We start from the raw sequence: 576,716 nt of genomic DNA on the forward strand, positions 1-576,716 counted from the left end.
TTTGTTTACCATCAGACTACTTCAACAAGCCTCTTTTTACTCAAATGTTGTCTCTATCATTTGTCCAAAGAAGATTGACAGATTCATGCTGTCTTTGTCTTTTAAAGGAGACCTTTTATACTTTTTAAAAACTTTCCTACAGTGTTTTATAGAGGTCCACACCAACAGAAGCTCTTTTCTCCCACGGAAAACACTGCTCCTGAAAGGCCTCGTCAGCATGCCCTGCCTTTGTGACTTTGTGACATCACACTACGTCATAGAGTCACACATGTTGTGAAAACTAATGCCTCTCAGTTAGTTTAGCATGTAAGAATTGATTTAGCACAGCTGCTCTGTTTTTCTTCATGGTGCTGGGTCAGGCATGTGTGTGCTGACCAATCAGAGCAGACTGGGTATTGGGGAGTGGGGGCCTTAAAGAGACAGGAGCTAAAACGTGCACTGCTGCAGCACTGGACAGTATGAAAAAGTGTTTTTTGAGCGCTAAAGCATGTAAACCTATTCTAGTCGTAAACCAAAATAAAATGATGAACCTGAAAGTGAACATATCATGTCTTCTTTAATACATAGACCCTGTCTGGCACCACACTATGCCTGTGTTGAGAAAGGACGTGTCTCACCCTGAAAGACAGAAAGAGACTCTATAACTTCATCTCAGCTTATTAAAATAACGACGTCTCAGCAAAGAGCTTTCTTCAGGATGAGAACAGCAGGTTGGCATTTATAGTGACGAGGGCAGGTGTTACAAATCAGGGCAATCAGCCTGGGGTCAGTCGAAAGCCTAACTCTAACTAACTCTGCCCACATTATGAATAAGGCAAGCACAAACCAGAAACAAAACGGGGCAAAAGCCAGAATAGACAACATTTACATTACACCCATTGATTGAATGCTGATATAAATGTCCTGGTTACTATAAATGGCTGTTTTTATCCTGAAAAAGGCTGTTTTACAAGTTGAAATAAAAGTGTCAGAGTTACGAGCGTGTGGAGTGATGTGATAAAATGTGGCATCACATGGAAACCATTCATTTTCTCTCCTTAACAGAAAGGTCAAAGGTCAGACTCAGTGTGTGGATGCTTGCACCAACATGAGGACGTTATGCACCCTACTCCCTATGACAACAAAAATAATCTTGTTTCTTAACTAGGTCTGGCGCAGCCCTCAGCATATGTGCGATAGTAGTAAACTAACAGAAATAGCAACCAGGTCCCTCCCCCTCTTGCAGATAAACTCACTTTACTGTAAAATTCATGCCCAGGCCTCATTATTGTGCAGCGGAGAACATCTGTCTGTCTTTTTAATTTCTAGCACGCTGCATACTGATATCGTATACGTTCAGGGACGCAGAAAACATACATAAAGTTTGCTGGCGTGTATCTTTCCCCCCAACTCTGCTTGGCGATGATTTTGTGCGCTGCATTGACGGGAAACCACAGGGAGCTACAGGCGGGTTGAGACACTGACCACAGGCACCCCGACTCCAGACTCAGTGACAGACCTTGTGGTGACATCTGCTTTTACTCAGGAAGAGCACTTCAGCACTTAATAAAGCATGTAATCACGCTGTTGTAACTTGGGAGCAGACAAAGCAATGCGAGCGCACAGCGAACGCGTCACATACCGACTCTTTTTTTTCCCTTTTAAAGAAATGTCTGTTTCTGCTTATCTGATTTTCGGTTTATCAGCAATTTTACATTAAGACCCAAATGAAGACAAACAGCTACTTAAAGCCTCTATGATTGATTACAGGTCTTTACTGCACAAGCAGGAAAGCCATTTGCGGCAAAATACTACTGTAAGGTTGTCGGGTCTTTTCTCTTTCATACACCTGCATGCAATTTTCTACATGTAAGTGGACAGGAAAAGGCAAGGAGTTGTAGTTAACATTTTTAATCCCGATGTAATTTAGGAGGGTGAAAGCTGTGCGTCACAATCAACAAAAGAGGTTTTGTGGGCCTCATGACAGCTGGGTTACAGTTCTTCTTGTTATCACCCAACAGGACATGCTGCTGTGGCCACATTGCTGGAATATTTTCAGAAGATTTCAAAAAAGAAAAAAAATCTCCCATGTTGTCTCTCAGGTTTTGCAAAGGTTTTGCTTCGCGGAGCACACGCAGGCTAAACTGAAACTCACTTTGAGTGTGTTCTCTGTATCTCTTCTCATATTTCAGCTAAACTGCCTCCTCGCCAGGGCCAAGGAATGCATCAAGCGCCATAAATCAGGGGCTTGATAGGAACTTGGCGTCTGGACAGCAGTGCAGAGAGCTGTGTTATGTAGCCACAGTACAGTAAAGATGTTTTAAGGTGAACATTACCATCTTGGAGAAGGAGGAAAATCGAAAAGGGAGGATACTTTGATTCAGGGGAAGTTTTGTCCAAATGACAGAGCAATGAAAGCCCTTCTCACCTCCTTTAGGCCCTTGCTTTCCTTTCCTTGTGAATCACTATGATCACCAGCAGGAACACAGGCCTCAGACCTTAGTCTGGTGCTGCCTTTTACATTTTATTTACATTTTTGGACTCGGTAACCAGGGCATTTATGACGAAGAGTCTGTGCAGGTGGGTTCGCTTGAGCTCTATCTTGTGTCTCCTCCTTGTCACGGCGAGAAGCGGGGAAAGAGTTCATGGAAGGGAGGCAGCCGGCGCTGTGTGTGCCAGGTTTGTTTGTCACATCTCCGCCTGTCTGCGCCTTATGCAAATGGGCAGGGGGCTGGGAGGGACGGCTCCATGGGAAACTGCTGGTGCTAATCCAGCATGTTGAACAGGGGAGGAGAGGAGTACTTTTCAATAAAGCAACCCCCCCCCCCACACCCCCCACCCCTCTGTCAAGTCATACACACACACAAACACACACATGTACACACAAACACACACATGAACAGCGTGTTCTCATCCCATGTGTGCGTCCGTGCCTTCGAACAAACATCACAGGGGGGCGACACAAAGATGCACACATGAATTTGCTTCCTCTCGCTCCCTCTCTCTCTCTCTCACACACACACACACACACACACAAACACTGAACACCTGTTTCTTTTCTGCGCATCCAAACAGACATGCTTTAATATGTGAACAAATCCCACGATCTTAAGACCCACTCTCAATCCGCTGGGTGTAATACCAGGGTGCATTCAATGAGATAACAACAACCCTCAGTGTGATCGGCCTGTACTACCACCTAAAGATAGACTAATAACACGCTCCAGCCACAGTCCATGACTTAGACTATGAAATTTATGCAAATTTGTGTGGGAATACGCAGAGCTGAGAGTACTATTTAGGACTAGTGCGTTTTCAGACAGCCCTCTTTTATTCCCCGGGCTCTCCTCAACTACATTTTTGCAAACTGACGCAGGCCGTTGTCTGAGATCTCATGAAGAGATGGGCTTTTGTGAGATTTCTTGCCCTTTGAATGTCTTCAAATGCATTTGGGTTAAAGAAATAGCTTGGTATTTTGGGAAATATGCTTATTCACCATGGCAGTTCAAAGAAGCACATTTAGCAAAGGGTCATAGGTTAATGTTTAAGACTAGCATCAACAATATTAACCCGACATGCCATTTTAACTCAAAGGTTTTACTGTTTTATCTGTCATGTCAAAGAGGAACTCATACTATGATATTGATAGTGTCACGATACAGCGTTGCTGCAATAATTGATACATTTGCAAGTCAATCATTTAATGGAAGAATACAAAATAAAAAGGCAAAGTGGAGGAATTATTTGTTATTTGTGCGGTGGTAGTTTCACCAAATGTGACACTAACTGAGGTGAAACAAAGCACAAAAAGTGTCTTAGCTTAGCGCCTCTTTAACACACACACTGACTGCAACTTGTCCACGTTCGCATGTGCTATCATTACAATGTGCCACACGTTTTAATAAAAATTGCAATTTCGTACATATATCGTAATTTGGTCCCACCTCTAGGTACGGTATAACTCAACTGGAACAAATTAGCCAAACATGTCTGCTTTTCTAATGTAACGTTAGCTAAACAATGTTAGCAAACAACCAATACCTCGGCTAACTCCCGAAAAACAAACTTACCTTTTTGATTCCAATCTTCAAACATATTTTAATGAAGCACATCCTATTGTCACATCTGTTATTACTTAGTTAAAGAAATAGCTTGATATTTTGTGAAATATACTTACTCACCGTGGCTGCATCACCAAAGCTCTTGCGCTAGCTGTGTAAACACCAACACTCCCCAGGTAGTCCAGCTAGCTGCATGGCTAACTGAGCTAACAAGCTACCAGTAGCTATAACGTCATGGATGGACAGTAGTGGCGGTTAGCAGTTAGCTACTCTGGTTATATGCTGCCCCTATTTGTTGGGAGTATGAATTTAAGAACTGGCAGATTGAACATGTTCATTTTTTTTTTTTTGCTTTAGAGGTGCTGTTTTTTAACCTTTAGACACAGCCAGCTGTTTCCCTGTTTCCAGTTGTAATGCTAAGCTAAGCTAACCATCTGCTGGCTGTGGCTGATATTGACCTTCTCCTCTAACTCTCACCATGATGTGGAATAATTGTCTTTTTCCCAAAATGTTTAGACTATTCCTTCATGTGCAGTCCTGGTTTCCGAAACCTCTTCCCTTGTGGATTTACTTTAAGAGAGACAGATTTTATCTGTTTCGACAAAGTTAATGTTTTGATTCCTTTTTGTATTGAAATCATGAGCTCTGCATTGTCTGCACGGGAACACTTACAATATAAATCCTTCCCTTAGTCATAAACCAATAAAGAATCTGCCAAATTCTGCCTTAATGACTTCCAGCGAGATAAAGTGCATTACACTTACACTTTGAAGCCAGCAGACGAAAGGATCAGATTAATTCATTACCTGATTCCAACAGCACACAAGATGAATATTATATCCCTCCAATAAAACTTTGGGATGTGACAGAGTTCTTTGTGCTGGCATTGGCTCGTGTCCAGCAGCCCGGTCCAGCCTCTGCACTCACAGGGTTGTGTGAGAGTACTCGCTGTGCTTCCCCCCCCCCCTCTCCATCCTCTCTTTGGTACACAGTCGGACGCACGTCGGAGAACCGCAAGGCGCCGTTACCTCTCCTGGATCCATGAGGGTGGAAGGAAGGGGGGAAAAAAATGGACAAACACAAAGGCAATCAACAAATCCCCTTTGCTTGAGCCCTGCGAAACATAATAGGGCCAAATCATCATCTATTTAGCTTCGTCAAATCACTGACAGCAGGCCTTGATAAAAGAGAGTGGAAAATATGTAGGGTATAAGGCGCTGCCAAGACCCTCACCGACTAGAGCCCCCTATTGAAGCCAGATGTTGACTCGACTGGCCAATTTTGATAAATGGCATGATGATTACCATTATAGATCGGGTAATTTTATATCAGCATGCCACATTGTTGGTCCTCTTTAATGATAGCCAAATGAACTCTGGTTTGTTGCCCAAGGCCAGGTGGGCTCCTCTGATTGGTGTGCAGTGCCTCAACCTGCCATCAGGAGGGCGCCCCTGCTGCGGACAGGGCGCCCGGTGTTGTGGGCACCGCTGACGGCACCCGTCGCTGTCATCAAGTGTCCAGCTGAGCCCTGAGCCCATCACACAGCCCCGTAATGAGACTTAATTGGCGCTTTAGCCTGACTTTTGCCTCCTTCAATGTCCTCAATCCCATTAGAAGGGCTTACTAGATCAGAGCTTCATGTACTTGACACAGTGACCCAGATGGATGTTACCTCGTATGACCCGCCGAGGTCCCAACAGACTGATTCTGCCGTGGTCCAAACACTCTGGTCTGTCTCCCATTCCTCAGGGATTGGGGTATTACAGTAGATTAGCTGGAGTAATACCACGGTGGAGCACGGGTATGTGGGGTCATGGGATCGCTCCAGGACATGAAAACTAATGTTTGCTTTCAAGGGAAACTGCCACAGACACACTTGAGAATCAATGAAATCCAATTAGTTTAATACTTAACGTCAGATCGTCGTCTTTCCTCTGATTTGGCACTGTCCTTATTCCACCCCAGCAGCAGCTAGCCTTGTTTTGCTCTCTCTGAGAGACTTTCCTGTGTGCGGTGATCCTGAACGTTGCTACAGGACAGTTATTCTACAATGATAGGTTTGAATACCCTCTACTGCCTTCACAAATTACTGAAACAACCCTCCCTTAAGCAAAAAAATAATAATACCCTCCCCTTCTTTCACCTCGACACCCTAATAATTTTCATACAGTCCCTAAATCACAAAGAACAACTCGATGCTTTTTACTTTTCCCCGCAATTTCAATCGAACGTAGACTGAAGCCACTTTTGTGACGTCACTGTTTGATATTTTCATTTCCAGCTATTCATTTTTAGGATAGATGTCACTACGGAAGAATTAATCTGGGATGAGGAAAGTTTGAAAGACCACCTCCGCTCCCGAAATATTCAAACAACCCTAGTTTAAGCAAAAATAAATAAATAATAAAATAAAAAATCGCTCCCCCTATCTCACCCCCCTAATAATTTTCATACAGTCCCTGAATTGAAAAGTCCAACTCGATGCTTTTTGAATTTCCCAACAGTTTTCCAGCCAACTGGCTCGAGTACATAAATGTGGCAGTTTGCCTATTCATCAAACACAGACTGACAAATGAGAACTTTTACATTCAGCTCTCAAATTGCAATCGTTCAAAAACCAAATATAATAAAATAAACACGAGAAGAAACAGCCGTAACACCAGAGTCATTTTTGTAGCATAGCTCATTTTATTGTTTAAACAGTTTTGCATAGGAAATATATCCACTTCCAGTAATTGACTGCAGTAAAAACAGCTGCTAGCAGTATAGGCTGGATATAACAGTAACAATCACAAAAAGTTGAGCCTTTATTTACACTGATTTTAATCTTGTGGCAATTTTAGCCCCTGCACCAAATGTAACCAGCTTGAAGGCATCGCCTAATGCTCGGCGTTTCTAAAATCAATAAAAGAAGGGATATCAAGGCCTTCGCTATACAGTTCACAATGGACACCTGTGGCTCCTAAACTGTCAATGAAAAGATAAAAAACAAAAAAAGGTTTCCAAAAAGTCCTCTAAAACGTACATTCAGATACATACATAGACCTTTGCACACACTTGCAGTGTAACTACGATCACTACTGGAGACTGTTTACATATTGTTTTGTTGGTGTTGTTGTTGTTGTTCAGAATATATATATAATTCCACCATGATTCATCAAGTAGAAATGTGTGCGCAGAGGGAAGTAAAAGTGCCACAAGACCCAAAAATAAATCAGCCCTGCAGAGAAAAAAAAAAACTGGTGACTAATCTTCGGAAAAAAAAGACATAATTTTGATCCTTTCGCTGCGCTTAATGTAGCACTGACACCCCCCCAACGCCCCACTCCCCTCCTCCCGGAGACCGAAAAAGAAAAGAAAAAAAAAAGAGTGAACATTTCCTCTCTCAGATTTCCAACAAGCTTGATGTGGGCATTGAAAATTAATAAAACAAACAAAGAATCTCCAAAACCATCGAAGAAGTAATGACGAGCATATTTCCAGATGAGTTTGCCACATTCTCTTCTGCGTGATGGTGTGTTTTTTTTCTTTTGTTTTGTTTTTTTCCTTGTCACATATGAAAGTTAAGTCTATCACATTTTACAATTATATACAACAGACACTTGGACAGCTTGAACAGGCACTGCATTGCTATCTTTTTGTCTTCTTTTGGTGAATGTTACATCCTGTAAAAATGCTGGTTTTTCATGTTTTATAACAACCTGATGCCGAGTGACTAGCAGCTAGCCAACGTATGGAAGGTGTACTGTATATTGCTCATGTGGGATGAAAATGAAGCTCCTCTAACCCTCTCGGTAACTACAGAATGCGTGACATTCGTTTAAAGAAAGGAAGAAAAAAAAATCACACGTATTGCATGAGTGCCACAGGTCCTCCTTGCATAAAGTCGTCCTGTTTCTCGATGATCGCAGTGACGTAATACTAAAAAAAAAAAAAAAAAGTGTCAAAATCTGCCTCGGATACGGCCCTCGCAGCTGCTGACGGGTGGAACACTGATTGAAATATCAAGAGCTTTCTTTTTGACAGGCTACATTCAACACAAAGATGTAACCTTGCCCGAATACGCTATCAGCTGGAAGGTGTAGTACCCGACTCTGAAGCACCTGCAATTAATGTCATGTTTGTTTGTAGTGTGAATGAAGGGTTTCCTCACATCACATCAGGCATTGACAGCATGTGGAATGTGCAAAAAGATGTGATGCCCAGATGCTGCTGCTGATCTTTAAATAGATTTTGAAGAGCGTCGTCTGCGTACGAACTGAGACGACTGCTCGACGTCGGCCGATCTGAGCTATATGGAAATGTAGCACCGATCTCGAAAAAGAAAAAAAAAGAAGAAAAAGAAAATCTGATAGATTCATCGAGGACGTTTGTCACTGCAGATTTTACCCTGCTTCTCGCTTAAGGTCAGGCGCAATCTGACGGGCCTTTTTTTAATTCTCTCTCTCTTACTGGTTAAGTGACGTCACCTTCCCAGCTGCTACAAGGAACACACTCACACCACGGTCTTGTTGGACAAGAATTCACACCCATTTAAAAAAAGAAAACAAAAAACAAAAAAAAAGGAGATAAATCACATCACACTCGCTATGGCCACACTAATGAAAGAACAACAATTCAAATATTCATGAAGTGTTTTTTTCCAAATGGAAATATCTAAGAACTAATCAAGATCAGAAATAATAATATTAATAATAAAAAAAGCCTTCATTGTTGTTGTTTTTTTAATATTTATGGATCTGTATAGAATATTTCCCCCCTTTTTCTCGACTTCACGTACAGGATTACAACAACTGATGAAAACACTTTAGATTCTACTAATCGGGGGAATCCTGGAGAGTTCTAACTCAAATCCAGCCTCCGAAACAAATAAACAAAGAATCCCCAATTTTATTTTTTTTCCTAAAATGGAACTGACTCATTTTTCCCCAGAATTGAAGATTTACAAATAAGGGCTGAAGAGAAGAACTCTCGAGAAAGTTTACAGTGTACAAACTCCTGTCCCGCGGCAGGCTTTTTTTTTTTTTTTTAATCAATAGAAAGACCCTCATCTTCTCTCGTTGTGTAGTGTCAGAGGCACTCGATCACACGTCCGGCTCACAAAGTCTCACACACACACACACACACACACACACAGGCGCGCGCATGCACACGAACACCCAAGCTGCCAAAGCAGAGTTCAACCCCACAGACTACTGCTATCGACGCAATCAGGATATTTACCTTTATGTACAGTCTCCTATTCAAATAAACACCAACAGCACAGTGACCCTGACACATTTGTATCACACACACGCACGCACACACACACACACACACACACACTTGGGGACAATGCACTTCAGTGGGGTCTCCAATGGCCAAAGGCTGCAAAGCACTTAAAGTTTTTCTTTTAAAAGAAAGAAAAAGGATAAAACAATAAACAAAAAAGACAGAACAGTGCACATAGAACGGGGTGACTTTTTCAATTTTTTTCTGCATAAGAAATCTGGGTGAAGACGGAGAGATTGAGCTTGACTTGAGGATTATTTTTCAAAAGAACGTTTTCTGCTTTCTCAGCCCTCCGGCTGACGCCGGAGAGTCGTGCCATCTCTCCGAGGGGAGACGTTTCTTTCACGATTGTAAGGGAAAGAGTGCAAAAGGTGTCATAGCAGCAACGGAGGCGCTGCTCTCTCTGCGAGGAAATATCTTTATTTTATTTTTTTTTTACATTAAAAATGGTAATGATTGATATAAATAATGCCCTGGAATACGCCTGAGAGGTTTAGTTTAAGACTAGGTTGAAAACACTGTACGTTGGGGGAGAAGACGATTGCCTATGTGCTATTTAAGTGCTATAATTTTTCTTCTAGTTGATTCTATTTAAGCTTCTACTGGGCCACTGGACAGGAAGTTAGAAAACACCACGGTCCAGTGTTTACTATACGGGGCTCTGCTGGGGAAGTATCTCAGGAATTGACATATGTGCATATCGTATATACATTTATACAAATCTACTACTTATAAAATACTTTCTAAAGGCTTGCTTGAGCCTGTCTGCAACTGATTTCGGACAGGTCTCAGTAGCATTAGTCGGTGTGTGATTGTTGCGCAGGTCACAGGCCACTTCGCTGATGTGTTTAAGGCATCTACTTGGGAGTTGCATTCGGTGACGTCTGGTGTAAGATTCGGCAAAAAAGCGTGCAACGCTATCCGTCCGGCTTCGAGGGATCTACGACGAGGGTGGGAATCTAGGCGAGAGTGATTTCTTAAAATGATTGTCATACTCAAGTCAAGCCGTCTCTCCTGTGAAAAAATGAGCTCCTTCAAGGTCACGCGCTAGCACCCCAGGTGGAAAGTTGAAAGTAAGAGTCACAGTAGACCAATCAGTGACTTTGCAGCCGTAGAAAGACCAAGGGTGCATTTCTTTTTTTTTTATAAGTACTTCTAGAAAAATAACCGCCCCTCCCCGCTAAAACTCCCGAATTCAAAATACACTGGAACACCGTCATTCGGTAGGCCTATACGCTAAAGAAAGAAAGAAAAGAAAAAAAAAAAAGACCTTGTCATACACTGCATAGAAAGCAGTCCCCACTTTGGTCAATAAAAAAGGAAAACACCCACAACAACAACAACATCATCAACAACAACAACGACAAACAACGATATCAACAAAATAAATGCATTACAATATTGTCTATCTCCAAACTAGCCTCTAATAATTGACGCATCTATAAGCACTACCTACATAGGCAAAACTTGGTATTGCATAATTTTTCATAATTCTGAATTCCACCCTCCGCAATAGTAACTGGAAGATGAACAAAATGAGCAATAAGGAAAAAACAAAAGATGACAGGTTATTAGAAAAACCACCAAAATACTGAGAGAAAAAAAAAAAAAAAAATGCTGGTTGATTACAAACTTTTAAACGGCAACTATACACAGCCTTGATATGCAATGTAACTGTGAGATAGAGTAGTACATGAAGTTAAAAATCAACAATTTCATTCAGAGTACAAAACAATTCTTATCATAAAAATGTTAATTTTTTTTCTATAATGATAAATGCAGCAAAAAACAAGTGTAGTGATGTCTCTATATTCAAAGGCAAGGCACGTAATGTGGACTATATGTCATCGTGCAAATTAAGAGTATTGGAGAGATTTTTCCTTGTATAAATACGTCTGGACTGGAGAGGCAATGGCTGTGAACATGCCGTGCACAATTCTTAGATTTCAGGGATTTGCCACCACCTGGATTCATAATTTCAGCTTTTCAACCTCTTCCACTGTAGAGTTAACCTTGCACAAACTAGCTTTACACATAAGCCTACTGTACATTTGCATGAATTGTACATTTCCATGAATTAACACTTTGCATTCCATATTTATTTTTTTGTAAACATAAGCTTTAGAAGCTGATGGCCAAATGCATTATGCTCTTGATCTTATCGTGAACATTTTTTTAAAAAGAAAAAGAAAAAGAAAACAGAAATGCCATTTCGACACACTACGTGCGTCTCATTTCTTTGCTTATGTTCGGTTATTTTTTTCCCCAAAATAAATTAAAAAAAAAAAAATCTCCCCATAACGATGGGAAGGGCTCAAAAAGAAGTGCTGGTTTTGCTCAGCGCTGCACAGGTAGCTTAGTGCTTGCCTTCAACTGCCTTTCACGCTTGATGTTTCGCTCATGTGAGGAGACGGATATGTGACTGAAATCAAATTCAAATGTTTCCTTAAACATTTTACCCATAAATCCATTTAATGTTTAGTTTATCCCCCTTCCTTTAGAGTCTTAGGGCTGACAGACTGATAGCTTCCCTTCAAAAAATTCAATTGCACTTGCCTCTATCGAGATTTTCTTATGCTCCGTCTTTTTTATTAAATCCTTTTGTAAAGGAGTTGCAAATTCTCTAATGAGGGGTCCAATCTCAAGCCTAACATTTAGTGTTTTTTGAAAACCGCATCAAGAGTTCTCAACTCTTACCGTAAGTGTTTTAATTCTCAAAGTAAGTAGCAGTAAAGAATAAGCAAAAGTCAACACATTTTCCGAACAAAGAGTCGTATCACAGTAAACTGAAATCAAAACGGAAGAAGAAACACTCTGAATTCACAATTTTTTTTTTTGTTCCTATGGTGTACACAGTGAATCGTTTGACGTGGGAAAAAAGCCTCTTTTCAAGAGGCCTGAGCTGGAGAGCTTCGATTCTCGGAGCCATCCACCAGGCAGAGGTTGTCGATACGCAGACCTCTTCGCTTGTGTGTAAATCAGGATTTTACATCTTCCCCCAACATGGAAAAATAGTAGGAATTGCCGCTAAGAGACTAGAGTGTCATGCAATAAAACATTAAGGCATCTATACATCACAGTATTTGAATGGATTGAGAAGTTCTGCAAACACAACAACTGACTGGTGGGTGGTGGATGTGTGGGCTGGGCTCGGGCGAGGAGACAGCAGACCTGAAGCGTTCTCTCTTTTTTTTCCTTTTTTTTTTTTTCCTCTGAACCAACCCTCGTCTTCACTTCACGGCCAGTGTCCTTCATGGGGAGGGACGGGGGAGGAGGGGAGCTGGGTGGGGGGGGGGGAGGGACGAGGAAGGGGGACGATTGTGCAGCTCGTGCTGCTTTGCTGGTTTCATCCATGGCTGCGGACACCTGTAGTGCTAGCTCTGCACCACCAACACCCATCCACCCTGGGGGTCATCCGGGCCTCTGCGTTGCTCAGTTCCCAGTCTCAGCGGGGACCAGGGGCTCACCAATGATGTTTATGCTGTAGTTCTGGTGGACATTTGTTGGCAGAATCGGAGTCCCGTTCGACACTTGGAATGGAACTAAGCTCGCCCAGGTACCAGGACTGTGAGGAGACAGAAGAACAGAGAAGGAGAGGGCGACGGAGAGATTAGTCACATGCCATTAACTTGTTTGTGCAGTCAAAATCTGATTCTTTCTTTCAATTATCCTGAACACTGCTTTCGCTAATGACCGGCGTCACCGCTCCGCTGACACTCATCAAGGCTGAAGGTCTTAGTTTTTTTGTTGTGTTCGGACAGAAAGGGGGGGTAAACAAAAAAAAAAGGAAAAACTGGCTGAGCTGAGGTGATTCCACTTGATTCCCAGTGAAGGACGTCACGTGACGCAGGTCCTCTTCTCTGCATTGAAGGCAGTATAGAAAAGCATGAGAGGGGGAGAGTGATTGGTGGTGGTGGTGGTGGAGGAGGAGGGGAGGGGGTTTGTGTGTGTATGTATGTGTGTGTGTGGGGGGGGGGGAGGCACCCTACACAAAGCTGTCCCATCCCTATTCATCTCACGCTAATGGCAAAACAACACAGTGATTGTTCCTGGGGAGCAACGGTGCTAACTGAAAACGCGAGCGGGAACAAACAGCATGTTGTTCCCGTGGGGTGCTGCGCTACGTAGATGTCAGATAATTAGCCCCCCCCACCACCACCACCACCACTCGCCCCCTTCCCCCCCCCACAGGCCCCCAGTGTGCACTCATCCAACACCCTCACACACCAACCCTTCGCTAAGTCTGAGGATACCTGTGTCGCACGTTTGACAAACTTTTTTTCCTGACACGCTGAAGTCACGCGCAACCTGTACACATCAGGACAGATATGAAAAAAAGAAGAGCGAGAAAGTGAGGGGGAGGAAAAAGCAGATGAGGAGAGATGTTTTTTTGCGAGAAAAGATGGATGACGAGGAGGAGTTTTCAAGGGAGACAAAAACAGACAGAAGACAACGCTGTCTGCGTTTGGTGAAAGCCGCTGATCGACCAGTCTGCGTTTTATACAAATCACTAGTCACTCGTCTTTGACTTAAAACAATGCGAGTGCAAATTCAATTCACCTCGTGCCCTGAAAGAGTCAGACTCTTTAATGAGCGGCGACAGAAAGAAAGGGAAGATGCATTCGAAAATAACAAACGTCGCTCAAGTCTGAGGTTATGTTCGCAAAGAGTTAAAAGACAACCTCGAGGCTAATCCTCTCTCGCAGGTTTTTTTCCTCCCTCCCCTGTCCGACCCGTCCTTATGCTATCCTCTCTCTCTCTCTCTCCTGCTTTCTTCCCTCCCTCGCTCCGTCTCTCTTTCACCCTGCCAAAAATCATCGGACAGGAAAGGGGGGATTAAGTTTTTCCTACCTTGCTGAACAAAGAGCGCACAGAGTGGGCCGAGGGCTGCTGCTTTCTCTTTTCCCCTTTCTTTCTTTCTTTCTTTCTTTCTTTCTTTCTTTCTTTCTTTCTTTCTTCCACCCTCCCTCCATTCTTTCTTCCATCTCTCAGTGTTTTCTCTTGCCTTATGAAACTCCTCTCAGGTAATGGCTTACATTAAGGGGGACCACACAGCTACAAAAGCAGGCTCGCGGGCCTTTGTCCGCAGATCGGTTTTAATCTTGTTAAAATCGATGGCTGTCGGTCTGTATCTGCATCCCATAACCTGAGGCAGCGCTAAGCAGGATTTTTGATGTAAAGAACTGCTTTACTATCTGGCTGAAACACAAAGAGGAGGGGGGGGGGCTGAAGTCCTCCTGTCACTGCTAATTGAGATTTGCCTTATTAGTATGAACTGTGAGTACAAACTGTGTCCTTAAAGGAGCACCATGCAGAAGAAATTCACTCTCAGAAGTTTTATATTAATGAGGTAATAATACAAACTCAAAAATAAGAAAATAAGGTCCCAGAACACTGTTTGAGGATAGAAAGGTGGCAGGGTCCGCCACATATAAACAAAGTAAAACAGTATGAAACTGTGTTGTCCTTTAGGGCCAGACAATCTTTGCTGTACCCTCAATTTCAGAGGTCATGTTTTAAATGCATGACAGGAATTCTGGGTATTGTTGTTATTATCTGACAAACAGCGCTGTTTTGCTGTTATCTGGATGACATTATTTGCCAGCAGAGCCTCTATCCCTCTGTATTTTTTCTCTCCATACAAGTGGTTGCTTTGTGTTTCCGCACTCAAAGCACTCCGTCTTTCCTTAGGTAACCTTCAAGATGGCCTCCCCTTACCCTGTCCGAGCTCCCAAACCTCACTAATTCTACTCCCTGCAAGCACAGCCCGGGCATACAGCGTGCTTCGTTTAAGGATTAGCTCCCTAAATTAGATTATCTAATGGCATCTTAATGGATTGCTGACCCATTTCCTGCACAATGGCAACATGCGAGTCTGGCAGCGTTTTAATTTGGGGGCTAGTACTGAAGAGGCATTGCGGAGCGCTCCGTTTAAAGGGCGAGCCAGATAAAAGAGGAATCCGCCTGATCCCATCTATACGTTGGGACGGGTTTTGCGTGAATAATCCGTCAAAGAGGGACAAATAAAATAGAATTACCATCCAATCTTTGTGAGAAAATTAACTAGATTCAATTGGGATCTATTTTATCTGAGCTCATTACTGTACACACTCACATGGAGAGCTGAGGAGGAGTTAGTGAGTAAAATAAGAGACCTCGAGCTGCTGCAGGGGACATTTTTCTCTGCTACCTCCACTGGCCTATTAGGAGGCCTATTGAAGGGGGTTCTGCTGTGTGCATGTGTGTTTGCAGAAAAAAAAAAAAAGAGTTTGTAACTTCAGCGGGCGCAAAATGAGCTGTACACACACACACACACACTTCCAGGGAAAAGGGGAAAAGGGAGACGTAACAGGAAAAAGCTTAGCTCAGCTCGCTCTGCCATGGTGAAATGGTTCAGGTTCTCTCCCCCCTAGAGAGGAAGACATACAGTATGGAGGAAGAGGGGGGAGGCGGGAGGGTGAAGAGGGAGGGGGGCTTTCTTCTGTAGCTTTAAGTTAAAGAGAGTAAAGCATGACTTCAGCATAAAGTCAAACAAAGCTACGCTTGTTAAAATGTGGAAAGTAAAACATGGTCACGTGGCCGAAAAGCTGACCTGGAATGACTTCTTTTATTCAACGCGGTTTTGACTGTGTGTGTTCGAATTAGCTTCATCAAGGTTTGTGTTATGAAACGAGGATATTTTTGTTGTTGTTGGGTGTGAGTCCAAGAGGAAAGCCATATTTCAAACCTTGAAATCATTGTGCAATTTGTGTGGTCTTTCAGCGAGAGAATAACACAGCAGTGAAATAAAATCATGACAGAAATATAACTTCTAATATTTGTTGCTTTCACAAGTTTCACAAGAAATATGAGGTTTCTACTTTTCAAAGGCTTTTTATGACTTTGTATACTTTATGGTGCGTTTCAAAAAAAACCCAGCAAATTCACACAAGAAATCTTGAACATAAATACAAAGATCAAACTTCTGTAACAGGATAAGAGACGAACCAAGCTCGATCAGAGCCAGTTCTCTCTTAAAGGGGGCGCTACGTAGTTTTGGAGAAGAAATTCAAACTCAGAATTTTAATATTTACGATATCTTTGAGGTAATTCTTTTCCATAAGTGAATAAACAGGCTGTTCTCAGAGGAAAATAAGGTCCCCCAGAACACTGTGTGAAGCTAGAAAGGTGGCAGGGTCCGCCACATATTAACAAAGTAAAACAGGATGAAACTGTGTTGTACTTTAAGGTCAGTTTGTTTATTCAGTCATGGAAACAAAGAGAGTTTGTTTATTTAGATTGTTTAGACATACAATAATCAGTCAATGAAGATCTTTCTCCTCTGATTAAGATTTCTTCCCCAAAACGACACAGTGCACCGTTAAGGTTTGAGAGCAAAAAAAATGTTTAAAACTCTAACGAGGTAAAAGCACTGCAGATTACACAGAAAGGTGGGGAAAAATGCAAGAGTGAAAAGTGGATGGAGGAACAGAAAGGCGAGAAAAGAACAAGGAAATGTTTTTCTTCAGAACAATGCATGACCTCATCTGAAAAGTCCACAACCACTTCATTAACACTTAGAGCCACAGTCCAGACACATTAGATTTATATGTGACTTTATATAGGAAGAAAATCAGCTAAATCATTTATTATATGCTGTTATTAATTCAAGTTTGTGTGTGTGTGTGTGTTCGTGTGGTGGAAGAGAGACGGCATGAAAGAATGAAAAGGTTACCTTTGCCAAGTAATCCCCAAAGTGTCGTCAGTGGCACTGGGGCCATAATGCCTGCCGTTTTGAGTCACGCTCCAGTCACACTTCCTCAGCTGTCAATTGAAACCTAGCAGTCAGATCACTGGGCCAAGACAACTTCCACTTCAGATTACACTACAACTCAACACTGTATACACAGAATGCATGCAGAAGAGCCTAAAAGCAGGAGCAGCAGAAATGTAAAAAAAAAAAGACTCCAAATGAGTCCTGATGTAAAAAAACAGCCAGTATAGTCATTATCTGTTGGGTGGAAATAAAAGAGACATAAAGAAAAAGCATGCAGTCACAGTTAGTGGTAACAGCTAACCTGGAAGTAAAAAAAAAAACGGAGTTAGTTAGTTGCAAATGTGAGGGGCATCATATCTGTAGTTCATCTGTGAGCGCTGGTTAGCCAGTGAAGCCGTGCAATCCACTGGATGCATGCACCCTGTCGATAATCATTGCTTCACTGTTAAGTGCACTTTAAGATTCAGGAAAGGAGTACGCATGCCCTCGAGCATGCAGACTTTTTTTTTCATTAGCTAACTGTTTTTATTGATTAGGGGTCAAAATCTGTACAATGAAGTTAAAACCGCACCCACGCACACACACATATACACACGCATGCACGCGCACGCTAACCCCCGTTTCCTCCCCCCCCACTCTTAAGACATGCCAACCTTACATACAGATTACAAATTACTGCAACAAAAAAGCCACACACAAACTGTGTCTCCTTTGCATGCATTATGCGAGCGCACGTGTCGGCAATCCAGCTGAGAGCTATCTCTGCCAATACCAACCTAACCTTGCCCTGTGGTCAACACATTCATTTAGTAATGCATCGGGATAAAAACTGCACTGTTAGCACTCTGCGTGCAGTGGCAGACGTTTTTGCAGAGGCTCTTAAGAGGGATTTAATCAGATATACGCACACGCTGAATATTCAGAGCCATTTGCGGCGGTTGGAGAAATGTTTTTTTTTTCCTTTTCTCCTCTGAGCACCTGGACGGACGCATCGGGAGAAGATGATGGTTTCCTACTTAAGGCATACTTAAATACAGTGATCTGTTTTTGTTATGTTCTCTGGGACGAATGTAAAGTGCGAGAAAATGAGAATTAAAGGGGCGCTATGTAGTTTTGGAGGAGAAATTCATATTTTCAATATTAATAAGGTAATACAAATTAAAAAATATTATTTTTTTCGGTTACCGATTAAACAAGCTGTTCTCAGAGGAAAATTAGGTCCCCAGAACACTGCTTGAAGCTAGAAAGGTGGCAGGGTCCGCCACATATAAACAAAGTAAAACAGTGTTGTCCTTTAAGGTCAGTTTGTTTATTCAGTTTATGAAACCAAAGAGTTAATTTATTTAGTTTGTCAAAGCATAAATATCCAATCAATGAAGATCTTTCTCCTCAGATTCGAATTTCTTCCCCAAACCTACAGAGCGCACCTTTAAGGAGAAGCTTTCAATAATGACCCTTCTTTAAATCACACTTTAATATATTAGTTTAACTTCATTAAAAGCTGCCCTAATAAACTGAATAGGAAACAATGCATCTTGTTCCATCCACTGTATTTATCGAGGGTTGGGAGACTAAACCCCCGCGCCGCTCTCGCGCTCTCCAGCCTGACAAAAGCTTGGAGAGAATGTGCGGGCTGGGCCAGACGCTCGGTGCCACCGCTCCTCGAGGGGCTCGCCATCTGTCCGCTGGCACCGGCACATCAAGAGTGGCACGGGCAGCGGGGAAAAAGGGGGGACGGAGCCGGGGAACGTTAGCAAACAGATGCGGGCAGATTGTGGATTAGGATCCTTCCTTAGATAATACCAAATGACATCTGATCACGGATCTTTCCCAGCGGAATGCTAGATGGTGGCATTCCCTCGAGGGGTTAACCAAGGCGAGAGATGAATGGAGGGTTTTCACACATTCGCTGCCTGGGAATCGTAGAGCAGGTGTGGGAGCGTGTGGTGGTGTTGTTTTGTTTTTTTTTCGTTTTTTTCATTTTTGAAGCCTACTGTGTGTGTGTGTGTGTGTGTGTGTGTGTGTGTGTGTGTGTGTGTGTGTGTGTGTGTGTGTGTGTATCCAGGGACTTCTATTTTAGTGGTGCCACATTTTTAAATAGGTCCTGCTCTAAAAAAGTAGGTTGTTTTCAGCTTTACTATCAAGTTATCAGATGACTAAATGTATTTCATAGTAATGAATTAATATAATTATGATTCATAGTTTGGGATTAACACTGTAGCAGCAGATTGGATCAGCATCAGGAGATCTATGTTTATGCTATATTATTAAAACAATCATTCCAGTTTGCCAAAAATTAAATTGCCTTCTGACTGGAGCCGCAACGGTTAGTTGATTAAACTTCCAGTCGATCGCCTAATTAATGGGCACTGTGTAGTTTTGGAAAAGAAATTCAAACTTAGAATTACATCATTTATAATATTACTATGGTAATAATACAAACTCGGATATATTTATTATTTCCATAACTGAATAAACAAGCTGTTCTCAGAGGAAAATAAGCTCCCAGAACACTGTTTGAAGCTAGAAAGGTGGCAGGGTCCGCCACATATAAACAAAGTAAAACAGTATGAAACTGTGTTGTCCTTTAAGGTCAGTTTGTTTATGTAGTCATGAAAACAAAGAGAGTTTGTTTATTTGGTTTGTTTAAGCATAAAAAAAGATATCAGTCAATGAAGATCTTTCTCTTCTGATTTTAAATTTCTTCCCCAAAACTACAACTACAACTATTTTCATAATTGATTAATCATTTCAGTCATTTTTCAAGCTAGTTTCAGCTTCTTAAATGTAAGGATTTGCTGCATTTCTTTGTCATTTATGATAGTAAATGAAGAGTGTTTGGGTTTTGGACTATTAGTTGGACAAAAGAGGCTATCTGAAGAGGTCAATATGGGCTCTGGGAAATTGCGATGAGCTTTAATTTAGCAATTCATTGTGCGAATAATCTTTAGTTTCAGTCCTACTTCTGATTCCTGTTTTTACTCGAAAAGAAAACAAAAAAATCAAAGGTAGCTCTGACAGCAGCAGAAATGGATGCAGTGCGGGACATGCCTCTATCCATCATACAGCCAGCCAGACAGACAGATAGACAGACAGACAAAGAACAGTGCACCTCCATGATCCTAGCCCTTCGCTGACCACGTTTAAAGACCTAGGCATGTATGTGTGACGTTCTTCCCTTTCCAACCAAGCCTAGCGACAAACGGCTGCAGCTAAACAACTCAAAGTGTCTCTAAGCCTCACAGATCCCACACAATAAACATCCCACCGCCAGATGAAGACAATGACAGAGTATTCTGTGAAAGTGTTTAGTCCTGATGGACTTGGCTCGGTGTTGGCCCGCTCCGCCGGGCCAGAATCCATACCGCAGAAAACAAAAACAACTGTCACAAGCAGAAGCATGATGAATCAACGTGAAGACTGTTTAGAGTTCCCTAAGCCGACATGAACATTTATCCGTCTGGATATAGAACGTAATAACCTTCTAGAGAGGTGTCACTGTTGTGCTTGGAAATCCTTCGTTCTTCTTTTGAATTTTAAGCCGCTGATGTGTTTATCTTCCCTAGGCCTAAAATAATTTATGTTGTGTCTTGTCAGTGCAACAGGATCACAAAAATATGTTTTAGGAGCATTACATTTTGGATGATTACAAATTAGGAAATAAAATAACAGTGTTTCTCATTTTATTATCATACCGGAGGCGGATATTTATATATCTGGCTGATTTACGCTCCAAAAATGCCTCACATTTAGCCTCTGGGGGCAAAGCTTTGGACAAAATTCAGTGGCTCATGCAGTTTCACTCAGACTGCTGCTGTCTAGTGTAGTCACTTTGTGCCTCAGTGAAAGAAGTAGCAGGGCTACAAGAAAATGTGACAAACTGTGCGACATCAGCCAAGTGAATCCTCCCTCTCCTCCTCCTTCTCCTCCCGGGTGGAATAAAAGCATCCCACTACTGCTGACAAACACTCACAGATTTTTTTTTTTTTTTTTTTGCCCTACTCTGATTTTAGGAAAAAATGGGGAGTAAGAAAGGCAGAGAGGGAAAAAGGAAAGCCTGAAAGAGGAGTGAGGAAACAGAGGCCAGCTTTGTCATTTTTACTAAACATAAAAAAAAAAAAAAAGGCGAGCTGAGGAGAAACCCAGCGATCATTATGTAGCCGCGTGCAGATGCATTCAATTAGTTGTGGTTGGAAAAGCCTTGGCCTGAGACCAGGGCTTTCAATAAGACGGGGTGGGGGAGAGCACTCTCTCCCCGTCCGACAACACCGCAACACTCCTAACCTCGCAAACACACACACAGACACACACGGGGTCAACACATATGTTCCTAGGACCGACGCTGGTGCAACCGCATGACGCCAACGCTAAATATTCAGCTTGTGTGCCGCAAATGAGGGAGTGTACTGATTACATGTGCTGTGTGTGTGCGTGTGTGTGTGTGTGTGAAGGAAATAGAGCTGAGCACATTACACTCGCAAAGTCACCCACATGTCCCATCCATCTTGTGAGCAGTGGCCACACAATGACAGTGAATTTCCTGACACTTTCATTTCTTTCTTTAAAGTGACCTTAAGGGAACAGATGCCGTTTTTTCTAGTCTAGACTGTAAGATTTCAACTCAAGCACACACCACAAACACACACACTCTCAAAATTACACTTATATATTTATCAATACTGAAAATTCAAGAGAAAATGTACAAGTGCTGTTGTCATTTTTTGCCCGCATGGATTACCGATATGAGGTTAATTCTACTTTGCTTACAAAATGTATTTTTGCACTTTTATAAAATATATGCTATATTATAAAATGGATGTAATATCCTCGAATTCAGCTACTGAGGATATTAAATTGTGGGTCATTTAAAGATCTTTAAGCGTCCCTTAAAATAAAATGTTTAATGTGTTAATAACGTTAAAAATTAACACTATAGTAAAAAGAGAAGTGCTTAAATAATAATGATTTGATTATCACTATAACCTGCTATCCTTAGACGTGCTAAGCCTCAATCTTTTTGAGGTATGAAAAACTATGTGTTGATAATGTTTTAGGTCAATAACTGCTATGCTTGACCTCAGCCAATGAGAGCTGTGATCTGTTCTGGAAAGGGCTCTGACCTAACGAGACTTCCTACAAATCGAATTCAGAGTGCCACAGGCTTTTTTTTTTTTAGAGGGCATGGATTTCACATTTGATGTATGGGGAGATGTGGGACAGAAAAATGAAAGGATAACAGGAGCTGAGTGCTGGTGCTGGTGCTGGAGGGGAGTGAAGATCTCACCTGTTGCTGGTGGAGGAAGGCGGGATCTCTCGGGCTCAGGCCTACAAAACGGTTAGCCGTTGGGGTGCCAGGGGCTGAGTAGCCTGGGTAACAAGGCATCACAAAAACACAAATACATGCTTGCATTACAAATAGTATTTCAGCAATTTACAAGTAGCTGCTGCTCTCATCCAGAGTTACTTAGAGCAACAATAACAACAGCAATTAATAGTAAAAAAAAGTGCATGTGGAGTCCCACAGGGTTAAATTTTTTTTACATATTTCTTCACAAATACTGTTTTGCTAGTCTTGTAATGTTTTTTTTTAATTTGAAAATTTTTCCATCGATGTGTTACGGATGATTTTATACTGGATATGTTAGTTTTGGACTGCCGTTTTTGGTAAAAGAGCAACTTGAAACCATCTATCTAAACTTAACCATTATCTCCAAAAACTACATAATGCCCCTTTAATGCAGTGATGTAGATGTGTACACTGCGACCTCACTGATGGCACACAAGCGCTGCAACAGACTTGAAACTTTACATGCTGATTTTTAGCCTGGTATTAAGTTTTAACATGATTCTTCTTATTACCATTATAAGTTCAGAACCTTAGCGCTCTCACAATATTCATGAGCATACGGAGTAAGACAAAAACACATCCCACAGCAATGAAATAATGAAAAATAAAAAAAATAGTTGGTCTTGGCAGTATTCCTCAGCAGCAACGCTTGGTGTTTGGTGGATCAGTAACGGCTGGTGCGTACTCACCTTCTGTGGATGTGGTGATGGGCTTGGTGTCGGGCATGGACAGCGAGACGGGTCGCACTGCGCCGTGGTGTGGGGAGGGAGCCAGAACTGGGGTGAAGTGGCCTGGGACCTTTCCTACCACCTGACCACTGCTGTTAGGCTGCAGGTGGGGAACGAAACACAATTCAGCTCAAGTGTATTATTTCGAAAAATGATTTATTTAGACCGGGACTGTTCATGCCAGACACGTGGAGTGGTTCACTCCCATCTCTGGAGTTAATCAGCCATTGTTTTCAGTTTGTTTGGTAAGCTGAGAACAACGGTCAACACCACCTAAAGTATCACAATATCACAAGCAATCATGCTCCGGTAAAGGTGGCGCATACACTGCATTTTGTTTTGTCTGCCACTAAAACCTCTAAACTTCTGCGAGGACAAGCAAACTGTGTCCACTGACTTATGTTTACAAGCTCTCGCTCGCTTGTAAATGTGCAGTCGGCCAGATCTCAATAAACCAATACAAGCATGTAACAAACTACACTTTTCCAGAACGGTTAGCGCTAAACAAGCTGAATGTCCTGTCCCCCCCCTTGTTGCGGCAGTTAACTCATCTTAACTGCTCTGTCTGGCCACGCAGACCTAAAACCAACAACAAAAGGTGACCGGACGGCTCTCAGTCTTACATTTAATGCCCGGCGTGGAGAAAAGATTTTAGCACTTTCAGCCGCTCTGTTGTCACAGTTATTACTAAAAACTCTGGGGGGGCACCAGCAACAATAGATCCTCAGTCACTTACGATGGATTTCCTACATGATTTCAAACAATGATTTTAATGGCGCTCATAAATGGAATTTAGGAGGACTCGGGCGTGAAAAGGCAGAGAGAGCTGCGGAGTGACCCGCCACAATGGTGTGAATGTGCGAGTACGGAGAGAGAGCGAGGCGGAGAGACTATATATATGGAGAAAGAAATAAAGGAAGCTAGTGGGAGCTACTCTTTCAGACGGCTGGAGACTGTCTGGGGCGTTCATTTCAGGGCCGCCCCGAGTTCAAAACTCAAACAGGCCTTTTTGGAAAAGAATTGTGTCCACAGGGTTCCCTCCCATGTGAATAGAATGTTTAATTAGAGTGTAATATAATCTGCGTTAAAGCAAGCATAAAAACATTCTGGCACTCGTCCATGGGATTATAAGCGCTGTGTTATTTGCCGAGCCCCCCCCCCCCACCGCCCTCTTCCACTCTCCTCCCTCCTCCATCCTCTCCCAACTGGTCTTCCAGCTCTCTCTCTTCCCTACCGGACCCCACCTTCACCACCACCCCCCACCCCTCTCTCTCTCTCTCTCTCTCCATTCTCCAGCACCCCAGCAGAGGGCCAGTTAATTCTGCACAAGAGCCGGGCCCCGGCAACGGCAAATATTTACAACCTTTATCATTCCCCGCGGTTTTTCTCTAGAGTAACAGTTCCCCCACCACCACCCTCCTCATCCGACCCCCTCCCTCCAACCCCGCTCCCTGCTCTGGAGATGGAGCCGTCTACGAGGCCTTTGTTTACAGTGAGAACAGCGGGGATATAAAACTCACATAAATATCACACTGCTCTCTCATCTATAGAGACGCCTGCTCTCTCTCTCTCTCTCTCTCCAGCACACTGGCCGCACTGTGTACCCAGAATGTATAAAAGCCCTGAGCTACTTGATTTACTACAATGTCTTGATACAGTTTTGTATGTCACGTGTGACTGCAATCGCAATAGTTAGGTTGACTTCTTTATGGAGACATCGGGCTGTGTTGTTTTTTTTTGTAGCAGGGCTACAAATATAAGGCCGGGAATGTAGTATAACCCTTGGCATGAGCCTTATATCAAACAGAAAATATACGCATCTCGGTCACATTAAAGGTGCAATATGTGGTTTTGGGGAAGACGTTTTGACCAGAAGAGAAAGATCTACAGTGACTGATTGTTATGCCTAAATGCCTTTATTCACTTATGAAAAAAATACATATTTCTGAGTATTATTAAAATTGTATATATTAAAATTCTGAGTTTGAATTTCTTCTCCAAATCTACATAGTGCCCCTTTAAGTGGTCCGCACAGTTCAGTCTAGGGTTTTTTCTCTGCAAAACGAAGAGTGGTTTAATTTATTGTCATTTCTTCTAATTAATTAGCTCTTTTTTTAGGATGGTTATTGTAATTATAGATTTGTCCCCAGATACAGCACAGGCAGCCCAGTACTCCATGAAGAGCACTCAGCCAGTGTGTCAGTTTAGGGGTTCCCAGGACAAAATCCTATCAAATTGTGGTCAGCTTAAGGGCTTAAAACGTCTAATTTGGGGTTTGTAAAAGGATTCCTTTTTTTTTTTTTTAGATTTCCTGGACTTGAGAAAAGTACTTCTATAAACATGTCGTTCTAACCCACACTATGAATAAAGAGAATTAACCAGGAGCAGCTTTCAGATAAAAGAAAATTAAGCAAAACAGGATGATGTTACTTAACTTGTAGTAATGAAATAATGACAAAAGCATGCTATAATTGATCTTATCTCGAATCTCTAGAGCTGAACGAGATAACAAAGAACCACTCGAGGCCATGAAAGTCGTGTCTCACACCGGCTCCTTCGACTGACCTGGCTGCTCTGTGGGCTGGACGGGTCGTATGACGGCACGTAGCTCTTGAGGGGATCAGCAGGGTTGAGGTGTGGCGGGTAGCGGATGGTGGTGTGCGAGAAGTAGGGCGACGGGGCCGGGGGCAAGATAGCCGAGGCCGAGAACTGCAGGGGCGAGTGTGGAGGGGGGCTCCTCGTCGATATAACTGCGAGAGAGACAGACAGGAAGAAGAGTGGAGAGGGAGATAAAGATTAGGATAAAGCGATCATCATTGATCCCAGAGGGTAAATTAAGTATCGACATGGATTTTTTGACTGTGTTAATGAGGGAAAAAAGTGGATTAGAGCTCCAGATTTTGAAAAAGAGAGCCGGTGGTGAAAGTCAGCGGTAACTCACCACTGTGTCCTACACCTGTTAGGCCTGGGTGATGAGGCTGAGGGAAAGTGCTGAGTCGTGGTGAGGAGTCCTGCGGGGAAGTGGGGCTGAACAGCGGCTTCTCTGGCTTCTTCATGGTAGGAGAGGACATGTCTGCTGGTGGGGGAAACACACAGGAGCACACACAAACGCATAAAGGTCAGAATATAGTCACGTTCATTTTCAACTTTCCATCAGCATGGGGGTACAGTAGAGTAGATAATGAGCGAATTTTCATTTTTGGGTGAACTTATCCTTTAACAGAAACACGTTTAAGACATCACATCATGACACACTAGCTGAGTTTGCTCTGATAGATTAGTGGCTATTGACTGCATCTCGGTTTTGTCTTGTTAAAGCGTGATCGGTACAAACATTTTTCCAGAAAAAACGTTTAAAAGTGAGACTGAACAAATGCAAATGTCTAAAAGTAAATGGCCAAAAATTCAACTTTTTAAGGATCATCAGAAAGCCTGTAAAATGCCTTCATTATTTCTTAAGGCACGAGACTAGATGGGAGAAACATGGAAGTGAGGAATTTGTCGCAGCTGCTGTGTTGTGTTTCTTACAGGAAAATGAAATCAAACAACTTCAATAGTGCAAAAAAAATAAATATACCAAGGTTAACTTTTTTTTTTTAGCATAACTTTAGGTGTGCTGCTGAAAAACTAATCAAACGTTTCCCCACAGCCTCCTCTAATGCCTCCATTTCTCGTGAATGAAAGGAATTAAGTGCCAAAAATGAATTACGGTTGAAATTAAGCAGAATTTGATCTGCGTGGGATTAGTATTACCAAGGGGCCCCTCTGTCTTTTCGCGAATGCAGCAGACACTGGGAAACGTATTTTGTAAATCACAGACTGCAACGGGTCAAAATCACTTCTAATCTCTGGAATCATTACAAATCACCGGACAGAGGAGTCCTGTGAAACTTCGGCTTTTGTCATGTCTGAGCAGACGATTAAATCCAGTCAACTGATGCGCGCTTGTAAAGCAGCCGGTCGCTCAAATGGGATTTACGAATTTCGAGACCCTCACGTAATCTTAAATAGAACATTACACTGTAACATCTGCTCGCCTCGGCCTTACACGCTGTCTGACGAGCTACTGTAATTCCCCATGCATAATCCCGGAGGCTCAGCAGAAGACATGAAATTTGTTTAGAAAAATTTGTGCACTTCTCTATAAACTCAAAGTATGTGCGCAAACTCTTACATGTTGCTCATTATTGCTGCTCTGCTCTTTCATGAGCAGTGTTCTGCTGTCACGGCTGTGCGGTTTTCAATTTTCCATGGTAAGACAGTGTCTGAAGGGAACGTGATAAGAACTAGATGCGAGAGGCAATGGCCTATGTCTGCCTGTTCTTCATTCTGAACATTCATCAAGTGCTTTTCTGCTCCGTCACAGATTCTCGGGGTGTATAACCTACAGATCGTCCATCTCTTTCCCCCAAAATAAGCGATATAAACCCCTTGTTGTTGAGGCATTTCCAGCGTTTAAACCGTCCTTCCCTCACACGCCGGGGAAGGATCCAACGGGAAGAATCGCTCATCTCCAGAGAAACAGAGCGACAAAAGGTGGCTGGAATTCGGGGGGATTTCCCAGTCTGAGGTTGCAAGAGGATACAGGCTTAAGTGCTTTCATTTTCTGTGTCAGAGGCAGAAATACCTCTGAGAAGAAGATTGATATCGCTGCTTAATGTTTCCGTGTAAAAAATGGGACATTTCTGCGGTATGTTTCGGAGTATTGTGCTTTTCCTCTCTTCTGCTAATTGAATCCATCAGAGAATCAGCTGGACTGCCTCAGGAATCAAACTAGACAACTAGATTACTAGAAATTAAAAACACTATTTTTACATGTTTAAAGTAGCGCTGTGTAGTTTTGGAGAAATTGAACAGAACACTGTTTGAAGCTAGAAAGGTGGCAGGGTCCGCCACATATAAACAAAGTAAAACAGTATGAAATTGTGCTGTCCTTTAAGGTCAGTAAGTTTATTTAGTTTATTCAGTCATGTCAAACAAAGAGCGTTTGTTTATTTAGTTTGTTAAGGCATAAACAAAATCTCTATCTGGTATATATCGTATCAAATGGGCGACCTTGTACCTTCGCATTAAAAAATCCTGCAAAAATAAAATCAATGTCTTCCTTCAAGAGAGAAAACCCTTTACAGGGTGAGGCTTTTCTCGAACGACAACCATGTGCGAGAAATGACCGCTTGGCACTTGGGAGGCCTCATATGGGTTTAATATCACACCACTTCTCATTTATTCTCTCCTGACAGAATAATGGCTGTCTTTGGAGAGTTTCCTACCCACTGCTTTTCCTTTCTCCTCGCCCAGAGTGTCTAAGTTTACGCTGAGCAGTACTCCCAGGCCATGTGCAGCGGGACAGGCTAAAATTTCATGTAGCCACATTGGGCTGTGGTTGGATCCCACCAGTGCTGTTGTCTCATGTGTGTCATCTGGTGTTTCCCTCTTTCAGCTTTCCAACTTATTATACTCAAAATGTTTCAAAGAAAGAAAAAAAAAAGAAAAAGAAGAAGGCTGGAGAGAAAAGCAAAAACGAGGAGGTCTACAGAGTCTTGATGAGGAAATCATTTTCTCTCTCACAAAACGTTTCCAACCACCTCCTTGAGTAAAATCAGGAGGCAGTGCGGGCAGCAGAGTGTGGAAAGAAGTCAGCAGAGAGTGAGACTGATCCGGAAACACGGGACAGTGAGGCCTTAATTAAAAGGGTGACGGGCTCGGCTCTGCACCGGGAGACAAACGTAATGAGACATGCAAGCTGTCCCGTGAGGATCTCGCTTTCGAAACAGGCATGCAAGACAGTGCTCTTGTGTCCTCGATACACACACCTCTACCTTATTCTCTTTTTTTTCCTGGATCCAGTAAGCCCTATGAACGAGCTCATTAGGCGAGCTTTACTTCTTAATTCCCCTCTAACTAGTCCTGTGTCTTTTTAAAGCTGGCTCACGATCACCAAAACTCCACGGATGGGGATGTTCTCTCAAGTTCAGCCAAGACGTATAGCCTGATTTCCTGAGGAGAGATCATCTGACGCGTTCTCTCTGCGGGTTTATAAATAGGAGTTTCTCCCTAACAGTCACTTAGAAGGTGTTTCAGCTATCTGTCCGTGGACGCACTCACAACTTGCTCTTGAATGAAAGTCAAACTCAATTTACAAAGTTTAGCAGAAATTAAAGGAGCGCCATCAGTTTTTTGTTTTTTTTTAGTGTTGTGAATTTCAGCTGGAACAGTATGTTCTCAGGGCAAACGCTCTGCGTTGCAGGATCTGATATTTCCTTTGTGAGAGCGACAGGTGTGAGAGAATACAGATTTACATTCAGACAGCAGTTCAAATGGGCTTAAACATTTATATGACTGCCGATGCCTGGGGCTATCTCTGTCATGGTATGTGTTTTAAAAGGGTTGAACGGGTTCATGCAGAGAAACCAGATGCAGTTCATCCGCAGTATAACGGGTGACAGCATTGATGTACAGTAGCTGAGAGTTAAAGAGAGTTCAGCTGCTGTTAAAAAACAACGCGAGGTGTTTGCTTTGATCAAATCTGATTTGCATGCCATGAGGACGAAATGCTGTCTCATCCTTGTTTAAGTTCTGTCAACAAGCTGCATCGTTGGAGCTGTGCGAGACCGTGGTGGCACAGGGCTGTTCCTGACTCTGAATGTTTGTGTAACTGTATGAAGATATGGAGGGCGTTACTGACTCTCACAGGTAAATAAAAGTGGTCAAATAAAAACAGGAAAATCACCTCCGTCTCGATCGTGCCAGTTGGCCCGACTGCTGGCTGGTGAGCTGGGTGACGAGTAGAAGTCAGGTCCCGTCGGGCTGGTGTCCATGTTCTCATCCATGTTGACGGTTTTGGGCCTTTTGCTGTGGACATGGAGAAATTTATGCTTTCGTGGTATCACGACCTCGATGCCTGTACTGTTTCCGGGCAGTTTATGTGGATGTTTGGCACAGATTGTGTGTGAAGGCTTAGTTGAAGGACTAGTTTGCAGTGGGGGGAAATAACTTGGTACATTTACAATTTCAAGGTGCTTGTACTTGACTTAAGTATATACATTTTCAGCTTCTACTTCACTATATTTCAGGGGAAAATAATGTTTGTTTTACTCCACTACATTCACTGATAACTTAAGTTTTCCCCAGGTTTGTGGAAGAGTTGGTGCACTTATTTCACATCATTTTGTACCATTATTATGAACATATGTGTGTACAAAAGTTGGAGCATATGGTAAATAAACAACAACCAATACGCTTAAGGACAAAACTTGCTAAATAATTCCACTGGGGACCAACTACGACCATTAGATCTGGGTAAAGTAATTAAGTTATGCAGCTTGGGTGCTGCGCCTATTAATAATACAAAATTTAAACAATATATAAATAATGATGTAATATTATGGATAAGATAAGATGATCCCCAGGGTAAAATTGGAAAAGCTACCTTGTAGTATACTTAGTAATGAAAAAGCTCCACCTTTACCAGCTTCAACAGTTTAAAACAGTACATATTAATAGTTATAATTCAATGATAGTATATGCATTATTCTGAAATAGGCCATTCTGCATGATGAGCACTTGACTCATTTTTTTGTACTGACTAAACAACCCAAAAAACATGTTAGTAAGTGCGCTTTAGAGGTGCGCCTGCTTTGGACAGAGCCAGGCTAGCCGTTTTAATGCTAAGCTAAGCTAACTATATTTTATTTATGTGTCTATCTTCTCATATAACTCTTGGCTTCTTTGGAAATCTAAGTAAACATCCCATCTAATGGTTAATTTCAGCTCCATATAAACATAAAGAGACTCTTGGACACAGGTCATGCACTGTCCTTGACTGAACTTCACTGAGATATTTCCGTGTTTGTAATTATATCATAAAATAATACAATGTCTGCTATGATGTTATAATAGATGGACTTTGTCTTGTTGCTGTAACTTCTACTGACCTGCCGGGAGGGGAGGACAGGGAGCGATGCAGCCCCACGCTGGAGTTCAGGTCGTGATAGTAGGGTTGGCTGGGCATGTCGGCCATGGAGAAGTTTACCGCTGCACCGTGGGTGATGGGCACTGCAGAGGACACAGAGAAAACAAAGAGAGACAGTCAGGCTGCAAATCACTGCAATAGAAGGAGTTCAATGTCAGCAGTGTTGCCAGACTGAGCTCTGTGTATTTTCCTATCTTTGCATCTAGAGACGCACAATTAATTGCACAATGGCTTGACGGACTGTTATTGATGCTTTGTGTTTAGAGGCCCTGTGTATCAAATTAAGCGCTCCCCGTTCACAGGTTAACTGTCTGACCATTACAGGCGTTTCTGCTGAGCACTGTGATTAACAAGTCACTGCTTCCCAAAGTGGTTGAGGCTCAAGTTCACTGGAGCTGTATTTCCTTTGTACGGATGAAACTGTTTTTTTTTCCTCCTTCTTCTTCTTCTTCTTCTTCTAATTAGTCCAGTCAATGAATCTATTAGTCGATCGAAAGATAGTTAGTTGCCAACTATTTTGATATATATTTATATTTATTTATTTGTATATATATATATGTGTATATATATATATATATATATATATATATATATATATATATATATATATGTGTGTATATATATATATATATATATATATATACTGTATATATATATATAATATATATTTTACCAGCTAGCATTTCTACATTTTTGTATATACATATATATACACACACATATATATATATATATATATATATATATATATATATATATATATATATATATATATATATACATACATATATATATAATTTTCATATCTATAGGCATAGAAGAATGCCTTTTCCTGTCATCTACACTGTAAATGTCTGTAATCATTGTAAAAAGACAACTTGTAACCATGGTAACAACTGCGTGACAGGGTAACACACACTCAGTGCTTTCGCTTAAAAACAGAGCGCCTGACGACTTGTCAAGCTGGGGTCGGCCTCGGTTACTACTCAAAGCCTTGGTCTGGTTCGAACCGAAAAATGCGGTCGAGCCTCGCTCTATCACAAGTTGGATGAAGCCAAATTCACAATCATCATCATTTTCTTCACTCCTCTACGGTCCTGTATAATACTCAGCACTCTCCTCACATAGTGATTTACAGTGCAAAAGGTGTTGTTTTTCTCCCTGCGGTCAAGGTGAGGGATTTTGTTTCAGGGGAGGCCGGGCCACTGTTTACAGAACAAAAGGAGTTCACCACCCATCCTCACTCTCTCTCTCTCTCTCTCTCTCCTCTGTCTCTCTGTGTGTCTCTCTCTCCAGTGTGTGGCCCGCGAGGCAGCCTGCAGCTCGAGCGGTTGGTTGGTTTGGAGTCGATGAGAGGATGGAGTGTGTGGCGCCGTCTGTTGTGGTCTGAGGTTCACCACTGGCACGATCCCTCCGCCAGCCTCCGCCCTGGCAGCCCGCTACAGTCCTGGCAAAGGCCCCTACCCGCTGCTACCCATACCGTGCTGTCTGTGGAGGAATGCATCCGGCCCGAGGACGCTGAATGCAACACCATTGTTTTGGGTTTTTTTTCATTCATGGATGAGGATACCCCCCCCTCCCAAAACCATCTCTCTCTGTGCTGCTTTCTCTCTTTGGCTCTTCTTGGCTCGACACGATATTTGTGATGCCACTTGGCTGGCCTGCCCGTCATCTCATTTAATAATCTCGGCTTTGAATTTTAAGCTAAAAAAAAACTGTGAATGAAACAAATAATTTGCCACACAGTGATTCTCCCAGCAGTAGCTCATCTTACTGTGTAAGAGGGTAAGAGAAAGTGTATTGTCCTCAAAGATTTAGTTCCTTAGTTTCATGTGCCCGTGCATGCCCACATTTTCTGTTGACAAAATATTTTTGCACTCGCAGTCGAGGCTCCTGTTGCATTAATGAGTGTCCTCGTCGAAATGCTGGATTGCAAGTCAGCCTTGAACTCGGCAGCTCCCTTTGATGGACTTCAAAGAATGTCTCAACAGACTGGAGAGTTGGGAGAGAGGCGCGATGACGGACAAGCGGCTGCTTAGATATCTTCCCGGGGAGTGACCGGCTGAGTGAGTGACAATTCCTGTGTGTCCGTCGACCTTTTTAAAATTCCAGCTCGACTTCAGTGAAACCGGGGCTCGGTCACATGAGAGCAAACACGCCGGCGCAGCGGCCATCTGGTCAGGGGGCAAATTAAACACTAAACAAAAACACAGCCTTTCAAAGGATATTCAGCGTCTGAGCATGGAAACGAGTGGCTTCTGCCTTTCAAAGCACGATGTTTGAGACAGTTAGGACAACCAGGTCTATGCTCCCACATCAAAAAACACAGAAACCAAGGTCTGCTTTTAATACTATTTCTTGTTCTCAGTCGAGTTACATGTTAATGGCTTAAACAAGTTGAGAGTTTGAGGATATAGAGAGGGATTTCATTTTAAAAAACTTTATTATAATTTGTAATAATTTATTTTCTTGACATTCTTTGAGTTTAATACGTTTATTGATTAGACTAAAAAAGCTAATAGAGCATAGCAGACTCTCTGCTTGCACACATCTTCCAGCTGAAACTGTAAGAGACCTGAACTATACTATCAAAAGATCCCCTTTTGAAGTACAAAGTGGCGTTACGAGGCAGGAGGGGCTCGGGCTAGATGCTTAGCATGCTAACTTTAATAGATATCTCTGCAACGCTATACGTACATGTCTTCGAAATGACGTCAAAACTCTTATTTTAGTTGATTTTCAATGATTTTAAATTCAATTTTTTTTTACATATTGCCCCTTTAAGAAGCTGGAACCAGCTATTGTTTAACATTTTTGCTTGAAAAATGAGTGAAACAATTAAAGCTTACATTTCAGCTCAGTATTGTGTTTATTGGTATTCTAATGGCATTGATTTATTTGTTTTGACTTAGTTTAAACCTTCTCTCAAGCCAGTTTAGACAGACACTGACTTGAACTGTTTCTGACTGCAGCACCCAACAAGAATTACACACCAGCAATACCCAGACAGCACAGCACGGCACAGGTATGCTTCCTTTAAACACAGGTTGTTGGGGCTGACTGGAGTTGTTGTGCACCTCAGGCACGTTCCACAGTTACAGCCTCGGCTCAGAGGCAGCGCAGGTAAACAGCGCCTCGGGGTGCCCTCGGCTATCAAATGCAAGAGGCCTCCTGGAAGAACAACTGTCAACGGCTTTTTGCAGATGCCAGACATGTCTATACAGATGCGCGCAGGCTCATAGAGACGGGTTCAAGAAGTGACTGGCCAAACTGGATTTACCACACCGTAGTTGCATGGTGGATTTCAGTAAATACAAAGACGGTGGGATTTGTGGGAAAGCTGTGAGAGGAAATGCACATTTAGTCTTACAAATCAAAGACTGAGATGTTTTAGCTGATATGAAAACACCCGAGTACGTGAGTCTGAGCAAAACACGAGGACAGATTTAAAGTTTCTGCGCACCAACACGGCTGTTTTCACTCACATTACCTGATCAGAATTTTCTCATGGTTGTGTAAAGACTAATTGAGCAACATGTCCCTGACTCACATTGACTTGGCTTCACCTGTTAGGGCACCTTCAACATTCTTGTAGGCACAGAGACTTTGGTGCCCTCGTGTGATTCCCGGCAAAGCTCCGCCCAGCTTCGACCTGAGCGGATGTCTAATCACTCCAGTGATAAGTGAGAGAATAACTGACAAACGTCTGTGTGGGTGTAGACAAAAGAATAGACGGCTGTGTGTGTACTCACTTCTGGACACTCGCACCAGTTCTGTAACACTGAAGACTCCTGATTTGATGAAGCTGTCTTCCAAGTAGACTGTGGACACAGAGACACACAGGAAATCACTCGATCATCATCATCATGAAACAGAATTAAAGTATATGTGAAATGAACATGTTTACAATTATTCTCGACCAATCTGCATCATTTTAGATGAACTATTAATCCTTTTTGTTTATCAAAAATGTAGTTTTATGAGCTAAGTATATAAATATGTATCAATAAAGTGTTATCTTCAGTAGTAAAAAATGGAAACAGACAATGTCTTCTTTCAGTCTGAAACCCAAAAACAAAATCCTTATTTCTTGTTTTCAGATGCTCCACCAGTTTCTTTTTTACTTTTATTTTCAGTATGTTTTAAATCTAGAAGAGAACACAGAAACAATAGGGTTAAGATGATAAACTATCACGGAAGATTATCCAACACAGGGATTTAGGAAGTGTCACCCCATAATATTTTTTAAAAACTGTTTTAAAAACAGGGTATTAATCAGTGTCCGTGTATCTTTTCCGGTATTTTTCAGGCTTGTCAAAGGATCTAATTCATCTTCGTCTTAACATATTTCCTTGCGATTTTGGCTGTGTAATGTTGACAGTACCAGATCACTCAGTGCGGCACACTGAAGAGTAACAGGACGGGTGTTGCGTGAGGCGGAGGGAGTGACACGCAAGCTTGAGCCGTGCCCCTTCGGTCAAATACACGAGTAAAAACAAACCAATATTGACGCTGTTATGCTAAAGGAGCACCTTAAAGAGTCATTTACTGCAGCATTGATAATTTAGATTATTTTGAAATGTGAGGGTGCTTTACTCTTTCCAACGTAAATAAACTTGAAATCATGAAAGGGATTTTTTCTCCTGTTTTCAGAAAAATATTTTTAGACACAAGAAATGACGTTTGTTTTGCAGTGTTGACGCATTTGTCGCTTTCTGTACGATCTGCCCAGGACTTGACAACACTAATCAGAGGCTGTCAGTCAAGTAAAACAGCCAGACGAGTTATTGACACCCAAATGACTTCGGCTTGGCTTTGATGCAGTGCCAAGGGCAGTCAGGCCGTGCCAGACAGATAGGCGGGCGGCTCGATTGGCACCTACAAAGCCTCATGTCTCCAGCGAGGCCGACGGCTTTTGCAGGGAACAGTGCCACTGCCGAGGGCCTCCAAGGCCTGAGTCATTGGCTCGCTAGCATGTTTTCCTTGGCACCTGCGTCGGCAGGCCCTGCTCTTGAGGTAGAAAACTAATTATACTTCTCAAACTATTTTCATTCCAACATTGTGACGACACAGCGCGGGTCAGTCCGGGGGAACAACGGCACTGTCAGAGAATATTCTCCGCTGCTCAGCTTTGCTGGCTCACCTTGACACACTCAGCTCCGAGCCAAAGGTGCAATATGTAGTCACATTTCCACTCCAGGTCTTTAGTGTCTCTGTCTCTCTCTCTTTTTTTTTACACTGTGTTTGATGCTGCCACTGGGATGATGACAATCCAAATTTAATGATCCAATTAAATTTTATTCCTCCTCAGCCCATGAAAAGTTAAAAACTATGGCCTTTTTTATTATTTACAGCGAGTGTGCTAATTCGGTTTATCTAGTTTGTACTGTTGGTTCCTTTTTATACAGTTCATCTCACTTAAAAAAATCACTTATAGCTGGAGAAGTCATGTTTTTTGTTATTTCAAGAATATAGTTGACACTGGATCACATGGCACAAAAGCCAAGTCAAATGGTGCCCCAGGCTGCGGCACTACAGTTAGCTTCTTTACAGTCGAGGGACTACAAGTCAACGAGTTCAGGGCAGATAAACAGTATTTAAACTAGGTAAGTTATGGTGTACATAGTGGGCGAGCTGCTTGGGAACAATAGAGCGATGACAGGAGGGAGGAGCGAGGACGGCTGCTACTGTACATACCTGGAAGAGGGTTCTTGCCTGGCTCATTGTTACTGGGACTTCCTGACTGCTGCGAGTCTGCAAACACACAGAGAGACGGGAGGGGGGGGGGGATTAGTATAGCATGACAGTATACTGTAGCGTCGGACAGCAACATACCATCTTAGTGAGACAGTTTTCTTGTCAGCATTGATTATTTCCTGCAGGTTTGGTGGCTGGGTGAAAACACTATCTTGTGGCCTATCAGAAACTCACTGATATCAAACCTAAAGCAACTTCTGTCAAGACACTCAATAAGACAAAGTGCATTTCATGACTTCCTTGGTGACTAATGTTTATTTCCTTATCTAACAGTCAAGGAGAGCGCACCCGCTGTACATTAAACAAGGCAGTTTTGTTTGAACAGCATTATCATTAATGGGAGGGCTGGGAAAAAAAAGGAAAACGCTCGGTGTCTGACACAGGATAGCCTAAAAGTTTTTTACCAGCAGACCTCTGGGTAATTTTTCAAAGAGGGGCTGGGGGAGGATACAGAATGTGTTCGGTCCTGCTGTGCGAGGTACGAGCACACAGAACAAAAAACGTGGAGAGAAGACAGGAGGGGCTGAGGAAATGTGAGGAAACATGTGCGGAATTCTTTCCACCGGCTACGGTGTGCAGACTTTGGTATGAGTTGTCCCGGACTGACGTCTTTTACCTCGAACCTATCATTCCTCCTGCACTGGCTGATCACTGACGGGCACAGGTGCCGCTTTCTCTTCACAGCAAAGATCAAAATCAACTGTTTAAATCCTGCATGTTGGAAAAGAAAAACAAGTGACTCAACATAGCGAGGCCCTGCGATCACACATGGTGCAGAACTGAACTGCTGCCACGCCAAACGGCGAACAGCAGCGTCTGAGTGGACCCCCATAATGATTCAAAGTGGCCCAGGCCCACACATGCCCTGCGACGGAGAGGGCCCGATGAGAACCAGCAGGGAGATTATCATCTAACGCGAGAGAGCCGAGAAGAGAAGCTAAAGACAGTGAACTCAGATACCCTCGCCTCACAACAACACCCCCTTTTCCTGCCGCAGCTCTCATGAGCTGCGTTACAGAAGGAAAGAGAGAAGAAAAAAAGTTGAAAGATTTATTCCCTTTCTCGTTCTCTCTCTCTGTCTCTCTCCCTCTCTCTCTCTCTTGTTCCCCCTCTCCTGAATTTGACTATTAAACAGCGCTGCAAAAACAGAATGTTCTTGGCCGGAGCTCAACAATGACAAAGAAGGGAGGGAACGGGACCATACGTTAAGGAGAAAAAAAAATCCCCTCTTTCCAGGATTCTTAGCCCTAAAAACAAGTAACGTACAAGATGTGGTCTTACAATATACCTGTGTCCTGCTTCCTAAATATGTCTAAAACATGCGCTCTGTTAAAGCTCTCATGTGCACACGCAGAAAAGTTGGGGCTGCGTATTATGATTTCATTGTCGATTGCCTGTCTGGCTCGGAAAAAAAGCTACAGAAAGAATCCCAGAGCCCAAGGTGACGTCGTCAAATTGCTTGTTTTGTCTGATCAACAATCCAAAAGCCAAAATATATTAAACTTACAATAATACAAAACAGAGAACAGCTGCAAATCTTCAAATTAGAGAAGCTGGAACAACAAATAATTAGCATTTGTCTTTGATAAATCACAACTAAAGAATTATTAAAACTGCTGTAGATTAAGTTCCAGTTAATCATTTCAATACTGTAATCTGTATCACATTCGAAGTTGTGCACAAGTTGTTGGCATTGCAAGTTTCATTCGCCCTACACACACACACACACACACACACACACACACACACACACATACACACAGTGTGCGAAGCAGCTTTTGTGGGCGGTCGGAGGTTTGTGTGGATTTGGCACAGCACATGTCCATAAAGTGATTGCAGGGAGCTCAGTGGCCTTGTCTCCATGTCTTCTCCCACCCCCCCACCCCCCCCATGCCACTTTCAGAGTCATCCATCAGTCTAGTTACGACTGCCAAGTCTACGCTCGCGCCCTGAGAACTGCTGAGAGGGGAAGAAACGGGTGTGGGGGGAAGAGCGCCAAAGAGAGACCGAAGAGAGGAGGCTGAGGGGAGAAACAGAGCAAGGAGGTGGAGGTGGGAGAGGTGCGCCGGTTCGTTTCGATCGGATCACAGTTTTGTGTTTTATCCTTCCCTTCTTCTTCTTCTTGTTCGATGGCTGAACAGGCAGCCATGACAAAAAGAGCAGATGGCGGTGGCAATTAGAGATCCCAGGCAGCATCCTCCAGCATGAGGCCCCACTGTAGCACCAGGAGAGACCACCTGGATGACTCAAGGTGGGATGCAAGCATATGGCGCATCTGCCAGGCCTGCACCGGAGCTGGAAACACCTCCCCCTGTTGCATTACATTTTACCTTTGACCCAAAGAGGGCAGCTTCATGCTCCGTCGTCTTCTTTCAGGGTGATTACATTGTTTAGAACGGTGTTTGCACATTTGTCTGGCCCTAAGTGTGATTATCCACTACATGCCTTATTTAAGATCTAATCCTTGTCATCACTCAACAGGTATTTACATTAAGCCTCAATTTTAAATCATCAAAGAAAGATTACAAAAGGTTGGATTCAAGTGCAGATAAACTGGGCGTGAATTTAAAAAAGTCAGCTCAGAAGTAAATTAAAGAAGTGTGATATTAGGAGCCTGAGGTCTGGTATCTGTATCTAAAAGGTGTCCTGTGCAGAAGCCCGGCCAATCCGATAGTCTTCAAATAAACACAAGTGTAACCTGTAAATAAACAGTTGCGGTCGAGGAGGCTGGGCTTTGCCCTGGGAGCTTGGCAGGGCTCGATCGCAGGCCCAGACACCACACACACACACACACACACACACACAAACACGCACGTACACACAAGGCCCTTTTCCAAAAACAACATTTCTTGGCACCCTTCGTCCCGGCCACTTGTTTAAATAAACAAACCGGTTCATGAAGGAAGTGAAAAAAACTGTACCACGTATGAATCAGATTATCTGCTGTTACTCAGCAAAAAAAAAAAAAAAAGGGGAGCAGAAGGGGCTTGTGGGTATTTTGGATGTGTCCACGAGTTCTTACACCTTCTTGTCCGGTGGGATACTTATCATACCACTGTAACGATTAGGGTAATTAGGGGTAATGGCAACAGAAAACTGGCTCGGCAAGAAAGTTTCTCAGTGCTTGTGAGGTTTCTCCACGCCCAAGTGTGTTGCTCGCCTGGATTTTATAATCACTAAAACACTCACACACTCTCTCCCTAACCCACCCTCTCGTTTTTTGGCATGATACCCATTCTGTTCCCACTAAATTGTGGAACACACATGCACATACACACACAGTGTGGATTAAATTAGCCACATAGTTTGGGGAAACTTTCTTTTTTTTTACTTGGACAGTGGCGGTGCACGCTCCCTAGCCCGCAAACACTTGCAGACACGTACAGATACCCTCCACAAAAAAACAGTGCGCACGCGCGACACGCACACCCTGCAGATGCATACCGCTGTCGACATTTCAGGAGGAGAAGCCTGTCTGGCAGCCATTTTATGCCGAGCGGGGTTCTGTGCACATGTATAGCACTCTGGCTGCCAGAGGCATGGGTCCCGAGCCAAGACGCATTTCAGCAGCCTGGGGAGGCGAGGGGAGGGGAGTGTGGAGGAGAGGTGGAGAGGGGTGGACTCCCGGAGAAGTAGGGAAACAGAGAGAGGGAGAGGGGGCAGAAAATATCGACCTAATTACGGAGCAGCTCCGATGCGTAATGTTTCGACAATACAGCTGCTCCTGAGTAAATATTTGATGTGGCCGAGCAGACTTTCTGCTCAGTGTCCTCCTGCTTTTCTTCCCAGTTCCGTTGCAGGAGACTCCACTTTGTCCTTCCTTGGAAATGCACAGCCAGAATATATATGTGTGTGTGTGTGTGTGTGTGTGGAGTGTGGTGGGGTCATGCAAGTCTTGACAGTATGCATAAATGGCCGTACATGTGCCGGTATGGAATGCGCATGTGTGTGTACTTTGTCCCGTGTCCTCCTGTGCTCCTGGTTTCTATCATTCGCAGCTTTTGTCGATGACCTCACACTGCTTGGGCTGGCTTCCAACAGCCGGCAGAACCTGCTCCCTTCTCCAAATCTCCTTCTTTTTCTCCTCCTGCTATCTGTCTATCGCCGTCCCTGCTCCTGCAACACTATCCGTCCTCTATTGTATCTTTTCATACCCGTCTCTGTGTATATCTACCATTCAGCGTGTATCTGTAGAGATATCGTCTTATCCGATGATAAGTGAACACTATATCTTCTTGATTCTTTGCTCATATCTCCTTTTTTTTTTAACACTTAACTCTCTCTTCTTTTAATGTCTCCATCTGTGTTGGCGCTCTACCCCCTTTGCCGCCTTTTTTTAATGCCCCCCCATCTCTCTCTCTCTCTCGCTCTCTGTTTCTATCTCTTTGTCTCTCTATCTCTCTCTCTTCTCTCCCTCCCTCGCGCTTTGTTGTCTAAACAAAGTGGCCTTTATCGGGATGAGCCGCAACCCAAACAAGCCAAACAAAAGATATGGGCGAGGAAATCTGCCCGCAGAAGAGGGAGGATCTTATCGTGCCAGCCATTGTGTGCCAGCCTGCCAACTGGCGATGCCCCCCCCCTGCTGCCGCCGACCCCTCCCGCACACACACACACACACACACACACACTCAATTCTGGCATCTAAGGCCCCCCTCGCCCTGGACTCCTGCGTGGCGTTCTGCATAGGGCTGGCACCTGACCTGACCGAAAAGAGAGTGATATTGACGCCGAGGGTGAAGCGAAATGGGACGCCATCTTGGTGCGGCATTGTCTCATAAGGAGGATGAGCTTCAAATAAGCAACTTCCTGGTTTTAATTACTTTATCTGCTGAACTCCAGCACTTTTTTGAAAATAGCCTCTTGTACGACCTCTTGGGTTTATTATCAGTGATACCTCTGCACAGACAGTAACGGATAGTATTGTATTCCCTTTGACAAACTATGACTACGCTCCCCCAGTGGTGCCCATACACTGTGTGACACTGTAATGATTATCTCATAATTGGAACAAGGCAAGTATTTCTTATTGGCTTAGAGGTGCACCTGGTAATCCGGATAGCTACCCTATCAAATGACTGCCACTGACGGGGAATGCAGGTACAGTAGGATGAGTTACACACACACACACACACACACACACACACACAAACACACACACACACTAAGGCGAAAGAGAGGGAGAAAGTGAGAGGGGCAAAGTTGAAACGTCTGTGAGAACAATGACATTTTGCCTTCTTTTCTCCAAGCCAGACACCACAGACTTGTTCAATAGAGCAGGAGGGGACACACACACACACACACACACACACACACACACACACACACACACACACACACACACACACACACACAGTAGGACTGTCAGGGTTTTGAGACTTATGGAATCAAGTGGGATCCCAGCCCAGACAAGAACAATGAGAAGCCATACAGTGTGTGTGCGTGTGTGTGAGTGTGGCTCACTCCTATCTCCCTTTGCGTGAGTGCACCTCTCGTTGCGAGCGTGCACATGACTGCCGCCACCTCGGTGTGTGCGTGCGCGTGGATCGTCAGTGTGTGTTTGTTTCTAATCGCCGCATACTAATGCCGGGGCGAGGAGCGGGCAACTCTTTCTGTCCGCCGAGCCTCTGTGCCTTCTCCTCAGTAAACTCTCACGGCAGTGAAAAGAGGAGAGCATTTTAACCGAGCCGGGAGGACAACAGGCTCCTCATTGAGGTCACCAAACAGTGTGGACGGGGAGGGAGCGCATTCAGTGGCGAGTGGGCCTTGAACAAGGGACTGAATGGCCTGACGGATCATTAGCCACACCGGCCCGGGAGAGGAGAAGGAAGAACCTGGCAAGCACAAAGGGATACACAACCACAAAACCAAGGATGCAGATGAGGGTTAACCCATCTAAATTCAACTTCGCCACCTTTTAATTTGTGAAATAAAGTTTACCCACCTCTAAACGGACGCATATACTGTGCATTAAAACACAAAAGCAACTCAAAAGCAGCTCCGAATCCTTGCTCTACGTTGCCCGCACACACATCTGACACACACACACGCTGACATACATGCATGCACAAACGGGGGCGCACACGCAGCGTCCCGCGGCGAGCTGATCTGTGCTGTACATGTGCGATGCAGTCAGCGGCCAAGCTGCAGACAAACTACACGACACAACGCGACACAGTGGCTCATCTGTCCCATGAAAAATGAGCAGGCTGGCCTCCAGTCAGCACTCTGCGTCCCACTTAATGTTTCCACCTCCTCCCACTCGCTCTCTGTTTGTCCTTTTCTCACAATGTGGCCTTCCCTTTTTGCTTTTTTATCACATTCCTTTTTTTCTTCTTTTCCTCTTTCCGTATCCCTTTTTATTCCTTCTATTCCCGTCACTTTCCTCTCAGCTCGCTGCCCAAAGTTTTTATCTCCTCCGCGGCACCTGGCACCATCCATCTTATTTAGTGCTGCAGCTATGTCCATGTATGATTAGCACAATTACTTGTGCTGAAACAGTTAGTCAATCAATCAATACGTAGATGGAAGGGGAATCAATCTCCTAATGATTTTGATCATCTTAAGGTGCACTTTGCAGTTTTAGGGAAGAAATTTAACAAGAGAAAGATCTTCACTGACTGATTTTTCTATGCCTTACTTTGTTTATATTTGGCGGACCCTGCCACCTTTCTAGCTTCAAACAGTGTTCTGGGGACCTTATTTTTTATAGAAAAAACAAATATTTCTGAGTTTGTATTATTACCTCATTAATATTGTAAATACTAAGTTTGAATTTATTCTCCAAAACTACATAGTGCCCCTATAATAAAGATGCACGTCATTAATAGTGCAAAATTCCAAACTTTTTAGCTTCCTAAATGGGAAGATTTTCAACTTTTCTCACTTTTTATCATTCAAAATTAAATATCTTTGGATTTCAGGCTGTTGCTTAGTCAAAACCAGCAATTTAAAGGCTTCATTTTGGGATGTGGGAAATTGTGGTGAAGCATTTTTGACTGTTTTCTCACAGAATAAACTAACTGATTAATTGAAAAAAAGATTAACAGATTCAGTGATAATGAAAAGAAGTCTTAGAAGTAGCCCTAAAATAGTTGACACTTATAACGACCGCGCGGATTAGCCGATTTTCTGAAAGTGAGGTCTCATCATTCACGAGTTTAATCAGCGTCAAGTCTGGCCTGTGAGAAAAAAAGAACTTTGCATCTGCGTTGAAACAATGGGCCCATCAATGGCCAACCTCGGCATCTTTTTGGTATGCGCCAAACAAACAATTAGCTTTGTTGCAGCGTAATTGACTGGCAGGACCGGGTGGCATTTACATTCGCCCGCTGTTGCCACCCTGCCATTCGACGGGCTGGGGGTGAAAGAGAATAGGTCCATATGAGGGTGGAAGGTTGGCCACATCTCTCTGGTTTCGAAGACACCGCTTCTTCTTTTTTTTTTAATTCACGATGGCAAACTTCCAAGCAGGAGCGTTTTTTTTTTTTTTTTTAATGCACGGCTGTGGAGGAAGGAGGGACGGGAGGGTGGAGTGAGGACGAGACTATAGATTTAATTATGCATGCGTGTTTTCTCATTCATTGTAGTGGTGGGAAGGGGAGAGGCAGAGGGTAAGGGGTGTGCGGTGGGAGGGTTGGGGGGGGCAGACCAATGACATTCCGTCGTTGTAGTCCTCCTCCTACACACACACACACACACACACACACACAGACACACACACACAAGGAGCAGTCTGGGAGCGAGCCGCTATAGGCTAATGAGGTGACACTCACCGTCTGGAGACTAGCCAAAACAGTCCATTAACTCCTAGCCAGTAGTTAAGAGGAGAAGAAGGAGAAAGGTGGTGGTGGGGAGGGTGGAGAGGAGAAAAGAGGAGGCGGATGAGGGATGGGGGGGTGAGGTGGGCGGCTAGCCGATGGTGGGCGGAGCATGTGAGGGGGGGATAAAAAAAAAAGAAGAGAGTCTGAAGTCTTTCAGGATGTGAGGGTGGGGGGTATTTCTGCAGTTTTGTAGTTGTGAATGAATCAGCGGGGTGGCTGGTAGAGAGGGGGGGGCTGTGCACGAGCGTTCACTGTCGGCGATTATGCTCTGTGGAGGCAGCTCTTGAGGAAAAGTAAGACTGTGTGCGATGGAGGAGAGGTGGTGGGGTGGGCGGTGGATGCCGCGAGAGCGAGAGAGAGAGAGAGAGGACAAGGGAGATAGATCCAAAACCCCCCAGTCAGGCAGACAGACCTTTGACAGAGGAGCTCTGTGATTCGCCTCTTTCATCTTCAGAACCCCCCTATCCAGTCGGATAATTATGAGACAAATGCACTGGACCCCTGCTGCTTGAGTGGCAACGGGCATGGGAGGCCAGAAACACAGTGAGAGGGTTCAAACCTGCACGTCTCGACTGGTCTGGAGGGAGGTGGAGGGGGGGGGGAGCAGAGGGAATGAGAGATGGTGGGGGTGTTTAGGGGTCTGGGAAATTCCCCACTCTCCCAAGAGAGGCGAGTTGGCCCACAGATCATAGTTCAGGGACAGCCTGGTTGTGATACTAGCGAGGCTTAACTGGTTTTAGCCGCCAACTTCCTTTCAACTTCCACACTGACGCACACATCCAGTTTCGGAAATAATCCACTGTTTGGTTTTCAGACCAACCTTTCTGAGAAATATCTGAAACACGCTTCGAGATTTGTGACTTGCAGCTGGCGGAGTTTGTGACTGAACCAATGTGTTGTTTCATTAATGTATTTGATGGTGCTCTGGTGTGCACTGATAAGGGAGCACAGTCAGAAACTGCAATGGTACCTACATCTTTATCTCACACCAACCATACTTGGTACTTACCCTGACAGCTTTACCCCATGCAAGATTCAATTGGATTTGACAACGAATTCCAATCAAAGTCAATATACAAATTGATAAAACTACTTTGAATTCAAAAGTGATTAAAGTGAAATATTGAAGTTATAAAGAGCTTTTGTTTTACGGCAGTGTTTTTCAGTTCTGATATCTCCAGATGAAAAGAATTAGCTTTTTCTCTTCATTACAATCTCAGAGGCAAAGTCACTTAATTTTGACTCAGCCCTGTGTAATGTGTGTCTGTGAGGCCTCTGCCAGTGATGTGTCAGTGATTGTCAGCGCCTACGACGGCATCAGGCCTCAGCCAAGAGGAGTTCCCACTGGCGAGAGCAGCGGGCTGAGCCAGGGCGACTGGGTGCTCCCTCGCAGGGCAAATGGCTCTCCTCCAGCTGGGCGAGAGGCCACTGAGGATCCCTGCCACCCATTGCCACTGTTTGCACTCCCTGAGCTCTGCCAAGCGAGCAGCGGTGAAACGCACACAAACACAGCACGAGCGCACACACACACACCTTGAACTGGTGACGTGGAAGGAATTATCCGAATGAATGCCACCACATCTAAGACCAGATCTTGGCCCAAAACAGACAAAGAAAAACAAAGCTTGCACTCATTCAGACGATTTTGCTGGCACTGCTCCCCTGGAACGGGACATAGGGTGGAGAAAGGGGGAGAGAATCAACCACAGAGTTTAATGTGTCATTACAAGCATAAAAACAGACTACTGACATTGCCAACAGATGTCGAGCCAGTTTATTTTTGCCATTACAACTCCAGAAGGGAATGAAGCGGCAGGTGCAAATGAATGCAGTCTTGTAGCTTTCTTCTATACTATCCAGGCTACTGTGCTGCTGTGTCATCATTTCTCCTCAGTCATGCATCATGGAGATATATGTCTGGTTATCAAACCGGTCTGGTTATCAAACCGCAATCCTGTTTTTAACTTACTGATACTGATACCAATTATTTGAAATCAAGGAGACTGATAACGGATATTTGTAACCGATATGCATTTGCAGTATATTGCTGCATCAGAACCAAAGTATTGTATTTTTAAATCCATTTATTTTGATGGCAATCGCACACAAAAATACTGAAAAAGGCGGCTATATCTGCTCCAATAATCATCCAGGCCGCTAATCCGTGTATCCCTAGTTCTGATCTGATTCCAAGACCTGCGTTAAGATATTAGCTGATACCGATACGACTTCTACTCCTGAGAATATTGGCTTTTAACACATTACAAGTTGCCTTTTTGTGTGGACATGTTGAGTTAGCCACCTGTTACTAGCTCACTCATTTGAAGACTGTTTCATGTTATGTTGCGGTTGGTTCATACTAACTCATGGAGTGCTGGGAAACAAGAAAACTGGGACTAGTGAAAATCTTTGGAGAAACATTTAATCAGTGATTAACTTAATAATTTGTGCTACATTTTGGTTCTGGGCTTAAAATTGCATTATTACATAATATTAACATCAGACTGTGGAATCTGGATCGGTACATGGATAAGTGACGTCAGTCCGATATCCGATTAGTGGCTTACGTCAGTATCAGCACCTGACACTAATAGTGGATCGGATCAGTCCCAACTCTGATCAAATGTCTGGTCAAACTCGTAATCTTGTTTGCTTACTCTTTGATCAGTTAATTCCTGATTTAAATTGGAATTAAATTTCTGATCGAGGGTCATTTATTTGTCATTCTACAACAAAGGGTTGTACAATGAAATGCAAGTTGTAGTCCCTTTATTCTACACAAGAAAAACTAGTCCTTATGGTGGAGTGTTGAAAACGAGTTCAGGCGTCTTTCAGCCTGAAGTCTCACAGGAAAGAAGCTGCTCTGTAGTCTGGTGGTATGGCAGCGGATACTTCTGCATCTTTTGCCAGACGGCAGCAGGGTGAACAGACTGTGGCTGGGGTGGGTGTTGCATTTTAGTATCCTTTGGGCTCTGTGCAGACAACTCACTTCACCGATATATCAGTGATGCTCGGTAGATGGGTGCCAAAGATGGTATTATTATTATGAGCATTGAAAACTGTATTCCAATCCTACATGTGGATTAGATATTACTTGTGTACCATGTTTGAAAGCACGGTACTTTCTTGCAAGGTGTAGACCAATCTTTAAGAGCCTTACTTCTAATAATGCCCAGACCTTTCGGAACTTTCTACTCCTAATAGTGCAGTAATGATGGAAAGATGTCTTAACTCTTTCGGGTGAATGCTGTTCAGATCCAGCAGGCCGATATAGTAGCTTGTTGGTGGTGTAAATGTCGGCTGCCTGCCGCATGGCCAGTAAAACCCCTCCTTTCCTGTTAATGAGCCTGGAGACGGTGCTTTCAGAGGCCCCCAGTCAGAGCTGGCCCGAATCAAAGCATCCACGGGGAATCGAGGCTAGGGGGCAAGAGGGTTTGCTGAGGGAGTGGGGTTCGGGTGTCTCCGTTGGCACAAGACCAGGGAGAGAAGGTTTTTAGGGCAACGAGGGAAATTACAGGAGTAATTTCACCAAAACCACTAGTCTTATAAAGAAACATGTTGGTGGTTCTCGTGGAATCGCAGCACCAGGTAAGTGCTCATTTGGTGAGCTGTAGTCACATGCAGAGCAGCGGTTTAAAGAAACAGCGTCATAAAACAGGTTCTCACATAACTCAAGAGGGAGTGACAGCGTCTGTGCCCGCCACAAGGTCAGAGTGTTGGCAGCCATCCAGAGACAGGGAAGCTCCTCTGCTCCTTGTGGACCCTCCAACTGTCTGGAGATCTCCAGCTAACAGCAGTTAAGGTGCAAACCATCTTTGCGCTTTGCGGTTGTAGGTCCCAGATGCACAATTCAAACACAAACATCCAGAGACTCAATACAGTCAACAGCCCGTCACTTACCACAACAAAGCACCACATAATCATGACAAAACATCTTGGTCTTACAAGAGATCAAAAATGCAAATCTAATCTCTCAGGTTTTAACGGAGTATTCCCTTCGCCACACCACAAGCCTATGATTTATAAATCACACTTAAGCGAGTATTCACAGCCAGAGAGTGAGAGAGAACTTGATTCCACATTCCTGGCAAAAAAACAGAGAGCGAATCTGTTCTGTGCTACTAAGGCCTGCTGGGGCAGCCCCCTCTGCCACTGCAGCAATAACAACATGTGGTTTGGTTGCACAGCGCCGGTTTACAGTGGGAAGAGGAGAGGCGCTAAATTAATTTCGTATTCTGTTGTTTGAGAGTCATAAACAATGTTGGAGCAGAGCGTGGCATCCAGCGAGGTGGCCACAGACAGTGTTTGGTCACATGGTTCGAACACATTACATCAGCAGCTTCTCTGGTTTGGGGAATATATCATTATGCACTGCAAGTATTGAGATATTGTGCATTTACATGGCAAACTGTGTTCATATTGAGCACACTGTATGAAACAAAGGTGTGTACGCGGTATGCACGCACTGTGTCCTCAGGCATGGCAAGCCTGGTCCTCCCTCGCTATTTAGGACGAGAATGTAAAGAGCCTTTGTTTCCAAATTATTTCTGGGTTGTTGCCAAAATGCGAGGATGATACGCTAAACAAAGACATATATCATACGGCCTCACCAAGCAGGTTTCTGTTTGTTTGCAGGTACTTTGCCTAATGTGGTTTTGTGGATACATTCTCGCTCTGATAAAGTTAAGAAGGGAAGGATTTCTGCTAAAGCGAGTTTAAGCGAGTTTGTCCTCTCGGCGCTGCTTCAGCCTTTCCCACGAGGCTCTCAAACCATAATCTCTTGAAATATTTGCACAGATGACGGCAGCAGTCGGCTGTTTTGACATGGAGCGGCATGAGCGAGATCTAGCAGTCACTTTTTCCATCACTTTTCAGTTCAGGAACAGGAATTCCCCTTTTGCCGCTTTTCCCTGTAACCCGCCCGCCTGCACGCCTCCCACCAACCCATATAACCCTCCCAGCACTCCTTCCTCCACTTCCTCAGCCTGCTAGGATTTGTCCACTCAGGGCCACACCACGGGGGCCTTTACACCCGTCTCACAGCCAGCTCCCACAGCCCTTACTTTCCACTCGCCCAAGCATGTTGTTTTCACTTTATCTGGGATGCCAAAAGTTCATTCACTGAGATCAGGGGTGGGTGGGAGGGCAAACAGGGTTGGGGTTAAGGCTGTAGGAGGATGAGGAGAGAGGCAGTTCCTGTTCTGTCCTGGTTCAGCTCAGGAAGGCAAGCATGGCAAGCTCTGTTTATGTTTAATGTCTCTGGCAGGTTTCGTCCTTGAGCTGTGAGCAGCAGACTATAGAAAGAGTGGCCTCCTGTTTCTATTTGAATGCGACTTGATTCCCTCGCTCATCACAACTACTTACCCGAACCCCCACTGAGACTGCTGCAAGTAGCTTAAAACGCTTTGTGGTGGAGTCAAATGTTAACAGAAATATATGCTGTTGTCATTTGTAGAGATTATACTGTTTCCAGGGGTTTTTCTTTGTCTGAGGAACTATCCGGTCTGTTAAAACTACCCTTCACTGTGCACACTTACCCTTTCTTTCCTCCTAAAAAATCTAAATCATATTGGTGACTTTTTTTGGACCAACTTCCACACAGAATATTAACAATACTACAGCTTACCCATAAAAGCAAACACAAAGGAACCTACACAAAGGCTATACATTTATCAGCCTGTAAGCTGCACTGACTTCAGTGTGGAATCTGTCAGAAGGCCATGAAAACATGATCTCCTGATACTAGCCACAGTGTTGCATCACGGGAACTGGAAGGAATATCAAAGGGCCACCACCGGAGCTGACTCCATAATCCCCCCTCCTGGCAAGCATCTACATATATACATCTCTACTTGCCTACATTTTTCTAATCCTCCTGAGGGCCTGTTTGAGTGTGCATAGAGAAAACAGTATCTATTGCCTGACACTGACGGCACGATGGGATCATTGCATTTGCAGCTCTCGCAAGGTTGGCAGCCCTGCAGAAACACTTCCCATTTGCGGCACGGGGCTTGGTCCAAGCCACTTGAACTTGGCAGGGCTTACCTGGAACAGCCTACCCGTAGGACTGCCACAGACTCTCCCCCTCAGCCAAGGCAGGAGGCCTCACTGTACAGCTGATGTCAGACACACCTCCAGAAAAACTGGCTGCAACTGACTTCCAGGTATTTATCAAGGAAGGACGAACTGATCAGTCGTAATCAACTTCTCCATGTTGAGCTGGTTGAACTGCTTTCTTTCAGCAAGTATTTTTAATTAACTAAGACATGTGAAGTGTGTGGGTGGAACTCATTATTTGTGGTTTAATATATCTTAACTGTAGTAAAGCCTGTTTATAACTAGTTGGACAAAAGTTGTACAAGTAGTAGGCTACATACAGTACAGAGGCTACAGTTCCTTCCACAAAGGACAGAATTGTGCATACAAGGTGACTTTTTTTTATCAATTGAGAGAGAATTACACAGATCATATGACACCATATGGAATTCTTTTTACACATAATGTATTTCCTTTGCAGGCGCTGTGAAAGGCGAGGCCTACAGGGAGTCCTCTTTAGGAGGAGGGGAGGGAAAAAAAGCTGTATGTATGGTGAGGAGGGAGGGGGGGTGGGGTGGGGTGGGGGGGTCGAGGGGTTTAGTGGGGCGGTCCAAGCACGCTCAGCGAAAATATGCCTCATGCACTCGTTGAACTTGGGGGCCTGCGCGGGCTTCTCTCAAGGTTACAGGAGAGGCCTGTGCGGAGAGGAGCAGGAGAAAGAAACCATGTAGCAGCAGTCCACACGCAACAAGGTTTCCACTGGACTCTGTTTTCTTGCTGCTTTCACTGTAAATGCTTTATTTTTCAGTTTCCCACGAATGCTACAAAGTCTAATAAAAGAAAGCTTAACATAACATTTTATATATCTAGCTAATAGTATGCCTAATCACACATTTAGTGTCTGTACTTCACTGAGTGTTACTGCGAGTGGCTGTTGCTCAGATAACAGAAGCAGCAAGCGATCGCCTTTGACACCAGGTTTCCTTCCCTCCTCGGAGCCTGCCGGGACCTGGGCCATGTATCCGCTGCCGCACCCCTGAGCCCTCGACCACACAAAGGTAGGAAGCGGCCGCCGGAGCAGGGCGCATTGTGGCGAGGCCACTAAATCACCTCTCGTTTTATCCGCCGCTATTTACGCACGTTTCACCAGAGGAAACCATAAAGACAACAAGGCCTAGTAAATACATCTGAGGACTTGCTGAGAAGAAGGGACAGCGGGCTATTAGCTAATTGAATGATATGGATAGTTGGGATATACAAGCTTTAGATATGATACAGCAAGGTTTAGAGAGTTGCTGATGCAGCAGTATAACTTTTGAGGTCATAGTTGGTCGCCATGTCTAGCATAAATGTATTGGGGGTTGAGGGTTATAACAAAACAATAGGTACATACATCTCGTAATATTCTTTATCTCTATTGTACACCTGAAACTTAAACAGAACTGCAACAATCAATCGATCCAACTATATTTATAAGGGATCAATCTGTTTGAGTTATTTATCTCTAATACCAGATTCTTAACTGTGAATATTATCTGGTTTCTTGACTCTTCTCTGACAGTAAACTGACAAGCTTGGATGTCATCTCTGGCTTTGGGAACACTGATTGTCATTTTTCACCATTTTCTGACATTTTATAGATCAAACAACAACTTGATTAATTGAGTAAATAATCGGCAGCCTTACACACTCCAGCCTCAAAAAGAAAAACCCCTTTGACACTGTCTCACATAAGTCTAGCAACAGTCATTTTATAAGATTAAAATGTGTCCGCCCTCTTTATATAAAAAAGATCTTTTACGACCATAAATCACTACAATGCCCAGTAATCGCTTATGTGATGGTATGCAGCATTGAGGAGTGTAAAATCAACATGTCAGAGAAGAATGTAAACACGTCTCTTGTGCCGGAACAACAACTTGCATTTGACTTCACCCTGACAGAAAGGGGTCAGAGGGCAATAGGTAGTAAACACTCAGCTGAAGGAATTGGTCACTTTGCCTTTCCCCAAGAATTAGCAGGCCATTAGCACCTCATAAAAAGGGCCACTTCTGTGCTTTACAACAGATTAGGCCCTGCTTTCATACAAACAGCCTCGAAAAGTAATCCAACGCTATGGAAAACCAGCGTATGTAAAAAGTAAAAAGCCTCAGAGGAATTACGCCAACATAGCTTTCTTCAATGCACAGATATCACTTTGATATAAGCGTATTAAAAGGACCAAAAACATTTCTTCACAGCCCATCCCAGCTAATTTTCCAAAAAAGAAAACAAATTAGCATAAGATGAAGTGGGTCATTCTCATGTCTTGATTAAAGTAGGCCTCAGCTTTGCCCAAGTGGCCAAGCAGCAGACTGCAAGTTCAGCTTTGGGCACTGAAGGCCTTATCGGGCCCCTTTTTTTTTTCGTAAACAAGAGGGGGAGGGGAAAAAATAGCCCCCGTCGAACATGATAAAGAGAGCATCAAAGCAGCTATAGAGGAGAATCAGTCGGAGCATTAGAAGCCACTTGGGGTTGGCAACGTGATGGCTTAGATGTCACTGGAGAACATCTTCGTGGACGTAAAGCGGGGCAAACAAATTAAGAGGGATGAGCTCGCACTTGGTGGATTAGTTTTAGATTTATGGAGGCAACTTGGAGCCAATGCAGAGCAGAGAGAAAACAAGGCTGTCAAAGCTGTGAAGACAGCCTCATAGTTACAGCAGCTAAAGCACATTTATTCATAAATTACTGCAGTTAAAGGATGTAACAATAAGACTTGTAAGAGGAGGATCTGTGGTACGCTACAAACCGGCTCGACTTAATAATGAAGATTGCAACCTCATTTCCCTTAGTTAACCTTGGCAATGATAGTACAGTCTGTTCTGTAAAAACTGTAAGGGTATGACAGTATGTGTGTGTGTGTGTGTGTGTCCTGATAGCAGGTTATGTATGCTGAGCAGTAGCCCTGCGGCAAGCACTCGCTCTCTACAGCACTTCATAAAACAAGGGTGTGTTGCAGGTGCTGCGCGAGCACTGTGGAGGAACCTATAGATTGGACTGCAACTGTAAAGGCCATCGAGTGCGTTTAAGTCAACAAAACAGTGCAACAGTGGAATGCGCAAATTCACTCTCTCAGACAGAAGATTTGAACAATACTGAAAACATTTGAATGCCTTGATTTCAGCAGTTGAATTTCATTCCTGGCTGCAGGGACTAATACAGCGCCGGCTGCTGAATGGCCCAAGACGCTCCGCAACCCAAATGTGAGACGATGGGAAATGCGCACGCGAGGGTATTTTTAGGCCGATGCAATTTCTCTGTGACACATTTACTGCGAAGGACCTCAAGAGTGATAACATGCGCACACACCGCACTGCGCCGAGGAGAGTGACAGCGATACTTGGGAGCCACAGGAGAGCCGTAATGCCAAGAAGACGTCCTTCGAGTGCAGCCCCCTGTATAATCCGACAACCTACTTTATGGGGAACACTCCCCTGTTTAGCTGATGTGTGGATCATTAATCACATTTCATATCAAAGGCCTATCTCTTGCCACGTATTCATTCCCAAAACTCAAAGCTATGTGTGTCAAATATTCCTCAAGCTATTCAAACTTTCCACAATCAATTATCTAGAGAAAGAAGCTGGTTAAAGAGTTTAAATGTGTGTTTTTGAAAAATCATTCAAATCTGGGGGTTTTTTTTAGCTGAAGTACCTCCACCCTTGTGTTTCTGTGCTACCGAGTGAAAAGTCTGAAAATACACTTATGAAAGGAGCTTGCCAACGTCATTAAAAGAGTAAAAAAGAAGAAAAAAAAGTATGATGGTTTTAACTTCAATTTAACCAATGCCACTTAAAGCCAAGCTCTCAAAATTCTCGCTCAGCACGCAGAACTGGCACTTGAGACATGAAAGGGCAGCTGCGACGTTTGGTTTACATTATATCTTAGTGGTTTCCACATTGTGGCCAGGGGATAAGCATCAGGAGAGGTTTATCTCTGTCACAGTGCTCTATGGAATATGTAAACACTATGTGTAATCAGTGCTGCAGTGAAATGGAGTGCAGGGGTTGTGTGTGGGAAAGTAAAGTGCTTTAGGACTAAGCCGCCATCTTACTCCTTGAGCTCAAGGAAAGATAACACATTGGAGGCAAAGCTGGGGGACCTTTTAAGCCTATATGCTGTTTTTTTGTTGTATATATATATATATATATTTGTTGTTGTAAATCTCTTTTTTATCACTGAGAACAAGAAAAAAACGGTATAAATAAATCAACAGATGCCTTTTTTGTCTTATGCAGGCAGTATATTTGGTAATTTAAGTGTAGACCTTCACTCCACATCTCCTCCATCTCTTGGCTTAACTCTGTCAGCGTTCCATTGTCTCCATCATCCCACCTTTTTGTGGAGGACGGGTACTCGTTTTAGATGAAGAGCCTCTCTCTCCGTCTAGAGCCCAAGTTTTAATATGGTGTCCAATCAAAAGTGATTAAGCATCGCAGAGCACAAACAATGCTGGCCCCTAAATCTCTGTGAACCCTCTTTCACTGGAGCGAATGAAAGAGCACTCTGTCTGCGGCAGCAGATGACAGACGTGCGCTTGAAGATAAGTCTTCTCCATGAGCTCTTATCCTATGAACACCCGCCGTTGGGCCAAATAAAGAAATAAATAAATAGATTACAAAATGCCAGAGACAACAGAACAGGATTCCACCTTGAAGGCATCAATGGGGAAGTGACGGATTGCCTGTATATGTCCCCTTTTACAGCAAAGTGCCTTGAGGTGATACCTAAAACCAGTGGCACCACACAGGCCAAGTTGAGTGAGTGAGCCACGATGCAAGACAGACACATATGAGCATATAAAGAAAGTAAAGAGAACACAACTCCCAATAATAAATCACTAATAAAATCAACCAGCTGCCTCAAGTCCAGTATCTTTCACATGAGAAAGAATTATTTCAAAAAAGCAAACTTGGCAAAATTCCCGCAAATCATCGTGTCCTGCACATAAATTACCAACAATCACAAAGCATGATGTATGCGCATGTAACGCAATACCCTGAACAAATGCATTTGATGCATGCAGTGCCTTCAAGTCATACGGAAGCATGAAGATATAGGGAAAGTTGGATACTGGGGGCAGCTAACTAACGCCAAGAGGATACTGTTCTTACTGTGCCTTTTTAGAAGGCCAAGAGCGAGAGTAGTGTTGCAGCTTACGATGACACGGTGGTTGGACACATGCTTCATCATTAATATAATATGAACGTGTGACAGTATTGCCGAAATACATGTTTTCAGAACATGTAATGGAATCTCACATATAAGATTCCATATTGGACTGGGGGAAAGATTTTCTGGGTCAAGGCTATACTTCAAATCTTGCTTGATGTTCTTTATAAAATTTCACATATAATTTCTATAAATCTTGCTTCTAAACTATCAAAATATCACAGCATCCAAAAGGCGGTATTAGCAGCCCATGTGAGGGATTCAATAACCACATACACATGCAGACACATGCAAACTTGAAACAGATAGAAGCAGACAAACGTCATCACCGGGAGGTCATGAGAGGGAGGAGCTGGCGCTATGACAACAAGACATCAGCCGTCTGCAGCCTGCTGCCGTCAACAAGTCAGCATGAGCACTACCATCTGACTGGGCTTTCCTCACACTGCCCCCATACACGCAGCCAAAACTAGCTATTGCTGCTGCTGTTGCTGGCTCCTGCTTTCAATTTCACTAGAGTGGGCCGAGTAATGGCTTCAGCGTTTTGTGGTCTGCCGACACATATGGTCCGTGTAGCGATCTGGTCCTGTGCGCCCCCCCCCCCATCGATCGCTCTGGGACATGCGGGGAGATATGGGCAGAGAGGGAGACAGACACAGCCCCAGGGGCCGGCCACAGTTATTGGGAGGCGTGTATGGGTCTTGTTATGACTGCCATGAGAATTGGGCTCCGTCGGGCTACCGCTGCAATCAGTGTGATGCCGCAGAGTGTGGAATCAACCAAATAGTGCTTGGTCATTCATACCAGCAAGGTTCAGGCACTCTGGCAATAAAATGCGTAGGAGTTGGAGTACTAAAACTCCTGTTATCTTCACAAAGGCCCACAGTTACACAAGTCGTGCACTCGAATACGATCTGATATTTACAGTATGTAATATTTTCTTAAATGTATGGTTTTTCTGCTTGTCTTTGTCATTTATGACGGTAGGAAGAGTCTTTGGACTGTTGGTTGCCAAAAAGATGCAATTTGAAGACGCCACTTTGGGCTTTGACCAAGTGTGATGAGCGTTTTTTACATTTCTTTGACATTTTATAGACTAAACAACTGGTTAATCCTGAAAATAATTGGCAGATTTATCCAGAATGAAAATAATCATTAGTTGCAGCCCTAGTTGCAGTTGGGATCAGGGTGGAAAGGCTTAAGCATCTTTCCCATGGATACCTTGACAAGTGTGACCATATGAGGATTCAAACCCAGACCTTTGACCAAATGGGGTCAAAGGCTGGCCTTACATCAACCCCAACAGCCTCCAAAACAAAACTTTTTCAGCTGGTAATAGAAATGACCGGATTAACCTTTCTTTATCACTTACGTCACCGCTAATGCCATTACTGGCCGTTAGGCTACTGCTGCCCCTATCTGACTGCTTGACCTAGATAAAAGGTTATTTGCTCAAGTCACAGAGGCAGCTCTTTTGGCTCGCCCTTGTTGGGTTTCCTTATCTGGGTTTGTCTGGACAAATCTTGGACACAAAGCGCCCATTTTGTGCTCCTCTCTGGAGATCCTGTTACAGTGTTCCAGACACGACGCGGTCCGCCAGCAGTGCCTCTGGGAGCATGGCGTTTGGCGGCACGGCACGATTAGGTGCTTCCTCGACTTCAAGCATATGATACATGTGCACTCCTCTTACGTCTGCGAGCGCACTATTGTGCCGCGATGGTGTAAAATGATCGGCGAGGGGGGGGTCAAATGATGTCATGCTGCGAGAATTCAGATATAGCAACCCTCACCATCCCCGTTTCCAAGCAAAGAAAAATACACAAGTGGATCCAACAGTGTTTCAGGAATCCCCAAAGTCTACGCTCTGATTGCTATTATAATTCCATTACTGCTCAAGCACCGTCTGCCTGTTACTACTTGAGATACACCAAATCATTTTCGTGTCAATTTTCGGGAAAGTTCAAGTTAGGATTCAAAACATGTTGCAAAATTATCCTAAATCAAAACGTCAACAATTGTTGGACCCTTTCAGGTACTAAGAAAAATAATATCAAGTAGTTGCTTGTCACTGGTACTCCACCAAACAACATACATGCAGAGTAAGTGTGTGGATACAGTGGCCTTGAGGTTGATCTAGTGGCCTTATTAGTCCTGTGCTTTACAAGGACAAAGTACAACTAAAAGAGCGAGCAAGAGGCAGAGAGAAGGAGGGAAAATGAGAGAGAAAAGAGTAGTGTTCGCTGACCTCATTCTGACAACAAGCCCGGGAAGAGCCTTTCCCTGGAACCGTTTCGCAATAGCACTGTTGTTTATACAGGTGGTGGGTGAGTCGAGCAAGATATGCAGAGAGCATGCATTTTGCAACACCTCGTTATGAATACTAAACACATGCAGCATGTCAAATCACACAGGCGCACACACGCGTACACAGGCACTTTATCCCCCGTCCAAAGTGTAGCCTGAGTTTCGTTTTAGTTGTGACATTTGCAGCCTATGCGTCAGTTTGTAGGCTGCGGCCAATTTATCCCTCTCTTGTTTGAATTTCAAAGTCAAGTTCCTTTACGCGATCCAAGAGCTGTCAAACACTACTATCCTGGGGTGTCGTCCAGTGAGTGCTCGCCTCCTCGAACGGAGGCCTCTGGTTGGCTCGTGTGTTTGGCTGCGGGGCTGTCTCCTGCAACAACATCCACTTGGCCAGAGTTCAACCCACGTGGAAGGCTACAATAGCCCAAAGGTGGCTGCCCAGACCATTGTTTATGCAACAGCAGCACACTACTGCCAGGTTAAAGGGAAAGAGCAAGACGGTGGATAAATGTGCTAGACTGCTGCCTGCAAAAGAGTTATGCTCTCTGTTAATCTTCCCTGTACAAATGTTTTACTTTAAACCGTAGATCTTTTTTTACTCTTGCATATGAGATTTTTGTCGAGACTGTTTTTACCCTCACACAAAAACAGGGAATTAACTTATCCCACCCTTCTTTCTTGCACATTTAAAGTGTTGGTAAATGCGAATGATACAGTTTAATTGAACATATTGCTACTTAAGAATAATGCTATTAATAAATACCATACTGGCGGTAATGGCCAATGCTTTTAGAGGGGCACTATGTAGTTTTGGAGAAGATTTTCAAACTAGAAATGTGGCAGGATCCGCCAAATATAAAGTAAAACAGTATGAAATTGTGTTGTCCTTTAAGGGCAGTTTGTTTATTTAAATTATTCACGAGGAAACAAGGAAAGTTTGTTTATTTCGTTTGTTTAGGCATGAAAAAGATCTTTCTCTTCTGATCAAAAATTCTCCCCAAAAACTACATAGTGCATCTTTAATGATATTGTATCTAAATTAGATAGATACTAATAATACTAACAAATAGATTTTCATGCTGTTATTTCTACAACAGTTGAAGCCTGAATACCAACAAATGCACAAGTTAATGTAGCACCAGTCTTGTTTTCCCACAAACCAGCAAGGTGAGCCAAATTCATCACTTTATAGAGATGTAAAAAAAAAAAAGATCCACACAACAGCTGTTTGGTAAACATACCAAAGTAATTGTTCCAAATGCCTTACTTTAACGCAGATTAAATGCAATTAGAGGCTGTTTATCTAACCACAACAAGTCTCTCTGCCAAAAGAAAAACCTCTGTCATTGTTTCTAGCAGTTATGCTCAGAGGCATTACAGCTGGGAATAGGGTGACTTTTTTTTTTAAAGTAGCTTCCTTATGCGCAGGAAGGAACTTTTATACACAAACAAAGCGTATGCTCATTGCATAGGAAGACTATAGGGATGGAAAAAAACAGTTGGTTGGCTAAGGCAAGGGTCTTCTGAGGTGAATATGAAGAATTTAGGTCAGTGCAGCCGAGACATTTAACCAGCTCAAGCCGCTGCAGCCTGGGTGGAAATAGCACGGGAGGCCAGAGAGAGGGAAACCAGTGCGTCACAGCTCCCGGCCCGATTCCAGGCTCCCCCCGACGCAAACAAGAGCCATAACTTCCCTAATGATCCCAGATCATGTACGCCTCGGACGCGTTCCACCAATGGGGGGCGCTTCCTCTTCACCTTTGACCTCAGAGTGGGTGTGCCCACCGTTGACTCTGCATGAAGTTCAGAACATGAAGGCACGGTGCGAGTATGGTGGGATGAATGGTCGGCAAAAAAAACATCTATTAGGTTTGAATGTCCCCATTGTGTAAAATCTTTAATCCAAGTATGTACAAAATCTTACTGCAACACTCGTAAAATCTGGAAAAATCCCACTTTAAGAGCCGACAAATCTCTTAATATCTTTAATATTTGCCAAATCTTGATAATCTGACACTTACTCGCTTTTATTTTCAGTCGCCCTGTCACACACAATTGCGCCGTTATTCAAAAGTCTAACACCACACACACTCACACACGCACACACGCATTGTAAACAGTCTTTATTGAGACGTGAGTGCTTGTATAAACATAGCCGAGCCCTATTGAGGGTCCAGGGCTGGGTCGAACAATAAGAGGGGGAAAGTTGCTGGACGTTCCTCACAGACGGTGTGTACAAAATCCAATTATCAGAGCCACGGCATTAACATTCCAGCAGTCTGGCAGGTGACGGCTCCGTCTTTCAGCCCCCCCCTCCCGCTTACACCACCAGCATGGGATAGAGCCGCCCGGCAGCACCTCGACAATACACACACATGCAGCCCTCTTCAGCTCCCCCCTTTCTACGATCCCCCCCCAAAGTATTGAGACATATATAGAGGGAAGAAGGCAAAGAGTGGGGAGGCAGTTGGGGGGGGAGTGGGGGGTCCACCAGCGACACTGGTCTTTTCTTCAGGAGATCAGCGCGACCGCCCTAGCAGGCAGTATCAGTCAATGGGGCATTCTTCTCCTCTCTGTCTCTGGGTGAGAATATGTTGATCGCTGATAACATTGCTTTGATTGCCATAATAGGGAAACCACTTTTTGTTTTTGAGCGTTTGCCTCTAAAACAGTGCGCGCTTTGTCAGCCCTGGGTGACGTTCGTGGCATACAAGATGTCCATTAAAAAAAGCTTTAACGGTAAAACAAAAACAATGTTGTTGTTCTTGGCTACAAGGCGAGTTGATAATGGCTTAAAATAAAGTCTGTAGCTATGGGGCCCGCAGTGACAAACCCAGAGACCAGCAGCCTACATTTACTTAAAAACCCTCCAACAACAAAAATACCTAAAAAAAAATCAAACTTTAAAGTTGGTCTTGTTCTAGACTAGACAGACTAGACTAGACTAGACTCTGCACTCTCTTTCAGCTATAATATCCCTGGTATCATCAAGCAGGCCATCATGCCATCATTAACAGTTGTTCTTTGCTTTACATACAGTACATATAGTCCTTATCACTTTGGGATGTGGTGTACGTGATAGGGTGCATGTGATATGCAACGCCTCTGCCTGGTGTCCTGGCCTGTACCCTTGTCAGGTCCTATATATAAACGTACATCTGGCCCCCATTCTGCTCTTTCCATCATGTCATCTTTCAGAGAAGGCTGTAAAGGATACATACAGTGCAGTACATTACTGTACACTAGGGTGGGAGTATTACTGTATGTTCATTATGGATTAAGTAGTTTAACATTTAAAAAAATGCCCATCAGAGTCTCCAAATTGCTTGTTTTGTACAGCCAACATGCTTAAACCCAACCATATTTAATTTATAATGATATTTAAAAACAAAGAAATAGTTCTAACATTTAAAAAGAAAGAAATGACAACTGATTGATTATCAAAATTAAGCTGAAATAACTTTGATTCATCAGCTGATCACATCAGCACTACAGTACAGTACTGTAGAGTACACGATCCATGCAGATTCCTTAAACCCCGTCACCAAACACCCCGAGCAGGGACTAAGTTGAAAGTTGAAAGTGTGTTCATGCTAAGATGCAATGTAAGCGTAAGAGTGTGTGAATATATGTTAAAGAGAGATATTGTAGGACATGCCAGCAATCATCATGTGCATTTGTGTATAACGGAGTAGGTGAAATGGTTTTATGTCATATGTGATCTGTAAAGTAGAGCCGCGACGATCAGTCAATTAATCGATTAGTCGATCAAAAGAAAATTAGTTGCCATTTAGTATTTAATCCTTTCAGTTATTTGTCCAGCAAAATGTTAACTATTTAGCTTCTTAAATTAAGGACTTTGCTGCTTTTCTTTCTTATTTATGTTAGTAAATGAAGAGTCTTTGGGTTTTGGACTGTTGGTTGGACCAAAATAGCCATTTGAAGTGATCATGACATCTTACAGGCTAAACGACTAAACATTTAATCTTGAAATTAAGCGATAATGAAAATAATCATTAGTAAGGTATTCCACTTTATTTAATATTTTTTATTACCTTTCTTTTTAAAAAAACACCTCGACGGTAACTAAGAATTCTACTTTGTCCCCCAACAAAACGTCTTCCTTTTCTGCTCCCCTTCTCCCCCTCTCAGTGTTTCAACGTCCTCCTCTGTGGCAAGATGTTAGTCAAGTGTCTTGTGGTTTTCTCCACCCTCACCAGACGGCCTGCGCGCGCTTAATTATTCTTGGATGGCGGATGAAAAAAGTGAGAGTTCTTTCTTTCTTTTTTTTTTTTCATTAGCTCAGCAGCGGTTTCCCATTCATAATAGTTGGCACTGGTTTCGCAGTGGCTGCCAGAGATCACACCCCAACCATTTTCATTTTCCTTCATCCATTTGTTTCATTCATGTCATAGATTTGGCAGGGCCCTGCGTCGTTTTCCTGATGGCCGTCGACCCTTCAACACCCTTCTTTTGAGTCCCGAACTCCCGTTTGTGGCTTTGTTTTGCACCGGAGTGAAGAAAATGTGGAAACAACAAATCACACTGGTTCGCATCCAAGTGACTTTCTTTTGAAAATTACAGTATTTCACTTTTGGAATTATTAATTGTAATCTAAATCTGAACCGAAGATACTCTAGCAGGGCCACGTAAAGCACTGCTGACAAGTTTTTGGATGGAGAGACAGACTTCACACATTGAAACTTTTCCTGGGAAAGTGGATGGATATTGTTTGTGTATGTGAGTAGCAGTGTTGGGATAAATCCAAAGTTAAAAAGAACCATTAAGTAAAGAGTGTGGGCGGCCTCATGTAGTATATTATCCTATAGGATTGCGGAGGTAGTGAATGCACTGTGTAAAGCACTCACCCCACACTTTAAGTGCATTACACAGTGCATTCAGCTATCTGAGGCCCCAAGAAACAGCAGTTTATCATCATACAACTGCTGGAACTCTGCCCACTGACAGGAAAAGCTATATCACACACACACGCACACACACACACACACACACACACAAACACACACATACACACACACATTTAAACACAGTGCTCCCACCCACCCGTTCAGCAACCACTTTGCTAAATCTATCAACTGCAGCTGCGTGCATGTATTTTAATGAATGCACGCGAGCTGAATACACGTGAGTTCGTATGTGCATGTGAGCATCTGAGTCCAAACACTCAGATGTACTGTACACACAGCGTGTTCTCTCAGGGCTGCAACCCAATCCCAGAGAACTCCAAAGTGTCAAATAAAACCCAGGCTCTTTAGCATCGTTCCCCAACATGGAAACAAACAAGATGGCTACCGTGTCTCTGGCCTAGGCAGGCCTCGCGGTGCTCACCAGCTCCCATCTGAATAGAGTTAGAGGCCGACTAACAGGAGTGCAGAGGAGAAGAGTCTCCTGGGGCAGTTGGCTCGGCAAGCGGGACCAGAGGATGGCTGCACCGTGGATTAGGGCCCCACAGTGGTCCATTGTTAATTGGGCGCCATGTGTGAAAGCTACAGAGAGATTAGTTTGTACAGCTGCTGCCATTTGTCATAACTGCCCTTAACAAGACACACATGGCAGCCCGAGTTACAGCCAGAGGTTTTACAGAAAAAGGGGAGAAAAAAATGTCTGGTGAGCGTCTAATAGTTTGTGAAACAGACCTGCATAAGCAGATGAAGATGTTCCTGGGAAACACCACACAGACTCAGCTGGGATCCCATATGAGATGATGAGTTTGAGCATTACTCATTTAGCCATCTGTAGGTCAGCTAGGGTCATTATCATAACTGCTCAAAAAGCTATGTTAAGCCTGTAGAAATCCCACGCCACAGGTTGCAAACAATTCTGTGAAAACAATGAGGGAAGATCAGTAATTACATCATGGCCCTTTTGGGCAAATCTCAAATTAAACAAGGTCTGTGTTTTATTAGTGACTGTTATAGACTGATGACCTCTTGTTAGCCAAATTAGCTTGGTAATGTAGGCTACACCATGAGGCTTTGGGGAGGGATGATGAAGTAGAGTTATTTTTTGGTAAGAATCCGCAGTGTAATTGTGGGTTGTAGGTCTGCGCACATGTTGGAGGCCTAATTACAATCTTGACTTGGTAAATCCGGAACAAGCTTTTAAAGCGCTCTCACTTTCAGTTTTTGCCCGACAGATCTAGAGCATGGTTGCTATTGAGAAGTTGCGGTTCATTGAATCTAAATGCAGGCTTTTCAGCTGAAGTGCAGGTGAGCAATAACCTGACGTGTGTGTGTGCAGTGAATGAGTTCATGCACATGTATATGGGCGTATGAGTGCGAGCATGTGTCCCCGTTTGTGCATTTTTTTGTGCTTGCATATAAAAAATGTTGGACGAGTTTCCTCGAAGCCAGTGCAGCTGAATGACCAGCTGGAGACTTGTGCCAGCAGAGAGAGGGAGCCAATTTGAGAAAAATTCAAGATATCTTGAGCCAGATCATGGTAACAAGCCCTGTTCTTCCCCAGTAAAAATAATGGGCTTCATTAACCATCCTGTTAGCGCAGCAGCGGCACTGGACTAGCTTGTTCCCAACACGAAGTAGTTGCACGGTGGCCAAACACTTTTATCATTACTAAACCCACTGACTCAGTGTTTCCAACTGGTTAACAAATGTTCCTTACATCTACTGAAAGTTATGGCAAAAGGGAATACTTAAAAGTATTTGATGGTAGTGTCTAAAATTTTCCTTTCCAGAAATTGGAAAAGGTTGAGGCTTGGTTTAGAGTAAAGCTGCAACAATTTGTCGATTAATCGATTAGTCGAGAGAGAAAAAAATTAATTGGCAACTGTTTTTGATAACCAATTGATCGTTTCAGTCTTTTTTCAAGCAAAATGTCAAATTTGAGGGTTCTAGCTTTTTAAATATACAAATTTGCTGTATTTCTTTGTCATTTATGTCAGTAAACGAAGAATCATTAGGTTTTGGACAGCGATTTAAAAATGTCACTTTGAAATTGTGATGAGTAATTTTCACAATAGACTAAACAATTGATTAATTGGAAAACTAATGGGTGGACTAATCAATGATGGAAATAATTAGCAGTATCAGTTTTTTTTGTTTTAATGACTTGATGTAAAGAGGCAGTATATCTAGTAGAAAATCAGGTTTGGCGATCCTGAAAAATGAGATTTTCATGTTGTTTCAAAGTGTCCATATTTCCTATGGTTCCCTTTAATCATATACAGCGCCACTGCTCAAGGATGCTGTCTGTAATAAATGACTGAATGTTTTGCCAGCTAAAAATGTAAATGAGTTATTTTCCCACTCTCCTTGCCTTGCCTGCTGTTCTATAACCTTTCTTACTATATGGGTCAATAAAAACAAATGACCACAATGGGGTTTGTATTGTTTATTACATTGAATATATGGTATTTTTGATGATCAAGAGTTGGTTCCTAAATTTGGGAGCTTTTTGAGAAGTGATCCTGACATATGTGAGGGAGGAGTGGAAGCTCTTTGGCTAGTTTTGACAACTCAATGGGGCGCTGATGAATCCGTCCCAAGCAGGCCATTCCCAAGCCCCAGACACCATATCCCCTCTTTGACCCGCTGCACTGACATTAGAAAGAAATCCTCTGGGGATTCGCCCCCCCAACCCCAAACAGCAACATGCCCACCCAAAAGTACATTTTGCACAGCGGTTGCGATGGCAGGCCTTTCTTTTTCTGTCCCGCTCAGGTCTTGTCGAGCCGTCACAGTGATGGGCCGTACTGTACCGCCAGACAAAAGAAGAGACAACCATCACTCTGGGCCACTGATCGGCCCTGTCTGGACTGAAAAGACTTTGATGGGGTAAAGCAGGGTGGGGGGTGCTCCACAGAGAAGTTAGTGTCTCCTGGGCAACCACTCTGATTGTCTGTCCCTGCCCCATCACACCCCACCTACTACCCCTTCCCATTTTTTTCTCCCCTTCATTGGTTGTTCACAAGGCTCCTTCCTGGGTATAGGGGACTGGCTTTTGCATGAAAGTCTCAGTCTGGTACTTAAGGAGTGCTTTTCTCCGGGCTGACTTTAAAAAATGCAAGGATCAAAAAACATCTTCACGTGAATGCTAAGGCCTCTCGTTTCTCGTCTCTGAACTTTCCTACTCCTCTTTCCACTGTGTGTTTGAGTCTAACATGAGCAGTTTAGCAGGGCGATGGGACAACAGGAAGTTTTTTTAGCAGATCCACTCCTGTGATGGCAAAGAAGAGAGGGCAGCCATTGGATGGAGAAACTCAGGCAGCAGGGAGGGCCTGCTTTGTAAGGCAGGACAGTGAGGTACAGTGTAGTGCCTGGGATAGGGGGTGAATGTACCCATTTGTCTTCATTTGGGAGGACCGGCAGACAGGGTGGGGGTGGGGAATCTATCCGGGAGGAGTGGGAGGTGCCGGTCCTCCAGTCAAGTGGCCTCGGGGGGATTTGAAATGCATTTGGGGTCCTCCCCAAAAGCCTGGGAAAGTGTGGTGAAGCTGAGATCTTAACCATAGACTAATGACACATACTGCAGTCCTTAACCAAGTGTGGCCACAAACGCAAAACTAAGTCTCCTGCTGAATTACACGAGAAAAGCCTTTTCAACACAATGTCCGCGCTTTAGAATACCAAAGAAAGGCATCCGTCCCATTTTTTTGACGGATGCAACGGTGCAAACTGTGGCACAAGCAAATTAAACACACTGTAGCAGAGAAAAAGAGGGAGTTGTAAATTTGGTTGAGAAAGAAGGCATCCACATTTCTCAGTGGCCTCTGCTCCGAGTTGCCTTGTTTCCATGGAGATTTATGTACACATGGCACACAAAAGAGGGCTAAGGAGGTAACATGGCCTGTTTAAGCCTTGAGGTATTTGCTCGAGCAAAACCCTGCTGCTAATAACACAAGCTCCATACTGAGCCAGGCAACCTGGCAGCGCTGCACACAGGTTAGTGTTTGAGAAAGAGCAGGCGGGGGAAAGAAGGCAGAGGAAAGTCAGATGGAGATCACAACCAAGCAAAGATCCTGGAGAGGGCGGAAAGACATTGAGGGAGAAAGAAAGTAAGCAAGGAGGAAAGAAATAAGGAAGGAAGGCAGAAAAAAGAAGCAAGAAAGAAAGCAAAGAAAGCAAGAGGCAAGAAAGAAAGAAAGAAAGAAAGAAAGAAAGAAAGAAAGAAAGAGCACTGTAAAACATAAATAGCTCCCGGGTTAAGAGAAAAAGGATCGGGAAGACATTTAGTGGGAAGCGGAAATCAATAAGGCAAGCGGTGAAGCTGGGAGGGAGTTCTAAGTGGATTAGATTGAGAGAATGTGTTCGATAGGTTATGGCTCTGAGAGAGAGGTAGCCAGACACCGCAGGCTCTATTGCATACTAATAAGGAAGCCAGAATGGAAGCTAAGAACAGGGTTGTGCAGTTCACGCTGAAGAGTTTTTCTATATGGCTCTGGAGTCATCGGTTAAGGTTTTTCCCAGCATTTGTATTTTACGCCCTTGCTGATTTTCTTCTGAATGTTCGCTGTTAAAATTCATGTCCAAAAATAAAATTCCACTCAACTTCCAAAGAACCATTCCTGAGACTTTTTTTTTTTCCCGCATAACATCTAGCCAGGAAAACTTATAATTTAAAGCAAGCTGGATATCTTGCCTTAATCCAAAAAAGGAAGACAAACAGTAGTGTCCTTAACGCTGTCTGCTTACAACAACTTTTGTTTCACACTTCTGGCATGAACCCAGCCACCCTTTCTCTGGCCAAGCGCCTGGGCCTGGGACAGCTGTCATGGTCGGAGTCTCGGGCTTGAGAGAAAGCCAGGGAGCGAGAAAAGAAAAGAGAGACTGGGAGAGAGAAGGAGTGAGAGAGTCATTTGGCCGGGGCAGCGTGCCGCAGGGGTGATTCCTGATGGCAGAGGAGGATAAGGGGATGAAGGGAGGGAGGGATAGATGTTGTGCTTAGTCACAGACCTCCACTGTGACCCAGAAGGTCAGGCCTCCGCACTGGCCGCCTGACCAAAGCCTTCTGAGGCAGCCGGGCGGAAAACAAGATGCAAACAGCTACCCCACGCAGTGTGGTGAGCAGGCAGTGGCCAATCTTGAAGATAGGGACCAGCCAGAATACCCAGCCTGAGGGATTGGAAGAGGTGGGGTGAGGAGGTGTGGGGAGTCAGTGGTACCTACTCCCCCTCACTTAGGCCAGTGAACCAAGGGACCACCAGCCAGACCAGAAGTAGTGGCGGGGGAGTGGAGACAAACAGTTGCCAAGAGACCACCAGTGATCCCGCGACCGCCGCAGTTTGACCCCGATTGAGGAGGTCAACGAGGGGGGCTTACGAGCAGCTCCCCCCAGCCTCCTCCCCTGACCGACAACCAACCCCCCAGGCAAAAGTCTTCCTCCTCCACGTGCCCTGGGCCTGCAACGGCGCGTTTTCACTGATCTGTTTTGCTCAATTAAACTTCAGAGGACACCCTGCCACATCTCTTTGCAAAGGTCATGACCCCGGGGGCAGAGGTTAAGTCTGGCGCTCGTAAAACAAGGTCTCCATTAACGTGGCAGCACGTACTCGGAGGTAATCCATCCGTTTCTACAAACTAACGTGACAGTGTGAAAAAAAAAAGTTACGTTACTGGGAGAGGGAAAAAAAGTCAAGGTAATGATGTTTTATGGCTGTGTTAACTTCCAGCACCACAGTAATGGGAAAGTTGCTTGACCTTCTTTCATCTCCCATCGGACTACCTGAGTAATCTGTCACTGGTTGCGTGAAGAAATCCACTGACAACTAGAGCTGCAACAATTAATTGCTTTATAGCTTACTTGTCAACTATGAATTAATCACCAACTATTTCGATAATCAATTGATCCGTTAAAATTCTCTGATTCCAGCTTCTGAAATGTGACTTTTTTCTGATTTCTTTTCTCGTCTATGACAGAATAACTTTTGGTTGTGGACAGAACAAGACAGAGGACATCTGAGGATTATCTTGGGCTTTGGGAAACACTGATCGACAGTTTTCACCATTTTCTAACATTTTATAGACCAAACAACTAATCAATCAATCGAGAAATAATTTACAGATTAATCAACAATAAAAATAATTCTGAATTGCAGCCCGACTGACAACTTTCATAATACTCAGAATCCTTTTAAGTAATTTGTACTACAATTCCTACTTTACTGCACTTGAGCGACCGTTTGTAAAATTCATCAACAATTGAAACAGTTTAGACACATTTTTAACGTTCACCAACATTCCCACAAATTCTCCGTTTGAATTTCTTGTGTATCTTAATCACATATATTCGTAAATAATCTTATTTTCTAATTCCATTCCTTGTGCACATTTGTATTGAGAACTAGACATTTAAATATGCTGCGCCGAGTACTTTCAGTGAATATAATAGCTACATTCCTATGTTTGTTGAGGAAATAGTGATGAGCAGCATAACAAAACCAAATACAAACGAGGCCTGCAGTATTCTAACATGTCCTAACATGACGATTATCTACATGCCTTGTTGCAACTATTCCATCGAGCTGTCAAACTGGATATGCAAAATATGAATCCAGGTGGGGGGAGGCGATGATTCAAAGAAAAAAAAAAGAATTGCACTTCTTTTTATCAGATGAAGATGAAACAGTGCATTGGAGTACAACAGCAGTGTGTGTGTGTGTGAGAAGCCAGGGCCCTGTATTGAACGCGGCCTGCCAGTTGGCACAATGGATGCCACAACCCCCACTCCCAGCCCCCAGCCTACTTCCCAGCGGGCATTCATCTGGGCATGCACATGGGTGCTACAGCCCTGCCTGGCTAAACGCGTCTGTGCCCCAGAACAAGGGGGCTGAGTGCCCTCTCTAAATTCACCCAGCGCACTCGTTGCCAACCCGCCGACCTTTCTCAGGCAGCGACCCACCAGATTCAAAAACAAATACGCTGTGAACTTATTGATTTTTGCCACAAAAAATAACAGGAAAAAATACTGTTGAGTAAATAACAGCAGAAACATATTTCGCACAGTAGAAGTGAGTTGCTGCCAGGTAGCAGGACAGAGAGAACAATATTAAAAGCACAGTCCAGACCCATTTTTTTTTCTAGCAGTTCGCACAAACACCAGATTCTGTTCCAGTCAGAGCCGTTTGCTAGTTTCTTTGTGTTTGATTGTATGTTTGTTTGTTTCGTGCAGTTGCAGCAGAACAAAGGCAGCGGCTTCCATTCTGCCACTGTCAAAAAACTTTCCAACGTGCCCACTGCATTGCGGATGCCAACCAACGAATCAAAGGCATGCTGCAAGCAGACAAAGAGGGTTTGATGCCAACCTCCAAACCTCTAACAACCATTACTGGTGATTTGCCTGCCTCCCTGGCACAGTGCAAAACAAAATGGCGCCGCACCGCACGCTACCACAATATGGCTGCATTGTCTGGAGATGGGCACTGCTTGGTTACTTGAAGAAAAGGAAAAGACGCTTTAGCTCGCAAAAAACGAAAAAGGAGGAAAAAAAGCACGCCCGTCTCTGTGATCCCGGTAAAAGAATGCTATTTTGTATTTGCCAAAGTTTCAACTCGGAAAATTTGGGGAGAACGGCGAATAATCGCTCTGATCCGCAATGCGACGTCGGATCCAAGTGAACTTAATTCTCCGGCGAAAGAGAACATTATGTTCAGCGTTTATTTTAAACAATAAAATTCATCTTCTTGCCAACATTTTACTCTTCCCCCATAGCGGACACATTTCCCTAAAATCATAGCTGATGTTATACCATCCGTAATGTGAAACACAAGATCTAACATATCTAAATGGTGTGTTGTGAAAAAAAAAAGCAGCACTATGCCGTTCTCAAGTTGGTACTGAACAGTTAAAAATGCAGCAGATGCAAACTAGAGGAGCGGTGGCATCCTACAAAAGACACAAAAGAGGGTCTGATGCCAACCCCGGTGCCAGTGGCAACCATTATTGTCTGTGTGCTGTGCCTTCTGCTTTCCCTGGCACTTATCAAACACAAAATGGCGCTCAGGGTTTGATGATAATGAGCTAGCTATACCACCATTTCTCCCCCAATAGCAAAGTATCGGTGGTTATTCGGTGTTGCTGCAGTAGATTTAATACAGGGGAATTTCAACAGGGAATACTATAGGGGGGGATTCCTGTGGTGTGATCAGATAAAGGGAGGAAGTTCAAAACTGTGAGAGACATGAATGACTGAAATTTAATTAGAAAGTGTAACAAGCACATTTTGTAAGAGACGTAGATGTTAAAGGTTAAACTCTGAAAACAAAGATGAATAAGAATCAAAATAACCTCATCTACCTGAACAGTATTTTCTGCTGAACTTAGGCATTGTCTTTCCCTAATTAATGTTTCCCTTCTCCTTAAATTATAATCATGTTTGAGCTTCAGAAGTGATGTTTCTGCCACCAAATTTGCTTCTTCCAATTTAAAGTTAAGAAGACCGGTAATGCACTGCAGAACTTCCTGTGATACATTTGAGCTAAAATTCTGTTCTGGACATCAGCTCGAACGTTTCAGTAAATGCCGGTATTTTTTTTGTGTTTGGCATTGTTATGGTTGCTTAGGACCGAGAAAAATAAATTATGATGATTCAATTCTGGAAAAAAAAAATGGAAAAAACATGCATGTTGAAACCTATTCCAGCCACCTGTCAACAAAATTTCTCAACCTCTAATTTCGCACTGTGGCTGAAAAAAATGCATGATTCAGTCTTTGCACCGAGCACGCCGCTGTGTCCGCAAAAGGCTTAAAGAAAGCAGCTTTTCAGGGCGTTAAGAAAAGACAGAGGTTTCTGTTTCAGCACAAACACGATCACACGCAGGATTTATAACAGACACAATATCTCACACACACTTAAAACTTAACTGTATTGAAAAAAGAAGTTTACACATATCTTCAATGCTATCCATAATGTGACTTACTCACAGCAATATGTTTATTAAATCTCTTTTTTTTTTTAATTGCTCTTATGTGATTATTGAGGTTTGAAATTACAAAATGTTACATTACATAAAACGGAGTATGGGGATTAAGAGCATGATTTTTTTAATATAGTAAAGATAACCTTAGTTTAAAAAAAAAAAAAATGCTGTTAATAAACACCGGAGCTGGAATAACAACAGCTTTACTGGTTCTTAGTATTAAAAAAATAAACTACTGGTTAGGATCATTATAATTTAAACAGTCTATACTACAACTTTCCACAAATGTCACAACTTAATATCCTGGCAAACAGAACATGTGTACAGTGTATGTGGCTGTGTGTGTGTGAGATAATAAATACCCCGTCCAAATTATAGTAACTGGATAATTACTGAACATGAGTGGAACCCATTTAAAACATGTTCTACATTTAATTTAGATTACAGATGGTCTTTTTGTTTTATACAGAGTCCTACTTGAACCATATATAAAAATGTATGCTGCACATATACATTACTGACGATCTAGTTTCTTATGTTTATTTGTCTGGCGAGCGTAGTGATGATCTCAGCCAGTCCGCGCAAGGCTGCCAAAAAGTAACACATGTGACCCTTGACCTTGCCAAGCCATCATTCACACATGCGCATTAGCTCACACACACACACAGTGAAACAAACACACACGGTATGAGTTTGGACCTACCTTGGTCCTGGACATAGTATGCTAGAAACAAGTCCAGCTCCTTGACCGATACTGTTATGTGGTGTGGCTGGACACAAAGTGCTGGGTTGGTGCAATGTGGAGACTTGACGAGGCGTTCCCCGTCTGTACTTTCCAGAGGGATGCCTTTGAAGAGGATGACCATCACCAGGTCCAGACGCCAAACTTTGTCGGCCTGCCGCAAACAGTCGATCCGGCGGATCTTGCCCTTCTGGTCCGGGTTGGATAGCACGCAGCACGGGTGCTTCTTGCCCGTCACGCTCAGGACAAAGTCCTCCCGGTACTCTTGCCGAATGTCCTTACGCAGCTTGGCCAGCAGCCTGGATGCCCATTTCTGCTTGACCTCGGGCTTCTCGCTCAGGAGCTCGTCCTTCACCGCGCGCTCCTCGTCCTTGGACATCCGCTTCTCGTGCTTCTTGAAGTACTTGCGTTTTCTGGCCTGGAGGTTGAACCATGTGTAGGCGATGGCACGGACGTGAGGGAGAAGTGCCTCGATGAAGGGATGAAATTCATCCTGGAGCATCCAAAGGAACATAGTGAGGAGAGAGGAGAGAGAAGGAGAGAGATATAATCAGAAACTCATGGAGAAGAAATATGGGTTTAGTCAGCTACTAATCTGTGGCAGAAGGGAAGTCAGACCACAAATAAACAATTCCTCATAATCAGTCACATAATTTCTTGTTGGCACTTTCAACAGTAGTTACTCTTCACATAGCAACTCTGGGTTTACCATCCTAGATGTCTCTGAGCATACTGCAGGTATGACAAGGACATTCCACTGTTTATATGAACTGCCAGCACTACAATAGCAGCAGGCCCGGTGACTGAATGCATTCTCTGCTCTCGTTTCCCCAAGCATGCTCTGAGCGGGACTCCTGCTACAGGGAGCATGCGCTCCTCACAGTTGCATTTCTCTTATCAAACTACCCACATTCCAACATGAGCTTATACCATATTCACGAAAAGGATGGAGGATGAGCTGGGTGGCCAAGTGGGGCGCGTTTGGAAAAATAGGAAGTTGAGGAGGTTCCCCTTCTCCTGGCACGTACAGAGAGCCTCGCACACGGGCCATGCGTTCAAAATGCATTAAAAAACACAAGCAGGGGAGGAAGGCGGCGTATCAAACGGAGCAAAAGGTATTTGCATAGGTCGAGTTAAGACTCGATTGGAAGTTGATGCCAAATGATTCGAGGTGTTGAGGTTAGCACAAAGAATGACACTCGCTCAGCTTCATTCCAAAAACATGAGGTTAGACAGAGATGTAAAAATCATGGCCTACTTTGAAAATTTCCAATCTCTATTTCCATTTTTGTTTTCAGTTTGATTCAAACGTATTTTTGGATTAATTATCAAAGACTCTGATTAATATTAATTCATAGTAATTTAACATTTTCACATGGGTTATCTGTTGTATTCTTCATTATACCGTAGTACACTTAATAGCACATTATCGTTCATTCTAAACAAAAAAATTATTCTAAATATGAGTCTAAAAAAAGAAACTTTTTCAATCAGCGTTTGACAGAAATTGCTTTGATCCTCACAAAAAAGGAAAAAGCTAAACATACATCAACCCAGCATCTCACTGACCTCTGGGCGAATTATAATAATCTCTTAATGCTCGTTCTCTGTAGGTGAAGGAATGCACAAGGTGGTGTGGATGATTTAGAAGTCAGGAAAAATTACAGGAGCTCCGAGTGACAAGTGGAAACATCAACTTATCTTTGTTTTAGGTCGTTAAAATGTCAAATTGAATAAGTGTGAGCGGCCCCCTTTTTCGAGCGGGCTTTTGAAGAGTTAAACCACATATTGTTCTTTTTGTAGGCAGCCAGGCAGGGAGGCAGGCTATATGGGAAACCACAGAAATCCACTCCCTATCTGTGCCTGCCGCTGGTGCTCCTCTGAGAAGCCACATTTCTGCTCTGCACGTTCGGACCAATAAAACTCTGCTCCAGTGTAGTAAATTCAAATTATAATCATTTATAATACAGCATGAATAAACATTTTATTCTCTACATATTCTAGTCTTGAATTGTAATACATTTACTATGAATACCACAAATCTGATACTTATTCGTAGTCTTTTTGAGAGGTAAAACAATAAATAAAATAAATTCAGAACTCCTTTAAATGTCATCTCCTCACTATAACGCCGCCAATTAAACTGACAAACGTAAGCAGTAAATGCTAGTAAATGTGCTCGGCAGCAACTGTTACTGAAATCCTTTTCACTTCTGTTTTCCGGCTCAAAAACACTTTAAATATTCTGTTAATTTTTTTTTATTTCGACCAGGCTACAGCCAAACGCTGTAAAGATAAATGACTTGGCCGGGGCCTGTGCAGTGCACTTCAGCTGGGGCCATAAAAGCACAATCCTCTTAAGTACAAACTAAACCACATCTCAGTCAATCACTTACTTATGCCAAGTAAAATATAAACAGTAAAACTGAGTCAGCCAAAACAGTCAGCCACTCTGACTGCTGAATCAACCTTATCGCGCGTTTGATCTTCCTACAGTGAAAGTGGCTTTATCTTCTTCCAACTTCACTTCCCTAAAGTATAGGGGTTTTACTCTAAATAAAAAATATACACGTGGAGGAAAAATATAAACAGCACGAGCAAGGCTGGGGAGTGTGTGTGTGTGTGTGTGTGTGTGAGTGTGTGTGTGTGAGAGAGAGCGAGAGGTTACTGGAGGACGCAAATAACCTAATTAAACCTGACAGAAAATGAGACTACCTGTGCCAATTGCGCACAAGATCATAAAGATGGAGTACGATCTTAAAAATCACCTTTACGCACAACTTTACGCACACGAAGAACGCGTAAAGATTGGCACTTGAGTGACTTTCTAATTGATTTTTCGTTAAAAAATAAATAAATCACCACAATTGTGTCGCAAAATTGCGCATTTTTCATCAAGAACTTAAGTATTTCTTCCTCTCTTTTTTACTTATAAGGCTGACTTTATGAATTGTGAAAGTATTTCCCGTGCACACAACTTTCAATCCCCTTCCCACTCGCCTGTGACAATTTTCTCAAAAATATGCAAATCATGGCAATTAAATGTGCGTGTAGAAAAAAAAAAGACACAAATACCTGAGTGAGACAAATTGGAGAATACATGACGAGACGGCTTACACACACACACGACGTGAATGTACTTGGACTGATTCCTCTCTGATCACTTTATCGCGCCATTCCTGGGCCGACGTGCACCGTGCGAGACCGTGGAGCAGCTATCCGCGTAAAAACAATGCGAGGTTATCCAAGAACATCCATGAATTCGTGCGATCCAAAGATTGTCGTCTCCGCGGTGAAAAGGAGGTTTTACGCAGTGTTTAAAGTTGACATGCACTTTTTGCAGATTCTACTCGCGGAGCCGGTGCGAGCGGTGGCTGCTGCTGCTGCTGCTGCTGCTGCGTACTCCTCTACTACATGGGGCTCTTTGCGCGTCACGGTGCTCTGAGATCTCGTTCATAAAAGCATCGTGGGGAGCTTCAGAGGGCGCCGAGTGTGTGATGTTCACCCCTGCTTTCACCAAACTTGATATGAAATCGACCGGTGCACCTTCGGTCCTGCGCGATTCCAGCAAATCAGACCCAACTTTTTTCCTTTTTTTTTTTTTTTTTTCTTTCACCCACGTAATTACACAGTCACACTCCTCCTCCTCCTCCTCCTCCTCCTCCTCCTCCAAACACACAGCCCCTATCCACCATCCAGCACCTTCTTCTCCTCCTCCTCAGCTATCTGAAAACACAGCATTTACCCCCTCATTCCAGATTTTTTTATATATATATATTAGCTTCAGGGACTTTGGAGCACAGAGACGGAAAAGGGGAAATTTCCCTACACAGATCTGGCAACCTCCACACACCCCCGAACCCCGTGTCAACAACATGCGCTTCACTGTACTTATTTCCCAGTTCAGATCATCCAACATTGAGCCTTTACTTCGCAGTTAAATCAAAATTGGGGTCATTTGTTGCTTGTCAGCCGCTTTCTAGCAGAGGAAACCAACACGAACTCCATTAGGAATTTCTTTAAAAGTTCCCAAAATAATTAACAACGACACAAACAGCATGTAAAGGTAGAAATTAAGGAGCATTTTCTGCTTTCTTTCCAGCTGAAGACCCCCAGCTGAAGGCAATTCACTAACTGTGTTGTTTACTGCAGAATTAGCCCGACAGGTAAAACTGACACCTAGCTTAAAAGTTGGACGCGTTACACATACTTTAAAGGGAATTTCTGTTTTAAATTTCATATTTCAAAATGCTGCCAGTGAGCCGAATAACTCGTCTCCACCTGAACACTTGAATTAGCTTTTTAATGAAAGTGTTTTAATCCCCCACAGCTAAGCTAGGTGTGTATCGCGCCGAAATGCCTGGAAGTTAAAGCGAGTTTGTTGCTGCAGCGTGTGTGTGTGTGTTTGTGTGTCCAACAGAGCTGTCAGCAGTCCACATAGAGTTCATTTGCCAAATTAAGGGGAATGGGATGTTAACATAGGCTGCCGGAGAAGCCGTGCCAAGTTTAGTACGATTTTTGGCCCGACCGTGCCAGTGTTGTGGTCCGTGTTAAGTTAACCCCACTCCTCCAACATTTCTCACCCCGTCGCGGACAGGACAGTATGACTAAATAAAAATGGTATCACAAAAAATAATTGAAAAAAAATAAAAATCGGTATTCATCACAACATTTGACAGCAATAATAATCCATGTTCACGTACCATTGCACTGTACTGCATGGATTAATGGGGGATCCTGGAGCCTGGGGTTGAAACACACAAGCCGGTAGCTTCACATTTCTCACGTTCAACTTTGTGCTTTGGAGGGCTTTTCTCTTGCAGTGCTCGCACACAAAAAAAAAGAAAAAAAAAAAGTCAACACCGGAAGACAATTCTTTGCAGATAGCGGCGAACAGAAGTTTGGAGCACCTCGCGTTTTTTCTCTCTCTCTCTGTTTTTTTTTTTTCCCTGTCTTCCTTCCTCTTCAAGTCTTACTTTTTTGGATCGGGTTTTTTGGGGTTGTTCAGTGAAGTTGAACGCGATCCAGAAGAGGCTGAGTTTTCGGCACTGGGCTGGTCTCCGCCTTCACTTTCACTGTCTGACTGACTGCCGCCCTCCGGCTCTCGGCGCTGAGCGTCAAGTCGGATACGATCTGACGAGGACGGGTTCCGGCACGACTCTTTCAAAATAAAATTAAACAAAAAAAAAACTGCTGGAGCGATTCGTCTTCAAGCGTCCGTAAACTGCCAAATAAACGTGAAACAGACGGGCACTTTATTCCTACACATTTTCCGCTGCTCTGTATAAAATATTGCTAACTTACCTTAGCGTGCATGTCAAAAGTTTTCATGTCAAAACGTAATCAAGTGTCTTAACTTTTTTTTTATCAGCTAACTGAATTGTTGTTAAACGTAAAAGACAAAGCATTTGCAAGAAAAGCTACTATAAACTATAAGGTTAGCCTACAGTATATATGGTGCCAATGTTGTTAATATTGTAAATTACACGTGCAATAACTCAGTTGTATCAGAATCCTTTTTTTCCCCCCCCAACTTCTAACTCTTATTTTGAAACGATTTCCCGGTGACGCTCCAGCTGTCTCTCTGCAGCTTGACACAGCTTTTTCGTAATAGTGTACTCATTCTCGCCTCTGATTGGTCAGACGCAGTGGCCCCGGGACTCTCTACCCTGGGCCCCTCACTTCCGCTCCTCTGACGTGCTGTGCGGGTCTCTTGACAGAGCAGAGCCGCTGCCGGACACTCAGCCAGCCTGTGTAGCGATGCGGTCAGTGGCTAATGGTGGAAATCACTACACTGCAGTAATTACTGTTGCACAAAACAACAACAACAACAATAATAATAATAACAATAATAATAATAATTATAATAATAATAATAGTGCACATGTACCCAATAAAGTAGTACCATTATCTCTATAATGTTGCTTATGCACATAATAGCCATTTAATCGATCAATAAAATCTTAGCAACAAAATTAGCTTTAAAACCACTGCCTTAGCTACTATCATATATAAGTATAACTAATATAATAGTATTTCATGTCATCAGTGCTGTTATGAGCTCATTAAGTGAGAAGAACAGCAGTGTAATAGTAATAACAGTAATTCCAGTCATAGCGTTAATATAGTAGTAATGTTGTCGTTGCAGCTGATGGGCTGTTTTAAAAGGTTAACACTGCACTGATTAATCATTCACTAGATGCCCATTACTGTATGCCAGTAATCACAGCGGCAATGGGACTTTATGACTTGAATGGGTAGTCTGAGCCTAGTCACACAATATTCAGTGTTGTCATGTGCTTATAGTGTCTGCCTCACACACACACACACACACACACACACACACACACACACACACACACACACACACACACACACACACACACGCAGCGATCAGCTATGATTCACTACTAAAAACAATAAAGCCAAGAGTAGTCAGTTGAAGTAGAAATGCCTTTAAATTTCTGATGGTTTGTTGTTGGTGTGTTAATTCATAATGTGGCAGCCTTGAAGCAAAGCTATTTGCTGGATTGAGGCTGAATAGATCTTATCCCTCTGTCTATTATGCCTTTAAAAACACTCATTTATATCTCTACTAAATTGAGATTTCAAGCACACTAAATAACACTTTATTGCCTTTATCTTTATTTACACCCACATTGCCTAGTATTTTTTTTCCCAGAAAGTTTTATTTTTACCTCTTAATTTCTGTTAATGAGTGCTTTAATGAAATGCTAGATCTTTATCACATACCCTGACTCTTAACTCTCCCTCCATTAATCCAGCATTACATCCTGCCAGTCTGCTAGTTCACACAGCATGAGCCTGAACAAGATTCATCCCCTCGGATGTGGACCTACCGCCCCCATGTGGCCACAAACACAACCGCCACTTGCTTGTTTGTTAGTTACACACAAGCAAGCAGGACATTTCTATATTTACAGAAGACTGGCACAGCTAACAGTGTTATGATAATCACCATTAGGCTGAATTAAAAAAGACAGGTTCATACTATGCATTGTTCATGTGTAATAAAAGGCATAATAATGGCAAATCAGTCCTTATAATAACAAAGAGTTATCCTATTACATGTTAGAATTATGAACACCCCTTGAATAAAACAATAACAATAACATGTTACTAATAACATTAAAGGTGCACTATGAAGTTTTGGGGAGGAATTTTAATCAGAAGAGAAAGATCTTCATTGACAAACATTTTTTTTAATGCCAAACAAACTAAATAAACAAACTCTCTTTGTTTTCATGACTGAATAAAGTGAATAAACAAACTGACCTTAAATGACAACACAGCTTCATACTGTTTTACTTTGTTTATATGTGGCGGACCCTGCCACCTTTCCAGCTTCAAACAGTGTTCTGACCTTATTTTCCTCTGAGAACAGCTTGTTTATTCAGTTATGGAAAAATAAATATTTCTGAGTTTGTTTTAGTACCACATTAATAATGTAAATATTAAAATTCTTCTCCAAAACTGCATAATTCCCCTTTTACAATGACTCTTTTGTATTAAAGTCTCCCACTGAGATGGATAGTATACAATGAGCCTTCATGCACAACCCCAGTGTCTATATTAATACCATTAGGTGGCGATATACCAGTATTGTTACCATAGGGACTACCTCTTTTGGTCCGGTTATAATCCAGTGCTTTTTATTATATCAATATGTTTGACATTTAACTTAATGAACCACAGCAAAGACTGGTCAGAGATCAGAAAATATGTTTTTGATGGTGTGTCATGTGGTGTCCAATTTAGCTTCAATGTAAAGATAACCATATGTACAGTAGTACTACAAGGCTGCTGCCATTACAGCAGAAGATAATGCATACATAAATAGAGATACCATTAAAGGGACAGTTCACCCCAAAATCAAAAAGAATATTTTTTTCTTCTTACCTGTAGTGCTATTTATCTATCTAGATTGTTTTGGTGTGTGATGCCAAGTTTTAGAGATATCGGGGCGTAGAGATGTCCGCGTTCTCTTGAATATCATGGAACTAGATGGCACTCGACGTGTGGTGCTGTATATTTGATTTTGGGGTGAACTGTCCCTTTAAGATTAGATTGTTAACTCAAGATCAGAACTGTGTTAATGTGCAATTTCCTACCAGTTGCACCATTTCCTATGAGCTTTTTACAACGGGGGTAACTTTTCATGACAAGACAGCAGGTAAGCCTGTCTCTGCTTAATCCTTTAATATCCCTAACCTTTAGTGTGAACTTTTAATTAACTGCTATTTTTGACCACAATGTACTTTGCAGCATGCTCTGTCCCCACTCGCTGGAACTGCTCTTAGGATCCCTCATGAGTTCTTGCAGATATGAGAGTTGAAGCCGGTGTTATTATATTCAAAGTATTCCTTTAAAGGTGTAATATGTAAGAATTGTAGTTTTAAAATGTTTTTAAAAAATGGCAGTTTTGATGTTATGTCAGACACGTCTATGTACCATGCTGCAGAGATATCTATTGAAGTTTGCATGCTAACCAGCTAGCGCCTAGCCACTTTGTACCTCAAGATTAGCGAACAACACCAAAATAACCTCAAGCTCCCAATCTGAGCATAGTCAGCTAATAGGAGTGCTAACTGCACAGCTAGCTGAGCTATCATTTAACAGCTGTTAGAGGTCACTCTGGTGATATGCTGCCCCCTATTGGTGTGGCACATGCAATTGAGAGGTGGCCTATTCTTACATGTTGCACCTTTAAAGGGACACTCACCCCAAAATCAAAAGTACATATTTTTCTTCTTACCTATAGTGGTGGTTATCCATCTGGATTGTTTTTGTGTGAGTTACCGAATTTTGGAGATATCGGCCGTAGAGATGTCTGCCTTCTCTGGAAACGCCCAAAAAATACATTAGAAAAACTCAACAGCAATGTCTCTTTAAAGAAATCATGAAATCACTGCATCTACTCATAGATGAGAGGCTAGCTAACTAAGCTATAAATCATACGCATGAGAAGGCAGACATCTCTATTGTTGATATCTCCAAAACTCAGCAATTCACACCCAAATAATCTAGATCAAGAAATAGCTCAACAGGTGAGAGGTAGAATAGGTTGTTTTGATTTTCGGGGTGAACTGTCCCTTTAAAATAGCACCAGTTAAATACTTAGGAAGTGCAAAAAATGTGGTTTCAATAAAGCGCGTTTCATACATGTAAATGAATATCACTAAAATAAAATCCACACATTGTTGACATGTACATCCTGACATATAATATGAATGTAAACAGGAACAAAATAGAGCAGCAAGCAGCAGCAGCAGCATGTGAGCAGAAAAGGTCAACTCTGTCAGCTCATATGCATCAGGGACAGACAAACAGACTTCAACTTAAACCCTGGCGATGGAGCACAATAAAAGCTCGCCTGTAGTCGGACGAGTAAATAAATATTCAGAAAGAAATGTCAGCCTGCGTTGCCTCTTCAGCATGGGAAAGGCGCGGGCTGGACAAGGGCTCTTTGTCCGACACTATCAAGTTTAACGCTGCAGAGGGTGCACAGAGAGGTGCACTTGAGGAACGCTCTTACACTGAAGGGAGGGTAAATACTTCCTTCGGTCATTCATCTCTGCCAAAAAAATAACATTATTTTTCAAGCTCATTTTGAGCGCTCGTCACCTTCAAAACCCTTGATTCTTCACATTCGAAATGAGGAATAATTGGATTAAAAACATGTCAATGATCACATTTTGACAACTTCTAGCCTTGAGGATCACATTCACTAAAATGAATGTTAATGACAAGGAGGCTCTTAAAAAATAGTTCTCGGGTAAAAGCTGATAAACATCTTTGTTGAAGGCACTCAGCACATGACAAACTAATTAGAGAGGGAGACAATGCAAGTCGAGTGCTGCAGTGAAATTGCCGGATACATAGAGACAAAAACCAGAACTTCCCAAAGCAATGCAGGTAAATTCAGCTTCGAGAGGGTTATATGATATTTGACTGGGTCGGGCGATGTTACAGTTTGAGACTAGACATGGATTCTTACAGATGTATTTTGTATTTATGTTAGAAGTCTGCAACATGACATGGAAGACAGGGTATCACATGAAATAACTGTCTTTTTTTAAAGGGGCACTATGTAGTTTCGAAGAAGCAATTCAAACTCAGAAATTTAATATTTACAATGTTAATGAGGTAATAATACAAACTCAGAATTATTTATTTTTTCCATAACTGAATAAACAAGCTGTTCTCAGAGGAAAATAAGGTGGCAGGGTCCGCCACATATAAACAAAGTAAAACAGTATGAAACTGTGTCGTCATTTAGGGTCAGTTTGTTTATTCAGTTTATGAAACTAAAGAGAGTTTGTTTATTCAGTTTGTTTTGGCATAAAAACAATCAGCTGATGAATATCTTTCTCTTCTCCAAAACTACATAGTGCACCTTTAAAGTGATTTAGCTTGAAAGTGATGTTTTTAGCAGAGCAAAAAAAAAAAAGTCAAGACAAAAGAGCTCCACTTACCATCCACCACGTCCTGGCTGACATGTCATAACAAAGCTGCCATTTAATGGACCCCTCTGCCAGTTTCCCAGCCATCCCTGTGCTCCCGGCCAACATCGGACTCAGCCCGGTGGAAGATGAGACACCTAATCAAAGGGGCGGCAGTGGAGGCATGCTGTGTCGCATGAAGGCCAGTCCGTGACGACTTTGCATTGTGGGAGAAAAAAGAAAAAAAAAAATCGGGCAACAACTTGACCAGTGACTTGAACCTGACTGTGGTAATTACAAGAGCCATGACCCCTGCGACCCTCACCATCCCCCCTCCTACACCAACCTCCTCCCTCCTCTCTCCCTCCCTCCTCTCCTCTCCTCTCTCACACTTAAAAGCCATTTTTAAAATGAGTAAACCAACACCAGTTTGATTAAAACAAATCACAGTGTAGATAGCAGTTTTTGCAAAGAATTGATGAATAACAACAAGCTGGAATTAAACTTGGTGCAAAAATGTACCGAACATTTTAATTTGGATGTGGCTGAGAGCATCTTTCTTGCGTAATATTACAAGACAGAGTCAGCAGCAAGCCAATTGTGAGTCAGTGCTGACATTTGGCCTCTCAGTTTTCAATCAACCCTGTATTTGTGTGATTAAAAACCTGCCAGCGCTGGGAATTATCCACTCGAGAGCCGGGGCAGCTTGATTTCACTGAGCTAAAGGTCATTCAAAATAATAAGATGTGTCAAAGAGAGATCCTGACTGCTCCGATCTATTGACTGCAAAGCAGCCACGAAGATCAAGCGGTCATCGAGAGACCCGTTACATTTAAATCCCTGTCTGTGTCGGAGGCTTTACGGGAACACAACTGTGTTTTTGATCCATGAATTAAGACGTTTGGCGTGTCCATGTAAATGTTATCTGAATGCCGGTTGAAAAGACCTTTTCTCCCCTGCCACATTCCAATCCTCCTCACTGAGGCCGCTCGGTGGCAGCTGGATTTCCCCACAGGGATGGTGGGTGGACTTAGCAACAGTAACTTAGCATTAGTTACAACAAATAGATGAAAAAAAAACAAAAAACAGAGCTCATGCTCGGAGACGAAGACAAAAACGTGAGAATATCACATATGCACTCAAGTGAGAAGTTATTGAACACTTAGGGTTTAAACTCACAAAATACATTTTAAAATGAATTGTAAATAGCCTTAAAAATTCAAAACACAATGGAAAATAAAGTGGGATTTAACCACTCCAATTAGGAAACATGTGCTGTTTGTCTTACAGCTGATTGCACTGTATGGCTGCTTTTAATTTAATAAGTACCTGTTCACAGCTGACCTTTACAGCACACCTGACTTTAATGAAGCGCTAATTAGGAGCCTAATTAGGAGCCTTATTAGGAGCTGGCCCATTTAATCGGTCCTTTAACACAAAGAACAATGAGACACTCAGCAGTCATCATGGAAGGCAAATGTCAGCTCAAGGCAAATGAATATTACTCTGAAGGATGAAAGACGACAAATGAGGTCTCACTGAGCACTTTGGCTGCTATCATCAAAAGGAAACTTGGGGGAAATGTGACTTTTGAAGCCTCGCTGCAACAGAAAACTGTTTATTCTGCAATGATTGTATATCGTTACATGTTATTCCTTAATTTACACATTGTTTTGCATATTCTCTCTACGGCAGCGATGCCTAGAAAGTAAAAACAGATCGCTGTCATATTATAAGATGACAATTTTATTGTTGTAACTAAATGTTTTTGATGTTTTAACAAGATTCTTTCACATTATTATATCATACTAACTTCCTGTTATAACCTGGATAAGGGATATAAATCACACATTAGCTGACAGGCTAACTTCGCTAATTAAAAACATTTAGGTGATTATCTAAATGATCAAAAAATGTAAAAACAAACTTTTCACATCATAACGTGACACTAATTCCATTTTTTAACATTAATTAAGCGTGTGTTTGTTTGTTTACACATATTGGGTTTTTGTTTACTCATACAGGATGCAGAAGTGGACTCCAACAATGAGGAAGTAAAGCCCATGTCAACAAAACACAAGAGCCACCAGTGTTTGAAGAGTTTGATCACTTTAGTTAAAAAAATAGTTTGGCAGAATTTAAAAAAACAACATCTCTGACACATTATCCAGCTGCCCGTGAGTGTCCCCTTCATTTTTTTAGAGAAAGGAAAATGTTTTCCGGGCCGAGACCACGCAAGAGCGCCGCATGCAACGTATTGATTTTGAGGGTAAAATCGATACATTTCATCGTCTTGATTGGATTAACCGTTTCAAGTTCAACTTTTTAATTGGATTTCTACTTTCTACAATGAGAGCTTATTTGAAAATCAATAGGCCAATCAATACCTCCATGTTCAGGAAGTTCAGCTGTGGGAGCTGGAAAATGGAGGAACGTAGCAGACACCTGCCACTGGCGACCCAGCCACGTGACTCGCTGAGGTCTGAAAAATCTAATTATGCTTTTATTGATAGTGAAAGAAAACGCAGAAATCATTTCTTACTATGTCAAAGTGGAATCAGAGAGTCAGCGGGAAAAAGCTTGTATTCAAAAAGCTGATTGTTGACTGATAGATGCAGAAAATTGGAGACATCTTGAACGATAAGGAAGACAAATCACAACTACAAATGTGTTGGATCTTTGCTGAAGCTCTGCATCAAAAAAAAAGGCCGCCAAGCAAAGCAGAACCGATGTACGGGGATGACCCCATTTACGAAATCATACAGGATACATGGCCCATATGGATAGAAATCTAAAAATGATCATGCTTCCCATAATTAGTGATCCGATAATAAACTTTATCTTCCATCTCCGAGACTTAATCCTTGTCTAGGCTTGGCAAAATGGCCCCAGAAACACGCCAAGCCACTAACTCCAATCCTAGACAGGTAGACAGCCTCGAATCTGAGAGATAACTGTTCCAAGCATAGTTTATGTTTATCAAGCATGTGGCTAATTATTTCTTTTGTTCAGCCAGATGTCAGACTGCAAAAGTAGCAGGTGGTCACTTATTTAATTAGTCCAGTTGACCAACCATTACCAGAGATTAAGAGCACATGTAACCCAGGCCGCTGCAGACTGCTATTATCTCGACTGGACTCCTGAAAATTATACTGTACCAAATGAAATGTAATTTAAAACACAGTGAAGTGCTCGTTTTTATTAGACAGAAACTTTAAAAACTTTAAAAACAACAACAGAAGCTGTCTTTGCTATCATTATAACATGACAACATAATGTGAAACATTTAATGTTATAACATTACATGATCATGTTATAAAGGGGAAATGTTTCACAATAAATTGTTTGTTGTTATAACAAAAAAGGTTTCCTGTAATAACATGAAAACAACTTGTTATAACAATAAACTTTACACATTATAAGATGAATAGACAGGAGGACTCTGGATGCTTTGTTTCTCAAATAATGTGCAATAACCCATATTTCAACTGTAGCATTATTTATTACACTGTATATATAGATATATTTCTAGTAGAATGTACATTTCTTATATTTTTATTCTATTTTTTATTATTCTTGCTTATATATAGTTTTTATGTTTCTGCATATTTCTAAGACTTTTGGATGGGAGCAGCTATTACGCAGGCAATTTCCCCTCTGGGATCAATAAAGTATCTCTGATTCTGATACCAATTCTATTTTTCTTTTCCTGGCATGGCAGTAATACTCTCTCTATATCTGGGATTAGCATTGACAGTACTTTTAACACAACATTACCCCTACCACTCCCAAATAAATCTTTTTGAATGTCTCTTACTGGAGTTTTAAGGACTTTAACTTCAATGATCACTTCTTACCATGTGTCATTTAACTAATACTGAGAAAATTGTGATGTAATAAATAAAAATCTAGATCCTCATCGTCCTGACCTGGTTAGGACTGTGGACAAATCAAGGTTTTGGTTGGTCGAGGCCGAGCCGGCTGGGGCTGCTGAGAGCAATACAGTGTGTGTGTGTGTGTGTGTGTGTGTGTGTGTTTGAAACATGTTACCACTTCTGACAACACACATGGCTTACGTTCATGGATCGTGCACACGTTACACACGCCTCACTGAGGCTTAAGAGCTGTTCAGGACAATGACCATTTGGTGGGAGACGACAGAAGTCCTGGGCTTTTATTGTGACACGCTGTACTGAGAAGCAGTCAGGCCCTTCAGACGTAGGTATTTACCGCAAAGATAGCTGAAAAAAGAATAAAAACTGTTGTCTTTTTTGTTTAAAGTAAATATCCTCTTGTCCGTAGCAGAAAACAACTCTGTGGTGCCGTCACATACAACCATGATTAAGTAATAAAGTTGTGTAAAACATAAAAACACTAATGCTTTTTGATATATAATGAAAAGAAAACAGTACAAAGACAATTTATTAAATGTTTTACCTCATCAGCTTCATTGGGTTGCATCAGCACAGGTCTGTGTTACACCGGATAGCTGTGGATTCAATTCATGTCTAGTTTGAAGTCTTAAAAAGCTGAATAAATCTGATTTATGCAGAGAGATGACAACAACAAAGAAAATTCTAATGATATTTATATTTAGATGCTTCCATTTCCACAGGGTCCTTGGTGAAGACCTTCACAATCGTAAGATCCCAACCGAACCGAACAGCTGGGAGGTGTCCACCACCAAAACACCAAAATCAAAATGAGGCAATATACTGTGGAAAGATTGCGGTCATTCCTCCTGTACAGTTCACAGACCTGGAAGTACATTAAGAGCCAGGCTGGAAGATAATTCAAATCAAATCACTATCCCAAGGTTGAAATAGTGTATAAGTCAAAGTTTGACCTCAGTAAAAGAACAGAAGAATTAACAGAAAGCATTAAAATATTGAAATAACATGTAACAAAACGTCACAAAACATGCTAATTTCCCCCATTTTATTTAGATAATAGTACAATAAAGAGCTTCAGCTGCAGCCAAACTTGGGGTTGCTAAACAGCAAGTTGAAAAAAGAGAAAAGAATCAACTCAAACTTACCCAGAATCTAATTTATTAGAATATGAATACCTATATGATATTTTCTATAATCACAATTTATACAGCTTTTCGTGATCAATCAATGTTTTCTTTTTTTAAAAGCTTCCTCGGCATAAGGAAATGGATAAGATATTTATGGTGTATTCATTTAATTCACAAAACGTAACTGTTCCAGTGTTTGAGGTCTGAGTTAAACAAAACATAGCTTAGAAAAACACATTCAAATGAAACAGCAAATGAACAATGTGAACAAAACAGCACAGGTCCAAACTGAGAGCCCTGGGGAACACCGGAAAATGGCTGTCAGGAGAGAAGAGAGTAAGCACAGCCTCTCTGACATGCTCACACCTCCGTACTGTAGCAGCTCTCGGTTGAAATCAAATGAACTCGAGCCTCTCTGTTATTCTTGTTCCCGACCGCATGAGGCGTTGCAGCTGACATGTTGGTAACTGAAGATATTCTGTAAAACTACACACAGCATCTACAGTAAATCCAAACCGCGGGGCTAAAGAGGACACATGATTGACAAACGATTAAGTTAGGTAGCCAGTGGTTAGTGAGTAACGAGTGAAAATCATCCGCCCAGTTTATATGCGTCACAATACATGTCAGATTTTCACTACTGATGTTACAATAAGAATGGCTTTACAGATACACAATGCTTATTGCTTTCAAAAATGATTTGTAAAAAACAGAACAAAACAAAACAGTAAACATAATCTATCAGTCCCCCTTCTTAAATACCAATCACACACATTTGCCAACCCATCATCCCACCAATACCACCACCACAAAAAAAACATATATATAATAGTTATAATACTTATTCGCACAAACATCCAAGAACCTGAATCTGAGTTATAAAAACCACTGAGCAAATTTATCAACACACGCTCATGCAAACGCGAACAATCAGATTAAAGATATGAATAAAAACAGAGGATAAACATCGAATATAATAACTTCAAGTAAAGACTTTCTTTCAAGAGTACCAGTGGTGCAGTAAAACAGAGTGCTAATGTGTAAATCAGTGCATAATATCGAACCGCTACCTTCAGAAATTTGGTGAAACATGCATTTACTTAATGCTTGCTGACTATTGCAACATTTCCCCAGGTCTTTGGCTTTAACGGAGACCGACGTGATGGCGATGTAGTATGAGAGTAAAAAGAAGACCTAGAAAGGCACTTAAACTGCTTGGATAATGTATTATATTCCCACACATGGCAAGCTTTGTTAACATACAGGTTTAGCTATGGGATTGCCAAGTATTATAGACAAGGACAACCACACTATGCTAGTATGACTATGCACTGAATCATCTTTATCCTTAAGTATACTCTTAAAGTAATCAATAAAATCTCTTAACAGTTCCATAGTGTTACAGCAAAACACCGTCAATAAATTGTCAAAGTTGTGTCAAGTGTTAACTAGCTGTATGTCACCACATGTAGACTAATCTGCTAGTTTTCATATAAAGATACGTATTTATAAAGTCACATGTTTTAGACACATGTAAGACCCAATTATAACAGATGTAGCACTAAAATGAAAAGTATAAATAACGATTTATATGCTCAGGAGACCTAAAATGAAAGACGCTGCATTTTAAGTGATATGGTTGAGAGAGCAGACTCAAGCTAAACAGACAATCGAAAAGATTAGTAGAATATTTTGGGAAAAAAACTGTTTTGGCTTTTTGTCGAGAGTTAGACGAGAAGATTGATACCACTCATGTCTGTACCACAAATATAAAATAACAGTCAGCAGGCGGTTAGCTTAGCTTAGCATAAAGACAGGAGGAAACTAGCCTCGCTCAGTCCAAAAGTAACAAAATTAACCTATCAGCAGCTCACTAATTCGAATTTATATCTTGTGAAGCATAAAATGTAACAAGCTGTGGTTTTACAGGGTGTTTATGTCTTAATGCTAAGATAAGCTAAGCTAAACGACTGCTGGCTGTGTGACTTTACTTCAAAAAAATCTAGAAAACCAATTACCTCAAAAGTAAAGCAGACTAATAACTTTAAAGGTACCATATGTAAGAAGTTTGGTTGAAAACATTCAAGACTTCAGTAAGATTAGCCACAGAATGTGGAGGAATAACAGTTTTGACGTCATGACATCTATGTATTGTGTTGCAATGCTTAGCATGCTAACCAGAAGCCTTCCGGGTTCAAAGCTCCTGTGCCAGCGACTCTTCACCGGTGCTCCGAGCTCCTAGCCCGGACTGCTAGCTGCACAGCTAACTGAGCTACCTAGCTAACGGCAGCTACAGTTGGCAGTAGTCAGCCAATTACATATTGCACCTTTAAGTTTTTAGAACTTCTTAGTTTGTACAACTTGAATGATTAGTCTACTTGATAATTCTTAGATAATCGATTTTCTGACTTTTTCAAAGTAAAGTTAATCTTTTACATTTACAGTGTGGCTTCATATTTAGCTCACAAACATGAGAGTCATATCAATCTTCTCCTCTAACTAAAGCAAAAAAAGTTTGTGACATTTCCCAAAATTTCAGACTATTGTTTTCAGACAAACAGGGGATTTTTGATCGTAGTATATGACAAACCCCTTAAAAAAGGATTTCACAACAGGTAATGGTCAGGTCAGATATCAATTGGCTGCGAAATGTTTGTTATACTGAGAAAAACTAGTCGATTATACAGCAGCTTTGACTACAGCATCTACAGCCTACGATTGATTGTATAAACTTCTTTCTAAATTTGGAAGTGTTGACTGCCTGCTTACTATTACACATCTTCATGTCCGGCTGGTCATTTGTCATAAAAGTATATCATATCAGTAGTCAAGTTAAGAACTTTGTTCTGTGGCCATGCTTCATAAAACACTACTTCATAGATTAACGGTCATAAAACAATGCAATACCATTCATAGATCATCAGGTGATTACCAATTGCAGGAATGCAGTTGTTGCCAGATCCCTTCATCATTCCAAACTGGAAGATCACCAACCAGGAAACACAAAACAAAAACACTTCTTGTGCGCGACAAATAAAATGGACATAGTTAAAAGAAACAAGGCACAAACTTTATACAAAAAATGCCTTTCTGATAGACACTGAAGTTATCCTAGCTCTGTCTGTAGTTGATTAAAGGTCAGTAGTGAAGGCTCTTTATTAAAGTAACCTGAGAGGGGTCCCTTTCGCCAGCTGCTTTCAAGCGAAGACTTCCGTCCTTCTGATGCAATTAGCCATTAAAAGTGGTTTCCAAATGCTGAAAGTAGCAGTCACAGTGAGTAAAAAAGCAACAATTTCCCGCCAGGTGTTTCTTGACCCTGTTTACTGCCAGTCTGGGTCTTGTAGAGAAAGGCAAAATAAAAAAATAAAAAAGGGGAAAAAAAAAAAAGCTTAAAGTATCCACTGACAAACCAAGACTGCTGCCCAGCTCCCATAGCACGAAAGAGGATGGTGAAGGCGAGCAGATGGATTCTTAAGTGTGTTTACAGTGTTTCATCGTGGCAGCCCTACCATCTGTGCAGGTAGGAGGTGCTGTAGTGCTACCGACCTACACGTGGGTGCGGAAGTGGTGGCTGGCTTGAAGCGGCTGCCTGTTTCGGAGCGGGATGAACCACAGGAGTTTCCAGCGAGTGCCGCAAACTTCAGCTAGTGCCCACTGCCAGGTTCTCTTTGAGCCAAATCTGTCAATTTAAAAAAACAAAAAGCAATTATTCATGTTAAAACGTGTATTATAAGGGCGTATTAAAGCAGCTGTAAGTGATATTCTGTGTTAAATAGCTTTTTATTCCAAAAGTAATCACTGATATGGAGTATTTGGTAAGTAACCCATGTCTCTCCTCCCCATGCTCATGCAGTAAAACTGCAGCTAACTGCAAAACGGACAGGAAGTTAGCTTAAACACCCACAGCAGCTTTAAAGGAATAGTTCAACATTTTCAAAAACACAACTATTCGCTTTCTTGCTGAGCTATTTATAACGTCGCTCAATATGAAGCTGGAACCACAAGCCAGTTAGCTTAGCTTAGCGGAAAGACTGGAAACAAAATTATCAACAGAATGGGAAGAAATAATAGTTTTGGTATAATGACGTCTATGTGTTGTATTACAGAGATATCTACTGAAGTTAGCATGCTAACCAGCTAGCCCTTTCCCGTCCTGATCCAACACTCTTGCACAAAAATCACCTGGTCCTCGAGTTCCCAGTCCTGACTGCTAGCTGCACAGCTAACTGAGCTAACTAGCTAGAGAATGCTGATAGACGTGTTTTGTCACCTTTAGATAGAGCGCCGCTAGCTGTTTCCCCCCTGGATGCAGTCCTTATGCTAAGCTAAGTGAAACTAAGTGGTTGCTGGCTCCAGCTTTCACATCGAATGGACAGATGTGAGAGTGGTATCAATTCTAGCCAATACATACATTTTCAAAAAATGTTAAACTATTACTTTAAGATGATGTCAACTTGCATCAGAAAGTGGATCAGCGTATTTCCCATAATGTCAACCGCTTTCTTCAATGTAAATATAAACTGTTTCTGGCAATTTGGTAAGACAGAGTTAAACAGACTCACATTTCATTTGAGAAGTGAGCCATTTTCTCTATGGTGGTAGTATCCTGTAAGGAAAAAGGAAAAAGACAAGACAAAATAAGCTCCATCGTGATAATTTGGGACCTTGATTAAAGTGTGAAATGATGACCCAAAAACATTAGCATCATTAAGCTGTTTGTCCAGCATTGTAAATGATCCATTGCTTCACCCATGTAATTTTTTTCTTTGAATACCAGCTTGCTGTTTCCCACCTCTAAGTCCAGACACTTCTAGCATTGCAGCTCTGCCAAAATTCTTAATGAAAGCTTGCAAAACACTTTGGCTCGCAAGAAAAATTACTTTGTTATGTCATCAAAGGTATTAAGAATTCAACTCTTGCATGCACACAGCCCGACCCCAGACTTTCTCTCTTGTTTCTTCACTATTGATCCCCGCATTACTGGCATTGATTGTTTTATTTTTGTGCACTACGTCATGTCGTCCTGACTGAAGCTTTGTGAGCTGCTGCCTCGTTTGCCGGATCGTTCTTGAAAAGACAGAACTTGCTTTCGACAGGACAAACAAGCAAAATGAATCTGGATATAATTATAACTAGTAGCATCACCTTACATTAGCTTTGGAAGTCTTTTGAAGATAAGTCAGTATTCAGTACTCACAGAGAGGATGCCCGTCATCTGAGTGTAAAATAAGCTGGACATGCCACCGAACATGACCAAACCCATGAGCGTTGAGACTCGCAGCAGAGCCAGTTCGTGGCGTGTTGTAAACTTCTCCTGGCAGAGGAAAACAGAACAAACAGAACAATTCTTTAGTGTATAATCCTTTTATTTTAGTGTCCTTACAGAGGCGTTAAGGTCACGGTGAACTCTGAGTTTCAGAGTCGTTAGGTCCAGTTGCCTACAATACAGCACTTAGAATTACTATGACCTGGATGGATCTTTCTGTTTCACCAGTGTTATGTAACAAAGCATTTAGTACTGATATACCCAGTTGCCACACTGCGTTTTTGAGATAACTAAATAAATACAGCAATTAATTTTAGTCCAACAATAAGCATGTCTAAAAATGTAGTCTGTGAGCTCTAAAACTTTATTTACACGTCAGCGGAGTATCATTGACTTATCTTCGTGCAGAATGTACCTGGTCGAGTTCTGTCAGAGGCTGGAAGTAGTAGTATTGGCAGAAGTCCAGCACCAGGGTGAATAAACTGAGAACCTGAGTGTAGAAACAGAGCTGCAAAAAGAGCCAGTGGTTGTCTTCTCCCACACAGTTATTGATCCTGGAAGGACATAAACAGGATTTAAGATACGATCTTATATCGTTTTTTTTCATTACAGTAAGTAAATAAATAAATGAGTCGAATATAAGACAGTATTTGTCTGTAAAACGTCTCTTGATGTAATAGTGCATGATAAGTAAATACTTCACAACTGCCATTTTATGCAAGCATCACACTGGATGCCTAAACTCAGATGTTGGAGGGTAAGCTTGACTTTTTCAAAGCTATATATGTCTGATACATGAGGTAAGACCCACGTGAGGGTGTGTGTATCCTTACCAAGGACAGTGGTGGTCCATTCTGCGTACACAATGGCCACAACGACTGCAGTGGTGGGACCTTTTAGGTCTCATTAAGTTGCACTTGTTGCACAACTCCCAGTGCTCTCGCTCTGTGACATAAAAACAACAATCAGCAGTTTATTAATGGTCATTACTGGTAGTGTAGCTGACATGGCGACACAGTAATAACACATTCAAACCTATTGACTTTGGTGTAAAGGTAGAATCAGAAGCTGATATCCATTTTCACATGACTGTATCCATACCTGAGTGAGGTATGTGGGGGTCCACAGGAAGACGACCAGGATCTGCCGTGGAGGCTCTGAACAGGGCCGCTATGCAGAGCGCTGACGCTATGTAATAACCTGAATGAATACACAACGATCAGCTCTATTTTCAATGTGTGAATCATACACTTGGGGCCAATCTCGAAATACCAGTAACTTAGGTTCGGTGGTTTACTCCCAAACAATTCTCTCATACAGCGTAAACCATGATACTCACAAACAACAATGGCCCAAGGGATGTGTCCTTCATTGTAGTGCGGTAGTAGAACCAGTTTGGGAATAAAGAAACTGTTGTAGAGCCAAATCCCAAACACCATGCTGATACACAGCCAGCCCATGGGGTCCACCACAAAGTGCAGTCGGAGCTTCATGGCTGCTGGGGACTCCAGGGGGAAACCTACAGAGCACAAAGCACACACACAGAAACGCAGTTTTCCTCGTTACATAAAGGAGCAGTGTGGGGCACTATGTAGTTGTGGAGAGGAAACTCAAACTTGTTTCTTAAATAAACATGCCTGAGTTTGTATTATTGCCTCATTAATGTTGTAGGGTTTGAATTTTCTCTGTTTCAAATGATCTATCACACAAGATTATGACATTATCCCTTCAATACTGTTACATGACAGTCTGAGTCATTATGTGTAGATGACTGTATTATATGATACTGATGAGGGGCACATCAGCTCACGTTATCTGTGATTTGTAATGAGATGAAACCTCAACACAGGCCTTACTGCTGTGCTGTGAAGCAGGTGTCTGTAAACAAGCCAGGGACCACCTCACACCTCACACAGATATCTGTCACCAGCATTACCAGGGTGATCCAACACAGTCTAAAACAGCCCTCATAAACCCTGCTGGGTCTGCACGCGTAACCTTGTTATTGCCGAGCCTCGCCTGCTCCATCACTCATACTACTGAGACCACTGACAGCCGCGATGGGCTTGGCTCTGTAGCCCTCAGTGTGTTAGCTAACATCAGCTTGCTAACGTTATTTCGTGTTCGTTCAAGCACTAATTAAATAATTCAACGTGTTTTAGCGTCAGTGACGATATTCTACACAAAAAATGAAAAGGTACATACTTTTTTTTTTTGTTTTAAGCTGTCCAATTCAGCGCACGTATCAGTGTGGCTACTTCCTCATCCGAGCCTCTGTGGGCTGGACAGGAGCGCTGCTTCGTTACCTGCAGGAAAAAAAACACACACTTCCGGTGTGTTTACAAAATAAAAGACGTGGAACTCAGAGAGGGAGTGGATCATTTTTGACTGTGTTATTTGATGTTAGGGTATTTTTCTTTTATACATAAAAAAGCAATGGATCCATCAGCTGACAGGTAGTTCATCGATCTTTCAAGCAAATGTGACTACACACTGTTTTCAACTTCTCAAATGCTGTGGTTTCCCCTTTCTTTGTTGTGTTTTTCTTTATAATTGTGTTTTTTTTTGTTAAATGATAAATTGATAATTGAATAGCTATTGTTAGAACTTCCAATAAAGCCCCCTATCACATCGGTTATAAGACGTCGTCCCTTGGCACTCCTTCTATAATAACAATAAATAATATAATAAAAAGGATAATGAATGACATTTTAAAAAGTGACAGACAATCTCCGCAGAGCAGGGTCGATTATATGGAAACATTTTCTATGGGAGTCCGTTAAAAAGGCACTTCATTGCTTTAACACCTAAATAAAGTGTAACACAGTTCCAACTCTGAGCACAAGTGTCCAACTTTATCTGTAGACCTGTTTTAATCTCTGCTTCCATTGAATTATTGTCCTCCTAATTAACAGTTATCATTTTTTTGGCAATCAAGTATTGTCTTTATTATATTATATTATATTATATTATATTATATTATATTATATTATATTATATTATATGAGAGACGTACTTTTTAATTGGGATGCTTGTTTTTTTTTTTCATATTGCCTTTGTGCGATGTATTGCTGCTATTCCCACAGAGACTATTTAGAATAATTAATGAAATATCTGACTCTTTTTTTTAATATTCATTTTATTTTTTCATTTGCAAAGTTCAGGCTTTTATCCCAGTTTCCTGTTGCGTCCTGTTTCCGGCAGCTTGACGCCGCCGCTGTGACAGGTGGGCGGTTGGAGCGCAGTGCACCATCATCCGTGGGAACGACTGTCTGCTGCCGCCTTCCGGTCAAACGTGATTAATGCAAGAGGAGGCAGTGTGTTTCTATCAATCCTGTTATTTTTAAAAATATAGTTGTGGATGTATTTTATCAATGACAGTGCTTTAAACTTACCACCGCACATATTCAATTAAATTAAATTATATTAATTGGAATGGTGAGATCAGTGACGTAATTCAACTTCCGCTAGCGGCCGGAGTTTGTTGACAGCGACGCCGCTTAGCACAACTCCGCTGTGGTAGTTTCATTGTGTTATCGGGGCAAAATGGCATCGTCTAACTCGTACAAACTCAGGTGCTCCATCCCGGGCCACGAAATGGACGTCAGGGGACTCGCATCGGCTGCTTTTCCAGAGGGAGCTTTCGTGTCTGTGTCCAGAGACCGAACCGGAAGAGTCTGGGTACCAAACTCAAGGTAGCTAGCATTAGCCTGCTACTGACTCAGTAATTGTGATGGCTGGCTGCGATTAACTTCAGTTTCTACGTAGCTGTGTTGTCAGGAAATGTGCCCTGACTAGCGAAAGTAGAAAGAGACCTAACAACCCACACTGAAGTCATTTACTCGTAATAAACTCATGTTAACGTTGTTAGCTAACTTGGCTAGTCAGCGCTCTGCTAACGTCTACTCAAATTAGCTTTGTCATTCATTCAGTACACAGCGCGGGTGTTGCAATACTTGCTAAAGTTCAACACGTTTAGAGTGCTGTTGTGTTTTTTGTCAGCCATTTAAATTTACTGACCCTTCTGGAAGTTATCAGCCACGCCTTTGTCAACTACTTGTTCCCACACAAGTAACTGTACACCTAACGTGCCTTTGCTCTCTTTCTCCTCCTCTTGACAGCCCAGACAAAGGCTTCACAGAGATGCACTGTATGTCTGGCCACTCAAATTTTGTATCCTGTGTATGCATCATTGCACCCAGCGAAACATATCCTAGAGGACTCATTGCCACAGGTGGAAATGATAATAACATTTGTGTTTTCACGTTGGACCAACCTCAGGCCCTATTCACCCTCAAGGGACACAAAAATACAGGTGAGGTGTGCCTTCGGGTATTACATTCAAATAAGCACCTCATTTGCTCTGCTGTTATTTGGAAGCATCTCTGGTTCTAACGCTCAATCTCCACAGTTTGCACTCTGTCGTCTGGCAAGTTTGGGACACTCTTGAGCGGCTCCTGGGACACCACAGCCAAAGTGTGGCTCAATGAGAAGTGCATGATGACCTTGGAGGTATACTAACGCTTCTGTGATGGTACATGTTACTCTGATCTTCTCGTAGGAGGGTTTTCCTTAAGACGCGGTTAGTCAAAAGTTTGCTTTCTGTGACAGTGACTGCGGTAGACATTTGTTCTTATATAGTGATTACATCTTTGCAACTGGAACACGCATAGATATGATCAGGCAGCGTGATAGAGCAACATCTCTGCTTGTTTGCCACAGGGACACACTGCAGCAGTGTGGGCAGTGGTAATCTTACCTGAACAAGGCCTTATGCTGTCTGGATCAGCGGATAAGACCATCAGGCTTTGGAAAGCGGGCCGATGTGAGAAGACATTTACAGGTGAGAGTTTGCGGAGGAACACTACATTCTTTTTGTTTTCGAACTGTTCACAACTGATTAACAGAACAGAAGTTAGCAGTTCATCCTCGATTCTGTTAAATGTTTGAACTGGTTTTATCAAATAACTAAAACAGTTCAACAATCAACAGTTATGTCATATAAAAACATTTAAAATAGTAAATTGTGTAATTTTTTGGTGATAAATGAACATAATAAAAAATAGTAATAATAATAATAATTCAAACACTTTTGGTCCACTATCTTTCATTTTGTCTTCTATTTTAGGTCATGAGGACTGTGTAAGGGGACTAGCAGTGATCAGCAACGCTGAGTTCTTCTCATGCAGCAATGACGCGAGTATCAGAAGGTGGCTGGTGGCCACAGGCGAATGTGCACAAGTCTATTACAGCCACACCAACTACATCTACAGCATGGCTGTCTTCCCTAATAGCCAAGGTTTGTTCTCTTACATTAATAATTAATGGCCTGTGAAAGAACAGAATGGGTGACTTGTTATTTGTGCGTGACTACATGCTGGTGCAGCATCCATTTGTTTCTCTGCTGTTAATGTGGTGGCTGGCTCGCCCTGACCTCATACAGATGCTTTCCTTCTTAGATTTCATAAGCACAGGAGAGGACAGGACTTTGAGGATATGGAGGCAGGGAGAGTGCTCTCAGACCATCCGGCTGCCGGCCCAGTCTGTCTGGTGCTGCTGTATTCTACCTAATGGGGATATAGCCGTTGGAGCAAGGTAACAGAACTGCATTTTACACGCTAATGTGCGGTCAGACCATAAATGATTTCCTTGAAGATTTCACACTAGTAAGTATATATGTGGCTAACCCAGATAATCCTCCTCTGCCCACAGTGATGGCATTATCCGTGTGTTTACGGAGTCTGAGGACCGCATGGCGAGTGTAGAGGACCTGCAGGCCTTTGAGGATGAACTCTCCAAAGCCACCATAGACCCCAAGACAGGCGACCTAGGAGACATCAAAATGGAGGAACTTCCTGGAAGGGAACACCTTGATGAGCCTGGTAAGAAAATGGACTGACTTTAATTTTATCATATGTATAATCACTGTATCTGACGTTTCTTTGCACAAGTCAGTCTGATAATGAAAAAATGCAGACGCTACTTCTGCATCAAGATTGTGTTGTTTGCTTGTTTCCTTCAGGGAATCGTGACGGACAGACGCGGCTGATTAAAGAAGGACAGAAGGTGGAGGCGTATCAGTGGAGCGTCAGCGACGGCCGCTGGATGAAAATCGGAGATGTGGTCGGAGGCTCGAACCAACAGACCTCCAAGACCGTGATGTATGAAGGAAAGGTAAGACCATACGCATTAATGACAGAGCAAGCTATGCATGCCCGCAGGAGAACAGTCATTAATGACTCCCCATCTCCCCTCAGGAATACGACTACGTCTTCACCATCGACGTGAACGAGGGAGGGCCATCCATGAAGCTGCCTTACAATGTGTCAGAGGACCCCTGGCTGACGGCGCACAACTTTTTGCAGAAGAATGACCTCAGCCCCATGTTCCTCGACCAGGTTGCCAATTTTATAATAGAGAACACCAAAGGACATGTGGTGGGACCAGCCCAACCCGCTGGAGGTGACCCATTCACTGGTGAGGCCAAAAGAAACAGTCAGCGTCTTGGCTCATATACTTTAAATTTGTTTTATTTTCTTAACAGTGTTTTGTCTCTTTATATGGCAGGAGGAGCTAGGTACATCCCCGGGGGTTCCGACGATAAGCCAGGCTTTGGAGCTGATCCCTTTACAGGTACAGTATGTTTACGTACAGATTTTAACAATCTGAACATCGCCAGAGATTTTCTTTACACATCTGATTTTCCTCCGTGCAGGCTCCGGTCGCTACATCCCAGGGTCAGGTCCGAACCCAAGCGCTCCTGTAGGCGTGGCAGACCCCTTCACAGGCGAGTCACTTATGATTCATTTATGGCAGCTGTTCAGTGGTAGACCCATGTACTTACGACACAAGGCAGTTGTGTTTTGTTTTTAACCCTTTTATGTTGAGTGCAACACTAATTGGATTATACCCGTCTCTGCTGTGCAGGAGGAGGCGCCTACTCCTCAGCAGCCCTCAGACAGACGGCTACCAACATCTACTTCCCCAAGACTGACGGTGTGACCTTTGAGCAGGCCAACGGCACGCAGATCATTTGTGAGTATTTCAAGTTTTGGTTTGATGTCTGCGTAAAGTCATGCCGATCAGGTTATCATCACATCTACTATGTTAAGATTCTGAATTGGTCAAAACAAATCAGAAAGAACTTAATTTTCCTAGTAGTAAATCTCAGCCTGACATGCAAGTAGATTGTAAAGAAGCCATTCCTTCTCCCCTGGTTCATTCCAAAATTTCCTTGCTGTGTTGAAGTCAATCATTTCTTGTTTCCTCACCAGCCAAGCTGAAGGAGCTGAATGGAGGTGCCCCTCAGGAGCACAAGCTTTCCGAAGAAAATCTGGAAAGCCTGGAGATGCTGCTGGTGGCTGTCTGTGAGCCCGTCTCCTCGAAGCCTCCCCCTACCATCCAACAGATCAACCTGCTCTGGAAGGCCGCTCACTGGCCTGAAGGTACGACAACAGCATTCTAACCCAGTTTATGATGTCTGTAACGCATATTAAAATGATTTAAGGTTCTCCTGTTCATTCCTGTTCACTAACGAAACTCTCCTTCCCCCTGGACTCTAGACATCGTGTTTCCAGTCCTGGACATTATGAGGCTGGCAGTGCGCCACCCGCTGGTTAACGAGAGCCTCTGTGGAGAGGCAGAGGGAGTCCAGCTGTGCAACCACTTGCTGAGTCTGATGAGGCCCGAGGGGCGCCCTGCCAACCAGATGCTGGCGCTGCGGACTCTGTGTAACTGCTTCAGCGGCAGGCACGGCCGAGCCCTCCTCATGGCCCAGCGTGAAACGGTGCTATCACGTGCTGCCGACCTTGCCACCGTCTGCAATAAGAACATCCACATTGCCCTGGCCACTGTGGTGCTTAACTATGCTGGCTGCCTCCACAGCCAACCTGATCTAGAGGCCAAGGCCCAGTGCCTGTCTGTGGCCAGCAGAGCTCTGGAGACGGTTCAAGACAAGGAGGCTGTGTTTAGGTTGCTGGTGTCCTTGGGAACCACTGTGGCCTCAGACCAGACAGCCAGGGACCTGGCTCGCTCCCTGGGTGTCAACTCTCAGATTTCCAAATACTCGTCAGTGTCTGATCCATCTAAGGTGGCCGAGTGTTGCCAGCTGGTTTTAAAAGAACTTCAGTGATGTGAATGATTAGAAAAATAGATCACTTTCTTACTATTACTCTGTTCTGCTTAATCGGTTGTGGTGGACTCTAATTGTATGTTCTACAATAAAAAAAGGACAATTGAAATCTCTGCATAAGCTTAGCCTTTGTTTTTTTATTGCATTGAAGTGTCAGAGGCCCCATGAATGATTTGTTGTTTGGGTAAATGTGGGGTGAATGCATGTAATGATGGCATAAAAATGTGTATGAAATAATAATACTCTGTGTAAAGTAAAATCTGTTTCACCTTCAACATGTTTTATATTATCCACTTTGTGGAGTCGACTGCTACGGTGTAACCTGTAGACTACTTATTCGGGCAAAGCGCTTTAATTTAATAATACAGTTGTCTTTCTAATCTTGGTAGCAGTCACCTTCCAGTGGTTTACAGAATATTAAAACAGGCCTGAAGCCTCAACGCTTCTTTGGATAATGTAGAACCAGTTTACCTCGTCCGTAATTGAATAAAATGAGGCACACTTGTATCTACACGAGGTTCTCGCATAAAAACAAGCTGGTTATATCTAGCTTAATTATAGTGCATAAAAAGATCACCTATATAGCTAGTAATCATTAAAAATATATATTTTTATTTAGTATAATGTAAACGACGAGTTTTTCAGGTAATGGTGACAGACAATTAAGGTTAAATAAAATAATAATAATAATAATAATAATTTTAAAAAAAACATTTGAAAGGTGTGACGCATTCGCCCACCGGAAGTACTTCTAAACAACTTCCGGGTTACTATAAAAATTGGCGGTATGCGTTGTTGCTGTTGCTCTTCCGCTCCCCTCACTGAAATTAGGGAACGTTAGTTTGACAAATATGAACTCAAACGTAACCTAACTGGACCTGCTCTTATCACACTTGTCCTTGTTCATCGGTAGCGCTTGCTAGTTTCACAACAGTTTGTTAAATGTACGCTGACAAACTCAAAACAAGTTTGGAAGCTAACTTAGCTAACAGTAAACTTTGTAACTAGCTAGCAGCTAAAGCTAACTGGCTAGCTGTTTAATATTAAGCCAGGCTGGCATTTTGAGCACCGGACACCGGCTTCTTCTTCCATCTCGGAATAATGGCGAACCCGGTACTGTTGCAGAGAAAGAATGGGAAATATCTTTGGTTTGCTCTCATCGGGCTTGGATTTCAACCAGACGCCGTAACGTCGTCAATCGCCGGCAAAACCAACATTAACGTAAAACACCTCAACCTGGGACCGTGAGTCTGATTGTATTGTGTCATAACGTTAACATACAATATTATATTGGCTAACTTAATCAGGCTTGTCGACATCTTCTTGACATGTTGTCACGTTAGTGTTGAATACAGCTAAGTTATCCATCACAGCATTATTGAAGTTTTCTTCTAACTACGTTGCTTGTTATTCTGTGTAATAGGAATATGTTCGACAAACCAAACAAAGATGCCTGCTACCTTGTAACCCATTTTCTGTTGGAAAAACTCAACCCGACACGATTCAGTGAGGCATACAGGTAAAGTTGGACATGATCGACTATTGCCATTCATGTATAAGATGTGCCTTGAATTGATTGTAAAGAAAATGTCCTACTTGTTTTGGATTAGGAACTGTTGGCCTGTTTTGAACCACAAAGCAGATGCCGAGTTCCGCAAAGTGACCTGCACTTGGCTGCGAGAAATAATGGTAAGAATTCAAGTGTTATTGTGATATTGGCCTATCATAGAGATATCTGTATGGCCATGCATTTTGTCTGAAATATGCCTAAATGAAAACTATTTTTAGAGATTGTAATCAAGAAAAAGATGCTTTGGAAAATGTATTATCATTGAATTCCCAGTGAGGTTTACGGTTTCAGTGCACCAATGTCATTTAGGACAATAAGGTGTATTGTGAAACTGTAAAACATCCTGCCTCAGTGACATATCTTTGCCATAAGTGTGTGATAACAACATCTGAAGAATAATTAAAGAAATGGGGATGTACTGGCTGTTATAATATTATATATTATTATCTATAATATATTAATATAAGTGCAGTTTCGTCTCTCGTGCTCTACATCATTTAATGACTGTTGTCCGTTTCTAACTGTGTGTAGGACGAAACTGCGAACGCAGGATCCAAAGTGGTGGCATCCTTGTTCCTCTCACCCGGAGGCCCCAAGTTTATCAGCTTGATGCTACAGTTGGCCAATCACGTCATGCTGCAGGACATGAAGACATTCAACACAGGTAGGTCTAGCAGAAAATCTTTTTTTCCCAATATCCGTAGCTTGTATTCACAATCTGACTTTAATGCAAAAATATAGAGTAACAAATTGATGTCCCAGACTTGCCTACTTAAATCCCATGTCATGTAATTTGTCACGAAGTTGGCACACAAAAGACAATCGTATAATGTTCAATATTTTCTTTCTCAGATGGCACCTGGGTTCCTGAGGCTGCAGCGATGCCTGCTTCCTCCCTCGACATGGCAGAGAAGAGACTCAACCTGATCACCTCCAGGTTTTTGAAAACTGCAGTGGATCAGGATCGTTTTCTCCACGAGTACCAGAGACGAGCCCAGTAAGTCTTTAGTAGTCCACCTTGACAGCTGGACAGAGCTAGGTGTTATTTTATATTTACATCAGTAGAAGTGCTACAGTAAACCTTGTTAACGCACCACTTGGCAGCTCAGGTCATGGCACTGAAATTAAAGTTTTTCTGACTTGCTTAAGTTTGGCATTTAATAAATACAACAAAAAAAACCATGGAAATAAAAAAGTTACCTTTACCAAGGTAAACGACCTATAAAAGTTGTTTACCTTGCTGAATATATTTAATTTTTCTGTCATTCTTTTCAGAGGTATGCCTGTCTCAGTGTTATGTCACTGCTTTTGATGTTGCATGTTTCATTGGCTGTTTGTTTCAAGCCCCACCTGTTTCATATGAACTAATTAGTAACCCTCTGGTTAAGGAGGTCAGTTGGTCGCTGCTGGAGGTGCAATCAGCGTCCCTTTTTCAGACTATGTTGAGTCGTTGTAGCAAGACAAGAACAGGTGAAACAAATTATGTTAGCGAGGGCTCAGTCACTTCCTGGAATTGTCCCACTAAAGGAGGCCATACCAGAGAGCCGTGCCTGTGCGTTTCCTGCCATCACATGCTGAAATGTCTGAGCTTTTGTTAATTATCCTTTTGTTTTTGAAGGCTCTTGGTGAAGTCTATGAAGGACATCAGAGCCGAGGGTGCCAAGTATGACGACCTACTCAAGTATGTATTTTTTTCTTTTCTCAGTACTTCTGGCTTGTATGTTCATAGTTACTTAACAGGATTATCTGCTTTCAGGCGTAACAGCGGTGCTTCTACACAGGAGGGAGCTTATCCAGCTGAGAAAATCAAAAGGGTATGTAATCTTCTATTTGTTAAACTTCCTACAAAACAAAAGACATGATTTGTATTCCCCAAGTGTTAATAAGACATAACAGTGCTGATGGCAATCTTTCTGCTTTTCTTAATCCACTTATACTGTTGCCAGTTTTCCAGAAGTATGAAGGAGGCTTTTGTAATTCTGAAATTTGAAACAAGTAGTTCTTTACTGGTTGTCTAAAGGTGCGCTCTTTGTGGTCGGCAATTGATGACATGCTGGCAACTACCAAAGAGGAGCAGCATGCAGTGGCAAGTGTTCTGAAGGGGGATGTAGATCAATACATCCTGGATGGAACGGATCAAACCCTCAAAATTCCCCGGTGTCTGCTGGAGAGAGTTGAACAGCTCCCACATCAGGTGAGGGTGAAGATGAGTCAGTTTATTCTTCTTACCAGAGGCCTGTTGATTCTTAAACACAGCACATACGGTTCTTGTTTGATTCTTGAGTCGATAGATTCACTGTTACCTCAGGCTATAAGGCATCAGTGATTTGTCTAAGAGGACAGTCATTTTTCTCCCGTATCAAATCTTAAAATTGGTATAAAAGCACTCCTGTTTTGCCTAAATTTTTAATGAAAAATGGTTATAATTACAAGCTATATACAGAGATGGAGAAAGCTGAAATGCTGCTGCAGACATGTACCTAAATCAGTGTGCCAAACTATTTGAGTCAAGGCATTGATTGTTTATGATTGTGCATGTTTTCCAGTTGAGTTCCGGGAATGTTTATGAGGCCGGGCAGCTGAACGTCCTGTGTGTGTTGGAGCTGATGAACCACGCGCTGCAGCTCCTGAGGGAGGAGCGTTGTCGGGTCGCTCACGCCCCCAAGCCCCAGCTCAGTCCTAAGCACCTGCAGGAGAAATGTCAGCAGATGGCCCGCACACTGCAGAACATCCACCTCATCAGGTACACTGACACACACTGGCTTGATATTAACTTAATCAACTTAATTTTGACTTGGCTGAGGTGGATATCAGTATCGATAAACCCTCAACTATTTGTTCAGAAGCTGTAATGGATAATGGAATATTTTTAAGATCATGGCCATTAAACCAGTGCATTAACTTATTTTTCCACCAGGCAGAAGATTTCCAAGGAAGGAATTCCTGAGGTCAGGAGTGCCATCAGAGAGTTGGAGGCTGAGTGGGACCGGAAGTGGATGGATACACTGAAAGAGACGCCACTCGTCTCTTTCCTGAATGAAGATCCTGTGAGTTGTCCTTGGGAGGTTTGAACTTGTTAACCCTTCCTGTCATATCTGTAGTGCCAAAAACTCTGTAAGGTTAACAAGAGTTTGTCTATGCAACTTGAAAGGTATTTCACTGTAGTTGCATGTCTTATTTTAATATTTAACTGTCTTTTTTTAAATTTTTTTATTTAGGCTCTTGGCTTCCTCTCACCAATGGCTCCTCTGTCTTTTGAACCAGCTGCGGATGCTACTTACAGAAGTAGCGTCTTCTCCCAGTACCCTGCAACACTTCTTGGTGAGCAAAATATCACAACATGTATTTCATTTGATTTGTCGCATATCGCAGTTGGTCTTTCTAATCATGCTTCTTGTCATTTTTCAGAGGCGAAGCCTGCAGAGAGTAAATCACAGGAAGACGTCCAGCCGAGTTACTCTATCCTGCAGAGGTACAGCACTCTATCTTTGAGCAGCTCTTGTGTTTTAATTTCAAGTGTGTTGTTTGGTGTTTTGGCTTGTGATGGGAGGCAGATACCTGGGCAGTCCTGAGCAGTGCTCTGTCCGTCACTAGTCCTCCCTACATCATCCGTGCTCTCTGATGACCGAGGCGAATTGAGAGAAATCGCCACGGACAGATACGGGGCAGACATTCTGTATTTGTGCATTGTGTGGAAAATGCGCTGTACTGTGGGCAGATGCTGTTTAAAAATGTGTTTTATGAATAACAAGTCAAGTTTTTATTTTATTTTTTTAACAGCTCTTGTCCTGCAACAGCTGAGAAGACTGAAAGTCCTACTGTCACCACTCAGGCATCATCCCAAGCGAACACCTCTCTCGACTGGCTCTTTGACACGCCTCCATCCCCGCCTTTTAGGGCTCCATCAGCACCACCACCTCAGGCTAGTATATTTCAGCTAACCTTTGTTTCGAGTTAAAATTCTGAATTTAGTTTAGTTGTTTTGATTTACTCTACCTTGTTTTGATTTACTCTACCTTTCTGAAATTGTCTGCATCTGATAAACCCTGTTTAACAAATTTGTGCTTGCTTTTAGGCCAGCGTGAGGAAGACGACCCGTGTTCATCCGAAGGCGACTCCTGTGAGGACCAAGACTCAGATATTAGACATGGAATGTGATAACCTCGCTGATCAGGTATATTGATGACTCTCAATTACATAATTTGTTTTATGTAATTGAGGTAAAAGGGGAAAGTTGATGACATGGGACAAAAGTAGGGAAGGATTTTGCAGACTCAGTCCTCACTAAAGTGTCTGTGTGTTAGTTTGCAGATGCTGTAACTACAACCAGTCCCATGGAAGGCAGGGTCAAAGGTCGGGATCTGGAGGGCCTCCTCAGCACACTTCATGGAGATCCCTTCTCCACTAGAAAGCAGCTGCCACGCACACCTGAGAGCTTGAGTAAGTCATGAGTTGTCACATCTGCCGCCTCAGACTAAAATCTTGGTCAATTCTGTCCAAATGCACGAAGGTGTGAATATATCTAACTTGATAATAGTTCAAGAATGATGAATGTGGCCTCAAAAATGAAGTTACTATAGTGATTAGGAGAGCGGGCATTGCATCACCAGTGTTTCAATTGGTAAAATTTTAAAGCATTTCCTCTTTTTTTCTTAAGTCATGGATGTGAAGAGCTCCTGGCGTAAGGCACTTGAGGAAGACAAAGCAGAGAAAATGGGGCGGTCATTCACGGGTAACGACAGTGTCACAGGGCGGCTCACTCCCCTCTATGAGCCTGTCAATGTGTTGCTGAGCCCCGATGCTCCCTCCCTGAGTGTCTCCTGCAGTACCTACCCCACTGTCACAAGCAACAGCAAACCTCCTGTCAGCCAACAGGGGGTCTCACTCAAATCCTCCCTGCTTTGGGACACCTTCAACACCGAAGCCCTCGACAGTCCCAGCGGCACGGGCAGCAGCGCGGTCCATTTCAGTCTCGAGCAGGAAACTCTCCCAGAGTTGCCCAGCTGCGACAGTCTGCTGAGCCTCGACGACGAAGCGGTGGATATGGAGAGCGAGGATGATGAAGAGCTGCTCATCCCCTCACTAAAGACGGAGGCAAAGCAATCGCATCAAAGCGCAGGTCATCATCTTGGTCAGCTCCAGCAGACGAGGGATAATGACTCCATCGTGGAAGACGGGAAGAGGACACCAGAGTGTCTTCTGTCTGATCACATGGTTTCTGGTTTGGACAGAGACTGGCTAATGGAGTCTGCAAAGTCAGTGGAAGCCACAGATAAGGTCTTCTCACTGGACCTAGACACACTGGAGACAGCCTCATCTCCAAAGAAGCAGGAGTACAGCCTCCCAAAACTGATCACATTCTCTCCGATAGATGATATGAAGTGTTAACTACATGTTAAAAACCACTTATCAGCCTCAACTGTCTTAAACTGTTCGGCCTGATTTTAATACATTTAATAAACTTGTACATAGCTGTGAAATAACCTACTCTGTCCCACTTTAATATTAGTTTTCTGTGCATAAGTTTGTTTTAATTTAAAATAAGACATGAGCTGCTTGAATAAAATGGTAAAATATGGTTCATTTCCTTGTGTATAAATAAAGATTGCTAACTTCAGAGTGTCTTCAAGATGGAACTCAGACTGTATTAAAATGTTGGGTAGCAGATTCAATGCACTTTTGGCTTTGTTTCTAACCATACAATGTCTTTACAGGATTTTGAAATTCATAATAGGAATATGAGATGAACCAAGGTCAGTCATACCGATGAACATTTCTTGAATGTTTTTTTTTTTTTTTTTTTTTTTTTACAAACATTTGGAAATAAAAACTGAATGCATACATGCTGTTCTTTATTCTGCAATTCAGAACTGTAGTCCGAAACGAATATCTGGAGCTGCCAGGGATGGGTTGTCCAATAATCAATAACATGATGAAAGTGCTTGTTCATTATAGTAGTGTCTGTTTTTTGTGACTTGCATTGAATTTTAAATGGGAGCCACTTCCATCAAAAGACAGAATGGGTCTGGGGCTACTATTTTCCAAGAGGCCAGCAAAAAACATCCAAATATGAGTGTTTTCTCATGCACCTGTTGCTTTGCCTTTTTTGTATTGGTGTAACTTCTCCCTTTCAAAGATGGGGGGCGTCAGGAACTGCAAAGCCAGCAAAGAGAAAAAAAAAACAGTCATGGCAGCAGTGAAAACTCAAAGAAATGCCGGAAGTCAAACAATTTCACCTTCACAATAAAACTTTTCAATCGAGGGAAAGTAGCCTTTAGAGTCTTTAAATTCCATTTATTGTACCATGAAAAAGAAAAGAAACTCCAAGAAGAAGTCTTTACAATGAATAAAACAATGTGAAATTAAATAAATTACATTTAAAAGATATATACACTATAACACTTAGGCCATGATTTGTGCATTGTGTAAAACCTGTGCATTTATATTGTGTAGCCCTATGCATAGTAAGTATTCTGTATATATATACTCTATTTATATGAAAAGGCAGCAGTTTTATGTATATTTAAAGGGGCAACATGTAATTTTTAGTTGAAAACATAAAAAAAAACTAAAATTATCAACAGAATGTGAAGAAACAACAGTTCTGACATTATGACGCCTGTGTACTACAGTATGTGAGCTCACAATCTGAAATGCTATGCTGAAGAAGTATACCTGTGTACCTTCGTACGCTCCCATCTAACCTTATACAATTCAATATACTATATGTACAATTAATAAATAACAAATTATGTATAAATATATTCACATACACACCCATATATGCATATATACATATGTGCTGAACACACAAGAAATGTATTTACATACACTCTTTCAATATTCACCATCCATCTTAACCTGTACGTGATTATTTGATGTACAATTTCCAAACAACATGATCTTTCCAGTACATTTTTTTTGTATCATCTGCAAATAACACAACTTTTTAAAAATGTAATAATGTTTTATTATGTCATTGAGTTTGAAAAGAATTATGAGGCACAATATATGGTAATGTATTACTTTACATTTACCATTTGAAGTCCTACATAAATAAATAAATAACTTTATTCTGAAAATTGCAACATGGTTTGTTTACTCGCCATGGAGAGGTCTTACTTTGAAAGGGCGCGCCGGAAGATGCTCGCCGTCCGCGGGCCAGCTTGTCGGCGCTCCCCGCGGCCCGCCTGCCCGCCTGCCCGTGTCGGTTGCAGCGGGGACTGTAGCCTCTCCTCTTCTCTGGGCGGTTCCAGTCTGAAAAGAGACGCTTAGAGGAAAAGCTCACCAGCTAAACTATCAGCGCAGACACAAACATGGCGCCTGCCTCCGCCGACAACTTCAGATGAAAGTGCGGGGCGAAGAAGTCACCGGCAAAAGTTTCAAAGGAGCGCTGCGAAGTGGGCTTTTTCTCCGCGCGCCGTCCCGGTTCGACCCGTTTCCACTGGCGTACGTAGAAACACGGAATATATCGAGCGGGGAAAAACAAGCAAGTTGCCTTCATGTCAACATTGTCCCTCGCTGCAGTGTAAACAGCTGGTAAGTGCTCCTATTTTGTGAATATTAAGGCAGCTGCGGCGTGAGAAGAGTTTATCTCGGGAATTAAAAATAGTAGTTTTGCTATTTTAACGCGACTTTAGCTGTGTGCGCGTGAGGTCACCCGCTGAAAATACATTTTCCTGGTGTTGCGCTGCTGCGGTCTACACTTTCCATCGTGTGTTATCCAACTGCGGAAAGAGACGCAGCCACGTATCACTGCACGGGGTAATAACAGAGGGGACGTTTCTTTTGTTACACCCGGGGTGAGGTGTATTTCCTGCACGAAAAGTTGACCTAGTTATGGGTCGGATGCAACAGTTGGGAATATAACACCAACCCGAAACACCCCTCCCTCCTCCAGCACTGTCCTCCCCGGCCCTCCTTGACGCCAGATAACCAGACTCTCCTGGAGCCTGCCTAACCTTGCAGGTGTTTGCCCTCAGCCTCAACTCACATCTGAGTTTCCTACTTGAAAATCAAAGAGATATATTAACAAAATAAAGATAAGGAAGTGTTAACCTCACTTCCTTTTGGACATGTGCTTTGCTTTCATCCATGGCTGCATTTTGTGTGACCCTAAACCCAGAGTTGTGTAAGATGCCTCTGTTGGTTTTTCTGCGTTCAGTGCCATTGAACGCAACGCCAAGGTGCTGCTCGCATATCTATGCCTCAGCACTTGATGGTTTGCCAGCCAGCAGTGAGTCCGTCCAACCCTTAAGGGCAGCAGCAGCAGCAGTCCCAGCTCCAGCTTCCCATCACCGCTTTGGTGATTCATGGCATGCATGTGATGTTCCTGTTATGACAGCCGTGGCACAAGTCCCAGCAGAGCCGAGGATAGCACTTCCTCTTGTGTTCGTTTGATTGATATTTTTTTCACCTGACATGGCAGCAGGAAAGTCTGATTGTGACAGAAAACTTGAGACTCGTGGAGGGAGTGAATTGTGGAAATTGCTGTTGCAGAATTGCATCAGAGCTGCTGAGCCACTGACACGTGGAAACACTGAAGAAAAATCTCTGTCTTGACCTTGGCTTGGCCTGACAGCGGCTGGAAAAGGGGAGTTGCCTCCTACTAACCGCCACAGGCAGCAGGTATAAGTAGGTCACGGCTGCACTCTGGCTTTGTGTACATTGAACTTGCACTTTGTCACCGCCGCTGGTCGTCCAAAGGCTCTGTCAGGTGACCAAGGAAAGGAAGTAGATTGGCCAAGGGAGTAGTTACAGGCTGTGGAAGGACTTGCTGGTTGCCTAGGCAAAAGTCAAATTGGGTTTTTGATGAGCGTGAGCGAAGCCAGTAGCTCATTCTGTCGAACAGTGAGAGCAGTGTTTCACAAGAGCAACTTTGTCTTTGACCGACATTTCAACTCCTTTCAAAGTTTGAAGCTCCTCTGAATCTTCGACTCTTTTTAGCACTTAGCTTCACTCCGGTCACTTTCAGGTCACAGTTCTTCATTTTTCCGAACAACAAAACACTTTTTTTCAACACCCACACCTTCCACTGTTCCTACACGGTTCACCCTAACTGCTTTCAGTGCTTGCACTTCAGCCAACACTTCAACTGACTATCAGATGTTTATTTCTTCCCCTTTAACGGACACGTGGTCAATTCATCACCTACACCGTAACTGTTGCGTCAGCTGCTGTCAGTGCATACACCTGACCCTTTGAGTGACGTTAGCATATTGAAGTATTGCATTAAGAAAGGATGATGGAAACAGCGGGAAAAAAGTGTATACGCTCGATTGAGGGTGTTTTCCCTTATTTAAAACCGCGCTTTTTACACTTCAACTCACATTTTAGTTGACATCATCTTCCTATTAAGTCTTTTTCTAGTTATTAGCTTCCTCGTGCAAAGGACATCTTCCTGCTTAAAGAGCTTTCGGATGATCATCAGCAGCATAATAGCATCCCCAAAGCTAGTAGGCAGTCATTGCTCGGCTCAAGGACACTTCAGCAACCCTGATCATCTTTCTCACCATTGCTGTTACTGTTAAAAATGGTTTCTTTGTAGCATTGTGCTCCGACATTATAAGCCAGAAATAACTGCAGATCTTAAACTGAGACTACTCACAACGCACAACCTTGGGCTTGCTAGGCCAGTGTTCACCTGAAACACCTCAGTGCATTTCGTTAAGCTGCCTGTTTGCACGTCTTAAGACATATTAACTCCAGATAGTCGTTTCCAGCCAAAGAGCAACAACACAGATCTTGTAATCCAGCCAAGAACCCTCTCAGGTAACCTATTTCCTTCCCCTGACCCTTGTACTTTGGTGTGATGTGCCAGTAGTGTTTTAGCCGTCCCCTTAGTTTTCACTCAGCCTGGGTCTAAGCTGGTATAGGCCCAGCTAGTTAGTAAGGGCAATGAGTTTGCCCTCTCTCCCTTCTCCTCAGAGTGGAAAGAATGCTCTCTGTCCGCCGGGCTGTCACGCTCCGGGAGGGAGGCAGTCTTGTGACGTTTCTGCTGAGCCTAGCTTCGCCGCTTCTCATCGTTTTTGACAACAACCTTTAAATAATTTGACTGGATTTAAAATCCCTGTCCTTGTCTAACCTTTTTGTCACGTGTTATTTAACACAGTTCAGCAAACCCTCGAGAGTCTGTCACTTTCTCTTTCAGGCACACCTGCCTCTTGAATCATGTGCCCCAGGTCTTTGAAGAGTGTGACTACAGAGCTCACAGTGAGGCAGCGAGAAGAAGTGGAAATTTTCAGCTGTAGTTGTTGAATTTGTGCCACCTCTCCCCTGATTGGGCCTAGTCACTGGTTGCCACCGGTAGCTTTGATGTTATCTTGACAAAACATTAAACAGGGATCCAGTGCCGTTGGATTGCTGTCGCAACGACAAAGATTTACAGAGATAAAATACTTGAGGGGAACAGACTGTTTGGGTTGAGCCCTCTGTTATAGGTTACAATTGATGTTTGTTATAGTGCTGAAATGTGTGGTGAGTCAGTTTTAATATTTATTTATCAAGTCGGAAGACCAAACAAGTGCTGGTTACTGCTTCTCAGGGCTCGGGGATAGGGTAGCAGGTAATTACCGGTATTTCATATCAGATGAAAAAAATCCATTTTGAATCCCTAAAATATTAACATGTTTTGTTTAATAAGTTACACCAAATATCGTGATAGTTTTTCAGTAACATTACAGACGTGTTACGCTCAATTAAAGCTTAGAAAATTCAAGCAGAACAGCCTATGCTCAACAGAAAAAAAATGAAATAGTCTGTAGAGAAAACAACAAACATTATCTGATATTAGTTGATGGTGATGATGCTCTGTTTGGGAGTCAGATACCTGTTCTTACAATATGTTTATGTCTCTCCTCTCCTCCCTAAATGAAAATGGATTTTACATATTGCCACGTGATAAAAAAAATCAGCATAGCGCAAAAACAAACACAAGTGAGGAGCAGAGTTCACAGTCGTTCTTTTGCTTTTGTTCGGGCCGTGCCGAGGGAGAGAGATGTTGTTAGCATATGCATATGATACTGCCAGGCTATAACACCGGCTTATCTGGAGCCAGAAAGCAGATAGACTCTGAATGCTCCACTTTTCACACACTCTGAAAAGCAAATATTGGACAATTCTGTGTTTTTCAAGCGCATTTGTGCATGTTTTTGTCAGTATTATGACATATTTTTCTGTATCTGATGTGGCTCATTCCACCGTGTCATGCTGGTAGTCTCATCACAGCAGGCTGTTAAGATTAATTAGCAGGGAGAGGTATTTGCAGAGCAAAGTTTAAAAGCCAGCTATGAGCAAGCACACACTGTAGCTCGCAACATATGAATTCAATCAGACAGCAACTCGACTGGCTTTAATTTGAGTCCATCCTCTCAAAACCCATGCAAAAAAAGAAGCCGAGAGCCTTGGTTTTTCTGCACTAACCGCCTTGTAAAATAAAGTTTTCGGCACCTCATTGGCACCTTGCGCTCAGTCTGGCGTTCACTGCCGACAGCACGCTGTGATGACAGGTGGCAGGGAGGGCCACTTTGCTCCTCCGATCCTCCAAAGCCCAGAGCTACAGAGTGGCACTTGAGGTGGCCACAGGATGTGGTGGGTATCACAGATAAGCCTGTCCTATAATTTATAAGCAAGGGTCGGCTCGTTCCCTTGCACAGTTACTGCATCTGTACACACTCTGCTTTTTATTCTCATTTGCTGTGTCCGAGGTTCGGTAGTACATGACAATTGTGCACGTCATGCTCAGCTGCTGTTTCAGACAAGCTGTGAGTGCATCTGCCGAAATAAACGAGACAGACACAACCCTGTCTGTTGTCCAGCATTACGCTCAGTCACAAACACACGGACTTGTGCATGCGCGCACACGCAGGCAGGCTCTTTCACCCCAGGGGAACAAGCCTCCAGGCTCTTTTGTGTGAAAGGGATGAGATCATTGTGGGGCAGACGATGGGGGGATGGAGTAAGGGGTTCCACTCTGTGTACTTAAATAGAGAAATCTCTGTTTCTATGTCTGTCTCCGTCTCATTTTCTTCATCCTTCAGTCGCTCTTGGATTTCAGTTTGGAAGCTTGGATGTGAAGGGGCCGGCCAGGTGAATGCCATTAACACCGCAAGTGCTAAAAGTGAACAAACATTAGGTTTGGTGCACACGAGGATTAGGACCTCCCTGGTTTTATTTATGGCAACTAGAAGCTAGAGGGTTTTCTTCTGCCCTCGGGGGCTGTTGGGCTGCAACCTTTTTGGCACATTCGCAAGCAAGTTAAGACCAGTGCCACCGCCAAGGAACGAGTCTTTCCAGTGCAGGGAAACCATGGGCCTCGAGGAATGATCCACTCAGGGGAAGGAGTACGAGTAATCATAGATGTAATGTTTAATCTCCGGTTGGGTCTTTTATTTCATAAAACCGTTAAACCGTCGAACATAAAATGCCCTTAATGTCACAAATTTACCTCAGGTGATTACTCCTTTTGCTTTCTTTTCTGATCTGAAATGTTAATATATTCCCCTGTATTTCTAGTTACCGACTACAAAATGAATAGGCCATTGTGCTGGAGGCAGTGATTCATTACACCTTTTTGTATTGCATTACACCTCCCAAAAGTGTGTTTTCTTATCAAACAAATCTGGATAGATTTCCCTCCACTGCATGCCTTTGTGTAAATGATCACAGAGCAGCTTGAAACATCAGGTAATATTACTTACAAGTGCTTGTGCATTTCTTTCCCACAGCTGGTAATGATGAATAACAAGAGATATCACGGACTGGCTTCCAATAGCCTGAAAAATACATTTGAAATGAACTGAATATAAAGTGAAGAGTGGTCCCATCACATCAGCTAAGCCTGTTGTGCATTGTGGGCAGTTGCAAACATTGGCTTTAACTCGCTTTTATTCAGGGGCTTCTGGCATCGTCACCGAATCATGCCATAAGTTGTTATTGTCAGATTAAGTTAGGATACTCAGAAATGCTTTCATTTGGCGTGGCAGAGTGAACATGCTCTGGAGTCATATTTTTTCATGGAAGGAAATCTTACACAACTTGCCGCTTGTGCAAACTGTGCTAATTTTGAAGCGTCAGTCACGTCCAAAGTAGAGCTGCAACAATTAGTTGGTATCGATTTGTTGATCAAAGAAACTAAGTTGCTGTTTTGATAATCGATTAATCATTTCAGTCATTTTTCAACCAAAGCTGTCAAACACTTGCTGGTTCCGGCTTCTTGCACGTGAGGATTTTCTGCTTTTATTTAGTCTATGATGCATTGATGATTGTTTGGGTTTTGGACAAAATCTCTGGGAAATTGTGATTCGCATTACTCCACATTTTCTTTTTAATATATTATCGACTAAATGATTAATCAGTTAATCGTGATCTGCTGTTAATTGATTATAAATAATCATTAGTTGCAGACCTGGTCCAAAAGGGTTGAGGCCAGGGTTTGGGCCAGAAGTGGGCATCAATATCATGAAAAATAGCCAGGCAGAAAAGTCTGTTTTTGTTTACTCAACAAATTAAATACCTGAAATTAAATGTCCCCAGTGGCCTAACACAAGCAGAAATGTGAAGAGAATAAATGAATGCTGCCAACTGTCACAATCAAAACTGTTAAAAATGCCCATCATAACATCCGAGAACACAAGGTGACCTCTTTGGGCGAAAAAAGGTTCATTAGCTATAATGTAAAACCAAGTAAAGCAGCAAATTCTCACATTTGAGAAGCTGGAACCATGAAATATTTGGTATTTTTGCATGAAAAATGACTTACGATTAATCAATTATCAAAATAGTTGCAGTTGAATTTTGTCTAATCAATAAATCCACAAATAGTTGCAACAATAGGATAAATACTATGGTATTAAAGATGCAATATGTAAGAATTTTATGAATAAATTCACTAAATCTGGTGAATAAACAGTGTACACAGTACCTGCTGTGTGTATTATACATTAAAACTGAAAGTGTGCAGGGCACTCTCCACATTAAGGCTTACGCTTTAAGAATTAATGGCTACAAGGAAGCCAGAAACCAGTCTCATAGTAAGTAACTGGTCAGAATACTGCTGTCATGGTTTGTGGTGACCCTACTCTGTGAGTGCAACCCAGACAAAGAGCGTGACACTCGATCATTGGGGCTCAGGAGTAACAGAGGAACAGGTTTTCACATGGGAAGGGAGGGGCAGAGCACAACCTTTAGAGGCAGGGGCTCAGGTTACAATGCAGGACTTAATACAGTGGAAATTTAATGGACCAGTATGTCTGTCAGTTTGACTCGTTTTACCAAGAAGCTGCACAATTTTTTTTGCCTCGAGGCTTAAAAGTTTTCCACCACTGCGTGCTGTCACAAGTGCAGAACAAGGAGAGCAAAAAAATCCTCAATATTACGTTCATTTATGTTTACAATAGCTTTAAAGCTTTTAGTCTAATCCCCTTGTCAACGCCATCTGCCTTTATGGCCTCTACCACGTTTTATTTGCTCGCCAGACATAAAAGTGGACAATAAAACAAGCCCCCTCTGCCATTTTACATCTAAAACAGAGACGGCGGCTGACAGCAGCACACTACAGAGAACATGTCAGCTATATTAAACGTACCCTTGAAAAACTAGGAGATCGATTTCCTCAGCTAGAGTAACACTAGTCGCAGCTCACGGTCGCGCGGCCTGGCATTGTTGGGGCTCGGTCGCCATGGCAGCGCTGATGTTTGTCTGTCAGGGGCTGTCACAAAGAGATATTTGTGTGGTTGTCGTTGAGGTTGAGGGGACTGTCACAAATGGTTCCAGCTTTAAAACCATGTGCACAGCTAACGTCGGCGGTGTGTTTAAGGGAGTCGTGGGGTTTTTAGTGAGCATGACTGACTAATCCAACTTGTATCAGTAACAGTCGACCCCGTTTTTGATTTTAGAACAGGAAATAATAAGACAGTAATACCCCTCTTTTACAATTACACAGTTGACTGTTTACTTCACTAAGCCTCACAATATTCTGACAGAACTCGGTGAAATTCTTCTTCCTGCTACGAAGGATGTTGATTTTGTTCTTGGGTTGGGTTTACTCTCAAAAGCAGGTGTCTGTGGTTGTGTATAGTGGAAGATAACATCTGCGTTGGTGGTACAGGTAGCCTAGTTTCTAGGTCAGTGCAGCATTTTGAAATAATTGAGCTGTTTTTTCAAAAAGCAGAATGATCTAATCACATAAAAAACAAGTCCTCATTAATATGAAATAAAAGTCACTCTGTAAAGTACATGTTGATTCACCGGCATGGTGAACAATTGTAGGGCAGCATTCAAAGCCCAATCAGGACCGGACAAATCTCCTGGTCGCCCAGGATAGTGTTTACTTTTCTTTTTTTTTTCTGTTAGCATGACTTTGTTCTCTGCTGTGGCACATTGTGGCGATGTGTGCCCCTGCTGTCGGGAAGCTGTGTGACTCACGGCCTCGATGTTTTCATACCAACAGTACCTTTTCAGAGAGCAGACGAATTGTAGAGGCTAATGTCTGTGACAAAGGTTAAAGTATGCATGTTGCTCAGCAGAGCAGACGCTTGCAAAACTTTTTTTTTTTTGAATGAGAAAGGCAGGTGCTGCACCCACAGACAGTCCTTTACTGACCTGCTTCTACAGGAGGATCAGGCTTAAAATGAGCCTTAATAGACCTAAAGAGTCATTTATTATTGAGCATTTGAAGACACCAAGGCCTGAGGTTTCCTATACACAGATGAACCACCAACATTCAAACCACAAACATGTGAAGTTAATAAGATTGATTATCTCGTTACAGTGTAACGTCCTGCTGGGAAACCTTCGGTCATTAATGTGGGAGCCACTTTGACACGCACTAGGGCCTGTCCATCCTAACATTGATCATTTATTACAGGGCGATGTCTTCAAATAAATAAGCTGTGGAACTATGATACCTCAATGCCTGTAACATCCAAAGACATCATTTTCAACATAACTTCACATATCTATTTCTTGCCTGTCTCAAGTCTCCTTGAAATCTCACTTGAAATCCCGCCCGAGGTAAACTTTTCCTTTGTGATGTGTGTGAACTTGCCTAGTAACTGGTTATCAATCATTTTTAATGTAATACTCATGTCTCTATATCCAGGGCTGATGAGTCATAAAAGTGAGACCCACGCCTGACTCAGCTCAATGTTTTGGTTTTCTGGTCCACAACTTAACTGCTTTAGTTCAATTTCACTTCTAATTATGTCGTTTTTGTTGTGTTAAATAAAAACCTACTCTAAGCTGCCTGCCCAGCACCAAACATAGACAGAGTAAATAGCATTTAGCAGCTGAACAGCCTGATATTTATGAAAGAAATGCATTGGTGTTGTTTAATAAACTGCAAGTGCAGTTGTTAGCTTATATGCTGGTGCTTCAGCTCATGTGTGTGACTTTAATATATTAAATGAAAGAAATAATGTATTGATTTCATACTAATTTCAATATACTATAACAAAATTGTATAATAATCACTAATATCAGCCTTTGTTTAAGATATAAACAGACAGTAATAAACACACACAAACAGTAGGACAATCCAGTCTCTGGTTAAACCACTGGAGGACATTTACTGGCCAGCCTTTGGTGAGAGCCCAGTGTGGTTTGTTATAAAGCAAATGTAATCTGAAGACTGAATAGGGTTTTGACCAGTGAGATGTAACCATGGATACAGTGCAGTAATTCTCCTCAGAGCAATAAGTCCTTAAACAGCTTCATGTCTCCAGATAGTTGTTGTGCATCATCATAAAATAAGAGCTGGATTCAGTCGAAACGAGCGTCCGTGTTTTTTAACGTTTAACGATATTGTTCATTGTGTTACTACATCTGGAATCATTTGAGCCTTTTTTTTAAGCAATTTTAGTTAGAAAAACAACTCGGGACACAAGTTTCATAAAGTGAATTTGTACGGATGGTAAAGAAGTAAAATAAGATCACGCAAAACACTTGGCTGTTCCTGTTTGATGCTTCTCTTCCTCGCCTTACCTGTGAGCTCTACTCTGTCCTCATATTGGCTTTTCCATCAACATCATCATGTCAACAACTCCAAGAATTGTGAGAATGGCCCACTAATTAATCCCATCTTCACTGATGCACTTTTATTGCTGTTTTTCAAAGTTTATCCTACCCAAGAGACGTGATGACTTAAAACAGGCTTGTGTTGATACAGTGCCACTCTCTGCTCTGTCATTTGTGTTTTTTTCCAGACGTTGTTTTTTAAATAATGAAGAATTGGGTCATATTCTGGGCAGTTATCCAGCTACAACTCTTCAAAGCTACCTGGACCATAAGGCTGAAAGTCGAATTGAAACAAATCAAATTTGGCCTGTTCACATGGGCAAAATGCCAAGTTTAAAACTCAAAACAGTGCTAGATTTATCACTCGATCAATCAGATAAGGGTTTATATAATAGCCAAAAGAATGAAACATTAATTTGACCATTTTTTACACGTCATGCCATTGTTGTCCAAGACTGCATGCTGTATAGTTGATAGAAGGAAAAAAAAACAGGCTCGAAGTCTGCGTCAGCTGTTTGCTGTGTGCTGTGGCCAAACATTTTTCCTCCAGGCAGGTCAGTCTGCCTCCTGCCACTCCTTTCACAGCACAAGCAAACGGATGTCCTGCACTGTAGACATTAGCGTGCACTCCTGTCTCACCCTGCTAGCTTCAGCTTCACATATATTCTTTTAGATTTCCTTCAACCTGCCTTTAAAGATACCGTGTACCGTGGCTTGATGTCATTTGTTCAACATCGGTCAAAAGTCCATAATAGAAAAAATTAAATAACCCCAGTGGGCTGAATTAGTCTGCGTCATGAAAACCAGAGCGGTCTGTGCTCGCTGTGAGGCTCCGTTTTTTCCTCCTCCTGCCACAGCTGACTCACCGCTGGAAAAATTGAACTTCCTGTGTAGGTCCCAACAGCCCTTTGAAGCCAACATGGCCGTTTTGGCTTTAAGTTTCTCTTTCTTCTTCTCGGTTATTTTATGATGAAGCAATGTGCTTGACACTGCAACACATGGCTTGGTTGAGTTGTAACTGTCAACTGAGTCACTAACGGCTACTGGCATTACTGAAACATAACTTGAAGAATAGAAACTCAAGCTTTTACTTAAGAAATTCCTTCCAATTATTCAATAAATAATCACAGCAGACATGCTTAACCGGGTCTCACCTCATATTTTTTTGTCACTTGCGACCATATTTGTGCGTTTTAGTGTTTTATAGACTTTGGTGTCTGCTTGATTTACACTCACAGTGACATTTCTGAGCATTCCTCCAGGCCCCGCTGCTCTCCCTTGGCTCTCTGTGGCCGTCAGAGCTTTAACTCTCTCGACATAATTGGAGCGGTGCGGTGATCTACAATGACAAGAGTGTTTGTGAATGTCAACAAATCCAGTCCCTTCATTAGCCCTTGTGTTTCCCCCAGTTTGTTTGCCTCGTTGTGGCGCAGCAGTCTTAAAGGATCCTTTTATTGCCTCAGCCACAGTATAACTTAGCATTCTGTGTATGCTTGCATGTGTAATCCATCCCACTGTCCCGAGGTGATATGTAAAAGCAGCATGCATGTGTGGAGCAGTAGTTTAACCACAGTCGAGTCCTCTACGAACGTGGTACAGGAGGGTTTATAAGGCAAACAAACTGACTATTTTTCTTCCTTCCAGGTACGTCCAGCCATGATCGAGGACAAGGGTCACCGCGTGACCGACTACTTTGTGGTGGCCGGGCTGACTGACAAGTCCACGCCCCTCGAGCAGGATCTGTCAGAAACCAAGTCCAGCGGGCCCAAAGCGCCCATTACTGACTTGGCCGTCATCAACAGGTCGGCGGGAGAAACGGTGCCCGAGGGCTTCACTTGCATCGACAGCACCTACAGTGGCCAGCCAGCGAACCTTAATCATGGCAGTCTTAAGAGCCCTGAGCTGTTTCTGTGCTACAGGAGGGGTCGAGGGAAGCCCCCTCTCATTGACATTGGGTGAGTCAGCAGTTTGTTTATGTCAGTGTTGGTTATCTGGTGTATTCACATGCCTGCAACGGCCAGAGACTCATTTTTTGCATGGACTGTATATAGAGAAGTGGACGGCAGTGTGTTGTTGTGATGAAAACAGGTCGGAAGAAGGAAGAAGCCTTTGAGGAGTAAAAGCAATTACAGATATGATTAAAGATCCCCAAAGTGTCCTGCCAGCGCGGCTAACCGCTAGTTAGCATGCAGACAGGCCTTCACATGTATAAATATTTCAGTAACATGCATCATCCCTTTTCATTGAAGCCATTCTGACGTATTGCGGTGTGAAAAGCGTGCGTGTAAAAAATCTAATTAATAATGGCTGCATTCCATTTAGCTGCGTCACATTCAGAGTCCTGGTGTTGTGCAAGTTGGCTCACTATCACACTGGGACACTTAGCTTGTACCCTTTGTAAAGCCTATTGTGATATATTACATTTCTGTATTGTTTTGAAAGGTGTTTCTCTCCAGTGTCGTATTTAATATAAGTTTTCCATGGTGGAGGGAAGTAGGTGTGTTGACGACTTCATTCACTCGCCCCTGTTGCGTCATGGAGTTCTCCCTCTCAGCCACACCTCTTGGCTCACATCCATCGATACAGTTTTCCTGCTTCCTCCTATTATCCTCAAAGAGGGAACTCCATTATAACTCACTTAATCCATCCCAGCAAGCCGAAAAGGTAACGCTGCTTTTACTTCTTCGGCAGGGTAGCCAAAGATGTGACCTACATTTCATCACCAGAGCTTTGTGTCTCTTAACTCGTCTGTCCCGAATGAACTGGCACTATGGATGCAGTCATGATGCAACTGCCTGAGGTGTTTCACTTCTCCACACACCTCAGTCTTTGTCTAAAGCCTCTTTGTTTCCCCCACTAACAAACTGGAGTTTCCAGTTACAAGAGACAGCACTCTGAAAGATTCAGGTCTTACATTAAAACAGGAGTTGCTGTACAAAGATTGCAACACATCGACGGCACTCCGCGTCTTCTGTGATGATCATTTCACGTTTTATTTATGCGATTACCTTCCGCAAAATTTAGCTTTAAACGAGATTGTATGTCAAGTCTTGTTTCCTCTGAGAGATTGCACAATCCTGCTTTGCATGCTCACAGACATATGGGGTGGAGAAAAATAGAAGCAAACTCAATTTAAAGAAGTTGAAGAGTCATGTCGAGTCACAGCCATGCAGTTTAATGAGACTGATGAACAGATTTCACAAGCTTCTTTTCTGGGATGATATTTACTAATGTAAAATTCATGACTGTGTGGTCCATTATTAATAAGTGGTATGCTAGACACGATTGTGTGTGTTTTAAAAATGCTACAAGTAGATGCATTATAGCATTGGTTCACTTCCTGATGGTTCTGTTTTGGTAGAGCTACAAGGTCTGTGAATATTTTTGGATATTATGTTGCAGCATGTGTCTCCTCCTCCTGAGTTCTGTTCCCACCTGCCTGTCTTCATCCACCTATAGAATAAATGAAAAGCTAGCGACCTGTAAATAATCCATCCTTCCTTCTGTCAGTGAAGCCAGCATTCCCAGCCCAGGGCTCCACAGCGTCACGACTCACTGTGCCCATTAGGGCTCTGTTTTTTGTTGCCTAAATGAGAATTTGCTGGCAACTGTCCTGCTGGCCTCTTTAGGTTCGTCCTGCACTCTTTTCAGAATAAATGGAGTGTTTCGGGACTGTTACATCTGCCTTGGCTGCCCTGTAGCCTGCACAAGATTTTTAAAAAAATGTGTGCAAAGACTGGTTCTGTCTTAGTTTAAAGAGGGCAGCAATCACAGCGTTAGGCCTCCCACATTGCATTGTCCAGATGGAAAGGGGAGGACATGGAGCATGCTACCATAGAAGCCACACAGTCATGCAAAGAAATCCAACACAGTGGGCACTGATTGCTTCCGTCTGCAGCTTTTAGCTGTGTGATAATCCACAGCAGGAGTGATAAGGAAAGCAGGCTAAAAACGTTTTCAAAGTGTTTGTTTTGTACTAAATTGGATACGATTTGATATCCAAGCCTCCCTGACTGTCTGGGATTTGAATGAGTCAGCTGGTAAATATGTCTGAATCACAGCAGCCTCTGAAGACAGGCTTTCCCAGCGAGCCTCAAAGGGAAACCAGAGCTTTGAGAAGAAAGTCAGCGGTAGTGACCACACACTGATCCTCTCTGTTAAACAGGAGAGGCAGAGATTAGCCTCACCCTGGAGCCACAGTGCAGCCTCTTGCTTACTGTTTCCCAAGAATGCACTTTTTACTAAACCAGTGTGAGTGTCGGCTGATAGGTTTCTAAGGCCCTGCACCCTTTTTTTGCCTTACTGCTGTAAATTAGAATTAATAAAATATATTTTTATGAATTTAAAAAAAAGTTTCCTTTAACATGAGCCAGGTAAAAACAAATGTGAGCTTGAGCTTGCCTTTCCCTGTGAATAAAATGTTTTCTGACAGCTTGGAGGACTTAAAGCTGCACTAATCAATATTTCCATACTAACAATGGATCAAACTTGTACTTGTAATTGGGGTCAACTCTGCTCTGTAGGATCCTCTGGAAGCCTTTGCTTCCCACTGTTTAGCTCATTACTCAGAAGCGTGTTGGGGAAAGCCACACCAACAGAAAACATCCACTATATGTTGTTTTCCTTCGTCACCGCACAGAAATTCTGAGATCTTTCTGTTTGACATTCTTCTGTCGTTCTTGCTGCCTGATTTGTTGTTAGCATTCAAACTTGTACGTCCTTATGCTTTTGCAGTATAAACTGTTGCATCATCAGAATGTGAGTTATTTGCCGTTTGGCAGCGACGCTTGTTTAACGAAGGCCATGCCCGACAGCAAAACTGCTTCCAGGACAGCACTCTTATCTGAGACACCTAATTATCTTTGAGAGCTTTGTCGTACAGTATATGTAGACATGAGTCATTGCACTCTCTGTTATCTATCATCTTAATTTTCACACCATTTCGATCACATTTGCGATCACCAAAAAGCAGCTGTACACACTTAAGCTCCGGTTGCATCTTAACTTCTCTCTTCTTGATGGAGTCACATATTCAGTCATTGTCAAGTGTTAACATTTACACTTACCGTTTGTCGTGTTTATCAGTGTGCTGTATGAGGGAAAGGAGCGTCTGATCCAGGGCTGCGAGGTCATCCAGGCCACACCGTATGGCCGCTGCGCCAACGTCAACAACAGCTCCGCCACCTCGCAGCGCATCTTCATCACCTTCCGCCGAGCACCGCCCGTCCAGCCTCAGAACTCCCTGGCAGTGACGGACATCTGTGTCATCATCACCAGCAAGGGCGAGACGCCACCACATACCTTCTGCAAGGTGGACAAGAACCTCAACATTGGCATGGTGAGTCTGTTTTTTATTCTTTAGCTAGCGCTGTTGCATCATCAGTATTTGGAGAACAAATTTGTAAAAAAAAATCTGTTTTAAACCTTTCAGTGGGGCTCCAATGTGTTCCTGTGTTACAAGAAATCAGTATCTGCGTCCAATTCTATCAGTTACAAAGCCGGTGAGTAAAAGTCAGATGTTTTATGAGTATTGTACGTTAGAAGTGTCATTAGAGGTCTGCATTTACCTTGATGTTATTGTTATTGTACATTAGTTAATAGACTAATGTACAAGTTTGTTTTTAATTTATGAGTGAAAACATGCGTTCCCAAAGGCCAGTGGTCAGAGTAGGCTACGTTAAGGGTTAAAAGAAGCTGTTCAACAACTGGTACAAAAAAATCCAAGCTATATTGAGGCTACTAAATGGCTTAAATATAATAATATCAGCTTGTATAGAATGTCTTTTTGTATTTTTTAAAATACAAATGACTTATATATATATATATAAGGCTCATACCAGCACGTAGTATTTTATTTTGATATCTTAAATAAGCAAGTATCTGTAATTTGTAATAAGGTACTTTTTGGATGTATTTGTGCGTCTCTGATTCAGTTTGGTTCATATGTTTTTATTCGGTTGAAATCTGAACAGCGACTAATCGATTAATGGTTAATCATTAACAGCCCTAGTCTAAAGCCAAGAGACCATAATAATCAGGAAGAGCAGGAACAGAAAAACAAAATGATTGAAATTAAAAAATCTTCATGGAATATCAAAGTTTTAGACAATATTATGAGATGCTGAGTCACTATTATGAAGTAAGTAAGTCTTGGCACGTTTTCACTTTCAAAGTTCAGCTTCCATATATGACAACAATTGTTTTTAAAAATGTTTTGCAAGAATTACTAGAATGGCACGGACACGGGTGAATTCATAACCTCCTCCACGTAGAAAGACTTAATCTGCAGCCCTGTTTGATGATGTGACCTATTGATAGTATCAACCTCTGTTATATTTCTGTCTCAAAGCTCGAGCGAGCGGCACCGTCAGTGTGTATCTGTGATCTCGCTGTAGATTGTTCTCGCTTATTGCAGCTGCTGTGTCTGAAGTTGTTGTTGTGTGACATTTTCACTGACTGAATGTTTCGTTAACAGCGCGGCCTTTGGAGCAATTCATTGTGCAACGCACGTAGAATCAGTGTCATATGAATGTGCACACACACACACACCCATGCAGACACACATGCTGGCTTTATCTTTTTGGCTGGCCTTTTTCCTGCGAGGCGGCTGTTTATTCATCGCAGACAACGGCACTTCCTGCCACTCCCATTACTTGTGTGTCTGAATGTTTGTGTATGTGCATGCTTGTATAAAAATGTGTCTATGTCTGAAAGGCATCTCACCAAACAACAAGATACAGTGAGGAACAGAACAGCCGTTTCCTGAAAATGAAACCACATTATATTGAATGATTGCTCCTTTTCTTTAGAACTAAAAAATGCTGATGTCCCGTTTCTTAGAGCCTCTTTTGTTTAATCCTTGCAGAGAAATGAAACAAGAGTTGAAGCCTCTCTGGAAGTTTAAGCTACTTTAGTATCCAGTCTAGCTTTGGGATGTATTGATTTATGACACTACTTTACTACTAAACCATAACAGCACTTGTGTATGTAACTATTTCTTTTGTTCTCCATTCTCCAGGTCTCATCTTTCGTTACCCACAGGAGGATTATGAGTCTTTTCCTCTGTCAGAATCTGTCCCTCTGTTTTGTTTGCCCATGGGTGCCAAGATCGAGTGTTGGGCACCGCACACACGTGATCCTCTGCCTGTCTTCTCCACATTTGTCTTAACCATCTCTTCTGGTGAAAAGGTGAGAGGCAGCAAACAACACCAAGCTGTCATTGATGTAAAAAGAAGGAATGAGATTGTTTCTCTGAAAAAAAGACCATGTGACATCATCAACTGGGCTTGGGAAGCCAAAAAGTTGCAAAATGATGAAATGACTGTCTGTGTTTGCAGGTGTACGGATCAGCCATCCAGTTCTACGAGCCATATTCAGTGGATCTGTTGAGCGAGAAGCAGAAGATCCAGCTGGGCGTGCTCAGCACGGTGGAGAAGAAGATGATCCCCAACCGGCCTGTAAACACCAATAAATGCATCTGCCTGCTCTCCCGCTGGCCCTTCTTCGAGTCCTTCCGCAAGTTCCTGATGTTCCTCTACAAGCTGTCCGTCTCAGGCCCGCACCCACTGCCTATTGAAAAGTAGGAACCCACTCACAAATGCTTTTAAATCATTTGTTGGGGACGATTATGTGCAGTACCTACAGATCTCAAAGCTCAGTTACTGAACATGTTTGAAAGATTTTGAAGGCTAACTAACACATTTTGTTCTCTCAACAGGCACATCTCACACTTCATGCACAATGTGTCATTTCCTTCCCCTCAAAGGCCAAGAATATTAGTCCAGGTGACTAATATGTCTTTTTTTAGTCTCTTAACCTTGTCAATTGTCAATTTTGTCAATCCAGATTAAAATTTAAAGGGGCACTATGTAGTTTTGGAGAAAGAAATGCAAACTCAGTATTTTAATATTTACAATACTAATGAGATAATATACAAATTCAGAAATATTTGTTGTTTTCCATAAGTGAATAAACAAGCTGTTCTCAGCGGAAAATAAGGTCCCAGAACGCTGTTTGAAGCTAGAAAGGTGGCAGGGTCCGCCACATATAAACAAAGTAAAACAGTATGAAGCTGTGTTGTCCTTTAAGGTCAGTTTGTTTATTCAGTCAATGAAGATCTTTCTCTTCTGATTAAAATGTCTTCCCCAAACCTACGTAGTGCACCTTTAACATGTGTATCATTGTGTTTATGTTAGTTTCATATATGAACATTATATTTTTCCTTTCAGCTCTCGGCACATGACACCTTAATCCTCTCCCAGCCTGTGTGTACACCCTTACCCCTCAGGTAATTGGGCTTTGCAATGCTAAACGTAGTAATTTCGCAGAAAATAACATGTTGAATTCCTTTGCTGAAATCCTTTTTCAAACAAGGGGGTAGGTGTTTTAGTTTCTTCTCTATACTTTGACAGTTTTTGTTTGCACTTCAAACTAAACGCAGCTGCCTTTCAGTATATGTTGAGTGCTTTGTTGAAAAGAAAAACAGCCGAGCAGGCTGAAAGAAAAAGACCAGCGTATTGTTCTTTCATTCATGTTTGTTCTTTCCGGGTCAAATCCTCACACTGCAAACAGCCTCAGGCATCATAATTTTTTAGATTTTCTTTCCACTGCTGTGTTGCATAATTATGCAATCGATAGGAGCACTTCAACTCTCAGCCCCCTTTGTTTCCTCATGTTACGTCGAAAACTCTCAAAAGGGATGACTGCCAGGCCTAGCTTGTTAAAGCTAACACAAAACGCTAATTGGTGCTCCAGCTAATGTGACCCACTACTGTTGCCGCAGTAACATTTTATCAAATAGCACCTTTTAAAAACCAGTTACATAGTGTGTCACAAGGTACAATGAAAGCAAAAGAGCAACATAGGAAAGCAAGGTGGGACAAAGCTCTGACAAAATCTCAGTAACTCGACGTGAAAGAGGAATTTTATTTGAAGTCACAGTTACAAAGCTCTCTCAAAAGTCACATTAGGTTCTAAAAAAGTCAGACAACACGACATCATACTGTATGTAAACACAAGAAAACTGCATCAATAAATAGAAACAGTGGATCAGATAGACTATTGGCTTGACGGTTTCCATTTTAAACCTCACAAAGCGAGTATGTCTTGCAGAGTTGTTGCATTGCATTATATTATAAGGGGATAATGTGTTAGGGTGAGGTAGTGAGGTTAGGGTGTTTAATTTTAAAGACGTGTATAAACAGAAGTTTAAGTTTAAAATGGCTGTTGTTTAGAGGAGGATTGCCTTGTTTCTCATTTCCCTGATGTCTCCTCTCTCTCTCGCTTTCTGTTTTGTTTTCTGAACTCATCACCTCACTCACATCCTCTGTGCTCTCCCTCCTCCCCCTCCATCAGCGGGGCAGACTACGGGACTCTGCTGATGAATCTGGGCTCGGAGAACTGCGCCACACTGCTGCACTTTGTCCTGCTGGAGAACAAGATCCTGCTGCACTCGCTCCGGCCCGCCGTGCTCACCGGAGTGGCCGAGGCCGTGGTGGCTGTAAGAACGCTCCACTGACTGAGTTTTTGCAACTTCTGTTGCTTTTATTTTTTAGTTTACTTAATTTTTGGGTCATGGTGATATATAATAAACAAGTTAAATATTTAAACATGACATTAATCTCATTATTATCACCATTATTGGCCTTTTATAGCTACATCATATCTGAGCAGTACACAGTAAGCCATAAACAGCCAGACCTTCACTATACTGACCATATTAATAGTTAATAGTTTATCTCTATTGTGCATAAAGATAAGGGGCCAAAACCCAGCTGCTTACTGCACGTAATATAAATAGTAATTTTATAACCCCATATATGTGTAATTATGATGAAATCATTTTTGTCAGGGTTAACCAGCTCTGTGTGGAGACAAATACAACCAAACCATCTGTAAACATACAAACATTAATTATGAGATGAACAAACACAGAGGTTGTTTCATAGTCAGCTGCTCGGGCAAGTCATTGAGATACAAATTAAAGGGGCACGATGTAGTTTTGGAGAAGAAATTGAAACTCGGACTTTATAATACTATTTAAAAGAAAGAGAGTTTGTTTATTTAGTTTGTTTCGGCATAAAAGAATCAGTTAATGAAGATTTTTCTCTTCTGATTAAAATGTGTTGCCACCCTGCCTAACACGTCTCGTGACATTAAGAGCACTACCTCATCTGAACTGCACAGTCTGACAAGCATACTAAATCATATATATATTAAATTCCTTTGACGCATGATCGATTTTGATCAGATGCCCTAAAGGCATTCCAGAGAGCACATAAACATGGTTGAACCGTGCAGGGCTTCAATCATCACGACTATTAATTATCCTTGCTTGACTTGCAGTGTATTTGACAGCGGTGAGATGAGGCACAGTCAGGTAGACTGCTGTGACCTACAAGCACAGTACAACAAGCAGCGAGAAGAGGAACAGGGTTTTTAAATGTCCGACAGTAACGTGATTAGTTCCACACACATAATGTCATTTCTTCAGAAATCACCATCATGACTCAGCGAAGTGAGCGTGTCATTAGGTAACTTTTTACTATGCAGACAAGTACACAAGTCACAGTAAAGCTTAAATGAATTACAGACCATAAAGTATATAACATCTTTGCATTGAGCGGCATCTGTAGATAAAAGGACTTGCAAAAGATGATAATCTGAGATATCTGCCTTCAAATTCTCTGTAACATAAACGCAGGCTAAGTCATCACCCTCCATGAATGAGTTACCAAAGCTAGTCTAGTAAAATACTCTTCCTCTATTTGATAAGATTGCAAATGGCACGGAGATTGACCTTTTACCATTTTAGTTACACAGTCATCCCATTGTTGTTATCTGCTCGATCATTATGTCTCAACATTAGTCAAAGTTCTGCTTAAATCATCATTATTACATTATAGATGATATTTTAAAAATATTGCCACTCCTCCATGTATTTGACCTTTGTCCTCTTTTCACTGTGATTGTTGATTCTTCAGCTCAGTGAACATAATTCAACTTTGCCGACGATGTCTCTTTGAATGCACAGGATGTCTCAATCCTCAAAAGTCCCACAAATGCATTTCAAGTGTCACAATAAACCAATTACGATGAATAAGAGCATCGTGTGTTATGCAATAGACTCTCTATATTTGTCCACATTTGAATTAATGCAAAGACAAACAAACAAAAAGGCTGTTTATTGCGAGCCTGGTTGTAGTAATCATTCCCCTCTCTCGTGTCTCTCCTCAGATGATCTTTCCCTTCCAGTGGCAGTGTCCCTACATCCCCCTGTGTCCGCTCTCTCTAGCAGGCGTCCTCAACGCTCCTTGTCCATTTATAGTGGGTGTGGACTCCCGCTACTTTGACCTTTACGACCCCCCGCCAGATGTTGTCTGTGTGGATCTGGACACCAACACTATCTACCTGTATGCTGTGCTTTGATACCCATGTCCCTGCCTTATTTGTGCTCTATATTTACAGCTCTCATGGTATTGAACAGCTGTCTTAAATATTGCGTCAGCGCATTTGTTAGACCAAGAGGAATCAGCAGATTATTTTTATGCAGCTCTCCTGTTACTTCCCGCTAACTGCGTTTGTGGTATTGTGCGTTGCAGGTCAGACGAAAAGAGACACAACAACTGGAAGAACCTCCCAAAGAAGCCCTGCAAGACTCTGATGAACTCACTGAGCAACTTGCACCACCAGCTGGCCAGTGGTACGAACAGCATCTGACTTCAGACAATTGATACAACACCATAAACTATGATGTGAAAAATGACCAAAGAGCTGAATCTTTATCACAGTCTCAAGTTGATTAAGATATCATATTATAATACATAATATTCTATGTCCATGTTTATTTTGTTCACCCTGGTTAGTTATATATGGTGCCCAAAAACTGACAAACTGCAATCAAAGGTTATCGGACAAGTAAATATAGTTAAAAACATCAATCATTGATAGACAAATAATTAAAATGAAGGACAAAAAGACGTAATGAACTTATAAAACTTCAGGTAAATGCAAATAATTACAACATAAAGAACAAAACACAATAGCATAATCAGATAAAGTAGGTCCAGTTAAAGGTGCAATATGTCAAAATTGGCCATCTGTCTAATTCATACTCAAAACAAATAAGGGCAGCTTGAATAACTGTTCACTGCTGCTAGCTGTAGCTGCCATTAACTAGTTTGCTCAGTTAGCCGTGCGGTTAGCGGTCATAACTGGGAGCTTGGAGCCACCATTCAGTTAATAAATGAATGTATTTTACTGTGTTATAAGTGAAATGCTCAAGAGAACTGTGTGGTTAGCTAGCTTAAATGAAAACACTGTTGGCTAATCACACTGAGCAGCTAGCTACTTTTCAGCTGCAGCTAATCATTCATGCACTTTACAGCATACTGCTGTAGCATCACTTCATAAAGTTTTCAGTAGCCGAAGTATTTTAGCTAGCAAACTAACAAAGTTGGCAGGTTAACTTATTAAAGGTATTAAAAGAAAAGTATAAAGCATCAAATAGCTTTGTAAACTCCATTTTAATCATTTAGATTAAAAAAAATTCTGTTGTTATTATTATGACTTGTCCAATAATGTTTTATCTAAACTGTCTGAAACTTTCTTGTGTTTCAGTTTCAGTCCGTCAAACATCCCAGGACAGCTCGGCAGTGGACATGACCCCCATCGAGGCGGACTTCACCTGGCACAAGAAGAAGACGTCCCTGGAGATGGAAATCCAGGAGACCTTCCTTCGCTTCATGGCCTCCATCCTGAAGGGCTACCGCTCCTACCTCAAACCCATCACCCAGGCACCTTCTGAGAAGGCCACGGCCGCAGACTCCCTCTACGACCTGCAAGGTGAACAAGAGATTTGAAGCTCCCTTTTTGAACGTGTGGAACGAGAGGAAAATTAAGTTGCTCGTGTGGATGATGTGTAAAATCATGAAAATCGACATGTTGGTGATGGTTTTGTTTACGGGCAGCATCAGACTGTTGTAACTTGTGCATAATTTACAGCCTTAATTTAGAAAGCTTTAACTAATGTTTAATTTTATTGGCTTTTCTATTTCAAGGAGCATCTCCACTATTACTCAACCTAAGTGTTTTTCCAAATCAATCACCTTTCATTGCTATAATAAGACTTCAAAAATGGATGTTGCTGGGAAATTGGCTCACACCTCTATTTAGCTTCACTTCACTGTTCCAGATCAGTTTTAGATGCAGATAGAGTGAAAGAAATGAAGCATATTTTAACACTTTTGTTCTCCACATTAGTCGTATTCAAGTGTATGACTGAAGAATGACTGTGGAAATGTGGATTTCATTTACACTTGTGACAAGTGACACCACCATCTCTCCTCGACTTCCTGCAGGGTTTCTCAAAAGCAGAGACCGCGCCCACCAGAAGTTCTACTCCCAGCTCACCAAGACCCAGATATTCATCCGCTTCATCGAGGAGTGCACCTTCGTCAGCGACAAAGACACCGGCCTTGCCTTTTTTGACGATTGCGTCGAGAAGGTGATTACCAGCCCAGCGTCGGGCCGGCTCTCAGATATGCACATGGCGCCGCACATGGCGGGTGTTATGCTGTTTTGTTTTTCCTCTTCCACCTGAGGGTTCCTTCCATGAATGAGCCTTTGTTTCATGTTGTTTCATTGGCAAAATAACATCCGTCCGCTGGGAAAGCAAGGAAGCCAAAATTTCCTCTGATTCATTCTGTTCCCTTTGCTCTCTTTCCTCTTCTTACAGCTTTTTCCCTCTGATAAAATCACCGACAAGGGCACCAAGGTAATCACTTACACCGTAATCAGATTTCCCCGCACCTTCTCTTTGTTATGTTTGTGACTAACATGAAAAGGTAAATAACTGAACCTTTCTCAACCTTTTGATAAATGTTCTCACCAAGGAGCATGAACATTTCCTGCTTTTCTTCTATCCTTAAATCCTAACCAAAATCAAATAAGCGCGTTTGACTGCCTAATCGGAAAAGCATAATAGAATGCAATATGCTTGCAGACAGGAATGGCCTGCAGAGTGCAGTTATAGTTGTCAGTATTATTAAGGCTCTGGATGTAATCATGACTACAGGTTGAGGGAGAGTCATCGGAGGACACGAGGCTGTTAGAGCTGGACGAGTCCCAGAAGAGCGAGCACACGGTCTTCGTCATGCCCCCTGAACCTCCAGTTGACGATGGACCTGAACCTGCCCCTAAATACACGTACGTCTTTAAGCTCTGCTTTATTGAATCTTTATAAGATCGATTTAAAAAAACAGAAACAATCTTGCAACAATCATATTTCTCATCCTCCAGCTATAAAAGTTTCCCGAGGCTGCATGTAGAGCTGTTCGACCGTCCTCGGGAGTTAAGGCCTGCACTTAGCAGCAGAGCAGCGGGGGCCAGTCTGTCCAGCAGCCCTGCACTGCTGGCGAAGAGGACGAAGCAGGTGCGTAGATAAACACACAGTCGCATTCAGCATAAGCAGCAGCAATACCCTGTTAACGCTTTAAATGTCTGCCCCGATCCAACAGGAGATCAAGCTAGCATACAAGATGGCAAAGCGCTTTTACCCCAACCCTCCCCTGTGGGCCCGGTGTCTGTTCAGTCACTGCTACAGCCTGTGGTTTATCTGCCTGCCAGCAGGCGTGCGATTGGCCAAGTCAAAAAGCCGGGCCATGCAGCAGGCGTACAATGTCCTCCTGAAGATGAGGACCACCGAGGTGGAGGTGCTGGATGAGGTACAGTTTTGACAGTTGTTGATTTATATTTCTGTGTGTCTGCGTCTTTCTCTCATGGTTTGAAACTCTTATCGATGTTTGATGTTTTCTTGACCCCTCTGGCTTTCAGGTGTGCTACAGAGTGGTGATGCAGCTCTGTGGTTTGTGGGGTCTCCCCGTCATGGCTGTGCGAGTCTTGGTTGAAATGAAAAAAGCTGGTGTACATCCAAACGCCATCACATACGGATATTACAACAAGGTCACATATAGTCTTTTTTACGTTGCTAAAACATATCTCTGCTCCAGCTCAAAGGACTGAAAGCACTACACTGCCTTTGCATGTCCTCATTTCCACTGTGCTCCCTCTGCAGGCTGTCTTGGAGAGCCCGTGGCCAAGCAGGAACCGTAGCGGCCTCTTTATGTGGACCAAGCTGCGTAATGTGCTCCGTGGGGTGGGCCAGTTCAAGCAGGCTCTAGACCGCACATCCTCAAAGAAGGGACCCACGCTTAGCACCACAGGTGGGGATGGAATAAACAGTGTGATAGACACTTTTCCTTAAACTCGCTCCGTTTCCTTGTTTCTTACTCGCTTTTTCCATCCCGTGTCTTTCTGCCTCCAGCTGCGTCAAAAGGTGGGTCAGCAGTCACTGACGCCGACCGTTTGAGTCATGGAAGTGCAGACAGCTCGAGTGAGGTCAACGGAGAGGAACACAATGTATTTGCACACAGCCACAGCATGGAAGACACGACGGACAACCACTGTAGTACAGGTACTGACTCACTAAAGTTACTGGGTTCACAGGTGTAAAATCAAAAGACACGATCTACAGAGAAATGCACACGGTCCAGTCACCGCCCCCAACCTTACAGTGGTTAAAAACACCTGCAGGGTTGATCCAGAAACAAGATGTGTGATTTTGTGATCCACAGGACGGCAGTCTGATCAAGGCTACGGCTCCAAGGACGAGTTGCACCAGGAGCTGGCAGAGCCGTCACGCACAGCTGCCCTTTCTACTGAAGAGAGAAAGAACTCTAAAACACAGCTTAATGGTAAGAAAAGCTACTTCTGTATGAAAACGGTCACATTCAACTCTAGTTCTGCATTAGAAACCTCTTTTCCTCCTTGTACACTGATGCCGGTGTGTTGACTATGTACTTTTTTTAACCAGGAGGTGACATTGCAGGCTCTGTGGACAGTGCCGTAGCCGTAGCAGAGCCGCCCAGTCCTGTTGATGTGCCCTCGCCTGTTCCCAGCATTGTGAAGCTGTCCACAGGGAGCTTTGATGGAGGCAGGGAAACAGGTGAGGAGAAAGACGAGACCCTTAACTAAGTCATTTCGTCACTTTTATGACTTTTGTATGTAAGATTAAAAGTGTCCATCCACATTCTGCAGGTACAGGGAAGCTGTTCAGGAGACACAGCAAGTCTGATAGCGTGTCTCTCCCGGATGACGATGCCTCGCTGGCGCCAGGGGATGTCACTAACCAGACTCAACTGCAGCGGCAGAAATCCTTCGCTGAACGCAGCTGTAGCTTCAGCGCAGAAACACGTGCTGGCATGCTTCTAGAGAAAGGCGTGGACCACATGGCCAGTCAGATGGGTGCCGATGCGCGCATCTTGGCTGCAGCGCTCTGCGCAGGCCAAAGCCCACCCCCTAATAGTGTGTCCAAAGCTCTTTTTAAAGACCTGGAGGAAGAACCTGAGGATGACCGGGGCTTGATACTGGGGAAGCTGCCTGAAGAAGAGGGGCCAGGAGAAGCAGAAGAAGAGAAGGGAAATGATGTGGGGGTAGAGGGGACTGAGGCCAAAATGGAGAAACGAGAGAGGAAGCACACTGAAACACAAGAGGAGGACTCTGGGCTGCGAGGAGCAACCCTGGAGAGGGCTGACGTGGAGGCGGGTGCCGATCCGCTTTCCCTCCTGGTGTCAGAGACCGAGGAGTCTGCTTCTGTCACCAGCCAGGAGACACAACGCTCGGTGCCCGCTGTGGTGTCCCGCAATCTGGCCGAGGAGATCGAAATGTACATGAGCCTGAGGAGCCCTCTGGGCGTGAAGTCCTCCAGCATGGAGCTCCAGCAGGCTCAAGGAGACTCCACTGACTCCCCACTGCCTAAACCGTCTCTGGAGCGCAGGTCCAGCCTCCCTGTACCTCCTGTCAAAACTCCAACCGGCTCCCCTGGCGACACACCCAGACGCAGCCCCAGCATGGTCACTCGCTCCAAGACTTTTGCAGTGAAGACGAAGACGCCCTCCAGCATTGCGGGTAGCCCCGGTCCTAGATCGGCCTCACTGACGGCACTGGTCAAGTCCTCCCAGGGAGGGTCGTTGGGCTCGGTCATCAACTCCATTTCAGGCATCAAGATGGACACCCTCTTGTCAGGACCTAAAATTGATGTGCTTAAGTCGAGCATGAAGCAGGCAGCAAATGTGGCCAGCAAAGTGTGGGGGGCAGTCGCTTCAGCTTACTCCTACTCGGACGATGAGGTGAGCGTCATCACAGGATGATTCCTATTTTATTAGCGTTATAAACTGGGGATTAATCCTCTGAATCTTCAACCTAACATTTACTTCCTAGGATGAACAAGCGCAGGGCGGTGGCGGCTTCCCGGTCAGTCTGGACGAACAGATGCTGGCTGCTCACGACATGGATGAGAGTCCAGAGAGAGGAGCCATCCCGGGGCTGGTGGCCAACGGTCTGAACCAGAGCTGCACCAGCCTGGGCAGCAGCAGTGGCAGCAGCGACACAGGCCGGGGGACCCACCAGACACGTAAGCACCCATTCTCTAGTGCAAGAGAAGGGTCGAATGAGGTTAGCTGGCCTGTGAAATTAGTTTTCAAAGTTTAGTTTCCTCTCTATCCGCAGATCCAACTCCAGGACGAGCAGGCAGAGGTCCAGACTCTGAGCAGGGCTCCTCACTTCATGCTTCCTCCTTGAGCATTTATCAGAACTGTGCACTGGAGGTCAGACATACTGTACACACAAAAAACACCACCTTTGCTGCCAACATGAACACTTGAATAACTCCAAACTGTTTGGACATCTTTCCCTCCTGCCAGGTGCTGATGTCCAGTTGCTCCCAGTGCCGCTCTTGTGAAGCCCTGGTGTACGATGAGGAGATAATGGCGGGCTGGACGGCCGATGACTCCAACCTGAATACCAACTGTCCTTTCTGTCGCACAGCCTTTCTTCCTTTATTGCACGTCGAGTTTCATGACTTGCGCACAGTGACCGGGTAAGAATCGGTTGTCCTAGAAGTATATCTCATAATAATAGTAACGCAAACTGACTGTTCAGTGATTTTACTGCTCAGGTTCTACATGAATCCCAGTGCCTCAGGAGACAGCATCCACAGCACCAGTGCCCAGCCCACAGCCAGCAGCTCCGCCGACATTAAGGCACCAGACCTCATCTCGTTCCCTGAAGAAGAACCCAGGGAGACTCCAGATGATCGGCCTGGAGCACATAAGAGGTACACTTCAAACTTCAAACACTTCAAGCAGCTTGAGTTACAGTTCGAGTTCAAGAAGCTAAACACTTGCCCAGTTTCTTCTCATGAGTCCTTTACTTTTTTTGTGTTTCTAGTCTGATTCCTGAACCAGTGCAGTCAGACCCCTTGGGTCTGCTGGAGCACCAGGCAGCAGGGAAGCACCAGAGATGCAGCGGGACATCACTGACGCGCAGCAACAGTGTTGGTGGACCGCTTCAGAGCCTTGACTACTCCCAGAGACCCGGACACGGCGTCTCCACCACCAGCCTGCCCTGCAGCCTGCAAGAGGTGTCGGTCAGTGCTCCTTAAAGACAAAACACTCACCCCATTGTGCTTAAATGTAGCAGAAACTACCGCTGCAGTGGAGTGAAAATGATTGAGGTGTGTGTGTTTATTTGTCAGGATGGCATGGGGACCAAACGGCCAAACCCTAAGCCTGTGTCCGTACCATACCTCAGCCCCTTGGTGCTGCGCAAGGAGCTGGAGACCCTGCTGGAGAACGAGGGAGATCAGGTAAAGGACTCTCATAATCTCGCAGTCTGTTTTACAGAAAACGTCTGCCTTGACACAAGATCCTGAGAGGTTTACTCCTCAATAAGTCCAACTTCTCTTCCATGTCCGACCAGGTGATCTACACCCACAAGTTCCTCAGCCAGCACCCCATCATCTTCTGGAACCTGGTGTTGTATTTCCGTCGCCTGGACCTGCCCTCTCACCTACCTGGTCTCATCCTCACCTCTGAACACTGCAACAAAGGAGTACAGGTTAGATTAGACTGAGCCTGTCATTCCTCAATTGTCTCTTCTGTTATGGCTTTCTTATACCTTCTACTGTTTTGTCTTCTCAGCTGCCCCTGACGTCACTGTCCCAGGACAGCAAGCAGGTATACGTCCAGCTCCTGTGGGACAACATCAATCTGCACCAGGAGCATGGAGATCCCCTCTACCTGCAGTGGAGGACTTTGTGTGAGTGTGCACACAGACACACATCAGGCTGTAGTGGTTAATTTAGGGTTTAGTGTCTTTATGTATAGTAACTAGCTTTACCACTAGGGGGAGACAAAGCCATTTTCCAAATTTGTTTTTATATCTAGTCTGTGCAAGTGTGCAGTTGTATTGGTTGCATATTCAGCTGAGTATGAATGTTGACACTTACTTGAAAGGATAGTATTGTTTCTGATGGTGCATGTGTTGTTTTTTTAGTGGAGAAGAAGGGGACGTTGGCTCCGACCGACCACCAGGAGATTCGAACCCTCCTCAACACGATTGTTCGCAACATCCAGACCAACGACGTCTACGGGCCAATCAACCTGTTGATCCGAGAGATCAAACGGCGCCCAGAGGGTGTCAAACGGCAGAGGTCAGACTTTTTTACTTCTTTTTATTGATGCAGTAAAGCTTTTTAACGTTCATACATTCTTGTACTGTCGATGAAAACACCTCTTATGTCTCATTCCTGTGTCCTGTATTTCCTCTAGGAGTATCTACAGAGAAATATTGTTCCTCTCTCTGGTGGCCTTGGGGAAGGAGAACATCGACGTCGGTGAGTGAATGCGCGAAAGTGACATCAACCACTTGCATCACACAACGACATATATATCGGACTGATACCTATCATGTCATTTGTACATCCGCAGAGGCCTTCGACAGGGAGTACCGCGTTGCTTACGACCAACTCAGCGCCGAGCAGCTCAAGTCTTTGCACCGCATGGATGAGCCACCGGCCCCTAGCGTCCAGTGGTGCCTTAAATCTTTCGGGACCCCGTTCATCTGATCACCAACATCCGTAGCAAAGATGGAAACTCTGACTGCAGGAGGGAAAGGATAGACAGCAGGCCGGGGTGTGAGCTATAACATGGTACTCTTTCTTCCCCCTCGTCTCGGACGACGCCCGTTGTCAACTTTTTTTTACAACCTTATTACACTTTTCATTGGCTTTCCCAAGCAGCTACTTACAGGTGGGACTGTTTCTGTAAAGTGCTTGGAGAGCTGCAGTGAATCTTTTGGGACTAGTTGAGGTGTGTTTCATTACAGGTGGTGTATAGAATGATTAATCACTGTACAGAATGTATTGACTGCCCCTGTTGTGTAGACATATGCATGTTTGTGTGTGTGTGCAGTCAGTTCCCTCATAGCCTTTTGCCCACTTTGCTTAAATCTCTCCTAACTCTCAGATTAGATTATTTTGAGTTGTTTGAGACCGTGTACAGACCCTGACTGCTTCTTTGTGCACTTTCTAAAAAAGCAAAAAAAAAACAACAACTCAAGTCCACCTTTCTTTCTGTACATATTGTTTACCTTGGTGGGAAAATCTGAAACCAGAGTTGCCTATTTTTTAGAGGCAAGAAGTCACGACGCCTCGACTGTTTATGTGATCCGAGTCTTAATGAATGTTCCCGTCTGTTTCGTTGTAAGTGTACAGGTTCAGAGTGAGGCTCTCTGTCTGTGTAAATATGTGTTGGAGCACATGTGTAAATGTGAGAGGACTGAGGACAATCACTAATTATCAATCACTAAAATTCTATAACATTCCAGACTCCCTGCTATCAAGACAGGTCTTAAAGAAGTATTATTGATCCCTGCGACAACACTCATGTGACTCAAACAAGCCGATTAGAGGGAGAGATTATTTAAAAAAAAAACATATATATTAATCTGAAGTGAAAAGACATGCCACACTACTGATTTCCCACACATTCAAAACAAGACTATCTGCAGGGATGGACAGCGCCTCAGTGACAGAGAAGTCATTTCAATTTGTGTTTTTATATATCTGCTTTTTTTAACAGTAGCATACTGTACCTGTTCAGCTAATATGCCTTACTGCGATGTTTAATTAGAACTGTAACTCACATGTACTGGAGCTATACTCAATATAGCATAAAATGAAGCAGTAATTTTTTTTTAATTTGGTGTATTCTTCGCAGATGAAAGCATTTCTGGTTTACACACGGTAGCTTTGGACGATACTGGTAGCAATTAGAGCTTTATACCGCAAAAGGGCTTCTTCAGCGTGGCCGATACTGTGTTCATTTTACAACATTCCACTTAACAGACAGACAAAAAAAAGCAAAGTGCTGTGATGAACTGTGTCCTATTGTAGACTTGGGAGAGAGATTTGTACAGAATATTGTGAGATATTCAATTTGCACTGCATAGATTAAATGACCTTAACCCAGGGTGAGGATGAGATGAGACCATCTCAGAATATTAACAATGTGCAGGCGTTTGTCCTCAAAAAGAAACAAAAACAAATTCTCAATTATTTATTTTTGTATTATTGACATTTGGATTGCAGACAGTGTCGTAACTTAGAATTTTTATGACTAACAATCCCCCCTCTTTCCCTTTTTAATCTGTCTTTTTCCACCCTGTACTGACTTTGTAAATTTGACCTCCTTGGCAGAGGATGTACAGCAGAGACTGTTCTTTAACAATAGATTAAGTGATCTCTTACCGTCCTGTGGAAAAAGGAACTGAATGTCTACACGTAAGTGCGCTGCAATAAATGAGTTTGTGAACTGATTGAAAATTAAATGTGTCCATTTTCTTGGCTCCGTCATGTCCCCTTAATGAGAGTTTGTTTAGTTCAGTGTGTGAGAAGCTGCACTTTTACATTATATGTTTTGTATATTGAAAAGTTAAATAGTTCAGCTTTAATGAAACATATACGCTGACATATAAAGGCTAACTGTATCCTTCCGCCAAGACTTCTTACGATACTTATTTTCCTCAAATAATGGAAGAAATTAACATTTTCAAAAAGTACTCCAAATAAATTAATCTACATTCTGCTTTACAATGACTTGATGAGACATTTTAGAGATGACACAAACTTGTACTCTACTATATTTGACTTTTTTTTAATGCTAATATATAAAAAGCTAACTGTATCCTTCCGCCTAGACCCCCTTAACCCTTGTGCCCTCCTCGGGCATTTTTGTACATTTTTCTCAACTTTTTTTTGTATTTGTTGATCATTTTGGCTGTGTTACAGCTTGTGGCATGAATTTTAGCAAGAACTTTTTTTTTTAGTAACATTTTTGAAATCCAATGTGTTTTACTCTCACATGTCTTTTATACTCTTGATGCATTTTGCACCCTCTGGACACCTTCGTGGCAAAAATGTACACGCTCAAAAAACTGCTATTAAATCATCATACATCAATATTTTTTCTGCTTTTTTTCACAAATCTCTTAAACAACTTCAGACTTGACCCCTACTATTTATTAAATGGAAAATAATTAATTTTTTGTGTTTTTTTGTATTAAAAAATGAAATAATTCAAATAATAAAACAGGCATTTAAAGGGTTAACATCCTGGAAAATGACTGAATGTTTGGTACTTTTGAATAAGTGTGAAGTTGTTTAAGTTATTTATGATACGCAGTATCAGAAACTGTATCCTTCCGCCTCGCAACAAACGTCGAGGCACCTCCCGACTGAGCTTCCGGTGAGCGCGTGAACACCCCTAATTAAAGTAGTGCGGCCACAGGTGTGTGGAGGTGAACCCGAGCTTGTCTCCAGGCTCTACACGGACTTGAACCACCGAAGAGGACAGGACGACAAGATGCCGCTGAGGCGGACGAGAAACGCAGGCGCTGCCCCGGATAAAGAGCAGCTGGGCCGGGAGATGCGACAGAGCAGGCTGGCCCTCTTCATCCAGCAGTTTGAGAAAGAAGGTCTGGGAGCGACACGCACATCCTCTCACCGTCCTAACCTTTCGTCCCTAACAATGCCTGAAACTGTCCCCCTCACAGCACAAGAGCGCATGAACGAGCTAGAGGCCAAAATGGAGAACACGTTGGCGACTATGGACAAAGTCTTCAAGGTGGAGGTGATGAAGATGCCCCCCTCTCTTCAAAGCGCGCTCATCGGGGATTTAATAAGCGGTGAGCCGTCCTCATTCATAAATTCAGACCATTAACTAGTCCCCCCCTTCCTCACCTGTCACCTGCCTTCTGTTTTTAAGAGGAGGAGATCTCAGCAAGTGAGGTGTCCATCGCCATGAAGGTGAGTTGGCCCAGTTGTTTGAGTTGCCTCCATCCAGAGGTGCTCTTCTGTTGTAACAGCCGTGATTATCACCTTCTGCAGAATGAGTCTATTGTGATGCACCAGCCCCTCAGGAGGGTACCCAGTAAAAGAGGTGAGATGACTGAAGTCTCACACCATCATGGCTCAAATGGCATTCCTTCAAGTTTTATTGTAACGCTCATCTTCTGGTGCTTTTGTGTTTTCTTTTTAAAGGGAAAGCAATTGATTCTACACCGGGTCAGTCCAACCCAGCCCAGAGGACCTCATCAAAGACCTCCAAGGTAAAGCAGCGTAGCAGCTTACACATGACGGGGATAGCTGTTTTTTTAGATAGTCGATTGTTGATTCTCATCCTCCGATTGTCAAATACCAGTGCATCCGGTTAACAGTTTGGCTACGACGCCACAGACCCAGTTTTTTGGTATTTGATTGTGATTTGGTATTTGACAATCTGCCACCCAGTGATTGCTCGGATGGACTCCAGCGCCCTGCAACCCTGCAAAAGGATAAGTGGTTACAGTAATGGATGGATGGAAAGAGACTCAACAATCAACTATCTTTCTGCAGAAGGTTACATAGTGTTGCTTCAGGCATCAGTCAAATTTCATGGGATGAAAACTCATGACCTTGTATCTCTCAAAACTTCCAGATCCCTTTTTACGTCTGCATAACTTGCAGGTTTAGCCTCCCCAATGGTTCATCTGTAGTTTCTTCACTCTAAAACATTAATATTTAGCAAAATATACAGTATCAGAATCCGTCACAGTTTAATGTTGTTAACCTTGTTGTTGTTGTTGTTTTTCTAGGGAGGAAAGGGGACAAAAAGGACCAGAACATTAGTTGGTAGCAACAGCGCTGGGAATCTCAGGTAAAGATTGGCGATTTAAAGGTGCAATATGTAAGAATTTTAGTTAGAAACATTCAAATGAACTAAAATTGTCTCTTCAGGGGCGACTCAGTCACTGTCAAGAGAACCCAAAGCCGCTTAACAAAGACCAACGAGCAGACCGTGCCGAGCAAACCTAAACTCAGGTCTGTTTGAAGCATAGAGGTTGTATGTGTAGCTGTAGCATCCAGATGGGGATGATGCGTGCATGAGCAAGGATTGTATTTAAACAAAATGTACAAATGTATATTTCTACCAGCTCTGAAATGACTTGTGAATGTCGTGCTGTGGCAGGTCCGTCTCTGCCGGTGACCTGCACTGTTCAGTGGCAGGCTCTGCTGCACACATCACTGTAACCACAGCACAGGGACAGGTACCGGTGGTCTTTATCATCCTTGTTACCTTTGTAGCTTTCCAGACCTCAGCAGACAGCCACTCATGTCTTCCTTTAATGCTAAAATGTTGATTATTATTGTGGATTATTGGTTCACATGCCATGGTTTCTCTTCCTTCCTTAGACTGTCAGCTTTTCTGAAGAGACCAAGGATGAAATTAACTTGGACGTGCTGGATGACATGGCGTGGTGCCAGATTCAGAGGCTCACGGTGATTTTAAAAAAAAGTTCATTTGAAATTTGAAAAGTAACTTTGTAACAACTGGTAATCTCTCTTTGCAAATTACGTTTTTCAGAGTCTGATGGAGTATCTGTCGAGGCGAAGTCGCTGCCAGCATTGAGAAAAGATGCCTGAACGTCTACTGTGACCAATTTTTTTTTTTCATCAGTTGTGCAAATCAAAGTAAAATGTGCTTTATTTGTCTAAAAGACTTTTAAAAATATATAATAAAGCTTTTGAATGTTATCCGAATTATTACTATTATTTGCCTCTCATGATCATATGAATAATTCTGCTCTTAAAGTGTAACAAACTAGGACTCGTGTTTATGTGGTGGAGAAAAAAAAAGACCCAGTAAATGCAAAAAACTCTGATTCCAGTAAAGTTTATGTAGAAATAAGCACAGGATAAAGTTCTGCCTGTAGATGTCTTGATTCAAATTTGGCACAGAATTGACAAATATCACATTTTAGCTGAGAATTAAAACATTTAAAAATGTATAAAAGTGTTAGTTTTACATCCTAATGCATTCAACATTGTTAAAAAAAAAAAACAGTTGAACATTTGCCTACAAAGCAGAGTACATGATTTAAATTTCAGCACAGAAAGCTTTAACGGATGACTAGTGCTGGTGGGAATGTAGTGACTCCATCTCCACTTCCATCGGCTGCTCTCTGTGTGGCGGGGCTGACGGAGAGCTTGAGGACGTAGCTCGTGTGCTGCTGGCACCATTAGCCGGCTTCTGACTCTGCTCTGGAGCCATCCGTGGGTAGAAGGGACCGACCAGCCAGTTGAGCGGCGTGTTGTTGACCACGTAATCCATGACGTTGTCGAGGGAGTCTTTCATTCTGGCCAGCTGGGCTCTGCTGCTGTTCAGCACCGAGTCCGGCACGTCTCTCAGCCTGTTGGCCTCGCTGAAGTTGGTGTACATTTGTGAGGCGGAACGGCTGAGGGAGAGCGCCTCCTGCTGGATGTTGTTGGGGAGGCCCTGCAGGCTGGAGACGAGGGTGAGGCAGGTGGTCTGGAGCTGCTGGGTGAGGGAACGGGCCAGGGCCAAGGTGCGAGACTCGATCACCTGAGCGGAGTGGATGAACAGATAGATTTTAAATACTTCATCTTTCCTTGACACAGTGTATGTTATCGCATTGCTTTCTTTTTCTCTCTGTCCAGCTCCTTACCTCTGCCTCGTGACCATTCTCCTGGCTTGGACCACTGGACCTCCACGCCACCAGGGAGCTCAGCTTGTCATTTACCATCTGGTTAGCCCCATCAATATTCTTCCTGCCATATTCAATCTAGAAAAACAAACATTTCAACTGTTTATCCTTAAGTAGTAAAATAAATAATGATCTTTTTGGAAGCTAATTTAAGGCAGCCCTTTCATGAATATTTAGCTAGTGCTACTAATATTAATAATGAATAAAAAAACCCACCAGGTCGACAGTGGTGTTCAGCTCAGAGATGAACTCCCTGCTTCGCTGCTTGGCGTCTTGGATTCTAGTCACTGCCCTGGTGTACGCCCGCTTCCTCAGCTTGGTGGAGAGTGAACCCAGGCGGACGTAGTAGCTCGGCTCCTTCCTGTCAAAGCCTCGCACAGTTTTGGCCTCCAGCTCTGTCACGAGGAAAGGAAACATGAGCAAACAACATAGGATTTCTTTGAGTTCTGTTTAAGACGTTTGGTCAGCTTTTTTTTGCCTGTAAAAGTAGCTGGAGGCTGTAAAAGGCTGTGAGGAATGTAGGCTAATTATTCACTGGTCAATCCCTCAAAACAAATCCATTTGAACTCGCGTACAGCGGAAGTTCACTCTAAACAACGGCTCCCTTAATGATGAAGAAAAACAGGCCACTAATGTAAACTTTGATTCTCAGAAGAGCATTATCCGATAAGTTCTGTTTTCCTGGAAACTGGGACTATTAATCACTGACCTTTGATACAGCTTGTTACAAAACAAGCTTAATCTCACTTGCCTGTCCTATTTCTTGTTTGTATTTTATTTATTTAAACATGATCTGAAGCCAAAACAGTCCCCAAAAATGTGTGTTTTTTTTTTAATAATCTTAGCAATAAGGGAAGACAGAAAGTTGTTCGAGCTTTACATCGCACCACTAAAATGATGTTCGTGGTCCCACTCACCCAGTTCGTCCTCCGTCAGAGGCAGGTACTGCTCCACCAGACTCTCAGAGGTGCTCAGGGCCGTGTCCACTCCGCTGCTGACCAGCCGGGCCACTCTGCTCTCCAGCACCGTGCTGACACTCCCGCTCACGACAGCCCTGGTCTTCTCCATCCCGTCCTGCACCGCGCCCCGAGTCTTCTCCACGGCGCTGGTCAGAGTGTCCGAGACCGTGTCCTTGGCGCCGGACACTGTGCCTGTCATGACATCTTTAGCGGTGGTTACCACATCCTTGGCACTGGAAACAATCTGGGCAGGGACAACATTAGCCAAGTATTAGTGAGGAAACAGTAGTTGAGAAACACAGGACATGGCCACAGATGAACCCACGCGGACATTGTTTAATTTGGCTTGATGACTGCTCTGACCCTTGATTGTTGTAATTGCGGCAGCTATTGGTAACTGGTCCAGTACATACCTGCTCAGATGGCTGGTGAAGAATGGGCAAGGTTTTCTCGATCTTGTCCAAACCTTTACAGGCCAGGTCATTGGCCAGGGCAACTGCAGGAAACAATAAAAATCTAATTAATTAGGTGTAACAAGGCAAAGCAGAAACAAAAACATCAATGACTAAATTTACTCTTAGAGAGAAAAGTGAATAAATGTTCCTTCAAGCTAAAGAATTGCATCAAGTGTTTATAACTGATCCCATGGTGATAATGAGTAAACAGAGAAACTGGGTGAAAGATCAAGATGAGTAAGCATCCTGACCTGCACTTCCTGTTTTCCTGCAATCTCTGTGTGACTCACCCGGTCAGCACATAATCATCCTCACAGTTTCACTTTGTTTGTGACATCCTTTAGACTTTTAAGCCACATCTACCTATAGATTTCATCAGGTAATCTATAGCAATAATAATCACACTGGAGGGGGTTTCGTACTCTGAGGCTCCAGCTTGTCGATGATGGGCGAAGCAGTGGTGAGCACCACGGAGGTGATGTTTCGGACTCCTACTTCGGCAGCCTCGCACACGGTCCTGATGTAAGGGTGGGTGTCCTTGGTGTTGGAGTACACGGTGGACACCAGGCCATAGGTGGAGCTCACCAGAGGGAGGCTGGTCACCCTCTCCACCACATTCTGTAAGGAAACACAAAGAATAGCAGGATTACAATACTCATATTCACAATTTAGCTATGTTGTTCCTAGAAAAAAAGAAATATACTAACAAGATATACTAACTTTCTATTTGTATTCAGTGAGTCCAGAGAAAACTGGACAATCATCCAGACCTTTTATGTTTAATTTTGTAAGGACTTTCTGTGTAACATTCAAAATAAAAGTACTTCCTAGTGTCGTTTCTTAGTATTTTGCTCTCCAGCTCATGCCACTTCCGGTTTCAACAAATATTAACAAAATAAAATAAAGTCTTTCTGCACTTACTTGATTGGGGATAACTGCAGCTGCTGCCATGTCTGCTGAAACAAAACCTACAGAGAGAGGACATAAAATATGACGTCTCCACTCGGAAAAGAAAAAAGAAAATTGTTTAAAAAGTCGACATTTTCTCAAGAAAACCACAACTTGGCAACAAATATCGGCGTATTACTTCCGTATTACAGCACTCCATCGTGTTAGATACATGATAATAAAGAAATGAGGTCCTGTAAACTACGTCTGTTTCAGCTGTCACGTCGTTAAAAGTCACTTTAAAGCGATACAAGTAAGTAAGAAAGCTAAAGACTCACCGTCGGTCTCGAGTGTGTCCGGGCTGACTGTCAGTGAGCTGACTGATACGACGTGAGAAGCGTCAGCAGCTGTATTTATATTCTATAATTATCGCGAGATGTAAGCGCAACGAGATGACGTCAGCCACGGTAACTTTTTCTAGGGCAAAGGTGAAAGAGGTAAAAGTTGAAGTCTGGGGGAATTTCCTCCATCACGTGGACGAGCTGTGACACAACATTTCACAAGACGAGTCACTTTTTTTTTCCCTCTCCCTCGAAATACTAAATAATATTAATAAATATCACGATGAGGATGTTTTTCATGCTCTCGGGCATTTATTCCCACTCTCAATGTACAGAAGCACAACAGGCAAGGAGGCTGTTTACGCCTCAAGACCTCAAGTCCAAGCCATGAAGCATTTAAATGCTATAACCTGAGATAAAAGTCTGAAAACTAGATTTTTATACTAATATTTTGGCCCCTCTACAAAAAGGCCCCCCCAGATAATTGTGTGCTTTATTAGTTTAAAATCAGATTTGAGCACACAGGACTTTTGGGCTCAGACAGGGATCATCATGAATTACCATTTTCATTAAAGACTCAAAACCTCGTGATTGACATAGCTGAGAGTTATCGTGGTTTCATGACAGCCGATGATGGACAATGTTAGATTACAGGTAAAAAAAAACATGTACGTTAGGCCATTTGTCCCAGTGGTGGACTCAAAATGTTCGAGGGTCAAGGGCGACAAAAATAAAAAGGGCACCACATGTATGCGGGGGGGCACCAGCACGTAGAAAATTTTGGGATATTTATTTATTTAGTGAAGAGAAGGGCTTCACCGCGTTTTCTCCACTGGAAGGACACCATAGAGGGCACTTTATCAAGTTTTCTCCATCACCCCCATCAGTGATTTGTCTGAACTGATTCAGAAGTGGAGTTGGTCCACAATTACAGAGTATAAAAGACAAATTGTCTGAGACTTTACTCATGTTTTTCTGCAGGATGCAAATAAATAAATAAATGAAATCAAACCCCAACTGTCTGTACATTTTCTGCCTTGGGAAATTCACATCATATGCTACAGTAACGGTGACCACAAAGTTATGTGTTTTGTGCTGAGGAGTAAAATATCATGTTGCAGATATTAGTCTCGTCTGAAGTCTGGTACAAAGACAAACTGTGACTCTGTGTGTAAAGACAATGTACATATGGGGCATATCACACAATGCACGTAATCTTCTGAACAATGTCTAAGTTTATGGACGACATGTTTTGGATCATCACACATGGATATTTAGCTGACACTGATGTTGAACACAAAGCCTTTGCCCAGTCCATTTGAATTCATCGTCAAAATATTTCCTCACCGTGGAAGGAAGCCAGCGGCGCTGTACACTTGCTCTCATGCTATTTATGAGAACCATTAGATGATATTTCTTAAATGAATGCATGAAATCCGACCAACCTAACACCCGGCTTAATACGTTTCTGATGACTTAATTTAATGGCCTGAACGGTGCGTCAGCGGTTTAGCCTCAGATGAACAATGTTTGCCAGTAGCTCATCAGAGCCACATGTGTGACTCTGTTCCCAATTTGAGAGCACTTGAATATTTTTCCTATGCGCCAGTACATATTTCTATGAAGAATTTTTTTTGTACTCGTTATTAAAAATGTAAATGAAGTGTTTATGCGGTTTCTTTGATGGTGCACATTTGGAGGCCATATGAGGAAACGTGGGCTTAGCGCAGGTTCTCCAGTCGGCCAACACACTGGGGTCCTGGATTCTGTAGATAAACCCCTCGGGGCCCATTTATCAGCCCTTGTATAACTCAAATAGACACCATATGAAAATGTTGGCTGCAGTTAACCACAGACTTTAATTCTCAATAAGATTCTGTTTCGAAGGAAGTCAGAAGATTTCAAGTTATTTCTGGTTTATTTCAAAACAACTGAGTGTACGCAGGCCTGCCTCCAAACACAGACACCACGCTGTACTGGACATTGATCTGCTCATGATGATATTATCCACGTCATATTCTCTTTGAATTGCCTTTATGTGACTTGGTGGCGAGCAAAGTTCAACCAGTTGATCAAGAATTATGACTCACCAGGATAGCATGTTGAAATCTATAATAAAATGAATCATGAGCTTAAAGGATTATGGTACAGTCAGCGTCTTTTTAAATGTGGAAATGGGAAAATGTTGTGTTTTATGGTCCAGTTAGAGCATGGCCGCGATGCTGTGTGCATAAAACACGAGCTTCAGTGAAGACGTGTTAAATGTGTTCAGTATTAGTTACAATGTAACTGTCACTGGCTTCAGAGCACTGGGATTTTGCTACACGGACTATTCAAAGTCATTTTATGTTCCTTATAGAGGTAAAATTCCAAAATAAAAAACCCAGCAGAGCTAGTCCAAAGACAGGTGAGGGTCTCACGTGTGAGGTTACTTGTAGACATAAGATTGAACTAATTAAGGAGGGGGAAATAAGCTTAATTAAAAGTTTATATATAGTTTACAAGAGGATAGCATGATCTGATTTCACCATAACAAGCCCACTGACATGTATGGAAAGATATAATGTCATATATTAAAAATACTTTAAATCTAAGGAAGGAGTCCAAATGTATTTGACAATAAATGCCAATATATTGTCATTTTACTTACAAAACATAATGAATGTACACGTTGACATGTATTTAAAATGCATATAGTACTCCAGAATATATTTTTTGGTGGATATATGATTTATTTATTCTCTACCGTGTATGAAAAATGGCAATAATTAGTGTTTTTGTCATTATATTATAGAATATATAATTGTATATATTAAATAACATATATTATTAAATATATATATATATATATATATATATATATATATATATATATATATATATATATATATATGAAGTCCCCTCTGATTAGTACTCTGATTAACCACCTTGCAAAAACACAAATCCAAGTGACATCAGGGTCAATTTAGTTCAGTGTCCTAACGTGACTTGTTTGAACCTCATCTGATAATCTCGCAACCTATCAGATGAAGCAAAGCGTCCAAACGCCCCAGGCCACAGTCAACTTCACTTTCTCAGTCTAACATTGTTTTCTGTTCCTCTGGAAAAGATCATTTCACAATAGAAGGACTAAATGTTGGAATTCATGCTTTAGTTTGTTTTGGTTTTTTTATGCAATCACAGACCGCTTCGGATGCCAAGTAACTGAATGATGTGATACTGGAAATGAAAATGCTGCGACTCCTTTTAAATGAGAACAGAAAGTGAAAGTTATAATTTATTCAAATTTAAGACCATCTGTTTAACAGAGCTTCTGGTGCTGCATTCTAGTAGTTATCCATGGATAAGAAGATATTAACCATTTTGTTGAAATTCAAGTACAAAGGTTAAGTGTTCATTAATGCAGCCTTAAAGTCTGATAACAATAAAACAAACACACACAGCATATTCCTCACTGTTACCTGATGGCCTAACCCGTCATCAGCACTCTGCCTATTCATGATACGTCTTTATGAGCACTGAACAGTCTAGTATTTACAGATTTAAGCCACTAGATGACACCAAAGTAGACAAAGTTGTTACTCATCACAGGCATCACAACCTGCGTCTTCCCCAAATGTTTCTTTGCCACCTCTTGTAATAGATGGTGTTCAGGTAGGGACCACCAGTGGGGTCACATGGTGCCCAAAATAATATCAGTGACAATACATGTCTTTTTCTGCTGTTTAACGACTGATATTGAGATATTAAAAAACGGGAGATAAAATAAAAACATGTCAAGAATGATTTGGTGGAAGTGAAGCAATAAAGTGGTGTGCATCCAAAGGTCATACGTGCAGGATCTGAAAAGAGGTTTAGGAGACAGGAAACAGGAAACAGAATAAATACACAATCAGATTGAGGGATTGAGAGAGTGAGGCCCAATCCTAATACACCCTAGTCGTGCCGAAAGTCATATTTCGTGACAGTTTCACGAGCTGCCGTGATACTATGTTGTTTTTTGACATATTGAATAGACGTGCACAGTTCAGAGGCGGTAACGATCTGAGCCAAGTCTCATTGTACGGACGGTCAAGATGAAAAGACAGATCAGCCATGAAGCCTCTGCCCTCCTCTTATCCCTTGGGGGTCTGCTGGTGTGCAGGTGTCAGCAGGGGTTACACAGTCTGGCAAGGCCTGAAGAGGAGATCCTCGCGCGGCATCCCTCTTTTGTGCCCTCCCGAGACAGGTAGGGGGCTGTGGGCAGCGTGCCAAGGCTCCTGGCTGGGTAACGGATACCTGTGGGCTACTGGGAAAGTGTCACACCTCCGGATCACACACAGTCGGAGGCGCTGCGTGAAGAAAGAGCGCAGACAGAAGGGGAAAGACAGTGGGAGAGTGGCTGTCCTTTCAGGCTCTTTAGATCACGGGGAAAAGAGGCAGAGATGTGGCTTTGGAGCAGAGGAGAAAGGAAAGTGACATGTCTTTGGTGCAGCGGTATGCTTTGGTTAACTCTACCCTCAAACGCTGCTGCTGCCTTAATACATGCGCTGTCAGACATTGTAGCCTGAGCGAAGACCGCTGGTCTGCTGGACTGTCCATCAAACCTGCACTGGGGATTCAATTAGTACAGTGGGATTATGAGTAACATTACAGATACTCAGTGGATAGCTGGGAGAGCTCTGATTTAAAGGGGCTGTGTGACAATTTGTAGTAATTTACATGTATTAATCAGTTTTTATTGGCCATATGTGAGCAGATTGCAACGTGACGTGATGAACGAGACCTTCCCCTTCTCTCTCAGTTGCTTATACAAGGCCGTGGAGGACAACAGAGCCTGACTTACACAGGCTGTATTAGCTAAAGTAGCTAATGCCAATTAGCTGGCTAACCAAGCGTGCTGCCTTTTCATCCACAGTCATATATAATAGTTTAATGGAAGGATTTTATTTCAACGGAGATCAATACAGATGTTAGTTTATTTGGTAAGCTATGGGAGGCTTGCACTTCTTGAAGGGCTAACGTATGTGTTTAGTGGTTGGAAAACCAAAACAAGCGAGCTAAAAGTCAAGGGAACTCCAGAGTCTCCGTGGGTTCATCACCAGGAGGGATAAATTTACATATCACACGAGCCAATCCAAGATAAAACGTGTCAGGTCAAGTCCTCCTGAGTTAACACTTCCTGTTTTGCAAATATGTCTTAATTCATGTTGCTGATGTTATTGCAGACGTTATAGTCGTCATCGCAGCTGTTCGCTGCAAGGCACTCATTATCTTTCGTTGAGTCATGTCAGAGAATACCTTTTTGGCTCTGTTTAGAATTAAACCCTTTATTACATTTGTGCAATAACAAATAAAACGCTGGAAAAATACGGTACAGTATAATTATTGGAGATATTAACAGACGGACGTGGAAAAAGGACATGAAATGAATGGTGCTGCCATCATGAAGAAATGTCTGGCTGTCATTTTGATCAAGTAGGGGTGGACTAAGTATCGGCTGTTCTTGTCGTCAGAGTGAATTTACACCAGAATTTCAACATCTGGGAACAAAAATAGCCACAAAAAGTTTTGTGGCCCCGCTGCTCAATTTGGCAGTATTATTCTTCCCAGCGTCAACTCGACCCCGGAGCTGGAGAGCTCGTGCACGCAGAAATGAACGACATTTTAACAAGGCGCATGCCCTCTAGAAATAACCATTACTTCAGCCTTTAATAAACAACAGACCTATGCAGACAATGTGTGTGCAGCGGGGCAGTAACCGCAGATTTATAGCGACAATATAGGCAAATAGACAAGAACAGGATCTTGTTAAGCAAGGCTCTGTGCACCTGTCCGATGTAATCCTCAAATAATGACTCCGGCTCATTAGCTAAGACATCCACGTTAACCGTCTACGTGTCCCGCTGAGAGGATCGAGACAGAAAATGAGTCAACAACTGTAGAAGGTTAAAAGTGTGAGCAAAGGTCCGACACTTGCTCCAGCAGGACCACACCCTGACCCCACTTCTTCCTTGGTGATGCTTTTTTTGTACTAATTTTCACAGGGAGGACATCAAAGCTCTCACATTACATCGCTGGAAAAGCACTGCACTGATCGCTGACCTCTGAGGCTCAGATATAATTGCTAAGCCAGTCAATGAGCGCATACTTTGAATGGGTCAGATGGGAGGTGAGAAAATGACCACAGAAGGCTATCCCTCGTGTTGGTCGGACACCATCCCACATGACCCCGCCATGTTTTGTTTTCACAGAGCCGTGCTGGGATTAGCAGGCCGGCTGTTTGTGCTGGCAAAGGGGCAGCAATTCACGGCTATATTTTCTGGGTGCTGTTGCTGACAACCAGACAGAGTCCTAGTAATTATGATATAATTGAGAATGATCTAAAACCAAATGTCCGAGCCAGTGTTTACAGAAAACAGCTGCTTAAATAGGCACTTAGAAGGAATTAGAATAACATTTTTTATGTCCCAGCGTGAGTGTGTCTCTGTCTGTGTGCAAGTGTGCATATATGCGTGGGTTGGCTATTTGGGCACCTACACAGACAAACTCTTTGTTTTGGAAGTGTTCGCTTAAGTCTTCGGGGGCAGACAGGAGCCAAGAACAACGTGGGAAATGGGCCCTTGCTTCATTTCTGCTTTCTCTCCGGGCTTTTCCTTTGCAGTCTCTCTGTCAGATGGACATTCAGCTGGCCTCCAAAACAGTACCTGAGGCGTGCAGAAGTTTGGAGAAACCAAGGGAACGCTGCTCGGACATGAGAGGAGCCATAATGGGAACCGAGTGGCAGCTGACAGCCGGGCCAAGCCGTCTGTCATTTCCCTCTCCTTTCTCTGTCTTCCCTTTCTTTCGCACACATGTGTTGTCAACGGAAGACGTGCACCCAAGCAGACCTCAGCCCAGGTGGTCTCCACGGGTAGCCAGTAGTCTGCAGCGCGGTACAAGACGCTGAAATTTGAAGCAACCGCACTGGCAGGAGCAGAATTCGCTGTGAGGTCCGGGCCCTGCGATGTTACATGACCTACAATGCTTGTCATCTCCATTCAGCAATTAGTCCGTGCCATATTCCAGGAAATAAAGGAGATGAGTCATAAAAATGGTGATGTGCTGACACAATATCAAGCACACATGTTTATCCGCATCCCCCAAAAGCCTCACGGAAAAAACACTAATTGCAAAGTAATACCTCACTGATGAGATTCAAATGGAACCCAAATTAGAGGAAGATGCAAAAACTAAAATAAAACATTAGATTTTCAGTTTTTCTAGATAACAATATTAGGCAATACATCTACTTCCTGGCTACAAAATTACCCAGATCTTCTGCGTTGAGCTGCCCACAGACGTTCCTACTAAGACTTCTGCTGACCGAGCCGGCTAACTTCCAGTTAAATAGAGATAAAATGATTTGATCTTTGATCTTCCAAATGACATTTCCCACAGAACTAAATAAGCAGCTTTTAGCGACACTGCTTCTGCGTTAGCTTAGCTACAGCTCTGCCTTTGTAGCTCATAAAATAAACACCTAGCAGGAATACAGAAGGTAAAAAAAAAAACAAGCTCGGACACTTATTTGCCCGATCCGCGTAGATGAAACTGATCCTAGAGGATGTTTAGTCGTCTTTGGCCTACATAACACTGTTCAACTCTTCTGCCAGCGACCAGCCTGCAGTAGATTTTCTGAAACAACAGACATCCTCATCCACATCATACCAGTGCCCTTTTCTGCTGCTCTGTTTCTTTTTTAACTCGCCTCTTGATTATTTTCTTCTGATTTGAGCTGAGCTGCAATAAGCATGGAAAATCTGATGAGCCTACCTAAGAAACCGTTTCTCAGGTTAACTTTGTCATTAGATGACAGGAAATCCTGGATTTGTGTAGTATGATGCCTTAATCTCCTTATGTGGAACTGAGTGCCAGTTATTCATTGGTAAATAGTTCAGGCAAATGTATTAATATTCATCCAGCAGTATTTTTGTTATTTGCCGTAAGCTGGGATTTGTATGTAATCAGATAGTTCCCTAAAGAAAGAAAGAAAAATGATACCCTCGGGGCCCTCGGATGAGCTGGCTGATCATTGCCAACAGTGTGAAGAGTGTTGTGCCCACTGTCTACATTTCTGACTGGTGGTTTGTGGCATGATGCCCTCAGACAGCACGCACTGGACATGACATGCCTGATGGAACGCGATGCCTGCAGCTGAAACAGATCCGCGCTGACAGACAGACAGGTTACCGTACCCTTAGCGGGCCTGGCATTCCCCGGACACTGTGGCCCAGCGGTGGCAAGAGCTTTCGTTTCCTCCGAAGTCTCAGGCATGAGCAGACACACACACACACGCACAAACACACACACACACACACACACACACACACACACACACACACACACACAGATAGTGTGCCAAATTCCACAGAGCCGTAAAGGCAATCAGGGACAGATGAGAAAGGCAACCAAGTAGTGGTAAACCGCATGCCAGGGGGCTGGAAGCAATAACAAGGTGCCACAATAACACTCGGAGGAGTTTGTGTGCTTCATGTCATTTGCTTATTTGGATACCATTCATAAAAATGAAGGTAGCCTAGAGCCAGCATGCAGTTAGCTTAGCTTAGCATGAATACTGGAAACAGGGAGAAACAAACAGCCAGCTTGGCTCTGTCCAAATGTAACAAATTCTACCTACCAGCACCTCTACACAGTGCTGTAGGGGACTTTCCTAGGCTAACCCGGAAGTTAGCTTCGCCCTGGTTCCCGGCATGATGAAGTTTAATGTTCAACGTTGTTTACTGGCCTGTTTTATGCTGTAGAACAAAATGTGAAAATCTCTTACGCTTGTGGCAACAACACACCTCATATCACACATTTAAAAAGAAACACCTTTTCAAAAAACCAATTGACTTTGTGCAAACATGCTAACTCATTCCCAGTGGCACTTAGCTTAAACTAATTGGTATGTTATATCCTGTTAGCCTATTTTGTACAAAGACCAAGTGCAAAAATAAAAAGTTGTAGTTATACATGGGGGTTAGATGACTATTTCTATTGTTGCCGTGACTTATTACAGTCGTGTCGTCTCTGTGAGGTAGAAATTAGATCAGTGTTTTCTCCTGTTTGCTGTCTTTAATGTAAGTTAACCATCACCTGCCTGTGACTTCATATTTCATGGCCTCACATCAGAGTGGTATGGCGTGCTGAGAGAATGTTTTTCCCCCCAAACCTTTTTCTCCTAATCACAAGGTTTCAGTTGCAAAACTACTTTTAGGAATCTGTTAGCTGCCTCTTTCATGCAAAAACAAGCTAGCTGGTGTCCCATGAAGGGCATTTTCTCTCGCTGGTATCTGGCAAATTCCTGCCCTCTCTTTGAACACATGTGACAAGCAGCGCTTTGACTCTCAGGCCAAATATCACTGATCAAACAGCTATGTTTGGTGTCAGCCAAGGGGAGACAACTAGGTTACTCATATGGGGGGCACTGACCTGCCCCAAGTATGTTTAGCTAGGAAACCAACACATGTACTGTACATACTGCGGCCCTATTTTGCACTTGTAAAGTCATGCTTATGCTTGCTTGTGTGTCCGAACATATAAACATGCAGAGTAAAACGGCGGTAGCTGCCTCCAGAAAATGCCTGAAACGGTCTCATTGAGCATCCACCGTCCAGCCCATCATTGCATTCAAACAAAGGATCTCAGGGAAAAGACTGTCATTAGCTTCTGCCTCAACCTCTTATTTGTCCTCACTCACAGAAAATTCCCTAAGATCTGTTGAGCAAACGACTGACAGATGCTATTTAAGCTTCTAGAGTCCCTAAAAATACATTCGCGCTCGGGGGCAGTGATTTTGCAACTCTGCTGATGGGCGCTTTGAGCGAGCGATCCCGCTGAACACGTCCATCAATAAGAGCACACCAGCATTTGTAACATGAGGACGTGGCTTAGCCAAGCACCGCCAGTCACAGTGAATGTAAACTATTCATGTCTTGAAGCATTATCTGCCGCTTGCTCCGGCTTTGTGGGGTGTCTGAGGTGCTCGGAGGGTGTCGGGGCTGGTCAAAGTTCAACAAGAGGCTCCCAGAGTCTGTCAAAGACACTGGACTTTTCATGACGAGTGGCATGAGCAGGTACACTATTAAGGGAGACTTAACCTCCGAGGTGGAAAGGAAGTGATTTCAACCCCCACCTCGACCTTCAGGTAAAGATTTTTTTTCCTCTCCTGGGGAAATAAACATTTACATTCCTGCGCTCGGTGTGTTAATAGAGATTAAGCTGAATTCAAGCCTGCGTGTCAGGCAGCAATTCAGGTAGCTCATACCATACATACCTATACTATTGTGTAGCTCTCAAAGGGCATCCTCCTCAGTCCTTTGAGCTTGGCTGAGGTAAGATGACATTTTCGAAGGAACATTGTTATTAAGGTGGCCCTGGACAGCTTCAAAAGCCCCAAGCGAGTCCTAATGCCCCACCGGCTTCAAAGAACTTAATGTCTCTTACTTTAATGAAGGTATGGGATCAAAAGGAAGAGGAGTTGCCGACCCGAGCCATCAATTATACTGTAATGCAAGATTCCTTTCTCACTGAAGTGGAAAATGTTGTGCTTCTTATTATAGTTTATTTCTAAATATGATTTAATCACCACAAAAAGGATTCCAACCCTTAGATGGTACAGTTCATTTACTGTTCTCAAAAGTAAAAACACATCAGGTCAGCCCGGCATTCGACCTTCTTTTGGACCCACATTAAGGAGGCATTCATTTTCAAGATGCAACGCAGGCCTTTGTTAAATTGCATGAAAAACACAATCCTCACAAACACAGAGGGAACTGTGATTGTTATTGGAGCCGGAAAGGAATGACATGGGTCCCATCGAGGTAAATCAGAAACAACAGCAGATTTCCATCACATGCCAGCAAGAGGCCAAGAGCCTGAACGTTTCATTCCATCCAGTTGATCTCAGTTCATAAGCAGTCGGAGAGCTTGATTCAGATAAAACTCCTCTTGACCTTAAATGGCACATGGTTGGCAGCGCCGGGCGTCTAACTCGAAAGACTAATGCATTTCATACTTGTGACTAAATCTAAAGCTGTGAAAAAAGTAGGCGAAATCCTCGACTGGTGCACAGCCGACAACACATGGCCCACGTTCCAGCTGAAGCTCAAGGACCTGTGGTCCACATGGTGGAGGGAGAGGGGGCCTTTCTGGTGTCGTGTTAGGCCTTCCTTCAGTATAATTCAGCTCTGTGAGCAATCAGCAAAGCAATGATGATTAAATCAGCGAGACAGGAAACCACAGCCAGCGATAGCTTGAGAGGATGAAATCTACTTTGACATGTTATTGGATATTCAGAGCGGTTATGACAAAGGGAAAAATTAATATGTTCTGTTGTTTTACTTTCTAGCTGAGAGTTGGTCGAGAGGATTGTTGCCAGTCTCATGTCTGTACGATAAATATGTAGCTGGACTATTAGCGTAGCATACAGACTGAAAGCAAGTGAAAACAGCTAGCATGGCTCTGAAATGTTACTTTGTTTTAGTTTAGTTTTAGAGGTGTTGGCTCGGCGTGTTAATGTTGTTACCTTTGGAAAGAGCCAGGCCGTGTTTCCCGCTGTTGTACGTTTTTGTACTAAGCTAAGCTAACTGGTTTCTGGCTGTAGCTATCTTTTATCTTAAAGCAACAACTTTAGGTTTTTGTACAGATTGTCATACCTTTAGCAAAGACAGGCTAGATGTTATCTCTTGTTTCCAGTCTTTGTGCTAAGCTAAGCTAACTGGTTTCTGGCTGTAGCTATCTTTTTCCTGTAGGCTACGTATGTGAGACATGCTTAAAGACAGGCTAGTTGTTTCCTCTTGTTTCCAGTCTTTGTGCTAAGCTAAGCTAACCAGCTACTGTCTCCGTCATCATGTGCTGCAGGGATGACATATTTTTGTAGGCTAACCTGGAAATTAGCATCGCCCTGCCTCCCTCGACAAAAACGTACGGGGATTTTTGAATACTACACTGCGATCCTGTGACTTCAACGTCACCAACACTAAGCTTACTATGTATACACACTTTAATATAAATGGATCGATCTACAAGTTGTAAAGTTGGAGTTACAATAGTTTGCAAGAGGAACGAGTGAGTAGATGAGTAGCAGTCGTCAGTTAGCCACTTGTTAGCGATCTTTTTTTTTGAGACATGTAAAAGCTTTATAATTCAAACGTGGGGTGTTTACAGACGTATTTAACGTCGTAGAACAAAACATGAAAATATCCTAAGCTTGTGTTAACCACAGACCTTATTTCAGACATTTAACCAAAAACCCATTTAAAAAACCCATTGACTTTGAGACGAGGGAACTGGAGCGGCACGAGTGACAAAGTGTTGGTGTTATTTTGACATTCCTGTTGGGTTACTGGATCAAAACAAGTCTTCAGGTGGTTTTCTAACCATTGGTTCTGCTTAAAAGTATTGAATTGGTGCTCATCGGTTTGTATTTTGGTGTGTGCGTTTCACTGGTTGGCAAACGAAGCCTTCACGGAGCAAAAGAAAAAATGATCATGGATGTAATCTGTCATCTATTTGTTTATATTACCCCATAAACAAGATTTAGCAGTACACCTGGGGCATAAAAATGGTACCAAATTTCCCAAAAGTATCTGTATTCATATCAGTATGTAGACATGAGTGATTATTTCACTGTGTGTTGACACTTTAGACTCTTTCAAGCCACAACTTTGTCAAAAACCCACAATATTTATGAGAAAACACAATCAGCAGCTCTGAGTGTTGTCCTGACATTGGATGCTAGCGTCTCTCCTTAAAGCCCCCCTCCGTCATCACACTCGCGTGCAGAGAGACACCGAGCATCACTTGAAACTCCTCGTGTCTGTGCACCGGCTCAGCCAATCAGCGCGCGGCGGCGCGGGACTGTGTTTCTTTAAGAATGTAAGGTGGGTGAGCCCCTTTTCCTGACGCACGCCTGGTATGCAAACATAAATTTAGCAGCAACGTGTTTGCGGGGGGAACAAAATATCTGGAAGCGACCGTGAAGTGTCATGTCGTCTCTGGCGGTTCTTGGCTGACTTTAACCTTTTTTTTTTTTTTTTCTCCCACCCCCCCTCCTCCTGTGTGAAGTGGAGCCGGAGAGCAGAGCAGAGCAGAGCGGACCTCTTTACTCCCTGAGTGACTGGACAGACCCGGGACAGGCTGGACAGGGAGCAGGGCACACAGCTGTCTCTTCACACTTTTTCTGAAATTAACAGTGAATTTATCAGCGGTGGGAGATGACAGGGGGCTGCCGGTGGACGACTGGGCTGCTTCTCGCCGCTGTTTGCGCGGAGGTAAGCTGCAGCGTGCTTTAACTTTTGAAGCCCGGTCCATTCAAGAGTTTGAGAGAGAGAGAGAGAGAGAGAGAGAGAGAGAGAGAGAGAGAGAGAGGATGGCGCGTCACTGGGTTTGGTTGAAGTTGACGCACCCCGAAACCGCTGTCATTTTACCAAAATAAACTGTGTCGCACCTTTTTTTGTTCAGTTCATTTAGAAAGAAACGAGGCACCTTGTGCTTTTAATTTGAAAACGACGACTTCAAATCACTGTTGTAAGCCATCCTGACTCCCAGGTGCTCTGGGTGTAAATTATTTAAAAAAAATTATTATTATTTTTTTTAAATAAATCATATTCATACTGTGTACAGTTGAATTCAGGACTGATTTAATCCTACATATATATATACTGGACCCATCGTTAGTAATTATTTGTGCATAAGCCACATAAAATACCTATTTTATAAGGAAACTTCCTGAAATAAACAATAAATTATATAATTTATTCATCTATGTATTTTATTTCTTTAATTGTGAGGCGTTGATTGGACTTCCTCTTCCTGTGATGCTGCACAGTGGATGAGATGACCCTGTGGTGTTGTCACTGAGTCTGAAATGACAAAATATCTTGCTGTTAAATATCAACAACAAAAAAATAATAACAAGAAACTGAGAAGTTTGAATATACTCAAAATGTGCTGACTAATCAGAGTCTGTTATGTAATTAAAGGTGCAGTATGTAGTTTTGGGAGAAGAAAAAATTAAAATCTTCATTGACGGATTTAATTTAAGCCTAAACAATCTAAATAAACAAACTCTTTGTTTTCATGACTGAATAAACTGAATAAACAAACAGACCTGAAAGGACAAAACAATTTTATTCTGTTTGACTTTGTTTATATGTGGCGGACCCTGCCACTTTTCTAGCTTCAAACAGTGTTCCGGGATCTTATCCTCCTCTGAGAACAGCTTGTTTATTCAGTTACGGAAAAATAAATACATCTAAGTTTGTATCATTACCTTATTTACAGTGTAAATATCAAAATTCTGAGTTTGAATTTCTTCTCTAAAACTACGTAGTGCCCCTTTAATATACTACAACCTTTGAAAGCAGAGTCACAACTTGCTTTTATCTTGCAATGTCAAACCTAAAAACTTAATGGGAAACAGTATTGGTTGTCCTCTGAAAGGTCGAAGCTTATCTGTCCTGTGTTGAACAAAATACTAAGATCAGTCCAGCCAACTGACACAAATCACTACTGCAATACCTTGACACGTTATCTCCTCGGGGCCTGTCATGCACATGCATCATACATGCAGTACGGAGCTGTACAAAAGCTGACACATGCTGCTCAACAGAACAGCAAAAGCTGAGTTTTAAGTGGAGCACAAAGTCAGTTGTTTGGCCTGCAGACAGATTTTAAGGTCTCAAACAGAAGGGCGGGATGCCACTGTCAGCATGTGTAAATGACCACGACAGGTGCTAATAGCACTTCAAGGTGATTTAGGCTTCAGACACCCTGGCTGCCATGTAGCCCAGCTGAGCACGTCCGCGCTGTAATCAGTAAATGTCTGTGACAGAGGAGCGCTTGAGGCTTTCCAACTCTTTCCAGGCCACTGTCCAGTGCTGGCCGTATTGTGTTACAGTTTAAATATTGGGGGGGAAAATCACGAAATGGCACAATAATGGTCTTACAATGTGTATGAGCATCAGACTGGAGCTGCGTGCTCAGATCTTTGATTATGTTTTCATGATTATCTGAAGAGTATGAATGATTGTCTGCAGTTTGGAGCATGCATGTCTTTAATTCTCCCACATTAACAGATTTTTCTCTGCGGTCAAAGTGCACTATAATTGATTGCACTTAACTCCGTTGAGCTGCTCAGCTCAGCGTCTAGAATGCGATACGCCCTAACATTGATTTCTGTGTTGCAACAAGTGGCGGAGGTTTGATTGTTTTGTGTCTGTCGCACACCAGCCAGACTGAGTAATGACTCGGCGAGTGGTCATGAGAAGCTTTACCATATGTGCGAGGAGTGACTGCGCAGCATGAGTCAGCACTGGACATTTATCTGTTCACACACACCACAGCGACCCTGTGCTTTGCGTCAGAGACCCCCGGGATCAACAAGTGCTGCCTCCCGGGGGTCTCTGCTTTGCAGTGGCCTTTTTTTCCTTTTCATCCCCACTCTCAGGTCAAAGTCTCTGCATTTCTATTTAACTGAAGAATGAGACTCTATATTTGTGCGTATGGCAAGTTGTGTGATTTGTGTGTGTGGGCCAAATGGCCTGTGGCTCCAACCCTAAATGGAATAGACCTTCCTTTGTGGGTGACATAATGACATACCTCGAGTGATTCTTGGAGGGTCTTGTTGCCCTCACTCTCTTCCCTTGATTTGTGCAGCAAAGTGGAACCTTCCAGAGGCTTTTTTTCCTCCTTTTTGCTGGATGGGGATTTGAAGGTGGTTATGTGCGCAGAAGGCTCTGACCTTAAAAGACACTCAAGCATCTCTCTGAGCACCAAGGTTAGTGCCTGTAAATACTGATCTGGCACCAGCCAAGGCGACGGAGCAAAGCAAATCCTTTCTGTTATGCCTTAATTTTTGTTCTTTTTGGCATTTGCCTCCCTGCGGCTCTCTTGCTTTTGCCTCCAGTGCTTTTTTTTTTATGTTGAATATTACTTTATTGCTCAATCTTCATCACATTTGGTGTTACAGGCAGGAATGCACTGTTTTTTAAATGCCAAATCTGTAAACCTTTCTGTGTGCGACTGATTAAGATCAGCGTAAGCTAATGTGAGTGAACAACGTAACTCCTCCATAATGTCCTGCGTGAAACCAAAAGTCAACATCGACAAAGTAGTTTTGTTGCCTTAATCGAACCAACAGCAACCGCCTCACAATGTTAACCACGTATGTTAACCACATTATTATTGTTAGCATGACACCAAAGGTCACCTGACTATGACGAAGAATGACGAAGGTGAGATGGATGATTTGCACGTGTCAGCGGGGTTAAATTTCTTGCAAAATGCTTGAAATGCTTGACATGACACGTTAAATATCCTGAATTTATACACCATCCCATGAGATCAGGTTGCTCAGCCCTTGTTTCCTGGGCCTTATTAAACATTTAATAAAATGCACTCGATCCATGCAAAGTTACAAAATGAGTTGCTACATTCATACATTTTTAAAAGTTCTTGCAAGCTTAGCTAACGTCAGCTAACGTAAACTACTTTTTTCATGAAGGCCTACCACTGCTTAAAAATCAAAACATGTTTGTTGTGAAGCGCGAGTAGGACGTAGAGAAATGTAAGTGTGAGCGTTACGTTAGCTTAGCAGGCTTATAGGAAACTGTATTTAAAGTAGATTGGTGATGTTTGGCTAGTCTGTAACTTACAGAGACTTTGAAAGACAGATATAAAACTCCCATTTTCTTTGTCCAACACAGGTTAATCTACCAGGTTAAGCCTCCTAATATCATTCCTTCAAACAAACCACAGCAAACAAACAGACCGTGACAATTATATTTCTATTGAAGTCGAGGAAATTGCTCTCCTTTTTGGAAGTTCCTGGTAAACGACAGCATTCATGTTTTTTGACACATGATGGATTTAAGTCAGCTGCCAGACTTCATCACGGTGTACGGCTGCCACACTCACTTCACTACATGCCTTTCTTTGTAATTACTCAGCTGGAATTCAAAAGGAAATTAGCCACAAAAGCAACAGATTTTGATGTTTATTAAAGGAAATGGTCCCTCTCAGATTCTTAATGCAGCGGGCAGGGCGTATTGAAGTCCTCAGGATGGGGAAGCTTTGGGGTCTAATAGCAGGATTAAGTGGGGTCACGGCGTGCAAACGGTCCCAAGCGATCGTCCGTCAACAACAACTTGTCTTGTTCTCCGAAGCGCGCTCCTCGGCTTGATTGCTTCATCATAAAGACCACAAACTATCCAATTAGCTTTCATGAGTGCCTTTGTTGTGGAATGGGAAGTGAATTAATTTTGAGAGGGATTGGTCCCACTTGAGGAGTAAAGGAAAGGGCTTCGCAGAACATCTGGCCAGTGATGGATGGATGGAGCAAGTTCTTGGAGTGCATTAACAAAACCGAGTGTTTTCAGTTACGCTGCAAAAGCCTTCATACTCATCTCATTGTTCCCATCTGGGCTTAATCTGTGGAGCGAGACTGAGGGTTGCTCAGTGTGGAAGTGCTGAAGTGTATGTGTGCAATATTATTCTCAATCCAAGGCCAGAATTCACTGGTACTCGTGTCTGCGTAAATTGCCAAGATGCCCGCAAACTGTTTTCGCTTTTCATGCAGTGCTCTAAGTGTTCCTGGCACGGTAGCCATATTTCCTGCGTGTCCTACTCAGGTGTACAGGGATGCTGCTCTTCCAATACTGGAAATCAAGAGAGCAGGCATTCATCCTTATAGAGCCGGGGCCAAAAGGAAGTAGCTTCAAACCATCCTCAGTGGGCCAATGAAGGAAAAGTCCTCGGAACAGAACAAGACATGGCAGCTTCTACTGGATGTTGAGTCCCAGAGAAGGTTCAGTTTCAACAGTATTTGTAATAAACCTATGGCTAGGTTAGGACTAGCACTCATCTCCCATTTGTATTTGAATCAGAGTCCTTCTGCTCCCCAATCAGAGATCTCACAAACGTGGCATGGCCGAAGAAGAATATGTAAGATTAGACCTGGATAGCAGTCCTTGATGACGACCTCATTTTTAGTTAAATTAATATTGAGACATTTGGGAAATGTGCTTACTCGCTTTCAGGCAAAGAGTTAGGTGAGAAAATTGATATCACTCTAATGTTTGTATGCGAAATATGGAGCTAGGGGATGATTAGCTTAGCTTATTTTAGCATTAAGATATCAAGGGGAAATGGGTGTGGATTAAACAAATGCGTTATAACGTGTTAATTAGGAAGGTTTAGAGGGGTTGGTAGGCAGATTCCTTACCTTTGGACAGAGCCAGACTAGCTGTTTCCCTGTGCTTCTAGCTTGTAGCTATGCTAAGCTAAATGTCTCCTGGCTTGCTTTATATTAGACATACAGATATTGATCCTCTCAGCAAGAACGCAGAATAGGGTGTTCCCTAAAATATTTCCCAAGAAGAGTTAGATGAGAAAATTGATTCTCACTCGAATGTTTGTATTCTAGCTAAATCTGAAGCTAGGGGATGTTAGCTTAGCTTAGCATTAAGATTTTGAGGGGAAATGGGTATGGATTAAGCAAATGCGATATGACGTTTCGTCTGATTAAGATGCACTCGTAAGCAGATTTTTTTTAACTTCGTACAGAGCCAGGCTAGCTTTGTTCCTCAGCGTTTAGTCTTTATGTTAAGCTAACTGTCTCCTGGCTCTAGGTTCATAGTTAGCATGAAGACATGAATGAGGGTGGCATCCATCCTCTCACGGACAAGAAGGCACAAAAGGGTATTTCCCCAAAATATTTCCCGAAATGTCAAAGTTTCATCAACATCAGGAGTTGATTAACGAACCACGCCATGTGAAAATTGAAAAGATGTGGAACGGAGTATGTGGATTTTGCCGTTTCCCCTTCAAAATCTCGTGGAACTTGATAGTGTTGTTTGCCTTTCAATCATTTGATGCCAAGTTCTAATAACATGCTGTGACTGACTGCCTAAAGCGGCCTGTGCCAGCAAATGGCATAACTCTGCGGAGTCGTGTTGCAGTGTTATGCGAGAGTGTATGCGAGAGTGCATGTTGTTCAGACGACGAAGAATATCAAAAAGCATAATGAGTTTTTGTGGTTTCATGTTGCTCTGATGAAACAGTGTATGTCTTATTGTGCCGCACACACTGTAAACTCTTTGATTTTATATCAGGCTGCTGTCACGCATTGATAAAGATCTGCCAGCAGATGGCAACATTACAGCAGAAGGACTTTTTGTGTCCAGTTCAGCAGTGGTGGCCCCTGTAGCTCCCACGCCCATCACAGATACTCAGCTCTATTGTGATTTTGCAGGTGGCTGCCCTCCGTCCCCTCTCTGTTTCCTCTGGAGCCCCTTGTGAATGTACTTGTTCCTTCTTCGTGAGGTTTATTTGTCATTGCCGAGCATGAAAGCCGAGCCTCTGGCATCCTGTTCCTCTGATGAAAAATCTTGGGCTCCATTTGCAGCGAGCCCACGTCCCCTCCATCTGTGTGATTGAGCGTTGTTGTTTTATCCTGTTGTGTGTTCCTGGACGCCAGCTCCGACTTCATGTGCAGCAGCCGCGGCGCCCTCTGCATCATCTGGCCCGCACATTTTTTCACACACAGCCAATCTCGAAAGCCCCAGAACCTCGCAGTCGAGCTGCTCGAGCACATGCGTCTAAGTTCTGTCTGTTCTGTTCTGCCCCGGCCGTGACCTCAGATCCGTCCCAGGGTGGGATTGCAGCGGGAGTGCCGAGGAGTGGTGCTAACGAGAGGGGAGAGGGAGCACTCAGGGCCCCTCTTCTGATGCCTAATTAGAGGGAAGGGCAGGTAGGAGTTGTGTGTGTGTGTGTGTGTGTGTGTGTGTGTGTGTGTTGAAACAGTACAGGGGAGGATCGTCAGGAGAGAGGAGGAAGCCAGATCGGGCACTACAGAGGAAAGGAAAGAGGAAAGCAAGAATGACGAGAAGGAGGATGGTAGAGGCTAGACAATGGTTATGCTTTAGCGCTTTTAGTAATAGAGTCAAGTTAGAGTCGAGCCATCTTTTGTCAGTGACCCAGGTTTAATAAAATGCAGTAAAAATATAACAAAAGAGTCATAGACTTGGAGAGGCAAAGATGGAAGGTGAGTGCCACGTGAGAGGATACAAAGGAAAAGTGGATTATTAATGGAGTGATATTGATGTGGATTTAGGAGAGAGCAAGCAAAGGGGACACACACAGACACAAGGCTGTCTGTAGAAATGGAAAAAACAAAAGGAGCAATATTGATGGAGTGAGAGTGGAAGAGAAGTTGCACGAAGCATGCACGCAGAGCAAAAGGCCAAACAGAGGTAACGCAGAACAAAGCCACCAGTGAAAAGTTGGAAAGTAAAAAACCTAAATATTCAACTGCAACTCCAGATCCGCCGACTGGTTGACAGGCATGAAAAACAAATACAAGACCAGCTATCTCCCGCGCTGACCTCACTCCTTTGGAAACGGGGAAAAAGGAGGTTGCGTATGAGTGTGAGAGAGGTTATGTGTAAGGATCGACAGCTAAATCCAGTGGAAACATGATTGACTGAGAGGCTGCAGCGCTGGTGGCTGACGGGGGGGGGGGGGGGGGGGGGGGGGAGGCTCCGCGGCTGGCTGCGGTGGATGTTTGCGAGGCTAATGATGCTCTCTGGTGTTCTCACATCTGTTTCCCCCCGCAGCCACATGTGCTTTGAGTAAACGCCGGGCTGCCACGACTAAACACCAGAGACACCGTTACAAATGATGTGCTATTAGGATTACCATGCATACGGCCACAGAAGCAGATTGATGGTAAAGTAGGTGTGCGTCCAGCGTGTGGATGCTCATGTAAATGTGCGTGCTTCAGTGTCACTCAGTGGTATTCAGATCTTTTTCCGTGCCTGATAGTCCATCTGCATTTGCACAAAATCAGTTTGAATCTCTTCAGCTGTGATAAAGCAGTTTGTTTGGCTTTTGGGTGAAAGGGGCGGGATTTGTCTCTGGTATCGCCAAGCTCAGCCAGGACTGGAACTCTCATTCCCTGTCTTGTAAACATATGGCCAGCCAGTTAGCATAGCTTAGCATAGCATAGCATGAAGACTGGAAAAAAGGGGGATACAGCTAGCCTGGTTCTGTCCAAAGATGAAAAACTGCCTACCAGCACCTCTGAAGCTGACGGATTAACGGGCTTAAAGCAGTTTCCGACCAGCGCTATGCAAAAAATGTCAGAAAAAATGTCATGTCGTAGTTTTTTGCTGGCAGGGTTGTTTGTGGGACTATTTCCTCGCCAGGAGCAGTGACTTCCTGCAGTCTTCGCTGGCAACCTCAGCGTGACAGCAAGAAAGTGAATATGTTTTTTTTCTGTTGTAAATGTTGAACTATTCCTTTAAGAATCATGACTCGAGGTATCCAAAGGAAAAAATGCTCCTTATGCAGAACAGATCCTTGTGGAAGTTTGTCAGTGTGGAGGCCGGTTTTGTTACTTTCCACCATAGGTGTGTGTAAATGTGTATTTGTGGTCTTGTGACTGCTTTGTGTGTGGTGTGACCATTGGACCATTACTAGGCTGCTCACAGGGATTAGCTAGACCACGGTGCCCTCTGTGAAATGCACTTGCACACACACACACACACACACACACACACACACACACACACACACACACACACACACACACACAGAGGGCTGAGCAGTGACACAGCACAGATGTAGACTGGCCATAGAACAGACTTACTGGCCTCCCGTGAAGAGGCTTGGGTCTCCCCTCAGAGGAAGCCCCTGCCTGGGAAATCTGTGTGGTCTTGGAGCATGTGTGTGTAAAGTATATGGTGTTATCCTAAGTGTGTTTATGTGTTGTTTTTGAGTGTGAGGTGGGGGTGGTGAGGTGGCAGGTAGGGGGTCATGGGAAAAAGAAAGCAGAAGAAGAGGACATTTCTGATTAAAGAGGCAGTATCTCGACTCTTGACTGAGAGTGAACTTGACCGTGAACTTTAAATGACCTTTTATTTTAAACTTTTATGCATTCAAAAGGCCTGTGCGGTCTTGTTAATCGTGTGTTGTGCAACGATTGACGTTTGACCTCTGCGATAATTACCCCTATGAGAAAAACACACCCGCAGGTCGCTGTTGTTTTCGACCTCTCGGCTGGCTGACGGCCTTTGTCTCGCCGTGGTGTTGCATTTGAAGTGCCACTGTGGAATTCTGCCCCTCCGTGCGGTGACATCATCCACGCTGGTGTCTCGCTGACCTCACAAGCGTGTTTGAATCTGTGTAGTCCGAATCCTCTAAGCGCCCTCCCCTCCCCTCCCCTCCTCCTGTCTCCCCGATGACAGGTATGCAGCTTGAAAAGTATTTGGCAACCATGACCTGGAAAAGTGCACGTTTGACATTGAGCATGTCACTCATCCTTCATATCCCCCCCCCCCCCCCACTCCTCCTTCACATCAGCGGGACATAATGCGCTTTTAAATAAGGCCTTTTGTGTTATCAGTACAGTTTCTTCTCTCATCTCAGCGTGATTTCGCTTCATAGCTGGAATAGTTGGGATTGTGGTGACCAGGTGGCCTGTGAAGCCACCTAGATGATATGACAGATACTGGATACTCAGCTCAGTATGAAAGGTCCTAAAGCGTGTGTTTCAGATCATTTAAGCTCAATGCTGAGAGACAGGTGGACTGACAGACGGAGAAAGACGATGCAGGGCAGGTGAAGCCGGCCAGCTCACTGCATGTCTTGCTCCACGTTGACTCCTCTTGTTGTAGTTATTGACGAGGTCTCACAACACAATCTGCATCTAAATCTGGGAGTAGCCTGATAAATGACATCTGTCACATTGTGATACACTAAGGGGCTTTCTGAACTGAACAGAGAAATTAAAAATAAAATAAAAAAGGGTTGTTGCACAACTTTTTTGATTGATTTATTGATACTGATGAAATTATTTCACACATTCTTCTTCCTTTTTCATAAACCCTGGTGCCTACATTACCCACAATGCAACTTAGGCACTGAGTGACATCACTAGAGGCAATTTATTAGATTACAGCTTCCTCTGGAGCCACAAAATGCTTAATATTACTTTTTTCACATATGCAACCAAGACTTGTAAACGCACTTTAATGGGCAGAATTGTTGAAGTTACCCTTTAATTTTCCTAATTTAAAGTGGTTTCTAAGAGAAGATTGTTTCATTAAGTTATTTTGGTCAAAATAAAAGGTTTCACCCAGGGTGAAATCGGTGATTCTTACCCCTGACCTCCATAAATAAATCATTTAATAAACCTGCTGACATTTCCCTTCTCTGCAGGGAAACATCTGTCTGTTCATCTGTCACACTCAATATTTCATACAGTATTTCCTCCAGGTGCACGCTACATCATTTTAACATCACACTACCCAAGTGGATTTTGATAAAAAACCTCAGGAAATCATGTTGATAAAACGCAAAACATGATGACATAATGCCTGAGGTGAACTCGGAGACATCGAGGAGGATGGAATGAGGGAGCGGCTCGCCGAATTTTGACTGACACCGAGAGAAAACAGAAACTGTTTTGACTGACAAACAATGGCGGGCTGTGTATTAGTACAAAAAAAGTGAGCAGGAGCCATTTGTGTGTTTGTATGTCGGTGAAAGATGTGTGTGTGTGTGTGTGTGTGTGTCAGCGCGAGACAAGTGTGTTGGCTGACGCTGATTGGCAGGAGGGCGCAGCAGGAATGTGCCTGGCTGCAGCTCTCTGCGGGACAGGTACAAACTGCTCTATCATCGCATGAGAGAGTAATCGTTACGGGCAAATCATTACATGATCAGAGGGAACCAAGTCTGTGCCAAATATGCACAGCCCTTAAGATTTTTTCTTTCTTTTTTTGGAGGGGATGGGGTTTTTTTACAACAGTAAGGGAATGATGGAAAGAAAGACAGATCATAATCGGAGAAGAAGAATGTATGATACTCGCAGGATGAGGATTTCAGGATGGGGTTTGTTTGACAGGAGGTGAGAGCTGCTGTCTTAGTCTTTTAGGGAAAAACGGTGATGGGCCACTCATTACTGAGTAATGCGTTATGAGGAAGAGATTACTCGTTTGCAGTCTTTCCGGGCGGTGGTGGATAGTTAAAGGTCCACTGTGTAGGATTTGGTTGCATCTAGCTGTGGGGTAGTTAACTGCAAAGCCTTCCTTAGAGCCAGTGTTTGGTTTGTCCGTTGTGGGCTTCTGTAGAAACATGGCGGACTCCATGGAGGAGGACCTGCTCCCTCTGTAGATGTAAAAGGTTCATGCTAAGCTAATTAAAACACAGTGATTCTTATTTTCAGCTGATTATACACAAATAAAAACGTGATTATGAGTATTATTTTCCATTTCTGCCCCAAAATCCTACACAGTGGACCTTTTCTTTAAATCAGTGTTTCTGCATTGACTAGACAGACCGGCCTGGCTTGGATGTGGTTAGCCTCACAGGTAACCAAGATACCACCAATGTCAAAGATGCATTTTAAATACAATTTATTACACAACAAATGTAAGAGAGAAATAAATGTTGAGTACACATCCTTAATCGGTGATTCAACGTCTACCCACAGGATGTGGTGACTGATCTTATCTGAGCTGTAACGTTCTCACGCTTGGTTAAAGGGAAGGAAAAGAAAGTCATAGAAAGGTGGCAGGATCCGGCCAATGAAATGAAATGAAAAGGGTTTGTTTATTTAGTTTGTTTGGGCATAAAAAAAGATCAGTCAATGAAGATCTTTGAAGATCTTCTGATTAAAATGTCTTTAAAGGTGATAAAACAAGTCAGTTTGTGCTGCACGTACTACAGTATTTCTCTCAAATGACTCTTTAGATATGTGATGAATGATTCCCAAAATAACCCTGGAAATGTATTATATATTAGGTTGACATTTATAGTACCACAAGTGCTAGATTACTTGTATGTTTGTGTACTTGAACATCCACAAAGGCTCCACAGACTGCGGAGAGAGAGACAAAATCGGCCCGTGTCTCCAGAAGAGGTGACATAAAGCCTTCATAATAACAAACTGGATAACGTAACTGGAATAAATCTGTAAAAATTGGCTCGTTCATTTTCCCATAGCGCACAACATGTTAATCAGCAGCCAAATTCACGACAGTTGGTCGATCAATCAGTTCACCATTTTGTCTGAGCACATTATAGTTCCACCTAAATGTAGCTGGCAACGAGCCTTTTTTTGCGTAACGGGGTTGGAATTTATTGCATTCACCCAAAGCTAACAAAGTGCCAGTCTCTCACCTCATATTGAGTGATTCTCACTCCCCCAGTGTTAATATTACAATATGTGGTTGTAATTGCAGTGGCTTAATCTATGCTGACAACAAATATTTTTGCAGGGGAATATTTTCCTTCAAACCAGACTGAGCTTGCAAACCGCTAATTTCTGCAACAGATGTGGAATTGGGCAATGCTAACAAAACATTTAGGTTTACACACGACTGTGATACTGAAAGACGGCTACCCGAGTGTTGCAACAGAGGTGGGAGGAGATTTTCTTTATGGCATTAGCGACTTATAAAGTAAAAGCGGTAATCAAAAGATGTATAGCAGAGGTATTAAGCTATTGTTTGCGTGTATGCCAGCTGTTAAGTAACTTGATCTGCTGCCGTGTGCAGGTGTGTGAGGCAGACACACTGCCTTGAGGATGTAGGTTCATGTTTAACAATGTGTGCCAAAACTGTCTCGGTTGTCTCTTTTTTTTCCCTTTTTTTTAAAAAAACAACTTTATCTGTGCAGCCATGTGCATCTGTAATGCACCCTCGGGTAATTCTTGCTCTAACATGCCACTATCCTTTGGTTCGCTCTGAAAGTAAATATGCAAGTGTGAGCTTACATGTCTATCTTTTCATTGTATTGTCTGCGTTTTTGTCTACTTGACGTGTTTGATTTATCTTTCTGCTTGTGCTTATTAAGAAAGCCCAGTAAGCAGTGTTCAGATAGATTTACATCATAAATCCCTGTTTCATTTCCTCCCGTTAGTCTTTGTGCACTCATAGCAGTTTAGGCTTAGCTCCGCAGTGTTGGCCTCGCATGCCCACTGGCTGACTCACTTAGCTCCTGCTGAGCCCTGCTCCTGGGTCTGGGGGTTCATCCACAGCCTCTCCCTTTTCCTGACTCTAACCTACTTCAGTTTCAGGCTTCCTGCTCTTCTCAGGTCAAACTTAGAGGGAGTGTAAGCAAAAAGGAGGGAGGCCGATGACCAATGCAATGCATGCATGTGCACAGGCCATAGGTGTGTGTGCACGCCCTGCAGGGACCCCACCCTCTGGTCTAAGTTGTGTCTTCCTCTGCAGAGTGAAGTTGTGGATCGGGGCCACAAAGGGCACACACATAATGAGAAAAGGATAAAGAAATAAAAATACGGTGGTAGCACTACATTTTTTTTCCACAAACTGGCAACTACCAAGACTGTGGATCGCTGACAAGAGACAGATACCAACGGCGTTACACTATTTGCTGACAAACCTTGATAAAAGCTGGAATAAAGTGTCAGGATTCTTACACAGACATAAATGAAACCATCATTTTGGGCCCGACAAACATTTGAAATCATTGAAATTATTCTGTTCCTTCCTACAAGCTCTGTAGATGTATTATTGCTAAAAGAAAATGATGTTATCAATATGACCTTTAATTAATTTAATTATACAAGAATCTGATTGGAGCAGTGTCCTCTAAGTGCTTTGAGCTTGAGTTTCCAACTGTTGCGATAAATTTAGAAGGACATTTCCCTGATTTATGTGATGATCCAGGGCATAGCATGGATTGCTTTTCTTTCCGCTGTACTAATCCAGGTTGTTGCAGAGGCTTGGCCAGTTAGTTCCCAGATTTAACAGTGCAAATGAACCCACTAATCACATAGACACATGCACAGGACAGTGGAACTCCCATCTAGGTTTGAGCTTGTGACTGCCAATCAGTGTCCCGATATGTCAGAGGTCGTGTCAGTCAGACTGTTAGATCCAGCTGTGCAAGTCGAGGAGTTTGTACATAACTGTACGTAAGAAGCCAGCTTGGCTTCTGGACCCGCACCGAACTTGCATGGCTCAGTTATCTGAATGACGCAAGTGAATCAGGGCAGATCCACCACTTGTGTCTCATTAATTAAGGCACACCCAGCTGTTGTCATAATGCTGCTGTGTCCATGTCAGCTGCTCAGTGGCAGTAATTATTTTTCCGTCCCTCTCAAAGTCACAACTCTGGTACCTTCAGGCCACAAAAATGCAATAGAAGCAATGTTAAACATGCAGTGTTGAAGTCTGAAGTCAGTAAAGTTGCGATGTATATATGTAGCGGCACTCATAGTAGTGCAGTCCTGAAATAATAACAGGTTTTCCAGAGTAATGAGTTTAAAAAAAATTCTGAAACCAGAACCAGAAAATATCACATCTCCCAGTGCCAAACTCAATCCACACTTTATTAATGTCTTTTTTTTTCATCAGACGGAAAACATTTTATTACTCTCAAATTTATTGAGGTCCTGATCCAAGAGAATGTGACCACTGAATATGAGTTTTAAATGGGTTTTCTCGCTGTAAATGGTTTATAACCATTTCTGTTGTTGATAGAAATGGACAAGAGTAGAGAGAGATGTTAAAGTTTAAAAGCAAAGTACCCTGAAAAATCATTATAAAAATGTACCAAAAGCCCAAGTCGTGCTTTGGAGGATTTGAACGTTGTGGTCCCACAACGGCGAAGGGTAAAGCCCTAGCACAGATGCTAAAGACTTCTGTCAGACAACATAGCATCAGTTTTGTACTAGGAGGCTACTTGATATAGAGCAATGGTGTAACGGACGTTAGCTAGACATAGTTTTAGTCAAATTTAAGTAATTCATAAGATAAGAAGGTGAGACTTCAACAATGAAAGGCTGTTTCTACGGATAGCCTATGAACACGAAAGACAGCAAACTGAAACTAATGCTAGCATTACAGACTCCTTGATAATGTTAGGCTAACGTAAGCTTACCTTTTCATAAATAGCGGGGTAGTGACTTGGATGTTTTTCTTTTTTTTTGCTTTTCAGTTGGATACTGATAAATGTAGTCCGTAAAACTGTCAAATTTTTCTTCCAAGGCCTTTAGCTTACGTTAGCTTGCTAGCTAGTTCATGCAGTGGCTACTTCAACAAGACAAACAACATCATCAGCCCCTGTAGGAGAGAACGTTTTTTATACATTTTGCTGTTGTTCTAATACTCCTAAAGTTACTTTTATTTAGTTTTGGTCATGTTTTACTCATGACAAAATGGTCCTCAATGACTGTAGCTGCTGTCGATTAGTTGTCAGCTAATATATTAATCATCACCTATTTTGATAACCATTAACTGGCTTCTTAAATATTTTTTCTTGGTTCCTGTATGACGGTAAACTGTCCAAACAATAAGGTAATAATTGACAGAGTAATCAACAATGAAAATTGTTTGTTACAGCCCTACCAATGAGTATTTTATGTGGAGGAAAGTATTCATTAACAAAATTCACACTGATAACAGATCAGTTTTACATAGTATGCAATTGTAGTAGCAGTCTCAGAGTAATAAATAATACAAAAAAGCCAAAATGGGAAAGCCAATGAAGCACATTCCCCTCAATCATTACTTTAGCTGGTACTGTCGCTCACAACACCCCCCGGCCCGGCACATGTCTTCACTTCTCTGTCCTTTCCTTGACCCATAATTCCCTTCTTCCTGCCCACCTAACTCTTAAAGATTAACAGAGTGCTCACTACCTGTCCACCTGCTAGAGGCATCACATTTACGGGCACCAGGGTAATCTCAGGGGTCCAGTTGGTTTTCTAATCCTTGGAAACAGAAATAGAGAGGCCGGGCCAAGGGCAGGCTGTTCAGTTTCCAAGGATCTGTTATTGGAACTGCCATTGTTCAGCTTGGGAGGCCACCTGTATCAATATCAGAATTTACTTTGCCAAATCAACTTATTTGGATATTGTGATTTCTTGGCATTACTGAGATATTACATTGTCCTTTCACCTGGAAAAAAGTCGAAGCAAGAATCTAGGTACAATCAGACAAAGAAACTTGTGGCGATGAGGGTTTTAGTAGAGGTCGTGCCCTTGTTCCAGAGCACACGGGGGTGTTTGGTAGCGGCACCAGATTGCTATAAAGCCGTACTTGAAGCTTTCATTGGTTTCACCTGACTTGAGATATACCCCCAGGATCTCTCTGTGTCACCTGGATATCTGTAGCCAATGTGAACCCCGCCGAAATGTGAAGCCATCTCTGTTACACACGCCAACAACAATGGAAGGGCTGCTTGGACCACATTTTGAAGGTTTTGGTTGCAGAAGCAATTTTGGAGCTATCAGATTGAAACTCAAGATGCCAGAGCAAGTCAATTCTGTCAGGAATTTCTAAGAGGGGTGTGCGCCTTTTTGAAAGCAACTTTCTTAATGTAGGAAAAAAAAAAAGACACCCTTTCATGGCCCGGGAATCTCTGTCACAATGGAGCTGAGGATGCCACTGTTGGGTTTTAGCGTCTCAAATGTCTCCAGTATTTATGTCTTTAAGTCTGAGGTTGTCTGTAACAAAGCTTTTCAGGTATTTAGGTGGCCTGAATGTCTTCGATAAGAGGTTTCGTATTATATTTCCATTAGTAGATGAGTCATTATGTTGGGGTGAAATACTACTCCATTCATTTTAGAGGTACTGTTATCTCTTCTGTCATTGTGTGCAGTCCAAAACTTAATGGACCCTCTGATTTTCAGTTTTTAGGGTCTGGTAGCTACATCTTCCCAAAGCACATTCATACTGTACAATGTTAACTTGAGATTTTTAGACTTCTGGCTGCCTGTAAGTAAGAGAGCTAAGCTAAATGATTTATGTGATATCCTCCGGTCTTTGTGTGTGTTAGCACTGTAAGTCGAGCATGATGTATCCCTCCAAATGTTCATATTCCTGCAGGATCGACAGATGCACCGCGCACTCATGCCATACCTGTTCCTCCTGACACTAAACCTTGGTTCAGTTCCTTCAGCTTGTTTGGATTTTAGCGCTGCTGAGAGACAGCTTCCAACCACTTGGATGCTCTTAGGTTTCATGCCACCAGGGGTTTGCTCTTCACTCTGAAAGAATTGCATGTCTTACACAAACTCAAGCCACAGCCAGGAAGTTTTAAGAGACGGATGCCTTAGCCAGCTAGCCTGGCAAGTATGTCCTTTTGAGAACTGGAACTAGTCAGTCTTTGGGGAGGACATACGTTCATATTACCCACGCAGTTTCTGTCTGCATTAATAGTTCAGAAGAAAGGCATCAGTGCTGTGAACCCAATGCTTTGAAACTTCTATCGTTCCCATAGTTGTCGACGTACAAATCAGTATTTGAAGGAATGAGATGTCGCGTCAGCTGCACAGGATAACAGGCAAAAGACTGACAAAGAGTGAGAAAAAGAGCTCCTCTATGGCATTAAAGTAGTCTCAAAATCACAATTATGTAACTGCTCAACACTCGCCCACTCATCAAGTTAACTTTTAAGATGCTGGACGAGGGGACGGTGGTTGGTGTCATTAGACTCCTGATTACAGTAAAAGCAATGTAATAGGTCAGAGATTTGAATATCGGGCCGCCACGGTAGCTCAATCGATTGAGCGTGCGCCCCATGGTGTGGTGCTTTTTGACGGGAATGATAAATGATATCCGGTCTTCATCTCGGTCAGCTGCACCATTTGCTCTATCCCATCAAAAATAGTTAATTGCTGCCAAACGGATGATGCTTAGTAACACGATATGATATGATACAACCAAAAACGTCTTTTGATTATGCCAGAACAGCACGAGAGCCAGGTCAGTCTGCCCCAGAGTTGATAAGAATGGCTTCCCAAAGCTGAAATCATGTTTTGTCAGTAAACTCTTGTGTGTGTGTTTTTTTTGACTCCCTTCTTTCTGAAAAGGGAAGGACAGGGAGAGAGAGAGTCTTCCAGTGGCTCTTCAGCGGGCTTGTACTAAAGATGTGCCCGGCACTGCCAAACCCTGCTCCCTGCTGAGATGACCCTGGGCACACGCTCCAGCTGAGCAAACACAGCCGCATTGCTGAGCACACACTCACGTTCAGGCTCAGCCAAATCCAATTATTTGCCTTGCCTTGAGTTTTTCTTTTTCTCGTTTCATTTCAGTAGCGCGTATTCAGCCACCTTCCTCAGTACATACGAGCTGTGCTGCCAGGCTGAACAAGGCTGACAAGCGCACCACTGTGGCTTCCCTCTCTTCTATATTTCCCTCGTGTGAACATTCCCCTGCTTGTCAGCTTTATTTCTCGGCCCCTTGCTCATTTTTCTTCCCAAAACTATGGCGTGACAGTCGGTATCCATTTTGTTTAATAGGGAACCACCAAAGTCAACACAGAGGGGTTGTGTGCCACTCGACACAGAAAGTGGGCAATGAACATTTTTGTCAGAATGGTCCAGCCCATGTGAACAAAGGCACCCAGCCAGTGATGCTACCTCCAGTGACCTGTGGTCAAGATCCAAATTGCAAAAAAGCCAAATGATACTTATTTTTGTGGATTTAAGCTTTTTGAAAAGAGGACGTGAAATGCTCAGATTTGGGAACAAAGTGACATATAGCAAAATAAAAGAAAAAGGCCAGACAATCGGACAGTTTCTATCAGTTTCTAGTTTGACTCTCTGGAACAACTTTGACCTTCATTGTTGCCGTAGTTGAAGAAGTATTACCAGTAAGCGATTTGAGAGGGGGTGAGCAGGCACGCCACCCCCTTTTTTCCAAAATGACCTAAATGTGTATCCCTTTTTAACCTGACATGAAGAAAGAGAGAAAGGGCTATTTTACAGGTTAGTGTTGGAGAAGTTCAAATAATATTCACCAAAAATAAAGATTCCACAATTCAACAAAAAAGAAAGCAAGAAGATAAAAATTCAGTTTGTTGACACCTGTCCAGAGTAAACCCTCTTCTCAAGGAAATCAATAAAGGATCTCTGAAACATCCGTAAGGCTCCAAAATTTCAACAATGTATAACTTTCCCTTTATCTTGAATATGTTTCTGGGTAAAACAACCACCTGATGCTCGATGCCATGCACATTAAATAGTCGTGTCGTCAGTGCGTCCTGTACGAGTGTTGGGCGCACAGACGTACAACACTTATTTCAAGAATGCAGAGTAATTCTCCCCACATATTTGGAGACCGTCGCTCTGACTGCACCACTGTTGGAACAAGTGAAGTGTTATCTTAACTAACAGTAGTTTGTTTGGGAAAGAATTTCTTCAATAGTTTTTGGGTGAGAACAGTACAGTTACACCCTGACAGCTGAGTCTTTCCATTTCCGATGAACCGCAGTGCCCTGACTATATATTTAAACTGACCGTGGTAGACAGCAGGAGAAGCTACTTTTGGCTCGGCTGTTGCTTTGGAGCTAAATGATTTTCCTGAGATAACAGAGCGCTTGTCGGCTGGGCCCACGGGGAGCCCTGATGCAAAAACAAACATTTGATATGCTGTCTCTCACTGTCGCTGGGCCTGCATGGGAATGACCGGCCATGCTTCGAATACAATAAACAGACAGACGTTCCTGGAATTTGCACACACGTGTACATGTAGGCAGAAAATCTGACGTAAATGTAGGAAAATCAAAAGAATGCAACACAGATATGACAGCATATCCTTATAGGAGTATAACTATAGAGACAAGGACATAAAGTTAGACAAACAGGGACCCCTGTAGTGGACTCACACATGGTGTCAGATAAATCTCCCATGGCGTGTTTAAGAGTTCAAATGGCGCCTCCGATCTGTCTCTTTAATACAAAGGGAATGTGGAGGACGAAATGTGCCAACTCACCCCCTCACCAGCTCACCCACCCTGCACTCCCTCCTCTCCCCCTTCAACCCTTCAAACGCCACTTTGGCTGCATCCCAGATGTCAGGGACGTCATTCATCAAACTGTTCCCTCTCGCCGGCAATTACACAAGCACGACAGGGATGTTTGTCTTATTTTTCTTGACGTGCTATCGTTGTCGCAGGTCTTGGCAGTCGTCCTCCAGTTTTGGCGTCAACTACTGAGGCTCAAGACATTTGTTTTCTGCTTGAAATGCATTTTTTTAGTCTTACATTATTAAGGTATTCTTGATTTGGATCGACCTTTGCTGAGAGCATCTTTCAGGGTTGTTTTCTGTCAGTCTTTTGGGATAATTGCACCCTCTGGAATCTCTGCATATTGACAAGACAATGGACGGACGGCATTAAGCTGTCACATTATGTTGACTGTGTCATCGTAGACCGGTTGGGAATACATTGTTGCGTCTGATCTTTTGTGCGTCTCAGATATGGTTCCCAAGAGTGATTGTCATATTTAGAGGACCCTAGACAAATCACTGGGTTTCCCCAGCTCGTCTGTCAGAGCGACGAGGATGTTGTGGTTCGTTTGGCTGCAGGAGAATGTCAAGTCAAGTGGGGATGTCTGGGAGCGCCTGCCAGACAGATACTTGCGCCCTTTTAAAAGTGAATCATGTTATTGTCAGCATTTGTTCTGGTACTGGAGGACAATCTGAGTGCACATGCCCTAAATTCCTCTCTAAATACAGATAACTTTCGAGGCTGACACAGTATTTATACTGACGTTAGTGATGGGCATCTAACAATCCATTACAAATTGATTTGAAAATTGCTCTTGTAATACAATGCACGAGTTGTCAACATAGGTACGTCAAAGACAAACTAAAACTGGCTGGAATTAGTAAGAAATTTCATTCAGCATTTGTCACAATGTGATCTTTTTAGTCAAAGCAAAGGATGAGGAGAGTGGATGAAGTCCTGTTCTCAGATGCACACAGGCCTCTGTCAAAAGCTGTGAATAGGATTATGTGTTATGCATTCAGGTGCGTCTTTTCACCTGGGTTCAGATGCATAAAACTCACCGTCACTGTCACTCTGTCAACTCAAGTCAGAAATATGCATGTTCCAAAAATCTCAGTCACATGTGGAGAAGTAAGATTTCTATTCCCAGAGTTAATCCCTCAGTTAACAATTGACCGATCCTAAGTTACCTGCTGTTGCTAGGTTGGCGAGCTCGGCAATAATAAACATGGCGATGCCAGTCCCGTTTAGCCGGGTGCAGGAGTGTTTTAATTGAGAGTTTCTGGGAGTCAGAGGACTACAATACGTGATGAAAGGATGTTGAAGAGATGAACCAACAAAGAGTGAGGGACCCACACAGCCTTAAATACAAACTAAACTAACGAGGGGGTGAGGAGCAGGTGACAGAGGCAGTGATAACAAGGCTGATGTGAGACAGGTGTAGGGGAACAATGAGACTGGGGAGGAGCACAGGAACACAGGAGGGAAACAGAAAACTGGGAATAAGGACAACAAGGCATAAGAGGATATATCTACAAAATAAACAGGAGAAGCTCTTGTACTGTAAGTTAAGAAAAAAACATGTCCTCATTGGATAGATGTATGTATATGAAACCATAAGTGGGTATGACATAACTAAAATGAGAGAAGCCAACACTTAATATAATCAACTTAATTATAGGTTTACCATCCTAAATGTAGTGTTCTTGTATCGTTCTCAGACTGCAGAGGATGTCGGCTTTTAAAAACTCGATCACCAAACAAATTCTCATAGACGATCCCTCCAGACCATAATTCTGATTGGCACTGTATAATTTATAAACATGCTTTAGAGCCACATCGGCAACATTCATTTGAATCAGTTAAGGAGTACACACGTCTACTGCTCCTGACTGTTGAAGGATGTAGCCACAATCATGCACACGCTGTAAAGAGAAAAGCAAATGAATGTAAGTTTAGGTCGAAGTAACAGGCGGAAAACTTACTGGTCAACATCCAAGATTCTTTCCACTTTGTGCCCAGTGTGCAGCTGGCTTCTAGTAGAGCAAAAACAATTGAAGAATGGAGTGTGGATCATGGAGCGGAGGGCCGGGTAGTTATAGATGCCACGCTACAGGCAGGGCAGCGTTTCATTATTTGCCTCGCTGCCAGCCAGATGAGATCAGGACTCGAGAATGCCTCAGAATATGGAAATTAAGATTGTTCGATGGTCAGGCAACTCCGCAAATTAGGGGCTTAATTTGGGAGCAGGAATGCAACAGCGATTCGGCGGTAACCGCAGACGACGCTCTGGAGAGGACCAGGGCTTTCGTGGCGCATGTTGATGTCCGCGAAAACAATTTAGGAAACTCAGCGAAACAAATCTGTTGGCCTTCGCTGTGGTATGAGAACGGGGTCCTCTCTCGATCTCAACTCAAGGAGTTCTGTGCAGTACCTTGCTGAACACCACCAATGTTGAGTCTGTTTGGCCCTCACTGATGTGTGGTCATGATTTAGGCCAACAGCTTCCCAGTCTTGTTCTTTGTCTATTTCAAAGAAAACATCGATTACTGGATTGGTCTTCTGGGAGGTCTGGCATGGTCGGCTTTGCATGCTTTTCATGGAGGGATCCATGTTTGAAAGACTGCCACTGTCAATTCTGCAGGGCTTTCAACGGGATGTTATATTGAATAAATGGATAAAATTAGAGAAATGACCAGAGCGGAGAGTGCTTCTTGATTTTTGGCTCCCATAAAACAACCAAAAACAGCCAGACTCACCAAAATCCAGAATGTGCTGCACCACAGGTAAACATTCAGACGAAATATTGAACAGACACATTTTCCTGACATATTGGCAATGAAATCCAAATTGCTGAATGTCTTTTATTGTATGTTTTTTGATATTTTAGGCCAGGGGTGACTCAACTTTTTCCTCTGGAGGGCCGAAACTGAAACTTAATGGTGGGCCACGGGCCAAAGGCAAACATATGGCGGACTATTTCAACCAGTTAAAAACAAGAAATTGATGAAAACTTAGCTTTAATGAAAAAAAGAGTTCTCTTGGTAATAATTATGACTTCTATCTTATTTTTAACTTTTTATTATCTCATAATTCTGACTTATACATATTACTTGTATCTCAGTTTTGGCCTGTTATCTAATAAATGACTTTTTATCCTATAATTATGACTTTTTATTGGAATATTTTGCATTAAAGGAATATTTTTTTCATCAAGCTTAGTTTTCATCTTTTTTGTTATCTTAAACTGGCGGAAATGGGCTTCCATACAAATACCTATTGTATAATTAAGGTGCAAAATGGTACTAGGATCCAAAGTTACCTTAATTGACTGACTTGATTATAAAAAATAATTAATAATTATGGATATTTAAACAATATTTTAATTTTTAAATGTTCTTTTTTTTCACTCGAAACATCTGGCAGGCCAAACTGAACCTTGTTTTCTTTTTAGATTGTGTTTATTTCTGAAGCCTGATAGATTAAAATGCTCCCAGGTCAGTATGAACTTCAGCTTGATCTCCAACTTTAACTCCTGCTCTTTCTGGTTGAGATGTTTATTCCTAAAAAGTGCAGTTTGGTGCACAAAAGTGATTCTGATCCTATTTAACCAGAGCTTGATTTAATATCTTATTAAACTATGACACGACTGCAGAAGAAAAGATTGTGCCAATTCAAAACTGGTGTTTGATCTCAAGACAAAGAGTTTAAACAATATTTAACGTCATCTTTGTAATGAATGAATGAAACACCTGAATGGAAAGTTTAAAAGAGAAGTTCAGTGGCGCCCCTACAAAACCCCATATAAACTTTTCTCATCCATCATCCAGTGACAGTCACCTTTATGTGTGAAATTACCCTGGTGTTTTGAATCAGCCGTGCAGCAGCCCACATGAACTGAGCAGTGAACCCGTTGGCCCGCTACGTGTGGAACATTGTGTTGTAATTGTGCCACCCAGCTGTCAGTTTTAATCCTTCTGCGAATTGATATGATGAAGGAGGACAGATGTTTGTATTTGTCTGTGTGTGTGTTATGACTGAAACTCTGAATTGAAATCCACGTCTTAGTTATGGCTCTCTTGAACACACCATGACACCATCCATCTTTGTAGCTGCTTTCGTCGGGGCGGGCGGCCTTGTGTTCACACACTCGCTGTCACACACGGCTTAATTGCTGATAGAAGTCGGACGGTCACGGCTACTTAACGCCGCTGGAGAGAGGCTGCAGATGGGCCAATCAATCGATCAGACTAATGAAAAGCTGTGAGGGAGAGCTGTCACACAGCTGCTGCAGACTCCGCTCTGTCCATGTCTGATGGTTGGCCCGCTGCCAGCGTTGTGTTAATGTGATAGTATGCAGCGTTCACTCTCACTATGCAGCAGGGATGGTTCTCAGCGATGCTATCAGAGTTAGTTACAGTGTGTGTGTGTGTGTGTGTATGGGCCGGATATTGGATTGAATGGAGATATCTCACACTGGTTCTACACTTATTTACACTGATTACACAGTAGTTTTTAATACTCATAGATAATCAAGCTTCTTTCAAGGGGCAATCGTAAGATATGGCCAGAATTTGTGTTTAAAACATTCAAAAAAATGAGTGAATGGGTGTGCCAAATTTTAATTCCAGTAGTTGTTGAGATAATTCACTCTAAACCCCAAATGTGAACCTCATGGTGGCACAAGGGGCAAAGTCAGGGGAAACATCAGGATACATCATCACAGAAACATGAACATCTGTGCAGAATTTTGTCGGAGTTCGATTGAAGTTAATGTCGAGATATTTCATTGGAGAAGAGACAAGTTTGACTTGCTAGTGGCCCTTGATGAAAAGTGATGGTATTACTAAATCATTTGGATTCATCCTTTGGGGACTTCTTTTGTTTTTACATAAATTCCAGGGCAATCCATGTGATTGTTGTTGAGATATTTCAGGCTGACAGTGCTGCATCCCTGCAGCATGCGTTACTGACATATTTAAGTCTCCTCAGTTATATTTCATGTGCATAATAACTTGACTGATAAGGCTTTCCCTGAATACATGGATGAGACTCAAAACTCTTTGTATGTATTGCATTGATCAGGAAAGATGCTATATTAAATCTGTGTTTAATTTTATAAGAGAACTGGCCCCATGCAGAGTAAATGTATTTAATATGCTCCTGATGGATTTATTTTGCTCTTAATTTCCACAGATAAGGTTGCTGTGCTTCTCTTCGTCTCTAAAAACCGAGCACCAGCCAAAATGGTTTCACGAGACCACTTTTCTCTGCCCCCTCGTTGTAATTGATAACATTTGTGAGCTCCTCTTGGTGGGAAACTAAATGATGAATTTGGTCAATCTGCTTTTGGAGCCCATAAGGTCAGTGAGACAGAGGAGAAGAAGACGGATGATTTCGGGAAACTCGCTCCGTCTCATCCTGTGAAAACATGATCTGGTCATGATTGTCCACCCTCACTCGCTTGAGTTTCACACTCTTACATAACCGTCCTGGCTGCGTTACATGCTGGATTCAGCTATAACAAAGGGCCAAGGCCATCCATCTTGAGCAGAGGCAGTAGTCAGAGACACAAGTGGCTTTTTTTTTGCCTTTAAGTGGGTGTGATGGAAGATGAAAACTGGGTGGATGTCTAAAAGCAGAGTTATGTCAGTGCTGACTCCGGTTGAGGTCTCTAAGCTGCTTCTTTTTCTTGCGCTCATTGGACGAGAGAGAGCTTGGCCCGATGATGCCGGACCACAGGGGAATAATAAAAGAATTTGATGATTCAGGACCAAAATCCATCAGTGCCTTTCAGTTCTTTTATATAATCACAATGAACTACTGCATGTTCTCCATCCTCACTGCTGACTTTAAAAATGTTTTCTGGCTTCCTACTTAGAAGCAATGCGTCTTCTCAGCCAGAGCACTTCACTGATGAGCTTTTAGTTCAGCATTCAGTCCTGCGTTGACAAAACAGAAACTTGTTGCAGGGAGAAGTGGCATTGTGTCAGGAAATGACATGCGATGTGTCCCGATCTGGTCGGCCCTTTCTAGCATCTGTGGGGGCCCATGTGGGTCAGTGGTGTCAGTCCCTTCTCTGTCTCTTCTTATTGTGCTTTGCTGTATCATACAGACGGCCTGGTTTTAGCTTGTTTTAACAAGAAACACACCCAGTAGTTATTTTATCAGTCCAGAGTTCAGCAGTCTTATTAAAGGTGCAGTAAGAATAACCTCTCGAATTCATAATCCAAAAAATAGGGGGCAGCTTGCAGCTAGTGGTCTGGACTTGGAGCTCGGAGCGGTATTACAGGAAAGGACAGGCCAGGGCTAGCTGGTTAGCATGCTAACTTAACATAGCATCACTCAGATTACTTTTTGAATGTTTTAAACTAAAAATCTTGCAGATATAACTTTTAAAGCTGCATTAATTAGTCTTTTTGAGTCCACTTGTGCAGGACTACAAAAAGCTGATCATCACAAATACATTTGATACATTATTGCCTGATGATGCTGGTACTGCTGAAGTGTAAGCCAGCAGTTGCTAAGCTTTTATGCACCCAGCGGACAGGAAGCAACATTAGCGTTGATTGTGAGTCATGTCTCAGGTGACCAGACGATTGGGAAATTCAATCAAGATAAGAGAGGAAATCATAAACAGTTATAGCATGCGGGCTGAAGTCCAGTCACAATGACGCGTGGTGTGTGAGACCTTTTACAACATACGTCACTCAGGCATCCTCGCTTACGTCTGAGGCATGACTCGCGCGTCTTGAAGAGCCTTTTACTAAGCCGACACTGATAATGATCCTTAGAAATGTTATGGTGGACCCTTGCAACGCGCCCTGCATCATCAACACTTTGTCTACTTAGGACATTTTTGTCCTAGAAAGAAGAATTTCCTGAGGGTCTTTTTAAAAGCTTAAAAAACTAGCCTACAAACAATATGCCACACATGTAAATAAAAGCATTTTCAACAAAAGTTAAAAGTTTGTGTTGATTATGAAACATAACATGCTGCTATCCAGGAGGCCTGCAACCAATAAATCAGAATTACATTTTCTGCACAGCTGCTTTGCTTGTCTGTTTTCATTCATAAGACCAAAAGGAGCCAAACAGGATCTTTTGTGTTTTCTGTATCGAATCACACCTTCACTGTGGTACAAAATGATCCCATTCACTTTCCAATCAAGCATTTCAGTGATACTGCAGAGGGAGAGCCGTGCAGAATCATCAGCACAGCGGCTGTGGTTTACAGTATTATATGAAGAAAAAACAGTTTTGATTTTGCGGTCTCGCAGTGTGCTCTGGTACTGGCGTTGTCACAGCCTTTCATGCTGCTCTCTGAGCTGTCAGAACTCTTTTGAGGCGCTCATTAAAAACCTCTACATTAAATATAATAGCAGTCGTTACCTGAGCGGGCAAACCGCACCATGTCTGGTGCAGAGATTAATGTTAGCGGTGAAGCTATTTTTGCATTGAGATGTCTTCCTGCTGGCTAACTGGATACAAAATGCTACAGCACTGGTTTTTCATAGCGCCGTCTGTTTATATTGTAAGTCAGGAGAAGTCTGCATTGAGGCGTCCCACTGCATAATTAGCTCACCACTAAAGCAGAAACTCCACGATGAGCCCTCGTGGCCTCACACGTGGTCGGCAGGTGGACTAACCTGTCTGCTTAGCAGGAAATATGCTACTAGCTAATGTTGCACACTTGGACCGGTCAAGCGCTCAAGTTGCAGTCAGCTTGTGGTCAGCTCCGGAGTAAAGAATCGTGATTTATTGTAAGGGCACAGCCGGTGTGAGCATTACAGTATTTGGTCTCTGTTTGTGTTGCAGGCTGATATTCTGCGGTCAGAACAGGGATTCTCACAAAACGCCAGCATATAGTTGAAGAAAAATAGCTGGTGACAACTGTGGTATTAAATGATCGATGATGACCTCTTTGGATTTAGTTAATCTAATGCTTTATACAGAAAAACCATGAGACGCAGTTAGTGGATTCAACCCCGAAAGACACTCGCTTATAACTGTTTCTGTAACCATCTACTTTATTAGACCATACACAAATATAATACATAAATCTGTGCTGATTAATTAAATCTGGAATATAAAATGGAACTACACTTATTCACTTTCTTATCAAGGGTTAAATAGCCTGTCACTCTCATGGGTGTGCAAGCTAGGAGGTGGTTAGCTTAGCTTAAGAGTTGAAAACTAAAAATAGTCACCCTGCTGCCGTCTGGCAAGAGATACAGAAGTACCTGCTGCCATAGGCTACCACCAGACTACAGAGCCATAGCCATTATTCCATTTATATAATTTAATATGTAATTATATGATATTTGCCTAAATGTATCTTGTATGTTTATAATAGTGTTTGTGTACAGGTTAAACAAACATACAACATGTTAGTTTTGGTAGATGTGTTTTTGACCCTGAAAGAGACAAGCTAGCTGTTTCCCCTTGTTTCCACTCTCATGGGTGTGCAAGCTAGGAGATAGTTAGCTTAGCATAAGAAGTCGAAAAAAACACAAATGGTCGATTTTGATCTGTTCCCCTCTGACAAATGATACAGAAAGAGCAGTATCCATCCTCACATCTAATTCTCTGCAAGACATTGAATGAGCATATTTTCCAAAATGTCAAATTATATCTATAAAAAAAGTAAATAATCTGGGTTAGGTCCTGCTTTTCATGCTGTTATCATCACAAATGAATGAAAGATTACATTAATAATCACACCATCACCTTACATCATGTTTAAAGTATTTTTTAATAAATATGGAGTAGAAAAAAGTATCATACATATTTACAAAGCCTTTAAATAGTCCACATCATGTTGTAAATGTATGGCTTTATATTTCACATTTGCATTGTCGCTGATGTCGAATGACCAACAGTCACATTGGCAGCATCAATGACAGACGGTAACAGCCGAGTCTGGGAGGTGCTGATGTCTTGCTGACAACTTCATGACCAAACAACTGAAACAGAGAAAACGTAACTATTTAATGGAAACATACTTTATGTTATACATGTTACTTAATAGGATACCTAAAATGATCTCAATTGTGGAGCTTTTGTTTTGTTACAAGAATAAAAAACAAGAATAAACAAATTGCAGCTCTTACCTCTTCCTTCTCATTTGCTAACTTGAAGACACATATGTTCTCCAAGTGCCCCAAGTAGCCTCCTCTCTCGTGGCAGGTGCCCAGAACATCTCCATGTCCGCTCCTTTGTCCTTTTTTGTCCATTATCATCCTCCTCACACGCAGCCTGCTCCTCACAAAGGCCATCTCCGGAGGGTACCAGTCTTTGGAGCTCCTCTTCCTCACACTTTGATATCTTTGGCCTTCTTCACCATGTCTGTGCCGACGCTGGACAGACGGGAGGCTGCAGTGTTCAGGTGAAATGGTCGATTCCACTGCCATGACTTTTAACAAACAGAGGTAAACCCCTCACATCCGAATGTGCTCTTGCCGCGCAGCCTGTCATGCAGTGTCTGGAGTGAAGAAACTGTGTTGGTGCAAGCTAAGTACTCCGCGGCCAAAGTCTTGGGTTTATTGAGGCTATCAGCGCTCTTATCCTCTCCATCTCAAGTTTATAAGGCATGTGCGAGAGCCAGCACCCAATAGAACTGTTCTTTATCACATCGTCTTTCCGACGTCTGTATGATCTGCTTCTTGTGTCAGCCATAACCGTATTTGGGTGTGATGACGCACCAAACACTTCAGTCTATTATTGTGCAATCATATTGTCGTCATGAAAGTTAAAACATAAGAAATCCATAAAAGCACTGAGTGAGGATTTTGAATCCTCTGCAGGAAACAGAGTCAGAGGGAGCAGCTACAGTTTGTAGACATGCTGCAGTTTGAAGCACCAGACTTCACAATATTTACATAAATACAACTTGCATAATAAATGCATTGGACTGACAGAGAGGCCGATCTCCCCACTTTGAGTTCTTGGCCTCACTGGTGCGCACATGTTGAAATGAGGCTATAAAGCGTTGGTTCTAATGTTAGTGTTAACATTCAGATATATACCTGACAGCACAATAAGCTGTAAACACAGCATTGGCTTATTATCACCGTGTAAACATGTTATGCTAATGTTTTAGCGAGCAGTTGCCTGTTTAACACATCCAGCAGACTGAGCCACATTAGCAAAAAGTTGAAGTTGTGTTTCTGGACACCTGACGAATGTAAGCTCAATATTTACTCTCATTTTAGCTCTTATTTTAGCTCTGTTTTGGTCTCCTCCAGCTGTTCTTAGAAATAAAAAAAATAATGGTTCTGTTTTAGTAATAAATAATGCAACATGCGCATATGAAAACTGAAAAAAATATCTTCTTTCTCCAGGGTATATGTCTGTAATTCCCAACACACAAAAAAAAACTGTAGAAACGAGGGGTTAGTCTTATTTGCTGTTCGGAGCAAAATGTGGCAAAGGTTACTTGTTAATTTGAGCATTCGACAGACTTTTGACAAGGCTTCCCTCCTCAATCAATCTAACCTGCCTCGTCTTCCATTCACTTTACCCTTTTAACCGACCTGTATCTGTATTATGTTCTGCGCCAGTATCCTGTTTCAACAGAAAATACATCAAATTAAACAAGTAACGTGATCTTTCTCGAGGACTTTTAAAGGCCGTGTCAAAGAAGCGCTCATGCATCATTAGGAAGGTACCACGCATCGTTATGAGACATTAAACCACGGGAGTAACAGAGCGTGAACGCAAAGGGAAGTGATGACAGCGCCAGGAAAATCTTTCATATATCAAAGGTAGATTCTTCCAACCCCCCCCCGAGGCTTCATTCCTTGTGCCGTCGAGATGAGATGAGAAGTGGTGGGAGTTGAAGAGGGCGGCGAACGGAGACGAGTCGAGCTCTTTGCCACTCAGGACACACCGCACCTGGGAGACGGATATCAGTACATGTAAATCAATTTTGAGAGAACTCTGGCAGAGAAATTGAGGAGAAATCTTCAAAGGCAGTCTGAGGAAGAACATTAAGATAACTAAACAATCCATCAGGAATCAGAGAATGTGATGAAAGTGGTGCTTCAGTTGTGCTTGAGTTTCCCAGAGAAGTTAGTCTTGAGCCGTTGCATCGCAGGTATCCCGTGTGAACGCCTGAAGTGAAAATTGTAACCATCAGTGTTTTCTTCCTCTTTTATACCGACGGGTGTCTCGTTGCGTGAGGCGCGCCAAGACTCTGTCATGACCTCCATGACTCTGCCTTTATCGGTCCCAAAATCACGGCGTTGCAGTCGGCTTGGTCTGTCACGAGCAAACGTTAAACTGACTGCGTCATATACCTTCAGATCAGATCGATGTGTGGGGGCGGGCAGGGACAGATACGGTGAAAGCCCCTCAGATGTGAAAAGGGGCACCCTTTTTTCTGAGTTTATGAAAGATGAGCGGAGAAGGAGAGGAAAAGGCGGCCGCAATGTTTCCTCCTCCAAAATGTGTTAAGTGAAAGCTCACATAAATCCCCTTGAAAGTGGATTAGCAAAAATATCTTTCCCTCTTAGGTTTCATTCAGACAGGAGCCAGTCTTGAAAAAGGGGTGTCCTTATCTAAACATTGGACGGATTCTTATTAATCAAAGGCAGCGGTGTGTGAAACACAAGTCTAGGTTTTGGCCTAGTGCAGCACGGCAAAAGTCACTCGCTTTTCACAGTTTCCACCCAAACAGTGGAAGCTGGCACCACGTTATAGGAAAGCTCAATTATAATATCAGGTTGGTGTTATTACTGTTGATTATGTGCTTTTGAAGACCCGACTTGCCCCCGAGTTCACTTCCTCTCCCCTTCCCTGGCCGAGACGTGCTCTTTGAAATCTAACTCGCCTCGGAGGTTAATGAATCACCGGTCGAGTTCCCTGTTTTACTTTCACCCTTGCCCTTTGTCACATTGACACACACACACACACTCACACATATCGGATCTGGGCCTCACATGTGTAGTTCTGGAGATCGGGATGTCCCGTTGGAGTTCTTTCAATCACAGGCGGCCCTGCGAACCAGAAGTGTGTGTTTTCTTAACCTCTGTCATGTTCATTTCAAATAAACTCAAACATTGCCTGAGTTAGTGCATGCTTACATGGAATCTAACACACTCATTAGATCCCATTGAGCAAAGAGACTCGATGGAGGGGCGTAAAAGTGGGCTCAGAGTTCAAATAACGACCGTGTCTCCTGAAAAATTATTAATCATGCAGCTTAGTCTTTATTGGAAAGTATTTTATTTGTTTTTCCTACGATATCTGCTCATGGCAACTAGGGTGTGCATTTAATTATATATATATATATTTTGGCAACTTTGGCAACAAGCTGTAGGACACAACATTGACATATTATCACATTTTAAAGTTGTTGCGGCTAACAGTTTGCTATTCGCACAGCAAGCAGACATGTAAACTAGCAACATTAGCATTCAATTGGAGTTGTTTCTGGCAACCATGTGAGAGTCCAATATGAACTCATTAACTGTTTGAGCTACGGTTAATGCTCCGCTGGGTTATGAAGCTAGTTGCTAACTTTGTCGCAGTTGTGAGACGTCACCTCAGCCCGCTTGGAGGCAGAACGGGTGCAGCTTAACCCCACTCCCGAGCAGGTCCATTGTGAGCGTGGCTCGGGTCAACTGGGAGCAGTAAAACTGGTGATGGAAAAGCAAATCGGCGCGGCTCGGTTTGATTAGGCGCGGCCAAAAGCGCTGGTGGAAATACGCCATAAGAGTTGACATCCACTCTGTGGCCGCTCTGCCTGGCTCGACTTGTGAACGTGTAAGCATGCTGAAATAATGGACGGTGACTTGGAGCATGACACACACTGACCCTTATATTTTCCATCAATATGGAGTGTACATGAATGTATTTCATTGGGTCTGCACATAAGGGGTGTTGTCAATAACATCACCCCCCTTTCTACATGACAGCATACCCCAGGACTTGGACCTTCTTCGGAAATATTCAGTCCTGTGCCAGATCCTAATGGTTTAGTCCGGCGGGGGTGTGCAGGATGCTTGACATTGGCACTGGACGGCCAGCTTGTTTGCTTAGGGAAACGAGTTTGAAAGATCCCCCTTTTTAAGACTCCAGCGAGAGAGAGTTTAGCTGTCATGCACCATTAGCCTGTGGCTTGGTCTGGCTTCAGCGTATCGCACGTCTTCTAAGGAAGATAGATGCAAACTTCAAAATGACAAGGAAATGGTTGTCAGATTTGTCCAGTGTTAAGACATTAAAAGTGTGTGAGAAAACAATTTCTGCGGACGGGGGGAAAAAAATCTCTTGAGAGGGACACAATCGGTACGTTCATCTCAGCCGAGCCTCCATTTAGCCTTGAGCAAGGACATCTGGTCACTTAAGTGGTTTTCAGTACATCTTAGCTGACACACAGCAAAGCTTCTCTCAATATTCATATCCTCGACTTATGTTTGCTTTACCCTGGCTCGTAGTTGTGCAACATTTTAATTTCCAGCATCACCAGCGGAGAGGACACGCTTGAGCGCAACGTCGGTCATGTAAGCCGAGATCTCATGTTGCATTCAGGCTTCCAGTCGTCTGCTGTGTTTTGATAAAGGTTTTTCATATCAGTTCTGTGGTTTCCCATGTTAAATGCATCAAGTCTCTGTGGTATATAGTTTAGAGGGCTTTACGCTGTTGAGTCGATCGCACGACCACGTGTTGTGTTGAATTTCCAGCAATGTATTTTACAGAGATGGAATGTAACTAAGTACATCTACTCAAGTAGTTCTCCTTTGAGGTACTTGCACTTTACTTGAGTATTTCAATTTTCTATTACTTTATACTTCCACTCCACTACATATGGTGGCAAACAACGTATTCAGTTTAAACATACATTTAAATATATGTTTAGTTTACTTTTACTTGTACTTTAGATACTTAAGTACATTTCATATCAGATGCTTTAAGACTTTAACTCGAGTACTCATAGGTATAAGAAGAGTTTTCCCTCCATTCATCTAATTTGTGATTTTACAGATATAATTGACTAATTTGCAAATATAAATTTGATCTGTTATTCATCTTTGAAAAGATGAACCGAATGTGCAGATCCTTACCCAACAAAAATGTGCATGTACATTACGATCTTGAGGCTTTCGCCCACATCTCACTGCAGGGACTTCTTTTTTTTGCTCCACGACTAAAAATCTGCCCCCCCACCCCCCCACACACAACGCGAAGAACCTCAAGTACCCCTAACCCACATCCCCTGCTCTGCTTCACTCTGTTTTGGCACAGGCCTGGGAGGCAGGCAGTTGACCCGGGTCATTACAGGGTGTTTATGACCTACGGAGAGCAGCTGAGGGCCCCTGCGCTGTGAATTTGTGCATCCTTGAGAATGCGGGCCCTGCTGTGCTGCTAATGGGCCCTATCCAAGATGCCCACTCGCCCCCCGTCTGCCTCCCCGAAGCGGTGGGTTACTGCTGCTCTGATATCAGATCTCTTCTGCTGTGCATTCCTCTGGAGATTCCCCTGCTCATGAGGGATGAGGTTGAAAGCGCAAACCGAACGAAAAAAAAACATGCAATGTTTGGAAAGTGATTGCAAACAGAAAGTCTGACTACAATTTACCTACATTTCCCACCATCACCATTGCTCCAGAGTATAGTGGTGTAATACTCATGGTTTGTTGGAAACACTATGGTATGATTAACAAAGAGCGTGTTGCATCAGTTGGCTCGAGTAAAGTGTATCTGGTTCCTTCCTACATTTGAATTCCCAGATACACTTTTAGATTTGGAGATGGAAAAACCTTTTCCGAATAAGTTAACAGAGCAAATATTTAACTGACATGACAACTGACATGTACTGTCAACTTCTGGTAAAAACATTTCAAAAGTTCACTTCAGATTTGCCTCTCAGTTTGATGGAAACATGGACATAGCCTCCTCTGACTACCTCCTTGATCTTCCCTCACGAATGCTGTTGCGTTTTTAGCCATTGACCTGCAGGACACCTCTGATAGGATCTTTTGTTTTACAGGTGGCTGTATGGGCAAACGATGGTGACGCCGTGTTCATCAGGGAATTCACTCTGATTCGACGGGACCACCTTCCAGAGGAGCCTCTCCATGATGTCATCCAGAAACCAGAAGACCCTGTGAGTGCCTGATCAGAAAACACTGCACTCATTGGTTTTAATTTTAAACATGACCTTCAAACCAACCCCCCACTTTTTCTTCTTTACAGCTGAGATAAGAAATAAATTGAAATGTCAGATAAAACAAAATCAGCCAATAAATCTGCCGCAGTGCGTTGATGTAACACGCCGCACTAGAGGAGTGAAAAAATCCGCCATGTTGCACCTGAGTAATGAACGCACATGAATGATGATCGTGGGACACTAGGAGTGGAGGGCGGGCTGACCTAGCTTGATGTGAAACAGGGCAGCGCCTTGCAAACACACACACCTAACGCTCGTTCGCACATGTGTTCGAGGGTGGGGTGGCTTTTTTTTTTTTTTTACATCACATTACTCTCATCTGTCGTCACCTTCGATGAGACAGAGTCCTGGCCGTAGCAGTTTTCTTAATCCGATCTCTCACCCAGATGTTTTATCTAATTGGCTGGGAGGGAGGGTTGAGCTGCTGTTGTCGCAGAAATCGACGTCCATCTCGCCCATCTCATCATTCCTGCGTGACGCGACTGGTCCTGGTGCAATTTGAGAGGAATCTGGGAAAACTGATCCAAAGCGGTGTTGCGTCATCACTAACAGAAACGCTATCTTGAGGTGAATTCTTCCGTTTGCTGTGAGGACATTTTGAAATGACCTGACTGCACTCTGCTTTTTCTGGCTTACGTGCCCCTCCCCACAAAAATGACCTCCTCTATCAGGTGAAACGTGAAAAAAATCCTTCCTGCACACCTCTCACAAGCCTCCACGCTTGATTAAATGACCCTTTCACCCTCAGCATATAGAATATTCAGCAGCCCTGTACACCCTTTGAACACCGATCAAATACAGTGACATTTCTTTTGAAACGGATGATCTGCTTGAACTTGCCATCGCACTTTAAAGCAGGATCATGAGGGCTTATTTGAACATTCACATGTGCAGGATAGCCTTACGGATCAGTGGCGGGCAGAGGTAATTTTTCTTTTTAAGAGGGGATCAGAAATCATTCAGAGGAACTCTTTTTTTATTATAAAGTGTAATAATCATGTTAACTTTGCCCTACCCAGTATCTTAAAGTGATATATATTTGACAGTATTTTGATTTTTACATGCTCGTTAATATCCCAACGGCTGACTTAATGGAAAACCCATTTAAAAACTCAAGAATGTAAACGCAGTGGTACATGCTCACAGTACTGTAGTTAGAAACCGCAACAGCCATCTTTACGGCATTTGGATTTCATAATGTAACCAAGCAGCAGTGTGATTTATGATGCACTGACCTCAAGCAAATTTTTGAATTTGCATCAGCAAGTGATTTTCAAACCAAACATCACACAGACTATATTTATATTTCCACTCCCACACGCTGTATTCGTGCCAGCCAAGCCTCAGTTGCTCTTTATGGGTTTCATTAGAAGGGATTTGGTTGCAGTGTGTTTTCTGTCAACACACAGGTGCAAATAAGGTGCCTTGGAAGTGATCGACAACCTCATTCCTGTTTACTGTAAATTAAAGCTGCTGTAAGCGTTACCTCCTTATTAAAAATAGGTGTGAAACAGCTCTGTACGCCAACAGTAATCTCTGTTACAGAGTGTTTGGACCCTCACCAGTACGCTTTCAGAACCAGCAAATCCACAGAGGATGCCATGTCCACTGCCCTTCACTCAGTCTTCATGCACCTGTATAATAAGAACAGCTACATCAGGATGATGTTTGTTGTCTTCAGCTCAGCATTCAATACAATCTCACCATGAATTGGATGAGATAGCTAGCTAACGTTAGGGCAATACCGTATGCAGGGCACATCCTGTAGAAATCAGCCATTTTTACTTTTTTCCCCCCGCAAGCTGGCAACTACCACGCCTCTTGATGCTGACGAAACATGGAAACGACATGATACCAACGGCCTTCTAGTAGCTGGAACCAACTCATAAACAAAACAAGTCATTTTGGACCCAACAAACATTTTAAAATGATTGATTCACAATCATAATAATGTTTATAAGGAAAATAAATACTTTCATTCTGCACCGTTCTTCCTCCAAACTCTGGAGATGTATTAATTTCAAAAATGATTTGTCCACATAAAAATGTTATCAGTATGACCTTTTAAATGGAAAGGGCATCATTTGCTACATATATGATGTTAGCATGTCCTCAGATGGGGAGCCTGCAGACTCCCAGGAGCCACACTTGTGATTCCTTTCAGCACTCCGTCGATTTCGGTCTCCGTTCGCCTGTAGCGCTGTTCTATGTTGGATCTTGGTTCAATATTAAGCTTGATTCCAAGCCAAGACAAACGCAGCTTAATTAGCAAGCAACCCAGGAGGCAGATCTCAGACTCCAAAGCGTATTCACTTTCTCTTGTTTAACTTTCATGAGTATGTGCCAGGGTCGGTTGGTGGGCAATAGGACTGACCTCCCCAGCACCCTTTACCCTATCCCTCAAGAGGGCCACAGATGAATTGTTCTCTCTGAAAGAAAGTGTTTTTCCTGGCAGCCCCAGCAGGAGCTACTTCGATGGAATAGAGCCGTCTTAAACGGCTAAGGCCTGACATACCTCCGTAAATTAACCCATATTTATTATGTGATGGCAAGCATGTACTGTAGAGCTTCAACAATGTCAGCGCTCATAAACAAATATAAAGTAAGTTTATTGGGTTGAGAAGTTCCTGAATCAAAGTGCGCGGGGGGTCTGATGGCTCAAGTGCTGGCTGCTGGGAAAGTTTTTTTTCTCTCTCGCTCTCTGTAGCAAGACTGAATGAGTAAGACTGTGAAGATAAACAGAAAAGGTGGCCGTAAATCTCTCTCCGACTGTGCCCACTCGTTGTTTGCCCGTGAATGGATTCTTCCAGCAAGATGGTTTGATGATCTGCAGACGTTTTAAAAGCAGCAACTAACTCAAAACCTGCAAACTGCTTTTTTTTAATTTTGACAAACCCTTTCTTAAGTTTTGTTAAATTGTCATCTGTAAGAGATTATCTCTGTTAAACTGAAACTTTCAAGTTTTTGAAATCCAATCTCTTGAGAAGTTTCTGTTTCTAAAGGCGATGCACAGGTGGCAGCTACCGCTCAACCTCAGGGTGACTGACAGGGAAAGGCGAAATAAAAGGAGAACAGAGAACAAGTGTTGTAAACTTCTAGTAATTGTCAGAACGTGAAATTGAGAGTAAGCCACTGGAAAAAAAAAGAAAAGAGGATGATGTTTCCTCCTCAGCTGGCGGCAGTCTAGACAGCAAAAATGATCATCCTGTCAACAGACAACTTTAAACTGGGTTACTGAAAGGTGATCCTTCATTTACCAGATGAGTGTGTGTGTGTGTGTGTGTGTGTGTGTGTGTGTGTGTGTGTGTGTGTGTGTGTTTCAGTTCAGTTTCTACTTGTGTTTTGTGATAGTGAAGTTTCCCACTAGCAGCACTGGCCCCAGTAACTGCGTTTACGCTAATCCACGAATGCTTTTTTGCTTTCAACACAACCATTTGTCATTACAGACGATACATTTTTAGAAAGTCTTTTACATGAAAAATATATTCCTCTCTTTTGTCGTAATGACAAATACACACAATAATTCAAAGCAGATTTGTAATGTTACATTCTGTTTAAAGCTGCATTAGTTTCATTTTTGGCAACTAGGGGGCAGCAGAACAAGCTGAACACATAACATATGACATATTAGCAATAAATAGAGCTGTAATGGCTAACAGGTAAGCACACACTCTGTTTAAAAATGTGATTATTTCTGGTTACATGATGAATCTAAGTTTAATATTCAGTCTCCTTTCAGCTCTAGTTTGGTGTCGACTGACTCTTGAGAGAAAGTTTTACCTGGTTGTTGGTTTGGTGCAGGTAGTGTTTGGTGGGTATTTGTCAGAGCTGCCTGCTGGACTCTACTTTAGGTTGATGAAAGTGGACTTTGTGATTAGTGACGCTTTAAAGGTGCAATATGTAAGAGTTTTAGTTGAAAACATTAAAAAATTAAACAAATTGTCAATAAAAATGTGAAAAAGTAACAGTTTTGACTTCATGACTTCTATGTACTGTGTTGCAGAGATATCTATTGAAGTTAGCATGCTAACCAGCTAGCACTCCCCCGGTGCTTCTAGCTCCCTGTCCGGACTACTAGCTCCACAGCTAACTGTGCTATGTGACAGTTAGCGGTTACTCTGGTGATATACCTCCCCCTATTTGTTTTGTATACAATAGGTGGCAAATTCCTACATATTGCACCTTTAATGTAGAAACAGAGGCATTATAAGTAGTTGCTTTGCTTCCTAAACCACCTTACACTGTTAGGAAGCACTGATTGCTGCTGTTGCTCTCATGTTGTGTTATCCACACCAATACTGGCCAGGATATTATGGGTTGTAACAGTGTTTTGTGATGACGGTCATTAGAGCCCCACTTTGCAGCAATGACTAGAGGCCCGGTGTGAGGACACTTCCACTCTGCCTGTCGTCACATGTTTCGTGGAATGGCGCTTATGTCCTTTAGTCCTGTTGTTGTATTTTCACACCTTTTCTCCCTCTCATCTTTCTGTGGGATGTTGGATGTTTTGTTAGACGTGTCTTCCTCTCTGCCCTCTGCCTCTCTCACTTCCTCACATGCCAAGCAATTCGGGGCCTTAATGTTTTTACATGCTCAATTGCACCTCAGGCACTAACAGTCAGGGGCATTTTTTTTTCCTCTCCTCACAAAAACCTTCAGGGTGAATAAGTGCCGAGACGGTTCCACCTTCTGGCAGGGTGTCAGGGTTTCGGGGTAATTGAGGTTGGGCGATTGGGGCCAAGGGCCAGTCAGGGTGACAAGCAGGGGGGAGCGCTCAGTGGCCGAGGCTGCAGCTTGTAGAGCGAGAGGCCCATCGCTCAGCTGCACGCTGCCTTGGCAGCTGTGTTTTCCATGCAGCGCCAGGTGGAAAGGGCAACAGTCTTGCACAATTAAACACTTCATTTGTCTTCATTAAAAGGATGGGCATGTTAGTTTTGGCAGGTAGAGAGGATGTTTAGGTTCAAGTTTTTTTTTTGTGCCCCCTGGGGTTAACACCACTTTAAGTTAAAGCTTCAGTGAAATTGGCTTACTTCTAGCCAGTGAATTTAAACTTTATAGCCTTAAAGGTACTCTGTGGAGCTTTTGGCCACTAGAAGTGCTACCGAGCAAAGTTTTAAGAAGTGGGTCCCAGTTCTGCTGGTGTCTTAGAAGTACATGCACAATATACAGTAAGTTTGTGGGTTTTAAAGGTGCAATATGTAAGATTGTTGGTTGAAAACATGCAACTTCACTAAGAATTTAAACATTGTAGAAATAGTGATAGAGTGCTCTTTTAGTTGACTTACATTTCATCAATAGATATACATTACTCGCAGGAACAGTAGAAACGTAACATTAATGGAGCAGAGGAGCAGTCACTGGCATGCTGTCTTGTTTGTATTTTCATACAGTTCCCACTCTTCTGTTAATAAAATCACAATGTGTCAAACATTGTTTTTGCTCATAGTTATTCACCGTCAGACTCCTCTGGATCCGTTCGTGCTGCACGCTATTGACTCGGTTGTTTGTTAGAAACACTGCCTCTATGTGAAGCTGCTCATGCTGTAGTTGGATTGAAAACAGCGAGTTAATAACCGTTTTCGTGCCGCCAGTTAGCCATGAATGCCAGTGTTTGTTCTTGTGTAGCCAGCTATCTGACTCTGCTGAGATCAGTTTGCGAGAGAGGCCAGGACAACACTTTTTTGGCGCTGGAAACGATGTCCAAAATAAGAAAAAGAAAGGACTGAATAGGCGAGCAGTGAATTCGGAGACATTTGCCTTCCTGACTTGTGCGCTTTGGCTGGCTGACCGGTGTTTGGCACATGCGAGAGCTGTTTGGAGGCTCGCTCCAGGCGCTCTTGAAGAAAGTGCTGAGTGCTGGTGAATGTGGTGTAAAGCCACGTGGCTTTGGACGGGGGATCTTTCTCGCACCCCCGTGTTTGTTCCATCAACATATGTGTTCAGTAAAGCCTTGGCCCTCGCAGTGCCACATCGAATATCTCCCCCCTCGGCTTGATGTGGTCTCACACCAGTGCAGCGCGGGTATTGGAGCTGTGCTGCTGAGGTTATTCCACCAGGGACAAGACCTCACCACAACACCCACATAACAAACGTGGGTGTGTGCGAGTGCATGCAGCCAGTAGTGTGTCTGTTGCTGGCTACCATTGCACACACACTCCCTTACCCTCATGTAATCTCATAGTTTGTATTTGCATGCTGACATGTGCATGTGCAGTACAGGAATCCATGTGTGTGTGATTTCTGCGACTATCAGATGTCGCCTTACACATGCACAGCATCCAATACTATGTCTTTGATTAATGGATAAACCCCCTCCCTTTCCTCCCCCATCACCCCCCTCACTCCTCTCTCCTCACCTATCTGCTCCACCTCGGCGTGTGAAGGCATGCACACATTTTCTGGGCGAGTGATTGATTTCTAATTGTTTACATTTCAGGTCGCACTCCCCTGTTGCAGATGTTTGTATTTTACCCCGCTTTCGGGCGTGCATGTATGCGGGCATGCACAGGCACAAACAGAGACACACTTGTACAACAGGGACGTGTTGATGCCAAAAAAGTTTCATCCAGGAATTTTTCGACGTCTTGGCTCTGAGTTTTGGCACCGCATGTGCTAATTGCCTCCAAGTGGGGGCGATTTTTTACCATTAAGCCTGCTTGTGTGTGTGTGTGTTTGGGCACGTGGGCAAGATCATTCAAGGCCTTTGCCATGAATGTGGTTTCATTCTAGTTGAATAAGAAGGTAATAAAAGAAATTACATGTTGCAGCCAAACAATAACATCTCAATCTAACAAGTTCGTCTTCTGGATTTTTCCCCACCCAAACTCTTTGACTTTGGAGCTGTTTATAAAAAGAAAACAGAGACGTTGCTTTGAAATACTGATTTTTTTTTTTGTAAGGGAAATTCTCCTTCTTGAAGTTTGAGAGTTGCTAATTCTCTGAAGAATTACAGACTCGGTATGATGAATCAGATCTTTTTAATACATGCGGAATGGAGAGAACACCCAAGCCGAATGTTCTCTGCAGAATTTTATTTTGTCTTGACTCATATACTTATATGTCAGGTGACAATGGGACAACAGGTGTTAATCATGCCTTCTCCAGGGCACTGACCCTATGATGTTTTGCAAGACAAAGACAGTTACTGTCAGCTGATCTGACTTCCTGACAACACTAGGCAAAGAGAATCGCCCTCATCTGACTTCCTGACATCTCCTCCCACCTTAGAAAGACAAAAACTGTTGGTATTTTGCACATTCACCAGAACATTACCTCACCATTACTAAACACGGCAAAGAAAATTGCCCCTCATCTGACTTCCTGACATTTTCTAATCCATACATTGATTTCTGGATCGAAATAATGTTTAAGTCCCACATTTTCTCGAAAAAGTCGTTTTTCCCCTTGTCGTTCTTGACTTGAAATAAACCGACTAACTGCAGGGTGGCAATGTAAGCGTCTGTATGAGGTGTTGGCTCAGGTAGCCTGCAGCATGTAGCCAATATCCAGTGTAAGCAATCCAGAGTTATAGCATTAATAAGCTGCTGCTGAAAGATCCCCGCCACCCGTGCGGAGCAGAGTTTAGGTTAAGCCGTGGGCAAGATGCAACCCAAAACGATTCCCTTGTCTTAAATGTGGGCTGTAATGGCTCTGTGTGGTAGTGGTTGGGCATGTAGGGTGCAGTGACAGAACAAACATTTAACTCGCGCACAGTTTTCCCACCTGGAAAGCTGTGTCCTGGTTTGCTCTAGCTAGTCTTGGCTTTCTGTTGTCCTGTACAGCTGGGAGGTTTATTGGAAGGAAGGTTGTAATTTAAATGTTAGCTACTTTTTTGGGGGGGGACATTAATGCCACCAGAATGTTTAAAAATGCCTCATTTGTCCTGTATATAAAATGGTAACCTCTTTTTTTCAAATTGTACGTTATATCTAAAGAAATGAAAATGAAAAACCAAAGATGGCACGTATTTCTTTCAGAGCTGCGCAGGTCAATTAATCGATTGAAAGAAAATTAACAAGCAAATATTTTAGGAAGTGAAGTGTTATTGTTTGGGAAGGATTTGCCGCTTCCAGTGTCTCAAATGTGTGGATTTCTTTGTTAACTCTGGGGATATCCCTGGTTAGCTTAGCTTTTGTGCATGTTACAGACCAAATGCAACTTTTGTGGTCCCATCCTCCTTTATGATTGATATTTTTGTGTCAACCCAACCCTGAACCGTAACTGTCAAGCAGTAGAATCATTAAAAGCGTCTGCATTTTCAACATTTGTCCAACAAGCTGCATTTTTTAAAGCTCTCGCTGCCTTGTAATCAACAACGGTGTCCTTCACCCCGGGATGACTGCAAAAACTTTGTTTCCAAAAATGGAATTTAAACTCATAAAACTGTGTTAGTTGTGTGTGTGTTCCTTCATGGACTGGCGCCGAACTCGACATCTCTGGTTGCTCGTCATATTAAAAGATGGTTTTGATCTCCACGGTGACAACGTGGTGGTCTCCGTCTGCTGCATCACTGCAAAACTCCTCTAAGCAAACACACATGAGAAAATCAAGACCATGAACGTGTACGTGTGAGCCCACAAACACACACACGCACACACACACATGCAAGATCACACCCTCTTGCATACACCCACACAGATAGTTTTCGCTTTAAGGGAGCCCGGGGAGAGAAAGTAATCTGTTCACAAACCACAAAATTGAATAATGACCCTGACACTGTTCCAAGCTGAAGAGTGAACAGTGCATGCAACACAAGGAGGCAGACTTACAGCCAATCTTTATACAGCACGGTGGTGAGCTTCGAATTAGCATAATGTAGACATCTCTCTGGGTTGTACACACACACACACACACACACACACACACACACACACACACACACACACACACACACACACAGGCAGACAGACGGTGGACATGCACTCTAAAGCTAGTTAAAACTATATAAACTGAGTTAAAGTTGAGAGAGCTCTGTTGATGTATATATTCTTAAAGGGTAACTCCACCAATTTTACACATTGAAGTGTGTTTACAGGTCTTGTGGAGTACATCTGCGTATGTTACAAAAAAAGTAACTAAAGCCTTTTTTGGCTCCAGAAGAAGCTGCATGTAATCTGATAAATGGCCTCGAGTGATGTCACTCAGTGCCTAGGTTGCATTGTGGGTAATGTAGGCACCAGGTTTAAAAAAGCAGTCCACTTGTTAGCATGAATCAAGAAGCAGGTCTGAATGAGGTCAGCAACCCTGACCCGTGTCAAAAGTCAACATAATTCTTGATATTGTTGGCGATGGGCCCCGATATAATGACTGAACTCCTTAATTAAACAATCGGGGCCAATCACAAGGACCTCCAGTTTTATCAGGATTGAAACGGGGGATATCGTGAGACATCAAATCCGTAACAGAGGCTACACAGCCATGAAGGGTGGTGAGATTATTAAGGTTTTGTTTGGTTTAAACAAAGAACAGCTGCGTATCATCAGCATAACAATGGTAAGACATGTCACAGGCAGAGTGAAGCAGATTTCCCAGCAGTAGCATAATAAGGGCAATAAGATTGAAACCAGAATTCAACCTTGAGGGACTGACAGCATAACTGAACAAATGACATGCTGATGATTTTATTTCAAAGTGTACACATTAAATCAAACCAAATTATCTTGGGGGCACTGCTGGTATTGTCATCTCATAGGAGAGCCACTTCAGCATTCAAGTACCACAAGAGAGCGCAGAGTTTCTGAAAATGCAGTTTTTATTTTGATTATTAACATAATAACACAAAAATGCAAATCTTTTTTCCTTATATATTATTATATATATATATATTATTTAAACCGTGCAGTAGGCTTGTTCCCGGTGTTACACGGTGGTCGGGCTTGCAAAGATTGCCTTACTTGCCCACCGTCATTTTGCTTTTTAAAAAATCAATAGTCTGAAGACGGAAGCTACGATTACAAATTGTCGAGTGTACTCCGTGCAGCAGCGGGGCCAGCAGCAGAGTCACATTTAACTTTTTGCGAGGAGAGAGCTAGGAGAGCTGACTGACAACATGATGGAAGAGGATATGTTTTCAAAGCGAGAAGCAATGGCGCCTATTTGGCAATATGTTGGATTCAGACTCAGTCATAATAAGGAACTTGATAACATTAATGAGGGAAAAGGAGATGTTACCTCACTGAGAAGTTGGAGGTGTGCAGCCTGTTGCCTGCAGCTAAAGGTTGCGTATGCTGTTATTCAGGCACACATCAGGATGTATAAAGATCAACGTAACGTGAGAATGAGTTAATGAACTGAGTACTGTTGTAATATGTACAACATATAGATGTAATATTAATGTATAATATTATATTTTTAGGGTTTAGTAAAAGAAAAACTAGTACTAGCAGTGCTAAAGACTGAAGACATCTGGAGAAATGTTGTGTGGCAGTTTTTATGTCGAGGAATTGTTGCATTTATCTCTTTATCTTATAAAGACTGTTTGACTAAACGTCTCTTATTTTGTGAATCTGGTGGGTTAGCCAAGTATTAGTTGGCTTTACCAAAAGAGTAGATGGAGGCATATTTGAAAGATTTTAGAAAACATATGATTTACTGCTAATTAGCTTGAGTTTGTGATTGCTAAACCAAAGATGTGGCAACAAATCCAAAGTACACATTAATCTCTGCCAAACAAAGTATCCAAAGGAAAGTTTTGGGGCAAACAGTATAATGATGACCTGCACGGTAGCACAGATGAGTCATGCATATGATGTGTTTGAGGGATATTCAGTGTCTCCTCGTCAGCAATATGCCTTCGTTATGAACATTTTTGGCTCAAAGGCAAGAGACAGTTTAATTTCGATGACATGGCATTGCGGTCCTCCACAGATCATGCATGTTAGCCTCTCTATTGTACATCAACTCCGATGTGGTCGTGGCTTAATTGGTCCTGCCCCTGAGTGCTGATGCATGAGGTTTACAATTGCTCCCGGGCTGATTGTGAGCACGGCCTGTTCTCTGATTCGAACATGAGCGTATGAAACCACGGAGGCTTTTACTATTCATCCGGCAACGTGGTATTAATTCTGATGATGCTTCCCAGATGCATGCACTGGACACTGACTTTGGAGAAGCTGATATGTTAAGTGCAGCAAAAGCAGTCAAAGCCCATGTGTGATGCCAAAGCGTTTTTAAAGGATCAGGGTTTAAGCATTGGTGTGTGCTGTTTTTTTTATTTTATTTTATTTTATTTTTTCATTCCCTGACTGGCTTTATGAACCGGTAAACTTTGGGCTTTATAGACACCCAAAAAAACCCTGAAAATGAGCACTATATGGGACCTTTAAAACTAAAAGTCAAAAGTAGAAATAGATAAACAAAATACAAAATAAAGAAATCTATCTATAAGTCCTGTATCATGCAGCATCTGGTGCTTTAGGGGGGATGCGCATCCTCCCACAGCATGCGTGCAAACTTTATTTTTCCCTCATCACTTTCAGAATCCCGACCCAAATCATAATGAAAGGTGACCCAGCGGAGCATCGAAGCTTCCAGATTTATGAGCCCGTAGAGCACGATGAAGGTCCCGCGATGAAAACGTTGTCTGGAGGCCTCAGGCCGGGAGCCAGGGTGTTAGTTGACTAAAGACAACTATTCGGGTTACATCGTCCCTCAATGAAACGTCTGCATTGTGTTGTTATACGGTGCGTCTGTAAAGATAGTCTGTCTGTGATTTATGGTATTAATCTTCGCATCGCTGCGGAGCCAAATGTGAATATCTGTGGTAACAATATAAAGCAATCAATCATCTGATCACTGAAGAAATCATTAATATTGCACAGAGAGCCTTCGGAGCTCATCTCCAGTTAGAAATGAAAAATATCGGAACAGAATTAGAAAAAAAAAGGGGGGAAACATCTTTCACAGCTCATTCCCACTGACCCCTGTGATATTAAGCGCAGTTTTATTTCCTCAAAGTTAAGAATGTGCTGCATGCTGTTAGGTTATGATTTGTGGCGCCTTGGGTTTTACAGGTTGAACCACAAGCAAATGAGCAGCATTTCTCACAATCAGTTTTTCTGAATGACCTCACTGGGATAATGATAGGGGGATGAAGTGGAGCAGAGGAGCTTCTCTGCTGCTCCATCTTTCACTGGGCTGCCATGGATGATGGAGTGATGGGTGGGAGGTGGAGGTGGGATGAGGGAGAGGTTTTAAGGGCTGGCGCTGTTTCGCCCTCAATTGCATGGCGGCGGGCTGCGATAGACGACAATTAGAGGGCGCAGAGTGAAGCCCTTCTAGATGAGCTCAGCCTGCGGCTCCTGTCTGGCAACTGCACCAGCGCTCGAACTGGGGGCCCCACCGGCTGCTTTACTTTTTCGGATCTTGTTTGTGTATGTCCTCACATCTCTGGTTGCAAATATCTGATGACGACAGCAAAGAAAATGATCTGCTAATGATTGAACATGTGTATGAACAGTATGTGTGATGTATGGGTATGTCAGAGCCGTCTACGGGCAGGAGGGAGGATTTATTTTAACACCCGCTTATTTTGCGTCTGATGCCAGAAGCTACGGGCTAATGTAAACCTCTGCCACACTTGAGAAGGCCGAGACCACCCCAGGCACTCCAGATGAGTCACATCATTGTTTGTCCTCCTTTTGGACTCTCTCTATGTATGTCCAAGGGTTTTGTTTGAGACAACGTGGAACAGACCTCAGAGAATGGTGCTCTTTTTTCCCAAGCTTTTATAGTAACCCTGCTCCTCCACTACGTTATTAATTAATATCTTTTTGGTCTGTCCTCTCTTGCTCTCCTCCGACCTTTCTGTAAAGGTCAAAGGTCAAAGTCAGCAACAGATCTGGTTGTGTTCTTGCTCACAGACACTCTGGATCATGCGCATCGGAGCCATTATACTAACTTATACCTTGAGCACAGAGAGTATACCTGGTCGGAAGAAGGGAAACATGACAGGAAAGAGGAAAGTAAGATGGCAAATGTGAGTAAAAGGGAGATGAAATGAAGAAGGAAAATAAGAAGAACAAATGAACTAAACAACAGAGGATGAACACTATCCGGGCAGAGAGGAGCTTGAGCTGTTAGCTTGAGAACAGCTTGTTTATTCAGTCATGGTAAGTCATGATAAATGTCAGACTGTCTCCACAACCTGTTGAATGGCTTTTGAATTAAGCTTTAACAGGACTTGTAGTTTTGTCTGTCGGACACAAGATGCTGCTCTTGAGCTGTAAAGGCTGCTCCATCAAGTAATTCAGGTGTTGAGAGGTCGGTGCTTGCTTTATCTTTTTCTGATGACAAGGCTGTCACTCAAAAACTGATTCGAATGTCTTTGAGAAAATGCATCGGCAGCAGCAGCAGAGCATTTTCCTTGTATCTGCCGCCGGGCATGCTTCTTTCTTCTCCTCTCCTCTCCTGCTGTTCAGCTTTACAGCCACTGCCTGTGTAACACCTCACTGGTAGGGAGTTCACTACAGTAGCATATTTAGACAGCTGTAAGCCCAAAAGCTCCTGAGAAAACAGGGTAGAGGGTTTTTTATGTGGGAGCGGTATGGGATGGGGGTGCACTGATCCATTGCAGCCCTCTTTCCTGTGCGGTTACTCCTCAGTCGTGCATCCAAATGTTTCCTCTCCCTCTCTATCTCCATCACCTGGCCGCGCTTTGACTCGTCGCGAACCTTTCGAGGAGGACACATGAGGTTTTGTTTTCACGAGCGTGCACTCGGGGAGTTTGTTTTGTAAACTGTGAAAGCGGAGCTTGATGTGATTTCCACATTTCAGCAGAATTATAAAGGAGCTTAGCCCAAGGCGTGAGTTTTGCAATATAAGCGGACGTCTGTGTATTTTAAGGTATGATGTATCACTTGGCACATGGTTTCTCATCTCTTCTTCTTGTTCTTTGTCTCTCTAACACAAACAAACACATTACCCACAATACCATCAGATACAGGCTTCCATGGCAAGCAGCGGCCTATCATCATTGCAAGACTCCTGTAACTCGATATCGTAGGTAATTAAACATTTCCCTGTGCAATCACTACTTACAGACTTCAAGACGAGGAAAAAGACTTTCATGTGCAGTCGATACCATCACGTAGGCCGCATCCGAAAACTGGTAGTTTCCAGTTTGTGGAAAAAGACCTAAAAATGGATGAGTTGTACAGTATGAGCCCAGCATACTGTACTATTGGCCTAACTTTAGCTACTCAGCATTAACAGACCGACTACAAAATATTGATCGTAGATGCTTTGAGCACCACTGACATGTATGACATCACACAACGCATGTAAATAAAGTGAAAGTAACACGACATATTCTGATAATTGTGCCGTACACTCAGTACAATGTTCAGTTTGCACCATGCCTCTCTCGTTTCGCCTCTGGTTTCATGCGGAGCAGTGATGTCAGCTGTTTTCTTTTGCCATCATATTGTGGTCATGCTTCTTGGATTCTGAGTTTCTTGAAACTTGGCATTACGTCGCTACTACAGCGTCCTGTCCTGCCTATTTTTCCATGGCAAAGAGTGGCTTTAAAGCTCCTCTTCACCGCTGGGCCGGAGTCTGAGGGGAAATTTGGAGGGTAGGATGTTTTTTTTTTTTTTTTTTAAATTGTGTTTATCTTGAGGCTTCGATTAAAAAACCATAATATGTGTCCCGTGGGCCATATTTCCCTGTTGACCTACTAGTGAGCATTCTGTATTTGATATGCCAGTGGTTTTGGGAGAAGAAGGGCAGGATGGCGGGCGTGTGAGTGCTCCTTTTCCACATAGATCTGGGATCTGCTCGATGGGCTTAGACAGGCCGAGCTGAAACGCTATCCAGTAAAACTTTCTACTAGAGGGATGGAAAGAGAAAAGAAGACTTGATGGAGTGACAGTCTGAAAATGAGAGAGGCTTAAAGAGAGAAATTGTAGATGAAATGGAAGTGTGTACGGCTCCAATGAGTCACTACATACTGTATTCGCTCTTTTTCCACTCTGTCTTCGCTGCTCTTGTTCAGGACGTCTTTCAGTATCTGTCTCTCATTCACTTCCATGTCTTTGCTGTTCACACTGCGTTAACAAAGAGTACTAAAGTCAGCCAAATGTAAATCACGATTAGTTTTTGGAGTATCTATCGAACTCGATGGATAAATGTCATCTTTGGCTCGCGTCTTCTGTGTGTTTCTCAGCTGATTACAGAAGCATATGGGTGAGGAATGCTTGATTGCGGAGCTGCACCGTGACAGGCTGATGGATTGTTTCCTCTCTCTGAATGTGGGTGCTGCACAACAAAGCCCAGTTGATGTGCTGAAGTGTGGCTGCTTGAAAGAGCTGTCAGCACTCCCAGCACCGTGGCGAGTAATGAATAAGAACTTATGTCACGTTGCCGATATGGAATCGAATAAGGGTGGTTAGTTTTGGGCTTTTCACTGAAATGTGTGTGAACATGTGTAACTTCAGTGTCACATACAGTGTGGGAACTTTGAGTACTGAGTTTCACACGCACTCTTCTGCTTCGAATCTTTACTCAGATGTTCACAAAAGCCATTCTTCTAAGGAATTGTGTGTTGGTGCCATTTGTGCAGGGTACACCGCCCCTCTTGGATAAAAAGTCTTCTAATTTATTAATTGCATTAGCCATTGTCAGCGTTACTCTGATGATGGATTCTCACCGAAACATGTGCGTTTTTGCGAAGACCATTTATCTGAAAGTGCCGGGGTCCTCTTTGCTTTATGTCTTCCCACAATCAGGGAAAACAGATGGAAATGGTGCATTTATAGATGAGTTTAAAGGTGCACGATGTAGTTTTGGGGAAGACATTTTAATCAGAAGAGAAAGATTTTGATTGACTGTTTTTTTTTTTTTTTTTAAATAAACAAACTATCTTTGTTTATATGTGGCGGACCCTGCCATCTTTCCAGTTTCAAGCAGTGTTCTGGGGACCTTATTTCCCTCTGAGAACAGCTCGTTTATTCAGTTACAGAAAAGATAAATATTTCTGAGTTTGTATTATTACCTCATTAATATTGTAAATATTAAAATTCTCAGTTTTAATTTCTTCTCCAAAAGCTACACAATGCCCCTTTTTAAAATGAGCAAATTCAAAACAATGATCTAAACTTATTTAAACACATTCAATTTCTTAAGAACATTGCAATGATCAGATCTTATTAGCTTTCGTTTGAAACCATTATTATGTTGGGCTGTGATCAAGACGATCAGCAATGAGGAGTAGAAAAAATAAGGTCCACGCCAGTTTTCTCAGATGATTAACTGGTGAGTTTGAAATAAGAACAATAATAATCCTAAAAGCCAACATGTTTCAGCCTTCATCAGGAAATGAATAATTGCTCGAGAAGTGTTTTGCTGAAAAACCTAATTCCACGAGTATAAAAGATTCAGTGAATTTCTGTGTTTCTCAGAGGGAATTGGAACAATGTGCTCGAGGTGTCATCCATTTTTTCTTTAATCGTTTCCATATTTGTAGGTCAGGCGCAGGTCATAACAAGGAACTGCAGCACACACGGCCCTTTGCTCCGCTCGTTATTGCATCATTATTTAACCGAGTGAAAAATGTCAGATTTCAGAGGACGCTCCACGGGTTAAAGCCTCCTTTGACCACCTTTATCATATTACTATCACTTTCTCTGATCGTCTCCGAGCCAAAGACAACACACAATACATTTTCCGGCAATGGAAAACACATGTTACTGATGTGACTCAATTTTTGGGATTAAAAACCGAAACCTTAGCTGTGTGTAGTGCACACTGTACGGGAGATCAGACACGTCTGTTTGCGGCTAGAAAAGCTTTCGACTCGCTCCGAGTGCAAATACTCCACACTCGCACATCATGAATTATAAGCTGCTGAGACAAACCAGGTGCCGTTTTATTTGGAGTTGCTGCGTGGTGTCTGTGGTCCAAAGAATTGCTGTTGAACTGTTGTGTCTCGTTTTGCAATTATGGAAGAGGTTAACAAGTGAGCCTGTTTCATGTCTGCAGTTCAGAAACCTGTGTTCCAGCTTTGAACCTCACTTCTCTCAGCTCTTATGTCATGGATGTTGTAATTAGTCAGGATGTTGGTTCTGTGTCTCCTGGCGTTGTGATATTAACTCAAATGAGCTGTTAGCTTCAAGCAGATAATTGCAACGTTTTCCATGTTTTTGAGTATTGATCTAAGTTTTCCATTTCATGCACGTATTTTGCGCTAATATCCTTTCCTTCTTCTCCTTTCTGCTATCCTGACATGACCGTGGATGTCATATTTACAGTTCTGCAATCCTAATGGAGCCCACTGCAGCCAAAAATCTTTGGTTTCACAGGGTTTGATTATACCGCAAGTGGCTGCTATAAATTTTCGTCTTAACACATGATTTCCAAGCTGCTCGGGGGCTCGTACTCATCAACAGTCAAAGAAAAGTTCTAACTACCGTGGAGCAAAGCAGACTTGGACCTCTTTTTAAGCTTTTAAAGATTTTAAACTTAAGTTATCAAACTTTTTAACAAAGAAAGATGTAAATTAACATTCAGATTAAGGAGCCAGAGAGCTGTCTTGTTAAGGGCTGTAAAAAGTCCACCGATTTTGAACATTGAAGTGTCTTTACAGTTCTTGGGGAGTACTAATGCATGTGTCAAAACAGTAGTATAAAACCTTTTCTGGCTCCGAATAAAGCTGCATGCACTTTGATAAACTCTCTCCAGTGATTTCATTCAGTGGCTAGGTTGCATTGTGGGTAATGTAGGCACCAGGTTTTAAAAAAGAAGATTGCAGGGAATGAAGAAGGTGATATTTCTGGTTCTGTTGTTTTGATTTTGTTATTAATCTGTCCACAATGAGTCCAAAAGTGTTACAGAGTTGCAATTCTCGACCAGTGGTCGCTTTTCAGAACCTGCCGCCTACATTACCCACAATGCGACACAGCCACTGAGTGACATCACCGTAGGCAAGCAATGAAATTACATGCGGCTTCCTCTGGAGCGCCAAAAGGCTTTATACTACACTTATGCAGTAGTACTCCCCAAGACCTGTGAACACACTTTAATGTGTAAAATTGGTGGACTTACTCTTTAAAAGACCGAAGCTGGTCACAATCCAAACTTTTGATTTCCATCGCAGTGGCTGAACTATTCAATCATAACCCCACCTCTTGAAAGGGCTGCCTAATTTGTGAAGTTTTAGTCCCTGTGAAAATCAGCAGACGCCCTGTTCCTCGACGTACTGCGAGTACATTAGTCGAACATCTCGAGTGTGAAATGATCCCCAGATGTATTTGTTTGATCTGGAAACACGCCTAACAATAAACGAAGCGCTCTGAGACGAGCGTCCTCTTCTTCCTAGTGTCAGATAAAACAGATCGTGTTATTAATTACTGTGGACTACTGATTACAATAATTACAGTTCACACGTGTTAACTGCTGCTGTCGCTGACTTACACTTGCAGCATTATGTCACCTGATAGAAGCGCCTTTATTAGGGAGCGGTTCTCTATCGAACATAAAAACATTACCTCTCATCCCCCGAAGCAGCTCATAAGCATGCATGTTACTTTCCTGTAATGTATTTTGAAATGCACGAGGAAACCAAAACAAATGAGTCACTCAGACAGGAAAGAGTTTCGGGGGGAAAGAGGGTGACAAGGCCAGGATGTGTGATGAATGTGAACAGCTCCAGACGGAGCAGTGACGTCCTCTGTTCAGTTTCACAGGACGAGCAGAGAGAGGATGTACAGACGTGTTGCTCACCGTGGGAAGTAATATATCACTGAAGTCATATTTTGACTTATAGACTGTACACTTTTAGTCTTCATATTGCTTTTTTGTTATTTTAGTAGATAACTCATATCTGGCTGAGGGACAACAGTGATGTCAATCAATATGCAACGTCCACATGTAATAACTAAATTCCTAAAATATAATAACTAATAATTAAATTGAATAGCATAAACATGAACACCATGAACATAATAAACACATTTTATATGTGTAACTCTTATAAATAAATATATCATTATATAATTCTGGGTTTTTCAAATGTTGAAAGTTGGAAAGGTTAAAGCTGCATTAGTATCGTTTTGGCCACTTGGGGGCAGCACAAACCGCTGAAAACACATCTGACATGCTACTACTTTATAGTTGTTAGGGCGTTATGTTGTTATGGCTAACGTGTTAGCAAACAGTTGCATTTTTATACTCACAGCCGACTCGGAGTAGCCTCAGTTCTCATTTGGGGTTTTTTGTTTTTTGCCATCCCAAAAATTTAAAGTTTTTTAGTTGATAACAACCAACTATAGACTACAAACCACAAACCAACGAAAAATATGGCTCCTTAGCTGCCTGACTTTCTTGTAATAGCTCGTCGCTAACTGTCTGCCCTTGTGAGGGCTGTAAAAAGCTGCCTGCTGCTATAGAAAATGATGCTAATGTGAGCAGTGATAGTGAACCAAAGCAATAAAGTTGTAGAGCAAAAAAGTTTAAAGACATTAAAATTCTGCACAGGGCAGAGAAAACTGAGGAGCCTGGTGATCATTCTTTGTCGGGTCATCACTGAGTTAGTCATGTCTTCCACCGTTAATATAGAAATAGAAAGTTTTATTGGTTTATTTTTTCATAAAATAAAGTACAGTGTCAGAAAATGTGTGTAAACTTTTCTGAAAAGCTATTATATCCAGATGATATGGCAACATGGTCTCTATGTTGAAACACAGGGGATCAGTTAAGCTTGATGCTGGTCAGGAGTCCATAAAATAAACCGTGGTGCTTAGTGTCTGCCCAGATCTGGATGCAGGTCCCACGCTCCCCGTTTCCTTCCAGCCCACCTTGGCGGGCCAGTTTAGCCGACTCCAGCGGCTTTACGCTGCTAATTTATATCCATCCCCTCCTGTCATACCCTCTTTAAAACGCCACAGTGGCAGTGGTTGGGTTAAGGAGAGAGGCATTCGGGGGGGGGGGAGTGTTGGTGTAGTGGGATCCTGATGGAGTTAGCCTGTGCTATCACCAGAGAGCTGCTACAACACATGAGCTCTCCTGGATGTGCTAATGGGAAAAGCTTGGTGCGCAGAACGTATGAACGCGGTCTCAGGAAGCAGTAAATGTCACTGCTGATTCTTAATTACGTGCCCCATTCCTCCTCGGCACCGCGGGCTGCATGTGGAGTTTTAGAGGCTCGCTCAGAAGGGATCAGATTGTGGTTACTGGCTTATTCAAAATGTCACTATAAAGAGTACAGTTAATTATTATAAAATACTGTGTCTTGAGTATATTTTTGGTTGGATTTTAAATGACCAGATGTGTCATTGCGCATATTAATCTCTTCCTTATCGAGATGTAAGTCATTTATATATTAATGATTTTAATGATTTACTATTTTATACTGATGTCATTGGATTCCTCCCCAGTGATTTTTTTTGGCCTGCAAGCATTGGGTAATGAAATATTGTGCAATCAGTTGTGGTCCCCAGAGGATGAATCCTACTGACTGTGGTGGTCCCTTCATCATGAGGTTGACATTTTGGTTTGTTAGGGGAATATCTCAACAACAACTGAGCATGTTGCCATGTTCAGACGTTCATTAACGTTACTCAGGATGAACTGTTGTAACTTTGATGATCGGCTGACTTCTTGTGTTGCACCGTCATCGGGTCAACCTTTCATTTTGTCCAATGATTTTGGTATTAACAGCATTCCCATCAGCATCAGCTGTGGTTTGTGTTTGGTGCTCATTAGCGAATGTTAGCATGCTAACATGCTAAACTGCTGTAAGATGGTGAACGTGGTAAACATTACAGATTTGCTAAACATCAGCATGTTAGCATTGTCACTGTGATCCTGTTATTATGCCGATGTTAGCATTCAGCACCACTCTGCTTAAAAGTGCGATATACAAGATATGGCCAGAATGTTAGTATTGTGGTGCAGAGATATCTGCTGAAGTTAGCATGCTAACCAGCTAGCTCCTGCACATCTTGTCTCGTAATACCATTGCCTCAAGAGGCGATAGTCTCATAGTATAGCCCCCTGTAGTTTCAGCTGGGAGATGTATGCTAGTGCAGAGTTTGCTGTGTTTCACAAGCTGCAGAAACGTTGCCAACAAGCTCCAAACTCTCGATCCAAGCTGGCAGACTCAGCCAATATGGCCACTAACTGCACGGCTAATTGAGCTAACTAGCTATGGGCAGCTAGTAGCTACAGCAATAGAAAGCAACAGAGTATGAGCAGCAGTTACATATTGCAGCTTTAAGTACTGTATAGACTCAAAGAGCCGGCAGTCTGCAGAAAGGTCTTAGCTCAAACAAACCTCCTTTTCAAAAAAAATAATCTGATTATAGAATCATTTAATTGATTTACAATACACTGACTCCATTCTTAACCTTTGTCCTTTTTATAAAGCAGATGTAAAAAGAATTCACCAGTTTAAATGTTGAAACTACCATTGTGAAGCCATCCATCACAACCTCACCTGTTGTTCCGGGCCTGTGCAAGCTGACAAGGCCTTATTATGCAGCTGCTGCTCTGAGAAACAAATCATTTTATTTTCATTCATGCTGTAAAAAGTACTGGGACCAATATCCAGGCAGAACAAATGTCTTCCTCTGCAGAGCTGCAGGGAGTTCCAGTCAGAAGGTCTGCTGGACTGTGCGCCAGCAGAGATGGGTCCGTTAAAGGCCAAGTTGGCGTTCGTCTTTCCCCTGTGCACATTTTTTATCCCTAAAATGGCCTTGCACGCAGCACTGTTCTTCCTCCTACCTCAGCCATGATACAATATCTCCAGAAGGTGTGTTTATGGCTGCGTAAATCTGTCATCTTCAGATTACCACCAAATACTGAAACCAAATATTGCTTGTATCACATGTAGACCCCAACAATTCAATTGACCTTCCCTTATATCAAGTATTGAATTATAATAAATAATCACGATCGGGCATTCATAAAAGGGAAGGGGAGGAAATTATGACGCTGAAATCAAAGACGAGGAGGAATAAAGAAAATGTTAGGGAGTATTTCGAAGCACATCTTTCAGCCATATTACTGCTTACTTTGAGCGACTGTTTTGCAGTTCGCCTCCCATCTGGATTTAGCTGATTGTCAGGGAATTACAGCTTTATTTTAATCCTCTGTTTTCTTTTTTTGGGAGGGGGGGGGCGACAGGGAAGTGTGGTTAATTTTCAGCTGCAGGTCGTAAAACCCCTGTCCTGGTAAAACATTTTATACTGCGGCCCAGAAAGCTTTTTAAACAATGACTTTGGTGTAAATCACGACTGGAGCACATACGTCGTTTGCGGGGGTGGTGGGAGGCTACCATTTATCCCGCCTGAGCCATTTAAGTCTCCTCGTGGGAGTTGAGGTCCTGGGCTCTCGAGTGTTACTTAACGTCAGTCCCTGGTAACTTAAACTTCATTTGTCTCTTTTTCTGAGAACTTGGGGGCCTGTTAACTCAGGTCGTCACCCCGAGATATGGCAATCTTCTAATTTGACCCTTGAACATTGTCAGTTTACATTTATGTGTTATTTTGCATGAGCAAGTTTTTTTTTTTAGTGTAATTTAAGCTCATAGTGAGTGATGATAGACGCAATGTTGGTATGTTTTCTTTCAGTTTTCAAACTCACAATGATATTAATGAGTTAACTTTAAATACAGTCATTTCTGCTTACTACTGGATGAGTGCTGTAAGAATACCAGTTATTTTGTTTCACTAGAATATATTATTTATATAAAAAAAGCCTGAAGAAAGAAAGATCTGTCAATGTGGCCGTCTTAATTTAGAGCTGTGGTACAACTTCCCACATCATGGTCTTTAGTTGAAGGATAATATCTCCGTATTTTCCATTTGGACCGAGGAAGTCATTTATGTGAGGTATGTATGTGGGCAAGGCTGTTGAAAGCATCCTCTTTACATGTTGGACAGCAACCTCCTTCCTGTATAAGTAAGTCATCTCAACAGGAGACCTGGGAACAGTGTTTGAGGAGTCCTTGATTTATGAAGCTTATGGTCAGTACAAGAATATAACATGATCTGTTAGTTTCCTATCATCTAGTCTATTACTGTGATCTTGGGAAAATGGCGACATCACTGAAAAGAAGTCTGATTGGGCACGAAACATAACCGTGAATCAATGCAGCTAGCAGTAATCATGTTAGCAGATTAGCTCGCTAGCAGTGGTGCTATCTTGCCTGTCATGGTGTGTGATGTGACTCTTGAGAGTCTTTTGTGCAATGAGGGATTAGTAGTATTTTGTGTGCACTTATTTTTACCTCCAAAGAAAGTGGTTTAAAATAATCTGGCTAAACCGTAAGCCTGTTTACAAGCTGCCCGATCACCTGAATGCTCTTCGTTCTTGCCCTGTTGGTCTCTGGCGGAGTGATCTCGCCGCGTTCACAGGTTCCAGAAATTACTTCAGGGAGTACAATGTTATCATAACCGATTGAAACGATGATGAGTGTCTGCCTGCGGACAATCAGTTCCCCTAATCTTGCATGCTTCCCTCATGCAACCTAATATCCAAGCCCGGACCTTGTGTGAAATAACAATGCAGTATAACATTTTCCCTCAACTCATCGTCTTCGTGGATTATTGTTTGAACTGTGAGGAGACACCTCCAGCGGTGTTGTGGTAGAGATCTGGCTCCAAGTGAGTGTCAGTCAAACACATTAATTTCCTCCTCGGGTGTTTGGTTTTAAACTCTGGGCACATCATCGATGCCACAGTTTATTTTCTGTAGTCATACATTTGCAAATATGAGAAGGATTTCTTCTGAAAGCAAATATCAGAAGGTTATGGATTAAGGGTGCAAGGGGGTATAATTTCTGTGTAAGCCTGTGAAAATGCACACGTCCACCTCCATCCCCGCTGGCACCACAAAATACACCGGTGTTAAGTGGATAGTTGAGTGTGTGTGCATGTGGATGTGCGTTTCAGATAATACCCCAATTCGCAGAATGTACAGACATTCCCCAGTACCAAATTAAACAAGCCAAGCCTCATACTGTCGGCCGCAAGTTAAAGGAACAGTTCCCCCAAAAATGAAAATTCAGTCGTTATCTACTTGTGGATGGAAAGTCCATAGTGTTGCAGCATTCTCCTAAACAGCTGAAATAAAGGGGGTTTTGTTTTAAAAATGTTTAAAAACAACAGAAGAAAACGCACAAAATGGCAGTTTACGAGTCTCCAGAAGCCCCATGATTGATGAAGTGCACCCACTTCAGACGGGGTGCAAGCTAATACTTTTATGCTAGTAGCTACAGTAAAGATTTTGACTTAAAAAAGGGTGAAAATAAGGGCTTCTCAAATCAATTCAGGATTTCCTGGCTTCTGCTGAAGCTTCTGGGGAAACAGTACAGAGCCTTTTTATGTTTTTCATCTGACGCTCCAGAAATGTTTTCTGGAGTACGACTAAATAATGACTGACTTTTCATTTTTGGGCGAACTGTTCCTTTAAGACTTCAAGATGGATTTGCTGTGTATGAGTCAGGCATGCGTGTGTGTGTACTAAGTGTCGAGACATCCGCTCCGATGTTGTGATTAGGGTTGCTGCCTATTTGCTCTGGAGTGCAACGCATTCCTCGCAGCCTTAATTGATAGCAATTATGTGGTTTTTGATTTGGTGTTTGATTGGGAGGCGAATTCGAAGTCTTGATTTGAAGGGCACAGAGTTTTTATTGTCTTTGGAACGTCTGGGTTGAAGTGCCTGAATGATAGCCTGCTACCTTGTAAGTCACATCAAGGGGCACCAGTGGGTTGGCACTCGCTTTGACTGCTCCATTTCTTTTCTATTTCGGTTTTTTGTTTTCGTGTCTTGCAAACGTTAAAACTGGAAAGCTACTCAGTGTTTAGTATATTCCCTCCGTGCCAAGAGCTGTCCATCTTACTGCTTGTTTTTCTCTATAACCAGAGGAATTGTCCCTCCAGGGGACACCTGGCTTGTTCCCCACCTCCACAGTGCAAATGTTCTCTGGCTTAAACTGCCAGATGTTATGAAAGGCTCTATTGAAGTAGACCTTTAGCTCATAAAGAAATAGAAAAAAAAAGTCACCATGGCTGAGAAGTCTATCCTGATAGCTTCAGTGACCAGACTATGTCATCTGATTTCCATGGGGCTCACGCATCAACTGCTTGTAAAGCAAAGAGCAGTCTGGAGCTGGACATGAAGTCATGTGCTACAGTTTTGTTAAAGGGGCAATATGCAAGAACTTCAGCTGAAAATGTTCAAAACTTAGCAAAATAAATGGCAGTTTTGACATTTTGATGTCTACGTATTGTGTTGTAGAGATATCTAATGAAGTTAGCGTGCTAACGAGCTAGCCTCGGCCCGCCCTGGTCAAAAGCTTCTCCGCCAGCAATTGTAAACACTAACGCTCCCCTGGCCCCCGAGCTCCCAGTCTGAGCTGCTAGCCGCCTGGCTAACTGAGCTAAACAGCTCAGTGCAGCTACAGTTAGAAGCAGTTAGCGGTAACTCTGGCGATACGCTTCCCCCCTAATTGTTCTGAGTATGAATTTGACAGGTGGCTAATTCTTACATATTGCACCTTGAAGATGTCTGTTTGTATATCTGTGACACTGTCAAACTCACATCCAAACCCGGTCAGCCAGCAATAAACATGCTCGCAGATTAGCTCGCTCTGTTTGACAGAGGTTTTTTGACATTTCCAAAACAGAGTGCTGGCAGTAAGCGGAGCGAAGCCGTCCAGAGCTGAAGAGAAATGAGAAACAGTGGCGTGTGCGAAATAAAAACGAGAGCGAGGCGAGCAGGGAGGAAAAAAGGAGGAACATACAGTAAGAGAGAGAAATATGAGATATCAGGCGAAGAAATGGAAAGAATCAAACGGGGAAGAAAATTTGGATTATTGTCTGTCTGCCATTATTCCTACTCTTTGACTGTCTCGCGCACACACGCACACACACACACACACACACACACACACACACACACACACTCTCTCTCTCACAGAAACGTGTGAAGCTGTGAAGTTGCAGCTGGCCTGGCTCCTTGTTTGAACTAGCACGTTTGACTGAGGCCCATTTATTGATTGGCCAGTGTGCCAGACCTGAAGGACTCGTGGGGCTCGGATCACCACCCGATTACTCCCCCTCACACATCCCACACAAAAACACACACACACTCCAAGTCCTCCCTCCCTCCCTCCCTCCCACCCTCCCCACCCTTCCCTCCCCTTCGCCAAGTTACTCCTGAGGAGGAACGGGAGCAAGTCAGAAGAGAGGAGACGGCAGGCAGACAGGACACACAGAGTCACCGAGATAGGAGGGCATCACTCACACACACACACAAACACACAGTCAGAACTGGAGTGGTTGACTTTAAAAAGGCATGGAGCTCCTGGTGACAGCTCTTCTCATCCTGGTACTGTAATGTTTACTTTATTTCCCTCAGTTTTCATGCAGGAACTTTGTTTAATGATATTTTTCATCTCCTTTTAAAATACTTGTCACACAGAGTAATGCATTCAGAAAGCATGTGTTCTGATGGATTGATTTTATTGTGTAAAAAGTGCGAATGCATGTACAGTTTGTTTGTTATGATTGAGTGACTTTTTGCAGTAGACATCCACTCTTCAGATCCTTCAACAGTAGCTCTAACAAGGCAGCTGAAAAGTCAGCTCGCCTCCTCTGTGTTTCCGATCAAAGTCACAAAAGTAGACTGGTCGTGCACGCGCAGGTCCCTGTCACTCCCTGTTACATTACAGTGACCGCCTCGCTCGCGGCACGACGGTCGAAGCGCAGTGCCGTGCGGCGCGGAGCAGACGACAAGGGATTCAGCAGATGTGCAAATATCGTATGTCTTGGCGACTGAAAAGGCCATCGTATGTATATTGACACAGTCTGCAAAAAAAAGGCACCAGAGTCGGGTTTCTTTCCCCTGTCGAGGAGTTTTCCATCTTCGAGGGAAATGTCCTTAGTCTCAGCTGCTGACAGGTGACTTAAATAGAATCTGTCCATCAGAATAACATATTATACGGAGATCTCTGGTCTTTTATCATATGCTCATTTCCTCCCTTGCACTTGATGCGAAAACATGAGATGGCTGACAGGCGAAGGGCCTCTGTGGTCATATGTTTGCTCTGTTTTTCTCATATTAAAAGGGACAGGGAACACATATGTCTGAATGTACATGCTTTGTTGTGTAGATGGTAGAGCTGCAACGATTAATTGATTAGTTGTCAGCTTATAATTAATCGCCAACTGTTTTGATAATCCGTTTGAGTAATAAGTCCAAATTCTCAGACTTTAACTTCTTAAAGCTGCAATATGAACAGTAAGAATTGACCATACTCACGCTCAAAGCGAATAGGGGGCAGCGTATCACCAGCTTACTGCTGGTAACTGTAGCTGCTGTTAGCTAGTTAGCTCAGTTAGCCATGCAGCTAGCAGTCCGGACCGGGAGCTCGGGACCAGGGGAGTGTGTTAGTGTTCACACAGCTAGGAGGATTTTTGGATCGGGGCGGACCGGGGCTAGCTGGTTAGCATGCTAACTTCAGCAGACATCTCTGCAAAACAATACAAATACATCATAATTTCAGAACTGCATTTTATTGATTTTAGTTCGATTTTGATTGAAATTTCAACTAAAATTTGTACGTATTGCCCCTTAAAATGTGAATAATTTTGTTTGTGGATAAGACAAGACATTTGAGGACGTCTAATTGACAGGAAAACAATATTTTTCACCATTTTATTACGTTTTATAGAACACACAACTCTTTAATCGATAATGAAAACAATCGCGAGTTACAGCACTCGTAAATGGTGCTGTTGAGGTGCAGATAAAACCCTGGAGGGATCAGAACAGCAGAGGTGGGAGGTGTAGTGATGGAGTGGATATCCGAGCCTTTTGATTGTCGGATCCAAATCCCAGCAGGGCGGCAGTCCGGCTAGCGCAGCCTTGTATTCCTCCGCCTCCACCGAGAACAATAGCAGCACAGTGAGCCAATCAACCTCCTCATCATCTCCGTCCCTTCATCTACTTCCCCTCCTCTCTCCTCACCAGCCTCGTTATGCCTCTGGCTCCCTTGGCTTTGCAACACACGGCTCCCACTCCTAATTGAGTGCAAAATTCTACTGATTGCTTTTCAAAGGAGAATCAAGGTGGTGTGCTAACCGGCCCAGAGCGCAGCCTGTGTTTATTTACTGTGGATCCAAACATTGAAATAGTTGGCCCATGCAGAAAGTAGCGCCGTTGCCGATGCGTTTGGCTGCATGCGCCGTTGGCTGCGTGTTTAGGTCTCGCCGTTCCCCTCTGCTGTTCCTCAGGCGTCATCAGTACTGACAGCCATTTATATCAGTCCCCACGCACTTTTAATAATGCGAACCCAGCATACAACATGGCTGTTTTCGCTACTGTGACCCAAAGAAAATAATCATGGCTGTATTATTACCCTATATCTGCTTCCCTCTGCAGGGTCCATTCATCTTTGTAGAAGAAGCACAATGCCATGCTGTTAGGAAAAGGGGCCAAAGAGGTCAAAACAACTTGGCATATCCTGAGTTTTTCCTCGGCTGTGTATCTCAAATGCAAGGCTTGGACGTTCACTGTAAACTATTTGTCAGCTCGGCGAGCATAAATCTTTTTAAGAGCAGGTGTTGCACATAAAGTTCTCACAGTCCCTCCTTCATTCAGTGTGTGCAGGCTAAGTGGGGCTAGTTGTTGTGCCTCACATTTCATTCCTAATCTGCAGGATTTGGGGATTTTTAAGTCCCTGTCAAAAACTCAGCTGGATGTGCAAGCAAGTGTAAAGATCCCGTTGTGGGAGGCTGTCTAAAGCGCACAAAAGCGGCGTTTCTGCACTCTTTCAAGGCTCACCAACACCAGAGAGGCTGCCTAAGTGTTCATGTTATTGTAGAAAATGATAATTTTCTCTTATATCCATCTAGCAGATTATTTTATTGAATGTGTTTGCACCTCGAGCCTTTTAAACCACATTCCTGCTGCCGTAGGAGGTGAATGATTTGCCCCAGTATTTTTCATTATCCATTCATCATCATGCATCCATTCTACAGGTAAAGGAGCAGTTTTATCCTTATTTTTCATAGCAAAATCAAATCTGTTTGAGCCTCGTATTCATACTTCTCTTATCATTCTCACAGTTCTGCAAAGGGCATGGAGAAGGGCTCGGCTGCTGGGTAAAGCCAAGAGAAAGAAACATATGGAGCAGTAGTTGATCCACAGTAGATCACAGTGCCAGTCTTACAAATAAACGTCTTCCATCAGTCCAGTCGAATGTAATCTGGAAGCACGAAAGTCCTTGAAAGGCAAAAGAGGAGTTAAAATAGTCTAAGATCTTTTATTTTTTGGCTGTCGCACCACATCTGAGACGCACATTGTCCTCGCAGTCGCACAATTCATCGTCTCATAATATTGATGTTGGATCCCGCGGTAATATCCCTGCCTCTGCTGCCAAATACAGCATGATGCAATTAACAGAGAGCGAGGCCTGAAGTTTAAGAGAGGACTTACGTTTCATAATCTAAAGGATGACTCAGACGTCTGAAATATGCAAAGGGGGCAAAAGTCGAGAGCTTTTTGATTACTTCCCCTCGCAGGCGCTCTCATCCCGTCACATGCACTTCTGTTTTGTTTTCAGCAGCTACTGGAATTTAGTTCAGCCTCTCAACTAGCAGCTCTGGATAGTGAATCTGCTCGAACGGAGAAAGCTGCGACTCATACGGCTGAAGAATATGCATACAGGCTCCGCTACAAAAGGGAGATTAGAGCATAACTCAGTTCTGTCACGTTAACGCTAATGATAGTTACACATGTGTATAAACTCTTCACCTCCTTTTTTTTGTTGTGTAGAGCTCGAGGACGGCCCGATCAGAGGAGGACAGAGACACTCTGTGGGACGCCTGGGGCTCGTGGAGTGAGTGCTCCCGTACATGTGGAGGAGGCGCGTCGTACTCCCTCAGACGATGCCTCAGTTCCAAGTAAGGCCACTCTCCAATCAGATTTTAATTGTCACATACAATCACATACACTGTACAATGTAGTGAAATTTGATCTCTGCATTTAGCCGATCATTGACGATTAGTGGGAAGCCACTTTTGGGCACCTGGGGAACAATTGCAGCTGTAAGCCAAGATAACGAAAGCAAGGAAATCAAACCATACCTGTTCCACACTGAAAATGTATCTCAGTGATTCTCTTTTACTGGTAACACAGACATAAGAACACTGACATTACCCACTGAAAGATGCTGTGTAACAAGTCTCCATCTTAAGAGATGCTTACATCACAGGAGAGCGGGATTAACAGTAAATTGGAGATATGATTTCAAGTTAGAACCTCGTTTCAAACACTATCTGAGGTAATCTCCTCTTTTGAAGAGCAAAGTCCTGACCGGGGTTGGACTGGTTTCCATTAAAGTGCTTTAAGATTTAACAGAGAGAAGGAGGAAGAGGAGGAGGAGGAGGAGGAGGAGGAGGAGGAAGGGGGGGTCTTTTTTCTGTTGCTCACAGCCGTTCTGCCAAATAAATCCAGACAGCGTCCCTAATAGTGTGAGTAAATCTCACCAATCGCTCCATTCCCATGGGCTGTAACGGGAGTGCTCAAAATACATATGTGACTGTTAAATAGCCCTGAGGGGTCCACTGAGATCACTTGCCCATCCACCTCCTAAAACTGTCTAGACGGCCACATGAGCCTAAATCTTGAATCCATCAGTGACAGTCGGGATCTGATCTTCGGTAATGGCCCGGACATGTTTCTTCACAAATCAGAGCATAACAATGATTGTCCCTCGCCAAAGTACATGTCACCTTTAATAACTATTTTTGGGCTCTTCAAGCAATGAACCCACATTGGTTGGATTCCCACTGCTCATCATCTTGGCTTAACTCTCAGGACGAACTGGGACTTGCACTTTGGACCTCTCGGTCCTTTCATCCTTGTGCCAAAGTCACCCGGTTGGTTAGGCTTCAAGCTAACCCAGTGGGCTTCGAGATTAAAGCTGGAGGCCAAGTGTACTGGGCAAAGTGGTCAATTACAAATGGATTTGAGGAACAAGAGGAAAAAAAGGAGACAGGAGTGAGAGGGTATGTTTTCCATAGAAATGTCACATTTAAAGACTGGGAAATAGCTGCAGGGTGACTTCACTGCATTCCTCTATTTTACAGTTCCCCCAAATGTATTGCTCTCTCACCGAAGGTAGCCCGCGAGCTTCGCTGCCAAAGTCACCTCTGTTTCACTGTAGGGGAGCTCCAGCAGTGACAGGAGCAGCCAGTGAGATCATAAAACAAGGCAGCTGTCCAGGGACACACTGGGAAAACAGAGCCGATCATACCTGAGGTCGCGACCCAGATGTACTATACGGTGCTTCCAGGGTGCCATAACCGTGAATCTGTCTGCACTGGTACTGGAAAGCCAGGAGAAGAAGCATAAGGCTGTCAAAACCTCATACTCGAAGTACCAGACCCCCCGTGTGGTGCATTGTAAACATTGAGGTCAGCGGCTTTGTGGGGAGTTCATTTCATGATATCAGCAGCAGCCATTTCTCTTAGCCTGCCCAGACTTTTTCGGTCAGGCAGACCTCAGAATGCTACTGGCAGTAAAAGCAATCGACGTGTTAAGAGGTGTTTGGGGTTTTGAGCGCCATGTGGGATGTTGGCAGTGTGTCTATATGCAGAGAGGTATATGCTCCTGGAATTCCAGGCGGGTATGTTTACAAACTCGTGTGTCCTTTGGCCCGGAGCGGTAATGTATGAGGTTCTTGAGCAAATGGCAGGACCCTCCATCCCACCTCATCCCACCTCACCCTGCTGTTGCGTGGGAATGAGGGGAGCAGTAGCCTGGAACCGGGTGGCAGATCAAACAAGCGTCATTAAAAAGCACAGCACAAGGCCCCTTGTGTGTGTGTGTGTGTGTGTGTGTGTGTGACTCTTTGGAAAAGACAGGCTGGAAACGGGCCTGTAACACCCTCCAAGCCAAGACCACTCCAACTCTCTGACCTTTTAAACACGCACACACACACACACACACACACACACACACACACACACACACACACACACACACACACACACACACACGTGTAGGACCAAACGCACAAGAGTTAGACAACCTCCCAAAACGGCGCATGCAAAGTACAGACTAAACACAGATTGCCTGGCCCTCATTAGTCCCACCCGCGCACTTCACTTGATCACAATCTCCATTATTAACAACAGCAAGTGTGGACATATGGATTGGGTGTTATGGCAAGAGAAAGCACCGTTCTATTATTTATGAGGCTTGTGGTTGGCAGACACTTTTAGATTTTAGTCTTTTTGGTCATTTCTTTTCATAAATTGAGGCCATTGTCGCCTTTAAAGGGTCACTGTCCACCGTCAGGAAATAAAGATGGGCAGGGACGAGGAAAACGATGTAAGAGCTGCACAAAACGTCGCTCTTAAGGATGTTTTCACTTCTCAGTGGGTCACTGATTTGCAGATTTGCAGGCAGTGTCGTTAAATGACTGTGGCCTTTTTGGAATCTCACCAATGGCACGCCACAGCTGTGTTTAAAGTCTATATTTGAGTGGTAGTTAAAAGTGAATTTTCTCCAAGGCCATGACTAATTAAGTTGCTCTAATTAACTTGGGCCTGGCACCTTGATTATGACTGCTACTTCACAGTATAGAAGACCACCCTCTGCGTGGCCTGTGCAGTGATAATAACACCTCTCTTCTTCACAGTGCCACTGAGCCCATGCTGTGCCAGAATCAACAGTAACAACAATATTTAGATTTTAAATTAAAGAAATACAGACTTAAGAGACCCTAAAGAGAGTCTAAAACCATGTAAGTAACCCCTGGAGGAAGCAGTGTGTAAGTCCCGTAGAGAACGAACAACATAGTGACCCTTACCACTAGAAGGCCTAAACTGTAACTAGACTAAGATACAGCCATGCTAGTGGGCCTGTTAGCACACTAGCGACTGCAGCCTTCTTAGGAAGCAGGGTGAGGGCCATGGGGTTGGACTTAAAGTCAAACTAGTAGACAAAGGGAAGAGGAAGAGTCTTTTTCCGCTATTGCTTCTTAGATGACCTGACCGCTCTGAATTTCAAACTGATCGCTCACAGCAAGAGCGCATTTTCATGTGCCCATTCACCTCAAGTGTATCAATATTATGGCAAAGGTTATGGAGCCCTGGTTGCAATTACTTTCAATCTAGCAAGAAGAGTTGATGACATATATATGGACTTCATGAGCCAGACAAATTTTACTGCATATCCAATATTAAAAGAAGTTATTACTATGAATTTTTCATGGTTACAGTAGATTTTAAACTGTTTCTTGAGGATGGAGTTACTGGCATGAGAGATGGTAGTTTTACTCCATGTGAAAGGCTTGTGTGTAGTTAATTGATGAGTAAACTCTCTGTAGTTGTGTGTTTTGTGGATATTTGGCAGAAAGACGCAGGGTCATACTCTGTGAGTTATGGGTTTTGTGCTCCAGGAATTCTGATATTCCAACCCAGTCGTTTTTCCCTAACCTGTGATGACGCCATGATGAATCCTTCGTCCTGGCCCTACTTCTGCTTAGCCTCCACGTTGTAGCTTCCAAAGTCAAGAGGAAATGAAAAGGGAAATTCATTTTATTCCCTTCGCCTCTTTTTTTTTTTTAACGTCTAGTTTATATATTACTCGCCCCACTGATCCAGATCTTTGCTACCTGTCTCTCAACTCTCAGCCTTTTGAAAGTCGCTTGTTTGGGTTCAAGCCCCATGACCTGCTGTTTGGCTTGGCAGAGCGGACTGTCTGGATTCGTCACAGAGTCTAATGTTCTTGCCATGCCACACACTTCACATCCACTCCCTCCCTGGAATAATATTCTGAAAATCCTAAAGCCCTCGTTCAGCCGTGAGTCCAAACTATGCAATGTTGCCTCCAATCATGATTCCAGATTAGCTAAGGGCTGATGACACTGGAATTCCTCCTAAGTTCCCAAACTCAAAGGGAATATCCTTTGATTAGTTTCCACTGGAGTCTTGGGTAATTGGTCTATCATAGTCGCCATCGATGGTTTATCATCGCTCGGCATCAAAGCACAAAAGGATCCTAATTTTCAGTAAGTGGTTAGCACCATAATTTGTGCAGACACTGCAGACTGTCATGCAGAGAGTCGTGACTCCGACTGCTCCAATCTGTTCAGCAGACACGTCTCAGAGGGCCTTAGACCGTGTCTGCTTTACTGCTGTGTGTGCAGTGCTGTGGCTTTATAAGGCTTTTTAAAGACTGATCAAGACAAATGAGACTTTGTATATTATTTTTGAGCATTTTCACTACCTATAGACTTTTTCTTTTTTGTTTCACATTCCTCTTACAAGTCGTTGATGCTAGTTTAAAATGAAATCGTCTACACAGAGGTATGATTTCCACTGGGAACGGGGGACATGTCCCGTCACTCCTCAAGATCCCAGCAGAACTTTGTGCTCAGCGATATTCAGAAAATGTTTGAATGATAAACGAAGATGGTGGCCATGTTGAACATCACTGGTTAGCATTGTCATTGTGGGCAGGTTAGCATGGTAACATTGATTATAACAACTTCACAGAGCCACACCATTCTTTGGTGAAGTTTTAATAGCCATTATAATTGTATCATGATTTGTTATTTGCTAGGTTGATTTAAAGGTGCAATGTGTAAAAAATGGCCACCTGTTAAATTCACACAAATAGGGGGCAGCATACCACCAGGGTAACCACTAACTGCTGCTAACTGTAGCTACTGACTATAGCTGCTATTAAGATCAGTTAGCCGTGCAGCTGTCGATTGTACTAGCTGACTCTGCCTACCTCTGTTGGACCTCTTGCAGCACAAAGTGGCTCGGGGTTAGCTGGTTAGCATGCTAACTTCAACAGATATCTCAGCAAGACAATACATTTGATATAATGTCAAAACTGTTATTTCTTCACATTCTGTTGATAAGTTTTTGTTAATTTTTGAATGCTTTAAAATACAATTTTTACATATTGCACCTTTAAGAGGAGCCAGCGCATATGTATACATTTGCTTCATTGTGTCTGATCCTTGTATATATGCACAGTCACATTGTGTGAATTAGTCCGTTAAAATGATAAGAGTCAGTGGTCGACATACCAGCTGCCTCGAAGATAAAGATGATTAGTCTGCATTGTGGTTTGTTTGATCTTCCAGCCCCCACAGTTCACCCACATGTTAATGTTGTCTTCTGCAGGACCTGCGAAGGGCAGAATATCAAATATCGCACATGCAGTAATGTGGTAAGTTCAGCACACTCATCTTTATGTAATGGATGTCAGTGGAGCTTTCAAGTGGTTTGTGTTGAAATAAACTGAAAGAGAAAAGTGTGATTGAGAACTCAGTGTGGTGGAACTGTGAAAATATTACCAAGGGTTTGAGTGAAAGTGAGTTCATTTTGATTTTGACATTCAGCGATTGCAGTCTCAACAATCCAATCCACCAAAATGTGTGGGAACACTCCTCTTTCCACAACAGAGTGATACTGTGTGCTTTGCACTAATCATAAGAATATTGTTGTTACCCTCAGGATTGCCCTCCAGATGCTGGTGATTTTCGTGCCCAGCAGTGTTCAGCTCATGCAGACGTGCGCTACCAGGGTCAGTATCATGAGTGGCTGCCTGTGTACAACGACCCGGACAACCCCTGCGCTCTCAAGTGCAAAGCCAAGGGCTCGGGCCTCGTGATGGAGCTGGCCCCCAAGGTGCTGGATGGGACACGCTGTTACACTGAGTCCTTGGACATGTGTATCAGTGGAGTCTGCCAGGTAATAGAAATAATCACAAGAATTTTTATGTTTGGACACTTACACCATTTTGGGGTCCCGAGACAGAATAGTGAGAAAATCAAAAAATGTGATTTTGATCCTTTTTTTATTAAGAGAATCTGAAAAATGTATCAGAGTACAGTCTCATAAGAGTGTGTTGTGAACAGTCACAGACTTGGATTTAATCGAATCAGTGGTTTTGTCTTGCCAACAGAAATTGCGAAACAACATTTTTGTTGTTCATCTTTCTCTGTGTTTTCTCTACAGATTGTGGGTTGCGATCATGAGTTGGGGAGCACAGCAAAGGAGGACAACTGCGGTGTCTGCAATGGAGATGGCTCTTCCTGCAGACTGGTGCGAGGACACTACAAATCCCAGCATGCTTCAGGAAAAAGTAAAGAATCTTTGCTCCTTTTTAAATTGAATATGATGTCTTTTAAACTCATGAATCTTGAGAAGCTTTGTCAAATTTGAAAAAATAACCCCTGATAATGCCATGTTGTTGCCATTTTTTGCCAAACTGTTGTTGGTTGATGGTTGTTGGTTTTTGGAGTTGTTGTTCCAACTTTAGGAGGCGTTCACATGAATTTTTGTAGCTGTGACCTAATTTTTCCGACATCACATGAATACACTATGATAAACGATGTGCAGTTGCATTATGGGAAGTGTAGGATCCAGTGATTTTGGGTCAAGCTACCCATAATTGACTGATTAAAAGCCAGGATATCTCGGCACCTGCTGCTTCGAATTAGCCGTTTTTGTCTCTCGCAAGTCCTCTATGGAAGTGCAATACTAAAATCACTGTAGGGCCCCCTAACAATAGATAACGTTTTAGCTTTTAAGGTAATGTGATTTATTTGTCCAAATTGAATTACAGTATTATTTTAAAAGGTTATCAGTTAGAATCACCATACGATGTTTTAATGACTTGATAAGTGTTCTGAGCACATTAAAAAGACATACGGCTCACCTTCTCGTGAAGGAATTTCCATATGTTAGGTCTCATAAGTCCATAGTCGTAAATGTGTTGATATACAGTACATCTCCCTCTCTGCTCACCCATGAGGGGAAGTTACACTGAGGTCATGCTCGGGGTCACGGGCTTCTGTGTGTGCAGAGGTTCCTCTTCCCCTCCTCACACCATCATATCTCAGTCACAGTGGATGGCTGTATTGAGCAGCCGGCGTAATAAGGTGTGCTTTCTCCCAGAAAACAGAGGTCACATTCTGTTCCTCCAGCATCTAACGTTCACTGAAATACTAAATGAATGAAACAGTCACAGACCGCGAAGTATCCTTCAGGGCTGGTATGGCATTACACTGTGTTACTACATGCACTGTTGTGCTGAATCTCCTTCCTCCCCTGGGTCGAACACTTCAGTCTAATTGCTGTTTGGGTCAAATCGGTCTCTGTTCTGATTTTATTTATATTGCCAGTTGTAATTATTTGGATTTTACTGCTATTTCAGATACTTCATGCTGCTATTTTCTCCCTCTGTCTGTTTGTCTCACTCAAGCTGAGGACACGGTTGTCGTCATCCCCTACAAGAGTCGCCATGTGCGTCTGGTCCTGAAAGGCCCGGATCACTTGTGTAAGTCCTGGTAGGTCCAGGGTGCCCTTCCATCCAAAACAGTTGAACATGATATTTGTATTTGGCGGTGGTTTTTATTGCCAAACTAGCGCACATTAAACACAAAGTATTCTGCATGTGCTCTGTGAGTTTTACTGCAGGTCATTTTGATGATGTGTGATGCATAAGAATATTACTTTTCATTAAATATGTTATTCCTGCTTGACCTATCTAATACACATCTTAACCAAATGATTAACCTTTTATTTCCTTTTCCGAAATATATTACATTTTGGGCTCTCTCGCAAAGACCGGTTTTAAAAGTAGCTCGGAGAAGAATAACCAGACGAGGTATTTATCTCTCCTCTTTGCTCTGGCTCTGAGAAGACCGAAGGCTTCCAGCAAATATCACTAATGTCAAAGTACTGGCATCAAACTCCCAACTGGATCAAATCAATAACAAATGTTCCATCTCTCTACCTTTCCTTTGCTCCACGGTTAGTTTACAGATTGCTTCCTGAGTCAGGCCAAAAGCACGTCTTTTTCTGAATGGACAGATTTTTTCATTAAATATTTCCCTTGTCCTTTTTGGCCGAGGGCACTTAAATTGTAACCATCTGTCTGCAGACGATGACTGCTGCTGGGTACTGGCTTATTCCTGTGTTTCCGTGTTGTTTTTGTTTAAATATCTGAATCTGACAAGGCCTTGTTAGGCCAGGGTTGAATTAAGGGTACTGCAGTGCTAGCCTGTGAGCAGACCTACATTAGCCTCCTGGTAGTGCTAAAGTGAGTCTGGGTGAAGGTCATCCTTGAGGAACTAAAGTCTCACTGTTTGAATCTGTTGTCTTGTCTGATTTGTCCATTTTGCTCTAGCTTTTCTGCTTTGTTTTTTTTGCTTTAGATGTGGAGAGTAAGACTCTACAAGGGGTAAAAGGTGAGCTGGACTTGGATAAATCAGGGCAGCACCACCTGGAGAACACCACCTTGGACTTCCAGAAACTTTCAGATAAGGAGGTCCTGAGAATCACTGGCCCACTCGGAGCTGACTTCACAGTCAAAGTAAGAGAACAAATATGTCAGTTTGAGTGACCTGAAGCTGCACTCATCAATACTGTTATATTAAAGGTGCAATATGGAAGAATTTCAGTTGAAAACATCAAAATATTAACGAAAATTGTCAACAGAATGTGAAGAAATGACAGTTTGACGTTAAGACATCTATGTATTGTGTTTAAAATACCTACTAAATGTAGCATGCTAACCAGCTGGCTATGGCCCGTCCCTCAAAGTGACAAACCGACAGAGAATTCCCACCAAAATCTTTGGTTTCCCTTAGCTCTTTGCAGCTTTCCAAGTTTGCTTCTTTCGGCTCATTGTTTTGGTTTTGCAGCCCGCAACTAGCTGGTGAAAAAAGTGGAGTATTCAGCTGCTTAAGAACCAGATATTTTCCTCCGGAGTTGGTGGAGACCAAAAGCAGAGCAAAAAGTAGAGTGAATATTACATTTTTTGGATGGCCATGAACGTGAAAAATGAATGCTAATCAGGCTTTGTAATTGCTGGATGTGTAAGGAAGCAACTGTTTGCTAACACGTTCAGAAGATCAACTTTACATGGCTGATGATACTACTGTTTGTCAGTGACGTGAAAACAGCTCGTTCTAAGTACTGCACTTAGAAAACATCTAAGTGCAGTACTGGCCAGTTTAGACGCAGAAAAGGCCTTTGATAGGGTCTGCTGGCCCTTTCTGTATTGCGTGCTAGAGAGGCTGGGCTTTAATGGTCAATTTGTCGGGTGCATACAGGCTCTTTACAGGGACCCAACTGCTAGAATAAAAATCAATGGCCACCTGACAGGCAGTTTTAAGCTATACAGAGGTACCCGCCAGGGCTGCTGTCTTAGCCCCGCACTCTTTGCGATATTTATAGAGCCCCTAGCACAGAGTATAAGACAAAATAAAGAGTTGAGAGGAATCAACATAGCAAATGAGGACCATGTAATAGGACTCTTTGCGGATGACATTATTATCTATCTTCAAAATCCTAACTCAACACTCCCTAAACTCATGGGGACTCTGGATGAGTATGGTCAAAAGTCTGGTTATAAATTGAACATAGCTAAGACACAAATTCTCTCTTTTAATTACACACCAAGTAAAGATATTAGGCTGAAATATAAAGTGAAGTGGGAAGCAACATCAATAAAATACTTGGGTGTGTTAATTAGTCAGAAACTTGATAATATATACGAAATAAACTACAAAATAATAAATGACAAGATACAAGAAGACATTAAAAAATGGTCCACACTAGGGTTAGACTTTAGTTCAAGGATCGAGGCAGTGAAAATGAACCTGTTGCCAAGGTTACTGTACCTCTTTATATCTTTACCTGTCAGAATCCCAGACTCACAGTTTTTAATGTGGGACAAACAGTTATCAAGGTTTATCTGGGCTGGAGCAAGACCAAGGGTAAGATTTAAAACACTTCAAATTGACAAAGAACATGGCGGCCTTGCAGTACCAAACCTAAAGGAATACTATTATGCTGCCCAGATGAGATATTTTGTCTATTGGTGCTCTCCCGAGTACCAAGCTAGGTGGAAGCACATTGAACTGAACTTGGTTGATTCTCCACCGCAAACCAGATTAGGTGGAAAACAACACACAGACCACAAGGGAGGAAATCTAATCTTGGAGAATGCTTTTAAAAACTGGTATGAGATAGTTAAAAAGTATAAACTAGAAGGAGACAGTAAACTTTTAATTTGGCCTTCACAAACATCTCTGTTTAGTCCCGCTGTAACTGACATCACATTTGCAAGGTGGAGAGATAAGGGGATTACAGCGATGTGTACACTCCTAGAGGGAAAAACTTTCAAAACTTTTGAAAAACTCAAAAGAGAATTTGGTTTAGAAAATGGTGACCTGTTTAGATATTTACAGCTAAGACATTTCTATGAGACAGTAATCAAAAGAGGAGTTTCTACAGAAGAAAACAAAGTGATTGAAGTATTCACTAATGCATATAAATGTACGCCTGTTAAGATTGTTTCTAAGCTATATAGAGGTCTACAGAAACAAAATGGAAGGAACTCACTATATGTGAAATCTAAATGGGAACGAGAATTGAACATTAAACTGTCTGACACTGATTGGCATTCTATGTGCAGAACTCAACAAACCTCCACCAGCTCTAAAAGATGGAGGGAGTTTGGATGGAAAAATTTAATTCGCTTTTTCATCACACCACACATCAAAAATAAACAAATAGGTGAACAGCAGCAATGTTGGAGGAAATGTGGGCAGTTGAGTGCCGATCACACACATGTTTTTTGGTCTTGTGTAAAACTGCAGGGGTTCTGGGACAGAGTGGTTCAGATTCTGGAAAAGATTTTTTCTTACAGGATACCCAGAGACCCCCGAACTCTGTATCTGGGTTTGTCTCCAGAAGATACTATTCAAAAGAAGGACCTGTATCTTTTCAAAATATTGATCTTGGCATGTAAGAAGGCCATAACAAGAAACTGGTTGAAAAGTGACCCTCCAAGTCCAGGGCAGTGGCTGGATATTGTTGAGGAGATTTACTTGATGGAAAGACTGACTTACTGTCTCAGAATGAAAGCAGGGACCTTGGACCAAAGGTGGCAGAAATGGTTTGTGTATACGAAAAAAGAAGAATCTAATATGCAGCAGATGTAATGGACAGCGATGAAAGCTGCAACCAGAGGGGTGTGCCCCACATCCACTTGTTACTTTTTTACTTTACTCTGTTTTTTTTTGTTTGTTTTTTTTTTTTTTTTTTTTTTTTTTTTTTTTTTCTTTTTCTTTTCTTCATCTTCTATCATTTTGGTGAATTGCATTGTTGTGCAATGACTCTTGTTTATGTAAAACAAAAAAGCAAAATAAATAAAGAGTATAAAAAAAAAAAAAAAAAAAAAAAAAAAAAAGAAAACAGCTCGTTCTAAGGCCCCCACTTGGTCAGTTGGACATTTTTGTTGAGAAAAGTAGTTGCAATACCTCCTTAACTTCGATCGTCTGAACAGCAGATGTCATCGGGGCATTTTTGCTGTCTTTTCCGCAGCTCAACTCAAAACTATAGTTTTTTACAATGCAGAGCTCTGTCAATAGTGCAACCAGCCAATCTTAGCTCAGATAAGGATTTTATTTATACAAACTCCTGGTGAACTTCCAGTGTCATGGAGAGTTCAAAGCAGATTTGATTTTGTTTGCTTAGATTTCAAGATATCGGAGTATGTGTGAGCCACTTAAATATGAAATCCGAACTACTTTTTTATCTATTCGTTCTCTCTGAGGGGCGACATGTTGTCGAACCAGTGTGTCGTGGAGTGATAACAATAGTAGCACTTGCATTTGTCGTGCCAAATCCATTGATTGGTTTTATCTGTGATGTCTTTGGCTGCCGCACTTAAAGGTCACATATTGTAAAAAAGTGAGATTTCCATGTCCTTTTTGATTTTATCTAGGTGCCATATAAATACTGTGAAAGTATCAAAAAGCTCAATCCATGGAGAAAAGCACACAGCCCATATTAAACGACTTTTAAACGAGCAGTTCTGCAATGCCGTGACACAATTGCTACAACATCTTGTTCTGATTTTTTACATCGACAAACACACACACACACACACACACACACACGCATACGCCACGCTCACACATTCTCAGAAATAGGGCCAGTGAGTGGACATTAAAAATTCTGCAGGCCACGGACCGGGAAACGCCTGTGAAAACTTCCCCCCTCGTAAACACAAGTTAGGATCTGACAATAAATAGAAATTCGGGAGACAGAAATCTGAGAAGCTATAAATGCATAATTTTCTAATCTGTTACAAGGCAGACGGCCAATTCATATCGCAGTGCTGGAAAAGGTTTGGACACATGGAAAATCATATTAAAAAGTTGCCAGACAGTCTTTCCACTGTAAACACATGAATGTGAATGAGTGGCAGTGGAGTTTGATTTATACGTGTTGTAGGCATAATCTGGCTTTGGGCTGTTCTTCAATAGGGTTGAGGTGTGAGGTTAGAAGAAAAATGTTTGCTGATATGAAATGTATATATATGTTTTACTAGAAGCTGTTTGAATCTGCAAAAGCTGAAATTTCAGGTCACTCACAGTCAAATTCCTCCAATGTCTCTATGTAAAAATGTTCAAATAGCTAGATTCCACTATCTTTCAGTCATTTGTTGGCACTGTTAGTGAACAAAATGGCTACTATAATCTGAGTTGCCTTTCCCTCCAGTCTCACATCTTGACTCATTAGTTGTTTCACCCGCTTTCACCAGCTTCAATGCTAAGCTAAGCTAACCGGCTGCTGGCTGTAGCTTCATTTAACAACAAACTGGTTGCAGTCATCATCCAATGAAAGCCTTGCCGTGGCGTATGTTCTTCAAAAATAGCAAACAGATTTAGTTGTCGCACTTTAAACACTGTTTCTGTTTCTGTAGGTGCAGTTTGCCAGTGGAGCAGACAGTGTGGTCCAGTACATCTACTACCAGCCCATCATCCACCGCTGGAGAGAGACCGACTTCTTCCCTTGCTCCGTCACATGTGGTGGAGGTAAGCAGGGAGTTGCACGCTGCCACTAAGTACTTTACAGTAGCCAGCAATATTGCCAGCCACGCGATTGAAATCTGTGATATTAACTTTTTTTTTTGTTTGTCTGTAGGGTACCAGCTAACCTCAGCGGAGTGTTTTGACCTCCGGAGCAGCCGTGTGGTTGTGGATCAGTATTGTCATTATTACCCAGAGAACATCAAACCTAAACCAAAACTCCAGGAGTGCAACATGGAGCCCTGTCTGGCCAGGTAAGATACCAGACCTCTTACACTAAGCAAAACACAGTTATAACTACAGACATCCATGTTCATGATCGCAATTTGTGTAATCCTAATTTCTTAACTGATTCTGTCGTTTAGTGACGGCTACAAGCAAATTATGCCATACGACCTCTACCACCCCCTGCCTCGGTATGTACCCCCCACTGTGACAAGAAGCACAACACATGTTCTGACATTTACCAAATCTCCGTCCATGACTTTATGAGCAACCTTTTATAATGTCAGATGGGAGAGCAGTCCCTGGACCGCCTGCTCCACCTCCTGCGGCGGAGGCATCCAGAGTCGCTCAGTATCCTGTGTGGAGGAGGACATGCAGGGTGTCATCACCCCCACTGAGGAATGGAAGTGTCTCTACTCCCCCAAGACGGCTATCCTGCAGCCCTGCAACACCTTCGACTGCCCCATCTGGCTGGCACAGGAGTGGTCGCCCGTAGGTGACCTTTTTATTCTGTTTTAGAGCATTTTTTTAATCGTCCTCACTTGTTTATTATTTCTATACAGTATAAAGACAGGATAAGGCCCAGGAAATTAAGTTTAAATACCACACTGAGCCTTAATTGATTAAAGTTTTTCTTTCGTGAGACGCTGTAAAGCATCATAAAATTCGAAAAGTTGAGAAAGTTCAGCTGAAAATGCCTAGGAACCAAATATAAAAATAGCTTTCTCTTTGTGTGCTGTGGCTGTTGCAACCTGGGAAGTCAAATATGAGCAAATGGTTCATTCGTCTTTTCAGTCTGAATCACCACAGTAGGTTTTAATTAGCCAATGGCAGAAAAATAAGCATGATTAATTGTCTCAGGGAGAAACAAAAATATACTCGGCAGACAGTCTGAACTGGGATTTCATCTCTTCAGGCATTTTCACCATGATGGGAATAGTTGCAACCACTTAAAGGGTAACTCCACCAATTTTACACACTAGAGTGTCTTTTCCATGTTACCTACATTACCCACAATGCAATTTAGCCACTTAATGACATCACTGGAGGCGATTTATCAGATTACATGTAGCTTCCTCTGGAGCCACAAAAGACTTTATACTAGTTTTTGTCACATATGAATTGGTACTCCGCAAGAGCTGTAAACGGTACAATGAGTAAAATTGGTGGAGTTGCCCTTTAAGTGGAAAATTCCTTAAGAGATGATAATATCCCTTGCTGTGTTATTCAGAGTAGCACTGCTGAGCTCATATGGACTTCTTGGAGCACAATGTGGCTTTAAGGGAGACATTTTAATCAGAAGGGAAAGCTCTTCATTGACTAATTGTTGTATTGCCTAAAGAAACTAAATAAACAAACTGGCTTTGTTTACATAACTGAATAAAGTGAATAAACAAACTGACCTTAAAGGACAACACAGTTTCATACTGTTATACTTTGTTTATATGTGGCGGACCCTGCCACCTTTTCTAGCTTCAAACAGTGTTCTGGGTACCTTATTTTCCTCTGAGAACAGCTTGTTTATTCAGTTATGGAAAAAATGAATGTTTCTGAGTTTGTATTATTACCTCATTAATATTGTGAATTTGTTTGAATTTCTTCTCCAAAACTACATAATGCCCCTTTAAACTCTACCTTTGCCAAACACATCCAGATTATAAACATCTGGATCAAACACTCCTGTTTAGCCTACTTATTTGCCATAGTTGCTGTTACATCAACCAGAAAGGTCCCCTACAACTTCCTTCTGGGGATGTTTTAACCTCCCCAGTTATACAGGCACAAGCAGAGGCACAGGGAGTCAAATTTGTGGCCCCCTGAAAACCTGGGATGCTGTTTACCTAGCACATTCTTCCTTGTGAACTTGCCTTTAAATGCTTGTTTTGGCAGAAGAGACACAAAGTTCTCCCCTGCGCAGAGAGCTGCAGGGATTTTTGGAAGGTCTCTTTCTCTACTTCCCTTGAGTCCAGGGCTTTCTGAGGCTTTCTGTCAAACACAAGCAGAGATTCAACATGTTTGCCTGTCATTTTATCAGTAATTTATAGACTGTATCTCCTGTCACCATTAGTGCACGGTGACCTGTGGTCAGGGCCTGCGCTACAGGGTGGTGTTATGCATCGATCACAGAGGACTCCATGCTGGAGGCTGCAACCCCACCACCAAACCACACATCAAGGAGGAGTGCCTGGTGACTGTGCCCTGCTATAAGTCCATAGGTAGGTCACATGTCATGTTTTAAACCACCAAAGTTGTGCTTATTTCAAGAATAAAATAGCATTTCTCTTGTGATTTGTATTTTCTGGGTGTTTTTTTGTCCAGATACGCTCCCAGTTGAGGCAAAACCTGTGTGGCATAAGCAGGCCATAGAGCTGGAGGAGGAGATCGTCGTTACTGAGGAACCAACGTAAGTACCAGGCACCCCACAAAAAAGGATATCAGTGGGATCACAGTGATTTTAAAACATCTGTATTTGCTTCTTCCCTCTATTGAAAGCAGCAGGAGCTGCAATTCAAACTCTGAAGTATATGATTCTGCTTATTAACTGCTGCTCTGCACTACAACCATATACCTGCGATTTACTGCCAGAGGTGAATGTTCTGTTGAAACCATCACAGGTGTCGAGGTCATATACCACAAATGAGTTAGGTGGATGCAACTGCTAAGGCCATAAATGACTCTCAAGCTTCATGACCCAGGAAAAATCAGGGGAAATCTAATTCTTTAAATCCCTCTGCAGGGCTAAGGCAGCTAAAGTCAGATCCCAGATACACAGTTTCAACAAGAGTTTTCCCATCCCAGAGCTCTGGATTTACCCGGAGGTGGAATTGAAGTAGACGGGGCCCGGTGCCTCCATGAAACCAACATAGTATCATGTTTTTGCTCGTGTCCACAGCCATTCACAGAGCGCACGTCTCTTTGTACACCCAGGTGTGCCACATATTTGTCGGACATGGTCGCAGGACAGTTGTGTAAAGAAAAGAAAAGAAAAGAAGAACCCAACCTCCCCGAAGTTGGATGTTTAATGTTGTTTTGCTTCAGTGAAGGTGTGCATTGTCAGATCCAAGAAATTGATATGCTGTATGGGGTTGTTTAAGGTAAAGGGGTGGCTAGCTAAAGGTGAAAAAGTAAAAACATCTTTTTGGAAACCAGCATATTGTTCGGTCACTGGCCACCAGCATTACCTCAGCGAGCTTCAGATGTTCCAGATGTTCTTGTCCCACATATCAATTGACTAATAAAGGCTGTCCTCTGAAGATGGACAATGTTTGGACTCTACCCAGCGTCTTGCATGACTTGCATTAGCGACCATGTTAGCCAGTTCAAAACATCTGTTACTTTGACTTATCTTTGGAACGGGAGAGAGGGAGAGAAACACCAAAACATGTGATTTCGCTCTATTGCAAAAAGAAAAAAACATGTATTTCCTCCAAAAGCACATAAATATCTGTGTATAATATGCAGTCGTTCACATGCCAACAACAATATCTGCCTACCATATGGGGCCAGGTTACGGATGTGAGAGGAGAGAGAAGGAAATTCCTGCGTTAGACTTATTGCACCTCCATTGCCAGGCCTTATGCCTGCCCTGAGCCACCGCTGCGCAACTGCTTGAAAAATTAAACCCATATATGTTCCACAGCTTTTTTTTTTTTTTACCTCACCACCACCATGAGTCAATACGATGGAAATTTAATTGATATGATTAACATGGGGGTTTAACGGATATCACAAAAAATGTGTTGTTTCCGTTCCACGAATGAAATCAAGATTGTTTTTGAACCGACAGATGTGCTTTAACCGCGCATGAAGATAAACATTTCTGCGGGTTCACGTGTTGACTTTGTTGCCTGTGCTCCAAGGTCTAACTGCCGGTGATTCATTTGTTTGTCCAACACACAATGAGTCCCCGAGCACTCATAAAGAGCCAACTTTTCTGTAATTATGAGCTCTTTATTGAGGCATCTTATAAAACAGCAGGGCGCCCTTGTATTGTGGTGAGGCTGCTCCAACGAGGAAGAACGCTGCAGATTGGTGCAGGCGGCCATGTTAATAGATACCTCTGCTTATCAGTGATGATTCATGCTGTAGGAAACTACTTTAGTAGTTCCATAAACTGAGAGGGCACAATTTACTGGAACCATTAGGCTGAAATGAGCTGAATAAGCATTACGTACTGGGGTGCAGGAACAATCGGGAAGCATGGAAATGGTAATGATTTGTCAGGTTTCCTACGTTTGAACAACTTGCAACATAGAACACAGTAGTATGACATAATCCCAGCATTCAAGCTTTCAACCCCGAGCATGAAAATGACCGCCGCATGAATATTGTTAATGATGTCTTTTTCTTGTAATAAATTATCTTGTCATTTTGAGAAATGGGCCTTTGAGATAACGAGATAAATTAACCTGTTATCACGTGAAACTGGGCTTTGTTATCTCTAACAACACAATTTAAAATAAATAAATAAATTGCCAACAGGTCCGTTCTTGGCTTCTGTACTTTTTTGCTAAGCGTCTGCACCACCATTCATAACACTTGTGACATTTGGCTCTTTTTCTGACTGTCTGCAGTAGTTTTAGTATGTTTATGATTCAGTTTTGTTCAGCATAATGCAAAACTAAATCTAAACGAGCGCTGTTTATAACCACCTGTCACCTGACTAATGTGGTGTTTTGAAAATCCCTTTTAAGTGTATCCGCTAAATGAAACAGTGATGAGCTCAACCCCAGACAGGACAGCTGCTGAATGGTGTAAACATTTGGGCGACCTCCAAGCGCTTTGTAGTCATCATCAGGTACATAACTGGGTATAATGAGAACAGTATGCCACCCTTGTGCCAGGAGAAAGTTGCAAGATTTGAGGAACTGCCTGTAAAGGTGCACCATGTAGTTTTGGACCAGAAGAGAAAGATCTTCATTGGCTGTTTTTTTTTTTTTTTTTTTTGGGGGGGGGGGGCGGGTTATGCCTAACTATGCCTAGTTGTATTACTTCTTCTACACTCTCCCAAAGCCATTGAGGGGGTGACAGTTGAGTCTCTGGGCCTGAACCGTCACCACACCTTGACAGGCCGTCAAGCATTCATGATCTAAAAGTATTTCCTTCTCTGATCCATCCTTTAAGATGAGGAAGGATGTGCATGAAAACTGTTTATCCAAGAGTGGCCGATCCTAATGCTTCACAGCTGTTATATGAAATCAGTAAGACTGGATTTCATCAATACTTGAACTGTAAATGACTAAAATCTGGATACAAGGGTATTGCACAAAAACCTTTGATTTGTTATCAAAATATTTTGCATAGGTATGTAAATTGTGCTAAATGGACAGCATATTTGTTTATATTTTTATGTGTGTGATTCATCATCCTGCTGGCTCTCGTCTCCAGCTTCATCCCTGGTCCCTGGCAGACCTGCAGCAGGACATGTGGCGCCGGGATCCAGCAACGAACCGTCAAGTGCCAGGTGTTGCTGTCCTTCTCCCAGACCGTTGCTGACCTACCCGATGACGAGTGTGAGGGGGTCAAACCTGCAACAAGTCAGCCCTGCTATCGTACTCCCTGCTCTGGTGTTTCAGGCAAAGATAAAGAAAGCGAAAAGGAGGAGGAGGAGGAGGAAGAGACACCCGAAAGAGAGGAACTGCACGACTGGGAGTATGAGGGCTTTACGGAGTGTTCAGAGAGCTGTGGTGGAGGTATGGATCCTTATTTACCTCTTTAATTCTGAAGAGATACTTTGCATTCCTGTCCTTTCCTTATGTAAGTCCGCAGCTATGCTAACAGCTCTCTCAGGCTGTACTGAGGCACACAGGTGCTGTGAGCTAAATGCTAACATGCTAACAACACTATTATGCTGATGTTAAGCAGGTATGTTTAACATCTTCACCTCCTTATTTTTGCACGTTAGCATGCCAACATTTGCTAATTGCACTAAACGCAAAGTACGGCTGAGGCTGATGGGAAATTTTTGACCTACCAATGGCAGTAGACAAAAAGTGAAGGCATTACTTGATATTTATTTGGGGACAGTGACATGGCTGGCTAGCTAGCTAGGCTTGGTAAACATACCATCAAATTATATTTACTGTTTGGCAACCATACCAGTGTTATTGACTTGAATCTTGCTAGCATAATGTTAGCTTTCTGGCTAATTTACTGGAACCTCATGGGATTGTCTTGTTCCATGTGTTGCCAGGGAGTTATTGCTTGTGAAAAACTTTATATTTTGATCGCAAAAAAGCATAAAAATATAAATTAATGGTCTTAATTTTTTCTTTGGCAAGTGACCATGGTATAAGTGGGTTGATGCTCTTGGAGGCGTCCATAATCAGAAATTAAAGGACTCCACAGACGCAGATAATGGACATCTCATCAGGAATTATCCCTTACATAAATATTTGTACCAAATTTTGTGGCAATCCATCTAAAGAATTTAAAAGATTAAAAGACATTTCACTCACAAAACCTCAGGTGGCAGAAAGTCATGTGATCTCCAAAGTCAGCAGGATGGGGACCATGAATGTATATACAAAATTTCATGGTAATCCATCCAATTTTTGTGGTGGTGGACCAAAATTGCCATACCCATTAATCTAGAAATATTAAAAATAAAATTATATTCCTTGGTTTGAATGCTCTGTAAACGGGCTAACCCCAGTCCGCCAGCATCACTGAATTTGTCCCAGTTTCTGTCTTGAAATGAAACATCACAGCACTAACCGGTGACCTTATGTCAGTGGATGACTAAAGCCATGCCAGTATGGGCCTTGAAGTAGAAGTAAGTTATATGATATTATATGATAATGGATGAATGTTTAACCCTTAAGGTCAGACACCACTGACGCTCGGCAGCAGTGAATGCCGTGCCAGACAGAGACAGCTTTCCTAAACATCCTGCCAACATTCGTCAAGGCCCACTTTAATCTTCCCACCTCCACATCCAAGCCCGTATGCCTCAATTGTGAGTCTGTGCGTTAATGTGTAACTTAATTTCTGCACATGGGCGTAGGCTTTTGTCAATGTCTGTGTGCGCGTCCACCCAAACCCAACAAACTCCCATTCGGGGATGATTACAGACCGGTATCAGATGTCACATACACACCCTGAGGGCTGCGCTCCTGTGGACCATCACACCGCTATGGCGTTTGAAGTGCCTGCCTCACTGTTATTGTCCCCAACATTAGAAGCAGACTCTGAGATTTATGTTACGTTGCTTTTAACATGACCTGACATCACACCCTCTAAGTTTATCCACAGTTCAGGCCTGAACTTAAACAGGGAGCCGCACCGTTTTGATGCTCACCGTGCCTCATTAGATACAACCACTGCTTGCTTCCATTGAGGGGCCAAATATCTGGGCTGCTTCATCGCTATATCTGCTTGCTATATTCTATGCTCCATATGTATGTGAGGGTAAGAGATGCTTACGTATAGTGTGTTTGCATTTTTGCCTTCACTCTTAGAAGATATGGGACACAGGGTTTTTTTGAACCCTGCACAAATACCTCACGGTTTTTGGGCGTCAATTGTGCTGTCTAATCCCAGGTGTGCAGGAGGCGGTAGTCATCTGCCTCAACAAGCAGACCAGGGAGGCAGCAGACCAGAGCCTGTGTGTGAGCTCCCGACGGCCCCCGCAACTCCTCCAGGACTGCAAAACGCAGCCCTGCCCACCAAGGTACGGTAAATCCCACAAATCAGACCCTACATCATTATCTTTTAGACATTGTTTAAAATAGTTTGTGCATAGGATTGATTAATGGATGTTGTTAAAAAAAATTTTGGAGAGAATGTGTTTTTGGAAAAAGGGTTTGGCTGTTAATTAAAAACAGGACTGAAATCTGGCTGTGGTCATTATTAGTTTGCCAAGACTGTAACAAAGCAAAATATGCGATATATAGAGCCGGGACATTCACATACCGTTTCCCAGAGCCATGATGCATCTATGTGTTCTACACCTGGAGCTGCTTAACTTTCAGACTATCAATAAAACCCACATGACACCAGTTTAATCAATTAATCTCTTCTAATCACTGGTTGTGTACAAAAGAGATTCAAATCCCTCTAATCCACTACGTTACCCCTCTCAGTTTAAACCGCTTGGGCCAATTAAATCACCATTTAGGCCACTTGAGTCCAAGTGATACTGAAGCAGAATGACAGAGACGGATGGTTGTATCACTGAGAGCAGGAAATGAAGCCAGTGGGATAGCATGTGGAACCTGGTCAGAATCAGACACAATGGGGATCAGATGTCAGTGGTAGCTTTACCTGTTAGGCTCAGATGTGAAATTGTCCTCAGAAGATCTTTTCAAGATTATTTTTCAGTGGTTCTGTCAGCACTGAAATGTAGAAGGCCTCTGCTGCTGTAGTTTGGGCTTTAAATACTGCTAGGCAGGGCTCGAGACTAAAGACCATGAATGTGCTCAACAAATGAAGTGATGGTCTACCCGTCAGAGGTTGGTTAAAGGAACCCTTGGAGGAAAAGTCAGGATTTATCTTCTGGAAACAATGAAATATCAGGGATATCATGTCCATTTTGGGCTAGTCAAAAGGGCCAAAAGATGACTAAAATTGTTGTAACCACCCTCTGGGATGACATATATCCATGCTGAAGTTAAAATTACTGAAATGAAACTACGAAGTAGATTAACTTTTTCAGTTTTTCCAACAACCATCCATTGGGCTTCAATCTTGAATACAGTGGATGAACATCATCAGAATTTCAAATGTGAAATTGCAAATACTAACTGTTTTCTGAGGAGAGGGCAGACAAAATTCATCAAACTGAAATACCTGAATGGTTAAACAGCGTAACGACATGTTGTTCCATATAACTGAGCCATGGCTAAACGGTGAGTTGATTTTGCGGTGGGCCACACGTTTCAAGTTAACACCGTGCGCAGTGTCGGTGTTCCACCACTCACACTCTTGTCAGAAAACCCAGAGGCCTGCAGCCTGCCCTTGCCTGTTTTTCCAGGCCTTGAGTCTTGTTTTCAGGCACAACAAACGCTGTATTGGACTTGTTTCCTTTGGCCCTTTACTCCCTCCCTGAGGCCTCCTCACCCTCCCGTATTAAGCTACACTCTTTGGATACAGTTCCCTCTGAAGGGAAACAGCCATAGGATTTGGCTTGTGAGCATAGTACCGATCCGAAACAAGCTTCATTCCCAATTCTCCTCAGTCCCTCGACCCTTGAGTAAATATGAATAGTTTTGAAATATCACCTAATCTGTCAAGCAAGAAGTAAAGTTGCTGCCATGTTGGTCAAGGCCAAAGCTTTTAGATGTGTTTAAAGGCATTGCTTCTACACAGACACATACTGCGTCACTTTCAAGATTGGATTAAAAATACTAAGCAAACTTGGATGCTGGATTAATCACCCTGTATGAAATTTTGTTGGATAACAAAATTAATATTGGTCCACGGAGGTCATTGGGAAAATTCGAGTGCAGAAGTAATGCCACAGGGATTTCTCAGATATCAATAAATTCAGTGGGAGATTTAATGTTTCTCTGCCAGGATCCGGCCCCATGAATCACTCTTTTCGTTTTCACTTGTATTCACTTTCATGAATTTACACATTCATAAGACTGTCCTCTCATGGGATCAGGTAAAAACATCAAGCTCTCTGACTGAACTCCGGACTGCAGTCCTTTATAGATTGGATAATGGGATACGTATATATGTATAGAAAAGACAAATGTTAAGAGTTGAAAAATCATGACAGTACTATGATGATCAACATTGTGTTCACAGGTGGGAAACTGGAGAGTGGAGTTCATGCTCTGCTACCTGCGGGGTTGGTCTAATGACCCGGACTGTGGCGTGTACTCACCGACCCTCTCGGGACAGCAACCGCACTGAGGTTTTGAGGGATGAAGACTGTCAGAACCCCAAGCCCAGTCCTGTCCAAGCCTGCAACCGCTTTGACTGCCCTCCTACGTGGGACTCGCATGACTGGGGACAGGTAAAGGATCTCACCTCGGAAGTTCAACACCATAAATACCTGGCAAAGCAATTACGCCTGACGACTGAAGCATAGTATTTTTGTTGCTGCAGTGCTCCCGGAGCTGTGGCGGTGGATTTCAAAGGAGGCAGGTCTTGTGCAAACAGCGGTTGGCAGATGGCAGCATCCTGGAGCTGCCTGACACCTTTTGCTCTTCCAAGAGTCCTTCAAACCAGCAGCCCTGTGCCAAGAAAGAGTGCCCACCTCAATGGGTCACAACGGACTGGTCACAGGTACAGTAAGACTTTCCTCAAGGCATCAATTGACCTTTTTAAAGCAGTCAAAGTAAAAGTATACAGGGTCTGCTCATTTCAATTTCTTACAACATTGTTTATTTGTCCAGTGTTCAGTGACCTGTGGAAGTGGCATTCAAAGACTACAGGCAGTCTGCAGAAAACAAGGGGACGATGGGACACATTGGAACGTAGAACCTGAGAACTGTTCCCTGATGGAACGGCCCACCAGAATCCGGCCATGCTCCCTCAGGCTCTGTGAGAGTAAGGGACCCTCTGTTCAGCTCTATTTTATCAATTTGTAAGGGAGGAAATTAAGTTGTGTCAATTTACTTTGCTTGACAGAATAATCATGCCTTTCACCTATCCTGTTAATGTGATCACAGAGTCCGTCAAGGCGGATCCTACCATACTGGCCCAGAGGAAGGTGTATATCCAGTGGAGGAAGGGCAAAAAGTTGCACTTGGTAGTGGGAGGTTACGCTTACCTTCTCCCTTGGACAACTGTGGTCCTTCGCTGCCCAACCCGCCACTTCCGCAAGGGCCACATCCGATGGTTGAAGGACGGAAAGCCCTTGGTCAGCCTTCCACACGTCTCCATAACATCACTCGGATACGTGAAGATTCAGCAGGTTCGTGCGTCAGATGCAGGGATATACACGTGCGTCGCGGGTCTGGCACAAGAACATTTTGTCCTGCAAATTATCGGCAGCAAGCAGAAGCTCTCTGTCCCAGAGTCATGGCGTCATGGCACAGATGGACAGCAAAAGGTTGGGCAGCCAGATCTGTCCTCATCAGGAGAAAGATTCCAGGAGCTACCCATCTCCCTCAACCAATACGACAATATAGTTGAGCATTTGCTTGAACTCAAAGGTTCTCTCCAAGCTGGAAAAGACATTGCTGATAAACAACACTCCAGTGAAAAGAACAGATCAACCCTGGAAGATGACAGCTCAGAACTTTCGAGCCTGCTCGTACTCACCGCCGATGCCCACAGGCTGGATGAGATCACGCACAACCTCTCTGAAGGCCTCGGAGGACCATGGGGGGAACAGCTCATCGCTCAACTGCTCAGTGAGCTCACCATGACTCAAGGGGAAACCAATGAGTCTACTCTTCATCCCCCAGGAAGTGCAGAATCCTCCACGCAAGTTCCTCTCCTTTACAAACCGAACATCAAAGCACACACATCCAGGCCAAGAAACCCGGTGATCATCCAACGGTCCAGGAAGGTCGGAGCAGTGCCGTCAGCTGACATGATAGTTTATGTGGGAGTGCCAGTTATGGTGCAGAAACCCACTTCTAGTTTGGAGCTGAGGTGTGAAGCACTGGGGAACCCTGAGCCGTCCCGAACATGGACAAAGAATGGAAAAGAGTTGCACTACAACAGCAGGTAAGAACTACCCTTAAATCTGAATTTTTGTGCAAAAGGCATTAACAAAACTTCAGATTTTGTTGTTTAAAAGTAGCTTAGAAATAATTGTCATAGAGTCAGTGGTTATGTTGTCTTTGTGTTGGCAGAGTAGGCCTGTTGCCCACCGGCTCACTGAGGATTCAGTCTCCCAGCAAGGTGGATGAGGGTCTGTACACCTGCACTGCAAGGAACCGTCATGGTTCGGCGTCTCTTTCGTCTTTGCTGCAGATTACAGGTGAGGTCGACGGAGACAGAATGTTGCTACAAGCATGTTTGAATAAATGGCAATCGGAGATGTAAGCGAATAGTCAGTTTTATTGCTATAAAGCTATTATTGCCTTAAGATACGCAATATTTAAAGGTTCCCTGCAGAGTTTGTGACCAGCAGTAGCTATATGGAGCAATATATTTACCAGAAGGCCCACCTGTGCACAACAATACAAAACTCGCGCCCATGGCTTTAGGCTACACTGCTGAACAACTGTTAGTGGCAGGAACGTGCTAAGAAATGTAGCAATGCACCAATAAAAGCAAGGAAGAAGACTACTAGTAAGCAAACATGGACGCAAACAATGAACCATTTCAAAAAACATTTGCAAATGTTTTTTAAGACGTTGGAATTTAAGGGTATAACATTCATTCACTGTTTCGGTGAGTTACAATGAATGAAAACATAACTTTTGTTTATAACCGACTAGTTTGCACACTTACTTGTTTTCTTGCAAGGAGTTAGAAGATTGATGCCGCTTTGATATCTGTATATTAAGAAGCCAGAGCAAGGAGACAATTAGCTTATCATAGCATAAAGAATGGAAAAAGAGGGGAAACAGCTCACCTGGCTCTGACCAGAGGTAAAGAGACGGGCATTATAACCATGTTTCGACAGAGGGTGAATAGAGGTGCTGCAGAAATGAACAGTATGAGTAAAATCAATGTCTAGTAAAAATGCAAAATAAATGTACGAACCTTAAAAATGGCATAGTTAAGTTCTGTAACGTCAAGTTGAGTTTGTCCTAATATACTGTCATGTAGTCCAGTTTAAAGTAATATGTGTTGTTCTTTTGTGGTTCAGGCTTAGACATTCTGGGAAAGCATTCTTTTCAACTGAGAAACACACACAGGCACAACCACAGGCACAGATATACAGTAAGCTTCTCCATACCCAAGTGGCTCATCTGGCTGAGTCAGTGATGGGGAATGTCCGGAGCGTGCCGCAGCTCGGGTCATCTCCGAGCTGCGCTGTCCTTCGTCTCCTCTGAGCATGATCGGTCTCAACCTAGCTGCATTTTCATCAAAGCGGGTTTTTCCTGACACTCCAGCACTTTTCCTCCCCATACGACAACAATTAGAGGTTCCAGGCAACGTTTCAAAGAAGATTAAGCGGGTGCACCCCATTCGGCTAATCTAAACGGACAGGAAGAAAGTGCTGAGAAATGTCCGATCTGCATTACTTTATATTTTTTAATTCAAACTCAGTTGAAGGTCACATCTAATGGATGCACTTCAGCAATCTTAAGAATGCAATCCTAAGAGTTAAGGCTTGTGAACGTCCTCGCAGAGCTGCTAAGATCACTGCAGTAAGTCTGCTTTAGCACATCAACAGAGACACTGAAACTTTAATCAACATTATATGATATAGATTAAAAAAATGCCATCTTCTTCTGACTTCTGCACTAAGATATCCTTTTTTAAAACTGTATTTTCAGGTGGCAAAGGAAGAAACTGTGCCCAAGGTAACGGTATGGGAACACATGGACCTGTTTGCACTGAGAGAAGTAACAGCAGCCAGTCAGCTGAGCCGTGCCATGGACAAGCCTGCCCCCTCAGGTAGGTTGCTGTTACTACATGTCTTTCCAGTTGGATACCAGGCCTCCAAAGTGTGTGTGTGTGTGTGTGTGTGTGTGTGTGTGTGTGTGTGTGTGTGTGTGTGTGTGTGTGTGTGTGTGTGTGTGTGTACAGAATCTTTTTGATATGTTTTTGAACTATATAGGTTATAGTCCATTTTTCCTCGCTCTGTGGTTGGATTAGGTGGCGAGTGGATCCTTGGTCATCATGCTCAGCCAGCTGTGGGGGTGGCTCCCAGACCAGGAGTGTCCGCTGCACGAAGGGTCCTGAGGGCAGATCAAGAGAGGTGGGGAGCCAGCACTGCCTCGGCACAGGGAGGAGACCCTCACAGACCAGGCAGTGCAACCAGCTGCCCTGTGCCAGATGGGCTGTTGCCCACTGGGGACCGGTGAGTCTACTTAGGTTGACCATATCCCTTCGTTTCTCAACTGCTGAATTAAATGTCAGGTTTGTTTTTGGTTTTTTTAGGGTTATTTCAGGGGGAAGCACCGAGCTGATACTTCCTTATCTATTTTGAGAGAAATTATTCCTGCAGTTAGGGAAGTCCTGTCACATCTTTGTCGATTGCATCATGAGAATTTCCCTCTTAGAAAATGATGTTGTCTCTAAAACTAATGAATAAAGTAGCCCCCACTTTAAAATATAAACTAAACCTTTATCATGAGGCATAATTTAGATTAAAAACTGAACTTGTTTGTAGTAAATAATAATAATAGTTGATGAACTCTCCTCTTTTAGTGTCACGGTCAATGTGTGGGTCCCAGTGTAGCCACGCAGCACCGCCATGTTTACTGCCAAGACACGAATGCCACCAAAGTCTCTCATAAGATGTGCAGTGGACTCCAGAGGTAAATATGGATAACACAATATGTGTATATTGTATATCAACAATTGTTATACAATGCCAACTTTTAGACCCTTTTCTTCATTATTGTGATGTAGGCCCAGCTCTGTGAAGAACTGCTCCACAGAGGCCTGCGCCCTTCACTGGCATGTAGGGGCATGGACGCAGTGCACCGCCACCTGCGGACGCCATGGTTTCCAGTCACGCCATGTGACCTGCGCGCACCGTCGGACCGGAAAGGCCGCACGGGAGCATCATTGCATGTGGAGGCCTCGCCCTCCCAGCTGGCAGCGATGCAATATTTTGACCTGTGGCAGAGGTGAGAAAAAGCAGATGTAATGGGGAAATGGAGACAAGTGATGTTGTAACTGTAGTTGTGGAAAGTGTTGCGTAGTGACACAACATGATGGTTTAGGATAGTTTAACTGCACTATGTATGTTGATGAAGCTGTTTATGTAAATGTATGTAAAAAGGCATATTTTAGCAACACGATGTAATGTCCCACTGCCTCTCCTTTCATTTTTCCCTCAACCAGCATCATTACCTGCTTTCTTTATCAGCAGTAAGTTTTTTATAAAGTCAGTCAGAAAACACCCATGAAAATACCCATGATTCCATTGTCATTTCAGCAGGTGAGCTGTGTGTGGAGAATGCTATGCTATCAATTATGTACGACATCACGACAGTAGATGAGGGAGCGACGGCAGATTGTCCACAAAAATAAAAAGTATAAAACTGGGTCGCCAGATATGCTCGGGTGGCCGTTGATATACCTGGGAAGACCGTCCAAGTAAAAGATGTGTGTGGGAAACACTTCATATATTATGTCGCTGTTACTGAATTGAGTTATAGTGGGGGAAATGATTTTATTTTGCCGGGGACCCCCTGGAACCGCCTCAAGGATCCCTGGGGATTTCCAAAGATTTCCCAATCCATTATCTTATTGTGCTGGCTGGCTGGAATACCTGCTTAAAGATAATCCCCCAAAATGTTTAAAAGAAAACCCTTTTGCTGCTCTATCTTGGGGAATGACGTGGTTAGGCTTAAAGTGAGTATGTGTAGTAAATTGTAACCTCTGTATTGCAGCAGGAGAGTGTCAAGACAGCACGAGGTACTGTGAGAAGGTTCGACAGCTGGAGCTCTGTCCGCTGCCCCAGTTCAAGAGCCGCTGCTGTCATTCTTGCCGAAACACCTGAGGCCGGGACGCAAGTCGAGGGCCGTTAACAAGCTGGATAGGTCAGGGAAGATCCTCCGACAGCCAGCAGAGACTTGAAAGCTCTACGCCCCATCCTTACACTCACACCTGTCTCCAGTGATCAGTCTTGGATGGGGATACCTGAGTGTGGAGGAACGTTTGTGGCTGTGATCAACTCTCCTTAAAGATATCAAGTGTGGGTTTGGGTTTGAAAGTTTTGAGAGGAGTTTCGTGTCTGTAAATGAAGGTTTCAGTTTTACTTCTTTTTTTCCTAAATCTGGAGTTCATTTCAACAGCTTTCCTAAATTATGTAAAAGCAGGATACAGGTAAGACTTGTTTCTGTTCTGAACAATAGAAACTTGTAGTCACTGCCTTGTTTCATAAAGGGGAACTCATACAGAAACGTTTCACTGGTGAATAACAACCTCCACATTGATGATATCTAGTGTGGTTTCAGGGTGTGTGCATCACCATTTTCTATTTTAGCACCATCATGTCATGTCCAAAACAGGGTGCATAATATCATGCAGCTTATTTTACAATACACAATAATGCAATTAATATACTAAATGATCGACGTTATACCCAGGGATTTCTGGGTAAACCCCCGACCTTTGATAACCACTGGATAGTTGTGTGTTTGCCTTTATTGCAATGGTCTCCAAAACAATGCTGATAAATAGTGTTGATGCTAAATAAGCTTTTATTAATGAGGTATGGATAAACTGAAATACAGCATAATGCTGTACATAAATGGGTTACATGACAAAAGGCCTAATATTTGATAAATGATACACATTTGGTATCAGCCACCTGGGAAATAAATCATCATCTGTGCTGTCATTTTGGGTCATTTAGCACATGTTGACCGCAATGATTGGTCAAGTCATTTCAAGAGAAAATGAATCAGGATCGCAGGCGTTTAAAGGGGCAATATGTAGTTTTGGTGAAGAAATTCAAACTATTTAATATCAGTCAGTCAATGAAGATCTTTGTTTTCTGATTAAAATGTCTTCCCCAAAACTACATAGTGCACCTTTAAAGTGGATTCTTGGCTGAAGATGAAGATTTATCTTGCATGGGTTGCACTATGGAGGTGTATGACTGAAGCAAGTCAATTATTGAAATGAGACACTTATTTTGCACTCAACTCATCCAAGTCTTTGTTGAGAACATGGCTTGTGGAGTTTTTTTGTAAAGTTACATTGTTTATGTTTCGTGATTTTGGTATCTCTTAGAAAGATACTTGTTCAAATGTCCCTTTAACCACTTTGTGATGCTACAGCACGTTTAAACGTGAGGTGAGCACGATAGTTCCTCGCTGAGCTAATAAAGCTCAGTTCATCCTGTCCGCCAAAAATGTTTTTCTTTTTAATGTGACATTTTAGGATGACAACAGACTTTTCATTTGACAGTTCTTATGTAAATCTTCTTCCCTGGACAGATTACAGTGTTAAGCCAGACTCAGACCACTGGAGTTTTTCCCAAATTGTAGGGAAATGTGGTGTGTACTGACGTTCAGTCCAGACTATCTGGTATTTATAAGGGATTCACAGATTCTGTGTTTAAGGTGCAATGTGTAAGGTAGTTGATTAATGAGTCTCATTCCCAGGTCATCAAATACAGACGCATTAAGTCTATATTTGACGACCTGGAATTGAGACTCGCTTATTAAAACTCCTGTAGTGTGAGCCAGGCTTTAGTTGAACTTAAAATATGTAAGTATGACCTCTGTGTTATATTTGGATATTGGTTTAGATCATCATTACAATACAATATTCACATTTCTGTGCCAGATAGACAGGGTTTGCACTTTTTGAGATTGTCCTAGGTTTCACAATACGTCATCATCAAGTGCAACATGCAGTATACGTACCTAAAGCAGGAGACTACTTGGCTTTTCATTAAGTTGTGATGATTTGATTTCATGAGAGGAAAACAATTAACATATTACTTATGCTCTTAAGTTATGTAGATATTTGTTTTGTCCTTTTAACTATTTATTTTCATGTGTGTTCTTGTGCATAGTTTTGTAAATAAATACAGTGGTGGGTTTTTAAGTATTCATTTCCCTACAGGTTTATTTGGTTATTTGATGTGCATGCAATGGGGACCCTCTGCTGGTGACTTGATGTGTTGCTCTCTGCTCATGCCTGGTTAATCATTAAATAAAATCAAATACATTCCTTTTATAATCTGTTTGTTGTGGTTTTCTCTTTTGTTATGATTTTTTTTTTTAAATCTAAATTTACTCATCAAAGTGCTCAAACTTGGTACAATTTCTGCCAAACCATTACACTAATCCATGAATTTCAACTTGGACAGTATAAAAGATACTGTGATTCTGGTTCTCTAATGAAACAGACAACTGTGACTCAACCAGTCATCATTCAAGGGGAAGGCACTTCCTCTTTCTTTATTCACTGCCTGCTGTGCACACTTTCTGCTCAGCTCAGGACAGGCACACACAGGAGCCCTCCAAAATATGAGAGGAAATTCACTTTACGACATTGAGATACTACGATTCAAACTGGCACCAACAGCTGTTGTTATAAACAGCTGTTTATAACTGTACTTTATCTGATTTGTGCTGAGGATTACTTCAGACCAGTTATGGTGGAAAAGGACTGTTGTAATTCTTGTTTGACAGCAATCAGGGTGCTGCGAGCTTCCCTCGTGGACGAGCTGGAAGGGAGGATCGACTCTCTGCTGGAAATCTTAGTAAGTCGGGACCTGTTCACTCGGGATGACCGCGAGGAGGTGTTGTGTCAGCTGGGGCCCCGGGCAAGAGTAAGGAAAGTGTTGGATATCTTGGAGTGTAAAGGCGAGGAAGCAGCTCAGACTTTTCTTTCAGTCAGCCATCAACAAGAAGCACAGACGCATTTTGGGGGAGGTGGAGGTGGTGATGAAGATCAGCGTCAGTCCAAAGGTATGCAATCCAAACCACAAAGATGTCGTAAAGATATTTGGAATGACGATGTGAGTTAAACACTTGAAATGACATGAAGCTAATTGTAATAATTGAACTAATCTTATCTTTTGCAGAGTATAACAAAGTCAAACAAAAGCACAGGGACGTCCTCCGGCGCCGGAGTGAAAGCATGCTCTTCTACAACACTCGACACGGAGAGAAAATCCTTTTTTCCGAACATTATGTCAATCTGTTGTTGGTCGACGGACACCAGGCCCTGGAGGTAAAAAGACACGAGATTCTGACATTTGGACAAAACCGACTGTCTTTTCAGCAGAAGTCGGTGGTCCACAGGAAAATTGCACCAGCTGAACTCTTTTCAAGCACAAGTGGAAACCGTCCAGTCAAGAAAGTTCTGGTGACAGGGGTGGCCGGTATCGGCAAAACCATCCTGGTGCAGAAGATGCTGTTCGATTTCGGGGGAAACCGGGACAATCTTGCATTTGACTTCATCATCCACATGACCTTCAGGGACTTGAATCTGATCGACAAGCCTACAAACCTCCGGGAGCTGGTCTTGCGTAAAAACAGGCACCTGGCTAAGGAGCTGGACAATATTTTAGCGAATGACGACAAACTTCTGATCATCTTGGACGGCTTCGACGAGTTCAGACACTACAGGAGCTGCGACGTAGACGTATTCGTGTCTGAGCCGGATGAAGACGCAGAGGTGGTGGAGGTCTTTGGGAGTCTGATGCAGGGTGAACTGCTGCCCAACGCTTCTGTCATGCTCACGAGTCGGCCTGCGGCTATCAACCACATCCCAGTTGGCTGCATCGACCGCTTCGTGCTCATCGCTGGCTTCTCCTTGACTGAAGTTCAAGACTTCTTCTTACGCTACTTCCAAGACAGAGCCCTCGCTGGGCGCATGTTCACTGTCGTATCAGAGAATGAATTAATGCTGACACTCTGCTACATACCTGCATTCTGCTACATTGTGTGCTGCATCCTGAAGGAAAGCAAAGACCTCTGTGGAGAGAGCCCCAAGACCATGACGGACATTTACGTGCAGTATCTGGTGGCCTTGCTTCGCTCTCACACTCAAGCAAGAGCCGAAACGCTTCTTCAAGAGCAAAAAGCACCGGCTGTCCAGCAGCTGTCCGATGTTGTTCTGAAGCTGGGCCGACTCGCCTTCCAGAAGCTGATGGAGCATCAAACACTGTTCTACAGCAGCGACCCAGATGTGGCAGCGTTAGAGGGATGCAGCCTCGTGAGCACCTTCCTCGACAAGACAGTGGCACAAGAGCCCGGCTGCGTTGAAGAGGTCTACTCCTTTGCGCACCTTACTGTTCAAGAGTTCTTTGCTGCAGTTTATTGTGCAGTGACGGATCACCCTTTACCTGATGCACTTCAGCACAGCGCAAGTCCAGGGGAGGGGTCCAACTATGGACATTTGGACCTTTTCAACCGTTTCCTGTCTGGAATCCTTTCTGAGCGCAATGCTCATCTTCTATCGAGGCAGGTAGGGCTGCGTTGCCATGAAGAAAAAGTAGACACCTATCGCCAGAAGCTCATCAGAGAACTTACAATGCTCTGTGAAAATGGGGCCCATATCTTAAACCACTTACACTGCCTGTTTGAGCAACAGGACCCCTCTTTGGCACTTGCTGTACAACCGGAGACACTGCGAGTTAATGTTAGCGATGAAACACTCTCCCAAATGGATTACAACACCATCAAATACTTCCTTAACCTCACAAAGGGCAAAATATCAGAGCTGGATCTGACAGGGACAGGAGTAAGCTACGAGGCACTTAGAGATATTCAGCCCCTGCTGCTCAGATGTGAGAGTCTTTGGTGAGTTTTAGGTCAGATCAGGTTTATGTCATGTCATTTTGCAAAGTATCTATCACATAGAGTTTTCTTTGCTCTATCTTTGGTTTGTAAGGTTATTTATCCTAACCTTTACAGTTCAATGTGGGTGTAAAGGCATATTGCTGTGCATGTAGCGTCACAGCACCATCAGGTTGAGGATGTGAGTAAGTTATGTGAGTCATGCTATAACTCCACTATTTCATTTTGAAGGCTCGGAGAAAACAACCTCGATATGGACGCAGTTCAGGTCATTGCTGATGTGCTGCAAGAGTCAGAAAGTATAGCCTACCTCGGGTAAGATTGTTTTTGTACGTATCAAAAAAGATTACCACTACTAAGAAGATGTCAAAAGTACAATCACCAATCATTTGAGAGAATTCATTTCATACTTTCTGTTCCTCATTTTAGACTTGGATGGACAAACATTGGTGACAATGAACTACTGGCTCTTACTAATGCCATACGGATGAAACAAAAGCTTCAACAGCTGTGGTAAGAAACTTGTTATCGTGGTGTTTGAGTCACCTCATACATTATGAGGAAATGAAGGTCTTTCCATGCACAGTATCTGTCTGAATCACAGATCAAGTCACGGTGCAATATCTAAGAATTAGCAACAGAATGTGAAGAAACAACAGTGTTGACGTCAAAGATGTCTCTTAAACACCAACACTCCAACACTAGCCTTACCCTATGGATGAAACAAATTCTGTTCTGCAGGCACAAATTGGGGCACTAGAATCTGAATTTAAAAGATTTTAATAATTGAGCACCAAGTACAGCTCGGGGATAGATCCAGACCCCTCTATCAACAATTTAGGGGATAGAGATGCTGAACATATTTTCATATTTGAAGATTTAAAACTGTTAAGGATGTTACAGTGTTGTCTGCTCTTACAGGATGGAGGGGAACCGAGTGACCCAGAGTGGTCTGCTGTCCCTCACTGACTTGACCCCAAAACCTCTGACAAAAGTTGTGTGAGTAAAATACTCTTTTTAATAAGTATTTTTTAATCCATATTTCAATGATTTAATTTTTCTTCTGTTGACTTTCTGTTCACACAGCGCCATTTGGAATGACCTGACTGACACAGAGTCCCTGTGCACCAAAGAAAGCATAACTGTGAACTTCACAGATGACAACACATGGGAAGAGTGGGGGGCATGGGTCTTCAGAAGGTGTAAGGTCAGCAGCAATGAGAAGTTGGTGATGGTACTCCACAAAGTGTGCAACGTATCCGTCCACTGCTTAGAAGCCCAGTGGGCAAAGACCTTCTACAAGGAGCTATCGCAGCTCATCACCAGCAGGATCGAGTGCTGCACCGAGGACGACATGTGCAAGAAGCTCAAAAAGTTTGAGAGCATTTTGGACCCCTGACAGACAGAGACATCTACACCAGCCTCAAGTTATAAGCTATAAAATATGGGTCAAACGTCTGTTGGATGCTTTGTGTGGAACAAACTGCCCACAAAAGTGTTTCTTTGTGGCTTAAAGAGCTTTCATCCTTCACTTCACATTATGTAGGGGAATAATATACTGCATTCATCATCCTGTTAGTATGTCATGGTTGTGATACTGTTATTTTAGGTGTTAACATTATTATTAATTTATTTTTATTTATGTGTGATGCTGTTTGTATTGATTATGTATGTTTTTGTGTGGGGAAAAAAGGTACATTTCAATAGAAATGTTGTTAAAAGAAGCAAAACCAAACAAAATCAACAATATGATTTCTTCTTGCCTATGTACATGTTAATTGTGCATCTAAACACGGCTTACATTTTATGAAACATCAATTCAGCTGATGAAAGCATCTGTCGCAAGTGGCAGTCCATGGTAAGTAGCATGGGGAAGACAGTGATGTCATATTATATCATTATCAACTGTGTATCTAAACAAAAAAGCGAGATCACTGGCCCGTACGGGGATCGAACCCGCGACCTTGGCGTTATTAGCACCACGCTCTAACCAACTGAGCTAACCGGCCAGATGGCACAAGACGGAGCAACATGTAACCAAAAAAATTCTCCTTAATCCTCCTATATGTGATAGTTTATCAGTCAGTGAAAGTGAAATAAGTTATCATACATTACTTTCTTTTCTTTGCAAACAGTCGAGGTAAATCTGTTGTTATGAGGTTCAGTTCCCCTCTCTTCCACTTCCCCAAACACACAGATATCAAGACAAAAGAATAATCTGAAAAAAAAAACCTATAAAAAGAAAAGAAAAAGATATGCCTGAAGTTACTGGAAAAAGCTAATAAAACTACAAACTGGCTGAGAGCCCGGATGTGGTGTTTTTCTCTTCCAAATAAAAGCACAAACCACGTCATGTGAAATTATAAAACTGTAACTATGTTTGACCAGACATTAATTTACATATTTATCCAGGTTTACTACCATTTTATTTATAATTACCTATTTAAAATGTTTTTTTACTGAGCTACTTTGTAATGTTGACGTGTTGTCTACTTTATATGTAAATTGTATCTCCTCTTCGTGTGGAGCATTGTATTTCGTTCTTAAATGTTTAATGCACTTTTACAAAATACGACCTGCTGTATTGTAAATTCTGCACAATTGTCAATAAAATGTTGAAACGCTTATGAATACGACGCATTTGTGACTTTTATTTTGGAGTAATTCACCGGAAGTTGTATAAATTGCTTGCGTCGATTGTGGTGTGACGACATCAATCTGCGACATCTTCCTCAACGAGCTGAAGCCGTTCGTGTGAAGTTAGCCAGCAAGCTACTGTTTTCTGTTATTTTTGTGCATGTTGAGCGTCAAACTGGACCTTCCCCTCGTCTCAAATTGGGTGAGTTTTTTTAATTATTGTTGCAGTTCAGTATTAAGTGAAAGGCGGGCGGGTTTTGAAATGCAGTGGGCTTTTTAAAAAATGACTGCAGCATTTTTAAAAATGTCAGTACCCGCGAATTAACCTACTAACTTCAACAACTGTTTGCTAGCGTTGCTGCTTGCTAATCTTAGCAGGCACTGATAACTTATTTAATATGTGGTAAATGTGAAGCTACCATTTTTTACTAACTAATCTTAATCTTACTTATTTGTTGACACTATTCAAGGGGCGTGTTCACCATTGACTATGATTATGGCGTGGGGGCTCTGTCATTGAGCTAATAACTGTGAATTTGACCTTGTGTGAATCATAACCCTGTAACGCACTACACATAGTGTGACTCAGTCAACTAGCATGGTCTTTATATGAAAATAAACGTGAGTGGACGCAGTTATGAAACTTATTTGTAAGTGTGCATGCTACTGACTTGTGTTGCAGTCTCAGCCACACGATGATTGACACGGAGAGGGGAGCTGGTGATGCTGGCACAGCAGAAGCCAGCAGTAAGAGCAAGGAGATGGAAAAAAAGAAGAGGTCTCGAGTCAAACAGCTGCTGTGTGACGTGAAGAAGCAAGTGGAGTTCTGGTTCGGAGACGTCAACCTCCACAAGGACCGCTTTCTGAGAAAACTCATCGATGACTCAGACGATGGATGTAAGGGTCTATCAATGACAACAGTACACCACTACATTCATACAGGTTTTGACGCCAAGACGTTGGATTTTGTCATAAATATTGCTCTAAAAGTGTTCTTTGTCTTAGATGTTGATATATCTGTGCTGGCGGACTTCAATCGGATGAAGAAGCTGACACCTGACACCAAACTGATTGCGAGAGCACTGAGAAATTCATCTGTAGTTGAGGTACTGCGAAGTGAATCTTGTCAATCATTTTATATGATTCATCAAACAATTATTTGAATATTTCTAGAGGTTGTACATGGCTTCAACCTAATGTCAAGTGAATGCAGTGGTCAAAAAATGTCTTCTAATGTTGTTTCAGGTTAACCTGGAAGGAAATAAAGTAAGGCGTCAGCTTCCAATTGGAGATGTGCCAGATAACGTCGACAGCCGCACAGTCTATGTGGTAAAAAGAGTTTTATGTTCTTATTTTCATTTGATTTTTTTCCCAGAATTTGCAGTCAACACTAAATTCATTATACCTCATGTTGGGGTGACTCACATACTCATTTGCTGGTTATTTTGACACTGTATTCCTGCCAGATTGAAGAATTTTAAACCACAAAATAATTTCTTTCTTTTTCTACAAGGAACTTTTGCCCAAGGATGTGACGCACAGCTGGATAGAGAGAGTGTTCTCAAAATGCGGGAATGTGGTTTATGTCAGCATCCCCAGATACAAGTCTACTAATGACTCCAAGGGTTTTGCCTTCGTAGAGTTTGAGAAAATACAGGAAGCACAGAAAGCCATAGAGGTGATAACTGATGAATATTTCACTGGTGCCTTAAATTTATCTGAATTTTTGGTCATGTCCAGTGAAGGAAACTTATTGAAAATGTTGATATTTGAGACAGATGCTGAACAATCCCCCCGAAGATGCTCCCAGGAAGCCGGGGGTTTTCCCCAAGACAAAAAGCGGGAAGCACCTTCATCTGCCAGATAATCCACCATCAGGTACAAAATGCATTTATTTCAAATCCCTGCTTCTCTATATCACCTATAAACATAATAATCCCTGACTCATGACGAATCTGATGCTGTAAAGATACCAAGAAAAAAAGCACTTAATGTGAATTGTTGTGTCAATTCTCGCGTCTTGAAATCCATGTGCTGCAGGTGAAGAAGAGGAAAAGAAAAAACGAAAGAAGAAGAAAAAGAAGGAAGGTGCCACAGTGCAGGCTCCTGCTGAAGAAGCCAATGAGCAGGCGATGGACGCAGAACCCTCTGAGCAAAAGAGGAAGCGCTCAGCAGCGGTGGAGTTTGACCCGGAGGTCGCCACCACTCAGAAGACACCTGGCAAAGTGTCAGAGAAAAAAAGGCGACGGTCACATACGGCAGAGGGGTCCGAAAGTGATGTGCCATCTAAAATAAGGAAAACCAGTGAGAGTGGAGAAAAGGGGAACGATGAAACAAAGACCAGTAAGTGCTCACAGTATCTGATTCTCCATAATCCACAAATGAGAGAAGTGAATGCTCTTTTTTTTTCAGTGTAACAATGAGCAAGTATTTTTGTTAACTGTGTCATTCCCCTTTTTTTTTAGATCCACCTGCTCAAAGCGACACAGAGAGAGGTGTTGAGGACGGGAAAGAAAACAGAGATGATTCAACAGTAAAGGCAAAGAGGAAGAGAAACAAGAAACACAAGGAGAAACTTAAAATCGGGGAGGAGGTCATCCCACTGCGGGTTCTATCAAAGTAAGGTTTTTTTTTAATCACGTCACAACAGGAATGAATGAAGTAACTGAAAACCACGTCGGAACTAAAATTAGTTGAACACAATGACTGATGTCTTTCTTCCTCTTTCACATTAAGGACGGAGTGGCTTCAGTTGAAGGAGGAGTATATGACCTTGCAGAAGCGGAGTATGACGTCCCTGAAGAAGTGCATTAATAAGATTGATCACAGGGAGCACAAGAGTCAAATGGAGACAGACAATGTCCCTCCTCAAGAAGAAATCAGTGAGTTTTGTCTCCGCCAATACCAGAAATTTGAGTTCAGGGGCGCTCAGAGCAGACTGTTAAAATATGGAGAAGGAAAAGAACAGCTCATTGTCCTCTCATGTCACAAGTGAACCTGTTTTGACATTCCCCAGTGCAGGAAACTGTATCGTATGAAACCAAGTGTGGATGTTGACACCTTCAAGTTTCCAAGTACAATGAAAGTCTTGTGTCCTGGAATTTTAGCAAAAAATTCAGGTTCTTGTGGAAAAGAAGTCTTAATTTTTTAAAAACTTTTCCAGACATTTACCACGACTGTAACATTTCAGTGCTGAGCTGTTGCATTTTAAATGCAGTAAAATCAGTGAAGATAACACTATGACTCCAAAAACGTCGAACCAAACTTAATAATAACATGTTGGCCGTAATAACTGACATGTTTTTAGAGGCTAGAGGGGCTCGCAGCTGTTGGTTAGAATAAATTAGAAGATTGTTTAGATTCTGTGTTGTTTAATGCAATAATGTTTTTGTTTGTTTGTTTGTTTTGAATGTTTTTAGTTGTTACTCCTCTAGTGGAAAAGGATAAGAAAAGTGAGAAACCAGCTAACGTCGGCCCGCAGTTCACCAGCGGTGTCATCATGAAGATTACAGACAACAAGCCGCTACCAGTGAGGAAGTTCATCAAAGTACAGTATAACTTTTTCTCATTATCATCTGTATTTGATTATCAAATCATTTAAAAAGCTGCTTTTGTTATTAATTTTTTAAATTAATTTCCACGATCCTTAATAGGATATAATCATAATATTTTTTAACCGTACTTGTTTGTTTATTATTTTGTGCAGGATGCTCTGTGCAAAGTATCACGGGTGGCGTACATCGACATCTTGGAAGGAGATGCTGAGGGTTACATCCGCTTTCACACCCCAGAGGAAGCTAAAGTCGTCAGTGACGCTCGAGCAGAGCTACAGAAGGAGCACAGCTGGAAGCTTGAGATTCTCTCAGGTATGAATTCTTCTTTTATTTGAAGGCAAAATTGTCCGTGCGTAGCTTGTGTGCAGCTCTAATGCTCTCCGGCTGAGGAGAGGATGTGGATGACTGAGATGGCACTTTCATTATTGATGATAATGGAAATAATTTATCGGTACAGGACCCATTAGTTTGTTTGATTTTTTTTTTAAGAAGGTTTCATAGTTACAAATACCACTCTAAAGGCTAAATAATTGTTAAATGTAATTTGAAAAATGATTGGATTTTTATTTAATGCCTTTCAAAGGTGACCATGAGCAAAGGTACTGGCAGAAGATCCTCGTAGACCGCCAAGTCAAGTTGAATCGTCCAAGGGAAAAGAAGCGGGGCACGGAGAAGGTGAGCTCGCCCTTTAAATTTTTAATTAGAAAAATACAGATACATACATGTTACTGTGCACAACAATCTATTATTGATCAGTTATTCTGTTGTGAATATGTAAACAAGAGGCTGTTATTTGCCATCACATCTACTGTCGTGTCTCTTGTCACACTTCAGCTCATATCCAAAGCTGAAAAAATCATCATCGCCCGGGCCAAGGAGGCCCATAAGCACATCCGCTTCCAAGAAGACTGACAGCGGCGGAAAACCTTATGTTTAATTGTGTGGACTCTGACTGAAGGGGGACAGTTGGTGTTAATTTGTACTCAGCTGGAAGAGAACTGAATAGAAACTTGTAAAGTGTAAACTAGTGAGAAATGTCCCCATGTTTTTCTTTTGCACTGGAGTCCCCGAGATAATATGGAGCGCTGCTATGCATTTAGACATTTTGGCGTCTGTTTTTTTTTTTAATTGAAAGCCTTTTTAGTTTTTAAAAATATTCTTTTTATGATGTAAATATGATTGATTTCAAAGTTCTCCCAGTCAAGATGTGGACAAGTCATGAAATTTACCGTTGGAAGGTATTTCCCTTTTTGTTGTTTTTTTAAAAAAAATAAAATGTCATTATTTGATAGTTACAGGATTTATTGTGAGAATGTTTTTTCCTCACAGTAATAATAGGCAAACATCTTCAAATACTGACTGAACTGAAAACATGAACACACAAACTGAAAAGTCAGGTTGTCATATCACAATATCTTTCAAAAATAATTGCAAAATAATTAATTTTTTTGCAAGTCGTTCAGCCCTAGTTGCAAACACACCATTCATACAGTTGAGGATGTACAGTATGTTTGGACAGACCGCATTTCACTGTCTAACTGGATACAAATTGCCTTTAATATAGTGGATTACATAACACTCAATATGAGTTGTGCTTTGTAGTGTCAGTGAGATGCTTACTGGTATAAAAATAGCTGCCGTTACATAATCTCAACTCCATTTATGGCTTTTATTAGTGTGAATGTAGAAACTACCTGAGGTAATATGTGGCAGTAAAAGCTTTCCTTGAGGAATCCTTAGTTTCTGTTAGAAACCATGCAGCTGAGATGATTTGGTGGGCCCGAGATGGCTCATCACAAATTATGGATATGGTTCATGAAACAGCAAAAGGGGTAGAAGAGCTGCATGATATTGGGACTTCACTGGGATCTCTGGCCTGGGCTGATCACATTTGAAACCTCTCATTGCAGTTTTATTTCTAATGCTTATTTTGGGTTCACGTGTGGTGATGTTGGTCAAATTAATCATCCGACGGGCCTCTTAAAGTGTCATCCAAGCCCCTCAGGTAATTGTGAAGAGTAACTAGTTGCACTCTGGTGTCTGATCTCCGTCTAAACCTTTACAAATAAGCACCAGTAAATGACTGAAGCAGGCCGGTAGCAGTGTTACATAAAGTGGAGGAGCCATTTTTGGAGGGTACAAAGTCCTTAATGTGGCCCCTTTTAAAATCACATGGCAGCAAGCGAGATTATGATTCTTTTTTTACTGTCATTTTGAATGTGCTGAATATGCAAGGTGCAGTCGCGTCATGCATTCTGCAACGGGAACTCCATCTGTCACTTGCGGTCATGTCCAAAAAAAAAAAAAAAAAACAGAGGGGAGGGATGTAAGCACACATGCACACACACACTGAAGAGGGAAGGAAACTGACCTTGTGAAATATTCATCATCGGATGTATTGATGGAGATTTTGCCACAAACAAATATTAAATTATGGATGATTGGACACACAAGATCATATGCATTTCAGTGTTTGTCCACTAGATGGCGTCCAAAGCTTTAAAAAAATATGTATAGAGTTGACCATCAGGGCCACATCAGATTATAACAGTTTTTCTTTGGATTAAGTTTAAACACAACAGTTGTTGCAGTGTGGCATGAGATCAGAGAAGACCTTGAGCTCAAACATATAATTCAAAGGTTATAACCATGATATGATGAATAAATAAATAAATAAATGGGATAGATATGAGTCAGTTGAATGAATGATACTTCATGACAACAGTCATACACATTCGTAAAGACTCCTTCATGTTTATGACGGATGACAATGTCAGTCTTGTGTGTTATCGTGTGTTATTGATATTTGTAGACATTACAGTAGTTTGCACTCATCCGATGATCTGATCCTCTCTCACAGTGGTGGACTCAGGATGTTTGAGGGGGCAGGGGGGCCAAAGAAAGGGAAAATGCACCAGCTGTATGCAGCGGGGCACCGTAGAGGGTACTTTATCGTGTGTCATCTACCCTAGGGGCATCCAAGAAATTCAAACTCTGAATATTCATATTTCTTTGGATGAGGTCAGAGGACTCAATCTACCAATTAGAATCACAAAAGGAGAATCTGTCCTGCACTCAAAGGTGCTGCAGCTCTGGGGGAGATATCAGTGTTTTACCCGATGAGGCCTCATCATGTTTGTGAGCCTTCACCATCTCCAAATCTCTCCAATTCCCCCTTCATTATACGAAGCATTATGAGTTTAAGTTAAGCACTCCGAGCCTGCGGATTATGCAACAAAACACAAAACTTCAGAGCCTTGCTGTCACTGCCAAATACTGAATTTATGTTAATTTGCCTCTGTGCAAAAAAAAGCATTTCCATACTGCGAGCAGTACATTCCTGAGTACCTTTGTGGACATATTCTTCCACTGGATGTGACATTTGACAACATCCCTCCTGCTGAAAAATACATTTCCATTAGTATATGTAGTTCAAACAGCACCAAATTGCATGCCAGAGAAAATATAATGTCTGATTAGCATAATGGACTCAACCCACATGAGAGGCCAGACATGAACTTTAAGTTTAGGAATGTAGAACTGTTATAAATCACATTATTGTGAGAGAAATACCTGGTGTTATTGGGTAAAAATTGGTAAAAATGTGATGCAAATCCACGTTGAGAGCTCCTGTGTCAGTCAGTCTGAGTGATTTGGAGTGAAGATGTATTTTCACAGAGGGGCATTAAAATGCAAAAAGGCTGGAAAAGAGGAACCCGGACTAAGAAGTCTGGAGAGCTTTATGGATATTTGAAGTCCTACCCCATTAAAATATTCTGACTGCATATGAGAGATGACTTTTCTATTCAGTGTCATCGGAATCACTCAGAAATACATTTTGGCATTTCGAGGAGCGGTGCAGAGGGATAGAGGCTGATATTGCTTTTCATTAAAAACTAGCTCCGGTTCAGGACAACAGTGTGCACATTAAATTCACATCGCAGCCTTCAGGCTTGATTCATTAACAGACAGAACACTTGTTGTATTGATTCTTATGTAAGACAGATGCATGTGCCAAAGCCTGGGAAATACATTTGGTTATTATTATGCATTTCAGACATGCTGCTCAGTGTTTGCTTGATGCAAAGTGCGACAATATTGAGAGTAAAGAACTTTTTGTTTTCATTTTTCACCCCAGTGGAATTCAATGTGAATCACTGGTGGTTTGTGTGCCACTGTGCTGAGCAAATCCAAGAAATACACCAACAACTGATCAGAATTCAAGGCATCAGACAGTAAAGAGAGGACACAGGCAGTCTGTGCTGCTGGGCTCTCTGGCTCTTCTCACCACTGGATGTCTATTGAGCACAATCAGTCAATAAGACGCGCTCTTTTCTCACATTTGGACACTTTAGTGAGTGCCAAACCTCAGAAAGAGCGATTTTTTTCGTGCGTTTTTACGCAGCGCCCTGGCCAAAAACGATATATAAACGTTACCACACATGGGCTGCATGAGATGTAATTCTTCAATTTCAAACAACATAATAATCCAATGAATGATTTATCATCTTGAAAGTGTTTTGTGCCCTCAGAGCCAGCCACATTTTCACAAAATGAAACTAAAAGAAATGCATCTTTACGCAGCGTTTTTCCGGTGTTCTATATCTGGAAAACTGACATAACTACAACATAACTGCAACATAACTACAACATCCTTCAATTTGAAACAACATAATAATCCCATGAATGATTTATCATCTTAAACGTGTCTTGTGCACTCACAGTCAGCCACATTTTCCACAAAATGCGTCTTTACGCAGCGCTCCGTTGTTCTATATCTGGAAAACCTACAGTACTACAATACAACTGCGCTTCATGTCAGCTTATGGCAAGTGTACTCGACTAAAAGAGCTTAAAAGGAGCGGGTCAATAAATTATGTTAATCAGTCAAGACAGATTGGAGGCGTGTTGTTGGCGTAATGAGGGGGAGCATGCCTGCGCCGTGGAAACGCTCCTGCCTCCGCTTCATGCGCGCTGCCTCCCGTCTCCCCAGTCTCTCTTTCTACTTTATTGTGCGTAAGAGCAATTTCCTCCGCAGCCGCACTTCTGTGCAAGGTTCGGTGCAACAAGTTTCGCAGGGAGCCACAACACGCCGTCTGACAGGCTGACTTGTTTTTGTTTTTTTGTTTTTTTGCGCTCCACTCATCTTTCTCTCTGGCGCTGTCACCACAAAGTCACTGGACGTGAACGCCGCGTCGCAGGCACACACGCTCTCTCACACACACTCACTCACTCACGCACACACAGAGGGAGAACATCAGTGTGCCATAAATTCGTGACTCCGCGCCAGATGCAGTTTGCTCCCCACAGCGCGTGTAGTTGTAGTTAAATGGAGATCGCGGACGCAAGAGGAGCATCTGAGTGCGTGGAGAAAATGGAGAAAGAAGTGGCGCCTCAGAAGAAGCGACAGTATTACCGCACCACAGCGCTGAACATTATCTCGTCTCTATGTTCGGTGGCGTCCGTCGCCTTTTGCATCCTGCTGAGCATCAACGCGGCTGATATCAAGAACCGGGTTGTGGATTTGGAGAGTGGGGACGGCGAGCATGGCTTCATCCGCGCTCCCGGCTACTCCATGGATGATTTTAATTCACTGATCGAGCAGAGAGTGGATGAGCTGCTCTCTCAGGTGAGGCTGCACCCGCTCTTCTTGAAGTTGCTGTTTTTTGCATTGCGCACAAACCGGCTCTGTCTCAGTGAGCAGAGATCACCTCAAACACTTCTGGTTGTCATTGAAAGCATCATGTGCATATGAATGAAAATGCGTTTTATTTCACATTTCAGCGCTCCTATGAGAATTTTGTCAAGATCCGGACTGCCAGACAAACATCACCTGAATGCAACTGCCCCCCAGGTAAACCTGCTTCACCCCTGTGCACTCTGGGACATGTGGCTGTCTGCCTGTTTGTGCTCAGATCAGAGCTGGTGTAAGAATGAATGGAAGCAGTCTGAACAGGTCCCTTATTTTATTTCTTGGACACCGATGACACCTGACAGTTCGTGGTGATAGTTTGGGGGGGGAGGTCTGCCTGCTGTGAAGGATGCAGACAGCTGACTGGCCATCACACTTAACAGAAAGAAGGGCATTTAACAGCAGTCTATACATAGAGGTGCTGAGAGGTTGTTTGACTCGTGATGCTGCTGCTGCCTGCTCACTTGTACACTCAGAGGGGAAACGAAAAAGCCTCTTGAAATTCACTTTTCCCACCAGTAGATGGAAACATCGATTCCCTCCAGCGTGGGTCAGCATTCTGAAGGTTTTGGGATGGAGTCAAGGTTGAGTTAGACGGAGCATCAGTGTGGGAGATGGGGCTCCAGGATGCTGCATAATTCAGGCTGTAACATCACGTTGATTTCTTGTTAGTGCATGAATGGGAGGAAATCATCACCGCTTCTCCTCGAAATGTGACAATGAAAGAACTCTGCAGGTGTTTAGTCCTTTAAGAATGTTTTATGGACAACAGATGAAGGTCTTGAGTCTCCATTTATTGTATCTTCTAGCGTGATCTTTTAAATTCTGGTGCACTGTTGAATGAAAACCACGTATCTCCAGTTCTGATTATTTAAATTAGTCACAAACTGGAGGATTAAGTGTTAACTGTATCCTGAAAAATGCATCTTTGTTGACATTTGATCGATGGCTTTCGTAGGACGGTGAGGATATATGATACGTCTTTAGGATTCTGGCAGACTGAAGCTGAAACTAAAGATTATTTTCATCATAAATTAATCTGTCAATGATATTTAGTCATTAAAATGGAAAAAAAAAGGAAAAAATGCTCAAAAATGACCAAAGTGAGTCTTCAAATTGCTTATTTTCTTCCAAAAAACAGCCCAAAACTCAAAGACTCTTCATTTACTCATGAATCATAACTCATAGTAGACAAAGAAAAGCAGCCAAGCCTGAAACCAGCAAGTAATTTCACAGTTTTGCTTGAAAAATGACTTAAACGATAAATGGATTATTGGAATAGTTGACAGTAATCGTCTTCTGATCGACTAATCGTTGCAGCTCTGCACCAGACATGTATATTTGAGGCATTTGCTCTTAACCTTTTGTGCTTTTTTGTGCAATATTCTTCTAAAGCCTTCAAAGATGTCTATAAGGCAGTGGCGTACTCAGGATGTTTGAGGGGCAGGGGCAAAAAATAAATAAAAAGGGCACCATTGTATGTAGGGGGGCACTGACAATCATCAGTTTTTAGTAACATTGCTAAGTGCTCCAACTGTGGTCACACTTGTTTCTGTCAGACGGCTGAACCGCTACAGTAGTTCGACTGCATGCTGCAGGGAAAACTGACAAGTTTTCATGACTTTTTCAAAGTTTGAGGAAGTCCACATCCTCAGTGAGGCCCAGCTGGGAATGTGATACAGCATGTGTGAACATACTGGAGGCGACCTCTCTGGTGAAGTCACAGTTGTGACATTGTGCAGAGCAGCCTTGTGGTTGGACCTTTGGATGGACAATCCAGGTGTCTGAAAGCAGGACGGAAGTGTCCTTGGGAAAGATGCTGAGTCCTTGCTAAAGCCAGGGACTGTTCCCTAGTTCTCCCTGACCTCTGACCTCTCTGTCAAACAAAAAGATTCCCCGTACAGCTACATTATTAATGATTATTACATCTGTCATAGTCAGACGTAGGTGAGGGAAGAAACAAGACTGGTGACAGTAATAATCCTCAATGAAGTGGTTCATCAATTGAGAATGACTCATCTGCTGAGTGGAAATGCTTGAATTACTGAGCCAGAAGTACTGGGAAGTATTAGCCATAATGAGACTTTCACAATCATGCTGCTCTCTGTTCTCAATCCCTATCATATGTCTGCTATTTATTTTCTCCCACCACATTTCTGTAAAGGGCAGAAATAAAACAATGAAAACATTTCACATCAAATGAAGCGCGACGGCACTAAAACCGAGGCGGCACCGAGCTTGATCTTGGAAACTGGCACTCTCGGATTTAATTTTTTTTCATGGCGAGGCCTCACCCCATCCTTTTTTTGAACTACAGCTACTTACAAAACCCACATATCATCAGCGTACCATAAGGAATCAGTAGTGTTTTTTAATAATATGTTCCTGCAGTGTAAGTGTATTGCACATGCATCTTTGTTAATGCTTTGGAGTGAGTGTTTTCTGGCCAAATATCTTTGTAGCGTATGAATGCTGAATGGGTTCACTCAGTATTTATCCTCGCCTCTGTCTAGGAGACAGCCCCTGGCTCCGATGTGGCTCTTTCTCTTTGAGGGGAGGACTGTAATGTGCTTTTCACAGTCTTCACTTTATTGCTGTCAAAGAAGATGGAGTGGTTGCAAAGACAGAGCAATGGTCCATGGCTTCAGGATGCTTTATAGGTTTGCTTCTGAATCACAGGAAGTTTGTGCCATCTTTATCAAAGAAAGTCTGTCGTGAACTTAGAGTGTATTTTATTCACGCTGATGTAATTCTTGGTTAATGAAGGTGAAGTTATTTTTATGGTGCCATTTGTCATCCAAACAGTGTCTGGTATCGCTGTCATTTAGCACTCAGTTATTGGCTTCTGGGCGACTAAAAGCATTTTCACACTTGGCTGAGATTGCTTTAGCCATGATAGCGGCGTGGCTCAGGGGACGGCAATGTTGGTCAGGTGGTCAACCACTCTGGTCCAGACTGAAATACCTCAACAACTATTTGATGGACGGCCATGAGATTCTGTACAGACGTTCACAGTCCTCGAAGAATTAATGCGACTGACTTTAGCGATCCCCTGACTTTCCTCTTGCACCACCACCACCACCACCAAGTTGACATGAATCTTTTTAGTGAAAGTCTTGATAGCTTTTGTATGAAATTTGTTACGCGTATTCATGGTGCCCAGAGGATTAATCACGCTGACTTAAGTGCCCGTCTGAGGCTTTGGTTTATAGTAATATCTTGATATCTGCTGGATGGATTGGCGCAAAATCTTGTACCGATGTTCATGGTCCTCAGAGGATGAATTCAACTAACTTTGTTGATCCCCTGATTTCTCCTCTGGAGCCACTAAGAATTTAACATTTGCAGTTTTGAGTGAAATATAACTATTGGATGGATTTCATGAAGTTTGGTTCGGACATTCGCGCTCCCCTCAGGATGAATGGTAGCAACTTTGACGATCCCTTATCTTGTCATCAATCAGCATTATCAGGTGGAAATTTAAATTTGGTTACTACTCTGGTTTATGATTAGTCCCCTGCAAAATTCATATTAGTTCAGGGCTAATTAGGAAATGTTAGCATGCTAACGTGCTAAACTATGATGGTAAACATACCGGCTAAACATCTGCATGTCACGTATTAATAATTATATTATTATTAATAATAGTATTCGCTGTTATAGAGTGTTTGGTCAGTAAGCCATGTGACTCAAACCCCTTGATTATGCATAAAAGAGAAAAGACATTTCCTGGTATCCCTGCCCACTATATCCAATCGCGACAGAGAACTCCAGAAAGAGGCGGTCCAAAGAGAGCAGGATCTTCCTGTTTGCTGCTTTGTCTGGTGATTGTGGTGGCGTAGAGAGGAGGGAGGGGATTGCTAACTGCAAAGGGGACATGAAGTTAGCTACAATGACGACTTGCAGCAACTTTAAACCTGATGTGTTTGACTGTTTCAATTAAAAGGGAATGTAGCCCACTCCTCATCTCTGCTTAAGGCTCGCGGCTTGAGGCTACATTAGCTGCTTCTAGCATTTTAAATAGTGGACTAGTCTTTTCACTAGGGACCCTGCGCCACATTTTCAGTTGAAGCCTTGTCTAGACTGCACCCTGAGTTAAAAAAGCTGTTTTTACACCATACATTTGGTGTAAATAGTCTTGGGTTTAGGGGGGAAAAGCAAACCAAACCAAGTTGTTTTGAAGTCTGGGAAGTCACACCCGCACACTGTGCCACACTGTGAGGCGAGTCTCCGAATAATTGTTTCAGCATTGGTGGGCAGTCTTCATTTTAATTTTTTTTGTGCACCTTCTCCTCCCCTGGGATCTGCATTCCAAGCGGGGCCTGTTGTTTAATGGGACTATAATAAAATGTGCAGTCAGCAGGCACTGGTGCTTTGCTCTTTCCCTGTTTACTCACCCATACGCCTCAAACCCCCTCTCCCCTACATCCCCTTTTCCCCACTCTGCTGCATTTCTTGACGCTTCAAAAAGCCTGGCAGCTGAACAGCGGCCAAAGTGCTCTTGAGAAAACAGAAATGGACAACTTGTAATGCACTTTGTTTTCCCCCACTAAACACCCGGCCGCTGGTTGCCAAGGGCAAAGGGGCAGTGGGGGGTCATCTCAGCTGGCTGTTATGTCTGAAGATTTCAAAATAAAACCAGAAGCAGATGCAGCAAAATCTGTGTGTCTCGCTTTGTCAAGTACAGATTTGGATCACTTAAGAAAAATCAAAACTACACAAACACCACAGCCCGCAAAAATCTCTACCTAATCACTCCTTTTCAACTCCTCGTGGTTGCACTCCCCCTTTAGGCCTCACAAAGTGTGTAATCCCAGTGGCCTGATACAATTACAGTTGTGCCAATCCCCTCAGATATCCTCAACTCAGTGGGCAACTGGTAATTAATCACTGACAGCTTTTGAATTTGGCCCTCTGTGTGGTTTGGTGCTGGGAGGTGCCCTAATGGCCATGTAATCACTGAGTGCTAGGTGAAGCTAAGCAGACTTCCAGGTAGCCACCGTGACCAGCTGCTTTTGGTTAGGCGAGTCAGGTTGGGCTTCCTTTGTGAGCGAGTCAGGCCGGAGAGGAAAGATGGAGCCTGGGAAGCCTCGCCTCAAGGCATCGGTGAATGGGCAATTATGATTTTGATTGCTGCTAAATTGCTTAAGAGGCGATCTACATGTAAATCATGAGCTTAATGTACTCTGCGCAGTGAATAACGTCTTGCAGGGGCCGCTTTTTGCATGAAAAGCTCGACTCATTCAGCTCAGATTTTACATCAGTCCCAATAAATTGCAACATGACGTGATTTATCATGATGAATCATCAGAAGTGGCGCATTTGCCCTAATTTTCAGTTCTCACACATGGTTTATTATAAAGGGCAGGATGCTGGAAATAGCACAGATGGTCTCTTTATACCTTTGACACAGCAGTTTTTATGGGAGACGGCGTAGCATGCCAGCTGAAAGCACTAGTAATGACTGTGGCGTTTGAAAGGGTGGCACACTCCTCCTCCTTTTTTTTTTTTACTATAGATTAACCTGAGGGGACACTCTGAATGGAGCGGAGATGACATGATTTTTATGTGAGCGATGTCACAACAGCACTCTGCCGGAGACTGAAGTACCTCAGGCTGGGAGGATGAAGACACAACTGAAAGAATGGAGGAGAATTGAAATGCTCGTGCCTAATGGTTCGTCTCACGTGTCCTTGAACATTTCCTGGCGGTGATCCTCGATCGCCGTTTTGTGTGGAATAAAGTAGGAAGCTTGGAGATCCTGTCTTGGCCGCTGTTACGGTTACTACTTGGAGTTGAATGAAGGGGTTTCCATTCGCGGCACACCCCACAATTGAATAAAATAATTGTCTCCCCTTTTTTTTATTTGACATGCATTTGCTCCAAAAATAGACTTTATTTGTGATAAAATTGTTGTTTTCCATTTCGGATTCGTTGCACTTTCTGCGTCATCAAACATAAAGTTGGACAATGAAATTCAAATTGTTGGTTTTATACCCTGACGTACTTTGTTAATGGATGTCACCCAAGTTGTTTGATTACAGTTGCAGTTGGATGGTTTTCCTGTTGGATGTGCTGCATTAAAGGTGCACAATGTAGCTGTGGGGGAGACATGTTAATCAGAAGAGAAAGATCTTCATTGACTAAATAAACAAACTCTCTTTGTTTTCATGGCTGAATAAACAAACTGTTTTACTTTGTTTATTTGTGGCGGACCCTGCCACCTTTCTAGCTTCAAACAGTGTTCTGGGGACCTTGTTTTCCTCTGAGAACAGCTTGTTTATTCAGTAGTCTTTCTGAGTTTTTATTATTATCTCATTTGAATTTCTTCTCCAAAACTACATAGTGCTCCTTTAAACTTTTCCTTGTCCTCCATGTATTTACTTAGGCATGATGCTCTGACAGATTCTGTCTTTTTATCCTTCGTGGATGCAAATTTGTTGTTTAAATGTGGGAGAAAAGAATTACGAAGCATTACATTATCAGGTTTGGCATCTGCACCTTCAAGGCGCCCTTTGGTTGTGGTCGTGGTACAACCTCCCCCCTCTTTCCACTGCCCTGTAACCTCCCGTGCAAGAGGGGGAATCACTGCCGTTGGTTCCCTTTTGATGCTCCCTCTCCCAGGATCCAGAGCTCCTCTACCAGAGCTGGGTGGTAAATCCTCCACAAAAGGCGGCTCACAAACTCAGCGCCTCATCCTCTGGTTGCCCTCTGACACGGGATTGAAAGTTCCAGTCATCCTCCTACTGAAGTCTCCTTTGTGATGGCTTAGGTTCACCCTTCCCTTCCCAAGCCCACATGCTCATCCCTGACCCACCAATATTCAAAGAGACCTTTAATAGACAAGGGGGGCTTTTCTAATGTGACACCCATGTGGAACAGCTGGTCTACTGTTAAATATGGTGATTTTTCTGTCACGCCCACTGCAATGTTGGAGGATTTTCCTTCTGTGTACTTTGACACGCTGTAGAGCTGTTTTTCTATGAATGGGTCCCCATTCGGTTTATCTTGTTGCTAAACATGGATATAGACAATGCAGGATTTTTTTGACCTATTATGCTTCGTTTATTTCCTCCTTCAGCGTTTTATATAGGTTGTTATGCTTGTGAAAGATATTCAAAGTCAAAAAGGACAAAGAAGCTCCTCTTTCCCACAGAAACACTGCTCCTCAAATGCCTCGACTGTTGTCTCACCTTTAATTCTGTGACTTTGTGACATCACACTACGTCACCATGTCACACATTTGCATAATGTGTGCATAGCGGCTGGTTCGGCTTTTATGAATTGATTCAGCACAGCTGCTCTGTTGTTGTTAGCGATGCTGGGTCAGGCATGTGTGAGCTGACCAATCAGAGGAGACTGGGTATACGGGAGGGGGGGCTAACTAGTGAACGGCAGCTACAGTTAGCAGCGACGCTGGGGATATGCTTCCCTCTATTTGTTTTCAGTTTGACAGGTGGTAAATTCTTACATAATGCACCTTTAACATACTTTACTTACTAAATAATGTGTGTAAATGAGGAGGAAAATACATTTGTTAGACTTTTAGGATCCACACAGTGAGATTTGGTGAGTAACGGTAAATGTAAACATAACTTTTGTTTGTTTGTCAGAAAACTCGACGGGGTACCTTTTTAATATATTGTATTTCTTTCACGAGTCTGTCTCACCCGAAGGTCTCCAGAGGAATCTTTTGATTTATAGTCACCGCTTCCTGTTTGTGAACCATTATTGGCGTGATGCTCGCAAAATGTCAAACACAAACTGCATTATACATGGGCTCTGATTTAGGATGCAGTTGGGCTCCCACTGCCTGTCTCCGTGAAACAATTCTTATTTAATTTGTTTTGAATGTAAGAATGATTTTCCAGTGTCTGTCATCAATTTTAAATCACCAGTAAAGCACGACGATGCCAGTGTTCGCTCATGTCATGGAAATTCTGGGCTCCAGACAGGCAAAGAGAACTAGGAACCCCTGAGGCGCTCCCCACATGCTCTCCTGCCCCCCTCCCTCCCCACTGCCTGTGGCTTCGTGCCCCAGGCCTCCCAGCCCTAGCAGGCATGGAGGATGGGGGGTGAGGGCCACAGATGCTGCTACTCTGTACTCCATCAGCCTAATAAGAACAGGCACTACAAATAAAACAAGCTGGTGTGCAAAAAACAGCATCGGGACGTGCCACGGCAGGAAGCTGTAATTGTGCCAGCGTGCGCCTGACATGCAAGCGATGGTTAATACGGTCATGGGCATCCCTAAAAATATGTCTGTAATTTAATAAACAATGCATGGATGGCATTCGCTGACTCTGTTTGTTTTATGTGTGCATGCATCATTTACTGACAGTCCACAGACTTGAGGGCAGCGTTCGCAGAGCGCTGTTCCATGTTATGTTCAGTTTTGAAGTCCAAAAACAGCTAACCTTGACACCGACTCATTTGTCATTTTGGTCCTAAACCTACAAGGGACTGTATGAAAATTACTGGTGTGGGGTTTCAGAAATTCAAGACTGTCAATCTCAAAAATGATACTCCAGTATGAAGTTGGTAAAATTGTATGATTAATAACTACAAGACAGATTTATCCAAATTTAAACAGTTGATATTCAGAGAACATACATTTTCACAATGTTCGCCAACATGCGCCAACAAAAACAACACATTCTTTGCTCAAGAGAACGTTCGATCACAAATCAATTTTAGTATCCACATTCTTTTATGGTCTCTGGCACAATGAAAGTCATCTTTTTCATTTGAGCCGACAGATATATCGAACAATACTGGCTTTTTACAGATATGTTGGTATCAGCGTATATGTTGTCTGATATACGCAGATATGTAAACTTTATTTTTACAGAACTTAATGTGGAGAAAGATGCTTGAAATTATTTAAAATTATTAAATTACCAGTTAAAGGTGCACTATGTAGTTTGGCGGAAGACATTTTTATCAGAAGAGAAAGATCTTCATTGACTGATCTGTATGCCTAAACAAACTAAATAAACAAACTCTCTTTGTTTTCATGAACCGGACCCTGCCACCTTTCTAGCTTCAAACAGTGTTCTGGGGACCTTATTTTCCTAGTATTTGAGCATTTGATTTTGCAAAAATAACATATTTATGTAATAAATCTGTATGTATATAGGAATATGGGTCAACATTTTCATATGACTATTTTAGCTCTTTTTTTCCTCACATACAAAGGTTGAAATCGAATGTAAACAGCGAGCAAAAACAAATTTATACTATCCTTCCCTTTTATTGACACCGCAAATAATTTTTGTACAGTCCCTAACTTTAAGTCTGTCACTAGATCAATTCTCTGTGACACTTCTGAATTCAAATAGCATTTGTTTTTTTGTCTTTTGTTCAATTTCCGGGGTTTAAAGCAAGATATATCAATCCGCACCTATCGCTGCATTGGCAGTAATCCTTCCAGAGCATTTATTTACGGTGGTTGCAAAGCATTTATTAGAGCTAACATTTCGGAGTGCCCACTTTTCAATTTTCAAACCCTTTAGTCTCAGCAAAAACAAGCAAGCAATCCCTCCAGCTATCCAAAGTCAGCAGGGATTCAGATGATTTCTCAAAGTGGAAAAAGTTATGGAGGCAAGCAGGGTTTGCCCAGCGGCTGGCCAGATGTTGTAGGCTCCCAGACTCCCCTGGGGCGCCACCGAGAGGTTGGACGGTCCAAACGGTTGCCAAACACCATGAGACGTCCAGTGTGTTTGTCAGTTAAGGCGACCCTCCTGTTTTTTCCCCCCCTTTCACTTTCCATGTTTAGTTAAAGATACAAGAATGTCCTGCTTGAGATCTTGTCGGCTTGTCCGATGCCCCCCGGCCCCTCCTGCTCACCACCACCGCTCACCGGGGGACTCGCGCTCTGCCAGCCGGCTCTTCCTTCTCGGAGCTAAATGTGACATGAAATATGAGTCACGCTTCAGATCTGAGAAGGTAATAAACACACCGAGCAAACATTTGAGCCCATGTGCACTCACAAACACGCTGTCACACACCCGTGGATGCAACTGTAGCACAAAATATGCACACTTGTCGATGATTCCACTCACATATTTTGGAGACACCAGCGCCATAGAGACATGCAGCCATGCGTGACACGCTGCAGGCCCTCGCTGTAGATTTGTAACTTGATCTATTGCCAGAGCGAAGGTTTTTGATGATGTTGTGGTTTGGTTAATTTAATTTTCTAAATCAAGACAGGAGAAAGCATGAAATAAAAGGATTGAAGCTACTCATTCTCAATTTTCCCAACAAGCTCTGATGTTAAAAATGGTGTAGAATGTGGTTTTTTAATTACGGCTTATGCAACAGTATTTTTTTTTCCCTCAGTATCTGTAAGTACCTTTTTTTTCTTTCCCCTTTGGCATGCAACTAATCTGGAACATGCAATTAAATAATATGGCTCAAATAAATATTACATTGCCTGAGGTAGTGGCAATTAAACATACCTGTGAATACATCTCATGCGTCTGTGTCAGCGAAGATGGATTGATATGCGGAGAGTTGCCTCATGGTCTGGTCGCAGCACAGACAGGGGCCCCTCCCCTTGTATCTGATGAAGAAGAGGGTAGAAACAGCTGTGTAAGCCACAGTTAAGGCCTGGAAAGCCCAGCGGTGAGACGGACAACCCTATGCACTTTAATTTAATTGAGCGGTCATTTGATATGGTACAAGCAGGCTAGACGGCTGGTTAAATTGTAATTTTCGACAGCTTGATAAACGGCGCTGATGCTCCGTATGGCTGCCTGAAAATAGGTTTGTCTAATTTTTTAGCCGTAGATGGAGGTACTAGTTCGGGAGACTGTGGCGTAATGATGTGAACTGTCCTTGTCTGCATTCTTCACTGCTTCTTCTTCTGTGGACCACTTTAGTGTTTAGTGTTTAGTGTTTACTTTAAGTTACAAACTCTAAAATACTGTTAAAACACCTACAAAACGTCTTTTCTGGCCTGATAACTGGCGTATAGGTGAGACATTTAGGGGTTTTGGGCTCAGTGAACGCTCATTATGCCAAATTCAAGTGTGTGTGCCTTCAGTGTATGAAAAAAAAAAATAGTCACAAGAATTTTGACGAACGATTTAAAGGCAAGCGTGCTTTTCTCCCCCTGTTCCAGTGCTCACCACTGAAGAAAGATTATCTCAGCTGATAATGCCATTCATCTGGATGCCTGCTGCTCACTCTGAGCTTGATGAGTTGTTTTTGTGCATCCGTCCGCTGGTGTCTGTTAGGTTTTAATGAATCAGGCATACTGAGCGGAAATGTTCTGAGATTGTTAATCAGAATACCTCATGCATATTTTATACACTTTCCTCGCAAACACAAAAGTATAATGATCATTTATGCTGAGTGTGACATCCAAGTGATGCACAGACACGAAAGTTGCCTTAAAAGTGTTCTACTTTCCCGGATTTATATAAATGCATTGATTTATATTCATATATTTTTTTGGGAAATGACCCAAATACCCTGCTGTGGTATTGTACAGATTACTTGTTTTCCTATGAGCTTATACGTGATAATGAATCTGCTCCAGTGCCTTCTTTGAGATGTTTGAGAGGTCTGTGCATCATGTCCCTGGCACTACAGCTTCTGTCTTATATTTAGCCTGTAGCTCAAAGCTGAGAGTGATACTTGGGGTCTTTTAGTCTATAAAATGCGAAAACAAATTGTGAAGAAGGCTCCCAAAGACTCTTTTTTGCTTAAAAGTGCAATATATAACAGTTTCTGCTCAAAACAATCAAAAACTAGCGACACTTGTCAACAGGATGTGAGGAAACAACAGTGTTGACGTGATATCGACTGAAGTTAGCATGCTAACCAGCTAGCCCTGTGCCTGAAAACCTCTTTCCCTAACACCAACACTCCCCTGGTAGTCCAGCTAGCTCCACGGCTAACTGAGCTAACAAGCTAGCAACAGTCATGAAACAGAATACAGTTAGCAGCAGTTAGCAGTTACTCTGGTGATATAGTGCCCCCTATTTGTTGGTAGTGTGAAATCAAGGTGGCCAATTCTTACGTATTGCACCTTTAAAAAATGAATGAAATGACTGATTGAATCATTTAATCGACTTATTGTTGCAGCTCTAGCGATTGTGATGATGCTATTTTATATTGCTGTAGGGGCAGCTGTACTTCAGGTGGTAGAGCAGGCCATGCATTTATCACAGGGTTGGTAGTTCCATTTGTTCACGTCGCAGTGTCCTTGAGCAGGACACTAAACCCTGTATTCCTTCTGATGTCTGCCTGTGTTATGTGAGCATCAAATTAATGTAACGTAATTATGTAAATGCTCTGAAACAAAGATAACGCAATCAGTTGCCCTACATTTAACCGACTCTCCGCCAATCAACATCTCGACCTGCATGACTTCGTCTGGATCCAGGTTAATGAGCCGCCTCCCGTGAGCCATGCTGCTATCTCGTGAGATGCTCATAATGTACTTTGTTACTCTGAAACAAAGCTAACTTCTTTACGAGATTAGCAGTGTCGGCTTGAGCGTGAAGTGCCGTTCATTTCACACAGGATGCTGCACTCACCACCTGCTGTGACAGCTGAAGGGCGATCCAGGTAGAGCGTGCGCCGGATACATACAACACATGCTGGAATTTCTACGCGTATACCTGACTGGAGGTGTTGAAATATATCACAGTGTCCAAGTATATTTGGATGCTCCATTGTAGGCGCTATGCTGATTTGGCTGCAGTTCATATTGTGATCTCGAGGGACCTCTGCGGCACCTGTTGATGGACAAAGATAAACTGAGCAAAGTGCCAAGTCTGAGTGAACCAGCTGCTTAATTGGAGCCATCCCTGCTCCTTAAATCTTTAGCGCACTGTAAATGTTTATTGTCTCATAAGTACGCCCAGGTTTCCCAGGGTGCAAATGAATGGCAGTATTTACGTTCATAGTTGGAAGCTGCAGCAGATTAAGATGGTCAAACCCACTGAAACTGGAGTTGGTGGGAAAACTGACTGGCTGTTTTTGCAAAGACACCACGCCGCCGGCTGACTTAATCTAGAGTAGTCAAGGTTATTGCTAGCGTCAGACTGGAGAAAAAAACGGGTGATCCTTCCTTGTTAGCAGATACACCGGGTGTCAACGTGACTGATTTGAGGTGCTTCAGGTGGAGGGATTATCTCTTTCTAGGTGCTAAACAGCAAAAGATGAGTGGGGGATCCATCACCGCGCCCTTGACCTTCAAAACAAATTAACTCCCCTGCGTTCTCCCTGCCTCGGCTGCCACTGTTGAGCATAAGAGTTTTTTTTTTAATAGCCATCGGAAAAAATTATGGAGAAGAGACATGACTTTTCATGACGCACATTTCAGCTGATTGAATATGACACGACCTGCCAGTAGTTAGAACTTGCCACAGTAGTTTTGGTGCCCAGGGTGAGATGGTGACCAGATTAGTTTGTCTTTCCCTTGGTGCCAAATGCATGTGTAATATCCAATGAAAGAAAACAGGACATTTTGTAAACACGCTGACACCCAAATTGACTATTGGATTTCAGCTTCAGCGTGCATTTGCCATCAGCTCTGCCTGCTTTTTCCTTTCATTTAATATAATAAATGAGAAGGAAACTCTTGCACACGTGTGGGTCTGCAGTCAGATCCCCAGTGTAACAGGCTCGATCGTTTACTTGTTATTCTTAAAGCAGTCATGCATGCGCTATTGGCCATCCCACCCCTGAACTTGGAGTGGCTTTGTGAGGTGGAGGTCAGTTGGCAGGAGCCGGCGAGAGCGTCTGCGTTACTGCAAATGTCAAGTCCCAATAATGTGAGGGTGTAGGTTTCGTCTGAGCGAGAACAGGGAATAACACGACATAACTCAATGTTTCTTTGGTTTATATCAGTGGCACTGAGTCCCATAGGAGGTAAGGCACTCTTGCTTGTGAATGTCGTAGCCATAAATCTACATCTTGCTAGCCCTAGATCCAGTTGCAGTTCAGGAGAATGCGGCTGCGTTGAATGAAGTTAATGAAACTACAATATACATAGAGTTGATATTAAAGGTGGATTATTTAGATCTAGGTTGTTTGGGTGTGAGTTGCAGAGTTTTGGAGATATTAGCTGCAGAGTTGTCTGCCTCTTCTTGAATATAACGGAGCTAGATGGCACTCAAAGCGGCCAAAAACTACAGACCTTGTTGTGAGCAGTTTCATGTAGGACCTATTTTCTTTCTGTATCACCGCGCAGAAGGAAGCGTGCATCTACCCATGGACTAGAGGCTTATGTTTGTGAACACACAGGATTTAAACATGAATGGCATGGTCCTTGGCTAAGCTGCAACGTTAGCTAGCTCAGTTTGCTAGCCTCTCGTCTGTAAGAAGATGCACGCTTCCTTCTGCGGAGTGATACAGAAAGAAAATAGTTCCTTCATAAAACTGCTCACAACAAGGTCCTGAGCAACCAGGAGTCTAGTTCCATTACATTCAACAGAAGAGTAACTGCTAACTGCTGCTAACTGTAGCTGCTGTTTACTAGTTAGCTCAGTTAGCCGAGCAGCTAGTGGTCCAGACTGGGACCTCTGAGAAACGACGGGCTGGGCCTAGTAGGTGACATAACGTCAGAATTCTTATTTCTTCACATTCTCTTGATAAATTTACTCATTTTTTAAATTTTTTTTAAATAAAATTCTTACATATTGCACCTTTAAGGAAAAGAGAGTATTGCAAAACCCCTTTCTTCATATGAATACACTAAAATGAGCTCATCACCATCCTTTAAAATCTCCGGTACCATGAAGTGTTGGGATCATTGTGACGTTGTGGCCTCTCGGTCGTGTTTGTTCTGGTGGTGGCAAGGCAGGACAAAATCAGTGGGCCGGATATGAAGCCACCTCTGAGAGGTGGCGCCTGAGGCAGGGCTCAGTGCTGACAGAGGTCAGGGCTGCACAGTTTTAGGTTGCACAAGTGCTCTGCTGCATTGGGCATCATGTTTGTATTAGCAGGCTTTACTGAATAGTTTTGAAGAAGGCTGCATGTGTACATTCAGTCATTATACACAGTGAGGTGGATGGAGATTAGTAAGAATAGCACGGTGAGAGAGGTGCAGAGGCTGAGCAGCTAAGATGTGTCACAGGCACAAAGGGGCAACATTCAAGGGACTGTAAGAGAAGAAAAATGGACTCGTACCACATTTCTCTCTTCATACTTTGCAGACACTCTGCTCCAGGTAGACTGCTCCCCTCTGGCCTGTTCTCAGATTAGCCTGTGCTAGCCAAAGTCAACATGAGAGGAAGTGGAGAAACGACTTCCCTCATTCGCACCAGGACTGCTAATGCCTCGCCAGATCTGGTGTCAGACCAGTCAATTTGAGATGTATCATTTGTGTCTAACATAAAACAAATTTCAGTCTGACACATCTGAGGGCAGAATTTATGCATTCTTTTATTTTATTCTATATTTCTGTGGGTTTTTAGGCTTATGATTCCAAAATGTACATTTATGTTAAGCAGCTTTTAGGGAGAAAACCAAAGAGATAAAATTGTATGATCGCTTAAAGATTTGTCCTTTAATCTTAGCATATTGGCAAGAGACTGCTGAAGAGATAATGAAAATATATGGAGTAGAAACTGACTGCACATTATGCGATGGACAAAATCCAAGACACATTTATGGCACAGGATGCATGTCTTTAAAATAGTTTTGGCTGCTAGTAAGAGGTAAGGGCTGCAAGCAACCATTCATCCAAGGACAACTGGCCTGCAGATGTTTAATGAAATAAATTGCATGTATCTGACCTTTAACTTAAAGGAAAGGTTTAACATTTTGGGAACAGACTGAGAAACAGTGTGGCATTGATTTGTTGCTTTAACAACTGGTTGTTGTTTTGGATTAAAGGTGCGATATGTAAGAATTTTAGTTCAAAACATGACAAAATTAACGAAGATTATCAACAGAATGTGAAGAAATAAACGTTTGGACGTTAAGTAAAAGACGTCTATGTACTGTGTTGAAGAGATATCTACTGAAGTTAGCATGCTAACCAGCTAGCCCTGGGCCCGATAATCTCAAATCTATCTCCCAGCAGTCCAAAGCTCACCAACGGCTAACTGAGCTAACAAGCTAAATTGGGAGTATTAATTCAGGGTGGCCAATTCTTTCGCATTGCACCTTTATACAAATGAGACATAACATGTTTAATACTGAGCTGTAGAGGTGCTGGTTGGCAGATTTTGTTCTCTTTGGACAGAGCCAGGCTAGCTCATGGATGTATAAGGAGACTTGGATACAGGGTCAGAGGCGGGGCCCTGTTCACTTCTTTGAGAGTTGCTCAGTGCCAACTGAAGCCAGAAAAGTTCAACATCCACATATGAAAATACCCAGATCTTCCACCTTCTGGGGCCCAGTGAGCATTTGCACAAGAGATTTCCACCAGCCGAGCGGTGCACTTCCAGTTTAGCCCTCTGCTGACTTGAATGGGGATAAAATGACTTTAAAAAGTATCAGGGGTTTATGTGAAACTGTTCAGAAAACTTGTTTGAGCTTTCAGAGTTTTACACCCACATTACCGAGGCCAAAACGGAAGGGTAATAAGTCTGAAAATGAGGCAAATTGCTTGTAAAACAGGTTACGCAAAAGTCACCAAAACATCATCGAGGCACTGCTTGCCACCTCTTGATGTCAAAATTGGGTCATGTTCAAGGCCCTTCCCAACCCACCCGTGTTTTAATTGCCATGTGCTAAAGAATTTCCCATGTGCACACAAACCAGTCAAGTCTGGTGCGGCCTAATAATTGTTCACTCAAATCGCCTCTTTGTGCTGCTCTCTGCACCCAGGCTGCCAGGATTTTTTTCCCCTTTCTGCACTCTCCAAATGAGATCTCCCCACGCTTGCGATGATGCCTCAGAACGAGCCACTGGAAAGTGTCTCTAATTGACAGGGGTTATCTGCTCAAAAATCCTTTTCGCTCCCCCTTTGCTACCGTCGGCCACTGCATAAAAAGACACGCCGTGGCTGTTTGATTTCATCCCCGGAGCGAAGCTGTCCTTTAAAAAGCAATCTGCGACTCACACAGACATCTATCCCTCCCTACCAGCTCGGCCCCTCCTCTGCTCCGTCCAGTCGCCTCTTTTGCCTGTTCAAAGGCTCTCTCCAGTTTCAATGAGAGGAGCAGGGTGCAGCAAGCTGTTCTGGGTCTGCGGCTATTGACTGGATTTGTCGACTGGGCGAGAAGAAAAAGTGACCAAAATAAGCAGAAATGACAAACGCAGAAACAGAAACAGACTGGCGTGCAAAAAAAAAAGAAAAGAAAAAAACCCACTTTGTTGCAAGCGGAGCAGCCTGTGTGTGCACTGCTGATATGGATCCCCCATGAGAAGGTTCAGGTCACTGAATCCCTCCTCAAACAGCCCTCAGAAAAAAGATTTATTTGGACTTTTTTTCTTCAAAGTTGGAGGGAAAAAAAAAACAGGAAACAAACAGGGTTTTTTGGCGTGCTTTCTGCAAAAGGGGTTTCTGTGACGCTTCAGAATGATAAATTATATAAATGTCTTTGGAGGCCACATTAAATGGTTCATGAAAATAGCAAGCCCTCTGAGAGTTGACTGTGCCTTCTCTGTACAGCATGCTTTGATGATGGTTAAATGGTACGCTGTTCTATCTGCTTTGACAAAATGTCTAAGTACTGAAGAGGCTTCATCCTGTGTTGGTGTGTTTTCTCTCCGGCACTGTACCGGCATGACTTTCAATGATTGGTGTTGACTCTCTGATGACACGGTATTGCCTAACTGGGATTTTACCTGCACCCGCTGCATCCATTAGAAGCCTCTGAAACTCTAAACTGCTCGAGTTTTTACCCATTACTGATGTCTTAAAATATCGAATATGCCAGTTAGGTCTGCTAGCTTGTTTGGTTGTTGTGTGTGTGTGTGCATAGAAATTCAAGCTCAGGTTCGACAGACCGTTGGCACGGCTCCTAGCTCTCACCAAGAAAGCAGCCCCCTGTCAGACTCCCAAAAACCCTGGGCTGGAGATGAAACAGAGAAGAGTGTGTGTTGGTGTGTGTGTATATGTGTGTGCCTATGAGCCCTGTGCATCTCTGGCTTGCCTGCTCCTCATACTGACATTTCCAAACGGTGCTGGAGTAAATAAGGCCGCCGACCGCAGCAGGTGTGGGGAGCAGGACTGGGAGCAGGGGAGGTCTGCGTCCCTTCAACCCCAGGCCGCAGTGAAGCCATCCTGGAGAAGTCAATATTTGCATTCGGTATCAAAGACGGCCCTGTTTTTGTATCCCAAACCAGGCTGTACAGAAGCAAGCTTGTCCATTAGTCCCGGACATGTCAGGGATGCCATGTGCAACAGTTGCACTGGTGTCACATTTTGTGGAATTAGCATAAACCTTGTTCCACTATTGACTGTGTGGAGGACATAAATCATGTGTCGTCCCTTCATTGTAAACCAGCATATTGCGGCAGCAGTCTCACTTTTGTCTCATGAAAAGATTAAAGGATAAGTTCACTGAAAAAAATGAAAATTCGTAGTCAACAAAACATTTCTGGAGCTTCACAGCTAAACAGTGTTGCAGCATTCTCCTGAACAACTGAAGCAGATGATCATCTTCACAGTGCACCTTTAAATAGTTGCGTGCGTACAGTTTTCCTTCACAGTGACAGGTTAATACAGTAATCAAAGTTTCACCTTGCAAATAATATAGTTAAGACAATCCGACTGAAGGGTTGGACTGTTTACAACCTGTCTGATTTGACCACTTGTGTTTTGTGTGCTTTGTCTGGCATCATAACGATGTGCCTGTCGTCAGATTTTGAGTTACAAGCCGACTTTATTATGGAAATGTCTCTGTTTCAGGACATGAAGTATGAATTGGACGCAGCGCTGTATGCACCGTCACCTAAGCCTCATGAGCTGTACTTCCAGTCTCGTCTAGTCGTCTGTCTTCAACAAATGTCAGCCCCGGTCCTTGAAAACACACTTTTTCTCAGATTTTGTTCACAGAGTATATATTTTGATTTCAAGACATTCACAGGAGACCAGACTGCGCTGGTGCCTGGGTCCATCCCTCCCTGTCTATTGAAAGTGTGTGGAAAAACACTTAGATAGCTTTGCTTTGATTTGCAGTGTGTACAGAGGGGTTTCCATCGCAGCCTCTCTCATGTGGCCTGCTGCTCGTGCTCCTGTCTGCTCATTGAAACCATCCTCTCACAGGGATCCGAGACAAGACAGTGTCTTGACTCTATCACAGACCATCGCAGCGGATTTTCTTTCAAGTTCACTCAGCTGCAGAGACAGGGGGGTTGCTGTGAATTTACCAAAGGAGGCACGGATCGGCCTCTAGCAGAGAGACACCAGTAAGAAAGGATTACACGTCAGGGATACAAGATTACAGTATGTTGGAAAATGTTGCAGCACACGGATTCCCAAAGTAAACAGGCTCTCGAAAGCCATTACTCAATTATACAATTGTGAGCAGACCACATGAGTCACAGGCAGACAAGCTTTGGTTAACACTTGGTGAGACACTGCGTGGTCCAGTGTAAAATGTGTACCACATTTTCACACACCTCCTCGCATGCGAAGCGAATCAGCCACACTCGAGCTTTAAGGTTCCACATTAGCGGGGAGCTCGCGGTAAACAAGCCGAGCAGCAGACTCTCCTGCGTCGCAGTCTTTTTTAGTGTCCTTTTATAGCCTCCTTCCTTCCTCCTCACACTCCGCAGTCTTCTGAGAGGCCGTGCCGGCACGCTGGGGAGTAAAGGAAGTCAGCATGCTTCATTAAGTGAATGCGGCACACCACGCATGTCACTGAAAACAACAGAGGCTCTGTTCAGGAAAGAAATGACACTTTGAAATAATAGTGCGCAGAAGCTGCCCTTAGGGAATGGCTGATGGTTACGTGGCCTCCAGCTGTGGCTCACAGATTTTTATTTTATATTAGCGAGCTGGAAGTGTTGAAAAAAGCGGTCTTCTTTTCATGGAGCTTCAGCGGCTTGAACGCGAATTGAATTGAATTACTGCGCAGCGTTTGCAGTTGTTGCCATGTTGTACTTAAGTTAACTTCATACAGCTTGATCTGTGTTTATTCTGCACTCAAATTTAAACACTTTAGCCCTTAAACCATTACATCATTTCCTAATATAGTCAAACTATGGTTTGTCAGACACTCAAATTATATCAAGCAAATATTATTTTATAGGCATGCAGTTAATTTAAGTATCACATTCAAATTTCGGCCTATTGGGTCGTGTATCAGCAAATATTTCAACAGGAATACTAGATCTCCCCGAAGAACAGGACAAACGTTAGCAATCATTAAAGTGCGGATTAGCGTGGCACATGTCCAATGTATCTATGAGGCTGCCAAGACGCAGGATTAACACCTTTTCCTTTAAATTAGCTGGCGGTGGGGATAGATGTCCACTAAGCTGACACAAGCCCACGACTCATACTTGGAATGTAGTCCAGCTGTAAAAAAAAGTCGTCTTTAAAACTCCAGGCATAAATTGGATGCTATAATTATCATTCATTGAACAGTTTCAGCTATATCCTCACATTTAACTCATGTGTAAACCGAACAGAAGCAACGCAGACTGAATCATGGTGTAGGGGTCTAGCATGTGGACGAGACTGAATGAATCGCCACAGACAGGTGCATGTCTGCGGCACCTCCAGGGTGGCTGTGCTTGGGGGGGGGGGGGGATTAGAGAAGGTGAGAGTGCTGGAGCTCTGCCGCGAGGCATTTCCCGACTGCTGCTGTTTAGCCAAGACAGCGCCAGAGAAACAGAAAACAGATGACTGGGAGAGGGGGGAGCCGAAGGGCTGGCTTGTGTGTTCCTTCTGTTCTGTTTCTGTGTTTACCCTCGAGGGGTGTCAATAGGATATGGCTACCATATTGTGCATGATATTACACATGTTGCAGCATGGTGTGGTTCCTCCATTTGTCCTGCTTTTCTGTTCATTGTATCATGACTCAAACCGAACACATGCTGTTAAATCCAATAACGACTCATCACCTTTTTTTTTGTCAAAACATTTACGTTGCACCCCTCTGCTCAGATGCATTCAAACCCAACAACCCCAGGCCTGTGTAGCACTTATTTATGTCCCTGTGAAACTACAGATTGAAGTCTATAAAACACCTTGAAGAATTGAATCCTCAGTCTCTCCTGCGTAGATATTCTAGTCCATCTTCTACTTAAACAATCACCCTCGTGCTCGCTCTGGAAACTTTGACAGTCCGCCTGCAGCTGTGCAGTAGTCCATATCAAAGTGGCTTTGGCAAAGCCTGACAGCCTCAATTAGGACTTCTGTACCACCTCAACTTTTGCACTGGCTAACCTGGTTCCTGCCGTAATCTTGACGGATCATGTTATGCTTTCTCTAAGGATTTTTCGAGTGACTTTATGTCATGGTAATTTTTTTTGGCTGCTCCAAAGCCAAAGACCCTAATCTCCATATCCTTGGGGGTTCTAGTCCACTGGCTACAGGATACTGTCTGGGTGTTTTTCTGAAACTGCACGGAGTGATAAATATCCAGGTTTGTTCTAACAGTGGCTTGTGAGTTTTGGCAGGTTGTGAAGATTCAGGCACAAAAGAGAGAAACTGGCTGACAAATAAAGTTCAAAGTTCAAAGTTCAAAGTCGACTTTATTGTCAAAACTGCAATATGTACAAGACATACAGAGAATTGAAATTGTGTTTCCCTCTGTCCAGACAGAAATAAGAAATATAAGAATATAAAATAAAATAGAAATATAGATCTAAAAATAAAAATAAAAATAAAATATGTACAGCTAAGAGACATTCGGGAATATAAAGTCCGGAGATATAAATAGTGTGGAATAGGTATGTCAGTATTGGGATTGGATATAAATATAGATATAAATATGGCAGTTTGATATAAATATGACAGTATAAAATGGTGTAAACTGGTCTATGACAATGAAATTGTAAAGATCAGTTACTCAGTCAGAAGTCAGATTCAGATATAAGTCTTATCGTCAGTGTGTAAAACAACGACACAGAAGCATCTCCCCGAGCTGGGAGGTACAGAATATAAGATAAAAGTAGCAATAAGATGGAATAGAATAAAGGATAAAGGACTACCTATAATTCTGCAGATTTTCCCTAAAATGCTGTTCCCTTTCTTAGTTTAAAATCTGGCATTTATACTTTAATTTCATGGAAATCTGTTGGAAATGTGCTGAAAATATTAAGTATATTAAAAAAGTAACACTTACTGGATGAAATTTTGGACTTAGGCACTAATGAATGCAGGCTGATGGCTCAGCCCCAGGCTTCACCAACCTTTGGTCACCACACACTTGTATACAGCACCGTGCCATCACATCAGCCACTCAGTCTTGACAAGATTTGCCAAAGCCTGGATATGCAGGCGCGCGCGTGTGTGTGTGTGTGTGTGTGTGTGTGTGTGTGTGTGTGTGTGTGTGTGTGTGTGTGCGGGCAGACAGGCAGACTCTGCTGTCTGGCACAGGCAAGGGTCGGAGAGACAGACGGCTGAGCCATGTTTGATGACTCCCCGAGCTCATCTATCAATCGCCACCTTTCCAAGTCCTCAAGGCTCTTTGGAGATGCCACGGATACCGCACTCTGACGTCAGCGCTGACAAACAGAAGGGGAAGTTGGGAAGCGGCTACTCACTTGTTTATGGTCCGGTGCCCTCAGAGCGGACAAGGCCTTTGACCTTAGAGAGCTCTCGTCAGAATTGTGAGGCAGGCGGCAGAACAACACTTGAGACTAAAATAGTAACGGGAGGGGAAACATGAGATTTCTGCCCATCTGTTGCGATGCTTTAGTCCCAGAGAGATGGTGCTGAAAGAAATCTTAACAATACTATTTGCAGCGTCTCCATTGTGACGCGCTGTAAAGAAGATGCACTGTCGGTCAAATCTGGACCCTTTTAATCAGAAATGATAATGACATGGTAGCTACTATTCCTGTGATTTTCAAAAGAGATGGTTGACATATGAATGGGTCAAAGATACTGGAAGGAGGCCACATGCTTTAGTCACCGCTCCAAAAAGGTTTGAAGAATGAGACGCATGCCCAAGAATCTAACCTTTACATTTCTCGGAGCATTGGTGAGGTGGCAAAGAGAGGTACGACATTAGTCTCCAGCTGGCTTTTAATCCTAAAAACAACCCCGGTCAACCCTGCACACTGGGTAATTTCACTAAACACTGACATCAAATTTGTACCTTTGCGACTGCGTTGAATAAACTGACTCTCTGTACGTACATTTTGAATTGTTCTGGCCGGTGCACACAATATATAGTTTCTCCAAATGGTCTTACACAAGCAAACTTGTAAGAGATGCCAAGCGTTTCTGTCTCCGTCAAGAAATGCCAAGAGACATAAGTGTCATTGGTTATGTAGAAGATGAAGTGTTATTTAGTTTTTTTGCCCGAAACCAAAATAGAACGTTTGCCTTCTTTGAGCATATTTTCTTTTGTGTGTGCGGTACAAACCTTGGCCTCCAACACACTTTGTAAATCTTGTGGAACCAGTTCATGTGCTGTGCCTTATAGCTGCAGGGACATGTATCTCATCCTCCTCAGCAGTCCTGCAGTTTCCCCCCCCACCCTCTCGCTCTTAAGTTACCAGCACCGTCGGGCCAAAACATACTCTTGTACCGTGGGATTGATGGGTGCCAATGGTTGCCCCTTCTTCTGGGAAACATTTCCTCGAATGAAGGCTTGTGGTGAAATGTTTACAATGTGGGAACTATTAGCAACCTTCAGGGAGAAACAACCCTGTGTGGTGTAATCAATACTTCTTTTGTTTGTTGAACCCGCACACTGAAACCTCACAGTCCTCAGCTTCCCGGGTATATGGCCCATGGTAAATTTTGCAGTGAGGCAGCTGCTGATGTAGTGAAGTGTAATACTAGAGTTTTAAGAAGATGTAAATGGGCTTACGATGGTGTCTCGCTTTGCGCTGAGAACACGAATGTAACGCTGGAATGTACTAATCGGGTTCTTGTTACTAGCACCAGGCTAACCGGAAAGACTAACCGGAAAGATGGCTTCTAGGTCTAAGTATGATCCCCAGAGGCCGACTTTGTGCAAATCCACCCCCCTGCAATAGATGCCAGCAGGGAATATTGGTGATAATGGGGGAGATCAATGAGAAAACCTGTTGTGCAGAATGTGTTCGCGTCTGTACCCTAAGTTGAGCATTGGTATTTCTGTAGCCGTCCTCATTTGCAACAGCTGTACATGTGTATAACATGTTCATTTCCGCGCGGGGACACATGCACGTCAGTCATGTGGTAAAGACCCACAAAACCCTGGATATGATCAAGTGAAGTGGGTCATTCAGCAACACCTGCTATTGGAATGTGAGGATCAACACTCACGCCAGCAGCTGATTCCCCCTTTTCGCTCAAATCCCAAATGTATCGGGATGATTGATGAGTCGAACACATGCTGAGTAACTGTTTATCTGAGGCATCGTCTCACACCTCCTTGAAATTAGCCTCTCATGTACCTTTTGTTGTATTTTGCTTCAAGCTTCCTCTCAACAGCGCGCAGTCCAGTCCAGTAGGCATCCGCAGTGAAAAAAGTGTCATGCACCTGTTCCCACTTTGGCTCCCTCCAAAGTCCACAACAACTGGGCTCAATGCCGAAACCATTGGGGCTGAGCTGAGATCAGTTTGCCAATGGCTCCCCTGTAGTTTTCCTCTTCTCCCTACCAAATATCCCTCAGCGATGTCGGTATTTTTCATCTTACATTCAGGACCAAGCTTGTTGAATTCCTCACATTCAATTTCACACTTTTAATTGCAACGGAGTCTTTTTCGCTAGGAATAACCTCAAAGGTGTGAAGGAAGCAATTTCAAGGAAAGATACAGCGAGAGCGCACCTGCTGTAAGGTTTTCAGATGACTTCAAAGCAGGCAGATGGGTTACGTTTAATGAGGTAGTCATTGATTTATTCTCGGCAGGAAGGTTACCTGTCTAGTTGGAGCAGCACAATTACCCAGAATATGATTTCATCCAATAATTCACTCTCAATAAAGTCGTCGCGGCAAGGTCAAAAAACGCGTCTGTGTATAATTGAACTTTGGGGGGTGTAAAATGCTACATGGCAGCGTTTCAACACTTGTTATCCAACATTCATAAATATACAAGCCGTTCTTCTCATAGCCTTTTTGTACACCTTGAAAATTTAACAAGAATGACTTTCTTTCCAAGTCTTGTAGTATCAACCCTCTTTGGATCTCAGAAAAGAAGCCTGGAGAGAAGCTGTTATTAAGTTTTCAGAAGGGGAGGGCGTAGTAATGTCTGCCAACTAGGCGTGGACAGCTGTGAACATGAGAGCCATAACAGTAGCTGTGTCCTCTTCCTTTTTTAGCAAACCTACTTTTTGATACTACAGTCATGCGGGTGTGTGTGGAGGATGAGTTACAGCCAATATTTCGTAACATTTCACATGATCCACTGGGTCATCCAAGTTAAGCTACGCTCTGATTATATTGGCTGTTAATGTGATAATTATGTCGAAGGTGAGCTGCTCTGTGCGTTTTATTCAGAAAGCAATAACTACGTGATGTTTTTTAAAGCTATGGAGGAATATTTACTGCAGTGTGAGACGTATATCGATTAAGTGACGCATTTGCCTCTTGAATGTTTTTATAATATTTGTGGTTAAAGTCACGTTGTGCAGAATTTGTCACATTAAGTTGATCAATTTATCAATTAAAGAAAATCTCCCCAGGGTTATTGACTGACATTGTTTTACTTATATAATTCAATACACTTCACAGCTGCACTCTCCATAGCAGTAGTAGTATTGTATATGACTTACTTAACATTGTGCACTAATAATGGAAATCTGATTGTGTCTGAACTGTGCACTGCTGCCAAATCAATCTCCCAGCTGTTTACAGCACCTCGCAGCTGTCGACAGTTGGTTGGCAGGTATATGACCGGTGTTTTAAAGGGACAAAGCACATGTGATTAATACCCCAAACAGAAATAGAGAAGTGCTTGTTTACCACTTGGCTCCAGATGCAACAAATGTATATCACCAATACAAGAGAATGCTGTCAACTGCGAACCAGAGGAACATGGGTCCTTATCCTGATCCGGTTCCCAAATCCTCCCATGAAATCCCCATGTTAAGCACACCGTGCTCTGCAAATATTGGTATTTCAGGAGAGGGTTTTAAATTTTTCCTTTGGGAGCTCTAAGCACATTGTAAACAAGGTCGGATCAATCTGGCCGGTATGTTATAAACAAAGTCTCAGCCTTTCGTCATCATGACATAAGATAGACGCCGATGGCATTAGTCAGTCCTGTCTGTAAACACTGGCGCTCCAAGATTGGACAAAGCTACGCTCTGACTCTTGAACTAGCTTGGTGTTGTGCTTGGATTCAAGGTTGTATACCGAAGGCAACTGGAGAGAAAGTGCCCGCTGTCTATGACTGCATTGCACCCTTGAATACCTCCACCCTGTCTCAGAACACTACCTCATACTGTACACTGCTGCCAGCAAGCACTGATCCTATACAGTACATACTGCCTCTAGCTGTATGTGGAGAACATCTGACCAAAATGCATCAGCAGAAACACCTTCCTGTGACACCGCATTTGTTGTTTTATACTCTTAATTTATTTGCCAAGCTAACTGTATCCAGTGTTTATGCTAAGATAAGCTAACTAGCTGCTGGTTGTAGATATTCATTATTAACGACCAAATATGTGAGTGGTCTTCTCATTCACAACAAACAAACAAAAACCGATAAGGTTGCTAGGTCTTTATTAGCCTTTAGCATCTATTAACCTAGCTATAGCAAGATTGATTGACAGATTTTTTGTTTGCACAGTATATTGAAAGTTGAAAGGGACAACTGTGCTCGCATAGTAAAATAAAAAAAAAAGATTTTCTGCACCTGAAAGAAAGTCTTAAAGATGCTTAAAAATGTCTAATAGCTCACCCTTCAACTTCTATCAAGTCTTGGCCAAGAAAGTAAATTTAACATAGGTAAGACTGTGTTTCATAATTCAAAATCAATGGTGAGAATAACCTGGCCATCTTAATGAAATATCTTGAGGGCATTTTCGAGCCAATTAAAGAGAGACGAAGCAAATGCTGCTGCTAAACGTGCAGGTCACACTTGACTTGACGCCATACTGATTATCTGCCTTTGGCACACAGTGGAAGTCTTCAAGCACAAATGTTTTAGTCTTTTTGACCGCCGAATCATAGATATTGCATTTTTTTTCCATATTCCACTTGATCACATCCCAATAAACTTGTTTCATCTGGAAACGCCAATGCAACTCGAGACATGCCCTCCAGTGCTGGTCTTATTAATTTCAAGAGAAACACATTCTAGTATCACATTATCACGAAGTACTCAATGTGGTCTTTGTGTGGCATTTTAAAGCAGAGACAGTCGTGGTAAGGTCGGGCACCAGGCTGTAAGGTTAGAAATAGTGCCCCAGGGACAGCACTGAGTTAGAACTTGGCGTTGATCAGATGGAGCTCAGGTTACTACCAGCTGCCCACCCAGATTTGCTGGCAGGTTAAAGTGTCCAAAACCAAATCCCTGCCAACAGTGAGCTCAAGCCCTGAGGAGAGTATTGTGTCTCTGGCACAAGCCGATGTTCAGCTGCAGCAAAAGTCTTGACGGAGGGGAGCTGAGCGATCATACTTTGCCTAAGGTTAGGAAAGCCACAAATCAAAGGTACTCCGCCCATGGAAAGAGATGCCCCATAAAATGCTGGAAAATGTGTGTATGTAAAATCAAATATAAACCATGATGGAGAGTGTTTTCAATAGATTACATCTTTAAAGACACACAAGGGATCTTGGAAATTTTGAAAACCATGTATTTCTTTCTGCATTGTATAATAATTTGTACAGTATGTGCTGTTTTGTCAGTTCTCTTGTGTGCATGCTTGTTGTGTTGGGTCTTTACCAAACACTCCAGTAGCTGCTGCTGCTGCTTTCACAAAAAGATGTGTGGAGAGCTTTATTGAACATGGAGAGTAATGGAGTTGTCGGGCATACACAGAGTCTGCCTGCGCACTGGCATATTGACCCTGTGTGTGTGAAAACTAATAACTTCTGTAGGGAATAAACTTGGTGGACCAAGCAGCAAAACCTTTTGTGATTGTAGAATTCCAGGTTGAGGCTTGCATTCCCTTTGTAGTTAATAGAGCTTGAAATTAAACAGCAAGACTGCAAGTGAACCGTTTTCTTGTTTCATGATCTTTTCCGCTCTCTTCTGCATCCCCACTTTCACTGCCTTCGTCGTCCCTAACCCCCGAGCCTCCTCCGTCCTTGATCACATCCGTTTAAATCAGAGTCCATTGAGGACATTTTGATTCGATTTTGATTTTGGTCAATGGCCTTATGATGGCCGTCTTGTTGGGCATTGCTTGGTTTGTAGTTTTAGCGCCATGACAACGAGTTGGGGACCAGTGGGGGTGTGTGTGGGGTGGACTTTTGAAGCGTCCATGCCTGCTCGATGAAAGGCCAACATTGTCAGCATCCCAGAGATCCCTTTGTGTGTGGATGTGTTTGATGGGGGGGGCCTTGTCATCTTCATGAGACAGCATGTTTGTTGACTCACGACGGGAGGCCTTTGCGAGGGCCTGTCACTACAAAAGGCAGTTTGCTCCGCTGCCAGCACTTTTGTCTTTTACAGTAGCTCAGTGCAGTTACCTCAAATGATGAGCCGTTGCAACTGTGATGTTTTTATTCATGCTAATGGCGTGGCTCCACGGACAGCAACGTCAGCCGGTTGGTCGGTGGATTGGCGTGAGCTTTTTGTAAAGACATTCATGGCCCAGGGAGGATGATCCACCGACTTTTTCATGGGGCTGACACTTGTGACCTTTAGTGAAATGTCTAATTAAATTTGGTTTGGACATTCATGTAACTCAACATGACTTTGGTGATCTTTTTCAATACTTTTGGTTTATGACTAAACAGCTGCTAAACTAATGACATTCCCATCAGTTCTGTATTTTTTAGTGCCAATTAGCAAATGTAAGTATGCTATCTTGCTAATCTAAAATGGTAAACATAATACCTGCTGAGCATGTTGTCATTGTCATGATGAGCAAATTAGCATGCTGATATTAGCATTTAGCTCAAAGCACCACTGTCTCCAAGTGCACGATCTGACATCCCTGTGTCGGAGAAGTTTCTTCAACTCCACTTTCTCTTGTTTTTGTCCAGTCTAAGAAAAGCCGGTCCTGAGAAAACTAAATTTAAAATAGAGATTGAATTGCTATTGAGGCATATTGTCAGGTTGAAAGAGGACCCACCCCTTTAAAGAGGTGTGACAACCGTTGTGAGCCCGTCTGTCTCGAATCCTGTCATCTGGAGATGCTGCTGAGAGCGAACAAGTGGCCACTGTGGAGTTGGGGTTGGGGTTGGGGGGGGGCTCTGCTGGAATGACTCGAAACTTTGGTGGAGTTATTTGTGTCTGCCCTGATCCACCGCATTTGCAGCCCACGGTATCAAGTGTTGTGAGAGTGTGTATGTGTGTGTAAGGGGTGGATTTGATAGGGAAGTTGAGATTTGGTGTATGTGTTTGCAGGGGGAGTTGGTCCCCGTTGAGGTACGAGAGCAGCTGGTAACTCCACTCTCTGTTTGAAATGTCTGGCGCTGGACCCAGAGTCAGGAGTCCAGCCATTCATTCCCTGCGAGAGCAAACACAGCCAGGTCAATATCTGCCATCATGGCCACTACAGTCTGGTCTGGCCCGCGGTTCTCAGAGGAGGGAGTTTTTGACTGTCTAGTTTGGCAGTACAGTATTTTGTGTTGAGACTACCCAAAGAGGGGCCTGTGGGCCAAATTTGGCTCTCAACAGAAGTTTTTGTTGGCGTTCTAACAAGCTGGGAAAAAACTGATATGGTTTTCTTAGCAATTCTTAGTAATATCTGAGGTGTGTTTTGATTACCTCGGGCATATTAATAAGCATCCTGGAGACCAAGGAAAATATTCCTACTTTTGCATTTCAAGATTGAGACCAATGGTTATATTCTAATTTGTGCATTTAGTCCTGCCTGTCAAACTTGGTCATCCTGGTTTTGTATCAAAACCTTAATGCAAAGTTGGTATCTGAGCTATTGTTGTTTGATTTAGCATTAAGCAAGAAAATGCGAGCTCAAGAAGTGGACCATGCTTTGTGCTGGCTGCATCCGCTGCACGGGCAGTCACATTAATCTCCATGATCAGTAAGAGTCTTCCCATCTGTCAGTGCGAGGCCTGCTGTGATTAATGGTGAGGAAATTAGCCCCTGTTTGACTGAGTACATTGAAACTGCATGATTGACTCAGGGCAGGTCAGAAGGCCTTTAACTAGTTTGTCTTGTGTCATGCGGTAAATGAGGCAATTAATGGAAGAGCCACATTACTTGTGCAGTTTAAATCTACCTAAATGAAACTCCTCTTTTCAGGACGTTTCTTAAGACTCGTGTGACTTTGAATGTCAGGACCATAAGGCAAAATGTAATCATACGTCATGTTTAATTTGGGCTACTGCAAGTGTGAGTACCGAGATCTCGGAGTTTGCGAGATGCTAAAAGTGCCTCGGCCCTCGATTGACCTTAAAACAGGCATAGAAATCCCTTCACTCTTGGTTCAATGAAAACATTCAAGAAAAAGGTCCTTTTGAAAGGAAAGTAAAGCAACAAGCCACCACCACTTCCCACCATCGCCCCTCAGGCCAAGTGTGGGGATTGACTGACAAGGTTTTCAGTTTCAGGCCCCTCAAAGCTGTCAACATAAGGCCTCAACTGCCAGTTGCTTACCACATGGTAAGCACAGACACATTTCTTCTTCAGACCGCAAACATTACCTTTCTGTTTTGACCCCCCTTTTGTTTCCCAAACCGCTGCTCTTATGGGGCTCATCCCTGAATGTTTTAAATCTGACACGGGAGCAGTTGTCTCAGAGGATCCTTTCTCTTGGACAATTCTGCGCCCACCACACAAGAGATGCCATCAAACAGACATAAACTCTCCCCAGTGCTTCATCTCGCACTAACCACCCCGCTGCGGATTCGTAGCAGTTACCCAAACTTGCAGGACGAGGCCATTACTCACAACTGTCACGACTGAGCCCAGGTCACAAACATGTGTCAACTGAGCACGACACTCTGCCTGGCATCAGGATACCGGAGCTCCTGATCTTTTTCATCACTGCCCCTGCTGACACTAACGGCTACGAGTACCTCAGGAGAACGGCCCCGGTTGATTTATGGCGAAGTGATTCTGTTACATAGACTATGTTTGCAGCATGTATTTACTCTTCAAGTGCTGTTGCTGGATCTACATCAAGGGTACAGTATTGGAATAGATCAGGGAGGATGCTTCAGCCGCTGAGTCAGCCAGTATTTACACCTGTTATTTAGTGCCATATTAAAATCTTAATCCTCCGTACCATCATTACACAACATACCAAAATAAATCCGTGCATAGTTTGTTGATCCTCTTGCCCGAAGGACAAATGCCAATACAGATAGAGAGATTTGTACATTACGGACATAAATTAAGCCACTCAAACATCTCCTTGACTTGAGTTTAATCATTTCTGCTTTTAGACGTACGTTTCTTTCTTCCACAATGTGCTTTTATTACTGCCATCTTCCATTGGTGACATGTACTGGACAGATGGTGAGAGCGAAAGGTTCCCATGTGCCAACCCAGACGTGGTTATGCCAGCGACAGACAAGGGGATGTGCTATATTTCATGGTTTAGGTGCCACGTCTGAACCGACAGCTGACCCAGCCCTCCTGTTTAGTGTGTGTTGTGACCACACGTCTGCAGCACAGGCAGCTCTATCCATATATCCTGTGAATGACAGGCGGTTGTTATCACCAGCACAAAGATGGCCATTCACTCAGTTTCACCTGTGATACATGGTCTCTGTGTGCCTAATCATTTATCTATAGCTAGTGGTACTCTTTGTATACCATTATTGCACCATGAGAGGACACTTTAAGGGGTTACTGTGCACCAGAATTATTTAAAGGTCAATTTTTAAATGTTTATCGGTTACAAATTTCAGCTAGCGTTAGCAACGTTAGCTCGTGCACAAACTGGCAACCACTTGAGGGAGCGGAGTGATTTAAATATTTTGTCTGGCTGTAATCAGAGCGCAAAGTATTCACATTGATGCAGCAACTCCATTGAACATACTCCAAGTACTGCAGAGCTGTAACAATTAGTCAATTAATTGATTTATGGGAAAATGCATGGGCGGTTATTGATTCATCACTAAAATAGTTCAGTCAGTTTTCATGCCAAACAATTACTTGTTCCAGCTTTTCAAATCTGAGGATTTTAATTGAAAATCTTTGGCTTTTTTGGATTAAACAAAGTCTCCTTTGACAGTTCATGGGCTAAAAGATTGATCCGCTAATTGGGAAAACATTTGTCAGATGAATCAATAATGAAAATAATTATTGAAGCCCTATACCACCAGGTTATATCTGTGTAATGACACTATTTCCCTGCGGCTTCATGGTTTAGGGTATGATTATCCAACTATGTTTCGACCAGATTTGTTATTTATTATTTCAATTGGCTTTCCCACATCCTTAGTAGTGAACTTTCTCATACAAGCATGCTCTGATTCTGGCAACGTGTTTTTACATCTAAAGTAAGAAAACCCACAATGTTGTGATATGTAGTAATTTGGGCTGGTCAAAATGTCAACTTTGATAACAGACTGAGTTGTAAGAGCGCAGACATGAGAAAACTTGGCCAAACTTCTCCCTGCAGCTTTATCCCCCTGCTCATTGACACCGGTAAACTAAGCCAACTGCAATGAAACAGGAAACATTGGCAAGTAGACCTTATCAACCTCCCACCCCGTATGACTAATACCTGGAAATAAACTTCTTTAAATTCCCAAATTGCGTCTACTCAACTTGACTTTCGAGTTAACTGTTTGCATTATGACATATTGAGGTGTCCTGTGAGACCCGACTTGAATAAGTGCTGCCTTGTGCGCCAGAAAAACTGATAAATCAAAAAGGGAAATCGTTTGCAATCCTTCCACAAACACGCACACCATCCAATTTCCTCAGCCGGCGTACTAACAGAGAGCGCAGGATTTCCTCTCTATTTTTCTCAATATTTATTGAAAATCACAGCATGACTGGATTTCATTTTGTTTAGGGACTCTAATGCTTGCAGCCGAGGCTTCCAAAAAAGATAGATGGTTTGAGCTGGGTGACAAGATGCGGAGCTTCTGTGCATCTCATGAGTGGAAATGACTCGTTCCAGGGTTGTGACTCCTTCTTTTGAATTTCAATTACCACCATAATTCATGCTACTTATTAGCGGCTGCCAGGTCTGCAGCGGCTATCGCCATTAATGAACTGTATAGTGAAGCTGGGTTTATTTCACCGGCTTCGGGACGTTTCACTATCATTCCCATGATATCTTGGCATCAACATTTGAGGATACAATATGTCTAATTTTCTTTCTTTTTGACTGCCAGTGTTCTAACTGTGATGCTATTCAGCCTAAGTAGAAGAAAGAGGAACATAGTCAGTATCAGTGTCATCGTCAAGTGTGTCATCGAGTGCTCTGTGCTGTGAGTAGGGATGCTCCGATCAGGGTTTTTTGCCTCCGATACGAGTCCGAGTCCTTTGATTTTTGAGTATCTGCCGATACCGAGTCCCGATCCGATACTCTTATAATACATTTAAAAAATTAAAAAGATCGAAGAAAACTATCCAAGGTGTCCCTTATTTTTTATTATATTTTACCACCCCTCGATATCCCAAATTTACATATCTGACAGTTTGCAACTGCATCGTTCTCGTCACTCACTTTAAAATACTTCCACACAGCAGACATGGTGCGCCACAACTCGCCACTCCGCTTCAAAACAAACTGGCGTGCTGGTCTTCTGCGCATGCGCATGTCGTAAACGGTGGTAGTAAATACTCATTTTATTTTTTTTTATTTTGAATCACCAATAGCCCATATATCAACAATCTAATACAAATAATGACTAAATAAATATATATAAAACCGATCTCTGATCGGGTCGTAACATCCGAGTCCCGATCGAGTCTTCAGTGGCGTGATCGGCCCCGATTTCCGAGTCACGTGATCGGATCGGTACAACCCTAGCTGTGAGTGTCTCCTATGATTAATTATGATGATTATGACATTACAGCACAAAACCCAATATCTGCCACCCAAGTGAAAAACAAAAGAGTCATTTATTGAGACTTTCCCCTCAGCGATTATTAAGCTAGTTTAATTATACTGTCTAAATGTTAATAATTTAAAGGTAGTCTAACATTTGAGATACATGCTTGATTAGCTTTTTTTTTAGTGGGAGCTGGATGAGAAGCAGTTTCAATTGTGTTTGTTCAGGAGATGGTTCCAAAATATGTTTAGCTTAGCTTAGCACAAAGACTGGAAGCAGTGGGGGACGGCTGGCCTAGCTAGCTGCGTAGGTAGGTGCCCTCTAATGGCTTCAAAGTGGCCTCATTTAGCAACACGACGCTTTTTAGGGACACAAATGGACACAGTTTGGTTTAACCATGGACGTATCAAGATGCCTGGACACAGTGTTGGAGACAGAGCCCCGTTCATTCCTATGACAGCTGCTCAGTGGTGCACGAAGCCCAAAAAGCGTGACTTCCTGGGTAAGAAAACACCCAGATCTTCCGTGTTGACTCTCATTTTAGCTTGTTATTTGGTGTACAACTACACCGCTGAGGCTAAATGCTCCACTATGTTCACTAGCTAGGTAATTGCTAACGCAGATGTTTGTCTGCTTTGTTTGTCTTGTTGTCCTGTTTTGTAGCGTTGAAGTGTGGTTTTGCTGAAAATATTTGGCGACTGGGAGTGGGGTTAATGAGTTAATAGTTTTAAGGGCTGGAAACCCCAAAAAAATGAGCTGAAAGAGGCCAAAAAGTGCTGCATAGCTGACCAGAATGATAATTCTTCACACATCGTAGTAACATAAGTCATATGACCCACTGTTAATACAAAATTATTGATTTAGTGCTGTTTTGATTCAATAAGAGAACATTTATAAGTAATTTGTCTATTGCATGAAATAAATTCTCATGTGATGAATTTGTTTCTGATCAAAAGTCTCGTCTGTACTAATATAACGCACCACAAAAACATATGCACTCTCCCACTGGGAGCTAATTTGCGAGAAATAAGAGACAGACTTGGAATGCTGGCTGTAAACTTTGCTTTCTTATAAAACTAAAAAAGAGTCGACATTCTGAGGATGAAGCAAGCCATTTGCCAAGGTTCCCATGAAGACATTTGTTTATTTCGACAAAACCAGAAGGCACCAACAGAAGAGCCACACAAGTGGATGCTTGACAAGTGCAATAGAAAGATAATAAACAGTCAGCACTGGAGCTGGGGATTTCTGAAAAAGCATTCCCTTGCAGAGGCAGTCAGCCATCCAATTGTTTCAAGTGTTTCTCGAAAACCTCGCAGGGAAACTGTTGTCCGTAGTAGAAATATTGCCATTGCTAAAGATGTATCTGATATTAATTTTTTGAAAAATTAACCTATTTTGTGTTGGCATTTTGTATAATTTATCATGTACTTCCCTTTACTTGAAGCACTCTCTGGATGGAAATATCTGTGCTGCTGTGCCTCAGTTCAATAAAAAAGGCCAACTTAAAAGACTCATCCTCAACAACCAAGACATCAGCCAACATCTGGTGTCCTCGCTCCCCCCTCCATTGATGAGTAAAGGGACTTTTAACCATGTGTTGTGGGAAACCAACGTCTTGCAGCATCCTATTGTGGCGAAAATACATGAAATCCAGCTGGATGAAAATAAAGCTTGAAATTGGAGTTATGTAAAACACCATGTGATCTTTTTAGACCAAATTACAAAGGAATAATGGAAAACTAATCATCTTCTAGACCCAAAATGTGAAAACGTTGCAGTGAAAGAAACACAATATGGGGTTAAAAGGCCACACCAGTCGCTTCTTGTGGTTCCAAAACCATCGTAAAAATGTCAAATCTCAACTAAAAATCAGAAACGTATCAGTTACTTGACACACTTTGTGTATAATACATAGCGCGACCATGCAGCTACAATACAAATGTGAAAACTAATCGCACTGCACAGCTCATAAAAGTTGCAGAAGTACCCTTCGGCGTTTAACGGAGACAATGGATGGTGTGCTCTCTCATCCAGAACATTGACAATGGTGAAGTGGGTAACTCTATCTGCACTGTTGGGGCTCCTGTATAAAACAACACCAATATGGTTAAAAGAAATGCAGCTCTAAATGCAACCTGATCTTTTCTTTTGCTTTAATAGTGCCTGTGTACTGTGCATTGACTTCATCTGGTGATGAAACATGACGTGAGGATGAAGAGTGAAGGCGTCGTCGAGGATGCTTGGAGAAACAAAAACTTAGAGCCTCAATGTTAATGGCATCAAGCAGGTCTTGTTGTGAGTCCTGTTCATATAGCTGAATTAGGAAAGTGCTAATCCAGCACTAACTAATTTAGTAACTGCTGACGAAGTGACTATAACTCTCCCAAAGACTGCTTAGCCGTCCCCTGGTTCCTCCTGTCCAGCATCGACGTTGGTGAAAACCACTTCACTCCCTCGTGTACACGCAGTTTCACTTCCTGGAACATGTTTATGCTTTCTCCCTCCCTGCTCATTACTTCTCCTGCACGCGCTTCCTGAGGTTTCTGCCTCATCCGAGATGCATGGGGCCTTTGTCTGCACTGCGCAGATGAAAGGTCCGCGGTGAAGCGGCAAAACCGCGCCGAAACAAAAGGATTCTTTCTCTTGTGCTCACACATTGGAGCAATCTCAAAGACAGCTGTTCCCCTCCCGGGTGTCCCGAACTCTCCGACTTGATCTCTCCCTCTCTATCCCATCCACCCCAGCTTCTTGCTGATTTATGAAAATATCAAAAGGGAAAAGGAAAGGGCCCACCAAAGTGGTACAGAGGAGAGCCTCTCCTCCTGTTTACCCCTGTCCTTGGCTGTACAGATGCCCCCTCCGGGTCAGATAACTGGGATTCTGGGGCAGAGGATGCACTCCTGTCACAAGTTCCCCTCCGACTGATCAGGGCAGATGACTTTTCAGCGCCCGCAGATTTAACCCCACGGGTAGGCGGGTCTGTGCGTAATGAAGGGATGTAAATCAAAGTAGTGTACTGCCGCTGCAGCATGTGGGATTGTGCTTAAAGGCAGAGGGCACTCCAATTACCGGCTCTGTCACCAAAGCATGATGAAAGTCCTCTTAGCGTGGAGAGCTTGTTGCTCAAACATGCGACTCAGACACTCTAAACCCGCGTGATAAGACTCGGTCCAAGGAAGGGCTGTGAATTTATTTGAAAGGCGGAATGGATTTTCATTCATCAGTTTTTATTATATGTTATCACTTCTTCAGCCGCTGCGGATGTGAAGGAGGCTGACAGCCGTGATCAAATCCAATCGTGGTGGTGAAAAGTGTCATAATTAACTCCAGAGAGATGAGTGTGTCTGTGCTAAACGGTGTGACTAAACCGTTTTGCGGTGAATTGCGTAGGAATGGATTTTCATATTTAAAGCAGGTTGATGTCCTGTGGGATCACTGCACATTGAGGAATTCCCATCTCATTCAATTGATGAAATGAAATATTACAACCTTGGCAAGCTCCAGACAGCACAAACAAGCTGACGTAGTACGATGACGGTGCTTAAAAATCCAGCTCTGCCTACCTTTGTGTGCATGTGTTTTCTGCGTCAGTTGGATTCCTGGATCCCACGCCTCACATGAGTGAGACAAAGAAGCCGGAAAAATCGGGTCAAAGTCGGGCTTTGACCTGGCAGTCCACCAGAGCTCCGAACTAAATGGAGACGGAGCGCAGAGCCACTTGCACCCTGGAGCTTGGAAAAAGAGCCGGCCTCTTTAGCAAACCCAGAGCGTGGCAGGTTTACTAGTCATAAACACAAGAAAATATTAGGAATCCAAACATGGGATTTACGGTACTTCTTAAAGGCATCTGGCACAGTTGAACTTTATGTGCAATGTGTAAACACTTATGTAAAGCGTAAGTACCTCTGCAGTTAGTTGCTCTGTGCTAAATTGAAAAGTGCATGTTTTTTCTTTTACGGTATCTGCCCGTCGACAGCATAACTCATCTGATCCCGAACCATAGATCCAGACACAGGGTTGGAAAGGCCTAACATTTGATCTCTTTCTATAGAAATTAGATTAAATACCCGTATATCTTTCTTGACTGTATAAAACCTTAAAAGTCATGAATGAGTGCTCAGAGCCGACTGTTTAATGTTAGACATGGTTCACTGAAATCCTGCGGTGAGACTTTTACAATTTATTGGTGGAAGGGAGCTGCACGTTCAGGGAACATGAGGCCGAATTCAGGAAGACACTGACAGGAACTTTTAGTAAGAACTCCGAAACCAAGCTGTTGCTATGTGGACTACTTCCTGAATTGAATATGACTTCTGTGTATTTAACTATATGAAGTAGGTTTGCGCCAATGGGTGATCGTGCATTGCCAATAGACCATTTTCGCAGGGTAAGTTCAAATGTTGTGCTGCTGCGTTCAAGGTTGCGAGTGCTTTAAACATACATCTCTTCTACTTTAAGCCTTAGGATGCTTTTTTGATACGGCCCCTGGTTGACTAAAGAACCAGTAAACATCAGTTTTGATACCGCTTGCCGAAATCATGATGCCAATCTCTAACAACTAACTGGCATACCCAAGTCTTTACCCCCTCCTTGTGCACAGAATAGCATTTATACAGTGGCATCAGAGTGCAGACAGCTGGCTTCTGCACACAGCCATAGATTCATGAAAGCGCAGCAGCGTGCGGATCGATCAGCTTGCTCAGCCCGGCGGAAAACTGCAGTCATCTGAGGAAATACTGGAGCTAATCATGAATTGCAAGCAATGCTTGTGGGAACAAAACGTGCAACGGCAAAATAATCAGTGTTAAATAAGGCAGAATAAGTTGTAAATTAGGCAGAAATGCACAACATGAGCAAATGTTCAAGGAGTGTAAAATTTGAACAGCCAGAGAGCGGATGTGGCGAGGACGTGCACAAAGCTCTCACATTCACACTGTGAGTCAGGTAATGAGCAGAAACGCAGTCTAGTCGATCACCCCGGCAGCAGAATACGTACCAGCAGGGATGAGCTGAGAGGAAACTGGCTCTCTGAGCTGAAAAGAGAATATTTTACTCTCGGAGACGCTGTCTGCCCTCCAACATGTATGTCTGCCACTCATCGGATGGGATTGTGGGATTGTATGTGTTTAGTCAATATCCCGTGTATTTATGCATGCTGTCAACAGCGTAGCAACAAGGTCTCACCAGCAGGTCAAAAAAAGTGTCAACAAATCCATCTGGATAGTCTTTTCAGTCAGGGACCCCCCCCCCCCCCCCCCCCCCCCCCCCCCTCGCTTACCCCTGCTTCCTAAGTGTTTGCATATGCATACTGTGGCAACGAGTGGAGCAGATATTTGACTTGGACCGTTCATGGTCCTTATCTGTTATGACAGTGTTCAGAAAATGTCATAAATTGAAGGAAAAGAAGAAAAACAAGCAGTGAACAATGGCCAAAGATGAAGGCATGTTTTTTCCATTAGCTTTGGTGAATCCTCTCTGTCTCTCTCTGGAAATGGATCTGAGAGGATATAGTTTTGACTCGGAGTGTTTTTAGACCAGTCGCTTCAAATATCATCTCGTAGAAGGCCAGTGTGTTCCTGACAGCTGAAGAATGCCGTGTATATGTTTAACTGACAGTTTGTTGCGCTCTCACTGGGCCGAATTTGAAGAAGTCGGCTTGAAAGTGATGTCAAAAATGCTTCACCGTGAAATAAAAAGTTTACTTGGGAAAACACTAACTGTCTTTTCTCCCTGTTTCTCTCTCTCTCTTTGTCTCTTTTGGCTGGAAAACCAACCGCTCGTCTTGGATTGCCTTGAATAACTTCAGGTATGTCAAATCACTTAATACCACTGCTACAGTATCTAATGAGATTACCTCCTTTACCCACACTCCCATCTTTCATATGGTAGTTCAATAAAAGTCACGTCTTACTATGTCTCTGCAGCGATTGGATGTTACTAAGTACATTCAGAAGCAAATGATGTACTTTTTACTCCACTACATTTATTTGATAAGTTTCGTTACAAGTTACTAACCACCAAAGTAGCACATCTTTAAAATAATTTATTTTATTGGCAATCAGAAAATAAAAAGACATAAATATGCAGTAGATTGGATTGATAATCACTTGACTCATGTGTGAATATGTATAATTTACTTGTACATATACTTTACTTGCACTGAAAAATGGTACAATTACTCAAGTACTACACTTACAGTAAGTACAATTTTGAGGTATTTGTACTGTACTTGAGTATTTCCATTTTCTGATACTTTCTGATACAATACTACTGTACTGTATGTGTAAAAAAAGTAATGTCAAGCCTTTTGTGGCTCCAGAGAAAGCTGCATGTAATCTGATAAATAACCTCCAGTGATGTCACTCTATGGCTAAGTTGCATCCTGGGTAATGTAGGAGTCAGGTTTTAAAAAAAGGAGACGCCATTCGGCTGTATTCATTTTGATCATTTGTTTATAAACTGTCCATAATGAGTCCAACAGTGTTACAGGAGCGTAATGCAGACCAGTGGACTGCTTTTTAAAAACCTGATGCCTACATTACCCACAATTCAAATTAGCCACTGAGTGACATCACTGGTGGCAATTTATCAGATTACATGCAGCTTCCTCTGGAGCCACAAAAGGCTTCATACTACTTTTTTCACATATGCAGTCGTACTCCCCAAGACCTGTTTTACACTGCGATGTGTAAAATTGGTGGACTTACCCTTTAAGTGCATTAATTGCCAGAAAATCAGCTTTGATACTTGGAAACATTTACAGTAATACCTCAAGTTATTTTCTCATCACTGGCTTTTCCTTAAATATAATATTTTGACATGAAATCCTTACTTTTACTCAATGATGACTTTTCAGTCAGCACATTAAAAATGACATTGTGCAGATGTTGTGGTTCAAATTTGAAAATGTTGCAGTCCCATTAGTGAATGTTAAACAAAAAGCTGAGCTAGCATCTTTCATGTAAATTCATATGAAATGCAAATAAACACGTCCGTTCACATCAAAGGCCACTAAGTTCCTCATAGGGACACTAAGTACAGTAAGGCTTTGAAGTGGTCAGAATACCACAGACCTTCATGTTATTTCTCCTGTCAGTGTTAAATACCCGTACCCTCTCAGTCCTTGTGTTTTCACTGCAGCGATGAAGAGCCTTAGTCCCCCCTTAAGCTCTCCGCATTGCGTAACTGGCAATTTGCACCCCGCTTTTTTAACCAGAGAACAAACTAGGCGAGGCATGGTGTGCAACCAAACTCTCAGTTTGCATCCCCCCACAGTGCAGGAATGTTTTCTTAAATAAAAGAGCCGATTTATGCAATAACACAGACATGGCAAGCGCAATGAGAGTTTCAGTTATATTGGATTCCCCTCAAACTTTGCACATATTTCACTTTGCAATGCAATAAGGACCTGTATTTCTAATTTAGCACTACAGGGAAGGGAGAAGGGGAAATAAAGAAATCTTGGCTGCAAAGTCGAGTTGAGAAACCAGAATGGATAATGACAATATTTGAGGGAGCGTTTGCTTTAATGCTGACGAAAGAGACTAAAGGATCAATTCAAAAGACATGTAATCCTGTCTGACTTTATTGCTGGGTTCTGGCAGCCATCTGAAGCAACAAACAGCACCAACCAGCGCCAATCAAAACATAATCTCGTCAATCTGCTTGATATAGTCATTACAGTGTGGATTAGAGTAAAGCATATGATCCCTGCTTAGGGTGTTGTTTTTTTTTTAACCATTTTTCTCTGATATGCCCTCTTTTACTGTGAACTATCCTGGATATTGTGCTGAATGGCTGCTCAAGAAAAGCTGCTTTATAGGTCCTTTCCATATGTATAAAATATTCTAAGTGGAGCTACAAGTTTGTGTGCCGCACATGTCAAAACAATGCTAAATTTGTGTTTGGTTTGAGTAATCAGCGGACGGACGGAGCTATGTGCAGAGACAAAGCGGTGCACAGAGCAGTTAAGGACTGCTGTTCCTGCCAAATCTCCGTCCTCTCCATCCCTCTTTCCACTCATTCGCCATCGTGCCTCTTCCCTCACTTAACCTCTCTTTACCTCATGTTGCCCGCTCCTCTAACCTCCCTTCCTCATGTCGCGCCACATCATCTGTCCTACAATGTCGTCTCTGTCTCTCTTCCTGTATCCCTGCCTGACCTTTGCGTCCATAATTCCCCCTCTTGATTACTTGTATACCTTCCTTCTCCCAAGACCTCTCCCTGCTTCATTCCTGGCCCCCTTCCTTATCTTGCTCACTATAAATAATGCCACCTGTTGGGCTTGGGCCCTCATTACAGTCACGTAACAGTAAATGAGGGCCAGTGAGGGTGCCCTGTATCGGGCTAGGCAAGTCATACCACTGGCACAGAAAGCTATGCCTGGCACTCACTGACTAATGCATTTGCTAGTGAGGCCATAGGGAGAATAGCTGGAGCAACGAGGCCAAGGTTAAAACAACCTCTGATTCTCTGCACAGAGGGGATTTCAGATAGAAACTTAAGAGGGTTTATGATGATGATGATTGCCTGTATATTTTGAACCTACATGATCTCAGAGTGTTTAAAATGCAGGTATGTACAGTATGTTGTTAGTATGATAGCGCTGCAATCCAATATTCTTCGAGGAGTCCAGAGTAGCAGCGATGCTCGGTTGAGGAATTGGGTAATCGATACATGTTTCGCACTTTAAAGCCGAGGGCACGGCACAAGGTCAAGAGGGTTGAGCACTTGAAAGCACGCACAGTGGGACGTGATCAGGGGCGTGGGCGACGAGTTCGGAGGTCGACTCTCTCAAATAGCCTCGGTGAGTACAACAAGCCATCGGCTCCTTTGGCTTTGAAATGGGAGGCGGCGCTGGCTGCTCTCCCACGCCGGGCCAGCTTTCAGAATGCCACCGCCCCGCCATCAAACACAGTTGTTGTGTCAGGTGTCTTCCTGGGAGAGGTTATTTTTAAGATGATGAAGGAGGGATCCGTTTGACGATCGTATTTGACGATCGTATGCTGTACTTGATGTGCAATCAGCAAATTGACAGGACAGTAACGGGCATGAATTCTGATTTGAGCTGTGTTGTTATTCCATCCATAAAACAATGTGCACATACTATTTTCTTGATGAGGATGATTTCTAGATTTGGGACTGATCCCATCCAATATTGTTATTCGTTACAGATACTTATAAAATTTCCTTATCAGATACATTACATCACCGATCTGCATACGCCTGGCCAATTTCTCATTGCAGTCTTTGAAATTCTCTTGTTACTTTGGACCTCATGAATAGAAATCTTCTTACTAGTAGTTGAAGTTTTTGGTTGTTTAACAATGAAGACAACGACTCCCATGATCCCACACAACTAAAGTCTGATTTGATTCATCGCTAACGGCAGAAATTTTAATCAGACGAGAAAGATCTTCATTTTTTATGCGTAAACAAACTAAATAAACCATCTCTCTTTGTTTTCATGACTGAATAAACAAGCTGACCTGAAGGACAACACAGTTTCACACTGTTTTACTTTGTTTATATGTGGCGGACCCTGCCACCTTTCTAGCTTCAAACAGTGTTCTGGGACCTTATTTTCCTCTGAGAACAGCTTGTTTATTCAGTTGTGAAAAAATAACTAGTTTGCATTATTACCTCATTAATAATATAATAAGAGTTCTGCAAAACTACATTGTGCCCCTCTAACTTGAATGCATTTTCTGTCTGTTTTTTTGCTCTTTTAATAAAAAGTGCTGTGTGGATTACTTCAGCCTCATGTAATCACATAATACCATCAACAATATTGATGATATTCAATAAAAAGAGCTCTGGCATCGGCATCAGTATCGGCAGATATCCAGATTTACGTATCAGAGTTGGAGTGGAACTGAAAAAAGTGGATCTGTGCATCTCTAATAATTTCTACAAATTAGCTGACAGTAAATGTGACGGATGTGACTTTGGTGGCTGGTAAATCATTAGAGGTACTAGCTAGGAGGAAACTCTGTGCCTGGTTAATTAGCTCCTGCTGCCTATCCATGAAGTGCAGAATGCCATCCAGCTCCGAAGGACAGAAAATCACAGTTTTCTCATGACATCTGTCTTGAGGGCACTTTTGTTCATCTGCTAATTACTGTCTGCTGCGTCTGCAAGGAACAAAACTGCTTCCCTCTCTCCTTCAAAGGGACACACCATGTCAGCCCGTTCTGTATGCCAAATCAATTAGTCATCAAAAGTCCCTCGGAGAGGAACAGTTAACCTTTATGTCCATCAATGTTTCATTAGATCCCCCCCTCGCCACTGCCGCATTCTCTCCCTCGCTGAAATAAAAGCAGGGCCTTGTGGCGGTTAATGTAAATATAAACATAAATGCGGTCGTTAGTATTCTCTCTGTCCTCTCGCGGATACGTTGTATTGGAAGCGGTTCAGAGGAAAAAGACGGTTTGATGAGCGTCTCTGAGCCACTTGCTTTCATGGATTATTCAGAGGAAAAGAGGTCACGCTGCGGCTGATTGTTTACATGCCACCGAATCACGTACAATAACTCCCCCACTGGAGTTTTGCCTCTCTCCTGAAAAGTCAGGTACATGCACAAATAAATTCTCCATGCGGTGCATCGAAAAAGCAACGAACAGTCCCCGAGATGTTATTCCCGCTCTGACATGAATTCACATTGACGACTGTACTTTGTAAAGGCAGTCGGCGGAGTGAAATACATCAATGCTACAACAGAGGAGCAGAGAGAAGCTACATTTCAGCAGGACTCACATCCGACTTCTTTATTTATTTACTCTTTTCCAACTCGTCACTTTGCCGTAAAACACATCTTAGAAGTTCTCACGAGAGTGAAGTTGCTCCTGTTGTGCTTTTGTCTCATGTGAACTCGCTGGAGTGACGTCATATATATGCGATCACAAATGATCAGGAATGGCTTCATTGTTTTTAAGTCTTCCGATTAGTTTTCGGTTAATTGATTAATTTTTCAGTGTCCGTGATACCCTGGCATTTCAATTAACAATGAGAAAAATGATCAATCCTCGTATTTTAGGAACTGATTTTGCTTGCTAAATGAACTGACGTAATTGATCAATTGTCGTCATTTAAATCATGTAATTGGTTAAAATGTTTCATCGTTAATTGCTTTATTTACTGTTTTGAACACAATCCAGTTTCTTTTTTACAGTTTTTACAGCCTTTATAAGATGCTTACTTAATGATACATACACGATTAGAAAAGACATTGAAGTTGGGAGTCTACAGCTGTGTAAAGCTACTTAATGACTCCAAACATTAAGCTGGAGCACATTAACAAAGCTGCCATCTCCCGTTGCCAAGATGCCTCTTTCTCCTCCTGATCTCTTAATTGGATCCTGAGTAGAGTGACGGCTAGGTGGGAACTCCTGCTGCTCGCATTTCCCCCCTCTCACATAGCCCAATCTGCAGTGTCTGCCTGGCTGTCATGGCCCTGTCCCACTCCATTAGGAAAGCACTGACAGCAGGCACAAGTGACCGCTCCAAAGAGGAGGAACAGGAGGACTGTCTTCTTCTTCTCTGTCTAGCTGAGAGTTGTCGGGGTAGATGGCAGGAAGTCAGACTGCAGCTGGCTGTGCCTCGGCTCATCTAATCACAACCCTGCTCTCCCAGCTTCGGCGCAGGCATGTCCTTATTTCCTATAGGGGTTTTCTCCATGCCTGAAACCACTTATAGTTGACATATGACGGGGTAATATGGGTGAAGTTGGAGTCATTAATTCTGGCATTGTCAGCACCCACATAACAAGCTAAGCCGATTGAAACCAGTGGAGAAACAGCGGTTGCCAGGTCTCGCACGTCGCTGAAGAGAAACTGTTGAGTATTTGAGTTCTCCTTATGAAAGCTTTTAGTGTTGTAGTAGAGTAGTGTTATTTCTACGTGAAGTGCACTCACAGAAACGTCTCTCGGTGTTAATAGGGAAGGGAACAGGTTGCAGTGTGCATTAGTTGTGACAATTGAAACATATGATTAATTCGCAGTTCGCGTGAGTGCCATCTTAGCTCGCCTGAAAGTTGGTTTTCTGTATTTATCTCCTTTTTGTAGAATAAATTATTGTTACAAATAGCTTCGAGTAGTATAGAGTATGCACAGTGAATGCACAGAAGCACTACCTTTACAAGAATATGATTTATTTTAAAAAAATGTGAGAAATGAACTGGATACAGGTCATGTTAACAGCATACTGCCAGCATGTCAGTTTTTTAAACTTTATGAAAGACTGGGATATCAACTGATTCTTGGATATGCACCAATAAGCAACTTGACATATGTTGAACGTTGTGCCTATTAGGGTCTTCCTCCAAGATCTCCTGCTGAACTCGACTAATCATTTTTTGCTCAAAAAGGAGAAAAAGCTGGAACAAAGTACTCAGCGTGCTCTTTCCCTTCCTCTTTATCTTGGTTTTGGGCCTGCTCTGACTCATTAGCAGCAACACAGTTTGCCAGGCAGGGGCAGTCATGCAGACAGGAGAGGGTTCAAACTGATGGGCTTTGTCACCTCACATTAATCCTGCCGAAGATGATTAGAAAGAATTGGCCGCCCAAAATTCCTGATGATTGGAAGGCTTGTCTTGATCAGAGAAGCCACTGCGGATGGCCTTGCTTGCTTTCCCTTTTTTTTTTTGTGTTGCTATTGAAGTGTCTTCCCAACAAAACAAATGTATAGCAATAGATGAAATATCCTTGGCAACAACACAAGAGGCAGGAAAACAACTGTGGTCCAGTGCGAGACAAGATTAATGAATAGGACCTTACAATGACTCAGTGTCACAGAGTAATGATAGCACTTTTGACAACAATCCAAAGACAAGCTTTGATATATTTTACTGTTATGTAAGTGTACGATAGGAAGCCAGAGAAATCTAGTAAATTAGTTCAAATATAATAAAACCTGGAATAATTTTGCTGGTTTCCCATGACAGCTCCACCACTCCATGCCACACTTACTGTACAGTATGTACAAGGGCACAGTTTTGTTCCTGTCACAAACAGAACACACAGTGTTCCTTTCCACCGCTCTGTCCCTGCACTTCAAACCTACAAAAAAAATTTCACCTACCCCAAAATTGAACCCACAGTTCATTTTTCACTGTCAGCAAATCGGCCACCACCAGAGCAAAGCCCCATCAATTTTTAAAGTCAAATTTCTATGTGGCGTGCTCGCGAAAACAAGGTTTGTTGAGGGATAATTGTTTGCTACCGGCGTCGGCTTGTCAGCAGGTTTTGACAGTTTGTTCCTTTTTTTCTTTTTTTTTCAAACCGGTCCTCAAAAGTCTGAGGATGGTTGCATCTGGCGGGGGTCCATGCTCGGCGATATACTCTAATATTTGAGTAAATATTGATGCTTTTCTTCAAAGTCAAAGCCGTCTTCACCTCTTGTGGTCAATTAATTGCATTTTAAATAAACTGCTCATTAGGAGGAGCTGTCACGGTTCTGCTAGCAGCGAGACGCTCTGACATTAATTGTCTCCTCAGAATATTGTTTTGGTGGAACGTCCCCTTCTAGGTGACTTGTGAATTATTCTCGCAGTGTAATGAAGCTCGACACATGTTCACATCTTGTGAAACTCTTACCCTTACTCTAACCCTAACTCTAACTCCTGCATGTTGCATTTCATAGCTTGCAGGTTTGCTGTTCTTGGAAACTTTCTATGTTTATTGTCACAAAATATGAGGAGAACTTGTTTGGAGGAGCAGATAAGTAAATCAGTGAGAGTGTGAACTGCAGCAACGTTTATTCAGAGAGCTCAGAGAAGATAATGGGACAAATACAGGGTGTTCAAAACGGTGACTGAAGAATAGTGAATCATTGACCGCCTCTCATTTGCGGTTCATGAACGCGGTATGGTGTATGATCAGTGGTGGGGAGCCGGTTCAGTGGGGTGCCATCAAGGACCCGTCTGCTCTTATTTGAAGCCACCCCAAGTGATTCATTCAATCATATTGGTGACCCAAGGAGGTTTCGGGAAGGAACCCAAAAACCACAGGCATTCCCACCACCCATTCCCACCACCCATTCCCGCTTGGAGATGAGAAAGCAGGCACATTTTTGCTGGAGACATGCTTGAGTGGCTTTCCCAAATTCATTTTCTCCCCGTGTGCTAAAATCATGCTGTAACACAGTGTAAAAGCTACAGCTTCCCACAGACATGTATCCAAAGAAATCAAAAGCCAGAGATCCGTCTAATGACTCTAATAGGACGGTGAAAATGATGATTTGTCTTCTATCCAGGGATCAGTCTGTGCTTTTCATGTACCTTTATAAGTAAATGCTGCATCAGACCATGAGAAGCCCCACCAGCAAAGTGGCAAAGCTGCGACCAGTCCCAGACTCTAATCTCATTGTAACCCAATCCCTGCACGGGGCTTTTTGTGTACAAACGAGCCCCTCTCACTCACTTCAGCCCTCGAGCTTGTGGTCTGCATTCCGCCTGTCGTAGACACAAGCTGTCTAAATAAATGCTCGCCGTTGCCTCTTTATTCTGGTGGCAGCTTGTGTTCGGGGGGCCTCCGGCGCTTTCATGCCAACATCCATGCAGCACACATGCTCGTGAACATCCGCAGACCAAAACAGTGGCGTGCTACCAGGCTAACGCACGCAGCATACAGCAGACACCAGCTGGGGACCTGTTAACAGCCGAATAGCATTGGTCTGTCAGTGAACAGCTTGACGCTGGTGCTGCCTGTTCATTCTTGTTTCGAGCTGCATCGCCCGCAGCCGTCCGGGGCTTTCAGTTGGCACTCAAGGCTGGTATCACATGTGCTAAGTGTCAGTGCCAGACACTATAGCCTTGTGCATTCTGCTCAGGCTATACAATTAGCCTTGAGGCCCAGTCCTCCAAGTCTGCAGACAGCATCTGCTGGGCTCCACAGGGGTTAAAATGGTCCCCACTGTCTGCTGATGAAGAATTCCGTTTTAGTTTGTCGAACAGGATTTATTTTAAGGTTAGTCAAGTGAGTGAACCTGTTCGGTCTTTTAAATTGAGGTTCAGATGCCGCTGGGGCAAAGACTGAGGCTTCATTTTAAAACTGCACTTCTGTTCTGAGCCCACTTGTTGATATTTTGCATATACTCCCGATGAATGGTACTCGATCCTCTCTGCTTTGCCTAATAACCTCCTCCTTCACACTTTCTTGTGTGGTCTCCTCTCCAAACATCCCAGATACTCCACCCCGCCTCCAAATGCCAAAACATGTCAAAGAAGCAAAAGACTTGTGACAGCAAAGCATTTAATTTCATCAGCAGTGATTATACTGTATTCAAGAAGAGAAGAGACCCTCATCCCTCTTATAATGAAATAATGACGCAAACTGAGCCATCCGAGAGACACTGGATATGATTTTCAACAGATGTTCGGGTTTTAAAAGTAGAGCTGATGATAATTTTTCGTAAAATGCATCTTTAAGGGTTCAGGAAACTGGCTCGCAATTATTGATTAATGAAGCCACTCGCTGCAATTGCAGGATGCAAAATCATATTCCTGATAAGGTCAGAGGAAAATCTACCTCGACACGTGACAGATGAAAAATGACAAAAACATGTGCAGCCTCAGGACAGATTGTTTAGTCCCAGCCACGGATGCATGAAATCTAAGGGTTTATCGTTTAATAAAATGCGCCTAAAGCAGTCTGAAGTCACTGTGAGAGTGACAACAGGACTTAGCATTTTCTATGTGAGAGATATCATGGTTTCTCTATGAACCTTTATTGACTTTTATCCCTCAATACTGCAGTTAGCTCTCCAGCGGCCCATGAAATCTTCGAAATCTCCTCTTGAAAATGACGGAAAAATAATGAACCTCTTGTGTTTGGCTGCAACTCTGACTGAATACAGACGTATTAGTGTTTTGTAATGATCAAATCATGTGGATGTATCTGTGACAGTTTAGACTTACTCTGCTTAAATGATCAGTTTTCTTTGACATTCTTGGTCAGCGGAGAGTCATCATGCGGAGGATAGGACTTTCTGTGTGTGTGTAATTCTTTTTTTTTTTGAAAAGGCTTCAAAAAGAGCTCCAGAAAGTTTGTTAACTTGGAATCTTCCCCGTTCCCCCTCCTGTGTCGAACTACAAGAAGAGCCAAAGTTTTGGTGAATCAAAAGCACAAATTGTCCCAGTTCCATCTCTTGTCATCGAGTCTCATTAAAGGTTTGGTTTTTTGAGACCACAAGCATCTGGATTTAAAAATAGGACCCTAAATTGCCTTGTTGTATCCCCATTTGGTTTGTTTGTTTATTTCATGTAGGCCGTGCATCATGCAAAGCATTTTCTTGGGCGGCTTTTGTTCATTACGCTTGTTTGCACATTGTTGCACTTCGATGCAAATACCTTGTTGAATCAAGCCCAGATGTCGGCGCTGGAATGCCAGAGGTAGTCCTTGGCAAGCGGCGCTCTGGGCACCCCTCAGCTCAAATAAATACAGTCAACTTTGAGCATGTCAATTATTTCTGCCTCTGTAGCCAGAGTCAACAGCCATGCAGCGCACACTGTCCAGCAATTACACACCTCAAAATTAATTTTATTATAAATCTTGACAGGGGAAAATAAAATGGTAACGGTGCTGAGTTTTAAATGTGGCTTCTAATGACTTGTACCAGCAGCCGCTTCAAAAAGTGTCCCACCCCCAGACATCAACGTTTCAGCGAGCCGCTTCAGAAGGCGCCAATTAAAATTCAGCAAATATCTTTTATGGCAATCATGGCTGTGAAGTCACCACACGGTCCAGCTAGCTCCAGTGATACTGTCAAGCAGGAGACGGAAACCTGGATCTGTCTTTTCTCGCCCTCTCTCACACACATAAACGTCTAATATCTTTGGCGTGGGTCGCAGAACCCAACGGGTGACAATGTGGGAGCGTTGGGTAATGACATCGAGCACAAATTGGACAGTTTTTTTCAGATGTGAGTTGTGACTTGTTACACTTTGTAGTGAAAAGGGGTGATTTGTTGTACCCAGCGCTGTGATGTGTGGGAAATTCTGATAATGGAAAAGAACCAAAGCAGAATTTAGTTTGACGCACAAACTCAATTGAATCAATTGATTTTCAGTAATTCCTTGGAGATGAGAGTCCAAATTTGTTGGCTGCCATGCTTTTCCTCTGGTTGTGTAGGCCAAAAAGGTTCACATTTATATGTGAATAAATACGCTGAATTTACCTTTTGTTCCTCAGCTTCTTTCTCTGATTGTGTGTTCAGACACTAGAAAAGCGGAGTCATGCAATTCAGAAAGCCACAAACTGTGACTGTTTGTCCTCCATCTTGGAAAGAAATTTCCAACCAGTGCTTGGTGGAAATCCCAAAGCTGATCAGCTCTTGCTTGACTGCATCACTGAAATGTTTTTACTCAAGTAGAAACATTTTCAACTCCATTGAATGCTTCATCCTTGTTATTTGCTGGAGCAAAGCTCTTTTTTGCATTTTCCATGGATTTTGTATACACTTCTTAGTCTTTAGATTTGTGATTTGGATGTTGTCACCCTGACAAGAGCCTGCTTTGCAAACCATATTGAGGGAGGGATTTTGCCTGCCTCCACCTCCCCATGCATATCTTTTTTATGCATCAGCAGTCTGATTTAAAAAGGGTCAAAGATTGCTTGCCTCTTATGTCAAACACATTTCCCCAATCCTGCTTGCCTGTCTGTCTCTCAGCTGCATTTTATTCAGCTCAGCATTTTTATTCTTTCAGAAATCTGTGTGAAAATGCTCCTGACTGTTTCCAGGGGTGTTCAAGTACAGACTCCTGTCGAATATGAATGCAGGAGGAATATTGACCGCAACCTTAACACATAGGTTTATTGTGGTTAGCATGTAAATGTAATAAGTATATTTCTCTAAAGCCTTTTTAAATTCCCCTCTGTTTTAACACTTCTCCCTTTTTTTGAGTTGAATGGCACATGAGCCTCGTTGGCTAAATGTGATAATAATTATTGCAGTCTGTCCAGGAGTCGATAAGGTCACCACAGAGTGATTTGAGGGTTACATACTCAGCCTGGCTCCTTGCTGCTAATGTCAATCAGGTTAACAATAGCCCACTTATTTGGTAATTGTAGAAAGTGTAACCTGAACACAATGCCAGGTCAGCCTCCACTGAGTGAGAGTTACCAGATACTCAAAGGAAGAAAATGTGACAAAGAGGTATGCGTGCTGTTTGGCAAGGTACGAGGTAGAAGGTCATTTTTTCTTCATTATACAACACAGGGCTGCATGACAAATAAACTCCTTCATGCTACGGTTAAAAATACAAAAATGTAGCATAATTTGGAGGCGCTACTGGCAGCTGCATCTTCATGCCCCGTAGCGTTTGCCATAGCCACATCGACTTTTCTTACATTTGAAGGACAATGTCCTTCATTCCTCTGTCTGCATGAGTTTTTCTGACTTAATTGCTTCGTAATTAATTTGTTATATGATTAAATTACTAACATTAAGCCCCTTTAAGGTGAAGACATTATGGTCTCAAATCAAGTGTGAAATGATCTGACATCCCAGCTAACTAAGATAGATGGATAAAAAGACACTGATATGATGTCTGTCTTCTGGTTTTTGGTTGGTTGTTCTTGAATGGGTGCCAGGTTATTGACCTTCATGACTACGGTACTTCCCAAAGGCAGTGGCCTCCCCCAGCAGGACAATACACCCTGCCACACCACAAAAACTGCTCAGGAATGGTCCGAGGAACATGGCAAAGAGATTACACTGTCGACCTGGCTTCCAGATTCAGATTCAGATTCAGATCCAGATTCTACAGAACCTGATCCAACTGATCATCTGTGGAACATGCTGAAACAAGATCAATCCCGCGAGGCCCCACCTCTCAATCCACAGGACTCAAAGGGACTGCCACCAATAACCTAGCGCCGGACACTGCTGACACCACCGTTGCAGGCCAAGTACACCCCCCCAACGGCAATGACACTACCTGATGGCAGCTCAAGGTGTCAACCTGCCAACATTCGTGGGACCTGCTGGAACAAGTTGGATCCACGGAGGCCCAACTGTGGATTGGTGGTTGGTCTGGCACCAGGATGTTGGCAACAGATCCTTTGAGTCCTTCGCGAGGTGGAGGCCTCCGTGGATTGGACTTGTTTCGGCTCGTCCCAGGTCTCAAGTGGCATTCACATAAATGCGAAGGCCCAAGGTTTCCCTGCAGAACATCGCATTGTAATGAGATGATCAACGTTATTCACTTCACCTGTCAGTGGTTTTAATGTTGTGGCTGATCAGTGTATATCTTAGACAGTCTTCCACTTTGGAAGTTTATGAAACATTCAGTCTTCTTATGCAGTGTGGATTTGATTATACTGGCATTTGGTCCCAGTTATTGTTTGTAGACTGATATATACTTGCTTCCTCCTACTTGTGTCCATACGATGCATGGTTTCTCAAGACGATTACTTAACAATCTGAGAACTACTCTGAACTTAAAGTTGACACTCATGCAGTGACTGGGCTGGGGACTGAGTGCTAAAGGGCAATCTGCACTCCCGCAGACCTGCCTGTCGATAATTTCCCAGTCCCCCCCTCTCACTTTGCAAAGCAAACACATGTCTGCTCTCCAATTATCTGCTACAGTTCCTTGAGTGTTAGTGGTGCCTACAATTATTCAGTGCACTACAGTATCCGCTACACAGCCTCGCAGTACAATAACATTTATCTTTACTGCAATTATCACGTTGGAGAGCTGAGCAAATTAACTTCTTTTGCACTGTAGGCCAATTAACCTTGTTTGGGTTGAGCTGTCAGGTTCCAAATTGTGTTTGCAGAACCTTTAAAACACGCTTTGAAGGAATGAATTAGCTCTCGCCTGCAGAAATCTCTGCTTTTGTTCAAAACATTTCATGTTAAATTCAAAAGACATTTGGTCTGGTCTTATTATTGTGCTGCTCTTGTGGTATTAAAGCGATAAACTGCTCCATAACAAAATGAGATGGTTGGACAGAATGTGTCTTTGAAAAACTGCTCTTTTACGCTGATTCGAAGAACAACATTGTGGGGCTTTTTGTTGGATTGTAAAAACGTGCTAACACAGTCAGTGGTATGTGGGAGTGGGGTACTTATTCAACTTGTTTGCCTCTTAGCAGCGGTTTGCTAAGGATGTAGCTGTGTTTTTACTCTGCTGTTCCCAGTTCAGTAAAAGCAAAGTGGATGGTACGGGTTTACAAAGTTACATGGTAACAGATTGCATGTAATCGGGATTACATAATCAGAAAAAAGGAATCATTATAATCAGATTACATTTGAGAAAATGTATAATTAGATGACAGTGACAGTGTTCCTCTTTTTGTAAGGGTCATTTGGATTATATATATTTAATGGATATGATAAATGCATTTTATTAGCATTGACAATGTTTTGACATGTTTAGAGAGAACAAAGAATATTTGTGGCTGTGTCCATTTTTTATTATAAGGTGCAACATTTTCAATGTTTCAAAGTAATCTTAAAGTATTCATATTAGATTACATATTTTGTCTTCCAGTGTTTTACATTACTAATTTAAAAAAAATGCCATGTAATTTGCATTCAGTAACTGACTACATTTCAAAGTAATTTGATCCAACTCTGAAGGTTTAAGGGTCAGGTGAAGAGAAATAAGTGGTGTAGCTTTTCAGGAAAAGGAAAAGCAGGAGGCAACAGGAGGTTGTAATTAGCAAATTAGTTTGCTTTTCATGGGGAAATGGTCATTAATGTGGTACTTTATCAGAGCTGTTTCCTCTGTCTGCTGTCTGTTTTGTGCTCGGCCCAGATTTATAGCCTTGCTGCTCTTTTTTCTCTCTGCCTCACTTTCTTGCCCTCCTTTTACTCAAGACGCAGACACGAAAACAAAGTCGGCCACATTATTGTGGTGTTGGCGACATCACCATGGCACACTTTGGTTAATCATCCAGTTGGGTTGTTTCAGACCAATTAGAGTTTACTATCTTAAATGACAAAGAAAAGCAGAAAAATCCCTACATTTAAGAAGCTGGAAACATCAAATGGTGAACATGATTTTGCTTAAAGAAAAGGCCCAGCACCACCACACCATCTTCTGTACGTCAGCCTCTCCTCTTTCTCTACTTCCTCCCCTCCTCACCCATCCTTCACGTCAGCATGCAGCGTCTCCCTCGCAGCAGAAGGTCCTACTCATCCTCTCTGGCTAATCATCATCCCCTCTGACCCCCTTGTTTACCCGTCCTCTTCTTTCTGGAGGCTGACACGGATCGGTAATGATTTTTCCCCTCTTGAGGCCGCTCCTCTCAAATCCCCTCATCTCCTGTTTGTTGTGGGCGGCGGGCTCAGGGAGCGCTCAAGCTGTTCTATCACATATGGTAAACAAACAAACAATTACTGCCCCAATGACCATTTACATAACAGTAATAACACTTTCAATATGTTGCCTCTTCCTTATTTGAAGTATCTGATTCACGGAGGCCTTCAACTGAAAAGCGCTCGTCTAAATGCCGACTTAGAACTTTATTTTATATCAAGAGGAAAGCAATAATTTGAAACATACGAATGAACAAAGACAACTATGTTCTCTTCGGCTGCACTTCCCAATCATCACCGCTGAAGACGTTGCCTCATTTCCTCTTATTTTTCCGTATTAGTAAGCTCGATGAAAGGCAGGGGTTGCTACTCCAAATGTGAGAGAACGTCTTTGGTGGTTTTCCCTCGCTGTAATCGATACACATGGACACATGCCCGGATTTAATCAAGCCTGCAATATCAGTGTTAATACAACAACACTAATTAGCTTCCTGTACAGTAGACAGAACAGGCTTAATCTTCGCTGGCGATCAACATTCGCCAGACATTATTCAAGCGCTAGGCTTATGTGCAGTTACATGTGAGAATAACTGACAACGGTGTCCGTCTGGTTTCTGTTTGAGTTTTTAATCTTTATTTAAAACATGTGAAGTGGGAGCTGCTCCGCTGCTAACAGATGGATGCAGGTTTCTTTATGGTGTTTGCTACCGATTGCTTTGTCATTTTTACTTCACCAAACCGTGTCCTCGCCCTTCCTTACTCTCATGCTTGATAAATGTCAATACGGACTGAGGCTGTCAGCACTGCCGGCTCTTCTTGCCAGTCTTATTTCAGCTTCTCGGCAGTACCAAGGGTCAGAAATTATTAATATGCTTGAAATGATGGTCTTATTGATGTCTGGCATGTGGGCTCTGGTCTGTGGTGTGTGGTCAATGATAAATGGACATCTAGGTTACAGTTTTATCCAAAGCGCTTTATAATGTGCTTCTCATCCATTCACACACTGCAAGGTGGCCATCAGGAGCGCTTCAGCCTTTCAACCAGTGCAAACCCTGTGATTAGCTGACGACCGGCTTTACCTCCTGTGTCGGATTCTGCTGGCTGCCATGGGTTGTTTGTGCATTGTGATGCTTTGTACTTAGCTACAGGCTGAATTTGGTTTCTGCATATTTTCCTATTGTGGTCTTTTCATACTGCTGCACTGTAATCAAGTCGTCAAGTTGATGGTAATGTTTTACATTGGCTTTATGGACGTAAACATAACTGTTGTCTTGCACACAAACCTTTGATGTTGCTGACTGATTTTAGCGATCACAGGTAAATGTCAATCTGCTGTGATGTTTCAGCCTGCTGCAACAGGTGGATTGCTGTGTTTAGATTTACTCATCTCAGATTATAAGATGTTGTAACTCGAGTTGATCTCGTGCGTGAAGCCTTACTGCCGACATTTTTACCAATTTTGCATGCAGGTGACATGCCAGTCCTTCCGATTAAGGTTTGGGGAAAACAGATACCTCCTGATACCCCGTGAGATTGTTGGATATGTTAAAAAAACAACAAAGAAAACACAGTATTAGTTTATTTCTGTTACCATGATGATGTAGATCAACTGCCTACACCTGAGTATAGATATACTCTATAGGGGTCAACTGATATGGTTTATTCAAGGCCGATACCGTTGTTAATAATCAAGGAGACCAATGACCGATAATTGTAACCGATATACATTTACAGGTAAAATAAAACTGTACTTATGTACAATTTTGAGGTACTCTCCTTGAGTATTTTCCTTTTCTGCTACTTTAAACTCCACTATATTTATTTGATTACTTTAGCTACCAGTTACTTCGTTACCTTCAGGTTATTAAATGCTAATCGGCTAGTTCTTGTGACATCAGACAGGGTTGTTGACGCTGAGACCAAAGAGTGGTGGCCACTAACAGAGAAAGGATAATGCATCATAGCCAAAGTACTGCATTTTTATATTTATTCATTTTATCGGCAGTAAGACACAAAAAACGTCAAAACCGAGAGTTGGAAAAATGCTGAATATTGCCCCCCAATAATTGGATTAATGTATCGCCTGCATGCAAAATCAGACTTTCGCACTCTTAATTTGAAAGTTTTGTTATTTGTACGCTGATTGATGAGACCGGGTTGCCACAAAACAGCAAGTCCTTGTTAATGTACTTTTGCCCTGGTGTGCTGTTTGCTTGGAGAAGACACCAGTCATTACATTGGGAAAAAGGGAGAATGAAAAACCTCGTATTCACTGTGCTCCAGAGGGGACATTCATAGCCGCTTCTTCCCGGGAATTCACTGCTGTCAGAGCTATAATGTACAACCTTGGTCTAATGTCATCTTAAGTTTTGGTCTCCTTTGTCGGATTGGAGAGGATGGATGATTTGGCGTGTTATTACCTCGGCTAGGAAAGATCATGCCTTATCTCTCCAAAGGCTAAGACAAAATACAGCAATTACCCTGGAGAATTGAAATGTCAAGGCAGGTTTAGCATTTCAGGCAATAGAAATTGGATTTCAGACATACTTCCAAACTTTGATAAAGTAAGATATTGAAGTCTGAATTATCCAGTTAAAACGCGGCACGTAGCTGTCGTAGCACGTTTGTGACCGTCTGTGGTTGTTGCAAACTAATTTTAGCTCAGTTTGCTACAGGTTAAAGACATCTAATGAAGCCCGGATTGAACTTAAATGACCTAATCTGTAACTTTCTTTTAATTAGTAATCAAACCTTTGGTTATGATTTGTGAAAGGGGCTCAGAGGATGGGGATTAATTAATTTCTAAGGGCTTTGGTTTTAATAGAACACTTTTCCTTTGCTATTTTATTAGGTCAGCTCTAATTACCTTAGTAGCTGTAGCAAGTAATTCCATTAAATTTTGCCACGGTTCAGGAGCTGTGTTTGAGAAAAAAAGATACTCTCTAAAGTCAGACAAGAGCAAACTTATCATTTTCATTTAGGCGGTCTCATGTCCTGAGAAGTGGGGAGTTTGTGATTGCAGGAAAAAAAACAGGGACAAGTTGGTGAAGCTGTGGGTTTTACATGAACCAAGAATATGAACACGACCACCACGTGAGCGCCTGGCCCGTCTTTAAGGTTTGCACTCTCTCCCCTCTGCTTCCGAGAGACTTTGAAACCAAGTGGAAAGCCCGTTTTGCTTACGTGCAGCTGTCACCACCTGCCAAAGAATTCAGAAAAGCAGAGCTGCGAAGTCAAAACAGCTCGTGACCTTGTCTGAAGAGCCTAACCTCTCTTCAGGTCTCCGGTGTTCTGCATTTTGCGCCATGGGAAGCACCTGTCTCCCCGGGTTCCCTTAAATACACTCAGGACGTCACCCACTGCTGTTCAATTACCCTTAAAGGAGCCTTTAAAAGTAGTCCAGAAGCAGGAAGCCGGGAGCGGTTTCTGTCATATTTGGCATATGCTGAACCATTAGTGGACAAGACAGGAACAAAGCATTTTCAAGGGGGAGAATTTAGAGGGTAGAAGGAAATGTGTCTGGTATGGTAAATGTCAGCCGTCTGACATCTGCTTTCATGAACGCTTTATCAGAGGGCTTGATGACTGAGAAAGGACGTTCAGGAAAATGACGAGTTAAATTAAGTCGTATGTGAAAGTTATCTCCAGTGAAATCGTTCTCTACTTTGTGTCAGATCCTTAAATGTTATAATTCATACTTTGTCCAATAAATTGGCCTTCAAAGAACAAGACGAGCCTTCCCAAGAGGTAGCCACTGTGCAGTGATAAAAGACAGATCCGCTTACATCCTCTCCTGTCTCTCCGCGCTGACTCCACCACCACCGCCGTCTGACGTTGAGTAAAGACAGGTTGCTAAGGTTGGAGACTCATGTAGAGACTCCAGAATTCCCACACCCTTCTTCTGCCCGCGCTTCTTTTTCCTTTGCATCATACGCCTGGCACCGGCGCAACCCAAAGCAAGGCCCATGATCTAACTCCAGCTACCCACTCCACAAATCACACAACAACAACGGGGTGAAGGGGCTTTTCATGCCGGGGGTGTACTCTTAACCCTTCTGCGGTAGAGTTTCACATGCGTAATGTCTTCTGGCAACGTCACGCTCATGTCCTACGTCTTGTTCTGTGACAGGATAACAACTGAGCTGTTTATTGATTGTACAGCAACACTGAACAATTGCACTATTGTGTGCTTTTGAAATCGCTTCACAGTTCCTCCGCTGCAAAGGGAGCGACGGACAAACATTGGAGGAGTTTCGGGTGAATTCATCCACATGTCAGAGAAACCATAGGGCTGAGTTTCCATTAAGCATCTCAATGTCTGTCTGACATTTTGGAAAATGCTCTTACTTGCTGTGTTGCCAACAGTTCGATGAGAAGATTGATACCACTCTCCCATGAAGGCGTAAGAGTGAGATGCTCGTCAAACTCTCTGCAATAAAGCTAAATATCGCTTTTGACAGTTTTGCTTTTAGGTGAAAAATGACATGGAATTACTTGTTTTGTCCGTCATGAAACATAAAATGTAACATTCAAAGCCACAGTAATGTTACAAAAGTTTGGCAGTGGCGGCTGCTTCTGTCAACTTTGCATTCAAAATCACACAGAGTACGGTCTCACACAGAACAGTGAAGTAAACCTTGGCAAACCCCACCGAGGGCCACTTATTAGCCCGGTCCGAGCCTGGTCTTGCCCATAAAGGCCCATTCAATCAAAAGTTATGTGGAAACCATTGTTGCAGGATTATTGTAGTGTGGCTGTAAATTGTGTGTAAGGCTCATTATCAAAGGGGCCTCCCTGGCAGAGCTTTGGCACAGGGGAGCCTGACAAGCTGGGGTCTCACCATCTGTAACTGGGGTATGGGGGAAAAATACTTGTGCTTCCACTATGTACATGCATTAGAGAACTTTTCTCTTGGGCTAAGGCCAAAGCTCAGCAAAGTTTCCCAAGCTTTATTGGAAACGGTAAAACCTTTTGAATATGGTGGATCGAGCTGCAGGGAGGAGTGAAACTAGCAGTTATGGAGCAGAACGAGGCATATGGTGGATCAGCAGTAGTGAGAATTCAAGACCAGTTTCCCCACAGGGTCAGCAAAGTGTGGTGTATAGTGTGTAGTTGATGCAGTAGAGTCTGCTGCATTGATACTGTACTATGTAATAACATTCACACAGTTTGAGTTTTAAAGATATAATATGTGCAATATGTCAGAATTATAAGAACTTTAGTTGAAACCATTTGTAGTAATTATCATGTATGAATAACTTTTTTATTGGCCATATGTGAGCAGATTGTAACATGATGTGAAACATGAGACTGTCCCTGTTTCTCTTGGTTGTCTATACAAGTCTGAGGATGATTTCTTTAAGTTGTTGAATGCTGCTGGACTGTTGATATCTTTGCGAACAGCCCTTTAAATCTAATACATCAAGATCTGTACATTAATCCGCAAGAAATTCACAAAAATGTTGAAAAATCTCTCGCATAAAATAAATAAAGTCCGTCCCTCTTATCCGGATCCGCACGAAAACTTAACGAGGTCTATTCTGGGCTAAGACCCATTCTTCATCCAAGTTTAGTCGAAATCTGTTCAGTAGTTTTTGTGAAATCCTGCTGACAAACCAACCAACCAAGCAATCACCCAACAAAAAAACAGACAAGGGCGGAAATATTACCTCCTTCACTGAGGCAATTCATAAAATGATTCAAGAAATCTTTGTATTGTGTTCCAGAGACTTCTCCTGTTAGATACTGTGCAGTATATGGCTACAGCCAGCAGCTGGTTAGCTTAGCATAAAGACTAAGAAATCTCTGTATTGTGTTGCAGAGACATCTACTGAAGCACGCTAACCAGCTAGCCTCGAGTTTGAAAACATCTCTCTCCCAGCGGCAATGTGTAAACACCAACACTTCCCTGGAGTACAGTTAGCAGTTGATATGCTGCCCCCTAGTTGTTTGGAGTATGAATTCAAGAAGTGGCCAGTTCTTACATACTGCACCTTTAATTGAGTTGTTTTAGCAGTGGTGGTAAGAAAGGTTTAATATGATGATGTTTGATGTCTCCTCCATGTCATCATCACATCTTATTTTTTGAAAGGAACAAAACAAATGACAGTTTGTCAAAATGGTTTCCTCAGAGCAGGCCATTTTTTATTAATAGTTCAGTGTTGCTATATTTATATGTGCTGTAGCAGCAGTAATGGATTCCGGGCACAGCAGCAGCATAGAAGACCATGGAGCTACCTCTCATGTTTGCTAATGCTGGCTGCAGGTGAAAAGGCCAATCACAGACTGTCTGCTCAAGTGCTGCTATCTGAATATTTCACTGGAAGTTTTCAAACTCCATCAGAGGACCCTCGAGCCTACACTTGCGATTTTCCTACCCATCTGTTGTGATAATTAGTTGATGAGAACAATGAGCATGTAAGACTTTTGAATCGCGGAGACGTTTATGTGAATTTGTTAAGGTGAGGGGCCAGGAAACCTGACAAGAGCGTTCAAAGAGCTGACAAGACTGCGGAGACGAGTTTATCGACTTGAAAGGAGTCTGTTGACAACCTGCAGTGAATGGCATCATTAGGCACCGAGACAAAAACAAGATGTGGCTGTCATATTAGGATTTTCCAATACAGAAACGTCTGCATTTATTCAGCTGCGAGGCCCTCCAAGCCTTGTGGTTATTCAAGCTGCCCGACTCAATGCAGCTGTATTTTAGGCTCCGAGCCAACCGCATCAGTTTAATCTGGTGAATTGTTGCACTCAGAGTAATCACGCTGAAGTTATTAAGGTGTCTGCCTTACCTTCAGGTTGTAAAAAACATGCTAATCCAACTATTTTCTCATCAAATTACCACAGCAGGATTGCAAAACAGAGCTACTAGAGCGTGAGGAAACAGCCCTAAAGATATTTAAACAGAAATATTAACATGACGGATGTGTTTCCAAGATCATTTCCCCACATTGCATATTTATTTTTAAAGAAATAATCTGACATTTTGGGGAAATACGCTTATGTGCTTTAGGCTAGATGAGAAGACTGAAAAATCTGTCTATGGCACAGGGCCGGCAGCTGGTTAGCTTAGCATAAACAGGTGGAACAGCTAGTCTAGCTCTGTCCATGGGTAACCAAATTCAGCTACAAGCATGATATTTACAGTATCTTATATTTAATGACATAATTATGTATGCCATAAACTTTCAAGTTCAACTAGATTGAAATCTTCATCACCTGTTATAAATTATGCCCATCTGTAAATGTTCAGTGTTTCTGTAATACACAACAAGCATAGCACGCACAAAATGATCCGCCAAAATGACTGCTGAGGGCCTGTGTTCGGGCACTTTTCCAGCGATGATTGATAAATTAGAGCTTGTGGAAAGTATGGCCTGCCATGGTAGGTGTTGTATGTAAAACATCACAGGCAGTTAACCAAGCAGCACATGACAGCAGCGCTCATGCACAAGCAGTCGCTGTGCATGACTGTGAGAACCGGGCATGTTTGGAAGGAAGATAGATGCAGCATTTTGTCCTCTCGGAGGCTGATAGATCTCAGAGGGAATCGTCAAGGATGGCTTGGTGCTGAATGCGGACCAGAACATCTTCACATGAAGGCTTCTAATAATTGAACCTCTCTTTAGGAGTACAGTAACACATTGCCTCGCCTTTCATCCGCTTCCCACAAGTGCAAGACAGTGACAAGTTCTCATGGAACATACGCGGCAATAAACAGCGTAACATGGCGATTGTAATGCGAACAGCATGCTGCCATTCGGACGAGTAATTGACTTCAGCAGACCTACAATCAGCGCCCTGTTTGCAGAAATAAAACCCACTCCTTTCCCGTAAGAGAGTCCAATATTAAGAATAAGTTTGGCTTCTCTTAATTTGTGCTTAAATCTACTTAAAGGTGTAATACATAAGAATCGGGCGCCTTTTGAGTTCATAATTAGAAATAAATAGGAGCAGCATCGCACCAAAAATAACTGCCAACTGCTGCTAACTTTATTCTGCGTATACATCCCTGAATGTAGCCTGTTAGCTCAGTTAGCCATTCAGCTAGCAGGACTACCAGGGGAGTGTTGGTGTTTACACTGCTAGCAGAGAAACTTTCAGGTCCGAGGCTAGCTGGTTAGCGCACTAACTTCAGTTGATAATAAAATAGGGGCAGCATATCACCAGAGTAACTGCTAACTGCTGCTAGCCGTATTCTGTTTCATGACAGAAGCTACTTTTAGCTTGTTAGCTCAGTAAGCTGTGTAGCTAGTCGAACTACCAGGGGAGTGTTTGTTGTTTGTGAAAGAGGTTTTCAGGCCTGGGGCTAGCTGGTTAGCCTGCTAACTTCAGTAGATATCTCTTCCACCAAATACATAGACGTCTTTGACATAAAGTTAAAACTGTTATTTATTCCCATTCTGTAGGAAGTTTTAGTTGATTTTGCATGTTTTAGACTAAAATTCTTACATATTGCACCTTTAAAGGTTGGGTGTGTCAAACAACACTAGTTTTTTAATAGAAGGAAAGACAAACCGTAGCCTGAATGTATTCCCTCGCTTCAGAGTAGACACTGAAAAGAATCGTCTGCATCATGGCATCTCAGAAGGTGTCCGTCTTCATTAAAATGCTCAAAGCAGATGGCTTTCAGTTCAGTTTCTTCATATGGAAAGAGCGTTGCATGTCACGTGTGTGGTCTAGCTGATGTTCCAGCGGTCCTCTACTGTAAATAAGCGACCGTACATATACGCTGCTGTCCAATCCCATTTTCGTTAGCGTCTCCAAATTGGAACTGCAGGCGACTCAAAGGAGATGCCAGTTACGGTACTTGTCACTTTATTTGGTCAGAAAACCAAATCTGATCTCCACCCAGAAAAAGTTTCTCTCTCAAGGCCAAAAGTTTCCTCAATGTCATCATCTCTGGCCCAGTTCTGCCTTTTAATGAAGCAACCAGAACGCTTTGTAGTTTGATTAAACAGAGACTTGGTGAACGGTGACAGCAACATACATGTTCAAATGCTCTGCAGACATGAAAGGCTTATTTGGATGAGAAATAACGATCCAGAGCATTAAAAATGCGGCATTTGAACAGATTAAGTGGAGAAACGACTTGCTGTCGTGTGTCTCGTAATGCCATGAAGGTAATCCATAACAGAATGAGTTCTTGGATCCTTGTGAAGCTCTAAATAAGAATAGATTTTATCACCGCCCCATCCAGGAACTCAATAGCCGCATTGTATGCTGAAGGATTTCCACTTTGGCTCAGACTGGAACAAATGGGTGGCCTGAAAATAGCATCCAGGTTGTGCACATAAGCCATTTAACCAAAAGATCCTCTGCCACACTGCTGGTTTTGTTCACTGTTTATCTAATAACGATCTCGACTCCTTTCTTTTCGGCCATGGTTATTAGTTTGTTTGCCATTTACTGGTACAGCCCACCTCCTCGAGTCCCTTTTGTAAATACCTCTCATACTGAGCTCGGGGTATTTGGTCTGGTGTGTAATTTCCGTGCTGCCAAGGTTAAGCGAGCAGGGCTAATTGAATCTTGCATGTCTTCTTATGATTTATGGTGGAACAGAATAGATTCAGAGGCTTCATCTCCTATAATCTCTCTCATTACAGGAGATGTAAGAGGAGATGATTGTCCAGCTTAATTTGAAACGTCTGCAGATTTCTCATAACCTCTTTGATTCAGCACTGGCTTTCATTTGCGAACGGCCTATCGTGCATTATGGCTGCCAGCTGGACCGCGTGCCAAATAAGGTGCGCCCTCTCCTAAACTTTAACTCTGTTTAATTCACAAGCTCATTAAAACGCTGCAGTTTACCAGAGTGGATGTAGTTGTTTCAGGGTAAAACGCAACCGTGAAGGAAAACCGCAAGGGTGGAGATCAAATAATGTGAAAATGTGCTTTTCTCATGGTAGCCGACTTTCCATGTCCTGATGTACACCTAGAGTAGTTCATAATACAGACTGACTCCTTCCCTTCATCCGGCTACATCCTGCACTCTGATGCTTTTTGTCCTCTTCCTACTGAAGTCTCATTTGTGGATGCAAGTAAGCCTCTTAATGACCACGCAGACTCCCTTCCAGGACTTGTGAGTCACTTTCCATGTTTACCGTGGTTCACCTTGCCCTCCCTGCTCATGTTATGTGCTGTACAAACATCCTGTTTTACTGGAAATGTGTTAATATGGAAGTCCAACATTTGGAAGTGGTATTTCATGTGTTCATTAACCGGTCGTCTAACAACAGTGTGGCAGTTGTAGCTTGTTCCTTATTCATGCAATTTCCTGAAAGGATTGACTTGACATTTTGGGGAATATGCTTATTTACTTTCATGCCGAGTTAGATGAGAAGGTTGATACATTGGTCATGTAAGTTTACAGCTACAGCCAGCAGCCAGGTTGCTTTATACCACACTGGACAAAAACCCCACTAACACCCACCAACATGTAGCTTTTGTCTCCAGTTTGAATGAGCCATGTCAAATGACTCTGCAGTAGTCAGGGTTGTTCATTGGCGTCCTGGGCGGACACACTAATTTTCTCCCCTTTTTCAGGAGCGATGCATTTCTATGAGGTGTTCCCTGTTTTTCCGACGTGTTTGTGATGACCTACATGACACAAGAGATTGGCGGTTTACCTGCATTTAAAAAAAACATCATATACACACTAATTTTGGTATCAAAACGTTTGTGATTCTCCCTTAACAACACATTTTCTTATGTCACAAATACAAGACTACAAATACTGTTCAGATAACTCTAAATTCAGTCTTAATGCCAAGCTAGGCTGCTCACGCTAGCGTCACACAAACACAAAAGTAGCACTGATCTTCTCATATAACACTTGGCAAGAAACTAATTCCTATATCTCCTATAATGTTGAACTATTGCTGTAATGTGGAGGGAGGTGAATATCACTGACACAAAGACTCTTCGTCAGCAAAAGCGTGCTTTGTGGTCTCACCTGCGAGCTGCCCAGTAAACCCACAGTCCTTTATCAGACTCCTGAGGAGGTCTGCTGGAGCAGTCGGGGGTCAAATGCTTCGCTCAGGGGAACTTTGAAATTAGTCAGAGCGGGAGGGGAGAGTGTTGGTCGTTTGCTTTCTCCACACATACTGTATTTTCACAGACGATCTGGGGATTTAAACTGACAGCCCTCTGGCCACAAACCTGCATTTTATCACTTTTTCTCCAAAACTCCTGTAAAATCTGAGGAGCGCTTACTTAAATATTTATAAAAAACTGCTGCATATATGTAAAACATATATAACAGTACATGTATATGAAGAGGGAGAGTGTTTATTCGCATGGCTCAGAGCTGAGGAGTTGGCCGGAGGTGTTCGCAGCTTTTTTGTTAAAAGTCCTTCAGGATCAAACCTGTAATAAGAACAATGTGTACTGATGAGCAGGGGCCCCACTGCCAGCTTTACCGCAGCCCTCCAACCACCTGAAACTACAGGTCAGGATTAGAAAACGTCCCAAGAGGATGAGCCCCACTCCTCCCCCCTCCGTGACCTTTGACTTGGTCAGTTTGACTGACACTCGGGGAGGAAACATGATGCAGAGGTACTTTGCCAGAACGCTTTCAAAACACTCTTTGTTGTCTTTTCTGTGGAACATCAAGGGATCGGGAAAAATCTCCTCCAGTTTTTTCCTCATGTGGCATTGTGTTACCGTGTCTGGCAGCCTGAGTCCTCCAGCCCCTGGGGTGTCACGTATGATGCATGTGAGGCATGATGCCATCACTTCAATATCTAACAATCTTATTTAGTACCAAATATTTTGGTTAATACAATTACGCTAATGCTTTTCCTCATTCTACGTTAAGCTTTCCAAATGTTTTGATCATATTGTCATGGTGGTGTGTGCCCTGCGTTTGATGTTTCTCAGAGCATAAAAGCAGCCGACGCCATTGTTCACAGTCTGTTTGACTTACATGCACTTTCTCTCTTGCTGAGACTCAGTCAAACAATTGATATGACTCACATATCCGCTATTAAAAGGTACAATGATGTCAGTATGTGAGTGTGATTTAATTAGGAGAGGGATTTCAATCAAGTGTTTGAAAGTGCAATATGTAAGAACTGGCCACCTGTCAGATTCACACTTAAAACAAATAGTGGGCAGCATATCACTGCTAACTGCTGCTAACTGTAGCTGCCGTTAGCCGTGCAGCTAGTGGTACTGACTCCTCACCAGGAGAGTAATGGCGGGACTTTAACCGGCGGGCGATTAGCTTGGGTTAGCATACAGCAGGGCAAAACAGCTAGCTTGAACAATCTGCCTCTTACTGTAGCACCTCTACAATTCACTGATTACCATGCTACATTTTGTGTTTGTTCAGGGACGTGCTATCCGGCTTTTTCTTGTCCTGGTGCAGTGACCCTCTGTAGTCTTGTTGTCACCTTCACGTTGCTATGCTCGGCTAGCAGAGACTCCATAAAGTCAATAGCGATACCTTTTATACTTTAGAGATGCTGGGAGGTGGATTTCTTAAACTCTGGACAGAGCCAGGAAAGCAGTTTGCCTCTATGCCAAGCTTAGCAGCTGCAGGCTGTACCTTTTAAAAAAGCATATTTCCCCGCATGCAGAGCTATTCCTTTTAACAGCAGCAATTTTGAATAAGAGGGAGACTTTCATAGTTGGAGCTTTGACAGTATGTGTGTGGGATATTGTGCAATTTCCATCTAACAATTAGGTGTATAAATGTTTCCTCTGAAACAAGGTAAGAGGAGTGAATAAACTTTTATTCCTCTTTATAAGGCTCCCCTGACTATATGCAGAAAATTGCTTTTACACCATGTGCTGCAGTAAAAGTGAACAAGGTGTATACAAAGCTTGTTGTGGGCTGCGACTCAGATCCGGAGGAAAGTCCTGCTCGGGACTGTGATTGCTTTGTGAAAAGATTGCGCTCATTAAGCTGAATTAATGGCTCACAAAAGTAAGAGAAGGTACAGCGGTTTGTGTATGTGTGTGGCAGAGAAGGAAAGATTGAGTGAGGTTAGAAAAACAGGAGCCTTGTTCATTTGCAAGGGTTTTTTTGGCTTCGCCTACCAACTCATTTCCACTCAGAATTGTGCTCTAGCTGCATGTTTTGTGTTCTTAATGTGTCTATTTTCCATAGTCCACAGTGGCAAGATTATCATATTTTGTGGTCTGTAATAATTTCTAATAAGAGTGTTTAATTCTGGCTTTGTTGGTTTGGGAACGTCTTCTGGAAACGGGAGGACAGATGCCTTGCAGAGGGGTTTCCTGGGCTGGGAAAAAAGCAACTTGGAGCTGGCTGACAGCCCGACGATGACACTTTATTTTGGTTTACGCACAGGACTCACGAAGGGCCGTGAGACACTTAAAAACATTCAGCCTTCTCACAGAGCTCATCTGCGCTTGTCTTTGGAGTTTATTCAGGGCATTCAGGGAAGTCATGAAATTCTGTCAGGTTGTCTTCTTCGGTCTCCCTCAGGGATTGGTGAAACAAAATATCTGATGCATTTTAAACATGTGCATGCAGACGTACACAGGAGAAAGCCCATTTATCCTGCAGGCACTTTCACCAACCGTGCATGTTATATAGGTTTTCGTGAGAGTCAGGCGATTAGCTGTTTTGATATCCAGATGCTGCTTCTGGTAACCGGACACCTACCTGTCCTACCGGAGCATCAGCCTCCATCTCAGTATGTCAGCAACCAACAGGCCTGGCTGCCTTCCTAGGCTGAAGTCTATGGTTAGAGATAACACCATAGCTGATTTGACTGACTGCACCATTATTCTCTGATTGGCTGGAGTGCTGATGTTAATATTGGATTGTATTTTTCACATTCTGTGCCCAGCAGAGGGCTAAATTGGCACTCGTCTTTCGTGCGGGCAGTTTTGAGAGTTCAGTGGAGCGTTTTCATTTTGATGAAACTCTGGAGTTTCACATTTTAATTACAAAGATCCCTTTGCTGTCATTTAATGTTCAATGTACATTGCCGGAGCGTAACAACCGTGACATCGGCCCTTGACTGAGGAGTTTTATGTGAACAGTGAATTCAACAACTTCACGCAGCGGACTCAGAAAACACTCCGCTCCAGACTCTAGACTTTCCACTTTGCTCTTAAATCTTTCATCCCTCTATTCTACTAAGAGATCACCCTCCCAGCTTCTCTTCCGCCCCCTCCTCCTCATCACAGCCTCTCTATCATACGTTTTCCTCTGCTGCTGACAAGATAGGGTATCTATGACATAAGAGCCCGTACCCGTCACGCTTGCGTGCTCAAACTGTTGCAGGAATAATCCAACATGGGCCGTGCAATGCTCAAGTAAACACCAGCCTCAGACCACCAAGGCTGGCTGATAACTTGAAAGATAGTGAAAGTGAAGCCCTTGGGAGCTGCAGGATAAAATACAGCAGAGTAGAGAAGAACAATATCGTGCTCACGAGCTTAGAGGGCTGATCAAAGGGGAAGGAAACCTCAGTGAAACTGCAGGTTAGCCAATGTGACATGCCATACAGTATTAGTCTAGATTAAAGGTCAGTTGGTATCTGGGCATGCAGATCTTTTGTTGTTTTATGATGAGATATCCATCCATTTCTACCTCCACCCTGATACGATGGAGGTGGAAAAGTTTGTGGGTTTGCAGAACATAGTGTTCATGCCATGGATGCTCTTTTTTTCCCATTTCATTGTAGAGTTTTTTGAGAGCAGACATATCACACTCAGTATTCAGACACTTACATGTAAATGACGAAAAGGTTGCACGGAGATATCTGACGTCGTCTTTACCCGGCTGAGCAGCGTCCGCTCTCAACCAGAGAGTGAAGCTGAGACAAAATACAGCGCAGACAGAAATCCCTCAACCGGGCAAGTAACCAAAAACCAAAATTGTTCTGACTTTGGCAGCTGATTGAGAAAATAGGTGGTAGGGCCTTTAAAACTTCAACAGCAAAATGTCTTTTCCACTAACCCTGAGTGCTAAAATAATCTGCCGCTTCTCGCACCTGAAAATGAATCCCATTCATTGTGTTGGAGTGAAGGCGAATAAAGCAAAACAATTTTGTATTGCTAGATACCACAAGAGTTGAAGTTTATTGTTAGTTTTTTGCTGTATTGAAGTCAGATATAAGTATGTTTTTTTTTTTGGGGTGAACTGCAGCAAGACTTACTGAAGATTTGATTTACTTAAAGGTGGCGAAAGGCCTGTTTTTGTGAAAGATGGATTTTGAACAACACATAATATTTATATTGGATACATCGTGGGAAAGTATATGAATTAGCAGCATGTAAACATTGCATAGCACCAGTAAAATACTCTAGAAACGTAATGATGCATGGTATTTGTGCTGCGTAGTCCCAAAGATGTACCAGATTGTTATATTAGTTGCACCCACTGTATTAGTGGACAGTTAATGCCAGTCTATTAAAATAGCTGAGGAGCGTAATAACATTTTTGACTTGAGCGCAGTTGGCTTTTCTCCAGTGACTTCATCTCGGCTGACGAACGGCGATGACTGTCCTTGAGCGGTTCGGGGGCCCTGCGGTCAACCTTATATTGCCCCGCGTCTCTAAATCCATCCACAGACGCACCACAGACACATACGCACACCGCGCATACTGGCTCACACGTCCCCGGTGACGGTAAGGTCAGCCAGCAGCCATGTCATCCGTTAGCAGCAGGTATAGGATTACACATGATTTCAATGTGACATCCAATAGCCGCAGAAGTCTTAAACACAGATAAAGTATTTCATTTGAACTCGAACAAGAGAGGGATCATTTGATGCTAATCATGCACTGTATGTCCCATTTGCCTTCTGGCATCCCGGCTGACAATTTCTTCCAGCGAGCAGAAATGCTTTTACAACTATTTCTGCAACTCACAGAAGAAGGCATGGGTCTATGTGATACTACGCATGTCGCCATCGGTATCCCTGGTGCAATGTCCACCAAACACACCCTGGGTAGGCTTTGAAAGCATCTATTGGCTGATGCCCAGGATGGAGTCATTTTGCCATGTGTCCATCTGTCCTCACTTTCATGAAAAGGATGAATCAGGACTCCACCATCCTGAAAGATCAAATTAGGTCATCTTGTAGTAACTACTAAATTTAGTAAGTGCCAGAGTGCACCATGATGGGTGCACGTGCATGCACAGGCACAGTTAAAGGCGAACTGGGGGGGCAGCATATCAACAGAGTTAGCTAGTTAGCTCAGTTAGCTGTGCAGCTAGCAGTTCAGACTGGGAGTTTGGGACCAGGGGAGTGTTAGTGTTTACACCACTAGCACAGGAGCTTCGGAGGGGGACGGGTAAGGGCTAGCTGGTTAGCATGCTAACTTCAGTACATAGACATCGTAATGTAATGTTGGTTGATTTATGTTTTTAGCTAAATTTCTCACATATTGCCCCTTTAGTTTGAATATTGACTTATTCGTAAGTTGGAATCTGACCTGGTGACAGACGTTAAGAATAAATATAATAACTGTGTAGAAATAGCCAATATTCTCGCTTATGGTCTCATTTTCTTATGTAGGTCAAACAGAGAAATCGGCATTAAATTGAGAGTGTTTCAAAAATATTCTTTTTCGAACATGTAGGTTTATTTGCTGGCCTCTACATCTCAGTATTTCAAGGTCTAATTAGGGATATTGATTGACAACCTTGTCTACCAGAGTACTCAGGTCAGAAGCTTAAATCAGTCACTGACTGACTGCAGCTAATCAATGTTCGCTAGGTTGGGCTGAGGTTGCTTATCCTCTGCATGCACATGCTGAGTGGATTAATTAACTCTCAGCCTTGGTAATACTTCTGCCTGCACAAATCATATTCCACACACTGCGCCTATGTGAAGCCCTTCAGCTATTGGTTGCTCATGTTTCTGTTCCTCTCTCTGCCAACATGCTTCCAACACCTAGCGGTTCTCTTGGAGCACAGGTGGAAGACGATATAGTTCAACGCAAGGTGACCAGACTCTTGGCTTCAGGTGGCCAGTTTGTCATGACAATTAAATTATGTTTCATTTATCTGGTGGGTTCTTAAGCCACTGTGAACGCAGAGAGACTATGCCAAGATCTAACTTGGTTAACACTCAAAAGAAACCATTAATTTCCACTGTGGATTACGCTTAAGCCTGGCCAAGCCAAGCTGGGCTCATCCTAGTGTTTCCCTTTTTCATTTTCAAGACATGAAATGGTTGGATTATTCTAGATAAGATGATAAAGTCACCCAAACACTCCCTCTCATGCGAACGCAGGTTGTTATAAAAGAAATGTCCTCGGCCTGCAGCGAAGGTTTCTGATAGAGCCATCAGGATGGCCGCCTGTGCCAATTTAACTCGCAGCATAAAGTGATGGGACTGAGCCAATCGATTGGCTTATTACTGACCTCCCCTCATCAGGGAGTGTGTTCTGCTTCCATCACAACCGCAGTCAGTACTGCGGGGAGGATAATTGCAGTGTGTAGCGCACAGGGTGGGTCTCAAGTATCCCAGCACTCAGCCTGTTGCCAGAGGAAAACACATTGATCTCCGAAGGTGATGAAAAGGCTCTCTCAAAGGCCCTGCTTCCTCCTCAGGAGCGTTCCAGCCTTGACACTGAACCAGAGCAAAAGCGTAGATGATCCATGCATGCCTGCCAGCCATAGTCGTATTCATGTCATTTGTCTTCTGCGATTGAGTGTGTGTGTGTGTGTTTGACAAAGAACCAGAGAAGAGCTGCTTGTTCTGTAATGATTTTAAGTCCCTTAAACAGTGTGCTGTATGTGTATAAGCGAGAGCGTGTCTTTGTTTCGGTGTAAGGTGTAAAACTGCTGCAGGACTGTGACTACTCAATCAATGCAGAGACTCTCAGGTACAAAAACAGTTACTTTGTCAGCAATTAGTGGAACGCAGGGCAAGTCTGTTTTACTGTGGCGGTGCGGGGAGAGAAAGGTGCATTTTAAATACCAGTTTCAATCTGCCTGATGCAGTGTTAATGGAGCCTGCAGCGACAGTCAGATTCCTCACATCCTGTAATGGATTGACTCGCGGTTTAATGAACTGATAACTGGCATCTGGACAAACACGGCGTCAGGACCCAACCAACACACACAGGCACAAAATTGCCATATCCATCAGGGATGGGCGGAGAAATGAATTCATCTCAAGTCGATAACGTCCTCTGACCACTACTGAGCGCACATGCGGCAGAAAGAAGTATGCATCATTAACTTTTTTTTAATCAGTCGCTGCTCTCTGCGTCGTAATGAATGCTGCTTCATGTAATTACTTTCAGATTCCTGTTGGGTGATGTCTTGGGACTATCTGACATTTACAAGTGCCCTTTTGGTACTGTGGATTAGTTTCAGCTTTAACATAATGATAACAACTCTGGCACGGACTCTCGAGTTTATCAGAACTTCGTGTTTTCACGATGTCTTGTAATTGAAAACTGCAGAACCGAGTTTCATGAGAGTTTGCGGAGCAGGCGTCACTGTTCATTACCCCTCATGACTGTTTGTGAGATTTAATTCAGCCCCCTAATCAGTGAGATGTCTTGCTTTACCGGCTGTTGTATAAATCAAACTGTAAATTTCCAGCTAACCAATCATACTCTCTTGAGTAGCAAAGTAAACACATGTCGATCTTCATGTAACAATGCATTTTTTATAGGGAAAGACAAAGATGTTGTTTAAGAAAGCATTGTATTCACACAAAAAATGAAAAATTTAAACTGGGTAGATGCAGTGTATGTGTGTGTGTGGGTGTGTGTGTGCGCTGAGATATTATGTGGTGACAAAATAAGTGCACCAGAAGAGTACAAAGGGTAAATGTAAAAGTCAGACACAATGGCCTCTTTTCTGGGCAACAGATTAGATGTAATTGCGAAGAATTATTTAGGAAATGGCTATAATCATCATATTTATTCAGGAAATGGTGGCATTGGAGCGAAGTGCAGTTGGAAATAAGGATAATGAAGACATATGCCACAGAATCAAGGAATAATGTGCAATATCCTTTCGAACATTGTTTTTCTCGGTCAAGTTGGGATTGAAATGTGGGTCTTGGGGAAGTTAAAATAGGCCCCCGGATTCTTCTGCAGGTTTTGGTGTTTCTATTGCGTTGCCAAAAAAACCCTCCAGAGTACGTTATAACTCAAAGACGTTTTGATTTAGCGCTATAGGCTAGTAGCTTAGCACTCTCTAAACGGGTTACGAAGCTATTATACAAGTCAGTATTGCAAAACAACTTGCAAGAAAAATAATCCAAACAGCACGGCTGTTAAAGAACCGCTGCCGTTAAACAAGGTTGATAATAGGGTTGCTCTTTGAAATGGCTTAACATTATATGCTAACCATGCTGTAGTCTGCTCCCTGTATCATATTGCAGGAATGTGGAGACTCTCTTCTGATTTCCAGGAGTTGAACTTCCATCGGCACAATGTGAAGCTGACTTCAAGTGAACCCCGACATACAGTAGTATATGATATGTTTGCATTGTAAATCCTACCGGAGGTGAAGTTTATGTTACGGGTCCTTTTGTGCGACTTTAGACAACCTTCAGTTGACCTCCTCCAAAGTTGTGACAGCTTTTAAATAGATTGTGTTCATTTCGTGTGGCAAATAAGCACATAGAGCCTAACAGGGTCGAGTGAACTAACTTTAGAGCAGCAGAATCCATCGGTCATGCTGCTAACATTTGGAGAGCGATATGGTAATTTAAGTACCAGCATTTAAGGTCCTGGAGACGTCCGTGGGCCTGACAACTTGTTATTTGAAAAGAAGCTCTTTGTTCCGCTTGCTGTGTTCTCATCTCTCTTAAATTGAAAAGGTTTGAGGAAGTTAAGGGATTAGTGAAAGTAGTTAAGAGGGTCAGCCGGAGTACCACAAGGACTTCCTCGCCGGAGCCAGGTTGGTGGGTCACAAGTTCAAGGGACTTTCCTATTTCCCATTTCTCTCAACAATACCCATGACTGATGACCTCAAGAGGAGCTTGGAGCTGGCGGAGACACAGTCCAGATCTTCATCTCATTGTGCTGTTATCTGTTGACTGTGTTCGACTTCCTAAAGTTGGGCATTCTCACTGGAGACACATGGATGCAGTTTAACTTAAAGTTGAACTTTTATCACCACAAAGGTCTCAGACGTAGAGTAGTTTAATTAACTGTTCATGTACTAATGAGGAAAGTCAGGAGCACACAACTTTTTAGTGTGTATGGAGGAAAATAAATCCATTGTAATGCTGTCGAGCCAAGAGGACTTTTATCCCCAGGGTGTACATCTGCAGTTAATTGGTCCACTGAAACACCTGAACACCAAGTGTTATACAACAGTTATCTTAATCAGTAAGGACAAACGCTTTTCGAAGCGAGCCTGGTACCTCAGAACACCACACTCACACCACACTTTTTCTGATTCAGTCCTAAAGTAATGGTAATGGATACACAGTTCAAATAGTTAGGTGAAGGTAATGGATAACCAGTTGTTGAGGTAGCCCTACAAGGTTGTGAACCACTGAACTTCCTTATGAACTATCAGCATTTAAAAGTAATCTTCAGTCTTGTCCGTTAAGTTTTACAGCGCAGTTCTAAGTTTCTCAAGGGGAATAAAATTGAAAATTTTTACTTTATTTTCTAAACTTCCATTGAAAAAGTGCACGTATCCCATAGTTATTGTGCTGACGAAGCTTTCTGTGTTAGCTGCTGGTTTTGCAGTTCATATTTTGACAACAATACGCTTGAACCTCGAAGAGGAAGAGTGACATTCATGGATGAGACTGATTGTAAAATTGTGGTTCAATTTCCATTTTTTTCCCTTGGACAGTGGACCCAGTGTTCCATGAATTAGCATTATATGTATTGATTTATTCACTGTCATGCATAGTAATAAGGATCTTGGATCAAAATTGTTGTCCTCTTTGCCAGACGTTTCCACAAAAATGTACTTGTAAAGTAACAAATGATTGTACAGTAGAAAGCCAGCTTTTGTGTAGCTTTAGCTCCGTTGACCTGGATACTCGAGTGTTGCCAGGTTTAATAAACTCATCCATCCATGTTGTGGGATTAAATGGACTATATTAAAATCTGTTTTGACTAAATCTTCCTAAATCCTTGGAACACTCTTAAAGACATTGATCATCCGATTTTTCTTGAGAAATACTCTGAATATTTTCATCAACCACACTCCAAGCTCCAAGTTCTGAACCCGGTTGGGCGCCACCTTGAAAAAGCCCAGTGCACCAATGAGCCACAACATTAAAATCCCTGACAGGTGAAGTTATTAACATTCATCATCTTGTTATAATGCAATGCTCTGCTTGGGTCCTGGCATTCATGTGGATGAAACTTTGACACGCACCATCCACCCAAACACCACCGGAGACCAAGTACAACCCCATGTCAGTAGTCTGGTTGTATGGCACTGCTGTGGTGCTCAGACATCTTATGTCCACAGGGGGCGCCAGAATCAACAAAAGATTTAAGTACTTGTAGCTGCTTTAAGAATGTTTTAAATGAGTTTCCAAAGTTAATCAGCTGTTTGCCAGCACAATAGGAAAACAGACATTACCATTACATCATGATGGAACCTGACAATAATGAGAAAACCGTTGTCAAACAGGATACATTTCAAACTGCCAATTGAAAGCAAAGTCTGATTATAAAGCAATAAACAAAAGAAAATAGTTCAGTGAGGCCTTTTAAGAACCAAACCTTTCAAAGATACTTTTGGTCTTTGGTGCACCTTACACCCTTGGCATAAAATTCACCATAACCGAACCAAACAACCATCAGTCTCTGAAAATGTTGGCACTGGAAGTATTGTTCTGCTATGACATTTCTCTTCAAACACTCATGATGGACGTATTTTTATGACTCATGTATATAAACAGTTAGGTCGGCATTTGCCGCTTTTGGTATCCATGAAATAGGCTGGTTGTTTACAATTTAGCATGACGAGGGAGGTGAAGTAGTTTTGAAATTAGCCGTGGAAAATGTGTAACGAATCAAACATGAAATCCTGAGGTCTTGCACGAAGAAGCTGATCTAAATAAGCAGGTGTTTGTTGCATGGCCGTTAGAAAGTGCAACCTTTTTATATTAACAATGTGAGACTTGAGACACACTGCAGTACTGTATCCCTTAATATACACAAATAACAAAAAACCAAAGTACATATAGCGGCCTTCTTATTCTGATTATTTGAATTCATTTTTCACAAAGAGGAGACAAGTTTGGCTTTTCCAACTGATAACAGTTTAACATGGGACAATGCGAACTATATGATTTTAAATCTCACTTGCAGAAAACATCTGACTTTATCCACTTTACCCAGAAAGGTGCAAGTGGGTTTGCTCAGAAGTCTACAGCCAAGTCTCTTCAAACCTGATTTACTGTGGAGGTTGGAGCTGGTACCCAGTTTGCTATTTTTGGCACAACTTTCATCTTGAGGAATAGCTGCACTACTTTGTGAGCAAAGCATTGAGTGGTCTGATTATGTATATCAAGCTCTGAAACAATGCTGGTATTGTAAATGAGTCAGTCCGGGGCTGGTTCACTTAAAACTGATTGATTTGGAGGGAAAAGAGAAATAGAAGCAGAGGTGCAGCTCTGTTAACTGTTCTGGGCCAATCAATATTTTATGGATGATGGGTCGTGGTAAAATCCAGTTTTGTCCCAAATGCATGAAGTATAAACACAAAGTTTATTATGTCAAGCAATGCGTAACCTTGAAATAGTGTTGTAATGAACAACATGAGCAAAAGTATTCAAAAACAATACAGCCATGGCTTGAAAACAGCATGTTTCCCAATACTGCCAATTACATTTTGTTCTTCCAAATGGCATTCAAATGACTACAGCTAACAGTATGCTGGACAAATTCATTCTGTGGGATTGTAAAAATCTCATATTGTTTGAATAGATCTGTAAAAACAGAAAATAAATAAGTGGGCGAGACTTGAAAGCTTTGTGCTGATGCTTTCATGCTGCTCTTACAGCTTATTGGTGCCATTCAGATCGCAATCTGTTACCATCGTATAAACAGATACAACGACGGCATTTGAAAAGTTGTATGGCTCGTTGTATTGGAGCAATGTGTCAACTTTTGTGTGATTTAATTTAATTTATAACTTTGGATGTAACCACTGATGTACTTATTTTATTTGGATTTTTAACGCAGTTAAATTTCAGTAGCCACGTCTTTGTTTGCTGAACATACTAAAATTGGTATCGGCAAGTACGTGAGTGCACTGATTTGATTTTTTAATTAGAAATAGGACCCCGCTACTTCCCATTGTTATCTTGTGCACTTGACTGTCACACAACAGAGTTAGGGGTTTGTTGTATGCGGCTGCTAATGGAAGACCTATTATGCTTTTTTTGTTTTTTCCTCTTTTTCAGCGTGTTGTATATGTTCTTGCGCATGTAAAAGCTCTTGAAAGGTAAAAAAAGTCCGCACCAACAGAAGCTCCTCTCTCCCACAGAAAACACTGCTCCTGAAACGTCTCGTCAGACGTCTTTAATTCCGCATTTTGTGTCTGAATCTGGACCTAAGTTAGGAGTCGACAGACAACATTGCCACCAAGACAGACAGACAGCACTTGTTTTGATGCCTTCTCTCTCTGGTCCCGCATTGTAAAGTTGCTTTCTGCTGCGCCCTCTCCAAAATCCACCCAATAACCCAATGAAGAAACACAAAACACAACACCACAGGGTTCGTTTTGTTATGTCTGACCAAAAACTCTGTCTGACCAAACATCTGAACGAACATCGAGTTCACTTTGATTTATTTATTTCACGCTCAGACTTAAGAGCTGTTGAAGAGTTTTCAACAGATTGTTCATCGTCGTTGACCCTCATCATGAAATTCCCTGCCACATTTATTTTTTTCTGAAGTCGCTGTTCCATGACCGTACTGAGAAAATAAGAATGATGTTTTCCAGCTCAAGATTTCTCGTCATCTCATTTATGACCAGCGGCTTTACAATACTTGTTCCCTTTATTGTCTTAATTGATTTAAAACATGTGTAAACCCGTTCTGACTGGTCCTGATGGACTTTGTCGAGTTACTCTTTCACTTTACTTGTTTACTTTAAATGTCATAGCATTTCTTTTTCATGCTGCTCGTACAATTGTGCCGTACGTGAATCTCTCCTTACATACTATAATCAGAATGAAAAAAAAAAATCAAGATGAATATTGTGAATCTTGAAGATATCTGAAAATAATGGAGGCTATTTGTCTGGATCACCAACTCCCATGTGCAGAGTGTTTTCTCAGCAGCTGTCAAAAATATACCACCGAAATCATTCGGATGTCGAATCCTAGCACAGAAATATTCCTCTCCGAGGTGTCAAGTGTCAATTCAAAGTGAGTAATAATGAAGTGGCTGCCAAGTGCAGTAAACTCCCTTCTGTTTCTTTTAAAAGCTTAAAAAACAAACGTATGGAGAAACCGGGGTTGATGTGAGCTGTAGTAAAGTGAGAGTCAATCTCCACCTGTGGTTACATACTTTAAACTGTGCCTGGACCCTTCACTGGCAGCGCCTGACATTATCCTGGAAAATGTCCAAAAGGAGCAGAGTTGGAGGCTGAAGTGGAGCCAAACAGTGGGATCAAATTAGGGACTAAGCATCATACAAAGAGTTGTGCAACGTAATCCTTCATTTTGCGCCCCAGCAACACATCTGGAGTGTCCTAAATCAGTCATATGCTACATAAAAAGACATTGTTTATGCTTTGTTCCTTTTTATTCCTCGTCCTTATGGAGGGATGCGTTCACTGAGTGTAGAGAGACTGAAGGAAGGTTGATCGGACGACATGCTGAAACATAAAAATACTTATTTGTACCGGCTGCTGGTTGGTGGAGGTCAGATCAGGTTTCGTTATTTAGCAATTACACGGTTGTTTTGTAACATTCAGTCCTGTTTTTTAGCCGCTGAAAAGAAGCCAGTGTCACAGAGTGATCACTTGAAGCAACTTTTGACACCCAGGCAATTAATGTCAAGCTGTGCGCTGTGTTCAAAAACTTTCACCAAGCCCATTACATGACTGTAATTATCTCGACTCTAACATGACGACAAAAACTCTCTTCTTCGGCGGTCTGCGGGGTCAAAAGTGTTTTCAAAAAGATTTGCATAATAAGTCTTCACAGCATTGTTGCTGCCTGAAATGAGATCTGGATATTTTCTGCGATGCAAAACCAAACAGAGGAAGACTGTTCCTCCCCCTTTGACTAGATTGTGACGTTTTTTTTGCCAGAGAGCAAACAAAATGCCTGAAAATGCGTTTCCAGCTGCCGGGGAAAGACTACATGTACTGTATAGCTGCAGGGAAGAGGTCGTTTTGGGGAAGATGCTCCCAATTTCCAAACTGAGAACTTACCTTCATACAATACGACCCTGTCAGGTCTTCGACATGTAAAGCCTGACAAAGCGTGTAATTGTTTTACTCCTCCAGCTGAGCTTTCGCAGATTGATAGTGTTGACAGGGAAATGGCAAACAGGAAAACACTGTCTCGGTAAACAAATTACAAGCCAGGGCATCCGTGCTGAAAGGAAAACGAGAAAAAGAGGGAAAAGAAACAGGGATGTCAGCATGAGGAGCGTTTTTGCGGCGAGACGGTGTGTGTTTCCTTTTTCCACCTCGGCTTATGCATAAACAGAGCCTAAATCCTTAATAAACCTGGAGATTTTCAGGTGTTTGTCGTCCAAAGGCAATACTTTTCAGTGGCTCTTCTTCACCCCGCTGCAGGGTGGCTTGACTTGAAGAATATGAAACTTACACAAACAAAAAGACAATCAAATTACTGACTAAAATGTATTAAATTCTTCTTTTTTTTGCAGGACCTCCGGGTAAGAGAGGAAGAAGAGGCCGCAATGGAGAACCTGGTATGTACATTGGTGTGTGTGTCACAAAATCACTGAAGTTTCAATCCAGGAACGTTCGAGGAATAATTCAGCAGGACATCAGCAAATCATACTGCACTTGCAATCATGTAAAAGTACACTGTATATCTTGGGAGGCCAAAATAGGTTATAGATGTGTAATTTGTGGCCTGGTGGTTTTCGGTGTTCACTTGGATTGTTTCAGCTTCAGTCGCTATAGAAACACTAGATTTTCACAGTAAAACTGGGGGACAGTGCAGCTTTGGAAAGTAGGAGTGATGCACCAACTTGCAGAAGCCCCAACATCTGAATTCTGAGACACTCTAACCCTCTTTAGCTGATCCCAGACATGATGCAGTCAGATTCAGTGTATATATAAAAGCTTGCTTATCCTCTAAAAATGCAGCAACAAGTTGTCGTAACGCTTTAAGGATCTCCCCTCCCTCCTCCCACACACTTTATCCCGAGCTGACTCAACAAAGTCAGGCCAAGGCGAGGCCTCGGGCACCTAGGAGAGGGACATGTTGTGCAGCGACACTCTCGCAGGGTGTTGCCACAAATTGAATCCACAGCTAGAGCATGTACTTGGCAGGGAGCCGCGTCCACACTCGCCTCACCTGATAGCGAAAGCGATAATAGGCTCTTGAGCGTGCCGTCGTTCCTGCGCCGAGGAGCGCAGTGCAGCAGAGCGAGGCCCACGCTTTGGAACCAAAGTACTGCCCTTGTAAAAAAAAAAAAAATTAGAGAGACAGGGCGAAGCGAGGTCACAATTTGAAGCGAGGAAGAGTAATAAGGGAGCGGTTTGGTTTCACGGCCTGAGAAACAAACAGTGCGTCTGTGAGGGGAGGAAAAACACCACCAGATCTCAGCCACTTCTTCTTAAAGTCACAGGAAAAAAAAAAGATGGGACGCTTTGTAAAACTTACATAAAACAGGATGTGAGCCATCATTTTTTTACGTTTTACACAGCTTTTTTGGAATCAGGGTTGTATTTCAGCCCAGTCACCAGGATATGTTAGCCGTTACCGTTTCTGCAAACCACAGATATGTCCGAGTTTGACATTCGTACCAAACGTGGCATGTCACGATCACATTTTATGCTTATTAGCTGACTTTCGCATCTGGAGGTGGAGGGAAAAGGTACCGAGGGTACATTTCCAGCTGTTTTTTTGATGACCAAAGCTGGCTATTTTCCACAGGAAGTCAGATCATCTGTAGCCGTTTTTGAGGTGACCAAAACTAGCTTTTTTATTGGAAGTCAGATCATCTCCAGCTGTTTTTGTGCTGACTAAAACCATTTTTTTTTTCAATGGGACATCGGACTGTCTCTAGCCGTGTTTGTGGTGACCAAAAATGTCTATAAAAGGAAAGCCGGACCATCTCCAGCTGTTTTTCTTGTGACCAAAACAAGTTTATTAAGCCAAACCAAGTGTGTTTTTGTGCCTAAACCTGATCAGAGCATCAGCACAGTGTTGTGACAAGAGAGAAAGAGAACATTGAACCTAAAGAAATGTCAAGTTGCGACATAAAGAAACATTTCAACACATCTGTGGTTTTGCAGAAACGTACTTGGCCGACATTTATTCTGGCTTTATTCGATCGGGTTTTTGTATTTGAGTATCAAAGATTCTTTAACTCTCTTCACTTTTTTGCCAAATTCATTTAGAGTCCTTGTTGTGGCCATGTTCTGCAATCTGACACATGGATCAGTCTGTCGTGGCTCTCTGCCTTTTCTCATTTATGTAACACCGAACTATGACGTGAAAGAAAGATGAAAAAACAAAAAAAAACGACAGAAAAATCAAACGACGGACAACAGTTCAATGTTCTGCTTTGCTGCAGATCTGAAATACCGCCAGCCTTTGTTTATGCAGTGCTTAACTTTCCAATAAACATCCACCGTGCCAGCGTGTTTCAAATGGCACTATTGTGAAAAGACCTTTTATTTCTATTTTTTCTCTTTTCTTTCTGCTCAGCCAGAGCAAATGTGGACGGCTTCCTCTTGACAAATCAATTGGAAACAAGCGAGCAATCATATCCGCTCACGGTGTCTGCACTGGAGGGGCACAGCGGTCTGCTAAGGGCAGACAATAGGGAACAATTGGGATGACAGGCCCCTCCATTCTTTATAATAGCCCAAATTACTGGAATAAATAGGCTGAAGTATGTTAAATCAGACAAATGTGGCTGGAGCTTGTCTACCTGCGACAGGGCCTCACCTCAAAGACTGTTCTATTGACGTCATGAACCAGTTTTTATCCGTGTGTTGCTGGTTATGTGCCGCTTCCACAAAAGGCTTCACAAAAGCAATCATTTAGAAGTCCTTGCTCAGAGGAGGTCATTTAAAATGTGGGCCCTCTCTTTTAAATGCTCTAAAGCGATTCTGCTTATTAGCAAGCAATCACAGCTCAGTTATTTCTGCTACATTTACTCTTTGGATATGTTGTCAAGCGTCAGCAAGTGTACACAATATTCTTTGTGAAACTCACAGAAGCGTTCAAAACAAATAAATACGACGGCACCAGTGCTGCATTATTGGAGTCCGATGTCAAACTCCGTGTACCCTTCTCCACGGGAGAAAAAACTGAAGGCAAATTTCGGAGACATTATTTATACGACTGAAGAATGCAGTCCTTGACGGGCACAGGCGGGCTTGCATTCTGCACTGTAAGCCTTCTGCAAATCCAATTTCCCTCTTTTAAGTTCTCAACACTGGTGGATGTTGAAGGGAAGCATATTTAATTCATGATTCGCTTTAACCAAAAGTAACTAAGCCGCAGCGAGTTTTCCACAAATTCACGGTGAGGTGTTTTGCAGTGTACTCATCTACGGAGGCAGAGGAGAAGCTTTTTGCCCAGACTTGGCTGCGACTGACAGAGAGAACAAACAGGAAAAAGACACAGTGATGTTTACCTATGCATTAAAAATGAATGGAACACTTCATTAGGATCTCTTGTTTGTTTACCGGTAACATATGGAAGGGAAAAGTGTGGCATGACAGTTTAGGATGAAGACGTGTTTTGTAGCAGTGAAAAGCCACACTCTCAAACTGTTCTAGCAGGTGGTCAATGCTGGAAAGTGTAAGAAGTTTCCTCCCATATTTTCCTTGCGTGAATAATCAGTACTTTTTACTCAGGAACCTGCGTTTACAAAAGGAGGAATTGATGCTCGAATTGTGCCGGATGAGCAATTTAAGCTTTCAGTGGTGCGTCGGTATGAAGAAGAGCAGCTGAATGCCTGACTCTTCTTGTGAGTTCGAAAGTCGCACTGCAGCTTCTCTGCAGCTGCTGTTATTTCAGAGCAGGATGATAACCTCCATCATGTCGTGAGCATTCACACGGTGGATTTAGTAGCCTTTACAATCTCTGGTTAGCAAAAGCAACGACGGTGACAAACGGCGGAGGAAATGACTGGAGGTGCCAGCGTGAGAACAGAAAATGAAACTCAGCCTAAGTGGCTGAATAAGGTTTGAGCTTTGAGGGTGGATAATCTAACATTATGTCACCGACTATTTAATATTACATAGATTATATTCCAGGAAATAATGTTTCTGGTCTAACCGAGGCCGTAAAGATTTAGGAATTTGAAGGCTTATACCTTTGAGGTGGCTATTATGTGCTTTGCAGCGTATCGCACGTTTTTTTCATTTTTTTATCACAGAATGTCTTTGATTTGCCATAATTGCTTAAACTTTGTGCTGAGCCATTCGACACAGTGGGACATGTCAGAAAGCACACAGCCGAGCAGGTTTATTAAAAGCTAAGTGGTCTACTGTAACTCAACGATCCATAAAACAACGCTACAGAAGTGCAGCCCAGTGAGCCTAAAACACACGGCTCCTTAAATGCTCCAGCTGCTGGAGCGATTTGCACTTTCCTCCGGTCATGAAGAAGAACAGTTCAAGGACATAGGACTTGTAAAGAAACAGTGATCTTTTTTTTTTTTCTTTTTCAGGATTAAAGCAGCTGGGTACCTTTTTAATAAGAACATAAAGACCTGAAATGATTTGCAGGGTTCTGTGGAGCCCTGAAATGCATTGGCACACAGGCCCGTGAGCAGCGGTAATTGGCGAAAAGACATGTGTCACCTCACAAAAGTGTGGGGGGAAGTTTTAACAAGCGCGCAACCCCTTGTAGCAGTGAAATTAGAGCCACTTACAAATGTAGAATATGATCACTAGGCCTGGCGGTCATTGTTCGCTCAGCTGCATGGAAAATAGATAGTTAGTTATATCGATGGAGGATTTCTGTCTAACATCATGGAAGAGAAGCATCCTCATGACATTTTCCCTCCTAAAGAAATAATACGCATCAAGAGTCCCATTTCCCGTCTTAGTTATTTGGATGTGTGGTTTCAGTGGAACATTGATGATCTGAGTCTGTTTGATCGCTGATTGAAAACACACTAACCAAGTTTTTTTTCCCTTTCCTTTCTCTTTCAGGACCTCCTGTAAGTATGCCTGCTTCACATCTCCTCCAACTGTGATAGCCATGTGAAGGTAAAACCTCAGTAAAACAGTAAAACGTGACTGCACGATGCAGTTCAGCTCAAAATTTGCTGTTTGGCATCAAGAAACAGCTAGCATAAAGCTACATATTAAGGTACAGCCAGTAGCTGGTTAGCTTAGCTTAGCATAAACACCCGGAAACATGGGAAAACAGCTGGCTTGGCTTTGTCCGAAGGTAATTAGTGAGTTGGTAGGTGCATTTCATTGTGGAAAAAGCCAGCCATTTCCAGTCTTCATGCTAAGCTAAGCTAAGAGGCTGTTTGTTATACATTCTACCCTTATAATGGAAATCATGAGCTCGTGGTCACAACATGGGGCGTCGTGTAAACGATATACTTCGAGTGGTTAAGTTTTGAGAACAGCGCTACTGGGCAAAGTCGTCTTGAAGCCACCAAGGCTAACAATTTAGCAAGCTTGCAAGTGAACGGGTGACATATTGTAGGAAAGCAGAGGCTTAAAAACAAGTTAGCCTGTTATTAATCCAAAATACTTTACTTTTCACTTTGTATATATACATATTGTTAATAGTGTTGTTAGCATTTTTGATCATTTCGATAATCTCATAGGTGTTTTTTAACTTGCGAGGTTAGCCTGTCAGCTAGCCTAGCTGCCTTTCTAAATAGCTCTGCATACACACATAACAGGAAAACCAGTCACCCTCTGATTTGTTGGCACAAATTAACTTGTTAACTTCTGTTATATCAGATCATATAGACTCTTCTCATGAACCTGCTGGACACAGCCATAAAATGTTGCTTTTCCTTTAAGTGTGATGCAAAAGATTGAACAGTGAATATGTGTGTGTATTAAACTTGATGTAAAAGACATCTGATTATGACAAATTTGCTCCCAGAAGTCTCAGTTGTACCTCACGGTCCGACTCTATTATTAAAATAATCTCTCCATCCCTGCGTTCCCCTAATAGGGACCCCTTTCCCTGTCATTTGGGCAGTCTGGTTTGTAATAGCCTTGCTACCAACCTCCATCCCTGCCAGCTCCCTGTACCCGAACAGATTATCTCACCTCATTACACTGCTGGGTGATCACAGATTCACTCCCCCGAACAGATGGAAAACTTCAGAGTTTTTTCCCCAAAGATGAAGACAAACCCATACATATATAAGCACCGGGGGTTTGTGACAGTTCGCTGTATAACCGGGTCAAGCGGGCGCTGTATTTGTGTGCTCTGTTAAAATTATTTATAGTCCAGAGGCAAGTGTGATTGAATAGGTATAATAGCGTGTGCCGACTGAGCCGTAAAAGTTGTAAGTTAATCCTCAACGCCTTCTCAGACACTCGCTCCTGGGGTTCTGGGACGTAAGTAAGTGCAGGTGGTCTCACTTCTCGGCCTCTCCCGCCAGGCCTTACATATGACAAATAAAATCATACTGTGAGATGTCTCAAGAGCCGACTGAAGCCCGAGAAGTGTTGTCCCTGAAATGTAGGTTTTGTGAGCACATGTATGGGACGACTGTACTTCGGGGAATGTTCCTTTGGGTGTGACATAGTAAATCCAGTCCACACACAGGCGGTACCTGACAATGTCCCAGTTGTGGCCAGCAAATCACCCTCTGATGAAGTCATTAAGGTAGCAGAAGGTGCTGTAAATGTTTTACTGTAGGCAAAGCAACTAAATTCAATCAGAACCCGTGCTGCAGCAAATAAAAAAAGGCTATAATTTACAGTACAGACCCCAAAAAACTGACGTCTGAATGACTGCATTTCTAAAAACAGACAAGTCTTCAAAAAATGCAATGATCTGACAATGACTCACCCAATGGTCACCAAATCTGTTCCAAAATGAAAAAATAAAAAATCCTGCGCCAGATTCTTAAAAAAGAGACAGTAGTAAGTGATCTCATGTGGTTTCTCGCTCGGTATGCCCACCCGGGGACGGCAGGGGACATGTCGCTATGAATATTCAACAGCTCCCTCCATAACTCTGGGAACACTGCGTAAATTGTACACGGCCCCCCGAGCCAAACAAACCAACCACTGCTGAAGCCATCACAGATGCCTGTGACTCAATCGTTGCTCAGCCGCTGATGAACGGACAGGGACCTGCGGTCGCTGAGACGGACGAAGAAAATGTCCTCCTCGATCAGAACTCATCAGGAAAGATCCGCGTTGGCGGCTCGTGATAGGCGTTCAGACGTGGAAAAGTGAGTTGCTTTGTTTTCCTTTCCTTTCTTTTTCCACCGCTCGGGCTTTCGTGTCAGTTTCGTATGGGATCAGGGGTCAACTGTCATGTGATGTTTAGTTGGATATCTCTTCTCTACGGAAGCCCTGAGAGGCAAGTGAAGAAAAGAGTTCTGGTGATCCATTTTCTAAGTCTGATATGAAGAATTTATCACTTCAGAATAGCTGGAAAAAAAAAAGTTTGGTCAGGATAATGTTTAAGTTCCTACATTATTCAAAGTCAAAGTTATTTAAGTTCCTTTTTTTTGTCAGGATAATTTTTATGTGTTTGTTGTTGTAATACTTGTTTCAACCACAAGAGGGTGACGCTAAGACTACGATGAGACAGCAGGCTAAGCCAATTTGTTTCTCTGTACGGAGTTTTCACACTGTTATTTGCAAGTGATCGGATCAGATTTTTGGGTCCGGACATCACTAACGTAGCTGCATGAGTTGCTACGCTAGCGACGTAGGCGTCAGTTGCTCCGTACTCCGCTGACGTGGCTTTCCAACACAGTTGCGCTACCCAGAGGTGGAGCAGACATTTTATTTCAGGCTGACTCTTTTCACCTGTTCTTAAGTAACAAACCCAATAGAGAAAACCACTGAGATCCGACCTAGAAAATGTATCACCAGAATGTTTTTTCTTTCATACATCTCTGTCCTCCAAACAGATTGGAAAAATATGAAGAGAGACATATAACACATACAGGTCGAGGTGATTTTGAACTCTTAGAGCATTACAAGAAGACTCCTTTGCCTCTTCCTGACCCTGAAACCAGAGAAATATTTTGTGCTGAACATAAAGGTTACTAAAGTCCGTGAAATGACAGCTGAGGCAGAAACGATCATGTCTTTGCTTTCCATTTTGTATCTTCTTTCCTCGTCTTTCTGCGGCTCTCAAAGGGCGGCCCGTGTCAAAACGTCAACCCCAAGCACCCGCCACTGTGTGTGCACACCATTTAGCAGCAATCAAGCATAAAACACCATCCCTGAGGCTGCACTCGAGTACCCACTAACACCACCCGCCGACTGAACTTTTTTAGCCAGACTGTATGCCATACTAAATAAAAATTATACAGACAGAGAAAGAAACTAGCTCGCTTTGAAATCTGGTCAGAAGGAAGGGGGGGAAATATTTGAAAATGATACGATGTTGGAAATATCAAACCCACTTCAGCCCGCTAAGCATGCCTCTGCCGCACCACACTGGAGTCTCAAGCCAGGAGAGTTATAGTACAGCGCATGAGCCCTCGCAGGAGTTCAGCCGTGTTAGCACAGAGGTAAATAAAGCCGGCTTGCGTCTGTATCTGTATTTGACAAGTCGTTTCCACCGCCCTGCTTCATCAGCTGAGATTCCGGCGACGCAGGTTGAGGATGATCTGTCACAACGTATGAATTATGCAGCTGCGTTCCAGGGATTAGAGGCAACGTTGGGGTGAAGCAGAGGAGCCCGGGCGCCCTCAACCCTTCATCCTTCATCTGTTATGCGCCGCAGCTCCACACCTGTTAATAAAACATATTCGAGCTGGACTTTGATCACTTCTGCCCTACAGAAGTGGAGAAGGTGCCAGGGTTATCTAAAGCGAGACTCCGGTTGGAGATGAAGGGGAGTCTTGCCTGCTCGGATGTTAATTTACAGCTTTTGCTTCTGTTGCGTGCAGCGAGTTAGAGACAGAAGAGAAAGCCCATTAACACATCAGAGTCCAAGCGAAGCTGTGCCCTCTGTCTGTGTTTCACATCAGACGCACAGAGGATTTGGCAGTGAGGAGGCCCACCGAGAGCTGCAACTGGATCTATCTGACATGACAGCGTTTATTTGGGCTCACGAGGGGCGGCGTGGCTGAGGAGGCCGACTGTCACTGGATGTGACAACATTAAGAGTTTGACCTTTTAGATGTTGGTGCTCACGCTGTGCCCATCAGCAGAGCTCGTCTGTCAGGGATTGACGAGAGGAAGCCAAACTGAGGTCCACTCGCAGTGATTTGAAGCAGTCGATAGCGAACTGACTGTTGCTACCTTACCGAGAATAAGCACAGTAATGAAAAAGCGCGAAAAAGCTTTTTGATGGAAAGGAATTTTCCTCCTGCTCATGACATCAAATGATGAGAAATGTAGACCTGCCACATTGTGGTTCTAATTGAATCAGCAGAAGAAGTGAAAGAAATACTTTTCCAACTGGAACATTGTCCCTTATTCAACATTTCATATCCACAACAAGAATTCTGCGGGTCAGAAATTTGCTTACGTATTGCGCAGGGAAAAAATGTTGGCTCAGACGTTTGGCTTTTTATGCCTGCAATTTAGACGAAGCTGTTTAAAATGTTTCCCCTCCTCAGGAATGACGAGACCATCCCACCGACTGAGATTGTGAATCTTCTCCGTGTTTGATTTGCGTCTCGATACCGCGCACGCACCGTCTCTCGCTTCTCACCAGTCGCACTATCGCTTTCAGTTTCCCCCATCCGCGGCGTCCCTGCTCCCACAAGAACATCCAACACATGCCGACACACACACACACACTCACAAACACGTACACGCACATTAAAGTCATTTTATGCCGGCTAATTGTGATACACTGTGGATATGGGAACCAGATGCCATTCCCAAGTCAGTTTTCCAGTGTGGTTTTCCTATCCCTGCCTAACCTCTGCGTCCAGATTCCCCCGACGAGCACCAGCCACTTGTGGTCGTCCGTTCCTGCCCATTCTGCTCTGATTACTCACATCCCTGTCCTCCATTAGTTTCCCGCCTCGAAAAAGAAAGTGCCCCCGGGGCCCACGGTAATATGATTGAGCGTTCCCATGCAGAACTAACAGATGGAGGTGTACATATAGATATATGTTTTGATGTCTTTAAGGCTGTTCCAGGTTTGTGCACATTGGAAATTGAGAAGACTTCACTTGCAATGGTGTCCACATGCTTTCATCTGCAAATGGCTAAATGTGGCCAATATTTCCACTCCGGCGTCGGAGCGATTGATTATATTTGTGCACCCAGATGGGACGTTTCACCTTTGCTGAGTCAGGAGTTTCTGGGAAATGTTGCGAGAGAATGAATGCAGCGTTATTTTTCTCCCATAGAGCAAAAAGACTCACACCTAAAAACACCTCATTGCTATTATGCGCTTTATGTGTTAATTATTGTTCGTTAAATGTGCAGGTATGCAGCTTTGCTAACCTTTGGACGGAGCCAGGCTAGCTGTTTCCCCTTACTGCTAGGCTAAGCTAAGCTAGCTGGCTGCTGCAGAGAAAACGGAATGAGCATGTTTTTGCCAAATGTGTGAATTATTCCTTTAAGTCGGCCAGGTTAAACTCAGTACAGACTGTTGTGATGTCAAGAATTTCTTTTAGTTTCGATGTATGGCAAACACGATGCATAACTCTGCTGTGTGAAGTGTGTTAGTCTGGGTTTGGTCCTTTCAAAGCCTTTACTTTGGCCCTCATCCCACTTTTGTGGTGAGCAGCACTCCTCACCTGCCCCCCACTCTTCTACTTACTCATTCCCTGTCAACACTCGGTGCCCGGAGGATTGCTTTGCTTAACTTCCTGTGTACACACATGTTTATTAATATTGTGTAGCTGTGTGAGAAATCTGTGTGCCCGTAAAGAGGAGGTTGTAAAAGCGGTAGTTGTTGGCCTGCGCTCTCAGAGATGCCAGTGCTCCAGGGTGAGCTGATTGGATCCATGTGGCCGGCAGTTCTGGCTACAGCGACTGCTGCCAACCCTGTTGGCCCAGCTTCTACAACGAGCTTCATTTGATGGATTGATTTCCTGGACCTCGATATTTTTAACAGGTCACTGTGATGAAAACGAATACAGCCGAGTCCAGACAGAGGTTACGATGCACATCTCCTCTTCCTGACTTTTTGCATCTTGCTGGATTAGCTGGATTGTTTCGCAAGATCGTACCAGCAGCTCGCAGCCAAACCCACGAGAAATACTTTGCTCATGTCAACAAGAGCTGAAGCTATGGACACGAGCCAGCCCCTCACCTCATGTTGCACAGACAGGCGAGCACTGTCAAGCTTTCATCCATCATGTTTTGAGTAAATTATAGTAGAGTAGGGATGTGGACAATGGATATCCAGTGTCTGGACTTCTGGACATGTAAGATGATGTGAAATTAGGCTGACAGAAGTCTAAAATTGTGAGTTGGTGTGAACCTCTTTCATTGCTGACAGGCCACTTAAAGCAGCACCTTATCCTGTGAACAGCAATGAAAGCACATATTTTTTACATTTCAGTAGCTTCAAACAGATGTGTGATCACATAATTGCATCTTTATTTTTGCTACCTGATAGCTCGATATAACCACAGCTGAAGACCAGCACTGCAGTGTGAGAAACACCTAGAAGATCTGCACAAGAAGATCGGACTACTAGAAAATGTTTACATGCTTGGTGTTCAAAAAACACATCAGTTTTCTCATACTGTCCAGTGCTGCAGCTCTGTATTCACCCTCTGTTTTAGCTCCTGTCTCTTTAAGGCCTCAGTCTCCTCTGATTGGTCAGCTCACACATGCCTGAGGCAGCAACACTAACAACGACAGAGCAGCTGTGCTAAATCAAATCTTACATGCCAAAGCAGCCACGATACGCATAAATTATACAAATGTGTGACATGGTGACGTAGTGTGATGTCACAAAGTCACATGATTAAAGGCGGGACTACTGACGAGGCGTTTCAGGAGCAGTGATTTCTGTGGGAGAAGGGAGCTTTGACCTTTTTAACTTTTAAGATCTTTCACATGCACAAGAATCGATATAAAACACTGAAGGGGGGAAATTAAAATGCAATAGGTCTCCTTTAAAATACAAAAATGTGAAATGATCTGTTATTTTATTGGTTATCGGCCACGAGAAGCAGGTAATTATCGGTTATCCGCATCCGAGCAGAGATAATATACCACCTTGCCGAATCCCATTAACAAAAACAGTCACGTACTGTACTACCTCATTTAAACTGTGCGATCTGAAAGGAAACTAATATATAAGCACTCTAAATAGATATTTAAGCACCCTTTTAAGAGTTCTTAAAACTGTTTTTCATAATTGATCTGCTGAAAGCCGCAGAGGCGTCTGAGAAGCACATCAATAATTTATGCGGCATAAAATATGAAACCGGAGAAACTATATCATCTACTTTACAGTTGGGACGACTAAATGTGTTGGAGAGTTTAGTGACCTACACGAGCACAATCAGGATGAAATAAAATATACATTTCTGATACTTCTTCAGTTCAATCAAAGACAGACCAACACAGAAGACATGAAAATCTAGTCGTGCGATATTTTCACGTCTTTGTGATCAGCACTGCAGGCGCCACATATGAAGCGTGCCTCTGTGCCAGGATCATTTTATTCAACAGCATTGACTCTTTCCATGTAATATGAAGTGAAGGAACTTACATTGTCAGATTTGAATGGCAATGTTCATGTTGCTTGCGGGTTTGGCCCCAGCTCCCTTTTGCCATTTTATATTTCCCTGCAGACCTCTCCATATTTCTCCCCCACTCTGTTTTAAAGGTGGCAGGGGTTTCCACTTTTTCTTTCTTTTTTTTTTTTTTCTTCATACCAACAGCTCATTCAGGCCATTGCAGGAGACAGTGGTCATGGTTTGGCTTAGTATGAGAAGCTACACATGTATCTGGATAGCGAAAAGCTTAATCCTGATCCAGTGGTCCACCATAAACTCGACAGTATCATGCACACAGGATGTTCTGTTACAAATCATCTCATGATGGAAGCTTGACATAAAGTTTGCCCAGCGCTAAGCAGCAGAAGATGTGAGGCTTACCATCAACGTGAAATGTGTCATTTTCAATCAGCGATGTAGTGATTCTGCTTTGGGGCAGTTGCATTCGGTTCATCACCACATTTATGAAGGACATGTTTATTATTTATGAAGTCACTGACAAGGGCTTATCATTAAGGCAGTTTTCTGGGTAATAATTGTTCCTGCTCCTACTTATGTTAAGCACAACATCTTCTTGGTTCCTATTGAAATCTGTTTTTTTAAACAAGCTTACTGGCTTGCTTGGATCAAAACTTGACCATGAAGATCCTGCCAACAGCCATTTAGCTTAGCTTAGCATGAAGACTAGAAACAGGGGGCACCTCTTCAGCTCCCTTTAGGAAAATGTCCCTTGTTCACTCCAATTTTGACATGTGAAAACAGTAAACGATGTCACATTTGAACTGGACATTTACTAAATTAATTGTCCTTTTTTAACATACGAATAGAAAGTTCCACAAGTGATATGTTCATTGTGATCATTTCCAGTCCTTATGCTAAGCTAACTTAACCAGCAACTTGAAATAGCATCGTACCCAGACTTTAAAATCTGTAAGTTAGCCTTTTCATCTAACTCTCTGCCCAAATTTTCCAAAAACATCTAACTTTTCCTCAAAAGAACATTATGCAAAGTTAGCAGATATGCATGTGGCCGTTCATTAATCCATTTTCTTCTTATTATAAAGGTGTTGAGCGCACTATACAGGGTTAATCGTGTTCAAGAGAGTGGATTTTGATCAAACAGAAGCAGCCTGATGAGCCGTGGAGCACCTGCTGGAGGGCTGCTTTTGAAAAAGAGCCAGAGCAGAAGCAGTAAAAAGATGTGAAAAGCACACACAGGTGCTGATTAGAAATCTTCCTTGGGGCACACTGAAAACCAAAAAAGCTGCGGAGGCTGCTTGACAAATAGACACCTGCTGCAGTTCTACTGTAGTACAGTTTGCTCCTTTGAAATAGTCTTTGCAGGAGAGCTGTTTAATAGTCTCTATAAAAGACCCCTCACTGTACTGGCTTAAACCTTCTGGAAAAGCTCCAGTGGGTGCTGCCTGTCCAAGTGATGTGCAAATGATGGGCCGTATAATGAGCAGGTGCAGACTGTGTAGCGAAATCATTTCCACATGCTTTTACGACCAGATGCAAAAACGAAAAATGAACAAGCTTTTTGGGCAAGATATGATTAGGTGTGTCAGAAGCAGTACTCCACTTGTAAAATGGATGTCTACCAGGAAAGGCTGCTTATTATTGTGATTTAAACCTAACAGGCATTATAGGGTTATCAACAGCTGCTCTTGAGAATAAAAACATCACTAGTCATATGAAGCCTAAATGACTGAGAGCATTACTTTATACCTGGATTACCGACCGGGCGTATTTGTACCCCAAGAAGGTTTCGTTTTATTTCCTGCCCCAAAGACCTCCCACCGCTACTCTGCCTCTAATTGGCTGTGGCCTTTTTTTCCAACCCTTACCATCTTACCAATCATTGAACCCTAGCCAATCAGAGGGACGGTGGGCGGGGTCTTCTGGGCATTTTTCAGATGATTGGGGTTTCAGGATAATTGGCAATAGGAACAATGGGCAGTGCCCCCTCCAAGTGGGTAAGTCTGCAGGTCCTTAGGGGTTGTGTAGAAAGACTTTAAAATAGAAAGCTAAAGTCATGATTATGTTAAAATACACATCAGTAATCGATAAAGAGAATAGTTAGTATTGGTATCGGATAAACAGTTACAATAGTTAGCTTAAAGTGATGGATAGCCTAGATGATTAAAATAGCTAGCTGAAGCTGTGGATATGTTAAAACAGATATTTAAAAGTAGGTCTAATCAATACAGAGTTACTTAGCTAAAAGTAACAGACAGTTGAAGTAGTTAGCTGATAAAGGGCTGGCTAAAAGTATTGAACAGGCTAAATGGAAAAAATTAAAAATAGATAGCTACAAGTAATTAGCTAGAGTTAGCTGACAGTAACAGTTAAAGTAGGCCTAGTTAACTAGCTGATATATGGATAAACAGTTACAATAGTTAGCTAAAAGTAGGTCGTTGATACAGCTAGCTAAAGAAATGAGCATGTTAAACTAGTAATACAAGTAATACATAAACAGAATAGTTAGCTAAAAGTGACAAACAGTAACAGTTGATGTAGTTAGCTCATAAATGGCGAATCATTAGCTAAAAGTAATGGATAAACAGTAACAACAGTTAGCTAAAGTAATATATAGGTTAAAATACACAGCTACAGATAATCTGTTAAAAGTAACTGATATGGTTATCATTAGCTAAACATAATGGATGAACACTTGACAATAGTTAGCTAAAAGCAATGGGTAATGCTTGAAATAATTCTTGGTTTTGAGGAATGGGTATTTGTTTGGGTATGTGGTTGAAACATCAGAAAGGTCTTTAAAGATCCTTATTAGGCTTCTTCCCTCACAAACAAAATATAGACATGCCCTATTAGGGAAGCACAACATGGATTTGATCAAGTTTCATTAGGTTCCTGCACTTATCGTGAAACAATCTGGATTTATTGAAATGCCAAATCATATAAAGAGTTTTCATTTCTTTCCACAAACTCATGGTGCCCAGTCGTTTAGCCCAGTAATTTGGCGTGCCAACTATTTGTATCAGTCACTGCCAGATTTAATACATTAAGCAGGCTTGTGCAAAAAGCTGCAGAGGGTGTATTTGTGGATTTCTTTATTGCAGCCATTCAAATGTTTGCAGTAACAGCTTGTCAATAGCTTTTGCATTGTCCAAAGGCAATTTTCCTTCGCAACAAAATGCCTGCACTGATTTACTTTAAGCTGCCTTCCATTTTAAGGAACAAGCTGCCCCTCTGGAAAACCTCTACATCATTATCGAAGTAAAAGTCACATTTGATTCCAGTATGTTGCCTCTGTTATTGCCTCCATGGGGAGCTGCAATTGGAAACGCTGTTTTCATAATGGCACATTTTGTGTTTACAAGTGTGTTGCGGCTCTATGAATGGCCAGTAAGCAGCAGGTCCGACCCTCCTCAGATGTGTGTGTGCATTAAAGCTGCATTTCCCATCGGCGTTTGTCTCGGCTTGTTGAAGCGAACACACTCGCCTCGTATTGGAATGAATGGGACGATGCGCTACACGAGCTCGCTGCGCAGGTTCGCAACCTCGTGGCCGAGGCAAATTGGGCCTAGTGCTGCGGATGCAGTTGGGAACACATAAACGAAAAGCTACGGATAGTTAACTATGCATCAGGAATAATGTCCATAGGCACAGAGCAGGTTACAACTCACTTCCCCCTGAGCAGTGTGGTAGAAATTGGCAGAGGAAAGCTGCTGGACTACCTCTGGAGCGTTTCAGTTTCAGACTGTGCTATGTGTGCCAGTGCAGGGGAAGCCTGTCTGTGTCTGCAAGCCTGCTATTCTGGGTCACTGGTCCATGGACTCACAGCAACAGCCTCCAAACATGGGTTTTATACTAATGTCATCAATCTATGGATTAGTGTCAGTGTTCCTTTCTCTGTGTGTCTGATATCTTTGGAAACGAACCGTGTTTGACCAGCATTAGCCTGGAAAAGTAACCACTGAAGAGCAATTGCTGTAGTTGAAGTGGTGACAGCTGAACAGCGTGTTGTTTTTTCTACCTGAGGACATGTGTGATATTTTTTTGGCAATTACAAAATCAATGAGAACGTAAGAAGAGATGCACAGCGTCTCAAACCTGGGAAGATTCAGATCTGTTTTCAAATATTAACTTCATCTCAGAACAGGGAAAAAGTACTTTGATCCAACAAATGTGTTTAACAGATAGATTGTGCAATACAGATTAGCATCAGCATAAATGGCACGGCAGTCTTTCTCAGTTCCTGCAAGGGCTCAGAAACATTTTTGCTAAGCGGGTGGTCAGTTAGTCACTCGTCTGACACTGATCTAATACTGACTTTGTTCAAAAGACAGCATTTACCGAAAGCACAACCTCAGAGGAAGAAAGAGAGCCCAGCATACAGGGCATACAATGGTGTTTTTAAGCACAAACTCATTAAGCTCCAGCGTACGGATGCACACCTCATTGTCAAATCCTCGACTTCACTGATGATCTTTTACAGAGCCCACCCAGGCGCCCCTCTTCGCTGACTGACAGAAGTTGGACGCAAAAACTGCCTCACAAAAACTGCTGTTAAAGAAGGGGGGTTGTGGAAGTGTTTCTCTTGTTCAGGGCACATTTTTACAACATGCTTGCCAATACTTAGTTGTAGAGTGCTGGATTTGATCATCTAAGTAAACATGGAGTTGATTCGGGCCTGTTTTTGGTTTTAATTGTACAAGCCCTGCTGTCTACAGTGCAAAAGGCACCAGGTCTGTGACAGGCTGAAACGCTGAGATGTCAAAAAGTGGCCAAAGTTCGTTTCATCAAAACTCAATTTGTTCATCTTTTGATTTGGCCTTCTCCCTCTAAGTTCTTGATCTTCATTGAGCAGCTCTGTTCGTTTATTAGCTACAGTTGTTCTAGTGTATTGTCTCTTATCAGTGTGCCATAGCACCAGAGGGACTACAGATCATAATTTGTAGTTTTCTTCCTATTTATGTATTGTGAAAAAGTTTAACAATCCTTTTTTTTTGTCTTTTGTAGGGCCCTCCAGGAACGAAGGGTGAAAAGGTGAGTAATTTGATATTTTGTTTGACATATTCTTTGGTATACTGTTGATCTACTTGCACATTTTGCTCAACTACTCCCAAACATTATTGGAAACAGGTTTATTTGCTTTCTTGGCGAGACTTGTTAAAAGATTGTCACCACTCTCATACTGTTTCTGTAAGATAGAGGCAGCAGCCGGTTAGCATAGTTTAGCACAAAGACTGGAAGCAGTGGGAAACGACTAGCGAAGGTGTCTGAAGGTTGTTGTTTTCCTCTGTTTCAAGTCTTTATGCTAAGCTAAGCTAACCGGCTGCAGGCCTACTGTTCAGACATGAGAGGGGTATCAATCCATTACTACTAAACCCTGTCAATCCTCTCATAAAATTCCCAATATGTCAAACTATCCTTTAGGAAAGATGAAATGTCTTTAACATCCATCCCCATCATACATTTTTACAGGCCAGACATAAAAAAAACAAATCTGTTTTTCCTCTACTCACAGTTAATTTGTCCATACGGAGTGTCTTTTTGCATTTGCGGCAATAATTCACATGCAAGTCATCCTCCTGACCTAAAGTCTGGGACTCTGAATATTTAAATTCTCCTGTTGTTCACAAATCCACAGCACCGAACATTAATGACTGAAAGCCCGAGCCCAAGTCGAAGCCCTTAAATGCCTCGCTGAGCACTCCTCCATAAAACAGCAGTGGAGCATACGAAATAACCACGCTGTCTCTTTATACGTCTGCAGGAAGTCAGGGACAAATGTGTGCCCGTGCCTTTGCTTTGAAGGACTAAAACCATGAGATCCCTAACTGAAATACTTTACGTCTAAAATGCTACCGGGAGAGATCTGTTCTGTTTTACAGGCCAGCAATGCATTGATTAAGTATTTACTCATATTTTATATTCTATAAAACACGACACATAAAATAAAAAAATTCCCTTGTGATGATCCTGAATAGCTGCTGATTAGATTCATGTTCATGCCTCTCATGTGAATCGCTCATCTGTAGTTTAATGAAATACAAAACAACTGTGTTCATTCCTCCCACCCAAGATGAATACAGCGTGCATCAGTGTGGCCATTCAAAAGTGTTTTCTCGTTAAATCCGGCTTTGGAACGAGTGCCCAATGAGAAAATTACAAAAAATACCAGGAGCTGTTTTATTTGAAATTGCTGAGGCATTACATTGAAGTTTGTTTGAGCAAAATTCCCATCCATGTGTGATAAGTTGTTCGGCTCATTTTACCGCTGTGGCTAAATTGTACCTCCGCCAGCAGGAGAGAGCGTCAGGCGCGTTCAGTTATCCGATTCTCAGAGGGATTAAGGTTAATATCCAGTGTCCAACATTTGGTCGTCCTTCAGTTGTTTTAAACAAAAGTGTACTTTTGGTTCGGTTTCACCCTCATCTGATAAACCCACAGTCCTCCACACACAGGTTGATTTCAAAACCAAACGTTTTTCGTGCCCCGTCCACAGAGGTCTACCCCCAAAAAAGGCAGAAAGCCAAAGATCTCTGGGGCATAAAATCTGGCCTGGCAACGCAGTTCGCCCACACTCACCCCTCCCCCACACCGCCTCCGCCTCACCAAACCCACCAAACCTCACACCACCACCGCTCTCCCTCTTTCTCTTTCTCTCTCTCTCAGACCCAATTCATGTCAGTCCATGTTATCATAAGTGATTTTATTCTTAACCACGATGAATAGTTGCGGGTTCCTGTATTATTTTTCTTTATCAATGTGTTCTGAGTTATGCCTCGGTGATTTCAGCGTGAGTCTCAGCTTGTTATTAGCACTGTACTTGTGTGTGTGTGTCCGACCCTTTGCATTTCAAGACAAATTCCTTCTCTTTCCCTCTGCAGGGGGATCAAGGCGACCAGGGACCACGGGTATGTGGTTTACTCCAACTTCTTGTGATTAGCTGATGAATGTGACTGTGTGTGTCTCCCCCCAGCAGAATTGTGGGCAAAAGGTTTGAGATGCATGAAATTCCGGGGATAGTGTTCTTCCCATCGGGCCAAACACAACAAGCATTTCAGCGCTGCTTATTTCTACATCGAGATCGGGCAGGCAAACGTGCAAGATACCTTGGAAGGAACAGCGTGGCGTTTTTTTTTTTTTTTCACCTCTCATCTTCGAAGTACAAGCTTTTTTGCACATCAGCAGAAGATATCTGCTCAATCTCAGCTTATAATCAAAAGCCAACTAGCTCTGTCTATAATTACTCCTGATTCGCTTCAATCCTCGACGTGACATGGCGCATTCAGAGCTTTAATCATTTCCAGCTCTGTAGTTTGACATTTCTATAAAAGTGCTGCTTCTAAATGATGATGATGTGAGTGCTTTTCCGTGCTTGACAGACTCTGAAATGAATTACTCTATCTCCACCTAGCAGCCAGCGCGCCCTCATTTTTCTCAAATAATGGTTAAAAAATGAGCCCTCTTTGGGAAAAAAGAAAAAGCAGACTGTGACTGCACAGGTTTGTTTAAAGTAGATTGCATTAACCGGGGGACGCATGTATGCATACACACTTTTCACGTCGACTGTCGTCATCAAGGAGAGATTGTGTGCAGTCAAAGCCGCCTTAAACGCCTGTAATTGATTTCCATGAGGGCAGAGAGCACGTAGAGGTTAGAGCACAAGGACAGGAGAGCATAACAATGTGGAGGTTTGTCTTGCCACCAGAACACCAGCCATCTCCCAAGTGGATCTGATCCCAAACCTGTAACCTCCCAGACGTTAGCATTTTGCCAATTAACTATGTCAGCCCTCCTCCGGGCACGTCAAAGCACTGCGTTTCTTACAATTTGGAAGTCAATACGAATGACCTTCGCTGTGAAATTTGATTAGCGGTCTCAAAGAGATACATCTTATGTTACTCATAGTCAAATGACAGACAAGTTCACGGAGGTTGTGGCTCTTTATACATTTCCAGCTGTGTGATATCCTCAGTTAATTTTTAATGATATCAGAAGTATCGGATAGTTGTTGTAGCTGCAAAGAGCTGCAAACAGGAAGAAGGGAAATATCTTTGCTCTCTAGCTGAGTCGACTGGAGTAAACTATTGCAGTTTGTATAGAATTTCTTGGGTTTTGCCTATAATTTGTACCCTTTTAAGCCTCGGAAATGGAGTCATCTGTCTCCATCAGTTAAATGATTTACGCTTCGCAAACAGCAGTGCGGCTGACAGAGTTGTACCAGCGACCAGCCAGGCCCCTATTTGTCTTGCAGAGTAAATAAATTAACTGTCCACTTCAAGATAGCGATTCATTAACTCCCAATTACGGCAAAATCGTCCCCTAAAAGGTACAAATTAACACGCACTCGCAGTCACATGTGAAGGACTACGGTGGCATGAAAGCAGTCTAGGTCACAGGCAATCATATTACCTCCCCGCAATAGCATATTGACGTGTGGCACATTAGATCAGAAGGTAGATGTAGTGGATCAGCATATGAAAGAAATGAAGGCATAACAGGGCAAGTGTTGCCTGACCTTCACTTTAGTTAACTTGCTGGGAATGAAGCTCATTTCATACTCAGTATTGGCTATTAAACCTGTAGAGAGGTACATGTAAACAGAGCATGTGGATAATATGTCCTCTGCACATCACAGTCTGCCAAATAGATTTAAATGTAATGTCATTTAAAGGTGCACTACGTAGCTTTGTTTAGTTTTTATGCCTAAACAAACTAAACAAACTAGCTCTGTTTGTTTTCATCAACAAACTTACCTCAAAGGACAACACAGTTTTACTTTGTTTATATTTGGCGGACCCTGCCACCCGAATCTCTTCTCCAAAACTGCATAGTGCACCTTTAAAGGACAGGGTTTGCATGTGTTTGCATGTGTATGTCTATATTCTAGGGTCAAATCAAAACCCCCTCAGCATTTGTGGCCATAGATGGTGTGAGAGCTGCCACATGGCCGGCCGAATTTCCTCACAGACACACACACTTCCTCTGCCTGCTACCCACATGTCAGGGTCGGCCATTTGTCGCCCCCTCGGGGTCAAAGGCCACAGGGGTTAACCAAGCAACAAATAATAAATTGGCTCAGTTCTGACAAACAAATGTGTGGCCACCATTCGAGCTCCGCCGGCGGGATATAATTAACAGGAGTTAAACTGGCTAAAAGTATCACCGAGGAAAGCTGTGTGGTCTTTTTGACGGATGGTACTGGCTACAGGTGTCACGCAAAGGTTGGTGAATTCCTGGGTCGGTCAGAGGAAAAATTCGAGAGATTTCACAAAGAATCTGCTCTTGTTTGTCCAGTACTTTACTCTTCAAATCTTGGGGTTTGGCCAATTTGCCCATGTTCTTCCAAAATAAAGAGGCTGTGATTATGTAATTTCCAGGATTTGATTTTTCAGCCGTGAACAAAGAAGTGCGTTACAGTAGACTGTGTGCACATGAAATCAGAAGCCTTAAAATGACATTCAGTCGAGATAGATTTGATGCGCCGGATGGATGCCAAATCTGTGGCTTCAAATGAATGTATTATTCCTCTCTTAAATGTATTAAAGCCATCTGTGAACAGTATTGGTAATCCACTCCACATATAGATATTCAGAAAATGCCACAGCCTGTATTTGCTCGGGATGTTTTGTGTGTTTGGTGTGGTCGAGGAGATGCTGTTTCTGGCCAGTGTCCTATGACGGCTGTTGCTGATTGTCCTCGTATCTGGCTTTTTGTTTACTACAGTTGAACTCGTCTTGCTCCAGGCAAACACATAGCAATAGGGACCCTCACCAAATAACCAACATCCGTTTTGGAGGGGAAAAGCAAAACAAAGCAATCTGCGGATGGTTAGGATTCTCTGTCAACCGCCATGTCATTATCATTCTCACACATAGACATCAGCGCAGAGGAAATGCAGAGCGAGCGCTAACCCACACCTAGTTAAGCTTTTCTGCTTTTTTTTTAATCTCTTCTCCTGCAGAGAAAGTTCAAACAACTGGTTTCTGGTCAGACAATCATTTAGTTTTTTACACACACATTGTTTTTGTGAGTGAGGTTGACAACATGCTGTGGAGCTTCTCTCCAGTGTCTCCAGCGGTTGTAAAACGGCCCAGGAAACAGCATGCACATGCGCCACGCTGTATTTTCAAGCCTAGATTCTTTGCATTGTCCATTCCTGCCCAGCCTCAATCCACTTTTCTATTCCTTTTTTTGTGTACAAGATGTTTGAGGTTGTAAATAACTTGAGAAATAGTTGCGCTTCAGTCCCAGTTACACACAGCACAGCTATTGTCTGCAGCGTAAGAGTATCCATCGCTCTGTTCTGCTGCAGGGCTGAATTAAACCGGTTTGCCTTGAAAGCCATATTCTTAATGAGGCATGCTTTTTGAATTATCTTTGGGAAACCAGAGGGATGGCACCAAAGCCATGTTTGGAAAGGCCAGATTTTATCTTCAACTTGAACACAGAGGAAGATGGATCTCTTTACAGGGCATGTTTATGCTGGTGTGCCAGTCTTTGAGACATACTTTATGTTTTTACAGAGGAGCAAAACCTGCAGCAAGAAACTAAGCGGTCACTGTCAAGAGTCACTAACGTTAGCTTAAGCTCTGATAGCATCCAAGATTTACCTCCAAATAGTGGGAGAATACAACACAATAACAATTTAGCAGCAAAAATCTGCAGCAAGAAACAAGAGAACATGCAGTATAATCTTTGCATGCTCTTCTATACACGAGCTAAAAACATTTACATTTGAGTGTTTGCTACATCCAGCCCCTCTATAGCTATTGTTGCTACACCTTTTACGTCGTGCATTTGCATATTTTTAAACAGTATGTGTTCATTTTCAATGTTCGAAGAGAGCAAAAGCTTTGAGATGATTATGAACTGATGGGTTGAGCAAACATGACGCTATCTTGGGCAAGATTGGCCCTGGTTATTGGGGTGTAATGGAGGACATTAGCTAAAAATTTGATAGCATCCAGGAAAGAAGAAATAGCCTGCTTCAAAGCACATGTGCTCTTCACAATTTTTTGGACCGTAACCCAGTTAATGATATGCCCCTTGGTTTGGATAAAAGCTTTGTTAGTGCTGGATGTAGCAAGCTAGTTAGCCCGACATCCTAACAAAATGTGGCTCGCATTAGCAGACAAACTGTTAAATCCATCCCTTACATTTTTTTCTTTTTAGTTTTGGAAAGGCTGGAAAAAAGACACTACCCTCCAAAATGCAGAGTATAAATACATATACATACATCGGCTTGTTGAGAAAACATGTCGTGCTCGACTTAGCTTTAGCTGGAGGGGTTTTGGGAATGGTCGATTCATGTATGATTTGACATTTATTCGGAGAAAATGACTGTAAAAGACTTGTCACTATCAGGGACCTTGCTTGACAGGCAAGCAACAAAGCGCAATGAAATAAATATGTACTTGTATATGTCTAAGTAAGGGACAAAGGATGATTAATGATAGTGAATGCGTCTTAATGGATAGCATTTATTTGAGTATAACATTGAAAAACATGTTTAGCCGATGATATGTCAGTGTTTCTGGCTCCAGATTAAAGTTAGCATCCAACTATAAACCCTTGTCTTCTTTTAACAAGAACAAGGCCCAACGCTTTCTTCTTTCATTCAGCTTTCATGAGCAGATCACATCTGTCACGACCATCGCTGACAAGGGAATTGGAGACCATTTGATTGAATTTCCAGCGAACATCACGATCCCTTGATCTTCGCCAAAACTCTATGAACAATACAGCGTCTCAATTTACCAGCATTTTGTAGCTCGCAGTCTGCTTTACGATAATCATCTCAACAAATGCTCTGTCTGTATATTTGGAAGAAAACAACAGGAAATGGTTACTAGGCTTTGACATTGTCGCATAGGATGGTCCCAGTGCCGCTGTACAAGCAGTTTCATGGCGGAAAGTAAACTTAGACTTGTTTAAATGATGAACGTGCAAGATAAAATGTTTGTTTAGGTCTGGCTTGAAACATCATGTCCTCGAAACTAATTGTTTGACATTTAAATGGATGTTGGCGTTCAAGAAATACCCTCAAATCTAGAGATAGCATCTCACATATTAAACAGCTTGTTTCACAAATTGTGTATGAATATGCAGAAGTAGGATGCTTATCTCCTTCCTCCTTTAAATGTTTTTGTTCACCCAGTGTTTGAATGTCATGCGTGTGTTGTGCCATGTTCTGCTGTTTGTCCCTTTAGGGATTGCCTGGTCTCCCTACGCTGGCTGCTTTGCACAGCAATCAGATCCTGACTGTCAAGGTTTGTCGGTGGTGGTGCCGCCGAGCTGCTCAGTCCGACCCCTCCGCAGCAGCACACACTGGGAGTAAATGAATCACTGTCGGCTGCTTTTTCTTAAAGCCTGATGATGGACTGGGCACAGGAAAGAAACCCATCTAATTAATCTCAGCCAGTCAATCATTACCCTCTTCCCCCCTACCAGTCTTTCACCCGAGATTTCGGTTGAATGCTACATGCCAGGTTTCCCCATTGAAAGAATAGGTGGCCTTCTAAAACCCTGTAATATGTAGCTGACTGGAGGAAGCACCCTGAAACCAAGACATGGTCTGGCTCGTGTCCATTGATGTTAAAATAAATGGAAAGAATTCCAAGAGGGACACGATGATGAACCTAAGTGGCAAAATGTTTTGCTAAAGCTCATGCCCATGGTTCACCACAAATCCTTCAGGATGGTTTCAGCGATGGATGAAGTCACTTAATACCAATGGACACTAGCAGAATAATGCATGCATTGAAAGGAACAAGGTTAGGAATCAACCTCAACTCAGAAGGTCAAGCACGCCGGTTTCGGTGTGTGCAGCTCCCGGGGTCTGACTGAGCAGCAGGCGCAATGAAAATGATGACAGCGCTTTCACAGAGGAGGAGAAATTCCCATTTTTCAGGGGACTGTGAGCCCGCTGTGGCGCCCTCGCACCCCTTAGGTGGTAATTATGGGCCCTGGCTCCCAAAAAAAAGCCCAGACTTCCGAAGCAAAACCACCTCTTTGCTGGAAAAGTGTGGATTTCTCCCCCTCCCGTCTGTGAAGGCGCTGGACCGGGGTTCGTGAACACAGGCCTTTCTAACAAAATCTGTTTCTTTTTGCATTTGCCTTCCTCTTCCTCCTCCTCCTTCTGGGACCTCATCCTCCTTCAACCTTCTCTCACCTCTGACCTACGACCTCTTGACCTCACACACCTGCTCAGATGGTCTTCCCTAAGATCAATCATGGCTTTCTTTCCGCTGACCAGCAGCTCATAAAGCGGCGGCTCATTAAGGTAGTGGCTGTGTCTTCGCTCTTCTCTCTGTCCATCGTGCCAAGTCTCACCGAGTCACTTCTCTCTGGGCACTCTACAGTTTGCATGCAAGCCTCTAGACAGACCTGTCATAAGTACTCTTATACTGTTTCTGTTATTGTTATTAAGGTAAAATGAATTACTGTCCTGGCACTACTGAAAGCACTTTCCCTGCAAGATAGATTGCAGAATATTTTCTTAGAGTTTCTTGTAATCCAGTATAATAATGGACCACACATTTTCAGTGTATTTTCGCCCTGATTACTCTAATATGCCTAATGCATTTCAACTTATTAAGTCCACTGAGGAATGCATGCATTTTAGGGGATTACTGTTTCAACTGTAAATCATATACATTACGGCTCCATCTTCTGTGTGCTAGCTGTAGCCATTAGACCCAAACTCTCCTCCATGTTATGAGTAGAGGCAGCCCATTCTGCTACTCTCTCTTCATTATCATTTAACTACAGTGGCTCCAGACTCAGTGGATCCAACAACAGCACAGATTAATGATGTTTAAATGTGCTATTTCATCACACAGGGAGATCAAGGGCAAGCCGGACCACCTGGGCCTCCGGGGCCACCGGGCCCTCCTGGGCCAAGGGGGCCTCCAGGGGACACAGGGAAAGATGGGCCCAGAGGTGTACCTGGTCTACCAGTGAGTGTTGATTTCCACCTGCCATCTGAGGAAGTATGATAAAGTGGAACAAAGATTTTCTTTAGCAGTCAAGTGGCCTTGGATCAGCAGAATTCTGCGCATTTTTCCTTTAAAAAACACTGCATTGTTTCCATTCAGAGTAAAACAAGTTCAGCTCCTTTTCTCTGACTCAGTGCCGGGAGGGTTTATCCCAATGAAAACCTTTCTAATGAAGACTAGACAAGCTACGTTGCAGTTCATTGCCCTAATGTCTTTAGCTAAACATGAATATGGTCCCAGGAGAAGGCTTCGCTGTATGGATTTACGATCACTTGGTTGTTTTTCATTATAACGTAACATTTTCCATGTCTGTAAGCCTGTCACTGGCATCACACTAATTTATGTGAACTCTGCCTGTGAGAGAAAGAAGAAACAGAAAAGGCCTGTCAATTATGTTCAGCCGTAAAACCTTCCGAGGGGCTCCAGCTGATCTTTATTGTCTTGGCAGAGTTCACAGTGGGAGTGCAAAAATATCAAGTGTTGTTTATCTGCTTCCCTCCAAGTTTTTTGATGATTATTGTTTTCAGGCCTTCCAGTTGCAGTTGCGATAGTCGTTGCGTTTTTTTCCAAGAAATTAAGTTCCTCTTGCTGGGGCGCTTTATTTCTCTCATGATTTATTTCTCCTGCCGTGAATCGCTCAGAAGGAGGGTGGCAAGAATCGTCCTGTAAATGTCACGAAGAGGCAGAAATGGAATAATGTTCGAGCGTGGCTTTGGCACGGAAACCTGGACGGGGCATATGTCTCTTTTGTACCCTGAGAACTGCAGGAGCCAGGCCCTGAACCGAAAGCAGAGACTTGAACAAGGTTGTTGGCCAGAGACGGTGAAGGGTACAGGTGCCACAGCATGATAAAAGCCTCCCAGCCAACTTGGTATATGAGAACAATGCTGAGCTCTACTTGGCAACATGGCCCCTGTACACCCTAGAGGCCAAGGACGAAATTGAAAATGGAGAACTCAACTATAATGTGGAGAACGCTGTGTTTTCCACCTTAATATTTGACTCATCTGACTTAGATTATTTTCTAGAATGATTCACTAAACTTTTCAAAGGAAACATAGCCCACTGTTCCTAACTTTAACTTACTGTTTTGTATTTACTCTAGGGTGATCCGGGGCAGCCTGGAGACACAGGACTCATGGTAAGCACAAACTTTTCTGGCAATTTAGCATCACTGCGTTGCTTCAAGAAAATGTTGGACATCTCTGGAAAAGCACCTTCACGTTCTTTCATTCTCAGAGTAATATGGGAAGATTGGTACCATTCTCATACTATCGAGTGAATATGAAGCTGTAATTTGTAGCTCGTTAGCTTAGCTTAGCCTTCTCTGTGGATTGCAACTTTGTCTTGGTGGAGAAGCTTGTGTGGTCCTGAGATCCAGACAGTACCCAACCTTGAGGGACAACAAGCTTAGTGTAGTAAGGGAAGAGTTGGCCAAAATGAAAGTGATGACAGTGATGAAAAGGGAAGTTACTGCAGCAGGCCAAGAAGGAGTCCAGCACACAATGTTTTTATGGTTTGGTTTTCATCCAGATGAAGCAAATAATATATATCTTGTTAATTAGTGAACTTCAGAGGTGTTGGTAGGCAGATTTTGTTACCTCTGGACTGAGCTAGCTGTTACGCCTTGTTTCCAGCCTCAGCAAAGCCAAGCTAACTGTTGGTGGTGGCTTCATATTTACCATACAGAGGTGAGAATGGTATCAGTCCTCTTGTCTAACTCGGCTTATTCTGCACCTTTCTACAAGCTCTGAGGAAGTATTATTTTTAAAAAGTGATTTGTCTACACAAAAATGTCATTTGTAGACCTTCAAATATCTTTTTCTGCCGTGGTCTTGGCCTCCTCCGCATGATTGCCATTGTTAAACTCATAAAGTTGCTTTAACGGCGTTCTAATTTGGTAAAAATGTGTCTTGTGATTTATTTTTTCCGGGTTGCATTTAATTTGCTAACCAACCAAATGTGGTTCACTATCACAAATACACTATTTCAATTTCGCTCTTCCACAGAGTTTATTAGTTTTAATCTTGTGTTTTTCACTAATAAGGCAATCATGGAGCGATACTGCCATTTTTAATGTTCTTTTAAACCTACATCTAATTTACGGGATATTCATAAGTTGGTTTATGAGTACTATGGTGAATATTAACGGCACATTTTATGATAGCCTACAAAAATGTTTGTCTTCTCTCACAAAACCCCTTATACAGTAGGGGCAAGCTGTTCCAGTTAACAGCAACTGGATACTGCTTGTGGTGTTCAGCAAATAAAGCATTTGATTAAAGTTTCCTCATAAAAGCTACATCGAACAGGTCACGCCAAATTCCAGAGAGAGCAAGGACGGAAAAACGTGACATGCGAAAATACTCGGTGATGTCAGCTTTCACGAGTGCAGGGGAGGGTGAGTGAAGCTGACAGAGGAGGTGCTATCCCGCGCTTTCATCTCTGATTGCATCTCCTCGGACCTCTGCCAGGGTGAGGAAGAAGTCGGCGGATTGGAAAGAAATGGCACATTCACTAGACGAGAGTAAGAGGAGTTTCAAGCAAAAATGGTGAATCATTTCTAGGTCAGTTAACGCGCTGTCCTGTCTGCTTTTATATCGCTGAGGTTTTCAGCGTTTGTTGTATTTAATTACATGTTTCCTACATTATCCCCCCTGTGCTCGTAGCTGTCTAAGCAGCACGGTTTCATTTAAAAAATTCACAATGTCATGAATGTTATCATTTCAATAGATCTCCCAGCGTTCCCAGGTGTGTTCCCATAAGTCTCCAGTGCTTACACAACAGCAGCAGGAGCATTGCTCCGAAAAGATGAATGGTGAATCCCAGTCGAAATGAGCTCAGAGGCCCAGCGCAGCGCATGGAATAAAAAATAAGCACGGCTCACTGTAATTCTTGAAATAAGGCGTACTATTTCACGAGTACAAACACAGCGTGACACTAATGTACTTTTAACAAGGAATAATGTCATCATTGGGAAATCAATCCCCCCCTGTAAAGCAGCGTGCGATGAGCATGTCCCAGAGGTTAAAGAAGACGAGACATGGCCGCTCGCACAGTTTCAGAGCTTCTGTTTACGGCCTACAAATGGGGTGTTTGTTACTCTGTAAAGGAAGAAAAAAGCAAAGATTAAGGTAATGGATTAGAGGGGAGAGCTTCTTTAAATGGTCATTTAAGCTGTTAAACTTCTGGAGAGGGAAGAAAAAGATATTTTCCATCCAGAAAGACAGCAACAGTCCACACCCTTGATTGGCCTTTGAAAATCAATATGAATTAGATGCGAATTAGCAACCAGACTGATAGGCTCCACTTTGTGCAGCGAGCTGAAAGGATTTAGATCAGAGGCAGGGATCTCGAGGTCGCTCCTTAACTAACTTTTGCTTCTTTTTACGGTGCTCTAGGAGCTCGCGCCCACTTGACACAGCTCAGCGTTTTTGATGTAGATGCTATTGTTAAAGAGGCAAAAGTGGATTCCAGAGTTTTCCAGCAGCCTTCCAGGACATATGGTGCTGGTTAGAAGGATTAGGCTCTTGTGGAGCAACAAGGAGGAGAAGAGGGGGGGAGGTGGGAAGAAGAGGAAGAAGAAGAAAAAAGGAAATATTTTCAGGACTGCATTCAGAATCATCAGAGCCATAAGGTCTCTCTGGGGTAAATTAAAGGGGTCTTCAGCTCTCTAAAGGTGGCTTGCAGCCTCGCACACAGTTTTCATTTAGGGCTTGATTTTGCTTCAAAAAAACTAAATATGGAAACCAGCGGTGTATTGTATGCGGTGTTCCATCCATAACTGAAAAACCTCCTCCATCTGCTTTCTGGTGTTATTTCCAGTTATGCTGCAGAAGTTCACTGATCCCCGTTTACATCCTATTCATATTCCATAACTACCCACAATGCCCCAGTGACTCACCTTAGACATTTTTTCAACGCCCAACAGTCACGCATGTAGGGATCTAATTGGCAAAATGTGCCCGTATAATGAGGACATACCTTTAATATTTCAGTGTCCTTGACTAAGTTTCCTTTGAATGTGAAGCCAAACATGAGGAGCAAAGATGTGAGTAAATGGCTTCGGACATGCTCGGTGGACTCGAACAATGTTGTGGCAAATGTCGACATCAATAGGCAAAAGATTTTTTTTTTCCTGTGGAACAAATCTGTTTGTCCTTAGAAGAAAGAAGGAAAGTTCTTTAAGATGTTTTTTTTTTCTTTTTTCATCCTTGGTCTTATCGTGATAATTTTAGGCAGTGCACCTACAGACAGCAGGGTTTCAGATATACTGAAGGCATCAGGTCGTTTTTACTGACCAGGAACTGCAGATGGAAAGTAGCTAGTTTTCCCAACTTCCTGTTTGAGATCAGAGCGCAAGTGATTCATTAATTAGTCAATCAGAAATTGACGTTTTTCTTTTTCCCGACAAAAACCTCTGTCCGTTCTCTGCCGTCAGTTTCTCCAATGTGAGGATTTTCTGCTTTTCTCTCTTGTATCTTTGGGTTTTAGACATTTTATCAAACCAAGCAGTTAATCAAGAAAATAATAGAGATTAGTGGATTGATTGCTCATTAAAATAATTGTTATTTGCAGCAGGAGTAAGGTTTTTCAAACAACTTTCATTCAATAAAAGTTGAGACGCTGCCAAACATAAAAATAAAAACAGAATCGTTTTCCAAATATTCAACTGAAGAACCACAAGTTATTTTAATAAAATGTGTCCAAGTTATCCTCACCGAACTACCAGAAGAACCTTTTTGCCGAGTCACCAAACTCGATAAACTAGAATATATCAGAATGAATTAAGGTGAAGAATAACTGCATTAACCAAGTTAACTTTAAAGTTAAAATTGGAGGTTGGTTGAGTGGCCTGAACTGCGTGGTATGTGGCATTTTCTTGCTAGCTGTTGGTTCTTTTCCAGTAGTATTAGCCGTAAAGCTAGTGTGATTGAGAGGCCTTACACAGTGAAAGTCATGTACACATCTTAAATAAAGCAAACATGTCCACAATCTGTACGGTGATGGTGCTCAGCACTATGTTATGCTAACCGATCGCTACACCGGCCAAACTTAAGACAATAAGACCCATGCTGGCAAAAACTAAATTTCCATTTAAAGCTGAAAGTACCTTAACTTAATGTAAATAACAGCCGTTATACTGGAGAAGCTCTTAAACTTCACTCCGAAGCTCCGACATGTAGCTTTGATCAGCCAAAATGTTTTTTTCTTGTGGAGAAATGCACATGCTGGAAGTTCCTCAAGTGGATGAGCCTGAGTGAGGGAATTGACCTGGCAATTGCCTCATTGTCTGTCATTTCCGAGACATGAATGAAAGCGCCGAACATTCAGTGCTTTGTATTTGTGCTCGGATGCTCGACATCAATAGGCATCCTGTGCATATTGCACATTTGCGGATTCTTTCATGAATGTGAGGCAGCGAAGGTGTGATGATGCCGAGGATGTGCTGCCACGATATAAACTTTAATTTGACGTAATTCCTTTTAAATGAAGATGTTTGGATTTTAATTCTATGAGCTAAAAGTTGAGAGCAAAAAAGGAGCCAGGACCTCCTCGAGGGCTCTTGACTTTGTGAAAAACCTCCTTTTCAGCCAGTAGCTCCTGAGTGCTCTCAGATGTAGCCAAGGTAATTAGCGCTCAGGCGAGTGGCACATGCTCTCACATACCTAGGGGGCCATAAAGATGTTTACCAAACCCTACTGCGGATAGCTAACAAAGGCTTTTAAAGGCAGGCAGGAGGAAAACCTTTTTCTTGCTTGGCTGGGATAATGAAAGTTGTTCATTGAGGTTTTTGTTATAAGCGCAGATGGAATGCACTATAAATGAGCTGCAACTGTGTGGGCCATTTCTGTAAATGTGAGAACTTGTTGCTGGAGGGCTTTTAACGGGCTAGTTTTGTAAATGGGAAAGTTTGGAGCGTCAGTTACTTGGTGATCGCCTTGTTTCATCAACAAAAACTAAACAGGATATGGAAAGATGGAGCTTATTCTCAGAAAATTGGTCATTATTATGATTCTTTTGTCGCTGAGCCAGGCAGCTGTTGGTGCTTTGGCCACGAGGCGTAAGCTGGCAACCGACAAACTAATAGGCTTCTGCACGAAAATTTGCTCTGACAGTAAAACACGTAGACCTGAATGTGTCCTCATTGGCTGCTTTCGAGAACAGGCACACAAACCTTTTACTCATCGGGGGACAAAATCTCAAGTTTTTGCCAATTAACATGAATAAAGCTTTGGAAAGTTGTTGTTGTAGAGGGCCTGTGGGGCATAAGATCTGCCTGGCCTTGACCCAGCTGTGAGCGATGGGCCAAATCGCACCATTTACCGTAGATCCTGGGCTGACATGTTGGCCAACATGAGGTGTCATAACAGCCAAGAGTAAAGGTGTTGATGAACTGCTGTGGGTGCTGCAATAGTTTAGTGAGGCCAGCGTGGAAGGCGCTAACTCTCAGCGTGCTCTCTCTTATTTTAGTCAGACGGCAGTCTTGCTGTTTTTAGGCATGTTTCTGGTGGAGGAGGTCGAGGATCCAACATGGCCTCCGGTTTCACTGTGGTAAACAGCAGGTTGAAAATAGAACCTGTCCTCCCAGACTCGTCTATCACTGAGTCAAATCTCAGTTCGGGATGTGGCGCCTTCTCTCGCCCCGTCTAACTTATTAGCTTTGGCCCATTTAGGTAATGAACCTCTCCGTGCGTCGGACTGTGGAGTCAAAATGTAGAGCAGCCAAACAAGACACTTTTTTTTTTTACAGTCGCTGCAACGAATAGAGAAAGAAATCAACATAAAAGATAAAAACATAAAAGTTTGTCTTATTCATGGGCTCATTAGTGATTCATGTTAATGGTGAAGCTCAATGAAAAGAAGGCACAGAGAGAGTGGATTATTTTTTTCTTGTGGAAAGATAAAACAAGGGATTGATTGTGATTCGGTTCTGCCTGAAGGGTTTGTGCTCGCTGTATGAAATCCGAGCACAAATCTTGCCAGCCTCTCTGCTGTGACCGTGTTGGCTGTGGAAATGATATTATTTCATCTGACATGGACTCCTTTTGTTCCGCTGCTCTCTCACACTCTGCCTCTCTTCTCATTCGTAGGGGCCTGAGGGGCCAGAAGGGCCGAAGGTAAGTCCAGAAAATCACTTTCTTGTTCCAATGACCATCTTATTTTTCTGTTCGATGAAATAAAATGAGATTCTGTGACTCAGTTATCTCCTGAATGACATCAAAAACACGCCGGCATGGTGCTTTCTCTGCCCCTCTCTGTTATAATCCCGGGTGTTGAATACGTTTACCTGGAGATTAGTGATACAGGGCCACAGTCGGGGCAAGTAAATAGACAAGAGGAGGGCAACATGAGGAGGGAAAGAAAAAAAAAAGGGTGACAGAGGAGGAGAGAGAGAACAGAGAACCTGGAGCTGAGTGCTGCGATACAGGCTGCCGGTCCCTGGCGGCGCTGATGTGGAGAACAGATGTAAGCCATATCCAGCCATCAGGTAGCTGCCAGTGTTTGTTCAGTGTAACCCAATCAGACACTTCCTGTCTGCGCTGTCATCTGTCGGCAAGGCCTCCCGTCGGCGTGGGAGGGTGGGGGGGAGGTGTGTGTGTGTGTGTGTGTGGAGGGGTCAATGATGACACACCGCCGTGTTAATGACTCATAAGCCAGGCCCTGAGGCTACTCAATTAGATCTGCTGCTGGTGTCTTTAGCAGAGTTATTCAAGTTTCATCACCTTGGCGATTGATAAAAAGTCGAGTGTGAATCATATATTTTTGCTCAAGGAGGAATGATACATTTTATTAACTCTCACTTTCAATTCTCCTTCATCCCAAGATCTGTTTTGGATATATTAAAAACAACTCCAAATGATTACAAACACCCACTTTTGTCGTTGTTTTTCATTTCTCCAAGTCCGATGCGTCATTGTTTCACAAATCTCTGATACATTTAGAAGTGTGACCATGGCAACAGTCAGTCACTTTTTATTACAAAGAAGCACAAATAGCCAACATAAGCAAACCGCTGCGCAGGAGAGTGGGAGTTCATTAAAACACGCCCGGTGCAACCTCAGCGTCTAAATCATCTACATGTGAACATCCCGTAAGAGCCGCAGTACACATGAAGGCTTTTTTTTTGTTTTTTAAAACTTTTTTCCTCTCTCAGTGCGAAGCTCCACAGATCATTCTCGACACCCTTCTGCCGGTTTCGTCCATAACTTTTTTTGCGGATCTTAAAATATGACATGCAATATTTATTCTGGCCTGGTTTCGTGAGATCAGAACGCACGGGGGTGAACAGTACTCGCTGAAGTGGGTATGGGAACAATAGACAGGCCTCCTCAGAGGAGCTTCTGCAGGCTCGGCCTTTGATGCGACTATAGTTTTGTTTGTGACAAAATTACGGTACTTTTTGACATCCTCACCAGTATTTGTTATTCGTGATATAAAGGACAATGTAAAATAAAATGTATTTCAGTGTAATGACACCTAAAGGCCTTTGTGTTTATTTCTCAGGGTTCACTCGGGCCTCCAGGCGTCCCGGGTGTTGACGGACTGAAGGTAAGATTACTCATGTAAAGAGATTTACAAACAACACTTTTCAATGATGATTGATGATTGTGGTACAGATTTCTGGAGCCCTCTATCTGAGTGATACTACACTGTGCATTTTAAAAGCCGAGTTTCCTCAGTCAGGAATTGCTTCAGAATTAGCAAATAAAGTAGACTATTAAAATTAAGTTGTAAGAGCTTAAAAGTTTTAACAACTTGAAATTATAACTTTACTTTTCTTGGAAATGGGAGATGCTGTAAAATAATCCAAACAAATCATTTAATCTTATTCAATTTTAAAATCCTATTTGTCAAGGAGAAAAGTGACATATCTAGATAATCATAGGGGCACTATGTGGTTTAGGAGAAGAAATTCTAATTGTATTATTTACATTATTAATGAGGTAGTAATACAAACAATAACTGAATAAACAAGCTGTTCTCAGAGGATAATAAGGTCCCCAGAACACTGTTTGAAGCTAGAAAGATGGCAGGGTCCGCCACATATAAACAAAGTAAAACAGGATGAAATTGTGTTGTCATTTAGGGTCAGTGTGTTTATTCAGTCATGAAAACAAAGTAGAGGTTGTTTATTTAGTTTGTTTAGACAAAAAAAAATCAATCAATTAAGAAAATTTCTTCTCCAAAACTACATAGTGCTCCTTTAATCTGGAGGATTTTGCTATTTGATTTGAGATCATTTAACTTTTTATTTAAAAGGGATTCAATAGTTAGCTCCCTTGTTCAGAGGGATTTTTGAAATTGTAGCAACAAATATATTGCTTAATTGTTTTAGTTTTATTGAGCAGCCTTCTAAATTTAGCCTCAACATGATCCCTCACAAAACACTACACATGAACAGGTTGAGAACGATAACCTCCACCCACACCTGACAGTATTTTATCTTCAAAAGTCTCACTCTAATATACTTTTCATTAGTCTTTGCGGCCGTGTGTTGCACTTTTCATATTAGAAATGCTCTGCCATGCATTCTGACAATTTCAAAACCACGATCCTATTCGAGAGAAATCCCCTGGGCTGCATCTTCAAGTCTTAACCACAAAGTGCCGTTTTCGAGCTGCCTGTGAATCTGCTCACACTCTCGGCTCATTTCTGCGTTTCATTCTCAAAGCGGATAAAGAAGACACAGCGCAGGTGTTGCACAATGGGGGGGAAAATGGAGACGTATTTATTCCAGAATAAACGGCGGTATAAGTGAGGAGGATGAATGGGGAGATGACTCGAGAGACGCCATCTTTCGAATCTCAAGAATGCATTTGCAGAGATATAAGCAGAGAGGCACGCATGGCTGTAATAGGAACCAGAGTAAAGAAGTTTCATCTCGGGAGTGAAAGCCATACTCACTCTGGAGACAGCAAAAGCTGAAGGCCTAATTCCATACTTGTGTAAGGAGTGGCGTTTGCCAGCACCCATGAAATAGAACTCCAATGCTGTGCAACGCAGTTATAAAACAGAATCCGTTATGGTATGTAAGCTTCGCTCATGCAGAAAGTTGGAGTTTAAAGCGGTGAAGGCTGCTCTGCCAGCAGTGACAGGTTGACTGGCAGACATCATATTGATCTGAGTTAGATATTCGCTCAGAGAGGAGGTTTCACTGATGTAAACTTGATCAGCACCCAGATTAGGAGTTGTTAATCAGACTTCATCATCATTATGGTAATATATCATCATCATCATGACAATGACTCCCATGTGTGGGCTGACAGATGATACAAGATTCCAGCTTTTATGCCAAAAGCGTGTCGCTGAAGCGATCCTCCCCATACACACTGATTACCCCGCAATGATTAAAGGGGCGCTATGTAGTTTTGGAGAAGAAATTCAAACTCAGAATTGTAATATTTACAATATTAATGAGGTAATAATACAAACGCAAAAATAAACAGGCTGTTCTGCAGTGGCAGGGTCCGCCAAATATAAACAAAGTAAAACATTATTAAGTTGCGTTGTCCTTTAAGGTCAGTTTGATCAGTCAGTGAAGATCTTTCTATTTTGATTAAACTGTCTTCCCCAAAACTACATACTGCTCCTTTAATATAAACAAAGCATTGTGGGAAAAAAAACAACATTTAGAAACCAAGAAAGAAAAATAGGCAAAGTGAAGTTAAAGTACATGAAATAACATCTTACAATATGGTCGTAATGAGCAGCCCATTGTCGTGTATTTGAACTGAAGTAATAGATTATATTATTTTCCATCCTGCTACATTAATGAGCATCATCCAGTTAAAGCAATAGCTGATCCTCTTTTAGAAGGCTAATGATGTGGTAGGTCTGCAACGATCAGGAGCTTAATTGTTTCTGGCAACAGATAAACTGAAGCTGGTCTAACAGCACTTCAGCCTCACACTAACAGCGGGCTGGCATTCATCAGCTGGACTTGGCTTTCTTCTTTTGCTCATGCCCAGAACCAAACCAGAGATAATTAAGCTTTTAATCAGCCCGTTTATGCTCTCTACTTTCAGATTTAGTCTGCGGTTTCATTATTTGATTTTTGAAAGTTTTTTAGCAGCAACATGTGGAGAATCAATTCCTTCTATACTATCTACTGCTCCATTATCAGTAACACCTGTGTACTGACAATACAGACTTCACCTCCGTTAAGGTTAGAGGTTATCTCTAGCTAACGAAAAAAATGTCCTGACCTGACATCAGAGTTCACATGGTGAAACAGCACACTGAATACAGCCACTGTGTGTGTGTGTATTGCTGTCCATAGGGGGATGTTGGCATCCCAGGATTGGACGGTATCCCTGGAATCAAGGTCTGGCGCGCACATATTCTGTGTGCTCTTATTCCTATAACTTCATCCAGATCATATATATTTTTTAAATAATTGTTGTTTTGAAGTCATTTATAATTTTTCATCCTTTTTCATCAAAAATCAATCTCTTTTTTTCCCACTTTTTTTGCCATTTTTTTCAACATAATTTGTTTATATGTGTATATTGTGTTTCACTCTCCTTTAGAATACATACATTAGCATCTTTTCATTCATCTTTGTTGAATATGATGTTCTCATGAGCCATATTTGCCAGATATCCAGATAAGTGTGAGTTTGAATTGAAAATTTGAATTAAATGTGAAGTGAAGTCACATGATAATTTGGATTCTGGTCTGTTAATATGGACAACTTTCAGTGATGACTGTGCAAGTTTTCAAAACCACTTTAAAAAGCTGATACTCGACGGGTCTGTCTGGGGAAAAAGCAGCCATAACACAAGAGACTTTCCATAATCTGACATGAATTTAACCCCAGATACAATCTGACCCTCAGTGGCCGCAATAATTCCCCAGCTGAACCCAGCTCCCCCTGAGCTTTTTTGTCGTTAACACTCTGCTTTCTTTCCCAACAGGGTGAAATGGGAGAGCGAGGTGAAAAGGTAAAGCGCTAATACAGATTGCCAAACATTATTGTTAGCATCAGTCTTGATATCCCGCCATGTGTCTGCTTTTACTTCACACAACTTGCAGCTTTCATTTTCCAAAGGTGACTCCCCTGTGAGATTTTGGCCATCAGTGAGTCAGTGATTCAGTGAGTCACGAAAAATGAACCCACTTCTCCAACAAGGCCAAAAAAACTGAACCCACACAATAGCCTCAGTGAGGAAAAGCAGCCTTATTCTCTCCATTCCCTAATTCTGCTCGGTGCCTTTATTCACTGCCTTTGGACAGTGGCGGGTGGGAGGTGTGAACACCGGCCGAGACGAGAGCGAGACAGGCTGGGGAGGGAGGTGGTGACTCAGTGTTCTTCATCGACCACAATACTGGCCTTCAGGCGGTTGTTCTCAATGCTGTTCTGAGTTTTTCTTCAAATCAAAGACTTTTTTCCCCCAAACACACCTGATTTACCGCATATGGGCGCTTAGCCAATCTCCTAGCAACCAGCACTCATAGCCTCATGGGTGTGCTGTGAAGAATTAGCTGGATGCAAATGATGGCTCAACAGAAACTGCATCTAGAGGAAAGTGCTTTGGCGTGAGTTCAGGAAAGTTAGAACTGAATGGTCTGACAGTGTGTTTCTGTATTTGTGTGAGAGGCTGTTTGGTTTTTTCTGGCTTTGCTTTTGTCCTGTAGAGGATCCAAACATTTTGGCTCTTAACCCTTAAACCCTTACTCAAGTACTGTACTTTAGTATGACTTTGAGGTACTTGTACTTTACTTGAGTATTTCAATTACAATAATTCTGATAACTAGAAAAATACTGGATGGATAACACCAATGCCAAGTATGCAGTTTATACATACATGTAAATATATGTTGAATTTACTTTAACTTGTACTTTTGATACTTTAAAGTAATAAAATGGCATAAAATCTACTTAAGTACATTTGATTTTAGATACTTCAAGACTTTCACTCAAGTACTATTCGTATGGGTGACTTTCACTTTTACCAAACTAATATTTTAACACGATATATGTACTTTTATTCAATACGCTAACCTTAATTATGCATAACTTTGAGCCTTAACATAATTTAAACGAGTGAGTTGAATACAACTTCACTCCCCGTACAGTTGTGAATGGGGAAATTAGCTACCAGGCTGTACAGATGTTTATTTCTGCTCTTAAGTTGGCCATTTGAAGAAGGGCCTCAGTGGGGATTGACTTGCTTTTGGAGCCAGCCTCAAGTGGCTGCACGTGGAACTGCAGCTTTTCCGCACTTCTGCGCTGGCTTCATTTTTCAGCCCGAGGGAGCAGCTTGGTTGCGAGCAGACTAACCAAACAGTGATGTTTCCTTCTCAGCCTGAGAGTTTTATAAGCACAAAGACCCCCCAAAAAAGAAAAGATCTATTATTTTATGGTAAACAGCAAGTATTAGAGAAAAATCAGACAACAATAACAATTGCGGAGGCAGAATATGTCTAATATCTTATTTCCAATCTTTTTAATCATGTCGAACCCCTTCTGATGTATCCTGCAAACCCCAGGTTGGGAATCGCAGCTTTAAATTACTCAAAGTTTTTCTTTTTACGAGAGCCAAATCTGTTAATATTAACTGCTGTTTTTGGCTTCTTTATCTAGAGGAGCCAGCAGCCAAATTCAAGGGAGTGTTTTTTCAATCCTGGCTGAATGCTCATAGTCATTCTTACTTCTAACTGATGAATGACGGTGTATCTAAACAGATGGATGCATGATGTCAAACACGGTGTCCAGTGTTGTAAGTTCTTTTGTAATATTCTCCACAAGGACACAACCTTTGTTTTAAAATCCTTGGGACTGCGGTTCATTGCATGACTCACAAACTATTAGGCTATCATTCACTTAATATAAAATCATGTGGATTTATCTAGAGTGAAATGATGATGAGCTCCCCGCCAAAGACAGCAGTAAAATTCACTCCAAAGAGCTATGAGCTTGGTATTTCGCGAGGAGCCAAATATGTTCATATAAATTGTTGTTTTTGGCATTGGGTGCTAACTTGAGAGCCAGCAGGCAGAATCAAGAAAACAATGCTGACCTCTTGCACAAAAAAAAGTGATTGTTTGAGAAGCCTGTTACAGTAGGCTCATTTTATTGAAGATCTGACATCATGAGGATCCACCACCAGCACGCAGGTAGTGGTGAGATACTTATAGAATATATTGTCTGCTGGGAGGGCACCCTGGAGGTCACCATATCATGTTTTATCTACAATAGGGGCATCCAAGAGGGCACTTTTGCAACATTTTTTCCTTTTTTCAAACATGGGGGCACCAGTGCAACTAGCGATCCATAGAGCCACCCCGCTAGCAAGGCTAAAAACAGAACTCACACTCAATCTGTTTCATACAGTTTGGATGGAAACGTTGTGTATCCAGAAGTGAACGTCTTCACAGTTGACGAAAGGAGTTTAAAACCTCAACAGCCCCACAGAGTGTATTACATCACCTGAAGTCACTCATATTTGAACCATGTGTGATGACTCAGTTAGTGACTAAAGTAAATTTAACATGTACAGTGTAATGGGGCTTTTTCTTTACGATCATCCATTACGGTGTTTTAAAAGGCAGTCAATCACAGAAAAAGGAGAATTGTGTGTCAGGCCTGTTCAAACAATCTTGTCATGTAGATTTTAGATTCTCAGCTATCTAATTATCCCAGTTGACACAGTCTTGCAATCAGCAGATTGAATGTGATTTCCTTTGTTTCATCGCAGGGTGACATGGGCGAAGAAGGGCCGAAAGGTGATTTGGGAGAGAAGGTACGTAAATTCTGCTTTGCCTTTCACTCTTTTGGAAATCGCAGGAGGAAACAGCAGGGTGTTGCTGTGGCCGTAAAACATGAGACAAGAAAAAGTTAATGTTAGCCATCTGAGAGGAGATCTGTGGAGAGCAGCAGACATAGCTGAGGTCAAGTGCCATCAGCTGCAGTCAAGGCTGCACAACAGCAATCAGCCTGGCACTTGATGCGTCCGTTGTGCTTAATGTGGACTTAATTGCTATGCTATGCTGACGCTACATTTTCCGGTTGGGTGGCTCCCGCATTAATTTGGGACCATTTATCATCAAGACAGCTTGTCAAGTGTTGGGATCCATTTCCAACGAAAGGCAGAGTGGGGATTCATGTTTCTGTCCAAAAAGCTTTTGTTGTTCTGGAAACGTCTTTTTTTGTTTAGTGTTTTAGCAGTCTGACATCATGTCCAGAGGCAGATTGTGCATCATATCCAGGACTTTGCGCCGCCTTTGCTGTTATTATTTTGTTAAAGCAGCATTTATGAAAACAGTTCACAGCCTTATTTGTACTGGGTGACCTCCGTGATAGATTTTGGGCCTGCTTACATTTCAGATACGAAACAATTAGGGATTGGAATAAAAGCTGCTTCGAAAATGTTGATTCAGCTTCTCATCAGCCCGTGCAAAAGTGGCTCACACTTCTGGGAAAAGATGAAGCTTCTTCCCAGAGTTGCCAAAAAAATGGTAAGATGTTTGCTAGGAAGAGACAGCAGGCACAAATCACACTGGAGATGCTGCTTTTTTTGCTAGAAATACTGAGTTAGGTATGAAAACAAAACATAACTGATGGACCGGCATCGAAGTGGGAGCAGTGTACTCAAAATGTCACTGCCAATTTATTGCTGTTCAGCAGAGAACAACTTTGATAACTTCTCACTTTATGGGTCCTCTGGTTTTTTAAAAGACTGCCGAGCGCGGCTGCCAAGAAAGACACCGTTTGAGGGAAACAGATGCAGGATATCATCTGTGGAAAATGAGTGAACAAAAAGGAAAGTGGAGGGCGATAAAAGTTTGCAGCTCGAGCACCGCTTTGATCTGGCCTACCTTAATGCAGTAAAAGCGGGAGGAAAATGGATTCTGGCTGTGGGAGTGAAAAAGAAAAAGTGGAATTGAGTACAGAGGGAATTCGGACTCCTGTAGCCAGTCACCTGCCATTCATTCTTCAAGAGCATATGCATGTATTTCTCAATAAAAGGAGACAGAAAGTAATGTAAAGGACCTGGAAATAGTGAGGATTTTTGCATTAGTATGGACAGGATTACCTCATCTTGTCAGGATGGAAAAGTGTTATAACATAGTGCGCATATGGCAGAGATCATAGTTTTTCAATCAAGATATAACTCAATATACAGCCAGATGAGTTTACCATATGTCAGACACATCAAGGGCTGATTGATTTTTCAGTGCAAGTCAAAAAAAAAAAGGTCTCATGCATGCATATATACATTCACACTGAGCCTCCTGTCATCACAGTTACGTGTCTGATCAATTGCTCTTTCCCCGATATTATTGTTTCACTGGTGGAAGAGGAAACCAGAGAGCGGAGGGGACAGAGGAGAGGAGGGGAGAACATCTTTAGTCGTCCACGCTGAAGATGCCAAAGTTAACAATACACAGCACGCACTGCGGGGAAAATGTGGTAACACGGGGTGAGAGGTGAGGCAGCGAAAGCTTCGGTATGGTGAGCAGAGAGACCTCAGGGAGTGCAGAGGGGGGAGAGAAATGGCAGCGCGAAGCTTGGCGTGATACAAAGGGAGATTGTTTGGATGGCGGGGGGACCTGCGGAGTGTGAAAGAGACTCAATGACAGGACATGTACGCTCCGCTACGTGCTCGCTCGCTTCTTAAATGCAAATTGAAACCCATCCGCATCCTAAAAGACACAATCTGTTGCTCTCCGGATCACTGTTCATTAATTGGATGTTCTGAGGATTTGGGTTCTGTGGTAGAGGAAGTACTGAGACCCTTTACTAATGTCATACCACAGAATGCACCAACAAGTCCTGATTTTAAGTTACACACTGTATGGTTATCAGCAAAATGTAGTTTAAAATCAAATGTTATGGAACTGCTTTTTACAAGAGAAGCTTGAGAAGGAGATTATTTATAAATGAGGGGAGTTTACCCAGCATGACCGTTCAATCATTGTTTGTTTAAAGGTGCAATATGTAAAACCATTCATACTAAAAACAAACAGGGGGCAGCATATCACCGCTAACTGCTGCTAACTGTAGCTGGCTACGTTAGCTAGTTAGCTCAATTAGCAGCACATCTAGTGGTCCAGACTGGGAACTCGGAGCACCAGGAGAGTGTTGGTGTTTACACACCATTAGCACAGGAATGCTGGAACCGGAATGGGCTGCTGCTAGCTGGTTAGCGTGCTAACTTCAGTAGGTATGGCTCCAACACAGTACATAGACGTCATAATGTCATTTCCTCACCTTCTCTTTTTAATTTTAGTAATTTTTTGAATGTTTTCAGCAAAAATTCTTACATATTGCACCATAAATAAACAGTAGACAGTAAAGGTAACAGTTATGTGATCACATAACTAACGGATAACCTTGTTCATGTGTAACATGCCTCAACAACAAGGTGTTTGGGTTGGATGTACAATATTGAATGTTGAAGTAAACATGTATGTAACGCTGTGCTCCTACCCTCTCACTGAAGTTACATAGGTCGAGCACTAAGACGCTGTACCATCAACATGATTTTGAAGCTGCTATTTTAAGGTCAAAAAGTTACATAATGTTGCTTTAAATGATCAAATGCATGTAGTGAAGAATAAAGCAGTAAGTAACATGTATAATAAATTTGAACAGCGTTGTAAATGTACTCGTCTTTATGCAGCAGTATATATTTATGTAACACATTAGCTGCTGTGTTGCCTTCACAAGCCATCATCAACTGTAGAGAGAAATGTTTCTAACAGCCTCTGCATGTCCATCACTGGCCTCATTTAAAACAAATCATTACCACAGTTAAAAGCTTTAGTTCTAAACCATTTACCTCAGATGCATTCTGCCTAAGTATTTAACTAGCTGTGAAATTAACTGTGACTCTTCTTGTTGAAAAAGCCCGGCCTCAGAGATAGGAAAAAGGTTTGAAAAGTAAACTCTCCCCTTGGTTTTCGGGGGAACTTCCAGGCTGTGAGCGCTTGGCTCTGGCCCGTGTGGCACAGTGGTGGGTATCATTTTTGAATCCTAAGATCCGGTCCAAGCTCTTGTGAACTGGCCGCGTTTCAACTGTCGGCAGGGCCTCTCTGCCCTGGGAGCCAATCATAATCTGTGTTGCCTCACATATATTCTAACTCAGTGACTGAGGTCGATATTCAGCTGAGGCCGCTGAATTTGGTCATCTTCACTAATGACCGTAATATGAAGTAGGAGTCATGTTTTGAGGGCTGCGCTGACATTTAATGGTCACATTTGTCAAAACTCTGTCTCGGCTTCATCGCTCGCTGATTAATGCACTGCATCTCATTCGCTCTCACTTGGCAAACAGCTGGAAAACAGCCTGATTGACTAAGTACACGTTATGAGATCTTCACGCGATTATCTTTAAATGGCATTATGCAGCGACAGTTCTGGGTGCCTATAATGAAGTGGAGCTGTGGTGACAGCTCTCCGTCCGGCTCTGCTCTGCGGTTAAATCACAAGCTGTAGACTCACCATGGTAATTGGCCCAATTGGGACATTTCAGCACTCCGGTGCCACACCTCAGATCACCTCCCAGCTCCACCGCTTTTTCCATCTCATAGTACTTCATTTGGAGGGTTTAACTCGTGAAAACTCTCACTCGGTTCCTGGGTTTGGCGTCAGTTGCGCTAGATCCGTTGTCAGCGGGGTTTATCAGTTCAGCAGCGGGGGAGTGAAGTGTTAATTACTTTGTGTAGCATCATCTGATGCTTGTTTTTCACATGGGTCATGGTGGCGTTTTGATTAAAAGAGTGTGTACCGTGCTGCAAATTCTTAGTTTTCACAATATTAGCTCCTGATCGTCTCATCCTGCTGAGATTAATAATGTGAAAAAAAGGTAATTAAACTTGTATATAGTCCATAGCTCGATAATGAGCTTTACAGGGTGAGATCTTCTGTAGTTTCTTTTATGTATGATGTCACAATGAAGTACAGATGTGAGGCATTCTTACATACCCATCCCTGCCAGAAAGCAACAGGTGTAAACCAGCTCTGACTTTGATGTTTGTTTTGTTGAAACAATTATTCAATCAAGACACAAAGAAGTCAGAATAATGGGCCTTTGTATAAAGTTTACTTTTTTATTGTATTTTTTAGGTCAACCACATCATGATATCCATGTTGTTTCTCAAGTATTTGACCAAAAACATTTTCACTTCATCACATAAAATCATGTGCAGGCCTTTCATTTGTCTTCTATAATGTAATTTGAGGAGCCTGTTTAATGTATCATCTGTCCCCTCAATAAAATATATATGAACATATATAAACCCGTATAAAAATTTGAACGATAAGCTTCAAGATAGGGATAGAGGCACCCTTCGGTATGCAACAAAGCCCAGCTGTAAACAGTAACACATTTTATAGTCTGCAAAAAAAAAAATTGCTGCAATTAAACATGCCTTGTGTGCTATGCATCTTAATGACTCCCATAAAAGGCTGAGGGCGAGAGGCATTCCTTCAGCAACTTCTAAACGCAAGGCGTATGTGTGGAGAAACCACAGCGTCCACACCAGAGCTAAAGACCCAGTCTCCTTCTCCCCGATCCCTTTTCCCACCAACCGCCCATAATTACGCTTATTGGCCCCTTGTTTTATGTATGTTTTTACTGTACACTGCAGAAGTAAAGTAGGAAAGGGCCTGTGTTCTGGATGTCTGGATGACTCTGCTGGAAAAATGTGATATAAGTAGCTCTGTCTGCTTCTGGTTCAATACCCTATCCGAAGAGATGCAGTGATAAAGTTTAAGGTTTAAATGGTTGCCGTTAGTACAGTTTGTCTATCAACCCCCTGTCTTCCGGATTGTGTTAGAATTCATGTCATCACCAGTATGCAGCTGCACCCTGACAGAGTAAAAACAATGAAATGATTCCCAGCACTGTGGCAACTCAAGCTTTACTGCGGAGGTACATTCAGTCTGAACCCTGCTTAGACACAGACAATCTTCTTTCTAATTGGATTTTTACCCAAACAGCAGTTGCTAAATAATGTTCTGCATTGTTTAGTAAAAATAGGTTTCTTCTGTGTTTTTCCAAATGTAATTGCACATTGTATCAGTTCTGATGTGACCTTACAGAAACCCCCATTCAGTCTGTAACTTTTGGACAGTTTTCCTTCTTGTACCTTCCTAATGTTTTGGTTTTTTTTTCTCAGGGAGATGCAGGCTCCTCTGCAGCAGGCATCAAGGTGAGAGCTGAGCTAACGCTAGTGGTGCGTGTCCACAGGGGGTGTCATATGACGCAAGGGCACGCAACGCTCTCTCTTTAAAACAGGCTACACCCGCTGACAACCACGCAAACACTCACTGGCTGCACCCGATTGGACGAGCGCCACTCGTGGGCCGGGATTTCAAACCGGACCGACATGGTGGCTCGTTTGGAAACTTTCTATACATTACAAAGATGGCTCATCCTGTGGACACGTACCATTAACTGTTTTTCATTGTCTGTTTTTGATCCTCATTAGGAGTCATGTGCACCAGCTGTTTTTAGGTCATTAATATCAATAACGTTTTACAAATTACCAAATGCCATCCATTAGGTAAAGCTAACATTAGCTTATACATCAGTTGAAACTAACTAGCCTAGTTCTAAGAACTAGAGAAGGACCTAAGGAGTAACCCTACCAATGTTATACATTAAAGTGTATCTAAAGATGCATTGTGGGTAATGTAGGCGCCAGGATATGAAAAGCAGTTCACTAGCATTACACTATACCACTGTTGGACTCGTTATAAGACGGCAGAACCAGAGCTATCACCTTTTTATTCAACATATTCTTTCTCCTTTTCAATATTTGGTGCCTACATGACCCACAATGCAACTTAACCACTGAGTGACATCACTGGAAGCAATTTTCATCAGATTACAGTCGTTCCTCTGGAGCCACTAAAGGCTTTCTCCTACTTTTTTCACATATGCGGCAGTACTCACCAAAAGACCTGTAAAGACACTTTAATGTGTAAAACTGGAGGGGTTACCCTTTAATGCACAGACGTAGTAATATATTTATGGCTAGCTGGTGCAGCTCAATCCAGACATGGAGCAGCTGTAAAGAAAACTCTTTGCATGTATTACAGGGCGAACCTGGAGAGCCTGGACGAAGCGGATATAAGGTAATAACTGTTCACACAATTGACACAGAGTAGACAGAAATAGCTGTAGCAGTGATGGTAGTACAGTTCAAATACTTAATATAACTATATTTTATTGAGTATATAGATGTTTGTTAATGTTAATAATGGTTTCTGTGTTGATAAGTTACGATGCAAATAAATATCAACTAACTGGCCGAAGATGGAGATCATCACTGTGAATGCACACATCTAAAGTTATTTTAAATGTAGATGTCTGTTGTGTGAGAGCAAATAGTTTGGATAAGGGCATTCCTCACTCAGTTGAGCCTCACTGTTTAGGATGGTTGGACATGGGGGGCTCACTGAGCAGAACCCAGCCTGAACTTCAGTACATCACAGTGCTCCAACTCATTTTACATTTACTTTGGCCTGATACTTGTTTTGAACCGCTGTAAGGGTCGCAGATATCATACTAACATACTGGATACACTAAATCTGTTGGATGTGTTCGCTCCATTTTCACTGTAACCTGTAAATGTCGGTTTAGAGTCTCGAACCATCAGGACGTCCCATTACTTTGCTTTGCATCAGTCCAGCTACACAAGTTTTTTATTGTGAGCCGTGTTTGTTTGTATGACCTTTCTCTCCTAGCCTGTTTTTATTCCAGCATTTAACACACCTTCTCGGCCAAGAAAGGAAATCGGAAGAATGTTGTTAAAGAAACAGTTGCTGATGAGAAGCTACTTAAACAAGCATGCAGCAGAAGAGGAGCTATTTTGCCTCAAAATAAAAGCCATTACTTGTCCCTTGACCAGGCTGCTGCCAAGATTACACCAGCGCTCCATCTAATTACACTTTTTAATCCCAAGTGCTGCACCCCATTAATTTCCCCTCTCTTTTTCTCTGTTTGGACAAACTGGTTCCAGGCAGGCAGAAGGGCTTTTAGCAAATGTCTTTTTTCTGCTGTGCTGCAAAGAAAGCGTGGCTCGTGGCCTCACTAATTTTTTTAACTGCTTTATCTCATCTCTCATTTTACAGCCATTCTGCTTGTGCTGACACACTTACCAAGTTGTATTTCTCGTCTAAACGGCGATCACGAGATTGAGTCGTCGTTCCCCCATTAAATATTACCGTTGGACGGCAATCAGTTGTTGGTGAAGGGGTCGTCCACGAGAAAGACTTTTATTCATTAGTTTTACAATGCTTTCATTAGCCACAATGGAAATTTACAGCCCTCTCTCTGATCCCCAGAGTGCCATTCCAGTTGATCATTCTCGTGCGGTGCTAATCATTTCTTTTCATATGCCATAAATACAATGGTCTTAATAGAGCGTTAAATTATCCAGAGTCGGAGATGTTGTTTTGAAAGTCTCGCAGAGGCGTCACAAGGGACTCGACCTCTGATTTTTCCACCGTCGAATCAAATGACTGCGCGTTACTCAAACTTGCATGTAATGGGAGTCTGGAGTTCTCAACTTGACAATGACCCGACCTTGGTAAAGGGAGGAATAAGCCAACTCTGGGCTTCCAGCGCTGCCAAACTCTAACGACCTTGAAGCCACGGCAGCTCTCTCGAACAGTTTTTGCAACTTTAATCCAAAGTATCTGACAGTTGTTCCTTCCAGAAACCAGAACTTTTCACACCTGCCCAAACCAATAAAATCATAAAGAAAATAAGACTCCGCTGCACTCTGTGAAGGGTTGAGTGTTATAACAAGCACTAATCACACCGTCAAGCCACGGCTGCATGTGTTGGTTTGAAAGTGCATGCGTAGTGTCTTCTGCTAGTGCTTACATGCAACGTACGGACAGCAGGCCACTTTTCAGAACGACAGCAGCTTAGATAGCCAGGGAAAACACAAATAGAAAATAAGGTGTGAGGCTGATAGAACCCCGAAGAGCCTACAAATGAGGCTCGACTCAGCTTAGCCTGGCTTGGCTGTAACATGTCACACTCTTCCTGTGTAGGGAGAGCCAGGACTTCCAGGGCTGCCTGGACTCCCAGGGATAAAGGTAAATGCTTTGCTGTTTTTGTCACCAGTCATTCCCCCGGTGTTGTCCCTGTCCATCCCCTCCAGCCCATCTGTAGCAGCGTGCAGAGCAAAACTCGGCTGCCTCGTGCGTGACACATTGAGGTCTCACGATCTTGCTTTTCCCGCTGTACTTACCTCCATCTGCTTGAGTGGCAGAGGCGCAGCGATACCTGTTCACACTCAGGAGCTCAGGCAAACTGACAAGATCAAATAAGTTGATGCTTTTGATTTTTAACGGGCCAGAACTCGGCAAGAAAACTGTCTCATTACGGTTTGTGAATAGCGTTTTTAATGATTTGGGAGAGTGCATCCCTGGCAACAACTTCAGGCTACCTCCTCGAAGTGGCATCAAGAGACTCGAGGCAAAATGTGTCAAAACTGCAGCTTGTTAATGAGAGGAAGTTTGATTTGCATTTTTCCAACTCTGATTTTATTTTAGTTCCAGGTGCACTATGTCGTTTTGGGGAAGAACTTTAAATCATAAGAGAAAGATCTTCATTGACTGATTTTTTAATGCCTAAACAAGCTAAATAAACAAATTATTTGTTTTCATGACTGAATAAACAAACTGACCTTAAAGAACAACACAGTTTCATACTGTTTTACTTTGTTTATATGTGGCGGACCCTGCCACTTTTCTAGCTTTAAACAGTGTTCTTGGGACCTTATTTTCCTCTGAGAACAGCTTGTTTATTCAGTTATGGAAAAAAAAAATTGTATTATTACCTCATTAATATTGTAAATGTAAAGATTCTGAGTTTGAATTTCTTCTCCGAAACCTCATAGTGCCCCTTTAAGGTGCTTTATTTTTACTGTATCATAAAAAACGAACAGCAGATGGTGAGCTCAGCGCACAAAAAGGCACTTTATAATTCACTGCCATCTTTATGCCTTGAGAAAAACAACCAGCTCGACGTATCTCAGGATCATTAGCTTGAAACATAACATGTGAATGCGAGGAATGCTCACACGGGCATGACGGGATGATGCTTGTTTCTGCTTCGGTTTTGTTTGTCTCCTCTTGTGTGCTTGTAATGGGCTTGCCTTGTAAAAAAAAAAAAAAAAACCCAAAAACCCCTTTCATTTTACATTTTATATACTCCTGTTTTTACTTAAGAGGCCTGAATGCTTGATGGATTCTAACAATATTTTGCTAACGTAGCACCCGCAGGTTCTGAGCTCGGCTTGCACTTTGTTCCGCTCTGCATTCTTGGCTGTTTTATCCAATCAGAGTCTAAACGCTTGAGAGGCAAGTGTCCATTACCTCTCCAAAGGCTTCCAGCGTGTTGAAACTACTGTAGGTGGGAACTCTGGTTGCAGATGGTGAAGAAATACACTCCAATGAAGTTCTTTCGCAATCAAATGTAATAAATCAAATTGAATATCGCACCTCATACTGGAGGCTCGCTCCTCGTGAGTGAAAGTGCAAATGCAAAAAAAAGTTCAGGCTTCCTCAGAAGTGGCAGAGAACCTGGTTTTTGCACACACTTAAGCAGAAAGCCTCGGTGTGCTCTGATGAGTTTCTAACAAGGTCAGTCGTAACGTCTATTAAGGCTCATAAGAGGGAGTCATTAATGGACGTGAAACCAGGGGATAGATTAACAAGCCGCTGATGATTTATGCCTGTGTGTGTGTGTGTGTGTGTGTGTGTGTGTGTGTGATTTATGCATGTCCCTGAGTGTGTGTTTGTGTGCATGCCTGTCGTTTTGAATATGTTTGGCCATGCATCTTGTGTATGTGTTTAGCGCTCATTAGCAGCGGGTGGAGGCAGCGCTACACCAGGAATTCCATGTGGAAAATTGAGTAATATTTGCTGATTTTTTCGGTTTTTTTTAGGGTGAGCCTGGATTCCTCGGTCCCCAGGGAGAGCCGGGGCTTCCAGGACTCCCAGGAACTAAGGTGAGGTGACTTCAGCCTTCAACAGCAGCCCTGTTTGACACAATGCGAGAAGTTTTCTCTGGGTTTATGGTGTTGTTATCCATTAGTGTGTATAGTTTTGGAGAGGAAATTCAAACTCATAATTGTAATATTTACAATACTAATGAGGTAATAATGCAAACTCAGAAATATTTATCTTTTCCATGACTGAATAAACAAGCTGTTCTCAGAGGAAAATAAGGTCGACAGAACACTGGTTGAAGCTAGAAAGGTGGCAGGGTCCGCCACATATAAACAAAGTCATGACAACAAAGAGGTTTTTTTTTTATTTAGCTTGTTTAGGCATAAAAAAAACAGTCAATGAAGATCTTTCTCTATCTATCCCAAAACTCTACAGTGCACCTTTAATGTGATTAAGCCTCCGTTTCTTCAAAATATCACTTGGAAGTGGTCGGAACGAGCTTATCCCCGCCTCTCCCTTTAGGTCGAGACATTATCACACCAAGGAGCCAGCAGTGATAATTCAGACTCACTAGAATTAATGTTTGCAGTTTGCATCAGGCTGTTTGCAGTGCATTTATAGCCAAGATAAATAAGTATATAAGTCAGCTGAAAGAAGGAGCGTAGCAGCACTTATTTCATCTGATGTTTTTTTCCTTGTGTTTAGGTCTGCTTTCAGGTTTGACAGGTTTATTTTCGAGTCTGTGCCGTTAAGTTATCATTAGTGAGCGATTATTTGGAGAGAAAACCTAAAACCTAAACGACTCAAAACGGCTCAATAATGCTCGTGTCCCACTTGGCTGTAAGGAGCAGCAATAAGTAGCAGAGAGTATGGGCTCTGGGTTATACCACATCCCCCTCTATTGGCTGCCGTGAGTCACTTCACATTGCCAGTCAATGCACACTCATGCATGAGAATTTGCATTTTTCTGTAAATACTGAACTTGAGGACACAGACGTCTGCTGCAGGTGAAGGTTTTTGGGCTTTTTGTTCAGAGTTACATTTCAACCTTGTCGAGGGTCACAATCTACCGGGTAGCAGACCGTGCTGAGTCAGCATGAGTATCTACAATTCACTATGTAAATCTGTCGAGTAAGCAAAACTCATCAGAAGGGTAGCGGATGTCCTCCGTGTCAATACTGCTTTATGTCAAGTTTATACCTGATGTTCGAGAGACGCATCACAGCGCTTTCGCTCACGAAGATGGAGAAACTCGTTCTCAAACACATTTATTTCAAACATTGTGCAGGAGAACAGCAATTACTTACCTTTCTTCTGTCTGTTAAGGGCGAGAGAGGCGACCACGGGCCCCCAGGAAAGGGTGAAAGAGGAGAAATTGGACCCTTTGGACCAAAGGTCAGTTGTCTAAAGGTGCAATATGTAAGAATTGGCCACCTGTTGAATTTGTACACACAGGAGGTAGGATATCACCAGAGTTACCTCTACCTGATGCTAACTGTAGCTGCTGTTGTAACAGTTGTCTCAGCTAGCCGTGCAGCGAGCGCTCCGACTGGTGTTATGAAATAGGTCGAGCCTGGGCTAGCTGGTTAGCGTGCTAACTTCAGTAGATATCTCTGCAAAACAGTACGTAGACATCATTGGTATAACACCAAAACTCTTCTTTCTTCACATTCTGTTGATAACTTCAGTAAGTTTTTGAATGTTCTCATCTAAAATGTGTATACATTGCACCTTTAAAGGCCTGTTTGCACACTAAAATGATATGAATTAAACAAGCCGGATCATTCAGCAGTTTGTCACTACTTGTTCACTGAAGTCTTTCCACCCATGTCAGTCAAAGACTTCTGCTGCCATCTAGAGCCTCGCTCATTTAAGCACACGCTATAAAGAGTTACGAGGAGAGTGCATCCTCAGAGCGAGGGTTCTTTCAAGTCATCAAATATTCAGTGATGTTAACAAAGAGAGGCGGCTAAACCACCACAGCCTTGTAATAAGTTCAAGTCCCTCCCAGGAGAATATGTAAAGTAAACCGAATTTAAATGAGTTTACCATTGTTTATGTCTGGCAGGTAGCTGAAGCTCCAGTCTAAACTTAGACGACCCACAGATCTGTTTCACATCCTATCCGAAACCCCCAAAGTGAACCCCGTTGCTTTATCAACGCCAGAGTTCAAATAAACACTTCCTCCACTGCTCGGCAGTTATGGCATATTAAAAGCTGCTTTTTTCAGTGCAGCTGACTGTGTCGCTCCCTCAGGAGGAGTTCAAGACGCCCATGATATTTCCTCTGAGAAATATAAATGCATTGAATTTTACATGAAGAATTTGCTTGAACCCATTAAGACGGTTTGCTTTATTTTTTTCAATTTATGTTTATGTCTCAAGTACTTAGCAATTATTTTTATAGCGTCCCTCAAATCATGACTCTTTGCTTTGTTTTCGTGCCAATGGCAGGGTTCACAAGGAGAATCTGGTGCACCTGGTTCTAAAGGGTCAAAGGTGAGCACGGCAGCTATGTTTTCTTTACATCTGGAGAACACGGCATCCTAATTAGCTTATCCTCTAATGAGATTTTGCAGGTGATCCAGATCTTGGATTTCCTCCATTTGAGGTTTTCTGTTGTTTTAGTCACTAATGTGAGGAAATAAAACCCTGTAGACAAACAGTAAGCACATGTGAAACTACATAGCTGCAGACTTGAAGGTTTAGTAATTCATTGTAACACTAATTATTATTGGTGTTGATGTACTTTCACTCCAGGTTTCTCCAGTTTATTTAAAAAGCTGTTCTTTAAAATAAAGCAGATGATAAAAAGTGAATTATTATACATCATACTTTGTTGTGATGCAACATAACTTGTTGAACCACAATAATAAGAATAAGAAATAAGAATAATACTGTATCTGCAATTATCTGAGGCCATTATAAAGTTGTAGTGATATTAGTAATGGCAATTCTGTTTGTTTTCTCACATCAGGGGGAGACTGGAGATAAAGGAGACTTTGGATCTGTCGGCCCGAGGGTAAGCAATTATATTAACTAAGATAAACGCCTCTATTATCCCCATTCTTGACTGATTTCTTAATGCTGCATGCTGAGAAACATTCAAAACCTCAATTTCCCACGACATGCTACACTGCTGGCACTTACTATTAGTGTAACAACCTACCGACTACCACTGGGGGGCAGCAGTCAGACCTCAGCAGTTTTGGGAAAGGAGGCACAATGATATTGGTGTTATGTTGCTCTGATGTTACTCGTGAGTCAGGTGTACAGTATGAAAGACAAGGCAGGAAAATTGTACATTTAAAAAAAGACAGTGATTTTAGCATTTGTTCCAGCCCCCTGTCCATCTATGTCTTAAAGCCAATATCAGTGCTAGATGGACGAAATTCAGTATTTTCTCTTTCCAACACCACATTTTTAAAATGTGTTTCTGAATGTCAATAATGTGCAGGGGCCCCCCGGGCAGAAGGGAGACCAAGGAGCCACTGAAATCATCGACTACAATGGAAACATTCAGGAGGCTTTACAGGTCAGACCACTCATTACTTAACTCAGATCATTGTTCGCATTCCTGCTGTAAATAGTGCTGTATTTTGACATAATTCTGGTTTAAAGTCTACTATAAGCTGAGTCAATCTTTTAAGTATGATAGACCTGCCTCATGTTTTCAAATTACTATGTCTGTGGTTCATAAGAAAATATAAAATGTCTTCCTTAAATTAAGGCTGTTCAGGGTATGTCCTCTACAGATAAAAGGCTGACATCTTTCATCATTCTTTAATAAATAGCTAATTATGAGGGTGTGCCGAAATGTGCTGACACAAAGGTTTCCTCTCTGTGTGACCTCTGGATTCTTATCTCTCACCTCCTCCCCATTTCCACTCCTTTGGCCCACTGCAGAAGATTACCACTATTACAGTAACGGTAATTCGGCTCTGTGTATTCTGTGTATTCTTGTGTCGTCTTCACAAGTGATTCATCTTCGTCCTCGCATGGGCCCAACCCAGTCCCCACCTTGGTTTGCCCCGCCTTGTTGTATTTGTGCTCCATCAGCCGGCAACATGTTTGCTTAACAGCGAATGAGACATTGTTCAGTGCTGCGTTTATGCTTCTGTGTGACTGACGGGCTGCCTGAGTTGTTGGTCGTCTCCTGAATGTCAGTAAAACATCCTTTTTAAAGCAACATTCTGTAGAAATTGGCATTTTGTGTGATTTGTGCTAACTACAAACAAAACTCATTACGTCATAACGATGTTAAGTCCTGAAAACTTTACTGTTGAAGTAAACATGTATGTAACGCTGTGATCCTCCCCTCTTACTGGAGTTACATAGTGCAGAAACAAGTGATAGGAGGGCGGAGTGGCTGAGACAGAGACACCATCACCCTATTACAAGACACTGTGCCATTAACATGATTTTGAAGCTGTTATTTTAAGGTCAAAAAGTTACATAATGTTGCTTTAAACAACCTCTGAGAAGGGGTTTTCCAAAACTCACTCAGTCCACTTTTGGGCAAAAATCATACCATGTTCAGTGCAGTCACAGTTATTATGTTGAGGCTATATTGCCAAGCAGGCAACTGCCCCATAACTCCAGGGCCCTGGTTTATGTTAAAATAATCAGTGTTGTTAAAGGTTCCCCTCAAGTCATACTTGAGTTTAAGAAATGATATTATGTTAAAATGTTGCTTTGGTAAAAGTGAAAGTCACCCATACAAATAGTACTCGAGTAAAAGTCTTAAAGTATCTGACATGAAATGCACTTAAGTGTCAAAGTTGTACATAAGTACAGAACTTTAGTTAAGTTCTTCACTTCAACTTCTGTTCACTGCAAATCAACTTACATTTTTTTAAAGGTGCAATGTGTAAGAATTTTAGTTTCAAACATTCAAAAATGAACAGACTGGGAAGAAATAAGAGTTTTGGTGTTGGTGTATTATATTGCAGAGAGCTCCGATTCCAGACCACTAACTGCAAGGCTAACTGAGCTAACCACTGGCAGCTACAGTTAGCAGCAGTTAGCGGTTACTCTGGTGATATGCTGCCCCCTATTTGTTTATGTAGGAGTATAAATGTGTGTGGTGGCCAATTCTTACATATTGCACCTTTAAAGTTTTCTTTTATTCACTGTATCCTTTATCCCAAGCTACCACTGGTTGTAGCATTCCACAACAAAACACTAAATCTTTAAGCTCAGCTTGTTTGAAACTGATGGTTTAATTCAAATGTGATCATAATCAAAATATGCACCACTCACCTGTTAATGATCATATTTATATTCTCTAGTTAACATGTTTTTGACTTTGGCATGTGTCCTTCAGTTGAGCGTCATAATTCATAACCGATTGCTAACATTTATGAGCTGTTTGCAAGTCATTTCATTGTGATGGTCAGCTCCGTTGTTAAAGAAATATAGTTGCTTGTATTTAATCCATAAGTTTATATTGAGTTGATTAATCCCACTCAAAAGTGTATTCAGTCCGTTGAGTAGAAATCTTGATTCTCCTCCTGGATCTCTCATGTGTTCAGGGTCCTCCTGGACCTCAAGGGCCAATGGGACCTCAGGGCACAAAGGTAAACTCTATTTTTCCCATCTCATCTAAAATTTTGGATTTTTTACTTACATGTGCACTTTCTAAACCCAACAAAATAACAAGTTATAACTGTCCAACAATTGCAAAACCAAACAGGCAACAGCTGCATTTTTATTGTGTTCCTCAAATGTCTTTTAATCCTCTTTCAGGGGGATCGTGGTATGCCTGGTCTCCCTGGACTCGATGGTGAAAGAGTGAGTTCATCATCATCCTAAAAACATCCGCTTTACATGAATTGATATTTGCTAAAGAGTCCAGCAGGTCAGAGTGGGTTTTCAGAGAACAGGGAGTAAGTTAATACATATGCAGATGATACTGCCTTGTTGAGTCTCCTATATGGTGGGGAGGAGGAACATTGGCTACTTCCTAAATGGGTGTGAGAAGTCAAACCTTCTCCTTAACACCTCTAAAACAAAGAAGGTGTCCACTGATTTTAAAACGAGCCTTCAGGACTGTAAGGTTGTGATTTCACTATACAGTCACCGTCCTCAGCCTTTAACCCTCTGTGTGTTGATCTTTGCCCCTCCACTTTCAGGGCTACAAAGGTTCCAAAGGAGACATGGGAATGCCCGGAGCTTCAGGAGAGAAAGGGGGAACTGGTTTACCTGGTCTACCTGTAAGAATCCACGTATATAGTCTGACTATTTTCTAAGACTCTGAAAAATCTTTGTTGATGGTCATGATAACACTTCAACCATCTTGTCAGATACAAGCTACACATGTCTCATGAATCTTTTTTTCCTAAGGGTGTCAACGGGTTCAAAGGGGACAAGGGAGATTCAGGTCTACCAGGTCCTCAAGGTCCCTCAGTAAGTCACATTAAGTCGAGACATTAAATATTATGACTCCATGAACATACTCGAGCCTTAAACATGCTGTTTAGTGCAAACGTTGACACTGGTAATGTGAACTGCAGTTAAAGCACTTGTAGTAATACAAGATCTATGTTTAATTTTTGCAGATCAGCGGTACTCCAGGACCACCAGGGCCCCATGGACCCTCAGGACCCATGGTGAGCGTTTCTAAAACCTCACGTCCCAAAACCTAATAATCACATAATATAAACGTCATACCATTCATGACCATAGGCACACAATATTGACTCTGAATAACTGATTGTAATGTAATGAGGTGCTGCATAACGTGTCAACACCAAAACCTTTTCTACTCCCTTCAGCAAACAAGTTCACAAAAGACATCCAAGCTGTGGTTAAACACTACTTGTTTGTATAAAGTCACCTAGGAACAAAACCACAGGCCTAGGGACTTGGCATTACTCCACTGTGACAAGTGTCAAAGTGCTGCACTTGTTTTTCTTGTCCCGTTCTCTTCTTCAACCGCTACCTATGAACTGTGATTTGGATAAGCGGAAGTTTTTAAAAAGCTTGTTTTAGTTGTGAAAAATAAGCAATAAAAATAGTTCATCATGAGATCAGCCACAAATTAATATTGTTTTCATGTTTTCAGGGCCCCCATGGTTTCCCTGGACCGAAGGTGAGTCTCAATAAGGACTCACATGCCTGATAACAATTAACATTCAGTGTATTTTACCTGTGATTACTCAAATAGTTATTTTGTACATTTAATAAATATCGTTGTATAAAGAGTTAACGACATTTGAAACCTTCCAATTAACTATTTGTACATTTGTTTATACAGCTGCGAACAGGAAACATTAATTAACCATAAAACCTTGAGATGAGTGTTAAGAGGCCAATTATTAGACAGTTACTGATGCATCTTTGCTTTTCCTTGTGCTAAACTGGCGGCATTACTGTAGCAAGTGCTTCTCATGAAGTTTTAATCAGCCTTTAGATGGGATTTTCCATCGCAACAGCATCTGAGTACCATTTGGTTTAACAACATACACGAGCTCAGGAGTAATGAGCGACGATCCAGATGCAGACATAAACAATTACAGGAGTTTACTTTGGTTTACAGACACAAAGCAGCAGTGAAGTCTGGAAGTCTGTTTGTTACAAGACACAAAAGAGGTTGATGGTATGTTTGAGGGATGTTAGGAGAAAGCACTTTCTGGACAGGCAGGAAGAAGTGAAGGAAGTGGTTCTTGTGCTGGAGTATTTCCATTTTCTGCTACTTTATACTTCCACTTACTACATTTTAGAGACTAATATTGTACTTTTTACTATTTACTTGTACTTTTGATACATAAAGTTGGGGTGAGCAATACTGAAGAAAGTTCACAATCAACTTTCTTTCCTCAGAAATGCCCACCCCACCTTTTAGTACTGCCAGGAAATGACTCTTAAAGCTGGAGCTGACTTTAGGAAAAAAAAAAACTTTAGAAAACCAACAAAAGCAAGCTACATTTTAAAAGTATCCCACCTCTAGCCTTCAGAGCCACTCCTCCACAACTCATGTACAGACACTGCCAGACTCCAGACTGCCCCGTAGCACTCGCTGCCGTCCAGCTGGCAGGCAGGCACGTCGACAGGTAGCGTGTCCAATTGTCTCATACAGGCCGAATGAGACGATTGGATGAGCTTATTAGAGGCCTGCAGCGGTCACAGTTACTGGATTTTATTTATTTGTCAGAGCATTGAATTATTGATTGCAGTCAGGATGTTAGGAGATTTTTCTATAAATATAACAACAAACTAACTTTAAAAACTAACTAACTTTAATACTGAGGAACATTTTTTATTTGTATCGGTAATTTTTACTTAAGTATGACTCAACACTGGCAGGATTACACAAAAAAAACAGGTCTTTGTTCACTTCCCTTGCTTCTTTCATTTTTTTCTAGGGGGAACCTGGTTTGCACGGTGTGAAGGGCATTCGAGGGGAACCAGGACACAAAGGGGACCGCGGGCCACTGGGTCTCCCCGTAAGTACGGGCGTGCACCATGGGATATCTCCAGCCACAAAGCCCTGTCCTTTATTTCCTCAGACATTTATAGAAATCTCTCATTTCTATTTTTAGACCTGTTAAACTTCTTGCTGTGCATCAGTGCACACATTTTGAGTGTATGCGTTGTGTGTGCGTCTGTATGCGTGTGCGTGCGTGTGTCTGTACGGCCTTCTCCATCTTCTGTCCTCATTTCCATGTGCCTGGGCTGACTATTTTGCGAGCTCCCTGTAACACACAGTGTAATTTAGTTGTTGTAAACCCTGCCATCAACCTGTCCTAATAACAGTGTTCATCTGGTACTAATCCCGCCTTGTTCATGTCACTCATACCTCCATAACCACACAGGGAGCCTCCGGCTTGGACGGCAAGCCCGGAATTAGGGTGAGTGTCATGTGACCAAGAGGCTTCACCACCCAACTTCTGCCTACTTCTCTCCCTCCATGCAGTCTCTCCCTTTTCCCTCAAGTATTTTACCACCATCATCCCATTTTATTGTATTTCATTGTGACTCAAAAGAAAGTTATACCAGCTTTTGTTGGATGTTTACATCTTATCTAAGTGTCATGAGTTGAATTAAGCCACGCTGAATTTAATTCTCAGGATAGCGACCATGCAGAACGCTGTGTCAGCAGGCATTTCAAGGCTCTCGTTTTTGTCCCGTGTTGCATTAACTCAGCATTAACACACACTCATACATTAACTGTGTCAGCAGTGTTGTAAACGTCCTTTGTGGCCTATGCACGTGTACTAGCAGCAGCTCTGTGTGCCGGGTGTAGGTCAAACCACATGGGAGTACAAAAGTGGATGCTAAACATGAGTTATTTTTTTCTGCTTTCTATCTGTTATCTGTTTTGTCTAATTTTGAAATACGTGCAGTAGTCCAATGATATAAACTCACCATGACACCGCTACTCTTTGTAGGGCATGGATGGGCCTCCGGGTCTAGCTGGTCCAGCTGGGCCGAAGGGTGACATAGTAAGTTGACTTTTAGTTTTTTCATACCTGATGTTTTAACTTTCATTTTAGGTGTTTTTAGCATTGGTTCATTTAATATTAAGTGTATACTGTACAATTCATGTGACTGCAACAGTGATTCCTCTGTTATCAGGGTGAGAAAGGAGCACAAGGCGAGCCAGGCCCAAGGGGACCTTACGGACTACCCGTAAGTACGATGAGGATGTTATGTTAGTTAACGTTAGCTACTGTTGCTCTCTGTTAGCAGAGTGGAAAGAGGCACTGAAATGAGGCACAAGAGAACGTGCATAAAGTTACATCCTTCATAAAGAAATCCACAGTTACATTAAAGGTGCAATATGTGAGAATTGTCCATGCAGCATTTCACCAGAGTAACCAGCTAGCCGTGCAGCTAGTGGTTCAGAAGTGGGAGCTACGTAAGCATCATTATGTCTAAACTCTTATTTATTCACATTGTGTTGATGATTTTAGTTCATTCTTGGACATTTTCAACTAAAATTCTTACATATTGCCTCTTTAAACAACTTAAAGAGCAAAAGGCAACAGAGAGAGGCGGGAAGGTCTCGTTTTTCACGTAATGTTACAATCCGCTCACATAAGGCCAATATGGTCTCTAATAGTTTGGTGAGAAAGAAGAATTTGTTTGCTGCTTACTTCTGTCCCCATGTATTGAACATGGTATGATCTGTATTTGTGAAGCTACATAATGACGATACAACTGATGTTCTGTATTTGCAGGGAGCTGCTGGAACACCAGGCTTGGATGTAAGTCTTTGGCATCTTTCATTATAGGAGTAGTTGGCTAAAAAGCTTTTAAATATAGAAGAAAAGTCGTGAAAGGCATGGAAAAAATGTTTATTATTATTTAATTAGCAGCTCGATGGGACACCGCTCTGTACACACAAAGAAACCAAACTCACATGCACAACTCATTGTTTGCAATAGCCCAGTTTATCATCTTATTTTAACCCCATCCCAAAAGTATCATACATTTCCAAAGCTTGTAAGTAACATTACGTAAGGGAGGCCTATCTCGTTAATCATCAGATACGACCAAGAGTTAATCGTAACATAGAAATACATTCTGTAGAGCTGAAGTTAGCATGATTTATTACAATCCAGCTGAATCAGTGTGACCAAGATATAAAAAAATCATGAATTATAAAATGTCAGCATTAGTCCTGATACTTCTACGGTTCATATTGAGTTTACTTTGTGTATATCATGTGTTTCCCCACATCTGGTGCTAATTAGCTAATCAGCGACAGTTGAGTGGTTTGTCCCAATTCAAGCTTTTGACCCAAACCTTATGTCAAATTAAGACGTTTGCAAATGATTCTGGGTGAATCGTTTGCTTCTTTTACAGAGTTTTTCTATATTTAAAAGCTAATGACATGTTGGTAAAATACAATATTTATAGACACCAAATAAAGCAGCGGTAAGATTTCCTTCTTGTTGCACATCTCTTCACTTTCTCTTCCTCTCAACTTATCTGACTCTTCACCCTCTCAGCACTCTTTCTCTCTTCAAATCCTGATGTGTTTTCTTCAGCTCTGTCGGAAACAACTCTCGTGTCTTTCGCACAGTGACTAGTGTTTAAGTGGAGTTGTGCTTTTGCAGGGGTTGCCAGGCTTAAAGGGGGAGAAAGGCGACGTTGGGGAAAGAGGCGAAAAGGTAGATGTAGAGAGGAAACTATGGCGTGTCAACCCTTTAACCTTACAGAGGACTGATGTCAATGGACAGCGATAGGAAATATGACGTGGAGGTGTTTTGTGTTGCTACTTTTTAATGCTAAGTTTAGTTTTCTTCTCATTTTAAAATCACTGGGTAAAGATAGTGTATGTGGTTGTTGGAAGGAATAGAGTGGTTGAAAGGAATTTTATCTTAATTCAAGTCTGTTTTGTAGCATTTCTACTTTCTCAAAGAATAAACTCAATCAGTTTCAACTAAATAACTGAGTAACAACTCCTTTGCATAAAATATCATCCTCAGTCCACTCAATCCAGCTTTTGTTCTCCACTTTTAAATGATTTTTTCATCTCATTTCTCAAAATCACAAGTCAGATCTCATTGTGAGGCATCGAATGGGTGATTTCGACATCTTAGACCGGAACAAGTCCATTGACAACAGGCTCTTAAAAATTCACATTTGTTCTGTTTCTGTTGTTTCCATGCATGAACATACACTTGAAACATTTCTCCTCCACGTGTCCTTGAGCCTGTTGATAACTCCTCCTTGCTTGTTTTTACAGTAGTTTATAACTTTCAGTGCTAAATCTGTCTGTTTCCACACCTACTAACACTTTCAACGTGTTCCTTAGATGTTTTCTGTTATTGAGAAACTGTATCCCATTCCACGGTACATCAAGATGAACATACTTTACACAAATAGTCTATGAATGTCTGTATTTACCAACCATTTGGCAATACAGAGTAGATCTTTCTTTTCTCTTAGCAACAACTGTGAACAGTGAATCTGAAATATTATGAACAGGCATTTTAAATTGTGAGTTATGAGTACTAATGAGTTTCTAAAACACTTGCATGCGCACAAAAGCACAGTTATCTGCAAATTCATACCATTTAAAGTTCAGATACATGAATACAAATTGCACACTTCACCTGATGAGGGGCCAGATGTGTTCCTGTGATATTACGTTTTTTTAAAAATCTTTATAACCAAAAAATGTGTTTCTGACATAATTTCAACCTTCGTTATCTCAACCTCTACAGAAGCTCTGAGAGGCAAAAAATAAAGAAATACATTTTGCAAATCTGGCATTCAATTTTCTATTTGGGGAAAAAGGTTTTGGCAGGTCAAAAAAAGTTTTCCTAGGATCATTTGAAAAAAGTGGGATAAAAGGTAAATGAGGTTTTTTTTTCCATCCCAAAAAATTTTGGCAGGTGAAAAAAAATAAAAAAATTTCATATGTGAAAAAGGGTGTGGAAAAAGTATTTTTTTTCTCACTTGCCTCTCAGGGCTTCCGTAGACTTCAGATAACCATATGAATATCAATTATAATATTATGAATCATGTATTTGGAGCTGTTTTATTGTTGATTTGTTAATTTCTTGTTGACATAAGCAGACAGGGTACATTCAGACCAAATCAGGCGGTGCGGCAAAACGCCGCAGGGTGGTGCTTTAACTTTCACCACTCCTCTGATCCGTTTGCCGAAAGTTCATGCTGCTATGTTGTCATGCTACTAGCATGCTGGTTCTACCTGTGATCGTTTGTCCACGTCGATGGATCAAAAATAACAGTAAACAGCCAGGCAGACTATTACGGGGGGGGTTTAATCTGAGGCACAAAACCAAACCAAGTGATCACAACTGAAATGACGCTACACAGAGAGATGTCCGTCGTGTTCCCGCTGTACCATTTAGCCACGTACATACTAACAAATACTGATCTCCGGTCATGCCTCTGCCACAGTAGATTAGTCATGCCGGTCCTACAGTGATCATTGGCATCCACGGATGTATTTTAAGCTTGTGCACAGTCTGCCCTTGTTAAAATGAATGGGAAGCCTGCGTTTTTGCCACACAACCTGATTTGGTCTGAATCTAGCCTAACTCAAACATGAAGGGATACAGTTTGACCGTTTCCAGTGTGTAGTAGATTTAATTCTGTCCCTCTGGAGGTTTTTTCCCTGCTACTCTTTCTCATCCTTTGTGCCCTTGACACCCCTTTTGGCAGTTAGCTCTGTTTTGACTCCTTCCTCCTGTACTATTTCCCTTTTTTGTCCTCCTCCTGTCCCGAGGAATGTTTTAAGAATCCCTTCCTATCTAACATTGACCATGTGTCTTTCTCCTTTGTGGGCCGCAGTCTCACTTTTTAATCACTCCCCTCCTAATAGCAGTGCTGTCCCAAATGTTCACAAAAAATGATGTTAACTTTACCAAATCATTGTATCCACAGGGGGAGAAGGGAAAGAAGGGCAAAAAAGGGCCTAAGGGCGAGAAAGGAGAACAGGGTGCCCCTGGATTAGATGCACCCTGCCCATTGGTATGTCCCAACTGTGAGCTGGAAGTCGCCTCCCAGCCGTGTAGAGCAGTCGTCCCAAGCAAGGATGAGCTCCCTGTGGCTAAACAGATACCCAGTGTCCGCCAGACCACAGCAGCCTGAAACACAGAATCTATTATTCTCCTTTAACTCTGCAGTCCAGACTCAAAAACATGCCATTAACTGCTGAAAAACATATCATTTTGGCTGGATCGTGGTATCAGCCAGCTCACAGGGCAGCTCCTCCTTCGTCCCCAGCCCTTGAGTCCGTCGTAGCGGACGGACACAGGGGTTAAGGGTCGTCCACCTCTCTCCCAGTAACACTCCTAGGTCATCTTTGCAAACAGGGTTTCCGGGGATTTAAGGGTGAAAAGGGGGAACCAGGGCAGCCAGGTCTGGACGGGCTGGATGCCCCATGCCAATTGGTACAGTATTTCTCTTCTTCCTCCACCTCTTACCCATGCATGCCGCTCACCTTCAGTCATTACTGAAAGCAAACCGTGCATGACTTGAGAGCCTGAGAATCATGAACACCTTATTTTAATCGCAACTACATTTTTTCCATTTATGAAAACAACATGCACCAACATTTATACCTTACTAACTTCCTGACCGCAAGCAGCCTCTTTTAGATAATACATTACAGGTGAAATATACAAATAAACATAATGATTATCGATATAATTGATGCTTAAATCTATCCCTCTAACTGAATCCTTCCATTTCCTTGATTAAAACTGAAAGCAAGATTAAATCCTGTGTCCTTCCAGCTGATTCCTCCACGGACCCAGTTACCTTTTTAACCCGACGCTAACACTTTACTGATGCCCCCGCTACCAGCACACGGACCTCCTCCTCTACTCTGTTAACTCCCCCCTTTCCCCCTTTGTACCAATTGGGCCAGACCGTGACACAAAGAGAAAATCAACAGATCAAACTGGTTGCTGCTCCAGACCTATTCAAGAAGAGAAACTGATTGTTTTTTTTGTTTTTTTCATGTTTTCTATGATGCTTTTTGCTTCTGAAACAATGCAGTGAAAACGCATGGGAGTTCTAACACTGCGGGTAAACATGTTAGAGTGTAGGACTAACTTTGGATGCTTTGTGTAGACGATGAAATCAGAAAACATTCATGTATCACATATGTCATCTCATTGAATTACATCTACGTTCATGTACTCAAACCAGCTCGATATCTTTATTTTAAGAACGACTCCCTGATTTTGTTATAGTGTGTTGAAACTCAACTTTGGGGCAACTATAGTAAAATCAGAGAGTGGGATCATCAACATATCAATGTGCATGAGCTACTTTATCTTTTGCTGTGTATTACGTGCATGAATGAGACTCATAAGATGTAATATTTCGTGAATTTTTCAAAACACAGTCAAAAACAAGGCAGAGGGAAGGTGTTTTCTGCATTAATGATGCAGACTTAGTGTCAAGTTTGATTAAAATCTGAGCATTGGTTTCATACTCACACTTTTTTCTGTCTCCAGGATGTGCAGGTTAAGTTCCTCTCAGATAAAGATCCCTTTAAAGAACTAAATTTCGCATTAAGTGCAATTAATCAAGAAAGCTTGTGCAGTTTGCACTCTGACATTTCCTTCCCTGAACTAGACAATGATACAGATCTTTTTCTCAGGTCAACAGCATGTACAGTAATCACTATAGTTAGTAATAGTTTGTAATCACCATTTAAAAACAAAAGAAATAGTTTAATTCATGTGGTTAAAGGTGCATCATGTAACTTTTTTACAGGCCTCTAGCAGCTTGCAAGACCTTTAGATGGACTTTAAAGCCATATATTTATATTTGTAGTGTAAACATTTAAGCAAACCCATCTTGAATTTTGAGTTATGGTGGGGTGAGCATGCATTATGACTAATATTGTTGCAAAAAAGTTACATACTGTACCTTTAAGAGAAGCTTTCTGATGACTCCTTACTTGGTTCTGCTTTGATGCAAAGTTTGATTTGACTCAGTTTGGCAGTTTGTCTGGAAACTGTTATTTGGGCTTATTCATTTCTGTCATGCATATCCAAAACACTGACATTTGTTGTGTGTTCTTACTTTAACAACAAGTATCCCTGTTTCAGTCCTCATAGTTGTTTTTCCTTCCCCGCTACTCTCCTCTAAACAGGGCCCAGATGGATTACCAATGCCTGGCTGCTGGCAGAAGGTAAGACAAGTGTATAACTGAGTGCTATGACAGAGTTCAGTGTAGCAGCTACAGATGTACAGAGGGAACAAAATATAAAAGGCCATATCCAAAATAGAAACGTACCGATCCACCTTTTTTCAGTTCTGATACCCAACTTTCGCTACAGTTACATTTTTATTGTATCCTGATTACGTAATCCTGTTAAATGTACTCCATTACTCCCCAAGCCTGGTGGTGATACTGTTGAAAGACAACAGCTCCTACATGAAACTGTTCACACCAAGGTATATTGGAGAGAAGGCAGACATCTCCACGGCTGATACCACACCAAAACAAGCTAGATGGATAAAAAGCATCTTGATTTTAACGTGAACTTGCCCTTTAAAGCTACCGTGAAGTGGCCATATCCTTAATTCGCATTTAGGTTTGTAAAAAGGAATCAGACATGAAAAGTGCTCCTAATATTTTGCTCCCTCCATGTCAGTTCATTTGTTTTCATGTGGGTTTCAGCTTCTCTATGTTTGCATGGGTTTCCTGTTCAATAAGTCATAACAAGTGTGGTCGAACCAGATTGTACATCTCAAGTCGTGAAACAATGTGACAACACGTCCCATCCTCATGTCCTTCTCTCTCCTGTGTTTTTCTTGCAGTGATCGCTCTAACCTGAAACGCATGGAGTTTGTAAATAATGCTTCTTTTATGGTATTTATAGTTTTTTTAATGGATAAAAAAAAAAAAAAAAGTCTAAAAGAAAAGAAGTCTATGTGTACGATGACACAAAAAGAGATAACCGTCCCTAAGCTGCTTCTACTCACATCACCGTGTGGAAAAAAAACAAAACAAAACGTGTGTGTCCCGCTCTCTCACATCCACATCGTGGTGGAGTTCAGATCCTCGGCTGGCGCCAGAACTTGTCTCTGCAGTCTTTGCATGGCTCAGACTGGAGCGTCGCAGCCCTGGCCAGATTCACGGGGGGTGAAAGGGAGACGTGGAGAGGAGGAGGAGGAGGAGGAGGAGGAGGAGGAGGAAGTGGAGGAGTTGCGGGAGGATCTGGACTGGCTCTCTAACACCAAACGCTAGGTGTTCTGTGTTGTCTCGTCTCAACAAGCTCACCGCCCATTCATGCAGCACCATTTTCTAAAAGACTAAAAAAAAAGAAAAAAGACTGTGCCGAACAGAACATTGCACCCCTGACCCTGCAAAAGCATGAGTAGTATACTGAAACTATATTTATATGTATTGTACATACATGTCACTGTTTTGTGGTTGCGTCATGGCTTCTGCAGAAAAGAAAAACAACACTAACATAAAACAAACAACAACCCCAGAGCTCTGAATTAGTAATTTTTGCTTTCCTTTAATCTTCCCAAGGGAGTCACGCCATGGCTGGTAGCCTGAAAACCCCCACTGAAAGTAAAGCTGTTGGTTATTGTTGCTTTATTTTGGTGTTGCCTGCAAGAGGGTATGATATCAGCGGGTGGTCACTTGTTGCACTCATGCGCCTCGGCATCATCATCATCTTCGTCGTCAGCGTGGCGCCCTCCACCCCCCCCAACAGCCACACGTCTCCCGGACACGAGGGGAGAACTTAGCGGGCTCGCTGCACTGACAGGAAAACAAATCAGGCTCACGTGGATTCGAGATGGGACAGGCCTGCTGGGGGATCCTCCCCACGTCCCTCTGAGCACGGGAATGGATTCTGCAGGAGAGTCTCATCGATGACATGCTCACCTGGAGCATCCGCCTCTCCTGACAGCCCTGACAGGCAACGCTTCTTGTAGGTCTACTGAGAGCGTAAACAGAATGCAGTCATGTTTTGTTTTTTTCCGTCTTTATTTTTGTTTTTGCTGGCATTCTTTAACATTGTTTATATTTTGTGTATAATAGCCTTTGGTGCCTCAAGCTTTTATTCATTCCTTTATCAGAAATGTACAACTTTATATCATCTTTTGAATTATTGGAATGCTGTTTGTTTCAGATGGGTAAGCTTCGAAAAAGACACACATTGCGCACTGTTTTTCATATGAATTGTTTTTTTTTTACAGGATGTTAATGAAATAGCATGTAGCTTCACAGTGAGATTGCATCCGTCACGACTGTACAGCCTGTGATGTTGCTCATGGTTTTGAAGAAGCTCATTGATGGTGCAGAACGCGTCCAGCGTTGTAACAGATATGCTACTTTTTTCATTCTGGACTCCTTGTACGGGATGTTTATTGTACAGTGTTGTCAATTCACTGCATGTACACACTTTATTACTCATGGATTTCTTAAATATTGAAAATAAGCATTGGTTTGAGCGAGTGTATCACAAGCTGAACATACAGTATTACAGATTAAAGGGGCACCGTGTAGTTTCGGAGAAGAAATTCAAACTCATAATATTAATGAGGTAATAATACAAACCCAGATATATTTATCTTTTTCTATAACTGAATAAACAAGCTGTTCTCAGAGGAAAATAAGGTCAGAACACTGTTTGAAGCTGGAAAAGTGGCAGGGTCTGCCACATATAAACAAAGTAAAACAGTATGAAATTGTGTTGTCCTTTAAGGTCAGTTTGTTTATTCAGTTTATTCAGTCATGAAAACAAAGAGAGTTTGTTTATTTAGTTTGTTTAGGAACAAACGTTAAAAAGTCTTCCCCAAAACTACACAGTGCACCTTTAAGGCAGACCGTGTTAAACAGTTGCATTACACTGCTTTTTTTTACACCTCATGTATTGTCTTAAACATATGGAAAACACGTATTTCAGTGCAACAAAAGCTAAAATTTGACTGACACAGCAAATTGGTAAACTTCCATTAACACACCACAGTCTGACACGGCCAGTTATGTCACATTCCATATCAGATGGAGCAAAGAAGTGGAGCAGTGGGTCGCCGTAGTTTATTCATATTTTCACGTTTCTTATATTCAAATTGCCTTCTGACATAGTTGGTGCTATGCAAGGTGATACTTCTTTTCTTTGACGTTAGAAATATGCATGAATGATTGATGTGAAAAACCAACATTTTGTTGTGATGTAGCAGCAACCACAGGTGGATCGAAGACGACTTGTTCCCATATGGTTTCTGTCTGATTGTACAGCTCATCTCACCGTTCTAAAGAAATGGATGCACATCTGTATAGATTATATTGGTGCTATCTGATAGTAGGTCAACAGCAGCTCAGTTGATGCGCTCTACCAGTGGCAAGAACTACACAACAGGTTTCTTTATTGTTGTTGGGTTTTTTTTGTTTTTTTTTATGTATGTAACAATTTAAAGTTTTTTTTGTGCATATATTTGTGTATTTGTCTCAGTATTTTAAGTGGTACATTATTTATTTTTCTATGATTTCTTAAATGAAGGCATTGTGGTTCTGAACAGCATTCCTTTCACTTGTTTCGATGTCAGTTTCCGCTGCGTCTCCGTTGGTATTATGAAGAATCTTTGGCGTCGCAGAAACGTTATGCAAATGGTGCAGTGTGAGGGAAGGTGGACATTTACAAACTACAGACCAGTGTGTTTTTCTCTGTGCATTTCATTCAGCCTTACAACGGAACACATCTGCTTTTATTTAATTTTGTGTGTCGAAAGGCGAACTATGACAACAACGTACTGATGGCCTGAATGTTGACAGGCCCAGCCAATGCAACTGCGTAACAGTTAAACATCACAGCTTTTTATCACGCTCTCTCTCTTCTCTCTCTCTCTCTCTCTCTCTCTCTCTCGCTCTCTCTTTACATTGAATGTAGTTTGATATATGTATAGTGGATTATTAATGTACTGTTAAAAATGTGTGCTCATTTGACAAGAAGTGCAATTTATACTTTGGTTAATGTGCGTAGCATCAAATGCAGCTGAAATATCACGGCGCTGTGATTTCTATAGCTCCATTTGCTCAGTCGTGCTACCCTGTATACCACTACCTGGAAAGAAAATGTTTATTTACCAGAAGACAAAGAGACAAAATGTACACAGCTTTCATTAAAATATCAACTTTTGATTGGTTCCCTCAAATACTGTCCCTCCACCCATGTTTTAACGTTATTTCCATTACTTATATTTACTAAATTGTTTGTTTTTTTATTTTGTGTTTTGATTTCCAGCCTTTGTTACAGTATTTGTTTTCACAAATTGCTGTATCTTTAGCATGAGCAGCTAATTTTTTTTATTGATTTTTTTTTTTATTGGATTGATTTTTTTTTTTGTTTTTGTTTGTTTGATTGTTGTGTTTCCTTGTGTCACATTTTGTATATTCTGCTATTAGCAGAAGTGCCAAAACATTTATTCCATATCGGTATTAGCGAAGCTGAGGAGGCGCTCCGAAATGACTCACTGATGGGCCACAGAAAAGCTCTGAGTCAAGTTTTCCTCTTTTGAAACGGTAGCATACAGCCATGAGCCACACTACACTATCAGATTAAAAGTGCTGGTGTCGGATATTTGACGAATTCCCACTCTGCATAACGCTGACGGACACTGGTCTTTTATCAGAACACATCTATACCCTCCGATGCACCACAGCCTTACTGGAATATAACTATTTTGCCACATACCATCCAGAACCGATTGACATTTTCTTTGAAGACCCTTGTGTTCACACACTACTTTATTTCAAGATGACATTTCATATGACTGTACTGTTGGAGCCAAATAAACACAGTCTTTCAAATACATCTAACAGCAGTCTTGCCTTTGTTGGTCGTCTTGGTCTTACATCACTAAATATTATGGTCTTTGTTATAATAGCTGCAGCTAATAACCAGAAAGTATATTTACGAGCACTTAAAGGTTCCATATTGTAGAAAATGAGATTTCCTGTCTTTTTCCCTCGGATATTATTTATGCCTAAACAAACTAAACAAAATCTCTTTGTTTCCATGACTGAATAAACAAACTGACCTTAAAGGACAACACAATTTCATACTGTTTTACTTTGTTTCTATTTGGCGGACCCCGCCACCTTTCTAGCTTCAAACAGTGTTCTGGGGACCTTATTTTCCTCTGAGAACAGCTTGTTTATTCAGTTATAAAAAAGATAAATATTTCTGACTTACCCAGAGTTTCTGGAACTGATTATCTACATGGTCAGACATTTATTTCTCAGCCTGACTTGTTCTTGAGTTGCCCTGCTTCTCGCATGTGTAACCTATTAATGAACACAGAGGATCCCAACTCTGCACGGGCCAAGAATAATATGACCAAATACTCGTCCTTTGTTCATTTATTATTTATTGAGCTAAAACAAATTTAACGTACTACAGCTGAAAAATACCAGCCAGTTAAACGACAGACATGAATGTAGAATGCAGACTTTCTCCAGGCGCTATGACTTCATTGTCTGCCATGCTAGTTAGTCCTGTTCAACAGGTGTCGAAAAGGAGATAAAAAGTGCAGCTTTCTTATGTTTTAAATCAGAGATGGCTTAGATTCCTTTTCAAATACTATAAATAGAGGTTTTCAAGTGGCTAAATTTAGCTTTGTGGATATGGCACGGTTTATTACTCTTGTTGTTGTTGTTGGTGGTGGTGGTGTAGGGACATTGACAGAACAGGTGCAGCAGCATTGTGTCTGGATACATTTCAGATGTCTTTCTCAGACTTCAGAAGATAGTGGCCAGCAGGATCATATCTCATCATCATATATAAGAAACCTCCCTTACTTTACCAGTAAGGAGGTTCCAGATATTTCCCCAATTCAAGTTACAAACAAACCTCGACCAGTATGAAACAACAGAAGGAGTGGTGGCGACTTCTTTCTGAAATAACGAGCATATGTTGCGATTATTGTTTCTTAATGTAATAGACAAACAAACAGTATCTGATGCCTCTTCATTCTGATGTTTTCTTTTTTTATTACTATTATTGCTAATTATCGTGTGTGGCCTGCCCTCGATCTTCCAGGTCACCACGGTGGAGTGGAGGGGGTTTGACTCCGGGGTCTTGGGACAGGGGGTTTCGCTGGCTGTACAGATTATAAAGCCCACTGGGGCAATGTGATTGTGATTTATATGAATAAAATTTTATTTGATTAACTATTGAAGTCATCTTGGGGTCAAGTGATGGTAAACACTGGTCTTTTCAGTTGAAATCGCAGAAGTAATGGCAGCCATAGCTGTGGCAAACTGCTGTGGGGTGACAGGGATACTAACAGTATGAAGGAATTCAGAGCAGCTCGACAATAATCCATTATCATCGAGCAGTTGTTTCTCACAGCTGTAAGCTGTGACGTGCCGGCTAGGTGGCAGCACGAGAGAGCCGCGCGAGCTGTCAGTGCGCACTGTGCGTGTGTGTGTGTGTGAGCGCGCGCGCGTGTCTCGAGCCGGGTTACTTGAGCTCGAGCAGATGAAGCTAATCTGTCAGTCAGCGAGGAGGAGAGCAACATCAGGATGTCGGCGGAGAAACTGGAGAAGAAGAAGACGCTAGACTTGAGGAAGAAGCACATTGGGTAAGATAAGCACCACAACAAACCAACTATCATTTTGTAAACACATTTTTATTTATTAATTAGTTAGTCCGTGACGAATTTTGTAGCTAAGAAGCTAATTGAATGCTGCGAATATAAGTGCAACCGAATTCAGTTTTGATTTGATACACTTGAAAACAAATACAGTACTTTATAGTACTTTACAGTACAGTACAGTACTTTATTACAGCCTTAATATATTGCTCGTTACCACTGTACAAACACACACACAAAACCTCAGTTAAAGGTGCACTATTTAGTTTTGGGGAAGACATTTTAATCAGAAGAAAAGAGTGAAGAAGAGTTTATGTCTAAATAAACTGAATAAACAAACTGACCTTAAAGGACAACTCAATTTCATACTGTCTTACTTTGGTTATATGTGGCGGACCCTGCCACCTTTCTAGCTTCAAACAGTGTTCTGACCTCATCTTCCTCTGAGAACAGCTTGTTTATTCAGTTATCGAAAAAATAAATATTTCTGAGTTTGTATTATTACCTCATTAATATTGTAAATATTATTGTCACTATTATTATTACATTATTAATATTATGTTCACACATTGGAGCACTGACGTTAGCTCCTCTGCAGGCCATCTTGTAAGATCTTCTTCGGCCATGACCCTATCAAGATTGTGCAAGCCAAAGGCCAGTACATGTACGATGAAAAAGGGCAGCGCTATCTGGACTGCATCAACAACGTGGCTCATGGTAAACATAGTTTCACTCGTGCATGCAAACACACACAAAGCTCTGTAAATCAGGTTTCTTTTCACACCTCTTTTATGTCATTGTCTCCGTCAAAAATGGCGAAACATAAGAACCCAACAGATCCGTTCCCTCTTACATATACGTGTAAGGCTGCCATCCAGATATGGAAGTTAGAGGTGTTGTTTTTGAGGACTTGACAAACTGCTCTACAATGTTGTCATAGAACATACAAGTAGTCAAAAGTCAATGAGCTGCAGGCTTTGCAGGCAAACAGGAATGTCCAAAGGGATGTCTCCTGCATTACCTCATTCAACACTCTTTAATTTCAGCATATGGCCTCCAATTATGCGCCTTTAATATCAGTTGTCATGGTATGTTTTGACCTCAAATTACAGTTGGATGATTTTGTTTTTGTCCTGAACGTGAGGACCAGTTCTAATCCTGCGTTCATCGCTTTTCTTCCATTCCTCAGTGGGCCACTGTCACCCGGACGTGGTGAAGGCGGGAGCTCAGCAGATGGAACTGCTCAACACCAACTCGCGTTTCTTGCACGACAACCTTGTACTGTACGCCCAGCGGCTGCAGGCCACACTTCCCGACAAGCTATCTGTGTGCTATTTCGTCAACTCTGGGTATGTCTGCACATTTCTCGTGCTCCTCAAACAACAAACACATCGAGGTGGTTGGCCAGACTTGTTTTTTTGGGTGTGGATCAGTTGCATTTAGTATCATAATTTGTGTCTTATCTAGTTTAATGACTTGAACTGTAGCCTGAGGTGGGCTGTATCAAAGGGTGTAGTCTAGACATGTATGACTGTTATGTTAGTGTACTCAAGAGGAAACAACTTACTTTTCTAAAGAGAGACAAAAAACTATATGTGCAGTGGATGACTCTCTTTTGGAAAAGCCTCCTGCTGATTATATACATTTCAGTTGTGATAGTTATGCTGCTTTTTGTACAACTGCAACAATATAATTCTACTTGAGGGCTGCACGATATAGTAAAAAAAAATCACATTGCAGTTATTTTGACAGATAATACAATTGCAAAATGATTCACAATAAGTGGGAATTATCATTTTCAAACACCACAAGTTTCATTCTCACTGAAGACTGAAAAACCTGTTAAAATCATGCTGGTGTGACATTTGTTTTTGGTCTGTAGTAAACAAACATGGACACCAGAACATCTCTGCAGCTCTAAAGTACTTCAATATAATGCTGTTTTGTCACATCTTTTACCTTTACCAAAAGATTGCAGCGCCTTGTCATGACTGTGACAAGTGTCATGACTTCCCGACAAAAGTAATGGAGCATTATACAATGCATGCCCAGCTTTGGACATTAAACTGGACCAGTCTGCTCTGGTTACTAATTTACACCACTTGCCAAGTGCTAACAGGAATCATCTAGATCCAGGGTAATAATGTTGTAGATAATGATCCATACACACTCAGTGCCAGACTGAGTTTTTATCAGTCACAGGGAAATAAATACAGTGAGAGAAGTTGTAAAGGTGACAATACAGTCAAGTTATCACTGCAAAGGATTTCTACTGTCTGTACAACAGTATTAAAGTTTATGTGCGATCAGAGTACACACTAAAGACAAGAGGGAAAATATATACTAAATACAATAAATGCCATATGAGCCCCTTAATTCTACTTCAAATAACCAACATTTTAGACAATATTGCACTTACAACTTTGTGGCAAGGCCCTTTCTTATGGTAACATGACAGTGCCCATGTGAACTGGACAAGGTCCATTAAAAAATCGTTTTTCCGAGTTTGGTGCGGAAAGAGCTTGACAGGCCCGCACAGAGCCCCGGCCTCAACCCCCAGAGATGAACTGCAATGCCTTGCTAATGTTCTTGAGGCTAAATGAGCACAAAATCCTGCAGAAAGCCCTCAGAGAGGTGTGGAGTAGAGCCTGACCGAGCCAAGAAAGGGAGAAAAAAGTTCAGATATCGATACAGTGACCGATACACAAAGATTTTTTGCAGCAGTCCCTCAAATGTGGTTGTCAAACAATATGTAACAATATGTAACAGAGGTGGGATACCTGACACAAAACCCAAACATCTTTTCCGTGTTATAATCAGTTAAATAAAAGTTTTTTTACAGCTGCACATATCGTCTTTAATTACACCTGTGACGGGCCAATGTCGGTCAACCGATATATCGGTCAGGCTCTGTGTGGAGGCTGTTATAGCACCTTAATAATCCCCATGATTTGCAGTAAATTATTTAACAATCACATAGGGTGTGTAACGTTTGTGTGTACACATACAGGGTAGGACGTGATTTCATACACACAGCAAAGTAAAGAAAAACATATTTGGCAGAGGAATAGCTTGAGTATCTAAATGCGATTTTCATGCATAATAAAGCTTTATCTCTAATCACCTGTATTAATGAATATATGTCATCTTATAGGCCCTCATAATAGGAAGTAAAACATCAAGCAGTGACTGACGTGCTAGTGTTATCCATGGCTTCACCTGTGTATTTTGTGGTGACTGAGTAACTCAAAGTAACCCTTGCCCCTGTGAATTTCAGCTCCGAGGCCAACGACCTGGCGCTTCGTCTGGCGCTGCAGTACACAGGCCACAAAGACATCATCACGCTGGAAAAGTATGTGCTACTACCGCCTGGTTGTTGTTGGAAAACAGCTGGTGCACATGTCATTTTATTCAGAGATTATTTTTTTTTTAATGACGAGAAATCAAAATAAGGAGCAACAAGCCCTGTGTTTGCTTTGTTTGCAGTGCGTACCACGGCCATGTCTCATCGCTCATTGACATCAGCCCCTATAAGTTCCACCAGCTGTCAGATGCTGAGCAGAACCAATTTGTCCATGTGGTGAGTGCTTTTTCTCTCCCTGTCGGCCTGCCTGCACACTATTAAAACACCATGACTCAAGCTGCACTACTGGGCTTTGGCAGGCTACTGAGGATTCACTTCAGTACATGCACATATGTATGGGTGTGTGTGTGGATAAGAAAAGAAGAGACAGAAGCAGGAAATACAAGTATTTTTTACGACCTATTCAACAGGGCAAGAAAAGAAGACATCCAGAATCTACCTGCAGAGTCTCTGAACTCTGCGGTCTGTTTAGAAACGCGTCTTTGGAATGAGGCAGAACAGGAAAGTTAGGTAGTCTAAATGCCCCACCAAAAATGTTAACCGAAGTCATCAGTGGTCTAATTTTACAGCTCCTTTATTTGAACTGCAGGCAAATCGAATTCCTGAATTGTCTTCATTTAGATAAATATTTGATGTTTGTGTAATTTCTCTTTTTAAGTGTTCAACGATATAAAAAGACTCAATGATTTTTAAAGGAAAGCTTTGATTTGACCATTTCAATCAGCAATTAAAGGGGCAGCAACCATTTAGAATGATCGATCGGCAGAGATCAAATATAAAACTCAACGTTATTTTTTCTTTAGTGTAGCACCAGAGTGGTGGAGTCCACCATGTCTCACAGCCATGTTTCTGCAGTAGCTTAGAATGGATAAACCAATCAGTGGCTCTAGAGCGACCACCACAGGGGAGGTTGGTATTCAAGTGGTTTCAATCTGCAGACACACAGCTAGATGCCACTAAATCTCAGGCACTGGATTTTAAATGTTGATTAAAAATAGATTAAATTTAAATATGACTTTGTCTATTTTGAAAAGAGCACAGCTTTGAAGATGTTTTGTTGAGCTCATTTGAGTAAACCACACTATCTAGAGTGAACAGTCTGTGAGCGGACAAGCTAAAAATAATCATCCGGAGTCCTTCGTGCTCTGTGTTATGTGATTCTGTGCACTCTGTTTCTTGATTACCTCGGTGTAGTTTGATATGGCAACATGTGGAATCCTCAGCTCTAGTGTTACATACCAAAGGTGCGGCAGTCTACTCTGCTAATGGGCTAACACTAAGGAATCAAACTGTGGTTGAGATGTTGGTAATTCACTAGTTGACCAACAAGCTCTGAGAACAGCACCGGCTGAAATGTAAACACACAGATTTTTAAAATTCCTGTTTTCATAAGTTTACTTGTCAGTTCTTAAACTGCTGTGTCTGTTGATCACATATCCTCACGTAAACCTTCAGATGAACAGAAGCCCGTTTGGACAAAAAGAGATAATGACACAGTATTTTAATACTAAGAATATTATATTATTCAAATAAGATTTATTTTTTCTCACTGTGTGACTTGCTTTTCCTAATAATTAAAATAACAGATGCATTTGCATTTTTTTTCCCATTATCTTTACTCAAGAAGCAGCCTACCACATCTTTGCCAGAGAGGACAGATGGTTTGAAAGAGGCGTAAAAGAATCCATCTATGTCAAACTGGGACAACCATCTGCAGAACCGAGTTACCTCCCCAGACAACTTAACACCCATTCACACCCGGGCCCACCTAGCCCTAACGACCCACATGAAGACCGGTTGGGTCAAAGTCTCACAAGTTGCCCTAACCACTCTGAAACTCAGAGTTCACAAGTGACATTAACGACTCTATAAGGACATCATTTTGAGACTTTGGTGTTGATTATGTGATTATTGACTTTACTGTATCAAGACAATCAAGAGAGACTTGCCATTCATGTAACATAACCCCTTGCATAGGTGTCAGCAGCCTCCATGTGTTGAAAAATAGCGCACAGGCACATAGATACTGCATCAACAACAGACCTGTTTGCCTCAATACGCAAACTGATAATGCTCAAGGACAACGCTGGAAAGATGGTTACATGCTAGGTGATAAGACTTTCATGATAACATATGTCATTCAACAAGGGTGTCCTCATTTGCATTGCTTGGGTTGGGTTCGCTGAGGCACATGTGCAATCACAGCAGACAAGTTCATATATAATAATAATACTATATATTGTTAGATATTTTTTTAAAAAGCAAGTCGATTTAGCTTAAGTTTAAGTTTTTTGTGTGATTGTCTTGTCCCCCTATACAGGCTCCGAGTCCAGATGTGTACAGAGGCAAATACAGAGCAGACCACCCTAACCCTGCCGAGGCGTATGCAGATGAAGTCAAAGATATAATACGCAGAGTCCAAGGAAAAGGGGGCAAGGTACAGTTTGACTTTGGTATGTTTGTGTTATGTTAACTCAAAGTGAGATCGACCTTATGCTGCCCCAGTAACCTCAGAAATGTTTAATATGGTTCCATGTATTACTTGTTCTACTGTCTTTTTAAAGGTCTAGCGTGGTGCCTGTCAAAACATGCTGATTAAAAATATGACATATGATGCATTATTATTCGTTCAGCATTACATATCAGGACCAGTTCTCCCTGAAGGATAGAAAACCAGTGTTGACTGTGTCGCCTCACTCATCCAGACTAATTTAACCTTCTGCAGTTGTTTTTTTTCTCACTGCAACGCATTACTACAGCAAGTTGTTCTCATCTCCATTATGTTTATGTCTGCTTCCCCATGACATCACGTGAGAGGGATCATGGAGCCCAGCTTCAGCTATCTCAAGATTTATCTGTATTGAATGTGTCGGGTGTCTAAATTGCACCAAATTCGACAGCGCACCTCCCCGGGTCATCAGCAACAAACCTGCCAAGTGTGGAGTAGATGGGATTAACTCGTTTGCGTGAGAGCTTGTTGGCAAATAATCAGATGTTGGAAAAGCTCAACAGAAGCGCATGTCCATGCTTGCAGTGACGAGAGAGACTGGATTTTTAAATCTCAGAGATTGTACAGAATGCTTTTCTGACAGATGTTTTTGCAGTCAGGATGAAGCCAAAATTGACAAAAGGAACTCCTTTTTTGTCATAATGTATGTGATTAAAGGTTGCACAATACTGTCAAGACAGCGACCTACATTAACACTCATTTCCAAGTATTACGTGACTGCCTCTCTCTTGTTTGCGCACGGCCAACTTGAAAGTGACACTCTTATGAAAGAGAGAGGTCAATGGGTTCAAAGATGTCAGAGCTCGTCCTCTTTTCCAGTTTATGGGTCTGGTTTTAGATTAATAGACCTGATTTGTTTTTCTCTAATGCAGATTGCTGCTTTTACTGCTGAGTCACTGCAGAGTTGTGGCGGGCAGGTCATTCCACCTGTGGGCTACTTCCAGCAAGTGGCAGAGTACGTACCCAAACTCATGCAGAGATTCACTCATGCTCATACTTTTCACAATCATCTTACTGGCACCAAGTAAGGAGAGCGCTCATTCCGGCATGATTAACTGTATGCAAAGTATGCCCAACATGTCCTGAATGTAAATTCTTTTGCACTGCAAGAAATAGTTGAAGCACTGAACAAAAGTACACACCTAAAAAGACTATAAGCAGTTGCACCAGAATGCAGAGTTGATGATTAATGCATGTAATTGCTTTGCTTGTGTTCTTTTTCAGAGGTGCTAGGGTATAGACAAACCTGTCTAGTGTGTTGCGTCTTATTTGTTGTTTCATTTATGTGGGTGTGTGCCTTATCAAGAGAATGAGCAACGAACTAGGGTTTACCTCTGCAGACATGTTCGCCAGGCTGGAGGTGTTTTCATCGCCGATGAAGTCCAAGTGGGCTTCGGGCGCGTGGGCACCCACTTCTGGGCGTTCCAGCTTCAGGGAGCGGACTTTGTGCCTGACATTGTCACCATGGGAAAACCTATTGGCAACGGCCACCCCATGTCCTGTGTGGTCACGACCAAAGAGGTGGCAGAGGCCTTTGCTTTATCAGGAATGGAGTATTTCAATACAGTAAGAGCAGTAATTTCCTTTTGTACCACCCATAAATATGCAAATATGTGGTTAATATAAATATCAAGTTTTTATTAACTATTTAAATCTACACAACACTGCAGAGGCAGATGGCAGAAAGCACAAAATACGATCTTTCCTTATGCTCCAAAGTTGACCAGAAATGGCACCGACCCAATCTCCTCCTTGGCATTAAGCTCTCATCTAAATTTATCAAGCATATCGACACAGCTGCTTTCCACATTATGGGGAAAAATACATTCCATTCAAGCCTTTTTTTTCATTGATGGCCTCAGATGACAGTTATTTCCTGTGAAAGTAAAAAAGAAATTGGGATAATAATACAAAATCTAAGAGTTCTGTCTTTCATATTGAATTGATTTTCAGCCAGTTCGCAGCAGTTCGGATATTTCCAGTCATATAATGAAACTTTGAGTGTGTTTTTATACAGTTATTTGTCTTTTAATCTATAGATTTGGCATAAACAAAAAAACACATTGCTGACTCTGTAACATTGCATGTCTGTCATGTATTCAGTGCTTCTGATCAGCCTGTCATCCTGATGATCAGGCGGCTGATTTCCGAGGTGGTGTGAACTCAACCTCGGTGTAATCTTTCCTCTGTGTGTGGGTTTTGAATTTCTCAGTTTGGCGGTAACCCAGTGTCGTGTGCCATCGGTCTGGCCGTACTAGACGTGATTGTGAAAGAGGATCTCCAGGGAAATGCGCTACGTGTGGGCCAATACCTGACCAACCTGCTGGAGAAGCAGAAAGAGAAGCATCCGCTGATTGGTGATATCAGGTAAGCAAACACACAGTTACAGTATGAATATGACTATGAAGGGTAGATTTCATTTGGTGTATGTTACCATGATCCAGAACATGTTTTGTCACGCTCCTGCAGGGGTCGTGGCCTCTTTGTTGGCTTGGAGCTTGTGAAGGACAGGTTGAAGCTCACCCCTGCTACAGCAGAAGCCCAAGAAGTCATATATAAGTAAGTGTAAGATCAAGGATGAGTGTCTTTGTAAGATGGCCAGAGTATTGCTGCCCCCTGTCTTTTCTAGCCACCTGTGAATTCTGGCCATATTTTACGAATTACACCTTTAAAACAAAGAGCTTTGATTTTACTGCTCTGCAGCATTCTCCTTCCTCTGCAACCATGCTTCAACAATGTATTACTATTAAGTAAACCAACAAGTTCCCCCAGTGTTATGATAGCCTTCTCATGTCACACAAAAGGTTTATCAACGTACGGTGAGATAATGAAGTTGAACAGCAGCACATGCACTTCTGTGTGTAATATTTTAGAGCGCTCATTGTAGCTCTCATTCACAATACTTGATACAGAGTGCAGAATAATTCCTGTTTCGTCCCAGGCTAAAGGAACAGTACATCCTTCTCAGTGCCGACGGACCTCATCGCAATGTGCTCAAATTTAAGCCGCCCCTGTGCTTCACCACGGAGGACGCCGACCTGGTGGTGGAGAAGATCGACCACATTCTCACAGGTGCTTAACGTCTCCCCAGTCCTTTTTCTCTCCGTGGTGTTGGAACACGCCATCATCTTTCTGGCTTGTGCATTATTTAAAAGGATCAAGGTGTGTAATGGTAGCCTACTGTCGCTGAAAGAGCTCTCAATCATGTGTGTTATCGTATCTGTTTACAGAACTTGAGGACGCCTTAGGCTTGAAGTTGCACAACACATCGAATGCAGAGAATGATAGCAGCAAAAGAAAGGTAAGTGTGACTCTGTGCCATATTTTAAACAAGTTTCTGGACCAAAGCTCTCATGTATTAGATCGGATCACTTGTCTTAAGAAGGCAAATATAAAAAAGACAAGATTTAAACTTCCTTGATTTTCATTTCAACATTCTCTCTTCAATTTCAAGCTGCCAGCTGAGGAAAATGGACACCAGTATCACACTGGGTTAATACTCAACAGAGGGAGAAGTCCAGGAGTTCCTCAGCAAACCAAACGCCACAAGAGATAACGCTGCTAACAAACAAGAGTCACGGCTGTACAGTGACAACACCTTATTATAAATAACCGCAGCAGACAACATCAACTTTGGAGGTGATGGAGCTCTCTGGGTTAAAAAGTGAAGTGCCTTTAGCATTTAACCTAATGAAAAATGTTATGATAGTAATAATAATAATGTACTGTGTATCTATGAAACTGCAGTATCTGCTCAGGTATTATGTTTTTTTAATCACATGTAGGAATCCTTTATTATAAGCCTATTTAGCTTTAACTTTGGTGCGGAAAACCTCCTTTAATTGTGCGAGTTACCGTGCTACAAAACCTGTATAATCCTTTAATATAAATTTATGCCAACATTTACTTGACCATGTTTTTCAGGGAATCATAATTTTAATAAAGTAAATAAGTATTTTGTCAAAACGCGCAATGTTTAAGATACAGTTTGTTACTGAACTTAAACATTGCTCGCTGTTGTTGAACGTGTGGAGTACCATTACTTATTGTGTGGTGAATCTATTTGCATTGAATAAAAATACTGTATATGTGATATTTGCTCGTTGATCCATGAGGATGATCTCTGCCAAGCATAGCAGCAAGCATATGTAGAACATACATGATGGCTGTACTGACTGTAAGGCTTCAGCATATCTTCCAGTCTGCCTCAAACAAACAAACAAACGTGGACGCTGTTTGACAAGTCAGCAATTATTTACCAATGTTCCCCTGCTCCTTCTTAACAGAAACTGGACCAAAAAACTGAGTTTGTCACGTGCATTTTAGAGTGCTTAGTCACTCTCTAGACTCCTTACAGCCTGTGAGTTTAAATGCATATTTTATGATAAGAGATCACATCAATGATGTGTTGACAGTTGTTGGTACTGCACTTTGAAGACTTTACTGGTGGATGTGTAATAGTTCCTCCTCCTCCTCCTCTGGTTACTTCTAATTTGTAGATCCATTTACTTCCTGATAGCAGTATGTCTTGATTTATCTCTCTCTTGTTGTGTCTGGCTCTTTTACTGTAAAGGGTTACGTTTGAACAGGTTGTGGCCAGGATGTCGTGGATCTGCAGTGACATTTCCTAAGCCTGGATGACTGCGGTGTGTGGATGTCGGCTCATCGAACCTTCAGTAAAAGTGTGTCAGTGTTTTTGGCCTGGTTGTACAGGATTCTGTCACCACGTCTGTAGGCTTAGGCATAGCCTTCATGGCCTGACAAGCTGCCTGAGTTTAGCTGTAAACAAGGTTTTGTTGTTCAATGTGCTGGAAGTTTCAGTTGGCACAAACATCCTCACAAAAGCTGTTATGACATGTCACAGTGTAAGTTAACTCATCCTCAGATCGTGCAGTCACAACAGGCCAGCTTTGCCTCGCTGGTCCGTCTCCTCGCAGTCTTGACCAAAAGGCTCAGCAGATTTTAATTTCTGGCTGTAAGTTGGGGAAGGATAAACCAGAAACTGATGGACACTGCACAGGTGATGGAGCCATGGGCATCGTTTAATATGGTATATACAGCTTGTTTATTCAGTTATGGGAAAGATAAACATTTCAGAGTTTGTATTATTACCTCATTAATAATGTAAATTTTAAAATCTGAGTTTGAATTTCTACTTCAAAACTACATAGTGCCCCTTTTTAAGTCCCTAAGAGCAATGAGCAGGGAGTCACGACTTGCTCTCAACACAGGAGAAACATGACTACTCCCAAGCAGAGAAAAGTTTTAACTATATGTATTGATGAGGTATTGCAATACAATGAGCTAATTGTTTAATGTCTGCACACCCACAGCTGTGAAAACAGATGAATCATCATTCACAATGCAGGAAGTTATGAAGCAATCCTGCAACACTCCCTCCACCAGAATACAGGTTTAAAATGTGCCATGAACAACTGCCTTTTGTCCCCTGATGGTGTCCTGTCCTTGGTAACTCATTTATGTGAAATTCGAACCTTGAAATCTGTTATTCACTTCTAAATAATCATAGCACCCAGCATATATAAGCATGACTTTTCTATATCCATGAAGTATTAGTGTGAAGAAGCTCATTGCTGTTCTCTACTGCCTGGTACATCTATGCTGCCACCTTCAGGAAGGCAGATTGCAATGCTTATGTTGTGTTCACATCTCCCAAGTATTGTCTATGCAAACAGGTCACAAAATGTAGACATTGATCAAAGTGTTTGCCCAATCTAGCACTCAACACATTTGTAAATCATGGGCGACTGCAAGGAGCTCTGAAAAGATGATTTATTTCACACCCTTGTACAAAAATGCAACTGTGACGGGTTCAAGGCGATTTTAAATGATTTCTTTACAAAAACAAACAACTTAAACATTATTTGGACTCCCCTCCTGATACCAAATGAGTGGCTCCATGCCAGCAGTGTTCAGCAACTTCCTTTTCTTGTCCTCCTCCAGAGAAATTTCACCTGCTGCACGGTACATCAAGCTCCTTTTAGTGTAATTAAATTACTCAAGTTTGCTAAAGATGGACCAGGCTATTGTAGTTTTTATAATAAACAAAAGAACAAAATTGGAGATGATGTGTCTTCAACAGAGATCTATTTGTTCCTCTTTGTTAGGCAGTTAAGAGAAAAGGAGAAGAAAAGGGAAGTCACTGAACACAGATGAGACAATGCCAGTGAGAGAGATGTCAGTGCAGCTGGGTATAATTTCTCTAGATGGTCAGTGCTTTCAGTCATGAATCGATGTTGATTATATCAAAGGTCAAGTTTATCATAATTTTAGTTGAACTGCCTGTTGGGGCTCCCACGCATTTGACGTCCTCTGTCCATCGAAATCATTTTCAGTGTGCTCTTTTAGCCCATGAGGTATCCTCTGAAAAGACAACAGATTAATTAGATAAGACACTGTGAACTGCAGACTGGAGTTGAAATAAATATTACACACGAAGACTTGGACTTACGGCAGCTTCATGCGCATGAACACTCTGGCCATGAAGAAGCTGAGGAGGACGCTGACAAAGCCGATGAAGAGCAACAGGAAGCGGTTGAGTTTGGGAATGTTCGGGGCGTTGGAGCGGTCCAGGATTATAAAGCCCAGGCCTCCCATCGTGAAGAGGAAACTGGAAGCCAGTCCCTCCATAATGTACTGCCCATTTACTCTGGAAAACAAATGCACTTACATTAGTTATGCATTTCTTAGTGAGGTTTAAATGTAACCATTACTATCTGAGGTGACTGTCACCAACAGGCTGCAGTTTGTTGAGATGCTCATGATCTTATGCCTGACGTACCTGTATGCCAAAAAGGCCACTGGCCGCTGGTGTCCATGCTCATCAGTCATTGAACCCACACTTGGGGGCTCTACAATAACATCATAGATGATGCCTATGATGTGGGAGAAGATTGAGAAGAAATCAATCAGAAGATGACAGAACTTGAGCAACGTTGAGCATATCAATCAAAAACTGATCATGTTTAACATTTCTTCCACCACTAGCGTTACTGGTGGATGATCAGTGGCAAATAACTGTGAAACCAAGACGCATTCAACTTGTTTCTTGTGCTAGCTAAAGCCAAGTTAGCCTCAAGTAGCCACTATGCTAACTCCGTACATGCTAGCCTTAACGCCAAGCAATCTAATTTACAAATGCAACCAAAGCCTACAATATCTGACATTATTCCAGCCACACACGAGTGAGCTTTAACTCTAAATAATGTGCTGATGCAGTCTAGGTTTAACGCTAACAAGCTAGCAGTCTTGCATTTACGTTAGCTTAGCCTTAGCGGATCCATTTACCTCCTGTGATGAGAAAGTAGGACACAATAACGACCGCATACACGGTCATAGCAGACGGCATGTGCAGCCATGACGGTTTCTTCAGTTTTATATTTGGACATTCCAGCACAGCAAACGGTATACTGTATAATGTCTCCATGGTGTGTGAAGAAATGTCCTTTCTCTACAGTACAGCTGCTGACGCTGGCTGAGATCCGTCTGAGCAGCGACTTAGTTGACGTGTCCCGGAAGTACATGTTGTTGTTGTTTTTTCTAGTCTATCCTCTCTGCAAGACGTTTTAATTAATTTATATTATTTTATTTATGAAAGTGAGAGGTGCCATTTTAAGCAAAATATTCCCTGATACTAACATAAACTTAAATAAAATAAATAAATGTTTTTACAACTTATTTTTTGGCAAGGCCTGAGCGTGACGTCATCTTAAAGAGACAGTAACATGAAACGTCAGGGAAAAAGTCACTGTTCTTTACTGTCAGGACTATTTAGTATCATAAAACTACGATCTATTGTTTTAAGTATGGCTGTTATCAAATTAGCATGTGTCACCACAACACTGATTAATTTCTAATTATGTATTTTCACTCATTAGGTCCGGTGAAGTATATCTGAACGTTTTATATTGTGTAGAAAACATTGATATACTGTGTAGCTTGCTTCTTCACAGTCATCATGCTTCACTATGGACACATAAAATGTCTCCATTACATCAGGATGACAAATTTATTCTAATTCATATCAGGGATTTTACAGCATTAAAATATACTTGTGTTATGGTACTGTATTGTACATCAGGGTACCACACTTTCATTGTGTTTGTGTCTTTAAGGGTTATAATCAGACACCAAATACCCACTTAAGAATCAGAAAGGTATCTTTGGTATTTGTTCTCTTGAAATTTTAATGTGTTAAAATTCATTTAAAAACAGTCACTTGAAGCAAAATGTCAATGTCCCAATATATCCTTATTTATCTGTTACATGGCTTTCAAAGATCCAACCTCCAGTCACACATTCCCTCCCTTTTCATTTAGATGCACCAAAGGATTGCAAATCACAACAGGAAATGGATTTGTTTGTCATTTTTTATTGTGGCAATACAAATACACATTTTACTTAGATTTCTGGCTCTGTGCCTGTGCCTTGAGCACCTTGACGACGATCTTCTGCTCCTCAATCAAGAAAGCACGCTTGATCCTGAGAATGAAAGCAAAGAGAAGATTTAGGCACAATGAATTAGCCCTTCAACTCACACCAGTGTCATCAATGACTGTCTTCTCATTCTCTTATCCATGCAATCAATTAAAAGATGAGGTAACTTGTGAAAAGCAGCAGTAGACACTTTGTCAACATTATCATCAAGGCAAATGCTAGCATCGTTCGTTTCCCCATCAAGAAAGGACAGATTAAAGGAAATGCTTCTATTACCTGTCACGCACACACTTGGCGCACATGGAGCCTCCGTAGGCCCTGCTGACGTGCTTCTTGGTCTTGGAGAGCCTCATCAGAACCTGAGGTCTAACGGCCCGGATCTACAAGACAGAACAGGACCATAATGAGACCACAGGCAACGTGAACTGACTTGAGAATTACCACCACAACTGATGGAAATTTATCCTGCACACGTTTCAATACAGTGGAGCAATCAAGACAACCAAACTCTGGAGGCTGCAAAGAAACATTTACAGGCATCCTGAAATAAGGATTGGAGCAGCCTGCTCTGTAACCAAAGGCAGAGAAATACTTCTGCCGCTTAAGTAGTTGAGAAGCACACCAGGTTTTTAATATGCAATTTCATTTCACCACACTTTATATATATATATATATATATATATATATATATATATATATATATATATATATATATATATATATATATATATATATATATATATATATATATATATTAGATATATTTCTAGATCAGCACTCTGCTCGGATCGTATTTTGACTTGTCAAGAAATATGTCTTGGGCGTGCACCTCTGAGAAATGGACCTAATCTCTCATCCTTTCTGAGTGGCAATTTGGCAATTAAAGGAAAGACCTGTACACAAGTCCAACAAGATGTATCCACATAGTGAGGTCAGAGAACAAGTTCACAATTGGGCAAACTTGCAGTTCTCCACTGATTTAAAGTTTTTGATTGCAAGGCTTTCTCTACAGCAAAGTGTTCAAGTATAATTAAGACACCTTTGTTTTTATGTGTAATAGTAAATTAGTTCTGTAGGCATGTGACTATATGAAAATTTGGACAAAATAAATGCATTTCACAATATTAACCAGATGATCAACTGTGCTTAAAACTCTAAAAGTGGCACTAAAACATACTTCGCTTGACCTTACATTTTGTTAATAAAGAATATTGTGCAAACAGAAGGTATTGAACACATTTCCACACATCCAATTAAATTTTTTTGTGGGGACAGAATGGACAATCCATACCATGAGCCATGGTAAGAAATCTATGTAGGACTGTTCGCAACCTGAAGGGCTTTATCGAGTCATTCATGTGAGGATATTCATGATCAACCTGACAATGGAAATTCACCAGGATAAATTTATCCTATTTTTTTCATGATCCACGACATCCCCCCTACTGTCCCATCCCTATAGTTTAAAAATAGTCATTTTCAACTGCATCTAAAAATTCCACATCTGGATATATACAGCTGCTAGATTTATTCTTTGCAATCTATGATGTGATGTTCAAGCACAGTTTACAATTAACTTCCAATTTAATTTCCAAGTTTTGCTCACTAAGGGCATTTTCTGTAAGCCAAAGTAAGTCTTCAGAGAAATCTAAAAGGGGCATGTAAACTAGCATCACAACAAACATCCTCATCAGCTTCTTAATGAAATGTAACAATGCATACACACACAGGCGATGGGTTAACATCACTTGGCCTGTCTTAGGTCCCACAGTAGCACAACCCAAAAACAAAAAATGGGAGGCTTACTCATTCATTTGTCAAGAAGTGACATCTCAGCCATGTTTTAACTTTTCAACTTCAGTGAAATGTTGTCGAAAAGACAATTACATTACTCCGACTTAAATTATGAGGATGAGAAGCAACAGTTCTGGTAAAAGACTTGTGTCAATGATTCATTTACAACCTCAAAAGTGACCATGAGATCTTTATAATGAATGACACCGCATGGTTTAGATTAGCTTCTCTGAAATAGTTTGACATGCGGATAAGTATTAGTATGTTTTTACACGTGTTTACAGGGGAAGACCAGCCTTTTTCTAGACATCGAGGTAAGGGAGTTGTGTTCATCCATCCTATCAATTTAGTGCCAAATCACATCCATCCATCCATTTATTTAACTCGCAAATTCAAAGTTAACTTCAGGATTTCTGGGGAAAAACACAATCAAGCTGCACTGTCTTACAGATAGTTAGTTGGGGCAAAGTTATCGGAAACAAACAGACCATCTACAGCTAACTTTTACAATCAATACAGTCAGCTCCACAGACTTTATATGCATGCACAGCCATACATATACAGCATGCTTGGAAAGAGCCTTCACCAAACTTCAATAGGTTTACTTACTCCACGCAGTCTTCCTGGGCAGATGCCACATGCCGACTTGGGAGCTTTGCCGACCTTCTTGGTGTACAGGTACACGATACGGTTACCAGGCGTCCGTGACCTGCAGAACAACACGGGGAAAAGAAACATACAAACTTAAAACAGGCTCATACATGAAGTAGCAATGGTGGCTGTTTCCAAGCAGGTGAAATGACAGAGACGCCATAAGACGGTCACTTACAGTCTGGTTTTGTTGGAGGCAGTGTTGTAGGACAACCTACGACGGTAAGTCAGCCGCTGCACCATCTTGAAGCTGAAAACAGACGCAATGTTCAGTTATTTTGGAGCATGATGCTAGGATGCTAACCCTGCTAGCCGTGCTAACGCTGCTGCTCCTCAACATGTTAGTGACACCGGCAAACACTCACGTTCACTTCCAAAACATGGAGCGAATTAAGTGACCATTTATTATACTGAGGGTGAATCTTATATATAACCTAACTCCGTATGAAAACACATATTAAGCGTGGTTGTTAGCAAAGGCTATCACATTTAGTGGGCTTTAGATAGCGGCCATCGGGACCAAGGAACGGCATCTTTAAATCGTCTTGGAAAAAACATTAAATAATAAAATTGTTACAACTTTAGAGGCAGGAAGTTGTTTTAAGTGTTATCTCTGCTTCAAATCGATGACATTTTCTTTTTAAACACAGGATTACATTGGATTATCAAATTATAATGTTTCAGAGGAAAGCAGGGAGCCGCCATACCTGCTGTCGCGGTAACCGGAAGAGGAAGGAGGAAGGCGGGTGTTACAGGTTAAAGTTCCTCCATGCCGGCTGTTTCATGACTGCCCCCTGCTGGTGTTCCGTTTTTACTACACAGATATGAAACAATGAAACAAATTATATTATGTGTAATTCTGCTGTTGTTAAGTGGAAACTAATGTTAATGAAAAGTATCTTTGAATTGATTTAGTTAATAGCTACTTTTATTTTGAAATAGACATTTTCCTGCGAGGTAAACGCTGTTTTACCACAAATATGGTGAGAATGTTAAATAGATTTTATTATAGATGGCATTTACCCAATCTACTGTGAACTTGGTCTATTAAATAATAAGCAAATATAGTTGGCTGCTAGTTTGCAGCTTTTCTCAGTTTGATATTGAAGTCTTTTATTTTGGTGGGTCTATGTTACGTCCTTATTACACCTGCTGTGATTCATCTGTTTTCAAACCTACCAAAACATTAAAGCTCATATTTTTGCCGCTCATTATGTAGGCCTTATTTATCTGTTAAAGAACAAAGAACAATGTCAGGTTAATGTCAGTCTTCAATTAAATATCTTACTTTCATCAGAGGCTTCTCGCCATTATATCAGCAACCTCAGTGTCTACAGTGTAGTGTACAGTAGTGACACCCGCAAAAAAAAAACCCAACAAGCGGCCCTTTTTCTGTATTCTGTAACAGGCCAAACTCTCTAGAAGTCCATACTGTACCAGAGCAAATGATGCTTTGGCTGATATTACCAAACTCATAACTTTGCACTGAAGATGTGACACTTTGCCACCTGTTTATTCTGGTGAGTGGATCCCTAAAACCTCCAGTGATCACCATATCTGATTTAATATTGCCTGGTAAATTGTCAGCTTTTCAAGCAACTGTTTAAGCTAATTATAAATCTATCTCAGGTTCTGGAATAAATCAGAATAGAGCACCAATGGACACATCACTCTTGCAAACTGTTAATATTTCGACTAAAGCCCTTCAAGTCTTGTTTTGGCTTGTCCCTGCAGGAAAAGCACAGGTGTAACTGAAAATGTTAACGCCTTCTTTTTATATTGAACCTGCTTGCCTGCTGACATACCCGCCCATCTAAAATAACAGAGCTCTGATTAATGTAATGAGTTGCACCTGTGTTTTTCCTGCTTGACAGGTCTATTTTTTTTGGCATGTAGAAGGCCTATTATGAGTTAATTTCTCCAAACCCTCAACGGGGACTCATTTTAAACATTCAAAATAGCAGGTTAGGTGACTGTTAACCACACGGGTAACCTGTGTTTTATTTGCAACATGAAAACGATGCATGGGTTGTCCAGTAGATGGCAGCAGTGGTGTGCCACTTGTGTTGTGGGTAGTCTGTCCCTCAAACTCTGGATGGGATGCAAACATCAAGGTAAATTGTTGAAGAAAAGAAATGCACATATTCGTGGAAATGCTAATGCTAACACTGTGCAATTGTAAACATGCTTCCCATGTCTGGTGAAGCAAACATTTTAAAGGTGCAGTATGTAAGAATTTTAGTCAAAACATTACAATATTAACCAGCTAGCCCCTGGCCACTTTGTACTTTAGGAGGTGATAATATGACAGTAAACAATGTCGACACACTTTCTGGCGGTCTGAGCCTCCAGTCCAGGCAGTCAGCTAACACGACCGCTGGCTGCACAGTTGTTTGAGCGAACATCAGCTACAATTAGCAGCAGTTAGCGGCTGCTCTGGTTCTACGCTGCCTCTATTCGTTTGGAGTATAAATTCAACAGGGGGTCAAGTTTTCCTTTAAAAATGCTCAGTTTATTACAAGTCATCTCAAAGTGGCAACAGATAACTCTACCCCCCTAGAGTTTCCAAGTGGTATTATTGTCAGCGCCGCTGTTGCAAAGACAACTGGATCATTTCTGTTTTCCTCAGAGTCGCAAATCACAACAACACGGGGCAAAACATGAGTTTATTCAGTCATTTAGTCTATAATAGAAATGACAATGATAGTAACGATAACAGAATTGCACTGGTGGGCTCACGGGGGTCACGTCGGGTTTATAGGGAACCAATGTAAACGCTGATGGTTTCATACTTTATATCCATTACATTGTGCAATAAACATTTACTTCATAATGATACACTGCAGCAGAAATCTTGTGTATTGCCAGTTTAAAGTGGCAAAATCGGCATGAATTAAAAAAAAAAAAAAACAATGTCTAATTACCATTCAAAGTCTCCCTCATGGCATGAAACATTTCTTTGCAAAGGAAAAAGTACATGCCATGCATGCCCGCAGACAACCAATATCCAAGTACTATATCTGCATCATACACACTGTCGCTCTTAAAAGGAGAGAAAGAGCTCAAAATGGCTCCCTTTCAAAGAGGTGCTGTGTCACAGACAGACATTTGCCAAGCTCAGCCAACAGATGGTGAGCTTGGCAACCTTTTAGACGAAGCATTTGGCAAAGGCAAAGTTCAGCGACAACACGAGGCTCGGTACGGTGTGTTGGCACATGACGCATCCGTTCTGAGGGCATGAAACTCACTGTCTGGTTTTATGTTTAACTTAGTCAGAACTGCCTCTGGGCTGGATTTTGTCTCTGACGGTGAAAAGTTCACTTGCGCTCTTTTATTGTCAGAGATTCATTAGTAAACCTGGAAATGTTGCGTTACAGTTACACTAATAAATGATGCTACTTAATGAAGTCTGAAATTCTTTGATACTATTCTTACAATAAACATGTCGTCTTTTACAATTAGTCCAATGACTCGGGCAAATCTTTTTGCTGTGTCGGAGACAACACAGTCCAGAGAGAATATGGGACAGAGACATTAAGAGCTTTAGCATTTTGTGGAAAAGTTCCTGATGTTGAGTTACACACATCAGCATCCAGATGTGGTCATTTTTTCCCAAGATATTTTGTATGAATGTGCGACAATCATCACATGAATACCCCTACACACACCGTCATTGTGTTGCGGTTGGAAACTTTTTATCGCCGCTGACCTCTGGAGGTCTGAGCTTGTTCAACGTGTTCTGCGATGGGATTGATTTGATTAAGTCCAGATGTGAGGCGACCTGGGATTAACCCGTTCTTCACGAGAATCAAGGTCCTTTTACAAAGGGTGCCAAGGAGATTTGCGGCCACTCCAAGAGACACTGGGGCGCACGCAGACGTCCAAATAATTAGTAACATCTGCGGGCAGTCTATCCTAATCTCGTCAGAAGTAATTATTCTACAAGACGTCTCAGTAGAATATTTAATTTAGATCTTAACCCAACAAAACACCAATAAATTCTTGATGTTAGCCCATTTTGGATAAATTTTATTTACTGTAAAGCCATCTGACACAAACAGCCCCTCCCTCTCAATCAGTCCTGCCTAGTCAAAGATGAACCATATCACCTTAAGTGCACTTGATTACGCAAGCCTGTCCGACCCCCCCTCTCCACATCTCCTTGGGCCTTCTGTGTAATCTGCTGAGATTTAAACCTGCTGCTCCTGTTTAATAAATCCACTGCGATTAAAATAGGATTACAGCTCTGCTTTCGCCTTCCTAATGACATCAGAGCATGAAACATTTTTTGACTTTCTTTTTTTTTTTTTTTTTTTTTTTTTCAGTCGTCGGGTTTTTGCCCAAGCTCACCCATTCCTCCCTCCTGCTCGTCTTGTCCAGACAGACAGCGGTGATTTTTCAACTTCTTCTCCTGACCCACAGCAAAAAACCTCATCCCCGCAGCCCAGCAGGTCAGCCCATCTGTGGGCCTGTTGACACAAGGATTAACCTTATAATGCAGCACACATCCTGTATCAATGCTGTCTTCCGTCACATCAGACTTCTCAATGACAGATAACAGCCAAAGAAAATATGCTCTGGTGTCAGGTTGTTGTTGTTGTGGTTTGCGTGATCCTTGAAACCTTCATGTGAAATCGCCTTCATCAACATAATCAATACGACTCTTTTGTCCTCTTTGTCCTTACTTAGTGCTGTCATACAATGGTTAAATGCTGCAAGGTCAGCGAAGGCACAAATGATTGGATTTTAACAAACTGAGCTCATGACCCCAGCAGAGAAATCCACTTAAGAAAGTGTCATTTAAAGGGGCATTCAAAGAAATTCAAACTCAGAAAAATGTATAATATTAATGAGGTAATAATACAAACTCTGAAACAAGCTGTTCTCAGAGGAAAATAAGGTCCCAGAACACTGTTTGAAGCTAGAAAGGTGGCAGGGTCCGCCACATATAAACAAAGTAAAACAGTATGACATTGTGTCGTCTTTGGCTTTAAGGTCAGTTTGTTGATTCAGTTTATTCGGTCCTTTAGTATTTAGTTTGTTTAGGTCTTTCTCCTCTGATTATAATTTCTTCCCCAAAACTACATAGTGCACCTTTAGTTTAACACACAATGTGGCAGAGTAAAAGTCTGCAAATTTGGTAGCAGGTCACCAGTGTTTTCCCTTGTTGTGACTGAAGTAATGTATCATGATGCACCCAGGGCTGTCAGAGAGGTCATGTATTATATAGTTGTTGTGTTATGGTTATTTACAGCAGTTTACATTTGATTATTTAAAGTTACAAGTAGTTGGTATTTAGCCAAGCTAGCGCCATTGCCATGAATTTTTGGTTAACGTTGTATATTAAGGTCCTTGTACTATGCGTTAGTTAATAGGTAACAAGGGCTTATTTGTTTATTACTGAAAAGTCTCAACAAAGACCAGATGGCTGGCCATGATACGTGGCAAACATTCATGTTCCCCTGAGGATGAACTGTACTATACATTTTCATGCATCAGGGTCTCACTTTCACACTCTCCGCTCACATCTAATCAGCTCCAGCACTTACTGATCACACCGGCCTGTGGATTATTAATTCGTTAATCTCTTTAGAGCTACTACTGCTAAAATGAATATTCCCATCCACCCCTCGGCTTCCAGCTAAAATGGTCTCTCCCGCTTTATCTTTGAACAATCTTGCTTTTGTGTTATAACTCAGAGACAGACCATTTGTCTTTTGAAGACATTTACTCAGCCATTTTAAGAGCCTCATTGATTCTCTATTTACTACCTGAGCATCCCGGTGGTGCTTGTGCCCCTTTTGTTTTGCTGACCACATTTTCCTAAGGGGCAGGTGGTCTGTCCAAGCCTCTTTGTACAGACTTGTGGTGGTGGTGGGGGGGTTGCTAATATGAGGCTTTAAACATCTAATCCGGAGCAAGTCTCTTAGAAAAAGCTTATCTTGGGTCTCTCCAATTTCACTACTTTCCTGGTCTTCAGGACAAGACGGCTTTTGGCGTTAGGTATTAATAAAAATAATTTGTCTAATGGCGCAAATTCTATACCTTGCTTCAGTCAATTGTCCTTCCCTCTTCACCGGAAAAACTTGCTTGGTTATCATCACTCTATCTACCCCCCACTGCCCCTGCCCCATTGCTGACAAATCCATACAACTATGTGGGACACAAAGGCTCGGATTTAGCTGCCGGGCCAAAGCGAGGGTGGGCCGGGTGGGGTGGGGGGGGGGGGCAGGGCCCGGATGGAAATTTCTGTTGTTTTTTGTCTGAGCACAGATTTCAGACAAATCAAAACAACTGCCACCATCACCCGTCCAGACCCCCTTCCTCCCCACAACAACCCACATGACCTGTGACCAGTCATCACTTTTATGCTGGAAATGCAGCCAGATCAGGAGTGGGCAGTGCGGCGGTGTGGAGGAGAGGCTGCGTGTGCACTGGCGAGCCATTGTTGAAAAAGAGCTGACAGCCTGAATGGGATCTCATTTGATAGGCAAAAATATTGACAGATCTAATTTGAAGAGCCGGGGGTCCCGGGCTCAGAGTGCGCTCTGTGATGACGATGTGTAGTGATCGGATGCAAGTGCTCATAAAGCTGAATGTATCAATTTCAACAAATGGATCAGCAATTGTGACAGACCTTTGTAACGACTTCTAACTTTGATTTGTGCAATTTTTCTGTTACTGCAACAAGATATGAAGGACTATTTTGTTGGCATTTCATCTTCAGTCTTCTTGATCAAAACTTAATGTGCTTAAACTGTGAAATGATGATTCACGATTAGTGGGAATGGTCATTTTCACTTCAAAATCATGACGTCATGACATGTTTTCTTATATCTGGAGAACAAGATTTACAGGCCAGGACATCTCTGCAGCACTACTTCATTATAATGCTGTTTTTTCTAATAATCTATTAATCGTTTGGTCGATCAAACATAAAAAAAAAACATCAGAATATCCTGAATCCAGATGTGACATCATTGAATGTCTTGTTTTGTCCAAGCAACAGTCCAAGAACCCCTGAAATATACAATATACTCATTCAAAAACCCTTCAACAACCAATTATCAACATGTTTTAGTACAGGTCAAGCTCCAAAATTCTGGATCCTCCTTTTCTTCTTTCGAAGCCCACACCTCAGGTTTATAATGCAGGCTTTATGTATAAACATTCACGTCTCAAGCCCATGCCGAGCTGTCCTCGATGACATCACTAGTGTTATTTTTGTAACACTTTGAAAAGCTGCTCTGTCCAGAGCCAAAAGAAAACATTCTACATCTGTTTTCACTGGGTAAGTTATGCTTCCTATCAGCCAGTAGCCTGCTTACTGTATGTGTTCATTCATTCATTCTCCTCATTATAATCAGCTTGACAGAACAGCCGCCAGTTTGTACTTGTGGGAAAACTTGGGACTGGTTAGTGAAGGATACCCAGCGGTGATTGGCTCCAGTGTGCAATATGGATGTAGTGAGGTGATCAAACTCAATCAGCAATCTCAGAACCCACTGGCCATTGTCCGATGACCGTTTAGCCTCTGGGGGCTACAGCCGATGTTTCAGGGCTTCCGGCGTAACCAGCAGATAGGTTGATAACGAATGTCCGGACCAACACTCTTTTTTTCCGTCTGCTGGTCATTGTTTACAGTTTGATTAGCAACCAAAATAAATCAAAATATCCCTTTAAATGCACCACAGAAGTAAGAGCAGCTAAAGTGGGTAAAGGGGATATGTTGCCATTTACAGGCGACCTTGATTAAAATTACGGATTTGTCTGGGTTTGCACATTGTTGGAAACATCTGAAATAATGTAAGTACACAACTTAAAATATACAACAAAAGGCAGAAATGTTACATATCATACCTTTAAGGAACGTTTTGATAATAAATACAGAGGCATCCAATTCAAAGACATCAGATATCAGAGGGCACTCTGATATCTGATGTCTCAGTACTAACAAATCAGCAAATTTCACTCGAAACCAATATGAACCACAACTGATAGCAATCAGATAACATCTGATTATTGATAACCTGAGGTAAGTTAATGCTGTCGTCCTCTGTGTTTCCTGTTAGGTAACAAGAGGCAGCTACAGTGGGGAGGAGATGAGAGCAGAGGAGAGGGGCCAATCAATGAGGTCACTGAATCATGATTTATTATACAGCACCAGGCCATTAGTGTCACACATACTTTGCCACACTATGTAGAGATTGCGTGTCTGGGTCTATCCAACAGGGTTTGGCCTGTCGACTGATGCTAAGTGGTTGGCTTTCTCTGACATGAGGGGGAAACATGGCGACCCGGAGGGCTGTAGGGATGATGACTATGTCAGATGAATGCATGGTTGGCATATTCAAAATGAAGCGAACTGACACATGAAGCATGCGCCATCTTTTAGTGTTTACTCTCCCACTTTGTATTGGAAACATAACGTTTGTGAATGAAATGAATACATTAAAGTCCCCCGTCAGTCAAAAATCTGTTTTTCTTCTTGTTCCTGTATTTGAGCTTCACTGTGTAGAGTTATATATGTGCACAGTTTGACACTAGAAGACTGTTCTCACGTTCATTGTGACATCACAAATAGTTTGGAAGCCAATCCTCCAAAAAGTAGCATGAAGCCATTTGTGGCTCCAGAGGAAGCTGCATGTAATCTGATAAATTGCCTCCAGCGATGTCACTCAGCTGCTGTGTTGCATTCTGGGTTATGTAGGCACTGGGTTTTATAAGGAAGACGATTGTGCGGAGAAAACAATATGATATCTCTGGTTCTGCTGTGTCGAGTTTGATCACTTGTTTTAAAACCATCCTTCAGTGTTTATAAAGTGCAATGGTTAGCCACTGGGCTGCTTTTCAAAACTTGGTGCCTACATTACCCACAATGCTACTTAGCATTACTGGAGGTAATTTATCAGATTACATGCAGCTTCCTCTGGAGCCTGCTCAGCGGCATATGAAGCCAAAATGGCTCGACTTCCCGACTAAAAATGTACCCGGATCTTCCGCTTTGTGGAGCACTAGAGATCCTCCGACTGATCCGGCTAACCTCCAGTTTAGCGCCTGAGCGATAAAACGATTTCATCTTGCAGCTCGTCCTGACGTTCCAAATTTCACTGACCTGACTGACAGTCAAACGGGTCATTTCGCGCTCCAAAAAATTTACCCATCTCAGTATTTTTGGGCCCCAGCGCATCACGTGATGGTGTAATTACACGGCTTGACCACTGAAGGTTGGCTTCAGAGCCTTCTCTTCCTGGGGGGCGGCTTGGCGAACACACTTTAATGTGTAAAATTTGTTTGAGTGACCCTTTAAGCTTGCAGCATCTTTTTGAACACACACCTACGAATACGAAACTCCTGCCAAGTAAAGCAACTATGCAGATTTCCCCAAATGTTAAAAAAAAAAAAAAAATCCTTGAAAATGAAAGTGTAAGGATGCATCATGTGTGAAACCAGCCATGCTGCACCACATCACAGCGTTGCCTCCCAGAGGTGGATCCACCTCCTGCATGTAACCTTGAAATGACCTCTGGCGTGCACATAAATCAGCAACATCCACCTGTTCCGTCATCATCATAAAAAAAAAGAAAAAAAAAAATCTGTGGAAACTGCCTTTGCTGTGTAACCACGGCAACTCCTCCCTCAAAACGCAACATCACCAAACCCCCACCGCGTGAGCGCAGCAGGAACGGATACGCTGTCTGCCGCTTACCTGGCTTTATTAATAAACCAAGCGGTTCACGTGGGCAGCCCGGCCCAGCCCAGCACAATATTCTGCTACACTAGCAAGGTATTTTCGACCGGGGTTTTTTTTTTCTCTCCTCCCCTCCTCCTCATCCTCCTCCTCCTCCTCTCATCATCCGAGACGGGAGGGATGCTGCCGCCGCTGCAGCTGCTGTGAGGGAGAGAGGTGAGCGCAGTTGGAAAAGCATTTTTTTCTCTCTCTCTCTCTCCCCCTCCCACCCTCACCCAACCCCGACTCTCCCTCCAAAGCTCCTCCTCTGTCGTCGGAGAGCGGAGACCGGTCACATTTTTTGCTCAATGAGAGCAAGAGGGCACCGGAGAGGATTTCCTAATTTCAACGTGCTGCTGAGCCGCGCGGCTTGTTTTCTCTCGCCTCTGTCAAAGGTAAGGCAGGACGCCGTCTGCAGCCTCCCCGCGCGTCATGCGCCTTCGCCAGGAGGGGGGGAGAGGGGAAAAAAAACTCATGTTGGGGCTGTTTTGATCGGGGTGATGATGGTTAGCTGTTTGTTGTGTGATGATACAGCTGAAAGGGCGATACTGAAGGGCAGACAGGGGGGGAAGAGTTGATGTCGTTGGAGAAGTCAAACAGGACAGGATGTGTTTTTCTCTGTTTTTCACCTGAGCAGCGGCGTCACCGTTGACTGCGGCCAAGTGGTGTCCGTAAAACCTCCGGCCTCCTCATTTGCTGATGTTTTCCCAGGTGAAGACAGCAGGGTTTTTTTTCTGATTTATGGGCTGCCAAGTTGTCACTAATCAAAATCCTCATTGTATCCTCTGCCCGTGTTAAGTTTCTCTGTCTGGCTGCCTCATCTTGTGGTTTTTGAATTGAACCACTTGGAAATTGTAATTGAAAAGCTAATGTAAGTCTACTGAGGCATCCTTTCTTCCGTAGTGTGTTGCAACTTAATTATAGAGATGTGTGCCGAGAGACTGGGACGATTTTAAAACTCAACATATGCAGCAAATAGTTGTTTTTATGTCCCACATGCCTGCACGGCATTGTAATGAAGAATTTCCTGTTTCATTTCCATTTCTGTGTATCTAAACGGAGCTATTTCTGGCAGGGGTCAGGAGTAGATTAGTCCGGATTTGTCGCTGACTTTTCCACAGCAGCGAACGATTATTGGTTAATCCGGCTATTACATCTATTTATTAGATTTTATATTTTTAATTCATATAAAGAAAGGTCGAGAATGAATCGGAAGAAGAATCTGTGTGAAGTATCTATCTGTGTCTATGCTACTGAAGCCGACAGAGCTTATATCCAAACAGTCTTTACTTCTATCATAATTTGTTGAGTCTCTCCTGCCTCAATAATTAATTTCTTCCTCGTTCTTTTTGACGTTGTCCAGCAGAGGCTAATATGAAGACATCATTTGGCAAACCAGACCCTGGAAAGCACCTACAATCTCTTCAACTCATTTGAAACTGAAGACAACGCCATGCACTGTCTCCGGTAAAAACCTGCTCCCCACCCTCACCTCTACCTACCTAGCCTTTGAGAGTGAGGACACCACGAGCTGTGCGAACATGGGTTCAGATCAACCCTGCATGCATTCGCTAGAGCGAAGGCCCATGTTGGGCGCCGCCTGCAAGCGACAGACCCACCGGTGTCTGCGGAAAAAGCTGAGGCCAGTTCGGATCTTATGGTTCGTCTTCAGCCTGGTGGCCTTAAGTGCCGTCTCCTTTAGTGCCTTGACCTGGAGCTCAGGGGGTCTCAGTGAGCCAGTGCTCCCCCAGGAGAGACTCCACCAGTCGGCCCCCCACAGGACTCTACTTTTCACCCCACCTCAGAAGGACCCGAATGTGTCAGCCGACATGCCAATAGCCATGAAATCGACAGCAGATGGCAACGAGAGCCACGGAGAGTACCCACGAGACCTTTTCACCCTCGAGGAGAGGCGCCAAGGAGCTGTGGTCCTCCACATGTTCGGCATGATCTACATGTTCATTGCCTTAGCCATAGTGTGTGACGAGTTCTTCGTCCCAGCGCTGACTGTCATCACAGAGAAGCTGACCATTTCGGATGACGTAGCGGGCGCCACCTTCATGGCGGCAGGCGGCTCAGCCCCGGAGCTCTTCACCTCCATCATCGGCGTCTTCATCTCACACAGCAACGTGGGCATCGGGACCATCGTCGGCTCGGCCGTCTTCAACATCCTCTTCGTGATCGGGATGTGTGCCATCTTCTCCAAGGAGATCCTCAACCTCACGTGGTGGCCGCTCTTCCGCGACGTCTCCTTCTACATCCTGGATCTGATCCTGCTCATTATCTTCTTCCTGGATAACATCATCTCCGTGTGGGAAAGTGTCACGCTGCTCTCAGGCTATGCCGCCTACGTGATCTTCATGAAGTTCAACAGTACAGTTGAGAGCTTCGTCAAAAATTGCATGAGCAAGAACCAAGTGGTAGAAGTAGAAGTGCAGCCCAAGGTGAGTTGGTTTCTTGACCTGCATTGTTATTCTCCCACCTCCCTTCACCACCATCCCTCCTGAAAGTACCATGTTATAGGAAATGTCAGACTATGAGGTGTGCTGTAATGAGTTTTAGTATTTTTGCTAATAGAAATGACCTTCAGGGTCTCCTCTGGCGTGGGAACGCCAGGCTTACTATGACAAATGTTTCAGTTGTGCATCTTTTTTTGTTTTGTTCTCATCAACGACCATTTTCAAAGATCACCCAACATGCAACGACCAATGCCAAACATACTGTAGCCTATGTTGTAAGAGACTAAGCTGATGCCATTCATGTTCATTACTTCAGAATGAGTAAAATAAGAGATGGGTGTGAAGTAGGGCCACTTTCAACAACTAAACTGACCATTGTGCATTGATGTGCTCCAAGCGAATGCTGCACAGGACTGGTGTACGGTATTCCACTGTGGGATTAATAAAACAGACTCAAATGTGTAATTCTGGGTTAAGCTCTACAAATTGTGTCCCGGTCCGAGAAACAAATCCCTCAGAATATCTCAGGAGCTATTTTTTTCCCCCCAGTTGAAGATTTCCTGCTTAAATATTGCTTAAGATGTTGCTTAAACACGCAAAACCACACACAGCGTGGCGAGGCGAACCACAAAAACAGGAAGTGGCTTCTGGGCGGCTCTGGTAGTCTTGGTCATTCGGTGCCATATTTAACTTTCTGCTCAATTGCAGAAACACTGATTAGACGAAAACTGCTGAAATCATTACGTTACTTCACATATGATTCACTCCCTCAATGACACTTGAGGGCAAAAGACGCTGCAGTGCAATTTGATACTGGTGTAGAGATTATCCGGGAGGATTTAGATCTCTTTTGTTACATGAAATGGAAATGAAATTTGGAGAAAGTTGCATTGTAAAGCTTTAATTAAATCTGGATTTATTCTAAGTACATAAAGGATATTTAAACTGCAGGTTACACAATGTTTGGGGGCTGGGGGGGACTCTCGAGGAAGCAGCCAACAGCTCCATTTGATGTGCAGCGTGTTAGCCACGATGCTAAAATTAAAGTCTTTATTAAAACAGGAGCAAGCATGAAAATAGGTCCTATTCCCGCCATACTTATTTCATCAAGGGCTTATGAGGAAGAAAAGAGTGAGAGCTGAAGTGCACAGGCTGAGTGCCAGAGAAGACTCAGGTGACCTTGAGCTGCAATGGATTCTGGGTACTTTGGCCAACAGAACCATGTGTGTGTGAGTGTGTGGAAAAACAACTTTTGATGGGGGGGGTGGGGGGAAATAGTGCGAGACAGATGAGTCGATCAAACCCCGACATCATGTCTCATCTCCTGTGACGCTCGCAGCAGATTAAGCTTCTCCTCTCTCCTGCACCTCTCGCCGCCCTGCTCATTGTTTTACCAGATATAGGTTGCGAGTTAACCTCCTTTTTATGATGTGGTCTGGGGTCTACGGGGTTAATAGAACTAGTAAAGGCAAACATATTATTAGAATATAATCATCTAAACACCCTTTTTTTTTTTTTAATCAAGCTCTGACACTTTGGGGACGTGCGTATTTCAAGACGCAAGTGTTATTTTGGGATTTAATTGGCAATTTAGCAGGCGTGCGTGCGTGTGGGTGTAAGTTCATACATGACTAAAGACAAGGATGAGCAAGCGAACTCATAACAGAGGCTTTTGTGATTTTTTCGCCGTGCTATATTTACGTGACATTCTCTACTATGAACTGAGAGCAGCTTTTTTAATCATGCCCCTGTCATGACTGGAGCTCCAAGGCGTCCTTAATCCTGTTCAGGTGTAAAGTATTGCATTGTAAGGACAATCGGATGTCATTCGACGCCACGCCCTTGGACTAAACACTTGATTAAAATGGGCTTCCCTGAGATTATTTCACGCATTATGATATTGGGATGCCCCCGACGTGTCTTACATTGCTGCCATAGACAGAAACGCCGGGCAGTCAGCAGCTACAGGGAAGCGGTGTCACCCTAAAGATGCGTTAGGTCGCTTGGTTGGCAATGTATGCTATAAATACCACGTAAATTTAGATCCTGAGAGTAACACGGACAGAAGTGTGATGTTCTGCATTTAGAAGTCATCAGTCATTTTTGGATTGTCTGGGACCGCTGCCTTTCATCTCATTACATAACTGCTTGTACTACTCTCTCTCTCTTTTTTTTTTTATTGAGATCAAGAGTTTCTTTTATGTATCTTGTTTATTCTGCTCCCGGCGATGTAAAAATAGACGGCTTTGTTTCTCTTATTGTCTCAAAAGTAATGCCTTAGCTCGCAGGCAGAGCGTTAAATGGTGAGAGCAGGGCTTGCTTTTCGATCGTTTGACAGATCAGAGGTGTCAGGGACGAGGCGTGACATTACCAATACGACGCACACAGAACTGTCAGACCTCAGTGTGGATGCTGGGTCTATTTAAAGCCATTGTTTTACGGCAGTTCAATGGTCAGCCTCATCAAATGTAATCTGCCATAATCTCGCAATCCAGTTAACACAACAATGAATGCTCCATAATGCCCTGCACTTAAACTGACTTGGAATTACAGAAAAGTAGGATAGCAAAGGCATTTCTCTTTCAGCGCGTCGTGTTTTGGGCAGGCGGATGGAAGTTCAGGACATCACATAGTTTGGGGAGTGGCGACATGTGCCTGCACAAATGCTCCTGCAGTTTGGAAATCCTCATGAAATCCATTATCACCGTGACTGCTGACCACTGGTGATGACTGTTTGACGCAAAGTTGCAGAAGCTCAGCTCCCAGTCAATAAATCATTAGGTAGAGAGGCTGAACATGACCTCTGGATGCACCGCCAAATAAACAGCATCATACCATTACTTAACAAATTACACTCACCTGCATTAACACCATACTGACTTACTATCACCTTTTAAGTTGAACTTGTTCGCAAAAAGTGGCTTATTTACACACATCAGCAGACGCTAAGCTAACCTGACGACCAGGTGGTTTGTTTCACAAATCCTTCTGGAAAGGCAAAGCTAGAAAATGTTTGGAAAAGGTTTCGTTAAGTCTGTCACAGGCTAACTTGAACCAATCACATCAACGGTAGGAAAGCGTGAAATGCGCTGTAGGCTATGTAATCAAACAGTAATGTTAGCAAGGAAGTGGTTGAATGCTAATGTTATTTAATAGTTATCAAATATGTGTGACGTCAGAGGAAAATTGCTGCCGGTCCATATTTCTGGCCACCTCATGTAATAAGTGCAATATTCACTTTTCTTTTAGCTCTGGTTTGGTCTCCACCAACTCCTGAGAAAATTGAGACTCTCTAGCTGCTAAACGCTTCATTATTTCACCAGCTAGTCGCTAACTTTGCTGTCACTGACGTTCGGTGCAGGTTTTTTTACAGCCTGCTGCAGCTGAAAGCGACTCTGTGAGTGCAGTGAGAGTGAACCAGACAGTAAAGTCGTGGGCCACACCAAACCAAAACAATGGGAGCAGTAGAGTCGGGTGACCATTGTCTGCTGATTCGTCACTATAACCCCTTTCATATACACGTAGCCGTTCGATCGCCTGTTCATATAAAATATTGATAACAGCAGCTTTAACTCAAATTTTGTAATAACGATCAAGTAACTTTCATAAACTCGTGTAATCCAGTTGATCCCAGTGCGTGACATGTGGTTTTATTCGTTCATCTTTGTCCCGAACAGATGTTGGAAGGATGTATTTACCTACTGGCTCCGGTCTGATTGGTGCCTAATACCTTTGTTTACTTAATGAGTGCTTAGCTGCTGGTTAATCTCACAACAAGGGCACTCTGCCTTAGCCCGGCGAGTTAGGTTGCCACCTCTGCCACCCTGTCTCCTGTGAGACGAGACCCTGCAGACTGCCTGGATTTCACCTGCTGTCACCTACTTTTCACAACCCTTTGCATAATCCGAATGTGTATTTGGTGCGTGCCCGTTACATCTACTGAGATGTCTGAGATGACGCTGACAAACACAGGATTTTTTATTTAAGAATACTGATTTAATACTGATGTAAGAGGATAGGGCTTTAAGGTAACATCCCTGCAACAAATACTATCTTTGTGAAGCTTAAAATATCCACTTTTTTGCGGATTTTGACGCTATAGTCATCTGTTTTTGTTGTGTTTGCAGTATATATAGTGTGCCACTGTTATCTTGTCACATCTGTCAAGTCAGCCCCCCCCCCCTCGGGTGACTTCACTGTCACACATCTTGGCCCTGTGAGCTACGAGGCTCCATAGGTCAAAGATGGCGTCATTTTACTGTATCGCTCCTCTTATTCGTGGCACGTTCTCTCACAGTTAAGCTGCTTAGTCTGCTGGTGGGGTCGGTGACTTAACGGGACAGAGTCGATGCCCAAAGGTCTGATTACCGAACACTTCACTTGGTGACTCGGTATGTGCAGAGTGGCCGAAGCAGGTCATCGACGCATGAGGCCTTTTCGCGCGACATCTGAACGCATCTCACACCCACACACTCGGTAAATCCTCATTGCACAGAGCCTGGAGACACAGTTCAAGGTCACAAAAGAGCTCGAGGCTACTAGTTTGCCTCACAGGCTTGGGGAGATTACGGCAGCGCAAGATGGAGGAATATGAATATCAACAGCTCGGGAATGTCTCCCCGGCTGCAATGATTATTTTCGTTATGGGCAATTAATCCTATAAAATAAAAAATCTATAACATATTTCTTAAAAATGTGAAAAATGCTCGTCACAGTTCAAAGTGATGTCTTCAAATTGCTTCTTTTGTCCAATGAGCAGTCCAAAACACAAATACTCTTCATAAATGACAAAGAAATGACGCAAATCCTCACATTTCAGAAGCTGGAACTGGCAAATGTTTGACTCTTTTGCTTGAAAAATGACTGAAACGAACAATCAAAATAATTGGCAATTAGTATTCTTCCGATCGATTAAGCTTTAGCTGTTGCTGCTTTGGGCATTTTTCACTGGAAAAGCAACAGATGAGTGTGTACTCGAGTTGGCTTTGCGTGCCGATGCTGATGTCCAACTGATCATTCGTCCAATCCTTTTCTTTTTTTGTCTGTTTGCAAAAAAAACAGACCAGTAAGCCGAGCCAATCACTGCTGGCATCTTCACCACACTCCACAGTGACTAAAGAAATGTAGCATTTTCCCATTCAGATCTGCACCACCTTCTTTTTATAGCAACTGTGATAGATTTGACCCTTTCAAAACCTCAACCTTATTAGGAACACCAGCGACGGTTTGCTCAGTCTGTACCTGGCATTAGTAGGGTCATCATATGTGCATCCCCCCTCGCCCCCTCCTCAGGACCACCTCACCAGGCCCGGCCCGGGCTTATCTTGTTATCTTGTGGCCTCTCTCATTGTTTGGCTGATGGACTGACTGGCTGCTTTTGAAAATACCGGCTCGGGCAGATCAGATTAGCCAGCACTTTGTGCACTATGGTTTCATGAAAGACGGGGGAGTGACGAACCCCTCGTCTACTTGTTATGACACACCAGAAGTCAAAGTTTGTCTGTCACGATGATGAAGTCGCTGTCTGTCATTCTGAAGGAAGAGCGTGGCCACGTCTGACAACACATCACAAACAAGTAGCAGTTGAACAACGCATATCATCTCACAATGTGTCATTAAGCTACATTTGACTATATGAGCTTTTTTACATGAAGCAATATGATGAATACGACAAGAAAAAAAACATCTCATACATACACTTGATAAATAGAGCTCACAGAGTGGACTTTAGGTTAGATTCTGCATTCAACCACATTATTAGATGCCTGCTATCGTCAATGTTGGATAAGCCAGCGTGTATCGAGGCAGATGTTGGTTCTGCTCAGATGGAAGGTGCGACCTCTGATGTATTACCGAGCTATAAATAGCGTCACGGAGGCGAGATCTTCCATCAGGATGCGCTTCAAAGATCAGTTACAAGGCGGGTTCTGTGCAGGGAGCAGACTGCGTTTCCTCCCTGTGCATTTGGACGTTCGGGCACCGGCGCCGATGCTGTGCACCGCCTGTATATTCACACATGAAACACGACGTTGCACGCTGCAAGGTTTTTTTTATTGTATCCAGTCGAATCCCAGTGTAACCCCACCTCACACACCATAACATCAGGCTGCACTGAATGGACCTTGTCACTAGCTCTGTATTTTGACGTGTGACGTGTTCATGGGATTATCTCCCATTATGACGGATGTCAGCCTAATTTTCTGCAAAATCCAGATGTGCCCCGCTGAACTCCAACCAAATTATAAACTACATCTGCTTCAGATTGCTTCTTTCAGGCTGGATTTTGCGGTAATAAAAGCAGCTGTCAAGCTAATTTCTAGGAAATTCCTCTTGAAATATTTGTTTTTTAATTACAGTGAAAGTCTGGTTTGCACAATACCCAGAAATATTAACCTTATTTTTTTTATTCTTCGACATGTACACATTGATGCTACTATGCCTGAGCTTCAGTGGATTTTCTTTCTGCAGAATCATTTGTACCACACATGGCCTGGTCCTCTATTTTTACTGTGTATTTCTATGAAAGCATTCATGTTTGAATCCTTTCAGCGGAAAGTTGTGGAAGTGACCTTGGTTTAAACTGAATGAAAAATAGGTGGAAGCCGATAGCATAGCCTGTGTGGAGGCCCAAGGTCAACAAAATAGAAATATTACTTGACTACAAATACAGAATGCAGAAAGTAGAGGAGAAATAGTTGCTCTGACGGTTTTGATGCCTAAATCATCAATGAAAATACACTTAAAGAAGCCGAGATGAGCCGTCTTTGTTTCTACATGCTCACTGGTGTGATGTTAAGGTCATACATGCACACACCTCTGCAAACACACACCTACTCGCAGAGAGAAACAGAGCTGTTTTGGCGCTCGAGCTCAGCCAGCGACAACGGAGTCCAATGATTTAAAAATAGCAAGCCTGCGACTTTGATCTCACCATGACGATGAGGAGTCCAAGTTTTATCATCTGCTCCAGCTGTGGCTCCTTGTCTAAGGAGGGGGAGGGGAGGGCAGAGCGCTAGCGTTGAGCCAGTAATTAGGTTTTTGGAGGTTTTTACCTTGCGTTTGGGCCGTCAGACCAGCCAATACAGATAAAGCAACGGGCCAATCAGAGCACAGCGTGTCGGGTTCTTCTCCTTCTGTCGTCCACAATTATTCCGCTTTTGTCCAATCCAATTTAATTGCATTCAGTGGTCATAATTGCGGAAGGCGAAGTTCTCATCTGCGTCACAGGTGCCGATGGCTGCTTTATGTCGGCCTGGATTGGTTATTGTAGTATTTGGCTTCCCCCCCTCCATTCTTATCAGAGCGGACAGTGTGGCTCTTCACTGCCTCCTCACTGTTGTTAACGGTTTGAAGGTCACGCTGTCACTTATTACAGAGTCTGTGTGATTATCAAAACGACAATGTAGTCTGCTTTAAAAATAATTAAAACACTGGAACACACTTATTATTTTATGCATTATACATGCAAAGTAAAGCCATTGTGAGTTGGGCCACTTCAGAGGTGTTTATGTAAAAAAAGAAAAAAGAAAAAGAAAGACATCTGTACTCGCCCCTGATGCCAATGGACCGTCTTCACACGGCCGCCATTTTCCCCTGACATCACACCAACTCCTAGCTAACGTCAGCATTTGATTACATCCAGTGTGTTTCACCTCCAGGCTTCAATAAATGTATCCAAGATGTACGTTGATATTTTAGAATTAATCATATCGTGTAACACCATCTATTGGTAATGTTAGCTGTAATGTTAGCTGTAATGTTAGCGGTTGGATGCTAACATTAGCCAGCTGTTAGTTGTCATCGAACAGAACTTAATGAGCTATTCAATTTGTAATCATCAAAATGATTTTAAAGCTGTTATTTTGAGGTGAAAAAGTTACATAGTGTTGCTTTAACTAACGTAGTTAGAGACCTTATTTACCTGTTTGGCCGCAGAGAGATCAGATGAGAGCAGTGCAAAGACAAATATGGATGAAGTTTGCTGCATCCGGCAGATAGTGCAAATCACTTTTGCGGTTTCATTTGATGGCGTTATCGCTCTGGCTTCATACTGGTGGTAAACCAGCTCGCAGCGCCGTAGATCCCGGGTTTTAAAACTCAGCAAGTTCACATCCAGTCACACTGAGCCCAGTCTTTGCTCGTGGTGCAGCACCATGGACAGCACCATCTCTACCGCACCGGTCTTCAGCACCTTTAAGTAATAGTGGCTGTAATGCTGGATTTCTCTCCTCTCAACCTCACCTTCAATCCTTCTTCTCCTGGTGCCTTTTTGTAAAAATGCAGTCGTGTCAATTTTTACCATCACCACCGGCTTCAAAGTAACCACCCGTAATACCTTGCGCTTAGCTGTTCAAAGACGCTACCTGGCATAGACATGAATTGCCAGATGGTTCGAAATAGGCCCAGATCATCTCTAATGCTCACCTGAGTGTATAATCTCGATGTGGCCCAGACAGCCTGAGTAACTCTGGCTCCAGCTCTGACTGCTGTCTTCACTGGAGGCCGTTTCTATTTGATCGGTCCGTTGTTTGAACCACTGCCTAATTTTAGCTGCTTCGACTAGCAAGTATACAGGTCATCAAATTTGAGATGAGCTGTCACAGTCCCGGGTATACATTATATTTTGCTTTAATCATTGTAATGGATGACAAATATGACCCTTGTCTGTTGAAGGTCGAGACGTACGTGCATCCAGATTTAGCAATGCCGGCTCCATGTTGAAAAAATAAATTATGAGAAACTCGAAATGAGATAATGCTGTTTTTTTGGTTTTGTTTTGTTTTTTTATTTCCAAGGGAGAGCCTGAAGGTGAAACGTTGAGGCTTGCAAGAAACTGAAAGCCTTATCGATCACGGGCTATTTTTGAAAGCGGGGTCGAATTAGCTAATGTAACTGCACTGTAAAAGCATCATGTGAAGGGCACCCAGATCCCTATCTCGTGGGCGTATGAAATGACACACACAACCACAGCGAGATGGAAACCGTGCATATGGTTGGCGCTGGCCGAGGGACTAGCCGGCCTTACATACTTAACTCCTTCCTCGGGGGGATTTTTGACCCTCAACATCAGCCTGGCTAAGCTGCGGCAGCTGAACATTACATCAGCTCCGAGAGTTACGGTTCGTGTAATACCCGTATTTTGTGAAATCCAGGGAGTGCTGCTGCATAGATCTCACAGTTGCAGAGGGACCTGACACCACGCAGATAGAGAATTTTTAAACCAAATTCAAGAAGGTAAACTCTTAAAATGGAAGTGATTGCAATCAGACAGTCTCTAATGAGCTAATTAGAAAACGCTCTGGGGCTCGGCGAATCTGCTGAAAGCCTCTCCTCCTCTGTTCTCGTCTAAGAGGGTTACCACTTATGTCCATCAGCGGCGGACGAGTGATGCATGAGGCTGCCCCCTCAACCCCCGTCCCCACTCAGAGCCCACCAAGGTGACCTGAAAGGGCTCCATCAGCATATAGCGCCGTCCGTGCTAAATGTGACCGGCCGGCCTGACTGACCAGCAGGAAGCTTCCTCTGCGTGCTTGCTCTCTATGATAAGGCTCTCTTTTGTGGCTGCTAAAGTGCTGATAATGCAGCAAAACACCACAGCAAGTCAGTCAGGATTACGTGAATGAGGTGTTATAAAGTAATAGCTGCTGACTTAAAAGGCAAATCTCTTGATGATGTGTGCTTTTCTTGTATGTTTGAATAAGATTTAACGAAATTGAAACTGAGCTTAGGAAGAAGTCTAATGATATTTGTTTCTTCATGGCATCAAATCCCCAAACTGGGAAATGAATCGATCCTGCTAAAAATGACATGCTTATCCAAATACTGACACCGCACTCCTCTCCGCCATTCATGCAAATGTGAATTCGTAACAAATCCAGAGTGATTAATCAAAAACTGTTCGTCAAAACTGAACAACTTGCAGCTAAGATTTAAATTGTGTCGCCCTCTCTGGCTCCATATTGTGTTTTCTTTAATTAGATAACGTTTCCGAAACGTTTTCTTCACTTTTTTTGTACTTTGTAGTCTACTGTCAGTGATCAGCACCTCATTAAAGCCTGCTAGCTGCACGATTAACTGAGCTAACTAGCCAACAGCAGCTACAGATAAGCCCATAAAACGTGGAAAACCCTTGAAGTATGGTCTGATAGACTAATATATTGTTGTTTACTGGAACTTAATAAAAACAGATGTGTAGGACTTAATATAACATCAGACCTGAATACCAAGTCTCCCTGCTTCCATGTCTATGGACATAGAAATCAGCTGTTTGGACATCCTGTCCCACAGCGTCTACAGTATGTGCACCAGGATGCATTGCATATAGAGGCTGCAAATAACGATTATATTCATTGTCAATTAGTCTGACGATTATTTTCAGTATTAATTGATTTATCATTTAGTCTATAAAATGTCAAATGTGACTCCAAAGTGACATCTCCAACTTGCTCACATTTAAGACGCTGGAACGAGCAAATGTTTGACATTAATCCGTAAGAAATTAACGATTAAAGCAATTAATTAATCAAATGGTTGTTGATGATTTTTCTCTTGATTGATTAATTGGTTTATTGACTTAAGTGTTGCAGCTTTTATTGCATATTATGTTTGAGAACAGTCAAAACCATCCCAGGTCGGAGAAGCGAGCGTGTCTACTTTCCCATTCCCCTGAACTCCTTATCATGTTAGGGCTGAGTTCCTGTTCACTAATGATATTGACATCGATCTCAGTAAACAGTAGTTTCAGAGCACGTTGCCTGTAGTATCCTAGATTCTGTCTGTGTACTTTCACATCATGATATATACATGCGAAGTTGTCCACAAAACACAATATATAACTTTATCAAAAAGGCTTCGGGCATGAATCTGGGGCAGAGAGCGCTGCGGCAGGAGCACAGTGGACACGCTGCAGAATATAAATACCGACTCCTGGAAGAAAACTTCTGTTCACCGTTTGCTGGAATCACAACGACAAGAAACAGCGTTCAGCCTTTTATTCTTTACAGCATCGGCGGATCAAAAGCAGCTCTGATACCGTCAGGAACGACAAACTGCACATTTGATCAGGCTCGCAGGAGGTCGTTATCGCACCTCTTGTGTTTACTCAGCTAAAACATTAAGTCGCACATCCACAAACTAAATGTAATCTGGTGAATGCGTCGTTTGGGGAACATTAATATTAACTCAAGAGTCAGTAACACAAGAAAACCGACTTTACAGTACACTACAGGCACGTGGAGTACTGATGTTCCTGATCAAACCCGGCTTTGCGTGATTACATTCACTTGCAAAAATGACACAGCAGTTTTTGTTCCCCTATTTGTCTCCCAAAAGCCTGAGTTTGATTGGTTCGTGGGAGGGGGGGGAGTAAGAGGAAGCAATTTTGGCTTAGTCCTGGTGAGCATTGCCTTGTGGGAAATCAACGTCGTGGCAGATCCTGTAATTAGTTCTGCTTGTTAGAAAAATGAAGGGGTTACTAATTAGCAAGTGGATGGCTTCTTGACTTGTTGTGCATCTTTTCCCTCCTTTCCTTGAAGATCATCATTATCGTCTCCAGGCAAAACGGGAGAGAGGGGGGGAGAGGGGGGGGAGAGAGAGATGGTGCTCAGTCGTGCTGCTCAACAGTTTAGCTCTAACACGATGAATCTAGATGGACAAATCTCGAAGGGCATTCTGTCATGCTCTGACAGACAGGCTGCCGACTGTAAGCACGTGTAGGCAAACGCCTGGAGCTGTGCAAGATTTCACTTTTCAAGTTTGCTTAACAAGCTGCAGGCAGTCTTGGTTTTCACATATCTTTACGGGCTCACAGATGCTTTATTTATAGTAGATCCACATCTCCTACAGTTTTTCAGATCTCCTGTAAGATCTACTTAATTTGTGAGAGGAATAGTTCAACATTTTTGCTCACCAAATATGCTTGTTTGCTTTCTGGCTGAGAGTTGATGGAGAAGTCTTCCGGTTTCCCTCATGGGAAAGATATTTATGGTGGCTGATGACGGTGACGCCATTTTCCTCTGACATCACGCTCAGGGTGTGAAGCTCAACTGTGGTACTGCTGTGTTGCAGGTTGAAAGCCATATAAACAGCAGGAATCTGACAAATCGTTTCCACACTTGATCAGCAACTGAAAAGACGATGGACAGTGGAAATCCTGATGGACATGAGGTCAATTTTCAAGATAAAACAGCACATTTGATGAACCATTAGCTTCTGATGACTCCACCTCCTAGCTACATGTAACATTACTGTTTGATAGTGTTGCACAATTCAATAGGAAAGGCATAAATTAGCTCTAAAAATATCAGCCCATGTCTTGGAAACATTCATTTAAGCCTGGAAGTGAAACACACACGATGTCAATCAAACTGTAATGTTAGCTAGGAGGTGGTTGAATGCTAACATTAGCTAATGGGTTATCAAATATGTAGTTTTATCTGAAAATATGGCCCAAATTCCCTCCAGCTTTTCATTGTCAAGTAACTTTTCAGTTGCTACTCAACAACTGAGGCAGCGTAAAATTCTCCCTGCATCCACCCAGAGCACAATGTCAGAGGAAAATGGCCGCCAAAAAACAGTTAGCTTAGCCTAGCATAAAGAATGGTATCAGGGGGAAACACCTCACCAGTTTCCTTACCATTCCTTACCATCTTCTTACCTTTATACAAAGCCAGGCTAGCTATTTCCCCCTGCTTGCAGTCTTTTACGTTAAAATAAGCTAACTTTCTTTTGGCGCTATCTTAATATTTAGCATTCAGTCATGAGAGTGTCGGCAACTTTCTCATGTAACGAAGACAAATTGTTGAAGCGTTCCTTAAATCTAAAGTCTGTGTTGATTCTGCTTGGAAGTGAAGATTATGATTGCACATTGGAAATACGTTTTAAAAAGTCTTCGTAGCCTGGCGCTATGGTTTCAACTCTGATTCCAAAATAGTCGGGACACCGTATAGAACGTAAATAAAAACGTGATGAGTGTTGGAGGGTTAATTTATTGCTGTGGCAGTTACAGTAGATGGCGTGTTGTAATGACAGTATCCCTAATGATGGTCCCCGCTCTCATATAATCTGCATTTTGATTTTTCAGATTTAATTCCCTGCAAACTCTCAGAAACCCAGGCAGCGCTGAGAGGGAAATTAAGTGGATATTATATGTAAAGTGGCTCATGAGATTTCTAAAATGTAATGCTGATTGCTGTTATCCTGATTCATTGTATATCTAAGGTATAATAAGATGTAAATTAAGGATTTAAAGGATCAAGCACAGCTATGATGGACTCAATCACACTGCACCATTGGAGACCTGGAGAGTGTGGGGAGAAAAAAAAAGCTATTATTCTCCTGTGTAATTTGGCTTTGGTGTCCAAGTATAAAGGAAATGCAAATCGAAATAATCCAGAAATAGACCCCGTTCGTGCACTCACGCTGCATACGAGACGACCCGTAATCCGCCCGTGATGTTCGAAAGTCAGGACTCGCAGCTTTGCTTTCAGCGTTTTCCACCAATGTGCTCAGATTCCTCCGAAAGCCCCCCCATCCCTCTGAGCTGTTGGCAATTTGAGCAATGAAAGCGGAAGTGCTTTTGCATGATGTCACACTCCTCATCGATAATTCTCCGTAACGCGGCGTTACACGCATGTGGCTGCAGAGGGACATTTATCTCCCTCTGCTGATCCGCTTCCAAGAATGATCCTGATGTGACATTACGTAAGAACTGGAAGGCAGAGCTGCCGGTATTAGAGAACACACAAACTCCAGAGAACATACTAATCTCCCTATGTGATTATTAGTCATAATATTTAACGCTGGCTTAATGAGCGACCCATGGCGTAATCTCTATCTGGCACATTCACCTGTTCTCTCCTAACCCTCCTGACTTGCCTTTGAGGAGGGTGATAGGGAGTGAAATAGAATAATTATACCTTCAGCGTGCAGGGAATTACCCTGCAGATACAAAAATGGGGGGAAAAAATTAGGTTATAGTTGAATAGCTCGGTGGAAAATCTCAGGATTAGCTCAGCTTCTGCTCCAATGTTTGATTTCAGCACCCACATTTCTGCAATTATTCTGTAGCTATACACAGGGAAACCTAATATATGGTAAATTATGAGCTGATAATCAGAAACAGTGGGACACAGTGGGAACTGACATTCACAATGACTGCAGTTATGGACCTTTCTGAATTTAAACTAGTTCCCATGTAACAGTTCTTTCAAGTTGAATTTAATTTGAATTAGTAAATTCCTAATTATACTCTAATTAACAGAAGGAGACATCAACAATTACATTTTCTTTTCTTTTTTTTTAAAGGGGCACAATGTTGTTTTGGAGAAGAAAATTCAAATGCAGAATTTTTATATTTACAATATTAATGAGGTAATAACACAAACTCAGAAATTCTAATTTTTCCATAATTGAATAAATAAGTTAATGAGAAAGAACACTGTTTGAAGCTAGAAAGGTGGCAGGGTCCGCCACATATAAACAAAGTAAAACAGTATGAAACTGTGTTGTCCTTTAAGGTCAGTTTGTTGATTCAGTTTATTCAGTCAGAGTTTGTTATTTAGTTGGTTTAGACTTAAAAAAGTCAGCCAGTGAAGATCTTTCTCTGATTAAAGTTTCTTCCCCAAAACTACATAATGCCCCTTTAATCCAGAAATCTGTCAGGCGAACACCCACATAAGTTTTCACCTCTTTAAACCGAGTTAACACTCCTCCGTCCCGATAAAGAGATTTGATATTCAATGCTATGCAGTGTCATTTAGCTTGCAAAAAAAAAAATGTTTGTGTGCCCTGCATTTTTAATCACTCACAAGATCACACTGGATATTTGTCTGCATTTAACTTGCCATTGTGTACTTTATCAACACACGCCAGTTCCTCCACATTTCACATTTCAACATTTCTGACTGAAAACTCTGTGTAGGCTGCGAAAACAAAGCCTCGATACGCTAAGATCCAAAACAAAAGCTCTGTGTTTGTTCCCCGTCGCAGTTAGATACAGAGGGGCCTTAAGCGACTGTTATTTCACACACATGCACGTTTTTGGAGATGAAGTGAGCGCAGTTCAGTCAGGCAGTTGGTGAAAGGCTTTTGTTTCAAAAATAGACTGTGTTACAGTACTGCACATGCCAAATAGCCCTGCTGAGAATGATAGCAGAGAACTGAGTGATTGTTAAAAGACTGGAGTCACTTTGGCTTGATCTGGCACGTACCCACTCTCAAAGGCAAAGTTATCACATTAAAAACTGGCAGCGTTGCGAGGCAAAAGTTTTTAGAGGTTTAAGCCCTCAAGAAATTTCTAGGGTTGTTTACTTAGTTGGAAATTTTTCGGGGAAATATGATTATTTGTTTTCTTGGCAAGAGTTGGAGGAGAAGATTGACGCCATTCGCATTTTGGTCCGTTAAACAGGCCATACAGATAAAGTTGGGCACTTTTTGAAGTGAAAGTGAAGAGAAGTGATTTGATTAAAGCCATTCAGCATCTTGGGAAATATGCTCATATACTTTTTTCCCACAAAGACATCAAATAAAGACAACAGACTGGTCTTAAAAACAAGACAGATTAAAGTTAACAGACATTAAAGGTTGAGAGTGTGCGAGGAAAATACTGAGGATGGAAAAAAATGATTTTTACCTCGAAAATTAGTTTTGGCAGGAAAAACCTGGACAGGTACGAGACATCATTTTGTCATTTGGCATGCAGAGAGGGTTCATCTAAGACCACGTGCGTCGCTCCTGCTTTGTGCAATTTGAGATGTTACAATTGCCCCTCGTTAGGCTTTCATATCTCTTTTTGCTACGCTAAGCTAACCAGCTGCAGGCTGTAGCATCATATTAAGCATACGATAGGTGTCATAGTGGTATCAGTCTTCTCATCTAGCTGTAAATAAGCGTGTTTCCCAAAACTATTATTGTTATTTTCCCATTTTTGCTTCCCCGCGATTACTCTACTCCACTTTTACAGTGTGAACAAAGATATGGCAGAAGCTCTGACATGAGTTGATGCCCTTGACTCAAACGAGGGGAACTGAAATGACATTTTTGAATGAATTTTTGTGGAAACTCAAGCAGACGCTCTCGTCTTGCTCAGCTTGTGACTGACACAGCAGGCGGGGCACAACAGTGTGGGGGGGGCGGGGGGGATCTGTCCCTCAAGTCTTGTCCACTTACATCACAGTCAGTCATCGCCATCACTGCAATGTCTCTCTCTATTGTCTTCTCATCTTGTCCGTGTGGTTGTGTGCGGCATGCTTCACATCTATGTCCTGTTTTCTCTCTCTCTCCTTCTCCCCCCTTTTACTTCTTCTTCTCTCTGTGTTGGATGAGAAGGCAAGTCCTGGGGCGCCGGAGGATGACGGCAAGTTGTCGGTAGGTCCTGTCTGATTGACACTCTTCCTGTCTGCTTCCGTGTTTGTCCCTGTTTCTGTGTAGACGTAGTAGCGTAACTTGTGTTTCTCCCACCATACTGTGAACGAGACATGTACACTGTTATCTCCAACCCTCAGCCTCCCTGTGTGCAGAGAGTAGCTCCGTCTGTTCTCCGAAAAGCCTTACGCTTACATTTTGTACGCGGCATGCAAAAGACGATCGAGGAAGGAGCATGTGTTTAGAAAAACCTACGACTCTTTTAATGCTTGTGTACTTCCAAAAAGGCACGCCCGAGTGCTTAACTTTTCATCCAGATTGCAAAGGAAGAAGATAAAACAAAGCAGCAGACGGAGAATCTTCAGGTTCACAGCGAGACGCCACCTCTTACACAAGCCCTGCCAGTCTCCCTTGCCTCCCGCTCACACCCATATGGGCCTGTGAATTAGCACCTGACACCTCCTGTGCCTACGCATCACCTGTGGGCAGCCAAAAGGGGGACACTCTCTGAGCAGCTGCCGCCTGCAACGGTGCCTAATTTCCCACAGTTCTCGGGTTCAGCCTCGACTGCTGGAGTGACCTTGGCGAGGGTTGTTTTGGGAGAAAGAACTCATATGCCACTTAAAGCGTGAATGCCTGTCTCAACCCGTGGGGCTGATATTATTAAGAAGCCGAGGCACTTTATGATAGTTTTACTGGGTTGCAGGTCCCGCTTAGGGGTTTTATGCAAAAGAGGATTAGGGAACCATATTCCAAACAGCTTGGATTAGAAATGGCTCTAGTAAAGTGCTTACAATTGATAGACTGATGTTAATATCAGTATATATGCTTCATAAGAACCTGTTGTCAGACCAAAGTTGTATATTTTTTTGCTTGCAAGAAACATATCCTAGGTAGAAAAGTGTCATCCCAGGCTGCAGGATGTTCGATTGACACCTTGTTTATCCTCTGACAGGCCAGGCCTCGGCTTCAGAGGGGGGGTAGTTCCGCCTCCCTGCACAACAGCTTGATGAGGAACAGCATTTTCCAGCTGATGATTCACACGTTGGACCCTTTAAGTGAAGGTAAGACAATCTGTACATAGAAACACAACTCTTCAGCACTTCTTCTGTCCACAATCGTCTCTTTTCTTGTCTTTTTCTCCTAAAAATGACCTAAATCCTGTTTTCAGATGTCAGAAATGTGCATAAAGACCTTTACTGCAAGAAAACTGCTGTGTATTATGAGAACATAAAAAGATGTTCACGCCCTGAGCTTGAGCTCACGTTCTTGGCTCACGGATAGCAGCACCAAGCAGCCATATGGTGTTTTTGGCAACATGTTGTGATTCAGTCCACAGTCCAAATAAAAAAATATCGGCGTTCATCCATACACAAGTGCCCCACGCTACATACATCTTCAAATCCGGCGCCTCCACAATAAACACTTAGAAATACCTCTTGCCTATACTGAATTGATCCCTTTTTTAGAAAATCGTCTGTACGAGACAAGGTGAGCTCGGTGCTGTGTCAGAGCACAGCTGAGGTGGAAGATCATTTTCCTTTAATCCAAGATGAAGGCCTATTAGCTTAGCTAAAGGAAATGTAAAACGGCAGTGTCAGTGCTCGGCGCAGGGGATGAATATGTTAATACGCCGGGGGAGGTGCAGTGTCATCCTATTCTCAACCCTCCGCGAAAAGACGAAGGGAAGGGGAAAAAAACGCATTAATGGAGAGCAAAGAGGAAACAGGGGTTTGGGGAGGGTTTGAAGAATTTGTCAGCAAAGTGTCTTCTTTTTAAGTCTTGTGAAAGGCCTTTGAATTGGATGTGGAAGCAGTATCTCAAGGCGTGATGAATCCTAATCTGTACCAAAAAAAAACAAGGAGAACGTTGAAAGTAATTCTTTTTTATTCCCTTTTCAGTTTTTATAGGAAAAGGGATCACATAGGGCAAGGTCAAAGAGCCATTTATAAGCATAAAACAATGACCAGACTTAAAATTTCCCCTCTGTGTGGACGTGATCGCATTAGCAGACGTCCGCTCTGTAGTGAGGAGGCATTTCGGCTTTCTCCTAAATGACTGTACATTCCTTGAAAGCCAAAACATAGAATGAGTCAGCTCAGAAAAGATTAATAAGCTGTGCCGAGACAGACCTTAAAGTGCCCATTAACATGCATCAACTCATTGAATCCAAGGCGTCCCGTCTCCCGTGTATTCATCTTTCCATCTGAGTGATTAAAATGTAAATCATAGCCTGCTGGGAAATGAAAGTCTGTACGGCCAGTCGTATATATACAAGAGAGGGTTATACATTCTCAACCCTGCCGCTCCTTCTTGAGCCGTTTCTCATTCGGGGCATCTAATGTGCACTGATGACGGTAGACTGACATATTTACTGCTTGTTTGCAGATTAATAGGCTGGATTGCACGCTCAAGAGTCGAAAGTCAAGTGTTTTTTGTTTGTGTTCAGGTCAAAATCGCTGCCAAGAATCTAAGAAATCATGTCAACATTCATTTACTGATATGTTGTTTCTTAAAAGTGGATTTAAAATGGTCAAACGGGCAAATTCTGCTCGAGTACGAATGCAACAGAAAGTATGCGAGGACGTTATTCCAGATTTGACTGATGAGTCTTTTGGCAAGTGACTGACTGGAAATTAATGCACTGAAACAACAACTACAGTGTGACATGACTTGAGGATTGGATAAATTGCCACAGAGAACAAAAGCAACACCTTGGGCTCCAGTTTGATTTGAATATATTACTTCGAAATTTCCATCTTAACACGTTGGAAGTTTTCACAGGCCCCAGTGAACATGTAACAATGATATCGGTCGGTACATATTAAAATCCACTCATCACATGCCTCGTTTGTCTGAGTGTGTTAAATAATATCATCGATCCATTACCGTAAGGACCCCGTTCGGAGACGAGTCTTCCGTGCACATTTACTGATATCATTAATGCAAAGGAGCATTTTGTTGGCGAGCTGGTAGCGTTGCAAGAGGCGAAAAGGTGCACTCATCAAAGACGGAGCCTGTGCTGCCTGTCCTTGTGTGCTCTTAGTCTTTAAGTGTAGCTCAGCGGGGCCGAGGGGGAGCTGGCAGGACTCCATCCATACATTTTTCATAGATATTTCTCAAAATAAAGTCGTCTGCACTTCCGTGCCGAAGGAAAGTCTGAGGTTGTTTTGCTAGTGCTGGGAAAAGGTTACGTTTCTCTTGTTAGACTTTTAGAGTGGGGGTAGCTAGAGGTGTGTGTGTGTCTGTGTGTTTGTATATGTGTGTGTTTGTATGTGTATGTGTTTGTGTGAGAGTTTTTCATGGCTTTAAAATTGTGACTGTCCTCCTACAGTATTTGATCTGCATTGTGGCCGACCAAACAGATTTAAATTAAAGTATTACTCTGCTACATCATCTTTACACTTTGTCAAGATCAAGGCCAGATTTCCTTCACGACAACATAAAGTCTTGGCAGGCTTTTAAGGAAAAACCTTGGTTAATGTTTGTAGGTGTCTGAGGGTTTTGTCTGTGCCTGTGTGGCTCTCTTAAAGGAAGAGTTCGACATTTCGGGAAATGCATCTTTTCGCTTTCTTGCTGAGAGATTGATGAGAAAAACTGACACCACTCTCATATTTATCTATTAAATATGAAGCTAGAGTTAGGTAGCGCTTAGCTTAGCTAAGCATAAGGAATGGAAGCAAGGGGGAAACAGCAGACACACACGTGTGGTGTCAATCTCATCTGGCTCTGGGCAAGAAAGCAAAAAGCTTCCCAAAATATCAAATTATTTAACGTGCAAGTCTTTTTGTTACTCTACTAGCACAATATAATGGGCTGTTCTCATCTTGGAATACTACCTATCAATGATTTAATGTGGGCTATCGCACTAAATATCACCTGGATTTATCTTGTCTCTGTTTCTGTCTTCCTATCTCTCTTTCCTCTACTGTCCCCTCAGAATTTGCTGACTCTGGTGAGTTACTCCTCTAATTTCTGTATCCCCCCCTCCTCCAAAAAAAAAATCTGTTTGTTCTCATTCCAACAGCCCGGAGACAACTTTCTTGCCCGACGTGTCTCCTATACATTCCCCAAGTGCTGCTGTTACTGTATGTCAATTCTGTACTGTCCATCCCTGCAGACTCTCTTCTTCAAATATCTCATTCTCTTCTGTGGATGTATTCTCCCTGGAAACCCTCTGTAACCATTTCTGCATTGTTTTCCCCATTGTCCCTAATCCTCTCTCTCCTCTTATGACCTCCTTTTAGTTCTAGCTTTGTTTTGTCGCTCCATGTGAGACAGGCAGAAGCCCAAAAGGAGATTTGATTTGGGTTTTTCCTGTCCGTCTTGTCCTCCAGCTCCTTGTATGTGAAGGTCCTTTACCCTGCAGACATTTTAGCTAAGCATCCCAGAGGTGTCGGAGGAAGACGGAGCACGGCGTCCTAGGTCTCTCGACTTGACAACGTTGTGCTTAGTTCATGATTTTGTGTATTGGGCAGATGGAGAAAAGCTGCCAGATGCTTTCTCAGTCCCCCGCACATGCCCTGTGTCAGAGTTCAGAGTCAATAAGAGCTTGACAGAGCGATTAATGGCATTGGACTAAAATTAGTTTCCCGCTACAGCCTTTTACAATTAGCTGTTCCCACCAAACTATTATGGATTTAAGTATTCGCATGCTCTTTGAGAGATACAGTGTATTGAGCATCCAAATTATGTTCAAGAACAACAGCTCTCTTGTACTTGTTATCGCGAATGTGCTTCAGTTTAATAATAGACCTTTAATCCTGCATGTTTTTTTTGTTTTTTTTTTCTTTTGGACAGAACATCGTAACAGTCTGGTACAGTAAGTTCCAGGCACAAGTGCCCGCATCTCTTTTTCCATCAGTGTGGAGCTACAAACAATATCACTTAGGAGTGGCATCAAATATTGAACTACAAAGAGAGATGGGGAGGGATAAGGGCAGAGTGGCTCTCACTCCGCTGCCTGAGCTCTCAGTGGATGGCTGAAACAAGCCTCCCAAAACAGCACTCAGAATTCAGGCTGCGTGCATGCCTTTGGCTCAAACCCTTCAATAAGATTTATCACCCCGAGATCTGAACTCCGGCGGTGAGTCCGTGCATATCCATAGCTGACGTTGACCTCACTATGGAGGAATATGGGCGCTTGCATATAACCACAGTCCATATAGAAGTGGTAAGTCTATGAAATTCATACATTTGCAACAGAAATCCTAACTAAATTGGAATTAACAATGCAGCCGTGTTTTCATCACTGCTCTGTGATGATGCAGTGCAGTACTATAACTACGGCGGCACAGACCTCATCTGATGCTTGCGTGCAGATCATTATCTCACTGAGATGGACTGGAAAGATCGCTCACAATGCCAATGTGGCCTTGGACATCTTTGTTGATGTTAGGCCATTTTTATTGAGCAGACGTCGTACCAAAGTCCTCCACAGGCTGAGCACAGAGAGGACAAGGTCGTTTGGCTAACACCAGTGTTGGCAGGACAGTACGCTTATTGGGTGAACTGGTGAGACAGAGGAGGACGTGTCGCACGGTTTGATTTGAAGGTGTCGATGCAGACATGTAGGGAAATCAGCCAAAGGGCAGCAAATGAGGTTTATGTGTGTACATATTTTTGTGAGGGTGTTATTCATACCCAAACAGGACTAAATGGATGTGCAAAAGAGTAAACAATCGTGGAAAAGGAAATCTAAATCATGAATTATGAATTATTACTATGCTATTACTTTCCACTATTTGACCAGCCATTTAGTGTGAGAAGGAAATCCATTCAACCAGGCAACCCCCCTGCCAGCCCTACTGTCTGTGTGGTGACCCAGGGCCCCATTGATCACATGGTTCAATAATGCACTCACTGTAACTGACCTCCCACCCCTTGTGCAACGGAAATATATTTTCCATTAATGCAGATATATCATACTGACATTCTGCAGTGGTTTATTCTATTCAAAAAATGACATAGCCTATAACACCAACATCAAGATCATTCAGGCATATGCTTGAAATGTAAGCACCTTCGTGTATATAGAGAAAATTCAGAAGTAATATACTCTTTTTGCAACGTAGTGAAACATTAGGGAAATACCTTCATATATTGTTAAAGCACGCCAATCTATTTTTCATATGTTTACTTTTAATACTCAGAAAAATAGGTGATATGCAGGCATATTCATTGTTTTTTTCATTGTTCAACGGTCAGTTTTGGTTGAGTTCAGGCACACAAACTACTTGGTTAGGTTTAAGCACAAAAATGTCTATTTGGCTAGGTTTAGTTACACAAAACTACATGGTTAGGTCTAGAAAGAGATCATTTTGGTTTGGTTTAGGCACCATAACTAGACTACTACGTAAGGTTTAGGCACAAAAACTTCTATTTGGTTAGGTTTAGGTAAATATTTAGTGTTTAGTTTAAGCACAAACAAGTTTAGGTAACATAAACTACTTGGTTAGGTTTAGAAAAAGAGCATTTTGGTTTGGTTTAGGCACCATAACTAGACTACTAGGTAAGGCTTAGGCACACAAACTACTCGGTTAGGTTCAGGCACAACAACTCCTATTTGGTTAGGTTTAGACAACTATAACCTTGGTCAGGTTTAGGCACTATAACTAGGCTACTTGGTAAGGTATTAGAAAATAACCCTAACCCTAACCATGATTTAAATAATTACATTAATTACATGATCATCACGTAAATGACATTACATGTGCTAATAACAGTAAGCAAAGAACAAGGGATGAGGTTGGAATAGATTGCTATATATTTAAATGATCATAGGGACAACCCCTTAATTTTGTTTTGATAGATAGTCGTAACTCCAGTTTGTTATGTAACTGTGACCAGCCAACCACCACCTATCAACCCATCATCCCTCCAACACCACCACCAACACACACACACACACATACATGCACACACATGTCACACCCCCTCCCGTGCCCTCTGAGCTCACCCTGCGCTGGGTGGGTGAAAGAATCAATGTTAAAAGCCTTTTTGCTTCAGCACAGACTGTGAATTTCCCTGACACCCCAACCCCCAGCAGACAGAGCCGGCATACACAAACACACACACAAACACACACTCATACACACACTTTAGCACACAGCTCACCAGAGGTTTAGAGGTCACACCACAAGGACAAGAGGGCCCCTGGTAAACAACAACAAGCCTCCCTCTCTCTCTGGTTGCAGAGGGCAAACAGACAACTGTGCGGGCAAGTGATTGTGTGGTGGGTTAATTGCCCTCAGGCCGGCCTGAGTTAGAGGCAGGCCTTACAGTGATAGTGCGCTTCAAACCTAAATCGCCTAATCATATGGGATTGAGGCACTTGTCTGGGAGTGCAGCAGATGAGCAAGACACTCTGCAGTAGGATGTGTTTTCATCTCGTTAGATTGTGTTTTTCAGGGCTGCCAAGTCTCACATTTGGCATGAGATTCGCACCATAATCCTCTCACATGTGAGTGGAGTGGTCGCCTACTGTTGGGCAGAGTTGGATATTAGTGTGAGTGCATGTGGGTGTGGGTTATACAGTGCTGTACACCTACTACACCTTACAAAATCAGAAACCTGTGCTTGTGAAGAGACTTAATGGGTCAGTGTACCCGAATGACAAATAACACTACTTGACATTCGTTTAGCCAGAAAGTCTATTGACTTAAATTATCCCTTTTACAGAAGAGGACTGGCCAACATGTCAGTGTAGAGTTCTTACACAAAGTCATGTAAAAAAAAATCATCTACACCTTTCAAATATAGCACTATAAAATATGACTTTTGAGCTTGACTTTTTAAGATATTCCAGTTCTTCATACCACATGTTTTGAACATTTGGTATGAAGGCAGTGTTTGTTGTTTGTTCCAAGCCCAGTGTGCATAATGCAAAGATAAAACTCTCTTGGTACTCCATCATCGACATTATTCATCTTGATGAGCTGGCCTAATAGCAGTTTGACACAGGAGAATGCAGGTAAACAGGAAGTTACCAAGAATTTTATCCCTTTTAGTTTTGATTTGCCATATTGCACGGACGTACGATTACTTCATAGAGCTAAATGGAAAAATATACAGTATAAATATGTATATTTTTTGTAATTTGGGTGAGCCGGCCTTTTTGAGTAGGCATGTATTTTTTACTTTACCTCTGTACAAATGAGAAAATACCGTCAGTTTGGATTATTTCGCTGTAGACATCAGTACACTGCAACACGATCATATTCGCAGCAGCTCTGCTAGTATCTGGCCAAAAGCTATTGATGGAGAAAATTGGACAGAGCCAGGCTAAATACTAAACAACCCCCGAACTTCAAGCTTATTTCCGAGACAAAGTGCAGCGTGGGAGGCAGAGCCTCGTGGCCCGGGTGTCTTCTGTTCTGCTGCTTCACATTCAGGTTCGAATTCCCAGCTAATTCATCATGCAGATGTGCTGACCGTCTATTTGCTGTAGCACCAAGAACTGCTACAGTAAGGGAATCAAATTAATTGTTCGGGGTTCATTGTGGAAATAAAACGCTGAGTCATGAAGCCTTTGAATAAGCTTGCGTGCAGAGGAGAGGAGGACTCATCTTTTTGTTGCATGTTGACCCAGTAAATTCTCTTCTGACTTTCCTGCTCTCTTTGTTTTTAATATATCTTTGTCTGAACCTCTTATTATTTCTTTCAAGTCTATTGACTGCTCCCTCCCCCTTCCTAAATCTTGAATCTCCTCTCTAATAGCCCTCTAACCTGTGCCATTAGCAGGCCCTTTATCAGATGAGTTACTGTAATACTTTAATGTATTTTATTTTGAAGTCCGGCCTTGCCGTTTTGTTTTGCACTTATGCAGTGATGACTCTGAGAGACTTCCTGTATGTCGCTCCGTGTGCCCGTGTGAGTGTTTGTACAGTATGTGATGTAGACCCAGCGGACCTGTCTTGTTCTGTCATGTTCACTCTTTTCCTTTTCTCTGTGTGTTCGTTGCCTTACCCTTGTCTTTTGCTGTGATGTTGTAGAGCTTGGGACTTATGGGAAACTAAAATATTATCACTCAATGACTGAGGAAGGTAAGCCCGAAAGTTTTCACTTGATTCTTTGAGTCAGCTTCTCTCATCCGTCTTGTTTTTTTTCCTCCATCTTGATCATGAAACGACACCCCCAACCCCATTTTTTTGTTTGCTTGTGACATACAGTTCGCACAATTTTTTGGCTTTTCAGTTCGACAACCTCTCTGAGATTTCACTGACATAAGTGCAAATCATGGTAGACATGCCATTTTTCTTATTTACTTTTTATTGTCATTTTTATTTTTGGCTTATTTATTTTTTTATTTCTTCTCACAAAATATGTACATACATATTGTGTGTTACTGTGTGTAGTGTTTCTATGGATTTTTATTCTATTTATTAACATTATATTTAAAAAAAAAAATCTAGAAAAAGTGTTGCTTATATTTGATTCTGTCAGAAACCTTTTCTTCTTCTTTGGATACTTTGTCAAAGTATAAGACATGTATAATTATGCAGGCTGGTAAAACCACACACAAATGCACAGCATACCATCCCATGCCCCACACTCAGAAAACACAAGGCACAAGAGTCTTCTTTTTTTCCTTTCTCTTTTCTTTGGCCCTGTTACCCATCTGCGTCGCTGAGAAATACATCATCCATGCCTCAGAGCTCACTCGGAGGTTCCACTCGCACCAGCAGCGGGTGCAGACGCGTAAGGCGTACGTTGCTGAATCCCGCAAACTGGAGTGACTCATCCACTGGGTGGTTTCGTAACAGCCAGGGCTGACAGGGGAAATAAGCGGCTGTGTAACATCATCTAGGGAAGGGCTGGTTATTCTTCTATTCTGCAGTTGCTTCATCATTATGCAAATTGGGTGGTTCTGACAATGTGTGCACCTCAAACGGACCTTCCAGGAAACATTTTTTCCTCACTTCACGGACTGAATAGACGGCCATGTAGTCAAGAAAGTTTTTAATTTTGAAGCTTCTGTGTAAACATAAGGAATTTGCCTCTTGCTCACATTTATTCATGTCACCTTGAAGGAGCTCTAAGGTTTCTTCTTTGTTTGTCCTCTGAGATAAAGCAGAATGAAGCTCCCATTGTTGAGAATGAGTTAAAGGGGCTATATTTAAAAATTTTTGTTGAAATAATAATAATTAAAAAAAAAAAGTCCAAACCGCTAGCTGCACGGCCCAATAGGGAAATTCAGTGTTATTAATCCACCTTTTAAATCACGTTTAAGCATATGTAATATACATTATTTATATTCATGGACAGACAGACAGATACCACACAGTAATTCTTCTAGCCATGGACTGTAAATGATCTAAAATATGTTTTATTTGTAGATATTGCATTTTCCACTCGCATTATCCACTCGAATTATCCAAAAACAGTGTGCAGTGTCTGCATTTAGGTTGAAAGTAGGTTCTGTGGCAGTTATGTTTTGTATAATCAGCTGAAAAAGGCATGAAAAGAAGGCGTCTGAAGCACCTGCCTTTCTAGATCTTAGTGGAAATACTTTCCCACCTTGTAATGACATATCATGCCAGAGTTTTCTTCTTGACATTTAAGAATTTCCTTAGAAAACCCACAGCAGCTAAGCCACACCCTGCTGCTTGTACAGGCCGACCCAAGCAGAGACAATGATCACGCACCCACATTTGTAGAAACAAGAACTGTCGATGCCACACACAACCCACTGATAACACCCGCCCAAGGTGAGTGATGTCAAGGCAGTGGAATGTGTGACGCCGTCTTGTGAAAATGTACAGTATGCGTGTATGTGTGTGCATGTGTGTGTCTGAAAGGAAGAGAGGCGGGGAGGGGCGGTGCGTTGCCAAACAATGAAAAGACAAAGTGAGAGGACGATGGTGTTTGCCAACGACAGATGAGTGTGAAAAACAGGGGGGGGGGATGTTGAGTGAGATAGAGGAGGAAGGCCGGCGGTGACTTGGGGTGGTTAATGATTTTCGCCAGAAGGTCACAGACAGTGTTGGCATGGTTGGGTGGAGTAGGTACCAACACGTCACTGTGTCAAGCACTGACAAATCAGCCGTGCGCTCATAAAATGAAAAAGAAAAAATCGTTTGCATTGATTGCAACAGGCTGATTGGGAGTCGCATGCATGCAAAAACCTGACACGCACAGGAAGCCCGTGAAATTAGATATGGATACAGCAGCACGGAGGTTAATGATGCACGAGAGGTTTTACACCAAAAGAACATGACAGACGAGACAAAATACCTCACAACACAGTTTTTGCTTATGACTGCTGACTATGCCCAGCCTGCATAGCCATCAAATATTAAAAACCTAATTTGTATAACATGGGAACATAAAAACCTGCACTGCTTTTATGCATTTGTACTCATATATCTTCTGTATTGTTGTTTGTGTGTGTGTCGTTGGGGGATTTTCAAACTGTGGGGATTTCGTTGAAAGTCATTGTTCCGCCAGCCATCAACATTTGTGGGCAGGATCGCATTGATGGAGCCTTTATTTGTAATTTCAAGAGGGCGTGCTGCTTATGTAAGCCACAAGGTCATGTTGTTCAATTGATGACTGGCGTCAGATCAGTCCACTGCGTCACAGCATCGCACTTTCAGTACGAGTGGAGTTATTTAATCGATAAATGTTATCAGCAAATAATTCTCTCGTCAGCATCAGTGATTTTTAAATAGGCTGTTTATTAAATTCTCTAATTAGCAGATGTCTCTTACAGGCTACGTTTCTTGTGTTTCTCTGAGGATATCCACTCAGCTACTGTACCTAAAAACAAAAGAAAGGGCTATGATTACAATGAAATCAGCTCCTTCCTAAGACGATGTCTTTAATGTCTTTAACCTAATACATGTATTAACCTTAATACATTTGTTATTATGCCGTGATGCTGCTCAGCCTTTTCGTTTGCTTTTAGTTCCCTGCTGACATCTCTTGTGAGTTTCTGACCTGATATGAGAACTGAGCGAGAACAGGAGTGGATCTGACCTCCAGAAGGCAGATCTCTTCACAAGAGATTCCCTCCCTGCTGCCTTTGCCTCCACCAAGGACCAGGACATTGCAAGATCATCAGTATATGATATGCTACGTCATATTGACCCTCGATGTTGTTGGAACGGCAGTTTTGTGTAAAGCCTCCACCCTGTGCGCACTGTGCTTCTGAAATGCGACCCATCTGGGGTCAGAGGTGACAGCGAAGGAGCTCTTACTGGGATGAGGCCGAGAGGGTTTGAAGACGCTGCAGCTCTCTGTTCTACGTTTAACCACTGTGGCCATTCTGTTGCAGGTAAATTTCGAGAGAAGGCGTCCATCCTTCACAAGATCGCTAAAAAGAAATGCCAAGTGGAGGACAGTGAGAAGGCCAATGGAGTGGCAAGCCGCTCAGGTAAAATGCTCTTTGACATTACATAGATGTGACATTTTGGGTGAATATTGGTTTCTTGCTGTTGAGTTAGATGCAAAGATTGATACCACACATGTCTGTATGTTAAATATGAAGCTACCACCAGCAGCTGGTTAGCTTAGCTTAGCATAATAGCTGGAAAAAGGGGGAAACAGTTAGCCTGGATCTATCCAAGGGTGACAAAAGTATAGCTTCAAGTTTACCCTATAAATATGATAGAGAGGTATCACTCTTCTCGTGAAGAAAACAAAAAAAGCATATTTCCCAAAATGTCAAACTATTAATTTGATTTAATATCAACTTATTACCCACAAACATCAGCTTCCTGTCGCTAAAACTTCACAAATAGGCATGACCCAGCTTAATATTCCTCATATTAGTCATTAGGATTGCCCACTGAAATAGTTAATGAGCATCACATCCGATGTTAAACAAGCATGACATTATCAAGAACTGCCAAATTGATTGCGAGTGTTGTCTTCAAGCAGTATTTAAATCAATCAGAGTCACTGCCAAGTGTAATTCATGTGTGTTTTTCACTTCAAAGAGCGCCGGACCAAAGGATAAACAGGAGGCCAGAGGAGACACTTTCATGGCCACAATGCAGTCAGAGCAGCAGAATCAAAGCGAGGCAGATGTGTATCAACAAGGCAAAATTATGCTAACAGCGCCGCATTAACATATTACCATCTTAATCAAAAGGCATGACTTTTCTGGCCTCACATATCATAAAATCAGTCCGTAGTGAAAGAGGATTCACCGTCAGTACAGTTAAGTGTATGATTAGATTCATATCCCATCTTTATCTGTAATATCTCAGCATCTCGGCGAAGGAGTGAGGTCATGTGGTGGACGACGGTGGTTTCAAGTCACATTATCCATCTAAGAATCTTTCTAATTGTCACAACCACACTCGGATTAAAGCAATTTCCACCGCAATTATAGTTTTATCATCTGATTACATGGCTCTTGGCTCTTTGTGTTTTAATAAGGGCTGTTAAGTAAGTCTGGTCTCAAATGAAATGGAATCATATCAGCCACCAGTGTATGATGAGAGATGACAAACACAGCCTCAGTCATGCACATACTCGTTTGCGCACAGAGTGATACTTAAATGAACCGCGGTTAATATTTAGAGTGTGTCTCCGAATGAGGTTTACGTCACTTTCGTAACTGTTTTCCATCTTAACACAAACTGCGAACGTTACTGTTAACAGATTTTTTTAATTGACCTGAAGCGTCATTAAAAGACACTGAGATTAGCTTTATCACAATAAAGTGGCTCCGCTAATTCAGCTACAAACACGTTTAATTTCTTATAATACAATAAAATACAATAAAAGCCCCCCATTATTTAGTAATATAAAAGCTTTTATTATGAAGCGGCATTACGGGAAACGTGTTTTCACCAGCAGTAACTAAACAGGACTCCTGAGACTGCTGTAAGTGAACACGATGAAACAGTAAAGCAGATGTTTGAAAGTATAAACAGGACGATTAGTCAATTGGTTGATATATAGTTCACTTATTAAAGGGACACTATGTAGCTTGAAACGAAATTCAAGCTCTATTATTTTTAAGATACAAACGTATTAATAACTCATTTTAAAACCTTACTTGAGTAAAAGCATGGATGTATAAATGTATACTTACTCAAATGAATGTAGTGGAGTAAAGAGTACAATATTTCCCTCTGAGATGTAATGGAGTAAAAGTATTTTGATACGATTCAAAGGTTTAACTGCTCCACAGTGCTGAGGTGCTGTCTCCCACCCTTCTGCCCGTCATGACAGCTCACACTATCATGTGTATCTGAGGCACTGACAGCTTTCCTTCCTCTAAAAGCTTTTCACTCTAATTATTCTTCAAACTCTCCCACAGATAAGAACCTTCCTAACAGCTCCAGCGTGGAAGTGGAAGTGACACCACCCATGAATGGCACGGCAGGCCAAGAGGGGGAAACGGTAAGAAGTCACGGCACAAACACAAAAGACCTGTAGTTCATACCGACTCCTTCCACACGCCGACTAACTGGGTCGTGTTATGAAAAGGCGACGCAGCTGAGTGACAGATATCAAAGTCAGAGAGACATTTATGAATATTTTATGCCTTTCATCTGTGTCTGTGTTCCACCTTGAGTGTGATTGATGCAAAGGTTGCACTGACTATGGCACAGGTCACTACTGCTGGTAATTTCCCAGCATGCACCCGGGCGAGTTCCTCCATCTTCAGCCAGACCTGCCAAAGACCCGCCTCCTCCCACTGAGTTCTGTAATCACACTCCTCACTCACCTGCTGCTCCCCGCCGCTGGTGCTCGAAATGAACACACTCACACACATGCCTCAACACACACACACACACACACACACACACACACACACGAGCGCGCACAGTCTTTGACGTACGGCCGGGCACAGAGCCCCAGAATGGCACCTGCAGCAGTCGTACTGGCGTGAGGGATGGCCGTAGGGCGCAGCGACCCGCCGGGCCAGCAGACGGTCCTGGGGCAGGAGGGCAGCGAGTCAAAGTCGCACACTAAGAAGGAAGCAGGCAGAGGAGATGGGCGTGACGGTCACCCTGCTGGATTCTCACTCGTTTTATTGCTGTGAGAAAGAGTAACCCCGAGACAGACAGAACCCTGCTAACACTTTTATCACACAGCAAAAACTTGTACATACGACTCGGTCTTAGAGGTGGAAATATTTAGTTTTGGTGTAAAATACACACAGATTAATCTGTAAATATCCAGAAATACAACAGAAGAAGACTCAAGCGATTTAGGATAGCAACTAATGATTATTTCCTTATCAATTATCTTTACGATTAATCTATTAATCAGTGAAGTGTGTAAATACATTTAAAGGCTATAACAGAGAGTTGGCCGTAAACAGTATGGAAATTGGGGGTTCAATATGGTTGAGATCTTGAGGATTATAACTTTAAATAAGCCATTTGTTTAATTTTCCTTCTGTTTCTTTAGTTTTGTCATCAAAATGATTTTTCTCTTACGTTATTGTTTTCAAATCTCCGCTCTACACATGCATGGATTCCTAATATTCTTTATCACAAGGCCTGAAATCAATTCCATAGGCTGTACTCTGGGTTAATCTGATGTGGTATATCTTGATTCAAGCCACTAACCTTTATATTAATCTATTTTTTTTTTCAACTGATCTTGTATTGCAAGGATTTGTAAAAGGCTTTGCAAATACACTGTAATATGACCAGTAGCTTTGCATACAAAGGTCTCCACAAAACTATAGGGATTTTAATCTTGCACATATCCCCATTTGAGTCACAGTCCAGTCTTTAAATATGCTGGTGCCGATTCTTGAAAAAAAATAAAATTATCCTTCTGCAACGAATAGATATAGTAGAAATTTAACATACAAGCATGCCTGCTGGCTAAGATCCAGACAATACAGACTGGCGTGGAAGCATAAGGGAGGTTCTCAGAATAGACTGCACAAGAAACTGCTAAAGATGAGCAACATGACCGTGTGTGTATTGATCTGTCTCACTGCGCCGAGTTGTTTTCAGATTGATCTCTCACTCCTGGGTTAATAATAGTCTTTACTGATGAAACTGTCATCGCTGGCCTGAAGCTGAAAATATTGTGCATCTAAAAAATAGTAGCAACGCAGCCTACTTAAGACAATTTTAGACTCACCGCAAAACTTTTTGAGGTGAGGGCAGAAAAACTCATAGATGGAATACAGAAACAACTTTTCTCAGGTGATTCACTGAATCTTGGAAGAGCTGGACGTTTATTGGCATGCCTAAGCCTGCCTAGGATGTAGCTGGAAACAACTCACACCTTCATGTGATGCCAGAGACCCCCATATTGTTCAATTCCTCCCGGTTGCCTGTGTAACCAAGATTTGGGAATAAGGAGATAGTTAAGGTACAAGATTTCCTGCATCCCTTTTCTGTTGTTAAAACCCTTGAGAGCTGTGCTGACAGAAATTATCATATGCTGTAATATTTCCCCCAAAACAGCCGAAGTTAACGGGTTTATTTTTCATAAAAGCAATATTGGATGAGCGTGGTGAACATTCATCTGGTTCTAATTTTATAATGCGTCTTGGCGTCTTGTAAAGATAAATGAAGGGTATGACTCAGAGCGAATTGTCTTTCTGCACAAATGTATTCAGGATTTTCCACTTTCAGCACACAATTTGAATATTTATGAGGAAGCGTAAAGCTCCTGTAATCACTTCTTTAGATAACATACTGGGAAACTATAGAAAATCATAACCGACGGTAATTTATGACTCATCCTACCTCCTCTATCACAACTAAAACGATTTCAGGAAAAAAAAAAAGTGTATCATGGGTTTATCATGGGTTTCAGGATGGAAGTGACGTCGGATTTGGTTCTGTTTGCTTTTCTTTTTTGCTAATCAGTATGAGTATTTAATGTCCAGATGGTGCGTCCAAATCCAAAATATCCAGACAGCAGATGCTGATATTCATGCCATGACACTTTTAATATTCAGCTAAAATAAATGAGTCTTTGAAGAAAAATATTAGAATAAGGGGTAAGAAAATGTGTACAAAAAGCAAATGATACATTTAAGGTTTTCTTCCACTTCCATATGATGAAAGCATGGTTACAGAACGTACAGCCAATAAGTTAAAGGTGCAATATGTAAGAATTTTAGTTGAAAACATTAAATTAACTAAAATAATAACGAATGTGACACCAAATATAAGACAGAATGTGACAAAAAAAAAGATTGGCAAAGACTGCTATGTGCTATATTGCAGAGACTGAAGTTAGCATGCTAACCAGCTAGCCCCAAGCCTGAAAACCTTTCTCCCAGCGGTCCAGAGCTCCTGTGCTAGTGGTGTAAACACCAACACTTCGCCAGCTAGCTGCATGGCTAACTGAGCTAACAAGCTAACACTTGCTACTTGCTACGTTATGGATGTATAATCAGAACACATTACATCTGAAATTAACTAAAAGAATCAACAGAATGTTAAGATATAATATTTTTGAAGTTACGTCAGAGCAGAGACTTCTCATTAGCATGCTAACCAGCTAGCCCCAGCAGTCCAAGGCTCCAGTGCTAGTGATGTAAGCTCAGAGTGCGGACATACTTGAGTCAGCTGGGCCTCTAGCTTCACGACAAACTGAGCTAACTAGCCAACTGGAGTAAGCAGCAGCTAGTTGTTACTCTGGTGATATGCTGCCCCCTATTTGTTTGGAGTATGAATCAACAGGTGGCCAATTCTTACATATAGCACCTTTAACAGTTTTGATCAACAAATGCATCAGGATGCAGCCTTCATCGCAGCCTTGCTTACAGTATGTGTGCGACCACAAAAAAGGAAGTGTATGCCTAGCCTCACACCAGGTGTCAGCACACACACTTCCCTCAGGGAAGAAAAAAATAGCAAATGTCACGCCTCCCCTCGCAGCTCTGTGGTGCCTGGTAAAAGTCAGTGCCTTTAAGCTCGGAGTTGGCAGTGTTGCCAACTGAGGCACCACAGGGCAGGAAAGGCCCCCAAGGGGATGGCATTTGGAAACCATCTCAGAGAAGGGAGCACCGGCTCTATGGGATACTTTTGCAGAGAAAGCAAGTAAAGCACATCATAAATAGACAAGTGACAGGCCCGTAGTGCGCAGTGTCAGCCAGAAATAGTCACCTACATGCAGTCAACATATCCGTGAAAGAGCTCAGGGGCAAACTGCAATGCAATATAATGCTGTGTTGTCTGTCAGAACATGAGAAGAAGCACTTCCTTTTGCCGCTCACGTCTTCGCATCTATAAAAAGCAGTGGTTAAGAATTGATCCCCTGAAAGCCTCAGGTTTTTGGTTTTAGGCCTTTTAAACAGAAAACAATGCAGCCATCTGGATATGGAGAGGAGGAGAAATCAGAATGCTGAGTGTAAGTGATGCAAGCGCTGCCTTTTGTTTGGCAGCTCTGATTACCAAGGTTACCAGGCAATACTCAACAGCAGTAGCTGTCACAGCAGGATAGGCTCCATATGATTCATGATTTGTGCAATAGCCAGCTTTAAAGATTCCTGCTTCGCTTTCTGAGCATGCCTAACTAATGTGATTGAGGCTGTTGAGACTTAAATGATTTTCTTGACAAAATGATTGTTTACTGAGCAACAGCTGTTACCAACATCTGCCTTGCTGTATGTCTTTTGTCCCAGTCTATGTCTTTTGCACCCTTTTGCTGCTTGTAGTTTTTACACCTCGGCTAACATTACTCTCAAAAGGGCAAGAGACAAATTCTAGGTCATCAGTGAGTTCTGCTGAGGTCTGCATGTGTGGACCTGTTGTTTGCAGGTCCCCACGGCTCTGTAGCATGTTGTATAATTGGAAACAAAGGGACCCGAGACATCTTTCCACTCTCAGAAGGGTTTGTTGTTGTACCATTAAAGTTTAGAAGAAGTAGAAGTAAGCACAAAAGCTGAACAGGTAAGCATGTGTCATCTTCAGACAGTGACAGCTTATGTGATGCTGATCTGCAGAGAGGTGACAGTCTTTGGCTCACTTGGCATTCCAGTGGCAGGTCCAATCAGACCCCGGGGGTCTGCCGGTGCAGCCGGCATCAGCAGGCAGCAGTGATGAGCCCCTGGTGACTGGAGAGGCAGAGCCCTTCAGGCTCGCTGCAATCTCCCAAATCACAGTCATCACACTCCTCTGTCTTATGGTCACCGCAGAGCAAAGGCACATGCACATCAAGGTCCTGTCATCAATTTTCTGCAGACCTCTGTGCTGCCTTTTTCCTCTTGAAGTGCTTGTGTCGCAAGAGTGCTGCCTGTCTCTCTGGATAGTTGCTATGGAGAGGTGTGTCCCAATGAGACAAGTTATCAAGCTAAAGGAGACACTTGGATTGTCATGAATTTTTCCCTTCATTACTTTAGGAACATGCAGAAAGCATGACTCAACTCAGTGTGCTATTTGCCTCATATTTATCCTACCCAGCAGGTAAATAAAACACCAGGTGATAATACTAAATGGCATGTGGACAAACACTAAAGATAGACAAGCATGTTTAAGCGCGGGTTTAAACGTTTTCCAACCCTGATCTCCCTACGCTCTTTCTGTTTTTTTCGGTGTCTCCTCTCAGGCCGAGGATGAGGAGGAGGAGGACCAGCCTCTGAGCCTGTCCTGGCCTGAGTCCAACCGCAAGCGTTTCACCTACCTCTTAATCATACCCATCGTCCTGCCCCTGTGGTTAACGCTGCCTGACGTCAGGAAAACGGTGCGTGAGACTGAGTTCTTCCCACTCAAAACATGAATGTCATCAGTTTTCTCTGGATAAGTATTGACTCTTTATTCGTGATATTCACAAATTGCTCTCTCTTATTCTTGGTCTTTCAGTCTTCAAAGAAGTTCTTCCCCGTCACCTTCGTGGGTGCCATCTGCTGGATCGCGTGTTTCTCCTACCTAATGGTGTGGTGGGCTCACCAGGTATACATAAATTTTATCGAGGGTTCGTTCACTCACTAGGACGTGACGCTGTAAAAAATAATGATGCGTCGTGTGATCACGACAGCAGTCCCCAGAACGTTATACAATCCTAACATATGCATAATCCCTGTCAAAAAACAAAACAAAACAAAGGCAAGACGCACTCGTCTTTTCTCTCCATTTCTCATCCTTGACATTTAAAATAAAACCATATTCTGTCATCCGCCCACTCATAAATAATTACAGCTGTCTCATTCAAAACAAAGAGATTGTCAGAGCTGGAGTTTTGTCACCTGCATCACCTCCCGAGCATCACGAGGAAATTAAAAATAGCCGGAACAAAAGATTAGGTTTTATTTACCCCTAAGCTTAGTTTCCTTTTTTTCTTTTTTGCAGGTTGGAGAGACCATTGGGATTACAGAGGAGATTATGGGCCTGACTATATTAGCAGCTGGAACCTCCATCCCTGACCTCATCACCAGTGTTATTGTGGCACGCAAGGGGCTGGGTGATATGGCTGTATCCAGCTCCGTAGGCTCCAACATCTTCGACATTACCGTCGGGTACGCTGTCTGAGCATGATTGGAGTCTTGTGCAGGGTCTTGCTATTTTTATATATGTATTTTTTTCATATTTGGGAACTGAGAAAGCGCTTACTGGGTCCAGCGTCCATCAAGCAGCAAAATGGAAGTAAAACAATTTATGCTTCGTTACTTACATATTAACATATTTCCCTCTTTTTATCTTCATCCTCAGTAGCCAGGATCTTGTTTTAAGCTTGGTGTGACCCCATAACAGATGTAAAAATGTGATGAAAGACAAAAAGATTCTAATTACATGAAGCATAAACTGCTAAATGACTGTGTTTGTCTACCCTGTTTCCTCCGACATGTTTTTTTATTCACTTCCCGTTGCTCACTAGCTTGTGTTTCTGTGTCCGCAGCCTGCCGTTCCCCTGGCTCATGTGGTCCCTATTCAGAGGCATGCAACCGGTGCAAGTCAGCTCCAACGGCCTCTTCTGCGCCATCGTGCTCCTCTTCCTCATGCTCCTCTTCGTCATCATCTCCATCGCCGCCTGCAAGTGGCGCATGAGCAAGCTGCTCGGCTTCATCATGTTCCTGCTGTACTTCGTCTTCCTGGTGCTCAGCGTCATGCTGGAGGACAAGGTCATTACCTGTCCGGTGTCCGTCTGAGGACCTTCGAGGACCTACTTCCTCTCCCTCGTCACTACCACAATCACCACCGACACAGCCATCCTTACGTCTGCCATCGCTCTCACCTGACCCTTGTGATCCTTCACCCCAGGAATAAAAGATGCATGAGGAGGACTGGACAAGAGAGGAATATAAAAAATATGGAATCTACTTATATTTTCAGTAAGCAGGTGGTGGCGGGGAGGGGGTTAAACCAACAAGGGAACAAGACTTTGGCTTGGCTGGTTTAGCGTAGGCCTAACCTGAGTGGATTTATATTTATTTTCATGATTTAATTGGCAGGTGAGGGGGGGGTGGGGGGTGTACCAGCCAAATATAAAAAGCATTATGCATGCCATTAGTGTCACTAGATGAGCTGGAATCAAGACTACACCTGGTAGGTTGAGGAGAATGACCTCCTGTGAACTGTGGAGGGGAACAAAACAAGAGATGCACCGTATGAAACTCAATAATAAATGCAGTGGCTGAGCTGAAATTGTGAGCATATTTGAACACACACACACACACACACACACGAGTTCAAGAGACTGAGACTCCGTCGCCAAGAGTGAATCTGAGGACGAGGAAATGGCAGACTGTGTGGATGAAGATTTTGTTTCCGAACGTGTTTCCTGTCAGAAGGTATTGAGCGAAAAAGACTCTCCTGCGGGCTTTGCACCTGAGCAACAAGGGATGAAACACTCTTAGCCAGGCAGGCGAACTTCTTCTTTGTTACTTCTTATTTTGCAAATTCATCATGTGCTCAGTCTGAATGACGAGTTTAAAGCTTCCCCTCTTCCCTGCCGGATGTCATTTTTCACCACTGAATTTCTCCTCAGAGGATTCCTCTTTTTTTTCTTTTTGTTTTCTTTCTTTTTTTACTTTTGGATTCATTTTCATGAAATATATAGAAGTAGCATTAGATGTACTGTAGCAGTATTAGTTAACGTAGAGTCATCTTGACAATCTGCTCCTCTGTTTTTTTTTTGTTTTTTTTTCTTTTGCCACTGAACGCCACGTTCTGATTGTACAGAACTTTTCATGCTTCACACGCACCGACTGACAAAAGCAAGGAAAAGAAAAAAAAGCCTAACTGAAGATTAGCCTCTCAAAATATATGCTAGCCTTCGATATCTTTCACTGGTTGGAATAAAAAAAAAAAAAAGGCATGAGTACTTTAGGCTCATTAAAGTTCCATAATGAAGTCAATGTCAAAATAATACATTTGAAGAGAACTTAACAGTGTTTAAGCGTCATGGTTGATTTAGATTAGTCAATGTGTAGTGCTTTGTTCACAGTAGAACTGGGCTCAACTCACCGGCTAGTCAAACTCCCGGGTTAGTAGTTTCAAGGAGTCAACTGCATGTAAAAATAGACACTTGGAGGTGAATAATACCAACCAACATTTAAGAAGTTGTATACCAAAATGTATACTTTTTCAAACATGTTTCATAACTTCTTAATGCAAACCACTGCTCAGTCTCTATGTAGAAAAATGTCAACCTGTATGGTCAACGATATCTATCAAACTTGTGCAATTTCTTTTCTAATCAAAGGTGCTTTTGTGTGCATGTGTGCAATCTGCATTTGAAGTCATCACACAATGACCATTCCTTATATTTACCTATGACTAGAAGAGGTTATACTACCAGTATTTTGCAACTAACTGCAAAAGAAATATACACCAGTCTGTGTTTTATACTGGAAATAGAAAACCATAATCACGATCTCTCTTTAAGCTACATAGAATGTGGAAATCACAGATTAAACAGCAATATACCGTGTGTGTCGTCGTTGAGAACCTCCCCCCCTCACCCACCCACACCCCCATGCGTCTGTCCCCCGCTGTCCTTCCTGTCCGACGTGCTCCGAAAAACCCTGCGAGATAAAGAAAAGAAAAAAAGCGGGCGACCACTTCTCCGCAAGCCCCCTTCCTGTTAGAGCTGGCCAGAAAACACCCGCTTTTACCTCAACACAGCCTCTGTACAGCAGCTTAGTAGGAATTAACTGTAAAATAATCGTAAATAGATTCTCTGAATGTGTGAGGAGAAATGCATGCGAGGAAATTTGGGCTGGTTACCCACTGACTGTACAGCTGAGCTTAGACCAACTATATATGTTCACTTTTATGCATCCATTCAGAAAGGAACACCAAGAACTCTATTGGTTTTACTTTGTAAATATAAACACCTTTTTTTTTTTTTTTTTTTGGCGAGAACCAAATGGTTACCACATGTACTTTACTCACTTTTATTTCTTTTCTTTTTGTAACAGTGGATGGAAAAAGGACAAGGATGTGTGGCCCTTTAGTATCATAGTATTATTGAGCAAAGAAACGCAACACAAGAGCATTTATTTTTAGACTACTCAACATCTCATTAGCATACTTCACACTGTAAGCGTGTCTGCTGAGCTTCTGGAACGAAAAACGGAGGGCTTTAAATACCGCGCGGCTTCCTCGACTTCAACAACAGTGGGATTTAGCGATGCTGACGCCGTGTTTTCTGACATTTGGCAAACGTTGCGAACGCACAGGGAGAAGAAAAGTGTGATCCCGGCATCAACCAAACTCCTATGTTGAAGAAGTGTTACAGTACATGTGGTGTGCTCTCATACAGTATGTGTGCTGGAACACTTCCCGTTGAATACCTCTATGATGACTCACGTACATTGAGAAATTCTCCCGTGCACAAATGCAATTGAACGCTACGATCAGAGCGCCCACACGCTGATGACACGATCACACCTCTAGTTTCGACTCGCCCCTCGTTTGACATTTTCGGGAAACGCAATTCTTCACTTTTCTTGACAATTAGATGATTAAATGGATGCCACTTTGGTGTCAGTGCAGGTACGTAGTTAACAAGAGCCAAACAAACAGGGAACTAGCTAGCCTGGCTCTGTCCGAAGTTAACAGAATTAGCTGACCAGCAACTCTAAAGCCGTGATTGTTTAATCTGTGCAAAAACCAAAGTGTAAAAACGAGAAGTTGTGGTTTTATGGCGAGTTACGTGCAGGCCAAGCTAGCCCTTATGCTGAGTTAAGCAAGTTACTTGTGATAGCTTCATTTTCAGCACCCAGACGTGAGAGTGATATCAATGTTCTCGTCTAATTCTCTGCAAAAAAAGAATTAGTATATTTCCCAAAATGTCTAACTACTGCTTAAACAGGAAAAGAGGATGTCAGCTTAACTTTGGTTGAATTCCCACCACTACTGTACGGTCACGTGTGCAACATTTTTTTCCCGATCGCTCCAAACTTCTCATGGTGTTTTGTGTGAGAGCATGAACGGTGAGAGGGAAAGACCAAATAGGAAGAAAAAAAAAATTCCAAAAGGAAAACCGGGTTAGCATGTGAGCTTGGCAGTGGTTGCGGTTTCCCAGGGTAGGCGACCGTGGAAGTTGACCACTGATGAACATTTCTTGCACTGTAAATGTTTTATTTTCTTGGTGTTAATGTAAGATTTATTTAAGGTGTACATATATACAGATACAAATTAACCATATACTCTATATGTGTAAAAGAAATATGTCTCTTTATGTAAAAACACAAAGTATATAATAAAACAAATAAAGATGATAATTCAAATATGCAACAATGTGTTGTGCTGCTTTTAAATCGCTGTCGGTTCTCAGTAACTTACTGTATTAAAATGTATTTAAACCCACCTGTTTAGTGTTTTTAAGTAATAAATGATTTATAATACACTATAGTGGCGTTGTTAGAAGATAAAGGGGCATTTAAGTGCTTATTAATGTATCTATCAGCAGCTTTAACTACTCATTTGTTCATATATTCATTCAAATATCATTAGATATGTTTAAAACTATGTCATACTGTGTGAAACGTTCACGTGAAGTGCTTTTCATTGCTCATTTTTCTCATCCCTGACCTTCAAACGTCCACCACTGTGAGTAACAGATTTGGTAAATTAAGTCCCTTTCACAACTTAAGTCTATTGATCAGCTTTTCTGTCGTCATTGGAGAGCACACTTGTGGGAAACAAGTTATGTTCGTACTCGAAACCATTTAGTTTAAAAGCTTCCTGTAAGGCTTTCACTTGTTTTGTTTGTTTTTTTTTTATCATTAAAGGGGCACTCCACCAATTTCCCCCATGAAGTCCAGCTTTACTCTTAATGGTTAGTGGATCTAATGAAAGAGTTGCATTATGGGAACTGTTGGATGTGGTGTTTTTGGACCATTATTTTATTTTAACTTTATAAAGTTGGAATACTAAATATCTGAAGTACCCGTGTTCATGTGCTGCAGCAATGAATACGGTAGCCCGTTGTTCTAACTGTCAGTAATGACTCGGAATAATTTGCATGTTAATTAAAAAGATTAATTAATTAATTAATTAATTGGGACATTCAACAAGCCCACACATACACACAAACATGTTTTAAATGAATATTAAGATGGTATTGTCAGTGCTACGTCTGAGTGCGTCTCTGTATGCACACCTGGCCTGCGCAATTCTTGAGTAACAAGCTTTTGTGCTCTTAGTCTTCCTTAAAAAACACTTCCTGCAGGTGTCAAGTGAATACACTCCATTGTTTTGTCGACCTAAGCTGCTGTGATTCCCCCATTGTCTGTCCCTGCCTTGTCATTCATCAAAATTAAGTTGACTTGGAGCCCACTTTTACAGTCAGGCTTTCCCCAAACTCAGCTGCAGAGAGAAAACACTTTCAGCATCAATGTTTAAATGGATTTGGCCTCAGTGATGAACTCAAATGGCAATCAGCCCTGTAGCGTAGAGGGGAAATACTGTGTTTTATCTCCATACAAGGGCAGTGATTAGCTATTCTTCACTTCTCATGTAGTGCCTTCCTGCATGTGTGAAGGCGAGCTATGGAATAGGGCGCCCTCTTGTGATCAAACCCTGACAAAACTATGATGCAATCGTGACTTTGATCCTCCAGTGGCGTTTTCTTCTGAAAAACTCTGAATAACTTTCCCTAGAAGTGTGTCTCATAGTTTTCCAGAGTACCTCTTCATTTATGTACTTTATTTCCCACTAATTGACTATAGATAGATGCGACATGAGTCAAGCTTCTGTGCCCTCGTTTCTCTTTCATGTTGGATCCTGCTGGTCCACTTTAAATGTCAAGATCTATTGTGTTTCCAAAAAAAATGCTGTGATTTATTTGTATTGAGAGATAAGGAAGTGTTTTTTCCAGACAGCTGGGGGCAATAAAGGGGCACATTCTCAACATGCACAAACATGGAGGCCGACTTGAGGCACTTAGGCACCCTAAGGGTCCCTGTGGTGTGATGTTAAAACCAGTGCACCCCATCAGGGCTCAGATATAACATACTTTAATCTTGATCTTTTTTTAATTAAGAGGGCTTTTTGATATTCAGGACCAAAAGGGCATGTCGCAGGTGGGTGAGACTGCACGCAGTTTGAATTTCTAAACTTGATAAGACATGTATGAGATTTCTCAAGGTAGGTTTAACAAAACACTGATGGCTGTAAAGATGCCACAGTATTATTATTTGTGGTGTTCCTGGTAGGAAATTAAGGGGAGATGGAGAAATCCCCTGGGGTTTTCTTCTATCTCGACTTCAGGTTAGGCCTATCTCATAGTTCTGTGTAATCACCCCACAAAGGTACCAGCTACAAGAGGAACCAGTTTATCTACATAATCTTTCAGGACTTTCCAGACCCTCTAAAATGATCCATAACCACATATCTGATCATTCCTCAGAAGTGTGTTTCATTCTCCTGGGTATTCCCGCACTTTCCACGGTAATCCAATGACTGCTTCCTTGCACCTCTTCGCTGGAAACTGTTCGTGGACATGTCTATCTGCAGCCTCAGCTGCAGTGAGTCAAGACGAATCATCACTGTGGTAACTGACATCAATAATGTTCATTTAAGTAACTTCCAGCTTCAGTGTGTAAAAGGATAAATCACCACTGTCACTGATAGCACTTGTTTGAACACAGTGGGTTTACGAGCATGCTGTTTGGCTCCTTTGGTCATATTTCATTTCAAAATTCTGGATTGCATTCTCACTTTTTCTGGATAACCTATGGTTTGGAAGACATGACGATATGGTAAGTCTCATGAATTCAGGGAGATAAAGGAAGGTTTGTACTCTGTGTTGCTTGGCTGGGAGTCAAAAGTGCGTTGTGTTTGGCCAAACATGCATTTACACTTGGGAGCAGGAGCACATACAATTACTGAAAAGTAAATTAATGGCCGTATAAATTAGTGAGAGAAGTTTCAAGAACAGGTAACACTTTATAATTATCATTATTAATTAAAGGTGAGTTTATAGTGAATTTAACTGTATTTGATTGTTATGTAATGAAATGCTTTATACACCATTTATTAGGCAATTGTAAAAGATTTATGAACATCAGGTGCAACTTTATAATGGCCATCTAAATGTTTTTATTCATTAACAATTTACAAGGTTTTATAAACGTCGCTTTCATTTTTACACAGAACAATTGCTTACTATTAATTAAAGAATAAATACAAATACATGTAACATTTCTTAATGGTTGATGTTTATTATAAAGTGTTAGAAAAACTAAGATTATAAAAAGAGGATGAAATGAGATGATTAAATAATTAAATGAATGAAATGTCATTTAAATGAATGCATTGCTTTTGAAAGGCGTGACTGCAGCTTCAAATGCTGACGTCTGTGCTATTCTATCTGATTTGTGTTGGAGATTAATTGCCAGTTTTCCAAAGATTAGCGACTGTTGGTGCAGCTTTACTGTATTTTATTATTATTTCTCAATAATTTTAGAAAGGATTATTTCTTAGTAGTACACACATACTTCCTTTTTTCAGTCTATTATGTGAAGAGCTGTGGGGTTTAAAGTAAACCCTGTTTCCTCATTGAAGTTAATTGAGATTATTGTACAGCTTTATTTTCTGGTTGTGTGTTTGTTTGTTCAACCTTCAGTGACTTTGGTGATATTTTCCGATTCCTCTAATTTTGGTTTCAGTAATGCTGGTGTTCATTGTGCATTTCAAGAAAAAGACACCTTAGTTAAGTGCAATAAATCCTAATAGGTAGTATGACATAGTAGCAGCAGACATAGGTGTGGTGGTAGTCTCAGCCTGGTCGTGAGGCAAGGAAAGCCAACAGAATTGTATTTGTCTGGCTGGCACTAAAACAAGATAATAAACACGTTTGTTTATGATTTGAAGATAGTACTATCAGACAGAAGATAAAGATGCTAAAAATGAATAAAACATGAAGATTGAAGAATGAGTAAGCAAATAAATTTAAAAGTGTCGTCCAGTCACACCCAGTAGACTGAATCCAGTCTGGCTAGCTGGAACAATAAAGACTGGAAGTAGACTTTTCTGTCTATAAATGACAGTGACTGCAACTTTTGATGTCTAAAACACTCTCATTTTAATCTAAGTGTTTAAAAGTGTAAGTGTTTCAAATCTTTGTATGTACATATAGAAGCTAACTTGCCTTTAGGAATCTACAATACGTGGTAAGCCCCAAAAACTGACACACCCAGAAAAAAACTGGGTCATCTCAAAGATGTTACATCCAGAAACGCCCTTTCTATTTATCATGAACTGCCGATTTAACTTTGAGATTTTAAATATTGCGTAACGTTGTATTGTTTCTATTCCCTCAGCTTGATTCACCCGGTTTAATTAAATCGAAACAATTTAATGATCATTTTATACTCATTCATACTTGGGCCCCATGATACCAATGAATTATGCGGTACACACACAGAGTGGGTTTATTACTACAGAGACACTTGTTGTTTGCATGCACACTGATGACGTCAATTCAGGTAAAAGCCAATTCAGGTAAAAGCCAATTCAGGTGAATTTAGGAGGGGGGAAATGGCAACTTTGGTTTCAGGATAATATTGTGTAACATTATGTGCGCACTAAGAAATAAAGAATATTAAGTTACAGATGCTGGGAAGCTAAAGCACCTCTGATAGTCAAGGGAGTCCATTCAGGCTGATTCACCAAGCCGACTGCAAGGAAATCAAGATTCCATTAAAATTTGTGAGTCAAAGGCCATGTTGGCAAAGTCTGTGGGGGATTTTCCCTGCTCCAGCTTACATTTTTACAACAGACCAGCTCACTTTCTAAGCCATTTGCCAGCAGTTAATAAACTCCACATGCTTCCGAGGGCAAGGTTAGCAGCACCGAGGGCGTCCTGTTCAGCGAGTCAGCTTACTATCGGCCAGACTTTGCTCAGTGACTTCATCTGCTCGCTCTTACAGGGTGTGCTTGCATTTGACTCAGCAAAAAAAAAAAAAAAAAGAAAAAAGAAAAATCTCAGAGGAGGCTCCCGGCCAAATCCTGCACACTCACTTGATCCTGTTACGAGTATGGCAGCAGTGAGGCAGACTTTGGCTGCAGAATGAGAGAACAGATTCAAAATATCTCAGACGCAGACGAGTCATCACCAAAAGTGCCCTGTTTTGCTGTTTTTGAGGATTCATGTGGGAAACTGTTTTCATGACTCTTTAAAAAAAAATTGGTCTCAGTGGACTTGAGACCGTACAGTGACTCATAAGAGGGTCTGTGTTGATCTGAGTTGTAACTGCTGCACATGTGGCTCCGTGATTCAGCTTGAGAATCGTCTGAGAAAGGGTTTTGGTTTACAACACAGAGAAAATGATGTACAATAATAGCCTTACAAGTTGACATGCACTAATGTCATTATGACATTTGTAACTGAGCCCGCCGAATCACACCAAATACGGAGAGAGAAAACCAATCTATAGGCAGACCTCCAGATAAACAAGGCGCTTAATGTAATGAACAGTTGGCAGTTGACGAAACTTCAACTTTCAAAGTGTGAAAGAACAAAATAGTGTTGAAATAAAATGCCTTAATGGCAAAAATGTTGTGATATTTTCGTTGCATCACTTCACATTGACTAGTTCCTGTGTGAATATTAGTTACGATACAGGACCGCTAGTTACAATTTAATTTATATAATTTCTAAAATTAGAAATGAATCATTCCTAATCTTACAAATATAAAGTTAATTTGTTAGAAATAAAATGCACCTTTGCTGAATTTGGCTCATATACAGTAGCTCTTGTCCAATAGCTTGTGGTTGCTAATCTTAGCTACATTAACAAGCATAATATTCCTGACATTTCTACGTTCATCTAGTTGTGCTACTATGTTTAAGTGTTAACCATTGTCACCGAGGTGTTGGTTGTGTGTTTTGAGCTGTTTTGTGTGTATTTCCTTGTTGGGTTGTGTGTTTTATGCGTATATTCTTAAGTAGTTGTGTGTTTTTTTGCTGTTTTGTGTATATTTTCTTTTTGAATTGTGTGTTATGTGCTGTTTTGTGTGTGTTTTATTGTTGTGTTGTGTATTTTGTGCTGTTTTGTGTGTATCTCCTTTTTGAGCTGTGTGTATTTTGTTTTTGGGTTGTGTGTTTTGTGTGTTTTCTTGTTGGGATGTGTGTTTTGAGCTGTTTTGTGTGTATTTCCTTGTTGGGTTGTGTGTTTTATGTCTAATTTCTTGAGTAGTTGTGTGTTTTGTGCCGTTTTGTGTGTAATTTCTATTTTGAGTTGTGTGTATTTTTATTGGTCATGGGTTTTGTGCTGTTTTGTGTATTTTCTATTTTGAGTTGTGTGTATTTTTGTTGGTCATGGGTTTTGTGCTGTTTTGTGTGTTTTCTTGTTGGGATGTGTGCACTGAGCCATTTTTTTAGTATTTTCTTTTTGTGTTGTGTGTTTTGAGCTGCTTTGTGTGTATTTCCTTGTTGAGTTGTGTGTTTTTATGTGTATATTCTTAAGTAGTTGTGTGTTTTTTTGCTGTTTTGTGTGTATCTCCTTTTTGAGTTGTGTGTATTTTGTTTTTGGGTTGTGTTTTGTGTATTTTCTTGTTGGGATGTGTGTTTTGAGCCGTTTTGTGTGTATTTCCTTGTTGAGTTGTGTGTTTCATGTGTATTTTCTTGAATAGTTGTGTGTTTTGTACTGTTTTGTGTGTGTTTTATTGTTGTGTTGTGTATTTTGTGCTGTTTTGTGTGTATTTTCTATTTTGAGTTGTGTGTATTTTTATTGGTCATGGGTTTTGTGCTGTTTTGTGTGTTTTCTTGTTGGGATGTGTGTTTTGTGTGTGTTTTATTGAGTTGTGTGTATTTTGTTTTAGGGTCATGTGTTTTGTGCCATTTTGTGTGTATTTTTATTGGTCGTGGGTTTTGTGCTGTTTTGTGTCTTTTCTTGTTGGGATGTGTGTATTGAGCCATTTTTTGTGTATTTTCTTGTTGGGTTATGTGTTGTGGTGCTGCTTTGTGTGTTTTTTCTTTTTGAATTGTGTATTTTTGTTGGTCATGGGTTTTGTGCTGTTTTGTGTGTGTTTTATCGTTGTGTTGTGTGTATTTGCACAAAGACCCATTAATCAACAGGCAGTGGTCCATGTTTTATACTTGTCCCTGTAAAAATGTAACATGTTACAATGCTCATAAAGGTGCTATTCCAAATTAGTAAAAAAAAATATACGTATAGATATTTTTTTCAATTATTTATTAAAAATTAAACTGAAAAGCAAATACGTCGTTGGCATGTTTACAAATCTGATACCTTAGATTTATGTTTATAATCATTATCACAACATGCCTTAGCAAGGTGCCCTCCAGCAAAGTCACAAGCGCCTGAATACAGAGGATTCCCTTTATAGTCACAACTGTGTTTACAGCATGTCTTCGAGCTCTCTTCTTCCATTTTGTCAATTCCATCGCTTATTGCTTCGTTTTTAAATGTTTCTACATTCTGTCATTAATTACATTGTATTTTGGTTCCTAAATCTCTATTTTCCTTTTAGAATATGTATCAAAAAGTCTGTCCTTAAATAACCCTGCATGATATTTAGCTGCCATTGTTAAAGTGCTGATTTCTGAACACTCAGGGATTTTAGAGAGCTCTGTGTTTTATCTGGCAAAACTTCAAATGTATATCTAGCGCTATGGTGACGTTACATAAAAATAAAAGATGACGCGCAACAAATTAAAAATCTTCACAATGATTGCAACCTACGAGTTCTAATAACAATGCTGTAACCATGATAAACAAATGCTTACTGTACGTAATGGAAAAGTTAACCCTGTCAGGTCCTGTAATTGTCTTTTTACTTTAACATATTTGCTCTATGGGAGTTGACAGGTGTGTCCAGTGCCGACACCTTAGGAAGTGAGTCATCAAGGTGCTACAGTATGATCAACGTTGGGATCGTCAAAATAATATCTTGTTTAACAGCTTTGATTCAAGCGAGTGATCTATAGTTAATATGGTGACTTAAAAGTGACAGCTCAGGTTGAATCAGGTTTAACCTTTAACCCTTAAATTGTTTTGGGTGTAATACACAAAAAAAGGTATGAATGGCAAAGTAGTGGAGTAGAGGTACAAAGTAAAAGATAACTGAAATACTCAGGTAAAGTACTTTAAGATTGTAGTAAAGCACAGTGAGTATGTAAATGTACTCAGTGACTTTCCACCTCTAGAAGGTTAAATCAGTTCGTTACAACAGCTGTAATTCACTGATAATCCTCTGGAAGAGAATACAAAATGCGTGAATTACGGTAAATTCAATGAACGATGTGTGGAACTAAATTCAGGGTCATTAAGCGTTTCCTCACAGAACAATGTTTCCTGTCCTGGATGGCCACCACATTCTGGTCTAGACAGCCTTTGAATCATTGCGTGATTCATTAATGAAGCAGATCCTGCAGTCATGATTTATTTTGTGTGCGGGTCAGCAAGTCAGATTTCTGGTAAACTTGGACTGGGACCACTTTGACTTCACGGACGACACCCATTTAGTCATGTGTGTGGACAGAAGCGGCATTGTGATATTCACGGTGCTACAAAGATTTCAAACACTTTGACAATACTTTTATGAAGGGAATAAGACAATAGACACTCAAAAACTTTTTTGGATTGTACCTTCTAGAGTATTAACACACATCTGTAGGCTTTTTTACCTTTTACAAAGTTGTTACATATTTTACGCAAGCCTCAGTCTCTCTCCTCAGAGGGATGTCCCCGTCTAAATTAGGCCAATGGGATTCCTCGTCGGCGCCCAAAGGTGCAGGAAGCCACTCCAGAGCTGCCCGGCCAGCCCAGAAACACACCTCCCGTGCTGTAAACCGCCACAGTCATCCGCTGACACTGCCTGGCGCGCAAGTGGGCGGCGAAACGCACACTTATCTCGTCCACCCTCAGCCTACTTTTTTTACTCTGCTGACGCCTGATGCCAGGACACATGGATCTAGGACAAGAACCGAGGGAGAGCGGGATACTTCAGGTCTCGTTTCACACACTTCAACAGGTACGATGGACCTGCAGGGCGACGGCAAGCGGGAAGGAACGGGCATTTCGGCCGCTCTCTAAGATGGAAACTCTTCACATTTTTTTTGCGTAATTGAAGTTTTGATGTTATCTGCTCGTCGTCGTGGGAGCCTATTTTCAAGACATGGCGCTTTGTTGACCATAGAAAACCTAACATCATGTTAATTAATATCACAGTGTATGTTTCTGAAGTTATTTTTGAACTGGAATCATCTTTAATTACGCACAAACCTGATGGATCACCGTGCGTCAACGTTCAGTATCACCAGCAGTGCGTTGGCTTTTCATCCCAGCACTCCTGGATGAGGATGAACCTCGGCCTGAAAACTTAAAAATGGACTCTCCCACCCGAACTCCATGTGAGCTTGGGTTTAGGAAGGAAGGCAAGATGTTGGCATAGCTGTTGAATTGAATGCCCTGCTATGCCATCAAATTGCCATCTTTCTGTCCCCTTTGCAGCAAGTTCTCCATGGATGTAAAAACTTCCAGAAAGTCTACTGTCATGTGCTTCTTTGCAACGTATTTGGTTAAATATTTACTTAGATTGTGGACATTTTGAATCCTGTGCATATGATATAAATGACATATGATATAATTAACTGTGTACAGCAGGGTAAGGTCATACGGATTAGCACTATTTGTCTGTAGTTACAAACAGTTTTATATTTTTTTTTGAATAATCTCTCTCTCTCTCTCTCTCTCTCCCTCTCTCTCTGTGTGTGTGAGGAAAATACATCTCTTTTTTGTAATAATATAATTTACAGTGTTGTACATCTTGTTCCCCATTTCCTGATACAATGCAAGACAGTGAATGTAACACACATTTTTTTAATTATAGTTGTTGTTATGGTTGCATATAGTCTTACGTCCATATTGTTTTTGACAGGTTTCAGCCATATTGTCCTGTCATGTTTTGTCACAGAAGCTTATTTCGGTGCATAATAATGCACAAAATAAGACCAAAAAAACAACTTAAGGAGGCTGAAGGATGCAAATCTTTTATTGTCCTGAAGAATAAGAACCTGTTCAAAATACTCTGTAGCTTAGTGGAAAGTAACTAAGTACATTTACTCTAGTATTGGATTTAAGACAATTTTAAGGTACTGGTACTCTGAAAGATAAGATACAATGAGATACTCCTCCAGTAATCCTCCAGAGGGGAAATTCAGCGTAAGTAAGCACAAATTTAAAGAGCAATTTACAAAATAGATAATTCTAAGTGTATAAAATTCAAATAAGAAGAGAATTATGCAGAAACTAGAGCAATTAAACTCACATTACAGGCAATAAAAGGACATGTACCCACAGCTAGTGTTGTGGTTGAACTTATTGTGCAAAACCATCTCGAGCAAACATTGTGGTGAGATTAGAATGAGCAAGTCACAGGAGAATAATGGTATCGTGATATCGACAGATATGAGTGTACACTACAATATTATAAAATATGATTATGTAATTATAGTTCCAGTTGGGCTGAAGTACATTATACAATAAACTATTTAAACTATTTATGTATATGTACACACACACACAATATACAGGTATTATCAGATAATATAGCATAATGTAGTGTAGTATAATAATATGGGATATAAAGGATAATCTGAGGTGAAATTTAGTGATATACTATAGCAATGTTAAGTACAATTGAGTATCTACAATACTATTTTATATTTTATGCTACTTTGTACTCCATTACATGTTAGAGAGATGTTGTAGGTTTAACTACACTACATTCATTTAAAAAAAATTCAAAGATGTATATTTCTAAAACATTATGTACCCAGCAGTGTATAAAATCATTAGAATTGGCTCCATCTTAGCTAATTTAAATATTGAAATGTTGCACACACACACACACACACACACACACACACACACACACACACACACAAACAAAAGTCAGTCTGCAAAAAAAAATTACTTTAAGTTTCAATGCTGTAAGAACATTTTGGTACTACAACTTTGAATGCAATGATATACAAACCTACACCACTACCCTGCCCCTTTGCCCCTTTAAGGCCACACTATTGAAGTGATTATTGTTGCTCCCTATACTATCAACCTTATATGTAAGGTAATGTGTTTTAATACTGCAAATAATTCTAATAAATTTTATTCCAGAGCTGAAATAAATCTGTCTGTTTTCTGAATTTATTTGTTCAGATTGTTTGATTGATGTTTTCAGATTCATTATTTAAAAGCATGCCCAGGTATGTGAATGTCCAATTAAATACCACTGTTTCAAAATATAAGCTATTTAACATGTGGACGGTTTTCTGTCAGTCCTCTTCAGAAATCACTTTTAAATAAATATTAAAAACACTGAAATATTTGTGATGGTTGATTTTATGTATTTATTTATTTACTCACTCAATTATTCATGTCTGCCACCAGCTTCTTGCGAAAAATACCAAATAAATCAGCTTAACAATTATATTTAAAGTTAAATTCCGAGTTAGAAAATATTGTAATATTTGCATAAAAATGTAATTAAAGTTTAAATAACTTATTCAAAATATAACATTTTCTCTAAAACTGTCACATGAATGGTTTGTTTAACGTGAACGCTGCCGTGTTTTGGTCACATGATCAGCTCTCCTCGGTCATGTGACCTCGTGACGTCACGTCTTCGCAGCTCCTCTGCTCCCATGCTGCTTCCTCCTCCTCCTCCTCCTCCTCCTCCTCCTGTCAGCTTTCATGCCTCTTGGTAGTTTGGAGGTGGTTTGACCCTTTGAAACACGGGGAGTCTGAGAGGAAAGCAGTGAGGTAAGAAGATATGACAACTCAGCTCGTAATAGCTCAGCGGTCTTATTACTCGCGTGAAAGCATTAGCTTAGCTTAGCTTAGCTTAGCGTAGCTGCTAGCAGCCTTGCTGCCAAGGTAAACAAGTCGAGGTAAACGTTTAAAGCTAGCTCATTTATTAAAACAATGCTTGGTTTCTAACTTAAGGAGTTGTTTAACACCGATGTAACACGACGTTTTGTTCCTCTACCTGTCTTTAATGCTCTGTTGTCAAACCCACAAGAAGAAAGTGTACAGAAAACCTGTCTTGGCAGGTCAGAGAGCAACATTGAGCACTAGTGAATATTGCATCATTGAGATTGGAAATGTAATTTACAGGAGTGTCCTGGCCAAAATCTCAGCACCACGTATGACATAAAACATAGAGGTTACCAAACAACGTCTTGCAATGAAAAGGTGAATGTAAATACCCTTTCCCCCCACAACATGGTGCTATGCTTCAGATTATTTCTGACACTTTCCCATGAAATCTTGAGAGGTCTTCACATGTCACATGTCTGATCTCTATCAGTGATGGAGGTGTTACTCCAGCAGTTTGTTATTGGACTTTCATGAAGTCATGACTCAGTCCAGCAGAGGCTGATACGTCCTCACTTATTAGTGTTGTAAAAAGTCCCCCACAGTCCTGCTTGAGTGAAAGTAAAGATATCATGTTAAATTACTACTTCGTTCACCCATCTGAATAGTTCTTGAGTCTTAAGGTTTCTGATATTAACTGTCCTTAAGTATCAAGAGTACTAGTAAAAGTAAATAATACATATATATTTGCATGTATGTATATGCTGTACATGAGGGGTCTACTGTGTATCAACCTGGTAAATTATTAGATCTGATGTTTGGGATTTTTTAAGAAAAATATTGGATTCTGTTGTTATCCAAAAGCTGATAATTAAAATTGTAAGTGAAATACAAGTGCCTCAAAATTGTACTTATGTACAGTACTTGAGTAAATGTACTCAGTTACATTCTACGCTGCTAATCCCTCGTAGCAGATCCAAAAGCACTGTGTCCTGCAGCACATTTCCCATTATGCAAACTAAAGCCTCCCCTGCTGGGTAACTTCCTTATCATTCAAATTTCACTCCCAAAGTTTCTGACCACAGTCAGCACATTTTGACTCCCTAAAATGTGTACCAGACAGTATCATTGGCTGAAATATTTTTTTACATAAACAACATAACAAACATTTTAAGAAGGGTCCCTTAAATGTATTAAAGAAATACAAACAAACTTTATATTCTGTTAGTGGGACATTTTACAATTAAAAAATAAACATGTTGCTGTTTTGGTGCTGCAGTTTCTTGCCCAGCATATATGCTAATGCCACTGTATCTGTTCTAAGCTAAAGACTGGCTATACTGAAAATGGGAGATTTGTTGTAACAAATGAAAATAATAGCCTACTTATTTTCTCCAATTAAAGACTGTGCTTCTAAACACTTATAGTATAGAATAGTATTTTCCCCCATATGTGTGTATATGTGCCTCAGAGGTTTCATCTAATGTTTACGTGAAGCTGTTTCGCTTGACAGAGATGAACAGTGAAAACTTCAGCCTGAGCGAGAAGATAGTGTCGTCCTCCTACATCCGACAGGGGAGCCAGGCGCGTCGGAGCCATGAGCAGCTCATCAGACACTTACTGGAGCAGGTAAAAAGTCTAAAGCCGCCTTCATACTCACCTGAAGGTCACTGCCGAGTCATTCACTTTTCACATTGTGTGTACGTTCCAGGGTAAGTGTCCAGAGGAAGGATGGAGTGAGAGCACCGTAGAACTCTTCCTGAATGAGCTGGCTGTGATGGACAGCAACAACTTCCTCGGCAACTGTGGTGTCGGAGAGAGGGAAGGCCGGGTGGCGTCTAGCCTCGTGGCAAGACGACATTACAGGTTCAATTTGACATTAGCTTTACCATGTATGAATAGAGTCTCTATTCATAACATCGGAGACTGACTCATACTGTATTTGTGAGGCCTATATTGATATTTGAAAGGTAACAACTTCAGCTGTTTGCATGAATTGTAACCAAAAGATGCATCTGAGCATGAAAGTTGACCTTGGAAACAATACGTTAAACCAAAAAAAATCTCCTTATTAGTTTTTTCAGCCAATAAAAACACTCAAACAGATCAAAGTTAATAAATTAAAGCTTCACATTGTTTAGGAAGTTTTTAAATTGTCCCTGTTGTGACATTCTGCTGTTGTGTGTAGGCTGATCCATGGAATCGGTCGGTCAGGTGACATTGCTGCTATTCAGCCCAAAGCTGCAGGATCCAGTTTGCTTAACAAGCTGACCAATTCAGTTGTGTTGGACATCTTAAAGCTCTCAGGTATGTATATTTTATCAGTCAAACTAAGGGTGTTATATATTTTGAAAGAACATTCAGTATTTATGCAAAATAACAAGAATTTATGTTACTTTTTTTTCTTTTTTACTGTAGTTTGGTTTAGTTGCTCTTACATAAAGTTGGGGGACCCACAATAGTTAGAAAGTGACAGATCAAAAAAGAAAACACAAATTGCCAAATAGTTGCAGCACAGGCCGATCATAGCTTGTATGCTGCAATCTATTGCAAGTCGGAAGTCGATCGTTCAGAGTCGGTATTCCAATCTCGCAGTGCATCTGCTCCAGAAAACATGGACATCTGCAGCAAACTAATGCCATGTACATGCAGGGTTTCATTCCAACCCAACACGACAGAAGCTGATGCTCACAAAGACCTCTATCAAATACAAGGGTTAGTTAGGTAACCCTAACTGAATGGAAACAGCAACTGCAAAGTTGTTACATCACATTTCACAGTGCAAACTGTACACTACATAAAGTAAAATATTATGAAAAAGCTGCTCGCTGTTCACTGTGCTGCCATTTTGCTGTGATGTCAGGTGTGTTCAATCTTTGGAGAGCTCCTTCAGAGCTACAGAAGACCATAATATAGATGTTTTCACATAGTGAGGAGTAAAGCAATCTTTATGCGTAAAAATCTGTGTATTGCTCCTTTAAATTTAGGTATAAATGTGGGAAAAATGTACAGTAAGCATGCTTTGTTTCCTCTGGATAACAGGTGTCCGGAGTGTGGCGAGCTGCTTTGTAGTTCCCATGGCGACAGGAATGAGCTTGACTCTGTGCTTCCTGACGCTTCGTCATCGGAGACCCAAGGCCCGCTACATCATTTGGCCTCGCATCGACCAGAAGTCCTGTTTCAAAGCCATGATCACAGCAGGTGTTAATCACATCTGTGTCCTATCTCCTGTCACCCTTACATCCTGCTCACAGACTAGACTGGTGTCAGAAATATGGCAGCAGATATTATGACCTGTTTTTAGTTAGAAATTGTTTTTTGTGCCATGTTAGGTGTCTTTGTTGAATAGAAACACGTACGATTGCTCTCTCTTGCTCATATCTGACTGTTTTCTCAGGCTTTGAACCGGTGGTGGTGGAGAATGTACTTGAGGGCGATGAGTTGCGGACAGACTTGGAGGCAGTTGAGCGAAAGATCGAGGAGCTCGGAGCCGAGAACGTCCTGTGTGTTCATTCAACAACGTCCTGCTTCGCCCCGCGGGTCCCTGACCGGTAAAATAAGTTTTTACTTACCCCATTAGATACTTCTGTTAACATCACAGTAGATGATTTCTAAATCCCAGTGAAGTTTAACCATTAATTATTATAAATTATCTTGTCTTGTAGGCTTGAGGAGCTGGCCACTATGTGTGCCAAATATAACATTCCCCACATAGTTAACAATGCATACGGAGTACAGTCGTCCAAATGCATGCACCTCATACAACAGGTATGTGCCAGTCATCCCCGATCCATGTGTTGTTTGTATTTTAGATGCAGTAGAATACTTGTACTTGTCTTCACTTGTGCAGTAATTACATGTGGCAGCTTGAACTGAAGCTGTACAAGTATTTACTGTTATTTGTTCTTTGCTCATTATTGGCAGATAGACTGGTTAATTACATGTTTCTTGGACTGTGTTTCATCAGGGGGCTCGTGTAGGAAGAATCGATGCCTTTGTACAAAGCTTGGACAAGAACTTCATGGTTCCAGTAGGTGGCGCCATAATAGCAGGTTTTGATGAGCCCTTCATACAGGAGATAAGCAAGATGTACCCAGGTGAGTATTAATGCTACTGTGGTTGAGCTGTGTGACTTGATACTGTTGAAGTCATTGATAAAATAATAGATGAGTGGATGTGGATTTATGCACAAGTACATATATTCATCTGTCCTGTCTCTTATATCTGCAACCATCACAATATGAGGAATTTTAGAAATTAATACATGATTGACATGATTAATAAAGTACATTTATGACAAGAAAGATATAAAAAAAGTTAAAAAATGCTGTCATATTGCCATATATTCTTTTGTTTACCCTTTTTTCTATTTAGGAAGATTTATTTTTCATTTTTTCCAGTGTCTCTTAGTACTGTTAAGGAAAGCTGCTGATGAAAACTGTTATTTTAATGTGAGGGATATTTTAAAAGAATTCTCCAAAATGCTTTCTCATATTTAAAAAAAGCTGAAATAAACAAAATAAGCTATCTTCCACAAATGCTTCAGTGTATAATATTACCTAAACACAAAGCAGCAGGGGAAGACTGGGCTTGTATTAGGTAAAGATGATCTAAAGGTAAAGGCTGTCTATTTTTTATATTAACAATGGGTCAGTCCATGTCTCAGTACTTTCCAACTTCTTTTTGTCCACCTTGCTCATTATTCCGACAACAGATGTAATAAAACAAAAGAGAAAACAATGGCTCACTGATCTCAAACAAGAGTAAATAGTGTATTCCGTTGGGACTATTTTATGTGGCACATTTAGTGAGCTTGTGAGTATTTACAGCATTAGGTCAATGTTTGTGAGACGGACTGAAAGCCACAGTGCCCATGTTCATTGTGATGAAGGAACATGTCACAGTGCAGCAGTGTGGCTCAATGATGTGATTTTAGGAGGAATAAATTATATCAATATGATGACAGTAACAAAAATATAGAATATCCATCGTTTAAATCAAGAAATGACTGATCAAAGAATACAAGGCTAAGAAGCAGTGTTGACAATCGATATTAGGGATGTGATGATTCTCCAAATCTACGTTTTGGTTAAATTTTGAATTGATATATATATATATATATTTTTTGTTTTGCCATTGTTAGACTATGGATTCTTTATTTGTATAGATCATTGGTTTTATGCCCTGTCGTTTACATTCTTTCAACAGATTGCTACATAGTATCAAGTGTGATTTTACTGCCATATTTTTTATTTGAAACCAACACTAAGGCCATATCATCAAATGTAAATAGATTATTTAACAGTCAGTTGTTAAACACAAAAGCAAAATGAAGAGTCACTAGATGGCAGAAGGGTAACAACTTGACTTTGTCCTGGTGGCTTTTTGCAGGTCAGGGTTAGGTGAGTCCGAATAATAATCATCAAAAATAAAGAGTCCAGACAATCGACAAAAAACAACACCCAACAATACCAACAAAAGATAGAAATTCAGTGTAGTTTCTCTAATCTGTCCGGGTTAAACCCTTCAGAATAGAAAAAATCGTCGATCATGTTTATGATGTAGAATCAAAATGGTGACACCTCTGTTAACATGCCCTAGCCCCCACTCACAGCTACACAGCCTCAGATTTTTGTTTTTTTATCAGGCCAGTTCTTAGTGGGACTCAAACAGTGATAGAAAACTGATTCCTGTTTTGCCGTAGACATACATGAGATGCTTCACCCTTACAGCCGCTGCTGCTTAGAAGTGTTTCTGCCTATAATTAGCTGCACATATTTTGTCAAGGTTTCTATAGCTGCTTAACAGAGTCGCTCCTCGACCTTCTTTGTCCAGGTCGAGCATCGGCCTCGCCTTCCCTTGACGTCCTCATTACCCTTCTCACTCTGGGAGCAAGCGGCTACAAGAAACTGCTGTCAGAAAGAAAGGTGAGCGCATGCAAACACCACCTTTTATGAGGCTGAGTATTTTAATATATGGGTGTGAAAAACACTGCAGCAATGTCAGTGTGAATATGTTTCTGTGCGTGCTGTGTCGACATCTTTCCCCCGACGAAGGGAGAAAAAAAAAAAGCCACAGCTTATATAAGTTGTATTGAATTGCAGCGGATCACATGTTATGACTGTGTGTGTGTGTGTACCTGCATTCTGACTGAGGAGTGAGACTGGAGCGAGCATTGAGCTTTGTAGAGGGGAGGAGTATGCTATAGCAAGATAAAATTGATCCAGAAGTTTCAGAAAACATCCCCTGGTGGCTCGCTGCTTTAAAGCAGAGTTGCTCACAATGCAGCATCCCCCTCTTCTCTTCAAACGGTAGGCACTGCAGCATTCTCACACCTCTGAAGTGCTCTTCCATAAAATGTACTGTAAATGTTCTGGATTGTTTCTGTTCCTGAAAGATTCAGAAATAAGTGACTTAAAAGAAATCTAATAAGCTTTCATGCTCTGTTAGTAAGATTCCTACATTATCACAAGCCAGACCTAAACATTTATATAACACTCAAAATGCCATTAGCGTAAAAACTGACTCCGTAGCAGAAACATATATCTAGGAAATACCTCTGGCCTCTCGCGTGACCCGACGCCGTCAAGGCTCATCGATTTCTCCTGGTCCACACTATGCATAATTAATGTCCAGCACCGGTTTTCCATATTGTCTGCAAAACTGAGTGATTTCCTCACACACACCCCCACCCACCCTTCCCGGGGGGTCGAAAGCTTTTAATAATTCAGACATTTCATCTGTTGAGATTCATTATCAGCCTCATGTCACCATTTTAGAAACTGTCTCGATATTGAAAAGAACGAACTGATGATGTGTGTTTTTTGGTGAAGATGGGGTTTAGTCATCAGTCACATACACACACACACACACACACACACACACACACACACACACACACACACACACACACACACACTTATTGTCTGCAGAGCCGTTGCCATGCACTCTCTCCACCACTTGCCGCCCCCCCTTCTCCTCACCAGGGATGATAAAGTCATCCATTGTTATTAGAGAACAAGGGACACTTGGAGACACTTGACATCATTGAACGACTGTTCGTGTTTGACTCATGACAGAGAAAATATTTTCCCTCTCGATGCTTTCAAATTTGAAAAGTATGAGTCAGCAAGAGCACGCTCATACACACACACGCATTGTTGCAGAGAGCAGATCCTTTAATGTGCGATGCTTCACTGGGAAATCTGGCGCCAGTAGCCAGAAACAAAAACACTGCGATTTGTTGTTGTGCAGCTTCCCCACCTGTCCTGGGCTCCTAACATCTGCATCCACAACTCCTTCAGTCTCCCACACACTGCTTTGAGACCCCGAACTAAACACACTTTGTCAGCATACTTTAAACATGTGGATGTTAGACTCTCAGGATAAAAGCATGTGTTTCCGCCTCTCCTGCCTCGCTAATTGATCCCAGAGGTGAGTGTGGAACGCGAGTAAAAAAATCCTTGCCAGAGAGGAAGCGGACACTTTGCTTGTGCTGAAGCTTTGAGGGAAACACACACAGTCAGGCAGGCAGGCAGGCAGGCAGGGGAAAGAGTAAAGGGGGAGGGTTTCGGACATGGACCGGCCTGCCTTGCGGATAGATTTGCTTGATTAGCAATAAAACCAAGGCTGCTGTTGCTAAAATAAGACTGTGGCAGAGTTTGAAAGGAGCATTGTGCTGCTATTTATAGTTCTTTCGTATGGCCCCTGCTCCTTTCTAGTTCTCTCTCCATGCCTCTTCTCTGTGTCTGCATATCCTGCAGGAGATTTATTCGTTCCTGGCTCAGGAGCTGAAGAGTCTGGCCTCAGCACACGGGGAGAGATTGCTCCAAACCCCACATAACCCCATTTCACTGGGTAAGCTCAATCTACTGGCTACAAACTGTCTTGTCCATGTTTTTTGGTTTATTTTTGAGGGGACTGAGTGATGAAAGCTTCATTTCTGACCTTTTATTAGTACATTTGCTTCATTTTAAATATTTAACGTCATATTTTTGTGTTTTTGTGTTGCGTATGGTGTCTTTCTCCTGCAGCCATGTCTCTGGATGGTCTCCAGGCCGAGAGCGACAAGGCAGTGACTCACCTCGGCTCCATGTTGTTCACCCGGCAGGTGTCTGGAGCCAGGTATGAACACTTTCAAAGGGCGTGGCCACAATCTGGCCCAGTAAAGGAAACATGGGGAGGGAGAGAAAAAACAAGAGGGTGTGGAGGTGTGTCTGTATTTGGGAGTGAGTCTATGCATCATGAAAGTCAAATATGGGTTTGTCCACATCCTCAAAAATGAGGGGGATGAGCTGCGTGTTGCCAAACAAAATGGCCAGTTGGAATCAGCAATCAGCCAGATGGATCTGCTGAATATGGTGCAGCTGAAGCTACTTTAGTTGATTAGACTGCCCATCCTGTCAGGGGCCGCCTCCCAATTTAACAGGATGGTTTCCATTATGATCCGCAGAGCGACGTCTCCACAGCGGGCACGAACTGTGACGCAGCATTGACAGCCATGTCCTTGACTCGCACTGCTGGTGTTTTTTCATAGCGGCAGGGAGGCGGATTTGTCAATTCTTCTTTGTTGCCTTCTGCCTCAGTCACTCATGGCTGCCAGAATACAGAATTTCAAGTTGGGGGCTGCTTTTGTTTCTCTTTATTTCCCTCCAATAGTTTTTGACCAAGCACGGGAGCCCATGTAAATATTTTAAATATCCGGGATGAATGATTTATTCGGGTCATTCTGTCCTCCTTGTTTTGTGTTTGAGTTTCTAATGCACTCATGGCTCAATTGCATTAAAAAGCATAAAAGAAGCACGCACTTCCTTCCTTCCTCTCTTGATTTCTATCAAGTCAACATTTTTCCATGGTCAGAGTGCAGAGCTGACTCACATCTTCTAGGCTTGTATCTCAGTAGCATGCTGAATGAGATGCATTGACTTCTAAGGTGTATGCTCCAATGATGCATATTAATCTTATAATTTATAGCAGCATAACATACACATTTAATAAATAAAGTATTTTCAGTGCTAACCATGAATACTGTATGAACAAGCTGGCTTTTTTCCACATCAACAATGAGCTAATCTCTCTAATCAGCACAGCAGATTAATAGAGATGTATATCTTATTAGAATGCATTTCCCTACCATAATGGTCTGTCATACACGTAGACTAATAGCTAGCCAGTAATTGATTTCAAATTAAAGTGAGTCTAAACTCTGCTGACGGTGGTTGCAGCCCTGCCTCATTTCAAAGGCATACGTATTGCTTACAGTTTTGCAGGGTTTCACACTTTGAAACCGGCTACAGCTCAAAGGTTTAGCAGTTTCTCGCATCAAATATCCACCTCTGGAAATACACACGGTCGCGTTACGTTGACAATGCAGTGCTGCCTTGTGTCTCTCATTTCAGCTGAATAGAAAGCCTTTGGCAGAACTGTATCAAGCTAACTGCTAATAGTTACCAATAAAACAGGGCTAACAATGGATCACATGACTACTTGAATGTGACAGGGTTTGAACCCATATAGAATTGTTACCCAACTCTGCAGTCCCCCTCAGTTACTAGAGAGGTTTATAGTGTCTTCAGCGGATCCCGTTGGGTTTTCTGTCCCACAGCATTACTGTTTTGGTTTGGGACTCCCTAAAAACTTGTTTTTTTCTCCTGGATGGGTGTGGTTTTGCAGGATGTAGTAGTGCATGCTTCAGGGAGCTCTGTGTCCGTCTCAACTCGTGCTCTGAGTGCAAATTGTTTTGGAAAGGTTAGTGTATGTAACCTCATCTGTGTGTATGGAAGGTGATACTCCGCCTTGCAAGACCGTTTGGGTGGCTTTATGAGAAGTTTTCTGCTGGAAAACCTTTAGAAAGGTCAGTCTTTAGGTGATATAGTATAAAACTACTCAATAGTGCAGTAATTGAAATGATGTGCTGGCCAAGTGGATACTGACTTCGGCTCTGGTGTGGACGAACACAGTTTGTGTCCCGCATGGAAGTTGGGTTTTGTTTTATGGCTTTTTTTCATTAGACTTTGTGAATTTATGGTTTTCAGGTATTTACATGAATATTTCCAATTTTGCAGCAGTTGGTTAGGTTCAGGCAATAAAACAAATAATAACCATATATACTTATCATTGCTTGTTTTTCACCCATATTTCCAGGGTAATACCGCTGGGCAAGGAGCAGACCATAAGCGGCCACACGTTCCGCGGCTTTATGTCGCACTCGGAGGCGTACCCCTGTCCTTACCTCAATGCTGCCTCGGCTGTTGGAATCACTCGTGAAGATGTGACACTGTGCATCAAAAGGCTCGACAAGTGCCTGAAGACCCTGAAGAAAGAGGGAAATGCTGCGAAAAGTAGTCCACCAGAGTTTCCGTCGTGCCAGGAGGACGCTACTGGAGAATGATTGAGCAGGAATAAAAACACTTTAACTGGCAACGTAGACGGTGAAGTGATTTCGACTTAGATTGAGCCCTCTCCTGCCTGCTCTTACTTCTTGCCTGATTTGAACTGTGTGTGTGTGTGTTTTGAATGGCACTTGCTAATGGATTATCAATTCAGACATTGACTTGAACTCTGCCTTAACAGCTAATGATGAAACTGTGCAGGTGTTCATTGCAAACGAATATGACACAAGGTGATATCAATTCCGTCCTCTGTGAAAGTTGGCTAATTAGTAGATGTACGGACAAAAGCTGCATGCAAATGCTTTTCAGGAGCAGATGGTTGTTCACCACTGATCTAAAATTAGACCAAAGTGCATTGTTGTCCGTATGTACTGAAAATGCTGTTCTGTATGATGGATTTTTTTACTAAAATAGATTATGTATCGACCATTTCCAATGGCCTTTCTTTTTTCGTTTTCTGATACTGTCCACTGCTGCAGCACTGTATTCTCTCTCCGTCTGAAACGCTCTGTTTTAGCTCCTGTCACTTTAAGCCCCCCCCATCTCTCCTCTGGTTGGTCAGCTCACACACGCCTGAGCCATCACTGCTAACAACAACAGAGCAGCTTCACAAAATGAATCCTTACATACCAAACTAAGCTCTAGGCATAAATTATGGGAATGTGTGACATGGTGACATAGTGTGATGTCGCGGAATTAAAGACGGGACTGCTGACGAGGCGTTTCAGGAGCAGTATTTTCTGTGGGAGAGAGGAGCTTCTGTTGGGGCCGACTTAATGTTCCAGATCTTTTACATGCACAAAAACCTCTACAGGGAAGATATTAAATCAAATATTCTATTAGTGAGTCTTTCAGTCTGAAAACAATGCCAGAGTTCTGTTTTGGGAATACATTAGGATCCTCCACTCACTGATACATGAAGCGATATAGCTTTATAATGTAATATGTTGGTGCAGTGTGTTGTAATGTGATACAAAAGCCTTTGAGCCATTAACTCCATTTGAACCCAGTCTATTGAAGTAGCTCATCGACTTTTAGGCTCTGGAACAGATCGCAAGAAACAGACACTGAGTGAAGTCCAAACATAGATAGTGTAGTAAACAAAGTTATGTTCACTGATGCGTGTTACATTAACGATTTAATACATATATAGTGAACTGTAATTTACTGTAACACAATGTATGATGAATTTGGCTTGCAGATCATCAAGGGATTTGATGTGTAATCACACAAGTCTCCTCAGTGAGGTCTTACTTTTGTCTTATTCCCTCTGCTCTCCTATCACAGTCATTAGGAAGCAGAGCTGGTAGTGCCCCGAGGCACAAAAATAGACTCCCACTAAAGCCTCACTGACTGATGACTAATCTATATTTCGATACTGCACTGTCCAAGTTCTTCCTGCGCCCTCCCCTTCATCTGCTGCGGATTATCAAGGTTGATTGCTCTTTGAAAAGCTTGAAGCATGTGAAATAGATGCTGCTGCGTGTTCTACAGATCAAACACTCACGTCCGGATGAGAACTGGAAGTACCAGCGCTCATAGTTTGCTGCACATGCGCTCGGCCCAGGTGTGCTTGGTTGAAGCAATGTACCGACCACCACGTCGGTGTTTCGACTGCAATTTGCAATGCAGGTCTGACGCATGTGTAGCAGCAGCACAAGCAAATCCACCCAGCAGCGTTTGAAAGTGGGCTGGAGTCAGACAGATGAGGCTGCTGTATCAGCACACTTTTACTGTTCCCAAGCTGTACTGAGCCATTAACAAAATATAGTGGAAAAACACTATGCAGTGTGACAGCGCCGGTACATTGCAGCACTCTGAAAAGCAGAAGGTGGCATTCAACTGTGTGTACTGTTCAGCTGTAAATGATTGTGGATGTGGGACGGTATGTTGGGCTTACGTGAACGAAGCTGGTTTGAACTGTTGAGCATAGGGATGTGCTGTATGGCTCTGAAATGATAAAATGGTATTCAACCGAATCACCGGATTAAATGTTGGTGTTGTACAGAGTCAGCATACCTCTATTTTATAGGTTATTGGTTTAAAATGTAATAGATTTTTTTTTTATTACAAATTATATCCGCTTAACAATTTAAGTGAAAAGTTTAATCTTTATAAAAACGTCCATTAATTTTTTAGTATGTGGATTATATGGTTTGGCATGGACTCCACAAGTCTATCCAAAACCTGATGACTCATGTTATCCCAGCATGATTTGATGATTTGATTTGTTCCACACAGTGTGCTCCCTTAAAACCTTTAGTCTAGCCATGATTTGACTTGACTTTATACTGCAGTGGGATAATGACTCAGAGCACTTCAAAGCTTTGCAAGAACTACTCAAAGACCAAAAAAGATCATGGAGTCCTTACTGTCGTGGAATTTTCCTTCACGATCGCCTGAGCTCAACCCCCTTGAACATTTATGGGGGCACTTGAAAACTAAGAGAGCCAAGCTGTTACATCCTCCCCCCTTTCTGATCATGTGATGCCCCGATGTCACTTACTCATGGTCTGTTGTTTTCCTCCTCTCTCCAGGTGAGCCTGCTCAGGCTGATTGAGGAGTCAATAAAGAGGGGGAGGGGACTCAAGCCTGCCTCTTTTCATTCCTGGCTGACAGCAGCAGCACATGTAGCTTTGTTTGTTCTTTTGCTTTTTCTGGTGGGTCCGGTGGTTCAGTTTTGTGGCGCTATTTCTGTTGTAGGGTTTAGTTTGGGTAGGGTAGAGGGGAGAGCCCGGTTTCGACGGCCCTGTAAGGGTTGGACCGAGGTGGCTCCCCTTCTTTTGTTCTTTTTTGCCGGCCCATCAGGTTGTAGTAGTACAAGAGGCTTTGTGAAACACCGTCAAATCATGCTGGGATAACATGAGTCGTCAGGTTTTACACAAACTTGTGGAGTCCGTACCAGCCGAAGTGCGTGCTGTCATTAAAATAAAAGGGGGACATACCAAATATGAAGATTCAGAAGTCGCTCTCCTTTTTGGAACAAACTACTCCAACAGCGAGCCAGTAGCAATGTTACTTTTGCTTTCAGCCATGATTGTCGATGTGAAAGTTCTTACATGGCATTATTCTGACTTGTTGAAGAAATGAAACATACAGATTCTGTGAGTTCGAACCCCCAAAAATGTTTTTCAGTATTTTATCCTATGGGCAAGAATGTCATCACATAAATACCCTGAAAGTGTGACATCTTTGCTTCAACAAGCCACACTGTATGTCTCTTCTCTCTATTCCCCATCACCAGTTTCCCCATTTTTCGCTGATGTTGCAGAGATGCTGTGGGGATCGAGAGACAGTCAGACTCACTTTTCTGTGCTGGCCAGTGTTAAAGGACCCCCCCCTCTATTGATCAACTCTGCTGCAGTGTGTAAATCAGAAAAAGGGCTGCCACTGAGAAACTTGAACAGGGCATCTGTCTATTTTTTTTTAAGCACGCTAGTTATCAGTGTGATGGTTTCAAGCACCGCAAACCAAACTTTCAGGGGATGGTTTGGGGAGAACGGGCCACAGGATTTAAGTGTTTTCCCTTATACCCAAATGTTTGTTTACCTTCATCCCTCCTCACCAAAATAGACGGCCTTTAAAAATATTCCTCCTGCATCTGCACTCCCCACACTCAATCATACGTCTAAGTACCCCAGGGATGTTGCTGGATGACAAATAGCCCTTCGCTCCTTGCTCTCAGCAGCTGCCAGCGAGGGTTCAGTGATGATGGAGTACCGGAGCGTCACAAACAGGGCCTAAGATTAACAGACCTTTACCAGAGTTTACCAGTAGGTTCATGAGATACCAGACTGGCACCACTAAGAACCTTACCCAGGGACCAACCTGTTGCCCACCTCAGCTTCAGTGTTATGTAATCGTATCGACCTAGTCCTGTATTTATCTTACAGCAAACTGTTCAAGTAACCTTTAGAGCAGCTGATGATTAAACACGTGTCAGAGCAGGAGTAGCCAATCAGATGCATAGGAACAATCAATGCCAGCTTTGTTCTTGTTTGCACTCTTGATGGATGGAAATGAATAAAATCATGTGAAAGTATAAAATGAAGTTCCTGCAAGTTGGATGAAAATTGTTTGAAATGATCTTGTCAAGACCTGACCTGCCTGTTGAAGTTGGCTGATGTAGAAATAATCGCGAGGAAAACCAATAATGTGAACTGTATGATTTGGTAAAGTGGAAAGGGAGTCCCATTTTCTTTCATATAACACATACTGTGATGAGTTAAGAATGTCAATTTTCATGAAATGGCCCTGGAATATTTTAGATGATGGTGGACACCTGGAAATGTTTAATTTTAATGTGTGTGTGGCTTGACTCATGACCATGGAAAAGAAGGCAAGATGTCCCATTTGATTAGTATCATGTATTGTCAGTGATCAATGAATTTTGTTTTCGGCAGACTGTGAATTGTTGTTCTTTCCTTTTTAAAAATGCATGTTGCATTCATGAGTTTGTGGTGTCTCCTAAGCCCACGTGGGCTGATCATAGCTTTACACGATTCAATAATAAAAAAATGTAATTTATTCATGCATTGCAATCAAATCCAAATTGAAGCCTTAAAGTACAAAAGAGTGGTATTATTTTATTTCATTTCATTATTGCAGTCAAATCGAAGAGGCCTGTGGGGTTCTGTCAAATGTGTTAATTCTAAAACTTTTTGCAATGGCGGATATCTTTTATTCTGAAGGAGCGAAAATGGAGGATTTTTCACTGAAGTCCAGAAGTCCTTTACTAGGTGTCCCTGTACATATACTGCAAACATACTGTGTTTACTTTGACTGCATATGTAACCGCTCAGACAGCCACTGTAAAGCTCTACCAGCTGAGCTGCTCTGCATAGACCGCCACAGAGGCGCTGTCCATGGTGCTGCAGTTATGCGCCTCAGAGAGCCTCTGTATGGAGGAGGGGTACTGTACAGCCCACTGTATGTCAATGTAAATGTTCCTATGTAACAGTATATCACTTCCTGGCGTCTCAGACACACGGCCTGGCTTCATACAGAGAGCTCTCATTGTAAACGCCAGAAAATAAGCGACATGTGTGTCCACTTAGGTCATACAATGGCAACAAAATGCATATATGTGTGTGTAACTGACGTCACTGGAAATGTATTTTGGAAATCTAAAAAATGCATGATTGACAGAAGTCGGTTTATCCGCTCATATAATGGGGCCAAAGTCCCTTAAAAGCCAAATATGTTTAAAAATAGCCATATTTACGTGCTTTGAAGTGCTTCGTCAAAGCAACATCAACTGCATGTGAGACGTTCAGGTACCAGATCCTCTGCGGCAGCCTAATAACGCCTCATTTTGTTTTTTGTTTTTTTTTGTTTTTTGTTGTGTTTTTAGAAAAAATCGGTGTATAGTGCGTGGCTGTTTAACCAACAGTTCTCCGACTGGAGCTCTGACTTAATAAATAATTAAAGTGGACGGAGGGGAGCTGCAGCTGATTTGCTGATGTCAGGGAGCCAGTGCAGCATTTCATGGTGCAGGGTGTAAACGCGCGGTGCCATCTGCCTCGATCGGTGCTCCTCAGCAAACCTCACACATGCGAGCCCGGCAAGAAAGATGCTGCCAACTCTCAAGATTTGGGCATTGTTTTGTGTGTCGCTCTGCTTCCTGTCTCAACCGGGTCATTTGAAGAAGGCTTTCCGATGCCCTTCAACATGCAGCTGCTCCAGGGAGTCTATCATTTGCGTCGGGTCCTCCTATGTCCCGAGGATCACCCCCTACGACATCAGTTCTTTGTGAGTAGCCTCAGTATATGATGTTTTCTCTTACTAAACGATAGATGTTTAGACAATTAATGCATGTACAGCAATATGGGCTTGTTAAGTTTAATTCCACTGTGTATTTTATAGCGCACACCATCTTAATTAGAGCTGATGTTGCAAGGCAATGCAGTCCTGACTCCTCTCCACCTCCTCTGGTTAATCACTTTTCAGCATTTCATTTGCTTTGCAGGGCTCCACATTCATCGTCTCTGCTTCTCCCTTGCAGGAGTATCGTCAATGGGACTTTCTCCGAGGTCAAGGAGGCAATGTTTGCTCACATGCCATCTCTCCAGCTACTGTAAGAGCACTTCAGCTGCATGTTATTGCCTCTGTATTATAAGGCTTGATGAGTTTGGGCCCTACATGTTAGCCAAGGCTCCTGGTGGGACGGAGCAATACAGGGCAGATTGATTCAAAACTTATTGCAAATATGTCTTTTTCGTGACTGTGTGGCCTATTAGTGTTGGAGTTCAGACAGAAATATCAAACCAGCCATGAATTAATGAAGGGTTTTGTGCTACTGAAGCACATGTATGTCCATTAACCAACTTTCTTAACACAGTAAAGCATTTTGTTGAAGTCTGTTTGGTCCACGTCAAAGCAATAAGCAATTAAAAGAGCTGGACACCTGGAAATAAATTGTGGAAATCTATAGTCTTGAGCTTTCAGTGCAGTCCCATAGCATGATGTACTTCCCAGGGGCCATCAGTCTGCTGTGTTTCACTGTGACGCCAGCCTAAACAAAGGCGTGGCAGATACAGAGCAAAGCCGTAACATGCATGATGATTTCAAGTGATCAAGGTTTGTTTACAGGGTTGTGCAATGAAATGCATCATGGAGCCCCCTCGTGCTACACACAAACACTCACATTAGAATGTAATAAAACAATATATACAGTTACTCATGCACATATGCATCTACAAAGTACCCAGCTAGATGCATATTGTGGTGAGACTGCAGCCTAATATTTCCTTTTTCTAACCATTCCCCCTTAAAACTGAATATTTTCACATGCTATTTGTCTTTTACAGTTTGTTCGGTAATGTGTACAACTGCGTCCTTGAATGGTGATAAAGACTATACAATATTGTGATATTATAACATGTGTCATGTTTGGGCTCAGAGCATTAAGCTCTATTGAGGTCACTGAGTGGACTTTGTTTGCTAAATGACAATCTTACAAGACAGAGGCCTAAAATGGTACGTCGTGTTAGCAGCCAGCATCTGTTAACGTCTGCTATTATTCATTTCAGGCTTTTGAATTCCAATTCTCTCACAACTGTAAGGGATGATGCATTCTCAGGCCTTCCACATCTGGAGTATCTGTAAGTTCCTCTATTGTTTCAGTAGTACAAAGGCATTCAGTGAATTAGTGTAATTACTCATCACTTTGGCTACACAGCATTTCTGCACCCTTAATGTAATCGGTTGTAACTGGATGAAATGGCACAATTCAATCCAACATAATAAAATAGTCTGTCAGGGATGTTGTTATGGACATGAGGTTATGTGGTTGGATGTTGGTCTTTCAGTGAGTGGTTGAGGCAGGAATGTATCGACCGTGCGCCCTCTAGTGGTTCAATTTGTGCATGAAAAGAATCGTCTCATTTGTCAACACAATCATTTGTACAAATGTATTGTTTATTACAATCCTCAAGCCTGACTGGACTAAAATGTTACCATATTTTTTATGAAAAGGATGTTGTCCTAACAAAAAGATTTGATCTAACCTTAACCTAACCTTATTTTCCTCTGAGAACAGCTTGTTTATTCAGTTATGGAAAAGATTATTATATCTGATTAATATTGTTCCTATTATAATCCAAGTTGAACTACATAGTGCGCCTTTAACCTCAAATAATTGAGCCAGTTAAACGTCTAATAGATGTGGCAGCCGTTCATTCAACAAATATAGATGTGTGGTATTCCATCCGTTTTTTGCATAACATTTACAAAAATATCTGTTCTTCATTTTTGTTAAAACTGCACAAAATTATGCAGAATCTGAAATGGAAATTGTGACTTGATGTTGATGGCAGAAACAGGTGCTGATTGCGATCTTAGTATGTGTATGTACTACATTTCTTAAAGTAGGATAACTGTGGCTAAATGTAATATTATTCATGTAAAAAAAAACTGATCCAACATGCTTTTTTCCCCTATCTTCCACAGGTTCATCGAGAGTAATAAGATAGAGACCACATCCAAATATGCCTTCAGAGGACTCAGGGACTTGACTCACTTGTAGGTTCCAATCTTTAAAATCATTTCCAAACAAAGACCGTTGAAACGTCTATTTTGTAACATTTATTGCTGAACGTGATATTTAATAGGGAGCAATTGTAGACAAGTGTATGTGATGCTTAATAGTTTGGAGGTTTGATTTGAGAATCCTGAAAAATAACTCATGATAATAATAAAAATGACTAAATTTTCATTTTTGGGTGAACTGTTCCTTTAAGGGTAACAGTGTTGAACATTGATGGAAATATACAGTATATAAGAATGATATTCAGTTTTTATTTTTGAGTTGTCCAGACATTATTTTGACTTCTGCACTACATGTGTATCATGTTTTTCCATTGTCCTGCAGTGGGATTATGGTTATTGTGCTATTCCCTGTGTTGATTCATTGCTGTTGGTTCCAGGTCTTTGGCAAACAACAACATCAAAGCTTTGCCCAGGGACCTCTTCATTGACTTGGATTCACTCATAGAGCTGTAAGTTCGTCACTCAGTTTCTTCATCCTTTTTTGTCTATGAACGTGTCCTCCGGCTTGTCTTCTTTGGTTCTCTGTAATGATATACAGTACCTCTCCTCTGCAGGGACCTGCGAGGCAATGCCTTTGAGTGTGACTGCCGTGCCAAGTGGCTGATGATGTGGCTGAAGAACACCAATGCCACAGTGTCGGATGTCGTGTGTGCTGGACCGGAGGACCTGAAGGACAAGAGACTCAATGACATGGCCAGCCTGCACAACGAATGCATCTCAACGGGTGAGAAAACCCTGAGCCAGCTGTCCTCGTCTCTGGTCTAACTAGGATCAGTATCGGGTGACTCAATTGGGTCATCCAGAGAAGTGTGGACAAATGGCAAAAGTGGAGTTTTCTCTTTTTAGAATTTTGTTAGTTGTAGAAATATTTCAATTAAGAATGTGCCTTTCCACAGATTTCGTCCTCCATCAGTCCGTGGCATCTGAGTCTCTCTCCGTAGACACATTCAGCTATAAGGACGATGTCTATGTGACTATTGCTGCTCCCAGCACTGACAACTGCATGGTTTTCCAATGGGACCACATAGAAATGAACTTCAGGACATATGATAACATCACAGGTAAGACAATGCCTCAACGAAGTGCCTCAGAGTATCCTGGTTGAGTTTTACACTCATGCTGGCCTGTTTCTATCCTTCCAGGTCAGTCCATTGTGGGTTGCAAGTCAGTTGTCATCCAGGACCAGGTGTTTGTCATCGTGGCTCAGCTCTTTGGTGGTTCCCACATCTACAAGTTTGATGAGGACCAAAGCAGGTTCAGCAAGTTCCAGGACATCGAGGTGTCCAAGATCTCCAAGCCCAATGACATCGAGGCATTCCAGATTGGTTCTGACTGGTTCTTTGTGATTGCTGACAGCTCAAAAGCGGGCCTGTCCACCCTCTACAAGTGGAATGATAAGGGCTTTTATTCCTACCAGTCGCTGCATGAGTGGTACCGCGATACAGATGCAGAGTTCTTGGACTTGGATGGGAAGGCCCACCTTATCTTGGCAAGCCGCTCACAGGTGCCCGTGATCTACCAGTGGAGCCGGAGCAACCAGAAGTTTGTCCTGCAGGGCGAGATCCCAAACATGGAGGACGTTGTAGCTGTAAAGCACTTCCGGATCAAGGAGGAACTCTACCTGGCTATGACACGTTATATCGGTGACTCCAAAGTTCTACGTTGGGGTGCCAAACAATTTGCAGAGATCCAGGCCTTGCCCTCTCGAGGCTCCATGATTCTCCAGCCGTTCCTTTTCAAAGACCGTTACTACCTGGCCCTGGGAAGCGATTACACCTTCTCGCAGATCTACCTGTGGGATAATGAAGAGAAACTCTTTGAGCGCTTCAAGGAGGTGTACATCCAGGCGCCACGCTCCTTCACTGTGGTTTCCACTGACCGCAGGGACTTCATCTTCACCTCGAGCTTCAAGGGAAACACGCAGATCTTTGAGCACATCATCATTGACTTGAGCTTGTGAGGGGCTGTGCCTTATTGCCTGTCCTGCAATCGAACGTCTTCCACTCAAAAGATATATTTGTGAAGGGAACAGACTTAATGAACTGGCAAATATCAATTCCTACATAGTTTTCTGTCACAAATAAGAGCCGGGTCAAGTAGTGTTTGGAATCCTGTCAGTTTCTCAATGGCCTTGTCCTATTATCTGTTCTCGTGGCCTCTCAGACTTTCAGAGATACGACCATTTCACAAAGAACGAGAGGGACAGTCAAGAGGGTGGACACTTGTACAAGGCAGCTGGTTATTCTCCTAATAATCCAGCTGACATTCCTGGGGTTGGAAAGATTTAAAATACAATTTGATCTATTTGGATGTATTCATTTCGGTTTAATCTCCCCTGAGCTAATGGTTTTATACCCCAAAAATATACACCAGGACCTGAGAGAAAGATAATTTTACTACTGAGGGTGTAGCAGGTGTGGTTGCCACTTACCTCATGTCCTCTTACCCTGTGGTAATGTACAGTATGTTGCCTTATCAGCACTGGGGTTCTGTGTTCTGATGGGCCCACAGTGCCTCCCTCTGGCCGTGATAAAGTATCACACCCCTTTGCTTTTTCCATACAGGGAATGTCTTGAAAGCACAAACCTTTAATGATCATAGCTGAGACCCCAGCCCTTAGAGAGTGGTTGTTAAGTGGGAAAAGTTACTGTAGGTGCTATAAATTATGTTGCGTACAGTTAAAAAGTGAGGACGTTATGTTGTTTTTGGAGGTGAAATATTCAGGACTGGATATAGCTAATGCCTTTTTAGAAAAACACATGAATGAAAAAAAAAATCCCCATTTACAGGTAGAAAAACCTTTCAGAGGAACTATAAGTTGCAAAGCAGATAGAAGCTCTTTTTATCCATTTAGTGGGAAGGACCTGTGTTTAGGTGATGTCAGGGAATTAAACCTACTAACAAGTTTGAAAACATAAAAAAGAACCAACATTGTTGGACTACTGATATTTAACTTTTATTTTTAGGCTACAACTTTGAAAAAAAAAAAGGCTCCTCACAGCAGAAGTCAGTGGACACCAATAAAATTGAAGGAAACAATATGTTCATGTAAATATATCCACTCAAGTTGAGAGGCTTTTTCAGTCTGTCTTTTTGTTCTTTGAAAATACTGAATGTTGACTTACAAACTACGACATGTACATAAAACAAGGACTGCAATGCCACTACCTGTTTGTCACACAGAAGTCTGAACTGATCTTTGCACTTACTTTAAAAAAAAAAGTTACTGCAGCTTGCAAGAGCATGACATTCAAAAAAGGGTGTTTGCCAACTTCTTTTTAATGAACCTAATAAACTCAGAAGTCTAAAAGTGCTTCTACTCATAAAGTGAATGGTACTGCAAACAAAAAAAACTTAATAGAATATGCAAGCTTTACAACATGCAGATTCTTTTGTATGATTTTTGTTTTAAGCATATTGAATGTTACTCTCAAAATATACTGTAAATTTAGTCAGCTGAGTATCAAAATAAATGTGTAAAAGTATGATTGTAAGATGTGTTTTATCATTCATTGATCATTGGCATTAGATCATTGGCATTAGAGCACTGGCACCATCAGTCACAGTTCATCTGTTCATCTTAATGACAAATTAACAAAGGACATTGGGATCTTAAAGCTGAAACAATTAATATTTGTATGATGATGATTCAAATGAAAATGTTAAACTGACAAGAGACAAACATTTTGCTGTAGTTTATCACAATAAGTTGAGTGTTGAATGCACAATGTGATGGCTCGAGAACAGGGGTGCCCAAACTTTTTTCTTGGCAGGCCAAAACTCAAACATAATGGTGGGCCATGAACAAAAAGCAACCTTTTTTGTGGCCTTTCATGGCCTTATTTAATAGGACAGCTGAAGATTGACAGGACATGGGATGAGAGAGAGGGAGGATGACATGCAACGAAGGGCCACAGGTCAGAATCGAACCCTGGACCAGTGCAAGCGAAACCTAAGCTTGGCCAACTTTGGTCCATTGGCCAAGCTTGGCTAAGACTATGAGGAAAACAGAAAGCAAGTCAGCTGTCTTTTGCAACAGCAATGCCAACAATAAAAATTGCATTCCTCAGTATAAGACAAATGATACCCTTGCAAGTCAGCAGGCTTCATATCCAAACAGCAGGAGTTTGGTTTTTTTTACCCTGTTGTGTTTTTCCCTACCTGTTTCCCCTTGCTTTTCCCTCACCTGACTCCTTCCTAGTGTGTGTGTGTGTGTGTGTGTGTGTGTGTGTGTGTGTGTGTGTGTGTGTGTGTGTGTGTGTGTGTGTGAGCAGTTAGCTCACCTGCCTTCACCTGCTCACCCTAACCCTGTCCTGTTCCTGCCTGCAGGTATTCTTTAAGGCTGGATACAGCCCTAAACCCTTCACCAATAAGGCAATCTTTATAGACGTATGTAGACTATGGTGACTGAACAGTCAGAGACTGGAAATAAAGAGTAATAGGGGCAAGTCCTCCCACATCCTGTGGAAGCCCAACCCATCTTTTCAGACAGGTATTTTCCTGTCTCCGGACAGAGGGAGTCAGAGGCAGGAAGAAATGCAGATAAAGCACAGCATGTTATGGTTCAATCGATAGAATTCATACTACAGCGGACACCCCACTTCAACATTGTAAGTTAATTTTCCTATAATTCTCTTCACACTCATCTTCAAATTGTATTGTAAAATAATCAGTGTGCTCACTTTAAAGAAGCACAGTCATGTAGACCTACTCTCATTCAGTATCCACTCTTGTGGTTATTTGATGTCATCAGAATGAAAGTTTACATGAAAACACAATATTTCACCTTGTACCTACGACCACCAAAGTCTATTAATGGAAAAACCTCAGCTCTGCTTATTCAAAGTTTAATTCCTGTTGCAGACCTGAAGGAGGAAGTTTCAATTCTAAAGTCAGCGAGGGAAAGGTGTGGCACTCAAGTTAGGACAAGTAGTAAGATGAGTTTTCAATTTGTAGAAATGAAACCTTCTGGTACTTATATGTAGTTATGGGGAATGGCTTCTGATGGATTTGTAACCCACCTAAATACAATGTTTTTAAATATAATTTAATTTGAATTTCTCAGAAAAATGTTTATGGATTCCTATATAATGTAACAGTAATATTATAACCTTTTCTTTTTCACAGTTACGCTAAAGAAAAGAAATGAATTTCATCACACAGTTCCAAGCGACAGCACCCCCAACAGAGACACATCGTATAATAAAGTGTATAATTGACAATAACCTAAAGAAGCTGAAAAAATTACTAAGGGAGAACAACATTAATGAAGTTTACCCATGCAAAAAGTGGGATGACTACATAACCCCACTGACTGCTGCTGTTGTAACTCACAACAGGGATATCTTTACTTTCCTTTTGCAGCAGGGTGCAGCCCCAGACAGTGCTCCAGTGCTAGGCGTGACACCTCTGCATTATGTCTCACGATCCCAAGCACCACTTTTTTTTGTAGAGAAACTGCTTGAAGCAAGAGCTAATCCAAATGGATGTGATCTACAGGCATTCACACCACTGCAAGCTGCTGCCGTCAGTGACAGGGATGATGTTGTGAAAGTGCTCATCTCTGCTGGTGCACTGGTGACACTCGTATCTGTCACTGATCCTAATCATGTTATTCACAATGAAAAAATATCGAAGATGATTCACAACTTTGCATCAAAAGGAGATAAATTATGCTCTGAAATCAGATATTTCCTGGATGTTTTAATTGCTGTGCAAAGGAAAACACCTGAACAAGTGTTCAAAACTTTTGACAGTCACATGCTGTTGGAGGATCCTCAGACCCATCTGACCATGATTGAAGTTCTTTTTCATGTAACTGGGCCAGGTGAAGAGAAATACCGCCAGGGAAGTATCAAATGGCTGAAGGACACTGGAAATCTGAGCACCTACATTGAAGGTGCAGTCAGACGCTTTCCAAACATTTCCCAGAAACATGTACAACAGGCAGTTATTACTTTGTATGCAGTTCTGTGTACTGTGGAGGAAATACCAAATGAACAAGCACAAACTTTAGTCCCCCAACTACTGGACAAGCTTTGCTTAAAAGAGAGACCCGATGTATGTGAACCTGTTATGGAAACACTATATGTGATAACACAGAAAACAAAAGGCACAAATGGCTGGGATCTTAACTTTGTTAGGATATTATGCGAAACAGTTGCTCCTTTTGCAAAGGACCATCACTCCTCACACATCAGAGTCTGCACATATGGTGTATTTGCAAACTTACTTTCAGTTGAACATGTGGGTGACATCTTTACATCAGTGGGGATAACTGCAGTGCCTGAGGACATACTGATGTCTGCAGAAATGACCAACAATGACAAGCTGAAAGAAGTTCTCAGACGACTGAACAATCATTTCAGCAAACCAAACGTGGAACGTGAGGACTGTACAGCCTCACCTGGGCCGAGGAAAAAGGAAGAAGACCCAGATGACAAGTGTTTCAGTGGTGCAACTGATCCAATATCAATTCCTGTTGTGGAGTCTTCAAATGCTCAGCCACTCCACTTCAACACCACTGTGTCATCAGATACACACAGATGGCTTCAAATCAGCAAGAGGTGGAAAGAAAAATTAGAGAAGCTGGCGAAAACTGATGGAAGCATAGTAACCAGAATTGGGAGCATGAAATATGTGAATGATGAAGAGTTCTGCATAGCGAAGGGCAGTGATGGTACTGAAGTCTTCTTGGGGCTGAGAGAGACTGATGGCACTGAGGTTGCTATTAAGAGAATGACTAAAAGCAACTATAAAATGCTGAGGAATGAGGAGGGATTTCTACGACTTCCAGAACTTGATCATCCATCTATTGTACGATACATTGACTTTGCAGAGGATGAGTACTTTGGATATCTTGGTCTTCAGCTCTGTGAAGACACCCTGGAAGAATGCATCAGAAACAATGGTGGTGGTCTGCCGAAAGAGAAACTTGTCTATCAGTTTCTGGAGAGTTTAAAAGTGCTTCATTGTCAAAATCCTCCGATTCTCCACCGTGATCTCAAACCACAGAATGTTTTGATTGGTAAGAAAATGTTCAAGATGTACTGAAGTAATGAAATTAAATCAGAAATTCAGAATAACAGCAACAGTATTTAAAATGTATAATTATTCTACCTTTTTTGTGATTTGTCCTGTAGATGTTAACGGGAGGGCAAGATTAGCTGATTTTGGCATAAGTAGACGGTTACCCGAAGGCCAAACAACTCATTACACAGGCAGTGCAGGAACAAGATGCTGGAAGGCCAAGGAGACTTTAGGAGAAAACTCTGACACACCATACAAGCGGAGCACTGATGTACAGGTCAGTTTTACTGCAACACACACTGCATTGATTAATGATTGAAGAATACTTCTTTCATTGGCAAAATGTTCTGTTAACTTTCTAGGTGGCAGGGATGCTGATTTATTACATCCTCTCTGGAGGACACCATCCTTTTGGTGACAAACCTCATAAATGTGAGAACAACATTGATGAAGGTTTGTACACTTTGGACCATGTTGAAGATGTGGTGGCGAAGGATCTCATCAAGTTGATGATCCGTAAAGAACCAAAGAACAGACCTACAGTGGAAGAATGCTTGAGTCATCCCTTCTTCTGGACACCTGAGAGGTAGCATCACTTTTATTGTCAACTGATTAGCTTTTATTACTGTGAATAGTAGCTCGCATATAGTGCTTTCATCTCAATGCTAACATGTTTACAATGACGATGCTAACATGCTAATGCTAATAAGGTATATTGTTTACCATTGCCACAAGCTTAGTCTTGCATGATAGCAAGCTAATACTGTAGATTGTAATTCATCCCAAACACAACCAGACTGAAACTTGGTTGATGGGAATTAGTCTTGTAGGGATCATCCCTATGTTACCCAGGTCCTATGTTCCCGGGGTCCTACGTTCCCCGCTTTGTATGTGACCGGGGAACATAGGAGGAACACCGTATGTTCCCTGCTGTTAGGGTTAGGGTTCCCCGATAGGGGAACATAGGACCCGGGGAACATAGGTACGCTCCTGTTTTGTATGTGTTTGGTCAGAAACCAAACTACTGGACAAATTGAAAATTCCACTTAAAAATGGCACTAAAGAACATTTCAGGGGTCATTAGGGTCATTAGGATCCATCCTTTGGGAGCCATGAATGGCTGTACACAGTTTTATGGCAATCCTTTAAACAGTTGTTTCTGTGAATCAGAGTGGTGGACCAACAGACCAACAAACCAACACTGTCAACTATAGAGACCTAACATGGCTGGTCAAAATCCACGTGTTGTCTCTTTTTCCATTTTGCCAAAAATGCATCTTAAACACATTTTATTTTTCAGGAGACTTGAATACTTGAGAAGGATCGGAAACATCACGGCGGTGGAAAAGTGGAAAAATGCCGACCAGGAATTAATTTCTTCGTTGGAAAAATGTGCTGGGGATGGATCCTTCAAACAGTGGAAAACTAAGGTAACAACTGTACAACAACTGTAACTTCTCTATTCCTAAATCACACTTAATGACTCGTTGTTTTTGGTGTTGCAGTTGGCAGAGGTGGTCAAGAAGGTGGATCCCAAAAACAGATACGATGACAGCACACTGGCATTTCTGCGCTTCATGCGAAACCTCCACGAGCACTGGTAAGTCAAACTGAGTTAAAGATGATGAAGGGCCTTCAAGGTGTTATTGATAACATTCAGTCACTAAATGTGGCATTCCACCTCCCCACTTCCATTGCCTTCATGTTACAATACTGCTGTTGTCTGAATCATCTGCCCCCTCAGGTGGTTGCTGCGGTTTGCTAATGTTACTAATGTCAATGTTAACACAAACGTTAGTGAGCATACATTAGCTAAACTTCTAAACATTAGATGGTAAACCTTAGCTAACATTGCTAACAGATCTTCATTGTATTGGGGTGAAGGCAGAAAAAGTCCTCGTCTTTCGAACATTCAGGATTAATCAAAGTCAATCCAATCTCTCTTATTGACCTCCATCACACAGATCTCCACAGCCACATCAGTTTTTGCCGGCTCCTTTATTGTTTATTTAATTGCAGTGCAATTACATTTTTTTATCTTTGCAGTCCTGAGGACGCGGCCAAGGTTGATCTGATGTCGAAGTTTCCAGATCTCTTCGGGTGTGTTTACCTGTTTGCCAACAGCAGAGAGTGGAATTCAAGGTCTCCTCTGAAGGAAATGTTTGGAACAATGCTCTCCAGATTTGAAAAGCCAGCCACAAAGGAGGAGCAAGTTGGCGTCCCAGTTCAAGAATCTCAACGTCTGTCTGGGCCAATTGCAATTTGACACCTAAATATTTTGATTGAGCAGGGTCTTTACTGTAGAAAAAGAAAACGTCCTGCCACAACCGAGTTGATTTGATTGAATTGCAGTAATGCAACAACACCTGATGCTGGGTGGTTGTAAATCAGCACCCCAACTTCTATGTTTTATTTATTTTGCCACTGATCTGGGGCTTCAACGTAAACTGTATAGTAAAAGTCTACAAGCCTCTGGATATTTCCAAATTAACTACTACGTCAAATCCAACAGTAGCACCTTGACCCTGGTCTGTTGTTGAAGCGGCTGATGTTAAAGACCTGTACATAAAAGAAAATGAGTCTTAAGTGCTTCCTCTCATTATGTGAATGGTATTGTCATTAAAACAATGTAATGGAATATAAAAGCTTTACGACATGCAGGTTGTTTTAAAGAGATAGTTTTAAGGTTTTGGGAGGATTCTCTGTATTATAAGGTTATCTGTTGATTATAAATAAGTGATGTTTGATCATGTTTGTTTTAGGGTTAAGGCTCAATAAGATCCAATCTACCCTTGATATTATAATTTGTTCGTTTTATATGGTGAAAGATCACAATGTAATGTGGGAATTATTTTACGATCCTCACAAAGGACGATGGGATCTTTATTTTCCCAAAATATTGGTGGAGTTTTTGCAGACAGATGATACATGTGTGGTCATATAGAGAGTAATAATATTATGCTAATGTTTTTACCTTTTTATCCATCCTACTTAAATGGTCTTTGTATTGTGTTTTATGAAAGAAAACAAGCCAAAACACATTGATAATAAAGTGGGTCTTCAGAGTACGAGAGTGGCTGGAGTTTTTTTTTTTTTTTACCCTATTTGTCTTTTATTATCTTTCTCTTTGTTTTTGTTTATAACAGTGACAGGCTTTGTGCTCTTGTTGTGTTAAAACAGCACAAAATTGAACAGAATCTGGATTTGAAGGAGTGACCTGATCATCTTCCTGCCCCATTGACAGAAACACGTGCTGATTGTGATCATAGCATGTGTATGACTATATTTCTTTAAATAGGATTACCGTAGCTACATGCAACATTGATTATGTAAAAGAAAGAAAGAACCAAAAAGGCAACAGTGTAGTTTTCTCAACAAACTACGACATGTACATAAAACAAGGACTGCAATGCCACTACCTGTTTGTCACACAGAAGTCTGAACTGATCTTTGCACTTACTTTAAAAAAAAATGACCCTTACTTTACCACCAAAATACACACAATACTACGTTATACACTATCATTACAAGTACAGGTCTACATTACGGTTAGAGTTACATAATATGTCTTCATATAATGAAATTGCATGCTTCAGTATAAGACAGCTGATATCATTTTAAGTCAGCAGGCTTCATATCCACATTGTGTGTTTGGCCATCAGAACGTCACAGCAGGAGGAGGAGCGTCACACCCCAGCAGCATCAAACAACTTTGAACCGTTGTCAGAGTAACCTCTTTCTCTTCCTTTCATCAGCTTTTCTGTTATCTATGAAGCACAGGCAAGGGCGGAGTTTTGATTTCAGGGAAATAAAACTAAATGCTCCAAATATGTATGTATGCTATTTCCCCCATCCTTATACATTTAAATGATAACAGATTGTAATGAAATAGGTTATTGTTCTTTATATAACAAAACAAACAGTAATAAAATGTAATCACCTGTATTGTTAATGCCCAAACCCTACTTACAATATGTTTTAGTTTCCTTAATAGGCCTGTTTTAAACTTTCTCATAGATAACGTTGTATTTGTGTCATTACTACGAGTAGCTTTGTGCTTTACTGCCATATATTTGACATGGTTTCAGCTCTAGTGTCTTTTAAGCCAAATATTATCTGTTATGTGCATATAGGTTAAATGACTTTTTTACCCAAATAAACATTTTGTTCTGCCCCATTCTTTAGCCCTGAATAGTGCCTGCAGGTATTCTTTGAGGCTGGATATAGCTCTAAACCCTTCACCAATAAGACGATCTTTGTAGACGTATGTAGACTTTGGTGACTGAACAGTTAGACTTTAATGTTCAGGAAGTAAAGAGTACAAGCAGCAACTCCTCTCACGTCCTGTGGAAGCCCAACCCAACTTTTCAGAATGGTCTTTTCCTGTCTCCGGACAGAGGGAGTCAGAGGCAGGAAGAAATGCAGATAAAGCACAGCATGTTATGGTTCGATCGAGATAATTCATACTACAGCGGACACCTCACTTCAACATTGTAAGTTAATTTTCCTACAATTCTCTTCACACTCACTATCAAATTATATTGTAAAATAATCAGTGTGCTCACTTTAACCCTTGTATGGTGTTCGGGTCTGTGGGACCCGTTTTCACTATCCATCAAAAGAAAAATGATATGATTAATTATTTTTTCAAACTCAGACTCATTGGCCTTGGTTCATTTTCTGTGAGGAACATATATCAGAACACATTTTCAATGACCACACACTGTACACCCCCACTACACATTTACATTACATACAGGATGTTCGGGTTTACTGGACCCAGGGCGTGTGTGTGTGTGTGTGTGTGTGTGTGTGTGTGTGTGTGTGTGTGTGTGTGTGTGTGTGTGTGTGTGTTGTGTTTCTGCCCCTGCTGTTCCCGCACAAGGTTGCAACATTGTTGCAAAATTCAAGCACCAACACCGTCTGCTCTCACATTCCCGCACATTTTACCCTCTGTCGTGCAGGAACCAATCTTTATTTAAAACGAACAGTACTTCATAAATGTGACCTAACAAAGGTAAAGGGCAAACATTAACCATATATGCTGTTTATATTGCTTGTAATTGGGATGAAGTAAACATCTGTTGAGTATTTTAACATAAAATTGTTTGATTGTGTTGAATTAAAAACCCAAAAATGCAGCGGGTCCACCAGACCCATGAACACTGGCTGAATGACAAAAATATGAACGCCACACAAAGGTTAAAGAAGCACAGTCATGTAGACCTACTCTCATTCAGTATCCACTCTTGTGGTTATTTGATGTCATCAGAATGAAAGTTTACATGAAAACACAATATTTCACCTTGTGCCTATGACCACCAAAGTCTATTAATGGAAATACCTCAGCTCTGCTTATTCAAAGTTTAATTCCTGTTGCAGACCTGAAGGAGGAAGTTTCAATTCTAAAGTCAGCGAGGGAAAGGTGTGGCACTCAAGTTAGGACAAGTGTAGTAAGATGAGTTTTCAAGTTGTAGAAATGAAACCTTCTGGTACTTATATGTAGTTACGGGGAATTGCTTCTGATGGATTTTTACCCCACTAAAATACAATGTTTTTAAATATAATTAGGACCTTCGCACTGACAGTATTGTATCTGTAAGGATTATTTATTATTATTCATCGTTCTGCAAAGTAAGCAGCTTTTTGGAGGCCTGAACATAAACTCACCAAACCTGGAAATACGTCGAATGTGTCGAAAAATGTGATAATTCAACATCATTGGGTGTGGGCGTGGACAGGGGACTCTATAGCGCCCCCTGGAATATTTCAAACTTGAAGCCCCGCCTCCCACATGCACCTACATTAACGCAATTCGGTACGCATATGGATCATGACCAGACACACAAAAAACCCTCTTGGACGCATACCCTCAGTCCAACAGGAAGTTGGCCATTTTGGTTCAAAGTTCAGAACATCGCCATTTTCTCCATTTAAAACCCAATTCTATACCTTGTTCTTTATTTAACTTGTCCTACAGATTTAACGCCACAGACTTCCCAGTCAGGGCGAGCACACATCTGGCCGCACGCCCTCCGATGTCATCACTGCTTGCAGTTCTAATTTAATTAGAATTCCTTAAAAAATGTATATCTATTCATATATAATGCAACAGTAATATTTTAACTTTTTCTTTTCACAGTTACACTGAAGATGGAAATGAGTATCATCGCACAGCTCCAAGCGACAGCACCCCCAACAGAAACACATCGTATAATACAGTGTGTAATTGACAATAACCTGAAGAAGCTAAAAACATTACTAAAGGTGAACAAAATTAATGAAGTTTACCTATGCACGGAGTGGAAAGACTACATAACCCCACTGACTGCTGCTGTTGGTACTCACAACAGGGATATTTTTACTTTCCTTTTGCAGCAGGGTGCAGACCCAGACAAGGCTTCACAACTAGGCTTCACACCTCTGCATTATGTCTCACTATTCAAAGCACCACTTTTTTTTGTAGAGAAACTGCTTGAAGCAAGAGCTAATCCAAATGGATGGAATCTACAGCAATTCACACCACTGCAAACTGCTGCCATCAATGACAGGGATGATGTTGTGAAAGTGCTCATCTCTGCTGGTGCACTGGTGACACCCGTATCTGTCATTGATCCTGATCATGTTATTCACAATGAAAAAATATCGAAGATGATTCACAACTTTGCATCAAAAGGAGATAAATTATGCTCTGAAATCAGATATTTCCTTGATATGGCAAATGCTGTGCAAAGTAAAACACCTGAACAAGTGTTCAAAACTTTTGACAGTCACATGCTGTTGGAGGATCCTCAGACCCATCTGACCATGATTGAAAGACTTTTTACTGTAACTGGGCGGAATGTTGAAAAATACTGCCAGGGAAGTATCAAATGGCTGAAGGACACAGGAAATCTGAGCACCTACATTGAAGGTGCAGTCAGACGCTTTCCAAACATTTCCCAGAAACATGTACTTTGCACTATTATTACTGTACATGCAGTTCTGTGTACTGTGGAGGAAATACCAAATGAACAAGCACAAGCTTTAGTCCCCCAACTACTGGACAAGCTTTGCTTAAAAGAGAGACCTGATATATACAACACTGTTCTGGAAACACTATATGTGATAACACAGAAAACAAAAGGCACAAATGGCTGGGATCTGAACTTTGTTAGAAAATTGTGCAAAACAGTTGCTCCTTTTGTAAAGGACCATCACCCCTCAGACATCAGAGTCTGCACATATGGTGTATTTGCAAACTTACTTTCAGTTGAATATGTGGGTGACATCTTTACATCAGTGGGGATAACTGCAGTGCCTGAGGACATACTGATGTCTGCAGAAATGACCAACAATGACAAGCTGAAAGAAGTTCTCAGACGACTGAACGATCATTTCAGCAAACCAAACATGGAACGTGAGGACTGTACAGCCTCACCTGGGCCGAGGAAAAAGAAGAACAAGAAAAAGAAAAAGAAGAACAAGAAGGAAAAATCCAACAAGGACGAAGACCCAGATGACAAGTGTTTCAGTGGTGCAACTGATCCAATATCAATTCCTGTTGTGGAGTCTTCAAATGCTCAGCCACTCCACTTCAACACCACTGTGTCATCAGATACACACACATGGCTACAAATCAGCAGGAGGTGGAGAGAAAAATTAGAGAAGCTGGTGAGCACTGATCGAAGCAGAGTAACCAGAATTGGGAGCATGAAATATGTGAATGATGAAGAGTTCTGCATAGCAGAGGGCAGTGATGGTACTGACGTCTTCTTGGGGCTGAGAGATGATGGCACTGAGGTTGCTATTAAGAGAATGAAAAAAAGCAACTATAAAATGCTGAGGAATGAGGAGGGATTTCTACGACTTCCAGAACTTGATCATCCATCTATTGTACGATACATTGACTTTGCAGAGGATGAGTACTTTGGATATCTTGGTCTTCAGCTTTGTGAAGACACCCTGGAAGAATGCATCAGAAACAATGATGGTGGTCTGCCGAAAGACAAACTTGTCTATCAGTTTTTGGAGAGTTTAAAAGTGCTTCATTGTCAAAATCCTCAGATTCTCCACCGTGATCTCAAACCACAGAATGTTTTGATTGGTAAGAAAAAGTTCAAGATGTACTGAAGTAATGAAATTAAATCAGAAATTCAGAAAGACAGCAACAGTATTTAAAATATATTATTATTATAGCTTTTTTGTGATTTGTCCTGTAGATGTTAACAGGAGGGCAAGATTAGCAGATTTTGGCATAAGTAGACGGTTACCCAAAGGCCAGACAACTTATTGCACAGGCAGTGCAGGAACAAGATGCTGGAAGGCCAAGGAGACTTTATCAGACGAAGCTGACATACGATACAAGTCAAACACTGATGTACAGGTCAGTTTTACTGCAACACACACTGCATTGATTAATGATCGAAGAATACTTCTTTCATTGGCAAAATGATCTGTTATTTTTTTAGGTGGCAGGGATGCTGATTTATTACATCCTCTCTGGAGGACATCATCCTTTTGGCGACAAACCCTTTGAGTGTGAGTACAACATTCATGAAGGGAAGTACACTTTGGACCATGTTGAAGATGTGGTGGCGAAGGATCTCATCGAGTGGATGATCAGTGAAGAACCAAAGAACAGACCTACAGTGGAAGAATGCTTGAGTCATCCCTTCTTCTGGACACCTGAGAGGTAGCATCACTTTTATTGTCAACTGATTAGCTTTTATTTCTGTGTATAGTAGCTCACATTGTGTTAACAAGAGTCGATGCCCACAAGAGGCTCAGTGAGGCTGCTCTTAAAGGCACAGTGGTGCTTTCATCTCAATGCTAACATCAGCATGCTAACATGTTTACAATGATGATGCTAACATGCTGATGCTAAGAAGGTCTATTGTTTACCATGGTCACCATCTTTGTCTTGCATGATCGCATGCTAATACTGTACCAAACACAACCAGACCTAAACTTGGTTGATGGGAATTAGTTTTGTATGTGTTTGGTCAGAAACCAAACTACTGGAAAAATTGAAAATTCCACTTAAAAATGGCACTAAAGAACATTTCAGGGGTCATTAGGGTCATTAGGATCCATCCTTTGGGAGCCATGAATGGCTGTACACAGTTTTATGGCAATCCTTTAAACAGTTGTTTCTGTGAATCAGAGTGGTGGACCAACAGACCAGCAAACCAACACTGTCAACTACAGAGTGCTAACATGGCTGGTCAAAATCCACGTGTTGTCTCTTTTTCCATTTTGCCAGCATCTTAAACACATTTTATTTTTCAGGAGACTTGAATACTTGAGAAGGATCGGAAACATCACGGAGGTGGAAAAGTGGAAAAATGCCGACCAGGAATTAATTTCTTCGTTGGAAAAATGTGCCGGGGATGGATCCTTCAAAAAGTGGAAAACTGAGGTGACAACTGTACAACAACTGTAACTTCTTTATTCCTAAATTCCACTTAATGACTCGTTGTTTTTGGTGTTGCAGTTGGCAGAGTTGGTCAAGAAGGTGGATCCCAAAAACAGATACGATGACAGCACACTGGCATTTCTGCGCTTCATACGAAACCTCCACGAGCACTAGTAAGTCAAACTGAGTTAAAGATGATGAAGGGCCTTAAAGGTGTTATTGATCACATTCAGTCACTAAATGTGGCATTCCACCTCCACACTTCCATTGCCTTCATGTTACAATACTGCTGTTGTCTGAATCATCTGCCCCCTCAGGTGGTTGCTGGTGTTGGCTAATGTTGCTAATGTCAATATTAACACAAACGTTAGTGAGCATACATTAGCTAAACTTCTGAACATCAGATAGTAAACCTTAGCTAACATTAGCTAGCATTCAGGATTAATCAAAGACTTTATAATCATCACATTTATTAAATGTTTTTCAAACTGTTTTTTCCTGATTCCTGGAATGAGTTAATCCTTTCTCTCTTATTGACCTCCATCACACAGATCTCCACAGCAACATCAGTTTTTGCCGGCTCCTTTGTTTATTTAATTGTCGTGCAATTAAATTTTCGTATCTGTTTGCAGTCCTGAGGACGCGGCCAACGTTTATCTGATGTCGAAGTTTCCAGATCTCTTCGGGTGTGTTTACCTGTTTGCCAACAGCAGAGGGTGGAATTCAAGGCCGCCTCTGAAGGAAATGTTTGGAGCAATGCTCTCCAGATTTGTAAAGCCAGCCACAAAGGAGGAGCAAGTTGGCGTCCCAGTTCAAGAATCTCAACCTCTGTCTGGGCCAATTGCAAAGTGACACCTAAATATTTTGATTGAGCAGGGTCTTTACTGTAGAAAAGAAAACGTCCTGCCACAACCGAGTTGATTTGAATGAACTGCAGTAATGCAACAACACCTGATGCTGGGTGGTTGTAAATCAGCACCCCAACTTCTATGTTTTACTTATTTTGCCACTGATCTGGGGCTTCAACGTAAACCTTACAGTAAAAGTCTACAAGCCTCTGGATATTTCCAAATTAACAAAACTCAGCCTTTCTTTTTGGGCTATCACTGAAAAAAGCTCCTCCGGGTAAAGAAATTAGTGCTGGTGTATTTCTACGTCAAATCCAACAGTAGCACTTTGACCCTGGTCTGTCGTTGAAACGTCTGATGTTAAAGACCTGTACATAAAGAAATAGAGAACATGAGTTGCTGAAATTCTTTGCTTAAGTTAAGAGGGTGCCAAAAAATTTAAAAATGAGTCTTAAGTGCTTCTTCTCATTATGTGAATGGTATTGTCATTAAAACAATGTAATGGAATATAAAAGCTTTACGACATGCAGGTTGTTTTAAAGAGATAGTTTTAATGTTTTGGAAGGATTCTCTGTATTATAAGGTTATCTGTTGATTATAAATGAGTGATGTTTGATCATGTTTGTTTTAGGGTTAAGGCTCAATAAGATCCAATCTACCCTTGATATTATAATTTGTTCATTTTATATGGTGAAAGATCACAATGTAATGTGGGAATTATTTTACGATCCTCACAAAGGACGATGGGATCTTTATTTTCCCAAAATATTGGTGGAGTTTTTGCAGACAGATGATACATGTGTGGTCATATAGAGAGTACTAATATTATGCTAATGTTTTTACCTTTTTATCCATCCTACTTAAATGGTCTTTGTATTGTGTTTTATGAAAGAAAACAAGCCAAAACACATTGATAATAAAGTTGGTCTAAAGAGTACGAGAGTGGCTGGAGTTTTTTTCCCCTATTTGTCTTTTATTATCTTCCTCTTTGTTTTGTTTTTTTTAACAATAACAGGCTTTGTGCTCTTATTGTGTTAAACCAGCACAAAATTGAAGGAGTGACCTGACCATCTTCCTGCCCCATTGACAGAAACACGTGCTGATTGTGATCATAGCATGTGTATGACTATATTTCTTTAAATAGGATTAGTAGCTACATGCAACATTAAGTAAAAGAAAGAAAGAACCAAAAAGGCAACAGTGCCGTTTTCTCAACAAACTACGACATGTAGATAAAACAAGGACTGCAATGCCACTACCTGTTTGTCACACAGAAGTCTGAACTGATCTTTGCACTTACTTTAAAAAAAAAATGTTACTGCAGCTTGCAAGAGCATGATGTTCAAAAAAGGGTGTTTGCCAACTTCCTTTTAATGAACCTAATAAATAAGAAGTCTAAAAGTGCTTCTACTCATAAAGTAAATGGTACTGCCAAGAAAGAAACTTAATGGAATATGCAAGCTTTACAACATGCAGATTCTTCTGTATGATTTTTGTTTTAGGCATTGTAGCTACACCGGTCCAATTAAATAATGGCCATGATTCATACAGATGTCTTTTGAAGGTTTATTTGGTCTCTCTCTCTGTCTGTTTCAGCAGACACCGTTAAAACTACAACAAAAATAAAAGACAGAAGTTTCACAAATCACATACAACTTCCACTCAAGCCAAGAGTAAAGCCAAGTAAAATAAAATAACTTAAAATGCACCATTAATGTCCATACAAAGGTACATTAACAACGTTATACATAAACATTAAACATATAAAGAAAATTACCTTGCGCACCTCTTGGACCACATGTAAAACATTGTTACTCTGGAGTCGCACGTTCCTCATCCGCAGCCATGCTATTCTGACCCACAATGCTACTGACATGACCTCACCATATGACATCACATTTCCCACAATGCTTCTCAACTAAACTGCAATCACGTTACATTCTGCAGTAAAGACCTTACATAGGGAGCGATATATTTTCAAACAGACATGTTTAAGTACCTTTGAGACACATTTCCTATCAACCTTTTAATGACTTTATGAACTTAAATGATTATGCACTTATGACAGAAACATACACAGTAAACACATCAATGAAACTGTCTCTGAGACAGTTACAACCTGGGATCCCGAAGACAGACTCTATCTTCTTGTTCAGCTGCAGCACTGTGATCCTCTTTATCTGCTCCTCAGTGACACACAGGTCGATGGTCCTCTCCTTCCCACACTCACAAATTTGTGTCTGATGATATACTATGAGCCCAATGAAAATGGGTTAGGGTTACTGCAGCCAGTTTGAAGCAAAGGCCTGGAAAGACTAGAAAGTGTTTACAAACGGCTCCACAGTTTTCCTCAAAGTATTTGGTATCCATTGCAAAAACTGGCAGCTCAAACACTCTGTCATTAAGCAGCTTCCTGTGAATAATTTGTGTTACTTGATTTTCCATTTACATACGTAAATAATAAAATAACAGTACATCTGACACAGATCATTCTCAGAAAATTATATTTAAAATATCTCTGATACTTGTCATAGGTGTACATTTGAATGATTTCCTATATAAAAAAAAAAATGCAAAGTGAAAGTTACTGGAGGCTCCCTGTGGTGCAGGTACACAAAGTCTATATCCCCACAAGGATCAGCCTGAAGTCCCTTCGGCATCTGACGTGGTGGAAACGTCAGATGCGTCAGGTGGTGGATGTCAAAAAATTTCCTGTATACTGTATATACAATAATGCATTTATTAACGTCAAATCTCCTTAAAAGTAATGTGGAGCTCTAATTTATGAGTCTTTATGAACTGCAGCCAAAAGTCCACTGGATTACTGCAGCACGTCTCTGCAGCATTAAAGCACAGACTTTAATTCACACTTCACATAATATAGTAAAATAACAGTCTAAGTTGTGTGTTTTTCATCTGGTTTGTACAGGATGTTCTGAATAATGAAATATTGTATTGAATACATCATCTGTGCATTAATGAGAGTTAAACAACAGCACAACAGTAACATTTATTCACATAAAGATATCAAATATACATATAGTCATGTGAAAGACGTTCAATCCTGCCAGTGAAGTGTGAAAATGTTTATATCTGAATGAACTTTCACATAATAAAACTTGACACAGAATCAGTCTTGCAGAGGACCAGGAGGAGCTGTAGCACCCTCTGTAGGTCAATCCCAAAATAACACTGAACAATGACGACACTGATGACGAGTAAGACTGGAGAAGTATATCAATGTCAGAAAAAATACCACAATTTACAATATTCAGATGCAACTATTCTTTTGAAATCTCATGGAGTAACACATTTCAAATCAATTAGGCCTTTTTGAGTCTGATGAGTCCACAGAAAATACTTCAGTTTCATACTAAGGCCTGGAAAGTCTCATAAATGTAAACCAACGTTAACAGAAGTGACAGAAGAACTGGTGCACAATGTCATGTGTTCACTGTGAATACTGAAATAAGTAACGTCAAACAAGCAAAATTCAAGATTTAGTGATACATTTGAAAGTGTTTGACCTGCTTCTCCACACTGCTCCTTACATGTTTGTGATCCAGCATAGAAAATGATAGATTGGCTGTTTAAAGGTTATTACAAATAATTTGTGTGTGCTGGTTACAAGTTTACAGCCACATCTGTCGGTCACACATCAGTTAGTAACAGTAGAAGAAAAAACAAAGACATGTCATAAAACACAGTACAACTCAAGACAGATCATCCTCAAACCATCATAATAAAAATGATTCTGTCACAATCATATTATTATAAATCACTCAGGTCCAGTTTAAAAAGCACAATGGAAGATTTTAGTCCTTTTAGTCATCCAACTAGAATCCAGACGTGATCTGAGCTTCTCTCTTTGATTTGATAGCAGAGCCGACCATGCAGACATGTTAGTGCATGTGAGTCCTTCTGGTAAAAATAGTTGAGTCAAATATTAATGCTTTCAGTTGTTGGCAAGCTACCAACCCAAACAATCCACTATCTCTCTGAGGAATCACTTCATGCACTTTTAAATCTCAGTATTAAAACAGTTGTATACTTAGATTAATATATGGAGTATATATAGAGTAATATTCGTAGTACATATAGTTTATATAGAGTACTGTTTTTACTCTGAATACAGACAGATGAAAGAGGTGATAAGTGAGTGAAAGACGAGTGAGCGATGCAGGGAGAGAAGACAGACTCACTTGTGTTCATCCTTCCTACTGGAACCACAAAACCAGTCCGTCTCATATGCTCAGAGACCGTGGCACTCATTAAAGTGTCAATTTGAAACATCACTATGAGACAAAGCACAACGTTTTTGACCAAACATACTCTCTGTCTGAACTGAAGTTACAGAAAATAAGCAGTCCAATATGAACAATCCACCCGGATCCTGACCCATTCATTCACTGCCCAACACCGTGCTAATGAATGTTCCCTCAGAGTCGCTTGGATTTTGGGTCAATACAAAAAGCCATTTACTGATGGAGGGGTTGTCAAGGGGTGCATGAGTGCAGTAAACTTCACTTGAGGGGAAACAGAAACAGAAATTTTATTTTTCAAAAATGAAGTACTTTATTTTAAGATGCACAATTTTTAAAAAGCTATTTTATTTATTTTCACTATTTTATTTTTAAATGCAGCCCTTCGTTTCCTTAAAGAGAGAAGAAAATAATACATATCTACAGTATCATACTGTTTATCTGTATAATTAAATGTTAAGTGACAGTAAATATTGTCAAAATGTTTTTGAAATGTTCTGTCTTTATTTGATTTGACAGTCAGTTGTTGATTACATGCAGATGTTGATACAACAGCTAGGCTACTTCAATATATATCACACTAAATCATAACGCAAGTTAGACATTGTGATGTTCTGGGCCTTTACTTGAGGAAATTTTCTCTAACTGGACCTATTTGAATTTTAGTTGAATACCCCTGCTCTACCACACAGTCCATTCATATTTGTCAGTTTATCAACAAAAAACAGATATACAAGTCATATACTGTCTGTACTATAGACTATACTGTTATTTAATCAAACTGTGTGTTCAGGAGGTAGAATGTGGAACTAGCAAGTGCAACATGTTACAAACGAGCCGTCGATTGTGCCAATGGCGTTCATTACAATGTTTTATTTACAGAGAAGATATTAATAAAGTTGGTGGAATACGCTGAAGAGACGATATTACGACATTTGGATAAAACTAAGCCTACAGTAAATTCAGAGCAACTTGGAAACCTTCTGTTGTTTCCTTTAATTGAGTTTGCTCACAAAACTAAACAGAGTCTCTCAAACCAAAAAGGATTCAAAACCTGTTTGGATGAAGGGAAATTTTGTAAATCTAGTTCATTCCTTACAAGGATATGTTCCGCTTCAATAAGCTTAACCTGCATCATTACTGCTGTCATGCAGGTGTTTTTTTAGGTTTTCTTTTTCTCTTCTTGACATGACCCTTCAGTGTACCAAATAGATGCTTTCATTTAACTTGGGAGTGTCAGTCACTGATGTTTGTCACAGGTATTACCAGCAATGGCAACGTCATCAGATCTCAATGATATTTGTCAAAGGTACATAGGGCCCATTACCGGCCAGATTCACAGTGAATACCATGAATTCCATCTTTTCATATGCAACTGCTAAAAATAACAAAGAGCCCTGTCCTATGACTGTTACGATCAACAAGGATACGGGAAGTTTTTTGCATGAGAAACACTGAGCTCGTCAAAGTGTTTTGATCAGCAGGAGATACTGCACCTGCCTGAATGTAGTCTGACTACATTCTGTCAACACAAGGTTTAAATGTCTTGAGCCTGCGGTAACCACAGACCTTACATCAGGCATTTAACAGAAAAGCCATTCAAGAAACCCATTGACTTTGGAGACAAGGGAACCGGAAGTGCAAACTTGTTAACTGATTTCTGCAGTTTAGGACCCATTATGAGAGCAGTCTATAGCTTGACTCTAAAGGGGTTTTCAGACAGAATGCAGTTTGCCCTGTGCTAGCTGCAAGGTTCATCACAGTGAGTGGTACGCTGGGCAGCTTACACTGCATGTTGGCACTGCCAAATGTGCAGTTAGAGCAGGGGTATTCAACTAAAATTCAAAAAGGTCCAGTTAGAGAAAATTTCCACAAGTAAAGGTCCAGAACATCACAATGTCTAACTTTCGTTATGATTTAGTGTGATATATATTGAAGTAGCCTAGCTGTTGTATCAACATCTGCATGTAATCAACAACTGACTGTCAAATCAAATAAAGACAGAACATTTCAAAAACATTTCAACAATATTTACTGTCACTTAACATTTAATTATACAGATATATAAAACTGTAGATATGTATTATTTTCTTCTCACGTTAAGGAAACGAAGGGCTGCATTTAAAAATAGTGTTCAGATAGTATAGTAGTATAATAGTTAAGAATAGTGAAAATAAATAAACTAAAATAGCTTTTTAAAAATTGTGCATCTTAAAATAAAGTACTTAATTTTTGAAAAATACAATTTTCCGTTTCTGTTTCCCCTCAAGTGAGGTTTACTGCACTCATGCACCCCTTGACAACCCCTCCATCAATAAATGGCTTTTTGTATTGACCCAAAATCCAAGCGACTCTGAGGGAACATTCATTAGCACGGTGTTGGGCAGTGAATGAATGGGTCAGGATCCGGGTGGATTGTTCATATTGGGCTCTGAGACTGCTTATTTTCTGTAACCTCAGTTCAGATAGAGGGTATGTTTGGTCAAAAACGTTGTGCTTTGTCTCACAGTGGCGTTTCGCATTGACACTTTTTATGAGTGCCACCGTGGTCAATCCCAAAATAACACTGAACAATGATGAAGACGAGTGTTAAGAAAGACTGGAAAAGTGTTTTAATGAAAAAAATACAAATATCACATAGTTTTAAAAATACTATAACAATAGGCACTTTGACCTACATTAATAATGACACACATGTTAAGGTCTGCCTGTGTCTGATGATATACTATGAGCTCATAGAAAATGCTAGTTTGAAGCAAAGGCCTGGAAAGACTAGAAAGTGTTTACAAACGGCTCCACAGTTTTCCTCAAAGTATTTGGTATCCATTGCAAAGACTGGCAGCTCAAACAATCTGTCATTAAGTAGCTTCCTGTGAACAATTTGTGTCACTTGATTTACCATTTACATACGTAAATAATAAAACAACAGTACATCTGACACAGATCATTCTCAGACAATTATATTAAAATTCTTGCCATAGGTGTACATTTTAATGATTTGATTTCCTATATTGAACTTTTTTTTTTTTGGAAAAGTGAAAGTTACTGGAGGCTCCCTGTGGTGCAGGTACACAAAGTCTATATCCCCACGAGGATCAGGCTGAAGTCCCTTCGGCATCTGACGTGGTGGAAACACTGACGGATTCCTTCACACAGGTGTCAACCTGAGAGGATCATGATGAGTCCAGTGTGATGCAGACACTGAGGTATCTGAAGCCGTCCAAAAAGTCCACTGTGAGCTCCTTTGTCTGGCTGACATTCACAGACAGTTTGCTCTCCTGGCTGATCAAAGGTAGAGGGAAGCCTCCAACAAACCAAAATGCCAACATTATCCATGCAAAACAGGATTTAAAATATACACTATTTTACATTTAGTCATAAAGCGTAGCTGAAAATGTGTCATTTGTCCACAGAGTGATAAGCTTTAGCTCCCTCTGTAGGCCAATCCCCCCAAAATCTACATAATTTAAAAAATCTACCAATGTTAGTATTAATCAATAGACGCTTTGACCTACATATATACACTTAGTTTGGGGATTTCTGGCTCTGACTCCAGTGGACTCGGAGCTCATCATTTGGGCCCTTGTGCCTCTGAAGTGCAGGTTAACAAATCGTACATTTTGAGAAAAATACGACTGTTTCCATACTTTGATTTCTGCCATCCCTGTCACCCATTCCACCATCTCCCGTCCCTGGAGGTTCCTCCTCCTCCTCCTCCTCTTCCTCCTCCTCGTCCTCCTCCTCCTCCTCCTCCTCCTCTTCAAACTCCAACTCCAACCTCTCCCCCCCTCTTAATCTTAGAACTAAGGAGATGGTGTCCTCATGTTTGACTCCACTGTCAGACAGCAGCCTCTGGTCTTCAAGCTGCCTGCCATCGAAGAGCAGTCGCTGTTGATGGTCTACAACAAGCACACACAAGGAAGTCAAAAACAGGCACTGAGAACATTTCTCCAAAATGAAGTCGAAATATATCATTTAAAATTCTTAAAAATGTCTTTCTATTTCAATCGTGACCATGTGGTCGCATAACCCAAAGTGACTTTACCTGGTGTTCCGTCTGTGTCTCTTATCTTCCTCTTCAGCTTCAGCACGGTGGCGCTTTTAAACTCTTCCTCAGTAAAGAAGAAGGTCAAAGTCTTCCCAGTTAGCGTTTTCACAAAAACTGTCACAGACATTTCTGTGGTGTCTGTAGCCTCTGCTGCTCTCTTCACTCGGTGCAGACGATACAACAGCTGCGGCTGTGTTCAGCTGACCAGGAAACAAAGCTGAAAAATACTTTCACTTTCGATCTTACATTTAAAGAAACATACACCAACATTTTTACTTTAAATATATCAATTCTATATCTCATTACATGGCTTAGGGTAACAGGTAATCATGGAAAAACTTCTACGTCCTCATGTCAAAAAAGTTCCTGTATACTGAATATACAATAATGCATTTATTAACGTCAAATCGTCTTAAAAGTAATGTGGAGCTCTAATTTATCAGTCTGAAGTTAATGGGTGAGTGATGAGTGCTGCATTCAACTTTGAACTGAATAATAAAATAAAAGCACAGAAGTATCATCAGCTCAAAGCACTTGAAGTAGCAAAAGTAAACACATGTGACTGTTGAATTACTGTGTTGAACTGCAGCCAAAAGTCCACTGGATTACTGCAGCACGTCTCTGCAGCATTAAAGCACAGACTTTAATTCACACTTCACATAATATAGTAAAATAACAGTCTAAGTTGTGTGTTTTTCATGTGGTTTGTACAGGATGTTCTGAATAATGAAATATGGTATTGAATACATCATCTGTGCATTAATGAGAGTTAAACAACAGCACAACAGTAACATTTATTCACATAAAGATATCAAATATACATATAGTCATGTGAGAGACGTTCAATCCTGCCAGTGAAGTGTGAAAATGTTTATATCTGAATGAACTTTCACATAATAAAACTTGACACAGAATCAGTCTTGCAGAGGACCAGGAGGAGCTGTAGCACCCTCTGTAGGTCAATCCCAAAATAACACTGAGCAATGACGACACTGATGACGAGTAAGACTGGAGAAGTATATCAATGTGAGAAAAAATACCACAATTTACAATATTCAGATGCAACTATTCTTTTGAAATCTCATGGAGTAACACATTTCAAATCAATTAGGCCTTTTTGAGTCTGATGAGTCCACAGAAAATACTTCAGTTTCATACTAAGGCCTGGAAAGTCTCATAAATGTAAACCAACGTTAACAGAAGTGACAGAAGAACTGGTGCACAATGTCATGTGTTCACTGTGAATACTGAAATAAGTAACGTCAAACAAGCAAAGTTCAAGGTTTAGTGATACATTTGAAAGTGTTTGACCTGCTTCTCCACACTGCTCCTTACATGTTTGTGATCCAGCAGAGAAAATGATAGATTGGCTGTTTAAAGGTTATTACAAATAATCTGTGTGTGCTGGTTACAAGTTTACAGCCACATCAGTCGATTACACATCAGTTAGAGTAACAGTAGAAGAAAAAACAAAGACATGTCATAAAACACAGTACAACTCAAGACAGATCATCCTCAAACCATCATAATAAAAATGATTCTGTCACAATCATATTATTATAAATCACTCAGGTCCAGTTTAAAAAGCACAATGGAAGATTTTAGTCCTTTAAGTCATCCAACTAGAATCCAGAAGTGATCTGAGCTTCTCTCTTTGATTTGATAGCAGAGCCGACCATGCAGACATGTTAGTGCATGTGAGTCCTTCTGGTAAAAATAGTTGAGTCAAATATTAATGCTTTCAGTTGTTGGCAAGCTACCAACCCAAACAATCCACTATCTCTCTGAGGAATCACTTCATGCACTTTTAAATCTCAGTATTAAAACAGTTTTATACTTAGATTAATATATGGAGTATATATAGAGTAATATCTGTAGTACATACAGTTTATATAGAGTACTGTATTTCTTTTAGCGGTAACAGAGTAATATATCGCATTACTAATAATATTTCAGTAATGTCTTCAGCCATGTAACGCGTTACCCACCGAAGTGAAGCGTTTATTGTTGTTTTTTAAGAACCCATCCACACCAACATGACCACATTAATATAGGCTCTGTGTGTTTAATATAGACGAGCCTATAACATATTTGTTCAGTCTGTGTGACTGAAATGAGCCGTAAGTCGTAGGCCTGATGATGAAGCCTAATCCTCAGAGCACACTTGTTGAAAGTAACTAAAAAGTAGTGTAACAGGTAGTAAATTGCTCTACACAGACAGTAATATTGTAACGTGACATATTACTTTAAAATGAAGGTAACTAATTATATGTGTAGCGGCCCCTCGGATTTATTGATCAAGACGCAGAGAGTTTCAAACGGGTGTCGATTTATTTATTTCTCTCAACGAGCACCATGCACCATAACCACCGTGAAAACTACAGAATAAAACAGAAGAAATACAAAATGCTTCTTTGTAGTTTCACAAATAATTCACATATAAATCATGTTCACATATTAATCATGTTTACACACGATACAAATCATTTTAACCAACTCATAACGATGAAATATGTGTAGAGGTTTGAATTGCTTGAGATCTTGCAATGGCTTACTCAGTAGTCTTTTTCTAGCAAGAAGTTACATTCCACAGGCAGTGTCTGTAGCTAGCCCAGTTGTAGAGTTCAGGAAAAATCCACTTCAGAAACGTTTTTGTAATAAAGGAAAAATATAAAAATCTCAGTTTTTTGATTTGTGGAATATTCCACTCCTTTATAGCCTTTCTGAGCTCGCGGTCAGCTCCGACGAAGTTAGTCCCATTATCAGATCGCATTTCCTTCACTTGACCTCTCCTTGCGATGAAGCGACGCAGAGCATGAATAAAGGAGTCTGTTTCCAGCGACGTTGCCATTTCAATGTGGACCGCACGACTTGCGAGGCAGGTAAATATCACACCATACCGTTTTACAGATGATCTTCCACGTTTTATATCGAATGGTCCAAACAGATCCACTCCACTTCTGGTGAAAGGTGGTTCGTCCGGTAAAACTCTGTTTCTTGGTAAGTCCGCCATCATTTGTGTGCCTGATGCACCATGTTGTCTTCGACAGGTAGTACAGCGAGACAGCATTTTCCTGATCGTTGAGGGAGCATCGATAATCCAGTATCTTTGACGTACATGAGACAAGACATGATTGCGTCCACTGTGTCCCAGCCGCTCATGTACATCCTGGAGAATTAGATCAGCCACGCGATGGTCTTTGGGCAGGAGCATCGGATGCTTGGCTTCAGCTGGCATAGATGCTCGACTGAGCCTCCCTCCAACACGAAGAATCCCCTCTTGAAGTTGTGGATTCAGTCTGTAGATTCGACTACTTTTCTTGACGGGCTCTTTTCTCTGAAGAGCAGAAATTTCCTCTTGAAACTTCCTTTGCTGACAGTGGCGGATGATATCCAGCTCAGCTTGTCTCAGATTGTCCACGGTCAGGTAAGTCTGTTTGAGACTCTTCTTGTAGCTTGTCATTTCTTTGTTCACTTGTTCTTGGTCCTTGTATAAGTCATTTATTTCTTTTCTCTTCTTTGACAGGTTTACGAGGGTTTCTTTAACTCGAGTGAGCCACGACACCGCCTTCTTTAGCTGTATCCAGGAAGAGAAGTATTCTGCTAGTTGTTGCATTGCATCAGTGCTTTCTTCTACTGTCGTAGCATTAACAAGTATGCATTTTTTCACCTCAGGATCTCCTGCTGTAAGCTCCTCTAGATGATCAGGCTTGTCTGGCCACTCTCTTTCTTGCTTGCTGAGGAAGGCAGGCCCTGCAATCCATACTTCGTTCTGCATGAAGACGCTCGCCTTTTGCCCCCTGGAAGCGTAATCAGCTGGGTTCAACTGTGACTTGATGTAGCTCCATTGCTCCACTCTAGATGCTTGTAAGATTGTAGCGACCCTGTTCGCCACAAATGTCTTGAATCTGATGGTTTCATTTGCTATGTATTTGAGTACGGCGGTGCTGTCCGTCCAGAACTTGGAATCTGACAGCGGCAGCTGCAGTTCTTTCTTCAGCATGATGTCCACCTTCATAGCTAAGGTAGCCGCCGTCAGCTCCAGCCGCGGGATAGTTGTGGGCTTAAGAGGGGCAATCCTTGCCTTACCTAAGACAAATGAGCAGTGTATTTGGTTGCTGCTGTTCTTCTGGACTAGGTAAGTGACAGTACCATAGCCTATTTCGCTCGCGTCACTAAAGTGATGTAGTTGAGCCTCCACTGTTTCTCCAAACTCTGGTGGCTTGAAGCACCGATCCACTCCAACATCGGTGAGCTGCTGAAGCTCTTCTATCCACGTTGACCATTGTTGTGCAAGATGGTCTGGCACAGCGTCGTCCCATCCTGTTCTCAGTCTGCACAGTTCCTGCAGGACGTTTTTGGCAAGCAGTATGACTGGAGACAACATCCCCAGTGGGTCGTAGACTGAACTCATCATTGACAAGATTCCCCTTCTGGTGAGAGGCTTCTGCTGGATGTTCACGTGGAACTTAAACTGATCTGACTGGATACACCACTGTACCCCCAAAGCTCTCTCGATGGTGAGTGAATCGTGGTCAAAGTCGAGGTCTTTGACTTCTGTTGCCCTGTCCTCTTGTGGAATGCTGGACAACACATCCCGGTTGTTGGTCATCCATTTGGTTAGTCTAAATCCTCCTGTTAGACAGATGGCCTTCAGGTCTTGGTATAGCTTGACCGCTTCTTGTTCGGAGGCAACTGATCTCAAACAGTCATCGACATAGAAATTACATAAAACTGTATCCACTACTGCTTTGTCAAAACTGTTCTTGCTATCTTCAGCACACCTTCTTAAGGCATAGCTAGCGCAGCTTGGCGAGGAGGTGGCGCCAAACAAGTGAACCTCCATCCTGTATTCTTGCAGCTCTTGTGAGACGTCGCCGTCCGGCCACCACAGGAACCTGAGAAGGTCGGCATCTTCTGGTGGGACTTTCACCTGATGGAACATTGATTCCACATCCGCCATTACTGCGACTTGATCTTGACGGAACCTTGTTAAGACGCCGATCAGACTGCTCGTCATGTCAGGCCCTTGCAGTAGTTGTTGATTGAGTGTGGTTCCTTGGTAAGAAGCTCCACAGTCGAATACCACTCGTATTTTCTGCTTCTTAGGGTGGTAGACGCCGTGATGCGGGATAAACCACACCTTTCCGTCGCTCCGGCTTAATTCTTCATCTGGAACTTTTACAGCGTAGCCCTTGTTGATCATGTCGTTCATGAAGCGGACGTAGTCCTCTTTGAACGTCTGGTTTCGCTGAAGCTTCTTCTTCATGTTGAGCGCTCGCTGCTCTGCCACTGCTCTATTGTTGGGCATTTTTACATCTTTGTTTTTCAACGGCAAACCAATAGAGTAATGGCCATTGACCAGCTTGGCTGACTCAGAGACTCTGTCCATGAACAGCTGGTCTTCCTTCGACATTTCCAACTTCTCTCCTTGAGCGTTCTCAGGAAAATCACACTTGAATTGCTGAGTCCATAATTCTTCCAGTCGAGCCACTGAGATGCGATTCATCGTGATCTGTGGGTATCCATGTTTTGACCGGCTTGTGATGTTCCCACGCAGCGGTCCGTTTACGGTCCATCCCAGGGCTGTGCGTACTGCATACGGCCCATCTTTGACGCTGCGGATTACTTCCTCTGGTTCCAGGGCTTTCGCCACATCAGTTCCAATCAGAAGACTGACATCTGCGTTGATTGAAGGGATTCGTACACCTTGCAGATGTGGCCACTTATCCACGTCTTCTTGAGTCGGGATGTTCTCTTTACTCACGGGGATAACCCTTTGTGAGAAAACCTCTGTGAGCTCGATGAAGTCATCGCCTTCTAGGCTGCTCACTTCTAGGTCTGGTACAGCTTTGCAGAAGACTGCCTTTTGTTCTCCCATGGTGGTGAGTAGGATGTTCACATTTTTTCCTTGCAGGTGAAGGTCGTTCGCCAGCTTGTTAGTGCAGAAGGAAGCGTTACTCCCTGGATCCAGGAATGCATAACAAGTCAGCACCTTGTTTCCTTTCTTTGCCTTTACCCTCACAGGAACGATGGCGAGGATACTATCAGTACCCCCGGCCCCAGTCTGGGAGCTTGTGTCCCCTGCATCCACAAATCCGCTGACCACCTTCGGAGACTCGTCCTTAGGCTCCCCCTCCGAAGCCTCTTCCTTTAGTGAGTCTTTGGGTTTCTGTTTTATGTGTAGGAGTGTAGGGTGTGTTGCTGAACATACCTGACAGCTCTTCTTTTCTTCACAGGCCTTACTCATGTGTCCTGCTGTAAGACAACTGAAGCACAGTCCTTTGCTCTTAAGGAACTCCAACTTTTCCTTGTGTAACATTTTTTGAAGTTTTTTGCATTGTTCCATGGTATGGTCTCCCTGACAGAAAATACAGGGTTTTTTGAAGGCCTTATCCACATTTGTTCCCTTCTCCTGAGTTTTCTTGTTTCCGTCCCCAACACCTTTCTCGGCTTTCTGTGCTCTTACTTCTGTGGCCAGTGTTGTGATGTTTTTCTTTCCACTTGACTTTTCTATCTTACTGTCTGTCTGGCGTTTTGTTTGTCCTGGGATTTCACCAAACACAGGGTGTGATGCCATTTCCGCCTGTGTGTTGACGAACGTTACTACATCTTTGAACTTCGTCCGTCGATCTTGCTTTTTCTGAATGTCTATGGCAACACTCCTGAATCTCTCTCTCAGCCTGTAGGGGAGCTTTGCAATGATCGTGCGCATGTTAGCAGCATTTTCCATCTCATCTAAGTACTCAAGGTCTGACATTGCATTACTGCAGCTTGTGAGAAAGAGGGCGTATGATTCAAGTGCCTTGCTGTCATCTGTTTTTATGATAGGCCAGTTTAAAGCCTTGTCCAGGTAAGCCATGGATATCTTGTATTTATCCCCAAAGCGTTCTTTCAGAAGTCTCTTGGCTTCAGGATAGCCCTGTTCTGGGTCCATGTGAAAGCAACTGCGCACTAAGTCATTAGGCTGTCCAATCGTATGTTGTTCTAAATAGTAAAGACGATCTTTGCTATTTTCGGTCTTACTCTCTACGCTATGTTCAAACGCTCTCATGAAGAGACGATATTCTATTGGATCTCCCTTGAAAACAGAGATGTTCTGTGGTGGCAATGTAGAGAGCTTCTGTTGCTTTATTAGGCTTTCGGTGATGTCGTTTTGGCGTTGCATGACAGTAACCAGATTATCTGTATTCACCGAATTGTTCACTGAGTATACAGGAGCTTGTATCACATAGTCACCTGCGTCTCTTCTTATTGTGTGGCTATGTTGACCGCGACTGTCGGCTGCACCACGGTTGCGGTTGACATCATGCTTCACTGAGGTAGACGTTAGAACATCCACCCTACTTCCTTTGGTTCTGCCAGACGCTTCTGAGCCTTCATATTTTTTTAACACAGCCAACTGCGCATCAGCTGCAGCGAGCCCAGCTTGTAGCTCTAACTCTTCTTTTTCAGCCTTGAGCTGTAGTTCGTGTTCTTCTAAAGCCTGTTTTCTTTTCAATGTAGCTGCCTTGGCTACCAAAGCAGCTCTTTCTAACTCCACCTTTAAGCGTTCAGAACGTGCTGACGATGTTGTTGAAGCAGCGCTGACAGACTTAGATTTTTTAGATTTCTTGGATGTGACTGACACACTGTCTTCAGGTTGTATCTCATCATTAACCCTTTTAGCTTCTTCTTGGCGTAGCTTAGCCACCTGTATCCATATATTCACTTCTTGTACAAAGTTTATGTGCTCACTATTTCTTGGCTCAAACCAATCCCTTTGATCTGTGTTCATATTCTCTTCACATCCTGTCTGGCAAAATAAGTCTTTAACATGGTCGTTTATTTCACTGAATTCCTTTATCAGTCCTTCATATTTGGTCAACAGTTCTTTTCCAATGTTTTCCACATTCGCATCATCATCCATTAAAGCATGCAATTCGTTCTTTGTCTCAGTAAGTTGGCCCAGTATGGCTCTTCTTGAGGTTATTTTCATTTGCAGATTATGTTCCAATCCTTTAAGTGTTGGTTTAACAACTCTCTTTTCTTTTTCCTCAGTTAGTCCTACTGTCTCTTCTGTTCCTGCCATGATTGCTTTGCAGTCGGTCCTTCCAGTAATTATACGGGTCCCATTTACTAACCAACAGTCACAAAGCAGCAGAGACGAGCCTTGTTGATATAGCTCCACTTGCTAGCTAGCACATTAGCTCACTACTCACGTGTCACATGCAGCCTCGGTAGGCTAACTGAGAATGTTTTTTCAGGTCCCTCGTTGAATCTTGAATCCACAAACCTCTCCAAAGGCTCCTTGTCCAATGTCTAGCTGGTTTTCTTACTAATGTAGAGGTTTGAATTGCTTGAGATCTTGCAATGGCTTACTCAGTAGTCTTTTTCTAGCAAGAAGTTACATTCCACAGGCAGTGTCTGTAGCTAGCCCAGTTGTAGAGTTCAGGAAAAATCCACTTCAGAAACGTTTTTGTAATAAAGGAAAAATATAAAAATCTCAGTTTTATTACTCAGTTTCAAAGTTAGTTCCACTGAATTACAAATCAATGTGGCTGGCTAACACACTTGTTGTAACTAATCACTAAAAGAAGAAGGAGAAGCAGGTAAGAAAACCGTTTGCTTCCATAGCTCTCAAGCACTGTCTGCCCGGTCACAAAATCAACAGACTATCTGCCCACGTACATGGTCTTAAAGGGGAAGTATGCCTTTTTTATCAACATGTACCAAAACCACTTATAACATGAATTCTAGTATGCTTTTAACATTTTTAACCATTATATGAACTTCTAAATGAAATTATGTATCATTAACTCTGTATATTCGTATATAGCCAAATTATGTATCTTTTTAACACATTTCAATCATGTTAACTGTATTTATCACCATGAACTGTTCTTTGGCCTCTACAATATGAAATATGTTTTTAAGCTATTATGACAAGTGTATCACATGCTTCTCTTAAATGAAATACAATATATTGTAATTGTTCACAGAAAGAATATATATATTGTTTTTATCCTGCTGACATGTGCAATTAACTCAAACAAATGAAGTAATGACATTCTCTCTTTTCATACCTCATTCTGCTCTCCAAGGGCGCTAATTTAAGAGTTTCTGCCATCAGCTAGCTGCTCTCTAGCTCGACACACACCTCACAGTTCGGAGCTCTTAGAAATAATAGGTACGAACAATACAAAAAATAATGAGGTAAATCACAATGTAAACTTTTTCCTTACAGGATTCAAACAGATGAAAATGATACATAACTAGTACGTTTACAAGTTTCACCGTTCCTCTGACGATGCGGAAGCACAACATTGCGACGAGAGAGTAGCAGGAAGTTTTAACATCGCAAAAAACCAGAAGAAGAAAACGTGCCCTTCAAAATAAAAGCGGAACAAACCACAAGGTGGCACTGTAGGACTACAATGTCTTGTTAACACACAAAAACAATACTGTGTAGGAAAATATTGCAATGCAATTAATCAGACATTTACACAAACTATGAAAGGAATTATTGCCTCTCACCTCAGGAGCCTGCTTGAAAGTTTCAGTAAGTACTTCCCAAATGATTACACGCCGGAAAAGTACGACTGGATACGCCAGCCTTTCACCACCTCCACCGCGCATCACCTGCCATCAGAGCTGCAGGACGCCCTGCTAGATCTCTCCTCTGACCGCACATTACAGACTGCTTTCTCGGCATGCGCACTGGAAGAGTTCTGGTTATTAGTAGCAACAGAGTACGCAGCACTGTCAAAAGCTGCAACCGATGTACTGTTTTCATTTGCATCCACATATCTGTGTGAAAAGACCTTTTCTGCGCTGACATACATGAAAAACAAATACAGATCACGACTCCTCAGAGTTGAGAGTGATCTTCGCATGGCTGTGTCTAACATAAAGCCAAGAATGCAGCTGCTCTGTTCAAACAAGCAGGCCCAGCCATCACATTAAATAGTGGTTGCAGCTATTTGGCTTTTGTGAAGAAAAAAAAAAGAAGAAGGCGTTTATAGAGTTAGGAGTTTTTGTTAACAAAAACATCTCTGCTTTGACAAGGAAAGGGTGTGTTTTGTTAAGGCTTCCTAATTAGCACGCGCTGGTTATCGTTTTATTTCATTAAAACTGCGGACAGCAGTGCATGTTAAATTGGGGGTCGCGACTCAAAAAGGTTGAAAACCACTGCTTTAGAGGGTTCATGGCCTCTGGTTGTGGATTTCACACTGTTAAGGTGAGCATTAGATAAATTACATCTCGCATGTCTGTTGCAGTTACAGCACGTCATAATGCTGTTGTTTTAGCAGCCTGCCACTCAGTCTCCTGCTGATGTCCAGCCTGTGGTCTCAGTCTCAGCCCTTGATGCGACTGATAATGCAGCCCAGCAGTCTTTCCTGCGCCCCCTCCTAGTTTAGCTATGGTGAATATTGTTGCAGTAATTAATGTCTTGTATGAATTGTTTGTAGGCTATGCATTGCATCATAAAATTAACTCATCGTTATTGTTTCTCCTTCCAGTTCACTAAATCACGATTTTGGTGGAGCACATGCAGTTGGCCTCAGTAAAGCCGAGTTTAGTGGCTAGAAGGACTCCCAGTCCTTCTCATTCTCCTCCGTCCCCTGTGAAGACCCCAAGCCCAACTTCATCCTCTGTGAGGACCCCCCGCATGGCCTCCGTGAGGACCCCCAGCCCTGCTCCATCCTTTGTGATTGTGATTTGAGTTGTCATTGTTATGTTATATTTTGGCATCCAGTACAATATTTGTTTGAAAATTTTGATTAATAAAGAAAACAAATATGTTCTTAATCCTCAGTATGTCTTGTGAATTTTCATATGTGTAGTCCACTGTTAGTGTACATATAAGTTAACTTCAAGTCCACTTAAAGTACAATTAAAGGTATATTTCAAGTATTAAAAAAAATACCTAAATAGTAACCTAGTAGTATACTTTAAAGTGCAAAAATGATATATAAATAGTAAACTATAAGTATGATGTTAAGTTCACTTAAAAAAAACTTACAAGTATACTTGCAGTATAAAAACTATTACACTAGTAGTTTACTGACAGTATACTTAAAAGTGTACTTTCATAAACTAATAAGTGGACTAGTATTATATGACTAGTAAACTGACAGTTTACCTATAAGTTCACTTTTTGTATAGTTGCAGTACAAAATAATACTTTGATGTAAACTAGTTGTTTACTCAAAGTGTACTGCTCTTAGACTTAAAGTATACTTGAAAGTATATTTTTATAAACTAAAAAGTGGGCCGATTTAGTCCCAAGAAGTATTGAAATAGTTCACTATACTATAGTAAGTATACTATTAGTACATTGATATTAGTATACTTACTAGATAAAGTATACTTGAGAAACTTGAACTTTACTTAAGTTCACTTAATAAAATAAACTTCTAATATACTTTTTTGTAAGGGCTATAAATGCCAATCACTTCTAAGGATTGAGCTACTGATGATGTTAAACACATTGTATATCTAAAAAGTGAAATGTCTTTAAAAAAGTGCATTTAGATTTCAGAATCTATTTAGAAACCCCATAATTACTTAAAATCACAGACATCATTGATTCCTTTTCCTTTCCATTTTTTTTTTTTTAGCTCAGTGCAGTAACAATTAGCTGGTACAGTGTAGTTGAAAAAGAAAATGTGAAACATAAGAAATAAAGCTATATTGTCAAAATAAAAAATAATGTTTGATAGTTATTTTTTTATTATTATTATTTCAAAATTCATCCAAACAGAGCTGATGGTGTACATCAGTAACAGAAACTGTCATCAGAATCAAACAAAATAAAATAAAACATTCTCTGATCACTTGATCATTTGAAAGCATTACATTTCCACAACCTTAGCTATAATGTGCTATAATATGTATGTACACTTGTGTGGACTGCGTATATGTTTCTCTGTGTGTGTGTGTCTTGTTAAATGACTTTAAAATGAAGTCTGTAGCTGAAAGTATGTTGAATTAATAGAACTTCAAAGTGGAATAGGTCCCATTCACTTACATTGTAAAAAAAAAAATATGGAAAAAGCTTAAAATTCTCAAAAGTATATTAAAAGAAGGGACATTTTGAAGAGGCAGAGCATCTTCACATTTGAAGGGTTCCTGTAGCTGCAGGGGTAATAAAGGGCCACAAGAAGCACAGACAGAGTTTATCCACCCTCCTTAAATTGAGGTTTGGGAAAAAAGTAATAGTAGTAGTACTATTACAAAAAACAATGCTAAAAAACATAAAAATACGAAAACCATTGCAGAACACCCTGAAGAGTGTGCTGGCAGTCCAGGTTGTTCTCTTGGGACCTGGTGGAAAAGTAAACCAGAAATTAATTTCACTGTAATCTAACTGTAACCGAAAATAACAGTAATTAGTAACATTTAGCTCTGTCGATGTTTCAGCACCACTTGAATAAATAAGAACTGCTGAAGTCTCATATCTGACAGTGTTGAATTTTGGAACTTTCTGACATATAGAGATATCCTACTGAGATCTATCTTGATGGCTAAATGTCACTTTCTTCTAACCTAATCTTATAAGTTCCTCACATTTAAATTGTAATCTGTTATCAGTCTATTACTCCTACTTTTGTGCTTTACCTCGTCTTCATTCTGGTTGGTCTCAACAGGCTTCTGACAATCAGCATCTTTAAAGTGGAAAGAAAATAACAGCATTCAGTAATGATCTGTATTTGTATAGATTTCAGTGAGACAAAATGTTTTATTTTTTGTGATTTACACCCCAAAAGCCTAAATGTCATCACATAATCCCCAGTAAAGTCCCTTTGGGAAAAGATACTTGATCCCACTTCAAAGTTTCAAATCACTAGTGCAGGCAGATCCCTCGTGTTTGTGTGTGCTCGGTCACTCACAGCTGGATGTAAATACCGGTGTGTATGTATCACGAGTTCTGTTGATCTTGTCTGGCGCGGCTTCCGTAGTGCAAACGACTGTGAGGGAGACTTGCGTGCACACGGGAGCGTGCCTCCAGGCAAATATAGTATAGTTTCAAGTTTCAAGTTTTTATTGTCAATTTCTCCACATGTACCAGACATACAGAGGAATCGAAAAGACGTTTCTCACTATCCCACAGTGAGAGAAATAGTGCACAAGCACAACAGATGAAGACCGACATTTCCTAACACTAAAGTATCAATAAGGTGCACGACAGATAAAGACATTTACTAACATTAAATAGACAATAAAATATATTAAAAAAACTACTATGTTTCTGTATGTCCAGTATGTCCAGTTTCTGTATGATATGTAGTGCAAAAGAAGACAGTCAGTAATAGCAGCAAACTGTTTAGGCTAGAAAAATGTACTAAATGACGTTGTTTCAAGTAAACTCTCCATGTCGCCACTTCAGGACACTTGGATTGCAGCGGACGAGCAGTATGGAGGAATATTACAAAGTTTTTGTGTAGTTTTATGGACCTTTTCGTCTCGGACGCCATTTACGCTCGTTATATGGATTATTGCTGCCGGAGGGTACCCCCGCAGGTCTCCAGCTGCACTTTGAGGAATAAGAAATTACACCGGACTTCTCATCAGCATGAGGGTGAGTCGATAATGACTGAATTTCGTTCTAGAGTGAACTATTCCTTTAAGGATTCAACCTCTTTTGGCATTAAAAGCTATAGTGCTTATTTGTTTTTATTTCATGGAAGTTCGTTTTTTGTTTCCTGTGTCTTCCAACTTGTCTTTCAGGCTGCTGCCTCCATTCATGGACAGATTTCATCTACACTACATATTATTTCATCCCGTGTTCCACAGACATTTTTTACCTTCATATAATGACTCGTCTCTCTGACTGGTGATCTTTTGCTTTTCACATTTTTTTTATCATGTCTAAATCATCACTTCTCCGTTTATGAAACATTCAATAAGCTCAGTCTTATATCATCTCAGTGTTGAACTTCTTTCACTATGTGGATCCCCCTCGACCCCGAGGCTGAATTTATTTTTCCAGACGTTCACAGGAGTCTTTCGACTGTTCTCCAACATTAACAGAAGCATCTTCTACTCTTCACCTTCACTGCTTTTCACTTCACTCACTGTTGACTGATTATTAATTGATGTGTCAGTCTCTACATTTTCTGCATCACCCTCCTCTCCTCTAGCCTGACGTCTCTCTTCCTTTCTATCTTTTCTCATCTGTCCCTCATCCTCTGCACTGTGTCCCATCTGTGTGGTTTCTTCATCATCAGTATTTCTTTTGCTATTTCTTTTTTTCAGTTCTTCAAGACCAATACCTTCACCCTGTTCTTCTTCCACCTCGTCTGTCAGATCCTCTGAAGTGGTCTCAACAGGCTTCTGATACTCTGTGGCATTGAAACCAGTTAATATTACCTCCTTGTCCCTCACTCTCTGTCTCTTCACCCAGACGGTGTTTTTGACTTAGTTTCCTTCAATCCTTCAGACTTGTCGTTCGAGTTTTCTTCTGTGTTATCCTCCTCTCCTTCAGTCTGATAGTTTAATAACTCATTGTCATTTCTAATCTTTCCCTATTCCTCTTCATTCTGCCTCGTCCTACAGGACATCTTCAACTATGTAGCTTTAAATATATAATATGACACCTAAATTATTAATCCTTTATGTATTTTTGTAGTCCTACCTCTGTACGTGAGGAGATAGACAGTCCTGGAGCTGATGAACAATAATTTTGAAGTCATTATTTGCACAGAAAAACAAAATGGTGACAACATGTGGTTAACACAATCCGTGTACCCAACGTTCTTTCGTTTTTCGTTTCAAAACCAAATTAAAATTAAAGCTGCAAGCAGCGATGAACGGGCCCTCGCAGTCCACGCGGGTCGGGGCGTGCTGCTGTCGGGACGTGCTCCTTTCCCGAACCCATTGCCCCGTTATTGTGCGCGCATGTCTTAACTGGTGAAAGTTCACAATGACAACAGATTATAAAATTTTTCGCCAGGTCTGATCTATATTCCAAGACAGGGGGAATATTAATTGTGTGTCTCTGTTGGCCCAGTTGATCTCGGTTGCTACGGCGATGGTTGTCGGAACTCCCTAGCAATGGCCTGTGACCACAGCTGCTGTCTGTGACAGAGCTGATCTGAGAGTGATTTCTGGCTCAGAAGTAGGACTTGAAACTACTGCTATATCTTCAAAACCAAACATGATATCGGCAAAATTTCTTCACCGTCAAGCCAGAAAGGCCTTAAAGAACACAGCCATAATTTTTTGTGGTCCTAGCTTCTAAAATGTGGTAATAGGAGCGAGTTCAAAACAGGTGCAGTTTGGAAAATCCTGGAAAATCCTCCTCCCGATTAACATTGGAGTAAATGGAACAGTTGAGAGCTACTCTTGTTGGTTAGGGGCAGATAAATCAAAAACCGTAAATCCTACCGATAAAGAAGACACATTGGGAGAAAGAAGACAAGTGTGGCTACAACTCTGTGAAAAAATCACATTTCTACTGTGTAATTTGTGGCTGGGATCGTCAGAGAAAGAGAATTTCTGAGAGTTTTTTTTGAGTCTCCCACACTCTGGCAGTTGGTTCTGCACGAACATTCCGCAATACACAATCATTGAAAAAACTAAAATTTTCAAAATTCTTTAAAATTCACTCAGCATCATTAAAGGGTCACAGTTCAAAAACGAAACATTGTGGGAAAAAAGTTCAAATACGACTTAAATAGACAAGACCCGTGCCTACATTTTAAAGTTTGAATGGTGTTTCTAGGTGAACGTAGGCCAGAGCTAGGAGATGTTTGAAAAACGTCGAAGAAATGCTCATCGTGCCATGGAACATTTTTGGTGTGTGAGTTACAGGGGCCAGTCTATACCACGCCTATGAATTTCATGTCCATAAGTGTTATGGTGTGGGCACAGTGCCAAATATAAAAAGAAACTGCCACCAGAGCGCCATCTAGTGTCAGATCGGTAACCCCTTTGTCAGCTATCCTCAGGAGGGCATTGGCAATGAGTGTACCAAGTTTTGTGTTAATTCGACCCACCGATGTGGAGATATAAAATACTTCAATTTAAAGAGCGCCACCTAGTGGTCATCCACCAAAATTTTGCACAGAGCCTTATGGGCTCATGGGGAAGGAGTATCCTGAGTTTCATGTCATTTGGACACACCAATGTGGAGATATGCAACACTTCCTGTTTGGAACGAAATCTGCAGGAAGTTGTTATGTAATAACTTGAGTATTACTCGAAATTCCAAAATTCTTTTAATAACTTTTTGTCAGAAGGGTCCACAGATGTTGTGTGCAAAGTTTCATGCAAATCGGTGAAATTTCCTGGGAGGAGTTCGAAAAAGTAGGTTTTCGACATTTTGCGAATTTGCGGAAAAAAAACCTGGGGCGGAAATGGGCGTGGCCTATATCAGAAGACTCAGCAGAATTCACTGAATGCGTGGATGTAAGGTTTTTGAATGTGCGACAAAGTATATGGGAGTTATTAGCCAAAACGCACTGTCCTTGATTATAGCGCCACCTAGTGGTGAAAATTCACAACGACAACAGATTATAAAATTTTTCGCCAGGTCTGATCTATATTCCAAGTTTGGTGAGTTTTGGGGTATGTTGCGGCCGCCAAATATGCGATCCTTTGTGAGGAAGAAGGAGAATAATAATAATTAAAGCTGCAAGCAGCGATGAACGGGCCCTCGCAGTCCACGCGCGTCGGGGCATGCTGCCGTCGTTGCATGCTGCTGTCGGGGCAAGCTGCTGTCGTTACATGCTGCTGTCCGGGCATGCTGCTGTCGAGGCTTGTTAATGCAACAACTTCCGTAGAGGAAACAAAACTGAAGGCAGTGAAGCTGCTGTTTCGTCATGTAGCAATAAAAGCGCCACCTATTGGTCGATTTGCACGAAATTTGGTAGTAATGCTCATCGTGCCATGGAACACAATTGCCAAAAGTTTTGTGTTAATCGGACTGTATTTCATCAAGATACACAAGAATGTCTGTTTGACCACAATGTGCAGGAAATTGTTGTTTTATAATTTGGGCATTCTGTGGACTAGCACATTTCTTTTAATAACTTTTTGTCAGGAGGGTCCACAGATGCTGTGTGCAAAGTTTGGTGCAAATTGGAGAAATTGTCTGGGAGGAGTTCGAAAAAGTAGGTTTGCGACATTTGGCGAATTTGCAAATGGAAATTCAGTGCGAACGTGGGCGTGGTCTACATCACACTGTTCGGCTGTATTCAGCGAACATATAGATATAATGTTTAAAAATGTGCACCATATTACGTGGGAGTAATTAGCAAAAAACGTTTTTTCTTGATAATAGCGCCACCTGCTGGTCATTTTTGGTGTGTGAGTTACAGGGGCCAGTCTGTACCACCCCTATGAATTTCAGATCCATAAGTGTTATGGTGTGGGCACAGTGCCAAATATAAAATGAAACTGCCACCAGAGCGCCACCTAGTGTCGGATCGGTAACCCCTTTGTCAGCTGTCCTTAGGAGGGCATTGGCAATGAGTGTACCAAGTTTTGTGTTCATCCGACCAACCGATGTTGAGATATAAAATACTTCAATTTAAATAGCGCCACCTAGTGGTCATCGGCCAAAATTTAGCACAGAGCCTTAGGGCCTCATGCGGAAGTAGGATCCTAAGTTTCACGTCATTTGGACAAACCAATGTGGAGATGTGCAACACTTCCTGTTTGGAACGTAATATGCAGGAAGTTGTTATTTAATAACTTGAGTATTTTTAGGAATATCAAAATTCTTTTAATAACTTTTTGTCAGGAGGGTCCATAGATGCTGTGTTCAAAGTTTGGTGCAAATTGGTGAAATTGCCTGGGAGGAGTTCGAAAAAGTAGGTTTGCGACATTTTGCGAGCTAGCGAAAAAAAACGGTAGGCGGAAATGGGCGTGGCCTATATCAGGAGATTCAGCAGAATTCACTGAACGCGTGGATGTAAGGTTTTTGAACGTGCGTCAAAGTATGTGGGAGTTATTAGCCAAAACACACTTTCCATGATTATAGCGCCACCTAGTGATGAAAGTTCACAACGACAGCAGATTATAAAATTTTTCGCCAGGCCTAATGTGTTTGCCAAATAAAATCGCGTTTTCATACACGTTCAGGCAGTGAAAAATGCGATCATTTTGGCAGACAAAAAAAAATAATAATAATAATAATAATCATTACAATTACAATAGGGTCCTCGCAGTTTCACTGCTCGGGCCCTAATTAAAGCTGCAAGCAGCGATGAACGGGCCCTCGCAGTCCACGCGGGTCGGGGCGTGCTGCTGTCAGGGCGTGCTCCTTACCCGAACCCATTGCCCCGTTATTGTGCGCGCATGTCTTAACTGGTGAAAGTTCACAATGACAACAGATTATAAAATTTTTCGCCAGGTCTGATCTATATTCCAAGACAGGGGGAATATTAATTGTGTGTCTCTGTTGGCCCAGTTGATCTCAGTTGCTACGGTGATGGTTGTCGGAACTCCCTAGCAATGGCCTGTGACCACAGCTGCTGTCTGTGACAGAGCTGATCTGAGAGTGATTTCTGGCTCAGAAGTAGGACTTCAAACTACTGCTATATCTTCAAAACCAAACATGATATCGGCAAAATTTCTTCACCGTCAAGCCAGAAAGGCCTTAAAGAACACAGCCATAATTTTTTGTGGTCCTAGCTTCTAAAATGTGGTAATAGGAGCGAGTTCAAAACAGGTGCAGTTTGGAAAATCCTGGAAAATCCTCCTCCCGATTAACATTGGAGTAAATGGAACAGTTGAGAGCTACTCTTGTTGGTTAGGGGCAGATAAATCAAAAACCGTAAATCCTACTGATAAAGAAGACACATTGGGAGAAAGAAGACAAGTGTGGCTACAACTCTGTGAAAAAATCACATTTCTACTGTGTAATTTGTGGCTGGGATCGTCAGAGAAAGAGAATTTCTGAGAGTTTTTTTTGAGTCTCCCACACTCTGGCAGTTGGTTCTGCACGAACATTCCGCAATACACAATCATTGAAAAAACTAAAATTTTCAAAATTCTTTAAAATTCACTCAGCATCATTAAAGGGTCACAGTTCAAAAACGAAACATTGTGGGAAAAAAGTTCAAATACGACTTAAATAGACAAGACCCGTGCCTACATTTTAAAGTTTGAATGGTGTTTCTAGGTGAACGTAGGCCAGAGCTAGGAGATGTTTGAAAAACGTCGAAGAAATGCTCATCGTGCCATGGAACATTTTTGGTGTGTGAGTTACAGGGGCCAGTCTATACCACGCCTATGAATTTCATGTCCATAAGTGTTATGGTGTGGGCACAGTGCCAAATATAAAAAGAAACTGCCACCAGAGCGCCATCTAGTGTCAGATCGGTAACCCCTTTGTCAGCTATCCTCAGGAGGGCATTGGCAATGAGTGTACCAAGTTTTGTGTTAATTCGACCCACCGATGTGGAGATATAAAATACTTCAATTTAAAGAGCGCCACCTAGTGGTCATCCACCAAAATTTTGCACAGAGCCTTATGGGCTCATGGGGAAGTAGTATCCTGAGTTTCATGTCATTTGGACACACCAATGTGGAGATATGCAACACTTCCTGTTTGGAACGAAATCTGCAGGAAGTTGTTATGTAATAACTTGAGTATTACTTGAAATTCCAAAATTCTTTTAATAACTTTTTGTCAGAAGGGTCCACAGATGTTGTGTGCAAAGTTTCATGCAAATCGGTGAAATTTCCTGGGAGGAGTTCGAAAAAGTAGGTTTTCGACATTTTGCGAATTTGCGGAAAAAAAACCTGGGGCGGAAATGGGCGTGGCCTATATCAGAAGACTCAGCAGAATTCACTGAATGCGTGGATGTAAGGTTTTTGAATGTGCGACAAAGTATATGGGAGTTATTAGCCAAAACGCACTGTCCTTGATTATAGCGCCACCTAGTGGTGAAAATTCACAACGTTAACAGATTATAAAATTTTTCGCCAGGTCTGATCTATATTCCAAGTTTGGTGAGTTTTGGGGTATGTTGCGGCCGCCAAATATGCGATCCTTTGTGAGGAAGAAGGAGAATAATAATAATAATAATAATAAGAATTCTTACGATTTCAATAGGTCCTCGCACGGAGTTCCGTGCTCGGGCCCTAATTAAAGCTGCAAGCAGCGATGAACGGGCCCTCGCAGTCCACGCGGGTCGGGGCGTGCTGCTGTCGGGGCGTGCTCCTTTCCCGAACCCATTGCCCCGTTATTGTGCGCGCATGTCTTAACTGGTGAAAGTTCACAATGACAACAGATTATAAAATTTTTCGCCAGGTCTGATCTATATTCCAAGACAGGGGGAATATTAATTGTGTGTCTCTGTTGGCCCAGTTGATCTCAGTTGCTACGGTGATGGTTGTCGGAACTCCCTAGCAATGGCCTGTGACCACAGCTGCTGTCTGTGACAGAGCTGATCTGAGAGTGATTTCTGGCTCAGAAGTAGGACTTCAAACTACTGCTATATCTTCAAAACCAAACATGATATCGGCAAAATTTCTTCACCGTCAAGCCAGAAAGGCCTTAAAGAACACAGCCATAATTTTTTGTGGTCCTAGCTTCTAAAATGTGGTAATAGGAGCGAGTTCAAAACAGGTGCAGTTTGGAAAATCCTGAAAAATCCTCCTCCCGATTAACATTGGAGTAAATGGAACAGTTGAGAGCTACTCTTGTTGGTTAGGGGCAGATAAATCAAAAACCGTAAATCCTACTGATAAAGAAGACACATTGGGAGAAAGAAGACAAGTGTGGCTACAACTCTGTGAAAAAATCACATTTCTACTGTGTAATTTGTGGCTGGGATCGTCAGAGAAAGAGAATTTCTGAGAGTTTTTTTTGAGTCTCCCACACTCTGGCAGTTGGTTCTGCACGAACATTCCGCAATACACAATCATTGAAAAAACTAAAATTTTCAAAATTCTTTAAAATTCACTCAGCATCATTAAAGGGTCACAGTTCAAAAACGAAACATTGTGGGAAAAAAGTTCAAATACGACTTAGATAGACAAGACCCGTGCCTACATTTTAAAGTTTGAATGGTGTTTCTAGGTGAACGTAGGCCAGAGCTAGGAGATGTTTGAAAAACGTCGAAGAAATGCTCATCGTGCCATGGAACATTTTTGGTGTGTGAGTTACAGGGGCCAGTCTATACCACGCCTATGAATTTCATGTCCATAAGTGTTATGGTGTGGGCACAGTGCCAAATATAAAAAGAAACTGCCACCAGAGCGCCATCTAGTGTCAGATCGGTAACCCCTTTGTCAGCTATCCTCAGGAGGGCATTGGCAATGAGTGTACCAAGTTTTGTGTTAATTCGACCCACCAATGTGGAGATATAAAATACTTCAATTTAAAGAGCGCCACCTAGTGGTCATCCACCAAAATTTTGCACAGAGCCTTATGGGCTCATGGGGAAGTAGTATCCTGAGTTTCATGTCATTTGGACACACCAATGTGGAGATATGCAACACTTCCTGTTTGGAACGAAATCTGCAGGAAGTTGTTATGTAATAACTTGAGTATTACTTGAAATTCCAAAATTCTTTTAATAACTTTTTGTCAGAAGGGTCCACAGATGTTGTGTGCAAAGTTTCATGCAAATCGGTGAAATTTCCTGGGAGGAGTTCGAAAAAGTAGGTTTTCGACATTTTGCGAATTTGCGGAAAAAAAACCTGGGGCGGAAATGGGCGTGGCCTATATCAGAAGACTCAGCAGAATTCACTGAATGCGTGGATGTAAGGTTTTTGAATGTGCGACAAAGTATATGGGAGTTATTAGCCAAAACACACTGTCCTTGATTATAGCGCCACCTAGTGGTGAAAATTCACAACGACAACAGATTATAAAATTTTTCGCCAGGTCTGATCTATATTCCAAGTTTGGTGAGTTTTGGGGTATGTTGCGGCCGCCAAATATGCGATCCTTTGTGAGGAAGAAGGAGAATAATAATTAAAGCTGCAAGCAGCGATGAACGGGCCCTCGCAGTCCACGCGCGTCGGGGCATGCTGCCGTCGTTGCATGCTGCTGTCGGGGCAAGCTGCTGTCGTTACATGCTGCTGTCCGGGCATGCTGCTGTCGAGGCTTGTTAATGCAACAACTTCCGTAGAGGAAACAAAACTGAAGGCAGTGAAGCTGCTGTTTCGTCATGTAGCAATAAAAGCGCCACCTATTGGTCGATTTGCACGAAATTTGGTAGTAATGCTCATCGTGCCATGGAACACAATTGCCAAAAGTTTTGTGTTAATCGGACTGTATTTCATCAAGATACACAAGAATGTCTGTTTGACCACAATGTGCAGGAAATTGTTGTTTTATAATTTGGGCATTCTGTGGACTAGCACATTTCTTTTAATAACTTTTTGTCAGGAGGGTCCACAGATGCTGTGTGCAAAGTTTGGTGCAAATTGGAGAAATTGTCTGGGAGGAGTTCGAAAAAGTAGGTTTGCGACATTTGGCGAATTTGCAAATGGAAATTCAGTGCGAACGTGGGCGTGGTCTACATCACACTGTTCGGCTGTATTCAGCGAACATATAGATATAATGTTTAAAAATGTGCACCATATTACGTGGGAGTAATTAGCAAAAAACGTTTTTTCTTGATAATAGCGCCACCTGCTGGTCATTTTTGGTGTGTGAGTTACAGGGGCCAGTCTGTACCACCCCTATGAATTTCAGATCCATAAGTGTTATGGTGTGGGCACAGTGCCAAATATAAAATGAAACTGCCACCAGAGCGCCACCTAGTGTCGGATCGGTAACCCCTTTGTCAGCTGTCCTTAGGAGGGCATTGGCAATGAGTGTACCAAGTTTTGTGTTCATCCGACCAACCGATGTTGAGATATAAAATACTTCAATTTAAATAGCGCCACCTAGTGGTCATCGGCCAAAATTTAGCACAGAGCCTTAGGGCCTCATGCGGAAGTAGGATCCTAAGTTTCACGTCATTTGGACAAACCAATGTGGAGATGTGCAACACTTCCTGTTTGGAACGTAATATGCAGGAAGTTGTTATTTAATAACTTGAGTATTTTTAGGAATATCAAAATTCTTTTAATAACTTTTTGTCAGGAGGGTCCATAGATGCTGTGTTCAAAGTTTGGTGCAAATTGGTGAAATTGCCTGGGAGGAGTTCGAAAAAGTAGGTTTGCGACATTTTGCGAGCTAGCGAAAAAAAACGGTAGGCGGAAATGGGCGTGGCCTATATCAGGAGATTCAGCAGAATTCACTGAACGCGTGGATGTAAGGTTTTTGAACGTGCGTCAAAGTATGTGGGAGTTATTAGCCAAAACACACTTTCCATGATTATAGCGCCACCTAGTGATGAAAGTTCACAACGACAGCAGATTATAAAATTTTTCGCCAGGCCTAATGTGTTTGCCAAATAAAATCGCGTTTTCATACACGTTCAGGCAGTGAAAAATGCGATCATTTTGGCAGACAAAAAAAAATAATAATAATAATAATAATCATTACAATTACAATAGGGTCCTCGCAGTTTCACTGCTCGGGCCCTAATTAAAGCTGCAAGCAGCGATGAACGGGCCCTCGCAGTCCACGCGGGTCGGGGCGTGCTGCTGTCGGGCGTGCTGCTGTCGGGGCATGCTGCTGTCGTGACATGCTGCTGTCGGGGCTTCTACTTGCAACAACTTCCATTGAGGAAATGAAAGTGAAGGCAGTCAAGCTGTCATTTCGTCATGTAGCAATAAAAGCGCCACCTATTGGTGGATATGCACCGAATTTGGCACAAACCCTCATGTGGGCATGGAAGACAAATCAAAAAAGTTTTGTGTTAATCGGACTGTATTTCATCAAGATATGCAAGACTGTGTGGTTTACCACAACGTGCAGGAAATTGTTGTTTTATATTTTGGTCGTTCTTTAGACTATCACAATTCTTTTAATAACTTTTTGTCAGGAGAGTCCACAGATGCTCTGTGCAAAGTTTGGTGCAAATTGGAAAAATTGCCTGGGAGGAGTTCGAAAAAGTAGGTTTGCAACATTTGGCGAATTTGCGAATGGAAATTCAGTGCGAACGTGGGCGTGGCTGACATCACACGGTTCGGCTGTATTCAGGGAACATATAGATATAATGTTTAACAATGTGCACCATATTATATGAGAGTAATTAGCAAAAAACGTTTTGTCTTGATAATAGCGCCACCTGCTGGTGATTTTTGGTGTGTGAGTTACAGATGCCAGTCTCTACCACCCCAATCAGTTTCATGTCCATAAGTGTTATGGTGTGGGCACAGTGCCAATTATAAAATGAAACTGCCACCAGAGCGCCACCTAGTGTCAGATCGGTAACACCTTCGTCAGTTGTCCTCAGGAGGCCATTGGCAATCAGTGTACCAAGTTTTGTGTTAATCCGACCAACCGATGTCGAGATATAAAATACTTAAATTTAAATAGCGCCACCTAGTGGTCATGTGCCAAGATTTTGCACAGAGCCTTAGGGGCGCATGGGGAAGTAGTATCCTGAGTTTCACGTCATTTGGACACACCAATGTGGAGATATGCAACACTTCCTGTTGTGACCCAAATACACAGGAAGTTGTTATTTAATAACTTGAGTATTCTTTGGTGTATCAAAATTCTTTTAATAACTTTTTGTCAGGAGCGTCCACAGATGCTGTGTGCAAAGTTTGGTGCAAATTGGTGAAATTGCCTGGGAGGAGTTCGAAAAAGTAGGTTTGCGACATTTCGCGAGCTAGCGAAAAAAAACGGTAGGCGGAAATGGGCGTGGCCTATATCAGGAGATTCA

At 42.2% G+C, this 576,716-nt stretch overlaps 19 protein-coding genes, 1 long non-coding RNA gene and 2 other non-coding genes across 28 annotated transcripts in view; 15 read left to right on the forward strand and 7 right to left on the reverse strand.

The window, feature by feature from the left end:
• Positions 1-6,705: 6,705 nt before the first annotated feature.
• LOC141003588 (nuclear factor 1 B-type-like) lies at positions 6,706-77,972 on the reverse strand. Of its 5 annotated transcripts, none has more exons than XM_073474967.1 (12): positions 77,585-77,730; positions 72,843-73,374; positions 36,812-36,868; positions 34,867-34,935; positions 31,077-31,197; positions 29,873-29,994; positions 26,084-26,218; positions 25,708-25,892; positions 23,104-23,242; positions 22,352-22,434; positions 17,026-17,114; positions 6,706-12,876 (listed from the first exon to the last, which is right to left on the reverse strand). In XM_073474967.1, the coding sequence occupies exons 1-12, from the start codon at positions 77,600-77,602 to the stop codon at positions 12,744-12,746; spliced, it is 1,683 nt and encodes a 560-aa protein (XP_073331068.1). In that variant the 5' UTR covers positions 77,603-77,730; the 3' UTR covers positions 6,706-12,743. The 5 variants fall into 5 exon arrangements, with proteins under 5 accessions (XP_073331068.1, XP_073331067.1, XP_073331066.1 ...); XM_073474966.1 differs by lacking the exon at positions 77,585-77,730 and adding an exon at positions 75,957-76,308 and having other exon boundaries at positions 26,084-26,215; XM_073474965.1 differs by lacking the exon at positions 77,585-77,730 and adding an exon at positions 75,957-76,308.
• A 13,882-nt stretch (positions 77,973-91,854) lies between these two features.
• On the reverse strand, positions 91,855-95,127 carry zdhhc21 (zDHHC palmitoyltransferase 21). 2 transcript variants are annotated; one of them, XM_073475460.1, is made up of 8 exons: positions 95,091-95,123; positions 94,970-95,003; positions 94,732-94,830; positions 94,464-94,575; positions 94,046-94,184; positions 93,562-93,678; positions 92,927-92,970; positions 91,855-92,043 (listed from the first exon to the last, which is right to left on the reverse strand). In XM_073475460.1, exons 1-8 carry the CDS (start codon positions 95,121-95,123, stop codon positions 91,911-91,913), a joined length of 711 nt encoding a protein of 236 aa, XP_073331561.1. In that variant the 3' UTR covers positions 91,855-91,910. The 2 variants fall into 2 exon arrangements, with proteins under 2 accessions (XP_073331561.1, XP_073331560.1); XM_073475459.1 differs by having other exon boundaries at positions 94,970-95,127.
• Positions 95,128-97,115: 1,988 nt separating this feature from the next.
• On the forward strand, positions 97,116-101,886 carry plaa (phospholipase A2-activating protein). The gene is made up of 14 exons (XM_073474415.1): positions 97,116-97,325; positions 97,752-97,945; positions 98,042-98,142; positions 98,353-98,473; positions 98,759-98,929; positions 99,090-99,225; positions 99,343-99,512; positions 99,653-99,804; positions 99,888-100,107; positions 100,198-100,263; positions 100,346-100,417; positions 100,558-100,665; positions 100,905-101,075; positions 101,193-101,886. Exons 1-14 carry the CDS (start codon positions 97,177-97,179, stop codon positions 101,759-101,761), a joined length of 2,400 nt encoding a protein of 799 aa, XP_073330516.1. The 5' UTR covers positions 97,116-97,176; the 3' UTR covers positions 101,762-101,886.
• A 685-nt stretch (positions 101,887-102,571) lies between these two features.
• haus6 (HAUS augmin-like complex, subunit 6) lies at positions 102,572-109,026 on the forward strand. Its single transcript, XM_073474510.1, has 16 exons — positions 102,572-103,005; positions 103,185-103,280; positions 103,372-103,450; positions 103,863-103,995; positions 104,184-104,328; positions 104,950-105,012; positions 105,088-105,145; positions 105,352-105,525; positions 105,878-106,074; positions 106,249-106,378; positions 106,550-106,652; positions 106,740-106,803; positions 107,112-107,253; positions 107,407-107,505; positions 107,636-107,771; positions 107,989-109,026. Exons 1-16 carry the CDS (start codon positions 102,863-102,865, stop codon positions 108,717-108,719), a joined length of 2,493 nt encoding a protein of 830 aa, XP_073330611.1. The 5' UTR covers positions 102,572-102,862; the 3' UTR covers positions 108,720-109,026.
• On the forward strand, positions 106,876-107,006 carry LOC141004196 (small Cajal body-specific RNA 8). The gene has a single exon (XR_012179802.1).
• Positions 109,027-110,549: 1,523 nt separating the features above from the next.
• On the forward strand, positions 110,550-142,070 carry dennd4c (DENN/MADD domain containing 4C). 2 transcript variants are annotated; one of them, XM_073475682.1, is made up of 34 exons: positions 110,550-110,870; positions 121,989-122,299; positions 125,430-125,682; positions 125,776-125,845; positions 127,363-127,532; positions 127,682-127,923; positions 128,062-128,128; positions 128,573-128,631; positions 129,699-129,843; positions 131,580-131,755; positions 131,945-132,045; positions 132,963-133,187; positions 133,703-133,848; positions 134,080-134,118; positions 134,419-134,549; positions 134,643-134,775; positions 134,861-135,067; positions 135,177-135,305; positions 135,418-135,565; positions 135,667-135,816; positions 135,977-136,096; positions 136,216-136,347; positions 136,440-137,530; positions 137,622-137,814; positions 137,910-138,007; positions 138,104-138,279; positions 138,358-138,516; positions 138,630-138,828; positions 138,937-139,047; positions 139,161-139,298; positions 139,382-139,499; positions 139,737-139,893; positions 140,012-140,076; positions 140,171-142,070. In XM_073475682.1, exons 2-34 carry the CDS (start codon positions 122,001-122,003, stop codon positions 140,305-140,307), a joined length of 5,784 nt encoding a protein of 1,927 aa, XP_073331783.1. In that variant the 5' UTR covers positions 110,550-110,870; positions 121,989-122,000; the 3' UTR covers positions 140,308-142,070. The 2 variants fall into 2 exon arrangements, with proteins under 2 accessions (XP_073331783.1, XP_073331784.1); XM_073475683.1 differs by lacking the exon at positions 134,080-134,118.
• A 1,002-nt stretch (positions 142,071-143,072) lies between these two features.
• cdca9 (cell division cycle associated 9) lies at positions 143,073-145,314 on the forward strand. The gene is made up of 10 exons (XM_073475369.1): positions 143,073-143,216; positions 143,295-143,426; positions 143,507-143,547; positions 143,629-143,680; positions 143,782-143,849; positions 144,375-144,436; positions 144,517-144,600; positions 144,749-144,827; positions 144,973-145,059; positions 145,145-145,314. Exons 1-10 carry the CDS (start codon positions 143,105-143,107, stop codon positions 145,187-145,189), a joined length of 762 nt encoding a protein of 253 aa, XP_073331470.1. The 5' UTR covers positions 143,073-143,104; the 3' UTR covers positions 145,190-145,314.
• A 123-nt stretch (positions 145,315-145,437) lies between these two features.
• On the reverse strand, positions 145,438-148,982 carry plin2 (perilipin 2). Its single transcript, XM_073474806.1, has 8 exons — positions 148,926-148,982; positions 148,621-148,667; positions 148,122-148,317; positions 147,658-147,740; positions 147,203-147,488; positions 146,502-146,680; positions 146,247-146,363; positions 145,438-146,143 (listed from the first exon to the last, which is right to left on the reverse strand). Exons 2-8 carry the CDS (start codon positions 148,648-148,650, stop codon positions 145,691-145,693), a joined length of 1,344 nt encoding a protein of 447 aa, XP_073330907.1. The 5' UTR covers positions 148,651-148,667; positions 148,926-148,982; the 3' UTR covers positions 145,438-145,690.
• A 13,052-nt stretch (positions 148,983-162,034) lies between these two features.
• Positions 162,035-242,387, forward strand: LOC141003158 (ADAMTS-like protein 1). Its single transcript, XM_073474438.1, has 14 exons — positions 162,035-162,223; positions 196,710-196,826; positions 226,668-226,795; positions 232,043-232,088; positions 232,376-232,612; positions 232,880-233,006; positions 234,129-234,203; positions 235,084-235,241; positions 239,649-239,760; positions 239,870-240,008; positions 240,120-240,170; positions 240,267-240,471; positions 242,048-242,195; positions 242,299-242,387. Exons 1-14 carry the CDS (start codon positions 162,167-162,169, stop codon positions 242,385-242,387), a joined length of 1,689 nt encoding a protein of 562 aa, XP_073330539.1. The 5' UTR covers positions 162,035-162,166.
• An 8,882-nt stretch (positions 242,388-251,269) lies between these two features.
• LOC141003318 (NACHT, LRR and PYD domains-containing protein 6-like) lies at positions 251,270-261,678 on the forward strand. The gene is made up of 14 exons (XM_073474643.1): positions 251,270-251,607; positions 251,736-251,863; positions 253,335-253,455; positions 253,657-253,861; positions 254,212-254,321; positions 254,415-254,636; positions 255,066-255,121; positions 255,405-255,434; positions 258,165-258,338; positions 258,560-260,282; positions 260,511-260,594; positions 260,709-260,792; positions 261,201-261,278; positions 261,366-261,678. Exons 1-14 carry the CDS (start codon positions 251,300-251,302, stop codon positions 261,676-261,678), a joined length of 3,636 nt encoding a protein of 1,211 aa, XP_073330744.1. The 5' UTR covers positions 251,270-251,299.
• A 536-nt stretch (positions 261,679-262,214) lies between these two features.
• Positions 262,215-262,288, reverse strand: trnai-aau (transfer RNA isoleucine (anticodon AAU)). Its single transcript has one exon. It is a non-coding gene; the product is annotated as a tRNA-Ile (tRNA).
• Positions 262,289-263,012: 724 nt separating this feature from the next.
• On the forward strand, positions 263,013-267,765 carry larp7 (La ribonucleoprotein 7, transcriptional regulator). Its single transcript, XM_073474970.1, has 13 exons — positions 263,013-263,118; positions 263,599-263,813; positions 263,922-264,022; positions 264,162-264,245; positions 264,430-264,594; positions 264,695-264,794; positions 264,957-265,259; positions 265,382-265,535; positions 265,653-265,798; positions 266,336-266,463; positions 266,623-266,782; positions 267,054-267,145; positions 267,305-267,765. The coding sequence occupies exons 2-13, from the start codon at positions 263,612-263,614 to the stop codon at positions 267,380-267,382; spliced, it is 1,713 nt and encodes a 570-aa protein (XP_073331071.1). The 5' UTR covers positions 263,013-263,118; positions 263,599-263,611; the 3' UTR covers positions 267,383-267,765.
• Positions 267,766-271,799: 4,034 nt separating this feature from the next.
• Positions 271,800-421,409, forward strand: LOC141003261 (uncharacterized). The gene is made up of 37 exons (XM_073474569.1): positions 271,800-272,099; positions 272,255-272,324; positions 353,349-353,393; positions 357,832-357,839; positions 370,479-370,505; positions 372,353-372,379; positions 378,682-378,753; positions 379,313-379,429; positions 380,574-380,609; positions 386,563-386,589; positions 387,977-388,021; positions 390,753-390,797; positions 391,390-391,416; positions 394,174-394,218; positions 399,602-399,634; positions 400,527-400,562; positions 402,492-402,536; positions 404,393-404,455; positions 405,723-405,791; positions 406,850-406,894; positions 407,373-407,417; positions 407,853-407,930; positions 408,302-408,325; positions 409,930-409,974; positions 410,144-410,188; positions 410,530-410,610; positions 410,741-410,803; positions 410,956-411,006; positions 411,462-411,488; positions 412,762-412,842; positions 413,788-413,841; positions 413,975-414,028; positions 414,580-414,606; positions 415,462-415,515; positions 418,195-418,272; positions 419,991-420,029; positions 421,383-421,409. Exons 1-37 carry the CDS (start codon positions 271,800-271,802, stop codon positions 421,407-421,409), a joined length of 2,055 nt encoding a protein of 684 aa, XP_073330670.1.
• Positions 421,410-426,363: 4,954 nt separating this feature from the next.
• On the forward strand, positions 426,364-436,423 carry etnppl (ethanolamine-phosphate phospho-lyase). Its single transcript, XM_073474409.1, has 13 exons — positions 426,364-426,445; positions 427,056-427,174; positions 427,647-427,806; positions 429,735-429,809; positions 429,944-430,037; positions 432,142-432,258; positions 433,203-433,285; positions 433,671-433,896; positions 434,543-434,697; positions 434,800-434,889; positions 435,272-435,402; positions 435,561-435,631; positions 435,785-436,423. The coding sequence occupies exons 1-13, from the start codon at positions 426,387-426,389 to the stop codon at positions 435,884-435,886; spliced, it is 1,482 nt and encodes a 493-aa protein (XP_073330510.1). The 5' UTR covers positions 426,364-426,386; the 3' UTR covers positions 435,887-436,423.
• Positions 436,424-438,109: 1,686 nt separating this feature from the next.
• ostc (oligosaccharyltransferase complex subunit) lies at positions 438,110-439,833 on the reverse strand. Its single transcript, XM_073474808.1, has 4 exons — positions 439,639-439,833; positions 439,133-439,226; positions 438,803-439,000; positions 438,110-438,714 (listed from the first exon to the last, which is right to left on the reverse strand). Exons 1-4 carry the CDS (start codon positions 439,775-439,777, stop codon positions 438,696-438,698), a joined length of 450 nt encoding a protein of 149 aa, XP_073330909.1. The 5' UTR covers positions 439,778-439,833; the 3' UTR covers positions 438,110-438,695.
• An 869-nt stretch (positions 439,834-440,702) lies between these two features.
• Positions 440,703-443,518, reverse strand: rpl34 (ribosomal protein L34). Its single transcript, XM_073475435.1, has 4 exons — positions 443,411-443,518; positions 443,191-443,290; positions 441,064-441,167; positions 440,703-440,832 (listed from the first exon to the last, which is right to left on the reverse strand). The coding sequence occupies exons 1-4, from the start codon at positions 443,473-443,475 to the stop codon at positions 440,748-440,750; spliced, it is 354 nt and encodes a 117-aa protein (XP_073331536.1). The 5' UTR covers positions 443,476-443,518; the 3' UTR covers positions 440,703-440,747.
• Positions 443,519-454,479: 10,961 nt separating this feature from the next.
• LOC141003792 (sodium/potassium/calcium exchanger 2-like) lies at positions 454,480-492,811 on the forward strand. Its single transcript, XM_073475257.1, has 11 exons — positions 454,480-455,405; positions 471,738-471,786; positions 472,739-472,847; positions 475,724-475,738; positions 480,777-480,827; positions 484,061-484,159; positions 486,059-486,141; positions 491,275-491,409; positions 491,529-491,618; positions 492,015-492,181; positions 492,562-492,811. Exons 1-11 carry the CDS (start codon positions 454,504-454,506, stop codon positions 492,809-492,811), a joined length of 1,950 nt encoding a protein of 649 aa, XP_073331358.1. The 5' UTR covers positions 454,480-454,503.
• A 14,931-nt stretch (positions 492,812-507,742) lies between these two features.
• Positions 507,743-518,780, forward strand: sepsecs (Sep (O-phosphoserine) tRNA:Sec (selenocysteine) tRNA synthase). The gene is made up of 12 exons (XM_073474820.1): positions 507,743-507,904; positions 509,472-509,587; positions 509,670-509,824; positions 510,147-510,265; positions 511,001-511,159; positions 511,356-511,509; positions 511,624-511,726; positions 511,926-512,055; positions 513,794-513,885; positions 515,722-515,815; positions 515,992-516,082; positions 518,102-518,780. Exons 2-12 carry the CDS (start codon positions 509,474-509,476, stop codon positions 518,346-518,348), a joined length of 1,458 nt encoding a protein of 485 aa, XP_073330921.1. The 5' UTR covers positions 507,743-507,904; positions 509,472-509,473; the 3' UTR covers positions 518,349-518,780.
• Positions 518,781-522,963: 4,183 nt separating this feature from the next.
• lgi2a (leucine-rich repeat LGI family, member 2a) lies at positions 522,964-529,829 on the forward strand. Its single transcript, XM_073475086.1, is given in 9 exon segments — positions 522,964-523,875; positions 523,877-524,100; positions 524,354-524,425; positions 525,381-525,452; positions 526,300-526,371; positions 526,776-526,847; positions 526,953-527,122; positions 527,295-527,459; positions 527,541-529,829. Coding segments are annotated over 9 exon segments (1,704 nt in total). The 5' UTR covers positions 522,964-523,836; the 3' UTR covers positions 528,359-529,829.
• Positions 529,830-533,939: 4,110 nt separating this feature from the next.
• Positions 533,940-535,021, forward strand: LOC141003217 (uncharacterized). The gene is made up of 3 exons (XR_012179695.1): positions 533,940-534,013; positions 534,728-534,857; positions 534,933-535,021. It is a non-coding gene; the product is annotated as an uncharacterized lncRNA (long non-coding RNA).
• A 2,857-nt stretch (positions 535,022-537,878) lies between these two features.
• On the forward strand, positions 537,879-544,607 carry LOC141003656 (uncharacterized). The gene is made up of 7 exons (XM_073475072.1): positions 537,879-537,920; positions 539,570-541,513; positions 541,629-541,792; positions 541,878-542,101; positions 542,698-542,827; positions 542,903-542,997; positions 543,457-544,607. The coding sequence occupies exons 2-7, from the start codon at positions 539,581-539,583 to the stop codon at positions 543,674-543,676; spliced, it is 2,766 nt and encodes a 921-aa protein (XP_073331173.1). The 5' UTR covers positions 537,879-537,920; positions 539,570-539,580; the 3' UTR covers positions 543,677-544,607.
• Positions 544,608-563,674: 19,067 nt separating this feature from the next.
• The window catches only part of LOC141004135 (uncharacterized), a 69,155-nt gene continuing 56,113 nt past the window's right edge, over positions 563,675-576,716 (reverse strand). Inside the window, exons 59-61 of the mRNA XM_073475633.1 lie at positions 566,603-566,634; positions 564,586-564,632; positions 563,675-564,291 (exon numbers count right to left, since the gene is read on the reverse strand). Coding sequence (XP_073331734.1) covers positions 564,157-564,291; positions 564,586-564,632; positions 566,603-566,634 — 214 coding nt within the window. The 3' untranslated portion in view covers positions 563,675-564,156. The remainder of the gene's footprint in view (positions 564,292-564,585; positions 564,633-566,602; positions 566,635-576,716) is intronic.

Source organism: Pagrus major, chromosome 10 (assembly GCF_040436345.1).
Source record: "Pagrus major chromosome 10, Pma_NU_1.0".
NCBI lineage: Eukaryota > Metazoa > Chordata > Actinopteri > Spariformes > Sparidae > Pagrus > Pagrus major.

What these genes read in the sequence shown, in the direction of transcription:
- LOC141003588 (XM_073474965.1), bottom strand. Translation starts at nt 75,983, where the DNA reads ATGTATTCTCCAATTTGTCTCACTCAG. An exon ending in ACTGGTGCGAGTGTCCAGAA is followed by an intron (nt 31,198 to 34,866) that starts GTGAGTACACAC and finishes TGTCCTCTGCAG; the next exon opens with TGCCCATCACCCACGGTGCA. An exon ending in CCAGCCCACAGAGCAGCCAG is followed by an intron (nt 23,243 to 25,707) that starts GTCAGTCGAAGG and finishes CCCCACCTGCAG; the next exon opens with CCTAACAGCAGTGGTCAGGT.
- zdhhc21 (XM_073475459.1), bottom strand. Translation starts at nt 95,123, where the DNA reads ATGAAGCTCCGACTGCACTTTGTGGTGGACCCCATGGGCTGGCTGTGT. An exon ending in CCCTTGGGCCATTGTTGTTT is followed by an intron (nt 94,831 to 94,969) that starts GTGAGTATCATG and finishes GTATTCATTCAG; the next exon opens with GTTATTACATAGCGTCAGCG. An exon ending in AGATGACGGGCATCCTCTCT is followed by an intron (nt 92,971 to 93,561) that starts GTGAGTACTGAA and finishes TTTTCCTTACAG; the next exon opens with GATACTACCACCATAGAGAA.
- plaa (XM_073474415.1), top strand. Translation starts at nt 97,177, where the DNA reads ATGGCATCGTCTAACTCGTACAAACTCAGGTGCTCCATCCCGGGCCAC. An exon ending in GTCTGGGTACCAAACTCAAG is followed by an intron (nt 97,326 to 97,751) that starts GTAGCTAGCATT and finishes TCCTCTTGACAG; the next exon opens with CCCAGACAAAGGCTTCACAG. An exon ending in AGTGCATGATGACCTTGGAG is followed by an intron (nt 98,143 to 98,352) that starts GTATACTAACGC and finishes TGTTTGCCACAG; the next exon opens with GGACACACTGCAGCAGTGTG.
- haus6 (XM_073474510.1), top strand. Translation starts at nt 102,863, where the DNA reads ATGGCGAACCCGGTACTGTTGCAGAGAAAGAATGGGAAATATCTTTGG. An exon ending in CTTGGCTGCGAGAAATAATG is followed by an intron (nt 103,451 to 103,862) that starts GTAAGAATTCAA and finishes AACTGTGTGTAG; the next exon opens with GACGAAACTGCGAACGCAGG. An exon ending in AAGTATGACGACCTACTCAA is followed by an intron (nt 105,013 to 105,087) that starts GTATGTATTTTT and finishes ATCTGCTTTCAG; the next exon opens with GCGTAACAGCGGTGCTTCTA.
- dennd4c (XM_073475682.1), top strand. Translation starts at nt 122,001, where the DNA reads ATGATCGAGGACAAGGGTCACCGCGTGACCGACTACTTTGTGGTGGCC. An exon ending in AGGTGGAGGTGCTGGATGAG is followed by an intron (nt 135,068 to 135,176) that starts GTACAGTTTTGA and finishes TCTGGCTTTCAG; the next exon opens with GTGTGCTACAGAGTGGTGAT. An exon ending in ATCAGAACTGTGCACTGGAG is followed by an intron (nt 138,008 to 138,103) that starts GTCAGACATACT and finishes CCCTCCTGCCAG; the next exon opens with GTGCTGATGTCCAGTTGCTC.
- cdca9 (XM_073475369.1), top strand. Translation starts at nt 143,105, where the DNA reads ATGCCGCTGAGGCGGACGAGAAACGCAGGCGCTGCCCCGGATAAAGAG. An exon ending in AGGTGTCCATCGCCATGAAG is followed by an intron (nt 143,548 to 143,628) that starts GTGAGTTGGCCC and finishes CACCTTCTGCAG; the next exon opens with AATGAGTCTATTGTGATGCA. An exon ending in GCCAGATTCAGAGGCTCACG is followed by an intron (nt 145,060 to 145,144) that starts GTGATTTTAAAA and finishes TACGTTTTTCAG; the next exon opens with AGTCTGATGGAGTATCTGTC.
- plin2 (XM_073474806.1), bottom strand. Translation starts at nt 148,650, where the DNA reads ATGGCAGCAGCTGCAGTTATCCCCAATCAA. An exon ending in TTCACCAGCCATCTGAGCAG is followed by an intron (nt 147,489 to 147,657) that starts GTATGTACTGGA and finishes GTCCCTGCCCAG; the next exon opens with ATTGTTTCCAGTGCCAAGGA. An exon ending in TGAACACCACTGTCGACCTG is followed by an intron (nt 146,364 to 146,501) that starts GTGGGTTTTTTT and finishes TTGTTTTTCTAG; the next exon opens with ATTGAATATGGCAGGAAGAA.
- LOC141003158 (XM_073474438.1), top strand. Translation starts at nt 162,167, where the DNA reads ATGACAGGGGGCTGCCGGTGGACGACTGGGCTGCTTCTCGCCGCTGTT. An exon ending in GAGCTGACTTCACAGTCAAA is followed by an intron (nt 235,242 to 239,648) that starts GTAAGAGAACAA and finishes CTGTTTCTGTAG; the next exon opens with GTGCAGTTTGCCAGTGGAGC. An exon ending in GCCCTGCTATAAGTCCATAG is followed by an intron (nt 242,196 to 242,298) that starts GTAGGTCACATG and finishes TTTTTTGTCCAG; the next exon opens with ATACGCTCCCAGTTGAGGCA.
- LOC141003318 (XM_073474643.1), top strand. Translation starts at nt 251,300, where the DNA reads ATGACTCAAGGGGAAACCAATGAGTCTACTCTTCATCCCCCAGGAAGT. An exon ending in GGACAAGCCTGCCCCCTCAG is followed by an intron (nt 253,456 to 253,656) that starts GTAGGTTGCTGT and finishes TGGTTGGATTAG; the next exon opens with GTGGCGAGTGGATCCTTGGT. An exon ending in GGATATCTTGGAGTGTAAAG is followed by an intron (nt 258,339 to 258,559) that starts GCGAGGAAGCAG and finishes TATCTTTTGCAG; the next exon opens with AGTATAACAAAGTCAAACAA.
- larp7 (XM_073474970.1), top strand. Translation starts at nt 263,612, where the DNA reads ATGATTGACACGGAGAGGGGAGCTGGTGATGCTGGCACAGCAGAAGCC. An exon ending in GAAATTCATCTGTAGTTGAG is followed by an intron (nt 264,023 to 264,161) that starts GTACTGCGAAGT and finishes ATGTTGTTTCAG; the next exon opens with GTTAACCTGGAAGGAAATAA. An exon ending in GAACGATGAAACAAAGACCA is followed by an intron (nt 265,260 to 265,381) that starts GTAAGTGCTCAC and finishes CTTTTTTTTTAG; the next exon opens with ATCCACCTGCTCAAAGCGAC.
- LOC141003261 (XM_073474569.1), top strand. Translation starts at nt 271,800, where the DNA reads ATGGAGATCGCGGACGCAAGAGGAGCATCTGAGTGCGTGGAGAAAATG. An exon ending in ACATTCAGGAGGCTTTACAG is followed by an intron (nt 407,931 to 408,301) that starts GTCAGACCACTC and finishes GGCCCACTGCAG; the next exon opens with AAGATTACCACTATTACAGT. An exon ending in GCGGGCCACTGGGTCTCCCC is followed by an intron (nt 412,843 to 413,787) that starts GTAAGTACGGGC and finishes TACTCTTTGTAG; the next exon opens with GGCATGGATGGGCCTCCGGG.
- etnppl (XM_073474409.1), top strand. Translation starts at nt 426,387, where the DNA reads ATGTCGGCGGAGAAACTGGAGAAGAAGAAGACGCTAGACTTGAGGAAG. An exon ending in CCGCTGATTGGTGATATCAG is followed by an intron (nt 434,698 to 434,799) that starts GTAAGCAAACAC and finishes ACGCTCCTGCAG; the next exon opens with GGGTCGTGGCCTCTTTGTTG. An exon ending in GCCCAAGAAGTCATATATAA is followed by an intron (nt 434,890 to 435,271) that starts GTAAGTGTAAGA and finishes GTTTCGTCCCAG; the next exon opens with GCTAAAGGAACAGTACATCC.
- ostc (XM_073474808.1), bottom strand. Translation starts at nt 439,777, where the DNA reads ATGGAGACATTATACAGTATACCGTTTGCTGTGCTGGAATGTCCAAAT. An exon ending in CTACTTTCTCATCACAGGAG is followed by an intron (nt 439,227 to 439,638) that starts GTAAATGGATCC and finishes CCCACATCATAG; the next exon opens with GCATCATCTATGATGTTATT. An exon ending in GTGGCCTTTTTGGCATACAG is followed by an intron (nt 439,001 to 439,132) that starts GTACGTCAGGCA and finishes TTTGTTTTCCAG; the next exon opens with AGTAAATGGGCAGTACATTA.
- rpl34 (XM_073475435.1), bottom strand. Translation starts at nt 443,475, where the DNA reads ATGGTGCAGCGGCTGACTTACCGTCGTAGGTTGTCCTACAACACTGCC. An exon ending in GCCTCCAACAAAACCAGACT is followed by an intron (nt 443,291 to 443,410) that starts GTAAGTGACCGT and finishes GTTGTTCTGCAG; the next exon opens with GTCACGGACGCCTGGTAACC. An exon ending in GCCCAGGAAGACTGCGTGGA is followed by an intron (nt 441,168 to 443,190) that starts GTAAGTAAACCT and finishes TCTGTCTTGTAG; the next exon opens with ATCCGGGCCGTTAGACCTCA.
- LOC141003792 (XM_073475257.1), top strand. Translation starts at nt 454,504, where the DNA reads ATGGGTTCAGATCAACCCTGCATGCATTCGCTAGAGCGAAGGCCCATG. An exon ending in GAAGTAGAAGTGCAGCCCAA is followed by an intron (nt 455,406 to 471,737) that starts GGTGAGTTGGTT and finishes TCTCTCTGTGTT; the next exon opens with GGATGAGAAGGCAAGTCCTG. An exon ending in CAGGCCAAGAGGGGGAAACG is followed by an intron (nt 486,142 to 491,274) that starts GTAAGAAGTCAC and finishes GTCTCCTCTCAG; the next exon opens with GCCGAGGATGAGGAGGAGGA.
- sepsecs (XM_073474820.1), top strand. Translation starts at nt 509,474, where the DNA reads ATGAACAGTGAAAACTTCAGCCTGAGCGAGAAGATAGTGTCGTCCTCC. An exon ending in GCATGCACCTCATACAACAG is followed by an intron (nt 511,727 to 511,925) that starts GTATGTGCCAGT and finishes GTGTTTCATCAG; the next exon opens with GGGGCTCGTGTAGGAAGAAT. An exon ending in ACATAACCCCATTTCACTGG is followed by an intron (nt 515,816 to 515,991) that starts GTAAGCTCAATC and finishes TTTCTCCTGCAG; the next exon opens with CCATGTCTCTGGATGGTCTC.
- LOC141003656 (XM_073475072.1), top strand. Translation starts at nt 539,581, where the DNA reads ATGGAAATGAGTATCATCGCACAGCTCCAAGCGACAGCACCCCCAACA. An exon ending in ACCACAGAATGTTTTGATTG is followed by an intron (nt 541,514 to 541,628) that starts GTAAGAAAAAGT and finishes TTTGTCCTGTAG; the next exon opens with ATGTTAACAGGAGGGCAAGA. An exon ending in TCAAAAAGTGGAAAACTGAG is followed by an intron (nt 542,828 to 542,902) that starts GTGACAACTGTA and finishes TTGGTGTTGCAG; the next exon opens with TTGGCAGAGTTGGTCAAGAA.